Source organism: Talpa occidentalis, unplaced genomic scaffold (assembly GCF_014898055.3).
Source record: "Talpa occidentalis isolate TD23 unplaced genomic scaffold, MPIMG_talOcc4v2.1 talOcc4.7, whole genome shotgun sequence".
NCBI lineage: Eukaryota > Metazoa > Chordata > Mammalia > Eulipotyphla > Talpidae > Talpa > Talpa occidentalis.
This window is the reverse complement of record NW_023605083.1, coordinates 113,896,540-114,473,255: the sequence shown is the minus strand read 5'-3', so window position 1 is coordinate 114,473,255 and position 576,716 is coordinate 113,896,540. Positions and strand designations below refer to the sequence as shown.

The following is a 576,716-nucleotide window of genomic DNA, read 5'->3' as shown; positions in this document are numbered from 1 at the left end:
GGCACTGCAGAGGCTGTGGGCAGCTTCGCAACCCAGTGCTCTCAACTGCTGCGCCACCAGGAATGCCCTCAGATTCATATTTTTTGAGTTTTATCATGGTGGATCACTCGTAATTTCAGAAGCACCGCTGTGGGATGCAAGAGAAACTTTGATTAGATTTACATGGACATCCTGAATCAAATCTGAAATGGGAAAAGGAAACAACATTGCCCTTTGATTCTGCAAAAATAGAACCAATTTGCCTTGAAAAACTTACCTCAATTTCTCTCTTTACATATTTGCAGGTTAAATAGGATTAAATCCCAATCAGCCTTTCCTTATCTACTAGCCGAGTGAGTAGACCTAGACCTGGCCGAGAGTCAGATCACCTCATGGCCAAGTGGAGTGTCAGGTTTTGATTTATAGGAAACTACCAGAACAGCTTGTAGTCTCTTCTTTTCCTACTCAAAAAATGTGTCTTTTTACCCCCTCATAATTCAGAACTCTGTCTCTCACCTCCTCAGACAGCATATAATTTTTTTTTAAAGATTTATTTATTTGTGCATACAAGAGCAGGGGTACAGGCCGGAGGTGTGGGGGGTGAGAGGATTCACCAGAGACAGAGTGGGGAACAGAACAGGCAGATTGACCGAAGTACACTGCTGAGGGGAGCAGCAGGCGAGTCAGGAGAGGTCTGCTCCGCCATGTGGGTCAGCTCCCTGGCTGGGGATCAAACTCATGCTGCAGTGATTGTGGATAGCCTCATAGGTTGCATCTTAACTCCTTGTGCCACCAGGGAGGCCCCACAGCATATAACTTTTGAGGATGCAGAACATGGCCAACGATATTGGAATGTATAACATAAGACACCATAAAGGAATACATAAATTCCAAATACCTAAAATCAATGGCCACTCACAAAGTCCTAATGTTTTATTTTTTGATATTCATTTTAACTTCTACTTGAATTTTGGAGACCCCATGGGATGGATATTTGATTTCTTGCTGCCTCTATGGAGAAGATATTTTGAAAACGAAGAATCTGCTTTCATGGTGACCAAGCCCCAGTGATAAGCCACGTCTTTTCCTAACTTAGTCACCTGGGGACTGAGATGTCAGGTAGACAACTGTTCAAGAGAGGAAAGGAGATTTCATCAGCTACCCTGTGGCCTCCCGAGCACGGTCAGATGGTCTTTATTGGATGGAAATAAAAAGGCCAATGTCTGTACTTTTTTCCACACAAGAATTTTGGCTAAGAGAAGAGCAAGAGGACCTCTCTGCTGAGGCCTTAGTAAGGGGAGCACGAGGGATAAATGTTTGCACGTAGCTGGCTCACTGTACCCGGAACGCGTTCTCTGTATTCATAACCTGTGACTGCCCTAAAGGGACAGATTAAAATTCAAAGCAGGCAGATCCTTGGCTGTTTGATTTCAGACACAAAATTGGAAACAAACTGATAAACAAATGCAACACACACCCCACTCAGATTCCCTCATGTGTTCTGTGACGCTGGGCTCAGCAGAGGCAGAGTCCTGTCAACTCTCCCCTAGAAGGATTCTTCCTTTCCTCTCTGATGGGCAGAAATCCCACTGTTCATACCTAGACTCTCCTAACTGCTTCCAATTCCCCAGCATGTCTGAACCAGATGAGGTCTAGAGGGCCCTGGTGGAGCAAGCCCACATTTATTTACCACATTTCCATGGCTGGGGGCTGGGGAATGGAGAGGCTTTTTTGCACAAGGTCATCCCACCTCCCTTTTGGGAGAACAACCATGTGGTTATGAGACCCATGGGGATCTTAGTGTCATTGACACCCCCAGGCCTGGGTGATGCCAACCCCCTGTGATTCTGGGGCCTGGCCGAAGTCTTTCATTGACCAGATTCTTTTTCTCTGCCTGTCTTTTAGTTCTCTGGTTCTTTGAGCTTAAGATTCAATTCCATATTTCCTTCAATGCCCCAGTTTTGCATTAATCATTGAAAGCTCAGATAGCGAGACTTCAGTTTCTCATCTTGCCTCTCTTAAGTCTGAGTACAGAGGACATTCTAAGTCCCTAAGCATGGACCCCCTCATCATGTCCCTTGAAAGAAGTGGACAGCTTTGCAGCATCCAATTCTGGGATTTGTTGGTATCTTTTACCAATCCAGGCTGCCAGCTGTAGGGCAAGGAAGTGGGAATTTGTGATTAGCAATTCATGAAGTTCTTATTCTTAATGATTAGGCAGTTTATTATTATGATTCTTGGGTATTCCAAGCACTAATAAAACTAATGATTACTTCTGAATATTAGCAGAGTTCTGTGTCCCTATTAGAGATGGGTGATTTTCAGCACATATGTTTCAGAGTAAGTGTCCAGCCCTGCCTGCCTTTTGGTGAGGCCAGGTCTGTGCTGTGTGATCTCAGCCCTTTAACCACACACAACTGATTGAACGAGGCCTGGACACCTAACTCAGGAGATTATTATGGACTGAGTGTTTGTGCTCCCCCACTCCAAGTTCACATGTTTTAATCCCTGCCCCCCATGTGTAGGTAGAACCTTAGAGAGATAATTAGGACTAGGTGAGTCATGAAGGTGGAGCCCTCAGAACAGGACGAGCACACCTGTAAGCTTCAGTGAGGCCCAGCTCCCTCTCCTCCCAGTGTGAGGACATAGCGAGAAGTCAGTAGTCTGTAACCCAGAAGAAGGTTTTCACCAGAACCTGACCATGCTGGCACCTAATCTTGGAATTCAAGCTTTGACAACTGTGAGAATGAAATATCTATTATTATAACCACCTACTCCTTGGCACTTCGCAAAGAAATCTTAACTGTTTAAGACAGGGATCTGCGATGTATCGAAACTATCCATTGTCTCTTTTGGCAAATTGAGTAATGTGATATAGAAACAGTCTGTATGGGATGGTATTGGGCAAGGGGAAGTCACACAATGTTGGGGCCAGAGTGGTGCCAAGGCCTGCTGGATCTGTGGGTGAGCTGCAGGTGTGGGGTGAGACTTGAGACCCTTGCTCCAGGGCTGGTCTTTGGGGAGGAGGAACAGAGACACAAAGATGAGGATGGAGAGTGGTGAGAGTGCCCTCGACCCCTCTGGTTCAGTTTCCCATCAATTGCTTATGGCCAACCTGCAGCAACTTCATCCCCCTTAAGTGAGTTTCTCTTCCTTGCAAACAAGCCCTGGTAGAAGAATGGCCTCTGATGACCAGCAGACATGCATCGCAGGGCCAGGAGTGGGCAGAATCTGAGTGTGAAGATACCTACCTTCCAGGTGGAAGTTGGAGACTTTTACATTCATCAGAGCCTGCTGTGTGACTGCCCCAGGCACTGGTGTCTGGTACCAAGGGCCTGTGCAGTCCCAGGCTCTGGTTAAGGACTTTCCATCCAAGTCTTTTGTCCTTTGGTTGTTGTAGCTGGCTGAATGAGGCCCCTCTGTCCTCCCCCCAAAATGTCCATATACTAATTTCTAGAACCTGTGAATGTTATTTTATATGGCAAAAAGGATTTTGCAGATGTGATACAGTTAGGAATCTTGAGATGGCCCTTATCCTGGATTATCCAGATGGAATCAATGTAATCACAAGGGTTCTTATAAGAGGGAGGCAAGAGGGTCAGAGCTAGAGGAGAAAGCAATACAATGAAGCAGAAGGAGGGATGAGGCTTGAGGATGGAGGAAGGGGCTGCAAGCCAAGGAATACTGGTGGCCACTAAAAGCTGAAAAGAGCAAGGAAATAGATCCTTCCTTCAGAATCTCCAGAAGGAATTGGCCCTGCTGACACCTTGGCAGTAGCCCAGTGAATCAGAGTTCAGACTTCTGGCCTTCACAACTTTCAGAGTAAGTCTGTGTTGTTTTAAGTCACTAAACTTATGGAAGTTTGTTATGTCAGCAATAGGATGTTGATATAGTGGTTTCTCCCACTCTTTCAAACAAGGGAGCTCAGCGAGGTCAAGTAACCTGCCCAAGGACACATAACTAGTAAGAGAGGGAACAAAACTGTGGCCCCAAGACTGTCAGATTCAGAGCTTCTGCACCTCCCACTGTCTAGTTTTGCTGCCTGGAGAATCTTCTGTTTTAAGCACATCTTTGAATATGGCAAAGGCTCCACCCTTGTCCTGAAGGTGGGATGACCTCTCTACACCCTCCTTTCAACAATGCCAGGAAGTTTTTGCCAACCGTGTGGAAATGCTCCTACCCAACCTTCTGTGGCCCAGTAGCTAGACCTCCCAGCCAGCTCTGGCATCTGTGTCTCTGAAGCACCCGCTTCTTTGAGGTTGCAGGAGTCTGATTTATTATGGTGCATTCCCCAATTTCATGCCAAATGATTCGATTACACTGAGCCTCAACACTCAGGAGAGGTTTCCTGCTGGCTCACAAAGATGAGACCTGGGGTGGCCCCGAGCATGTAGGAAAATTTCACCTTATTATTTATTGGAGGGGGAAGTGACATTTCTCCCCCTTTGGACTAGGTTAGTTAATCACCACATACGGGAGATGAGGGAGGAAAAATCCCCCCCTATGCAATGCAAAGCCAGGTTTTAATGAGGAAATATGGCAGTGTTTTTACTTTATTTTCCCTGGCTGCCTCATGCCATTTGGCTCAGGGTTACCCCTGTTTGGTTGAAAGGAGAGCATGTTTATTGACTTCCTGGCCCCATAAATACAATAGTTCCCATTTATTAAGCATTTACTATGTGCCCAGCACTGTGCTGGGCAATTTCCAAATAAACAAACTGAACCTGCAAAGTCAATGTTCCTGTGCTTATCTCACAAACTGAAGAGTAAAGTCTCAGCTAAATGAAGGAATTTGCACACCATTGTTCAGCTGGTAAGCAAGGATTCAAACCTAGGTGTTCTTGGTTATTCTTTCCAGTGGTGATAGCATGGGTTTTATTTGGGTATTTTGTTTCCTGATCCTACACTTCCTGCTCTGATGCCACTTCCTTCATGCAACCCCCCATTATCCCTCAAGCCCAGGTCCTCCTTAGCCTGGGATTCACCCACTCAGTGCCATGTGTCCCTACTAAAGCATAGACCCTTGATGACAAAGGCTTTGTCATCTTCACCACTGCATACCACCCAGTACAGAGTCAGTGCTCCATAACTGCTGTTGGATATATAAGAGAATGAATGGCACACACTCACACAAAGGCTGTCACTGAAAATTATCAAGAGCTTTAGCTATCATTGCAAAGTGCATTCAAATATTCTTATTTGAAAACTATGGAACTCATAAAGGGTGATTCAAAGCATGTGTATGAGTTTATTGGAATGATTCACTAATGTTCAGCTAAGTGAACCACGTGCAAGAAAATTCCATAAAATTGTCAAATTGGTTTCTTTAATGTTGGCATTTTCTACAGATTGGCACAGAAGAGCTGCGAAAACTTGACTTTGTTCCCAAAGTCTCAAAGCATTCCATTTACTCACTCCTTTTCTAGCTCAAAACTTATTCCTTAGACCCATTTGACTGGAAGCACCTCACTGGCAGAACTTTCCTTGTTTACTGCCCCATGTTCCTGGCTCTGGCCAATGCCTTGTTCATGGGAGGCTCTCAGTTAGGATTTACTGATTAACTGGTGGGGTCCTCTAGTCAAAAGAGTGAGACGGTCAGAGAGGGGAGAACGCCATAGGCCAGAGCAGTGGTTGGGATCTGCCAGTATTCACTCCCTAAAGTAATGGGTGCTACACCCAGTTTGCCTACTTCTCTGACCTACCCAGTCAGATTGAATTATCTACTCACCATGCCCCTTACTCCTCTATGCCTCCCAAACAAGTCCTGGGTATCAGTGCTCGAGGCTGCTCCCTCATTATTCACTTTTGCCCATCAAAATCCTTTCTCCCTTTCATTTTGTCTCCTTGTACCCAATTCCTTGGCCTGATTCCAGGTTCTAGTCCTCAGCTTTGATCTGGAGCCAGAATGCCTGGGCTTGAATGTAAACTTCACCCACCATCCAGCCGTGTGATCTTGGGCATGTTGCTCAACCTCTCTGTTCCTTAGATTCCTCATCAGTAAAATGAAGATGATGGCTATGGCCCTGGGAGAGGTGTTGAGAGGCTTAGACCAGCAGCCGACACAGTGGGCACCAAAACCCTTACTGCTGTTGCTGGCATCAGCAGGCTGTCTCCTTGGCTCTGAACAGGTTGTCAGAGAGTCTCAGGCAACCCCCCATCAGCGAGAAGCCACCACAAGACCAAAACATGTTTGCTTGGTCTAGTACTGACAGTCTTACAGGAGAACCTGGGGGCCTCTTCTGCCTTACCAAGGTCCCCCACTCAGGGTGAGTATAGGAAGGAGAGAATTAGGGAGCAGCAGAGGAATCCTCCCCATCTCAGACCCCAGAGGAGCACCTTTCCTGGGAGCAGCTGATGGGATGGCATCATCCTGGAGTGAATGGATTACTTGGAATTTAATTTCAAACCATGCAGCCGGAGTCTGACTCTGCCACTAAACCCACCTGCGCTCATCACTATGCAGCCCCTGATGGAACGAGGCATTAATTTACAGCAAGGGCACCAAGGAGCAGATGGGTGTCAATACCAGACTTCCAACTCAGGCAAGGAAATAAATCTCATTTTGGAATTAATGTCATGATTGACTTTGGAGCATGTAAACTTGTTATGTAATTGATCTTTGAGCAAAGTGAGAATGTTTTGAACAGGTATGGGCTGCATCTCTGATACTTTGCTCACTGCTTCCTCTTTCCATCTGCCCTTCTCCCCTACCCAGGATGGCCGGCCAGTCCCAAGAACTGATTTGGGTTTTTTTTAATGCTACCCTGAAGAAAGGTATGTTAAAGAGAATTTGACTCCTCAGTCTACTGTCTTAAGTATTATTCGAGCTGTAAAGTTCTGCTCTAGGTCTGACTTGCATCCGTCATGCTGTGCTCTCTCCTATTTCCATTAGTTTGTGATTGCAGCAGAGATGAACATTAGCAGGGCTGAGCCTTTTCAAGGCCGTGGAGGTGTGGTCTCATAGCCTGTCCATCTCTAGATGCACCTGCTGCCAATATCCTCACCCCTTCTACTCCTGACCTCCCTTTTGCCCTGGATCCTTCCCGCCTCCCTTCTTAATTAGACCAGTGAGTGGTGACAGAAAGCTCAGATCTTGCTGATGGGAAAGTGGTGTAAGCTGTGATGAGGAGAATACCACTAAATTTTAGGAGTCTGAATGCCCTGGCTTGGAAGCTTGGTCTGATTTATTTATGGGCTGGCCTCTGTCACCCAGAGTACAGCCTTATATCAGTCGGTGTGCTGAAGGTGCCCCCAGTGGTTTATGGCTGTGATAATGGAGTTGTTATGGGCCCTGGTGAGATGGAATTTTTCAAGGCTTAGGTGCCTCCCTCTGTAGCTGACTCTCAGGTATCAGTTAACCTCTGTTAACTACAACAACAGTGATGATGATGATGATAATAACAAATAGGCTGCTTATCATGCCTGCTAAGCCTTTACTACGTGACTGGCACGTAAGTTAACAATTCATGTGTGTGATTTCATGTCCCTCAATCCATCCTATAATGTAGACATTATTCAATTACCAATTTACAGGCAAGGAAACTGAGGCCTGTTGAAGTAAAGCAGTGTCCCCAAAGCCACACTTCGTAAGAGTTGAGCTGGGACTTCAAAACTAGGACAGTCTGAATCCAGAGTCCTAGTTATCACTGCTGTACCAGCAGTCCCAGGAATCCCCACTGTGACAATAACATTGAGGTGCTTCCTATTCACACACGGACTCATGTGTGCATGTGCTTGTGTGTTTCCAAGGGCAGGTGCAGTGTTTGGAGATGTGCCCTGCATGGACCCAGGTAAGAGGGCTGGACACCAAGGCAGCTCGCCCTTTGCTGCCAGCCCCCCTTCGTTAACTTGCTGGTGTGGGTTTCTGGAGATCCTTTGGAAGAAGAAACGAGGGACAGCATGCTGGGGTCATCCTCTGGCCCCTCTCCATGGTCCCTGAACCTCTGGTATTAATCTCAGCCTCCTGTAGGTTCCTTATACTCAGGCTGAATCAGTCCTTCCTTGGGGACTAAGGTCTACAGCGCATGGAGGGCTTCAGTGCACACACTCATTTAGACCTCGGAACGTGCTGTGAGGGAGGAGTGGGCTCAGATAGAGGAGGCAGAAAGCGTGACTAATAAAAATAAGCCAGGGGATTAAGAGACCCAGCGGTTCCCAGGCCTGGCTACAGTCAAATTGGTGGATATGAATCAGCTAAAGGAAGAAAGAGTCCCAGCAGTAGGGGAAGTGTACCTGGAAACGGTACCTGCTTGTGATGGGCTGCCTGCAACTGGGAAATGAATGATCGAGAAGACTCTCTGGCAACATGAAAAGTTGATCATATATTATTTAGTTATTATATGTGTGTGTGTGTATATATATACATATATATATATATTATATTAGAAGAAATGTTACCAGAAAGTAAGTACACCATGATCTCCTTATAAAGGCACCTCCGTGTAGGAATGTCTGTGCATGTATGTATATGTCAATGAGAATAGGTATTCCCCTAGATAGGAAGGAGGCTGGATGCTTATATTCCAAAAAATATATTGACTGGGGTTATCTCAGGGCCATGGGGATGGTTTAGAATGTTTTTTTTTTTCTTCTTATTTTTTTAAGATTTGTTTATTTATTTATACAAGCACTGGGTACAATCAGAAGCGCGGGAGGGTGAGAGAATTCACCAGAGCCAGAGTAGGGAGTAGAACAGACAGACTGATGATGTACACTGCTGAGGGGAGCAGTGGGTGCGGCAGAAGAGGTCTGCGTGCCATGTGGGACCCTCGCCAGCGGCCGGGATCGAACCGGCGCTGCAGAGACTGCAGGCAGCCTCGCAGCCCAGCGCTCAACTGCTGCACCACCGGGGAGGCCCTAGAATGTTTTTCTTTACTGTGTTTTTGAAGTCTTCTACAATGAACATATATTTTAAGGTAGGGTAGAATTTTATTAAAGGAAGAAAAACTAATCCATTCAAGGGGAGATATGTCATGGGGAATCAGAGATAGAATAGAAAGGTGCAGGGTACTGCAAAGTCCTGGTTAGTGAGCTCTGAATTTGGGGCCCTGATAACCAGGCCCTGTTGTGTCCAGAGATGGCACATGAAATGGGCTCATGTTGGCTGGCCAACACCCCAGTCTCAGACTTCATGCTCACAGGGATTGTTAACTTGAAAGTGGTCCTGATATCAGGCAGGGGGTGTGTGCTGGTTTAGGATTAGAATATTCTAGTTTCACATTAATTCCAAAGAGCACCTGCACCCCTATGTTTATAGCAGCACTATTTACAATAGCTAAGCTTTGGAAACAACCCAAATGCCCAAAGATAGATAACTGGATCAAGAAGATGTGGTACATATACACCATGGAATATTACTCAGCATTCAAAAAAGATAAACACATGCAATTTGCAGCAACATGGATGGAGCTGGAAGGGATCATGCTCAGCGAGATAAGACGGACCAGGAAAAAGAATAACTATAAGAAAGAAAAAATCAAAATCAACAAAAATCTATGAACCAGAGACACACTATGGGGGGGGGCGGGAAAAGGAGGGATTGGGGTCAAAATAAAGGGGTTGGAATTGTATGGGGAATATAAAAATAAAATAAAAGAAAAAAAAAGAAAAAAATATTCTAGTTTCAAAAGAGGAATGGTGTTCCCATGAGAGAAACAGGCATTTTGGCACTCTGCTTTATTATCAGTCTCTTGTGAGCTTGATTAATAGGAGTCTGTCCAGAGTGACTGGTTAATCAACTCTAGGGCTCCAGGCTGCATGTGTGGTCGTGGGTGTGGTCCTGAGTCTGAATACCTTTATGGTTAGAGCTGGCCAGCCGTAGTCAAAACCTACCTATCATTTCTTAGTAGTGTGTGTTAAACTTTACCCCTCTCTTTAATATCTCTGGTGAGCTCTTTCTTTTCCCCCATGACATTTTTATCCTGGTGATTGAGGAAACATTGGTTTCCCACACTGTATATGATACAGCAGAATAAGTTTCACACTTTACTTAACCTCTTACACTTGCCTTTCTCATCTGAAAAGTGGGCATAAGAACACATCATGGAGTTCATCAAGGGATTAGGTAAAATATGGGTTGTAAGATTCCTGCATGTGGTTGGCATGCACCAGTGGTTTTTACCTGTGCTGTCGGGGAAGGAGGAATAACAGGTAACTGTGTCACATCAGTAACAGCGACAGCACCAACAAAGATGGTAATAATAATACAATAGCTCATGCTTGCTGGTTCACAATGATGAGACCTGGGGTGGCCTCAAGCATGTAGGAAAATTTCAGCTTATTATGTATTGGAGAGAAGTGGTATTTTCCCCCCCTTTGGAGTAGGCTAGTTAATCACCATGTATGGGAGAAGAGGGAGGAAAAATCTTCCTCTTTGCAAAGCGAAGCCAGATTTTAATGAGGAAATATGGCAATGTTTTTGCTTTATTTTTCCAGTCCAGAGCAGGACTGGCAGACTATGGCTAGGGGTGGAGTCTGGCTCACTACCTGTTTCTGTAAGTACAGTTTTCTTGGAAAGTAGCCACATGCATTCATTTACATATTGTCAGTGCCTCAACAGCAGAGTCGAGCCTGCGTGGCCCACAAAACCTGGCGCATCTTCCTGTCCACCCCTTACAGAGACTTTGCTGCTCGCTGGTGTGGAATGTCCTTGCTCTCTTAGGTGGGAGGGATTAAGAGTGGATGGTCACAGTCAGGAATGTGAGGAAACCTCCAAACGCTGAAGTGAAGGATTTGGCAGAGAACACCAGCTTCTGGGGAGGAGGGAGAAGGAGGGAGAGGCTAGACCTTTGGAAGGCCTGGCAGTAGCCCCAAAGACTAGCCAGAAAATATTAGAAAATCGATAAATCTGCTCCCTTTAATTCCTTTGTCTCTGCAGGGGATGCAAAGCCATTTGCAGAGATTATGAGGAAATATGTGTTGGATGTCTGGCAAAAGGCCAGGTCTCGAGATGGTCCTTCTGAAAGCCTGGCTGGCGACAGGGTGCTCATCTACTATTTGTCTTCCCTGCCTCTGGGCTCTGACTTCAGGGCCTGGAACCTGATGTTTCTTGAAAATCCATCATCCTCTATTGCCAATTGGTCCCCAAGCCCTGACTACTCTGACTCTGTAAATATATATTCAGTCTGCCCCTCTTCATCTCGACGGCCACAATCCCAGTTCTTTCGCTACAATTATTATAATAATATCTACCTGTTGTCCATCCATCCATCCATCCATCCATCCATCCATCCATCCATCCATCCACCCACCCACCCCCCAGTTGCACTGAATGATGCCATGTATCTTATACCAGGGATACGATGCTGAGCATGATGAAATCTTTGTCTTTAAGGCCTCACTAGCTAATTGTCTTTAATTGAATTTCCAGTTCTAGCCTCACCTTCTCTCAGGTTCTCCTTCCTCCTGGTTTGCTCTTCAGTGGTTTTGAAAGCACACATTTGATTCTGCTATTTCTCTATTAAAACCCCTCTAGGACAAAGTCCAAAATCCTTCCGGAAGCATTTAGGCTCCTTTGAAAATTGATCTCCACTAATCCTTCTAGCCTACCCCCCCCACTCAAATCTAAGATGTTTGTGAACAATTCTTATAGTTCACACCTAACTTGATGTTTTCTACTGTTATAGTCAGGATAAATAATTTTAGGTTCTGCTGAGGTAACAAATAGACCCTTACATTTCAGTACCTTAACATGATAAATGTTTTATGTATGTATGTATGTATGTATGTATGTATGTATGGAGTAGTATCCAGAGATGTCTGGCTGCTTTATTCTTAGAAGGTGATTGCAATAACATTATATATATTGCTTATATATAGCCCAAAGTGATGTTCCTGGTTGTCGACTTCCTGAGCTACCTGGGCAGTTCTCCTCCAAGTAATAACTTGGGGATGCAGAATTTTTCCATCTCTAAAAGTGACTGCAGGCTCATCCTGGAATCACCCAGTCTGTGGGTGAGAGGATGCAAGTGTATGATGAGGGAGAGAGAGAGGGAGGGACTCAGGAAGTGTTAGGAGCCAGACCTAACAGCATTTTTAGCCCAGAGAATCTGCAGTGCAGTTAGAATGAGCCAAGTGAACAGAGCCTGAATTATGTGCTAACCCTTGAAAAAGGTGTTAATGAATAAGGCATGTATGCTTTGTGTATTTTAAGTGCTCACAGCCGAACTGACAGCTGCTGGGAGGAGTAAGTGAGACGGAGCAGGTAGAGCACAGAGCACAATGTGGGACAGCTTAGTAAGTGCTCAACTAATATTAGCTGCTATATGACAATGAACACAGTACAGTGTGCTGAGTATTATTTTGATGACAAATACTTCTGGGGAATTCAGGCGACAGTCACAGAACTTTAAATTAGACTCAGGGATGGGTAGGAATGCTTCAGATACATGAGAAAATAGGGAGGGTGGGAATGGGCATTAGGGGCAGAGAAAAACTGTGCAAAGAATTGTTTTGGTAGTTTTGCTAATTTGTGTAGTGAATACTATGGGGGAATATTACGTGGAAGAAATGGCATGGTGGGCAGAAAATGCTCCCACCTGCAGCCAGTCCCTGGGTACCTGTGAATATGTCATCTCACAGGGCATTATACACGAACTCTGAATATACACAATTTTTGGATACATTCCTGTTTCCCTTTCTTTGCCATTCCCTGTTTATGAGTCCAAGAGCTGCTGTCAGAGAAAAGGCATTTATTAGAGAGAGCCAACTGGGAGAAAAAAAGAAAAACACTTGCTAAAGGATTTAATAATTTGGAAAAGCATATTTATAATTTTAGCACTTGAAAGAGATGTTAAGGGTACCACAGACTCATCCCTACCACATCTCTGCATGCTGATGTTGGCACAGGTTACTTGTAACAATCCTAGCCAAGGAGATGAATTATGGTGGAAAGAATTGGAAGATCTGCGCGGACGTGGTAGGAAGGTCATTGAGACATCTCTGGCTTCCCCACCCACATGCTAATGGAATACTTGTGTGGGGTTGATTTAATTGAAGCAGTCAGAGTGGAAACCGCTGACAACCTGCTACTTCTATTTATTCTCCAGGTTTCTATGGAGAGATGAACTCTGAGTAGTGATCCTTTTAAAAAAGGAAATATGAAGAAAATAGTTCCTTTGGTGGTCAGGGACGAGCTCAAGCTTGAATGGAGTAGGTGGCTGCATTTGAAAGGTGATTTGAGAGGTGCTGTGTGGTGATAAGAAGGGGAAGAAAATAGAAATTAAGTCTCCTTGAACTTTATTAAAAGGAATGCTAATTACTGCTAATTCTCACATTTTGTTTTTGAGCACCCACTGGGTTCTTTTCATTGTTTTAATTAATTCTCAAACATCTATGAGGTAGTCAGGGCAGATGATCTCTGCTTTACTATTGGGGTCCAGAGAGGTTAAGTGAATTGCCTGAGGCCACACAGCTGGTAAGGGAAAGTACCCTAATTTGAAAGGTGTTCCTATGTCTTTTGTGTCTATGCTATGTGGCCACGTCTATAGTGATCCAAATTGAGGGCAACAAGCTGATCAGAGAGGGAACAGATTTAGTCACCATTTTTAAGTCTCTGAGGGCACTCAGGGATAGGTGGGCCAATATATCACTATCAAGGAGCTCTTTCAGGGGCTCAATGTCTCATCACTCCCACACTTGACATCATGAGCACTCTGGAAAATGTATTCTCCTAGAGGTCATGATTCAGGATCCTTCAGAGCTACCTACTGTCTTTCTTAAGGATCAGGAGGACATGAGAACGAACAGCATCTTGAATGATGTGTTTGATCATTCTAGATCAGAGGGAGTCCCTGTATAATGGGACTGAGACCATGTTGGGGGCAAGATGAGGGGTTTTCAATGTCAGAAGCAGAGGCAAGGTCATATCCAGAAAGGTGTCAAGTCTGAAGAGGGAGGAAAGAAAGAGCAATGAAGTCATGATCTTGTGACCACACCTGACCAATCAGACCACTGAGTTCCGCTAACCACAGTGATTGGCTCAGAGGTGGACACATGACATGGCAGGGATAAGACACATTTTCTTTCTGCTTGAAGTGAGGACAGAAGACTTTAGATTCCTGTAGCCACCTCACCTAGTCTATGGATGGAAATAGACTATTAAAATTGGCTTATGTGAAGACAAGTTGTCAGGAGGATTTACAGAGACACAGGGAAGGATGAAGTGAACCCAGAAAGTAAGAGAAGCACCTGGAAACTAGCAGCAGTGGGAAGCTTAGGGACCTGAGGGTAGAGAGAAGGAGGTGAATACTCTGACCTCACCTTCCTCAAACCTTTCAACCTTCTGGAACCTGCATTGGCTGGATACATTCACAGCCAGAGATCAAGCTCAGATCTGCCTCCCAGATGCAGAGCTTGGTAGAGAAGAACAGAGAATGGGGGACTGGGGTGAGGTGGGGGATAAATGGAGAAAGCTGGCACAAAACTGCCTTGATGTCCTATCAGATTTTTCAGTTATGAGAACAAATAATCCTCCTTTATGCTTAAGCCCCCTTTGGGCGGCTGTTCTACTATATGTACTGCAAGTCCTCGGTGACACAAAAATCCTATTAGCTAGTTCTTACTGTCGGTAGTGGTGATGTCTTATCTTCCTCACTGTTGATAGATGTGAACACTCTGAGGGTGGGGACCATCCTTATGCATATGTATTTTCGGTGAAGTGTCTGGCATAAAGGAGATGCTCAGTAAATGCTTGTGAATGTGAGTCAAGCTAAAGCCCAAGCAGAGTGAACTGTCACGCAAAGGCACAAGGCACCCCCACCACAGCAGACAGCAGCCTCAGTTCATGTGGGTGTTGGAATGGGGGATGCTGACTTGAAGGTGATGAGACATCCTGGGTTGTTTCACCCCCTGCTGTGAAAGCAGCAGTCTGGAGGTCCCTGGAGAGGAATTGAGTAAGTGTGTGGGAGCATGGAGGAGAACATCAGTGTTCTGGCTAGGGGAACCATTCAGCCACCGTGGGCTCTGATGGGCAGTGCAGCTAAGGTGGAGTTTCACAGGGATGACAGGTGTTCACTGAGAAAAACTGGACCAGACCCTTATATTAAAATGAGTCAGTGGAAATTGTGTGCTAGAATCCCCAACGTGTGAAGCTGTAAGTGTGAGATTGGGGTGGGAGGACAAGATGATGATGCCAAGGTACCAGCATGAAGTTGATGGTCTGGCACAAAAGGCCAGCAGCTCAGGGGAAAAGGAAATTGTAAGTCAAGGTGAAAAAATTCAGAGAAGCATTCTGATTGGTCTGGCTGGAACCTGTGGCCATCCCTTCTACCAATCAGATGCTTCTCTCTGCATCAGTTACCAGAAGAGGTGGGGAAGTCTGCTGGGAAGACACACATGACATATTCTGATATTGCTAATTGTTTTAGTCAGTCTGGAGCCAGTATCTGTATCTTGCTTTTCACAGAGTGTTACGAAGATTGCATACCAGAGAGAGCAGGCTGGGGTTCTAAGTGACCATAAAATGCTACAGGCAAGAAATGATATGGCATATTCTTAAACAATTGGTTGGAACATGGAAGGAACACCGTCAAATTCTGTATGCATTCTGGGCATTCAAGTGATTATTCCTTAAGGCAGCGTTTCTCAAAGTGTGGTCTGGGGATTCCTGGGGGAACTTTGAGGCCCTTTTGGAGGGTGCACAAGGTCAAAACTCTTTTCATAATAATATAGAACTTTATTCGCTCACAGATGTGCAGTGGAGAAGGAGAGTGGAATGTTCCAGGGACTGTCTGGGATATGAAAATACCACAGACTGAATGCAGAAGCAGATAGGAGACCCCAATGCATCTTTGAAGCCAGACATCAAAGAGATAAAACTGTGCCACCCTTCTCACTATTTTTTTTGAAAGTAGTTCTTTTACATAAAAATAGTTTATCCATACTTGCCATGCAATGGGGTTTATTGTTGTTTAAAGATTAATACATATTTTAAAAACAGTTGTCTGTTTTAATTTCTAATATGGTAAATGTTTACTGACATAACCTGCAGAAACAAAAACTCTTTGGAATCTTCATTAAATTTAAGATATTACAGGAATCCTGGAACCAAGAGGTTGGAGAATTACTGTGGGAAGGTGGTGTTAACTCCCTGGCACTGCACAGGGGAAGGGTCCCATGTGCTTCCAGTTGCATTTTGTTTGTAGTCTGTTTAAATGCTGAAGTTATGCTGAAGGAATGATTTTATTATCATCCTGTGAATATCACCCCAGGCAGGGAGCAATAGAATTCAATCCCATCATTCCAGTCCCTTTGGGCAAGTGATCATGATCCAATTACTTACTATTTCTGAACTGTAATTTCTCATCGATAAAACGTAGATAGTATCAGCTATGCATCTCACTGGAATTTTGAGAAGATAATGAGGTGTTCGAGAAGGCATCTAGCCCATTGCTGTTGCCAGGGAATCACAGCGCTCCATAAACATTAGCCCCCCTTTCTGCCTCTCAGATGGCTCAGGGGATCAGTTCCTTTAGAATCTCGCACAAGAGTTCTTATGTGAAGTGGTTCCCAAGGAGAGTGCTGCCTGGGCTCTGGCCTTTTTGGGTCCTGTAAGTCTCCTGTCTCTGAAGAATCAATTCACGGGCTCCTGGTGCCTTTGCTTTACAATGCCAGTGCCACCGGGTTCTGTTTCTTGGATTTTCGAACCCTGGGTGGATCCAGTGAGGCCACCAGGGGATCTTTAAATATAGATACAGCTTCAGTGGAGTTTCTCCAAGTACCCCCGCCTATTCCTTTGGGATCAGTATTGGCTTTCCCCAAGTCCAAATATGATGGAGAGTTACCTAGCAACTGTTGGAATTCAGGAGAAATCTGCTAATTAGATTGGTATGGAGAGTGGTTGGTGAGATGTTGCCTAGCAACCAGCAATTTCCTGGACCTCTCTGCAGATTTTGGTGGAGGGCATCCATACTGCTTCCAGAAGGGGTTCCCCAAAGTTCTTTGCTCATGGAAATTTTCAACCAAATTTATCCATTTCTCTCTCTCTTCTCCCCTCCCCCCGTTTCTTTCTCTGTTTCTTCACACCAATCAATTAACCAGGGAGCTAAAAGGAAGTGGAACTTCTGGAAACAGCAGGGCCTAGTGGAAAGAGCGTGAGTTCTAGAACTATGTAGATCAGGATTCCAATCTATTCTGCCACTTACTGCCACTTACACCTCATCTCCCTGAGTCGGTTTCTTCATTGATGAAACAGGGGATCATAGAGCCAAGTTCAGAAGGCTATGACTGTGAAGTTTAAATGAAATAAGACCAGACACCTGTACATGGAAATACTGAATACACATCACTTCCCTGATTGTGTGTGGCATCCATCAGAGGGACCGAAGTATTAGAAACACCTGCCTAAAACATAAACGTCTCAGAGGCACACACTACAGTTATTCATACATAATAGTCTAATTTATGTAAATATAGTGGAAAGCTAGATACTTAGGAATGGAAAGCTAGATACTTAGGAATGGAAAAGGAGGACAAAATATATTCCAGCATTTGTGAAAGTTTTGGGGCTTTTTTTGGGGGGGGTGTCCATCCTGCCCCTGGAAGATGCTGTCCGATCATGAGTCTGTTTTTGCAACAGAAACACAAGTCTGTTGTGGGAGAGAGAATAGAGCTTCTTCACAGCTGTCCACATCCTAACCCCCAGAATCTGTGACTATGTTTCTTCACCTGGTAAAAGGAATTTTGCAGATGTCATTAGCATAAGGGTCTTGAGATGAGGAGAGTGCCTGGGGCTGTCAGAAGGGTGCTTAAGAGGGAAACAGGGAGACATGAGATGAGAGGCCAGAAGCAAAGATCAGAAAGGTGGGAGTCTGAAGATGCTGGCTCTGAAGAAAGGAGGGATCATAAGTCATGGGCTGCATGGTGGCTTCTGGAAGCTGAAAAGGCAGGGGAACCCCTTCTGCCTGACAGCCACCAGCCACACTGACACCTGAAGCAACCCAGCCACACTGATACCTGGATGTTACCGCAGTGAGATCCACTCCAGACTTCTCATCCCCAGGATTGTGAGATCATGGATTTGTGTTGTCTTAAGCTGAGTTGATGACAGTCTGTTACAATGGCTACAGGAAACCAATACAGATGCCTTTGAGATTTGGGGGGACTCACACCTAGAAATCTGACCCCCCTGTTTCATGTTGCCTTTGGCTAGTTAAGACAAATTGATTCTTTGAACTAATTTTTTTTCCTACTGATTTGTGTAAGGTAGTGGACTAAACCACGGCCCCTCTTGGCCCTTCCAGTGGGAATTCTGCATGGCTCTGTGCTCCAGGGTGTCTGGAGGAGACAGTGGGAGCGAGTAACTGAGTAATGTTGCCTGGTTCTTTGGTGGGCTGCATTCATTCAACAAACTGTACTTAATAGGTGCCAGGTGCTGTGCTAATTGCTAGGAATATAAAGACAAATAAGCTATTTCTACTCCTGCAGAAATTGCAGTCTAGTGGGAGAGAGAGAGAAGAGGGTAGACACAATGCTCGGCTGTGTGTGTGTGTGTGTGTGTGTGTGTGTGTGTGTGTGGCATGTGCTAGCGCACAGGGCTAAACACCTGAGCTGTGTGAAGGTTATAGCAAGATTTCCCAGAAGAGGTGAAGGATGAGGAGTGCTTCGTAGGAGAGATGAGTGGGGTTGGTTTCCAGTCAGAACTTGTGCAAAGGCAGGAGACACAGGAGGTTGGCTGAGTGTGTTACAGTAAAGAGGAAATGCAGCTGTATGTGTGAAGGAGGGGCTGCCAACCCAGGCTGGGGACCACTGCACACAACTCACTGCTCACTGCACACATCTCACTGAACACTGCGCAAAACAGACTATGTACTGCATGCACGTAATTTGCACTGCATGCAACTCACTATGCACTGCACATGGCTCACTGCACACCTCTCACTGCACACAGCTCACTGTGTACTGTAACCAGCTAGTTGCTCACTAAGCACTGCACACTTCATCTGGTCAGGACCATTTTAATCTGGATTAACCAGGTTTAATCCAGTCAGAACTGGTTTTATCTGGCCAAAATCGGTTTGAACTAGTTTCATCTGGTCAGGACTGGTTTAAAACAGTTCTTGCTTAGACAGAACCAGTTTGAACCAGTTTGATCTGGTCAGAACCAGCTTTCAGTTTTAATCAGTCAGAACTGGTGTGAACCTATTTTATGAGGTCAAAACTGGTTTGAACCATTCTTGACCAATCAGAACTGGTTTGAACTAGTTATTTCCCCAAATAACTAGGAAGAGACTAGAATAATGGAAATAACAACAGCAAAGGCTTACATCACACTCTCTCACACATCCTAAATGTGATCTTAAATGCTTTATGATCTTTACACCCATCTGATGTGGTAGGGTGCAATTATTACCTTCACTTTACAAATGAGGATTGTAGCAGAGAGCAGTTAAATATTTTGTTCAAGGACTCCAGAAGTGTTTGATATGCTCGGATGTTTTCTGACAGCGAGGAGGCTTGGCAGACTGGCCTGCATCTCACCCGCTCTGCTGCCTCCCTGTGCTTTCTGTGCCTCCTCCCTAGTCTCAGGCAAGGGTCGTGGGAAATGCAGAGGGAGGCAGCTTCATCAGCAGGCATGACTCACAGCCTGAGCGCCTAGATTTGTTCCTGAAGTGAGATTTCATTGTGTTTATTGCACATAGATGGGCAGCTCCGTTTCCTGTTGGCTTGACTACCTTCCTATTGAGTTACTGAACCAGAGGGCTGGGAAGGGCAAGCAGTGAAGCAGGGGTAAGAGAGGACTCTGTTTTCAGCAGTAATGAATTCCCTGGCGGCTGTTCCGCTTCATCAGGATGTGCTGATAGGATGTGGAGATGGACTTCATGCTTTGCCCCGGCTGCAGCTCGGAGGGTGAAGTGCGCTTCTCCTCTTGTCTTGGTTGCCTGGGGCCAGACATTGGCTGCAGGGGTTGGAGGGAAGACTCCACAGGCTTAACGGTCAGGAAAGATGGAGCAAAGCTCTGGGGTATAAACTTCGGCTTGAATAATGAGTCAGGTCAAGGAGTAGAGGGGCTCCCCTTTATTGAGTTCACATGGGCCAGGAAGGAGCCTCTACACATCCAGAACTGGCTGTGGGGAGACCCAGAAACAGGCCTCGTCAATATTTGCCTCATCTGCATGTCAACCCAAAGAATTAATTTTTTTATCCTGCCTCATTGAAAAGAAACCAAAACTTGGGGAGATTATGCACATTTGGGTAAGACACATATCAGAGGAATTCAAAATATTAGAGGAATTCATATCAGAGGAATTCAATTCAGACTTGCTAGACTCCAGATTCATTCTAGAAATCTCTTTCCTTTTCTGTGACAGGACAGCTGGGTCCTTTCTGCTAGGATTCCCCTCTCTGACCATCATTTAAAGGGAATACAGGAGAGCAGTTTACTGATGACCCTTGGAGAGAGGGGACTGCCTTTGTTGTGACTGTGATTGTTGAAGAGGTAACAGTTGACATGAGGGGGACCTGTCTCCAGCAAAGGGACCCTGTGCTGGGAGCTAGGTGCCTGTCGAAGTGGGTTGCAAGGCCTGGAGGATCAGCTGGGCAAGTGGTTCTCCACTAGCGGTGACTTGGGTAAGGTCTGGAAATTTTTCTTTGTCACAAAGGGGCGGGGCCTATTAACCCTGAGTGGGTAGAGGCCAGAAATACTGCTCGACTCCCAGCTGCGCACTGGGGTGCCCACACCAGAGAATCATCTGACCTGAGATGTCAGTGGTGCTGAGACAGATCTGGGTAGCCTGGCACTGACAGGTGTGTACTGGGGTGCCAAGAGGTGTGGGGCTCCCTCCCAGGTAATAACTCTTGTGAGGCTGAGATGAGACTAGAGCCCAGACTTGCTGCACCCCAGGTGAGCGTTTTTGTACTTCACCGAACGGCTCTGTGGGGGATACAGGAAAGGTTTTCTGATGGAAGGGAGGGCCTGTGTAGCTCAGGCAGGGCAAAGACCTGTATCAGCAACTAGGTTGGGGCGTCTGGCATGTGCTTTGATTGCTGCTTTGATCCCCATAAATGGTTCAGGGTTGAAGGGCATGGATTTCACTGGCTAAACAACTCACAATCCTCTTTATAGCTGGAAGTGTTGACACTTGTTGATGATCTAAGAAAAACATCCTCTAGAAGACATTCTATGAAGTGACATGCTCCAAAAGAAGAATAAAAACTGTCCCGTCAGGTGATAGAGTTGGATCTGCAGTGCCTGAAAGAACATGGGGCTGACAAAGCTTAAGATTCATGTTTGAATCTTATCTGTCACTGGCTTGCCTGCCCCACCGCTCGAACCCTTGAAACTCTCCTCCCACTGCATCACATTCATGGTACCCCAATTCTATGCTCCAGAGGACCCAGCTTCCAGAGTTGAGGTTGCTTGCAGCCAGCTCAGGGACCAAGCTCCCCAGATCTGCTGGTGTTCATCACCCTTCCCAGCTCTGGCATGTTCTCTTCGCCAAGCACTGGGAGACAGTTTGCCCATTGGTTGTAACTAAAGCACTACCCTTATTTAAGGGACCAGGAAAAAGACTGATTATAATAAAGTAAAAATCAAAATCAACAAGCAACTATTAACCAGAGACACACTACGGGGGTCGGGTGGAGGAGGGAGTAGGATCAAAACAAGGGGGCGGGTGGGACTTGAATAGGGACTATAACCAAGATGAAAATGCATACCTTGTGCGAAAATGAAAAATGATGTAAAAATATTATTTAAAAAAATAATAAAAAAATTTAAAGAAATAAAGTGCTGTAGCCATCTCCAGCAGTGACCCAATAGTGGACAGCTTTGCTGACCCTGGCTAGGCCTGTGTGGAGAGTTCTCTGACAGAACTGAGGATCTACCCCGCTCCCCTGAACCTTGAGTGTCAGGGTCAGAACCCCAGAGACCCGGTCACACCACCTCTGAAGCGCCTGGGATGGGGTGCTGTCTGGAACCTTCAGACTTTCCGCATCCTCCCCACCCATGATTCTTTCTCAAGGGAGAGATCTTTTCTCCTCTCTGCTGGTCCCCAGGCAACATGAGAGTGTGGATTCCTGTTTCCCTCTGCATTTCCAACCACCTCATTGAGTGCTGATGGGCAGTCAGCCGCGGGGACGAAGCATCGGGAGTTCTGAGGCAGCTGTGGGCTTTGTAGCAGGGGCACGGACACTTCCTGTCAGCTCCACTCCTCTGCCCCAGGGCCCTGCCAGTGTTGTAACAACATCTTCAGAGTGTGTCTGACCACATTTTGTACGATCCTCTCCAGAATCTGCATCGCCTTTCTGAGAGCCTCCCTCCCCTGTGCCTGTAGCACACAGCGTCTACTGAGGCGTCAGGCTATTGCTCCCCTAATTTCTTTCTGCACTACATCAGCCAGTCTCCTCTGGTTTATGCCTTGGAAGGTAGAGCTGGGCAGGGATTTTTGATTAGTCCAAGCATGTCTTCCAAAAAAGACTTCATTTTAAAGAAATACTGTGTCTATAGATGCTGGATTTTATGATCAACTTCCAGGAGCCTCCTTTGCTTGCTTTTTCCTGAGAGCAATTTCTAGACCTCATATTCTGCATGTCTGTCTCTCTGACAGTTTGCCCTCACCCTCAAGGTGACCTCAAGGGTTATTTCAAAGAGCTTCATAACTTCCTTCCGACTGTTGGGAACTACTCCTAAGGGGATTTCCCAAAATGTATTAAAGTATAAAGGGAGGTGGGATAGACAGAGTCTGAGGATGAAAGTGGGTCAGATGATGCCCTTGAAGATAGAATCTCACCCCCATTCTTCCCGTAACCTGAAGCTCAACAGGGGGCTCCCCAAATCAGTTGATTGAGCCAAGGCTTCTTGGCAGCTGCAGTAACATGTAGCAGTGAAGTGGCAGTCCTAGAAAGAAACCCCTCTAATGGCAATGAAACAGGAGGGATGTCTCCAGAGGGAGAGTTAGAAATTTCCCCTTAATCTAGAATTAATCTGAGGACCCTGCATTGTGAGGTGAACACCATACCCAGGTGGATCGGGGGTCATGGAATGTAATGGCCACCACATCCACTTTCGGGTGCCATCTTGGGAAGTATCTGTACACTTCAACTGTACAATGTTTTGGGATTCCCGAAGTATGACCTGAAGGATTAAACTCAGAGAACATGATCTTCTGTTAAGCAGAGTTCTTATGTTCTCAAATATATGAAAGTAAATAAGGGGAGAACTAGAAAGTTCAAGAGACCTTACTGGAATCTTGAATCTGCTAAGCATGAGAGGGAGAAGTCCCTATTGTTTGGGGTGGCAGTGGGGAGTGGGACAATGGGAAGCCAAGTTGGGGTTTGATGTCAGGCAGAGGCGACTTGAGCTTCAAGATGGGGATGATGCAAGACATTGTGAAAATGCAGCTGAGAAGTTTGTAAGACTGATCTTTGAGGGAGAATAAGTAACGAGATTTTGTTTTGGGAAGATGCTTCTGTCCTTACCTGAGAAGGGGAACCCAGGAGGAGGGTAGCTGGAGGGCAGGGATGAAAGACACAGACTTCTGTTTTGGATTTGTTGATTTAAAGCTTTGTGAGTTATCCTGAGGGGGCTTGGGCGAGAAAGCAGGCAGGAAGGAGAGCCTGAGAATCACCTGCCTGGGGGACCACAGTGAATCAGAGAGTGGGGATGGGGTCCCACAAGAAGAAGATGCAAAGCAGGAGGAGGAGCAGGAGCCCAAGGGCTGATCCTTGAGAAGTACCTTTGCTTAAGGGAGTGCTTCTTGACCTTGGCTGTGTGTTAGAACTGCTTGGAAACTATAAAATCTCTTGATGTCTTGGTTCCACCCCCAGATATTCTGATTTCCTTGACCTGGAAGGCAGTTTGGGCATCAAAAATTTTAAATCTCCCCAGTGCAGCTAAGGTGGAGAGCTATTGATTGAAAGGAATTACAGAAGAGAAATAAAAGGAGACTTTTCAAGTTGGGGTTCAATATCAGACAGAAGCGACTTGAGCTTCAAGATAGTGGTGATGCAAGACATTGTGAAAATGCAGCTGAGAAGTTTGTAGGACTTATCTTTGAGGGAGAGTAAGTAATAGAGCAGGTGAGAATTTAGAAATATTTTCATTGTTTGATAATATTTGCTGAATGCCCAATAATAATAATAATAATAATAATAATAATAATAATAATAGCTTCCTTTTACTGAAGACTTTGCTGTGTCAGTTACTGTGATGAGTGCTTATATACCCTATTTCACATGAGGCTATGAAATAAATATTCTGATCCTCTTTTCAGGCAAAGAAACTAAGGACCTGAGAATTAAGGAACTTGCCAAATGTCACACATCTGATTAAACAGGGGAGTCAAGATTCAAACCTGGCGTTGAATGTCATCAAAACCCTTGTAGCTAATCATTGTGCTACGCTGCTCACTGCTCACTGACCTTGTGCCAAGAGCTCCTGAAGTCCTTGCAATCTGAGGGTGTAGAGCAGGCACATGTAATGGGTAAGTGCTGTCATGGAGGAATGTACAAGGGCCACGGGTACAGAGGAGAAAGCTCACATCAGCCTGGAGCACTCAAGGAAAGCTTTGCTTAGGAGCAAATGCCCAGGCATTCCTACCCAGAATTCCTGCCCAGATGCTGGTGGGCATCTTGGAGTTAAACAGTAACAGTCTTGATCAACTAATGGGCACTTTCTAGAGAGGTCTGAGGATTGGTAATTTTCCTTTCAGACCCTTTGGCTTCATGGAGATGACAATGCCTCTCTAGTGGATGGCAACCAGGTTGGTATCTACTTTTAAGCTCTCCTAGAGCAATAACCACAACTACTGAGAAGGGGATACTAACTTCAGTAACACTGAGAATTCTGCATGGGCAGAGCTTGATGGCTCAAAGAGATACTCTTAGGTAAATTTTAGCCTCTTACTTGGGAAGGTGCCTCCTAAGACAGTGTGAATTTACTGTATCTGGAAGGAGAAAGGGCACATGTAGACTTTCAGCAATGGGAAGCTAAATGTGGGAATCAGTCAGGGTTGTCATCACCTCATATATTAAAGTTGAGATTGTGCTGATGTCATTCTTGACTACATGAGTCAGAACATAATAAACTTAAAAATTGCCAGACCAAAGGCTCATGCTTGTGATTTATGACAGACATCACAAGCTGCTACATTAACTTCTCGACTTCCCACTTTCGTTTGCATGAAGTTCAAGGGCTGGGGTGGGGGTTGGAGTGGGAAGGAGAAACTGAACTCTTTGTAGGACATGGTCAAAAAGACTGTGGTCTCCGAAGGAGCCAGGTTTGCTCTGTACTTTTTAAGATCTGATCCCAGGCTTCTACTCTTGACTGAGAATGCCAGCTCTGTATTAATCACATCAACTCACTGCTTCATCCCCGAGACTTCTCAAGGGAACCAGCTGGTAAACGGATTTAATTGAAGTTCCTGAAAAGGCAGGGAATTGAGAACTCTTTATTTGAATGCAATAACTATGTCAATTTAGGACACAATTAGTGACCAAATATACAATTTCATACAAGTGGTCTTCACCAATTTGCAGACCATTTTTATTAAACTCAGTGAAACCATTCAGGACTAAGATCTGAGACAGTCAACACTAGCATGATGAAAAATGGCAAAAATTGTGTATTAAAATGAAGCAGGTACACACGATGAGACTATAAATGAGAATAAAACTCTAAGGGAACAAAGTAAATTCTAATGACTTTTCAAGTGATGAGTCTCATGATTTAAGAAATTTCTCTAAACACTTTTTTTTCCAACAATAAATCATTGAGCATCAATGGTAGATCACACACTATACTTGGAAGTAGAGAGTCTCATGTGAACAAGATAAGAAGTCCCAACCTTCAGGGAGCTTACAGTCTAGTGGAAGAGAACAGGCAATAACATAGTTCTGTGAATGGTGCAAGAGGCCATGATTGCCCAGAAGAGGGAAGGTCTGGGAAGAGGATTTGCAAGAGCCATGTGAGATGAAAGGTGGGAATGTTGAGTGTGTTGAGGATTTAATGAGAGGTCAGAGCCAGTAGACAACTTTTTTTTTTTTTTTTAAAGATTTATTTATTTATTTATTTATACAAGCACTGGGTACAGTCAGAAGCGTGGGAGGGTGAGAGAATTCACCAGAGCCAGAGCGGGGAGCAGAGCAGGCAGAAGGACCGAAGTACACCGCTGAGGGGAGCAGCGGGTGGCAGGAAGAGGTCTGCGCGCCATGTGGGACCCCCCTCCGGTGGCCGGGGAGCAGCCGGGGATCGAACCGGCGCTGCAGAGGCTGAGGGCAGCCTCGCAACCCAGCGATCAACCGCTGCGCCACCGGGGAGGCCCCAGTAGACAACTTTTTAAAGAAGTTTGAGGAAGAAGGTGAGAGAAGAGGATAAGAGTGTGTTTGGAAGGATATAGTAGGAGGAGGGAGGATTTTTAAAGACTGAATAAATTCGAGTGCCTTTAAATGTAGCAGTGAAGGAAGAAAGGAAAGGAGGGAGATTTTGTGGGTCCCAAGAGGGTGAGATTAATTTGAGACCAGTTGACAGGTGGAAGAGAGTTACCTCCAGTTCCCAGGTGGAGAGATTTGTTCATCTGGATGTTGTGGCTGCAACCCACCCACGTTAGTGCAAGTAATGGAGTCTATTGATCCAAGGAATAGTTGAATGGCCAGAATCAGGAAAGGTAAGGTTCTAGGAGGGTTGGGCTTCACATTTTCACTGCAGAGCACTCATTAACAGATCAGCTGCTCTTCTGTTAGCAACACCCACCCCCCCAAAGTGTCTCTAGTTTATGTCACAAAGGAAGAAATCCAATCAGCTCCATTTGTCTTTTCCTTTCAGGTCACCTGATAGATGTCTGGTCAGTCCATGAATTGTTCCAGCTTGTTGAGAGGTTGACCTTTGATCCAATTAGTGGCTGCTTCACCCCCTCCCTTCTAAAGAATATGCGAGTGCTTACCTTGGAGAGAAGGAGGCTATGGGTAGGGTACGTGTAGTTAGAAAGGGACATTTGGTTCAGTAAAACTTTCATGCCCCATTTTCCCCACAACTCAAAAGAAATAGATTATTACAGATAAATTTGAAGTTATCTTTGTACCCTTCCCCAATTTTATTTCCTTTTTTCTCTATTCTTTCCATTATCTTCCTGTAGAGATAATCACTGCCATGAGTTTATGGATTGTGATGGGAAAAAACTTACATGGAATTGGGTCTTCTTGTTTATAGACATGTTACAGGGCAGGTGAGGTGCACTGTGGGACCCCAAACCGGCCCGCTCTAAATGAAAATCATGATAAAGGCTGCCACTCTCTACCTCTCCACAGGTCTCTCACCCATGTATCTTTCTAGTCTTTCCTTCCATGCCCCCCAAGTCCCTGGTGCAAGTCCCAAGGCCAAGAAACGAGTGAGTCTTCTTCACCTGTCTCTCTGTTCCGCATGCCTTTCCAGGTCTTCTCCCTCCAGCCTCTCTCCCAAGTGCTTTTTAGCTACCCCTTGCTGCTCAGCTCCACCCTTCTTAGGTGGGCAGGGACCTGGGGCTTCCCCTTTCTCCGGGGATTACATGCTATACTCCTGATTGACATGTGGTCTCCACTGATCTGTCCCACCTGTTCACTGTCCATTTGTCAAGACTCTTGGAACCTGCCATTTTAGAAAAAGATTCTTTGTAGGGGTTTTCTAGAAACATATATTTGATGTCTTAAATTACCAGTTGGCTACAAATGCGTATGCATGTATCAGTCCACTTTGATTGTGTTAAACTTCTAATGGTGGTGAGCAAGACAGGAAGTAGAAAGAATGATGGTGTTAGTTCAAGAACCCAGTAATCTGTCCTATGGTCTGGCATTTGGGATCCTCCCAGCTTGCTTTGTGAATTTCTTCTCATTCTGGCAGAACCCCAAGGAGGCTGCCGGAGTCAGCTTCTCAGCACTGTAGACAAAAACCTAACTCATTCCACCCTAAAAAGTACCCAGCTCAGCTGCTGTCCCACAGTCCCTTTTCTGCCCCAGATGCTAATTGCGTTTAACTAATCCACAAGTGAAATGTCCACACAGAATTCCATTTTAATTAGCATAGCACACTCTCTGTGCAAATTTGTTCTCAGCGGAGGCCCATTGCAGCTGCGTGGAGATGCTAATGGCGGGGCCCCTTGATGTTTTCCCGATAGCTTTTAGCTGTAAATGCATTTGGGCAGAGTGCCATAAGCATCCTGCCCAACTGTATTACTGGGGAATGCCTGATTGGCTAGAAGTTGATCCTCCTGTCATTTTTCTGAGTTTCTTTACATTTACTCTTGAACCCCAGATGTGCCACTTTTTCACAGGCTGCTGTGAAAAGAAGCAGTATTGGAGCAAGCGGTGTGGAGAGAAGAAGTAGGCTATGGACTATTGTCTTTACTCTGGGCCATGGCATTTCAATGCTGAAAAGCTACTTTAAAATTATTTTGTCCAGGAAACTATTTTGTCCAGGGAAAACTATGGTCTGCATTCTTTTAGCCTGAACTGGACTAGTATCTCCATCGAGGGCCCACCCAGTGGTTCTTAATGCTGGCCAAACATTAGAACTACCAGGAAGCTTAAAAAGTACCGATACCAGGCCCCACCAGACTTATGAACTCTGGATTTGGGTGAAGGCCCAGCATTGTTATTTTACCCCCATGTTCAATGTTATGGCTGAATTGCATGTTGAAGTTTTAATCCCCAACACCTCAGAATGTGAGTGTATTCGGAGAGAGGTGAGTGAGAATGAGGTCAAGTGTGTGGGCCCTCTTCTAACATGACTGGCATTCTTATAAGTTAGGAGAGTAATAAGGCACAGACAGGCGTGAAGGTATCAGGAGAAGATGGTTCTTTACCAGCAAGGAGCGAGACCTCAGAAGGAACTAACCTCGAAGACACTTTGATGTCAGACATTTATCCTCTGGAATTGTGAGAAAACCATTCTGTTGTATAAGCCACCAGTCTGTCATTCTTTGTTATGCAGCAGCCAGAGCTGACTAATACATTCCCTAGTGGACTAGTTCAGAGGTTAGAACTTAATAGGAGCTGTTCAGTTTTTTCATGGCCAGTTGATTATTTTTCCTAGTTATATCGAGAAATAATTGGCACACATCATTGTGTAAGTTTAAGATAGCCAGCATGATGGATTGACTAATGTATTATGAAATGAGTGCTATCAATTGATTTTTTGAATAAAGGAGTGAGTTTTCTATTTCTTTTCAGTGCTCTTGGCCTACCATCTAAATTTATGGGAATCATTTTTTAAAAGATTTATTTATTTATACATACAAGAACTGGGGTATAGGCCAGAGGTGTCAGGGGTGAGAGGATTCACCAGAGACAGAGTGGGGAACAGAACAGGCACATTGACTGAAATATACTGCTGAGGGGAGAGCGGTCGAGTCAGGAGAGGTCTGCTGTGCCATGTGGGTATCTCCCTGGTCGGGATCGAACTCATGCTGAAGTGGCTGCAGGTAGCTCCATAGGTTGCTCCTTAAGCACTTATGCTACCAGTGAGGCCCGTGGGAATCATTTACAAATATTGACAGTAATCATTTTCTCATATCAAGTCCACCCTCTTTTTGAATTCTCTGCTCAAGCCAAGCTGATTTCCTCACTGTTCCCGAGCATTAAAGTTTTGTTGCCTCTGGGCATCTTCCTGACTGGCTTGCTCTTCATTTCACCCCTTGGCAAATTCATTCCTTTTCTCCCTACAGGCCATTGATCTTGAATTTGATATCCTTCTAGTGCTCTTTTTGTCCTCTTGTTTTTGAGTGTAGCTTTGTAGTTAGTCTTTTTTCTTATTCTTGTTAACCACGCTTTACTGAGGTTTGATATATACAGTTAAAAATCTTAAGTGTACTTAAGATGCAACTCTGAGGTCAAGACAGAACATCTCTCCCACTCCAGAAGAGATCCTTTATTAGGAAAGATCATCTCCCCAAAGAGTTACCATAGATTTGTCACCATAGATTGGTTTTACCTGTTCTTAAGCGTGCTACAATCAACTGTCCAACATGGACTGTTTGTGTATGGCTTCTTTTGTCCAACGGAATGATTCTGAGATTCATTCATATTGTTACTTGTCTCAGAAATTTATTATTTTCAATCCAGAATACTATTCTATTGTGTGACTATAAGACATTGGTTTGTTTATCCTATAATCATGTATTTTTATATATTTAAAAGATTATATCTAACATTTTATAGTGGAAGGGGGAGATTGTATGGATTCTCTTTAGAATTTTTCAATTATAAGCTAAGTTTCCTTGTCAAATGATTGTGCTCAAAAGAAACTAAAAATCACTAAGAGGAGATGGAGCGGGTGCTTTCAAATCAAACCAAAGCTTTTAGGGTGTGTTGGAAAAGCCCCTGGCCTGGGGTCAGAGATCTGCATTCTGTGTGTGTGACTTGGGACAAGTGGCTTCATGTTTCTGGGTCTGTTTCCCCCATTTTAACTAGTAGAGTTGGGGGCTGATTGTTTCTGAGATGCTCTCTGGCTCTTGTCTCCAGACCCAAGAGGAGACCTGAGTGAGAGGATTTGGGCCAGCGCTCAGCTCTCTAGTGGGGGGGAGTGTCTCCCTCCTGCTGGATTAACTGTATTTGTGAAAGGCCTATGAAGCCTTTTAGTCACATGAATTCTTTGTTGCCCGAGCCCGCGGACTGGTCAACAAGGTTCTCGAGGGGAAAGCAGCGACCTGAAGAACAGGGGTACACCACGGAGGGAGACACGTACACTCTTGGTTTAGCTATCGCAGGTCTCTTTTACTTTCGGTTTTGGCGGGGCTTTATAGCTGGGGACCGGAAGCGGAAGAAGCAGGCCAACAGTGCCTAGCCAATGATCAAACACATAACCTTATTTGGTGCGCTGGAGGTCGTCATGCGCACTGGGCCGAAAGGAGCACAGCCAATCACGGAAGGGGGAAGTATCCTGATGCCACGAGGTAAGGCGCCAACACTTTGTAAGAAAAAGGGTTTAGTGTGGAGCTGTAGGAAACAAAAAAACACTCCTTAGCCTAGGAGGAAGGGACTTAAATTCCCCTGGATATTGGTTCATGTGTAATAGCATGATATCCATGGAAAGGGGGGCGTCCAGGTTCCCGGCCCACCCACAGAAGACTGGAGCTGAGCAGGGAGAAGATAGAAGGACTGGAAACAGAGACTAGATGGGGCTGCTCCAGGCAAATGGAGCAGAGAGACATGCGAAGAAGAAGCTGCTCTTGCTTCTCGGTCTTGGACTTGTACCAGGGACTTGGGGGACATGGAAGGAGCCACTTGAAACAGACATGGGTGAGAGCTCCGTGGGGAGGCTGACTATGGCAGCCTTATCTTGATTTTACTCCTTTCCTTTCAGATTTGCCTGGCCCCTTCTGCCCCTTTCCTATTAGAGTTCCTTTGTATTGCAGGTCTTACGCAGTAGACTGTGTTTTCTCTTGATGCAGTGGATGGCAGAACCCATTTAGAGTAGGCAGGTTTGGGGGTCCCTGAGAACCCCTCCTCCTGCCCTGTAACATTCTGAGCACTAGTTTTACCCACCAGCCCTGTTCACCAGGCCCATGGAGAGGGACCCCCAGGTGGTGGGGTGTGGGCAGGACTCATCAGTCTTGCTATCTGTGCTTACAGAGACTGAAGCTCTGCATTCAAGTCCTGCTTGATGACTTTTAACATATTTATTCCTTGCTCCATTTCAGCAAAGCAGTTGAACATGGCATGAGAGACAAATCCTAATCAGCAGGTTAAATAACCAATAAGGAAATTTGGGGAATGGGAAAAAGTAAATAGGGCAATAAGATGAAGCTGAACAGGGTGCCTCCCCCTCCTCGCCCTGCTCCTTCCCCCCAAGTTTTCTGTCCCATTGAAACCCTGGACTTTAGGTATTTTGTTTACAAATGTCCACTAAACCTCAAGGAGTCATGAGATTTGCATTAGAGAGCTCTATGTAAGTGACTTACTGTTTTCACAACAGATAATCCTGTTGTCGACCCAACTTAATCAGCTTCCACTAAAAATGTGTTCGATAGACAAGGCTTTTAGGCAAGTGGGTAAATTTGCAGCAGTGGGCACCTTCCTTCCCTTTTTAATTGTGAATGTTTCTTTGCATTAGATTATTAGAGAATGATCAGCAGAACAGAATTTACACTTTTGACAAATTACACAAAGAAACTGGGGCAAGTTCTAAATATCCAGGCCTCCAGCTATTACTTTTCCAATATTTCCTGGAATTGTTTTATGGATGTTCTCTGCACAGCTCTCTAGGGAAGAAATTTGTGCATCAATGGAAAAGTAGGCATTGCTGCCAGCACACACATGCAGATTACTTAATTCTCATTCTGTGTGGGCTTCGTGCCTGTGATGGGTTGAATCATGTCTCCCTCAAAATCATGTGCTAAAGTCCTAACTCCACTGTTTTAGCATGTGAACTTATTTGGAAATAGTCATTGTAGATGTAGTTAGTTATGAGGTCACACAAGAAAGGGGTGGGCTCCTGAGCCATATCATGGTGTTCTTATAAAAAGAGTTAATGTGGAGACAAATGCACATGGAGAACACCATGCAAACATTGAGACAGAGATTGGGGTGATGCATCCTCCAGGCAAGAACCCCAAAGACTGCCAGCAAGATGACAGGTGTGGGCCAGCTGCTCCTCACAGCCCTCAGAAGGAAACGGCCCTGCCTTTCAGCAGAACTTACCTGGACTTCCAGCCTCTGAACTGAAATGTGAGAGAATGAATTTCGGGTACTTTGTTTAGCAGTTCTAGAAAACCCATACATCTTTCATTGCCTTTGAGATATAGAATTTCTTTTTATTGAGTTATAATTGACATAAAAGTTGTAATGGTTTCAGGCATAGAAAATAATGATTTGCTATTTGTATTCATTATGAAACGTTCATCACAGTAAGTCTGGTTATCATCTGTCACCAAGCAAAGTTAACTGTTAGGACTTATTCATTGGCAACTTTCAAATATGCTCTGCGATGTAGTCACCACACTCTATGTTACACCCCCTGACTTAGTTATTTTATAACTGGAAGTGTTAGGGGGAAAGGATGGCTGCCCTGTAACAGAAGTTTGTATCTCTTGATCTCCTTCATCATTTTGCCACTGCCTCAAAATGCTCTCTGTGGATGCCACCCTTCTGTTTGCCTTTGAGCTATTTTATATTTGGTGAATGGCAGATATTTCTGAGTTTGAAGAAGTAATTCTTGTCTGTAGATGTGTAAATTTTGTTGCATCCACTTAGAGGTTTAATTGGCTTCCTTACCCTGCCATCAAAGAAGCTGGTTTTATCCATGTTTGCATTTCATTTCAGTATTCTGCATCTTTAAATGCGTCTGTCCTTTGAACTCATGGCAATATCTTGCTGGTTCTCTCACTTGAAAATGAGATCAAATCTTTAACCCATGCTTAGTTGATATCTGTGGGAAAGTCATGATTTTACATTTTTAGGGAAAAATTACCCTTTAGCAGTTCCTTACTATCAATGAGTTTTTGCATGTGCATGTTTTATTTTTTCTCTTTTCTGTTTTGGATGGATAAAGTCCAAATGGGCCAGAGACAGAGAGATCTATGCCAAATGGAGGAGGGTAGCCTACGGGACACACAGCTTTCTTTAATCAGACACTTGAAGGGCTGTCACTTGAGGTGGGTAGAGACCTGCTTCCTCTAGCAGCTGTCAGAGGGAAACAGGTTTTGGAAGATGAGTTTGCTGCTCTGCAGAGTTGTCCAAAGATAAGAAGCACTGTCTTGGAGGTCGTGAGTTGCTGTAATTGTGCGTGTGCAGGTTGGTTTGGATGCTTTGTTGTTGGATGTTGTATGTCAGGGTTGGCTGCACGTTTGAGGTCCCTTCTAGCCATGAGGATCGATAGTTTAAAGATTTAAGGATGGACATTAACATTCTTTCCCCCTTCTTTTACTTGCTTCCATTTCTCGGCCTCTCTTATCTTAGCTAAACAGTTCCAAATACTTTCTCCCTTCTTCTCTAGCTGTTTCCACTGATACACTCTGTCATTCTTCTCTTCGATCTTGACATGCCTGTTTTGGGGGTGAGATCCTACTTTTTCCTTCATTAGCTTAGCTCCATCTGGCTGCCCATCAGATGGAGACAGGATGGAACATTTAGAGTTTTCATCCACTGGACCCTGGTCTGGGGGTACCTCGTGTATGTTCTCTTTGGCAAAGATGTTCAGTGTCATTGGTAAGTGGCCGAGAGCCATCGGAGATGTGTGCTGCTGCCTGACACGCTGTTTGGGGCTGCCAGCTAGAGAAACTCAGAGGGTATAATTAATGCCATATGCGTGTTGTCTAGCGTCATAAATCTGCCTGTGAGGGTTTCTCGTGGGCATTTTCTGACTGTTGGTGCTAAGCATCATGAATCCCCATCACTGCTCTCCAGGCTTGTCATCATTTTGCAAGTTATAATTTGCAAAATGGGAGAGACACCTATTAGCATGAAGCCAGTTAAGGTTACACCAGTGACTGACTTCATTATACACCATGCTTCTTGCAGGTTTGTAATTATGCAGTTAAAAAAATGAAAAAAAATATTTCCAAAGGCAGTCACTTGGCATAGATATATAGTTCCAGTCCACAAGAATTATTGATATAATTTTGTTTTGCCTCGTTTTATTAATAAAAAAGTAGGTTAAAAATTAGTGTACATGGAAAAACTAAAGCAAGTTTTAATGCCTGAAGCTTATAGGTGTAATATAGGCTGTAGCTTGTATCCTAAAAATTGTTAATCCCCTCATTTGGCTGCAATGGAAGCAGAACCCCCTGTGCATTGATTTTGGGGTTCTTTATTCTTCCAGGATGCTGTGGCTATAGATGGTAGTTTCAGAAGGTGATGGTGAGAAATGGACTTGACCAAGGGCAGGTAGCTGGTTCTGAGTCCTCACTGGGGGCAACTGTGAGGAACTGCTACCTAAGTCTTGGCTTTTAAGCTTGAGTCAAGTAATAAAGTGTTGCGGGGACCTGGTCACTCACCTGTCATCGAATCAACCAGGAAGACAGGCAGTCAACCATCCTTCCTGTCCCAGGGAGGAACAGTTCCTTTGTCTCCTCCACCCCAGAACCCTGGCTCAGCAGCCATGGGGCCAGCCATGCAGAGCTCAGCGACAGTGTGGAGACTTCAGGGCCAGCGTTCCCTCCTTAGGCCTTTTCTCCAACTCCTTCCTGGGAAACACATATCTATCAAGTCCCAGTCCCTGATTATCCTCCCTCAATTTACTACATATTTCATCATGTCTCATTATACCTGGGTTCTCATTAAAACAGTCATTTGGAGGTCTCTCCTCTTGGGAGATGGCTGTAACATCATCCCATGCTTCAGGCTAATCCATCAACTCAAGCAAAATTGCTGGCTCAAAGAGTGCTCACATTAAAATTTTTTCTTTTTCAAAATGAATGTTTAACTCCCTATCATGTACACCCAAAAGAATCCTCTTCACACCCTATGAAGACCTAAAAATGAAGCATTATATCTCATCTTTTCTTTAAATTTGAGTATATATTTATCTCCTCAGGAGTCCTGATTCGGAAGCACTCAGGGTAAATGAAATTCTTATAAATGATATCTTATTTCATCACTTGTTTTTGTGATCATTTCTAAGCTTAGATTTTAGCTTAATTTCTCTCTGATGGTCATGTAGTGAGACTCTGAATGATCTGCTCCCAGGGCTCACTGTTGAATAGTTAAGGCTCTGCAAACAGCACTTTACTAAACACTCAATATTTTCCTTGTAAAAACATTTCAAGGCAAAGAAGTGTTCTATCATCAATAGATTTTGCCTAATTTTTATTCGGTAAGCTCAAACGTATTTTGAATGTTTCTTGGATGTTCTTAAATAACATGTATGAGCAGCTGGGATTTTAGGCCTGACTTGGCTACTAACTTGAAATACTCAGTATCTATAGATATCTGATTTCCATGCTGCTATTCCCTCTCCTTGTTCATGGCAGACATTGCTAATAGATTGAGATAGATTTCTAGCCGAGCCCTGAGACAACCTAGAATTCTTTTCAAGGTAGCTCTAGGTAGCCCTGCCTAATTGATTAGAGTTCTAGAATAAGGTTCACCCTACTGAACAAGGTGGTGCTATCCACCTCAGAACCAGACATGATCCCTGCCCACCTGAGCCCCTGGTAACAAGCTTTCTGCTTGCAGACAGCACTGCAGACCCAGTAGCAACCTTGCAACTCAGTCTCAGCCAAACTTAATTGGGTAATTCCATCCTCATGAGGAACTGACAGAAGGTCTTTATTTGCCAAAACTAGCTGGTCCAGACTGGAAGAGGGGTTTACTCCTTCAAATGCACAGACACCACTGGGTCTATAGCCAAAGGAAATAAAATCTCTGTCTTGAGGGCTTATCTGCACTCGTTTGTTCATCTTGGCATTATTTTCATTAGTCATGACATGGAAGCAACCCAAGAGTACACTGATAGATAAATGAATAAAGAAAATGTTCTATGTATGTTATCTATCTAGAATACATAATATGCATAGTACAATAATATGGAATATTAATCAGCCATAAAAGAAGGATATTCTGCCATTTGTAATAACATGGATGAGTGATATCAATTTTATGTGAATCTGAAAAAACTGAACTGATAGAGACAGAGAGTAGATTGGGGTTGCCAGGGATTGGAGGAAGGAGGAAATTGTTGATGGTGGTTCAAGGGTATGAACTTCCAGTTATAGGATAAATAAGTTCTGGGCATGTAATATACAGCATGGTGACTGTAGCTGACAATAATGTGTTGTATACTTGAAAGTGGCCAACAGAGTAAATATACATGTTCTACACACACACACACACACACACACACACGCACACACGCACACACACGCACACACACGGAAGTGATGTGAGGTGATGGGCCTCAGCGAAGCTCATGGCAGTTACCACTTTACACTATGTATATCAAATCATCACTTTGTACACCTTAAAGATACACAATGTCACCTGTTGAATGTATCCCAAAAAAGATGATGAAAAAGGAGGGGTAGGACAGAGACTGAGGACACTGATAAAATTATAGTGAAAATCATTACCAGATGTTGATTTTCTGACTAAAGGTGATTTAGAGATCCAATACCCCATGTTGAAATGGCTGTGAAATATTTGACTTTGTTGCCAAGCCAGTATTATTTGGACTCCGAGAGCCTCGTTCAGTGTGTGAGAGCAGGCATGTGAACAGAAGGCCAAAGCTATTTAGGACATGGTTAAGGGCCCCATGTTTACATTCTTTCATTGTGAGTTTCCAGCTAGTGACAGGGTCACACAAAATAGGGTTTAGCTTCCAGGGCGTGGGGGCTTGCAAATGCAAGGCAGGTGTCAAAGCCCCAGCCAAACAGGGTGGATAGGCAAAGGCTAGAGTTGAGATGGAGAGCTGAAAGGAAATGCTACAATGAGGGCACATGAAGGAACTCAGGGCTTACCCTGAGCAGATTCAATATAAGGGCCAGCAGAGAGCTACTCAACTGGATATTAGACTCTGCAGGGAGGGGCAGGGAAAGCTGGGGCTGAGATCAGCCTCTGCAAGGATTTCACTCACGTCCAGGGAGTGTGTGTACATAAATCCAAGATCCTGCCTGACTTGCAAGCACATCCTGCAGTAGAGCCAAGTCTCTAGGGCGAAACTTAATAAAACTGTCCAGTGTTCAGGGCGCAGGTGTCTTCCCCAAGCTATTTCAGAGAAGCTGAAGACTAAGGACATGTAACTCTTATAAAATTTTGTGGGAAAAACTCTTTGATTGAATTGGACAGGAGCTTGAGTCCAGTAAGAAGTCTGGAACGTGATTTTGCTTTTCCTGCTGTCTCTTGATGAACTCTGGGAATTGAGCTCAATAAAAGGTCTCATGCTGGAGATGGAGCCACCCAGCAATCTTCTGTAGCTTAATATGCTTGTTCGTAACCGATGCCACCAAACAGAGGAAAATCTTTTCCCCCACTGCGGCTTGAATTAGGACACGGACTCTTTCCCCCTTTTTGGACTCAGTTTGGCGCTGTGTACTTTGGTTCTGTTTGCAGTCACATCTGAATTCACTTGGGAATCAGGTTTTGGAACTTAGCAAATCTCAACCCCTGGTTGCCTATTACCATCACTGGAGAAGCTTTAACACACAGTCCCTATAATGATGATGGTGGACTAGGCAATCATGAATGAAAACCCTATTATATGTATAGTATGATCCTCCCATCTTACCAAATAAAACAGCAAGTGATTCCTATGTGCACATTACCAAAATTATCTAATTACATTGCTAAATGTTCTGGCCATTGAAATATTGCATGAAATAACATGTCACATAATAGCATTATTTACAGAGGTAAATAGCAGGCCACAAAGCAGAAACTCAGTAAACATTTACTGAATAAGTGAATTGGCAAGAGGCTAATTTTACTGTCCAGGAATAGCAATGCACTTGAATGGGTGGTATCAATGGTTGTGTAAATCATGCAAAGTTATAGGCACAGCTTGAGAGGGGAACAAAAGAAGGGGGTGCTGAGAGGTGTAGGGGCCTCACAAGCATTACCAGGCGTTGATTTTCTGACTAAATTCTCTGCACAGGCATATTTCAAAAAAGATAAAAGTGTCAAGATAATGACTAGCACATTACGGAAACATTTTATAAGCCATTATATGTTTCTAGGAAATTATCCGTAATAACTATGGAGTCAGACATGAATCTGAACTAATTTGGCTAAAAAGCTGGCAAGATCCAGGACACTGGGTTATCTCGGGCACGTGTTTACTAAAAACAGTTTTGAACATATTAGTTGCTCCTGATGAGAGCAGAAAGGCCGATTGGTATAGTTATAGAAAGGCCAAAATTCCTTCTGATACCAGAACCATGAATAATATGGCTGAGCGAGTCATCTTAATGGTCTTGCCAACTGAGTTGCTGGCGTCAGTGTCCCTTTGTGGCTTTTCTTTTTCTTTCCTTTTTTTTTTTTAAAGATTTATTTACTTATGCATACAAGAACTGGGGTACAGGCCAGAGGTGTCGGGGGTGAGAGGATTCACCACAGACAGAGAGGGGAACAGAACAGGCAGATTGACTGAAATACACTGCTGTGGGGAGCAGTGGGCGAGACAGGAGAGGTCTGCTGAACCATGTGGGTAGCTCCCTGGCTGGGCATCGAACTCAGGCAGCAGTGGTGATAGCACTGAGACTCAGCCCCTGGCCCACCAGAAACGACTTATGTTGTAGTCAAGATTCTCAATACATCAGGACCAAAGAAAAGGACCCCTCTCCCCTTAAAGAATTTTGCCCTCATGAGTGTTTTTCCTCTTGTCCGTCTGGGAAGTCTAGCTATTATCTGTGCACTCCTGACAGCAGAAGGGACCAACACTAGGAGTCCTTTTTATGTACTTGTTTGACTTGCTTCAAGATTTCAAATATTCAGAGGTCTAAAGTTACACACAGTTCAAAGATTATTTACATTAGAGGAGGTTCCTTTAAAAATCATTGCTCAAAAAAAAAAAATCACTCAATATACTTTTTTTTAAAGTTCTGACTTACAAAAATCAATGCCCTTTTTAGTGGTAAGCCTTGTATGTCGGCTCCAGGTTTGCTCAATACACTTATCTTGCCCCAGACCAGGGGCAGGTGCTGTGGTCCATCTGGGCCTCGGACCTCAATCAACTCTTGGTGACAGTGTTTCCAGCTACCTCTTCAATGACTTTATTCCCCCAGAGTCCCCTGGGGCTCAGTGCTCTCAACGTCCCTCTTTCTGTTCAAGAGTGAGGTTCTGAACAGGCTTTTCTCCTGTGTGCCCCAGTGCCTTCTCTTGGCACTGACTCTGAGTTGGCCTGCTTGTGGCAGACAGTCAAAATAAGCGACTCTGGATTGACCCACTGGCAGCACCCAGGCAGGCTTCTCATCCCCCTGGCCCTGAGAATGAGCGTTCCCAAGAGCTGCTCCAAGTGCAGCCTGTGAGGGTGTGTTACCGTGGGGTGGGTTGGTGAGGCTCTCTGGACTGCACAGGATTGAATACAGTGACAGAAGTTAGAAAATTCTTTGGGTGGGGGGGTAGGGATGGGATCTTGTGATCACACAAGAGGATGCCTCTAAGTTCCTTTCTTGATTCAATTACCGTCTATCAATTTGGAAGGGCCTGTCTCTGTTGAGTCCCCCGGCCTTTGCGTATGGGGACCAGCCTCACCTGGATGCACTTAGATTTTGCCTCAATAGTGCTTCCTCTGGCATGCATTTGTGTCGAGACCTCTATCCATGATCTATCCTGGTCTCTCTACCTGCTTCTTAGAACAGGTGATTCAGGTTTCCTGCTTCTGAGCGCACTTGGTCCTTAACATACCTGCCCACTTCCCTTTGTTCTGCCTTTCACCTCCTGTTTCAGCCTCGCCCTTTCCCTTAACAGCATGCTCCTGCCCTTCCAGCCTAAGTGGGGGCCCTGCGTGTCTGGGGAGGATCGCCCTCACTTCCTGCGGATGCCGTGGGTGTCCTACATTAGCCTTGGACCATCCCCGAGCACAGGCCTGAGGGAGGCGATGGAGCCGCGGCTCATCTGAGTTGTCCTCTGACCACTGACTGCCCTGCAGGCAGCACTACTTCGATCTCTCTTCCATAAGAGGATTTGCCAGGAAATGCCATGGTGAATGGGACTGTGCCCTGGGAGGACATCCGGTCTCATTTCACACACGGGTTTGGATATTAGTTGTAATTAAGGCTTGGTATGATGTCACCTCTTCAGCTCTTGGGAGAGTTACTACCTGTTGCATGGTGTGGCATGTGGATGTTTGATTTCAGAACTGACGACACAGTGAAATCTGATCTTGGCTGTCAGGTGGGTCTGGAATGCTCTTGAGAGCAGAGAGAGGTGTTTCCTAAGCGGTTTGCTAACTCCCCTGGAAGAGTGTAAATGAGAGAGGGCACCTGTTTACCCTTCAGACCAGTTCCTGTGAAAGTCAAGCCTGGTGTTCTTAAGCTGGTTGAGTTCCATTGTTTTCTAGTTCAGCTGTGTTTAGGAGTTTGGAGCCACTAATAATACTTCCATTGAAGATTAGATGACATAGAAATGAAAAAGGAACATAGCACTTCATTCAAGATCCAACACCCTCAATCTAATTGAGGGAGACAGTCAATAAATTCTATAAATAAGTGCCTTATATAGTCTAGCAGATGTGCTGATGCTATGGAAAAAAAAAGTAATATAAGGGATTTGGGGAGTGCTTCAGAGTGGAATTGAGAATCAAGCGATCCTGCAGTCTCATTTAAGAAAGGGGGCTCGAGTTATTAGATGTCTGGGGAAAGATGTCCCAGGGAGAGGATCCCCTTCCACACTCCCACAAAGGCTTTGAGGAGTGAGGGTGACTGGCATGTCTGAGGAGGAGCAAAGTTCATGCTGAAGCCTGTGGAGCGAAGGGGACAGGACATGTGGCCAGAGAGTTCAAGGTGCTTATTACGTGAGATGGGGAGCCAGCAGAGGGTTTGAGCAGAGGACTACAGTGCCCAGGACCATCTGAATGGAATACAGATTTCCAGTTAGGTTTTTCACAATTATAGGCTCTGCTTCCTAGACACCCCAGCTTGGGATAGAACTAGCTTGCAATAAACTATATTTTGTTGACTCTCCCCTCATCTGCTTTGTCCGAGTTCCAGCCTGTCCTACCATTTATGGCAATGAGTTTCAGAAGACACTAGTTGGCATCTTTATGCATGAACTTGGCCCTCTAAGCTACTGTGTTCACAGCAGGTTCATGCCTTCCTCCACTCTGGCTTCTACAAGGAGGAAATTTCCTCTGGCTCTTGACATTCCAATATTTGCTGACATTCTCTTGTCCCACTGCAAATCTCCATTCCAGATGATGCTGGTCTAGCACACGTAACAGTCAAGGTTCTCAGTTGCAACCAAAAACTACACTTGCTAATTAAATCAGAAAGGACTTTATTAAAGGATGCCAGGTAGCTTACAGCATGTTGGAAGGGATCAGAGAATCACAATTTGAGATACACAGCCAGAAACAGAGCTTAACAACATGGTTGGACTGCTGGAGGAGACTTGGTCACTTTCCCCACCGTGTGGGGTGGAAGCTGGGCCTGGCATGTTGGTGACTAAGACCTTTGCCATTGCTGCCTTTGGAGCTGATTGTAACCCGTGCACTTCACCTGCCAAAATGGCTCCCACATGGCTCCTCTTCCTCATGCTTTCCATACTGAATCTCATTCTGCCCGTGTGCTGGTTGCAGGAAGAGCAAGGTTCTGACTTCTTCCCTGGCAAGGCCATGATCTTAAGTGGAAACTTTCCTTAAAATTGGGAAGGCTATTCTGGGTGCCAGAAATGATGAAAAATATCCCTGCTACTCACTGTTCAGGCTGTTGGGTATGTTCTGTGCTTCACCAATGATTTTGAAATGGAGATAATGCCTTTCACCCCTCATTAGTGCCTTAGGTGCCCATTATTTTATATAGATTTATTATAATTAAAACAAATGCTACATGGAATCCAAAGAGTCTACAAAGAAGTACTATATTGCAAAAGTCTTTATTTTTTGTTAAAAAGTATATGCCTATCATTTAAAAAAGTCAAGTAGTGCTAAAAGATTTATTAAAAAAAAATACCCAGTGCAAGAACCCTTGCTTAACAGCTCTCCATTCCTTTAGAAACACTTTCTTTTAACTTTGAATCCTTTTTTTCTTCCTATGTTTTGCCTCCACATTTCTCAATAACATGGCTACACTGCTCTTTCTTGATTAATCACCCTTAGACATTATTTATTGCCTTGCCATTATGGGGAGATGAGAATTTAAAATTTCCACTATTTCTCACCACACTTCCAATATAATTAGAGGATTATACAGCAATAGTGAGGTCCATGTTTGCTGTTTTTAGTATAACTATTTAATATTGCTTACTCCTGAATTAAGTACACCATTTTATTTCCTACTTGAGTTGTTTTTCCTAGAATTAATAGTAATTATCTCATTTATTTTCACTTCTTTTATTTTTTGGGAACTTTGGGTTAATTTTCTCACATCTTCCCATAGTTATGTAGAATTCCACTCAACTCATTTTCTACACACACCTGTCAGATAACCTATTAGATAACATTTTAGCCATTCTTGAAGCCTGTTCTCCTACTGTCCCCTTTCCTAGAAACTACTTGTTCCAATAGTATTTCCTGAACTACTTGTTTTCTGGATGGTCTCCTGTCCTGGACAGACTCTTTGCTTTCCATCTATGTTGGATTTCCACTTTCCTGGATCCCATGTACCCTTATTTCTTGGTTAACTCCATGATTTTGTTTGTTTGTTTCTTTTTTTTTTAACTCCGTGATTTTGGTGGCACACATTCTCCTGTAATATTCTAAGAAAAGTAAGCATGAGAAAGAAATTGTATGAGACTGTCTACTTTATTCTACTTTCAAAACTGATTGATAGGTTAAATTGGTATAGAATTTTGTATTAGAAACCATTTCAATTATTTCTTCTACCTTCTGTATTGCTGTTCAAAACTCTAAGGCCATTCTTGTTCCCAGTTTTTTGGATGTGGCTTTAGAATTCTTTTCTCTCTGGAAAATTTTAAGATCTTTTTAGAGCTTCCTTTTATTCATGGTGTTCTGAAATTTCACACAGGGTGCGCTTTTAGTCATGAAGTATTGTATTCTTTGTGGGCTCTGTCCATTAGAATGACTGTGTCTTTCAGTCCTGGGAAATTTACTTGTATTTCTTTGAAAATTTCTTCCCCACTTCCCTCCTCCCCACCACCAGTTCTCTCTTGTTGGAATTCCTATTAAGCAGATATTGGGCCTCTCAGATTGAACATGTACTTTTCTTTCCTATAATCCATCTCTTCATCTTTTTTGTTGAATCATTTAAGAAAACTGAAAGCAATATTAAAATTTCCAAGAGGTTATTATCATTTTGTTTTCTTTTAGAAGATAGTGACCTGTCTTTCTTCACCCTGAAATCATCAATTATAAATTTCTTGAGTTTTTTCTTGTTTTGTATCTCCCCCACCTTTTCTGATTTCTTTCTTCTGGAGGTTTATTTCAGCCCTTACCTTTTTTTATGGCTGAATAGCGTTCCCTAATGTGGTTATAGCCCATCTTCTTGATCCAGTCTTCTTTTGATGGGCATATTTCCATACCTTTAGGCTGCTTCTATACCCTGGTTATTGTAAATAGTGCTTTGATAAACTTTGTAGACATACAGACTTTTGAGTGGATGGTTTCACATTCTTTGGCTAGAAGCCCAAGAGTGGGATTGTTGAGTCATATGGTATCAGGCTGTCTTTCAAGTTGCCAGTTGCCCCCAAATGCCGGGTGTTCATTTATATTTAAGAGTAAGGCACTAAGAAGGTGATTAGATTTGGACAGGCTTTCATGTAGGAATCTTGTTGTCCCCAAATATCATTATTTGTAAGTCTTTTTTTCCCCCTGAAGCTGTTATTTTCGTAAACATCTTGAGGAATATAAAGCTAGAATGACAGTGTTTTAATGTTGCACAGGGAAGAAGAATTGGAGGTCTCACCTTAAAAATATAGTGTTCAGTTCATTCTTCCACCTTGAATTTGACAGCTCATGCATGCCTTCCTTTGTGCATTGTGTGCATGGAATGGAGCTGGTCTGCTCCAATCTACACAGATAATCTACATCCTACTCTGGATGGGCTGGGGAAGGGTGACTCCTTTGCAGCACACAGCAATGGTTCTACTCTTGCCTTCTAGGCTCTTTGATATTCCCATTTCTTAGTCCTTCTAGGACTTTTCAGGATAATTTAGCTATTTTCTCACTGGTTTCTTTCTTGGAAGACACTTAGGTTTTATTTTACTGAAACCTGCCAAGTTATTTACCAGTTATCTCTGCTTTCTGGATTCATCTACTTTGGTTCAGAGTTACAGATGTCTCCTAGCCTCATGAAAGAGGAGTTTGTATTTCTCTTTCTTGTTTTCCTTGTTTTATAGTGTTTTTTAATAAGAGGCTCTCTTGATGAACACAAGGACATTACCTATTAGAAAGTGAGAATGATTAATCTCAACAAGGTCTCCTACAACAAGGTAACCATATAATTTATTATCTGAATGGGGGTACTTCAAAAATAAGCTGGAAGAGAGAAGATGGTTACATGCTGAGACAATAGGTATAATAAACTGGGACTATCCTGGGAAAACTGGGACATAATGATTACCTTATATAGAACCAAACTTTTATTCAATTTCTAGTGTGCCGATGTATACTTTTTATTTTTTAAGTTTTATTATTTATGCATACAAGAACTGGGGTACAGGCCAGAGGTGTGGGGGATGAGAGGATTCACCTGAGACAGTGGGGAACAGAACAGATTGACTGAAATACACTGCTGAGGGGAGCAGTAGGTGAGACAGGAGAGGTCTGCTGCAATTGTATACTTTTTTTTTTTTTTTAAAGATTTATTTATTTATTTATACAAGCACTGGGTACAGTCAGAAGCGCGGGAGGGTGAGAGAATTCACCAGAGCCAGAGCGGGGAGTAGAGCAGGCAGAAGGACCGAAGCACACCGCTGAGGGGAGCAGCGGGCAGCAGGAGAGGTCTGCGCGCCATGTGGGACCCTCCTCCAGTGACCAGGAGCAGCCGGGGATCGAACCGGCGTTGCCGAGGCTGCGGGCAGCTTCGCAACCCAGCGCTTGACCGCTGCGCCACCAGGGAGGCCCTGCAATTGTATACTTTTTAAAAAAGAAAAATATCACCCCCTTAAAGTTATTCTTCAGTGCAGTATGCAGTGTCCTTCATGCTGGCTTCTGGCATTAATCCACAGGCCTGGACTAGAGAGTGAGCAGAAGAGCAATTACTCTGTACATAAAACTGCCCCTCCCTTCCTGACTCTTTAATCTCTTCACCTAGGCTGTTCAGTTTAATTCTTTCTTCCCTTAGGGTGGGTTATGTCCTAGAAGACTCCTTAGCAGTTCATGCAAACTTACCCTTGGAAGTCTTGCCCAAACAATCTTCTACTCATCCCCAGAGGTGTTTGAGTAATAATGAAGCTTAGGGTTTTAAGCCTGAACTTGTGTGACTGTCATGCCCTCACTGGGGTCTTCAGGAAATAAGTAATGGCAACAAGTTAAATTCATAGTCCTTTTGGGAAGCCTGTACTATGTAGCAGATATAAGCTGCAATTCCTTTAGACACACACACCCATCACCCAAAATCTTTTCCTAGCCACATTCTCAAATCTGATTTATTTCTTTGCATTCTTGTGCCAATTTGATGTGTCTGCCAACAATATGATTTGGTGGGAAGGGCTCCCCTTAATCTAATCTTTGTCCCAGGGCAGAGTCTTGGAAGGTCATTTTTCTTTAAAATTTCCATCATTCCTAACTACTACCATCTGGGGATACTGAAACAGTAGACTTTTCCAATTTTTAGAGGCCCCACATTCAATCTTTCTTACCACCCCACCCTTATCTCACTCCCTTATTAAAAGCAGAAAAAAAATGACTTTTCCACACCAAGCCACAGACTTAATGGACACATGCCTTGCCTTCCAAGTTATGGCAGGTAGCAGTTTTAATGTTTTGCCATCAGATATTATGGCCTCACAGTTTCTTCTCTGTCTGCCACCTGATTGCTAAACCAATACTATGTATTTTAGGTTTTTATTGTGTTAGCATTCTTCTTCAAGTTAGTTTTGCACTGGGTAGAGTAATGCTAAGCTGCCATAATAATAATCCTCTGCAAATAACCCTCCAAATTTCACTGACCCATCACAATAGGAATATCTTTCTCATATAAAATCCAAATGGGTATTTCTAACCATCAGATGGTTCTCACACAGATGAGATAAGAGACCCAGAGTCATTCCACGTTGGGGCTTTGGAGTCCTCTGCTTTTAGCCAGATGAACAAAGAGTATGGATGGGTTTGCCTCGGAAGTGTTTATGGCCAACTTGCAGGTGACAAACAGACTTCTGTAAACGTTTTATTGGCTAGAATCCAGTCACTCCTATTTGTAAGGGAAGTGATATATCGTTGCAAAGGATGCTGGGAAATGTGTTTGCCCAAGAGGAAGGGGAGATGTGCCTGATGAAGAGCAAGCCAGACTTTGCCAAGGACCTTTACTTGACTGCTGTACGCATGCGCTTTAATATTATAACTTAACTTAATCTTTTTGGAAATGGGCATGCTATAAATTAAGTTTAAAGGATACACAAACTGCTTCTCTTCTTCCAGAATTTATTTTTCTATAAAATATAAGGCCAGGGGAAATTATTTCCTGTTTTCAATTTGGGAAGCCCATCAATTTGGACCCATCGCAGTGGTAATGGTCAGATCATCAAAAGCCTTCTGAGCACTTAATTCTACCTTAGAGATTTTCTCCGGAGTAAAATTTCTTCTTCCTTTTCAAGTGGTCACATCCTTCTGCATCTCCTGATTCCCTACTAACCAATCTCTCATTTAACTTGGTTTGGATCATAAGGGGAGGTTTTGGTCTCTGTACTTGCATTTTGATTCAACACTGTTTCCTGCAATTTCTCATTAGACTCACAACTGGCACCCAGTTAGCACTGTCCTTCTGCTCCTACTTATCCAGGGTAGGAGATTTTAATGGCTCTTGAGTTCCAAGATGACTTGAACACAGATATGGCAGGTTATAGGCTCTGGAGATCTGTGGATGTGAAATTCTTGCTGGGATTTGGTCTCTCCTTCCCCTGACCCCATCCCTTGGTATGGCTGCCCTTCAGTCCTCAGAGTTCCTTGACTTCCTCCTGATGGGCCATCTGTACGCACATCTGCTTTTGGCAAACTTCTTTGCATAAGCAACTCTTAAGCATGATTTGTGTGACCTCATCCAGCTTTCTGATTTTCAAATCACATTCTGAATATTTACTGTCTGTCTTTGGTTCCACCATTTTCTGCAAAATTTGGGCTCTTTTAATTCCCCCCTGTCAATATACTCTTCTGAGACCTTTATATAATAAAAAGCTTAGGTTTCAGCATTAATCATTGTGATTAATGTGATTCTACTAATAACCTTTTTCTACTTGGGAAGGCTCCAATTACGGCTATATCTTGTGCTTGGCCTTGGGCCAGTTTCTAACCCAATGATCCAAGTTTTCATTGGTTTCATGATTTCACAGCATGGACATTAACCTCTCCTGCATCTACTTTCTCCTACAGATTTCAGGCAGAGTAAATTCTCTAGACCTCCTGCTGACCCACCCTTGGATAAAATGAGGCCGGCTGCCTGGGAGGGAAGGCTGCCTCTCTCCTACCCTCTGCTCAGACAGAAACCTATTCAACTATTCTGGATGTTTTCCCCAGAGGTGATGTCAAGCCACATTCAAGCTTCATAATTCTTTGGCTTATCATTCACCCCTATAATTAATAATGGAACCCTGCCAGATTCTTTTTTTATTTTTTTAAAGAATGTTCTTCAAGGAGAAAATCCAAAGGACTCTTTAGATTAAACTCTTCACAAACCTGCTCTTTCTTTCATAAATGGTAGAGGAAAGAGACTAGCCCTCCAGAGAGGTAATATGATGTAGGGAAATGAGCATGGTCTTCTAGGTCAGGATTCATTGTGTGACCCTGTGAAAATTAACTTCTATGACTCTCAATTTCTCCACTTGTGACATGGGAATATGGTGAGGATTATATTGAATAATGTATCTACTATGACTGGAGGTCCCACTTCTAGGAATATAATAGTCTCAAAGCCGTCTCACTGGAAAATTCCTTTCAAATGCCCAGAAAGTAAGCAGGAGGAATTAGGTTTTCGAGTTCACATGGAGATGAGCGATGAAACTTTGGGCCCATTTATGGTAGGGGGTTGGTCCTGAGGCCACTGAAAAACTCTGGGTCCCTCAAAGGGCTATACCCTCAAAGGAATAGTTAGATAGAAGAACCAACCCACTGGAAGAGGTTTTGTAGTGAAATTTATCTGTCTCCTCCTGAGTTCTGAGTTGGGGATAAATTTCCTCTTGAGGATTCATAGGAATTTTCATCTATGACAAGGCCCTTGCACGAGTTTGGATTCTAATTCTAATTTATGCTCCCTTCATGGTCTTGGGAGTCCCCAAGCTGGAAAATGAACAACACCTGTCCAAGCAGGTGATGCCCTTGGCATGACCATAGAAACAAGGACAACACTACCTTAGAAAGCTGGATAGACCACTGCCTCAGGTCACATGGTGCTCCCACAGACAATGCCCCACTAGACTTGAGCTCATAAATAATATTACAACATACACAAAGAGACCATCTGCCATATCTAGGAATCATTAGGTAAATCATACAGCAGGATTGGAACTTTACAAACTTCTGATCAAGAACTATTAGATGGAGACCACGAAATCTGTATACTCAAAAATCTTCAATGTTATAGGAAGAAGTATGAAGCAGGATAGCCAAAAGGACCTTGCAGAAATGAAAAATGCTGTCACTGAAATTAAAACTCAGGGAGGATAGAGTGGGTTGTCCACAATGGTGAGAGTATGAGAGAACTTAAATGCTTGCAATCAGTATATGCTTAGACATGCCTAGCAGTTCCTCCTTGGGATATATTGAGGTATTTCCTTTCTTTTCACAGTCTACTTGAGAGGTGAGGAGATGCTGGACATGCCCATGTCTATTTTCAGATCAGAAATGAAATTGAGTCAAGTTGACTGTGTCTCTACTGGTGCTGATGTGGCAATGGGCCCATTTTCTCAATGGTGGCCTTTTCTCTTCTACATCCCAGGAGTTAGTCCATGGCTTTATGCTTTCCCTTTACTTCCCCACCTGAAAGCCATCTCAGGAAATAACCTTATGATCTATGAACATACAGCAGAGGCTGCTGGGAAGTGGTCAGGATTTGGAATCAGAAAACCTGGGTTTGTATTTTTTTCTTCAAGATATAATTTAATCAAGGTCATTCTCATCTACAAAAATGTTTTCAAGTAATTTAAATGGATGGGCAAAGGTGCCAACCTCATTCAGATATTTATCTTGACACAATTTATAGCTTTTGATGACCTTTATCTGTGCATTCTTCCTCCATGTAAAATGGTAAAGCCATTTTCTGAAAGTTAAATGCCTGCGTTCTTTGATATTTTGAGCCAGTGTAGGGTATTTTTTTCCTTCCTCCTATAAGAAGTTTCTTTTGCTCCAAATCTAAGCCCATTTGAGACACATTCATAATCATTAATAAAATTTAGATAAAAGAGCAAAAAAAAAAAAAAAGAAAACCTGGGTTTGAGTCATGGCTCTATTAATGAAGAGATATATATAAACTTGGCATCATGTTCCTTTTTTTTTACTCTACAGAGTTATTGATAAGATGAAATAGATCCTGTTGTGATAGTATTTGGTAAGAGTCAAAGCACAGTACAAAGTTATGAGGTTGCTATCATTATTACTCATTGCTACCCATACCAAGGAATAAATAGAAGGCTCAGGGCCTATGTCTCTCGGGTTTATTTGCTTTCAACAGTCCAATGCACAGGTCTTTTATGGTGGCAGTTCAAGCATTGGTGGACAACAGGGGAAGCAATTTACTGAGCTTTTGATAACCTTGATATCACACCAAACAGGCAATTAATTTCCCTGTTTGATATCTAGCTCATATTTTTCACATTTGACTTGGTGGCAGGGTAGTGTGGGTGGCAAATTTCTATAAAATGACTCTGCCTATCAAAATTGACGCTTGGAAGGCAATGTTGGGTTGAAGAAGGGGAAGTGTCTGTGTCTCTGTTCCTCCCCAGCAAAACTGAGTTCTTGATTTTGAGCGTTTTCATGTTTGTACTACCCATTCAGTGAATAGTCATGCTCTTATTCTTTCCAGGTCTTCTCCCTGTTTGATTGTTGGTCTTTTATTGATTTTAAAGGTGCTTTTTACATGTTAAAGGAACTGTGCCTTTACCTGTAATATAATTTACAATTTTCCCTCTGTTTATAATTTGTCTTTTAACTTGGCTAATATTTCAAAGATTTAAAAACATTCTTTTTTTTCTAGTTAAAACTGGAAGCCAAGTCTCCCAGGCTTTGTGCCATTTTTATTTCTCAGATGGATTCTTATAAAACTTTTGTGGTTTCACTTTGGTGTGAGATGTGAGCTCTGGATCCAAAAAATAGTGAAGAAGCTTTTTGTATCTAGATGAAGTTTCCTGTGTTTCTTCTTCTTTCATGACCCCTTAAAAGTTTAAATAATCTCTCTGCTTTCAGAGACTTCAGAGATCTCTCAGAATCTTTGGTAGACATGAGTCTTGCCTGTGCAATTTACATGGGAAAGGGTAATTTTTGTTTATCTACTTGCAGTACTTCTTTGAGAATTATTTCCAACAGGGGCCAGGTTTGTTGTTAAATACCTAATAAAATTAGTGGGTGATGAAAAGTCAGAGATGTATTTCAAACCCCAATTAATCAGCTAACCAGATGCAACTTCTGAAAATCTCTATTTACTAATAAATTTGGTGCAGCGAGATGGTGGATAGGTGATGCCAAAAGAAAGAGGTAGAGGTGATATTTCTCTGGATTGATCAGGGGTTGTCCACAATGATGGGGCTAGCAAAGCAGGTCCCTAATGCAGCATAGTTTACATGTAGCAAATAGAACACCCCTCCTTTCCCCAGCTGGCTGGAAAGTGGATTTGGCTAAATGAAGATGAAGTTTCCAGGTGGAGGAGGGTGTGAGGGAAGAAAATATTTCCAATCCTACAATGTTGTACATCTGAGCAAGACCACATGTGTTACCTAAGTTTTTCTTTTTCTTTTTTTTTTTTTTAAAGATTTTATTTATACAAGAACTGGGGTACAGGGCAGATGTGCAGGAGGATGAGAGGATTCAACAGAGACAGAGTAGGGAGCAGAACAGGCAGACTGACTGAAATACACTGCTGAGGGGAGCAGTGGGCAAGACAGGAGAGGTCTGCCGTGCCATGTGGGTATCTCCACGGCCAGCAGGGATCGAACCAGCACTGCAAGGCTGCAGACAGTTTCACAGTGCTGTGCTCAACTGCCTGTGCCACCTTGGAGGTCACTGTGACCCTAAGTTATTCTTATTCTTCCCTTCTTTCTTCTTTTCTAGCAGTTTTCCTGGCAGTTCGTGTGTAGTGGTGGCAGCAGAATTTGCACCTGTCTTTCTTGCCCCTGTTAGAGATCATCTCTCCTTTGACTTACAGAGCTGACCCCTGCCTTAGACATAGGTGTATAGCCATGCCCAGCCCAGGAGCCTTGCTACAGTAGCTCAGAACCACCATTGCCTCCCAAGTTTATCTTTAGAGGGCATAGAAGGGGCTACTATTATTTCTCCAAATCCATAGGGCCTTTAAGCTATTCAGTTATAGGTAGAATTCATGCAGCAATGCTCTCCCCTGTCTTCCAGAAACAAGGGGTGGGAGTGGGGTCCAGAGAACAACATCATGTAGCATGAATATATATACCAGCTAAGGCTGTGAAATGACAGCATAGAATTTTAGCATCTTTACAATAATTTATTAAACTTCTCTCATTTTACTTCTATAAGAAACAGAAGTGACTTAGTTGGCTTAAGATCACAGAACTAGTGGCAGAGCCAGAACTTGATCCCAATTCTTTTGACTTGAATTCCTTTGCTCTTAAGCTAGATCTGCATGAATGGCCTCTTGAAATCCTAGATTGGAAATTTCCTGCTGGCTGTCATCAAAATGCCAGACTTTCTAGGAGTATTGGATAGGGAAGGAAGATGACAGTTGCTTGTCCAGTATCCATTTTCTTTCATTATTAATAGAAATCCAGCTAAAAATTCACCAGAAGACCACATTTCCCAAGTTTCTTTGCAGATGGAATGATCACGTGATAGAGCTTTGGCTCATAGATGTTGTTGTGAAAGTCACTGGGTGTAGTGTTCCCTTACAGCAGGGGACACCCAGCTAATATGCCACTTTCCACTTTATTCCTCCACTTTATCTGGCATTTGGATGCCCTCTTAGAGGTAGATGAGCCTTCTTGTCCCCAGGAGGTGGCCATTAGGTCAGGAGAATTGCCTGGGCTATGGCTTTGACATAGTTGAGCTGCTGAATTAATGTTAGCAACTGCTTACTTTCTGACTTGATTAAGCCTAGAAGTTGATCTTTCTCTTAGTTGCAATCAAACAGTCCTTTGATACAGTCCACAAAAATGTCTGTATATATTTACACCCAAATCCCCAGAACATAGTTGGTGTTTTTTTTTACATTATTAAGCAGTACTGGGTATGCTAGCAAACAGATTATTAGAGGGTGAAATTATTCACATTACCACAATTTTTCCACATTAAAAAAGGATCACAGGATCTGTTTCAACTGCATCTTTTTAAAGTGTTTGTGTGGAGATCATTTCATACTTAACAGAGGAGAAACTAAAAACTGCACTGCCTCATGTTATTGCTGATTAAGAGTTAATCAGAAACAAAAGAGAAAACATCTGAAATTTTAATGATGAAAAAAAGATATTCCTATTACTAGCTCATTCTTTTCTTTCTGTTTTTGAGTCAGCAGGAAGCTCAAGCATTATGTATCCCAGTTCAGTCAGACACCCGGCTCTCCCAGTAGAGTGTCTTGGGTACAGTTCTCATTCTCTCCATGAAACCTGCACTTCAAGTATTTTCTCTCCCTTTCTATTAAAAATCCCCCTATCCTCCTGGATGCCCAGATTTGAAATCTTCATCAACCTTGGGGAGGGAGTGAGGTGGGGCATGGAGTAAAGGATCCCAAAGTGGATTTCTTTAGTCCTTTTCTGTTGCCTCAATCACACATGCTTTTGGTTCTGACCATTCATTAACTATGTGCATGGGGAATACCAGTTTGTGTGATGGTGACTTTTGAGGTTTACATGATTGTTTGATGCATTAGTTTTGGAGACCAAACACCCCAGTTCCAGCCAACACAACACTTTTAATTGGGACACAGAGGTAAAGGACTTCGGTTGCCATAGTTTCAGAGGCACATATGTGGCCAGCTGCCCAAAGCTGGATTTATTTTGAGACATAAGGTGTTACTGATGGTGAGCTCCGATGACAGGGGGACATCTGGCGCTCTGGGAGGAGTGGAGTACGATCTTGAAACTCCATACAGCCAGGCTCTAGGGCAGAGCACATTTTGTACTGATGTTCTCATTGTCCTCTGTCTCATATCCTTAGATTGTGGGCACATATGTGAAGAGAGAATATTAATCTAAACCTTAACGAATACTTTGCCAACAGTCTACTGTTTTTGAGTGGCAGAAAAAAGAAAAAAGGCCAAAGGGACTTCTAAGCAAGTAAGTGACTCCAGCACTTCTGGTTCCTACCATGAAAGACTCTCATGGAAATGGCAAAGGGTAGAAAAGTAAGGAGAAACCACCTTTGGAGACTAGGGATGCTTTGAGCTACATGTTTGTGAGAAAAACCACAGTCTTTCTGCTAAATATGGATCAGAAGAAGGGCTGAGTGAATTCATGACTCTTTTTATTTATTTTTTCATGACTCCTTTTAAACTTAGAACCAGCTGGCCTGGAGGTGAGTAGGAGAGACTTGATCCGAATTCAGCAGCACGTTTCTGAGGGATGCCAGCTGGAGGCGAGGGTGGGCTGCAGGCGGTTGTCAGGTAGAGCTGGGCCTGCACGAAGCAGCCCACGAGGCATCCCGTGCCAGCACTGACTTGCAGATTGCACTTGGCACCAACGTCTCTGTCAGGCAAAACACGAGGGCACCCCAGCCAACTCCTGGCAGCCACTCGGCTGCCTGGCAAAGAAAGTGATAAACAGAGAGAAAACTGCTGGGCTATCTTACAGCCTCGGCACCTTCTCCAGTCTGCTGGTTCTCTGGAATTCTGCAGTAAATTTAAACTTCTCTGTTTCCTGCATTGGGGCTAAAAGATTGGTTAAAAACTGGACTATGAAACACTCAAATTCCAAAATAGGGAAATTGCACAGATCATATTCTCTAAGTGCGATACAATTAATAAACCAAAGTTGAAATCAAAGCCCAACTGCTTAAAAATTAAAAACAGAACATATCAAGTACAAAACATCCACCTAAATAATTTTTAGGTCAAGGAGGATGTGAGAAGCACAATTAGAGTCTAATTAGACAATAATGACATTGAGAATACTGGGGTATCAAAACTTATATGACCAAAATTATACTCAGAGAAAATGCGAGGCCTTCGATACCTTGCTGTTCAACAAGGAATAATTGCATACAAGTATTTAATTCAATCTTTAAGAAAGCAAAATATGCCTAATGCAAAATATGCCTAAAGCAAAATATGCAAACAAAAATTACAGCCTCGAGCTTAAGAAATTTGTATTGTAATAGGTTGCTAGTAACTCAAATCAAGAATGAAGAGAAAACATAGCACACTAAATGAGGAATTAGAAAGAGGACTTGGAACCTCCCTGGTGGCCTAGGGGTTAAGTCTCACTGCTATCATCAAACACTGACCTGAGTTTGATTCCCAGCCAGGGAGGTGACCCACATGGCGCACCAGACCTCTCCTTTCTCGCCTACTGCTCCCCATAGCAGTGTATTTCAGTCAATCCGCATGTTCTACTCCCCACTCTGTCTCTGGTGAATCCTCTCATCCACCACCCTGTCCCTCTGGCTTACAACCCAGTTCTTCTACACACACCAAAAAGAAAGAGGACTTAATAACAGATATTAAGGGGGGATATAAAATTCTACTACCTAGGAATTTGAAATGCAAAGGATTATATATTTCCTGAGAAAATATAAATTACTATAATTGACTCAAGTAGTGACAACTCTGCATAACCCACTGGTCAGGGAAGAAACTTTATTTGTAATCTCCCTCCTGTTTTATTGAGATATTATTGACAGATCACATGAAGTGTACAATCTAGTGATTAGGTCTATGCAGATACTGCAAAAATGGGACCGCAGTAGGGCCAGTTAACACCTCCATCCTTCACTTATCTATGATTTTTTTTAGTTATAAATTTTATTTTTATATTCCCCATACAATTGTGACCCCCTTATTTTGACCCCAATCCCTCCCCTCCCTGCCCCCACCCCCCATAGAGTGTCTCTGGTTCATAGTTGTTTGTTGATTTTTATTTTTACTTTCTTGTAGTTATTCTTTTTCCTGGTCCCTTATTTAAGTTTTCTAGATTCCTGCTATGAGTGAGACCATCCAGTATTTTTCTTTTTCTTTCTGGCTTATTTCACTGAGCATGATTCCTTCCAGCGCCATCCATGTTGCTGCAAATTGCATGTGTTTATCTTTTTTGAATGCTGAGTAATATTCCATGATGTATATGTACCACACTATCTATGATGTTTTGTAGAACATTGTAGAATGTTCTGCATTTTGTTTCCTTGTAGAAAAGACTCCTGAGAGGAACATTGCCCCTTCTGCTGTGTTGAGGACCCAGAAGCCAGTTTTCTGGGAGTTAGGAAGTGGGTTTCACCAGACACTAAATCTGCCTACATCTTGACTTTGGAATCTGTAGCTGTGAGAAATAAATTTCTATTGTTTGCACCACCCTGTCACGGGAATTTTTATTATAGCAACCCAAATGGACTAAGGATATTGATGGAAAATGGGTGAATTCCAAATAAAGCCTGGAATTTTTAAATCAGTAACTGAACAATGTCAGTTACTTAGTTTTGAGCAATGCACACTGGTGATGTCAGAGATGGATAATGGGACAGATTGGTGAGGATTGTACTGGAAATCTCTATAATATTTTTGCAAATTTTCTGTAAACCTATAACTATTCTAAAGTTAAAATTTTATTTAAAAAATAAGGATAACAGAGGCGGCACTCTCCGACCGGCAGAGAGGAGGAAAACAACAAACCAAAACGGCCAACAAAAACAAACGAGGCAGCAAGCAGGACTGTGAGTGGAAAGGAACTATTGCAGCCACCACACCCCGTGAACGGGAGCTGAGGCGAACCCTGCAGGATCCGCCGCGGCGGTGAGCGAACGGCTCCGGGCGCCATTAGAGAAGAACAAAGACCCCGGGAGACGCGCACCCAGCCCAGGCTGCCGGTAAGCTGGCGTGGGAAAGTGGCGCGCTCGGCGCGCTTGAAAAGTGCAGACCTGGATCGCGGCTGCCCAGGTCCCCGCGCCTGCGACCTAGGCTTGCGGGGAGACGACCTAGGATTGCGGGGAGACGCGCGGAGAGCCTCACTGAGATGAAGGTCCCTCCCTGAGTGAGCAGGAACCAGGCGCCCAGGCACGGGAGCGGTGCAAAAGGCGCCATTCCCGCGCCACTGAACTGGGCTACAGCCCGCGTCCTGGAACTGAGGGCTTTGAACTGAGACCCGGGGCACGAAATTCGGGGCGTGGTTTCTCCACGACGGTGGGGCACAAGGCAGACACAGCACCCCAAAGCTGTTGAGGTGTACCCTACCATTCCCGCTCTGTTCTCTGTCCCACGGGGTGGGGGGAGGCGAAAAACAGCCCCCCAAGGACAATAGGAGAGATCTCTGGCGCCACCTAGCGACCAGGAAAAAAAAAAGTCACTAACACCCTATAAAACAGGACATTTCTTAAGACTGCTTGAAAAGGGCAGAAGGTTTCTGGAGGACCCAGTGGCCAGCCGGGAAGTTATTCCACGCCAGGCCCCTTCCGACCAGCAGTCTGAGCCCACAGAGGGAGCAGGCACCCACGTCCGGGGCAGACCGGGTGCGCAGAAGAGTGTGCCTGAAACCGGAGGCGCAGGGACTGCATCCCGCTTTGCCATTTGAGAACAGGGACATTTCTTCAGTAAAAACTGCCTAAAACCAGCAGAAAGCTCCCCCAGAAGACAGAGATGGCTCCTGGAAGAGCCAGAGGGGAGCGGAGAAGTTCACCCAAGATGTCAGTCAGTCCGAGCAACACAGTGTCCCAACGCATACGACAAATTAGAAAACAGACAGTAGGGAGTAGAAGAACCACACGCAACCTAAAAACTCCTCAGGAAAGAAGCACACCACAAAAAGAAAACCACTCCCCAGATTGCAACGACAGCAACTTGGAAGAACTTCTGAGCCTTCCAGAAAGAGAATTTAAAATTGCCATGATTAAAAAAGTGATAGATCAGAAGAAGGAAATTGAGTCCCTAAAGAGGGAAGTAAGAGAAATGCAGGAGATCAAAGAATTAATGGAGGAACTAAAGAACTCTGGGAAAAGCAATGAAAGCAGAATAGATGAAATGGAAGAACGAATAAGTAATCTTGAAGACACAGAAATAAAAAGAACCAAAACAGAAAAGGAAAGAGAAGTACGAAGGAAAAAGAATGAAGAAAGACTTCGGGAACTATCTGACTCCATGAGGAAAGGAAATATAAGAGTTATAGGAATTCCAGAAGGAGAGGAGAGAGATGTAGGAACAGAGAAAATATTCATGGATATAATTGAAGAGAACTTCCCAAATGAGAAGAAGGAGCTGAAAATTGATATACAAGAAGCAAGAAGAACACCAAACTTCCACGACGAAAGGAAAAACACAGCAAGACACATAATAGTAAAGCTCCCAAGAATCCAGGACAAGGAAAAAATAATGAAGCTGACAAGAGGGAAGAAACAGATAACATTCAAAGGAAAACCAATCAGGCTGACATCAGACTTCTCTGAAGAAACACTACAGGCAAGGAGAGAGTGGAGGGACATAGTCAACAGACTCCAAGAAAACAGATGCCAACCAAGAATACTCTATCCCGCAAAGCTCTCTTTCCTCCATGAAGAAAGAATATGGACCTTCCCAGACAAAGAGAAACTCCGGAATTTCATTGCGACTAACCCCCACTCCAAAAAATACTACAAGGAATCCTAAAGCCAGAACCTCAGAGGGACGAATAACAACGAAAGAAGACCAAAAAAAAAAAAAAGTTATTAAAAGAATAAATAAATAAAATCAAAGGAAAGACAAACATAATGGCAAATACAGATGCTAACATATCAATATTAACTCTAAATGTAAATGGACTAAACTCTTCAATAAAAAGACACAGAGTTGCAGCCTGGATTAAGAAACAAAACCCAACCTTTTGCTGTCTCCAGGAAACACATTTAGCTACAAAAGATAAAAATAGGCTCAAAGTCAAAGGATGGAAAACAATCCTACAAGCAAATGGGCCAAAAAAGAAAGCAGGAACAGCTATACTTATATCAGATAAAACAGACTTCAAACTCAAAAAAATAAAAAGAGACCCCAATGGTCACTACATTATGATTAAGGGGACAATACTTCAAGAAGAAATAACACTCATTAACATATACTCACCAAACGAAAGAGCACCAAAATATATCAGACAACTGTTGTCCTCTCTGAAAACAGACATCAGAGAAAACACATATATAGTGGGAGACTTCAACACACCACTATCAACAATGGATAGATCAACAAGACAAAAAATAAGTAAAGAAACTAAAGCTCTAAATAAGGACCTAGAGCATTTGGGCTTAACAGACATCTATAGAACACTAAACCCAAAAAAAACGGAGTACACATTTTTCTCAAGCGCACACGGATCATTCTCCAGGATCGATCACATACTGGGGCACAAGACAAACATCAACAGATACACCAAGATTGAAATCATACCAACCATCTTTTCTGACCACGAAGGCATCAAACTAGAAATAAATCATAAAAGAAGGCAAGGAACTATCCTACCTCATGGAGATTAAAAGCCACACTACTGGAAGACCACTGGACTAACGAGGAGATCAAAGAAGAAATTAAAAAATTCTTTGAATTGAATGACAAGGAGGACACCAATATCCTAAATGTATGGGATGCAGCAAAAGCAGTAATAAGAGGAAAATATATAGCAATAGAAGCTCACATCAAAAAACAAGAAAGAACTCAAAGAAACAACCTAATCTCGAAGCTCAAAGATCTAGAAAAAGAACAACAAAAAAACCCCAGAACCAGTAGAAGAAAAGAAATAATAAAAACCAAAGCAGAAATAAATGAAATTGAAACTAAAAAAACAATCCAAAAGATCAATGAAACCAAGAGCTGGTTCTTTGAAAAAATAAATAAAATAGACAAACCCCTAGCCAGGCTCACAAAGGAAAAAAGGGAGAAAGCACAAATACACAGAATCATAAATGAAAGAGGAGAAATCACAACGGACACAGCAGAAATCAAAAGAATAATCAGTAACTACTATGAACAGTTATATGGAAACAAGTTCAACAATCTAGAGGAGATGGACAAATTCCTACAACTCTACAATCACCCAAAGCTAGATAAAGAAGAAATAGAACACCTAAACAGACCAATTACAAGCAGCGAAATTGAAATGGTAATTAAAAACCTCCCCAAAAACAAAAGCCCAGGACCTGATGGATTTACAAATGAATTCTACCAAACATTCAGAGACGAATTAGTGCCTATCCTTCACAAACTCTTCCAAAAAATTGAGAAGGAAGGGACAATACCAAACACGTTCTATGAAGCCAATATTACACTAATACCAAAACCGAATAAGGACAACACAAAAAAGGAAAACTATAGGCCAATCTCCCTAATGAACACTGATGCAAAAATCCTCAATAAAATTTTAGCTATCAGAATCCAACAATGTATCCATAAGATAATTCACCACGACCAAGTTGGATTCATTCCAGGGGCACAAGGATGGTTTAACATCCGAAAATCAATCAACGTTATCCAACACATCAACAAAAAGAAATATAAAAACCATATGATAATATCAATAGATGCTGAGAAAGCTTTCGACAAAGTGCAACACCCATTCATGATAAAAGCCCTTGAAATTCTTGGGATACAAGGAACATACCTCAACATCATAAAGGCCATCTATGACAAGCCAACAGCCAGTATCATTCTCAATGGTGAAAAGCTGAAAGCAATTCCATTAAGATCTGGAACAAGACAAGGATGTCCACTCTCACCACTGCTTTTCAATATAATACTGGAAGTCCTAGCCAGAGCAATAAGACAAGAGAAAGACATCCAAGGAATCCAAATAGGAAAAGAAGAAGTCAAACTATCACTATTTGCAGATGATATGATAATATACATAGAGAACCCCAAAATCTCCACAGAAAAACTAATTCAACTCATCAATCAATTCAGTAAAGTGGCAGGATACAAAATCAACACGCAAAAGTCAGTAGCCTTCCTATACACAAACAATAAATCTGAAGAAGAAGAAATCAAAAAAACCACCCCTTTTATTATCGAAACAAAAAAAATCAAATATTTGGGAATAAATCTAACAAAAGAGGTAAAGGACCTATACAAAGAAAACTATAAAACACTGTTAAAAGAAATAGAAGAAGACACAAAGAAATGGAAAGACATCCCCTGCTCATGGATTGGAAGAATAAACATTATTAAAATGGCCATCCTACCAAAAGCAATATACAGATTCAATGCTATTCCAATCAAAATCTCAATGGCATTCTTCAAAGAAATAGAACAATTATTGATGAAATTCATATGGAATCACCAAAAACCCCGAATAGCCAAAGCTCTACTGAAAAAAAAAAGAAGGAAATGGAGGCATCACACTCCCAGACTTCAAACTATACTACAAAGCCATAATCATCAAAACTGCATGGTATTGGAACAAGAACAGACATACAGACCAATGGAATCGAATAGAAAATCCAGAAATAAACCCACAGATTTATGGTCAACTAATCTTTGACAAAGGAGCAAAGACTATGCATTGGAGCAAAGAAAGTTTGTTCAATAAATGGTGCTGGGAAAACAGGGTCGCTACATGCAAAAGAATGAAGCTTGACCACTACCTCACACCATACACAAAAATCAACTCAAAATGGATTAAAGAACTAGACATAAGACCTGAAACCATAAAATACATAGAAGGAAATATAGGCGAAACACTACGGGATTTGCACATCAAAGACATCTTTACAGACACATCACCCAAAGCAGTGATAGTGAAGGCAAAGATAAACAGCTGGGACTACATCAAATTAAAGAGCTTCTGCACAGCAAAAGAGACAATAACAAAAACAAAGAGAAACCCCACCCACTGGGAGAACATTTTTGCACCCAACACTAATGATAAAGGACTGATCACAAAAATCTGCAAAGAGCTGATGAGACTCAGCAACAACAAAGAAAATAATCCAGTCAAAAAATGGGCAGAAGAGCTAAAAAGAAACTTCTCTGAAGAGGAAATGCAAATGGCCAACAGACATATGAAAAAATGTTCAACATCACTTGTAATCAGAGAAATGCAAATCAAAACTACCATGAGATACCATCTCACACCAGTGAGAATGGCACATATTAAAAAAACTAGCAACAACAAATGTTGGCGAGGATGTGGAGAAAAAGGAACTCTTGTGCACTGTTGGTGGGAGTGCAAACTGGTCCAACCACTATGGAGAGCTGTGTGGAGATTTCTGGACCTACTAAACATAGAGCTTCCATATGATCCAGCAATTCCACTCCTAGGTATTTACCCAAAGGACACAGAAACATCAATTCCAAAGAGCACCTGCACTCCTATGTTTATAGCAGCACTGTTTACAATAGCTAAGCTTTGGAAACAACCCAAATGCCCAAAAATAGATGACTGGATCAAGAAGATGTGGTACATATATACCATGGAATATTACTCAGCATTCAAAAAAGATAAACACATGCAATTTGCAGCAACATGGATGGCACTGGAAGGGATCATGCTCAGCGAAATAAGCCAAAAAGAAAAAGAAAAATACCGGATGGTCTCACTCATAGCAGGAATCTAGAAAACTTAAATAAGGGACCAGGAAAATGAATATAAGAAAGTGAAAATCAAAATCAACAAAAAACTATGAACCAGAGACACTTTTTGGGGGTGGGGGGCGGGAGGGGAAGGATTGGGGTCAGAATGGGGCATTTGCAATTGTATGGGGGAATATAAAAATAAAATTTAATATTTAAAAAAAATAAATAAAAAATAAGGATAATATTACCTAATTTTTGCAGATACTGTAATGATTAAAGAGAATGCCCTAAATGTCCAGCACATGACAGGTTACCAGTCAGGAAGAGCTGTGATCCAACTGGCTTTAACCTGGACTGGAAACCTCTTCTCCCTCCCCCTTGCTGCCTTTCAACAATCATCAGTGCAGGGGAAGGGGAAAGTGTAAGGGCTTTTCATCTCATTCTGACTTCTCTTCTCTCTTCTCCAGTTCTGACAAGTCTGGGAAAGCAGCAGAGAGCTTCCCACACTGCTACGGTGGCTTAGCGCTTGCACCACAATTTCATTTTCAACAGTCTAGTAAATAACAGCTGTTTGCATTAATTATTCCTCCATTGCTACACACACACACATACACACACACATCACATAGAAGTGAGATCATATGGTATTTGTCTTTTTCTGTCTGGCTTATTTCACTTAGTATAACCCCCTTAAGGTCCATCCGTGTTGTGGCAAATGACAGAATTTCCTTCTTTTTTTCTTTATGACCGAACAACATTCCACAGCACAGATATATGTATAGACCATATCATCTTTATCCATTCATTCATGGATGAACCCTTAGGTGCATCTTGTCTTGGCTATTGTGAATAATGCAGCACTGAGCACGGAGGTGCAGATATCTTTTCTAGTTAGTGTTTTCATTTCCTTTGGATATATGCCCAGAAGTGGGATTGCTAGATCATATGGTAGTTCTGTTTTCATTTTTTTTGAGGAACCTCCATACTGTTTTCCACAGTGGCTGAAACAATTTATATTCCCACTAATAGCACACAGGATTCTTTCCTCCATGTCCTGGTCCTTGCCAACACTTGTTATTTCTTGTCTTTCTGACAGTAGCCTTGCTTATAGGTGTGAAGAGTTACCTCATGGATGGACCTTATAGGTACAATTGTAAGAAAATTAAGTGTTTTCTTAATTTCTCTTGGGGCCACCTTTACTAATTATTTTTTGTGTGAACTTCAGGAAGTTTATTCACATATTCATGTTTTGAATTTCTTCAACTTTCAAATGTGATGATAGCACATTGCTGTTGGAGGATTCAGTAAGGACATATATGCACACACCCATTTCTGTGTCTGATCCATAGTGGGCACTGGGAAAGGACAACCTTGCTTCATGGATGCACCCAGTCAGAACCACAAAATGTTGCCATTGCTTGTGTGGGAATGTGACTTCCGTGAAGGGAGAAGCTATTATCTCTGTGCGGCCTTCTGGCGAAGTGGGAATAAAACTTTTTCACAAAAGTTGTGCAGAGTCATGATCCAAAGTAGTAGATGTGTTTTACCAGCAAAGATGTAATTAATAAAATGAACCCTGGTTCATGGCTTAGTGGGGTTCTCCCATATCAAGAAGTCTTTCATTTTACTTTCCAATAAGTTCCATGACAGAAGTGGCAGGGTTTTGTTTTATGATTGCCCTTGGATCCCTATATCTGAGTAAGGTTCTTGGCTCATAAAAGATGAGCCAAGAATAAATATCTGTAGGATGGATACATGGGATGTGAAGAGGAGGTGACTGGGAGAAGGTGACCTGGAGGCCTTCTTAGGAACAAGGCTTTACTCTCCAGCTCACATTGATAGTGAAGGAGAATCTCTCTTGTTCCACATCAGCTGGAAGCTCATGGTTGGTGTTGGTGTTGATGGTGTCAGGGGAAGAGGAAGTGCTTCTTCTGGCAAATCTTTTCTTACTTCCATCTCCAGAGGGGAGCTCTCATTTGTGACCTCTATGGAGACAAAAGATTGTGTAGGGACTTCTTCACCCACACATAGCTGCAGGGGTACCTCACAGACCACAGTCTCCGCACAGGTCATCCAAGATTTATAAAACTTCAGTTTCATGAGAGTAGCTTTACAGTTTTCAGAGGATTGCATTAGCTGTACCCAAAAGAAATGGGTGTTTTCTACTTTTTATGTCTTTCCTCCCCTTCTTTAAGCATTTTACTTATTTCCCAGTGGTTACTACAAGAGGAGAGATACCAGGCTTTATTTCTGCTATTTGAGAGCCATCTAGGTCTCAAAAAGCCTTTTAAAAATGTTGTGTTCCTGGAAATTGATGGGCAAACAACTGTGCACTTCCATTTGCTGGACACAGGCAGCCAAGTGGAACAGACAGTGCTTTTCTTTGTGGTGGCTGTTCACTTATTCCCTTGTTTTCCATTTATTCCAAATTGCCAGGGGTTAAGGTGGCACAAACAATTCAAGAGCTACAATCCATCAACAGTCTTCCAAAAAGAGGGGGAAATCCTAGTGTTTATAAAGGGCTGATGAGGTGCAATATTTTCCATGTAACTTGAAGTCAGCTGACTCTTCTCACTCTTTTCAGATGTAGATACAGCTTATTCAAAATACTAGTCCATGAACTATGGGCGGTCCAAAGCACTCCCCAAAATTTATGCACATTTCCTGGGAACTTAAATTCCCATGATCAGCTCTGGCTCTGAGCCCATTTTACTGATGAGAAAATGGAATGTTTGGATCATCTTGTCCCCCATAGGCACCATGTTAACCTAGATGTGGCAGTTCTCTCTGGGTTTCCTCCCCCGATCCCACTCCAGTTACAGGGGACTTTTGTATATGGGCAGAAGGTGTTATTCAAGGTTGGGGAGAGAGGAGAGGGTTCTATAACATCAGGGTAAGCCAGCTCACATTTACTATTAGATTCCCCTGTTGTTGTTGTTGTTTTTTTTAAAGATTTATTTATTTATGCGCACAGGACCCGGGGTACAAGCCAGAGGTGCAGGGGGTAAGAGGAGTCACCAGAGAAAATGAGGGACAGAATAGGCAGATCTACTGAAATACACTGCTGAGGGGAGCAGCGGGCGAGTCAGGAGAGGTCTGCTGTGCCATGTAGGTAGCTCCCTGGCTGGGAATTGAACTCGGGCTGCAGTGGCTACAGACAGCTTCATGGGTTGTGTCTTAACCCCTTGTGCCTCCAGGGAGGCCCTAGATTCCCCTGTTCTTGCGTCTTCTGGACACCATTATGGGTAGGTAGCTAAGCCAGATCACACTGTTAATAGCTTCTTGAACTCTTGCCAGCTCATGAACTCTTCTCTCTGGGTAAAATCTCATTCATTTAAATGATTTTAAAGATATCGTTTTTCCCCATTTAACTACACACATGTGAATGCCTTTTGTACATGACAACTGTGTAGAGTATGTGCTTCTGTTCTCATAGGTAGTATTTGGAGCTCAGTATTTGGAGCTTAACTGAGGTCACAGAGCTAGTTGCTGAGAAACTAGATTTCAGGCTGAGGTTTATCTAGCTGCAAAGCTTGTATTTTTTTTTTTTTTTTAAAGATTTATTTATTTATTTATTTATACAAGCACTGGATATAGTCAGAAGTGCGGGAGGGTGAGAGAATTCACCAGAGCCAGAGCGGGGAGCAGAGCAGGCAGAAGGACCGAAGTACACTGCTGAGGGGAGCAGCGGGTGGCAGGAGAGTGGCCGGGGAGCAGCCGGGGATCAAACCAGTGCTACAGAGGCTGCGGGCAGCTTTGCAACCCAGTGCTCAACTGCTGCGCCACCGGGGAGGCCCCAAAGCTTGTATTCTTTCTGACTTTCAAGTTGACTGTTTCTGAAAGCATCCACAAGAATCCCCAGATTCTGCCATCTTTTACCATGTGGAACCCCTGTCTCAGAGGTTGCTGCTGGAGCAGGGCCCTATTCCTTTGTTGCTTCTACCCATGCAGTCAACCAGCACAGCTACTGAGTGCCTCCTGACAAGCGATAAACTTCACGCTGGATGCTGGATGCCCCCAATGATCCAGGGATGGGATTGTGAAAAAAAGTCTTGTGGGCGGGAGAAGTTAATACTGTTTTGAAAAGATGGTTTATTTCACTTCTCAAAAGCTCAACTCATCTGACTTCCTGGCTTTAAATAAGATTGAGAATAATTAAAACAGAACAGGTTGGAGGGGATCTCAATTCTTTAGGATTTTTAGTTATGCTTTATCAGAAGAGGGTAAAATGGACCAGTCGAGTGGGAAACTTGGGGTATAATATGGGAGTTCTGATTGGTGCCGGGCCTAACTTTTTGGGTCAACCTAAGAAAGACCAAGTCTTGCCCACTCTTCCATGCCCCTACTTTTGTCAGTCAGGTCCTTCTCACAGGATTCTCTGAGTAGTGTCGTGTTCCACTTACTAACCTGTGGCCCAGCGAACAGTGGAAGTAAAAGCTGCACAAACTCTTAGATGCCTAGGCTTTGGCGGACTTAGGGAAAACAGGGTCTTCTAGAAAGAAGATGGCCTGTATGTAGTAGCTCAAAACGATGGGTTGGATTCTAATCCTTTCTTCAGATCTTGGGCAAGTTACTTTGTTTCTGTAAATCTCAGTTTTATTTGCAGGCTAACCACCTCCTGATCTCATCCGGAGCTGACATTTTCTAATTTTTCCACCAGTTTTGGAAGACAGGATCTTTGCTCACTGCTGAGGAAGACATGGTATTCTGTCACACAAGGGGCATTATTTTACTCAATGGTTGGTTCTTAGTTTTGTTCCCCTTTCCTCGCTGTTGCTGGGTTGGATTTCTTATTTCTCTGCTGGAACTGCTCTTCCATCTAGTCTCCCTTTAGTTCTTTCTTTTTTGTCTTTCAGTTGACAAATGTTGGAGAAATGGGAGTCGCCTGTGGCAGAAAGAGGCTCTCTCAAATCACCACAACGATCTTAAACCACATGCCTGTGGAAGTATCGATTCTGATCTTATTTTCTCCTTTTGGTTAGGAATCTTAATTGAACTGTGGGTAGCCACGATTACCACGGGCTCACCCCTATTAAGTCCAAAACACACTCCCCTGAAATTTCTGCAATCAATACCACCTAGTTTCAATGAGAAGGGAAAGGTTACCAATTTTATATATATAAGTGGGTATTGAAAAATTCCTCTGGTCGGCTCCAGGTCAGCATCCAGTTCGTGCACTTTATGAGAGTCATTCATTCAGAGATTTTTTTTCAGCCTATGGAAGTGACTTTCATGAGGCATGGGGGCCAGCTGGGATGTCAGCGTGAAAACTCTTCTTTGTATAGAAAGCTAATGGGAGTGGGAAGAGGCAGCCAGGCCCTCCTGTGTCCAGCTGGGTTTGGAGGGAGGCAGAAGCTGGTAGTCTATGCACACTTGGGGACAACTGCCAGACACCTGGGAGGCATCTGCTTTCTGTACCATCTGAAGTTCACTTCAGCTGCCAGAGGGAACAAGTCTCCATGAAGTCCCTCCTAGCTAAAGGTCATACAGACTTGATTTCATTCACAACTATTGAGTATCCACTCTACGCTGGGTGAGGGGTATCCAATGGTGATTTATCTGTGTCAGGAACTTAATTCTTACAACACCTCTGTATCAGGTATTATCATCCCTAAGAATGGACTGATCTTTTGCTGCAGAGCCTGTAAGAACTTTGCTTTAGGTGTAAGATGAGTTAGTCTACACCCTTCAAGAAACAGATGTCAAATTTAAAATGTGAGAGATTTACTAGGAGAAATGCTGAGGTGGGAAGGTGGGAAGGGAGGGGGAGAGGCTGGTAAGAGCCCGGGGTGGTGGTGCCAGTCTGGCCCCTGTGAGGGAGAGGGGCAAGGGAGGGAGGGAGGGGACACAATCTGGAGATTTTTCTGCAGAGTCCTGCATCTTGGGAAAAGGCCTGCGTTAGTCCCACTGCTGCCCTGAGTCACTTAGCAGTTACTGAGTCAAGGAGCAGCCCATGGGATGTCCCGCCTGGCGTGAGAGCAGAGATGGGGACAGAGCACAGCCTGGGCTGGTGGTCACCTGAACTCCCAGTAGCAGGTGTCTAAGAGATGCCACCACAGAGCAGATCCCTGTTTGGTTGCTTGCTATCTAAGTGACTGTGGGCAAGTTAAGGAATTTCTCTAAGCCTCATCTTTCTTCATCTCTCAAATAAGATAATACACATCTCATGGAATTCTATGGAGGAATAGATGAGAAAATGCAGGTAAGAAATGCATTTTTTCACCATGCTTGGCACATAGTAAATGTTTGATAAATGCTAACAATTATTAAGTTTTATCATAGCCATGGTTCAAGCTTTTTTTTTTTTTTTCTTTTCCAAATGAAATATTCCTTGAAACCTAAATACACAAAACAGATGAGAGTGAAGAATTCAGGTTGAAGGGGGTGGGTAGCCCTAATGAATCCTAGGGCAAATTAGGGATAATTAGGCAGCCTCAACGACAGTGCAGGGACTTCAGGAGAGTTAAGGAAGGCTCCAGAGATAAGGGCAACAAATTCCAAAGGGAACTAATCAAACACCCCAGGACTTACGACATTAGGGACTTACTTTATGACCTTAGGGTCAACAAGACCTTCCAAATAGAGGGCAATGAAGAAAAAAGATAAGGGCTGGGACACAGAGACTTAGTTCTGGACACAGAGACATTTAGGCAGTGAGTGAGACCACCGAGAACTAACCAATCACAAAGAGACTGGTGGAGCTTTAGAATAATTAGGGGTGGAAAGTATATATTCCCTGAGACACGACTCCACTTCGCTTCCTTGGCCCTCCCTGGCCTGGTTCCATGGCCTGGGAGTCCCACTTTATTTCTGTTCCTTTTCTCCTCAATAAACTTCTTCTTTCTCTAAACAAACCTGCCTCTTCTCGCTTGCTTGCCTGAGCGTCTGTGAAGCTCCTGTTGCGGCTTCATGAGACGCCAACCCATGATGGTCTAGTGGCTGGGACTCAGCGTTGCCCCTGCAGCCTGGGATCTGTTCCTGGCTGGGAGACTAGGCCTGAAAACCTACAATTTCGGTATCACTGTCTGCTGGGCCTCCTCCACACCTCTATCTAGTGCCCCCGCCCCACGCTGCATCTCTGAGCAACCCCAGGGGCTAGAGCAACATTAGGGGGTTACAGTAGACACACATTTTGGATGTATATGTAATTTTTAAATTTTTGTATTGATAATTTAAAAAAATAAACATACAGTAGGACTGACCTTTAGAGGTTGTACAGGTCCATAAATTTTAAGACATGTATAGGTTCGTGTGACCACAACTATGATGGATTTTCAGCGGTTTCATTGGTCACCTCTTTAGCCTCACACCATCTCCTACTTCTAACCCTTGATTACCACTGATCTGTTCTCTTTCTGTATAGTTTTATCTTTCTGAGAATATCAAATAAATGGAATTGTATGACACTCGGTCTTTTGGGACTGGCTTCTTTGATTCAGGATAAGGGGTTGAGATTCATCCAACTAGCTTTGTGTATCTACAGTTGATACAGTTGATACAGTTCTAGTGTATGGGTATCCCATCATTGGCTTATCTGTTCTCCTGTTAAAGGAAACTTGGGTTAGCCCCATTTTAGAACAACAATGGGGGAGATCAACGCATGCTAACTGCTCTTATGGAGGCCAACAACGGAAGCCCACATTTCTATGGGATTCCTACGTGCCTTCTTTCTTTTTAAACCCTATGCTTTGCTTTTTCACAATTATTTTCCTGCTTATAAGTCACTAAAACGCAATGAGTCAAAGTTCATTTGCTTTGGGCCTTATTGCCTAACTGGGGAGGCGGCTGCCTGGTAACATCTTTGTTGGTTTTTTTTTGGAAGTGTTTCTCCCGAAGGCCATATCCTCCCCTGCTAGCCTCCCCCCTCACCACCACTCCCACCCGCTCAAGTCTTAAGAATGACTTTAGGAGTCAGTTGGATGACAGACTGTAGCTAGATAGCTCAGGCTATGACTCGTAGGGTGCACTTTCTCTGCACAAGATTCTACTCCCTGTCCCAAGCAGAATGCCCTTTGATCCATGCCTGCTAACACTTCTCAAGCATTTTAGTGACTCTAACCTCGCTCTTTATTTAGCTACTTCGTCACTGTAGTCCCATGCTGTTAAAAATTCATCTTCACTAATATCAACATCATTAGGATTTTTTTGAGTAATGAGACACAGAGCTATTTAAAGCTGCAACTGGAGTCTGAGGGAAGCCAGGCTGGTTAAATCAAACACCCTGCAAGCTGGGGCATCCCTGCAGGGGGTGGTCTGATCTTTTTGAGTCTGGAGCAGTTGTTGTTAGGAGCCTGGGGAAGCTGAAGACTTTACTAAGGTGGTAGCAGTGGCTGTCCCGGAGGTGCTGAGGATCAGGAGGAGTAAAGGGAAGTAAAGGAAGGCGGAGCTGGAGAGAACCTGTGATGAGCACAATGCCTGGGGCACTTAGGCTGATGCAGCCTGTGGGAAATCCCCAGGGCTGGAGTTTTACTCTTTCCCAGTTGACATTGACGCTGTGATACAGTAGTGTGATTTATAATAAAAAATGTCTTTTTAGTTTCTCCCTATTTCTACACGGAGTTCTTAAAACCCTTGGAATTTGTTAAGGGACTGTAGCCTGAAGGGTGTCCTTGTTATGTTAATAGTCACTTTTGGACCCCACTAACGGATGGGGCTGGTTGCCTGGAGGACCAACCACGAGATTAGGGGGTTAGCTCTTCCTGTCTCACCTTCAGCTCTCCAGGGAGGGGAGAGGGCCTGGAGGCTGAATCAATCCTTAAAGGTGGTAATTTAATCAACCACAAATATGTAATGAAGCCTCCATAAATCCTGAAAGGATGGTTTGCAGAGCTCCTGGGTTGGGGAATGTGGGAAGACACAGGCAGAGCAGAGAGGCTGGGGAGAGCGTGCAGCTCCTGGCCCTTCCTGGCCTCCCCCTGTGTGTCTTTTGCAGACATCTGGCTTTCTTGAGTTACTTCTATTTATAATAAACTGGTACTCTAGTAAGTGGGTGTCCTGAGTTCTATGAGCTGCTCTAACAAATTAATCAAACCTGAGGAGGGCAGAAATCTCTGATTTACAGCCAGCCAGAAGTACAGGTTCCAAGCTGCACATGTGACTGGGGTCTGCAGTGGCTGTGGGGGGCAGCCTTGGGGAGTCTACATCCTTAACATGCAGAATCTTAACATGCTGGTGTCAGAATTGAATTCTTGGACACTCTGCAGGTGACTAAGAATTGCTTGTTGCTGTGGGAAAACCTCCCCACACCCTAACACTGGAGCTGGAAGTAGGGACCCACAAGGAAGTATCACACTTTCTTATGGAGTTGGAGATACAGACTATCAATTCACCACCCCTCCTGCCCTCCAGGCTCCAACTGGCAGAGAACAGATCCCAGGAGTCAAATGTAGTAAGGAGCGCCTAAGAACACAGCTGTCTGGTGTTTGGTTTGAAATTGTTTATATAGATTCCTGTCTATCCCTTTTATTCTTCTTAGTAACATCGATCATACCGAGTGACTTTTGAGAATAATTTTACCGTGGAAGACACAGAGCTGGCTTTTAATTCTATGTTAACAGGAAGTGGGATAGAGAGAGTAGATGTTAGCAGGAGATAAGATAAAAAGTGGGAATTTGGAAGCAGAGAAGCAATTCTTCTCCTTACTCACCACTCCTTCTCTATGACCAGGAAGCCATATCATCCGAGAAGAATCTTATACTCCCTGGAGTGCAGAATGAGGGGTGTTGTGGACTGAACTGTGTCCATCCCCCCATTCATATGTTGAAGTTCAAACCCCTGGCACCTTAGAATGTGACCATATTTAGAGATGGGAGGTTTCTAGGCTACACACAGTCATTAGGGTGTGTCCCTAATCCAATAGGCGGGTGTTCTTCTAAGTGTTACAGGGCAACCCCAATGTGAGATGGGTTGGGCTGACTGTGGGTTCTCATCTGCCACCTGCTTAAACGAGACTTATAATGAGACTCAACTGCAGGCACACACAGACAATGTTAATAAAGGGTGTTTTTTTTTTTTTTTTTTTTTTTTGCAAAAAAAGGGGAAATAAAAGAATAATCCAGAGAGAAAGAGATAAATTGGTAAATGTTTCCTACCAGTTTTGCTGAGCTGGGACCCAGGTTCCCTGCCCCACCCAAAGGAGGGTTGAGCTTAGCAGGAGAGAAGAAGCTGCAGAGGAGACTGAGGAAGGAAGGAAGCAGGATGGAGAGCCAGGAGGAGATCTGGAGGAGGAACATGGAGCAGAGAGACACGTGAAGAAACTGCGCTTGCCTTTTGGTTGTGGACTGGGTGACACAGATGTGGGTGAGAGACCTGTGGGGAGGTGACAATGGCAGTTTTTGTCTGATTTTGATTTTGCTCTTTTCCTTCCAGACTTGTCTGGTTGTTTCTGATCCTTTTCTGTGGGTCCCCACTGGAAGATGCTTTGGACTTGTGGCAGGCTTTGGGGCCTTGCTCTGGGCCGATCCTATATGGATGGGCTTTTACCCCCGAGGGGACGGATAACTTTGGATGCTTGATTTAGAAACTAGATTCTTTGCCTTTCCTGTATTGTTTCCTAATTGTATTAAAGTTCCTTGCCATTAAAGTCTCATATGTTTTGTGTTGATGCGGTGGATGGTAGAACCTAGTTAGAGCAGGCAGGTTTGCCGGGTCTGGGCTGCCCCTCTCCCTGCCCTGTAACATTATGACAACCCTCGGGGTCTTGTGCAGGAGTTAGGCAGTCTCACCCCGGTCAGGGAGATTCAGCTGACATCTGGGTTTTCTTTGCTAAGAGCAGATATGTCTGACCCATCTTATCTAGAAGGTGGCAGAAGTGGCAGCTAAGGTGTGGGGGGCAGAGGACCAGCTGCTCGCCTGGCTTGGATACCCACCAGGCTGAGCAACTTCCCTGACCTGCACTTTGCTCCAGTCATAACATGAGGGTAGTAAACCTTGTCACAGTTGCTGTAGATGAAAAGTTGTTATTACTTGAAAAGCGTGATAACGTTTCTAGCTTCATTTGTTTTTGAAGTTGTTTATATAGGTTCCTCTCTATTTCTTTTATTCTTGACTTCTTAGTAACATCAAATCCATCCTAGTAGAATTGCTTGGATGTTTGGCCAGAAATAGAGAGAAGCAAATGATGATCCCTTATAAAGATGACTGACTTAGAAGGACCTCTGTCACTTCTTACAGAACAAACAGAATCATCCCTTGAATGAAGAATGAAGGCAGAAATCCTTTTATTTCTAAAATGTGTGAGAGAAGGTATTTTGAGTTGTCATGTGTAAAGAAAAATTCCAGTGTTTGGGCTGCTCTCATAAATAGTTATGACTTCTGTTGGTAAAAACTTTTCCAAAAAGCAATTTGGAAAAATGTACAAGACCCTAAAAAATATTCATATCTTTGTCATAGTTCCACTTATAATAATTTATTCTAAGGAAATAATAATTTGCACAAAGCTGTATGCTTAACATGAGATATTCCTCGCAGCTTTATTTACGGTGGTGTAAATTAAGAAATAGCCTAACACCTAACATTAGAAGACTGCCTAAATAAGTTGTGGTACATTCATACGATGGAAATTTATGAAGTCATTACAAGTATGTATATAAAACCATATATAGTGAAATGAAAAAAAGAATACAAAATTGGAAGGAAATACAACAAAAATGATGACAGTGGTTGGTACTAAATTATTATTTTTATTTTCTGCTATACACCTCTGTTTTTAAAAGTTTTCTGTATGACTATGTATTATTTTTATAAATCAGAAAAAATAAAGAAATAAAGGTCAAATAGGAAGATAATGATGATAATGTAATTTCCTGTGACAGGGAGTGCTTTCTGCCTACCTGGATACATGTAAAATTCCTGTGAAATGTGCAAAAACACTTATACTCTCCCTAAATTCTTTCTCCAGGCTCATAAGAGAATAGAATGTTACTGCCCAGCCAGCAGGGGAGAACTGCAAAGGACCATCTACCTCTCCTACCCATCCACCTCTTTCCAAGGACAGAGGACTGTGCTAGCCTGACTAATGGAGCTAGACAACCACTGGCATTCATTGGCTTAGTTTATTGGGTCAAATTCATATTTCTTTTGGCCTCTTGGACTAACTTGGAGATTCCAAGTCCTGACTGCACACAAAAGTCATCTGGGGAGCTTTTGAAAACTACTGATACTAAACCCCACCTCCAGCGATGCAGACTCAATTGGTCTTGGGTGAGACTTGGGTAAAAGTGTTGTCAAAAACTCCCAGGTGCTTTTAAAGTGCAATCATGGCTAAGGATCTTTGGTTCTTGAACTTCCAGCCCCTAGAGTGTACACAGCTAGGCAGAACCTGTCCCTTGCTCAGCCTCCAGGGTGTCGTCTTCCTGTTCTAGTTCCCTAGCCTGTGCTTGGGGAGGGGGATCGGGTTAATTCTTTACCAGAGGCTGATTGTTTTCAGTTTGAAAGGCAAGGAGCAGAAAGCTCCGTTTGATTCCATTCAAGCTCTGTTTTCCAATCTAGTTTTATCTTTAATGAGACTGATTTGACTCCCGGTATCTATTCTCAACCAATTAGAGCCCAGAGTACAGGAGGGAGGGTTAACTTACAGTTTTATCTTCAATACCATAATAAAGTGTGACTATTGTATACAGAGAAGACAGGGGAAGTAGTGAGAAGCTTTGCAAGAGAAAACAAAGGAATCAACCAGCTGGAGCACATGAGTCGGCTCAGCAAAGAAGGTAAATAAGGGAGAATGTTTCAGACAGAGATGAAAGTTGGAGATGTGATTCCTTACAGCGTCCTGGGATTAACAGGAAGCCTTGTGATTGGAACACATAGTCCACATTTGGGAAAGTCACATGAGACTCAAAAAACCAGCCATCTGGGTAAAAGGAACTTGTGTGGAGAGGGGAGCCTGGGAGAGGGTGGTTCATGAGTTCTTGGAGATTGGTGGCCTGTTTTAAAAAAATCTGTTACACACCTAAAGTCCAAAAATATAACGATACCAATTGCTGGATGTGGAGCAACAGGACATTATTTAATGGCTTGAGGTGTGATAGCAAAAGCCCAGGCTGGGAAAAGGCTTCCACAAATATAGAGCTGTGTTTCCATTGAATGGCTCTTGGGTAGGCGAGGCAGTCCTGGAGGTAAGGCTTAGATCTCCTTGAAGAGAACCTTCTTCAGGGAGAATAGCTGACTGACAACTTCCAGCTGTTAGCCCTGGAATGCTAAGGCCTCCCTCCCTGAGGCTGTTTTCAGCTAATGAGGAGCCCAGCAGGCTTCCTAGTATAGGCCCAGATCTGGCCAGTACTGGATTCCTCTAATGGGCAACTTTTGCTTGGAGACTCACAGTTGACCTGGTTAAGATCTCAGAATTGCACTGCAGCGTGGGGCGCTTCCTACCCAATTCTTCTCTCCCGCTCTCCTTTCACAGCTGTCGGACTTGCCCTGTGGACTTGCGAGCACTGCCCTTGCCTGCTCCTGCTCCATCATCCCTCATCTTTCATAGTCATTTCCCAATAAGTCCTTGCATGTTTAATCCTGTTTTGGTGACTGCTTCTCGGAGAACCTGAACCGACACAGGCAGTGTCAGGAGGACTTTGTTCTAGGCAGAGGCTGTCTCTGAGGGTCCAGAGGGGACTTATTTCTGTTCATCCATTTGTCTTTGTCATACCCTAACCCTTCATAGTTGACATGTGGCATTGCTCCCACAGCTCTGCTTCTGAGCGATCCCAGCGTGCAGAGCGGAGAGCAGAGCTTCTCTGAACTGATACTGGGCATAGCAGTTCCTCTCAGACCACGTGGCCCTCTTGCTGCTTCTCAAAGTCGGTTTTCAATCCCCCTGATCTATTATTTTGAACAACTACAACTTGTTCTCTATTGTTGGCACTGAGATGATGTGGTGGTTAGGAAGATGGGAGCCAGCCTGCTGGGGTTCAAAGCTCAGCTCTGCTGCTTAGCAATGTATTTGATAGGACGCTTGGCCTCCATTTCCTTGTCTGTGAAGTGGGAATAAAAGTAGTACCCATTGTCAAAGGGAGGTATATGGGCACCCGTGACACACCCTCCATCCCTGGGCTTACTTTTTGAGAAAGTTGGTCCTGATGGATGTCCATGTCCCAGTGGGGTCAGGGCATCTGGTGACCCATGCAGTTTTGTAAGGGAAGGTGTTTTTTTTGACATGATGGAGTGCAGGGGGCTGGGCTGTCTGATCATTGTAGCTGGGCCAGCTCAGGCAAACCGGGGGCACCCTGGTTATCAGCAGGCAAGGTGGGCTTTCTGGAACATTTTCCTAGAAAAGAATATTCAGCTGGGGGCCTCCCTGGTGGCGCAGGCGGTTGAGCGCAGCTCTGTGAAGCTGTCAGCAGCCTCTGCAGTGCCGGTTCGATCCCTGCTGGCTGTGGAGCAACCCACATGGTGAGCAAAACTCTCCTGTCTCACCAGCTTCTCCCCTCAGCAGTGTATTTTGTCAGTCTGCCTGTTCTGTTTCCCACTCTGTCTCTGGTGAATCCTCTCACCCTCCCGCACATCTGGGTTGTACCCTCGTTCTTGTATACATAAATAAATCTTTAAAAAAAAAATTCAGCTGGGGTTTGCCTCTGATCCTCTCTTTTTTTTGTCCTGGTTCTGCCCTTTGGAATTTTCCTGGTCTGTATCCCCACTCCTCTACCTTCAGCGAGGTGTGTGTCATTTAGATTCGCAATTTCACTATGGGATGGGGAATTTTCAAGTAAATCCGGGTTTAGTGAGACAAATTAAAATCCAATTAGAAAATAAAAGTGAACAGTGGAGTGCATTTGAGAGGTGGTTGGGAGTTGGGGTGGGGATTGGTCTGAGCTCACAGAATAGCTGAAAATTACCCACGGGAGATGAACTCCACAGTGCAGGCTTACTAGGCAAAGCTGAAAATAGGGAGTAATTACAGGCGAGAGTCTGTGACCTCCTCAACAGAGAGAATGTGAGGAACAGCTTGCAAGGGGAATGCATTTGATTAAAAAGCAGCTTAACCTCTCCAAGAAGCTGGGATTCAAAAAAGAAAACTATAAAGCAGGCTTGAAATGTATCACGGGGGCAAATTAGAATGTGAATGTGATTCCCCCAGGAACTCTTGGAGAATTGAGTCTGACAACACCCGGAGACCCTGGGCTGTCCTAGGTGCTGTCCTCAGTGTTGGGGATATAGATGCTAATGAGGGGGACCCAGATCCTGCAGGTGCTCCCAGTCCAGTGAGAGGAATGGGCCCTACTCTCTGCTCCCAAGGGGATGAACCCCAGGCTGATTTAGGCCACACTCTCATACAAGCAGTTGGGCTCCTAAGAACTGCAGGGAGGAGCTGTTGCAGGTCTGAGAGAGGAGGTTTGGGGGCTGCTGAGGGGAGGGTGTGACATGGACAAGCAGGACCTGGATGAAGGGGAGGAGAGTGAGGCACTTCCCTTGGGTGCAAAATGTCAAGGATGTCAAAAAAACTCAGTAATCAAGAGAAATAATAATGGAATTCACCATTCAAGAACTTACCAATACAGAAAGGCATGGTGAACCAAATATCAACATTTCAAATAAAGATGGGATTAGTATTCTTGATTTGTCTTTTGCCTCAGGCTGTGTGCTGTTACAACCTTGCCTTTGTTTAAAATTTTGGTGTTTTGTTCATTTTGCATTAATTCTGTTCTTTAAAAATATTGCACTAAAATATTTATCCAATTACTGAGGTTTTTGCTACCTCCTCCACCCTTAGAATTTGCACTTAAGGCACTCAGCCCTGTGGGGAAGAAAGATGGTGTCTGTCCTGAAGGCAGCCTCACGACCACTTACCAGAGTCTTCTAGAATGAGCTGTCAGTTCTCAGGCACTTTTTTTTTTTTTTAAACTAGAATCTCCCGGGACTTGGGAAGGAGAGCAGCTTAGGCTAGTGATCAATGTTGACAGAGCTTTGGGTAAGGGGCATTTTCCCTTTTCTGGAGGGACCCAGGGTGACTTTCTGGTAGGAACTGGACAGACAGCCACACGTGTGGACCCTAGAGGGGTTGGCCCCTGTGGGGGTGTAATCTCCATAAAGCACACTCTGCTGTGTGCAGTTTATCTTTGAAATTGTACCTCTGTTCACAAAGTAGGTACTCAGTGTCCACCGAGTGAAAGGGTGGATGCAATTCAGGGTATGTACTTGGATGGTGAACTTCTTGGTACCCTGGGAGGAGATGTGGAAAAATCCGGTCAAGTGCCAAAAGTCGTCTCATGTCCCTGGAGTACTAAGAATGCTCTGCCACCATTTTTTTCCTGATAAAATATGTATAACATAAAAGGTATCATTTGAACCATTTTGAAGTGTCCAGTTCTATGGCGTTAGTACATTCACCACGTTGTGCAATCAACATCACTTAACAATCAGCAGGACTTTTGCATATCCCCTGATGGAACCTTTGTACTTATTGAACAACTCCCAAGTCTCCTCTCTCTCCTGACCCTGGGAACCACCATGCTACTTTCCTGTCTCTGTGACTACTCTAAGGACCTCATGCAGGCAGACTCAGACAGTGTTTGTCTTCTTGTGACTGGCTCACAGAGCATAATTATTCCGACATTCATCCATGTTGCAGATTTCCTTCTTTTTGAAGGCTGAATAATATTCCACTGTATGTGTACCTCACATTTTGTTTACCCACTCATCCCTCTGTGAATTGAATTGCTTCTACCGTCTGGCTACTGAGGATAATGCTACTTTGAACAAACTCTCCTATTTCTTAACTCTTGGAGAAATAAAAAGCAAAGAGGCCCTGGTAGAGCTATAACCTGCTGATTCTGTCCTACTTCCTTTGTATAGTCTTGTCCAACTGGGTAGAGTCAAGTTTGCTTTAGACCCTTTGAGACTCCATCGTGTCCTAGGCAATGGACTTGGTGTTGCAGATATAAAATCGACTAAGAAGTGCCCCTCCCCTCAAAGATCTCATTTGAGTGAAGCAGCAAATTCATCTGCAAATGATCCTACTGAATCCAGGTTCAGCTGCTGAAGCACCTGTTTCTGCTTATTCTTTTAGTCCTTGAAAGAACAGGTAACTCGAGTGAGGGAAAGGTTTAGCTAAGGAAGGTTTGATAAGCAATGTGGACTTGAAGCTAGATGTTGGGTCTCTGTTTATATTCCCTCTTGACTGTATAGGCCATTCCAGTTAGGTGGGCACCACCAGGTGAATAGCTAGTTCTAAGGTTGTGACCACTGAGCTTGGCACTTCCTGCTTGAGGGTTCCCTGGGTGGGGGAGACCAAAGGGCTGCCTGGGAGGGACCTCTGCATATGCATTGTGCTACATACTCACTCATAAACACGCTGCACCTGCACCCTGGAGGGAGATGAGCTTTAGAAAGTCCTTGAAAGCAGGAGACTGTTGACTGATTTCATGGGAATGCTTCATGGCTGAGGGAAAACCATCCAGCCTGTGAAAAGTCATTTACCCTCTTTAATGTGGATGATAAAACTTTAATTAAAGTGGTGATTAGAAACAGAGTAATAATGACCACTAATAAAGTAGTTTATAGGGATCGATAGCTTTAGAAAGAGCAGCCCATCCTGTTGCCGGCAGGCCTGCTGCAGGCAGCCCCAGTGCGTGGGCTCCAGGCTGGGGAAAAGGATTAGGGGAAAGGTTTACTGGAATAGAGAGATAACATAAAAGGCAATTTATAATGTGTGACTCCGAGCAATGAGCTAGGGAAAATGTAGAGCTGAGATGTGGCTAGAATTCGTTGTACCTTTGCATTATGAATGGACTTTACAAGATTGCAGGCTAGAGTCAGGATTTGGCTACTTGTGTACAAATGAGCGTTATCTGCATTGTTTTTCTTTTTTGTGGTGGCCTATGGATCTTAGGTGAAGAGAAGCAGGAAGAAGAAAACCACTTTGGAGAAAGTCTTTAGTAATTGAGGCTGTACTAATAATGGTAGTAGCAATAAAGGCCAGAGTAATGACAACACCAGCCACAACAATGGCCTGGTAATAATGAGCACCTGTGTGCCAGCCGCCTTCCTAGTTCATCTTTAATCCAGTGATGTTATGCCAGGTAAATAGTATCAATCCAGGCAAGATCTTCTGGAAGGTTATTTAGCACCTGAAAGGCAGCACAGGGAAACTGGAGAGAGCATTCTCTACTGGGAAGAATATCAGGAAGTTTCCATTTACCTTCTCCCATGCTTCTCTGCCCAATTCCACCTGCTGTAAATGCAACATGAGCTATTAGAACCAGGCAGCCCTAATGTCAGATGAGGACCCTGATGCCCACTGGCTGCTTGGTCCCGAGAAGGGTGCTTAGGCTCATGAGGCTCAGCATTGTTATCTGTAAAATGGGGTTAATATTTACCTCCTAGAGTTCCTGGAAGGATCAAGCTCTAATTTATTAACAGAATGCTCATAAAGCATTGTAGGGTCAGGAATGGACACAGGGCAGGTTTTCTATGATCTAGCAGACCCGGTAAAGGAGGAGTCAGAGTCCTCAGTGGCTTTTGTGGGTCTTTTATTTAGATTTACCAGGCATATGGCAGGCAGGGGTGCTGGGGGGCTGGGAGGCTGGCAGTCCTCTCAGCCCCCAGAAAGTCCTCACTCTCTCTGGGCTCTCTGGTGTTTGGCTTCTCTTCTCTCGGCTTCGTTTCATCCTTGGCTTCTGCAGGTGTCCCCATGACACCTCCCTTATAAACTCAGTCTCTCAGCCCAGGCGCACCCACTTCAGGTGCCCGCCATCAGGCCTGCATTCAGGACCACAGGCTTCCCTCATCTATCCTAATGGCAGGAGGGCAGAAAAGCCTGATGACACTTTTTCCTTACCCTACAAGCTTCTAGCCGTAAATGGTGCTTGAGAAATACTGGTTTCCCAACACTTTCCCACTCTGCCTGGAGGGAGGCTCTACAGCACAGAGCACCGGCCAGGGCCAGCCACCTGGCTGTGGGGACTGAGGCCTTCATGGCTTGAGGTAGCGCTTTCACCCTCCTGTCACTCTTTATCACATCACTGTTTTATTCCCATTAACATTTGGTACACTCAGAACCTTTCCTGTCTATGTATTTGTGCCTTTGGCTTTTTTTTTTTTTTTTTTTTTGCCTGTAACCTGCCTCTGCAAATTAAGCTTGTCGTTTTTGCTTAAGGAAGGACTTCTTGACCGTGTTTAGGGCTGATACCTCTGCTAGAACCCTGGACCCTGTCCTCTCCTATCTCTTCAGGGACATGGCTCCAGGATTATCTTTTCTCTAAATAATTGATTTCTCTGGGCCTCCCTGGTGGCACAAGGGGTTAAGCACCGCACTATGAAGCAATCCACAGCCTCTGCAGCACGAGTTCAATCCGAGGCTGGCCAGGGAGCAACCCACATGGCACAGCAGACCTCTCCTGTCTCGCCCTCTGCTCCCCTCAGCAGTGTACTTCGGTTGATCTGCCTGTTCTGCTCCCCACTCTGTCTCTGGTGAATCTGCTCACCCTCCTGCATCTCTGGCCTGTTCCCCAGCTCTTGTATGCATAAATAAATATTAAAAAAATTAAGTAATAGATTTCTCTCTCAAGGGGGGTTAAATCCACCAGCACACAAATACCACATATCACACAAAAGATCCACGCCCTCCTTTGAGCCCCATACCACCAATCAGTATCCCATTTTTCTGCTTCTCTTGGCAAAAGCAGGGTCTGCACCTCCCATTTTCTTCTCAGTGGTCCTCGGTTGGGTGGTCATGCTCAGCTCTCTTCATGAAAAGACCTTTAATGAGGTCACGAGTCACCACATCTGCCTAAAGCCAATGGTGAGTTCTCAGAGACAGCTTTATGGGGCCTCTTGGCAATATCTGGTAGGACACCCACTGCCCCCACATCTCTGTGACACTCGTCTCCTTCTCAGCTCCACCGACTCTCACCTCCTAGAGTTCTGACCTCAGAGACCTTCCTCGGTATTTACAGCTCTAGCTACCTCATCCCCTCTGGTGCTCCATATGTGGGGGCGTCATCACAGACGTCTCCCGTGAGCACAGGATTGTCTTCTAGATGCCTCCCCGACATTCCCACTGGGATGTCTCACGTCATGTCAAACAGAACACGGTCCACGCAGCTTTGTCGATAGCTATCTCCCTGGCCCAGCTCTCTGCATGTCAGGGCAGAGTATCTCAGCCAGCTCATTGCTCAGCCCCAAACATGAGCTTTCAAACATTTCCTCTCTTCTCACACACCTCGTATGGTCATGAATACATCTCACGCACTCTCTTTCCTTGGTTTTCCAATTTCACTGCTCCTACCTAGTACGAGTTACCATTATTTCTTTTTTTTAAATATTTATTTATACAAGAACTGGGGTACAGTCAGAGGCACAGGAGGGTGAGAGAATTCACCAGAGACAGAGTGGGGAACAGAACAGGCAGATCTACTGAAATACACTGCTGAGGGGAGCAGCGGGTGAGACAGGAGAGGTCTGCTGCGCCATGTGGGTTGCTCCCTGGCCGGCCGGGAATCAAACCCACGCTGCAGAGGCTGTGGACAGCTTCACAGTGCGGCGCTCAACACGCTGTGCCACTGGGGAGACCCGAGTCGCCATTATTTCATGCTGGACCTTGCAATGGCTTCTTAACTGCCCTCTCTTGCTCTACTTCTACCTCTGTCCTCCTCCCGTTCCATCTCCCTGCCCCCCATCCATATCTCATATGGCAGCCAGAATGATCTCTTTAAAGTAGAAATTGGATCATGACACTTTCCGGCTTAAATATCTTGAATTTCATTTAGGAAAATAGGCTCACAGGAATATACACACCGTCCCCCTGCCCGCCTCCCATCCAAACTCTGTTCCATGACCTACAGGGTCTCACAGGATCTGGTTCCCACTCACCTCTCCAGGCTTACCTGACTCGATTTTGTCCATATTTATCCACGTTGGCTATGTCTCTGACCCTCACATCTGCTGAGTTTTTTCTTGCCTTAGTTTGTTTATCTGTGCTAGGCTTCTCTAGAATATTCTCTCCTCAGATTTTCACAGATACCTTCCTCATCCTGCAGCTCTTAACCCAAATGTTGCCCCTTAGAGAGAGAACTTTTCCATTCTACTTTTCATTACCCTATTTTTTTTTCTTGATTGCCCTTAGCACCAGAAAGTATATCATTTATTCATTTTTACTTGTTTGATATTTGCCTCCCTCCACTAAAATAGGTACTTTTGGGAGGCTGTATCCCAGGTTCTGGAATAATGAATACCTGGTACATAGTGGGGGCTCAGTAAATGTTTGTAGGACGAATGAACAGACTATGGGGAGAGTCTCTATCCCGTGTGGAAGCATAGATCCCTGTTCACCTTTAACTCTTCCCCTCAATGCTCCATTCTTTTCCTACCCCTTCTTTATCCATTGAATACAAATTTCATAAGGATTTGGACCACAACACAGAAAGGCTTGGGAGCAAACACTGCATAATCCAGTGATTTTAAGAGTCCCCAAGTTTGAATTAGCATGACACATGGCAATGATGCTAAATGAACTGTAATAGTCTTATTAGGTCAAAACCCAGCTTTGTAGGGCAGCCCCACATAGAGGGTGTGCTCTTCCTGTCGTAAGCAGGACAGTCCGTGGAGTCTCCAAAGTTGTATCAAGGTTTAATAGACAACAAACTCGGTGGAACTGTGCAGTGAGAGCAGTGCTTGCAAACTCTCTGGGGTGTGGCTTCCGGATATTGAGGCTTCTTTCAGGTGCACTTGGGGCCTGGATAGATGGTTTCAATTAGAATTCAATTAACATCAATCAAGGTGAACTCCAGGGGCAGCCAATTCATCCTAAGTGCCCCTGCCCCAACCTGCTCCCCTAACCCCACCTCTTTCAGGGCAGAGGCACAGGCCTGGAAAGGAAGTGGCTCTCTGTTCAATTCAATGTGGAGCTAAGGGCTCAGCCATCACAGCCAAGGGCGCTGGAGAATCCCTGACCTGTCCCTCTGTGCTGACCCTTTTGGTGGCAGGGTCTGCCCAGATTACCCAGCAGCAGAACGGCATGTGCTCTTCCAGGGCCTTCTCCCTGTCACAGCCATAATGCTGAATCATTGGAGGCAACATATCACCTAATAGCTTGCAGCCAGTCAGCTGGTCAGTCCTCCTGGAATTCTGACTCCAATATGGCCTCATTCCTAGATTTGAATGAGAAATTGTCTACCACTGCTTTTGAGACCTAATGCTTCTAGACTTTTCTTTATGTTATCTTTAATACAGAACTACATGCCCCCTCCTGTGTGTGTATGTGTATTCAGTGGTTAGGTTAGAAACCTAACCTGTGGAATGGGGGTTTCCAGAAGGACTGAATCTCTGTGGATTTTATTGATCTCTGCAAAATGAGGGAGAGTACTTTGACACTGAGGGTTGAATCTTGGGAAGTGAAAATCAAGTCTCTCCAGCAAAGAGAGGGGAGAAACTCTATCCCCCTACCCCAGGGGAAAGTTCTTGGCATAGTTTACTTAGAATTTCCCCTTGAAGGTGAGTCTCTTCCTGTCTTAAAACGCACATTGATAATTCACAGGAGAGAAACTTGGGTGTGGCATTGATGGTGGCCCTCAAAGATTCCCCAGCTTCGAGGAGGCTTGTCTTGGGCTTCTTAATGAGCAGCAGACACAGTGAGGACTCCTTGGAACAGAGCAAGATGGTCTTAGTCCCGGTGGAGAGAAGGTTCTGACTCCTCCATCTCCGTGGGAACGTGGGAATATCAAGTCAACAACTGGGCAGAGGATTTCCTGGTGTAAATATCATCAACAGAACAGAAAAGGTGAGATCACCTTCAGCACAGGAGATCTCAGTGGCTAGGAAGGGAAGTTGTCTTCCCAGCACCTGCTAGATGACAGGATCCCAGAGATTACATAGGGACGGGTTTAGGTCCTACTGGAGCACTCTCTCCTTTTCCCTTAACCATGGCTTATTAAGCAAGTTGGACATCATAGTGAAACTTGTTTGTCCCTAGTCAGGGAGGACTAGTTCATTGTCAAGGTAGCCCACACTTATTTATCCGTTCACCAGTTGATGTACTTTAGGGTTATTTCTAGGATTTGGTTATTATAATAATAACAACAAAATAACAAAAAGCCCTGGAACTTTTTAGCTGGGAAATAAGTGACATGTGCAAGGATGCATGAAGAGAGGCTGCTGTGGAAGCTGGGAGAACAGCAGGAGACGACTGCTGTTGCCCAGAGAGCACAGTGGCACTTGAAATGGGGGTGATGTAGCAGAGATGGAGAAAGGTGTATGAGATTGTGACATGTTTTTGGAAGAGGATGAAAAGAGGGTGTACTGATGGGGCGGACATGGGGTGAGGAAGCTTGGTGGAGGGGATCCAAGATGTTTTTTCAATGTGTTGTTTTTTTCTACTCACTGTTCCTTATTCACTAGAAAAATAAGGTTGAGATTTGTGATTAGAGATGATGAAGTAAAGTCATTTTCACAATCTTAGTTCCTACTTCACTGGCCTCCCACCTGGGAAAACAACGACAAAACAAATAAACAACAGTTGTAAAACTCCTTCTTGATGGATCAAAGAAGTGGCCATGACCCCAAACTATGAGCCATCAAGTGTATGTGCCTCAAGCTGAGCAATTTGGACAAAAATCAGAAGAGAGGCTGGGAGCCAACATTTTCCCTCCGATGTCAAATAGGAAACAAATTCCTTGAAAAGAATCAGAGTTTTGAAACATGGCTCTTGAATCATTGGATGAGAGCCCTCAGGCCTAGGTTTCTCCAGAGCCACACTTAAAGCCAGAAGACAGTGTGGTGTCCTTAGAGAGTTGAAGGAAAGTTTGGGTGATCCTAGAATTTTGTATTCAAGATTTCTTTCCGGGAAAAGGCCACAGACAAAGGCAATGTGTGAACAATTCAAAGCCTGCAGGAACTGAAGTGATGTGGTTTGTGGTTTGTCTCTATTCCTTTTTTAGAGAGCTTGATTATTTTAACTAACAACAGCATGTCTAGCGTAGCCTCATTCTTATTGCTCTTTTTACCTTTTTATCAATTCTGTCTGTCTGCCTGTCCATCCATCTTTTGATCTGTTTCTGCGTGGTCATTATTGGAAATGATAGCCCCCAATGGCAACAGTTATTATGGCTGATTGGGTTTGGAGTCACTTTTAAATTTCCTTTTTTATACTTCTCTATCCTGTTTACTTAAAAAAAATTCCTACATTATTGGCCAGTTTTCTTTTTTGAATTGATGAAAATGTAAAGTAAATGCAGCTAAATTGCTGTAGGTGACAGGACTGGACCATTTTTTATCTTGCGTCAGAACTTAGACCCACAGTGCAGGTGACCACATGGGACTAGGTGTGAGCATGGGAGTCCATGCTCCAGGAAAGCTGAGTCCCTGACAAATTGGGGTGACTCTGACCCTCTCAATAAAACTAACAGGAGTGAGGAAAATGCGGAATTGTCCGGTATCTTGGGAAGGTCTCTGGGCCTCCCACCAGGGCAGATAGAGGAATGAACCAATTAAAAATTGTGAGAGATGATAGGATGGCATTTTGTTCCATATGTGTGCTTGAAAGTTGAGGTTAATAAAGACATTTGGTTGACAAGGAGGCTGTTTTCTCTGGTGCTTATTAACTTTCACTAATGCTGGCATTTCCTGGACTACTGTTGCTTTGCCTCTAAAAGAAGAATATCTCCAAGGCACTTGCCTGTAAAATTCAGGGTAATGAAGCAACATGACTCTATAAAAAACAACAACAAAAATTCCCCATTCTATTTGGAAATAAACTTATAGGATCGCTGCAAGAAAATAGAACAGCACGAAGACCACAAAATTATTCTTTACCTAGATTACCGATTGTTAACATTTTACCCCATTTGCTTTATAGTTTATGCATTCTCTCTCTCTTTTTCTCTCTCTCTTTTACTCTCTATCACACACACGCACACACATGCACACATTCACATGCACCTGCAAAATTTTTTTCTGAGCGATTTAATATTGGGTTGTATATATTTTAGCCCTAAGCTACTTCAATGCTTGCCTTCTAAGAATAGGAATTTTATCTTCTATGTCATCATCAGTAATTTGACATCAATATCTCAATCTACCATGAATAGTCCCATTTTTGAATAAACTCAATAATGTCCTTCATAGTATTTCCCTTTCTCCCCAATCCAGGAGCAAATGTAGAATCAAGTACTTCATGCAGTTGCTCTCTCTTTAGTCTCCTTTAATCTGGAATAATTTGCAATATGTTTTTGTCAGTTATGACATTTTTGAAGGTGCAATCCTGTTTTTGTGATTACTTGAAAGTTCCTCATTTAGGGGGCTTGTCTGGGAATGCTTAGAATATATGTCCAGGCTCAAGGACTGCATAAAGTTATACCGGTGATCTAAGGGCCATGTCTGGGGCTGCCCAATGTCCCAATGTCCCTTCATTGCTCATTCATAATTTTCATCTTCACTTCTCAGCAAAGACTTGTCTGGTTTCCATATTACAGAGTTCAGTTTTCTCTCATATACATGCATTCTTTATTGATTCCATAAATAGATATTAGCATTTCACTTAATCCCAGACCTGCACTTTTTTTTTTTTTTTTTTTTTTTTTTTTTTTGCAGCATCCATGGGCAGGTAGTAGATGTGACATTTTACTTTCTATTTGTACGACAGAGGGAGCTTTTTCTGTTTTTGTGTTATACTCAGTTTCTGGCTGCAAACCAACATCTGAAGATTGCTTCGTACTTGAGTAAAGAAGTGAGAAATAAAACCAAAGCAAACAAAAAGCCTAGAATAAAGAAACCCTACCCTCATCTCTGTTTCCTCCACTAGAGGAGATGATTGTGTTTCACAGAGCTGACCATCTGAGAGCAGAATTCTATTTGATGCAAATTTGACTGGAAGACTCTTGGGAAAAGGAGAGGAAACTGGGTTAACATCTCAAAGATTAAACACAAGTGAAACCATTACATTTCTCCCAGTTTTGAGGCCACATCACTTGTATCACACTAATAAGCTGATGAGCTTCAGAAAGTGAGGATGCGAAAGGCTGATTTAGCAATGGAGCTGGTAGATTCCAGCACCATGCTGGTGCAGTGTTCCTTCAAGGACTCACCTGGACATAGAAAATGACTGTAGATGCTCAGCATCATAGAACAAGACATAAAACCACTCCATGTGTATCTTTCTCTAACGTGATCTTTTTGGTAATTACCTTTTCTATTGTCAGCCTAAGGTCTTAGGTTTTCTTCTACCTAAAACCTTACTTTGCAGTGCCCTGTGTTCACCCCTAGCTTGGCTTCCTCATGTCTCTTTGAGATTTCTCCCCCCTGGTATGCAGTTTGCATGTGAACTTATTCCTGGTAATAAGCCCCCCACTTGGCATAAGTTGAGAACACTTGATACTGTGTATTGCCCTATGATACTGTGTATTGCTCTTATGAACAGTTCAGACTAACCCATGATGGACACCAGATGGGGAAGTGCATGAGCTGACCACGCCAAGAGAACACTAACATTAGCCTCTAGCCCTGGACACAGTTGACTATGGGTAATTCTTGGGTTACCCATGGACAGAAAGCAGACCTATCCCTTGGTGTCTATGTGGGACTAGGTAACAAAGAACCACATTTGTACCCCCCCACCTCCCAAATGCAGAGATCTGACAGGTGGTGCATAGATAGTTAATAAACAGTCACTGATCTGGGACCCAAGATTTAGAATCAAATGGGGGAGTCGGAAATGATAGATAAAAGAGGAGCAGGTTGAAATTAGTCAGCAGAATGCTGCTGGGATTAGTTCTAAAAGTAGGGTATTTCAGGTGGAATTTCAGTTTTACAAAGTCAAAGCATTTGTGGACAAGGATAGGCTGGGTCCATTCAACAGGGGCCAGCGAGCAATAGTGGTCTATGTAATGCTACACCAATGGTTGGGGATTGTTCAGTAAATTTGAGCAGAAAAGTTCTGCATCAAAGGGCCAATATAAAGTCCAGCTCATTGATGAGGCTCAAGGGCAACTATTCAGTGTCCTGATGATTTTAAGATTTCTTACTTACATATCTTGGAGAGCTGGAAAATGGAAAAAAAAGCCCTTACAACTGCTTAGGAGGCAACGTCTGTCTATGTCTTGTCAACATGCTGTTGGAGAAGGGACAGTCTGAGATATTGGAGCTATAACATATAAATGAAAACCCACAGGAATTTCCACAATATTCCTTCATCAGAGCTGGGACTTTTGGTTGCCACAGGGGTTTCTAGGAACCCAGCTTACTATCAGCCACACTTGTATTATCCATGTTGTGCTGTATTTATTAACTTCATTCTCTCCATAATCCTATGGTGGGGTGCTATTGTTCTCCTTCACAACAGCACCTTTTTTTTTTGAAGATGAGGACATATGAGGCACAAGGAAATTAAGAAATTTGATCTAGGCTATACAGTAAGTGGGCAAGTTGGCTTTGAAACTTAGAACACTTTTTTAAAAATTTAAATATTTTATTTTATATAATTCTTACATCTTTTTTTCATCTTTGCACAATGTATGCATTTTCGTTTTGGTTATATTCCCCATACAATTGCACCCCTCCCTTATTTTGACTCTAGTCCTTCCTTTCCCCGCCCCTCCCTCCTCCTCCCCCCCCCCCCCCGTAGTGTGTCTCCGGTTTATAGTTGCTTGTTGATTTTGATTTTTACTTTGTATTGATTAGTCTTTTTCCTAGTCCCTTATTTAAGTTTTCTAGATTCCTGCTATGAGTGAGACCATCCAGTATTTTCATTTTTCTTTCTGGCTTATTTTGCTGAGCATGATCCCTTCCAGCGTCATCCATGTTGCTGCAAATTGCATGTGTTTATCTTTTTTGAATGCTGAGTAATATTCCATGGTGTATATGTACCACATCTTCTTGATCCAGTCATCTATTTTTGGGCATTTGGGTTGTTTCCAAAGCTTAGCTATTGTAAACAGTGCTGCTATAAACATAGGGGTGCAGGTGCCCTTTAAAATTACTGTTTCTGTGTCATTTGGGTAAATACCTAGAAGTGGAATTGCTGGATCATAAACTTAGAACTCTTAATCCTGTGCTGTGCTGAAGTTCTTCCTAGTTCATTTGCAGTCATGGATCCTTTGAGCTGCATATGTAAGCTGTGGGTACTTTTTTGCAGGAAAAAATATATAGATAACATTTTAAAAATTTTAAGAAAAAAATGTATTCTAGTTTCCAAAAAATCCCTGCTGTCATGCAAGCTTTTGAGATACAACTCAGTTATGAGTTGAGGTCTGCAGGCATAAAAGTTTAAAGCAAATCCTGTTAAAGCTTGTCCACAACCCTTGGCCTCATTGTTCTAGTATGTTCTGATGCAGCCTGCTGAAAGCTCTTACGACTTTCCACCTGTGGGTCTCCTCAACCTATAGTTGGGACAGCCGAAAGTTCTGAGGGGTTAATGGCCCTGGGAGTGACTGTTTTTGAGAAAGGGGAATTGGAGGCTAGCTACTCTTGCTTCTTCACTTCTTCAGGGGGGTTCCACATTGTCTCTCAGGATTCCCCAGATGGGTGGAGCTTCAGATATCCACAGGGGGAGGCTATTTGTAACTTACCCATGTTAACTTTTGTCCTGTTTGTCTTTCACTTTTCTATTTTCTTGACCAGTATCATCAGGTGAGAAAATTCAACTTTGAATGCTTTTGTCTTCATGTAAAGAAGCCTGGGAGTGGATGCCACATGCAAGGGAATGTAGGCCTCTCAGTCAGAGCTGCAATCAGTTAGTTGCCATAGGGTAGCTACCCAGGACCATAGTGGTCCAGGCCAGCCTATCCCTTAACCACAAAACCATGAGTAAACCCAGCTGACATCACAGGGGGTGGAGATGTATCCCCAGCTGAGCCTTGAGCAAATTGCCAATCCATAGAATTATCTCTGAATCACCAGGAGCTGAACCTGGAGCCTTGGCCACTTTGGAATCTTCATGAGGTCATGAGGGGTGAGTGTATTTCATGGGTTTTGCATGAATTGCTGGTGCCAGAGGGAGGACTGTGGTGGTTGGTTAGAATAATGAATTGTCCCTGCCCTTTGCAATGTGCATTTGTTGCTCCTTTAACCCAGAGCTGGAGTCTACTTTCCTGTCCTCTGAGTCTGTGCTGCCCTGTGACATGCTTTTGCCAATAACATGCTGCAGAAGTGACATTTTGGGACTTTGGAGGCTTGGCCTTAAGGGGCCTTGCAGCTGCCACTGGTTTACTGGTGGATGCATCTATCTAGATGTCAGAGGCCTGCTTGCAAAGGAGACTCAGGACACACTGGCTGTCAGTCCAAGGCGACAGTGAGTTGAGGCCATCTGGACTCGCCAGCTCCCACCAAAGTGGGAGTGAGTCCAGCTGACACCACATGTAGCAGAGGCAAGCTATTTCAGCCAAGTGCTACCAAACCAGAGGCTTGCTGGCGGACATGGAATGATACCCGTGCAAAGTTCTTAGTCTTGCTGAGTTCCTCTCTTCGTGGTCTCTTGTTACCAAGTCAGAGAACCAAGACAACGACAACGTCTTCATGAAGGTTGGCATCCCTGCCGAGGTTACTTACTGACTTAGGTCCTAACTGAGTTCTTTCTTTCCCCATAACCCCTGAAGCAGGAACTGAGGGTCTTTCACACTTAGTTACAATAAAATGTCCAATTTCCCCTCGGGGTTGAACCAACTATCAAACTGAAAGAGATTGCAAACTGTTATTGAAAAGGAAAACAGGGAGCAGGACTTCCAATTTAGTATAGAGTTGTAAATTTTGGCACCTCCTTATAAAACCCAGCCACACCACTACCGTTCTCCTTTTGCCCTTAGCTTTGCACATTAAAAGTCTTGGGAGAGATTTACCCTTAAGTGAGAAGAAAAGATGAATGAGAGCAACTCTAGGTGGCATCTATCAGAAACAGACAAAAATGCACCTGTCTCCAAGTAGCAGAAGTAATTTCAACTTGAGATATTTTTGCTTTGGGGAAATTTAAAGAAAACTTTAACACAGGCACATTTTTTCCCCTTTGCTCTGTGTCTATCATTAGATGTTTATATCGAAGTTTTAGGTAGAAAGGTACGTGGTAGACAACTTTCTTATTTCCTGAACATTTATCCTCCTTTTTTGGAAGGGCTTCCTGAAATCCTGTGAGTGCTTCCTTTCAGATTTCCTGCACTTCCCAGTCTGTTTCCTTCACTTCTCTCCCCTGAAGTTAGAAAATCTAGAAAAAGGGGGTTGATTTCTGATGAGAATAATGCATTTTTTGGGGTGTAAAGTCTGTTTCATGAAGCAGTCTTCTCATTGCCAGGTTGCTTTGGAAACCACCCAACTATCGGTCAATTCATGCACAGCACACGTGTCTCTGAACACTTTCCCAGATCTCAAAATTACAAGTTCATTATCTAAGGTGTACTTAAATCAGGGGGGTTTTGCATTGCTCAGAGTCTTCTTGCAAACTGTGTGCTTGTTTGAGTCTTCCCAGATGCCTCTCCTGTTTGGTCCTGTCCTTCTGGTTACCTGGTCCCAGGAAGTCCTGTGGCTGACGGGGCAGGTTTCCATTCAGGCATGACAAGGTACATATAAGCTCTTGGGACACAGAAGTGTATACACAAAGCCCCACCTTAGTCTTTCCATATTTTATACTGAACCAATCTGGTGGTTCACTGGAATATATTTTTTCTAATGAATACACCCAGATGCCACTTCTTCCTCCTTTAACTCTATGTATCCCAGTCAAAAAAATGAAGCATCTATTAATATTTGTAGAATCTTTTCTACCCGAAATGCTGGTACACTTTTATGTTGTTTGTTTGGCTCCATCCTCTCCTTTCACTGCTCTTCTTCCACCTCCCAGCTCCTTGCCAAGATTTCCTTGGGAGAAGAAACAATAATGGCAGAAGGAGGGGAGCAGGGAGTGAGAGGAAGAACGTAGTGCTGTTGTCCAGGTGGGCAGCTCGTCTCGCTTAAGTCGCCTGCTTTCACCTCCTTGGGAGCTTTTTAAAAATATCATTGCATGGGCTTCTGATATTTAAAAAGAATTTAGCATAGCTGTGGCTTGCGAGAACTGGACGTCAAGATGATTAGGAGAAAGTAGATTTTAGACATGTTAAGAAGTAGTGCTGTGGATTATAATTTGGATCCTTATTTGCCCCTAGACATGTATGTAGAGATTGGAATTGTTTATGGTTGCTGAAGACAAACACCCCAGCATGGAAAGAATATTCCCTTTTCTGGTTTTACCAGTCTCCCTTATAGGATTTATTTTTGTGGAAACTCAGGGCGCTCTTTGTCCCTGTTCAGACCATGCCCTCTCTCATCCTCCAAGGCCCCCTGAAGAGTTCCTTCTTCCAGCCCTCCAAACTGTCCATGAGACCATTTCCAAGAAGGATATAACCAGGTCTGACAGTATGCGTCCCTGTAGTCAGTGTTTCTCAAATTAGAGTCATAAAATCAGTTTAATAACTTGTGACCAGCATCTTGTGTTTTTAAGGCAAAAGATCATACAGAGTACATGGTAGAGAGGAATGGAAAATACCCTGTATTAAAGTCTTTGTTTCACTGTACGTGTGTGAACGTAGCATTGCTCATGTTATAGTCTTACCTTTCCTTTTCATATATCTTACAGGAGGTATATCATATTGTGAGTTTGTCATAAATGGTGGTGAGCCACCCCTCTTCGTGACAGCAGGCACATTGCCTCACACCTGTCCATCTGTGATCTGTGTTTTATCCCAGTTTCCATGAAACTTTTCTGCCTCCTGAGTCCTGTCTGTACTGTTTCTACTTTCCTGTCTTTCCCTTGCACTCTCCCCTTTGCTCTTTCTCCTCCACCCACATTGGTTTTCTTCTTGTATGAATGGCATCTGGCCCATTTGTTAGCTCCTTTACATTTTTGTTTCCTTCTACCTAAAACACTGTCCTCGAGTTTTCATTGCTTATTCGCTTGCCAAGCTCAAATGCTACCTTGCTGGGGAGGGCCTTCTTCATGATTCTTCCTGGTCACCTCTTTTATTTTCCATGTACCACTTGTCACTCCCTCAATACTATCTTTTTTGATTGAGTGTCTCCTCTTCTTCATCAGATCTTGGTTTTCTCTTATTTGCTAGTATGTTTGCAAGTATATTCTCATTGTCTAGACAGTCTTAATAGGTGCTCAATAAATATTTGCTGAATAAAAGAATGTCTTCTCAGTGATATCTAAAGTGAAATGGTAGATCAGGTGGAAACATAAATCTTTGTACAAATATGCCAACATTTTGGGGAACTTTGTATTTGCAGCAACTTATACTCACCCACACTTTTCTACAAAACCCTTTCTTTATTAAGAAGACACTTTCATTTTTAGCTTCTGCTGGCAATAAGACACATCTGATCTCTCATCTTCCTTCTTCGAAGACTGTTTAGTGGACTCTGCCTTTCTGATCTGAACATGCCTCTCTTTCTGGATTGAACACAGGCTAACCACCTCCAAGGTCTTTTCATTTGACTTCTGGCTTATCAGCTTCAGGCAGTCTGCTGCTTAAGAAGAAAAGTATTAATCTTCTTTCTTTTTTTTTTATGTATTATTTACACCCCACCTGCTTCCACAACTAATCTGAGGCAGCTAACTTCTCTTAATGACTTTCTTCCCTTGTCCTTTGAAGTTTTCAGACCCTGTGACGTTTTCTCAGCAGTGGCCCCGGGTCTTTGATTCCTTTTGAAAAGCTCGATGTTGGGTGGTTAGATTGGATGCTCTCTGGGATCGTTTGTAGTTGTGACATTTTGAACTGCTTTTCACAAAGTAGAGGCAGTTAATGATCAGTCACTTGGGGACCCTCACTCAACACACTCACTTCTTCCTGGGTGAATGTCTTCACCAATTCAAAAGGAGACTAAGTTTGAGACATGATGTATATAGATTTTCTTTCATTAAAATAACTTTTAGGTTGTTTTAACAGAGCATAAAATGCCATTTGTTGAAAGTGTTGGAAAGGATGTGGAGGAAAAGGACCCTCAGACACTGTTGGTGAGAATGCAGCCTGGTCCAGCCGTATGGAAAACAGTATGGCAGTTTCTCAAAATTTTAAAAATAGATCTACCATGTGACCCACTAATCCCTGTCCTATGTATCTAGTCAAAGAATGCAAAAGCACTAATTCCAAGGGTTATAGGCACTCCTCTGTTCATTGCAGCACTATTTATAAGAGCCAAGCTATGGAAACAACCTAAGTAACCAACGGCAAGTAGTGGATAAAGAAGATGTGGTATATCTGCACAGTGGAATACTACTCAGCTATAAAAAAGATGAAATCTTGCCATTTGTGACAATATGGATGGAATTGGAGGGGATTAGACTAAGCAAACAAGTCATAAGAAGAAAGACTGGATGATTTACTCATGTGAAATATAGAGAAACAAAGCAAAGGAGCAGACAAAACCAAACTAAACCCAAACTTAGAAATCTGCCTGAGAAATGGAGCCTACCAGAAGGGCAGAAGGAGGCTGGGGAGTAAAGAGTGGAGGGTAGATATGAATTCTCTTATTCTGTAGAAGAGAACTACTGAGGGTCAGGATAGTTAAGTAACTTATGCAAGATGGAGCAATCAACAGGAGACAGTATCAAGCTTTGAACCCTAGTCTACTGGTTCCTCAGTCAGTTCCTCTGAGACAGGCTTCTGCAGATGTGTATATTCCAGTGGGCGTAAATTACTGAGGGAGAGAGACTCAGTCCTGTGTTGGGTTAGAGATGACTAAAATAAATGGAAACAGCTGTGGAGAGAAGCCGTGACTTCTCTGCTCTGGGTCACACATATTGAAGTGAAGATGCACATATGACACAACATTTATGGCAAAAATAGGCCAATGAGTAGGTGGGTGGATGGATGGATGGGTACACATCTGCCCAAGGTCTTGAAGGCTATGTAAGACTTAGCTCAGTCAACAGAGAGGATGTTGACGTGAAGATTTGCTTTGCAGGTAGAAGAAATAGCATATGTGAACCCCCCTCTGACTTGGTGCACTTGCAAACTGTGAATAGCTGGGTGAGCCCAGAGCATAGGCTCTGCCTGTGGCTTGGAGATAGCCCTGAAAATGAGGCAGGGAAGGTAACCAGAGGCCTGGTTATGAGGAGCCTTTTGTACTTTGCTAAACTGTTTGCAAAGAGTCCCATTGCCAAGGGAGGATGGCTGAATTGCTGGGGAGCAACATGCTCTAGCTTCATTTTGGAAAGTTTGCTCCCTTAGGACCTGATGCACTATCATTGGTTGGTTGTGCCGTGAATATGCTTTAGGAGAAAATCTTGTCTTCTTGGTGCGCCAGATTCTTACCATACTTCCCCGCACCTTTGTGTGGAAGGTGATAGGTCAAAGTCAGACAATATCAGGGCTGGAATGAGACTTTGTGGGTGCAGGGACCCATAACTCAGTCTTGGAAGGTATTTTTCTCCTGCTCTTGAGATTAGAAAGCAGGCTGCCTTTGCCTCAAATGTCAAGGCGTTTTGTGGGTGAATTTTCTGCTGGAGGTAAATCAATGCCAATTTGAATTCATCCAATAAACTCTGGAAAGCAAAATTAAATTATTGGCTCTCTTTCCCCTAGCAGCTAGAGTGAGCTGAATACTTTGCCTCATGCTCAGACAACTGGAGACAAGAGTAGAAGCTTCTGGGGTGAGAGAAGTGAACAAAGAGAAGGGATGGGAAGCTTGAGCTGGAGGCTTTGTCTGTGGTTTCTGAGTCCAGGCAGGACGCTAACAGCACGGACTGTACTATGGGGACAGCACTTTTAAAGTGGAAGTGTGGGCCTCTCTGGTGGTGCAGGGGTTAAAGACAGTGCTGTCAAGCTGTCAGTAGCCACTGAAGCACAAGTTTGATCCCCAGCCAGCCAGGGAGCTACCCACATGGCACAGCAGACCTCTCCTGACTCTCCTGCTGCTCCCCTCAGCAGTGTACTTTGGTCAGTCGCCTGTTCTGTTCCCCACTCTGTCTCTGGTGACTCACCCCCCACACCTCTGCCTATACCCCAGTTCTTATATGCACAAATAAATACTTACAAAATGGAAGGGTAACTAGCACCTGTAAACTGTTGGCTGGGAAAACATTGTGCAGACACATAGCCTGAGGGTGCACTTCAATTATTAGCTGCCAGAGTGAGGTTAAAAATCCTTAAAATAAAAAGTTACAAATTGAGAATGTGAAAAAAATGATTTAAATTTTATTTTTGATTCTACAAACTCATTTTACATTAAACACTTGAAGTAATTGAATAGCAAAATTGTAAGGTCCCCCTACCCCCACCCCCCACCCCCCAGGTTGGCAAAACATGTCCATTTTGCCATAGAGTCTCGGGTGTGAGGACCAGCAGGGCTTTCATGGGATTTTTTTTTTTTTTTTTTTTTTTTTGCTTTAGTGTGTTTTGGAGTCAGACAAACCTGACTTAGAATCCCAGGGCCCAGACTGGAGCGTCCTTGGGCAAGTCACTTCCTCTCTCTAAGCTTTGGTTTCCCATCTTTAAAATGGCATCAGTAACACTCATCTCACAGCATCGTTATGAGGACTGAATCAGAGTGATCAGTGAGTGCTCAGCTTTCTAGCTGACACGTAATCAGCACTCAATAACAGGCAGTGGAAGTGATGTTGTGTTTTTGAAACTCCGATTTCCCAGCACCAGTCCTGAGTTATTCTGAGCTGCTGCCCACACCTGTCTTCACTGCATTTCATTACTGCTGACCCTGGTCCTTTTCTCCATCTTCACCTCTGATAAATCTACTTCTGACACCAATTTGGCTCGACCAGAGCACTTAACTTTTGTCTTGGTCTCTTGACCCTTTAGTTTCAATTCATCCTTCTACCTGGCGTCAGTGCTGGCAGATGACCTGTCATGATCCTCTCTGCTTGCATCATCTCCCACCACCTCCAGCTCTGGCAGAGGCTGAAACCCCCTTCCTTGAAAGCTGTTTTACACCCACCCCCAGAGATGTAACATTCTGATCTCCAGATCAGGTGAATATGGGTAATGTGATGAAGGGGAACTAAGATTGTGAATGGAATTAGGGTTGCTGATCAGTTCACGGTGGATGGGGAGATTATCCTGGATTATCCGGTGGACCCAGAGTCATCGCAGGTGTGCATACAAAGGAAAGAGGGAAGCAGGGCACTCAGAGTGATATATGTGAGAGACCGTTGCTGGCTTTGGAGATGGAAGGCCATTACTGGCTTTGAGCTGAGGGAGATGAGCAGCCTCTGAAAGTTGGAAAAGGCAAGAGAACAGATTTTCTCCAGAACCTCCAGAAAAAAATGGGGTTCTGCCAACACCTTAATTTTTAGGTAAACGAGATTTCTGACTTCAGGACTGCAAAATAGTAAATCTGTGTTGTTTCAAGTCACTGAGTTTGTGGAATTTAGGAAACGAACACTCTGTCCTTTAGGCAAATGATGTGTCTTCTGGTGGGTTAGCCCAGACTTAAAGGCAGGAAGACAAGGTAATGTGGATTTCTGAACAAACATTTGCAAAACGACTTGCTACACAGGCACTTGTGCTGAATAATATCAACCCACGAGTCTCAGCTGTCTCCTTCCACTTTGAAATTGAGAGAAGAAACTTCTATTCCTTCCAACTATTCTCCACTGTGTACTTTGGACAATCCTCTGTGTTTTCTCTGTTCCCTGCTATTTGATTTGAACATTAAGCTCTCCATCTTTATCTGACAAATGTATTTTAAAATGATTTTTAAAAATCCAGTAATAGAAGCAGAGAGTGTTAATGGGGTTTTCAAAACTTTTTATCTCCTTAACTAATGGGTCCCTTTCAACAAATGAAATGTTATGTGACCAGATAACATATAAAACAGGTGATAGGAAGTTGTTCTGGTGGAAACAGATTGCCCGATGGGGACAGGAGGTGATTTCTTAGGTTCAGCTTCCTTCTCTGTGGCCTCTAAGGCCTCTCACTGGTGTCCAGGAGATAAGATACCATTGTCCTTTGCTTTTTCTATTTGACATATGGGCGAGCTATGGCCCCAAGGAAGAGCACAATTTGAGGGCACACGGCCAGTTCATGCCCAAAGCGACTAGACCCTGAGCCTCGGGACCTGGGTCTCAGACTGTTCTTTTCACTCTGCTTTGTTGGCCTTAAACCAAATTCTTGCTTTGTTTGACTTTTTTTTTTTTTCTTCACACTCATGGGATAAGAGACATAGACATAATGTGGAGGGTGAGTGGAAGAACTCTTCCATTCTAGAAATTCAGGGTCAAATATGGATCAGCTGCAAAAATAATTTCCTTTTTCTGCTACCACCATTCTGCGGTGAGGAGACTGAGCCGGAGAGGCTGTGTGACATCCGCTTTCTGCACTGAGCTCAGTGAGCAAGTAATTTCCTGTGGAGCTAATCCTATTCTTTCCTTAGTGTGGGTGGGGCCTGTTGCCACCAACCTGGGCACAGGTTGAAAAGGAAGAAAATAAGGTTTCTCATGAATAAGAACACAGATGGCCAACATGTGTTGGCTTGCATTAGAACAGAGGATTGCCTTCCATAAAAATAGATTTAAGATTGTTGCATCTTTAGAAACTTCTCTTTGAGCAGATGTGAGTCATTGTTTAGGGCTGTAGTTGGGAAATGATGGAAGCTTGGAGGGAGGTGGATCCATCCCAGGCCAGCAGTGAGCACTGTCAACAGGCCTTCCTGAGCAGGAAGCACAGGTACATCTTCCTGCAGCCCACCTATGCAGATACACGTAAAGTAGCTCTTACTCCAGAGCCAGGCCCCCACCCTTGTGGAAAACCCACGTGGGCAAGGTGTGCGCGCCAGGGTTAATACTCAGCTGGCACACACCTGTGCTGTTTCCCGGCAGGCACTTGACTGACCATGGCGGATGCCTCAAAGGCCGTTAGATGTTTTCTGAATGCGATCCTCGATTCTGGTGCTCACAGCGGACCGAACTGGGTAAGCAAGGCACTTGTGGAATTGTTAGTGAAATTTGTTTTGACATGGGTGTGGGAGGAAGCAATGCAGCCCTTCCTTGTGGCGTCCTGGTCCTTCCCTTCTCAGGACGTTGTGCCGCGTTTCAAGTGATGAAAAGCATTTTTCAATTTGATGGGTTTCATCTGCATTTTATTAGTCTATTTCTGGGAAAAATACCATTTGTACATCATTTTGCTTGCAGACTTGTCTTTATTATTCCTTCCCCCACCTCGCGTGGTGGGCCAGGATTTGATTTTCTTACGGCTCTTGGCACATTTTTCATCCTCTCTCAGAGCAATTTACCCTCGGTGACAGTCCATCTGTCTCTCCTGCCCCCACTTATGAATACTCTGCCTTTTCCAATTTTCCTTATTTCCTTTTTAATATCATCCACCTCGTCTCCCCTGACATTTCCTGGCTCCTGGAGGTCTCCCTGTTCCTCGGCCACGCTCTTTGAGCGCTGACGCCTGCCGCTGCGCTGGCGGCTCGCCCCTCATAACGTGCTCTGTCACTCTCTCTTAAGGGTCTCATTGACCTCTGGGTGTCTTTTAGGGGTTTGCATTTTTTACTGAAAGAAAATACAAACACTGAAAGTGTGGCTATTGATTGTTACCCTCCAGAGAGTGACCTGAGGGTGTCATCTGTCTCTCCTGCTGTGCTGCCTGGAGTTGGAGGTTGGGACCTTGTGGGTGTGGTGTCACCGAGTGGGAAGTTCACCTTATTCTGTCACGTTAGGAGTCAGCAAACTTTTTCTAGGAAGAACCAGATAGTGATACTTTAGTTTCTCAGACCACGTTGTCTCTCTCTTGGCTCTGTTGATACAGTGCCAATGCAGCCAAAGGCAACGTGTAAAGGAGAAGGCGGGGCTGTGTTCCCATGAAGCACTGTAGCAAAGCAAGCAGTGGGTCTGGCCCTGAGACCTTTGTTTTAGGGGTGGAGCTGATGTCAGTCTATCAGATTCATTCTCTAGCTCCAACTTTCCTGTGTACTTGGCGCATCTGTTCTGAACTTCAAAGTGCCTTTTCAGGTATTCTAGCATTCTGTCCTGGGGTACTCTCAAGGCCACCTTGTCAGGAAGAGTGGCAGGGAAAGGAGTTTGGTGCCAGGCTTTCTGGCAGCAGTTGGTCTTCATTGTAGGTTGGTGGTAACCTGAGTGGGGAGATTGAAGGTTTGGCTCTGATTCTCAATACTGCTGTATATTTGTGTCTTTGGATTTCAGTGTTCTTACCTGCAAAATGGGATTATTGTTGGTATTTTTGTTATTATAAAATGTAGTATTCTATGCTATTTTATTTTACATCCCCTATTATCAGTTGTAGGCTGGTGCAAGGATTTGTAATTTAAGAAAATTGTCTTTCTAATTTCAAGAATAATGTAGTTTGTGATTTTCTGTTACCTTCAAATAACAGAAATAAAGAGGTTATGATACAGCTATTTATTTTTCTCTCAATAAGTTGTCCAGGGCTGATCTGTCCAGGGTAGCTTTGTGATATGAAAAGGGACTCAAAATCCTACTATATTTCTGCCCCACTAGTCTCAATATATAACTTTCATCCTCAAGTCCCCTCATGGTGTCAGTATGGTCACTGAAGCTCCAGCCATTACATGCACATTCCTTGCACCAGATCAGGAAAGGGCAAAGACAAAAGGGAAGTCTTTTAAGTTACTTTCCTGGAAACTCTGCCAAATGACTCCCTTTTATGTGCCATTAGCTACCCTGTTTGCCAGAAAATTGTAGTATGTTTCATGGCGCATTACTACTCAATAATATATAGGATGAAAGGGAATATAATATATGTTAGGAAAGCAAATAGCAGTTAATGCCACATACTGATTTGTACAATGGCTCACGGTAAGAAGTAGATAGGGGAGAAGCTAAGCCATACCTGTGGCAGAGCATTTCTCTCTTATCTTTGACATTTTTTCCAAAAATGAAATAGGTGAGTTCATATTGTGAATAGTGCAACCATATTATATATTTCATTAAGATGGAATTCTATAAGTGACCTTATTTCCTATATATGCATATGTATTTTTTCAGTAGACACACTAGAATCTTAACTGATTCTATATCAGTTATATATATATCAGGGGTAACATTAAAGAAAAGAAAAAAACCCAAACAGACCTCGACTTTGTTAGGGCCCTGACCAGTTAGAACAGACGCCACCTGGCGAGACATACAGGTGCGCACTCTAAAGGGATGCATGGGGCGGGGGTGGGAGGGGGGTGGGCTGAGACACAGTCGTGTGAGGGAAGGATTTGTGAAAAGTGACTGGAGCCTCACTCTGGAATAATAATCATTTCCCTTCCACACTTCTCAGAAGTGAATGTGAACGATGTATAGGTGCTGCCACCAGCCTGCATCTGCTCCTCAGGGGGCGTCTGGTGATGACTGTCAGTGTTGGCTTAGGATGGATCATTCTTCTTTAGGTTTTAGGGATCATTCATGTTTCCCAATTTGGCTGCTCACTACAGTCTCTAATAATTAATCCCACCTGCTGAAAGAAAATTCTCCAAGGAGTTAATCATCTTTTATTGACTAGCATGGGAAGCAATCCTTTCCTCTGGTGTCTTCGGTCCAAGTGTTGGTCATCTGAGGATGAGGATGAGACATCCTCCTTTGGCCCTAGCTCTGACTCTTGAGTCACCAGAATGCGCAGGTCAGTGGCAGTAGTATCCATGCTGTGCAAGAGGATTTTCACCACCTTGAAAATGGGAAAGAAACACTTGCTGATTGAGATTGGAGCTAAAAGTGGATCCCCTGGTGCACCCATCTGATGAGTTACATAACACCACACTTCCTGTGCAATTCCATGAGAGAACCCCACTCCCTCCCACACCCTGTAGCAGCTCAGCCATGACTGTCTAATTATGCACAATATTGTGTGGGTGACTTTCCTGAGTTGGACAGGACAGCTTCCCCAGATAATTTTTTTGCAACATATATAATTTTTTCAGACTTCACCAGATCACGAAAATAAATCCTATACTTTTCTGCTAAATTCTTACCTTTTTTTTTTCTCATTGGAGAGTCAAGAGAGCAGTGGGATGGCGAGAGAAAGGAGAAAGGAAAATAAGTGCTGGGCCAGGTAGACTGGGTGTGGCTAGCAGTGGAAAGAAAGAAAGATTCTATTTTTATAAAAAGCTGTTCTTGGAGTCTATATTTGAATCTCATTCATGCTGTTTGAGAAATACAGCTAAATAACTTTTATTACTTTTGGTGGTTGAATTGACATTTTTGCTCATGATGCTCCCCATGAATAAATTATGAGACCCCCACGCACTGAAGAGTCTATTTCAGTAAAAAGTAAGATTTTTCTTACTAAAAAGGTGACATGTGTCCTCTGTAGAAAACTTCCTGGAATGGGTTCCCATTTGTTGGATCTTTAAGGAGTTGCTACTTAGAGGCAGCAGGGTCCTTATTCGGTGGACAGGTGAGCAGAGTTGGAGCAGGTCTTCATTCAGGGAGGAGCACTTAAGAGGCTTTGAAGTTACACAAGTGGAAGTTTCAGTGGCTACTTTCCATTCTTGGAGAAGAGTCTAACAGGCTCAGAATCCCTGATGAATCTTGAATGAGAAAATGGATGTCCTGATAAAGTGAGGATATTTGAGTGACTGATGTAAAAAAATAAAAGAACAAATCAAGCTTATTTTCACTCTGCATTGGCAGTGTGGTTCACACCCATATACATTAGACAATACAGGCAAAGTCAAAGAGCAGAAAGTCCACAAGATCCATTGTAATTATTATGATGCATCAATATATATTGTCTCCTAGATTTTTTCCTCCTCATTATATATGTATAATGGGGCTGGTTTTAACTTAATAAGGTACTGTAAGTATTTTTCTTGTCAAGAATATCAATCTTAGCATCACCTGTAATGGCTGAAATCTTGATTTTTATAGGCAGTATATTTAATATATTTGACATATAGTCACGCACTTCGCTCTACAAAGATAGTGATACTATAGCACATTGTCCTGATTAGTCACAGACCTGACTTCACTTGGCCATATAGAGTAATGATCAGAGAAGAGGGCTTCAGACTCAGGCAGACTTTGCCAATGTTTATAGGTCCACCACTCACAAGCCATATGACTTCAGGGAATTCACTTAATTTCATTTAGTTTCACCAACATTGAAACATGTACATTAACTTCAACTTCACAACATTGTTGTGAGGATTAAGTTATATAAAGATTAAGTATATAAAGTATGTAAAGATCTTAGCATGTGGCCTGACACAGAATAGTTATGCAGTTGAGGGAAGGTAAAATAATCATTTATTCATTAGTGCAATAACAATTACTAACTAGCTATAGAATTTCAGTCATGATGACAAATGCCTAGGTTAAGAAATTAGAATATGAACTCAGCTTTTCCCTCAGGAAGCTGACAGGTAACTAAGGACAGAGCCACAGAGACAGGACAGGCATGTGTAATATTGAGGACTGTTGAGGAAAGCAGCTGAGAAGGGGTCAGGAAGTGGGAGGTACGTAGGCTTTAGGGGTGGCTGTCATGCACAGGACATTAGTGTGTACTCTTAGGCAAGTCTGTGCTTCCTCTTTCCCCCAGCACCAGGAGACACCAGTGTCAGCTTCACAACCATGTCCTCTGTGCGCCATTGAGTGATTAGAGGTGTGCTTCTGCCAACTGCTGATTCCTTATCTGCTAGAGACTTTGTTTGAGGCCAACAGAGACTCAGCCTCATGAATTCTGGGCCAGCCAAGTCAGCAAAGGGCCAGGAACAGACTTGACAGAACAGGGCTCAGCATGGGATGGAAACTGTTAGAACAGAGCTACCCAAGGGTCCCGTGGAGTTGCTAAGCTGGAGAAGAGGTCTGTACCTCAGCTGAGAAGTGGAGGTATCATAGGGATTCTTGTTTTTCCCAAGACACGTGATTTTTGGCACCCAGGGATGATGCCCTGTAGTATAATTTGGAGGAGAATCAGAATGCCTAGTTATATACACACAGCATTATTATTTGTATCAAAGACATTGCACTTGATAAACCCCATTTCTTTTAAAAAGGAGAGAGAGAGAGGCTATTGCTTTTGTTTGACCACCAAAACCAAACTGCCCTACCTGGTCCAGGAGGGGTGTTGGGGACAAGCTAAATATCAGAGCCAGAATATAATACCTGTGCAGCCATACTTCAAGGCGGACCACCTGACCCTCATCTGGAGAGTGAGGTTGGAACAAGGAGCCCCTTGCTGTCCTCTCTGACACATTTATGAGAAGTCCATGACAGACACCAAAACTGACATGTTCTCTCTCTAGTCCCACCTAGGAATATTCACCCAGAGATAAAGGACTACGGGGTGAGGTGTCTTTGGACAGGGTGACACTTAAACATATACCATGTGTGTTTTGCAATTGATGTGGCAAATAGGGTTACCCTCTTGGGCCAGTTTTGGCTTATTGAGATTAGGTACCTGGCACATTGCAATGATGCAGACTCAAGGACTATGTTCAGGCTCAGTGGGATCAAAGTGAAGAAGAGACAATGGTGAGTGAAGAAGAGGTGATGGTCACACCTATTGAAGGATGAGTAATGTGGGTATAGAAATGTTTGCAGAGATTCTTTATATATTATGAAAAACAGTCCTGTGTCCATCAGAGATGCTTTGCACACTCCCATTCTTGGCTTGAGAAGCAAAGCAAGTGATGATGAGATTTTGCCTAATATTTTTAGGCAAAGGATTACGCATTTTAACATATTAAGAATTCCTACAAATCAATGAGAAAGACAACTCAATAGAAAAAAAAAATGTAATTCACGGAAAATAAAAAGACTTTCCCTGCAGAACAATGATCTGCCTCCCCAAGGCCCAGTGCATTAACACCAGACCCTTAGGATCAAATAGGGGGCTCCTGGGAAGTGAGTTTTGTATAGTCCTCTCTAGTTAAAAGAGCATGAGGTAGGTGTTTCTACAAAGATTTAATTCTCACGGCAACACTTTTACTGCTTACTAAAATACTAGGTGCAAAGTGACTCGTTAAGTGGAAAGTGCTAAGCAAATGCTAGTTAATAACTGTTAATATTGACAACAGTTTTATAAGCCTCAGTTCTGTGTTATAGGTAAGCTTACCTCCAGGTTGGAGAGGAGACAACCCAACTATCTGGGTTGCCTAGGCAATCAGGGGCCGATCTGAAGGGACAGGTCTCACCTGGGGCCTACTGAAGCCCAGCATGGTCTATTATATTCTTCTGTGTCCATGTCCTTTCTTCCCCGCAAAGTCACACCCCTTCTGAGGGCATGATCCTCCTCTGTATAGACGTGTTTGTATTTCACCTTGCCAGAATGACTGCTGATTTCCAGGAGGTAGTTTTTGTGCTGACTGTGGCAACGACGGTTAGTTAATACAGTCATTCCACTGATTGACATAAACAATTCGTCGCAGGGACTATACCTGAGCAGAGAAATCAAACACTGCACAAAGTGAGCAATGGTGTAAGAAAATAAACACATTTAATTATTGAAAAAAAGAATTTCTAAGAATATTAAAACAAAAACAAAATAAACCAAATCCTCAACTGTTGGAGGACGCCCCTCATAGTGAGCAGAAGGGCCTTGACCCGAGTCCCTAAGGCACGTGAAAACACATGCGTCTCGGAGGAAAACCTCTGAGTGACAGGACTTGGTGTTGAGAGCCTGGAAAGTGACCTGCGTGGAGTCGGGCTTCTACATCTCCACAGTCTGAGAATAACAAAATGGAGAGACCCTGCGCAGTGAGCAGAAGGGCCTTGACCTGAGTCCCTAAGGCATGTGAAAACACATGTGTCTCGGAGGAAAACCTCTGGGTGACAGGACTTGGTGTTGAGAGCCTGGAAGTGACCTGCGTACATCTCCACAGTTTGAGAATAACAAAAATAATGAGCGAACTTCCCAGGCTCTGGCTAGGGGGCGATAAGATTATGTGCATGAGAACTAACCACCTGGTACTCTACTGTCTGAAGTAAATAGATAATAGCAAGAAAGTAGCCAAATCGCTCACATGTGTTATTATTATATGGTATGCTTTAATGTTACACCTGCTGCAATTAAAATAGTATATAATGAGCACTAAGACAATAAAGATTTACTGCATGCTGAACATGACAGTCCCCCATATCTGATTTCCCTCACCATCGTGTCCCAGGTCGCGGACTCACTAGAAGTCCACACTCAACCTCTGCAGGCAGAGAACCAGATGGAACTTTTACATCAGAGAAGACTCTAGGAAATTGCAACTGAGGCCTCCCTATCAGTGTTACCAGAAAGGCAGCCCAAGTTTACTGTGAAAAGTGGAGTTGATGCTTCATATTTATAAAGAGGCGGCATCTCTGTCAAATCCCTTATTTGGGATTCTGCTTAGTCCTGGGCCTCTGAGTTACTGGCCAGTCCCCGTCACATGGTTCACAGTGTCCATCTCCAACGCGTGTCTGAGCCGCCCACACCTGGCTTCCTACCAGTGCCCAGCTGTCTTGATTCCTTGGGTTGTAACTCTGGGGCTTTTCTCCTGGCTACCAATCATTCTTCCACAACCCATGGGGAGCAGAAGGAAGGCCAGCGTGTGGTGAGGGTGGGAGGTGGGCCTGGATGGACTCACGGGAGCAGCATGCATTGTAGATGGACTTGCATTCAAAATTTCTTTCTAGCAAGTGCATCTGTTTTTTTGCAACTGTATTCTTAGTTTCTTGGGATGGATCCACCACTTCTTCCTCCATATGACCAGCACAAAGAAGAAAGTAAATTATCGAAAACAGACAAGATGGGAGAGATGTTGTGGCCACTGGCAAATCACCAATCTGGACATTATTTTATAATCTTTAAGAAAAGGTTGGACGAAAAACTCTCCAGAGCAGCAAAGTCCAAGACAAGGGTCGGCAAACTTTTCCTGTGGTTAGAAAGTCAAGTTCCCTGAACCACTTGGAACTCAAAGTTTTCCTGGTCCGGAGAGCACAGATGTGTTAGGTTTGGGTACAGTATGGCCGCCATGGGGACCGCGCAGCCTAGTAGCAGGCTTAGAGGAATGATCATGTCCCAATAAAACTGTCGACAAACACGTAAGCTGCAGGCTGGCCCTGGTATGGGGGTTGGGGCTTGTGCCCATGGTTTGACCCCAGTTTGCTAGACCATAGACAATGTTTCCATTCCCGAGGTTGTTAAACCATAACATCAGACAATAGTTCTTACTTTTCAGGGATTGTTGCCTTGAGAATGAGATGAATCTGTGTCAAGGACTCATCCCGGGGCCTGGCATATGTGGTAACTAACTGCAGCTTGCATTATTATTTTCATCGCTCTAATATCCAAGGAGTCTGTGAGTCTAAGAATTCTGCTGGTATTTTTAGTGCAGGCTTTTCTGAGATGTGAGCTGACAGCTCCTAGGTGACATTTCTTCTGAGAAACAATAAACAATTTGAGTGGATTTCTTATCCAAATTCATGCCATATGACTAGAGAAACTTTGGGAACAGAGTTCTGAGTGGTTCGGCGAACCTGGCTCTTTAAAACGCCTAGACCTGTGCCCTCTGACGGGCTTCCCCAAGCAGCCTAGCCTCCAGGTGGCCTGGGAGTCACTTCCTCACTACCCAGGGCCCGCTTGTGTCTCCCTGGCTCTGGTCCTCAGTGCTTTTTTGAAGTTTCCCATCAGATGACCTCTGGTCTGACCTTTTGGGTCATAGAACACAGACCTAGCAGCCTGGTGCAGGGTGCAGTCTGTGAGAATTCAGGCAGCATCGTGTCATTCCACGCAGGGACAGGAAACTGAACCAGGTTGTTTGGGGCCTGAGGCATGAAGAGGGTCACTGTGGAGGGTGAGCAGGTCAGGTGGCTCATCACTCACTCGCTGTGGGATCAGGCGAGCAAACATTTCTTGCCTGATGTGCAAACGGAGACTGAAATGGACCCAGGGCACAATGTTGTGGAGAGGACTAGCTGTGGCTGGTTCATCTAAGGCACTGCTCGATTTCCCGCGACATTCCATTCATTTTCTCTCGCCAGCCCTCTGTGCCCTTATGCTTGTGCAGGATGGGGAAGGCTCACCTCAGCCCTGGCATCTCCATGACTCTTGTTGAATGAATGTTCTGGCTCAATTTCTGAATTGCTTCTCTTAGCAATCATTCATTTGCACCCCTTCCCTTCCCCTCCCCTCCCCTCCCCTCCCCTCCCCTCCCCTCCCCTCCCACTCCCTTCCCTCTCCTCCCCTTCCCTTCCCTTCCCCTCCCTTCCCTCCCCTCCCCTCCCCCTCCCTTCCCTCCTCTCCCCTTCCCTTCTCTGCCCTCCCCTTTCCTCCCCTCCCCCCTGCCCTCCCCTCCCCTTCCCCCTCCCCTCCCTCCCCTCCCCTCCCCTCCCTTCCCTTCCCCTCCCCTCCCCTTTTCTTTCATTCTGCGCTAGTTGGGCACCTACAATTTGACAGGCATTATGGTTGGTGCTCAAATTACAAGTAAGACGTGGTGCTTGTCTGGAAGGAGTTGCTCATCTGGGGGGCATGAGAGAAGAGTGAGTGATTCCTGGGCATTGCAACAGTGTCACACAGATGCGCTCATGGAGAAGGGCAGGTGGCTGAGATGATGCAGTCAAGGATGCTGCTGGGAGGAAGTGGTACTTAAGCTTCATTTTACTATCTAGTTGAGAGGTGAGCAAATGGGGCAGAGCGTTCCAAATGGAGGGGAAATATACACCACAGCTGGAAGTACGGTGATTTGCTCCAGGCTTTCCTACACATCATTTGGGTCTGGAGCAGAGGGCATAGGGAGAGAGAGGGTGTCTTGGGGTAGGGAGGTAGCAGGGTTGGATAATGAAAGCTCTCACAGGTCAGACTAAGCGGGTTGATTTTAACCTTTATTCTGAAGGTGGTGGGGTCCTCCCAGGGTGAAAGCAAGGAGTGAGTGGTCACACAGAAGGGGTGTGAGGAGCCCATGGGGTATCACTGCCCAAGCTGAAGGGAGCTTTCTAGAGACCTCACAGACCAGCTCTGGCCACTGCATCCCGCAGCCCAGGTGCAGAGCATGGCTGTGTTCCTTTTCTTTTTTTTGCATTGTTTTTTACTTTTTAGACAAAACCATAAGAAAATGTCATTTACACTCTGAAGAGTGTTTTGCCTGGGGCAGAACTGGCTGCCAGGCCCACCCTGCTGCACGGTGACAGGTTGCCCTGAGAAATGAGGTGCTTGGTATAAATAGGCAATTAGCGGTCGCAATTGTTTCATAGAAACCCAGAACCTCAGAACCACCTGGCTTCTTCAGGACCTGCACTTCCCACTTCCCAAGTCCCACTAATTGCTCCCTGCACTGAGCTCTCCTGGTGTTTTGCCCTCTGCTCAGCACACACCGCGGGTGCTGGGACTCTCTCTCCTTCCCTGTCAGATCTGAGCCTCTCAAGCAGGTGCTCCTGTAGCCTGTGGCTTCCACAGCCCTCGGTGGGAAGGGCTGTCTGCACATGGAAGATGCTTCATTAAGGTTGTCATTTCATGTTGGAAGGAAAGGAGGGAGGGAAGGAGAGAGGGGGCTGACATGCACCAAGGCTCCCCTGGGGTGTGCTGTGCTCCATCTACACTGCTCACTGAGTCCTCAGGACAGGGATTGTATCGCCCCACTTCCTTTTTTTAAATTAATGAAGTACCACTGTTTTATATCGTTGTTGATATTTTGACAATACAGGATTTCTCCCCTTAGGTGTGGCCATGATAGATCTCCAGCTGTTATAGAGCAGCCCCGATATTAAACGGGTTCCTGGCCGTGGGTCCTCACCCGCGCGCTTACAAGGGACTTATTAATACTCCACTACAGACACACACAAAAGGTTAATAAAAGGTTTATTTACAAGGGAAAAGGAAATAAGGAAAATGTACAACTCAGGGAGAAAAGCGGGAAATAAAGTCTTTAATGCGTCCTACCCGATCCGCCGACCTGGAAACCCAAAGTCACTCTCAGAGCTGGCCGGACGCTGCGAGCTGGCGGAGAGCCAAAATGGGGGACCCCTCCAAAGCCCACGTGTCTGCCTTTATACCAACCTGGCTGCTGAACCCCAACCTCAGGTCCCAGCCACCTTCCCTTTGGTGGTGATGGGATTTGGAGTTCCCAGTGTCTTTGGCTTTGGCCTGGGGTGGGGGTGGAGTCCACAAAGCCTGTATGGAATTAGCTTTAGGACATCCTGTTCCCCCTAACACTCCCATCAAGGACCCCCGAGGCCTCCAGCACAGCCTGCCGTGCTCTCCCCACCTCCCATGCTTATCCCATCCTCCACCTTCCTCCCTCTCCTCTTCCCCTCTTGGTGGCCTCAGATCTGTGGTCAGTTTTCAAGGGTTGGTTTTAAAGTGTGTCTTTGTTTGACCCTTTGTCTTCTTTGTATGCTACATCTAAAAGTTCACCCTATTGTTATAGATACACCAAGACAAACCCACTACAATCTTTTAAACTAATTCGGTAGATCTCTCCCCATTTTCTGGGTATTTGCTTGCAAAGTGAGTTGGCTCTACATTTTCATTTGAGGAATCTTAGACTTGGAGGCATAAAATAATTGTAGGTGTCACAAGCAAAGCAAATCAAATCACAGCTAAGATTTGGACAGGCTAGCTAGACCCAGGAGCACCTGCTCCATCCGGTTTGCACACTGCCACCCCCTCTGACCTCCTACTAGCAAACCCCACTGATTTTGCCTTGGTCCATTTTCATTTGATCTATACTAAGCCGGTGAAGGCTCATCATGTCTAAGCACCTGCCAAGCTCTCTCTAGCCCCAGATCTTATCCCCAGCTGTTTTGCTTATTTGAAATACCAGCCTGCTTCCCACCTATTCCAATCCTGCCACCTGGCAGGCCTAATTCAAATCCCTCTTCCTTCACTAAAATCCCCACTGAGTTTTTCAATCAAGATGTTCTTCATTTTTGAATCTCCTATCATTCTTAAAGTCACTGCCCTCGGGACCTCAGCTAACATAAACATTGTCTTTGTGAGAATTACCAGAAGGTATTCATTCCCTCTGGGCTGAGGAATTGCAAAATGAGGTTGCCAGTCACGCTTTCAGCTGGGCACTTTTGTACAGTGTGTGGCTGGTCCAACCTCACTCGGCTAACTTGTCTGTCTGACAGTTTCAATGAGAATTGTTTTTGGAGCGTAAAATGTCCCTCAGTCATGTAGCTTGCCAGAGTTCCATGGCCCTTCACGGTCCCCCCAGCTAGATCTAAGCTTCTTGAGGACAGGAGCCACAACTCACCCTTCAGCTTTCCCCATTATGCTCCCCCCAGAGCCAGCTGGGTAGTTGGTGCAGAGACTCAGTGACTGGCAGGTGACATGACTCACAGCAAGTGTCGTGTCAGCTCTTGGCTCTGAAGGGACCCGACACAACTCCTGTAGGTAAAATTTGACTGACACCCCCAGGCGCTCTTGGGGTCTCTGTCCTGTTCCATCCGTGTTGGTCACCTCTGTTTTGGAACACGGCAGCAGCCAGTTCCTTCAGACTGGATGCTGGCTCCTTCCCTATTCGCCCAACCACATTTCAGCCTGGGCAGCTTACTTGCCACTTCCTTAGGGAGGTCTCGAAGCTCTACTGGAATCAGTTTCTTCTTCCAAAACTCCCTAAGCTGTTGGCCCTTCTAACCCTCCATCCCCGACTCTCAAAAGTGTTTAAGATGCAGCTCCAGTTTTCATCTCTGAAATCAGTTTGCAGTGGGAGATGTCTCCCATGGCAAGTTGTGCTGCCCCTCTCCTTCTCTACTAGGTTCTTGAGGACACAGTAGGTGCTGGCACACAGTAGGCCCTCGCTGAGTGGCTGCTGAGTTCAGCCAGGGGACTCAGCAGGGGCATGTTTTCCAGCCGTCCACTCATCACTATAGTAGAAGCATTCCTGACCCTTTTATTCACATCAGCTGACACTTGTTTAGCACCTCTCCCAAGAAATTTCTCACCTCTTCTCAGGCTTTGTTTTCACAACCTGTGGGATATGAGAAAGGGAATGATTATACCCATCCACTCAGGAGGCACCTTCGGTGCAGGAGCAGACAGCTTATCTCCCAGTCTGGTGATGGGGTGGGGAGCTGCCAGTCACTGACACCCTGATCTCCAGGCCCCAGTGGGGATGTGGCTCATTACATTCTCTTAACTCTTGCCTGAAGTTCACCATTCATTATCCTTGGAATTCCCACCAAGTGTGAGCCCCGAGGTCAAGATGCTATTTGGGTGTGAGGGCTGTGTAATTTATCAACGCTAAAACCCTGTGGACACAGCTCGCTGGGCTTGCATGTCAGATCCCAGCCTCCTGGACCCCTAAAGGAATCTTCCCTTCTTGTCATTGACTCTCCTTTCTGTTGTTCTGCTTGAGTGTCCCTTCCAGGGGTAGGGATAGTCTCCATGGACTTGTGTGTGCGACAAATATCTGGCTACAAAACAGTATGTCCCAGAGCAGTGAGTCTCTGCTGACATTAGATTCACCTGGGGACCTGTTGGAATTGCCAATGCTCAGCTCTCTTTACAACTTGCCAGTTGACACAGTGGATGGTCAACACTGATGGTGGTTCTCATTGCTGATGAATAGAATCACTGGTGATTTTTGCACTTTTTGCACCTGGATAAGAGTCAGAGACTAAGTTAATTGCCCAGGGGCTGGGAGCCATTGACAGGCCTCCTGTACCTTGGGTCCACCATAAAGAATAGAACCAATGGCCCTAATCTCGTGGGGGAACCCTTCCATTTTAGCATTAGCTGAGAGAACATCACCCCAGGCTTCTCTAGTATCAGCGTTTGCTGTACCTTCCTAGCCCTGATCCTCACCAACTGTGATCTTGAGTCAGTATCTTTACCTCTCTGATTAACTTCTTTGTCTATAAAATAAAGCTTAGAACCTCTTGACAGCACTGCTCTGAGCACCAAATAAAATGTTAAAAAAGCATGTAAAATATATGTAAGGATCTACCACTATTCCTGGCATATGCCTGGAACACAGAAGGAGCCCAATAACACTGCGTTGAAACGAATCAAATACTCTTTTCCCTCCCATAGGAAAATTCTATGTGTCCATAAAGTTTTTGAGTATTTGTAAAACATTTTGATCTGATTTCTTTATTTTCATGGGAGGATGAGATACAAAGATAAATGACGAGATAATGTCTGTTTTCAGAGAACTTCATGTTGGCATGGAGAGACATGAAAATAAGGAACCAAAATGGTGTTATGTGTGTATATATATATATATACATACACAGCACACATCTATATTTCTATATTTATGTTTCTAATAAACCTGAATGCATGTTAATCAGAGATAAAATCAGTATGCTGTGTGAACTCAGAGCAAGAAAGGTCTGATTTTTCTCGGGCAGATCGGGCAGCCTGGGCGCCATTTGAGTGGGTTCCTTTAAAGGTGTGCTATATTTGCACAGGTGAAGAAGGATGGGAAAGAACTGGCCTCCTTCCTAACAGGGAGGAGACCAGAGGCTGAGATGAGTTTGCAGGCCCCTGCTGAGACTCCATTAAGGAACCTTTGTCTGCCTTGCTAAGGAATTGAAACCTCTAAGCAGAAAATGACTGGGACAGTGGGGAGTGGGAGTCTTGGAGACATGCTCCAGTTGGAGGCTTGGGTTCACTGATCCCACGATGGATGGGAGAGGGCCAGAAATATCCAGGTCAGGACATGCCTTTCAATCTCTTCCTCGCCAGCCTGAGGACTCCCCACCGACGCCCTGTGAAGAGCAGCTCCCGACATTTCCCTGGCTTCTGTTCCTACCTCCATTCCAGCTCTGACGCATTGGTTCTGTCCTCTTGCCTTGTGCCTGGAAATATGTTTCTCTTCCAGATCAATTTGGAGCACTGGCCCTTGGATTGTCTACTTAGCTTTGTGTTTTGATCTCTCCCCTGGATTATTCCCCCACCCAGTCCTCAGTTCAGCCTAAACTTCCTCCAACCTCTGGATTCAAAATTCCCCTTATCTGAGCTGCATAGGTGTATTTTTGAGCTTTGGGTTCATGGTCTTTCACTTACTGTAGACTGGAGGTGGGAATTCCTGTTGGAAGGAATTTCCTGCAGGTGTGGCAGGAGAAGATAAGCAGTAATGGGACCAGAGCCATGGGATTGAGGGGAGGGAGCACTGCCTGAAAGAGACACCATGAAGCTGGAGCTGACAGGGCTACAATTTCCCTAGGACTTTTCATCATGGACCTGAGGATCTTTCTGAACTACTGGTCTCATGGCTCCCAGCTTATTTTCATGTGTTCCTAAGTGGTCTTGAGTTTTGGAATACTACCATCTTAGTAATCAGGAGTGATGACCTCCAACAGGTTTTGCAAGTTAGTGCCAAATCATTATCTCAAACACTAATGCTTCTTTTGTTCAAGAAGGTGGGATTTATTCTTCAAACTTGGGAGCTGTTAATTGAAGATTTGGGGAAGAAGAAGATCTGGGACTGGCGGACATCTGAGACCATCCAAAATAGTTACGACACCCAGGGATTGGGTCAGAACAAGATCTTTATATAACGCTGGCCCCTGGGATCCTGTGGACCCACCTGGTGGATAAAACCAGGTCAGCCCTCCTCTGAGAGGTCCTTCAGAAATGATCCCCAACTGTGTCGCATGTTGGAATCAGCAGGGGATTTTTATAAAACACAGACACTTGGATGGCATGCAGACATTCTAACTTCAGCCTCAGTGCTGTGGTTATTAAAACACCCTGGAGATTCAAGCGATCCTCAACCACAAAATGTAGATCTAGGAGTAAGTAGGAATGAGCCTCTGTTGACAGTGCTTCTCACTCTTGACTGTGCATCAGAATCACCTGGAGGGCTTGCGCAAGCACAGCGATCTACATACCCCCAAGGCTCAGGTATACAGTAATGTTGAACAATTTGCATTTCTATCAAGTTTTCTGGCATGCTGATAGGGCCATATGTTGGGAATTATAGGGTTAGAAGAGCTGGGGCTGTGACCTTGAGCATGTTACCCAATCTTTCAGAAGTCTAATTCTTGCATTTATAACATGGTGTGGTTGCCTCTTGGATCACTGGGTGGGTGAAATGAGATGGCATTTGTCAGTTGCTTAGCACAGGGCTTAGCCCATGTGCCCCTTTGGTGGATTTTATTAACTAGCACATTCCCTTGGCTGGGGTCTTGGCAGATCTTATGTTTAATTGTGCTACTTGGTAAATGATGTCAAAGTGAGTTTCTGCTCCTGGAGACCCGAGACCTTCTGGGACACAGCAACTAGGCTGTTCTCATGAATGACCAGTGCTCTGGGGTCCAGCAGGGTAAAGACCCACCCAGGGTGTTGGCATGTTAATCGATGACCATCAGTCATGTCCTTCAGCTGAGGTGGGCAGCTATGGGCTGTGACCGAGGACAGCTCTCCTGCCCAAACTCCATGTTACACTCACATTTCAGACACATTTAGTGCAGGGAGTTGTGGTGGTCCTGATGTTGCCATGGAAACCAAACTGCTATGGGGGAAGGTGGGAACAAGGCCCTAAATGGTCTTGGAAACCACAAAATATGGATCCTCACACTACGTCTTCTCTTTTTCTCATATAACTTGCCCCAAACTCTCGTCAGTGTCTATTTACTTCTCTAATTCACTGAGGAGGGAACTGAGATCCAGCATGTATTTCCCTATAGGACCTAATTGTGGTTGTCCTCCCTGGGCTGGGGGGTGGGGGGCACTCACATCAGCCTGGGCAGTGGTGGGCAAAACCAGCCAGTGCACACCCCACAGGGCAGACTCCCACCCCTCTTGGGTACCCAGAGAGGTCAAAATGCACACATGGAATTTTGTTCCCTGATGGCTTTGCCAGGTCAGCTTCCATGCCTGACTCTTGATCAGCCATGCCTGGCTCTTATCCACATTGTTTGAGGCAAAGTGTCTGAATTTCCATTTTATTTAGAAACCCAGTGAGAGGGGAGAAGGGACATTTAGGATGGGCCCAGAAGGTGGGAGAGACAATTTCATTCCATTTCAAGTTCTATTTGGCCAGAGAAATTCTACCCATGCCTAAGGGTCTCAATTTGGGGACTTGAGGAGGGATTTCCTTTGTTTTCCCTGAACTGAGAACTGAATGAGAGATGGAGTGACAGAGTGGAGAGGCCAGGTCTTCTCCAGTGTCCCAGGCAGGGAGTTGACTTGCCCAGTCAGAGGATGCTGGTAACAGAACAAGGCCTACAAACTCAGCCCCTGCCTTCCTTGCCTACCGGTGCTTCTTCTTCTCTGCCTGATACATTTCAGGATTTGCCTGTGTGCTCTCTGTTGGACATTTATTGCTCTTATTTGATATTTATTTGGTGTCCTTGTTGTGACTGATCCTAACCCCTCCCTGTAAAGGGACATATGTATGGTCCAGATAAACCTCAGAGAGATGAGCCACACATAGTCTACAGGTGCTGTTTACAGAACAATCACTGCAGGTATTGTGCTAGCTCATTCAACTGTTGCGTCACATTTAAGCCTTGCAACTCACCATGGCAGTTATTAGCACCCCCCAATGTATACAACAGAGAGGTAAAGCAGTCTGCCTAGCATCCCACAGCAAGCAGCAAGTGGCTGAGTGAAGATCAAGAGCCAGGCATGGCTGATTTATCATCAATATTCTCCATCTAGGATATCTCTTGATGCCTATCCTTGCAGGCTAAGGATGATTGTGCCTCAGAGAGGAAGCAGAGAGCCACACAGAAACATTGCCACTTGCCCAGCTTAAAGAGCAAACATTGTTTTTTCTGAGAAATACGATTGCTCAGAAACAGACTCAGGTATCATCACGGGTCAGGCCATCATCTAACTAACATTTGCAAAAAAGAGAAATGAAATCCAATTAAGTGTATTTCAAATACAAGTTTTGTCTGGCTGTTTGATTTTTTTTTCCACTGTCCAGATACCTAGGCCCTTGGCTGGAGGTTTCTGTATGCTCAAGAACATTCCTATTTGTTTAGACCCTACGTGTCTGTGCTTTCCCTTTCTGGAGATTGTGACAGAAAGGAGAGACGAATGTTCAATTTGGCCACTGAAAGAACAGCCAAGCCTTCCCCTTCAGCATCTAAGCCTATATGTTTTCTCAACAGGGTATTAATTACCTGGCTCTGGGAATGGCCAGACGGGCTGTTCTGCTGGTGCCAGCGGCCCTGCAGGCTTCATGCAATTGCTTGGGACACAGCAGGACTCAGAGGCTTCAGCAGGGAGCATCTTCCTCCTCAATAAACTCAGACATGGGTACGGGGTAACTTGTTAAACACATTTATTGATTTCTTGACAGTAACCAAACACAGTGAGTGACCATTATAAACAAGAAAAGAAAGGCATTCGTTTGTACTTTGTGAGATCCGGCTGCACCTGGAGAGAAAAGACACCCCTTTCCCAGGAATTTACAAGGCAAAGTGCATTCCTTCAAGGGAGCATCACAGGGGAGAGGGGAATGGCAGTTTTGAAATGCAAGAACTCTGTTGCCTGCTATGTCAGGCTGAAGCTCACCTTGTGTGGATGATCGAGCCATGGAGTGGAATTAAAGTTATACTTGCTTAGCAAATGCATTCCTGATTGCCACAAACTCAGTAAAAACTGGCTGCAAATGAACCAAACATGTAGGTGAAGGAACAAGTGAAATCAAAGAATGCAGTTGCATGGGGTCAGGGCTTAGTCTGTAAGGAAGGAGAACAGACCAAAGCCAGAAAAAGGAAATTAACTTGTTAAACACATTTATTGAGCTGTTAACAATAACCAAACACAATGTATGACCTTTGGAAAACAAGAAACAGCAAATGGATCAATTCTGATCTTGGCAAATCCTACTACAGATATGTGACAAAGAGGGGAAATATTTCCATTTCTTTATAGTTTGTGGTGATATATATATACAATGTGTAAGTTTTCAATGTCTGTCTCTTTTTTCTTTTAAATTGTTGAGTAAACAGAAGAATCATAATCTAGAAATAAGTGTCCTGGGCCAACTTTGTCCTGGTCCACCTGTCTTCAGCACCCTCAGAGGATCCTAGGACACTATCCAAGATTACTTGATGCAAAGAACAAAGTCCACTTGATGCTGTTGGAGCTGTGCTTTCTCCTCTCTCTCTTTTGGAAGAATTTTGTATGTACAAAGGCTGAGAAGTCTCATTGGATAGATTTATTAGTTCAGGAAAACAGTATCAAAATTGTAATCAGGTTAACTGGTTATTTTCTTCTAAGACCTCTTATGAATGAAACTTTTGTTTCTGCAACTTGACTTCCCATCTTGGAGGTGGTGTGAGTGTGTGTTTGTAGGAATGTTTGCATGTGTGTGCATGTGTGTGTATGTGTGTGCTTGTGCACGCACGCACATGCGTGTGTGTGTGTGTGTATATAAGAGATGTGTTCTTTTGCCATGGTTTTGTAGACACTTTTCATGAAGAAAGAGTCAATCCAAAGAGAGAATGAGGCTTGAGGGGAGGAAGGAGAGAGAAGAAGGGGACATTCTAGGTTATGTCAATTCACAGTTGTAGCATTTCACTGAGGTGGGATTCTTCTTGGCTTAGTTCCTTACTTGAGGAGCCATTCGTTTACTGGAAAGAGAGAGAGAAATACACACAAACAATATAAAACAAGGTGTAATTGGATTAATTTGTTCACAGTTTGGGGAGTTACCCCAAAAGGGAAGGGACAGGGCTCTAAAGGCTTGCTTACATGTATCCCAACCACCCTTCCTCACAGAACTCTAGCATCTACTCTCGTCACTAGTCACATATGGTGACCATAAATTTAAATTAATTAAAATTAAAATTTAGTTGCATCATCATACTAGCCAATGTCAAATGTCTGATAGCTCCATAAGTTTAGTAGCTATTGTCTTGGTCAACAAGGATATAGAACATTTTCATAGTTGTAGGAACTAAGAATGGATGGCATTGCTCTATGCTGGGGTAGACAAACAGTCCACAGACCAAATCAGCATGCTGTCTATTTTTGTAAATAAAGTTTTATTGGGATACAGTCAGATCCATTCATTCACATCTGTCAGGGCTGCTTTCACATGGCAACATCAGAGTATGTCAGGGACTTTATGGCTGACAAAGCCTAAAATATTTACTACCTGGCCCTTTACAGAAAAAGTCTGCTGACCTCTGCTCTAGACTCAATGGTATGGGGTCATATCTGTCTTCCTTATCACAGTGTCCCTGTTACCTAGCTAAGTGCCTGGCATATAGTAGGTATACTATAAATAGGTGCTGAATAAACAGAAGGATCAGTGAACGAATGGGGTATTTATAAATTGATTTGTTTGGCAGCCCTTCCTGGAAGGGGATAGGAAATCTCTGCGTACATCTGAGACAAACAAGAAAGAAGGAGATGTGGGAAGTAGCAGGGATGATTGGGGGCAATGGTGGTGGCGGCTTTGTAAAAGCTGCCTGTAGAATCACAGCCCCCATATTTGGGCAGCATGTTGCTGCTATAAAGCATGTCTCCATGCTGCGTGCACATTTGCTCTTCAGAATAAGCTGCCATGGAAGAAGCCAGGTCGAGAAGGGCGTGTGATTTGGCTGGGTTTGCATGCTTGTTAGTGACTGAAGCAGACCCAGAAATGCCAGTGGCCCAACTCCCAGTCAAGGGTATGCCCACCATACTGCCGGCACCATCTCTCTTTCCATGTGGAGGGTTTGCCCCAGGCAGTGTGCAGAAGGGAAGAGAGAGGGCTGTGTGGACTAGTGTGTTACACTAGGTGGAAGTCATCTGAAATGTCACCTTTAGTAGGAATAATAGTCACTTCTAAGGGCACAGAACTAGAAAGAGATCCCAATGGTGTCCAGAGTATTTGTTCACCTACTAGGGGAAAGGGGACCCATTGTGGATGTAACTAAAGGCTCTAATGCTTCCAGTCCTGTTTTAACAGATAACCATGGGGAAGTCTGCCTCTCTGAGCTCTTCTGTAAATCGTGATAGTAAGGCTGTGCCTTGCCTAACCCAGGGAGATTGAAAGGGTCTGTCTGTCTGTCTTGTCTCTATGATATGCAGGCCTCACCAACAGAAGAGCACCATTGCACTGGAAGGTGGTGGTTCTCCTGTCCTTTGCAGTCACAGTTCTTATAATGGAGATAACACCAGGGTGTAAGAACAGATCTAAGCAGGAAGACTGACTTCCGGCCAAGCCCACTGCCCTCTGAACCACTGCACCAACCTCTATACTGAAGCTTCTGGGCTCGGTTGTTTGGACAGTCCTTCCCCTGTAAACTGAAGTTGATGTTGGTGCGGATGCAGCGGTTGTTGAGTGGCTGGACAGGCCTGAAGTTGTCGCTCATGCTCAGGAAGATCTGAGATGGCTGATTCTGGCTGAGCAGGCGTAAGGAATGCATCTGAGGAGAGAGAGAGCTGTGAGATACCCCACCCTTTTAAATGCACTAGGGAAGAAGTAAATGTAGACCATGTAGACCAGGGTCAAGTCAGATCATGCTGGGTGTCTGGGAAAGGGCACATGTGCCCCTTGGAGACCCTGGTTTGTGGGTTCAGTTGTGTTAGAGGCCCGCTAGTGCCTCCATGCATGGAATGAGTCTTGGTTCTAGCCCACTAGCTTGTGTATGCCTCTAAAGGAGTCAATTATTCTCTCGTATCCTCAGATATGCCATCTGTCCAAGGAGGAAATCCAGCCAGGTGTTCTCCAGGGTCTCTTCTTTCTTGCGTACGCCATGGTTCAATAATTCCCAATGATTCATGGTATTCCCCCATATGGGTATTATCCAAACTATGGTGATCTGTCCAAGGGTCAGTGCTAGCTATGTGGATTAATTCAATTCCTTTTGTGTGAATATCAAGACCAGTATCTGGATGACGTGCCAACCCGGGACTGTGTGCAGGGGAAGAGTCTCTAGCAGGAGAGCAGAATGAAAGAGAGGTGCAGTAGGAAGCAGCAAAGAATAGAGAGAAAAAGCTAAGGTTCTGGTTCTGAATTCCTGGCATTAATTTCTGATCTTAAATTTCATAAGTTGTCCCCAGTGTCTTTTGAATCAATCCTTTTTCTAAGTTTAAGTTATTGGGAGGGGGTTTCTTATCACCAAAAGAATACCAATCAGTACAGACAGAATCAGGGAGCTCAAATTATTCACATTGTCTTGGACTGTGAGTACACATCCTATCAGGGAGATTGGATTCTGCTCCTTTGCTCTTCTTTCCTTTGAGTGTTTATAGATTCTCGCAGTTACAGAATGTATGAGTTAGAACAGACTCATGTAATTTACCTGCCTCATTATAAAGAGGAGCATTCATTTCACAGGAGTAGGGTGACAGGTCTAGGTGTGCATAACAAGCCATCAGCAAAGCTGATATCAATAGTTAGATATGGTTCTCATCCAGTTCTGAGGAATCCTAATCTGAGCTGCTTCAAAAAAAGATCCGTATTCAAATATGTTTGTGAAATGCTGAATAGCATATTGCTGCTTCTCTGAGCACATGGATTATGATTTTTTAAAAAAGATTTATTTTTATACAAGAACTGGGGTACAGGCCAGATGCGCGGGAGGGTGAGAGGATTCACTAGAGACAGAGCGGGGAACAGAACAGGCAGACTGACTGAAATACACTGCTGAGGGGAGCAGCGGGAGAGACAGGAGAGGTCTGCTCGCCCTGTGGGTTGCTCCGAGGATGGCGGGGATCGAACCGGCACTGCAGAGGCTGCAGACAGCTTCACAGCTCTGCACTCAACCACCTGTGTCACCAGGGGAGGCCCTGTATTATGATTTTAAAGACCCTGAGGAGGTTACCAATAATGAAATTTATTTAATTTTTTTAAATTGGTTTTTTCCCAAGTATATTTGGCTATAACATTCATTTTACACATTTGCTTTTTAACACTCTAGCTATAGAACACACTGTGGAACTAACCCTGTGCTCTTTTTACATCCTCTTTCCCACTAGCTAAAAGACTACAGAGGTGCTCACCTGCATCCTGGTGATATAGACAGGCTTGTTCATTATTATCCAACTTGCTGTTTCATAGCAGGGTGGGATTGTCATGGACCCATCATAAGTAATGAAACTAGATGTCTCTGGATATAGTTCCTCTATATTAAGTCCCTGTAGTAAATATGCATCATCTAGAGAAGAAAATAATTATGAAGGATTAGGTTTCTTGAGAAAGTGCTGATATTGTTGCTGATTTTTTTTCTTTTCTTTTTTTTTTTTTTTGGTTAGATTCCAGAAGGCTGTACTTGTCAGGATAGGCTGCAGTAACAAAAAGCCCCTTCACATCTCAATCATTTAGACAACAAAGGATTAATTCTTGCTCACATGTCCATTCTAGCTCAGTCAAGAGTTTCCTTCTTGACACTGTTGCCCCCTCTTTGGGACCCAGACTCTTTTTTTTTTAAAAATTTTTTTCTTTTTCTTTTTTCACATTCCCCATACAATTGCACCCCCCCTTATTTTGACCCTATTCCCTCCTTCCCCCCCTCCCATAGTGTTTCTCTGGTTCATAGTTGTTTGTTGATTATGATTTTCACTTTCTTATAGATATTCATTTTCCTGGTCCCTTATTTAAGTTTTCTAGATTCCTGCTATGAGTGAGACCATCCGGTATTTTTCTTTTTCTTTCTGGCTTTTTTCACTGAGCATGATCCCTTCCAGCTCCATCCATGTTGCTGCAAATTGCATGTGTTTATCTTTTTTGATTGCTGAGTAATATTCCATGGTGTATATGTACCACATCTTCTTGATCCAGTCATCTATTTTTGGGCATTTGGATTGTTTCCAAAGCTTAGCTATTGTAAATAGTGCTGCTATAAACATAGGGGTGCAGGTGCTCTTTGGAATGAATGTTTCTGTAGAGGGACCCAGACTCTTACAGCAGCCTTCTCTGGACCTATATGTCCACCAACAATAGGGAGAAAAGCAAGCATGATCAAGCTTGGATTGTTTCTCAAAGTTCCCATTCTGGAAGCAGCACATGTCACTTCTATTCACAGTTTGGTAGCCTAAGAAGTCACTTAGTCAAGGATGTGAGGAAGTATGTTCCTTCTTAAGGACAGGGCACTAGAAGATGGTGAACAGACATGAGCTCTTACACAGGGCAAAAGGAAGAGCCAAGTCCTTGGATATGCTCCTGAGACTTGAACCCATAACACGATCATAGTGAAATCATAATGAAATGCACAACTAAAGGCTTCAGGCCCTATTGAAATGTTGTCTGATTGCCATTCTTATTTATTAACATTGCTTAATTAAAATAATAAGAAAATACTTTTGGAAAGAAAAGTGAATCAGTCCACATCCCACCATGAGACTCAACAGTTGGGCTTAATGACTGATTTCATTTTATTCACACTCACATTTTTTGTTATTAAATGTATTTTTCTAATTATAAAAGTGATATAAGTACGTATCAGCTTATATAGAAAGAGAGCAAGAGAAAGAAAATAATGACCCTGATCACGTATAAATATTTTAGTTTATTTGCTTATGATTTTTAAAAATTCATTGTATTGGTTGTATGTTTATAAAATTTTGATGTACTGGAGTTCTCAAATATCAGTAAATTTCAATGAACTTCTCTCCTTCTTACCCTGTGATTCTTTCCTCCCTACCTTCTGCACACAATCGCTCTTTTCTTGGCTTTTGAACTGCCATAAATAGTATTTCTATTTATTTTTTTTGCCATTCCTTCTCAGGTTCTCCTGCTGGCTCCGACTTTCTACCTGCTTTTTCCATTGTTGGCTTTTCTGGAGGATGAGTCCAAGGTTCCTTTTCCCCTTACGATCTCTACAACCATTGTAGGGTCACCCATCTATCTTCAGGGCTTCCACTGTCCTCTGTTCCCATGATCCCAGATCCATGTCTCCAGCCTGCATCTCTGGTTTGCCGCGAGTGTGCACCTCTCTGGTCGATCCACAAGCCCCAGAGAGCACATGGCAAGGACCAGCACCCCCATGCCTGCTGGCAGAGGGGTGAGACTGGCTTCTCCAGTCCTTCTGTATTCATGAATGTTCTCTCATCCATGTGTTCAATTCCTAACTGTGGTGGTTGGTGAAATCTCTCAGTTGGTACTATGCACATAGAATGGTGAAAAATGGGCTTTCACATATAGCTAGAATCTCTGACATGGTGAATCTCTGACATGGCATCTCTGACATGGTGACTCTCTGACGTGGCAGATAATATCCTTATTTATAAGGAAGTTAAGATCAGAGAGGTGGAGTAACCAGGTCAAGGCCACAGAGCTAGCTGACTGCAGAGTAAGAACTGAAGCCCAGCTGTCCTCACCTGTATACTAAGGTCAGTCATTTAACAAAAGTTCACTAAGTATCTCTTTGTGCTGGGCACAGAGTTAGGCTGTGGGGATAGAACAGTGAACAAGATGGTGCAGTGCAGCCCTCATTCTAGTTGCCGACGCAACAAATGGCAAAATGGATCTGTACATGCTAATATTAGGTGGTGACAAGTGCATGCAGGGCCAGTCTGTACCTACCTACTGATTCGGAGCATTAATGCTGCTAGTCTATTTTCCTGTGCAAACCCACCCCCCTCCCTCCTCTGTTCCATCAGAAATTGTTCAAATTTCTTTGATAAGGAAGCTCTATCTTTGCTAAGGGAACCTGGGTTTTAGCTCTTCTTCACTTGTCAATTGTATTAAGAACAAATCAACCAAGCCACTGGTTTGGAATGATGTCCATTAAACCACTGTTGTCTGCTCCCTACTCACCTGCCCCTTCTGGCCTATGACTGCCCTGATGGGGTAACTGAACCCCTCCAGGTCTTAGTCCGTAAAAAGCCATGAGAGAGAGATTAGTCAGGTTGGGTTTGGAGATCCACCCAAAGGAGGAAGGATTTGCTCTCATTTTCCTCATAAATGTTTCTGCTTTTCCATCAAAACACGGGGGAATCAGGACAAACCCAAGAGAAACGGAGTGAGTGGAAAGTGACTGGAAGAGCCTGCCTCCTGGGCTGTGCGGTCAACAGTCCACAGCACACCCTGAGGGGAGGGACCTTCTGCTGATAGAATAAGCTTATGCTGAGCAGTCACCATGTGGCTTTAGCTGTTTCTCAAGGCTTTAAGATGTGTCAAGCGCTAAGTTGGTGCAGGCGAGCTGGGCATACATAAGTGAATGTGGCAAGGAACTGTACAGACTGGGATGTCTCTGTGTACTGAGCACATGGAGAGGCTGTCAGTTCTTCCTGGGGGTGGGGCTCAGGAGAGGATTAATGGTGGTCGTGGCTGAGCTACATCTTCAATGACAGGAGGTAATCAGTGTGTGGCTGGAAGGGTGGCTGTCAAGGGTGGTGTGGACAGCCACACCAGACACAGCTGAGGAAGCAGAGAGCAGTGCATATTGGGGGCAGCTGGATTGTGGGTAAGCAGCAGGGGAGGGGACCATGAGAAATAAGGCTGATGGCATCAGCCCAGGCCACACCCCGAGGTCCTTCTCCGGCTGCTAGAAGCTGGGGCTGCCTCCTATAGGCAGTGCAGTCGCTGAAGGGTCTTAAGCAGGGGAGTAGCCAGATCGGATGGGCACTTAATGATGCTTGCTCTGATGGTGGTCTGGCCTGAAGACGAACATATTGAATGAGCGAAGGCAGCACTTGGCCCGTCTTTATTAAAGGTCAATGTGATTTGTTTAACCAAGCTTGCACATGGAGCGTGCTGAGTGCTCTAGCGTGCTGCTATTAGTGTATTTTATTTTGCTCAGGGAGGTGAGTCGGGAAGGAAAGAGGCGGTAGAATGAAGGGCGTTCCAGGCATGATTGAAGTAAAGGAAAAGAGCATTTATGTTTCTCTGAAACTTTAAGCAGCTTCTGGTGGATCCACATTTGAGGAACGGGTTGGTGGGTGGTGCTGGTGGTGGGGGGCAGGCTAGGAGCAGGAGGCCAAAGGTCACATTCATGGGTCGTGGACTAACCCACACAGCAGGGTACCAAGATGTTTCCCAGACTCTGGGGGCTGATGCCTAGGACTCCCCCTGTTATGGTCCTGCCCTGAGATTCGCTTGGTCCATATCCCCTGCAACAGACAGCAGAGAATGCAGGACACTCTGCCTTCCCTCCAACCCCCACACTACTCTTTCCAGGAATTTTGCTAATACACTGCCCTTGTGCCCTTTTTGTTTCCTCACACTACAGAATTGTGGAGACTCTGTGTAAAGAGTGTGCAGTTTGGAGTCAGACCCCAGGGTGATTGCTGACATGGAGGTCAGGGCCTTGGACATGCAGGTAATCATCGAACCCCCATTTCCACACCTGTAGTATGCAGGTGGCTGGAGGAGGCAGTGGAATGAATGTGTATCACCCCCAGATTCATGTTTGAAGCCCTAACCCCAGCTCCCCAGGTGCTGATATTAGGAAGTGGGACTTGTCCTCAGGAGTCAACCCTCTGTCTCAAAGACAGCCATCAAATCAGTGTTCTATCTTTTAGGGGTTGGAATTTCAGAGCTGTGGGTTACCTTTTCTTCCCATGAGGATTTGCTTGGTGTGTTTTGCAGCACAGAGAGAATGGGGCCCAAGCAAAGAATTAGGGTGACTTGGGCACTTTTCAGCTTCAGAGACAAGGAGCACTGACTTGGGGGGTTCTCCATGGCTGACCAAGCCAGCAGTGGATTATCACCCACAGACAATAGAAGCCCGCTGTTTTGTGCATGTCAGTATTTAGTTTCTGGGTGTTGTAGCAGAAAGGAGCCTAGAACGAGTGCACTGGAGGTGGATGCTGCTCTCCAAACTCTCACAGCTACTCAGGAGTCAGGAGGACAAAGATCTATCCACAGGACGTCAGTTGTTTAGGAATAGACAGGGGCAAATTTGGGGTGAAGCGCAGGGGCTCATGGGTTATCATGCATGCCTCTACTGGTTTTAAGGATATTTATTGAGGGGAAGTGATGGCGGAAATTCAAATAATTTTTCATGTAGTTTTATGGAGTATTTCTCCCCCTCTCATTTATTTCTCTTTCTCTGCTTCCCCCACCCCCCTATGGCACGCAGTCTATGGAGAGCAAAGCACCAGCTTCAAGCATGAGTCTTAATTCAACTCTACGTTTTAATTGTGACTTTACCAATAAGTTGCTCTTCCTTATCTGTGGGTCCCAAGTAATTCTGGATAATTGCTAAAGTTATCTTCAGGTTAAAAAAAAATCTATAGACCCCAGAAAATGCCCCTCAATACGAATAATCTTATGTAGTCACATGTATCCTAAGTAACTCAACTTTTTGCTATGAGTGTTGCAATTTTTATACGTTGGCTCTGTCTTTGTGGATAGTATCTCTATCTTTTAGGATAATCAGTAGGTATAGAGCACTTGCACGCAATTTATAATCTTTTATTCTTTCACATACCGTAGAAGTCGACAGCTACTTTTGATTTCATGACAACTGCATGCTGAGTGTGTGATTTCAATCTTACATCGAGTACTTAGTCATAGACACAAAGCCCAAGTTGAAATCTTTCCTGCCTTCATTGCTCCATCTCTCTTTCCCTCCTCCTTTTTAAATAGACTACCATGAAATTTCTAGGACCACAGAGTGGGGCCATCTTGCCCTCAGTCTCACTTTCCACAGCAGCCTCTGATAAATGGATCACGCTTACTTATGTGGACCACTGATGAGATTTACTAGCACCTGGCTTCCTGCTTATGAAGTTCCCATTCAAAGAGAACGATGCCAATGAGAAAAAGGAACGCAGTTCCAGGGATCAATACTGAGCTTGCTTCTGATCAATATGGAACTATTTGGCAATTTTCTCATATGGAATGACATTTCCTCCTGTAATCTGAGGCAAATTCAACTGAAATGAAAAAAGGCAATCACTGAAGAATAAAGGCATATGATTTTTTGTTTTACACAAACAATAAATGAAAAAAAGGACCCCCGAGAATTGGATTCATGGAGGTGAACCGCTGCTTTTCTGCTCCCTCCTGACTTGAGTTACTACTTCGATTGCATCTCGGGAAGTGTGTGCTGCATTTTGCATTCTGTGAAAATATTTCCAAAGCCATTCCTTTGAAATGAAAGTACAAGTTCAATTAAGCATAGAGAGAGGCACCGGGAGCAATACGCTTAAACTCCCTGGTGATATTTCATCACATTTAATGCGGCGTCCCCCTGAGGAGCGCGCACATGGAACACATCCAAGGCCCTGCGAAGTGGAGGGGAGCTCCAGGGTGGTCCAGCCCGTGTGCACCTTCATCCTCCAGCCGCGGTGGGCGTGGGCTCCTAAGCCAAGTTATGAAAAGGCAAGACCGAAGATGATATGTCTAAGGGGTTCATGCCATCTGTCAAAACACCATGTTTAAAGGCTCTCCTCCATCTGCCTTTAATTGTGTGCCTTTCTTTCCTCGGAGGAAATCTATTAAGACAATAGCCAGACCCTTAAGTTTGGAATCTGAGCTGCTGGCTTCTTCTTGGACTGAAATTTGCCATTCTATTTACTACCTATGAGACAGGAAGAGTACGTGACTTTGAAATAGGATGAAGCTACCAAAGTGATGTGCTGTCCTAGGACACTGGAGAAAGTGTTCATTTATATGTAATGTTCTAATTACCACCGCCTCTTATCCTTTTAAGACGGCTCTTTCCACTTCATTAGTCACTGGCTTCCCCATTTGAAAATATCATTAACTATCTTTTTAAAAATAATGCTAGCTCAATGAAATCAGGTGGATGCTAAAATGATAAAACGTTGCCTTTGATGTAACCGGGGTGCTGTGCCTGCTAATTAAGTAAGACAAGGCAAATGGAGGAATATTGGCATGGACCCAATACAGTAGATTAAAAAATTAAAGTACTCTGAGTAAATTACTGATATCTCCTCTAGAATATTCATCCCCCAAGTCCATTTTTCAATGTCATGATTTCAGTCTTGACTATTGAAGGGGAATTTAACTTTAATAAAATGGGTTTTCTTTAGGAGACTTTCTAAATTCAGCCTGAAATTAATTCAGGCTAGTCTTTTCCATCGTTGCTCTGCGTTAGTGAAAGTGTTTTAGAAGATTCGTTCAGATATATGAAATCTAAGCTTCCAAGGAAAGTAGTAGAACCTCCCTAGGCCATTACCATCAACTGTGGGGGCTGGGCTTCATTTAAAGGGAGCAAACTCCGGTGCCTGTGTTCCCTGAACTGTGTTTACTTTGAATGTGGCTTCTATTTGCCACTATAGTAACCTGCCTCCCACCCATAGGAAGATGGGTTTGACCACCACGTATCTAAGGACTATACAGGAATACCCATTGCCTTAGTTTATACCCATCATTGTCTAGGAAATTGACTTAGCATCTTAATCCTCATCCTGATACTCTCAATATCATCATCAAATAGCCTAATTTTACTGATGAAGATATTATCTCAGAGATGTTAAGAAATGTACCTGAAGTCATACAGCAAAGGAAGTGGCAGAGCCAGGAGCCTCGGCCTGCTTAGTTTCTTCTCTCTTCACAAGAACACCTGGCTTCCCATGAGACAGCGGGCTTCACCGGCATAGCATCTGGCTTCCAAAATTCCTAGTCCTTTTGGCAACACTCTTCTTCCCTCCTTTGATGGATTCCCTGGCATTGCTTTTTCTTAACTGGCCCAGGACACTGGTCCTGCCCAATTCCTTTCCCCCTCCTTTATCTATTCTAGGCTCAAACCAAGGGGATGGGCTGTATCTGACCTGCTGCCATTTGGGGTGATTTCACCCCATGCTTTCATGCCTGTGCCCTCCTTTCTCACCGAGCTGAAGAGAGACATACATGAGCCTCTTCCAGGGTGAGATTTAAAAGAAATGACTTGCAGTCCTAAGTTCTGAGGCTTTGGGCTACTCTTTCCAAAATGAAGACACATCCCTCCTTTCTCCCCTATTTATTGTCATCCCTATGATTTCACCCAGGTTTAAATACCATCTGAACCCCAGATGGCATAGCTTCAGTTTTCTCTCCTGCAATTGGGACTATATAGCCAACTGCCTACTCTCCACCTCTTCGTAGATGGCCAACAGCTTGAGCGTTGTATGTTGGAAACTTCTGATTCCCTTCCCACCCACAAATACGCTTTGTCTGCAGTCTTCCCCATCTTAGTTGATGGCTATATCTTCCTACTCATTGCTCAGGCTAAAAATCTTACAGTCATCCTTGACTCCTCTATTTCTCATATCACACTTCTGAGCTATCAAGAAATCTCTTGACTCTTCCTTTAAAATACACCCAATCACTTCTCACCACCTCCTCTACATTTATCTGCTCATGACTGACTTGTTCTCATCCTCTGGGTTGATGCAATCACCTCTCAACTTTTACCCTTGCTCCTCTATAGTCATCTCAGCTAAGCCCCAGAGTGTTTTTTTTTTTTTTTTCAGCAGATCATGACACTCTCTGCTCATAGTCTCACTGTGACTTCCCATGATGATGGCCTCCAAGCGAAAGCCCCTTGGGGAAGGCTGACCCCCTCTAGAACCAATCTCCATGCCTTCTCTGGTACTGTCTGCCCCCTAATGGCAAACCATAGTGCCACTGTGTTCCTCTGAATGCCTTTGATTTCTATGGGTCGTCTTATGCCAGGGGTAGGCAGGAGCGGGAGAGTTTAGGAGGGTAGAAGTCTGAACTTTTCAAAGTGCCCACAAGTTCTGTGATTAGTTCAAATCCCCTTTAAGTGGAAACAAGTGCAAATAGCAGAGTTGTCTCTTCAAACTGAACCAAAGTAGGAATTAATAGAACATGCTGAGAAATTTCATGTAATGTGAATATATCAACATTACAATTAGCTTTGGGATATCAGAGCTAAGCTTTGCTTGCTCCTGAGGGAAGACATATTATAGGAAGGTCAGAGCATACAGAAGTCCCTGGGAGGACTGACGTTTGCAGTCTTGCTGTCTTATCTCCCACACTATGAAAGAGTTGGTTAATGTTTAGGGGAAGTTTACTCCCTCCCCACCCCACCTCAATGGCAGGATTTGGATGCTGGAGTAGGCCAAGGCACTTGTTTGGTCAGTGGAAATGGACAAAAGTGACAGTGGGAATTTCAAGCCTGGCAATTAAGTGATATCTACATTTCTGGTTTCTACCATGGGAAGCACTTGCCCTGGGCAGCTACCTGATTAGAAAAATGAGCCAAGCTGCCTGAGCTGACTTGCGTACTTGTAGCCACTCCCGACAGACTCGTAGATGGAACAGTGAAAAACCAGTGCTTATCACTGGACTCTGGTTGGTTTTGCAGAAGTTGCTGACTTAACAACACTTGCTAGATGTGTGCCCTTGATGGATGGATGACTTCCTCATCTGTAAACTGGGTTGACGATCACACCCACGCTGAGGCTGGGTACAGTCATACGAGGCTACAGTTAGGTGCATAGGTGGCGGTGACATTCAGGCTTGAGTAAATACACTCTGATGTCAGCATCATAGTGAAATTGCCTAATGGCATGTTTTGCAGAATGCCTCTCCATCATGAAGGGACATGTGACTGCACTTTGTGAGCACAAGGGAGGGTGCTGCACAGGAAGCTCTGAGCACAGAGCTTGGACTGCAGGAGGTGTTAGCCTCACTTCCAGATTCCTGGTGCTCAGCATCTTGCAGAGGGTGCCACAATCCAAGTGAGTCAGGCAAACTGAACCGATGCTGGAGGTGTAATTCTGGGTCAGCAGCAGCAGAATGGGCTGGTTGGCAGGGGTGAGGCCCTGTGCCCCTTGGTAGTATGGTTGGTGGCAGTGGGGGATCAATTTCTACCTCACTTAGGAGTATGGGAACAGGTGCTCTGATAGGCGCCTCCCAGCAGGCGGCATTGTCTTCGTCTCATCTAGAACTCACAGGCCCACACTACATCCCCTGATGCTTCCTGCAGGGCCTCTGGAAAGACTTCCAGGGAGTGTTTCCCAGCCACTGGCTGTGTCCTAGTGAGTGACTTCCTGTTTCAGAATCTTCTCTGCTTGCGCCCAGCCCAAGCTTCCACCAGCTGGCTTACTTAGGGAATTCAGCCAGAGCTCAGAGTGTCGGTGGTTTCCTGCTGAGCAAATCACTCCCTTTCAGCCACAGTGTCCTGGGCATAGAGGGTTTGGGCCATTCCCTTGTATGGGGCCTTCATTTTCCCTGTGGTGTTACTTTAGGTATGTGATAAAGGCACTGCCCTCCAGTATTCTCCAGCAGGTAAGAGCACAAAATACCTGTTATTAGGGAACCTAAAGCAGTTCTCTCTCCCCATGAGGAGCCTCTTTATCTTGTGTTAGTTGCCTTTTAGGCATAGATTGTTGAAGGACAGAAGCAGGAGTTGTTCCTGCCCTTTCTATTTGCATTTCCAGAAGCGAGCCTTCAGAGGCGGTAATGGCCATTTCCTCAAACTCATTTTCTGCATTAATTCCTCAGGCTGGCATTAGGACCCTTCGAGATCTAGCTTCAGATCATCTTACCTGCTATGACCTCTGTCCCTGTCACTGCTGCCATTTGCATTCTGCTGTCAATTCACCTGCACCAACGCTTACTGGACCTCCTTTTAGGCACTGTGTTGAGAGGGAACGAAGACAGAATCCCTCCCTGGAACTCTTCACAGTCCTTTCAAGGATCTCCGTGCTTTTGTGCTTACAACTCCCTCCACCCCTCTCCCTCCTTTTCGTCCCTCAACAAGTAGTCATTCACTTATCCAGTCCTTATTTGAAAGGTATCTTCTTTGTGCAACCTGACCATGTAATTCTGAGCAAATTTTCTGTGATTCCAAAGAGTTCCATTTGTGTTTTTTAATTGCAATTGTCATACAAAATCTTTATAATACACGATGAATGACAGTCTTGGCTTTTAACACTGCTACCTTCTTCTACTCTTGCCAGTCTGTCTTCCAGGCCCAGAGACCCAATGGGGCTCAATGGGGCTGGCAGCCAGCAGGGACTCCTCATTTGAAATGGATGAAGTTGAAGCTCCCCAGAGTCACAAAACACCATCCGTCATTGGTCCCAAGAAGACTGTTTCCCCTGGCTCCCCAGTCCCCATTTGTATGGGAATCAATATTTGTCCCAGTTCCATCTTTGGCAGCCACATCACTTAATAGCAATCAGGCTTATGCTGGGGGTGGGGTGGCGAGGGAAATCCCACTAATGATGGACTCTGCAGCTGGCACTGTGTTAGACTGTGTGTTGGGGCATAATGTGTGATTTCACAGCTTTTCACGATCTCTACAATGCAAATTCAAGATTTGAAAAAACATTTTCTTTATTTTTCATGTATTTTGAATCAAAAAATTAAAGCACTAATAGTCTTTTATGGGCATCTGTAAAATGCGCTGTTTGCACACAAGTCTCCCCTGCCAAGCCATCTAAGTGTGCGTGTGAGAGCACTCCAAGGGGCTGCTGAGGTGATGCCCATCTGGTGGACTCTCCAGGTTCATCCGTCACCCCGCTGTCCTCTACCCCAGCCTCTTCGTATGGGAGTGACTTGACAGTGAGTACTCTGTGGGGTGGGCTGGTGTATGGGAGCTTTGGTGTCAGAGACGGCACAGGTGTACAGGAAATGCTCGCTGATTAATGACTAATCAAATGAGGGCAAGGGTCTCCAACCTGTCCCCCAGGAACCCCTGGGGAGACCATGAGAGCCACTCTTTTCAACGGCCCTTGGAGGCAGAAGCAGCAAACACAGCCCAGCTCCTCACTTGGGGGAAGACACGTGGGATGCTCGGATATGTGTGTTTTGCTTTTTAATTCTGTGAAAATCATGATTGACCTATCATTTGATTCAGAGTTCTAGACCTAGAAGGAACTTAGAAGCCTGAAGTTGAACTTCACAGATGAGGAAAAAGTCAAGATGAGAAAGCTCCTGCTTATGAACAAATTCAGGCTATGCATCCCTTTTTTCTGCTCACTGCTAATAGGTGAAAATCTATTTTCTGTACTGCCTTCTTCCATCCGTTGGTGTGGGCCTTGCACCTAACTTTCCCCAAATCCTGCAACTTCTGGGATGGTGGGAGATAACAGGGGAACCCTTTCCCCTCTTCTCCCTTCAACTGTACCTTGTTCTCTCTTTTTTGCTTAAGGATTCAGGGATTAAACCACCCTGGGCACACAAGCAAACCAGACAGTGTCCTTTAGATCAGTGGATCATACTCAGGGATGAAGAGAGAGGCCACAGAGCCTCTGCCTGGAATGCAGACTCGGTGACTTGGGGGGCCTTGGTGAGAGTCAAGGTTGGCTGCTCACTACCTGCAGAAAGGCAGAGCCCCAGATGTGGCCAGCTGACATGGTAGGGTTTGTCAGCTAGTGGAGTCCCCAGCTCATTAGCAATCCATAGGATGGTGATGACCATCATCATCATAACCATTATTGCCTTAGACAGGCGTGGATGACAAAGGCACTACCGGGACTTCTGTTTGAAATGAACTACTCCGTAGCCAGCCCTGACTCTCCAGAGTGGCTTCCTACAGAAAGAAAGGATCATGAAGCTGAAAGGCATCCTTGGAGAGTACCCGTTCTGGCTTGTGCCCTCAGACAGGGCTAACCTTTATAGAATACTCACTATATAGGAAATGGAACCAAACTTACTTTTGTATGTTATTCTTGTGATAGTATCTCTGTTGAGCATTCGATTAAGAAATGGGTTTGATGAATCAGAAACCTGGGGGAGGAGAGAATATGTTAGTGACTGGCAGTCCTCCTCCAGGATAAACACTGCTTCCAGGCACTCACTTATTTATTCCTATTTATCGAGAGCCTACCTTATGCCAAACACAACAATGGCTGGAAATTCTGAGTTCAAATATATACTCTACGCCCAAGAAACCCCAGTTTAGAGAAAGAGGACAGGAAAGTAAGCAATGATGATAATTTAATGAGAAGAGGGCTGTAATAGAGTCGCCGGTGTGACATGGATGACCACCTCCATGGGGAATCTGAGTTGCTAAATCATGAGCTGAGACTTGAAGGATGGGTACAAGTTAAAGTGCATTGCTGGTAGAATACAGAAAATGAGGAAGGGCACAGGGAAACAGTCACAGAGGATCTGTGCATATGTGGACACAGGAACTAGTCATGCTCACACAAGTATTCCAGTATAGTTGGAGCTGGGAGTACGAGGGAGGGATGGGATGTGAGACTAGAGCATGGGCAGGGGCTGGCTCATGGCAGGTTGAACGTTATGTTTGGATAGTTAAATTTTATTCTGAAGGAATAGGGGGGCCACCTATTTGTAAGCAGAGGCTAGGGAGAGACATGGTAGGAAAGGGATAGTTATCTAGGTAGAGTGTGACAGAAAGAGTACCCAGAACAGAGGCATTAGGAGACAGGACAATTTCTAAGAGTAATAAACTTATATCACTGCCCATTATTGAATGAATTGAATATAGAATAAGCAATGTCATTCAATCAATCAATTATCCATCCATCCATCCATGCACCCACCCATCATCCATCCATCTGTATGTCCATCCATCCGTCTGTCTATCCATCTATCCATCCATCCTCTCATCCATCCATCTTCTGCCTAGTATCCCTCCATCCATCTGTCCGTCCATCCATCCATTCATCCATCCATCCAATAAATATTTACCAAATGCTTATTATGGGCTAAACATTGTACTAGATAGGGATCAATTTCCATTTTATGCCTTTTCTCTCTAAATTCCTTCTTTGGGAGAACAGGTCAAGCTTCAAAGGATGGAGGCCAGGGAGCCATCATTTGGAGATAGTGATATACACCTGCATAACTGAGTACACTGTTTTCTTAACAACCCCTTTACTCAGCCTTTTCCAAGGTACTACTGTTCATCCCATTTCTCTCCTACCTCGCTCAGCTCTACTCTGTAATTTACTCCTCAGCTGCTAATCGGATGTTGTGACACATCAACATTTTAAATCTGATTTATTCTGAGGGTTGGAAAAATTGCAGCAGATGATTATTATTATTAGATAAGCAACAGGTAATTTTTAGTTTGGAGAAGGCACAGGCTGTTTATTTTCTCCCATCTGCCTCTCTTTTCCCACAGTTTCCTGCATGTGTTGTGCGGAGACACACTCAGGGGAGTGTGGTGAGTGACAACACTCGAAGGAGGTAAACAGCCACCCCAAACACAGAGATGTCCCACATCAGACGCTGCTGCTCCCCAGCAGTCGTCGGGCCAAATTCAACTTCAACTTCATCATCTCCTTTGGTCATTTAAAGGGAGCTTGAGCTGCATGTGTGTGTGGATGTGCCCCACAAAGGAGGCGAGCCAACAGAGGCTGTGGCAGGCAAGGGGCCTGTCCTGTGATCGGGTGCTTTGGGCTCCTGGTTCCTGTGAGTATGGTCAGTGCTAACTTTGGGACTGGACGCTTTCAAGCTGATTAAAAATAATTGAAAAATTTCCAAAGTGCACACAGATGATTTGTGGGCTCTAGTGTGTTGGCTGCGTGGGTGAGAGGATAAAATATGTACTTGGTATAAGTGAGCGTAAGTGGGAAGTTAATGGTGTGTGATTGAGCAGCAATTACAGCCAAATCTCAGTTCCCTGTGGTCACGGAAGGATGGGGTATTAGGAGGGGACAGAGACAAATAAAACCTACAGATAAATAAGTCTTTCATTTTAGCCAACAACTCTAACTCTCTGGCTCAGGGGTTCAGCTGACCCAGAAATGGGGCTTCCTTTCTTCTGTTCCTGCCTACCTTGGAGGGATCAGGGGACGGGAGGCAGCAAAGCCAGAAGGAGGGGAGGATACCAGAGATTGCACCCCTGGGAGACCCAGGACATCTTTGGCCTCATTTCTAGGTACTGGCTCCCAGCACAGACTGGCCCATGTCCCATGCTCAGTCTCTATTTTGAGGGTGAGTGAATGACAAGTCATAGCTTGGATAACCCATGGCGGAGCATCTGGGGGCTGATTATGCTAGACCAAGATAGCAGTGCTGTAGCTCATTTCAAGATCGAGCCAGCAAGCTTCAGGTCTGCTCAGGGAAAGAAAAGGAGGCTCCTGGGACCAAACTGGCCCGAGAAGATGCCGGAACCAGTCGCCATTCTTTCACTGACCTCAGGGTCTGGGGCATAAGTTCCTCCAACCACCCGCAGGGCAGCAGCCAGGACACGAGTCAGTGATCTCAGTGGAGCAAGCATTTCTGCAGGAGCTTGTGAAACACACCAGCAGTTTGCTGTTGAGGAGGCTGACTTGCTGGCGTATCAATCACCCTGTCGGCTGTAATGTGTCCGGGCTTCTGGGATGACATTCACCGACACGGGGACTTTGAGCAAAGGGAGGCAAAGTCAGGAGCTGAGGCGGAGGCATCAGCACAAGGCAGGAGTTACCCACCAAGGGCCTGGCATTGGGAAAGCCCATAAAGACCAGAGGAGGGGGGGATACCAGAGGTGGTGTCCCTTAGACAAAGCCCTGGGGCTTTGTGGGTCTCATTTCTCGTCTCAGTGCCCAGCATGGGTGTCCTGTGTTCCACACCCATTGGTGTTTGGGGAAGAGTGAGTGAGAAGTCATAGCTTGGATAATTCACCACGGAGCACCTGGGGCAGAGGGACATGACTGCCTGGATACGCATGACCAATATTATGACAACTGCAGGTCTCATGACAAGAGATGTGGTCTGGGAGAACAAACCAGCTGGTTGTCAGCACCATCGTCGGGTCTGGGCGTGGGAGACAGGATTTCCCTGTGCTTGTGGGTGGCACAGGGGTGTGGGGAAGATGTTTTTAAATGCTGTTTTCTCTCTTGTACCTCTCAGTTGCTTTCTCTCAGCTCGGCCGGGGAGGCATCTAGTGTGAATAAAGTCATCAGCGTTAATATCAAGCTGGTTTCCTTTTGGGGGTGGGCTGTTATGAGCTGCATGAGCTGGGGTGGGATGCCAGAGAGGGACCCTTATGCCACTGGACCATTAGGGTTAAACAATAAAATAAATGTACAGTGTGCATGTAGTGCCTGCTATCTGGACCCTACTGTTTATCATAACAGGGTCTGTCAGATGCCGAGATACGTAGTGCAGGGACAGGCAGGACCTGTGCCAAGACTAATTTCCCTTGGGATACCACATCAGGTGTTAATAGGTTATGACAGCCCAAAAATATGCTTTCCTGATCAAAAGCCCCTTCTCATCCATGTGCATGACAAGCCAGCGTCGTCGGGTTGGTGGCTGGGGCTGCAGCATGTCACCCTATCCCCTGCTCTGTATGTATATCTGCTTGGGCCTGAGAAAGGCTTGACTAGATCCGGGCGAGGGAGAGGAAGGGAGGAGGTGGCGGGAGTCTGCAGGGGGATGAACAGGCAGAGCACATGCCTATTGAAAAGGTGGTGCTTTGGAGGAGAGAGGGGTCAGTGTGAGGGTGCCCCTGGGCCTGTCTGCTGCTGCTGCTAACAATGATGTCATCATGTGATGATGATGTCATTACGAGAGCTTTGTTAAAGCTCCCTAGAAGTAAATGTTGGATTTCTACGGATCATCTTCATTGGATTGCAAGCTCTGGTTGGGGCACTTCCTTTAAGGGTCTGGTCAAAACCTCCCAAGCAGCTGGGGTGAGTGCAGTGACTGCCAACTTTTGGAAATGCCATTGATTACTTTAGTATCTCTTTTTTTCCATTTGGAAAAATATCTTTATTCTTTTAAATTTGCATACCTGTTTCTCTCTGCATCTGTCAACATGTTAAAGGTAATTATTTTTTAGCAAATTAGAATGTGCTTGGTTGGAGACTTGTTGCTGCTGTTCTTGACTGCTAGGGAGATGTGGAGCCTCCCTAGAATGTCGTGAAGTCAGCATTGGTGATCTTTGCTTAATTTTCCCCAGAGATGCTTATGAGGGAGAAGGAGAGGGGGCGGGGATGGTGATACTCAGAAAAACTGGAGGAGACAGAGGAAGGTGTTTCTTGCAGATAAAAGAGGGAGAGACATCTCACATTTACCTTTGGATTTCCAGCTGGTGGATGGGCCTCTAATCCCATGGGGTTTAAGTGAGCCACCCCTTCACCTTCTATTACATCCTTCTGATTCTTCTGCGTGGCGGGGTTGGGAGCTGAAGCCTGCCCCAGGATCCAGCACCCTTTTTCTCTCTAGCACAGAAGCGAACTCTGCAAGCCCTGGTTCTCTGAAGTGGAGCCCACTGTTTTTGAATCTCACTGAAAGGGACCTCATTTTCCATAAATCTCTTGGATATAAAAGTCGCTTCTCGTGCAGCTCTTCTGGGCATGCATATAACCCCTTTAGTTACCTCTAAGATCCCACTGAGTCTGGAAGCAAACATTCCAACATATATTCTTGGAATTCAAGAAGAGGGGAATGAAGAAAAGCAAGATACTTACTTTTATAAATATAGAAACTACCACCAATCCATTTGGGCTCTTTGCAGCTTCTGTGACATTTGTATATAACTCATGGTTATAGTGGATAAGCTGCACCTGGCAGGAGAGAAAAGCAGTAATAAGAACAACAATCTAACATTAAAAGGTGTGAGACACAGCATATCCACCACACCTAAGGTAAACTAAAGTATATCGCAGAACAATGGGAAAGACAAGTTTGTAGATGAAGGAACTTCCGGGGGGAGGTATGTTTGTGTGTGTGTGAAGTGCATATTCATATTAGCTGGTAATACCTATAGCTGGTAAATGCCTAGTCAACATTTTCTGGTAATAAGCATGCCTTAAGAAGCTCAGTGCCATCTGGCCCTGGCTCCATCCTGGGACATTTCCTCTAAAGCATGTATAAAGTGAGTTTCCCTTATTAGGAATGGAAGGGCCATGCAGGGGCAGACACACTCTCCAGAGGCTGACAGCTGCTGGCACTGAGTTAATCTTCCATGTGGCCTCAGGGCCTAGTCAGCCCAGGAGCTCTGAGAGGAGACTGGCCAGTCTGCAAGATGCAGCTGTGCTGCTGGAGAGAGCTCATGCACCAGTCTGGCCAGGTCCTCTCATCACAGCACTGACCTTTCTCCCCATTCAGTGAGAATCAGCCTTGGGCCTCCCTGGTGGCGCAAGGGGTTAAGCACAGCACTGTGAAGCTCTGTGGTGTGAGTTTGATCCCCCAGCCAGCCAGGGAGCTGAACCACATGGCACAGCAGACCAGACCTCTCCTGTCTCACCCACCGGTCCCCTAAGCAGTGTATTTCGGTAGATCTGCCTGTTCTGCTCCCCACTCTGTCTCTGGTGAATCCTCTCACCACCCATCCCCCAACTTCTGGGCTGTATCCCAGTTTTTGTATGCATAAATAAATAAATTTTTATTTTTTTAAAAGATTTATTTATTTATTTTATACAAGAACTGGGGTACAGGTCAGATGTGTGGAAGGGTGAGAGGATTCATCAGAGACAGAGTGGGGAACAGAACAGGCAGACTGACGAAATACACTGCTGAGGGGAGCAGCAGGCGAGACAGGAGAGGTCTGCCGTGCCATGTGGGACCCTTGCTGGCCGGCCGGGATCAAACTGCTGCTGCAGTGGACAGCTTCACAGTGCGGCGCTCAACTGCCTGCACCACCAGGGGAGGCCCCAATAAATAAATCTTTAAAAAAGAAATCAGCCTTGCTGACTGTGCCCAGGTGCAATAAACAGGCAGTGTGGACAGCACTAGGCTTCCTGGCCCTGGGTCCAGTAAACTAGGTTTTCCCTCTGTTACCTAACTTTTAAGTCTTTGTTTTGAAATTTATGAAACACAGCATACCTATACATTCACACTAATGCCCACTAATTTTCAGTCCACATGACAAAGTTAGTCCACCTCATTGAGACTTGATATCTTCCTCTAAAAATGAAAATGATTGTCTCTCCTTAGAATTCATCTAAGGCTGTAGCTTTAGAATAAATTTTTAATCCTAAATTACAATTTTTGTAAGAAACTAAGAAAAAGAGAATAAAAAGTGATACCCCCTTCTAACTTTAGCCCAAGCAAGATGCCTTTTAAATATTTTAGTATATATACTTTCTAGATATTTGGTATTTATAAACTTTTCTTTCTCTCTCTCTCTCTCTCTCTCTCTCTCTTTCTCTCTCTCTAACACACACACACACACACAAGCACAGAGTTTAAAAAATAGGTATTTAAAAATTTTAATTAAAATGGGATGGATAAATTCCTAAACCATATAATCTACTGAGATCTAAGATGAAACAGAAATCCTAAACAGATCAATACAAATAAGACTGAAGTAATCAAAAACCTCCCAACAAAGAAAAGCCCTGAACCAGATGACTTTATGAGTGATATTACCAATCATTCAAAGAAGAACTCCTACCAATCCTCCTTAAACCCTTCAAAAAAAAAAAAAAAAAAGAAATAGAACAAGAAGAACACTTCCAAATTTATTTTATGAGAACAGCATGATGTTGATACCAAGGCCAGACAAAGATACTTCAAGAAAAGAAAACAACAGGCCAAATTTCTTAGAGAATATAGGCACAAAAACCTTCAATAAGATACCAGCAAACTGAATTCAACAGCACATTAAAAAGATTACGTGCCATGACCAAGAGGGATTTATTCCCAGGATGCAAGGATAGTTCAACATGTATAAAACAATCAATATGATACACTAATCAAATAAAAGATAAAAACCTTACATGATCAGCTCAATAAATTCAGAGAAAGCATTTGACATAATTCACTATCCATTCATGATAAAAATTCCCAGGAATAACAGGTATAGAAGAACTTACCTCAATACTAAACCCCACAGCTAATGTTATAACCAATGGGAAATCACTAAAACTATTCCTTCTATGATCCAGTATAAGACAAGGATGTCCACTCTTGCCACTTCTATTCAACATAATGCTGGAAGTCCCAGCCAGAGCAATTATAGAAGCAAAAGGCACACGCATAACTATGTAGAGGTGATGGACAGGTTACTAAGCCATACTGTGGTGATATTTCATAATGTACATGCATATCAAGACATCAAGTTGTATACCCTAAATGTACACAGCTTTACTATGACAAAGATAGCTCAAAGTTGTTAGAAATAAAAAAATGGAAAAAAACAATAGAATTGGAATAATTCATAATTATGATTCTAAACCTTTAAGATTTAGAAGTGGTTTGTGACTATCTCTTTAAGACAGTGTGTACAGATCCTGAGTGTATTAAAAGCTGTAGAATTCTCCATTGCAGGAATGCCCCACAACACAGGGAGCCATTCTCTGTCTAGCTTTCAGTTTGTTTCCATTGTTTCTGTCTCATAAACAGTGTCACTGAAATCCCAGCATATCTTCCTGTAATGGTGTGAGCATGTTCCACAGGCTGATTTAAGAATCTTATGGGATAGTGCATGTAATTTGTGACTCTGAAATTTTACGAGAATATTCCCTATTACCAATATCATGTACTGCAATAAAAATAGGATGTGAAGTTTTAGAAGCGGAACAAGTCAATGATCAAAAGAGAGGTGCTTTTCCTTGTTCTTTGGAAAAAAAAAAAAACAAAAACACTGGTTTGCAACCTTCCCTGTACAACCAGGTCACCTGGGCACTCAAGAAACCTACCTGTGTTTGTCTCCACCCCCCATCTTCATCCTCAATTCTGATTTAATTGATTTGGGGTGGGAAAAGGGCATCGGCATTTGTTAAAAGCACTTCAGCTAGTGGGCAGCTGGAGCTGACAACTAACACTGCAGAATCAATGAGCACTGACAGCCCTTCCGTGAGGCTCAGATGGATGGTAGCCTGAATCCGAGACCACCCTGCATGTCCTGCACCAGTTGAGCTTCTTATGTATGGAGGGAACCCACACTGCTGCTGATCTTGAAAAATCCTATTTGCTTACTGTTTTTTCACTTCTTGTGAGTTTTGCCAATGGTGGCAGATGGTTTTACAGAAGCTCCTCTGCATCAGAAGGGGGCCCCCAGGCAGGGGCTGGTGGATGTGCTCTGCCTTGCAGAACTCAGGCCCGGCAGGGCTATCAGGTGATGCTCGTCAGCCCACCTCCTGTGCCCACCCCCACACACAGGCAGGCCTGTCTGCAGGAGAAGTGCTCCCATACAGAGAAACCAGGAGCTGGTAGGGGGACCTGCCACATCTCCCTTCAGTGTTGAGTAAGCTTCTCCCTGAGAATTGAAACACAGCCGCCATCTGCTAAGATCTGCCTACCAGGTGACCTACAAAACCGCCTGGGGATGTGCCAGGGCTTCAAGGCATGCTTTGAAATTTTAGCATGTTCCAAGAACTGGGCCTTGGAGAGCAGGAAGTGGAAGCAATCCAGTGGTGTAATCCTCTCCAACTTACAAGAATGAAAAAGGCAGCAAGAAGTCTCCGGGCCATGTGGTTCCATGTAGGGTGAGATTAGGTAGCAGCCAGGGGCTATAGGACAGGTGGGCAAGTGTAAGCTTGAGACTGTGCTCTTCTCTAATCTTAAGTTAGCACACTTAGAACTTTCATCTGAAGCTTTGCCACCTCTTTGTTCCAAGGTAATTGGCTGGGATTCTGATATCATGAGTTTTGGTTTCTGTTAGGATCTGGTTCATGGATTGTCTCTTGCGTTAGTTCGTACCATACGAAATTGACTTTTTGATCTAAAGGAATGGTGATTTTATAGTTAATGGAAACTTGTAACAAAGCTGTTTTAAATTCCCCTCACCCCCATGAATATTAGATGCTAAAAAGATGACACAGTGCTTTGCTACTCAATGGGAGGCGCAGGAACCAGCAATAGCCACAGCCTCTTCCTAGAGACTGAACCCCAAGATTCTGCTTGTTAGAAATGTATAATTTTGAGCCCTACCCTAGCCACATCAAGATCTGCATTTCAACAACTTCCCAGTGATTTGCATGCACATTAAAGATTGAGAAGTACTGGTTTAGCAGAGCTTGTTGGCAGGTTAGAGAACCCTATTTTGTCAGGTTGTTCACTTCTCTGATTCAGTATGGCGTGCGTCAGGTATGTTGTAACATAGGCTGAGTCCGATCACAGGAGGCCTACAGTATCAGCTATGGAAGGGTGTTAGGTGGGGGATGAGATAACTGGCATGGACTGTAAGAGGGCAGATTAGAGCAGGGAGGCAGGGGTGCAGGATGGTGGTGGTGGTGGGGATTATGATATAATTTCAGGTCATGGCCATCAAAGCAGTTATGTCCCAAAGGACTTCACATATTATAGAATGTGCACTGTGTGCAGTGAGTGGGCACCGCATGTTCCCGAAGGCTTCAGAACAGCCAAGCCCACCAGAAAACACCCAGAAGGCAGCTTGGCAGTGTTCTTACCTTTCAAGGCACAATTTTGGCATGAGAAGCAAGAGGAGGAGATGCTTGGGGTCTGCACCAAAGGTAGGGCTTAGCTGAAAAGGCACTGCTGCCCCTCCACCCTCCTCCCAGGTCCTTGTCAGTGGAAATGACAGTTACTGCAATTGTTGCCTATGGCAGAGTAGTGCCAACCCGCCACCCATCAACCACTCACAACGTGCATGGGTATGGTCAGTCTGGGGGAGAGGGGTCTGCTGCTTGCCCTGCCACTAATGTGGACTTGGGGAGCAGTAATGAGCACATCATATCTGGCTAGGAAGAGGGTATCAGATTAACAGGTGGGTTCTGAGAGTGATGCTTATGGATTACTTCTTGTCATTTATAGTTAATACTTGAATAATCCAAACCTTAGCCAGTCAGATTTTTGAGTAATTTGGATGAGCATTTAGCTGTAGTTTAACTGAGCCCCAAATCTGGAGCTTAATCAAGGTCATCAGACATGCCTAGCAGGAAATAAGGGACCAAAAGGGATTGTTAGACCTTCTGAGGAAATAAGCAAGGGACAAAGACTACAGGGACAATGTTGAAACTGCTTATAAGCACCAACTCTTTGGGGTCTAATGATGACATGCTAATTAAACACTAAGTTTAGCTATTCATTAAAGAGACGCCCCTGAGGGCTTTTGCTAGCCTAGTTGGAATTACCATGTGAAAGGGCTAAGCCTGGATTACTGAGAATTATTTTATAATCTTCATTTTTTATTAATTTAGATGGGCATCCTTCCTCCCACAGAAGCTTTGTGGACATGCAAGATTAAGAAATTAAGATATTGTTGGTTTCCTCACGGTGCTCAGATCTGGAGGGCGCTGATCCAGCCCATTCCCTGCAGCTAAGTCCCCATGACCTAATATGATTTTTCAGTGTGTGGTACAAGCAGAAAATTGTGTTCTCACCCCAGAACACGAGGCTCACCTCAATCCTTTACACAGATCTGGAATGCACTCATTCAAAAATTCTGTGAGGGTGGACTACATGCCAAGACCAGTTGGAGTAAGACTGGTAAAGCCCTAGCTCTCCTAGAGATCATTCAGAGAGTGACAAGAGCTTTAAAGAAAACAGAGCAAGATTTTGGCTTGCAAAATGAATGGCATTAGTGAGAAAAAAACGTATGTGTGTGGTACGCAGCAGTAGCAATGTCGGGTGGTGTAGCTGATGAAGGCATCTCACAGAGGTGTCATTTGAGCAGAGTTCTGATGATGAAGACGAAGAAGGCATGGGAGACTGGAGGGAGGTACATTGCTGACAAAGAGCACAGCTAGTGCAGAGTCTGAGGTGGGGACAAATCTCTGAGTATGGCTGGGGAAAGTGAGGGTAGCTTGAAAGGGCCCAGCTCTTGCAGAAAGCAGCGCAGATGGCTCAGAACAATCCCTTCTTGGTCACCTATTTCATGTCAAACATGTCTGATGACCTTGAGTAAGCTGTGAATTTTGGCTTAGTTAAGTTAGAATTCATCCAACTTATTAAAAATTCTGAATATACAAGGTTTCATCTGTCCCAGGTGCCCTTGACATTGAGTACCAGCTACAGCTTCTCATTTTTTCGCACAGCAATCTTTTTTTTTTTTAATAATAAATTTTATTTTTATATTCCCCCATACAATTGCAACGCCCCATTCTGACCCCAATCCTTCCCCTCCCGCCCCCCACCCCCCAAAAAGTGTCTCTGGTTCATAGTTTTTTGTTGATTTTGATTTTCACTTTCTTATATTCATTTTCCTGGTCCCTTATTTAAGTTTTCTAGATTCCTGCTATGAGTGAGACCATCCGGTATTTTTCTTTTTCTTTTTGGCTTATTTCGCTGAGCATGATCCCTTCCAGCGCCATCCATGTTGCTGCAAATTGCATGTGTTTATCTTTTTTGAATGCTGAGTAATATTCCATGGTGTATATGTACCACATCTTCTTGATCCAGTCATCTATTTTTGGGCATTTGGGTTGTTTCCAAAGCTTAGCTATTGTAAACAGTGCTGCTATAAACATAGGGGTGCAGGTGTTCTTTGAAATTGATGTTTCTGTGTCCTTTGGGTAAATACCTAGGAGTGGAATTGCTGGATCATATGGAAGCTCTATGTTTAGTAGGTCCAGAAATCTCCACACAGCTCTCCATAGTGGTTGGACCAGTTTGCACTCCCACCAACAGTGCAGAAGAGTTCCTTTTTCTCCACACCCTCGCCAACATTTGTTGTTGCTAGTTTTTTTAATATGTGCCATTCTCACTGGTGTAAGATGGTATCTCATGGTAGTTTTGATTTGCATTTCCCTGATTACAAGTGATGTTGAACATTTTTTCATATGTCTGTTGGCCATTTGCATTTCCTCTTCAGAGAAGTTTCTTTTTAGCTCTTCTGCCCATTTTTTGACTGGATTATTTTCTTTGTTGTTGCTGAGTCTCATCAGCTCTTTGCAGATTTTTGTGATCAGTCCTTTATCATTAGTGTTGGGTGCAAAAATGTTCTCCCAGTGGGTGGGGTTTCTCTTTGTTTTTGTTATTGTCTCTTTTGCTGTGCAGAAGCTCTTTAATTTGATGTAGTCCCAGCTGTTTATCTTTGCCTTCACTATCACTGCTTTGGGTGATGTGTCTGTAAAGATGTCTTTGATGTGCAAATCCCGTAGTGTTTCGCCTATATTTCCTTCTATGTATTTTATGGTTTCAGGTCTTATGTCTAGTTCTTTAATCCATTTTGAGTTGATTTTTGTGTATGGTGTGAGGTAGTGGTCAAGCTTCATTCTTTTTCGCACAGCAATCTTAACCAGGCAACAGTTTTGAAATATTTTACAATGAGGATGGCAGAGGCCCTGGGTGACCAGGACCAATGTAAGTCAAGGTCAACTTACAGTCACACAGGTGCTAACTATCATTAGCATCATTTGCTGTCATTTGCTGATGATCACCAATATTTGTCAGTTGCTTTGTGTCAAAGATGATGCCAGCAGTGACATCTCATCTAATTCTCAAACTCCATCATGAGTTAGTGCTGTTATCTCCATTTTTGTCATGGTGACACAAGGCCACCAAGAGATAATTTGCTCAAGGAAGTAGATTTGGGATTACACTTAGTTCCTATGATGATATCACACTCACGCTCCACACTATTTTGAAGCTATTCTTTTTGTGTCTGTCTCTACTTCTGAGCCAAAATCTCGACAGCAGGATATCCGTCATCATATCCCTGGTACCCGTCATGGGACTTGGCTTGGAGGGAATGTTGGCAAGTATATGCTGAATAAATCCTGATTCTGCATCTCATGGGATCTCTGTCTAAGGGGCCTTAGAGGAAACCCAGGCCAGCTGCTTTCTTTTTAAAATGAAGAAACAGATCAGAGGGAAGGGATATCTTGTCCCTGATCATAGAGTCGTTCATAGTCATTCATTCAAGTGTTTACTGAGACTGCTCCGTGAAGGAGAGTGGTATGAGCTGAAGTCATGCAAGGCACAAGACCAGATAGGGGGACCCTGGTGGGTCAACAGAGGGTCTGGATTCTACTCTAAGGATGATACAGAATTGTCTTTATGTCCTAGAATGCTATCAGAAACACAGGAGGCTGAGAAACATGGACCTTTGGTGAGAAGTAATAGCTTTCAAGCTAATAGATGAGCACTCATTTCTACTAAGGAGCAGCCCTGCTGCAAGTGAGCCCCACGTCTACAGCTGGCTGACCTTGGCTTATTAGGCTGGGAATGGTCTCTGGCATGAGTCTCAGAGTTTTCACCCTGCAGTGGGGTGAGAGTCCCCATGTGTGCCAGGTTGCTGTTCGCCCACCCTCCCTTCATGGCAGACAGACCAGCTATGTTTCCCGCCCTGATGCCCACACCTTGGTGGTCTTCCACAGTGTGATGTCCCATTAGCGGAAGCCCTTTGGTGGGCTCAGGGAAGAGCGGCCTTGTAACGAAGGCCACACAATGCATGAGTCCTGTGGCACCGTCATGCATGGCCTTAACTTACCCCATGCTCAACACGCAGTGGCTTCCCATTACCTTTAAAACAAAGAGCCAAATCTGAGCGCAAGCCTGGTGTGACCCTGACTTTTCCAGATATGTCTGTGTGCTCCGGCCACACTCACTTCTCTCCATGCCCCCTACCCCCTGCGTGCCCTTCCTCCCCGTGCCTGCGCTGTCCTTCTGCTCAGCCTCCCTTACTAGCCTCTGGGGCCGACTGCTACTTAGAACTCTTTTGGATGTGACCTCAAGGGTTTACCTCTTAAGACAGGTCCCCAAACCCACTCATGGCACCCTGTGTCTTTCCCTCTTTGAAGCACATGCCTGTTTTATTTTGACATTTCTTATGTGATGAATGCCTATCGCTTTCACTCAATTTCAAGCTTCACCCAGACAAAGGCTGTATCTGATTGCCCCTGTTTTGTCCTGATGCCCAGGACAGTACCTGGCATAGGACAGCAGCAGCAGTGGCAAGGTAGGACTAATTGTTCAATGAACAACTGGAGCCAGGTGGGGAGGCGGTGGTACGACAGAATGTGGGGTCCCGAGGACAGGGGGAGCGAGGCGTTTGGCTGAGCTGGTCAGAAACAGACTACAATCCTAAAGGGCATGTCTAATGGGAACCCAGAAGTGAAATATCACACTGGGCTATGAGGATGCAAAGCCTGGCTTTGTCACTGTGTACCCTGGGGTGAAGCAACTTCTCCTCTGTAAGCAGAGATAATGATACCAACTACTTCATAGGACTATGGGGATGGTTTTATGAGACTGAATATATAAAACATTTAGCCCATGGTCTGGCATGTAGTAAGTAAGCACTCAATAATTACCTGTTAGCGTTGGGGCTGTTGTCACCCTATCAGTATTATATAAACAATAGATAATAGAGCCTTAAGCTCCCACAGACACAGGGGTGCAGCCCCCCTTTCTGGGTCCTCGTTTTGGATCTGTCTTCCCAAGAAAACCTGAGGAAATTGTCTCCTCACAATCCAGTCATTTTCCAATGTTTCTAGTCCCTTTCAGACATGCTTGGAGCACTCACCATGAGACCTTGTAGGGAGAAGTGCATTCCCAGGGGCTCACACTATAAGGCTTTATGGTCCCTGTCACCACAATTCCAGTCGGCTTTGGGATAAAGCAGCCTCAGACAAAATATAAAGAGTGGGCCTGCCTGGATCCCAAGAAGACCTGATTTACAAAAACAGGTGGCAATCCTGCCAGTTTAAATCTGAGAGATGATCAAAACTTGAGGAATTTACATTTTCCTTGAAGTGCTCCATAGAGGAAGGAGAACAATACAAATGGAAAGGCCCTCCTAAGGAGGCTCCCTTCTAATGAAGGCCACCAGCGCATTTCTGTAGGTCTTTTAGCGCTCCAAGCCATCGTTGCCACAAGTGAACTTAATTCCAGTCAACAGACAAGCCCTCAGGGCCCACACCATGCCCAGCAGTCCCTAAAGGGGTCCTTCATATCCTCGAGGAGCTCACCCATCTCACCCCAGCGGTTCCTAAAATAGGTGATGGATGAATGAAGGCACTGAGAGGTTAAGCCACTTTTCTGAAGTCACACAGCCAAACAATGACCGTGGTTCACTTTGCTTTCCTACAAACATCTTTCCACAAGAAAGGAAAGAGAAAAGGAAAGGTGTTTTACATTTGAAGAGAGATCACATCTCAGCAGCAGTTGCTGGAACAACAATTATAAGCTAAATCTTATTTATAGAAAGTCATTAACAAGTTTGTCTTTAAGTGTAAGAGCACACAGTCTGCAGAGGAGAAAGCAGTTTGATATTTACCAGCAGCCACATTCTCACCCGAAGGTTTGGCAATTATCACTGGTCTGCCTGGTGACTGATGATTTCCTGCATTTGGAGACATGGAATGCAATGATGGCTAAAAATAAAAAGTGCCTATCATTTCATTGACTAAAGCCCCCCGAATGTGGTCCAGTTATCATAGCAATCTCTAAAGCCACCAGACTGAAACATGGTATTCTCTTCCCCCTGCAGAAGATGACAAAAGTTGGATTTTAAAGCAGAGCATGGCACTCTTCATTGAGTTGCATGGTGGTTTGCGCAAGTGCAGACTGAGATGTCTGGGTGCAGGATGATGCTGGAAGAGGCAACACTGGGAGCGGAGTCAGTTACCTCTTACATCGAGTAGCCGCGGGCTGGCTGCTTAGCGCCTCTATGCCTTAGTTTCTTCATCTATGACATGGGGATGCATCTGAGGACGGTGGAGAGAATGAAATGAGATCACCTGCTACACAGCCTTTTGGGAATGAGGCAGGGCTTAACCCAGCAGGCACCATAACTGAAGGGGCCCAGACAAAGTACCCACATAAAAAGGCAGTTCCTCCCTTTTGCTTTCATGATGCAAAGATTGAACATATTTTCCTTCTTATTGGTTTCTGGACTTGAAATTCTGGGGGCTTGAAACTTGTCACAGAGCAACCTGAATGCCAAGAGTCTTCTAGAGAGTTGTCTCCTCTGATGGGATTTATTTCTCACACCTTTATCAAGTGGCATTGCGTTTGCTTAGACTGTAAGAACCAAACAGGGGACACAATAAGGGAGGAGGGCAGAAGGGTGAGTAAATCAGACAAAAGGAGTGAATAGTGTGGTGATGGGTGGAAACTAGACTTGTAGTCCTGAATATTAGGTCATAGCCACAGACCTAATGCTGCACACCTGCAATCTATAATATATAATGTTGCAAACTAATTCTAGTTCAATAAAAAATAAAGATGAAAAATGAAGCATTGAGTAAGGATGGTCTCTTTTATTCCCACTGGCCTCCCTCCCCCACCCCTACCACTGCCCCTGAAATAGTTACTTCTAGAAGATAATTAGGTTCAGATCTCCCAGAGATTTTCTGGGCAGTGCTACTGCCTGCCAGGATTTAAAGGTGAGGTCTGGGGGCCTCCTTGGTAGCCTAGGGGTTAAGTCTTAGCGCTATCACCATGATGGCATGAGTTCGATCCCTGACCAGGGAGCTGACCCACTTGGTGCAGCAGACCTCTCCTGTCTGCCAGCTGTTCCCTCAGCTGTGGTTTCAGTCAATCTGCCTGTTCTGCTCCCCGCTTTGTCTCTGGTGAATCCTCTCACCCCTGCACCTCTGGCCTACACCCCAGTTCTTGTATGTATAAATAAAATAAATCTTAAAAAAAAAGTTAAAAAAAAAAGGTGAGGTCTGCAGCTCCTTTTCAATCCTCGACTGATTTGAATTAATCTCTTTCTCACTGACATCCCAAGACCCAGACTCAGTTGCTCATGCACTCTTTTTCTCTGCATAAGCCTACTTCCCACCTATCTACCCACCACCCCAAGCTCATCCCTCTGAAGGGCATGGATGAAGATTGCTCTTTGACTCTGGAATCAAACATCCTAGACTTCAAGTCTTGGAATATTTAGTCTCCTCAAATGTCACTCCCTTTACTTGCAAAACTGTGTAGGTAACATAACCATTCAAAGGGTTGCTGGGATGATGAAAAGAGCTAAAACATGTAAATGAGCTGAAGCAGGCTTCAGCTGGGTGCCTGGCACCAAGCAAGCACTCATTAAGTGGGAGTTGTCAGGATCACTCTTAGAAATGTCTGACGCCTGGGGCTCAGATAAAGGACACGAGAGACCCTGGGTGGTGGAGTCCCACAGATAACACACAGCCCCACCATGAACACTTGCTGACCATCTATCTTGAGGACAGGGTTCAGACCCTCCTCATCTTTGTATCTTACTTTATCTTACTGTCATCTGACTGCCAAGCAGATTCTGTTAGTCTTTTCTCTCTGTGGTTGGCACTGTGATGCATGGAACACTCTATCTCAGACTATCCATGTGTTGCCTTTCTTAACCTCGTGGTCCTCCATGAGCTTGTCCCTTGGATGAAAACCACTCTTCTGGAATGTTCTCAGGGCATTTTTGTTAAATATTTATTGAACAAGTAATTCCAGAGCCCACATAAATAGTTTTAAGGGAGGATCACTTTGTTTTAAATTACTGCAGGGTTATACAGTTCCTCTGATTAAGACAAGAATCACTTTATTACTTATACTACCCATAAAAACACCTACCTACAAAAACCCATGGCTTAGATGGATCTAGAAGTATGTTTCACAATATTTTTATGAAAATATTTTATAAACCATAATGCAATATATGTATAATGAAATATATATATCATAATAGTACATATATCATGGTATATAAATACATATATATTTCCTTTTCTCCCACTGAAAACTGGAGTAGTAATTGCTCAGTCTTTTTGGTACTCCAATAAATAATCCCTACAGCTATTCTGGTGGAAGTAGTAAGGGCAGTAGGTTGGTCTAACTGGACAACCTCTTTGGAAGAAAAAACAACTCACAGGAAGACTAGTAAGATTCCTCTGAGGCAACAACAGAAGTTAAATGTGGCAGATTAAAAAAGACTAATTATAATAAAGTAAAAATCAAAATCAACAAGCAATTATAAACCACTATAAACACACGGTGGTGGGCGGGGGGAGAAGGGAGTAGGATCTCAGCAAAGGGGGTGGCAATTGTATGGAAACTATAACCAAGATGAAAATGCATACGTTGGGCCTCCCCGATGGCGTAGTGGTTGAGCGCTGGGCTGCGACACTGCCCGCAGCCTCTGCAGCGACGGTTCGATCCCTGGCCGCTGGCGAGGGTCCCACATAGCATGACAGACCTCTCCTGCCGCGCCTGCTGCTCCCCTCAGCAGTGTATTTTGTCAGTCTGCCTGTTCTGTTTCCTGCTCTGGCTCTGGTGAATTCTCTCACCCTCCTGTGCTTCTGACTGTACCCAGTGCTTGTATAAATAAATAAATATATCTTAAAAAAAAAAAAGAAAATACATACATTGTGCAAAAATTAAGAATGATGTAAAAATACATAAAATAAAATTTAAAAAAATTGGCAGATTACAGAGGCGGACCCATCACCCAAGGCTCTCCGACCAGCGTGGGCCACTACTGGGCCAAGAGCAACAGTCCTTATTTCTCTCAGACTCCAAATCTATAATCAAATCACCCTGTTAAGATTTTCCTAAGACATTATTCAGTCACATCTGCTACCTGCAGGGGCCACAAACACCCACTGGGACAAAAGGAAGGAATGATGCAGTCCCCACAAGTCACTTGTCACTATCCACATATGAGCTGGTGTTAATTCCGAAGAGTCACTTTCGAGTACTCTCTCCTCACACGAATGGAAATTGGGATACAACATCTATTAGATAAGAGAGGAGAGTTTTCTCTCCTCTTGTAAATCAAGCTGCACAGCAATTTGGATAAAATGTTCATAAACGAGGCATGATTTTGCACCCATTAGTTGCCTAAAATGTGATACTTAATGACTGAAAATAAACACTTTCAAAGCTATTAAGTATCCATAAACACCCTCCACAGCTGGATTGATGCTGTGAATGAGAGGCAGGAGAGCTGCCAGCTGGGAGTTAAGGGGACTGGCCCTATAGGACCCTTGAAGAATGGGGGTATCCCTCCACATTTCAGACCTTAGGGTCTTTATCTCGAAAACATGGAGATTTCGAGGACAGGGTTTTGTGATTCTTCTAAAAAATGAACACAAATTGATGAGAGGTACGGGCTATTGCCCCTTGAGTTTCCAACAAAGGCAATTAAATTACATCAAATTGAAACCAAATTTTTACATGCAAGTTTCTGCAGACAGCATATTTAAGCCTGGGGTTGCAAATGGAAAGACTACAGGATGCAGGAAGGCTGCAGAGATAAGAAAGCAGTTTAGGTAGGGACCGCAGCCAAATAATACATGTGGGCAGGTCAGAAGTGCCTGTGGGCCTACTGGCTGCCAACTTGTGACCTCTGGCTCCCACATTTGGTAATGTTCAGGCCAAAGCAGATCAAACCCAAACAAAACAAAATATCCTAAACCTGAGAACTGACTCCCAAGACTTCATTCATTTATTCTTTCAATAAACACTCATTTGTGTCTCATATATACCAGGCACCATACTGGGCAAGAGGTGATGAAAAGAGGGAAGATCTTAGAGGCAGATGGAAGCCTATGTGCAAAGGCCCTGTGGCATGTGCACATGGTGGCATGTGTACAAAGAAAGGCTGAAGCTCAGAAGGTAAGGGGAAGAAGGTAATATTACCTAGGGGAAAAAGGTAGGGGAGACGCTGGCGAGAATTTTTGTCTTTATTGGAAGAATAATAAAAGTCATTAAAAGTTTCAAGATGAAAGAGAGAATGTGTGGAGGGGTAAGGAATGGTAATGACATCAGATTTGTTTTTGGCACAAATCACTCAAGCAAAAACAAAGAGAAAGATCTGTAACTATAGAGACTCTTTACTGTAGCACATTTTCTCACTGTGTCATTTGACTCTTGCAGGAATTACATTGCCTGCCAATTTTTCTTGTCCTGCAACCTTCCCAGTTTCTCAGTGAATCAAACTTTCCAAACCCTGCCATCAGGTCACCCAAATTCAATAACATATCTCATGTCATGGTATTTGATAGCCTAAAGTAATTCGAATATCTGCTTAAATATATTTATCATAAAAGGCATTGGATATTATTCAATCATTTTTTTTTCAGTAAAAAGAAAAAGAAAACAATGTATGAATCCAGATTTCAGGGACTGTAAGATCCTTAAATAAGTTTCCAAAAAAATCAAGAAAAGTATTCAGAGAGATTTTGAAAGATGAATAATGAGTACAAAATAACTTTTGGCAATCACAGAACAGTACTAGCGTATTCCAAGAAATAAGATACAGGTCATCTAATTATTGGGGGGAAAATGACCAAAACGAATACCAAGAAAACCTTAATTCTTATGTGGAAAAGCATGAAAATAATAATTCAAGGTTAATTTGATTGATCAGGGGTCAACCACATTGGGTCCAGCTTCTTAGTGGAATCTAAAAGGAAGCCAAATAGCAGGAGAAGATGGCATGGGTTCTTCCATGCTTCTTAGAAGAGTGATGGGTCACAAAGATATACCACCGAAAAAAGAGAAGGGGCTATGCACACTGATGGACGGGTTTACAGGCCGAGGTGATAGAGTCTTGGGATCCAGCCCTCCTTCGCTAGCCAGCAGTGTTGTTCAATCAGGGGACTGTGGACAATAAGGCTGGACACATCTTTATTGTGTGTGACTGTCCTGTGCATTCACTCCATGTAGAACCTTTGTAATGGACCCTTCTCACTAACTGCCATTATTGTGACTGTCCAAAATGTCTCCCATATGTTTTCTTTCTTTTCTGCTAAATTTTTTTATTTAAGTAACATTGGTTAACATCATTGTTAGTATTTCGGAAGTACAGATCTCCCGCTTCGGGTGTAGTTGCCATAATGCACCCACCAAAGCACCCACAGTCCATTGTTTCTCTCCCCACATTGTTCCCCCCCTCTTCCTTCTCCTCCCTCTCTGGATGCCTCAGTTTTGTGATCAGCTTTCAAGGGTTCATTTTTACGTTTAACTTTATCTGACCCTTCGTTTGATTTCTAAATAGTCCACATATAAGTGACACTGGCCAGTGTTTGTCTTTCTCCTTCTGGCTTATTTTGCTTAGCATAATGCCTTCCTTTTCCATCCATGTTACTGCAAATGGCATGCGTGTATCTTTTTCATTGCTGAATAGTATTCCATAGTGCATATATATCACATCTTCTTGATCCACTCGTGTTTTGGGGCACTTACATTGTTTCTATAGCTTGGCTCTTTAAAAATAGCGCTGCAGGGGCCTCCCCAGTGGCACAGCAGTTGAGCGCTGGGTTGCGGAGCTGCCAGCAGCCTCTGCAGCGCGGGCTCCATCCCCGGCCACCGGGTGAGGGTCCCACATGGCGCGCAGACCTCTCCTGTCACCCGCTGCTCCCCTCAGCAGTGTAACTTCGGTCCTTCTGCCTGCTCTGCTATCCGCTCGGGCTCTGATGAATTCTCTCACCCTCCCGTGCTTCTGACTGTACCCAGTGCTTGTATAAATAAAATAAATAAATCTTTAAAAAAAAAAATAGCGCTGTAGTGAACACTCCCATACATTTTCAAACAACCCCTGCAGGGTGTGTGGAATATGGAATTGTGTTGCTGCCCAGATGGCGGGTCAAGGCTAGGGAGGTCATGGCTTGGAAGTTCATGGCCAGGAAGGTCACAGCTAGGCAGGTCAGTTTCTTTATCTGTAACTTGGGGATGGCGGGGTTCTGGTCTGGATTATGCATATGAAGACTACAATGCCTCAGGGGCCAGTGAGAATGACATGGGCTCTCAACAACCTCCCTACCCCTTCCCTGTGTGTCTGATGGTCATTCAACACCAACACTTTGCATGATGCAGCTCATTCCTTCTCTCCTAGTGGATTTTGTTTTATAGACGGATCCTTTGATTCTGTTACTGAGGGGAGAGTCTTGGCTGACGGTGAAGAAAAGGAGATGAGGAAGGAAAGCTGGATGACCCTCACTGTATGGCAGAGCAGCCCAGATGGTGTCCTTGTACCAGGTTCCCAAAATAAACTTTGGGAGGGGAACAGGGACAGTATTTTGCTGACAGCACTGGAAGAGGCATGTGGACAATCTATATTAAGACTCCAGCCTCCAATTCCAGCAGACCTGTAGGTGAGGGAGCATGGTGTCTCTCCTTGGAAGCCACTGGGCCCAATCTCTCTGGGGCAAGGCAGGGTTATTCTCTGCCTCCTGGGCACCAGGAGCCATCAGTGTATGAATCCACATCACAGGGACCTACCCAGATGGCTTAATGCCTAGTACACATAGGATCTCAGCAAGTCACAGCTGAAAATTTCACTAGCAGCTGCCCACTGTTTTAGTCATTGGTTTATTATTTTGTAAATGAATAGCACCCTGGTTGGGGTTAGTTGCTTTCAGTTGCCCTAGCTTAGCACAGTAACACAGCGACAATCAGTGCCATTCGGCTGGTTTCCTTCTCTGCTGGGCAGAGAAGGTTGGTGTTCTGTAAGCATCATCTCACGTGGTGCTCCTGATGAATCCCCTCTGAGATCAGGTAATATTCGTCCATCCCATTTTATAGAGAGGGAACCAAGGCCTAAAGAAGTTAAGTAGCTTGCTCAGTATCTCCTTTTACTAATAAGTGCAAGAACTAGAATGTCATCCCAGGAGTCTAATTTCAGAGCCTGGCTCTTAAACCAAAATCAAAATGAAAGTGGACCCGGTCATCCCACATTCTTTCGAGAGTCCTCTCCAGCCTCAGGAAGGGCTGTGGACATTCAGGAAAAGCTCACTCCCTGACTTCTCTGCCAGGGTGATGTGCCCAGTTCTGCCCAGTGGAGTGGAACTGAACAAATGGACTCCACCAGGCCAGACCCCTGGCCCTCCCAGATTCCTCCTTCAGTAGCTAAATAAGTTCCCCAAGGGCCAGCTGCTTTCTGCTGGGGTATTCTCATGGGCTTTGCAGGAGAGGGGCTGGGAGGAACACCAACAACTCAGGGTGTTCCAAGGCCTGCCCATGACTCAGATTCTTCACGCCTCTTGGGCTGATACAGATGCATGCCTCTGGCTGGACATTCTGAGGGAAACAGGCTATGGCTGTCAGGCCTATGGAATTGGAGGGATGGTAGGGGGCCATTCTTGGCTTTCTTAGTCCTCAGACATAGACCCTGAGAGAGGAGGCTGAGCAAATGCAGCCAGTCCTGGATTGTCCCCGGCCCACTGAATCTTTGGCATTTGGAAAGCAGGGTAACTGAAGCTCCAAGGGGCAGAGGTGTGGGGCTCGTCCAAGGCACCCTGCGCAGCTGCCCCCACTGGCTGGTGCCTCGCCCTGCCTCTAGGTCAGGGAGACTTGAGCATGCCAGGGATCATCAGAGTGTCAGCAGACCCCCAAGCCAAGCTCACGATCCTGCCACCTGGACTTCCCTCCAGATCTGTTCCTCCTGCCTCCTCCCTAACAACGCCCTGTCCAGAGCCGCATTTATAGACCTCGGTGCCTAGGAAGACCTAGTCCTTATTATTCCAGGAAGCTCACTCATCACGAAGACCTGTGGGTTTAGTAGTTCCTGCAAGTGTCCCCCCATATTTTTTCCCATGCCCCTACTCAGTTCAAGGCCTTACCTAATCTTACTCCCTCACTGGCCTTGCTGCTTTCAAACTTTTGTCTCTCCAGCCCAGTCTCTGCACAGCTGTCATTGTGACTCTAAGTCTAGATTTCACTCTCCTGCTTAGAGACCTCTTCTGAGGCATCCCACTCTCCTTAGTGAGGTGTCCAGCCTCTTTCCTGTGGCTTGAAAAGCTCATCATGACCTTCACCTTCATTTTTTACTTTCACACCAAACCGTACATGGTAATCACTCCAAGTCCCCGTACTTTGCTTAGCAGACCTGACTGCATATCTGTGTCTTTGAATTTGCCTTTCCTTTCACCTGAAATGTCTACTTTGTGTTCATCTGGAAAACTCTTACTCATCCTTCAAAACCCTGCTCTCTTCACCTTCCAAGTAGAAATACTCAAATGTACCTCTGTGCCACCACTGTGCCTACAACACATTGTGTTAGGGCTTTTCCTGTCCACGTTACAATTAATGTTCAGAAGTATACCTCCCCGGTAGAGTGAGAGCTACTTAGGACAGGGTGGTGACCTGTAGAAATCATTTCCCTGGGTTGAGCACAGCCTGTATCACCCTATGCACTAAATACACTTTGCTGATGTGGATGATCTCCTTAAAGTGACCAAACTGATGCCTTTCCCAATGTACAGCCACCGTGGGGAAGAAAAATCACCCTCTTACTTAGGAAAAAAATGACTTGACATGTCTTAAAACTGTAAAACCCTTGAACAAGCACTTTATCCCTCTTTTGCAGTTACTTTTTCTTTTTTATTGTGTGACTGTGGTCTGGATAAGTTGCCCAAGTTTTATTCATTTTCCAAACTCTGATCGTTATCTTGGAGGAGGGGAGGGCTGCAACAACAAACGATATATTGTGGCTTTTTTTCTTTTCCAGAGACATATATAGAGCAGCCTCGGAAGAAGTATTAATATTGGGAAAGATGCTATTATCTGCATTTTATTAATTAATCCATACATCTACCTGTCATTCCTTCTTTTCTATGGCCTTCCTCACAGCGGTGGTGCACACGTCTGCTGTTGGTAAATTGGCACCATAAATCTGGGAGGACCACCTCCATTTGCAGCAGTTCACTTAACATTTTATCACACGGCTGTGGTCTCAGGATTGAAGTCAGTTAAAAAGATTAATACCATTTAATACCACCCAGAAGGAAGATGCCAGAAATCTGTTTAATGTCTCGTTATTCATGTCTTCATTTCCTTTGTGCGTGTATTGTGATAAGCATAACCATCCTTTTTAGACTGCTGCTACTAACTACTTAAAATGATTAAGGTAACTAGTTATTTCCTGTAAGAAAATTGCTCTGCTGTCATTAACACGGAATTAACACAGCTCCAATTTCATCTTCAGCACGCAGCCTTTTACCCTCCCCTTCCCCAGTTGCCTTAAATAAACAGAGAACCATCTCAAGGAGGCTGCGCACGCCTTCATAAAAGATGAGCTCAAAGGAGGGAAGGCGATAGGGAATGAGAGCTTTATGAGGGACACAGCCATAGAGGCGGCTGCTGGGAGGGATGCCCAGTTTATACCCACGTGGTTAATAAGCACAGTCTTCCTGGCCCCTCCTGGGGCTTGCAGGAGTAATTAGCAGACCTGTCATGATTCCTGGGTGGCCTGAGAATGCGGATCTGTAACTCTATAAATCTGTAACTCTCCCAATTCTGTGGATCAGGGATAGAAGAATTTTCTGTCACTGAGACACATGCATGAAATTCATATGTAGGGGGGCTCCCTTGGTGGCGCAGTGGTTGAGCGCTGGGCTGCGAAACTGCCCGCAGCCTCTGCAGCACTGGTTCGATCCCCCCAGATGCTGGCAAGGGTCCCACATGGTGCGCAGACCTCTCCTGTCGTGCCCTCTGCTCCCCTCAGCAGTATATTTCGTCAGTCTGCCTGTTCTGTTCCCCTATCTGGCTCTGGTGAATTCTCTCACCCTCCCGCGCTTCTGACTATACCCAGTGCATGTATAAAAAAATAAATAAATCTTTAAAAAAAAATTCATATGTAATACACTATTCATTCATATGTAATACTAAAATACACTTCCCATGGGAAAATCCACAGATATCTTGAGGGGATGAAAGGCACGCGGATCATTTGTAGCTAAATATGATGGATAAGTCAACAGTGGCTGGTGATTGGGTGTTTCAGCACCAAGAAGACTGGCAGTCCTTCTCAGAGACCATGAATCTATCTGTATAAGTTTTGGTTTGAGTTCCTATTTTTAGTTCTTCTGGATATCTACTTAGAAGTGGAATTATTGGGGTTTTATGGTAATTGTATGCTTAACTTTTTGAAGAACTGACAAATTATTTTCCTATTTTTAAAATGGAGACCTTGCCTGTTCAGGCACTGAGTTAAAAGATTCACAAGGTAGTGGACTGGACAGTAAACATCTAGAGACAGGAGGAGACAGTGGGGGTGCGGGGATGGATGTCCAGCCTGTCTTTCTCACCTGTTCTCTCCCCTTTGATCTCAACTCAGTGATCTGCCATGAGCAGCAGCATCACCTGAAAGATTCTGCATTTAGAAATGCAGAGTCTAAGGTCTCACCCAGACCTACTACATCAGCATGTCTGGAGCGAGACCCATGTCTGCTTTGAAGACTCTGTCCAGATTATTCTGAAGATTTCTCAAGTCTGAGAAGCTCTGAGTTAGACCTTGGCATAGCAACCCTCTTTCCTCTCACATCAGAAAATACCTGACCATTCCAGACAGTTCTGCATGCAGCATCATCTTGCTCCCAGGTCATGTTGGTGGCTCTCACCTGGCCACTGCAGAAATCATTCCAGTGATTCCCCAGGTGGTGCTCTTGCCCAGCACCCAACCTGCCAAGTGATGACTGGATTACCATGGAGTCCATTCCTCAGAGCATCCCTCTGTAGCTTCCTGGTAGCCAAGTGCAGCCTTGACGAGATACTTGGTGCTTGTGTTATGACTTGCAGTTTTCTGCTGGTCAAGAAGTGCCATTGTAGCTGGGTATGAAACACCTGCATTTTGTGGTCAGACAGACCAGAGTTCGAATCCCAATTCTGCCGCTCAAACCTCAATATGTTTTTTTTTTAAAGATTTATTTTTATTAATACATACAAGAACAGGGATGGAGACCAGAGGTATAGGGGGTGAGAGGATTCACCAGAGACAGAGTGGGGAGCAGAACAGGCAGATCTACTGAAATACTCTGCTGAGGGGAACAGCAGTTGAGGCAGGAGAGGTCTGCTGTGCCATGTGGGTAGCTCCCTGGCTGGGGATCAAACTCATGCTGCAGTGGTTGCCAGTAAGTTCATAGTGTTACAGGGCAGAGACTAGATTCTTTGCCTTTCCTGTATTGTTTCCTAACTGTATTAAAGTTCCTTCCCATTAAATTCTCATGCTTTGTGTTAATGCGGCAGATGGCAGAACCTATTTAGTGCAGGCAGGTTTGCGGGGTTTGGGTTGCCCCTCTCCCTGCCCAGTAACAATAGCGCTGAGACTTAACACTCTATGCCACCAGGGAGGCCCTCAGTATGTTTCTTAATCCCCTGAATCTTCACTGCCTTGCTTGCAAAGTAGGTTATCAATATCCACTTAATATAATAGTGCTTGTCTAATAAATAGTGGTTATTATATGAATTATGTTATAAATTTTTGATGATGATATACATATGTGGGAACTGTCCCTGGTGTTTTCTTCCCCTTTCCTCTTGTCTTTTTTTAAGTAACAAAAAAAGAACACATGAAAAGAGATAGACAGTTGGGGAGGGAGATGGAGAAAGCAAGAGAGCGAGCGTAAGAATGAGATGACAGTCATCCATTTCTAAAGGCAACTTCAGTGACATTAGGTCCCAGTCTCCTCTTGTCCCTAAATGTGTCCAATGCTGGGCCTCCCCGGGTGGTGCAGGTGGTTGAGTGCGCGCTGTGAAGCTGTCCGCAGCCTCTGCAGCGCCAGTTCGATCCTGGCTTGCCGGCGAGGGTCCCACATGGCGCAGCAGACCTCTCCTGTTGCACCCGCTGCTCCCCTCAGCAGTGTATTTCGTCAGTCTGCCTGTTCTGTTCCCTGCTCTGTCTCTGGTGAATCCTCTCACCCTCCCGCGCATCTGGCCTGTACCCCAGTTCTTGTACAAATAAATAAACAAACAAATAAATAAATCTTAAAAAAAATCTATAAAAAAAAATGTGTCCAATGCATGGCTCCCCGAGTCCAGCCAATCCTGTGAACCCTTTAACTCAGTGCCTGGCACAGGGAAAGTCGCCCTTTAAAAAACAGGAAAATAGTGTGGCAGTTCCTCAAAAAGTTAAACACACAATTACCATGTAACTCAGAAATTCCACCTCCAGGTAGATATCCAGAAGAACTGGGAATAGACATTCAAGCAAAAAGGTGTACAGGCATATTCTAGCCACACTAGTCACAAAAGATGGAAACAACCCAAATGCGCATCAAGGATGAAAGGATAAGCAATTGAGGCACAGCCTTGATGATCTCGCTCAGAAAAGAGAATAAATGACTGACACATGCTACAGGGATGTTGCCTCGCCAACACTGTGCTAAGAGAAAGAAACAAGACACAAAGGATCATATGTTGTATGACTCTACTATATGAGATATCCAGAATAGGTAAATCCACAGACAGATTAGAGGTTGCCAGGGGCTGCAGGGGGGAGGGGATGAGGTGTATCTGCTTCATAGGCAGATGGTTTCAATAGGCACAGGTTTTCTTTTGGGGTGATGAAAGTGTTTTAGAATTAGATAGAGGTGGTTGTTGTTGAGCATTATCAATGCTCTAATTGCCATGGAACTGTTCACTTTAAAACGATTTATTTAAAGTTACAGTGAAAAATATTTTTAAAAAATATGTTGTATGTATGTTTAAAGAACAATAAAAACAAAAGGTTGGGACAGAATAGTTGATTTAGGTCTTCCTGCAAGCACAACCCTTTACAATGGTCTTTTATTTCTGTTGCTTCCGTGATAACTCAAAGTCCTTCAGTGCACATGGGAAGTTCAGGGGAGGGATGGGTGACTCCCCAGCAAGTGCTGATGGCTGTAAATTTGGTCTTTCTGGTCCAGGGATTTCAGGTTGAAAGCTGTTAACAATTTAGCTGCTTCCGATACAGGTGGACATCTAAGACCAGGCCATAGGAATGGTTTAAGGCAATCAAGGGAAAATCATGAAAGAAAGGATGCAGGCAAAGTTCTCCTGAGAGACACATTCAGGGGCATAAAATTGGCACTTCTCTATTACACAACTTTGGATGATCTGAAATCTCCTCCAAGTTCCTGTCTCACTCTTTCTCTTAATTAGCAAAGCAAAGTCTTAGGTACAGTGAGCTCTCCTCCCAAATGGATTAGCTTGAAAATAGGAAAGTCAGCTTTGGGGACAGACTAATAATAAAGGAGTGAGGGCAAGAGGGACAAGGATAGCCAGCCTGTTAAGAAGGACGTGTGGGTAGGTGAATTAAGTTTCCAAATCCACTCACTCACTTAATAATTCATTCACTCTCAAAAAAAAAAAAAAAAAAAAAAAGAAACAAAAAAACCCAGCATTGCATTTCTTCCTGCATGCATCAGGTTTCAATGATGGCTATGAATGACACAGCCAACGTCTGAGCTTACCATCTATTCAGGGGGCAGGGTACACTGGAGTGGACACACACACTAGAGAGATGCATGTCGGAATGTATTTTGCACATGAATTGCTTGGGGATCTTGTTGAAATGCAGATTCTGAATCATTATGTTGAGGCAGGGCTGAGGTTTAGCATTTCTGAGAGTTCTCAGGTGGGGTCCATGCTGCTGTTCTGAGTACCCTTCCTGGGCACAGCAAGGAGCCAGGATGTCAGTGAAGGTAGAAAGCAGGACTCAGAAAACAGCCTGTGGCCACATCTGGCTTGCTGCCTGATTTTATCTGCCCCACAAACTAAAGATGGTTATACATTTTTAAAGGGTTGGGGATGGATGCTATTTTATGACATCTGAAAATCATATAAAATTCCAATTTTCATGTCATGAATAAATGTTTCATTGGAACACAGACACACATTGTTTACGACTGCTTTGTCACTACAAAGGCAAAGTCCGGTAGTTGTTACTGAAAAACTATATGGTCCTAAGAAGCCTAAGATATTTCCTCTGGCCTTTAAAGGAATGTTTGTCTAGCCCTGATGTAAAATAACAGGGGATTCAAGAGAGGCAGAGATCACTTCTGTTGCAGCTAAGTCTTAGGGGTTACTGTAGTTGTTACAGGGCAGGGAGAGGGGCAGCCCAAACCCTGCAAACCTGCCTATTCTAAATGGGTTCTGCCATCCGCTGCATCAACACAAAACATATGAGACTTTAAAGGGAAGGAACTTTAATAAAACTAGGAAACAATACAGGAAAGGCAAAGAGTCTAGTTTCTAAATAAAGCACCCAAAGTTACGTCCCCTTGTGGTAAAAGTCCATCCAAATGGGATTGGCGCAGAGCAAGGTCCCAAAGCCTGCCACAAGTCTAAAGCATCTTCCAGTGGGGACCCACAGAAAAGGGTTAGAAACAACTAGACAAGTCTGGAAGGAAAAGAGCAAAATCTAAATCAAGATAAAAGCTGCCATTGTCACCTCCCCACGGGTCTCACCCACATCTGTGTCACCCAGTCCACGACCAAAAGACAAGCGCAGTTTCTTCACGTGTCTCTAGACTCCATGCGCCTCCTCCAGGTCTCCTTCTGGCTCCATCCTGCTTCCTTCCTCAGTCTCCTCTGCAGCTTCTTCTTTCCTTGCTCAGCTCCACCCTCCATTTGGGTGGGGCAGGGAACCTGGAACCTCCCCCTTTCCTGGGGACCACCCTGTTACATAGTGTCTATGGAAGGTAAATTCAGGTGGTAAGTGAAGGTTATGAGTAAACATGCAAATATGTGGTTGGGCAGCTGAACTGATTAGAAGGGGCTGGGTGGCTTTCCTTGCTCTGCAGAGCAGTTAGATGGCTGGTTTTGAAATCAGAAAGCTCTGGGTATGATTTCAGCTTTGTCTCTTCCTAGCTGGGTGATCATGGATAAATTATTTACATCTTCTTAACTTTAGTTTCCTGACCTGAAAAATGGGTATGGTGAAAGATGGTTGTAGGGATTGCCTGAGAGAATCTGTGGGGGCAGGTTCAGCACAATCAGCTGGCTCACTGCCCAGTAAATAAATGTGTTATTGTAACAGGGTGGTCCCCAGGAAAGGGGGAGGTTCCAAGTTCCCTGCCCCACCCAAATGGAGGGTAGAGCTGAGCAGGGAGAGAAGAAGCTGCAGAGGAGACTGAGAAGGAGGGAAGCAGGATGGAGCCAAAAGGAGACCTGGAGGAGGCGCATGGAGTCTAGAGACACGTGAAGAAACTGCGCTTGCCTTTTGGTCGTGGACTGGGTGACACAGATGTGGGTGAGACACGTAGGGAGGTGACAATGGTGGTTTTTGTCTTGATTTTGATTTTGCTCCTTTCCTTCCAGACTTGTCTGGTTATTTCTGATGCTTTTCTGTGGGTCCCCACTGGAAGATGCTTTAGACTTGTGGCAGGTTTTGGGGCCTTGCCCTGGGCCAATCCCATTTGGATGGACTTTTACCCACGAGGGGACGGGTAACTTTGGGTGCTTGATTTAGAAAATATATTCTTTGCCTTTTCTGTATTGTTTCCTGATTGTATTAAAGTTCCTTCCCATTAAAGTCTCATATGTTTTATGTTGATGCGGCGGATGGCAGAACCTATTTAGAGCAGGCAGGTTTGTGGGGTCTGGGCTGCCCCACTCCCTGCCCTGTAACATTTTCTTCTTTCTTTGTTTCAATGAGCACAAACTGATTTCTGCTGTCAGTGGTGCTGCTGTTGGAGGCTGGTTGGCACTACTGACATTTTGGGCTGATTAACTCCTTGTTCTAGGCACTGCCCTGCGCATTGTAGGGTGCTCAGCAGCATCCCTGGTGTCTACCCACTAGATGCCAATAGCATCCCTCCTTTCCCCAAGAGTGACAATGAACACCGTCTAGACAGCACTAAGCATCCCCCCTCCTTGGGGGAGGGTAACTTTGCCCTCAATTGACAGTCATTGGTTAAGGTGAGAGTAAAATAAGTTGTAACTGTTATGGAAGAATGAAGAAATGGGTGATTGCTTTGCCTCTTTGGGCAAAAATTCTGACTATACACCTAACATTATGGTCTGTAAATATCACAATTTGTAACAGGTGTTCACTAAACGTCAGGCACCGTGATAGGTCCCAGGGACACAAAATCAAGGATAACCCATTTTGCAGGCATGGAGGATGCCCTTTGCAAAGTCCTATTTGGGGAAGAAGGTTCTTAAAACTCTGACCACTGAACAGCAATTCATTTTCCAGGCAGAACCTGCCATTGGGTCTCTGGAAAACATGTAGTTGGGCAGCTGAACTGATAAGAAGGGGCTGGGTGGATTTATGCTGGTGTTTGTCCTGAAAGCTGGGCTGGGGCACAGGCTGAACCTGCTGACAAAATGAAAGTTCCCCTGTCTTGGTGGGGAGGCTGGATTTATCTCAGGGGATGTGGTCTGGTTGACAAGACTGATTATTTGGGGTATATTGTTTATATGAGTGTAATGCACTTGGAGCTCAAGGCAGAAGGTGGGTTTTATAAATCAGCACATAAGTAAAATAAATGCACTGGGCTAGGTATTCCTGTTCTGCGGATAAAGGTGAAAGGGGTAGTGAAATACAGGTACTCAAGGTTGGAAAATGAAGGGACTTCAATCAACTTAGTAGATTCATCTTTTAAATGATCACTTTCTGTTCCCACCATAGGTTTTTTACCCCTACCACCCCTTGATTACCCCCAAGGTCAGATTCTTTATGAGAAATTTCAGACACGGGAAACAGGAGCTTGTCTTGTTAAGACCAATAATCAAAAGTAAAGAGATCGAAAGGCCGAACACTCCTTGACCAAGAAGGGAAGAAGAAACCCCACCTTTATGAAGGGCCACTCTGTGCTGAGTGTTGGTTACATATATCATCTCAACTAATTCACAAAGAATCCTGTGGACCAATCACTTCCACACACGCCTGCTGACAGGAGCCACCATGTGTGCATATGAAGGTCTAGCCCTCTGAGTGCCATTCTCAGACCTGAATCGACTCTCTGGGGAAGCAGAGGGATCTGTATTTTTAACCATCACCTCGGGGGTTTCTAATGATCAGGCTAGTTTGAGAAACATGGCCATAAGCTATAATTTATCATCCCAAGTTATAGCTGTGAAAACTGGGCTTTGCCTGATGCCTAATTCTAACCCTTTCCATGGCTTCATGCTGCCTCCTTAGAATGACAGGTCTAATTAAGACTCAAGACGAGATGGGCTTAAAATCTATTTCTGCTTTGCCTATCCCCTCCTGGGAGCCTGGAGAACCAGTGAGGGGAGAGGACAGAGCCACTGTGACTGCAGCCCAAGGACTTGAGCTCCTGCTCTGCAGTTGATTAGCTCTGAGACCACGGGCCAGTTGCTCAAGTTCTCTTGGTCAAAATTTCTTTATCGGCAAAGTGGTGATAAAAAAGAATGCTTGCTCTGGCTGCCTCCAGATTCATTGTGTGGATCGAATGAGATCATGGATGTGAAGGAGTTTGGCAAATGTGAGGTCTTAATGCTATGAAGCCCTGATTAAGTTGATGCCCAATTATCTGCATAACCAGTTCCTATTTTGTGCAAAGCTTTTGTAAAAGGTCTGAGGTTTTCTTCTCACCTTTGGATCACTTCCCATTGTGTGGTCAATGTGAGAACAAGGCATTCACACTTATCCACAGATTAAATAAAGCATGAATAGTGCCCCCCAGCACACTGGCTCTACCCACGTAAGAAACCATGAAAAGGCATCTGCACAGTGTCCTGACAGCAAATGCACCCCTGGATTCACCTGGATAACCAAGTACTATCACCCACCTTTTAGCAAGAATCAGAGTTGGCTGGGCCATGCAAGATCACTCTCTAGTGGCCAAGGGTGTTTATCTTGAGATACCTAAATCTTAGTTCCCCACAGAAACCTGCAGAATCACACCTTCCCACCCCCATAGATGTCCACATTTGGATCCCTAGAATCTGTGACTCTATCTATAAATACATACGGAAAAAGGTACTTTCACATGTGATTAAGTTAAGGGTTTTGAGGTAAGGCCATTATCCTGGATGATCCATTGAGTTCAGTGTAATCGTGAGGGTCCTTGAATGAGAACCCAGAAAAGATACAATGGTGGGGGCAGAGACGAGAGTGATCCTGCCTTGAAAGCTGCCTCTACCCCAGAACCCCTGCAAGGAGTCAGCCCAACTGACACCTTAGTACTAACCCAGTGAAACCCATTTGGGGCTGTGACGCTCAGAACCATAAGATAGTAAGTTAGTGTCATGTGAAGTCACTAAGTTTGCAGTTATGTATCAGCAGCCATATGAAATGGATGCACCCCTTCCTTCTTTCAGCGTTTATCTGGGGGGTGCTCTTGTTGCAATGCCAGCCTCCCTCCCACATGCTTGTGACCCCTGAAACATACTCCTGCATTCCTAAAGGCCCTAAGTTGGGGCTGCCATTGTCAAGGTTGAAAAGAACAGTTTATAGGGTAGGGCACTGGGGAGGAAGGGAGCATGCCAGGAGCAGGCTTCCAGAAAGTAGAATTAAAAATACATATCTAAAGCTCAACAGTCCTCATTAGCATGACTGGTGTCTCACTGCCCTTGAAACTCTTATTTATGCCTCCGTGACACCTGCACATCAGGCCTACCACCTGGGCCAGGACAAGTGTGCTCTTAGTGTTAGTGAAGAAAATAAAGGGATTCTTTGAGTAATTATTTCTTGAGCTTCCAAGAAGGATTTATGATGCCTTAAAATATTAAAAAGTGTAAGCTGAAAATAATGACATGAAATCTCATTAAAAGGAGCAGAGAGAGCTGTCTGGGCACATGGGATGGGGAGAAGGTATGAGGGGAGCAAGAGGGGGAGGGGGCTGTTTTGAGCATTGCCTTTGGCCTTGAATCCCTGACTGTTAGGGAACACCCACTTAAACATCCCTTATGTCCTCAAGTGCAGATCAAAGGTGAATCACAGGAGGGTGTCAGGAATGACAAGTTGTTCATGAGACTTGGGCCTCTTGGACTCAAACGCTGGAAATGCTAATATGTGTTTGATCTCCAGAAACATCTCTAACAATTAGGGGAGGGATGATTGGAAAAATGCATCCAGCTTGATTAGAGATAGCCAGAGGCAGGTTGGTGTGAGAGGTTTATTAAATTATTGAGATTTCTGGAGGTTCCGGATGCCAGGGAGGATGGCACGAAGTCAAAGCTGGAGTCTGCAATTCATTTGCGATACTCTCAATGTCAGTGTCAGGACAGGAGGGGACGCCAGGGACAGTGGGAGGGACGAGGGAGGGCTAGGGTGTCAGGCTCTTCCAGGAGAAAGAACATCAACCCCCGGTCCCTGGTATCTCTTCCTGCCTCTGCCACGCGCCAGGTACAGCCCCTCTGTGTTACTGATGCTGATGACCCACTAATGGCCCTGCATGAATGACTTCAAATCTTCAAATGACAGCTTTTGCAGGCACCACAAATCACTGGGCCTTGCAATCTAATGCAGAGGGGTCCAGATAATTGAGGGACTTGGGATAATGGGTGATAAAATGCAGTTTAATGTGGACAAATGTGGAATAATATGACTTGGAACAAACAATCAGAAGAAGGAACAGCTGCTAAATGATTTAGTTTGCATCACACTAATAGCGACAGCTCTGGGCAGACAGAGTTAACTGAGGGGGCTTGGGGGAGGCTTGGGAGACTGGCTGTCAATGTTGGAGAAGAACCCCAGAAAAGTCAGAGGGAGGAGTGTGGTGTGACCAGGTTTCCACCTGCCTGACAGGCACCCCAGAAAGAGAAAAAAAAATGGTCTGATACCTATTCTATGAATTTGATGCTGCTCCTAAGCCAGCAACTTTGCCCAACATCCAAGCCTTGAGGGGCCTCAAGGTTTGGGGGTGCCCCAGGACTTGGGCCAGTCTCACTGCCTCTCCAGAGAATCTCATCACTCTTTTGATGTCACTCTTATGACATTCAAAGTTAAGTCTTCAACTGACCTCTCCTTTGACCGTATGTCAGTGGGTGTCAGGTGTCCTGCATGTAAGAAGCACATGGCAGATATTTTCTAGACTCCCCCAATCCAGAGCACACCCTAGACAAGAGTTGGCACCTCTGGGAATGGGACCCAGTGCCAATTTTAACTCAATGGGTGACTCTGATGTGCAGCCAAGTTTGAGAACCAGGTCTTCAGGCTTGATCTTTTTCTTTCTGGGACAACATCATTATATTTATTTATTGGAAAAAGAAACAAACCCCTAATTTTTTGGTTTTGTCATCATCCTTTTGAAAACAATTTTGTCTCAATTTACAAAATTGCAAAGGTGATGGTACATTTCTAATGACTTGTCATGTGTGTCAGCCCTTTTTAAAAATCAAATTTCATGGATTTGCCATTTGCTTGTAAAACTATAGAATTTGGGGAGTGCAACTTCACACCTCAACACCTACACATGCTTCATTCACCCTCCACCAAAGTTCAGCGCTACTACAATATCCCATTTCCTGCGCTAGCCCTTTCTTCACCCCACTCCTGAGCCCCAAATCACCATTATTTCCACGGTCTATTTTTGTATCCACAGAGTGATATTTTTGCTGTGTTTTGCCAGTTTGTTTTCTTTGATTATTTATATTTCACAAGTGAGTGAAACCACCCTGTCACTGTCATTCACTTTCTGACTTATTTCATTCAGCACAACCACCTCATGATCCATCCATATTGTTCCAAAAGGTCCCATTTCACCCATTTTAAGAGTTGACTAGAATTCCATCGAATATTCATTCCACGATTTCCTTACCCAGTTGTCCGTCAATGGGCATTCAGGTTGGTTCCATGTCTTAACTACTGTGAGTAACGCCACAATGAACACAGGGATGCATAAATCTTTTCATATTAGTGTTTTCATGTTCTTCAGGTAAATGACTAGAAGTGTTATTGCAGGATTATATGGTCTTTTCATTTTTCAGATTTTTTTTTAAAGGAATCTTGATAGCATTCTGCATAGAGGCTGTGCCAATTTACATTCCCACCATTCTCTACCTCCTCGCCAACACTTGCTGTTTCTGGTCTTCATGATACAGGTCACTCTCACAGGGGTGAGGCGAGATCTCACTGTGGTTTTGGTTTGCATTTCTCTTATAATGAGTGATGTTGTTGCTCTATACTTCTCCACCCAATTGCTACTTCAACCCAATTGCCTACTTCATTGCTCCACTTGGGTGTACAATTGGTGTCACATGCCTAAACAACTTGATTAGTTCCCCGCCTCCCGCCATGGCACACTTGGTCCTCTCCAGTCCTCCCCATCCACAGATGGCTCAATTCCCACACCTAAGCTTCATGCTAGTTCTTTCTCCTTCTCTTAGTACCTACATCTAATCCATCAGCAGATCTTTCAACATGAACTTGAAAACATCCAACAACATCCTACCATCAAGTCTAACCTGGACCATTGCAAGTCTTTGCTTATATTTGGCTTCTCTCTAATCCATCTCCCTCTGTTATCCAAAATGATCTTAAAATTAAAACCAAGCATGTCACATCCCTGCCAGTTATCTCCAACGGCTTCCATCCCATGTAGAATAAAATCCAAGCTAATTATCCTGGCTTCTGAAGCCCTCATGACCTCCATCCTGCCTTTACGACCTCATTTGGCATCTCTCTTCACTTATCCATCAGGCCTAGCATTCTGGCCTCAAGTGGCTCAAACACATCAAGCTCTTTCTCATGCTTGGAACTTTGCGTCAACTGTTTCATCTGCCTAGAATGCATATTTCTTGATATTCACCAGGCTTGCTGAGTCTTAACATTTAGCTCACACCATCAATGTCACTTTCTTAGAGTGACATTGTTCATAATTCTCCAATATCAATTAATCACTTACCACCCATCTGGTATTTTCTTGTTTATTTACCTATCAGTCCTCACTAGAATGTAAATTTCATGAATCAGGGACCTTGTCTGTCCTGTTCACTGCTGAATTCCCATTGCCTCGTACAGTACTTGGCAAGTAATAGGTGCTCAATCAATCTATTTTGAATGAATGAATGAATTTTATTGATGAAGAAACAGGTGCAGAGAATTTGGCTTATGATCTTATAGTTGATAGTGATCCATGTGCACTTATTTCTACCGTGCATGTGTGTGTTTTGGTTAATTCAATAAACAACATGGTCCTGATTTTAATCTATGTACATGGGTAGGTGTCCAATGGGTTTTGTAGGAAGTGATATTGCAATGTCATGGACAAACATCATGTTAGAGCTGAAAGACCCATCACCCATGTGCTATGTGCAAATGGACAAATTACGTGAACTCTTTGCACATCTGTCTTCTGTCAAGTGGGGATATTAACATCAAATTTAGTTTACCTGTATGTATGTCAAGTTCTACCTGATCTCGGCCTCCCAGTTTATACACGATGATACCATCCTGTCCAGCAGGACCGGCCTCCGGGCCGTTCCTCAAATTCATAAGACAAGTGCCCACCTCAGGGCCTTTGCATTAGCTCTTTCTTTTGCTTCAAGCCATTCTCCTTCAGATACCCAACGACTCACTTCTTCAAGTCTTAGTCCACATGTCCCTTCCTCCATGAGACCCTCCTCTACATAATTAGTTCTGCACGCTCCTTCAGCACCTTCTGAAATCGCTTGCTTTGCTTTTTCTTCATCCCATAGTAATTACCATGTTCTTAAATACAAAATGATGCATTTATTTATTACCTACCTCCTAAATGTAACCCAGATGAGGCCAGGATCTTTGCGTTTTGCACACCAATGTGTCTCCAACCAAACAGAGCTTGGCACATAGTACATAGCAGGTGCCCCGAAAATATCTACTGAGCGAATAAATGAATGAATATATACATGGGAGAAGTCACTCGGTATAGTGGCTGGCATATCACAGGCATTGAATCAAGGTAGCTGAGGTGGTTGTAACCTGGATGCCCCAGTCTTCTTCATCCCAGTACTGAGAGCAATTATTAAATGCCCCAATTTCACTACTTGCCACCCTGCTCAGCTGCAGGGCCTCACCTCCTCTCCCCCACCATTCTCATGTCTCCCCTAGGTATGTATAGGCCCCCAGGGGCCCAGGTGACCAGTCTGCTTCTGTTCTGCCGTAGTCCCTGGAGGCAGCCCCTCCAAGGATGCTGCCTCTGTCTCCCTCCCAGCCCAGCAGCCCTGCCGCTGCTTCCCCTCTGACCAACCAGCACAACTAGCGCTGCTACAGCTGCTCGCCATCTGCTTCTGCTGCTGGTGCTGTGTTCTCCACCCTCGGCGGCCATGGCTCATGTGGGCCCTGCAGGGGAACAGCTCGTTTTCCCAGCCTCTCAAGGTCGCTGGACTAAATGACCCCTTCAATTTTTCCTGAAGGACCAACCCCTGGTAAAGCAACTTCAGCCTACATTCCCTATTTTGGTGTTTCCTCTGTCTTTGCTCCCGGTGTCCTTTGAGCCAACCTCCTCTCTCTCAACCACCTCCTTCATGCAAATGCCTGTCACCAGCAGGGGTCCCCTGACCCCAAACCCTGCTTAACTTCAGCCGAGTCAGCCCTCCAGAGCATCAGAAGTCATTGTTAAAGGTAAAATCGAGTTCCATCCACGTTGCTGCGAATGGATTGCTGAATAATAGTCCATTGTGTATATGTGCCACAGCTTCTTGATCCAGTCATCTATTTTTGGGCATCTGGGTTGTTTCCAGGTTTTACCTATTGTAAATAGTGCTGCAATAAACATAGGGGTACAGGTGCTCTTTTGAATCAATGTTTTTGTGTCCTTTGGGTAGATCCCTAGGAGTGGAATTGCAGGGTCCTATGGTAGCTCCATTTTTAGTAGACTGAGGACCCTCCAGACAGAAGGTATTATGCTCAGTGAAATAAGCCAGAAGGAAAAAGAAAAATATCGGATGATTTCATTTATAGCAGGAACATAGGGGAATCAGATAAGACATCAGTGTAAAAAAATAATAACAGCACAAAACACAACAAAGCAAAAATGGACAATTATAAATCAGAGACATCCTGCAGGGGAGGAGGAGGGAGAGGCATCAGAGGGAGAAGCACAGGGGACTGAGGTGATGGTGCGCGGGTGCATTGGTGAAGGAAACTCTATGGGGACTACACCTGAGGGGGTGGGGGGAAGCAAATATTTTTTAAAAATGAACAATGATGTAAAAAAATTAACATAAAAATAAATAAATAAAGGTAAAATCGGGAAGCAGCATTATAGCATTATAGAAGAATCCAGTGCCTCAAATGACAGCATGCTGGTTGACCACTATTCTCATCGAAGGTCCAGATCTGCATGACAAGGCCGCTTTCACATCCCAACAGATGGCCTGTGCTAACAGGGCATAGCTGATCTTGTCACAAAGATATCTATTAAATGAAAAATTCTCCCGAGCAGATGTGTACACCATGTTCATCCCCACGTGGTTCAATCTCTTCATGAAGACATTGTTTTGATGGTATTTATAGGCTATGGTTCCAGGGTGAAGAGAGGGGTGACTGTCATTAATATTAATTACAATCACTTGCATTTATCTAGTGCTGGATGCTTTTTCAACAACACTTCCACACCTGTTCCCTTACTCAATTCTTGCAGCATCTCTGTGAGGTAGACATCAGGGTAGAGGGCCAGGAAGGAGAACAGGGTGTTTCCCCCACCCCTTTGCAAGATCTCAGAATAAATTCACATCAAGCCTGGCAGCCTGGTCTTTGGGTGGTGGGCCTGCAGACCAGCTGATGCTGCAGAGAACCAGATAGGAAATCCCAGCTCTGCCCCCTCACCTGCTCCCACCCCAGAAAGGTGTCTTTGGAAAAACCAGTGACTAAAGGAAATACTCTTAGCTTGGGTGTGCAGTGGCCCCCAACAGGCCACCCCACCTCTATCCCTGTCCTACTTCCCTTTGTTCCCAATACAGCATTGTAAATCCTCTTGCAGACCATGTCACTGCATCGCACAAAATCCTCCAAAGGTCCCTGTGCCACCCTGAGTGAGAGTGGATATCCTGGCAATGGGCCACAGGCTGTTCTCCCCTCCCTCAGGGTCTGGACACTAACCTCACCGGCCCCCTCTCTCACTCTATTTGCTCACATTCCTGCCACGTTGGCCTCCTCAGTATTTCTGGAACATGGCGCATCCTACCTCCTTCTCTGGCATTTGCTCCCTCTTCTGCTGTGCTCCTCCCCATCTCTGCTTGGCGCGCCCCTCGCTGCATTCCGGCTCACTTCCCTCTCTCACCTCCCTCTGCCCCAGTGACTCTGGACCTTCCCACATGCTCACCCTCCTTCCTTCTCCTTCTCACCCTCTCTGCATTATTACTTTTTGCTGTAGAACTTACAATCTCCTAACATAATATGTGGGTTGGTTTCCTAGTGCAGCCACAACAAAGTGCCAAGCTAGTGACTCAGAACCATATAAGAGTATTCTATTACAGTGATGGTGGCTAGAAGTCCACAATCAAGGTGTCAGCAGGGATGATTACTGCTGGTGGCTCTTAGGAGACTCTGTCCTATGCCTCTCTTCTGACTGCTGGTGGCAGTGGGCAATCTTGGCATTCCTTGGCTTGTGACAGCAAAACCCCAGTCTCCACCCCTGTCATCACAGGATCATCTTCTGTTTGTGTCTATGTCTAAATTTCCCTCTTCTTCTAAGGTCACCAGTCATTGGATTAGGGCCTATGCTAACCGCCTCATCTTAACTTGACTGAGTACATCTGCGAAGACCCTATTTCCAGATAAGGAAATTTCCTATTTATCCAGTGCCTATTTTCCTATTTTTCCTATTTTTCCTATTTCCTATTTATCCAGTGCCAGGGCTTGAGCACATCTTTTTGGATGATGTAATTCAACCATGACACTTTATAATTTTTATATGTTTCTTATTTATTATTTCTTTCTGCTAGATAAGCTCTGTGAAGACTGAGATCTTTGTTATCTGGTCTGGTTGGATCCCAAGATAATCAACAAATGTCAGCTTCCTTCTTTCAAGTTCTTCATCCTTTAAATGTTATTTATATTCCCAAATGGAAGTCCCATAATAGTTAATTCTCAACTATCCACCCATATTTGGGGATCAGCTAAGGAGGAAATTTCATAGTCATTTTTAAATATCTTGCCAGAAGAATCCTTTTTTTTTTTTTAAAAAAAATCAGATATTCTATCAAAGTTTCTAGCTTATATTCAAATTTATTTATGTAGCGATTGCTATGGTCAAGAGAACCCCTCCTTGTCGCAGAGTGCGCTAAGCTCCAGCCAGCCACCCATCCCACCCGAGGTCTTGCCCTCAGCTTAATACCTCACCAGATGCCACAAGCACTTCCTCAGAGCCTGCCAACCAATTCTGAGACTGGAGTGCTGTCATCTGAGAGCCAGAAGGGATCCTAGGAGCCACCCATTCATTCACTCACTCTAGAACGTATTTTTTTCAGTACCCACTGTGGCATGATGGCCAGGTATCATGAGTTCCCCTTTCTACCCCTTCAAGCTCCACAGCACCCTATAAGGGGTGTCTATTCTATCTACTTCAAGGTCTAGTGGAAGATAGGTCTAGTTCAAAGTCTAGTTCAGACAAAGTCTGAATAGGAAAGCATATCCTCTTCTGCCTCTTTTTTGGATCACTCTCAGCCCCTTCTTGTTGGCATACCAAGTAGCCCCAGGGAGGTGGTGACAGCTAATTCTTAACTCTTACTATTTGGCATTCTCCCTTTATAGGGCACCCTCCCCTCTGTGGACTGGTTTGATGCAGGCCACTGTGGAGCGGAGAGAGCAGGTGTTGTGTCTCCCTCTGCCCCATCTTCACTGCCTCCACTGTTTCCTCTCAGGAAACCCGAGGGATGGCACCAGGGAGATGCGGGCCCTCATGGTGCCATTTTCTATCTTTGGAAGATGTCTCAGGCTGATTGTGTCCCAAAGTCACTGTCCCTTTGAGGGTGTCAACCTACAAGAGTCTCTCTCCTTCCAGCTTTTGGTGATTCCTCTCTCTCCTGTCCCGCTAGACCTCAGGGTAGACAGAACAAACTAGAGTAGCAGCTATGACAACCTCCTTGCCTTGTGAATGCTTCTGCAGAATACGCTTTCCTCAAATTATCCAATTTTGAGTTATGCTGTATAGATTCACCTGGGAATTTGTTATATGCAAATTACTGTGCCTGTTTGGTAGAGGAGGCTATGAGAGATTTGGAAGGTTAAATGTCTTTCTCCAGGTCACATGTGGAGAAAGTAGCAGGAATGAGGGCCCTCGTTTAGCGCTCTGAGGACAATGAGGAATGTCCAATTGGCCTGAGATAAGCCTCTGTTAAGATACTCTAGATAGAGTAGGTGATCAATAATGGTTGACTGATGACTAATAAGTGTTCCATGTTCATTAGTTACAATGATCAAATTCTAAATAACCGCAAGTTGTAAGTCAATTCATTGGCAGATCATTATCCTGGAAAGAACCTGGGAATGTTCCTAGTAGATCGGAGTCTGGATATTGGCCTGTGGTGGGCAAATCCCTTAGACCCTCCAGTCAAACTCCTCTTCTCTGTAACACTGGTTACAGTGTTCCTGGTTCCCCATCACTGGTGTGAGGACTAAATGTGAGCTCTCTGTCCAGGGTGTATTTTGGCAACAGCCTCTGAGCCACTTTCAAAGCAGCCCCTTGCTTATTGTCACTGGGGATAATATTTCTTCAGCATTTCATTCAGAGTCCTCCTTAATGGGGGTGTGGGATGAACAGGAGTAGTGGGGTGGCAAAGAATGAGCTCCTGAGGAAACACTTAGGAAACTGGGCTTTCTGCCATTAAAAGAGACAAATCTTTATGGTGACCTAATTAAAGTTTTTAAAATTCAATTTAGACAGTTAGCAAGCTAGGCTCCTTTCCAGGAGGAATAAGGAGTCAGTGCAATGACCTAACTGATCCCGGGCTGCTTGCCATCTCAAACAACTCGAGTGAGTTTGTCAGCTCCTTTCAGGGACCCAGACTGCCTGGGCTCAGTCTTGGGTAAGAAATGGTATCCCGTGGGGTCACACTGATGTTGTGGTCCAAGGGTGTTGTAATGACTAGAGGACATGGTTTTGGTAAGGAAGGTCATGAACTATGGTTCTCACTAAGGGACAAGGATTTTTCTTAAGTGCTGCTATGGAAGGTTTTCCAAATTCATCCATCCATCCATCCATCCATCCATCCATCCATCCATCCATCCATCCATCTATCCATCCTTCTTATGTTCCTATCCTTAAGCAGAAAAATAGATTGCCTTCTGGAAGACTGATCAGATTTGGGCTGTACTTTCTTTCCCATTTGGAGAATAGTGATTTAACTTTTATAGGAACTGGAGGCCGCTCTGGGGCGGATACAAATGGTGGTGGTGCTGGCCAGAAGAACTCATCAGGCTTATTCACATTGGGACACATGTTGGTCAAAAGGATGAGCACTGGGAGATTCACGATAAAGGCATTTGCTGGGGGTAACATGCACACAGAAACATTTAAAGCAGGGCATCAACCTAGGAATGACCTGGGGGTGGAGACAAGCAGAAATGGCACTGAAAGCAGTGAAGGATCCCAAAAGACATGATTACTCCTTGCTGCTTCAGTGTACATATGTGGCTGCTACTACTTATGTCATTAGGTTCTACCAGTATATTACCTGCATGCTCCTCTGGGGAGCCTTGATGGAGGGAAAGGGAACAAAGAAAGAAAGTGAAAAGTAGTGATGCCTCATTATGATCTGACAGTGGAGTTGGCCTCCCTACCTCCACAGGTGCGGGATGACAGAGCACTGACTTGCTGGCCTGATGGCCATGCATGAAACACATACAAAGACTTTTGAAAGTCTAGAGTTTCAGAGATATTCCAACATTAATATGCAACTTGGGATCTTGGGATATATAAATTTGTTGTTATTCATCATAATTTTCTGCATCTTCATCTTAAGAGGATAATGATGGCTGTCTATTAGGTGTGTATATTTTCCCCAGGTGTACTAAATGGGGGATAATTACAAATAAAGTATGCTATCCAAAAATAGTTACCTGGACTCTAAGGACAGAAGTTCATTCATTTATTTATTCATCTATTCATTCATTCATTCATTCACTTGCTCACCCACTATCTGCCATGTATCAGGCATATATTCAGTGATACAGAAATCAATAAGATGAAAGAATGACTATTCTCTTAGAGCCTGAATAACAGTGGGGAAGACAGATAATTAATAAACAAAAAATAGAAAAGATAATTGTAAATAGTGATGAGCTTTTTAAAATTGATAAAATCAGTGAGTGATGTGGAGTTCTGGGGGTTAGCGTCAGGTTGCTTTAGATGGTATGATCAGGGAATGCTTCTCTGGGAAGTGATGTTGGAGCTGAGATTGAAAAACTAGAAAGGCAAGTCACATGGAGATTTAAGGTAATGGTTCACAGGGAGCTATTAAAAAATACTGATGGTGGACCCCATCTCCAGAGGTTATAATTTAATTGATTTAGAGATGAAGTCTAATGTTATTTTAATGTTCCAAGTCATGTAGCTGGACTAGAAGAGAAATTAGATAGAATAGCACATGCAAAGGGCCTGAGGTAGGGAAAGCTTGGAGCATATCCAAAGCCGAAAGAAGGTGGGTGCAGCTGGAAGGGAGTGGCTTGAATAGAGGGAGGTCAGAGGGTGAATTGGAGAAGGAGGCAGGAATTACCTTTGCCAAAGTGAGCTGGTGAACTTGTCATAGGTCTAGAGAGGAACCCCTGAAGTACCTAGGAAAATGGGATTCTTGGATACATGCAGAGGAGGGGTATTGTCTTGAAGGCAGCTAGGTGGATGGCAGGAGGAAAATTCCACGTTTCACTATTTCAGTGTCATCAAATAGCAAACTAATCTTAACTGCAGAATTTCTCTGGTGATCAGCTGCCTGTTTTCCTGGGGTGATCAATCTATGAAAAGTTTCCAAATTGTGTTAAAACTGCCAGTTTCTCAGCAAACAGCACAGAGCGTACTTTCCAGGGAGAGAAGTTCAATAATTAAAATGAGTCAGCACTGAAGAACTGCAGGGCGGTCTGATCTAGTTTAGCAGCCGACATTTTCTTAGCAGAAAAATGCAATATCCATAATACATTATTTTCTGCAGAACAGAAGTCAACTAGAACAGAATTGTCTCAGGAGAGACCAAGGGCATCTTGCCAGAAAAGCTTTTTGAAGGCAACAGGAAACCTGGTCTTCAAAGGCCGAAGCTGGGGAATAGTCTTAGGGCTGAGAAGTTGGGGAGCAGACTTGGGGCCAAGTCTCAGGTGCCTGCAGATGGGAGGTGCTCCCACAAGCCTCTCCTCTCTCTTTCTCTCTCTCCCTCCCCCCAGTGGTGCACTAAAGGGCAGGTAAACACAACTCCCGGGCTGCCAGTACACCTGGAGTTTAGAAAGCTGCTTCCTTCCCCACCACCAGTGCAAAGACCTCTTTCTTCCACATAGGTCCCTCTTATCCTAGGGGTTAGATTTGCATTGGCTTGGAGTGCTACAGTTGGAGATGAGAGGTTGGGTGATTTTTTTTTTTTTCTGAGAAAATAAACTGTTAAAGGAGGAAATCACTTTCTCTGGGTGGCAAATATCCCTGCAGAACATCTCCCTACTGAGTTTCATGAGGAGTGAAAACAGCCAAACAGGAGTATAGCTTGGCGGGTTGTCTGAGTGGGGGAGCAGAGAGAGGGCAGGGAGGTTGTAATTCTGCACCCGTGCCCCATGCACCACCCCTCCGCTTGGGGCTGCTCTCTAACTTCAAAGGGAGCAGAGGAATTGGCTCCATTCTGTCCTCCCCAAGTTCATTCAATTATAGGCTGAACTAAATTTGTGTTAGATTATGCCAAAGATTAAACAACATTTTGCATTATTTTTTATTTTTTTGCTTCACTGACAATAGTCCAAGAGAGGAAGCCTTCAATTAGAGCAGTAGAAAATACTGATTAGAATCAATCAACACCTCTAGAAGTTTAAACACTTAAGTTAATTAAATGGTTCAGTAAACTTGAAGCTAAACTCGCAAAGAGAAATCGCCATGTATAAAAGCACGCTAGGATTTTTAAAAAACAGATAATTATCCAACAAGCTCAACATCATCCTCACCAAAGGCTCTGTGGAAATGAGTGGGCAGCACATTAATTTTCAATGCAGCTCGCACTTGACATTAGCACCATTTTACTCAAAAGTAAAACCCCCTGACTCCTATCAGTAGATGCAATATTCTCACAAAGGATCGGCTTGGAGATAGGCTACGGGAAACTGGCAATGACCATGTCGTTTTGAAATAGCCCTAAATATTATAAGAGAAGAGTGTTTTTCCTACCCTTGATACAAATAAAACCATGCAAAATCAAATAAATCTTGCAGATTTTGCTTAATGAATGAAAAAATGGTATACAGATTCTTTTCAAAGACCTGTGTTTTGTAACTCTTCTGCCACAAAATAAAGTTAAACTAGATGTCTGCCATAGACAAAATGAGACAGGAAGCCTGGTTCAAGTGCTTTATTAAGGATGTGTTCCCCCAGACAAGGAGCACAGAAGACAGGAAGAGCAAATATCTGAGGCAAGGATATAGACCCAGCCAGCTTTAGTCTGAGCCCTTAGGGAGAGATGGAGTACAAACTACAGGAGGAAATGAATCCCACTCATGACAAGAAGGTCAGCCCATTATGCCCCTGGCTTCTATATACCAGTCCTTGGCTGTGAACTTGTGTTGTGGGGGAAGGAAGATGGGAGTGTTGAGTGCTGGCCTCCTGGGCAATAGCTGGAGGAAATCCCCCAAGGGGCAGGTGTGATCAAAGCCACCGTCCCCGGGGATGGGTGCAACGGCTACCAGATGCAGTGTGGGCCAGGGGTCTACTCTACTGGACCAAGGGACTTGTGCCTATTTCGTTCATTGTATGATCTCAGGTAAGGACAGGGCTGAACGCTACTTTTGACGAACAAACCACTAGAAAATGTGAACCAATCCAGGTTTCAAATACTGCCTTGTTCACCTCTGAACACACGGATGAGTCAGTCAGCAAATATGTATTAAATGAGACAGATCATTTATAGGGTCAACTGGCAGCAGGGGTCTTTCACAAATATCTACTGGAAATGTAACCACAACATGCTGTTGAGGTTCAGTCTCATCAGAAGGCAGGGTCTGAAGTCCCCGGTGTAGCTTTTCAGTAGGTGGCTTTGGACCTCTGTTGTCTAATTTTTGAAATAGGGAAAATACAACGCCACAGGACTCTCATGGGGATTAAGGGAAATGGTACATGAAAATGTTTAGTCGTTTGGTTTTCCTCTTACAAAATATTTTCCTTTTGGCAGAGAGGTAAGAGTAAAGGAATAGAGACACTTAAAGTTAAGATACTAGAAGCTAAAAGACAATAGAAATATTATCTTTTAGTAATAAAAGATAAAGCAATACTGGAACCATGTTGTAGGCCAATAGACACCATGGATAGACACTGATCTACAGAACACACTTTTAGGCATGAGTTACTACGGAAAGAGAGGTATACCTGGAGAGAGCTTCTCACTGTTTTATTTCTCAACAAAGTTTACAGTTCAAGTTCTGAATGCCTCTTCACTAGAGAAATTGTGAGCTGCAAGCAAAACAGGAGTCCCCACATGTTGGCCATTTGCAAGATGTCTATGCACAGCACTACTAATGGATTGTTTGCTTTAATAAATGGATAAACTTGGGAACCTCATTTTGTTGCTCTTAGCTGCAGTTGCCTCCATATTATCATGTAGGGGAGTTATTTAAGCAAATGTTTATTTCCTGCACTGAATTGTCAGCCTCAACAAATGTTGAGTTGAATTCTTTTCCTTATATATCCTTCAAATTTAAGGCATGATGCAGCAAAGGGGTTTTAAAGAAAGCGCAAGGTTCCCCAGATTCATGGTGGGTCCAGCATCTGCTCACCAAGTTTTTGGTCCTCCCACGCTTTGACTGTGTATGCAAGGGAAACTTAAATGGGATGTGGACATGGAGAAATGAATGACAGTGTAACTTGAGTAATCTAGGAAACTCTGCTGCCATCTTTGGAAACCTGCTTCAGTGAAAAAGTCTTCTGTACCTCCACAGCATTATACCACAGCATTGTAAACTGGAAGTAGCGGGCATTTCCAAATATGGTCACACATCTTCTGATCTCATTCCAATTGTTTAATCCTTTCTGAGAGCTCATCTGAGCAAACCACACATCAGAATGTGTGCAAGACTATATTATGGAGAAGAGGGATTTGATGAATCATAAAATCTCACACAGCACTGGAAAAAGTCCAGGATAAATGAGCTTTGAATAAAATAAATGCCACCAAACCCCCCACATAAATGATGCATGACATCGCCTGCAAATTGAGGCATGAAGGCATGAAATTTTAAACTCCCAGATGGCTCTCCTTCTGATTTTTTTCTTCTTGTCCTCGCAAAACTTATGCATTAGCTACATCACTTACTCTGGAACTTATTTGACACTTGAACTCAGCCTATTGCTGAAAAGTAGACTGGGAAGTTGAGGCACCACGGGAAGACAAGGTTCATGTTGCATTTACCATTATAGCCTTAGGACCTGTAAAGGCAGGACATGGCACAGTGCAGGTTTTCTGATCCCATGCAGACCGGGTAAAGGAGGAGTCAGGGTCCTCAGTAGTTTTGCAGGTTTTTTATTTGGGGTTCACCAGGCATATGGCAGGCAGGGGTGCTGGCTGGGGGGCTGGGAGGCTGGCAGGCCTCCCAGCCCCCAGCAAGTCTTTACTCTATCTGGGCTATCTGGCGTTCTCTGCTTCTGCGTCGGCTTCTCCTTCAGGTTCTGCTGCTGCTGGCTGGGGCTGCTGGCGTCCCCCCGTGACGCCGCCCTTAAAAGCACAGTCTTAACTCAGCTGAATCCCATCTACCTATGCCCACACCCTATTCCAGGTGCCCGCCATCAGGCATGCATTCAGGACAAGGATCCATCATCTATCCTGATGGCGGAAGGGCAGAAAAGCCTGACATTTTCTTTACCCTACAGGACCTAATATAGGACTGGGACACAGAGGGTCTCAGGAAGTGTTTTCTGCATGTATCTAGTGGGGAGGAGATCGCCTCTGTCTAAAAGCATTGAAGATCCACCAGCAGAAGTCTCTCATTCATGGTTTAAGGGGTGAAGTATTTGCAGGTGGAAATGAAGCTGGGTCTTCCAGCTTCATTGCCTCTTAAAAAGCAATAGGGTGCACTTTGCGACCAGGTAGTTTGGAGCTTGGTTCTCAGCTCTGGGAAAAAAATAGGCATATGATCTCTGAACCTTGATTTTCCACCATTGAGATGATTATAATAGAAGTAATACTAGTAATAATAATAACCACAGTAATAAATTACACCTTGAAATCATTATTTCAAAGACTGATCTAAATTTTTTAATGCACCCAGAGTGATCAGGACACACGAGGCACCACATGAATGCTCGTTCTTACTCAAGCCCTCCCCAATTCCTTCACTGATCTCACCTGAGTCCACTAGTCCAGCTTTTTGCTCTAACATCAAGGCCCAATTCAACTTTGTGGCTCCATTTCAACCATTTTGCCCTGAATAAGCATATTTTCAACAGGACAGATGTGGTGTTTGTTTAATCCACAGCCATGCTTTAAAATTTTAATTGAAGAAATAAGGACGAGGGATGCTCATTCATAGTTACAATTCGCATCAGTAACTACTGAACCTCAGGTTGTGAGGAAGCTTCAAGGCTTCCCATCTCCCTGCCCCGCTACCAAAATTAACAGTGTGCCATGGACTTTGATATATTTTCTTATTAGGCATTACAACCTCCCTGGGAGGAAGTTTGGAGTTGACACAACTATTTTCCAGATGAGAAAATGGTGTCTCAGAAAGACAGAGTTATAATAAAAGAATCATAGCATATTATATCTGGAGGGTGTCTTGGAGATCACGTGCCACATCCTTGCAATTTATGATTGGAAAACTAAGGCTGGATCAGGAAATGACTTGCCCAAAGCCACACGGTCATTGGTAGAGCTGGGGCTGAAAGCTCTTTGTCTTGATTCTTAGTTTGGTGCTTTCCGCCTTGGTTATATCAGTTAGGTCTCAAATGCAGATTTCTCTATATCAGAAATGGCTTAGTGCCCCCACCCCCATCCCATGCCCTGCCACCCCACCTGAACCCCTCGTTTATGAACTATAGGCGTTTTATGTAGTTCCCCTTCTTTGGCAACAAAGAATGGCTTAATTATGAAAAAGTATAATTAGGCCGATAAGACCAACTCAGCTTTATCAATAGAGCCTTTCAAGATGGCGACTGGTTCTGCTTATACATCTTTCAAATGGGAAAGTTGCCAGGAACAACCTTGTGGGAAGAGTCTGGCAGGGAAGAGTCACACAAGGGCATTAATTACTCAAGTTGTCCTAGAACATGGAAATGGCAGGAGACCCTGAATTGTAACTGGGAGGATCAGGGCTGGAGTTGAAATGAATGCTGAGTGTCAAGTTCAGTGTCCTAAGCCAGGGATGAAACTGGAGGATGAACCATGAAGTTGAAGCCAAGAAGTTCAAGAGCAGGTTGGATTCAGTTTGAGGAACACCAATAAGATACAAACCAAATGCTGCTGGTGCCTGGGCATGGGGTGGGGACAAGCATGATGCTGGACAAGCGAGGCAGAAGGGCCATGTGGTCTACTGGTTGATTCTGTGGGCACTGGCTATGGAAAAAGACATACATTGTAGGGAAGCAACTAGTCATAATTTCATATATATATTAGGTCTCTGGGGAAGATTTTTGAAACTCAGTTCATATCTTTCCTTTGAAGTAAGAAAAATAGAATCAGACTGGAATCTTTTTTTAACCTACTTGCCATTCATATGGGGTGCTGGCTGACCCTTTTATCTTTTGCTGAAATCAGAATCCTTTATGTCTGATGAGTGTGCTGGCGCAATGTTATTTGGGCTCTAGAGTGAGGCTATTTGCACCCCCCTCCCTGCCCCCTTCCCCCATCTGTCCTCACATTTCTGAGTACAGATACAAAGCCTGGTGCTCATTAGCTGGGCACTGTTGCAGCCAGTCAGCCAGTGTGCGCCGGGTGTCCACAGGGTGCATGGCATTGCCCTGGGCACTTGCATGAGAAGCCTACGGGCCAACACCCCAGTACTGAACCCAGGCTCCCAACGGTGCTGCAGGGCTGTGTGGGCCCAGGGCATGGTGGCAGCAGATGGACAGGCCCAGAGCACAGTAATCAGGAGTATGACGGTTTGGGGATTTGGAATTTGGAGGGGGTTGGGGAGGAATTAGGTTTTGGTGGAGAGAATTTGAAAGCGTAAGAGATTTTGTAAACAGCCACTCTAAATGAAAGGCATTTCTAGTAAGTGCAGTTTGTGTTATTTCAGCAGCGTGTCAGGCACACCCCCTCATGCATTCTGTAATTGATGCACTAGGAGAGAATATTGTCCTAATAAAGCCCATCCCTCCCATTGGGATTATCTGGGCCTGCCCTCTTATTTTCTACTTAAGGAAACTGTTTTCCATACTTATGTTTAGGAGGGTCTACTCGGGAAATACACTTTTAAAACATATCAACATTAGGGACAAGTGTTCCTATGTAGACACTGGCCACTGCCAGTAAGTATAGGACTGGCTGAAAAAAATCCAAATTCTCTAGATGAGTTAAGAGAGACCCAACTGTCTTTGAATAAAATGCCATTCCCTACTTCTGTCTTTCTTTGCTTAATGAAATTTCACTCACCCTGAACTTAAGGCAACAAAGCAGTTTGATTTGTTGGGGTTGAGGATTGTGGATAAAATTTTCTTGTCTTTTCTTTTCTCAGATGATTATTACGATGACTGTGTAACACAGAAAAACAATTATCTGCTCTCTGAAGGAATGAAAGTTTGTAAGTGAAAATACAATGTGAGCGAGAAGATTTCGCCTTCTGATTGGAGACTAAAAGTGAGCCATGCCTACCCTTGAAGGCCTGGGGAAAATTCCATCTCCTTCAGGAAATTACTCTCTTCAACATTTCTGTCCCTCCCCAGGGCACAGTACACTGGTGTGAGCCTATTGGTTGCTCAGCAAATGCACGATGAAGATCAAGGGCAAGATCACAGCTAATAACAATGATAATAGCCTCCACAGCTGAGTGTCCACCAGCACCAGCCTGGTGGGAGCAGATAGACAATCATCGTCCTCATGACAAACCATCAGGGAAGAGGCGTGTTTACATTTCACATTTCACAAATGGTCAGGCTGAGACCCAAAGAGATAAAGTCCTTGTCTGAGGACTGTGACTTGATTGTCACCGTGAGTGGCAGCAGTGAGTGGCAGCATTCTGCATTTCCTAGCTCTGGAGGCCGTACCTGGTACAGAGTCAAGGGACAGGACATGTGTCCTGCAGGTGTGGCTGGCAAGTGAGCGACTCTCTGTTTTCACCTGGACAGGCCAAAGATCCATGAGCATTTGAGAGCCCCTTTGAAAACAGCTGCTAATAACCCACACAGTAGAGCTATACTCTGGAATATGACTTAGCTAGATTATTTAAAAAAAAAAATGGCATCTTGCCATTTGCGACAACATGGGTGGAACTGGAGGGGAGTGTGCTAAGCGAAATAAGTCAGAATGAGAAAGACAAATACTGGATGATTTCACGCATATGTGGAATATGAAAAAAACGAAGCAATGGTGCAGACAAAACCACAACAAACCCTTGAAATCTGACTGCAGAAGGGGCGTGGGAAGGGGACTCAGTGGGCTGTGCTGGGGGGTTGTTACTGGTGCTTTGGTGGTAGGTGTGCCATTCCCTACTTCTGCCTTTCTTTGCCTAATGTAATTTCACTCACGCTGAACATAAGATAGCTAAACAGTCTGATTTGTTGGGGTCAAGGATGGTAGAAGTGTGAACTTATACATCTAAGACATATGCTATGTTGCAAACCAGCATTCTCTTAATAAACATAATTTAAAAAATTGAGAAAGGATCAGTAAATCAGCAGTGTGCACTGCTGCATAGCATGTTAAGGTGGTGGGAGAGGGCTGGCCTCCTAACCCCATCATGTGGACATCCCCACTGGTGTACACACACACACACACACACACACACACACACACACTCTTTCTGTTCCCCAACTATGACATGGATTTCACAGAAAGTAGTCTACTTAGATGCACCTTCAAGAATCCCTTGCAGAAGATGACTTAGAGATTTTCCAAAGAAATGCCCACATCTGACAGATGAGAGGTCCAGAGAGATGAAACAAAATGCCCACATTTATTTGTCACCATCTTGAAACATAGGTGGGATCACACCCAGATCCTCTGATTCCCGGGCAGTGGCCTGTCTGTGGCATCAACTGCTTCCCTGTTTGTTGAATGGCTGGATGGGTGGAGGGATGAATATATTAATACGTTTTTTTCCTGGAGTAAGGAGGGGGGGGAGACAGTGGATGATGAATATCACGCAGATGTGATGTATACCAGTTGTAGCTTTGACTCAATGTTCGCCACTCTTCAGCCATCTGCCCCTCACGCCTCTCCCTGGTGTCCCCACACTTTCTTGGAGAGAGGGCTGTGTTTCCAGAAGCTGAGCCTCCACATCAATGCGCTGTCTTCCACCAGAGCTCAAGGACATCCTGCACACAGCAGCTGGGACTTAGGGATGGGGGAGGGGCGAGGCCATTATCTCCCGCTTTCACTTTCAATTCCTCTTGAAAGACCTTTCAGAAAGAAAGGTCTTCTGCTTGTCTTTGGCAAGGGCTTTCAGAGTAATAATTGGCTGCGGAGTAGGAGGGCTATCCCACACACTTTTAATAAACCCAGATTAATAGAATGTCACCAAGATGATGATTTTTTTTTTTTTACTTTTAAATGAAGTTTCTCTTGTGTCAGAACCTTTGAGCTGGAAAATGTCTATGAGCAGAGATGGCTGCAGATCAGAGACTTCCAAGGAATAGCTTGATTCCACACAGGGCAGCTAGTGGTTTTGGGTTCAGCTGTCACTTTTTATAGCTAGAGCCCAGGCAGTGGGCAGCCTTGCTGCCATTTGAAAAATCAAAGTGGCTAATAAACATATTCCCTTAATTTGCAAAAGGCAACTCGCAAAGTACTTTGCACTTGGCAAAGCACTTTAATTGCATCATTTTTTTTTAAAAGCTATTGTTATTGAGTTGCCTGAATCTCCATCCTATTTATTTACTGAACACTTATTGAGCCCCTACTATCGTTCTAAACATTAGGGACACCACAGTGATAAAGGAGACAATGTCCCTGATATTATAGAGCTTGCTGCTTAAAATTTTGATATTATTATATTTTACTTTTTGAAATTTAATTAATTTTTAATTGAGGTAATATTTGGCTATCCCCATAGTGTTTTGAAATAATTTTAGATTTAAGAAGAGTTGTAAAGCTAGTACTGGGGCTTCATCTGTCTTCCCTTATTGTCTTACATAACTGTGCATTTGTATCAAAATGAGGAAGTTAACACTCTTTTTCACTGAGGACTTATTACTGTTCCAGGACTAATTCACTGAAGAGTCATTTCTGGTTTCTTCTAATCTGAGATAGTTCTTCAGCCTTCCCTCATTTTTCATGACCTTATTACCTTTGAAGGGTGCCTAGCAGATGTTTTGTGGAATGTCCTTAAGTTTGGGTTTGTCCACGTTCCATCATGGTTACGCTGAGATTCTGAATTTGCAGATGCACATGACAGAGGAGAGCGCCCTTCTTATCCCATCACGCCGGGGGTACTTGATATCCACGGGGCATCTTAGCTGTGACAACTGGGTCTGATTTCTCCTCCAGAAACTTGCAACTTCCCTCTTTCCAATCTCTGTTCTTTGGAAGTGAATGCCTAAGTACTCTGTATACTCAAGAGAAGGCAACTTATTGCTTTTGAATGAAAGGAGATAGAAAATATATAAGAAAATGGACAAATAAGAAAAATTGCCTGTGAGTGATAGATGCTGAACAGAGATTAAGACAGGGAGATATCACTAGGAGAGACCAGGAGGTCAGGGGCAATTGCATAACAAAGAGTCAGACCTGAAAAGGCCAGGGGAAGAATGTTCTAGGAAGACCAGCCTCTAATGCAGGAACAATCAAGGCTTACCTGACCAGTGGCCTCCTGCAGTGGTCCCCTTCTCTCCTGAAGGGCAAGTCCAAGTTCTCACACTGGCGCCCTGCCCTGGTCCTCCACCACCCGCTCCTCTGACCTTAGCCCCTTTCTGCTCCTCTCTGCTGGCCACCTCTCCTCCTGGGTCCTCAGCTGCACCAGGGACACTCACAACAGAGAACTCTCGGGACTTCCCCACCCACTCTCATGGTTGGCCTCCTCGGCTCCTTTAACATTTTGCTCCAATGTCATCTTTCAGGGATGCTTACCTTGGTGTTCCTAATTAAAAATAGCACCATGCCCTCTCGCATGATATCTCCAAGGAGCTGCCTCACCTGCTTTCTTTTTCTGTATCACTTAACTTGCAATACACACACACACATACACACACACACACCCCACCACCACCCTCCCCTCCCCCCCCCCCGACCTGGTGAATGGGTTGGTGCCCCCGTCACCAGCATCAGCACCTGGGGTGCAATCATGTCTGTAGCCAGCTGGGCCTGTATGACAATCCGAGAGGCAACTGTGACTATTTAATTCCCTCCTCCTTGCTGTGCTATTTTTTTCTGACTTTCACTGCCAAGTTCACAAGCAATCAGCTCCCCCTTCCCTTGCTTTAGACACTGCCTATAGTCCCGGCGGTAGTGGATTCTGCTCCTCTCTCTCTATTTGCTGGTGACTGAAGAGGCATCTGCGTTGGGCTTCCCACCAGCCCATGCATGAAGAAGCTATTTTGAGGAGAATCTGACATTTTGAGTAGAAGTTCCTGGTTCAGCATTAAATATAATCTAGGATTTTTAAAGTTTCCTTTATGGTCATCCTTTTGGGACTCCAGTTTCATTTCTTGCCCAACTGGAAAATATACAATCTACGACCTTCTCTGGAGCATTCCAGTGGTATAGGCAGAGAGGACTTGCTGGTCACTATGGCAATTAGAGAAGGGATGCCTGGGAAGGCCAGGACAGTGACTGGGCATTTGAGCTAGCACATCCTACCCTGTGTCACATCATTTCTGCTAAGTCTCCTAAATCTCTGTTTTCTCAAATCATTTTGGGTATTTAGGTGACACTTCTTTTCAGAAAACACAAAAGGCAAGTCAACCCACATGGTCATATAAGACTCATGGAAATGAGTCTTCAACAGAAATCTCTCTCAAAAGGCCATTGACTCAGGATAGATGAATCGGGAGGCATAACTTGGTACCATCACTATTTTCACTTTACGGGTGAGGAAACTGAGGCAGAGATTGGTGAACAACTAGCCCAAGGCTAGTTCCAGCAGTAGAGCCAAGAGTCACATCCAGGCAATGTGATACGTTCACACCCACATATCAGTGGTTTTAGTGCCGAGAATGACAGGCTTCCTTCTGTGTTCCCGTTGCAAGTGGTGCCTTCTTCAGCCAGGACTCAGCAAGGAAGACTGTAAATGTCTTTTTACTAGAATGAAGCATTATTCATACCCAAAGTTTAGAGGCTGGCAAAATATTTCACACAGTTGAAACCCAGGTATGTGTCTATGAGGAATAAATATAATTCATTACACAGAGTTTGCAGGTTATTCATTATTTTGCATTAGTCGTTCTTCTGTTTTCTTGATAAGGAAGTTATCAGATACACAGGTCAGACATTATCAAAGCCCTGGGATGAAGGAATATATTCTCCCAAGTCAGATTCTCTTTTTGAATTTGTTCGTCATTATTTCCTGGTAGAAATGGTTTGTAAATCTGGGCAGAAAATCAACAGGGACTTAAGCAAGGTTAAAGGGATTAACGTGCTGCAGTGAAGTGAATCATACCACAGCTAAGGAAGTACTTGGTTTTGCAAATGTAACCCTGATCCAGCTCTTAACTCAAGCAAACATTTTTTTTTTTTTTCATTTTGGAGAAAAAATCCAACATATGCCACTATGAAAAAAATGCATTTTCAATATTAAAGGTCCACTGTACCTGAACTTTCCTTTAATTAAAACAAGAACTAAAATTAAATAAAATAACCTGCAATGTTGATCAAATTCAGGCTCTGCCCAGGAAAGCTGTGGGTTTCTGACCTGTTGGCATTTTTCAGAACATTAATAATGAGAACATCGTCCCAATGGAGACATTTTGGACTTGATATTCCAAAGGTTTTCAGAGAGTGTCCAACACCTGGGACTCTTAAAAAGTTAGGTCAACACAAGGGACAGGGTAAGTCTTTGGGCTGCTGAGGTGTGTTGGAATGACAGACAGGAGCTGTCAGAGACTAACCATCTCTGCCCAGAAAAGATGGTGCCTGACTGAGATGGGCAACAGGAAGCTCAGGCCAGGATGGCTGATGCCAATTAGTGTCACACCGAGGGAGTGAGAATCAAGCCTAGTCAACGAGTAACTGAAACACATCAGACAACCTTATTTCCTTTTGCTCTGAGATATGGAAACTTATAGTGACACAAGAAATAAGGACACATCTATGGGTCCACTGATGGTTAGAAATGCCCTCCTTGAAAAAGGAACTCTCCTGCACTGCTGGTGGGCGTCCAAACTGGTCCAACCACTATGGAAAGCTGTGTGGAGGTTCCTCAGACTACTGAAAATGGAGCTTTCATATGATCCAGCAATTCCACTACTAGGAATCTACCCAAAGGGCACAAACACACTACTAGGAATCTACCCAAAGGGCACAAACACACAAACACACTAATCAAAAGATACCTGCACCCCTATGTTTATTGCAGCACTATTTACAAAAAGTAGATATGGAAAAAACCCAAATGCCCAAAAATAGATGACTGGATCAAGAAGATGTGGTACATATACACAATGGAATATTACTCAGCATTCAAAAAAGATAAACTCATGCCATTCACAGCAACATGGATGGAGTTAGAAGGAATTATGCTCAGTGAAATAAGTCAGAAGGAAAAAGAAAAATACTGGATGGTTTCATTTATAGGAGGAATATAGGGGAACCAAACAAGGGACCAGGAAAAAAAGTAACAATAATAATAATACATTAAAAAAAACACCAACAACAAAATTAGCAGGCAACTATAAATCAGACACATTCTGCAAGGGAGAGGGAGGCAGAGGAATCAAAATGGGAGGGAAGAGCACAGGGGACTATAGTGATGGTTCATGGGTGAATTGGTGGTGGGAATTTTACAGGGACTACACCTGAGAGGAGAAAGCATACAGTGTACAAAAATGAACAATGGTGTAATATGTGTGTGTGTATATATATATATATATATATATACACATAAAAAATAAAAAAAAAAAGGCCCTCCTTGTGAGAGGGGATGGCCTTATTTTATCTGTTCTGACCCAATGTTGAGTCACGTGGTCATCCCCCAGTCTGAATTTTAATTTTTTTTTAATCAAGGATATCATATTAGTCCGCTACTGGATGAGACAACAGATGGAGAGAGACGGGCATGGAAACAACGATTCTTGACATCCGCCTGTGTCAGACACAGTGCTGAGGCGCCTACTTGGGACTCCCTTGTTTTATCCAAACAGCCAGCCTCTGAGGTTGATGTTGCCATTTGGGAATATCATTTTTCTCATTTGGGAGGCACTCACACAGGTTGGTAAACTTATATTTACCAATACCTGGCAGAGCTGGAGTGTGTGCCTGACGCTAACCCTTAGGCATCAGATTTGCACCCACTGTGTGGTTCATGCATCGGCAGAGAGGAGGCAGGGGGAGCAATGCTAGCATCCAGGAAGACGAGTGACAAGGTTGCTGTGTGCCCCTGACGTCCTGTGATGCGTAAGACTGCGGTGACACTCCATCACCAGATGCTAAATTCTTCACAGCGCAATGTGAACAGACTACCACTTTTCTGTTAATAAGTAATACTCCTATTTATCTGGGATGCTCACATCCTATTTCAGCCATGCGTATTCTTCTCTTTCAAGATCCTGCTCATGTCAAAAAGAACATCCTCCTTATGTCTGACCCCCAGATTTGAGTCAAATGTATTAATAATCCTTTAGCTTATGGATTGTCAGGCTGAACAGAAAAGAACTGTGTATCTTCACCACTACAGCAGATGTCTGGGGAGACTGTCTACATAAGCTTACATTACAGCGCCTGCCTCTCTAGATAACTGTTTTCCCCGCTAGAAGGACAGTGCCCCAAATCTGTTTACCTATCTGACCCTCTCCTGCTCCCCTGCAAAACATGTACACACACACACATATACAGTTGATGGAAGGGGACATCAGATTTGGTGGGGAAAAATCAGAACTCTTTGGAGAACTAGGAACTGGAATGAAGTCTCAGCCAATGTTCTTGATCCAAAGAAATAGATCTAGGAGTTTAAAGGATTAGGGGGTCATTTTTGCTCTCCATGTGCAGAGAATTAGAAAAGGACAACTTATAGATAATTTCAGAACAAAGCAGCCATGTAGAGATAGGCAATGGAGCAGTTCCTGGGATTGGTGATGACCTTGGGTCTGTTCGGGCCTCCAGTCTCTTCACTAATTTAGTCTCCTTAGGTCAGGAGCATCTTACCCAGGAAGTAGCTGAATGACTCATCCCAGAGGCCTTCCAGTAAATTCCCCTTGTAACTGCAGTTTGTAGCTTGAGTGAGTTTCTGTTATTTGCACCCAAAGCACCTTAACTGAGATGTGGCGGGGCTAGTTCACCCCACCGCCCCGGGCTCTCCTAGTTCTCTGCTCGCTCCATGAAGTTTTGTCAAATTGCACTGACTGGATACTGCTTTTCTATCTAAGAGATAGAGAGAACACTACCTGATCCTCCCCCCAATTGTCATATCCTTCAGGAAATTAAATGAATTGAAACCAAGGGCTGGTTGATTCCACTGAAAGACAGGCCTCGCCTCACTGTCATTCCATCTCGTTTCCAGTTTGAAAAGCAGGTGCTGAGTGAAGCTGAAAAGCACTCAGAGGAGAGCGAACAGCAGGAGAAAGTGACAAGCGAGACAGGGTATGAAAGGGGCTTGTTTTGTTCTGTGTGCTTTGGAATCCACTTGTTTTTTAATTAAGGGGAAAAAAATCACCCTCCAGCTAGTAAAGACACCCCTAAGAAAATTAAAATAATGTAAATCAAGCTAAATGAATTCTACAGAAGCCGCACTAGAGCTTGGAGGGATTGAGCATTTGGATGCCCCCGAGGTTTTAAAAGCAAAGCCTGAAACTGCTTTTTGGAGCAGAAACACTCTCCCTTTTGTTTGATGGCAGAGAGGCTAAGTGCCGACACCAACGGGGATTTACTGAGGAGTTTAAGGTGACAGAATCTTCTTGCTGCTCTGGCTCTCTAAAGAGCAGAGTTGAAACAAAGCCTAAGTGGATGATGATGATAATTCCTGGGGTTTCTTCCTTGGGGTGCTCAGTGTAGAGAAATCACTTCAACTGTAATTAAAACACACAAAGTGAAATGGTTCAAGGCAAACCCAGAATTTCTAGTAAAATACCTTATTAACGACAGGAGCGCCTTTACCTAGGAAGGAGCTGAAGGACTGAAACAGGACGGAACTGAGCATGCGTGTGTGTTAGGTTGGAGTTTGGGGGTGGCTGAGGCACACGTGGGAGGCTTGGTATTTTAAACCGCTTCAACAAGTGAAGGTAGCAAACCCAAGTAAGCAGAACAATCTGAGCTTTAGTTTTTGGTGTCACAGCAAATCATTTCCCAAGCTTTTGCCTTAAAGGAGGAAAGTAAGATGGTGGCAACTTTAAAGTATATACTTAATCTCTGGGGGATGTTCTGCAATACAAGATAAAAACTTCACTGCAGATCAACAGCACACTGAGGCCTCCACCCTCACCCCCCAGCACACACCAGTGTTTCTTTGTGATGATAAAATTATGGAGCAAGAGTTCACCTCCATGTCCTCCTCAATGGTGCTGATGGAGCTATTCTAGTGCTTTCACTTTCTGGATGAGAGAAAGGAGATTCACAGAGGTTAAGTGGCTTGCCTAAGGTCATCTAGACATAGGGTGACCCTGATTCATTGGGCAAATTGGGCACTTTTGAGAGTAAAGGAGGTCACTGCTTGAATGACACCAGCACCAACTGGTATCAATCTGGGCCATCCCAGACATACCACTGCCTGTGGTCTTCCCTGTCGGCAGCTCAAGGCTTTGCTCCAAGCTCACAGAGAATGAGCGAATACTCCACTTGCTGGTCTCTTGCCACAATGAGATTATCTGGGGACTGGAAGGGTGCTCCCAGGAGGTGGGGGTGGGCTTATGCTTAAGGGGATGAGTTTCTCCCAGTTCTAAGCCTATGTCAGCAGGGGTCTCGTTGGCCCCTGCAGGATCAGTGTGAGTATTACAAAAAGATGTATTCCTAGCTAGGACCAGCGCACTGGCCAGTGGAGGGCGCCTCTGCACAGAGAAAGGGAGACTCTTCCTCCAGGTCACCCTTCTCCAGGGAGTCACTGAGAAGGAAATGACAATCACAAAAAGGGCCTGGACTCACTTTCTTAGAGGAATGGTATTTGGAACCAACTCACAATGGCTGATGGAAATTTTACAAATTTCACCTCCTGCCCAGATGCCACTCCGGATTCTTGCTGGGTGTGGATGGAAGATAGAAATGCTGACCCTGTGGAGAGCTGTGTGGAGATATCTTGACCTACTAAAGACAGAGCTTCCATATGATCCAGCAATTCCACTCCTAGGTATTTACCCAAAGGACACAGAAACATTAATTTCAAAGGGCACCTGCACCCCTATGTTTATAGCAGCACTATTTACAATAGCTAAGCTTTGGAAACAACCCAAATGCCCAAAAATAGATGACTGGATCAAGAAGATGTGGTACATACACACAATGGAACATTACTTAGCAATCAAAAAAGATAAACACATGCAGTTTGCAGCAACATGGATGGAGCTAGAAGGGATCATGCTCGGCGAAATAAGTCAGAAAGAAAAAGAAAAATACCAGATGGTCTCACTCATAGCAGGAATCTAGAAAACTTAAATAAGGGACAAGGAAAAAGACTAATTAATACAAAGTAAAAATCAAAATCAACAAGCAACCATAAACCAGAGACACACTATGGGGGGGAGAGGGAAGAGAGGAGGGATTAAGGTCAAAATAAGGGAGGGGTGCAATTGTATGGGGAATATAACCAAAATGAAAAGGCATACATTGTGCAAAAAATGAAAAATGATGTAATAATTATATAAAATAAAATATTAAAAAAAATGCTGACCCTAGATGGAGCTGGCAGAAGCCTGCAGTGGCTGAGAAAAGCTACCATTTTTTGAGCACTCACTATGTACCAGGTGCTGCTGAGCACTTTTTGATTTGATCCTCTTAATCCCCATTGGGATGCTGCTAATCCAAAGCTATATGTTGAAATTCAGAAAACTGTATACTAAAAGAAGAAAGTTGATCTTATAGTATGATAATTTAAAAATCAAATAAAAAAATCAAAGACCACATGCTTTACAATTCCATTGATCGAAATCTGAGAAAAGACAAAATTACAGTGATAGTAGATCAGAGGTTTCCAGGGGGTCAGGGTTGGGGGCGATTGAGTGCAGAGGGAAAGGAGGGAAATTTTGGGGGGTGATGGAAGTATTAGAGTTCATGGCTACAGTGATGGTTACATATGTGTAAAAATACATCAAACTGTACCATTAAAATTGCTGAATTTTGTTGTTATATCAACGATACCTCAATAAAGCAGAGGTGGGGGTAGCAACCCTGTAGCATGATCTTCACTGTTAGTCTCATCTTATTAATAAAGAAACAGAGACACAGGGAGTTTGAGTCCCTGCTCAAGGTCAGAGCAGCTAAGCGATCAAAGCTAGGATTCAAAAGCAGCAAAGAATAACTCCAGCAATCTCAGCTTCTCCCTGGGGCAGGGGCATGCATCAGCCCAGGAGAGGCAGGTGCAAAAGGCAGGAAAGAAGTGATTTCCCTCCCCATCCCAGGACCTTGCAGAAACATCAGTTGTTCTGGGACACGGGAGTCTTTCTGGTTGCAGACACATTATCTGCTTTGAAAAAACTGGTGCAGAGGCCCTGAGTCCTGATGCAGGTATCTAGTCATCCCTGGGCCTTCCCTCCTTTTCTGCCTGGTAGTGTGATTTAAAATCTCCTGGCTAAGCTCATTTTGCCAAATAGCTCCTGCAGGATTCATTTTCAAGGCTCAATCCAGAATCTTCTAGCTCAGCAAATACATCCACAGCAAGAAAATGTATTCACTCTCAAGCTACCTCTGAGACTAAGGAATATGGTTTCTTATGCTTTGCAGTTGGAAACAGATGTGTTTATACACAAACAAGTTATAGACATACAATATCTTGCTTATTATCTTTTAAAGAAGTGAGAGAAAACATAAAACTGTGTATCTGAATGTAACTTCCCGGTTGCTGTCCATCTGAGAGGGGAAGGTGAATAAAACTCAGGTTCTCCGCAGGCACACAAAATGATGTTGAGCCGTATCTCACAGCACTGTGGCGCCATTTAGAGAAATAGGTACTGGTCTCACTTTACAGCCAGAAAAAGTGCAGATGATTCTTAAGGTTGAGGCAGAAGCCAGAGGGGCTGCAAGGCCATTTCAGGTCACAGGGTGATCAGAGAGAATCAATTTATCTGGGATCAAGCAATTACTCAGAGGCAGAACCAGAGAGGGTAAGTGACTTGTCGAGGGTCACTGAGTACAAAGTTGGAGACAGAGACCTGGGTTCAAATCCTAGTTCTCATGCCAATCATGTGACCAAAGACAAGTACTTTAGCTTTTCTGAGTTTCTTTTCCTCTTTGTAATGGTGCTAAGATGGTGCTAACTCAAAGGTTTGTTGTGCATATTGGGTGAGCACTGAGCACAGTTCCTGGGGCATAGCACATCCCAGTAAATGAAAGTTGATGAGTATCATCGCATTTATGCTTTGTGATTATCTTTAGTTGCCTTATCTGCAAGGAATTTGAACTAAATGAGCTCTAACTTTTAGGCTGGTAACTAACTAACACATACAGGACTTTGTAGCTTAAAAGGTCCTATCACAGGGGTGTTTTTTTGCACCGTGTCCTATAATGTACATAGGACTGACAGTATTAGTCCCATATCACATTTGAAAGTTTAAGGAAGGCCAAGTGATTGGCCCAAGTCAGTCCTTGTGAAATCACAAAGCTAGTAAGTGACATGTTGGCGTCTTGAAGTCACGCTGTCCCTGTCCAGGGGCTTCAGTGCCTGACCCCCAGATTCTTCTCCTTTTTCCACGGCACACTTGTCTCTGCTTCCCTGCAATCCTCTTCCAGATCCAGGCCTCTACTGCTCTTGTTAGACAGTCTCTAACAAGCTGATGCAATGAATAATCATGAGCGCAATCCTGGTGTTGCCCTTTTACTGCTGAGATGGGGATAGATTTATAGAGGCTGACTCCGGCTGGTATTTGGGAATGGATAATTACCTTCGCTTACTATATCCTAGGCTGCTTCAGCTAAATATTTACTGCCCAGAATTCTGCCCTTTCCAACCAATTCTGAATACGTGCATGCCACAGGCAACTAAGTGACATAATTCATTTGGGGGGACCATAAATCTAAGGCTTCTACCAGAAATGATGCAAAAAATTAATGGAACATGAAATCAAGTAAATGGAATTGAGTACAGTAATTAGTTCATATTTTAATCCTCAGGTCTGTTTATTATCCGTCAACTGGCGAGCAATTAAGTCGGCACCATTGAGATGATTAGCTTCGTTTCAGCAAAAGTTTATCGATATGTCAGAGCAAATGAATCTGGGAGTTTTAAACGGCTTTATTTTGAATTGTATAGCAAGCACATCCATGGAGTGGCTCGACATCTAATGATTTAATTTTGCAATATTATTATCTCGATTACTTACATTTAATATAACTGAGCTGTTCTGCATGGCTATTGGGGAGAGTGGGCGGGAGGGGGAATTCAAATTCAAACTGAAGTACAGCATTGCTTAGCCGTAGGTTCTTAATACAATTGTGTGATTGCCTCTTCATATTGAGACCAAATGAAGGCTCTTAAAGGCATTACAGCTTCTACTTTAGTCCTATAATCTTTAATTTTAAATTTTTTTTTTTTTTTTTTTTTTTTTTTTTTTGCAGGCAGGCCCTATTATGGTGGCGCTTTTGTTGGGGCTGATTTGGTGACTTCCAGATTCATTTCCTCATGGACACTCATTATTGCTCAAGGTTGTAAAATAGTCCACCAATATCTTTTGCCTTTTTGAGGCAGACTATAGAAACATCCTTGGGATGGAGCTCGGCTTACTAACACAGGAATCTGATTCTCAGTCTAGACCTGCTCTACTGCACAACTAAACAACATGACCTAAAAGTGCCCTTTGAACCCTGGAATTTGATATAATTTAAAATTTCATTCGTACAGTTTACAATCTCAAACTAAGAACCAGAAAACGGGTTCTACTCCTAATTGTGCCTCTGAATCTCGGTGACTTTGGACAATTCTCTGTCCTTCTCTGGTATCTGGTTTTTCCTTTATATAGTCAGTAGAATGGAAGAGATGACCTCTATGGGACACAGACTCTTCAGATGGAAGCTTCGGGCAGATTTGTTCTTTCCAAGAGCAGGTCTATATTGTGAAGTAGGATATGTGATCTTTAGTGGCAACTACACATTTTAATAAACTGTCCCCAGTGGTCATAGTGGTAGCAGATGGGCCCTTCTTACTTTGCACCTTATTTTCCAATCGATTCTATTCCTGTGGCTTTGGAAATGGGTTTTCAAAAAACAGTACAGCTAGCTCATGGAAGTGTCAGAAGTTGTACCCACCCTCTAACTGCAGTGTCACTGGTACTAAACACGGGACGAACCCATTCAACACTTGTAAAGCAGTAAGAGTGATGGTTGCCATGGTGATGGTTAAGTTCTAGGCAGAACCCTAGAAGAGTCCCAGTTAAGGCTGATCTTTAATATTGTCTTTGCAATATAACACCTCTCTCTCCACTTTAGATGGCAATTTAAGGGGGAGATCAGAGTTAAGTGGAGGAAGATGGTGGCATCACAAAGCACCCTGGCGGGAGCAGGCCAAAATTATCAAGCAGGCTAGGAAGGAGTCAATGGGATAATGAATTGAGCTCAGCAAGATTTCAAGTGCAAAACATCTTCTCTCTTAGGTTGTCCCACCATGTCCATCTAAAACTGGCAGTTTAGGAAGCTGCTGACATGACTTTCCCAGAAGTAATTATCAAAATGTCTAAAGGGAAAGCTTCCTATCCTTTGATGAGGCTCATCTTAGCTTGGTGGTATTGTCATAATCTGCCTTCCCACATTTGGGCTTCTGACCTCTGTTTGCTTTGCTTCTCGAAGGCCCATTTGTTCACTCTGGGTGGGCCTGGTTCCCAGAATTCAGAACTTTGGCTTTTAACACTGGCAAAGACAAGTTCCCTGGTCTGATCCTGGGAGTAATTTCAGGGCTGAAATGAGGAATCTAAATGAATTTTTGAAGCACCCTGGTTATCAATTGTTCCATTATTCCTCTCAGTTACCCTGAAGAATTCATTTACTTTGTATTTGTGAATAAGGTAACATAAAACATCTAGAATGTCTACTAATGTGGCCAGTTATTTTATTAGGTTTGCTATTATCACAATAAAATTGAATTCAGGATATACTGGACATAATTTAGGTATCCTGAATGTTTCAGTCTTACATTCTCTTCACTCATTCAATCTCATCATTCAACAACATCTGCATAGTGCCCGTCACATATACGGGGGGAATATTGAAAAGTACGACCTACTCTATGACTGCAGGGAGTTAACAGTCTGTTTCTGAAGCCCAGATTGTAGACTCCTTATAGGAAGACCCCACGGCCTACAGGTCTTTGGATTTCCCCATGGGGCTAGGGCCCAGAGTAGACAATCATTATTACAAGGTTTATAGATAAACTTGACCTTTATTAACCAATGTTAGGAATCAGAAGACCTGAGTTAAAATCCACCCTCAACCATTTACTGCCTGGATTGTCTTGGGCCTTAGTTTCCCAGGTATGAAGGATAATCTCACTGCGTCAGTGAGTCAGTGACCCAATGGGAGAGTTTATTTGGTTGTGCTTTGGAATTCATTCAGAATGAAAGCCAAAGTCTATATAAAGTCCATGCAAAGAAGACATGGTCTTTAGCAGCCCCTGGTCCCCCTCTTACCTCTCTGACTGCTCTCCACCTATTACTCATACAGGTACTCATGCTGTTCCTACTCTTCCCAGGATGCTCTATTCTTTACCACTTCCAAGCTAGGACACTGCCTCTGCCAGGAATGTCTGTCCCCTAGACAGCCCCATGGCAGCCTCACAAATGGAATGTTCTCTATAAGGCCTTCACTGGCCACCCTCTTTGAACATGTAACTTGCTGTCTCCACCCCTCACCCTCGGGTAACCCTGACTCCATTCTATTTCTTTTCTCATAGCATTCATCAGACTTGAATGTACCATAAAATCTTGCTTATTCATTATGCTTATTATTCGTTCAACCCACTAGATCACAAGCACCGTACACACAGGGACTGGTATCTGATTTATTCACTGTAGTACATGGTAGAAACTCTGTCTCTACTAACTGAATGAATGAATGAAAGCAAATGGCATATCATGTAAACAGCTGTGGGGTGTTAGAGCGAGATTCTGGAGTCACCTATAAGCTGGGTGAGTAAATTCTGGGTTGCACAGCACAGTGAAGAATTCAAGGTTACGCTTGGTCCATCCCATTGAGCTAACCTCCAGGGGATGCTTCATTGTTCAATCCTTTGCGTTCTTTCTATTTAGGATAGGGCTAGGTTGGTGCCTTGGAAATACATTTTAAATTTCTCAAAACATGCTCCTTTCTCAGAAAAGCCCAGAACATGTCTCACTTGTTACTGAGAACTAAATCACTCTTCCTCTTTTCCACTTTCTAGTGGAAATTGATGCTTTGCACAGCCTTTACTGAAACACTCCATCTTCAATTTAAATGATGCTGTATATTTCTGTAAAGTCAATGAAAACAATACACCCCAAATTCCAGGAAAAATGCCCATAAGGCTTATGTTCCTGGGATACCAGTAGTAGACTGAATTGTTGATTTATGATGGAATGGCTCCTCTCACAAGCCTCAATTAAGAGACCACTCCATGTCAGGCACTGCGCTAGGTGTATGATATGCAAAGATGAATGGTGAAAATCCTTACCATTAAAGGGCTCACCAACACCATTTATTCTATTATTCGGCAAACATTTATTCACTCTAACATGGTGTGTCAGACCTTGCATGGGGTGCTGGGAATATAGCTAAGATTAAGATAAAATTCCTATCAACAAAGAAGTACAGTTCCAATAGAAGTCAGAGTAAACAGTTATAAACCCTGCAGTGATGCGTAATTTAGTAGATCAGTCAGTAAATTTTTCTGTAAAAGGCCAGGTAGTAAATATTTCAGCCTTTGCAGGCCACATGTGGCGTCAGTTGCATATTCTTCTTTAAAAAAAATATTTTTTTTAGAAATTGAAACCATTCTTAGTTCTTAGATTGAATTTGGCCCACAGGCTATGGTTTGTGGACTTTTGTAACAGATGAGCACACAGGATTCTCTGGAAGCCAAGAGGAGCTGTGTTTTACTGGCTGTGAGGAGAGAAGAAAAGGCCTAGGAGGGGGGTGTGTGGGGGTGCTGGGGAGAAGAATGGAGCTGGCATCAGGTAGAGGGAACAGCCTTCCATAGGGATCACCCATGAACCTGTTATTCTTAAACATCTCCATTCTCCTTCCCCCATCCCCAAGTCTCCAATTGTGCCAAAAGAGCATCTCAACCAGAAGGTCCCAGGCTACCAGCCAAGTGCTAATTAGATCAGTGGAGCATATTCCCCTCCATCCCCTCCCTTCCACTGCACCCCTCAGAGTTGTTCAGTGCCGGATGGGGCCCTGGTTATCAGTTCCGAGCTCCTCAGCACTTTTCATAGCCTAGCACACTTCAGGACAATTTGGTATTAGTTGCTTATCCCTACACGTTTGTGAAATCAGTCTCTCAGAATGCAAACAACTGATTCCTTTAAGAGGACAAGGCCTGCATTTTATGTTGTTTAGTCTCAGTTGTTGACTCTGAGATAATTGTTTTTTCTCTTCCGATTCAGAGTCACTAAAAATATATGTATGACTTTTATTCCCCCCTTTTAATTAAACAAATCTTATCTACATTACCATGGCAACAGCTATGGACTCGTCCCTCCCTTAGATGTGTTTGAGCAGAAACAGAGACTCAAGAGGCTAAGACTTTGCCAGGCTGACGTGCTTGCATTCCATCTTCAGAGAGGGCAACACCTGTGTCAGGACACACAGCTATTCAGCCTCGCCTTATACAATCCAGAGAGAATGACTTCACAGTCCCCTGCTGGGACAATTGCATTGTCCTGTCGCCTTATGTTGTACTATAAATACGCCTGTCCCTCAAGAAACTGAATGCTTCTCTGGGCGGGGGCTGGGCTGTGGCCCTCAACACATAGCAGAGCACAATAGCACATGGAGAATAGACAAAAAAACTGAGCGATCTGGCTACAGGCACCCTGTGGAGTGACTGGTGCAATTCTCAGCGCTCCTTTACTCCTTTGTAAAGAAGGACATTAGGAAGATTTTTTTAAAATAAATATTTCCAATTTCTCCCCAAACAAGAAATATTCTTCTTGTCTAGTCTCACTAGTGGAACTTAATCCACGGGCATGATTCTTTCAAATATTATATTTTGCCTACTTGATGTATTTGTTTCTTTTCATGAATACCCTATTTTATATTGGACATTAATCTAACCACTTAGACATGATTAGCAAGCTAAGAGTCTCACTTATTAAAAACAGTTAATTTTCCCTTTAAAAAAAAATCAAGACATTTGAATTCCTGAATATGCTCATTTATCACCACCCCCCAACAAGGCATCCAGGAGTGCTCTGTGTAGGACATGAATAATTTTTATAAAAACGCAGTTGCTGACTGTGTCGTGCATTCACCCAGCTTTTTAAAACAAAGCAAATGATTACCATCAATTACAATAACCTCACTAGACAAGACTGCAATTAATCTACAACTCTTCAGATAACGACTGTTGCACTGTGCCAAGGAAAATGCCTGGCATTAATTGACTTATCACCATCAGCAATGATAGATGGGGCAGGTGGCAATGTGATTATTCATTGTCAACAAAATAAACACATGCTTTGTTGCTAGGAGTGCCTACTTTGGTCGTCTCAGAGGATAACCAAAAATAGAGGCCAAAGGTGGCTTTGAAGTTAGCCTGAAATAAAAATAAAATGTTAACCTACAGGTCAGGATTTACCTTAACTAAGACTAATTCTCTGTTAGAATTCAATGAGGGGGTATTTTCTATAAGGAAATCATGGACTATGTAGCATTTCAGTATTAGAAGGTGTATTAAAGTGAACGGTCCACCTGCTCATTAGGATGTAAGTCACTTTTATGAGGCCCTCAAATTCCATTCCATGCTTGATAATTCCAGTGACGGCAATTCACTATTTTCAATGGCAAACTCATTCCACTGATGGATAGCCCCCTATTTAGCTAACTTCGTCTTTCCGTAAATCTCATCCATTGACTATAGGTCTTTTCCCTCATACAACATATAAGATGCCAAACCTTTCTTGATCACTAAAACCCTTTGAGTATCTATCCCAAAGGCCAACACCTAGTTAGCTGATTTCCACAAGACTTTGTTTTAATGTTTCCAATATTCTGGTTTCTTGCACCACACCAGTTTACAGACCACTCACACTGAGGGGCCTGGAAAGAAATGTGACGTGACTGACATGGTCTCCTTAGGGCAAGGTCAAGTACTTGTGTTGAGGTTACTGTTCGAGTTTGTTCTGGAGCCAAGGATAGCTGCGTGCAGCTGTTTGCCAAGTTCCATCAGGCTAGATGGTGCCCAACTTTGTCATTTATAAGGGGGGCAATTACCCCTGGGTGTGCCTCTTTTTAAATTTATATGCAACATGGTTTTTTTGATGAAGTTCTCATTGTTTAGAAAATGGAGATAAATCAGGCAGAGCTGAGCTACCATGGGGATGACACCTGAGGGGAGAAATCAAATATACTGTCCCTAAATCAACAATGACATAAGAAAATAAATATAAAAAAACCACTATTGAACTGTAAAAAAGAATGTCTTGGGGAGTTTTTACAAATGTGCATACGTGGACCCCATTCCTGGAGACTGTGATTCAGTTGACTTGGGGAAGGACTCAAAGGTAAATATTTTGACAACATTCCCCAGTTAATTCTGATTTGTAACTGTGTTTAAATGCTTTCTTCACTGAGAACACTTAATAATGTGCTTCATAAACCTAATCTTCAGACTCACCTAGGGTTTTTTAAAATGCAGATTCCTTGGGGAACCCAATAACTATGGTCTCAGGTAGGTTTAAGAAAATCAGTGCATTGAAAAATAAAATTACTATGTTTCCCTGAAGAAGTTTAGAAGCACTCATTTAATGCAAAATGGTAGTTTACATACAAGTTACAAAACACCCTTATTACATGTTGAAGAAACAAGCACTCTAAGGAACTATACAATGGAGAGATTTTAGCCTAGTGACCACCTATAGTTTCATCCATTCACTTAACAAATTCATTAGATAAATGCATTTTTACTCTGAGGCAATGCTATGATAGGCACTGGAAACAGTTCAGTCGGGGAGAAAAACCAACAAATAACAGCAAACGAACGAGCAAGTACATCAATGAGGAAAGGAATTAAAAATCTTAAAACACCATATATTTGGAAAAGAAGACTTTATCCAATTTTGAATAATCTCCAATTTGCACGGACATTCTCCAGTCATCCTCAATTCAGGAGGTTTCGCTCTGCCGTACTTTAAGTTTAGGATATGCCATTCTTGGGAGTTTTTCCACGATAAAGCCTTTGGCGACATCCCTAATCAATTCCAGAATACTCCCCAACAGACCCAGGAAGGACACTCACAGTTCTGCCCCACTCTGTCCTCCAAACAGCCATTACGAATAGATCACAGATGAAATCTACACGTAGCTTCACAATCCATAGTGTCTGTGTGCCAAAGTACCTCTCTCCCTCATTTTCTGCTTTATCTAGCTGCCTATCAACTATGGGGTACTTTCAGAGTCCCATTTAATTTCCAAAATAACCTGGAGAGATGTGTAAACTCAATTTTAGAAGGATCAAGTAACCATTCTCAAGTCACATAAGTCGTGCATATTACAGTAGTAGGTACACACCCAGGTCCGCTGAGGCCAGTGCTGGTGCTCCTATTGCCACTCTGCACTGCCTCTCTTCTCAGTCCCTACCTGCTCTGAGATGCTCCTCCTGACCCCTTCAAGTAGACTTGTCATTTCTTTTGTCTGTGCCAGTGCCTCTGTGCCTCTCCATCACTGCGTGGCATTATACTTGAGTGACGTGAATACAGCACTCTGTGAGCCCTCCTCCATGGTAGAAGTGCTTACCCCCCTTTAATCCTGGTATCACTGGTAACTAGCAGAGTGCCTGCAGGTTCTCGGTTGATGTAGTTTGAGTAATCATTAAAATCTGGCCACTGGATTCATTAAGATCAGGAGTCTATTGTCCCCCTCAGTTTTGAGCTGTGGGGTGGACATTAAAAGAAACAGAGACATATTTCTGCATGGCTCTGTTTTACTCCAGGGTCTTTTAGAAACTTATCTGAGGTGGTGGTGGCCATAAGTTGAGGAGCAACGCCCAGCTCAGGTGTGACAGGGACAGGAGAGGTTAGGAGGGTCTCTGTGGTTGTAAGTCTCCAGTTCATGGAGACAGCACTGACCTGGCCCAGGCACAGCCTGCCAGGCCCTGTCCACCGAGACCCTGAATCATTTGAAGGAGGCTTCAAGAACAAAAATCCCTTTCCCACTCCTTCCCTCTACCCCACATTGAACCAGGTGAGGAACATGCTATCTTCCCTCCAGATGAGATTCTGGGGAGAAGAGAAAAACATTCTGCCTGGCGTAATTGTTCAATCCCAGTAGCCAGCCTTGGGCCTGGCTTTCGACACCGTTCCTAGCTTCTGGAGCATGTGCTGCAGGTCACTGGGCCTTAAGGACCCCTGAACCCTAGTTCACAGCCACCCTCAGTGCAACAGAGGCGAGAGGCCAAATTAAGCTCACCCTGCCTGTCAAATGCCATAACACACATGACACCTGTTCAAACTGTGGCTCTCATCCTGTAATTGAAACTGGTTTGGTTCACTGCTGTGGCCTGAATTCTGTCTGGGATGTTGGTGGCACAGAGTGACACTCCCCATTAGTGGTGGCCACAGTGACATTTCCATTCTGCATAAACTCTGGCTGACTACTTAGTGGCCTGACATTTATTTCACAGTACATTATAGCTTCATGCAAATAAGACCCATTCTGCTGGCAGGGAGAGTTTCAGAATCTGACAATTCAGATTGTGACAACTGGGAGACTGGAAGCCCACCTAGGTATAAGTGAAGATGTGCACACAAAAGACGAGGTCTGGGCTCACAATAATGCCCAGAGAGATGTCAGGGCAGAAGTCATAAGGGGGCTGTAACAGTGTCTCAGAAAGAAACAAACAATTTCATGGTGGCCTTCCCCTTCCTGGCAAACCTGGAAATTAGTTCTTGACTTCCACGCCAATTTGCAAACAGATAGGAGGAAGGAGACACAGACCTTCTGGTTTCATAGATCCAAGAGACAGCTTTCCATTTGTCACCCCACCTTGGGTGTAAACAAGCACCACGCTCTGTTAATGCACACACAGCTCAGGCTGTCCACCTACCTCCCCAGAGAAGGCTTGTCCGTTGAGGAGGTGCTCCGAGCCCTGGCTGTCCTCGCTCCCGAAGTGCAGCCGGATCTCCTCCAGCCGGTGGCTGTACGTCATGGGCCCTCCTGAGACATTAACCAGGTGCTCCTTGTCCAGACGCAGGGACACATGTCTTCCAGTGTTGTACATGGTGCCGCTGACCTGCAAGACAATGGGCAAAGGGTCAAGCTGGGCTCCTTCTTCCCATGACTCCCCAAAGCCACACTGGGGCTTCGACCACTGTTTTTGCTCCTCTTCCTAGGAAGGTTCCAGGCTGAGGGCACATGTGGAGCAGTGCCCCCAACTCCCCAGGGCATGCACACCCCATCTGGTGTCTATGGTACTTTCTGTGAGGCACAGACCACAGCTGAGACTAGTCTTTGGGGTACAGTGGTTGGAGACAGGTTGATGTTGACGTGGCATCCATCTTTTAGTAAAATTTATCTTTCCTAATTACTAATATACAGGCATTGGAAGGTACAGGACAGGCAAACAAAGGCAGTAAAAATCAGACACCATTCTACAATTAACAAATAACCAACACTAATATTTTGGTATATTTACTTAAATTTTTTTTGAAAACGGTGCAGCAGATCTACTTTATATTATTTATTTATTGTTATTTTTTAATGAAGTACCACTGTTTTATAACCTTCTTAATTTTTTGACAGGATTGGATTTCTTCCCTCAGGTGTGGTCACTGTAGTTGTCTCACTAAGGTATATTTATGTTTAACACTTATAACTACATACGCCCATAGATTGGATTATTTATATGTGTGTGTGTATAAAGATATAAATGAATTTTCACACATGCCTATTCACTAACACGAGTATTTTTAGGCCAGAACTGCTCTTCTGCAATATCTCTTTGAAATGGTTGCATAACATTTCATTGTAAAAATACCCAACTTCTTGTTCAGTCTTTTTATCCCCTGCAGTTTGTCACTATTGTAAAATACTACTACAATGAGCATGCTTTTGGAAGAATACTCTTATTGATCCAGGAATATTTCACTAGGCAAATTCTGGGTCAAATGGTGTTCGAAACGCTATCTTATTTACCATCTATGGTCAAATCCATTCTGGATGGAAGGCAGGTGCCCAAAGCTGGGCTAGCCTTTTATGAGTCTCTTCAATGATAGGATGCACAGAACTGTGAGGTTCAACCCACATCGCCCCTGGACGCCTATGGATTCAGGCCACATATAGGGAGCTGCCGTGAGTGCTTACAGGATGTATGGCCTGCACACCTGGGCATGATTCCTGGGCTTCCCTGCATTTCTAAAATTGTTGTCTGTCTAATGTTCTTAGGAAAATCATTTCCCACTGAAGCAAGGCTGGGACCAAGTCATTTGCTTTGTCTACAATTTGCCAGTACTTGGAAAACACCCTGACACACTATAGGAGGAAGAACAAAGACTCTGGGGTCAAAAAAACTTGCAATTTGCTTCCTGATGACCTGGGGGAGTTTACTGAATTTCCTGAATCCTCAGTTTCCTTAATGCTAAAGTAGAAACAAGAAAATGTCTCCTAAGCAAAGAAGCAAAAAAAACAAAAACAAAAACAAAAACAAAACCCTATAAGGCATATAGTAAATAATCATCAACATGATAATGATAAATCCTTCCTTTTCAACAATGACTTATTTTTATTACTGAGGTAACACTGGTTTACAACACAAGGAATTACTGTCAGTGGCTGTAGAGTTTCAGTTCTGCAAAGTGAAAGGAGTCCTAGAAATGGACGATGGTGATGGGAGCACAGCAATGTGAGTGTGCTCAGGCCGCTGCAGCGTGCATGTGAAGATGGCTGAGGTGGTATGTTTTACATGTGTTTTACCATAATAATTAAAAATTGGGGGAAAATTCCCCCCATAAGGTTATGAGAATTATATCAACAATATATGGAATTTACATTCTCCTTCCCTTACTGTGGTGCCTGGCTGCTGTTGACAGGCCCCAGTTCCCAGAGTCCGCTGGAATATAGTATAGCTTGATAAATGCCACAATGAAGAACTCTGACTACTGAATCCTGATGATGCTTCTTACTTTGGATTTTAAAGCTCCAGATGTCGGGTGCATCCAAGATCATTATGAAGGCCACGAAGCAGACACAAAACCAGGGTCTTCAGGAATAAACCATCGAGCTTTCTAGTTCCTCCATGCCACTTTCAGACCCTTTCTGCTCATATTGCTCTAATGCCCCTCCCTCTCTTCTAACCTCCCTTTCTCTATCCCTTCCTCCCTTTCTCCCTTCAGTTATTAAGAAAATGTAAATGCAGCTGACTCTGTTAGGAGCTGGGATAGGGATACTGTGGTGGGTAAAACCAGGCACTATCCCTGCCCTCATGAAGCTCACCCTTTCCAGTACGTACAAACTCGAGTGGAGCAAGAAGGTTGTGGGGAATCCATCTGAATTTCTACCATTTGCCTCTGTGTTCTTACAATTAGATCCAAGACCCCCCCCTCACCCCCACCCTTTCCCTAGACACCAAAATAACATTAATTTGTATTAATCAAAAAAAGCTGTGTAGCCAGGGTATGGTTTGTTGCACTTTAATTTAAAAATAAAGGCTTGACAACATTATGTATGATATCTAACGGTACATCTGCACTGTAGTAATTAACAATGCAGCAGTGTCATTTTATCTGTGATGCTAATTACTGTGTTTCCAATGAACTACTTTGGTGCACAGCATGTCGGAAAAAGTTGTATTATGCAGACCAGGAAGCAGAGCTAAACGAAGTTGAAGCTGCAGGGGATACCCAGGTTGCCTCTGGCTGCCTCGCAGTTCTCTTTTTTGTTTTAGTTTAATGAACTGCAAATGAGCGAGGAGCCCTGTGATGCTCACTCTATAATTGAGCAAAGTGCATGCCACCGGTGAAGGCTTGGTGACTTGTCCAGGGCCACACAGCTGGCAGTGGTGGGGCACCATCTTCTGATTCCAAATCTATTGGTTTTGAGGTGAGCAAATGCAAGATCTCAGCTCATTTCAGATGCAAACTATGTTAGAAATTTAATTTAATTTTTCTCCAGTCTAAAGATACAGCTCCATATGTGGTGGGATTTTTTTTTTTTCAGGGAAGTAGAGGCCTGGAATAGACATCAGACTGCTGAGATTCATCCCAGGAGGCGGTTTGGAGAAACCTGAAGTCCTCTGGCTTTCTCACTGCAGACACTTATACTGGTTTGAAACAAGGTAGAACTCTGTGTGTTGAAGGAAGCAAGTAACAGGTGAGCCACAGATGTGCTGGCAAGACTGAATGTCAACTGATGTTATCTTGATAAGCTGAAACCACCTGAAAGCAATGTGTTCCTTTGCAAAGTAAAACAATTACTCCAGGTATATTTGTTTCATAAAGTTGGGTGTCCTCCTTAGGAAATGCCTTTCTTAGTGCTGCTCACAATGAGCCAGGACCTCTTATTAATGGACTCGTCAATTTTTCGTTTTGGTAATGTTACAGAATATCAATTTCATCAGAGTGTTTTTAAGGAACCGAGAATTTTCATTCTTTGAAAGTTGGCAGTGATCCTGTTCATAATGGTTGGCAGCTTGCTTTGAAACCTTGGTGTCAGATATGGAGCTAAGTTTTGAAAGTAAACTTCATTAGCTGTTGCTTTTCTTGCTCACCATACCCAGCAGCCAACGCAGGATGGTGCTAAGGCCCATCTCATGTGCATCTTCTTGGATGGGAAGTTATGACTCTAACAGCATGTGGCGTGGAGGCCCCCCACAGGGCACACCTGTCCCACCAGGGCGTCTCTGGTGCTTTGGCAAACTGCTCATCAGAGGGGGAGCCAGGGTTTGACCCCATGTGACTCTGGCTCTATTGCCTGTGCTCTCACCAATGGAAATGACTTGATCAGCACAGCTGATCATGTGGCAATGCAGTATTACAAATGCAGGGTGTAGTGTAGGAGCCCCTCAATGGTTCAGAGTTCAGAGTATTTGGGATTAGTTACTATATTATCAGGGTTCACCACAGAAACAGAATCAACAGGATGTGTATCGACACATAGAAAGATATGCATTATGAAATTGGCTCACATGATCGTGAAGGCTGGCAAGTCCAATCTGTGGGGTAGGCCAGCAGGCTGGAGATATAGGGATGTGCCACATTGCAGCTCAAGTCCAAAGGTCTTCTACTGCAGTTCCCCTCTTATTGGGGGAGGTTAGTCTTTGTGTTCTACTCAGGCTTTCAACTGACTGGGTGAGGCCCACCCATATTATCAAGGGCAATCTGCTTTATTCAAGTCCACTCATTTAAATGTTCATCTCACAGACCATCAGAATAATGTCTGACCAAATATTTGAGCACTATGACCCAGCCAGGATAATACATGAAATTAGCCATCATGCTTCTCTTCAAATACCATTTACTTTCTTTATTACATCTTGTTCCAATAACTCTTAGCCAAATAGCTGTGCTGATATTGCACATAACAGACCGATAACCATTACATAATAATACAGTGAAGATCTTCTGGCTTAATGAGATAGCACTTGAGGGGTTGAGTTTATTTGTAGAAAGCTAAAGTTAAATAAATTTTACCTTCAGAAATTTCAAAAAAGATCCGATAAGTAGTTACTTGTTGTGAATACAAAGTTTATGTGAGGTTTCCATTATATTCTCTCTCAAAGCAGTTGGACCCAAATCTCCTTTAATGTACTCAGAAATAATTCCCCATAGCTTCCAAGGAAATGTAACTCTACAAATTGAGTAGTGGTGAGGAAATAGAATTCCTCTAGAATTCTAGACTAAAATTGTGTAAAAGAAAGAGCTACTTGCATTCTCAATGCAGTTGGGTTAGGTAAGGGAACACAGGAAGTTCCCAAGGTTTTGCAGACTCACTGTGTGCTAGGCACCATACTAAAATTTTATTTAGATCTGGACACAAGGTACAGATAAGCTACTCAAGGATGAAAGATGAGCAAACAAGGTGACTAAAACCCAAAAGAAGTTTTATAACCCAAAGCTCAGGGTCTTCCCGTTTCTCAGAGAGCAACTTGCAAGCCACCAAAGAGAGGCTGTACCCCATTGCTCTGTGACCCTGTAAACTTCAGAAATTTATTTTTCGATATGGAGTTGGCACCTGTTCATTGATAACATAGGAGGGATGACACTCTTGCTTTTAGAATTCAGTCTTATTCAGTGGATTGTCTTTTACCATAATTTGAGTGAGGACATTGGACTGATCGATGTAGCCATAGCATCAGCAGTGACTATGGTGTATTCCAGGTCTTGTGCTTGGTATCTCTGATTAACCCTTACACCAAGCATGCGAGGAAAGCATGATTACCCATGTTCTAGGAGGAGGAGATGGAGGCTCGAAGGGGTTAATGACTCCCTAAAGCTCCATGGAGAAATAGGCAGAGCCAGAATTCCAGTCTGGCCTGTTTGATTTTAAATTTTACAGCTTTTAAAAGAGAAGTAGAAATTGGCAGAAAGAGTGTTGAGAAAATCATGTTGCTTATAAGTAGCTGGTGGGATCAGGGAAAAATTCTTAAAGCCATAATATTGTGTCCTTATGGATGTACCAGAATGGTTTTCATTTGACCAGGCCTAGTCTGAATATCCTTGGAGGGTTTCTAGACCCAAGGTAGCTGGGGAATCTCAGTTCCCATTTGCTGGCAGTTGAAAGGGGAGTCATACCTCCCTATCTTAGGGTTGACTTAGTAACTGGGTGGCTGGGACCATAATGCTGGCTTGGTGCCCAGAGGCATTAGTGAAGAAGATCCGACAGCCATGTCATATAAATTAGGTGTCCTTTCTTTGCAATTGAGGTTTCCTATTATATGTGTCTGACCGCTCTGCTGAGGTGTGTAATAGGTCTTTGCAATGTAATTAGTGAGCCTAAGAGATTTAAGAACACCACTTAGTCTGGTTTCCTGCAGTGCAGCTCAAGATGCCAAAGGGCTGATTTGTAAAGACTGAATGCAAGAAGCCAGCGGACTGCTTGTTCACATGGGCACTCTAGTGGCATCACTGCAAGAAAGAACAACGTGGCAGAAACACCTGGAGCCATCCATTGGTCTTCCTGCAGTGTAGCATCCACATGGATTGGCCCTGTTGGGCAGGGTAGATTCTAGAGTTAAGAGAACTTCAGAAAAACTCAGTCCAACCTCTTTATCAATAAACCAGGAAACACCGACACAGAGAAGTTAGGAGCCTTGTCGGGGAGGGCGCAGACCCGAGGGGAAATCCACCAGCTCACTCTGTCCCTGGCTTTGTACAGCTCAGCTCTCCTTCCCCTTATTCTTTTGTTTTTCCTGTAACTTTTCCGATGCTGAGGGGACATGAGCATACTGACTCACAGTCAGAATGGTTGGGGCACTGAGGAGCATTTACACAGATGCCATAACCCACAGAAAACTTCAGCCTGACACCTGGACGTACCCTTTGCATGACGTGATCATCTGGATACCAGGTTGTCTTCAGGACTTGCCTGGATGTTTTATGCCATGTAGATTTCACATGGAAGGGGTTGGATGTTGAGAGATGGAGGCAAAAGGCACCTGGGGCATTAGTGCAGTTCCTCACAAGAGCAGACAGTAAATATTTGGAGTGTGTGGGTTGGTGCTATTAGGAAGGATGTGCCCGAGATGTGGGTAAGAAAGAATGGAATTTGACCAGCTGGCTCTGCTTTGCATTGGCATAGATGGAGTTGGATAGAAGGATGGAAATACTTCCAAGAACTCACCCACCACTCTTATCCCTGCAGGGAGGAGAGAAATTTCTTCCTCAGCAATTCTAAGTTTATGCTATCCCTTAGCCCATCCATCTGGGTCAGTCTGCTTTTCTTTGAAGAGACTAGGATTTGGGAGTGCACATTGAAAAACCAGATGAGGGCCTCCCCTGGTCACGCAGGCAGTTAAGTGCAGTGCTTTGAAGCTGTCTGCAGCCTCTGGAGCATCGGTTTGATCCCAGCTGGCCGGCGAGGGTCCCACATGGCGCGGCAGACCTCTCCTGTCTCGCCCGCTGCTCCCCTCAGCAGTGTATTTAATCAGTCTGCCTGTTCTGTTCCCCACTCTGTCTCTGGTGAATCCTCTCACCCTCCCGCACATCTGGCCTGTACCCTGGTTCTTGTATAAAATAAATAAATCTTAGAAAAAAAAAAGAAAAACCAGATGAAATAATCACATGGGTTACTTATGATATCGATCCTATTATTACTATCAGGTTAAAGACTGAGCTTGTGTGTGGTTTGATGGACTCTTCAAATAATAGATTTCTTTGTCAGCTCTACAGGGGCAGCAGCCAGCACCGTCATGGAAAAGCATCCTTGGAACCAAGTTGGCGCTGGTGGTAATGACAAGAGGAATGGAGAACAGGTGTGAAGGATGTTGCCTTTTCACAAAGGTATAGGTTTTGCATAGAGAATGCTCCTTATCCTCCATCTTCCTCCAGGGCGTGTTGTGGTGGGGGGGGGCAGCATCACACAGTTGTGGTCATTGACCTTCACCTCTATGCCTTAGTCTGGCCCAGACTCTGGCCAGGGAGGGGAACCAAGAGTGCAGTCAGAAAGGCATTTATCCATTGTGGTTCTGGTGGTGGGATTCCAGGCCTGAGTCCAGAGCACTACTGTGTGTTGAGCCTCTGCTGCTAATCATGGTAATGATTTTGATAATTTAATATTACTTTAATGACAATATTATAAGATTTAAATTTCATAATTTGTCTTGTGTGCTTAGGAGCTTTTTGAACCCCTATGCAAAGTCTGCAAGATTGGTGTGATTATGCCATTTTCCAGACAAGGAAGCTGACACACAGGGTTGTGTGACACACTGAGTGTCCCACCACCAGTGCGTGAAGGAGTGGAGATTGGATGCTGACTGTCTGATCTCAAAGTCGGTCTCTTCCTGCTTCACTATGCTTCTCCTGACCCTCTGTGAGCAGGTCCATCTGCCTGATGAGGTCCAGCACTGATTTCAGGATTAGTTTTCCATTCTCCCACCTGAACTAAACCTTAACCCGGTAGGGTGTTGAGAGCCTGCAGGGTTCTTGCCAAGCCTCTCATGCTGGCTATCTGGGTCCATTTTTTGGACTCTCTAGTGAGTGGCCAACTGCATAGAACCACCAGAACCAGGGTGGGATCATCTAGTGGACCAGCAGTACTGATCCCATGAGAACAACTGTTCTTCTGCTCCTTTTGCAGGCTGGGAGCCCACCTCAGTTATCTGCAGGACTTCAAATCACTTATACACATCAATGTATTGATTTTCTCACAATGTAGTACAGGCATGCTTGCTTGGAGTTAGCTCTCCTGTTTCCTGAGCAATGCTGTGTTCCCACTTATTGCAAAGAAATGGACAGGGTGATGTCTGGGTGCTCACCTGGGTGCCCGGCCCATCCACCTCCAGCCGGACTCGGCAGGTCCGAGGTGGGACTCAGCGACTGCTCCCTCCCTCTGTCAGCCTTCCCCTGATGTTCATTTTAAACAAGGCTGGCAGATATTTAATGCTGGGGGCAGGGCACAGTAATATAGACTAATTTCCTTTATTCTCTCCCAATCCTCCATATCTTCAGGAGTTGCCTTGAGAATTGTAAGGATGACACACAGCACTAAAGTGCCCATGAATAATCTATAGTGGGTTATATGGCCTCATCTTTAGGTCACTGTTTTTTCCCCAAATAAAAACTCAAGGTTAGGTCACCTTCATTAACTTTCTACAACTTGCCTCAGAAAAGTTATTTCTAGCTTAATGTCACTTAATTCAATCCCTGAATCACAAGGCTGTAGGCAAATAACTCCCCACTTTCCATTCTTTCATCTCTAAAGAGGAGAATGCATTTTAAGAGACACCATGGCACAGGGTGCTGGCAGAGCACATGGTGACCTTCCCCTTCTTTGTGAGGGTTTCCCTGGTCCCACTGATCATATTACAGTCCTCCATGCCATTTTTTTTCTTCAGAAATTAGAAATAACAAATGTTTTGGGGATAACTAGATAGTTCTTTTGCTCACTCCTTGAGTCACTGTAAACAAGTTAATTATTTAACATTTAACTGCTCTGGAATGCTTACCCTATGGATCTGTCCACCTCAGATGCCCCCCTCCAGAACATACTCAAATGTCCAGAGTGGCCAGCAGGAGACCTAAGTAAATGAGACAGGTCAGGTGTGAGATAATAAGGAGTGGTGGAGAGTGGGGTCCACATGGAGTGCCATTTCTTGGCTATCTCTGAAAGTACATAAAGGACTCTGGGTTGCTGGTTGCTTCTGGAGGAAAAGCCATGAGGAATATGTAAAAAGAGAGTTGGGAGCATAAGGCTCACATCTCATCTTGTGCTCTTTTGTACTGTTCAATTTTCAAAAGTAAATAAAAATGCAGACAATCACATCTGATGTTCAATCTGGGTCATGATCCAGCTGCTATGATATGGGCCCAGGAGCTAGTCTGGAGCAGTTGTTCACTGGAAATAGAAAGCAACCTACACATGCAATTTCAAATGTTCTCATAGCTACATTTAAAGAAACAAAATCAAACAGCGAGAAGCACATTAATAAGGACATGTTTCACTTAAGCCAATACAGCTAAAATATTATTTTAACATGTAATTGACACAGAAATTATTAATGAGATACTTTACATTATTTTTTTGTAATAAGTCTTTGAAATTCAGTAGGTATTTTACATCCCACTTCAGACTCACTGTCAAGTATTCAGCCAACACATGCGGTCAGTGGCTGCCATGCTGGACAGGAAACCTGTCAGTTTCCATCCCCATGTGTCCTCCCACATGCAAACAGTTAGTTTAGAGAGTGGACCCCTGGGCAGCCATTGAGGGACATTAAACACCCCAGGAATAGGTTAAGAATACAGTGTGGGTAAAATATTTGTTATTCACCGAAGCAAACAGCTCCTTCTTTGTTGAGGCATTCCTTTTTTTCTTGTGATTTATACTGCAAGTATTATGGGGCACCCATGCATGGGAGCAGACCAATGAAAATCTCTCGGGTTGGTAGTTAGAATCTACTGACCTTGAAACCCAGTGACGTGTGGTGCTATTTACTAGGAATGCACAATGAATCCTGTAATCTAAATTATAAATCTCCTAATATTCCTCTGAAGAAGGTGGTGGCATCTGAAAAGCATGAACTAGACTGAGAAGAGAAATGACATAGAAGCGGGAAACCTTTGGCTTACAGGTGTATTTGTGGGGGGATTAGGGAAGCTTTCCAGAGTGTTCCACACCACAGCTGCCTCCTCCTCCCCTTCTAAGAGCCTCTGTTCCCAACGGGAAGGTCAGTCATTTATCCTCTATTCATTGGCGTGCTCTGTCTCGTCAGTTAATGATGGTGCATTGGAGATTTCACATTGTTATGTGGGTCTCACGTGCTTTGCATTTCTCAGTGGCTCTGCACGTGCAGGGAACACTTCTGTGCCCTGGAGGGCAGACTCAGGCTCTCAAACTGGTAAGTAAATATCATCCACAATCAAAATTCAAACGGGACTCCACCCTATGCACTCGTGAATTCATTTTATTGAAATTACTACCACTGCCATTTATGATGAAGCCCTTAACACTTGAGGGGGGAAGTGAAAAATGACTGATTCCAGAAACAACATCCATTCCTTTCTAGAAGCCAGCAACCAAGGACACGACATTTTCTGACCACAGGTCACATCCAGATGGGCAGCTGCAATGACATGCCCGCACCACTGCCATCCGTGGTGCCCTGTGTCTGCACAGCTCATGCATTGGCAGCTCTGGCTCGCTCCTCGCCTCTGCCCTCGGAGGCAGATATTTTTATTATCACCAGTGTGATGAAGAAACTGAGGCTCAGGGAGGGTAAACAGGTCCCAGAGATAACACATGTGAAAGAGCCAGTGGGGATGGCACACAAAATCAGAGTGCAGACTTGGAGGAGGGGGACATGACTGCCACCCAGGAGTGCCAGTCCCAGAGGAGCTGGCATTTGAAATGGGCCTCAGGGACGGGAGGAAGTGGACCTGCAAAGATACCTAGACTAGGGAATAGCATCAGTGAGGACCTGGGGGTGGGGAAAGCAGAGACAGGGCAGGGAATGCAGACTCAGCCTGCCAGTGATTCTGGAATGGGGGGAATAAGGAGTTGGGGGACACGTGGGGTACATGTGACAGTAGGCCCCGGGCACCCGCTGTGTGATAGACTCTCCGCTGGGGCTTCACGTAAGTCGTCTCCTTCACTTTTCAGCAAAACCCATGAGGCTTGGTGAATGGCTCTTTATTAGTTACAAGTGGGGAAACCTGGGTGCCGAGAGGTGGCACAGCCAGCAGCCAAGGAGGGGGAATCTGAGCACGCCTCACTCTCCCACTACAGTGTGAAATCATGTTAGGCAAGGACATTTTCTCCAAGAAACAATCTGGCGCGCTCTGCCCAAATGGACTGATTCTGCCCTTTGCCACATTTCTCCATGCCAGGGCGCGCGCCTTCCTGCCTCCTGGGAAACGCCTCTCACCACCACCTCCGCCGCTGCGCTGCCTCTTTGACTAATAGGAATAAAATCTAAAATCAACAACCAAGAAAAGCCCAAACAAAATGATTAAGTAGCTGACAGCACCAACTAGAATCTCACCTTAGGGAAGAGAAGATAAATACTGCAATAAGCAATATCTCGGAAACATGTGGCTCGGTTTTACACAACTGATATGCCATTTCATGGTTCCAAAGCAACAGTTACATCGGCCAATTTGTGTCCCTAATGTAGTAAAATGCCTACTGAGGGAAGGGAAGGCAGGATGGGGCCGGGCGGTGGAGGGGTCTTTGTTGCTTATCCTAAAATCCCTTCTCTGGCTGTCCTACCCCGAAGGCAAACAGTACTTTTCAACCTCACCGTGCCAAAGTTATTTGCACAATTGCTCCCGCTGACAATGGGAGCACATATTCGCCAGGTGAGTTGGAACAAATTAAATGCAAAGCTGTGCCCGTTTCCTGTAAGCAGAAGACAATCAGGAGCCCAGAGGGCCAGAAAGAAACCACCACATCCTTTCCCACACCCCCTCCATGTCCCACTTTCCTCACAGAGTTTCCCTGACACCTCTCTGTGACAAAATTCCTTCCTTTTTTTTGTTTGGGAACTTAAGTTACTCATAGCAAAAATCTATTTTTACTAGCTTCTTCCAGTTGTTTCTACACACACACACACACACTGTTGTGCAACCATTCCAAGCCAGGCAGGTTCATTGTAAATTCAGGCAAATGGAAAAAGAATCTTGGAGTCCTCCATAGATTTAACAGGCCTTTCATGCTGAAGCAGGGGACCACGTATGCAGGCAGACCAGCCAAAGGGAGGCAGGGAGGCAGGGAGGCTACGAGGCAGGGAGACTGGGAGGCAGGCAGCCAACCAAGGCTCCCAGCCCCTATGATCTCCATGCTCTCTCTTGCTTCTCTGTCTTTCAAACTCTTGCTTCTGGATGTGGGTGTCCTTAATTATAGGTGCCTGTGGCCTGTGCTTCCGCTCCCAAATGCTTTTGCAATAACACCTTATCATGTGTGGGCAACGATACCTGGGAGGAAAACAAGGCTGCAGGTGGTGCCCATAGAGACTTGTGGCAGAATGGGCTGAGTAACTCCATTTTCCTTACACGTACATACATGCACACACACACACACACACACACACACACAAAAAAAAACTTCTTCGTCTTCATCTTCAACATATAATCATTCAACAATTATTTAAAAAAGTCCACCTCCTAAAAGCCTCTATAAACTGTCCTCCCCTTTCTAATGCCCGGCCACTGACTAATTTAAGAACTTATTTTATTGCATTTTCTCAAATCTCAGATGCCATAGATTGTAAAAACCACCATGATGAGAAAATGCCACACATAAAGTGACAACACACCATCATTTGCTGGAGGTGTACCAAAGAGATGTGAGGACATGAAGAGAGAATGTGCATTTTTTTTAAAAAAGATTTATTTATCTACGCATACAAGAGCTGGGGTACAGGCCAGAGGTGTGTGTGTGTGGGGGTAAGAGGATTCACCAGAGACAGAGCGGGGAACAGAACAGGCAGATTGACTGAAATACACTGCTGAGGGGAGCAGCGGGCGAGGCAGCAGAGGTCTGCTGCACCATGTGGGTAGCTCCCTGGCCGGGGATCGAACTCTTGCTGCAGTGGCTGTGGATCACTTCATAGAGTTGATGCTTAGCCCCTTGCACCACCAGAGAGGCCCCGAGAATGTGCCTCTTAAAAACCGATGACACATAGTATAGCTGTCTCCTCACTGCTGTGATCTTGCAGCTGCTCAGCAGGCCCTTCAGCACCAGGCTCTGAGCTAGGTCTCCTTCTCCGTGGGTGGCAGGCCCCACCTCATCCTTCCAGCTCACCTCCTAAGGTCCTTTGAGACCTCACAGTATTGGTGGTGACCCTTTCACCTTTTCCATGACATTCAGAACTTTGTCATGTGTAATGACACAGACACATTGCTCTGTAAGACCTATTTAAGTGATTCCTTCCTTCCAAGGATGAACAGGAATGTGACCACAGCTCCGTGTTCTTTTCACCTTACAATCCCAGGCCCAGGCTCTTGGGTGACAGGGTGCTGAATGCAGTTGAAGAAGGCACAATGTGAGATGCTTCTGGGAACCGCCACTAGAGGGCAGTGTGGAACCGTGCCGTGGCCCAGACCTGCGGGCAGGCGTTAGCAGCAGGGGCTGGGTCAGCCAGCCTCCTGTGGGCACACTGGCTGACCGCCTGGAAGGCGTCGCGGCTCCAGGCACCCTACCATTCCGCAGATCTCCTTAGAGGATGCTCCTCGACTCTCTGTATCCCTTGACGTCCGCCCACTAGGTGATTTCAGAAGGCTGCCTCAGCACCTTTATTTAACAAAAGCCACACTCTGGTCCTCTTCCTAGCTTACCATCCTGGATGGAAGGAGGAGGCCATGGAGAGAGGAAGAAATGTCTCTGGCAATCTGCATTCTCAATGCTAACAAAGGTAGACTTGCCGTGAAGGGCCTGAAATATAATTGTTCCACTTTGAGGAACAACAGGTAGCAACATCAATATTTGATTTTTAAAAGGTTGTGTGAACAGTTTTAAATATTAAAGGCAAAGACTCTGATCGTCTTTTCATCTCAGCAGTTGAAGCATTTTAAATGAAAAAACGGTGCTAATGAGTAGAATAAGGCTGTTTGCCCATCAAATGGTATCGGGTTGCAATAAAGCAAAATGATTTTGAGGTGAGGGGGTGAGGGTGGGAAGCACTATCTGTACCCGGGAAGTTTTCTGTTCATTATTTCTATAATGAGGGGGAAATAACACAACTCTGCCAGAGTAACTTTCTTCCATTTCATCGTGGGCTGTTTAGCTCCCTCAATGAGTGGTCTGGGACAGGTTCTGAGGAAACCTCATATATTAACTATCCAACTTCCTGCCTAATGAGCCCAATATGTCAATTTCCAGTGATCAAAAACGATGCAATTCAATAAAGCAGAGTTCATTTTGTAAGGAAATATACTTTTAATAGGGAGAACTGCAGGGTCACGACCCTCCCGAGATAATTATGGGCCAGAGGAATTAGAGGCGTGGAGCTGCACTTAGTGTCTGGAGATACCCCTTGGGGTTTGTGTGGTAGATATTGTCTTTCAGGGACAATAAATTCCTTCATTATATTTCCATTACAGCATTAATGCAGCGATCTCCAATTTACTTGTAACCAAGAAGGCTGGTTATTCCTGAAACTTGGCATTTAATGCTAATGAGTACTTGAAAGTCAGTCATCTCCCGGTGTGTGTGTGTGTGTGTGTGTGTGTGTGTGCGTGCGCGTGCAAGTGAGTGTGCACGCGTGCGGGCATGAGCTTACCAATGTGTATCATGGAGTTCAAGCAACCCAGCAGGAAAGTCAAGAACTTGAGGGCCCCTAGGGTAGGGTCCAGAGAGCTAAGATGTCTCAGGCTAGATAGACAGATGAGTACCTTGAAAAGTCAGGAGTAGAGAGTCTAAGAGCCCTGAAATCTCAGCTGAAAAGAGAAGCCCAGATAGATCCTAGGTTACTAGTGTTAAGTGGGAAGCCCAGACCATAATGGCAGGGGACATGGGGTGAGACAAACAGAACTCAACCAAAAAATGAGGGTGCTGGGCAGCAAAAGGGCATCGGAGCCAGACTTGGAAGCAAGAAAGGATGCTGGGAACTCACGCTGAGCAGGGGTGCCCATGCTGATGCAGGGGTGCCCATGCCATGGAAGAAGCACCAGACATTTCATGGTGACCTAACCAAGGGCCCAATGGGTGTCTCTTAAAGAGGCTCCGCCTTGGGACTGTTCCTTTAAAAACAAAGACCCACAGTCAGGGGGTAATCTGTAATCTGCACCATGAGTGAAAAGGCACCTATTTGATTTTATTTTATTTTATTTTTTTTTTTTATAGAGGCATGCTTTATTTATTTGTTTGCTGGTTTCTTTGTTTTGTTTATACATGCACTGGGTACAGTCAGAAGCGCGGGAGGGCGAGAGAATTCACCAGAGCCAGAGCGGGGAGCAGAGCAGGCAGAAGGACCGAAGTACACTGCTGAGGGGAGCAGCGGGCGGCAGGAGAGGTCTGCGCGCCATGTGGGACCCTCCTCCGGTGGCCGGGGAGCAGCCGGGGATCGAACCGGCGCCGCAGAGGCCGCGCGCAGCTTCGCAACCCAGCGCTCAACCGCTGCGCCACCGGGGAGGCCCGGCACCTATTTGATTTTAAAGATGGAAGTGTATGGAATGAATTCACAAGTCTGCTTGCAGGAGCAGATGGTCTCCACCATGCTACGCAAGCATGCTGGGAGGCTCTGCTTTAGAGGGGAAAACCAGGTAGGAAAGAGGAGTTCTACTGGCATTCTTCAATTTGATGCCAGTGGCATAGGCAGTGACGGAGCAGGAGAGAGGACAGCTCCAGGAGTGAGGCGCAGGTTTTGGTTTCTCTACTCTGAGCTGGGTGATGGTGGGAAAGTTGCTCAACCTCTCTGAGCTGCAGTGTCTTTCACTGACACTTAATTTGCCTGGCAATCTGTCTGTTTCAAGGGATGTGGGAAGATAAATGAATATGTCCATTTGCTTACTTTTTATTTATTTCTCTAACACCAGAGATAAGAAAAAAAAAAATAAGTTACAAATAGAACTGGGATTCTTTCCTTTGAAGCTAATTCTTATCTATAATGGAACTTACTAGGGAAGTAAAGTCATTGTTAATTCAAATAACTTGGAAATAAATTTGTGAAAAAATAATTTTTCCTTTTTTGAGTTGGAGGGCTGAAATAAGAGTACATTAGCTAGGAGGGGCTTACTTAAGGTGAGAAATGGACTGTGCCAAGTCCAACCTCATGCAAATTCTTGCCAGAGGTCCCTAATGGGCAGTGACAGGCAATGCTTGTCACTGTCGTCCTTGAAATAAGGGTCATGCTGTCCTTGAACAAAGGTTCCTGTTGTCCCAAAGTGGTGGGAGGGGTCTGGCCAAGGATTTAAAGCCTCTTCTTTGACTTCACCTTGTCTTGGCCTTTGACTGCAAATTAATCGATAAGGTTTTGTCATTTAATCACCATAATAATCGTGTGAAGAGAGTTTAATTATGCCTGATCTTAGAGATGAGAAAACTGAGGTTCAGGTAGGTTAAGAACTTAATCACAGGGACAGCTAATATGAGGAGAGGGGCGCTCCTCCCTGCTGCCTCTGGACAGATTTCATGTCTCACGTTGTTTTAATACTCATCTCATCCTCAGCAACCTCTGGATTTCAGCCTTTTAACTCTTGAAAATAAACTTTGTATTTTGGAATAATTTTAGGTCTACCAAAAAGGTACAGGGTTCCTGGGGTCTCCTCCCCTCGCTTTCTCTACTGCTAGCATCTCACATCATCACTGCATACTTGTCACAACTTAAAAGTGAACACTGGCACACCACCACAGACTTTATTTGGATTTCATCAATTCTTCTACTTCCTTTGTTCCAGGATCCAATACAGTCTCACACTGCCTTTAGAGATCCTCTGTTTTAAACTGATGCTTGTGACAACCCCATTTGGGAAAAGGTTGGGGAAGGGATAAAGTTGAAGGTGAACGTTTTGGCAACTTGAAAAGACATGCTAGGTTTTTTGTTTGTTTTGGATTCTGCTCTTGGTAGAAACAGTTTTAAAAACTCATTGCAAATGATACTTTCATTTTGGCTCAGAGTCTTGGCCTGCGTTGTACCATGGCTGTGAAGGTTTGGGATTGAGATTCAGCTTTCAGAAGCAATGCTCCATCATTGTCTTTGTTCAAGGACAGGAAATTTCAAATCAACTTTGTGCTTTAGTATTCACTGCATCAAACCTTCCTGAAGTTTCCATGATTGCCAATAAATAAGACATTCCATCATCTTTAAGGCGTCAAATCTTCTTGATAAATTGAATTCCATAAAATATTGCTCTATTGATCTCAGTGCTCAGTTTTCAATAAGGCAAGCCAGCCAGAATTGCTGGCTAGGACTTTTCTGCAAGGGGGTGATATGTGCATAGAGGGGTAGAAACGTTTATGAGGTTGGGGTATCCAGTGCTTAATTTTAGTTCCTGGCACTATATTAATTCCAAAGTGATTACAGTGACTGCCTCACTAGTTTCCACCTTAGCTTTAGAGTAAAATTTCACTTATGCTGATTGAAGAGTGTGGCAAGGAGCCTGCAAACCTCTGTGGTAGCCAGTACTTGGCACGTAGTGGGTGCACAGTCCATTAATGTGCCCTTTGCTCTCGAAACAAAAGAAAATCACGCTTGCCTCCGAATTCAATTTTGAGAGTTCATCGCATTTACGGAGTCATTGATGAAAACTGATGACATGGCAAGACTGAAAAAGCAGAATCCAAGCCCGGTATTTTCCCCAGCATTCTCAGGGCTGCTCCTGAAAGAGCCTGCAGGTCTGCATGGGTTCTTTAATTTTTTTTAAACAAATAACATTTTCCTACTTTTATAATGACAACATGTCTTGAATGCCATCTGTTCCTGCCATGTGTTAGGGCAACTCAGTGAGAAAATAGTATTTGGATGACTAATATTTAGCCTGCTCATAGTCTTTTTTAAACGGGTGGACAGCTTTCCTGGAGATAACATTCCAAGATCCAGGGCAAGTCAGTGGGATGGGAGAGCTGAAGACAATGCTGGTTGTTCTCCCAACATTTCTTAAGCAACTACAATGCGCCAGGCAGTGTGCTGGGACTAGAAATATCAAGACAAAAAGGTCTCTGTAGGCTGGGGAAGACAACATGCTAAGTGCCATGACTGAGCTATGCAAAGGATGTTCTCGGAACATTCTAAGAGGGGACCTGTCACTGAGTCTGCGCGTGTGTGTCCGGGAGTGTGGGAGGCTGTGGGGGGCATAGTATGGTGTTCCAGAGTTTCCCTGAAGGAGAAAAACCTGATGGGAGTCTAGCAGGACTGGCAGATACCAGCTACTTATAAAATAGTAGGGGGTGGGGGCTCATCAATCTCAGGAGCTCAGCCTGAGGTGTCAAGGAAACACATTTAGTCTTCCATCTGTTTTAACTGGACCACAGAGCAAGAGCATTCAAAGAGCACTCAATATCACTAATAAGTTAAACACCATTTCCTGGGCATCCTGAAATGGTTGATTCACAAGAATTGATTGCTCATCCCCAGACCAGGTGAAGTGGGGGTAAGAGAGAAGATAGCGTGGTCCCTGATGGCTGTCACCATGTCCCCTCAGGCAAGGATTAGATAGCAATGTGAGGTGGTGTGTAAAATGTGGGGGTCCATTTGTGCTGAAGGAGCCACTATGTCCTATGTTAGCCTGAGGCCATGAAGTTGCTATGCATTTTCTTTTTTAAGCCTAGTTATTAAAGGATCTAGTGCGGCAGTACCAGAAAAAGGCTCTTGAGGCCTCCTCCTGAGTCTAAAGGTCAATATCTCCACTGTGCTCTTAAAGGACTAAGGTTAAACTATTTATAATTAACCATTGTAGATTTTCTGTTTTATTTTCTTCCTGGAGGTGTTTAGGAGTACCTGTCTGTTTTTAATGCATAGGAATGCATACCAGCTACCCATTGTAAAACTGCTTTTCTTCCATTCCACCCCCAGAAAGAAAATGCTTTCAAGGTATAACTTCCATGCTCTCGAAATCATAACTATCTGCGGTGAGGAACAAGTTTCCATATGTGGCTATAACACCCCCAAGGTCTTTCATGTACAATGGAGGAACAAGGAACCCTACATCAACCAAAGAGAATAAAATACCCCCTCTCTCCTAGAACTTGGAGGGCCACAAAATCATATGAACATTAATACTACTATTGCTAAACAGTAGTAAATGCCCCCCACACGCCAGACCCTCTACGAAGCATAAGAATTCATTGAATCTACCCAGCAACCCTGCAAGCTAATATTGTATTTACTTCATCGATGTGAAGACAGCTCAGAGAGGACACTTGACCAGTTCAAGATCATACAGCTAGAGGTAATGACATTAGGTCACCAACTGAGGTTTGTCCAGTACAAAACCAAGGCCCTATCACATCACCACCCAGAAGTAAGTCAAGGAGTGCCTGCAGGCTGTGCTTGGCAATGCCTACTTTATGTGATGGTGGTGTGGGTCTGGGGCCACTTTGATGGCCATGAAACTCAGCAATTATACCCTTGGAAATCCTTGAAGTTCTTTCTCTTGCCCCCCCCCCTTATCGTGGGCAGCTGTCCCTACCATGTCTTAGTCTTATCATTTATCTTTCCTACATTCAAGAGAATGAATGTCCACCAGCTCTGGCTCTTTGCTGGGTTCATTCAACAAGTACTGACTGAGCATGTATTGTGTGCCAACGTCTTCCTAGGAAAGCACTGGAGAGGAAACCAATGAGGTGAGACTCGACTAATGCAAAACTGGCTAACATCACTCTTTCGCGTGTACTGGTCACCAAATTGCAATGCCAGGAAGGAGGGGCTCCCCCACAGAGATAGCATTGCAGAGACAGCGTCAGATTCCACAGAGACAGACTCAGTCCTACAAGACTGCCTGGATCCCACTCACCACCCTATCCCACTTCAGATGTCAGTGCAAGTCCAGGTGGGTACCTACACTTCTGAACAACTGGTTATAAATCAGAGGTTCCCATAAGCCCTCCACAGTTTCCATTAATTTGCCAGAGTGACCCACAAAACTCAAGAAACATATATGTAGCAGATTCCAGGTTTGGAGGATAAAGGGTATGGAGGATAAAGAATACAGATGAACATCCAGGTGGAAGAGACGTATAGGGCGAGGTATGGGGAAAGGGTGAGACCCTCTGTGCTTTCTGAGAGCACCACTGGCCCCAGATTTCCAGGTTCTCACACCAGGAAGCTCTCTGAATCCCGTCCTTGAGTTTTTATGGAGCCTTCATAACACAGGCATGATTGATTACATCCTCGGTGGCATGTGATTAACTCAACCTCCAGTTCCTTTGCTCCACCCAGAGGGGATGACACTGAGTTTCAACCCTGGAATCACTAAGCTGGTTCCTCTGCCAGGCAGCCCTTGTCCTCTGGTGGAGTCCAGAAGTCCCCCATTAACATGACAAAACAGCCCGATCACTCTCAACATTTAGGAAATTCTGAGGCTTTTGGGAGCCTGGAACTGTGATGGAGACATCTCCATAAAAGGGGGAGGTACCATTTTCCACCCACACTTAACTAAGGGTGGAGCTGAGCAGCCAGGGGAGGCTGTCACACAAAAGGCAGGTGAGCTCAGGAAGAAGAAAGAAGAGGCCTTGTTCCTGTGCCCTGGAAATGTTTATACCCTGGTGCTGCTGCGAAGACATGGAAGGAGACATGTGGCGGGGACACAGATAGACACGCGAGGGTGACAGATGCCGGGGAGGCTGACAACCGCAGCCTTTATTTTGATTTTGCTCCTTTTGTCCCAGCTTTTTGGGACTGGCTTCAGAATCCCTTTCCTATGGGTCCCTGCCAGAAGATGCCTTAGAACTTGTGGCAACTTTTCAGGTCTCAGCAGCTACTTCTTCCATCTGACCCTGTTTGGCTGGGCATTTGCCCACTGGGGGATGGGTAATTTGGGTGCTTTAATAGGAAACTATTATTCTTTTTTTTCTTCTCTTTCTAGGCCCACTAACTAGACCCACACAGTCTGCTTTGCCTTTGTGCATCTGAATGGTTTGGAGGTCCCTGGGTATCCCTCTGTCACACACTAACAGAACCATGAATGAAGACCAACTACGTATCAGAAATCCACTGGTAGGGATTTCTTGGTCATGCTTTCTAGCAGCCCCTGTGATTCCTTATCATTTCCTGCAAGTCCACATGCCCATCTCCTATGGTTCCCAGGCAGAAAGTTCTGGAATGGGAGCAGGTGGTCTATCTCACAGATGAGGACCAAGCCTCTTCCAGAGGTTAAGTGACCCATCTGTGGCGGCTCCACATGGAGAACCAGGCTGCTCTGCCCTAGCTCCTGTCACTGCCTCTCCACCCCTCCTCATTCTCACACTTTACCTGGAATCTCTGTGACTCACTTTCCTCATCCATAAAGTGGGGAGAACAATGGTTTGCTGGGAAGAGTAAAGAAGGTAATACATGTAAAAATCCTTAGGCAAGCACCTGATGTAGTAATTACACAAGCCACACTCGGTCCCAGTATTTAGCTGCTAACAGAACGACGACTGCTACAACTGTGCTGCTCACACAACCAATGAAAACAATTATAAAAAAATGTGCAAATGAGCACAAGCACTTGCTTGCAAATGAAAGTGTGGCGTGGGGCAAAGAAGTGATGTAAAATAAGGCCGCCCAGACTTGGTTGTCTTTGATACCCACTTCTGACTCTTCATGTTTCGGCAATTAAGTTACAGAGGGGACTCTGTGATGGACTACATCCCTGAGGATTTCACACGAGGGAAAGACAGAGAAGCAGATGCCCAGGCTAAGTGAGGCTACGACTTGATGGCAGCCAGGAGGAGGAGAGGGGAGGGAATAAGAAAGAAGAGAAGCAATTTCTTTTTGCCAGACCTGCTAACACCAGTGTGCGATTTAATTCTAATAACTGTCATGGGAGACAAGTGGTGGTGTCCCCATTTTACAAATGAGGAAATTGAGACTCAAGGAAATTAAACAAATTGTCAAGGTCACCAAATGGGATGGGATTTTAACATAGACATTTTACTCTCAAGCCCATGCTTTTTCTACCTCACTGAGAAAACCATCCTCCTCTGGGGAGTGTGGCAGGGAAACTGCTTGTGATTTTCCCCTCTTTGAACAATCAGAGCACTTATTGCCTCTAGCTTACACACTCACACACTCATTCATAGACACTCAAACACCCACATTCACACCCATCCCGTCACACCCACACCAACACAACACCCTTACACATATATTCTCATACACACTCACACACAGCATGCACTGCATTACCTGTGCACCTGAGTGCTGGCAACAATCAGGAGTGAGTGTCCTAGTGGTAAAACCCCCAACACAAGCCTCGTGCATCATGTCTATGTGTCTATGAAAGGCCTCCCGGAGAGGAGAAGCTGGACATACAAGAGAGGGGAGGAGACAAGAGTTGCTTAGGACCAAAGCAGAGCCACGCCCCTGGGGATATACCTGGTCAGAGTCCCCTGGAGCCAGGTCTGAGTTCCGAGTTCCCAGTTCTGGACACTCGTGACCAAGTCTGGCCCTTTACTGGGAAGCTCAGGTAGCCTGCGAGCTCCTGCATGGGCTTGTTTCTTGGGTAAAAGGAATGAACCCAGAACCATGGAGCTGTGGTCCTCTTCTGCTGGAGAAGCAGAGAGAAGGATGAAGCTGCCATTCAGAGAGAAGACATGTGCACAGTCTGGATATCTGTAGAGGTGCATCACACACGCTCACTGGGTCTTAGGAGCCACAATTCTGGGAACCAAATCTTGGTTCTGCCACAATGCTGGGAACCAAATCCTGGTTCTGCCTCTTACAATCAGTGTGACTGCAGAGATACTGTTCAAACTCCCTGTGCCTCAGTTTCCCCCTCTGTAAAATGAGGTGGCCAGTGCCTTCCCCAGAATCCTATCACCTGCTGCAGCATAGCGTGAGACACGTTATACACTCTCTATGAATTATAGCTACATTCTAAGGTTGTCCCTCTATTTCACTCTGCTGGGTTTTCCATCTCTATGTCTCTGACATCTTGGATACCTTTTCTTCCTCTTTTCAGAACTCTCAGAGGCCCAATTGCTACTTGCAACACAGCAAATCAAAGCCCTCTCAGTTGTTGGCAGAGACCTGTCTCCTCAGCTGCATCTGCTTGAGAATATTTATCAGTTCCTAGCCCGACACACACACCTGCCTTTTCCTAAATGACACCCAGGCCCCAGCACATCTTCAAGCACAGACCTCTCTCTCCTCTGATGCAGAGGGGGCTCTGTGTTTTTGTTCTCTTTGATTCTTGAGGCTTCTTATTAACTTGGTACAGGGCTGGGGATATTAATGTCCTCCTATTGTCAAGAACATTCTCCAAAGTCATGAATAATCATGTTGTCATGCCAGTGTGACTTAAAAAACAAAAGGTGCAATTTATGCAAGTTTTAAAGTAACTTTTTCAAAAGAGTTCAACCAATGAAGCTGTCAGACTGTCAAAATGTAACCACCAGACTAGATCCTTAGCTGCTACTTATGAATTTTCAAAGGACTTTAGCACATTTTTAATTGGAGTTTTTTCAGCCCGCCTGCAAATCAAACTGTTTGGCGAGTGCCGTTCATTGAGTGGGGTAGCAACATAAAGCTGGGTTGGTGGGAGGGGTGAGTGGAAAACCGACTTCAATGAAGGCCACCTTTCAGGTGCAAGGCCTAGGGTCAGAGTCAAGGTCATTCGGATGATGAATACAATTAATTAATTAATATTAAAGGCAAGGCAAGAAGAGCAAGGTGCCAACCAGCCTGGGTACATACGGGTTCTTAATAATTGTTAAGATTTTCATTGCACTTCTCAGAGCACTTACACATAGCTCAGTTCATCCACCCTCCCAGCAGTGCTTGGAAGAAGATGCTTGTTCTCATCTTCTTACAGACGTATAAGCAGATTTCCAGATCTTGGGCGGCCCTTTTCCCAAAGCCTCTTGACTTGACTAGGTGGGACTCTTCCCAGACAAACACATCAGGCTCCTCTGTCCCATTCTCTCACCCCTATGGGGAAGAGGGAGAGAGAGAGGGAGAGGGAGGAAGAGGAGAGGAGGGGAAGGGAGAGGAGAGGAGAAAAGAGGAGAAAAGAAGAGAGGAGAGGAAGCTCAGGTCCTCTTCCTAGACATAGAGAGGTACCTGGAGGTTCTTGTTCAAGCTGGGATCTCAATGGTAAAGGCCAAGCCTACAGTCTAGGGGGTAAGTCCAACTTGGGGACATAGGGTGGGCGATGTTCTTGAATTCACTTAGCAGCACACCTGAGTCAGGTGGTCTAACATAGGTTTCATCATTAATAAAGCTGACATTTTGGTCTCAGCTATTTGACTCATGGACAAATCTCTCACTTAATTTTATTTCAATTGGATAATATGCAGGAGATGGGGTGTATGGGAAGTTATGCATTAACCCCCTCAAACACAAAAAAGAAGAATCAAATTTAAGATTAAATAATGAGACTGTTATTTATTGCACCCATATTTATTGGATGTCTCTTAAGTGCCAGGGCATAGGATTTAAAATGAAGAGTTCTCACTAAGCACATATTGTAATGGTGGAGAAAGACAGTCAACAATTGAACACACAATTACATGGTAATCAGGGCTAAGTAAAGAAGGACAAGACAGGAGGTCAGGAGATAACTAGTGGGGGAGAGGTGACATAGTCTTGTCTGGAAATTGAAGGTTATTTTCTGTGAACAAGGGTCATTTAATCTGGGCTCTGAGACTGGCCAAAGAGTTTATGTGGACAGGGGTCAAAGATGATCCTGGGAAAGGTTTCCTGTGAACCTGAAAGGGGCAGATGTGGTTGAAACAGAAAAATGCAGGATGGGACATGTGGCAACAGAAAGCTGGTAAGGCAAGCCTGTTGTGCAGGATCTTGTGGATCAGATGTAGAACATTCTAGTTTTCCACTATATTAATGGGAAGGCATTGAAAGGTTTTTAAGCAAGAATGGAAATTCTATGGGGACTATACCTGAGGAGATGGGGGGAAGCAAGTATTGTTTAAAAATGAACAATGATGTAAAAAAATAAGAAAAAATTAACAACAGCAAAAAAGAATGGGATATGCTGAGCTTTGGGTTTCAAAAGGACCCCTGAGGCCACTATGTAAAGAATGGGTGAAAGTAGAGCATGAACAGAACAGAAGCCAGACACCCAGTTAGGAGGCCATTCCATAGTCCAAATATGATAGTAGAGACAGTTACAGTGGCGATGTTTTGGGTATCTTAGTTTAAATTGCCCCAAAGCAACTCTGAGATTCCAGTACGAGGGGAAATTAGAGGAAACACTGTCTGGCACTGAGGAAAAGAGGGAGGTCAATGAAGGTGAGTAATCTAGCTATGCTGGGTAATGAGCTTGAACTTTCCAGAACACATGCCAGCACTGTCTAGTGGAAATACGATGCAGGCCACATAGTTATTCTAAAAGCTCATAGTCATCACATTAAAAAACACAAAAGAAAACAGTTAAAATTATTTTTTGGAATACAGATTTTCTGGCCTAAATTATCCCAAAGATTGTAATTTCAACATATAGTTAAAATAAAAGTTGAGCTATTTGACATGCATTTTTTTATACTAAATCTTTAAAATCCAATGTCTATTTCACAGAGCGTATCTAAATTTGAAAACCAAACTGTCTGTGAAAATACCTGATCTGTGTTTAGATTTCCTGAAACTTAGAGTTCAAAGAGTAGATTTATATACCTAAGTTGTACTAATATTACGTTTCCCAATAGCTGACTTGAGTGCCAGTATTTTACTGAGTGTCCATGGAGCTTGTGACTCTGAGTGTCCTGGTTCAGGGACTGGTGTGCCAGGCACACAGGCCATCCTTTCCAGACACCAGGGATGGATCAGACAAGCACCAGATCCAGTGTCTTGTGGGAGTCAAGCTCGGTGGGCTGACTCATAGGCTGGTGCTGGGGCATGAGCTGTTTTGCATGGGTATCCTGCTTTCTAAGGACAGGACCACTCTGGATGACTTAGATGATAAGATCTTACAGGATTTCATGCTTTGTTAGGAGGTTTTTGTTCCATCAGGTTAGATAAGATTGCAGAAAATGTGCCTTGACCACATGGTAATAGTCCTGATAGCTTTAAAGCACATCTAACACCTTTACACAGAGGAAATATCCGGGACTCAACCATTTGTTCAACCTGAAGTTGTAAAACATTGGCATTTTCCCAAGGCTTGTGCTAGGAACAGGGGCCCAGCAGGGGGCAGACACTGTTTCTGCTCCCACTGAGGATGAGTCAATAAATGATCAGGATAGAATATACTAGAAAGTATAAAGGGGGGAAATCACACAAATGAGGCAAATGAGGTGTCATGCTTAGACTGTGCAGGAGGAGATGGGGAAGGTTTCCTGGAGGAAGTTACCTCTGAACTGAAATTACTGAGGGAATAGGAGCCCCAAAGCCCCATTTTCCCCATCATGGAATTGAGCAGGGTCCCCAGGAGTCATGGAACCCAACTTCCTGCCCCTGGAAGGCTCTGCCAGTTGGTTGAACTGGACACCTTTTAATACACAGCAAGATCAAGAGAGAGAGTTTGTGGTGGTAAATCTAGGACTTGGGACTGGGGGAAACTGTAAACCAGTAAGTGGTCAGAGCCAGGGAGGGGCTTTCACTGGAGCAAGGGCACAGCTAAGTTTGGGGCAGGCAGGTTATGGGAACTGTTTTCCTTTTTCTGAAAGAGGGAAAAAGATAAATGGGGAGTAGTGGCTAGCATGAGAGCCTTGCTGAGAGGCTTGGGGCTCCGTGCCTGTCTAGGAATCTTGTTCTGCCCCCCCCCACCCCGACAGCATTCTAGCCTGCAAATGAACACAAAATGCTTTTTATTTTTTATGTAATAATTTTCTACCCAGAATGATTCATTACAAATTTTGGTCCATGAGATACATTAATATTGATTAAGAAACAGGTGCTCTCAGATTCAATTAGCAAAACTGCAATTATTCACCGAGGGTTTTGCTGGAAAATTGGGGAAAATATGCAGGTGTGCAAATGAGCCCTACCAGAAGGCACTGCAGTGGGGCTTGAAAAATGCCTCCCCCTGGCAGTACTTCCCTCACATTATCCTCTGTTTGTGTGACAAATGAAGTTGCCATTTCCACCTAACAGTGATGATGAACATCTATGGCTTAAGAGTCAACTGAACTTCACACTTGGAATCAGACTCCCAAGTCAGGATTTCCCAAATTTCTTGCTGAATCCCTGCTTGTGAATATATAAATTCACTGCAGAGTTTATGGAGTTCAGGTGAGGGACTAAGAAATTGTAGCTTACAAAGAAACTCATGACCTTTGTTATGAGACAAGTTTGGGGAAGGCTGGACCTGACTGGGGTATGAAATGCCCCCTGCAGGGATGGATGATGCTAGAATATGGGGGTGATCTCTACCACCACTTTCTGGTGGTAGACTTTGCCATATGTACTTTGCCATATGTACTATCCCAAAATTTGTCTCTTTGAGGATTCTTAGTGAATAGGGATCTAATACAATAAGCATAGAAACAAGGAGAAATCATCATTATTTGCCAATGAATACTCTTTTAATAAGAGAGGGAAAAAATAGCTTTGGGATTGTAATCATGGAGAGCCAACCTAGACTTCTTGAAATTCTTTCAATCAAAATCTCCCTTGACAAGAGACAACAGTCTTACTTAGATGCCTCCCTGGATAAGTATATTTCTAACTGCTGACCCTCTGCCAAAGATAGCAGAATCTCAAATAAATTTTAGGACAGGAAGGACATTCCAGATAACCTAGTCCAATCCCTTTCCAGTACAGATGAAGGCATGCAGGCCTGGAGATGTGGAGAGACTTGCCCAAGCTCACTCAGGTGATAAATGAGAGCCCCCCAGGATGGGAAGAGTGATACCATGTTTCCTGAATCTTGGCTTCTAGTCCCCAGTGCCTTTCTCTGGCTCACCGCACTGCCTCTCATGATCTGGCTATAAAATGTTAGGAAGTAGGGGAGACTGGAAGCTAGGAAGAAATTCAATCTGAGAACCAAATATGGCCAAAGAATTGGGTGGCATGATGAGATGCAAAGATATACAAAATTAGGTCCCTGCCCTTGAGGTCACACAGACATGTAAATGAGCAACTGAAACATGTGACAAATGTAAAAGTGGACGCATACCTAGTACAGTGGTAACTCCAAGAGAAAGCAACTACTTGAGATATCAGGGAAATCATTTTAGAAAATTTTGAGTGAAAAATCACAGCCCATCATGCCTCAATGAAATAAATGGTACAGGACACAGAGAAGAGCACATATAGGAGCCTGGAGGTATGAATACTCTAAGCAGCAAAGTAAAGATTTTCTATGAAGAGTAAGGAAGTAAAGATTTTAGATTTTGTGGGCCATATCTTTCCTGTGACAACTGCACAAACTCTGTAGTTGTGTGGCTGAGCCTGAGCCAATGATAACAAGATGTCCTGTATAACATTCCTCAGGGCCACAATAATGGACAACCCAAGGATCACCGAAATATTTCTGTTCCTTTAGAAGATATTGATAACATCAGTGCCTGATGAACACCCATGGACCATTTTCAACTGATAATGCAGATGAGAGGAACTAGTCCAGAAATGCATCAATATTATTATGGTTGACTGCCTCTAGACTATCTGATTTCCTTCCAGACCTGAGAATGAGGAAACCTTCCCCACATCCCACACTTCTCATTCCTATCCTCCCTATATTATCTTTCTTCACTTCCCATTTGGGAAATAATTTATTTAAAAAATTAACTTTTGTTCTCCCATGTCATAAGTCAATAGAGGGTTTTGTGTGTGTGTATGAATAATCTTGTGGTTCAGAGTCTGGCTTTCTGAGCATAAGTGATACAACCTGGTTTGGTTGGTAACAGTTGTAGTATAAAAGCTACCACAGAAAAATAGAAGACAAATGGCCATGGACATATTCCAATAAATTAGGCCTGAGTTAGATTTGGCTAGTGGACTATAGTTTGCTGACTCCTGCTGTAAAGTACATATGAAATATTGTGACTTATAGGAAATAAATATATTTGACCATTCAGATGACCAAAATATATTTTCTATAGATATTTGGTCTTCATTCACAGTTCTTGATTTTCACAGCTCCCAAGGACCTCAGAATTCCCCAAGTTTTGAGAATATTAAAAGTGTCTCTTATGCCAATGAAGGTAACTTCAGGAAAAGACCTGAGTGTGGGGGCTGGCTGCCAGAGAAACCAACTTGTGATTAGCAGGTTGGAACTTCCAGTCCCACCACCCTGACTCCCAAGGAGGAGAGAAGGGCTAGTGGTCCAGTTTAATTGTCAATGACCAAAGATTTAATCACTCATACCTAATCTACTGAAGTCTCCATAAAAGCCCAAAGGGAGAGGCTTTGGAAAGCTTCCAGTTGGAAATGGATGAAGATTTTGGGAGGATGGCATGCCAGAGAGGGCATGGAAGCCTGGAGACTTTCCCTCACACCTTGCCCTGTGCACCTCCTCTTCCATCTGGCTGTTGATAATATCTTTTAGTACTCTTTGCAGCAAATCTGTTACCTAGTGAGTAAATGGGTTTTCTGAGCTCTGTGTGCCATTTGAGCAAATTAGTCTAACCTGAGGAGGGTCCTGGGAACCTGATTTATAGCCTGTTTTTTTAGAAACATAGGTAACAATCTGGGCTTGTGACAGGCACCTGAAATCTGAGGACAGTATTATGGGAATCTCCCATCTGTAGCTGTCTGGTCAGGACAACAGGTAACTGCGTGAAGCTTCTGAATGCCTGAAGTAGAGGGTGGTCTTAGGAAGCCTAGCCCATAACCTGTGGAATATGACACGAGCTTTGAGTAGATGATTTTAGAGTTGGGTTGAATTCTCTAACAACCTGCTGGTATCTAAGAATTGCTCGTGGGTGTGGGTAAGCCTGCATATACTTGGAAATTGGTTTCAGGAACATGTAATATATGTCGTAAGTCATTCAAAATGGTTGGAACAAAGAGTCTTGGAGGAAGAACTAGGAAATGAATGTGACAAAAAATGAATCTCATCAACTTGGTAAAAAAAAGATCTAAAGGTGACTTATATGGTAAAGATATCTTGAGCAAGCACCTTGCTTATCTTCTTTGAGCCTCAACTTCCTCATCTGTGAAATGGGAATGAAAGTAACTCCCTGGAAGAGCTATTGTGGATATTTCCTGAGGTAAATCTAGTACAATTCCTGGCATTTGGTCAGTGCTATAAAATGCTAGCTGCTTTTGCTGCTGCTTCCTTCACAAGTAAGGTGCATACAGAGATGGGGACCTGGAGTTGTCAGGGGTTCAGAACAGATTCACTGAGCAAGGTGCCTATTTCCTCTGGCAGGATAAATAAGGAAGATGCAGTTTGGCTGTAAGTTCAGAGGGGCTGTCTTCAACAAGCTAGGCCTTCTGGGCACTTAGGTCAATCGCTTCTTATTTTCTATACTTACTTGCATTTACCCAAATGGAAAGTAATTTGTTCATTTTCTGCACCGGACTGTTAGCTCCTTGAAAGTGAATCATTCCTCTCTGCATCTGCGAAGAACTCAATGATCTTTGGACAGACAACTTTCTGTCATTCTATCTGACTGAGACACCCTCTTTTCTTCTCCCCTTTAAGCACCACTTTCATCCCTGTGCCATACAGACCTTTGCTTTTAGAACAATCCTGACATGTGACATCTTTGGAATTCTTATGATGGGCCAGGCATTATCCTTAACAATTTATGAACATTATTTCAATCTGATTTTGGTAGGTAGTCTATAACAATATAGTTATACAACCATTAGGTAGGCATTAGTATTACTGCTATTTTACTGATGAGGAAACCAGAGTTCAGAATTCTTACTCCACATTTATAGTTAGTTAGTGACAGGGCTGGGATTTGAACCAGACTGGTTGGATTCCAGCGCCTACAGTTGTGCCATGAAAGGATATGCTTTTTGTGCCTTGTCTTTTGATGGTCCAAGTTACCCCATAAAGTCAGTCTCTTTCCCCAACCAGACTGTGCTTCTGAATATTTTTTCCTCTCCATACCCACTGTAATGTGGAAAAGTTGACATTTATTAAATATCCAAAGACTTAACTTGAAAAGACCTTTGTCCCATGAACACCCGGATTGTTCCAAAGAACGCACTACTAACTCCTTCTGGCCTTTGGGAATTGCTGCTCCTTTGACATATGGCAAGAATGGAAATATTTTTCTCTGTTTATATGCTAAACAGCATTATAACAGCTGCCTGAAAATATAGGCCTGCCATCCATCACGCCAGCACCTGGATACTGTAATCACAGATGACAAGCCAGCTCAGAAGTGCATTCTCTCTGCGGAGCAGGCCTGATCTAAGGCATCTTCTTGGAGAAAACACTTGCTCAGTCAAATTGAAATCAAGGTCCTCTGGGCTGGAATCTTCCTTTTAACAATGATGGGTGATATGTCAAACATCGGCCCATTCTTTTCAGATAAGAAAAGGTTCCGCCAGCTCACCCCATCTCTTCATTCTCCATGGAAACAGCACACATGATGGACGAATGTCAGTTTTCAGATGATCTGGATTCCATCCCCTTAGACCAAGGGGAGCTTTCCTCTCTTCCAGTGTGTATGATCTTGGCAGGAAAGCAATTCCAGTGCCTGCCTCCCACTCTGGAAGCCTGCGGCTTAGGTCTTTGCAACGTTCTCAGGTACGGCCGGCAGGCAGGACAATGAATTTCAAGTATCAGACAGCAAATGGCAGGCTGGTGGAAGCCAGCTTGTCCCCTCAGTGGCAGAGCAGTGACAGCAGCAGGGATGTCACAGTGTTTGATGGCCTCATGGCCAGAGGCGACTGTTCGGGTGCTTGCTTGGCATCCTTTGTTCCAAGTCCTCAAGCATCCTGCCAATATCTTTCCAATAAGTCTCTTGTTTGTTTAAAATAAACAGTTCCTACTGCGTGACAGAGTTTGTAATGCACGATTTTATGGATAATGTCCCAACTAACTGTAATCTATAATATTAACCTCTTGTCGCAGAGTTGCTTCATTGGCAGATGGAAAGCCATTATTTTCTTCCCTCCATCTTTCTGCTCTCTTTCCTTCCCTAGCCCTCTCCCCAACCCTCTCTCTCCCTTCTTTTCTCTTTCCTTCCCATTTAGGGATGATGCTAAAATGATGCCCCCAAAAGCAGGCACGAAATTGGCAATAAATACTTATGGAAGTGGTCCTCTAGAGTAGTACGAAAGCTAGTGTTGTCTTTGCTCCCTGCTATCTCCTTGAAATGTGGAACAGTCTTAGCACACTGGGTACTCAATCGATACTTGATTGCCTCATGAGTTCATTTTTTAATACCTATTAATAGCTAGGTAGGTAAAAATGCAGGTACTTTAACACTGAGTTTTTTTTGACTGTATGATTCCATTTATATGAACTGTAAGGTCAGGCAAAACCAAATGAGGGGGATTCTCAACCAGGGGTGCATCCCCACGCTCCAATGGGGGACACCAGGAGATAGTTCTGGTTGTCACAGCTTGGGGGTGTATGCTGGCATCTAGTGGGTGGGTACCAGGACAACGCTAAACATCTGACAGTGAAGGCAGCCCCCTAGCAAAGAATTAGCCAGCCCCAAGTGTCGTTATTGCTGAGGTGGAGAAGCCCTGTCTGCGATGACAGCAGTCAGGAGAGTAGTTGCCACATGGGGAGAGCTGGCTGGAAGAGGCACAGGGGCTCTCTGAGATGGGGTGTCCTATGTCTGATACAGTAGCCTCCAGGCATCTCACATTTGTCTCTACTACAAATCCCCACATGGGCTATTATCGTCTCCATTCTACAGATAAAGAAACCCAAACTCAGCAAGGTGAAGTTGCTTTCCCAACATCTCAGAGACAATTTCAGAGTAAAATGAAATCCCCAGGAAGAATTCCTCAGCTCCATCTCATGCTATTCCCACAACCCGAGGCAGGTAAGGACAAGAGGAGAGAAGAGAGAGAAAGACTGGGAAGAACGAAAGAAGAGAAGAGATAGCAATGGAGTGAAGAGAAGACCCGGTGGGTCCCCTTCCTGGGATAACTGAGGATCTCCTGAAATGTCCTTTCTTTCAGGCAAAGAGGAAGCAGGTGGCATGAGCCAGGCATGGCTGCTCTGAAGTGGGGACCGGGAGGCTGGTGTGTGTCCCCACTCAGAAAGCCAGCCAGAAGGTGGCCCAAGCCACCAGCATGAGAGCCCTCTGACCTGTGTGAGCCCTCTGAGCAGAGCCTGTCCCCTGGGCTCCTGGAGGGGCTGCTGCTCAGTGAACAGAAGGTTCCAGAGGTCAGGCCTTCTGCAGAGGCGGGGTGCAGGGGGACAACACAAGAAGGGACAGGCTTCATCTGGCAGGCAACCCTGTGTAACCACTAACGATTTACTTCTCTCTCTGCACCCCGCCAGCCCTGCCCAGGGGGTGAAGTATTATTATTCTTTTTCAGACAGTCAAGTCAGCCAGACAGCTTTAGTGACCCAGAACCAAATGCCAAACACAGACTTTAGGATAACTTCTCGGGGCAGATGCCTGGACCCCAGGGAGCTGGTGAGCCAGACAGTGTGAATGCTGGTGCGGGGTGATGTCACCTTCTCACCCAAGAAGGAGGACCCCAATCCAGCCCTGCCTGAGACCCCGAGGCGAGAGGACTCCGTGGGGTTGCAGTTCTCATTAGCACCTGGTTCTGGAAATTAGGGAGGTTTTCATTTAAAAGGTGTTGGGTTAACTCAGCTTTCATCATGATCTATAGTGGAGCATTTCCAAGGAATCCCGGTGCCCCCTCCAGGAAGCGCTGCCCCGGCCACGAGAGGGGCCTTAGAAGTGAACAGACTCAGGTTCCAGTCCTGGCCGGGGCTGTTAATTATGTGTGACTCTGGGCAAGTGACTTCACCTGCCTACAGCTCAGGTTCCTCTTCTGAAAACCTGAGCTAAAACCCTGTCGCTGGTACTGTAACAGGGTGGTCCCCAGGAAAGGGGGAGGTTCCCTGCCCCACCCAAGGGAGGGTGGAGCTGAGCAGGAAGAGGAGAAGCTGCAGAAGAAGAGACTGAGGAAGGAAGGAAGCAGGATGGAGCCAGGAGACCTGGAGGAGGCGCATGGAGCCTAGAGACACGTGAAGAAACTGCGCTTGTCTTTTGGTCGTGGACTGGGTGACACAGATGTGGGTGAGACCCGTGGGGAGGTGACCATGGCAGCTTTTATCTTGATGTTGATTTTGCTCTTTTCCTTCCGGGCTTGTCCGGTTGTTTGTGACCCTTTGCTGTGGGTCCCCACTGGAAGATGCTTTAGACTTGTGGCAGGCTTTGGGGCCTTGTTCTGGGCCGATCCCATATGGATGGAATTTTACCCACGAGGAGATGGGTAACTTTGGGTGCTTCATTTAGAAACTAGACTCTTTGCCTTACCTGTGTTGTTTCCTAGTTTTATTAAAGTTCCTTCCCATTAAAGTGTCATATGTTTTGTGTTGATGCGGCGGATGGCAGAACCCATTTAGAATAGGCAGGTTTGCGGGGTTTGGGCTGACCCTCTCCCTGTCCTATAACAGTACCACACCTCCAGACGGAACGTACAACTGTAGGATAACGAACTAAATCAAGTTTCCCTCTTTCTCTCCTTTTCCTCTCAAATTCAATGGGACACACAGGATGTATCATACAATTTAGTTCTCAGCTGCGGCTGGTTTCCTAATAAGACATCCACATTATGGTAATACCGTGACGCTGTATTGATCTGCAATTCATTTTATGCTAGCAGGTTACCGCCTGCAACTTAAACAAATTGTGTGTGTTCACCACTAGCTTTCACACGCCACCCCTGGCGTGTAATATCCTCTCTGCTTCTGCTTTCGCATGGAACACCCCAGTACCTGTTGCGTGGTTTACAGCTCCCTGAGTTTACCCCCCTCCCTCTGAGTGTGTGTACACAGTATTTCTCTGCTCAGGAGCCAGCTGCTCTGCCCACTCTCACCCCCTACCCCATTCCACCTGGCTGACATTTTCCCATGTTTCCTTGGGGCAGCCCTCACGCACCCCACCCTGGAATGTCCCCAAGCCTGTTTCTCATGCTGGGCACTCAGACACAGACAAATGATGAGTACTGCTTACGCCCCCTTCCTCCAGTTGCACTGGCCATTTGCATTTTAAATGCTTAGTGTAGCTCCATCTCACCTCTACCTGTGGATCCCAGCAAATGACTGGTTTTAGCCACAGGATATATGGAGGAGAAGATTTACTAAAGGGGTTGCTGGGTGATGCCCCTAGCCTAACTCTCCTGAATGAGTTGTGTATCTCAACTTCTGGTCTCTCTGTTGCATCCATGGATAGCACCAGCAGTAGCCTTGCCTTCCTGGGTGAAACCTGGCCAAGGGTTGACTCCTCAGCTGCCTGGGGTGGGGCCACTGGCACAATATAATTGGGTGATCTAGTGACTGGCCGGCTCATTCTTGGTGATGACCAGGGACCCTGGCTTAATGGCTGACCCATGGAGCCCCAGCCTCTGATTTCCCTTGTTTGACTGGGCCCATGAAGACTGTGTCACAGTGACAAGAAGAAAGAGGATGTTGGTGACAGCATGCCAGTCTAATGTGCTGATGCCTGCCTGAGGCAGGACAGTGCTCCTGTTGGAATTGTCTTCTGAGCTGCAAGTAATAAATCTCCAAATAAGTGACAGGTAACTGGGATTGGACCTCTTGCATAATGGTCCACCCTCCTTGCCTGCCACTTTCCTAGCTTGGGTGAGCATTCTTTCTCCTTTGCTACTTCTCTGATTTGAACACCACTGTCTTCCTGTATTTATCAAAAAGGGGATTGCAATTTATTTGCTGGCAAGCATATCTTCCCTATAAGGCTAAAAGGATTGTAAGGGCAGGGATTATTGGTTTGGGAACATAGTGGGCTTGACAACTATTTGTTGCTTTAAATGTGTGTTCATTTTTGCACAATGTATGCATTTTCATTTTGGTTATTGTCCCCATACAATTTCCACCCCCCTTATTTTGACCCTACTCCCTCTTCTCCTCCCCACTGCTGAAGTGTATCTCTGGTTTATAGTTGCTTGTTGATTTTGAATTATATAAAATAAAATAAATAAATAAAATAAAATAGAAAAAAATAAAATAAATAAATGTGTGTTCAGATAAACTTGATCCCAGATTTAGTCTGTTCTCATGAAAAGGCTAGATGAATGGGTGGAACACTTTTAAAGGTTCCTACAATCTTTGCATTTCCATCATATCAACATTTGTTAACAATGCACTAAATGCCACTTAAAGTAATAACCAACATCTGCATAGTGTTTTGCAACACATCACCACTTTCATATACATTATCTTCAATTTGGGGCAAGGAAAATTATCCAAGAGCCAATTTGCATGGAAGCAGCATAGCATATTGGTCAAAGTGAAACAGACTGAAGTTGAACTCTAGGCTCTACCAAGCATTGTGATATGTATTTTCGGGCAACTTACTTGACTTCTTACATCCTCAGTTTCTGCATTTGTCAAATACAAACCAAGATATGTAAACCAGAGTGTTGTAGAAAGAATGAGATTAGTAAGTACTGGGATACAGTCGCTGTCTGTGCACAGGAATGGTAACGACATAGTTGTCACAAGCAGAGACTAAGATCTAGGCAGAGCATTCATGATTTATCTGCTTTACTCGTCTAATAATGCCTAAGAGCTTGTCATTTTGAATTTCTACTCAAAAGCAATTCATGTGATCAAATGACAATATGATAATAAAAGCTCATATATTTTTCTTCACTTACAAAGATACAATTAATATCCCATCTGTATATTCCTTTCACTGAAATGCACAGAGGTCAGCACATAGTAGGTGTTCAACTAATGTAGTTAAATGAAATCATCTGTGGCTATTTTGCTCCTTGTCTTGAATGTGCTAGACTTTCTGACTGTACTGGAAGGATGTTGACATGATTTCTGAATTGCCTGATGCAACCCTATCTCTCTGGGCCACAACAGGGGAACTGTCCATGATCAATAATCTAAGGGAGTCCATTTACTGTCCATAAGGAGATGGAGGTCTATGTCTGGGAGGCATCAACACTGTGCCACCCACTCAAAAGGTCAGATAAAAGTGAACTCTTCAAGGCACTATAGTAGAATCAACTCTTCTGGGTTAACTGCCAAATGAATAGTTTCCCTTTTCCCCTTGTTAAGAGCCTGCTAACCTTTGAAGACAATGTAAGCATTTCCATTTGGGGGAAAAATCTATTTCCTGTGTGATGTTGTATAACTATGTTTGAATCTCTATCTTGGAACCTATTTAATTCTATTTTGTATTGAATTGTGTGCACTTCTCTCTTTTCTACTTGGTGGTGAGTTCTTGAAAATAAACACTTATTTGTGTCTACATAGAGGAACAACATGCATGCTGAGAGAGGCTGGGGAGGGGGTGAAAATATGAAAGAGAAATAAATGGGAAGAGGTTACAGTATACCCACTCCTATTTCAGAGTTATGACCGGGGTTTTTATCAAAGGCATTTCTCACCAAAGAGACAGGTAGTCCCCAACTTTACCAAAGAGACAGCAGGTACAGAGAGGTTAAGTAACTTGCTCCAAATGATGAACACTGCAAATGGTGGAGCTAGAAATAAAGCCAATTTTGTTTGGTTTCAAAGCCTTTTCTTCTACTTTACCAGCTTCCTCCTAATGCTTTGCATATAATAGAGGCTCAGTGATCATTGAACTGTGACCTGATAAACCCAATAAAAGACAGGACATGTGATCATAGCTCACCATAATCAAATCCCATTCCGCAGCTTCAAAGTACTTGAACACTGGAAGATTGGCAACAGCATATGTTTGTCAGAATAACAATATTGTGAGATGCCAGTTCATTTAAATAGCAAGCAAAGACTGAATTAATGAATGAAGCTTCATGTAGAAGTGCACCCTCAGTTGCTGGATATGAGCAAAACCATCATCATAATATGCTGCTAATTATGATCAAATCAAAAGTAAATTGACGGGAAGGTTATTAATTACGATTTTATGTATCTGGAAAATTAAAAAAAAGTAGGAAAATAAGCACCAGGAGCAACAGATTCAATGCAAAGTCTGGTTCATATTATGCAGAAAGGAGCCATAAATCATGTATGAATGAACTTTAGGGATGATCAGTGTCTCACTGGACTGCCATTACTACAACCATAACAATACCTTCTGTTTACAAAGCTTTTTGTAGTTTAAACAATATCTCAACCCCCTCATCAACTTTATTCCTCAAAGCAACACTCTATGACACACATTGCCATCCTATTTCACAAGTCGGTATGCAGAGGCTCAGGGGTTCAGGCACCTTGCCCAGGGTTGCCCGTGGTTAATGGAAAAACAGAGAATACAGATCTTCAAAGGAACTGATTTTCTTCCAAGAGTTTTATAGTTCCTATTGAGGTCCACAGAGAGAGACTGGCGGCTGCAGTCACTTTATTTCTATCTTACATTGTTTCATCTTCCTTTCTCTCCCCATGATCCATGCTGGGGAGGACCAGCATACCTCACATTTGAGTCCCCCTCAGATGAAGCAAGAGGAAATGATGCTTCATCATTTGAAACACACCTGGGGTGGGGGTGAGGATGAGGAGAACCATGGATCCTAAACTTTTTAAAAATATTTTTCGCTGAAGTGACATCGACTAGGACATTTCACAGGTTTCAGTTGTGCATCATTATGAATCAGTGTCTGTGTATATTACATTACGTTCACCACCAAAAGTCGAATTCCATCCATCACTGTGCAATTGACCCCTTTCACCTGATTTATCCAGTCCGGTCCCCCTTCCCTTTTGATAACCACTAACTTTGGTCCATGAATGACTTACAGAGTTTGAATTTCCTGGCTACTTCCTCTGGGTCCCTGGCCACTTGGGGGACCATTTCAAAGAAGCAAAAACAAAAGTTTCTATTATGAAAACCATGTGGTTGTAATATCCTGTAGTGGAAATGGGCCCAAGATTATTTGTTTGCTCGCACTCATTAGTTATGTGAAACGTACATTTAAAATTCCAAGAGTCACCACTCATGGGAAAAAGGAGGAAAGACTACAGATTGCAACAAAATTGGGTCAAAGTTGGAATCATAATTATTGATAATCTTTAATTTGGTGCAAATTTATTACTCTATCCTTTGGGAGACTGAATATACCACAGAAAACCAGGTTTTGCCCTGTGCTGAAAGTATTCACAGAGATGGAAGGATCCAACAAATGGTTTCTGACTGCAGGTTGGGCTTAGAGAAATTTGCTATAGCTCGGTAATAAACTTGTCTCTTGTACAATGGACAGTAGAAACGTTGAACAGCTGCTGATTGGTAAATTAGCACAGAGACCCACATGTTATCTGTGGAGGAAAGACAATTTCTTTTCCCCTTGCGTCTTTTAGACAGATGTTTGGTGTTCCTTGTGTTTTCCTTCCTTACCATCTCATTTCTGACCTTTTTTGTCAACTGTTCGTTCAGTGTGGGGTTTTCATTTATCCACCTGCTGTGCCTCCATCTGCCTTTGGATGCCTGGGCACACTCAGATTCTGGACATTCGATGCAATCTGACGGGGATTGCTTTTCAGAGTCCTTTTCTCTTTGTACACAATACATCAAACAGCAAATGGTGACCATGGGACCCACCTCTGCAAAGTCAACAGATGCTGGGTAGTTGTTTGGAAGAAGGCTGAATTGAACTAGGCAGTACAGATATTTGCAAATTAAAACAACTGCTTTTCTGCCAGGGTTTTTGTTGGGTCTTGCAAGGCCCAAGGAGAGAAGTTAATTACACCAGTCACCTTGAATTTCTTAGTATCACAAGAGGAAAGGTGTATTTTTAGTTTGTTTCTGGTTCCATTGTTAAGGAAAACGAGTGTATAAACAGGGTATTTTTTCTGCATGGCCATCCAGAGATATAGACACAGTGTAAAAGCTGGAAGAAAAGCTTCAGAAGTGCCTCATCTTCATTTATACCAGTAGAAAGCTGAGGTCAGAGAGGTTACCTGCGTGGCTCAAGGTCATATAGCTAATTGGTGGTAGAGGTGGAAGTGAACCAGGCTGCTTTCCCTTGGGTCAGCTGGTGTCATCCCATTATACTGTATTAATTTTAATTTCTATATATTGGGCTCTAAGACATCCTCTCCTATTCAGGCAGGTTTTTTTTTTTCCTACCTTAAATTCAATTGTATGATATTTAAAAATTGATAGCAAACAAAACAGAATAAATATCATGTATAATATATATGCTAAATACAGTAGGCAAGGTCATAAATTTCCTCATCCTTCCAACAAATATTTATTTAGGACCTTCATCAAACACTGGAATAGAGATAGAGTTTCAGTATAAGAAATTTATAATATAATATGATTAGAAATATAATAGAGTAGAAAAATAGAGAAAAATGTACTGAACCCACCAGGGGATGTATTCATTATAGCAAACTCAAGGATATCTCCATGTATATATGGCCAGATAATTGAGATTTAAAAAAAAAAGTCTAAATAGGGTTTATAGTAAAAATCAGTTCACTGGAGTGAGTTATCTAGGATTCTCAGTTAATCAGAACAGGACTGCTATTTTGCTCTGGGGGAGTGAGACAGATGACAAAGGACATGGAACATATCAGGCAGGATGGCATCTGGAAAGGGCCTGGGGTCAGGGCCCCATACTCCAGAAGCCTTAAATTTTCTATCACTCAGTTTCACCTCCTACAAGTGGCCACCGCAGCCCCATTGTGCGGGCAGGTTGCTCTAATGTATGCAGAGTCCCTAACCCTGAGTCTAGCATGCAGCATCTGCTCTGTAAATGTCCAAGTTCTTCCATCTTTCTGAAAATGCACATTCAGGGGACTTTCCTGAACTTGACCCACATTCACAACTGTCCTTGGCATCATCTTCCTCATCAGATGAAGCAGTGAGGACCGACTCCAGGAAACGACTTGCGTGAGTCCCCAGGGAGCCCTCTTTATGCTCAGCAATGTGTTTCACTTCCCAAAGCAGAAGAAAGGAATTACATTTTGGGAAAGATTTAACCATTGGAAAGGAAACAAACAGAAAAAGACAGCCACTGAAAAGGTAACTGGAAGATTCAACCAACTGGAACATGGCAGCTCCAAGAATTGGAGATGATCAAGGTGTTTGGTATTAACTGAACAAAGGTGCCTTTGGATGTAGGTCTGTTTCTTGGCATCAGCTCCCACCATTAGGTAAAGGACCTGAGTGCCCTTACTAAAAATAGTCTCTTGGATCCAACCAGTGCTGACAGAGCTCAGGGCTGACCCTGGGGAGGCACAAAGTGCCCTTTGCAAGGCCCTTGTCCACACTTGGGGTAGTTATTGGGCAGTCCTGTGCTGGGAAGTTGCCTCTGAATGCATCAAATCCCCCCTGCTTTCCAAAAATGGATCTGGAGGGAGTGGGGGGTAGGGGGGTGGAATCTAAAACATAAGAAATTCATGGCATAAAAAGGTCCTAAAAAGAAACTTATCTGAAAAGACCACATAGTGTATGATTATAATTATGTGACATTTTGGAAAAAGCAAAAAGATGGAGAAAGTGCAAAGCTATGTGGTTGCCAGGGAGAAGTGGAAAGGGGAGAGATGACTGGGCAGAGGCTTTTCAGAGAGGTGAAAATATTCTGTATGATATTGCAAATGTGGGGACGCATCATCTCACATCCATCCAAACTCACAGAATGTGCGACACTGAGAATGGACCCTCAGGGGAACTATGGACTCTGGGTGACAGGATGGGTCTATGCAGGCTCATCAAGTGTCACTCTGGTGGGTGATGTTGATAATGGGGTGGCAGAGCGTGTTTAGGGCACAGGGCATAAGGGAAATTTCGGAACCTTTCTTTCAAGTTTGCTATGAATCTGAACTTCTCTAAAAAAATTAAATCCTTAAATAAAAAACGCCTAGAAGTCAGAGCAATTTATCCTGGACATTTATTTTCTAGGCTAAGAAGCTGCAGCCTCAGAAGGGACAGCCAACTTGGACATGGAAGAGCTACTGAGGGCATTCAGGCTAGGAGATGGACATGTAGTTGTCTGCAAGGGGCCAAATACTACTGTTTTTGTGGACTTCCCAGGTTGAAGCTGCAAACTCAGTCCTAATTCATAGCCTGTTTGCACGCTTGCACACACACACACAGAGTCACTGGTGCATGGAGTGAACTGATTCACTGGTTCATTTAATCCAGTGGCTCCAATACTTGGACATTACCACTGACCATATTAATGGTCTGGGGTGCTCTCAGAAATCAGATTCCCAGGCCCCTGACCTAGTGAATCAGAATATGGAGACATGAGGCCAAAAGCAAACAAAAAATCTGAAGAAAATTATACTTGTACAAATTTTCCAAATGATTTTGCTGTAGCATCCACAGACTAGCATTTGGGCAGCCAATGACCACTGTTCAAATACAATTTTTAGAGGACAGGACTCAATACTCTGGGAGAGGAACTTAGGGGCCTTGAACTCATGGCAAAGCCCTCACAGAGGCGAGTCTAGAAGCAAATCGCTGACTCCTTATGTTTTACTCCTCCCCAGTTACTCTGCCCTGGCCAAACCTTAGTGGCCAAACTTTCCTCATGTTTTTCTCAGGCCCACAATACAGCCCTTGCACAGTTGGCTAGGCAACTATTTTATCTATCAAAAAATATTTATTCTAACTCTGCCTCCATTTGGAAGCTCAAATTCCCTTACAACATGAGTCCTGTAGGTCTCCAAGACTTTGGAGAAACACTAAGGTTTTTCAGACCCAGGAAAGGTAAATGCACTATTGCAGACATACATACACCTGGGCTTGGTTTTTGGAAGAGAGGTATAGTTTTCATCAGATGCTCAGAGGTGTGTGTCTATATCCCCAAAATAGCTAAAGCTTCTGGTTTACAATATCCCTGATAGGAGACTGTGACCTACCATCTTGAAGAAGATGGCTTAGCACTTAAAAAAAAAAAAAAAGGAAAAGAAAAGAAAAAAAAAAGAGTCTCCTTTAGAGATTCAGCTTCACATACTGGGTTTGGGCACATCTAGCTGTGTCAAGCACAGTGGAAGTGTTTGATAAAGTAGCAACCAGAGACAGGATGACAAAAGCTAATGCAGCTTGAGAGAACTTTTTAAAAATTTCTATGACCACTGTAAAGCAAAAGTATGGCCAATGCAAAAGGCCTGGATGAGAAGGCAGGAGAAGCCAGAGAAGGCCTGAGTCACAGCCTTGGAAGGATAATAAACCATTTTATCAGGGCAGAACTTTGGAGGAATATGAAGCAGTAACTTTTAATTAAAGTTATGCTACTACGCTAATTTGGGCAACCAAGGTTCATAATTAAAATTTTATGCCAACTCTGCGCATCACCAGACATTTTTAATGGCTCCAAGAAGAACATGATGTGGATACAGGATACACTGCAGGGGACAGCAAGGGAGCCCGTCAAAGGCACAAGGTGGGGGCACTGGTGAGGGGAGTGAGGCAGCTGTCACTCAAGCTCTCAAAGCTGCCTTTGTCTTCTGCGAAATAGGTAGTGGGAGCTGCCTCATCAAGGAGTGTCCACATGCCTGTCACAGCACAGACTGAGCTGCATTACTACTCTTGGGCACGTTTCCACCTTCCCTAATTCAATATGATCCCTTTGGGCAGAAACTGTATCATACATCCTTCGTTCTTAAGATACCCTCTCGTATCAGTTATCTATACATAATGCTGTAAAACAAATAATCACAAGTCCCAGGGACAATTAGCATTTATTTAGCTCATGAGTTTTGGGGTTCAGGTGATCTGGGCTGAGATTTTGACAGCTTTGCCAAACTTGTTGGGTTTGCTCACATGTCTGCGGGTATCTGGCTATTGGCTCATCTAGGAGGGTATTGGTTGGGATGACGGAGCATCTCAGCCCTATACCACATATGTTGTCTTCCAGCTGGCTAGACTGGGCATACTCTCCTAACATGGCATTGAACAAAGGAATCATGTGGCTAAGTTCCAAGCTGGAATGGGAGGGTACTATCATTTACCAGTCTCATCTAGGACAGAGGGAAGAATAGCTTCATGGTTGGCAAAAGCATGGACACAGAGTGGAGAGAAGAATTGGAAATAAGTCTCCCACGTGCCTAGAATATGTCAAAGGCTCCAGAAAAGTTTGTTGCTTAAAATGAATTGAATGTTCCCTAAGAAGATGTAAAATGTCTGATAAGCATGTAACAAGATGCTTAATATGACAGGTCATCGGGGAAATGCAAATCAAAAGTACAAATGTGATGTCACGTCACACCTAGCAGGGTGACTTACACTAAAATCAAATCACTACAAATGTTGATAAGGCTACAGAGAAATAGATTTCTCATACACTGCTTGTATGAATATAAATTGGGACAGTCATTTTGGAAAACAAACTGGCAGTTTCTCAAAAAGGTAAACAGCATTGCCATTTGATGCAACAATTCCATTCCTAAGTTATATGCCCAAGAAAAATAAAAACATATATCTACACAATACTTTGGATATAAATGATCACAGAATTATTACTTATAAGAGCTACAGGGTGGAAGCAATCCAAATGTCCATCAACTGATGACAAGATAAGACATAGTACGCCTATGTAATGGAATGATTCAAAAGGAATGAAGTTCTGATACGTGTTCCAGTATGGATGGATCTTGAGAACATTATGCTAAACAAGTCAGACACAGCATGCCCATGTGCTACAATTCTATTTATATGCAATGGCCAGAACATCTACAGAAAGTAGATTAGTGGTTGTCTATGGCGGACTTGGTGGGTGACTTCTAATGGGATTAGGGTTTCTGTAGGAGGGATTAAAATGTTCTTTAATTGGCTATGGCTATGGTTTCATCACTCTGAATATAAAAAATATATTGAAGTGTATGTTTTAAATGGATGAATTGTATGGTATTTCAAAGAAGCTGCTACCAAAAAATCAAATTAAATACAATGATTCCTATAAAGGCACCCAGCACAGTACTTGGCCACTAACCATCCTTTATGAACTTAATGATGCTGCAGATTGCAAGATGCACCATTATTTTATGTACCACCAAGAAAGAAAAGACACTACTAACTATGATAGATCATTAATTACAAGATGTAGACTAATTTTAGAGATATTAAAATGTGGAAACATGTTTATTTAAACCAATGAAATAAGGCACACATTGAAAAAATGTTAGTGGCATCTGATACTAAATTTATTCAACAGAAAGACAAATCTTTCCATCTTTGGATTCAAATTTTAGGCTCACTCATCTTTCCTAGACTAATGGCTTTTGGGGTATCCAATCTTGATGCCAGTCTCCATTTAATCCAGCAGGTGTGTCCAGGTGAAGTGTCTTCCCTCCCTAATCCCAACTGCCCTACCACCCCTCTGTCGCCTGTCCTAGGAGCCCCTGGTTTGCCAGAGAATTTCTTGTCTCTTTGTAGGGAGGGAGGCTGGGTATAGAATGAACTTACCTTTCCCTGGGGCCTGGAGGTCATTTCTGACTCTGAAGCCCTTCAGGAATCTTTTCCCTCCTCTATGATGGGATGTGACTGGGATAAACAAGGAGTGTGCACTGTTGTGGCGACAGACAACTGCCCCCCCCCCCCACCCGCCGGTGGCAGCTCCCACCAAGAGGACAGTGAAAGCAACACACATGTTCACTTTTGTTTGGGTGATGGGCAGGCTGGGCTGTTGACTGACGGACAACAGAATGAATAAAAGCACTACCCATCCATCTTTGGGTTGTCAGTAGATCTGCATCACCCCCGGGAACTGGAGAGAATTCTTTTCTCCCTCTTGCAATTTACCGGTCTCATCTAGGACAGAGGGAAGAATAGCTTCATCATAGGCCGCCTCGCATGTACTTTCTCAATAACATGAATGTACTTTCTAATTTTTACTCTAGAGAAAAAAAAGCAGCTCTTCAATCCTGCCTTCCATATTATGAGCCTCTGTGAACTACACAATGTTCTTTTGGGGAAAGGCCATGAAAGAAAAAAAGTAGTCAACAGAAGCAACCTTTTTCAGAAACAAAATCTACAAGGAGAATAGTTAGAAGCACAGTGGATACCACATAGACATTGCAACAGTTGTCTGGGGGCTGGCATTTTTTTTCCTCTGGATGATTCCAGGTTTAAAATATAATTCTAAATCACGAAAATTACAGTAAGACAAAGGCATGCTAGTGCTACAGACCCAGGTTTTCTGAGAGGTCTCTAACCCTGTGCTCCACCGAGTCTTTGATCATGGAGTTCGAGGTGTATAATTTTCATAGCAGCTTGTATTTGAAACATGGGAGACTGTCACTCTGAAGTCTTAATTTCAGCCCCACTGCTTGGAGAGCAATCCCAACAGATCACAATCAATTCAAGTTGACTAGGAGAAGGGGATTTCAGGATGTGGTCTACAGGTCTGGATGCCTAACCGTAGGTGGTCACAAATCAGAGATGTCAAGTTTCATTTTTGGTCCATATTCCAAATGATAGGAAGTGGCTGCTTGACACGCCATGTTGAGGACTGGGAGGCTATGTTAGAACTTCAGTTGGAAAAGGGCATTGTTATTGATCCCATCCATCTGTGCTTTCAGCAGGGGCTAGTGCTGGATCTGTTATAACGCATATCATTAGTTTCATTTAGGGAGAGAGCAAACTAGAATGGAGAGATTTGGAACATGCACACCTAATTTCAATCCCACCCCTGATTTTTGTGACACAAAAATGGGGTGGCTTTTTCATCACCCTCTCTCACAGGTGGGAGAAATAATAATTGTGATCTCTTGTATCTTTCCTACTTGGTGCCTTGCACTGCTCAAAAGGGCTTTGCATATTTTAATTCCTGTGGGTCTCACAAATGCCTAGCACAACAGTCCCTGACACTGTAGAAATAAATGCTTTCTACAAGGGAAAACTCCATTGTTTGTACCCAGCCTAATGAACCCTGTAGGCAACGCTTGGGGCCAGGGAGAACTTGTGCCTGAAATCTGAAAAAGCAGAAGTGCTTCTTATATTTGAGCCGGGGGGCAAGTGAAGATTTAGGCTAAAGCAAGACAAGGATTCTGTATCTGGATTCAGCCCGAGGGGCAGATGGCCAGGCATGTTCCCAAAGTGTTCCTACCTTCAGTTAATGAACAGAAGCTGTGGTGAGGGAGGACTCTGGAAACCTCCATCCCCCACCCACTAAGAATTGATACCGAACAGCCAACACATAGCTCTGCACCCTTCCATGGAACCTAGTGAGATGTGCTCCCAATCTCAGGACCCTGCCAGTCATGGCCAGGCACCCTCTGGCTGAAGGATTACCAGGCTACTCCTGAATTGAATGGGGGATTAGCCTCTTAACACTACAAACCAACTCTTCCCTTACTTTCCCTGATTTCACTTAAAGCCCTACCTGAACACAGGTAGGGTTCAAATCTCTGATTGGTAGATAACTAGGACAGTCAAACTGGAAGGCTGTGTAGGATGGGGTTTTTGACGTTTTGCCTCTGAGAAGATAAGGTTTGGGAACTTCCCCCAAGGTGTCCTGAAGCAGTATTCTGCCCTCCATCCTCTTGGGATTAAGTCTTCACCATTCCAAAATGGCCACCAGACGTGGGCAACCTTCCCTTCTGTCTCTGCCTTCCAGTTATTCCTCTATCCCAGGTCCTGGCTAAAGACCTCATTTCCTTTTTACTCTCTCCTCCCCAAGTCCTTATTTCAGTATTTATCTCCCAGTTACATGACTTTATCTTTTATATTTTATACCTGACTTTATATTTTAAATATGAAAAATTTCTGGAGATTCTGAAATCATGGAAAATGTTTGGTTGTATTTCTGCTTTTTGTCTTTGCTCTTTTTTTTTTTTTTTTTTTTTTGATGGTGTTGGGGGAAGGATCGTGTGGAAGAATAAACAAAGAAGGGCCTCCCTGGTGGCGCAGCGGTTGAGCGCTGGGTTGTGAAGCTGCCCGCGGCCTCTGCGGCGCCGGTTTGATCCCCGGCTGCTCCCCGGCCACCGGAGGAGGGTCCCACAGGACGCGCAGACCTCTCCTGCCGCCTGCTGCTCCCCTCAGCAGTGTACTTCAGTCCTTCTGCCTGCTCTGCTCCCCGCTCTGGCTCCCGTGAATTCTCTCAACCTCCCGTGCTTCTGACTGTACCCAGTGCTTGTATAAATAAATAAAAATAAATCTTAAAAAAAAGAATAAACAAAGAAACATTGCATTTTAAGAAAGACAGAAATCTACACAATGCTTATTTTTAAGTGCCTGGTTTAGTCAATTGAGGAGCATAAGGCTACTTTCTACAACTCTCTTTGCTAATTAAGTGGTGACTGGTATATTACATTTTAAAGTATAATTTAGTCAGACAATAATTACCACTGAACTAATTAGATTTGCCTTTGAATGTTTTCAACTTCCCCTAAAAATGGAGCTGTATGTTACTTAGTTGCAAGGAATCTAGAGTTTTTCCTTTGCTCAGTGAATAAAAAGTCATTGACAATAAGACACTTCCCACATTGTATTTCATAGGAATCATATAGCAGTTAAGCATACACACTTAGATGCTGGATATCTGGCTCAAAGTTTAACCTGCACAGAGTGTATGATTTTACTCATAATAAAAAATTGGTTGGACATCTCAGATCCATAAATCTTGGATATATAAAACAAAATTGGGTATGTTCCTTAATACACCACAGGTTCCTCTTTCCATAAACAAATGGATTTATTTAGGCAAAATTAATATTCTATGGAACAGCTGTTACACTTATACTTTGTGAAAAACTTTCCAAGGATAATACAAAATCTTTGCAACTTTCATTGACCTCTTCTGAATCTCTGACTTGGCCCGGGATGTGTTTAAGCTGCAGATTCTCAGTTACTGACACCAACAGAAATATGCATCAAAATTCCATCAGGAGACCAGAGGTCAGTGTGCCTCCTCTTTTGAGAAATCAAATAATTTTGTTTACTAGCAAAGGCTGTAAGCTGGGAAACCTCTTCTTAGTTTATATATTTATGATCTTAAATATTTTACAATTATTTGCATGCAAACTGCTCGGGCATAGAACATAGAAGGACTGCCTTCTATGACTACACAAACTAGATGCTGCTGAAACTGACCAATGGTTTTGCTATAAAACTCTTTGCACAGACAACTGCTTGACTGTTAACTACACTACAAACTGAGATCATTACTCGTCACAGATATCCTCGAAAACACAATGGCAATGGCATTGTTTTCATTAACTGTTCAGTAGGTCATTTTGTTGTCAGCTGTTCTTCTTGCATTCCTGCTTCCCAATTTTCAGCCCAACTGGTCTGCAGGAACATCAGCTAGTACAAAGAGGTGGGTTTTTTTTTTTTTTTTTACAAAATTGGGAGGAGGTTTGCCAAATGAGGATCACATAGGCAGGAAAAAAAGGCAGCTACCTTCTTGCTTACTCCCTCCAACATCTCTCCAGTCCTACACTCATTTCTGTCTGCTGGGCTTCTCCTTTGAGATTTACCTCTGCACCCCATCCATGGTCAACTTTTGACTTCAGATTGAACTTTTTCCTACTTTTTGTTGAGGTAACGTTGGTTTACAACACTGTATATGATTAAGATCAACAGGCTCACACCTTCTCAGATCTATGTCAATATTTCACCCCACCATCCAAGCGCCCATAGTACTTTTGGTTTCTCCTTCTTGAAAAAAACCTCTATTTGTTCTCTCACTTTTCATGAAGACCTGGCCTTAGCTCCCATCCCCACTTTTTCAATTTGGATGACATACCAAAGATAAAAATAAATCTGCTTCCCCAGGAGAAAATTATCTGCAACAATGTAGAATTAAGTTTTACAACTAGTTCAAAAAGGAGGAGGGAGGACTTGAAAACTTTGTAGCCATTTTTATGAATTAAATATGCATGTGATGTCATTTGTATTTTATTACTTAGTAACCTGTCTGCTATTTTATTTCTGTGAATGCAAAAACATTCATAAAGGCTTGCATAGATTTACAGGTGAGAGCACGTTCTTTAATATTTTTTTTTTTTTGCCAAAAGATGTCCCCGCATAGCTTTATTGAGATGTAATTGACTTACAGTGTAAGCTTAAGGTGTACAGCAGAGTGATTCTGCAATATGTTTACACAATAAAGTTAATCAACATATACGTCAACTCACAAGTTTATAATATTTTTTGTAATGTGACGTTTAATATCTATTTCCTTAACAACTTTCAAGTAGAGAATATTGTACTATTAACTATAATCAGCATGCTCCACACGACATTCCCAGAACTTATTCATCTTACAACTGGAAATTTATACCTTTTTATACTTTCATTAATTTCCCCACCTCCCTATTCCTGGAAATCACTATTCTGTTCTCTGTTTCTATGAGTTTGTCTTCTTTAAGTTCCATATATGAAATAAAATCATAACGGTATTTGTCTTTCTTTGCTTCACTTATTTCACTTACATGTCCTCAAGTTTCATCCATGTTATTGTAAATGGGAGGCATTCTTTCTTCTTATGGCTAAATAATATTCCACTGTATTATACAGGTATGCATTATTCCACCATACATGCAGGTATGCATTGCTTAGCAACATATCAGTCAACAATGCACCCCCCATAGGACAGTCGTTGCAATAGGCTCCCATAGTGGTTTGTGTGATTATTAATGATATTCCTACAACAATGATGTCTATCTCAGGATGGATCCCAGCTGTTAAGTGACACCTTTTGACCATGTGTATCACATTTTCTTTTTTAAAATTAATTAATTTATATATTTTACATCACTGTTCATTTTTGTACAATGTGTGCTTTCTCCTCTCAGGTATAGTCCCTGTAAGATTCCCACCACCAATTCACCTGTGCACCATCACCATAGTCCCTGGCATCACATTTTCTTTATCTATCCATTCATGTATTGATGAAGGCTTAGATGAATATAATGGAAACATGAATAAAGTTGCAATGAACATGGGGTGTGGATATCTCTTTGAAATAATGAGTAGCTTCTTAAATCTCTCAATTGTAAACTTTACCATTCTGAGAGTACAGATTAGGAAGGGGAGAAACAGTACTTCCCTGAACTCTCCATTTGGTGTTTCTCCTTTATTGGGCACCTCTATTTCCTGTCTGCTGTGGTCTTTATACCTTGCTTTGCAGGGTTATATGACCAGCTCACTGGATCCGTGGTCTCTGGGTCCCTCTCAGCACTGATTGAATCTAGTTCCACACATACTAGGTCCAGCTACAAACATGCCATGTTAACACATATGTTCTTCACTGTCTCTGCCTTAGTGAGGTTTTTTTCCCCCCATCCTCTACTTTTTTATTCATTTACTTAATAAACATATACTAAGCAGCTTCTATGTGCTGGATGCTGGGGATTCAAAGTTGATCCAGTAAACTTCTTCCTTAAGGGAACTTTCATTAAAATGCATGATCAGGACAATAACCAAGTAAACAAGTGAGTAAATGAGATAATTACAGTGCCAGGAAGGCAATAAAAAGGGTGATAGGACAGAGCAGTGGTTCTCAGTGCTGTTTGTACATCAGAATCGCCTGGAGAGTTTTAAAAATTGTTAGTGCCTGGGCCCCACCCCAGATCAATTAAACCAGAATTTCTGGGAGTGGGGTCCAAGTCCCAGTATTTTTTAAATGCTCCCTAGATAAAATTTAAGATCAGTTTTATTGAAGTTTAATTTACATACCATAAAATTCACCCATTGTAAGTGTAAGGTCCAATGATTTTTAGTAAATTACAGAGTTGTGCAACCATCCCCACAGTTCAGATTTAGAACACTTCCGTCACCCAGAAAGATCCTTCCTGTCCATTTGCAGTCACTCCCCACACCCACTCCCAGCTCTAGGCGACCACTGATCTACTCGCTACAGATTGCCTTTTCTAGATGATTCATCCCCCAGACTTTTTAACATGCAGCTTGGATTTAGCAACACTGAGTCTGAAAAAATGAGGGGAAGGAGTGGCTTAGTTTGTTCTGAAGGATGAGAATCAGGCATGGAGGAGAAGGTGCTCCTGGCAGAAGGGACAGCAAGGAAAAGGCCTGGAGGAGGAAGGGGCTTGCCAGGGCCCAGGAGCAGAAGCAAGACCTCTGTGCTCTACAAGGGAGGGTGCAGGCATAGCAGGAGGCAGAATCCAGGATGTGCCAGGCTGGAGCTTTCTCCAAGAGCAGTGGGAGCTAACAGAGGAGTTCATGTAGGAGGGCGATACACTGACATTGTCCTTTAAAAAAGATCCCTAGCAGCTCTGCAGAGACTACATTAGAGAAGAGTGATGAGAGACAGCTCAGAGACTATGTCCTATGGCTGACTGTGACCTGCTTTGGGAAGATTTCTTGGTGTCCCCACTTTGGCTCCCAGAGTTCCAATCACACTTGTATTAAAAATTGATTACAAGGATGGTTAATAATCTATTTACTTGTTTGTCTTCCCTATAGGTTAGAAAAATCTTTAGTGGATTCCATGGGGGAATAATCTCATCAAATAAATAAAATAAATAAAGAATGGAAAATGTAACAGACAAATAAAAATGAGAAAGAAAAAAGAATTATGTGTTATTTATCCTCTATTCTAGCACTTGGCACTATGCCTGGTGTAGTAACAGGTGTTCAGGAAATAAATGTTTGCTGAATTGAAAGACACATCTCTTGAAGGGCTGAGATCATGCCTCGTGTTTTGAATCCCCTTGGCAAGTAGCATAATTTAGTGCACAAGCTAGACAGTGGATAATTTCATGTTACATTAATGAATCTTCTTTGAGATTGGATTCTATCAGCACATGGAATAAAATGTGTGATAATAATAAAAACTAATATTCATATTACAATGCATAGCATTGAAAGCATTTTTACTCAAGAAATAGTTACTGGGCCTCCCCGATGGCGCAGGGGTTGAGCGCTGGGTTGCGAAGCTGCCCGCAGCCTCTGCAGTGCTGGTTCGATTCCCGGCTGCTCCCCGGCCACCTGAGGAACATGGCGTGCAGACCTCTCCTGCCGCCCGCTGCTCCCCTCAGCAGTGTACTTTGGTCCTTCTGCCTGCTCTGCTCCCCACTCTGGCTCTGGTGAATTCACTCACTCTCCCGCGCTTCTGACTGTACCCAGTGCTTGTATAAATAAATAAATAAATCTTTAAAAAAAAAAAAAAGAAATTCAGCTCGTGACCTTTAAAAAAAAAAAAAAGAAATAGTTACTGAACACCTGCCATATGCCAGACATTGTTTTGAGTGTTGGTGGGTGGTATAGGATTCAGTAAGACAGTAAGAGTCTCCTTGATTGGGACTGTGGTCATGCTGGAAGTAGCTGAGGATCAGGGTTTGAGGGGCTGAGTCAAACTTTATTATCCCCATTTTATAGATGAGAAAACCAAGGTAGATTAAAGTTGATGTTTGTGGGATCAGCCTGAAATGCAAACCTGTGTCTTTTGCTTCTGAGTCCCTTTTGCAGCAAACAGTGGTTCTTGGGAAGAATTGCCTCATCCAGGATAGAAGGCAAGGTATGGTATCTGGGATGTAAGACATGTTAGACTCTTTTGAAATATGGAATTTGTGGCTTGAAGGGACTTTGGGGAACATTTGGTTTCAACTGTTTTATTTTATAATTAAGGAAACTGAGGCCCAGAGAAATAAATGACTTTTCTCAGGTTTCATGGGTATTTATCAGAAAGCCATGGACATTCAGAGGAAAGGTCCTCATTTATTTTATTATTGAGAGAATTTAGGGCTAGAAACATGAGATAAATTTGATAAAATTATACAACTTAGGTCTCATGGCTTTTGATTAACCATTCATACTATAAATTTGTAGTATATCTAAAAGTTTATGTTTATTATTCACCAAAAGGCATAAAGAAAAATGTCCACAGCACCTTTAATCATGATAGCCACAAGCATAAATATCAAAAATATCCACCCATCAATGGTAGAAAAGTTATAGGCACACAAGGAATACTATACAGCAGTGAAAAAGAACAACCAGCTACTCCACAAAACAACCTGGGTAAAGATTAACAAATATAATGATGATGCAAAGAAATTGAACCAAAAAGTAGTCCATACTGTATGATTTCACTTTTATGAAGTTGAAGAACAGGCAAACTAGTGATAGAGATCTTTATAGTAGTTTTTAAACCTTAACTTCATGTCCAAAGCTTTTCACAGCATCTTGAGGTTAAAAGAGAAATATAGGGGCCTCCTCTGGTGGCGCAGTGATTGAGCGCTGGGCTGCAAGGCTGCCTACAGCCTCTGCAGTGCCGGTTCATTCCCTGGCCACCGGCGAGGGTCCCACAAAAACAAAAGCAAAAACAAAACAGAAATATAACAATATAAATAAACAGAACAAAAGGGGAAAAGCAGAGGAATGTAAGAAAGAAATCTAGCAGTTTATTTTGACCTATTTCCTAAGATTCTTGAAACCATTCCTCAATGAAGGTGGATAAATAATTTCCCTCCGTTTATTCATCAAATACTTATAAACATCTACTATGTGCCAGGCACTGGAGTTACAAAGATAAATATGACATGGTCCCTCTGGCTATACATAAATTACTCATAAAGAGAGAAGTTCAGCCCTTTCTTTCAAGGGAGCTCGCTCACAAAACGGATGTAAAAACATTTTGAGAAGTGAAATGACTGGTCGGGTCGGATGTCCCACAGAAAGATGTAGAGCCAGGATTTCAGATGCTCCTTTAGAGACCTTGGTAATGAAGCCCATCATGGTCAGCAAAGCCTCATAGACCAGGGTCCACCTCACTGGGTTTCACAGGGGTAAGATTTGGATACACAGACATGACAGGGGCTCAAATAGTCTTCCAGCCTTGTCAGGGAAATAGGCCCCTAATCAGATAAAGCGGCCAGAACATGATTCAGGGTCTGGTTGTTCACATTTCAACCTCCTGCTGTCCCCTCTACAGCAAGGCCCAACCTAAAGCTGCATCCCAGTCACACCCCAGAGAACCAATCTTATATCCCCACAGACCAATGTCACTACTGGTCATGCCCCCTATTTTTAGCTTTAAAAACAAATTATGCTTATTTCCTTCCATTACATTGTAAAATCCAAGAGAACAGGGACCAAATCAGAAATCTTAGAATCTGGAAGAGTTTGAAAAAGAAAACATTCATGAAATATTTGTTAAATAAATTAATTGGTTTTGTAGGAGCATCAAGGTGGGTTCCTAGCCTAGACAAGGATAGAGGCAGGGATGGGGGCCAAGTGGATGTAAGGGAAGGCTTCCTGCAGAAGGTGGCAGCTGCAATGAGCCTTGAAGGAGGAGCAGATTCTCTCCAGAGTCAGAGCAGGAGTTTGAGGGCTGGCGGGGGAGACACTGCAGAGCATGAAGACAGAACAGTCAAGACTTGGTGGTGAGGATCAGCATGGGAAGCACAAGAAAATATGAAGCAGGGCCTGCTAATGAGGGAGGGACCAAACTCTGCAGGACTTAGAAGCTTCCAGGACAAAGGACATCATCTGGAGGGATGATCATCATGGGGGATACTATATGCTTAGATCCATGTCTTAGAAAGTGTGGCAGTACAAAAAGACACATTTGAGTGACATGTCAGACCTCCAGGGACTGGCTTGGAACCACCACCGGTCTTAGTGTTCACCTGATGAATTTCCCCACTTCTAGAAACTATACTGGACAAGCCCATTCTGTGTAGGGGATGGTCCAGGAGAGAACAAGTCCACTCCACAATTCTGTCAACACAAACTTACAAATGACCCAACATTCCCCTTTCTTGGTTAGTGTGTGTGCCTGCTGCCTTACCCTCTACAGCTATAGCCTGGCTTCATTCTTCACACCTTGTAGTGAAGATTTACTGTGCTAGCCAACCTCAGAATCATCCCTTTTCTTGCCAACACAGTCCCGGACAAGTCCCTGCTTCCCTGAGGGACCTCCTTGCAGGCCCCTAAACTAAGTCTCCAATGCACAGTAAGTCCTTACTAGTACTTCTTCCTGCGGTGCCCCCCAGAATCCCACGGGTGCGGTCTCCCTCATTGGAAACAACAACACATTGAACTTCTCTGGCTGAAGATGTGTTCCTAGAGGTAGGGGGAAGGCAATAATCCCCTAAAACGCCCTCACCACCAACTCTGTGCTGGAGCCACCTGCACCAGCTTGCGAGAGTGTACCGTCAAGGTCTGAAGAATCTTGCAAGCTGGTTATTAAACACATCACTGTTAATAATTAAATTTCATAAACTTTCAAATAAATAAATTTAATTATATTAAACAGCAGTAATGCATCCTCAAAACTCATTAGTTTCTAATTCTTTTATTATATTTTGCTATTATCTCTCCTCTGGAGATTATTAGTATATATTTTATGGTGGAAATAGCATCAAATATATTGTTTTGCATGTCTTCCTGACTCCACATTTAATGGTGCCATATTATTAGCTTGAAATTTCCCAGAGCAGAAATATTTATACCACAGACATTGGCAAACGTTACAAATCAAGGCCTCTCTCCATCTGCTGGCTGGTTGGTAAATCAGCACACCATGGTTATGCTTATTTACAAATGTTGAGGCCTTGCACAGAAGGATCGAGAGCAAGGTTGGCTAGAGATCAGTGAGTACCTTCAAGAATTATCCAGGTCATAAGAGAGTTGATAGGAAGGGAATTAATCATCTGAATTCTGCCACAACCCTACAATATGAAAATTATGAAGTTTTGGGTTTTCCTTTGACTAAGGAAACTCAACCTTTAGGTGCTAGGACAAGGCTTCTAGAATCTCTTTAGACTTCCTGGGATCTGCCTGCTCCTGGGCTGACTTCTGGGCTCTGCTAGAGCACAGGTAAAGGGAAGACACACCCCAGGGGAGTACTGTGGGCTCAGAGCAGTGGTGAGAGCCACTGCTAGGCCACCTCCCAAGGACTTACCACTCCCAACTACGAGAACACAAGCATCACACTTACTCTAGGGATGACTTAGAAATAAAGATGCACATAGTTTATTTACTTTAAAAAATTTCAATCTGCATTAAAATTTCATTAGACTAAATAAAATCATAGAAAAGCACAGGACAGACAGAAAAGATTGAAGAGCATCCTATATAACACTAAAAACTATACCATGGGAGAGAAACAAGAACAAGGGGCTTTGAAGGAAGAGGCTGCCTCTGATGATGGTATCTGGCACAATAATAATCCAGGTAATTAATGCTTATAGAATACTTCAAAAGCATAAAGTACTGCATCAATGCTGAGACATAACTGTGCCATTATATCAGAAAGTGGAGGTTCACTACGAATGCTCGGTGGGGATTCTTACATGGGAGGTGCTAGCGCTGCAGACTTGGTGTAAATTCACTGGCTTCCATCAAGTGCTGGGCTTGTCCCACATCCAGACCATTCCCCTGAGGGGCCAGGTGAGGGGTTGGAGGAGCTAGACCTACACTTACATGTGAAGTGGGAGATGGTCAGTACAAGTCCACCTCCTGCAGGAAGCCCCTTTATATCACCAGGCCCTTTTTAAGACTCCTATCCATCCATCAGGTCCCCTTGAGCCAGTGTTATGCATGGCCCATGTTTCACCTGGAGATCACCTGGGAGCATGCCCCTGTTTACCATTGCCCACACATAGGGGCTTGTTCAATATGTGTGAAGCCTTAGAAGAATCTTGAGAAAGCTGTGTAATTGCACAGTGAGATATGAAATCACTCATTATAACCCTTCCACACCAATCCTGATACCCCAGGGGATATTCTGATTTTCCACCCACACTAGAAGACAGTGTGGAGAAACCAGGCTCCAAAAGGTGAATAGTTTGGAACTCAAGTCTAGTTTAGAGTCAGCCATGCATCCTCTCAGGGTTTTCCAAACTGGGAGGTGGCTTATGCCACCAATTGATTTCCTATGGGTTTGTCTCCCACGACCTTCAAAGTCATAACCACCCCAACAACAAAAGCAACTGACATTGCAGAGTGCTTTCCTGAGCTCAGAGCACTTCTGTATTTGTCATCTTAATTAATCTGTTCGGTGACTCCATTTCTAGCATTGTGACCTTGGGCTAGACCTTAACCTCTCAGGGCCTCTGTTACTTCAATGACCACATTCATCAACTCAACATCTAAGTGAGGCAGGGAAGATTTTATTATTAGTAAATTATTAAATAGTATGCATTAACAATGACCTCTTAAACTTTTATAACTCTTTGGGGTTTACAAAGCACTTTCTCAAGTGTTATCTCATTTTTTTTTCTTCCAACAGCTTTTAAGGTAGATGAGGAAGATGGTACTGCTCCAATGTGAGGGTGAAGAAACTGAGACCTGAGAAATGCCAGCAGCACTTTATAAAGTGTGTTTTGGGAGCCTACTTGTTCCGGGAGTTACTATCTGTAACAAAGAATGAGTGGGAGATACTGTCTGCTATATCCTCTGCTTGGAGTTATAAGTGCGTGGACCATTAAAGGCTCTGATAAGTCCTGCAGTAAGGACATCTGCTGAATTTTGTTTAAACTATGTTTGCTAAAAAAATTATATAAACAAAAAGGATACCCCTGAAGACCTATTAGTGTTTTATGAAACTAGGTTTCTGCACAGCTTGTGCTCTATGGGATTGACCTTGGGTATTATCTGGCCTGAAAAATTTAATCAAGGTCGCTTGACTGGGAGAAGCAACTGGTCTGGGAGCCGGTGTACCCTTGATGTGGTCATCAGGAGAGACATATTACAGAACTCTGTTCGTTATCAGTTGACTGCCCTTATTTTTCAATTTCTTGTCTGTTTTGACTCATCGAGACTGGGCAACCACTCTAGTTCCCCATACTTCCACTTGTTTGCAGTGAAATGCTGAGTTGCTTGCACAAAGCTCACATCACTGCATGGCTGCGCCAGGCTTCTCCCATGTCTGGGAGTTCATTTCTTTGTAAACAACCAGCCCAAAGTGCAGGAGTGGAAGACTAAGGAAAGGCATGTCGCGGCTTCTTGCTCCAGGCTCTCAAGTCTAAAAGAATTATGTATTGTAAACATAACTCCTGGGGACTTGTTCATCTTTCTAATTTTTTTCCTGAGCATTCCAGAGACAGTACTCCAGACCCCAAACAACAAGGATTAGGTCAAGGGACAAAAACAGTGGTTCTCAAACAGGAGCTATACATGCCCAGCTCCTGCAAAGGGACTTTTGGCAGTTTTTGGAGACATTTTTGGCTGACACCACTAGGGGGAGCTACTGGCATCTAGTGGGTAAAGACAGCGGGTAATGCTGATATGAATTCAGGGCGGGACCCTCTCCCATCCCCAGGTAACCAAGAGTTATCCTGTCCAAAATATCAATAGGGCCAAGGGGGAGAAACGCTAGACCACAGAAGAGAGGGCTTGGCTGTGTGGCCTATTACCTCGGGACCCAGTGTGGAGCAGAGGAAAGGGCCATGGCTGCCTGCCTGAAAGCCAGGGTTCAATTCTTGGCTCCCCCAGTGTGAGAGGGGCTTGCCAGGTAGTTCTCTTCTCTTTCTAGGTACACTGAGAGATACAAGCCCTCCCTGACACTAGCATAGATTGGCAGAACCTGGTCCTTAGGACCTGGCTATGACCTGCAGGGAAAAAGCGTGTAGCCCCCTCCTGGGCCTGGCCCTTCAACCATCTGTGAGACCTTCCATGCTGTCTTCTATCACCTGCCAACAGAGAAGCCAGCGGGCATCTGAGACCTGACCTAGAAAGTAGATCAGGACTTCTATAAGCAAGGTCTTGGGTCCCAACAGGTCTGTGGATGCTGGAACTTAGAAAAATTACCTTTCTATTTTCATGAACCTCTAATGGAAAGTTAGCATTTTTTCAATTATGAATGCAAGCACCAAACCATTATTGTGTTAACAGATTCTGTGACTTCTTTTCCAGTAGAAATCAGAGATCTTTTTATAGCCTATTGCAGTTGTTACCTCAATATCAAAAACTATCAGTTTTGCTTATCATTACTTTATAATAATAGTTCTCACAGTGGCAAGCAGATCTTGCTTAATGATGAACCAATAAAGCAGGAAAATTACTATATTTTATATTATAATTTGTTCTTTTTAGTCTCATGTTTTGATAACTATTTCAAAATTATTTTCCCTTGAATCCTATGTATTTTATTTTATTCACTTGCTAACTTTTCAGAACAGGGTCTGCAGGCTGCACCAGACTGTGAAGGGGTTGAGAGTCACTGATTTTGGAAGACTACATGGATCAAAGCCCCCTGCCCGCTCCAGTCACCTCCCCCCTCTATCATTCCCCCTCCCCCCACAGGTCCTAGGACTCAGCCCCTCCCCCACCAGGGTGCCAAACCTGCAAGAAACAAACCTATTGCACCTGCAAGGAACAAACCTTTCTTGTGTTGAACCGCTGACATCTGGGGATGTTTGTTGTAGCAGGTAGCCTATCCTGACCCAGATGGATTAACCTTGCCAGGCTTCCACATCTATTCACTGGGTGACTATCTGGCTCTTTAAGAAGTGTGTCAATCTCTGCTCCCATTTGGGTTGTGGTGGGGATGGACAAACTGCAGCTTCTTTGTGGATAAGAAACCTGGGAGGATGCTATTTTCTTCTGATTTGTTTTAAAGTAGGGGCTAGGGGCCCCAAGGGACACATAGCATGCTCTGCCACCTGAGGGCACTCCCTGGATACCAAGCCACTCCCTGGATACTGGTGCCCCCATTGGCATTTGCTTGAACTGGTTCAATAAGACTGATGCTCACAAGTGGTTGCTTCCTTCGACCAGGTGGACTGGCATCCTCAGGCTGGGGGCATGTAGGGGGCACCCTGCTCCTGATCCTTCCAGCAGGATAACTAACTCCTTCTACCTAGGCTGCAGTAGCAGTGAAGATATGATTACTGCAAGTTTACAGATAAGGAAACTGAGGCGAGAGGCTAATGGAGTGTGGAAACTGAAGTACCATGTCATGGACACGTGCCTTCAATGATCACGAACCTTCTTTAAAATCCCACCCCAAGGAATTGGGGAATGAGGGGCTACAGGGTTTACCCAGCAGAGTGTGATTAATAAGTGCCACCTCTGGAATTTAACTCAGTTTGCTCCCATACCCAGCAGGGTTTATGTCCCCACCACTGCTTTCTGCAATCATTTCACAGCCTCTAGCACCATCGTCAAGAACCTCTGTGCCGTGTGTGGTTACCGAGTGTAACTGTGACAAGGCCTGTGTCATAACCAGTCCAGATGGTCTTTCAAATGCTGCAAGGTCAACTCCTGTTTGTCACCTGCTGCCAAACTGCTATGCGATCCTAAGTAAGTCACAGCCTCCCTGAGCCTCAGTTCATTCAACTGTCAAAACAGAATTATAATCTTTACCCTACAGCACTGGGTAATTTAGGACTCATTCAAAGAAGAAAGGAAATAAATTAGTTGGGTAGGTTTTTCTTTTTTTAGTCTCAGCATCAAGATTTTTCCTTGAAAGACTCACAAAACTGACAGCTGCCAAAATTAGCATCTAGCTCTTAGATTTAAATATATCTTATTAGATTCATTTGGCACATCCCAGAGTGATATAATGCCATGGCTGGAGGGGAGTTTGAGATGTTTTTTGAGTCAGTCCTTCCTCAACATCAGAGGAAACAGCAGTCCCGGGAGGCAAAGTAATTTGTTTTGGATCCCCCAGGAAGTGTGAGCTGACACTGAACTCGGCACTTGATCCCTAGGGGATGTGCTGTTCATGTTACTTCACAGCACTCAGTGCCCGATTTCATCAAGATGGTTAACTGAGCCCAGAAGCCACAATGCATGTGTCCCTTGCCTTTGGGAGTAGGTGCGTGATATTTAACATACACTCTGGCTGAAAGGAGATCTGGGTTTGACTGGAGCCTCTGCCACTGACAGTGTGACTTTGGGCTCTTTACTGACCCTTCCCGTGGGTTCTGGTTCCTTGCCTGTAAAACACAGGTAGTAATAGTGCCTACTTATAAGGTGTGGAGAGTCTAAATCAGGGGATGCTGATAAAGCATGCAGAATGAAGTGCCTGGCTGACAGGGAGGCTTGGTAAATGTCAGCTGCATGCCAGCTGTTGTTCTAGGTCAGGGCTCTATATGGAGCCTGTCCTGAGGTCCACATGGGCGCTGGAGAAACAAGGCATGAGCCATCATGGCTGACTGCCCTTTGTTGATGGAGGAAAACTGCAAACTGTGAGTTTAGGGTTCTTACTTGGGGGTCATTATTTATTTCAAGTATTGATGTCAGCAGTGTAAACCTCCCCAGTCTCCTGCAGGACTGGCTGTTCTTTCCAGCCAAGAGTTGGCCCTTGGCATTTGATTTAATCTGCAAACAGGCCCCCTTTGGGCCACAGAGCTAGTCCTCAGCCTTTTTTTGGCTCCATGGATCCAGGGCCACTGAAAACCCTACTAATGGTGAAAAGTCTTCAAGTACTAAGCTTTGATGAGTCTGATGCCCAGGAAGGCCGCTGATGGAGGTCACAGGCTCTCTGGTTTACACACAAGCAAGCTCTCCATGGAGGCCTGCGGGATGGGAGCCGTTTGGGGCTAATTAGCCACATTAAGAAACTGCTGGTGAAAGGACACAGAAACATCAATTCCAAAGAACACCTGCACCCCTATGTTTATAGCAGCACTGTTTACAATAGCTAAGCTTTGGAAACAACCCAAATGCCCAAAAATAGATGACTGGATCAAGAAGATGTGGTACATATATACCATGGAATATTACTCAGCATTCAAAAAAGATAAACACATGCAATTTGCAGCAACATGGATGGCGCTGGAAGGGATCATGCTCAGCGAAATAAGCCAAAAAGAAAAAGAAAAATACCGGATGGTCTCACTCATAGCAGGAATCTAGAAAACTTAAATAAGGGACCAGGAAAATGAATAACTATAAGAAAGTGAAAATCAAAATCAACAAAAAACTATGAACCAGAGACACTTTTTTGGGGGGCGGGGGCGGGAGGGGAGGGATTGGGGTCAGAATGGGGGGGCTGCAATTGTATGGGGAATATAACAATAAAATTTATTATTAAAAAAAAAAAAAAAAAAAAAAAAACTGCTGGTGAGCTATTGGAACTGAAAAATAGTCACCTTCTGAAGTCACTTAGCAGATTTACAACCTAAAAATAAAGGCACTTTTGAGCAGTTTCCCGGAGGCCTCAAAGCCTCGTGTTTGTATTTCCCTAGGATGAAGTAGTATAGCTTGGTCTTCCTTCCCAACAAAGCCTGGAGTGGGGGATTGTGGGGTGGGGACTGCTGGAGCCTGGGGGGCTGCTGTTGCCCTGTAGCAATTTCTTTTCTTTTAGGGTAAGTGCTGGAGCCTGGGGGGCTGTTGATGCCCTGTAGCACTTTCTTTTCTTTTAGGGTAAGAGGACTCTCTTTATGGCATCTGTCTGGAGTCAACCTCCCAAGGAAATTTGCTGAAATAACACTCCCAATTCTTTCCACCCCCACCTCTCAGTGCCTCTCACCTTCCTCCCTCCTCCTCTCTGGCTGACTCTCCCCGTTTGACAGCCTTCCCTGTAGGGAGTTGTCAAATGCATTTACTTAATTAGTCACTGTAAGTGGTTACTGCCATCATTTCTTTTTTATTGACGAGGTTCAGAGAAGTTAAGTGACTTTCCCAAGTCTCACAGCTAGTAAACTAGTAAGCTAGAGTTTGAGCCCCACAAGTCTGAACCTGAGCCGGAGACCTCCAGGTATTACTGCCTTCAACTCTGAGCACTTATAAAATTCTGCCCAGACCCCACCATGGCCACCTCAATATGCGCCCTGTCTTGCATGTGTAATGGTTCCCTCCACTGGCACACAGTCAGATTCAGTATATTTGTTGGATGACTCCATGGGTTAGAAACTTCTAGAAGGCAATGATCTCATTTTACACCTGGGAACCCCTCCCCCAATTCAGTTCTTTGCACACTGTTCAACTTATAGCTTGAACCCATTACATTTTTTCTATCAGGGAGTCCTGTTGGGCTAGTTCTTTCTCATATCGAGATGAAATCTCTGACACAGCAATTTAAACTCATTTCCTTTAGTCTGAACCACATTTGAAAATTTCTATTTACACCGGAAGACTACTTGTCACCGAGCCACTTGAGGAAGAGAGACAAGCCTGGAGTTCACATTCAGGAGACTTAAGTGTGAGCCCATTTTGCCATCTATTACTTGTGATGTTTGGCAACATGACAAGATTCTTCAGCCTCAATGCTCACCTGGCAAAAGGTGGAGTGCCACCTGCCCACCCAGAGGACCTCAGACAGCTGGCCCGAGGTTAAGTTAGATAATACACATCACATGGACCTGAACACTAGTTATTTTTTTTTTTTTTTTAAGCCATTGAAATTTATTAACATGACAAGAAAAAGTCATAAACAAAAATAAATATACTGACAGAATGAGGATTTTTTCTGAACACTAGTTATTTTCTGATCAGCCATAAGTTGGGGCTGAAGGGTTTCTTTTGGGAGAATATTTGAGTCATATATTTGATTCAGCCTTACTCCTGTCAGCTCCGTGCCCCTGTTTCCATCTTCTTTTGTTCCTTAATAATTCACTAGAGATTTTATTAATTGAGAATTTTTTAAAACCATTTTATGAGCCCTGCTTTTTGTAGCTCTGGAAGCACTTTATTTTCCCAACTTTTGTTTTCCTTGGTTCTTAACAGGCAATAAAGTCCAGAGGAAAAAGAGAAAACTTTCATTTCTTTCTTTCCATGCTGCTTTGCAGGAACCTGAACACCATGAAATGAGTTGAAGAAGAGCCAGGTCAGTCAGCCTGGGTGCTGGCTAAGGGCCACAGGGGCCAGGGCAGGGAGGTGCAGCCGGCCCTCTGTGAGTCATGGGGGTCAGGGAGCCCCACCAGCATCTGCGGCTTTGCTCTATGCTCCATCCTGTGACTGGAAGCTGCTCTAGAGGGGAATCGAGTTCCCCCATGCACCAGTTACCCAGGGGCTCTCTTGGGGTTCTACTCATGCTTTTTCCTTCTTCAACACAGCCAGGCTTTCTCCTCTGGCCTCCCTACAGGGCCCAGGAAAGCCCCAGTGTACTCACTTTGAAGAAGAGTGGGTGAAATGTTTCTGCAGACAATTACATTTTTCAGGCTCCAGGGCCAGAGACCTCCATGCTCCTGGAGCAGAAACAAGTGATGACGACACTTAATACTTTCAGGCTCTGTCTGTGCACTTCACGGCAGAACTGTCCAGAACCTTAGAGTTTTAGCTTTGGAGGGAGCAGTCTAGCCCTGCCCTGTCCATTGGTCTGAGCCAGCTTTCCAGATGGATCTTTCTTACTTGATCAAGGTGGGCCACAATCACTTATTAAGGCATTACAATGTGTTGAGCACCAAGGCTGCACACGTTAGACTCCGATCTCTTTTATCTCCTAACCAGCGCATCTTTTTCTTCCTCCTCTGCTGCCATCACTCTTAGTCATCTGTCTTAAGTTTCTTCTAAGCATTTACCATAGCTGTGCTACATCTTAATATGCATTTATTTTTCCTGGGCATGACAATCCCAAACTAAAATAGACACATCAGAACAGCAGACTTTTTATTTTGTATTGATAACCACTATACCCCCTACATCTTAAGCACCCAATGGGTGCTCAAAAAATATTTACTGGTGGATGAATGAGCAAATACATTTTTTAGGTTTCATTACCCTCTTACTGAGGAAGAGACCCAGGACTCAAGCACTTAAGCAGGAAGTAAATGGCACATGATCACTTACTCCAGGATGAAGTAGGGGCATAGCCCAGCCAGGATGTGACCCCAGGCCAGCTGTCTCCAAGATATCTTTATCATTTTTTCTTTCTTTTTTTTTTTTTTCCAGTTTTACAAACATAGTGCAACATGCACACAAACTGTCTTCTCTGTGCAGCCTGGACATCGTGCGGAGGAATGTCCAGAGGCCACTGGGCAGCACAGGCTTTGTTTTCTGGGTCTTGAAATCTGCCCTCAAATCTTCTGTGTACAATCAGAAGTACCTTTGGGTTTCCATCAGTTATGCTTTAATTTGGACACATCGGTCTAAGGCTGACTGGTGAACTTCTTGGTTTTTTCACCATCTTGGGCCTCCTGAGGAGTCTGAGGGCAGGGGCAATGCTGACAGGTGATGATTCAAAGACACCTCTATTAATATAGCCCTGCATGCACCCCATGTTAGGAAAATGATAAAGGATCAGTAGGACTGATATTTCCTTTTGCCTCTAGGTCCCACGTGGGTCAGCCCAGTGCCCACACCGAAGTGCAGCTATCACCCTGCACCAGTGCTGAGCGCTGGTCAGACTTAGTGACATGCTACATTTCTTATTCTTCAGACATTTCTTCCTGCCATTTTTTGTGCAAATGCTCCTGGGCCTTGGGATCTCTGCCTCTGGGGCTGTCTGTGCTTCGTATGTTTTACAGAGAGCTCTAAACCGTAGCAGGCTGGTCTCACACCATTGGGCGACAGTCCTCATGACTCCTTGCTCTGCTGCTTGGACCCCACAAGTTCTGATCTCACACCCCACTCAGCAGCGCCATCGGGAAGGGAGGTAGTGGCCTCTGTCCCCAGCTGCTAGTCAGCTTTGCAGAACCACTGTCTGTATTGCCATTTTGTTCACTGGCTGGACTAGTTTTATTGCATTCCCCTTATTATTTTGTGAACATGAGTGGAAAACAGAAAAATGAAAGAGGAAGCATAAATCGTATAATCTAATCTAATTGAAACCAAAATGGAAATCATTAGGCCTGCCAGGAGCAATGTTCCCTGAGCTTCAATCAGAGGCTCGCTGCTCTGCTGTGTGGACCATGTGCCCACAGGTGGAGGAAGAGAACAGAGCTAAGGAACACATGACAAATGCTAAAGATATTATCAAAGATTGTGTCAAAAGGTAAGACTTAATTGGGTTTTGATGCTTTCTACTTTTTTTTTTCAGTTCTTCTGGGAATATCATGGTTATATCATTATAATTGCTGATGAGAATCTGCTTGGTGCCAGATACTTTACATGTTTTAAGTATGTAATTCTCATAACAACTCTAGGAGCTAATTTTAGCTGTATCATCTGTGTGATCCAAGCACAGAGAGCTGAAGAAATTTGTCCAAGGCCACACAGTTAGTGCTTTTTATTGCCGGGATCTGAACTCAGAGACTCTGAATCCAGAACCCCAGCCTTCAGCACAGCAAGCTTCTCCTGCAAAGTGTGGGTCTATTGGATTTCATGTATTTTACTTTTGTGCACATTGATTTTTGTTAACACCATAAACATTACTACAGAAATAGTGTTCTGCCCATGGCCTGTTCCTATTTTTGTTGGTCCTTATTCTAGCCTTTTCCAAGGCCTGGATAAAAAGCAACCTTTTCCACACTGCCTGCCCGAGAAGCTAGAAGTGCTCTGTCTTTCCTAGAATGCCCATATGCTGCTCTTTCATCATCTCTCAAAGAACCTGATTGTTCTACTCTACATGTGTGATCGCTCTTAATCGATTGTGAGGATGTCATCTTTGCATTGTGCCAAACAGCAGCATAATAACCGCCTGAGTGGGAACAGAGCACTGGGATCTGCTCAGTACAAGTGGCCTCTCAGCTCCTGGGAGCCAGAGGATTCCATGGATCTTCCATGACCTTTCTATACAGAGAGTGGAAGGTATAAAGTTCTACATAAGTCGGAAGTGAAGGACCCTCACTATTGAAAAGTGTCACAGTAAGTGACAAATGATAAGTCCTTTCATGGAAATGACCCTTCTGGGCCACTGTGAGCAAAGTGTGTTGGTTCCAGGAAATACCATCTTCAAGTCCCAACCAGACCTTTGAAGCTCAGATGTGGAGAAGGCAGCTTCATGTGTAAAATGTGGATAATTACTCATCTCTGTGAACCTCAAGGGTTGTAAGAAATGAAAGGGCTTCTTAGGCTCTAAAGCAATGGGGACTCTAGGAGGAGATCATATTTTCCCTGGGTGGATTTAATCCAGCTCATTCCATATTCTACACATCTTTCAAAGTCCTGCCTGTGCTGGATACTCTACTTTATCTCAAGATGCTGCCTCCTGTCTCTACTCCAAGAGGCTGACCCTTAGGGACATCATTAGCCCCCTACTCTTTGGATTCTTTCTGCTTGGGTTGACCAATGAGAGGTCCCAGCAGGAGCCTGCATCAAAGAAGGAGCAAGAGGCCAGAGCATTTATCCCATCGCCCACCACCTACATCTGGGTCGCACTGAGCAGGCTGTGTCCCTCAGCTGAGGTCTCAGCTCTCCTCGAGGCCATCGTCTTCCTGTGTCCCTTTGGTCTAAGGGCAGTGACAGAGTAGATATTGTGATCTCCCTGTGGCTTCCCTGTACCTATATAAAGGTTTCTACCAAACTCTCCTAATTTATATTATTGTTTTCTACTTAACCCTCATGATTCACCTGCTCTACCTTCTTTCTGAGGCCCTCCCAGCAAAGCCAGTCCAGTAGATAGCTAATCTGCCATGCTCTGAATTCAAACCTCTCTATAATTCTTTGTCAAAGTGCGTGCCATGGAACATTTTCTAATAGATAGCAGTGATGTTTTAAAAAAATTCATGTTCTGATACCTTTGGAGGACATAGGTTGAACAAATTATATCACCATTAGCAACCTTTTTTATCTGTAAGACTTTTCACAGCATTTAATATGCTAAGATGCATATTATATATCATTAGGAGAGAACACACAACACACACACACAATCTTACACAAGCCATGTAATTTTAAGTGACCATCTACTGTAATATGTATTGATATTTAAAAGACATTAACATGTGAAAAAGATGTCAGTCTTAGAATTGTTGAAATATGGTAATATGCTCACTTTCCTAATTTTCTTGCTAGGGAAGCCCTCTTTGGGCAAAACTATCCCACCAAATAGATGTCGTAGAGACATTTTTTGGCACCTCCTGGTCCATGTCTTTCACCGACTAACAGCTCTTGAGTAACACCTGTGCGTTTCTTTTTTGTTATATTGCTGTTTAGCTGTGAATGGATTCTTAATCTCCTGCTGGCAGGTAATCACTATTAATTGCATCCCTATGCAGACTAACAGCCTATAGGCTGCCCAGGTACGTGGCGGTCGTGTGGGTTCTGTGGCAGAGGCTGGCTAGCTTTTTGCCAGGCCATTTCTACTTCCTCCTGTGCTTATAACTGCCTTTCTCTGCTTTCCTCACAATGAGGCGTGGCCACGTGAGATGTGCTGAATAAAAAGTGATCAGAAGTAACATGTGCTGCTTTCCAGCTTGGCCTGCAAAGCTCTCTGTGCTCTTTTCCCACCTGCTGTGGCATGCCAGCACCCAGGGAAAACTTGAAGTCCACATTTTGAAGAAGGCAGAGACATCATTATCTCTGAACACACATGCGTCCTCTCCACCATCTTCCTGTTACTGCTGTCTGGACTTTGAGTGAGCAGGGAACACATTTACATTGTACAGTCAGTGGGGCTGCGGGCTTCACTGCTTCTTACAGTGGCTGGTGTTGCCTAGACCAGCACCATCCCCTTGTGACTAGCGAGTGGTTGGGGTTAGGAGTGTGGCTGTGGCTGGAGACCCCACATGGCCTTGACCTTTTTAAATTCAGAACATTCCTCCACCTCCAGTCTTTCCCCTTAGAAGTCTTCCCAGGGGAAGCACTTCCTGGCTAGTGCTGGCTGCTTCCTTCATTCTTTCTGCTCCTTTGGGTATAACTTTATTAAACCACCCGTAAGCTACATTTTATCTCTCTCTGTACAAGTTTATCTTTACCCCATTTGGATTTTATTTTTGCATATGATATTAGCAAATGACCCAACTTCATTCTTTTATATGTGGTTTTTCAATTTTCCCAGGACCATTTATTAGAGACTGTCTTTTCCACATTTTATGACCATGGATTCTCTATCATAGAGTAGATGCTGATACTAACATCACTACTGCACACTTTATTGGGTCAAGTAGAAAAGAAAGGCAGAGGCAGAAAAAGAGCATTCTTTTTTTTTTTTCCTGAGAGGAACTATTGTCTAGAAGCTCCTTTATACTCCCCTTATTTTTTATTGATCAGAATTGGGTCATAAGACCACCACTAATTGCAACGAGAGTATCTGACAGGGAGAAATGGTATAACCATTGTAAATTTAGATCAACCATGATTTATTGCGAGGGTCTGAAAAATCCAGATCCTATTATCAAGAAGGAATAAGGCAGCCGCTACTATGAAATAGGCAACTGATATCTGCAATTACATTTCTAACTTGCTTCCCCTTTGATCAGACCTGGTAATGGAAATCCCTTCCTACAAGAGGAAATTTTTCTAGCAGATTCTGGTTTTCATGTCTCCCAGGCCAACTTCCAGGTGCTTCAGAACCTTCCAGTAGCTCGACTGTCAGAGAGGTAGGTTTGTCAGATGTCCCAGGGTGACCTGAGACATCATCTCTCTTTCATCATCTGTAAAATGGGCCTAGCAACAGTGCTGTCTCCTGAGTTCTTGCGAGGACTGAAGCCGCAGTAGCACATGATTCCTTGTACATGATAAACAATATATATTTTAGATGGAGGATGAGCACCAGTGTGGAATGTTCTGACACATCATTCTTCTAGGGAGGGCAACTTGACAGCAATGTATATAATCCAGTGATTTTTAGAATAGAGACAGTTTGATACCAATTACAGGGTGAAGTGTCAAGAAAAAATGCTACGCACACATATCCATACAATTGTTTTTTTTTTACAGTTGAAGAATCAGAGGCTTAAGGATGTTAAGGTTTAAGGCTCCATTTGGCAAATGGTAGGGGCAAAAATACCCACCCAGGTCTAGCTGGGATCTTCACATTCTACCTCAGCACCTGGAAGCTGGCCAGGAAGGCTGATAGTAGATCCTTCATATGCATTGAGGATTAATCTGGAAAAAAACCCAGGAACAGTCTGCTGGCTATCTTTAAACATCAGCAGAACTGACTCATAGAAGGGTGATTTCAAGTGTATCTTTAGATTTCAGAGAGTGAAGACAAGCATCATATCCTGGAGAGAAATGTTGAATAAGAAAATGAAATCGAGGCAGCCTGAGCTGGGCATCACAGAATGAATGCAGCTGGCGAGAAGTGAGTTTCTTATCACTGGTGGCAAGCAAGCGGCACTGGTTTCAAGCAGAGATGGTCTGTCCTTTGGATGGTGGCCGGAAAGTCAAGCTGGATGATTCTGAGGACCTTTTCAGTCCTGAGAGCCAAGGTTTTGTGAGAGATGGGGCCAGGCCAACAGCAGCCTCAAGGGAAGTTCCAGTGATGGGTGGGTGGGTCTACCCTGGGTGGGTGGGTCTGCCCTTTCGGCAGGGAGAGCTGCCAAATGCAGAGCATCCTGGAGTCAGGCAGTTTTGACTCTTCTGCTCTTTCCTTCATGCCTCTGCTGGGAGCTGAGTGGAGATCCTTTGGGCATCCAGGCGTCCTTAAGCATTAACAGGCGTGGCTTGGTTTGAAAGACAAGCAGTCTGACTGTTCTCACTGACCTTTCTCAGGTCACTAGCGCCATCAACCCGAGGCCAGGAGACACCAAGGCACTCTGCCCGCCTCCTGCTAGGCTCTCTCCTCCAATACCACATAGAGTAAGAGTTTATTTTTCAACAGATTTTGATGTGTTTTTAAGCATTTACCCTCAGGATTATTTCTCTTTCTTTGTCTCTCTCTTTTGTTCTTCCAACTTTGAGCTGGCTGATTAAAATTCTAGTTAAGTTGAAATACTCTTTCAAATGGGCCATTCAGAATTAAGCAAAAAGCACTGAACTTACTAGAAGGTCTAGCACTTTTGATTAATCTTTAATTAATACTTCACTTTAATTTTCTATGCTACTTTTAAAACACAGAGATGTGCTTAAACCTCAAACTCATTATCTTATCATGTTGAAAGGCAGGATGATCTGCCAGAGAGTAACAAGAGAATGCTGTGTAGTAGTCTCTTCCTGGAAGTTAGCTTTGTGCAATCTGCATTGATAGACAGTATCCCCAAAATATGTATATATTTTAGAAGACAACTGTTTTCTAAAAGATCTAATAAGAATCAGATGGGAGAATGTTATGGTAATACAGGGGAAAATAATATTGTGCCTTGTTGACATTAATTTATCTTTGTTATTTATCCTAATGACTTTATGTTTTTATTGGTGTGCTACATTGCTGAAAATGTGGTTTATAATTTAATTTACAATACCAAATACAGAGAAGCCACTGGAGGCCCCATAATGATGAAGGAACAGCCATAGTAAGACCGTAGAAAGGAATACAAAGATGATTTATGTAACTTTCTTTTCCTATTTGCAATACATTAAGTCACTGTCTTCTCGCAGTGACCAAGTGCAAATTAAAGCACTTCAGAGAAGAGCTTGGGGTTCAGCATCATTAGGGGAAGAGAAATGGGTGGCTTGGTGAACTTGACTGCAGAAATCTATAGAGCACAGCTTCATCAGCCTCTACATTGATCTTGGGCACTCAGAGACAGGTTTAAGATTGAACAAATCTTTTTAATGCATATTCTTTCCCTTTGAAAAGCAGCATATGATGCATGAGAATGATTTAGATATTATCCCAGACTTCAATTTCATAAAGTAAAATCGCACAGGGCACTTTTCAGGTTTTCATGGAAAACCAGGGAGAGAATGGATACTCTCTGTGGAGCTGCCTCCTTTCTGGTTTCTCTGTCCATGCTCCAAAAAGCACCATCCCTACAATGGCAATGATGTAGCAGAAAGGGCAATGTCTGCTGGCCAAATGATCCTAATCTAGTTGGCCATCGGTGTTCACTTCATTTTTTGGATGATGGAAGAATACAGATATTCTCAGTCTCTAAACTCTTTAAAATGAATAGCTACATCATTGATTTTAAAATTGGAATGCAAGTGTCTTGAAGCATTTTATCTCTTCAAGTTGTAATTAATTACCTCGTTTAAAACTCTTGTGAAGTAAAGGTATTATGACTCTTAACTGACATCCATCCACCCATCCATCCATCCATCCATCCATCCATCCATCCATCCATCCATCCACTTTAGAAATATTTAAAGCGTTTAAAAATCTAAGTCCCAGGGAGATAGTCGATATACTTTTGGTAAATATAAAAAGCTAATGACAGACTATAATCACAACTCCTTGCTCTGGGTTCTGAATTTTGTTCATTTCTCACTGGACAGTCCTGCCTATGTTTCTAGTCTAGGTCTTTAAGATACATATTTTTGATGTCTTAGCTGGTTTATGATATTGTAGGAAAGATACAGAGAGAGCCAGCGCTTTCTAAATCAACTCCCATTTTCCTTCAAACCTCCATGAAAATAGAGCTCTTAGAACTGCCGTAGCTTCAGAAGACCTAAGAAATGTATGGGGTGGCTTGTGTGCTAACTCAACTATAGGGATGGGACTGATTAATTGCTGAGAGGAACTGAATACCGTTATTACTCTGAATGAAAGAATCTATTTCTTATTTTCTTTGAAAACTGACAATTATTTTCTGGAATGATTTGATATATTATCAAAACCTTCATAGAAATTCAATGAGACATTCCACAACAGAGCAAGCACCCTACCTTTGCATAGCAAATGCCTCTGCATATATACCCTGCACTTCTGACAGAGGATGGTTAGAGCACACATTAAGGAAGCCTGTGTTGGGCCTCCCCTGGTGGCGCAGTGGTTGAGCACTGGGCTGCAAAGCTGCCCGCAGCCTCTGCGGTGCCGGTTCGATCCCTAGCTGCCAGTGAGGGTCCTGCATGGTGTGCAGACCTCTCCTGCTGCCCGCTGCTCCCCTCAGCAGTGTATTTTGTCAGTCTGCCTGTTCTGTTCCCTGCTCCAGCTCTGCTGAATTCTCTCACCCTCCCATGCTTCTAAATGTACCCAGTGCTGTATAAATAAGTAAATCTTTAAAAAAAAAAAAAAAAAAAGAAGCCTGTGGATTGGCTGTCCCACCTCTGTGATCCTGCCTTTGCCCTTACCTTGTCCACTTCCCTCTTTACAGACACACACTCTTTCCCCTCTCCCACTATCTTTATAGTGCATTATGCGTCCTAACATGGCTTTGTTTTCATTTGTGTTTCTTTCCCCACAAAGTGTGTGCTTTCTAAAAGCACAGATTTTATTTTATTAATACTGGTAGCCTTGATACCTAATAGCGCCTGGCACAAATCAGACACTCAAAAATGTCTGATGAAGAAGACACAATACATGAAATCAGGGACTCCCAGCCCTTGGTTAATTGCACATTCATTGCTGAGTAAAAGAAGCAAGCGACTTTGAATATATCCAGTGCTTGCCTACCATTTTTTGGGAACCATTTGATTAATAGAAATTTACCTCATCAAAGAGGTAAACAGATAAATTACCTACCTCAGCTATTAGGTAGAACCCACTTTCATGACCACTATCCCTCATGAGAGGTATAAAAAGCACTGACAGGGACCCTGCAGGGGTTTACAACTTGGTAGGAGGAGACTGGACTATAAATCATGGGACTAAACGGAAAGGAAGATGGAAACAGAAAATTGAGTTTTTTAAAGCTACAAATATAGCTCTGGCAGAGGAATCCACATGAAAATCCATTCTGGGAATTGGTAACACACAACCAGCCAATAAGCAAGGGAGTCCCTAACTTTTAGATGAAGTCTTAGTGTCAGAGAGGGTGCTGGGTGTCTTAGCTCTACTGTATAACTTATTCCTTACACTACCCCTAGAAAGTAAGCACTCAACTCCTTTTACAGAGAGAAATCTTGGGATCAAGGAGATAGAGTGTAGGGGTTAAGCACAACAGTCTGGTAGAACAGAGCCTTAGTATTGGGTCTATAACTTAATTGTGCGACCTTGGACAAATCATGTTAAGCTTCAGGATTTCCACCTGTAAAAGGGCTAATGAGAGCATCCACCTCACAGATGAGACACTTGTCAGTACTATGGCCAATACACTGAGTGTTGACTATTTTGTTATATCAAGACTACACTGCTTGCAAGGTCAAGGTGGAGTCTCAAACTCTCTTTATTCCAAAGCTCATGTTCTTTACACTTGCTGCCTTTCTGGGAAAACTGTATGATTTCGACATATATTTGATGTTCTAGAGGGGGAAGAGGCAGAATGCAGTTCTGATCACATGATGAGGACATTTCTCTCCCGACTTGAATTCTGAACTGGAACCCAATTTTGTGTGTGTGTGTTTGTGTGCATGTATGTATGTGTGTGTGTGTGTGTGTGTGTGTAGTTCCTTGTGGCTATAAAAATGCTGAGCTAATAATAAATGATAGTTAAAGGGCAGGAGAAATTCGAACTCCTTCCTATATTTCTGACTTTGGGGAAGAATAACAAGCCTGGGGGTGGAGAAGATTATTTTAGAAGGGATCTGAGATTCCCTGGGCTCACACAGGTATAGTGCAAAGTAGAAGTGGGAGAGGCATTGGCAGGAACTGACAACATGAATGAGGTTTTAAGCAGGGAGACAAAACATCAGTCCAAAAATGTGTGGCTATTGCTTCAGCTATCTTAAACAAAACAGGTCAACAACAAAACCCAAACAGCAACAGAGGCAGAGCTTGTGAGAATAAGCCCCAGTTTATCAGTCAAGAAAACAGAAAGCAACACAGAGCTGAGTCCACTTCAGGAGACTCATGTGGTTGCTCGGAAGAAGAGGTGACTTAATATTCTGACGGCCTAAGTGGGAGCAGTAGAGACAGATGGTAATGGTCTTTATTTCCGCTAGCCAGACAGGCAGACTCCTGCTTTCCAGGCGAGAATCAGATCTTGTATGACACAGAGTCGTCCCGGCCTGTCCTCAAGAACTTGCTCTCTTGGTTCATGTTCCTCCACTCCTTTTCCTATAGCAGCAGAAGTCAAGACTTCCTCCTCCTGCCCCAACATGCCTTCAGTCTACGTGTCATTTATATATGTCACCCCATATGACTTTATCTGGTAGTTGGATTTCATAGTCCCCTTCTGGCTTCCTGCCTCCAGAGAGATCCACACTGGTGCACTTATCCCTAATTCTGGCTGTATGTCCTCCAATAAACCAGTACACACAAGAACTGATCTTTGCTGGTAGACAACTTAACTTCATAGTGCCCCTGGTATTATTTCTGGTATAGCTCTGGCTTTTCTGGAGGGGAATTTCTAGTGTAAATGTGAGAAAATGAGCCCACAAAGCAGCCGCAGTAAACAGGATAAATAGCAAAGTGTGTGCAGGTTACACTGGAAATTGGATGAGGGAGAGGTTCATTCCCCCTTGAAGACTGGCCCTTCGGCTAGTCTTCAAAATCACCCAGTAAACACGGAGAAGTTCCCTCCAGGCAAAGAACATAGCATGGGTTGATTTATTATTTGGTTATTATATTAAGTGATGTTGGCAGAAAATAGCAGAAAACATGGTCTTGCCCATCTTATTTAGGGAGATTTATCATCTCATAGAGCAAGTGTCCACAGGTAGGGAAGGCTCCAGTAGGGCACACCTGGGCCCTGGCTCCACTTCACTGTGGCCATATCTTCCTTTGTGGGTCTTGCTTCCCCAGGTATCACATCCAGACATGCCAAGAATTAGAAGAAGAGAAAGAACACAGTCTCATCCTTGTGCTTCTTTGTAAGAACCAGGGACCATTTCCTGTAAGTGTCCAGCACCTCACCGGCCTGAACTGGGTCATGTGTTGCCACTATGCCACACACTTCCAAGGGGAATGAGATTGCCATGGTGCTCTGTTTGGGATTTGCCACCCAAGTGGCCAATACTCACTAATGAAGAGGAAGAGAATAGGTTTCAAGTGGGCAGCTAGCAGGGTCTGTTCTACGTCCATTTTCTACGCAGAATTATTTATATTTTAAAAGTAAAAGAACAAATATAAAAACACGAGGTGCTGTCAGAATAGGCTCAAGAAGAGAGACTGATTCTGGGCAAAGGACTCTGGTTACAGACAGTGTGACACAGTTATGTAGAAAATCTGGAGATTTAAAGAGCCTGTGAGTGGCAGCTGTGGAAATATCAAAACATCTCCCATGTATCCACTGGCCATGACTGTGACTGCACACTGGCATGTCCCACAGCCCTGTGTTCACTTTGGATGTTGCGTGGGCAGTGTTAGAGCTGACACTAGGCATTTACACAGATACATAGAGATCTAGGTATATCTCAATATATCTATATAAAACCAGTCACTTTCTTTTCATGCATATTAAATAATTTTTGCTTTTAGTAAAATTCACATCAATAAATCAATGACTAATTAAAATTTAAGCATCAGCCTGAGAAGAATAATGGCACAGAGAACCATATAACCTGAATTGCTATCTTAGCAGACTTTTAGTCTTTACAAACTGACCTCTGAGGGACAAGCAAAAACTCATGTTTGTTACAGAAAAATGAGCAGAGTGGAGCTGCAAATGGGTTATTTCCTAAGGTTGAGCAAGAGGAATGCTCACACCTGGTCTAGGTAAGTTACCTGAGTACAGCAGGTGCTATAAGTTCATTGCTGAAATACCATTGTGTTTGCATGGAAGCTGGGGCTGATGGCGCTACTGAAGTGGGCAACCAAATACATTCAGGGACAAGCTAAACAGAACTGTAAAAATAGCTGCATAAGAAATAAACCATGGAGACATCTGCAACAACAGGGCAATCTGCTCCTTGATGCCAGCAAGGAACGCCCAGCAATCTGCCCACATTCCACGTGGTAAGTTGGGACTGGAGTGGGTTGCTATGGGAAGGATCCATTCTATTAAGGACAGGTGGAAAGCTTAGGATGACTGGGCCCCTAATATTTGACTCAGAACACTTCTCTAATGGACAACTCTTTAACCACGTAGCCTTGGGATGGACCATTTCATTTGTAAGGTAAGACAGGGACTCCTTTGTCACTCTAGTTGCCTTGGCTTAAGATTTCATATGAAAGGCACCTTACTTTTAAAGGACACATTAAGATGCTGGCTACAGGGAAGGTTACACTGGAATCATCCAAAATTGGTGGACGTTCTCCCATATGCAGATTCTCTTAGATCCTAGATCTCAAGCCCACCGCTGGTTATCTGAAGTGAGGTAGCCTATCTTCAGGAGAGAAGCTCCTGATGCAATTCAGCCCTTATACCAGGCTCCAATTGTATACACTATATCCTCTTTCTACAACAATATACCTTCTTTGAAAATAATTCTATCAATACCATTTATTTTTGGCAGTACTGTCTTAAAGCAGATAGAAAGATCTGAATAATATCTTTAGTGGGATGGAGTGGAGTAAGAGAAAGAAGAAAGAAAATGTCAGGGAGTCCTTGTCACCAGGTTCTTTGTGATTGGAGTCTCCACATTTGCAAGGGTTTAGAGAAAAGTAAATTCACAATAGGTTGAACACATTCATGGCTGAATGGACCACTTATAAAATCAGTCCCCATTCAAAATCAGTCCTCACTTAACACTAGAGTCTTAGCTGATGTCATTACAAGTCTCTCATAGACTATTGTAAAATAAGTCCTATAAACATAGCTTTTAAATTGATTATAAAGTAAAATTTTCCCCCCAAATGGAAGATCATGAAGTTGAAAAAAAAAAGTGCTATTGAAGAACTGAGGGAATCATGTGTAGAGTTGTTGACAAAGGATGATGTGGCAGACACATAAGTTGGCATTATTTGAAGAAGACAAACTCCTCAGGGATGATGAAAGCCTACATATTACATGAGAAAAGGACACTAATACAAATAAGTGGGAGGATAGTGATAATGTCCCTGATTTTTGCAAAAGTAATTTATGATTACATCATTACATTATGATGAACTCAAACTTAAAAAGAAGAATAAGTTGTGAAATCATGTGATTTTGTTGTAAAAATTAAGCTAAAGGGGTTGAAACATAGAATTCTTTGTTTTGAGACAGTGCATTTATATTTATAACCTGATTTTTTAAAAATTTATGTAAAACACACTCATTTTCACAACTTTTATTATTGAATCTAAGTCAAAACATTGTTTCATTACTTTTTATAGAACTTTGGTCCCCACTTGTAGGAAATTCATCTGAGAAAGAAATGAATGGATTCACTGTGGAAAAAAGTGGCTTTTTCTAGATCTCTACTACTGTTCAATAAGGTGGAACTTCGGTTTCCTGAGATAGAGGGATAACTTAGTCTTTGTGATAGTTTAAAAATACGTCCAGGGCGCAGCGGTTGAGTGTTGGGCTGTGAGGCTGCCTGCAGACTCTGCAGCGCCAGTTCATTCCGGCCGCTGGCGAGGGTCCCACAAAAAAAAATATACATCCATAGGCTTTCAGATACTTACCTCTTTATAAGACAGTCTAATTTTTCTCTTAAGGGTGGGCTGGATCTAGTGATTCACAGTGTTCATTTATACAGCCATACAAAGGAGTTGGGAGTGGCTGTACTGGATTGAAGAGTAACTCCCCTCCAAAAAATAAAATTAATCAAACAAACAACTCTCATTCATATGCAACAAGGTCACCAGAACCTCAGCAAGTGACCTTACTGGAAACAGGATTTTTGCAGATGTAATCAATTAAGTGGCAGCCACAGGATGAGGACAGACCCAGACGTCTGCATTGAGAAGGCAGACAGACCCACAAAGGGAAGAGTGGAGGAGACCGGGCTGGCACATCAACCAGCAGGGATGCCCAGGGTCGCTGGCAGCTACCAGAGTGACAAAGAGGCAAGGGGTGGGGTGAAGATAATCAAGCATCCTGGAAAGAGGCCCTGGAGAGGCACTGAGGTCTCCTGCCAATGGCCACGGAAGTGAGTCACCTTGAAAGAGGACCATCCAGTCCCAGCCAAGCCTTGGTAGGAATCCAGCACCTCCCGACATCCTCAAGACCTCTAGTTGAGGAACCCTCAGTCAGAACCCCAACTAACCCCACCGAATGCTACCATCTAATTGCGACAATAAATATTCACCGTTTTAAATCACTGTACCATGGCAACAACAAACAGCGGCAAATAGCAAATACTTTTCATCCCTGAGAACAGACTGCCCTGCCTCCAAAGTTCCCTACCCTGACTACAATCAAAATTCATTTAGAATTGAACATAAATTTCTCCTCCTAAAGCTATTGCCATTTTCCATAATTTCATTTCCACTGTTTTCCAGCTTCTATGTAGGATAGATTAAAAAGTGGCCTTTTTCTTCCATGGAGTACTGTCTCTCACAAAGCCACATCATCTCTGAGATGTAAGGATGCTAAATAAAAGGTGGTTGCCACTTTCATAAAGGAGATTTATTAGTTTTATTGCCTCAGATTTTTCAAAAATGATCTGAAGCTTTTCATGTTCCCTTGGAGAATGCCCTTGGACTCACGCTCCAGTACCAGCATTCCACTCTGTGAGCCCTAGAGGAGGCTCCAGGGGTGCATGGATGGGAGGACATCTGGTGCCTGGTCTCCCTGGTTCCCTAGGGAACTCACTGAAGGCAGCTCTGTGGCTCCACCAGCTTAATCAGTGAGCAAGCCAGAAGGGAGAGGATGCCTGACAGAGGAGCAGAGTGGAAATGCTGACCACAGGGTGTGACACAGAGCCGGGCACTGCGCATTGTTGGGCTCAAATGATTTATCAAGTACCTGCCATGCATGGGCACAGGATGCCAGGTCCTGGGCAGACAAGGGGTGAGTAACATCAGTATCTATCAAGATGATGAACCGTAAGATCATTTACACATACTGTCAGGGGTAGGGGGGCAATCGTGGAAATGTACAAAGTTTAGTAGGGACCAAAAGGAGATGAGGTGAACTTGCCAAGTGTTTTTTATTCTAGAATCCATTTGTCTGCAGGTTGGCTTGTCACTTGGATTTGTATGGAAACCATCATATAGCACCGTCAAGGCGATCGCTTCCAATGGTAAAGGAGGAGGAGAAAAAAACAGGAGAAAAAAAGCCATTTATTTGGGTTCAACTCTACAGGTTGATGCTCATCTGTGTGTGGAAATCCCGCCCTGGGGCTGCCTGTGGTCAGAAGTGCCAGCTGATCTTGAACACCAGGTGCTATGCAGGGTTCTAAGTGCTTTACAAACATTAGTTCACTAGATTCTCATAACAACCTAAAGAGGTAGCTGTTGTTATCTCCTTGTTATAAATAAAGAAACTGAGGCACAGTAAGAGGCAGAGATGGACACAAGCCTGGGCCATGCGTGTCCAGACTCTGCCCTCCACATGAATCTCTAATTGCCCTGAACACGGAACAGAAATAAAAATATATTTTTTTGTTTACTCCTCAGTTGATTTGGAATTTATACATTTCATGTTCACTGCAGCATTATGTATAATGGTCAGATGATAGGCTTTTGGTAAAATAGAGCACAAGGCAGAATTCCAAGTTTTTTTAAGCAAATCACCCAGGTAAAATGCTGGTGAGCCTTGATTACAACATAAGGCTGATTTGTGTCTGTGCTTGGGAGATATGATTAAAAAAAAAAGTAAATGAGGGGGAGGCAGACTCAGCTGTTTTATGTTTTGTGACCATTTCCTAAAATGATCAGGAAGCCAATGGCTGGCTTTGGATCAATGTATCATTATGTATATTTTAAATTGAAGTAAATTTTAATGTAATATTTTGGAATGTAATTAATGAGTTGTGCTCATAATTGCCTGGGATGGTAGGTGTATCAGGTGACTGTTTACTATCATATAATAAAGTGGGGACATTCTATGAGATTCTGGATGCCAGCCAGGGAATCTGCAGCTCAGCTCAGGTTTACTTTAACTGGGGGCTGCAGAGAGAGAGAGAGAGAGAGAGAGAGAGAGAGAGAGAGAGAGAGAGAGAGAGAGAGAATTGATTGATTCTTCGTCTCAAGTCAGCTGCACTGCACAGTCCTTCCTCCATAATCCGTGGCTCCAAATAATTTTGTAGGTAGATAAAATTCTTAACCCATCCAAGAATAATACAGTCAGACAACTCATACTGTAATCTTTTCTCTCTTGGGGAAATCTCTCCAGAGTGCAAACGAGGCAGTCTCTTTCCTAAACATCCTCTGCTTTCCTGATAATTTAAAGTTTACCTCCTCATAGGAATCACATCAGCTTTCATCAAGCTGGACAGGGAGAGTGAATGATCTTCTGGACACCTAGAGACATCCAGAATGCCAAAACTCTCTTACGTCTGTCATTTCAGTGCAACCTAGGTAGAACCTTCCCAACCTTATTTTTTTTCAATGCGATGGCCACTTGGGATATGATAATAATGCATTTTATTGCACTCCAAGATGCACTGTATTATTTTTGCATTATAAAGTCTCGGAGGTTGGAATGCATCTTCTGGTTGTCAGCAGTGTTAATGCTTGTGGTCTCGCTGGCAGCAGTGACATGGCACAGGAAGTCACGCTGTTCTTATAATGGCTGCAGTCCTGGGTTTCAGTAGAATATAGCTGCAGTGAAGCAGGCGGGGGTGAATGCATAAGCAAAATTAATGAAAGAAAAATCTCAGGATGAAAAAGATTAGATTCCTGAAGGCAGGAGCTGGCTCTTCGCTTGGATGATAGACCACATTGCCTTACCCTCACACCTCCTCTGCTGGATCCTATTTTGATTATTTAAAATATTGCATTAAAATGTTATATATCTTGATTACTAAGCTCATTTAAATGTCTCTTAAATTGTGCACCTGAGGCTTGTGCCTCATGTCCTTCACCCCAGTCCTGGCACGGGCTGCACCTCTGATGCTCTGTGAGTGTTTCTAATTGTGCCTAAATTGGCTTTACGCTAACTTTCCTTTCATTCCTGTGCTCGTTGAACATGCCCCCGACCTCTGCCAGGTGTTGTGCCAGGCACTGGGGACACACAAAGTGACAGGACACACACAGATACACAAAGGTACATAACAAAGATACATAAAGAAAATGCCACATGTTCTTTAGGGGTGTGGTAAATGAGTCCACTCATGACTCCTTCCAAAATATTCAGAGAGCACCCGCCCTCTATATGTGCCAGGCCTACAGAATATACCAAATACAACAGGGGCCTCAGGAACAGCATTGTCCCTGCTTGGTGGGTCAGTATTTCCTAGTAAAAAACACACAGTTACAGGATAAGGGACTGAGAAATCCTCTTGGAATTCACACTAGTGTCACTACTTTAAATGCAACATATAATACACGCTCCATAAATTAATGTTCACAACATGTGCAAACTCATGAATTCTTATAAGAAGATGAAGATGAGAAAGTACACTGCCACCTGGAGTCTTTGTTTGCCTTGGATGCTGGTGGGTTGTCACAATGGGAAGAACCAGACCGGGTAGTCAACAGATCTGAACGTGAAACTTGGTTCTACCACTTATTAGCTGTATGACCTTGGTCAATTTACTTAATCTTTGTGAAACTAGCTCCTCTAATAAGGTTAATACCCCCAAATGCATAGGTCTTTAGTGAGATTATGGACCTGCAAAGTGCTTTGTAGAGTCTGGCTCACAGAGATACTCGGTACATAGATGTACATTTCCTTTCTTTTCACTTTTGTTTCAGAACTGAATGGAAGCGCTGGTCAGAAAATGTGAGTTAACTGGAGGCAAAGGAAACCATTTGGGAAAGAGACAATCAGACCTCATGGAGGCTGGGTTCAGGTCACACAAAGGATGGGACCAGTGTGTTTCTTCGCGTCAACACCCCACAAGTGAGTTGGATATGGGATTTGAATAATTCAAGTCCATTTCCACAAGACTCTGACAAATGGATTGACTTCTCTAGGAGAGATGCCAAACTGGGGTCTTTAGTAATAGCTTCTTGAAGAATTGAGGGCCTGAAGAAATGCTTCAAGGACAGGAAAAGACATGTGCTGTGAGCAGGGAAGCTCTGAGTGCTCTAGCTCAGATGCAAATGGGGGCTGTGTCATGAAAACAAAAGTTAAACTATAAAATGTCACTTCACATGCAATTGGAGAGAGATCTATGAGAAATAAACTTTAGAAAACTGCTCACATATATCAGTGTATTACAGGTGCCTGGCAAAACATTTCTATAAAAATATGCAGTATGGGGTGTATATAAATCTGTCCTGAGTTTTATGGTTCCATATACAAAGCCATAATGTATATAAAGCAGAGGAACACGGAGAACCACTTCATTGCTTTAACCCATGCTGGTCAAACAGACTTGGAACAATCCATCAAACTTACACAGAATCAAGCAAATACAGTCACCGCCTCAGAAGGATCCATGTGGCAAAGGCAGGTCTGGCCATGCTCATTTTACAGGTTGGCAGGAGGATAAGGACACTACCATTTTGGATCACCTGCAGTGGACCAGGTCGCTGCTTAAGCACATTGTGTCCATTATCTCACTTCAGCCTCTGCACAAAGCTATGGGGCAGAGTCTACTGTCCCCATTTCACAGATGGGAACACTGACACCCAGTAGCATAAGTGAGGATATAGAAGCAGCAGAGACTGCCCTGGATGCAAGCCATATGAAATCACTGCACTGTTAGTTCTTAGAAAGGTGTCCAACACATTAAAAGTGCTCAATAAATATTTGCTGAGCCAGTGAGAGAAGATGGCAAACCCAGGTTCAGCTGACTATGTCTGGTATGCTTCTCGCAGGGTGTTTGCAGTGATGAGAGGAATGAAGGCGCTACCCTGCACAGAAGGGAGGGCCCATGTGGTACAGTGGGAGCTCTAGAAAACCATCTGGGAAAAGGGCAGTAAGATCACATGGTGGCTGATATGCCTGGGGTTCAGTCACGTAAAGGATGGGACTAGTGTGTTTCTTCACATCAATACTCAATATACAAGTTGAACATGGGCTTTGAGTAGTTCATTTTCAAGTCCATTTCCACAAGACAGTTACAAATGGGCTGACTTCTCTAGGAGAAATGCCAAATCGGGGTCTTTGAAAATGACTTTGTGCTGAACCATGGCCCTGAAGAAATGCTTCAAGGACAGGTTGACAGGACAGGTTATGGCAATCCTGTGGGAAATCCCACAGAGTAAGGAGCATGCTGTTTCTTCTCCCCGTGCCTGCCCAGCCATGCCTCTAGACCTGGCTATGCCAACTGCCTATTCCTGTGCTCCTGTAGTAGCCACTGAAGAACAAAGTAGAGGCAGCATGGAATCTAGACAGAGTGTGATGCTTAGAGGAAGCAGATCCTGTTCTAAGACTCAGCATTGCCACTTATTAGAGATATGACCTTGGAGATGGCATCAAAGTCCTCCAAACTGCAATGTCCCTGGTTCTGAAGAGTATACTAACAGCCACCTCGCTATCATCCAGATTGGATAAAGCATCATAGGTCACATCTGCACTAGTTCACATCCTGTAATCTGCAATGTACACGGTGTCCCCTGCAGCTCTGTGACACAGCAGCCCCACTCCTGGATAGAGCTAGGCAAACCTGAGCTCACATCCACTCTGCCAGAGTCAGGCTGGGGAATCCTACCTCAGTGTACCTCCTGTAAATGGAAATAAGAGAAATAGATATCTCATAGGTTGTTTTGAGGATGAACTGAATTAATACATTCCAGTACTTAGAAGGCACGCAGTAAGTGCTCAACCAATGTTTTTGGGTATTATTTTGTTATTTTACCATTTTAAAATTCCACATTTAGGGTCAGTTTTCCAAACTAGACTGGAAGCTTCTAGAAGGCAAGGATTGCATCCACTTATCCATCTATCAATATTCTCCCAGTACACTGAGAATACTGGGCCCTTGGTAAGTATTTGTTGAAATAATCACTCAACAAAGTTCTGAGTCCTTTTGATCATGTCTCATCTATTCTTTTCTGTCAAAGATTGGAAAAACTGAGCCAATGCTACCTCTTAACAATATCTTATGTTTACTGCAGCACTATTTACAATAGGTAAAATCTGGAAACACCCCAAATGCCCAAAAATAGATGATGGATCAAGAAGATGCGGTCTATATACACAATGGAATACTATTCAGCAATCAAAAAAGATAAACTCATGCCATTCACAGCAACATGGATGGAGCTAGAAGGAATTATGCTCAGTGAAATAAGCCAGAAGGAAAATGAAAAATACTGGATGGTTTTACTTATAGGAGGAATATAGGGGAAACAAATAAGGGGCCAGGGAAAAAATAATAACAAAACAAAAACAAACAGACAATTATAAGCCAGAGACATCCTGCAGGGGAAGAGGAGGGAGAGGGATAACAGGGAGGGTGGGAGGAGCACAGGGGACTGTGGTGATGGTACAGGGGTGCATTGGTGAAGGAAATTCTTTGGGGACTTCACCTGAAGGGGAGGTAAGTAAATATTCTTTAAAAATGAACAATGATGTAAAATATATATAAATAAAAAACCAAGAAAATAAAAATAAAAAAAGTCTTAGTAAAAGGTTTAGATTTTGTTAAACTTTCTACTCTTAGTTCCAATTCATATCCTTTTATTTTGATTGAAATTAATGAAGAGTTTTCTATCTGGCTGCCAGCCAGAAATCCATACTTAACAAAGATTCCTACTTGAAAGGTGTTATTATTATTATTTTTTAATCTACTCTTCTTCTATGGGTCACACCATTAAGTATAAGAAATAAAAGGAAACCCCGTCTACCCAGGACCCAGCATAAGGCAGCCTTCCAGCCTTGCAGGGTGAGATGACGCAGCCCTGTGGTTGTCCATGCCTAGAGGACAGTAGGGGACGGGCGTGCCCTCATCCATGACCACAGTCCAGTCCCATTCACCAGGTTCCAGCTTCACTGAACTACAAGGGAGGAGGTGGGGCTTGTCTGGGGTATCCACAGTGTAGTGATGAGTAGAGGGGACTAATTGCCAGAGAAATTTAAGACAAAAAAAAAAAAAAACTCAATTACTTAGTAATTAGGGCAACAATGTTTTAAGTTGTAAAGCTATGCCAGTGAGAGTTTCATTTTAGCACCAGATACACATATATTTAATTTAATCATCACAGAAATTAAGGTAGGGAACACTGCAGATTACAGACTCAGAGAGGCTAAGTCACTTGCCCAAAGTCACACAGTTGAAATTCAAATACAGGTCTGATTCTAAATTCCGAGTGCAGGGTTGAACACTTGGGCTCTGGAATCAGTTTAGACTGGAAGGGTTTAGACTGGCTCTGGAAGGGTTTAGACTGAAGGGTTTAGACTGAATCCTCTCAAGTGCTGGGTTGTATTAGGGAACCTATTGGAACTTTGAGTCTGAGTTCTACTCCCTGGCAATGAGAGTACTACAACTCATAGAGAGTTGTTGAGAAGGTTACATTATTTTTTCTTAATGATCTTTAAAATTTTTTTCAAACACCCTTGTTAATATTTTCACAGTATAGGATTTCTCCCCTCTGGTGTAGGCACCATAGCTTTCCCATCACAACATCCAACATCCTCTGTCACATTCCACTGTGCTCTTCTCTCCCCTATAAGGTTAAATTAAGTAAGATGAGGTTTTTTATTTTAAAGATTTATCTATCTATCTATCTATCTATCTATCTATCTATCTATCTATCTATCTATCTATCTATCTATCTATCTATCTATCTATTTATACAAGCACTGGGTACAGTCAGAAGTGCGGGAGGGTGAGAGAATTCACCAGAGCCAGAGCGGGGAGCAGAGCAGGCAGAAGGACCAAAGTACACTGCTGAGGGGAGCAGCGGGCGGCAGGAGAGGTCTGCGCGCCATGTGGGACCCTCCTCCGGTGGCCGGGGAGCAGCCGGGGATTGAACCGCAGCTTCGCAACCCAGTGCTCAATGGCTGCGCCACCGGGGAGGCCCAAGATGAGGTTTTTGATTTGCATAGTAAGATGTCTGTCACAAAGTAGGTGGTCCACCCAGTTTAGCTATTTACTACTGCTTTTTAAATTTACTTCTCCTAAATCATGCTATTTATATAATTCAGATGTTCCCCATTTCCTTTATTCTGAAGAGAATAAGGGCTTTCCAGATTTTTAATTTAGAAATCCTGATTTGCCTCACCTGTTTTATTTAAATGAGAAAGTATCCTATTTGGAAATCTTATTTAGGGAGCTTTATCATTTGTCCTTGGAAAAAATTGAAAGCGGATACTCAATACAGTCTGAGTCTGCTTTACTGCAAGACATTAGCCTGAATACTAATACATTAGTTGTTTAATAAAAAAGCGAATATTAAATAGGTTCTGATGATATTTAACTGTACATTAAACCCATAGAAACTGCCAGGGGGAGAGTGGGAGTGTGAAATATTGCCACACACTAATAATGCTGGAAGCTTTGGGGTTGCCACCCAGAGCTGGGGCTCCTCCAGCCATTCTGCGTGCCCAGAGATCAGCTGGTCAGTTGGTCACAGCCAGAGCTCAGCCTCTGTCCCTGCCTGGACATGGCCCCACTGCAGGTGCTGGGGTGCTGCTTCTTGGGGTGTCTGTCCCAGAGGGCCTTTTTAGCAGATGTGGGCTGCCCACACTGGACAACACAGGGCCCTGCTTTGCCAGGTGACCTCCTGGTGCATTTTCTCCAGCCTGTCCCCTGTCCATTCTTCACCCTCAGGTTCCTCACTCCTGTTAGTTCTGTGTCCACTTCGGCCTTCCTGACAAGAGTGACCTACTTTCTAGCTCCTTCTGTGCACTTCACCGCAAATACACTTCAGATACCCTCCAGTCCCATGCACTTGGCTGTGGATGAGAGGCACCCTCTCCCCACCAGGATTCTGCAGAGACTATCAGTCAGCTTACTCAGTGGCAGTTTTCTTTCATTGTCCTGCCTACGGACGTTACTCCGACCAGCCTACAGTCCAGTACCAGGGGCCCAGCCCCAGGGAATTGAGCTCACAGGGCAGGGCAGCTGTAGCGTTATCCTGCTGGGCATTGTTAATTTTCAGTGAGATCAGACTGTCTCTCTCTGGTCACTCATAGTGCAAAGGATTAGATGTGGGCAGCAGGCAATATGAGCAGTGCCTGGAAGTGCCTCCTCAGGGGAGAGAGAGCTGCATTTCTGTGCAGGTTTTAAATGTGCAGCAGGCAATATGCTTCTTGGGGTTATTAGTACCGGTGTGTATAGTTTCTAGGGGCTTATTTCATGGGAAGCTGCCCTTGGTCTGGGGAGACTGGACAAGTCAGTGGTTGGCGAAGGGGTGACTTCCTCGTAACAGTGGCACCTGAAGAAGACACACTGCCGAGGCTGTCATCCCAGGGCTGTAGAGGGGGGTTCTAGAATGCAGAGGCATCGAGTCTGTGGCTCCCCTCCTACCATCGTAGAAGATGAGGCACAGTCTTGGGGGTGTTGGGCACAGGGCAGGGTGCTGGGCACAGGGCTGAGACCTGATGTGCAGGGCTGGGGGCTGACCCTTAGCTAAGTGACTCCACAGTGGATCTGGTCAGTCACTCACATTTCCTGAACCCCCCGTGTGGGCCAGATCAGGGACAACTGCCTGTGGGAAGATGCAATTTTACCCTCATTTTACAGATGAGGAAACAGAGACACAGAAAGGTTGCGGACTTGCCCAAGGTCACTTTCAGTACCCATCTTGCCATCCATTTGGGGAAGAGGACAGCAGACCCTAGCAGGAGGAGAGACTGTGTATTGAAACCGCTGGCCATGGGGCTTTGTAGCCTACTCTTTGTGACTTTGCAAAACCTGCTTTAATTTCCTCAATGAGATGGGGAGCAATGCAAGCAAGAAGAGTTATTCTGAGGAGGGGATAAATAATTAGGTGCAACCCCCCAAGCCCACAGTGTCTGCCACACAGAGCCATGCTGTATATGTTAGCTGTGTTAGATGGGAAAGCACTTTGTAAAATTTGAACTAGCATATATATTTTAACTCCACAATGGTGAGATTGTAATAGGCATCACTTAAGAGAGAAAAATGCCAGCAATTAGACTATCACACGTCATTGACTGTGAGACATGTCTCACTTGTAGGAGGCTAAGATGTGAACTATCGTGTAGTCTACCTAGGGATAAATGACCAAAGAAATTCTAGGCCCTCCTCATGCCCTGGCACCACCATCAACATAAGGAAGAAAGGAAATGCAAAGAAACAAAGATGGCATGTGTATGATGAGGCGTCCGGGGCCCCGACCACAAGGGATTCTGAGAGTCACCCACAGGTGTTCATGCAGGTGGCTTCTGTCTGGCAGGTGACGTTTGAGGTAGGAGGCCGGGTCAGTTTCTTCCTCCCTCATTGCTGGAGCTGCAGCATTTAATAACAAAGAAAATGGGCGAGACTTGAAGTAAATAGAGGTAGTCATCACAAAGAGGTGTGACTACTTCCTTAAGTGGACTCTTAAAATGTCAAAAGGTAGACCAAGTAAGTGATCCCCAAGTGAGTGATCCCCGAGTGGGAAGAGGCCACAGGGCGTAGAAGAACAGCAGTGTACTTAGGGCTGGAGGACTCTTGTCCTGGCCCCACTTTTCTCCCTAATTATCCACAGTACATGGACTGGCAAGTTCACCTTTGGATCTCAGTTACTCTGGCTGCAGGAGGGGCTGAGAGAGGAAATAATGAGGCTTTTTTGGTTCTGGACAAGTATGAATCTACGCTCAGGGCAAGCATGCAAGGGTTAAACTGAAAATGAGCTGGGAGCAGGGAACTGGACTTTCCAGAGCTTCAGGAGACAGGGACTTGGCCCTTGGGAGATGCAGACTGCCCGAGCTTTCTATACCTGCAGGGGAACTAACACGCAGTACAAGGTGTTCCCCAAGTAGCTCCAACCCTCATGTATTTGAGATTTCCCCTGCATCCCATGAAGCAGCAGTGGAGGGACATCTGCATTCCAAACTCTTGTTTCAGTTGGCTTCCCAGTGTAATTCTAGTTACTTAAGGTGTCACCCAGACAAAAACAGATGAGAGACACATTTCAGTATAACAATGACAACAGCAGCACCTCCCCAAATCCCTGCAGGCTTTGCATGAGATCACAAGGAGCTTAGAAATGCTTAATAGAAAAGAACTGTGAGTTGTACAGTAAGTGGGGGTCACAGAGCATGAAAATGATGACAAGACACACGAATCACAACTAGAAATTTCAGAATAGCAGTAGGGGCAGCACAGCACTAAACTTCAACTCAACTCAACGTGCACTGATTTGGTGCACAACTGGGAGGACGCAAAGGTGAAGAAGTCACAGCTGCTGGGCTGGGGGTTTCCTCACATTCTTGTGGGGGAAGAGAGAAAATGTCTTGATCCCCTTATTATAGGCTCCTGTGTGGAGAGAGACCCAGAGACGGTTACTCAGAGCAATGGGAACGTAACTGGAATGAGAGGGCTTGGGAAGGCTCCATGGAGGAGGGTAGAGTGTAGATCAGGGTGACAGCAGGGTCAGCAGGGGGAGGAAGCAGGATTTGGCATTCAAAGTGAGAGAGGCAGCAGCAGCCAAGTTTGGGGTGCAGAATAACGGTTGCAAGTGGCAGGCCTTGGCCACGGTTTTCACAAGTGCATGTGTGTGCTAAGAGATGGAGCAAGGAGGGAGAGACAGAAAGACAAGACAGAGACACCAGAGCTATGTTAGCCCATATGTAATGTAGGGTGATCCATTTGAGGAGGGAAATGACACAACAATTTAGAAAATCAAGGATTAAAAGTAGTATCCTCCACAGGAATCAAAACCACCACTGTTCTTCACTAGAGCACACACTCCGTGAGAACAGTGATACCAACAAGCACCATTTCCTGAGCCAGGCGTTTCCCCATGGGGATTACGGGGACAATCCCCCCCTTACCATCACTTGAGTATGGGTTATTGGTTGCATTTTTACAGATGAGCAAACAGAGGTTCTGAGGCGGGAGAACAAGGCGTGAAAACAAAATCATCACTACTAGAGGCTGCTTCCTCCCCCTGTGCACACACCTTCTGCCACATGCCTGGTTTTCTCTATACTTAACAAAGGAGCCCAGGCTGAGAAGCAGCCTCATCAGCAGGGCCTTTGAGCCCCTAGTGTAGCTTCCTCAGGTACTGTCCAATACGCTGGTCCAGGTAACCATCTCACTGAATTTACCTGCCATGATATGGCTGGGTTGCCGATGACTTTGCTTTCTTCTCATATTCTAGCAAAAAGCTCCTGTTGTATTTGGGGGAACACCAACAGTCCCACATTTGCCCCCCATACCCATGAAAGGGCTGAGAATTGAACAGTCTGTCTTTATGACCCGAATGACATAAGAGACAGCAGGTGACAGAGGCACCATGTTCTGTTTTAATAATTTTATGATTTCTGGTCCAGTCTGCAGGGGCGAGCCTACTAACAGCCCTTCTGACTCTGGGGAGAGCCTTCTCTTTGAAAATACTCATTTTTAGCACAGCCAGTGTCAAAATAAGATGAGCAACTTGTTTCTCATTAGCCCCCATTACTCAATCTGCTGAGGCCCACCTTCTAGAATTCATGGGAAAAGGCTCAGTAAACTTATATTGTCTTTTCCTGAATATTCATAACTGTGACCTGCAAGTATAATGATACTATTATGTAAATTACAAAACAGAGGAGGAAAGAAATGACTCAACAATCTCTCTGAGAGCCTCCATCGGAAATGCAACTCGGGTAACTTTCTGGATTCTCGGTGGACACTGGGAATCTCAGCTTGTAGTTCCCTTTAGGGGAAGATTAAAAATAAAGACAACCAAATGTTCTATTTTAGTGAGCAGGCACGAAGAGTCATAGGCATTAGAAGCAGAAGTAAAACGTGCTGGCAAGAGCTTTGTTTCACTCTGAACAGGCACGGCTGGGCTTACCTGGTGCTCTGACCTTGTTTTGCTTTGTGCAGGGACAGTGGGGTAATAGTGCCCTTGCAGACCAGGAGTCCTGCCCCTTCCACCAATTTTCAGCATTTTCCTCAACAGTTTTCCAGCTACAAAACATTCAGCTGCTGTGTAATAGCTCTGGGTACAGCTGAAAATGTTAGTCATTTCATTATACACGCTCGAAAAGGGGTATATAAAAGTTGTTTACAAGGGCAAAGCCATAGTTCTAAAAGCTGACTTTAAGAGCTCTTTCTACCTTGCCATATTTTAATTCTTTGAACCGGTGGCAACAGTTACATTTTTATAACTGCTGGGACCGGAAATTATTAAAACGCTTGGCTCCAGTGTGCTGTGGTCCCTGCCTCTGCTGGAAGGCGGTAAATCGCGATGGCCAGCACATTTGGGCAAACTCACCAGAGAGACATCATATTGAAATAATTTCTGTGGCTGGTGATGGGAAGTTATGGGCAGACATCAAGTCCAGGTCATGTGAGACTGCAATGGAGCGGACGGGGCCTGGAGTCAGAGGGAACTTAAATCCTACAGCTGCCTTTAATCCCTGCGGGAACAGTCCCTTAGCCTCACCTGCAAAATGGGCCAGTAATGGGGTGTCCCCTATAGGTGGGGATTAAATGAGACGTGTTAAATGCATAGTAAGTGATCTGCAAATGGTAGGTATAAGGGTTGATTACTATTTCTTCTGCATCAAGCAGGGTTCTGGACTTGTGGTAGAATGAAATTTCTTGACCATGGTCCCTGCTGTAATTGTTTACTTTTCCTAACAACTTTACTAAAATACCTTTGATGTACAAAATTTGTATGTATTTAAGGTATATAACTTGAGGGTGTGGATGACATATACACTGTGAAAAGATCCATAATCTACATTTGAAAGTTGTTAAGACAGTAAATCCTGAGAGTTCTCATTACCTGGAAAAACAACCTTTTTTGTCTTTTTTTTTATATGCATATGAGATGGTAGATGTTAACTAAACTGACTGTGGTAATCATTTCACAATATATGTAAAGGCAAATCCTTATGCTCTATACCTTGAACTTATACAGTGCTGGATGTCAATTATATCTCAATAAAACTGGAAAATAAAATATCACCATCATCAAAATAAGTAATTTATCCATAGTCTTCTCATAACTATTGTTGTGTGTGTGTTTGCACGTGTGTATGTTGAGAAGACTTAGCACATTTCAAGTACATGGCATGGTGGTGTTAAGTCTTGTCATGGGCTGAACATACATGTCCAGAGCTCATGTATCTCAACTCTGTGATCAACAGCTCATGTCCCCTGCCTTCCTCTTCCTCTCCAATCTGGTCCATTGTGACATGACCACTCTACTCTCTGCTTCTATGACTTGGGTTATTTTATATTTCATATATAAGTGAGATCATGAAGTATTTGCCTTTCTGTGTCTGGCTCATTTTAGAAAGTACAATGTCCTCCAGGTTCATCCTTGTAAATGGGAGAATTTCCCTTCTCATAAAAGCTGAGTCATACTCCTCTCTCTCTGAAAATTTGTTAATCCATTCATCCATTGACAGATTTAGATGGTTCCCCTCTCTCGATTATTGTGAATAATGCTGTAGTGAACATGGAAATGCAAGTATCTCTTCGAGATCCTGATTTCATTTCCCTTGCGTATCTACCAGAAGTGGCACTGCTGGATCTCAGCAGTTCTATTTTTAATATTTTGAGGAGTGTCCATACTGCTTTCCATAGTATCTGTAATGACTTTTCTAAGAGAATTAAAATGAATTCTTCCTGTTTTCCTTCATTGAAGGCAAGCTTCACTCCCCTACCTGGCCTCCGCTGTCAGGGTGAAGGTGGGACCCCTGGAAATGGCCAGCATCCTGCACCAGGGCATCAGCTCCTCCTCAGGTGCCACACTTGATTCCCTGGCCCCTCATACTAGAATCATTTGGCCTAGAAGAATTTTTGCGATACACTCTGGGCCAGGTGTGGAAACATAGTTGGGGACTCCCCAACCTAGTGAGGCAGGTGACAGCTCATGGGGCATCTCACACGGATCCCTGGGCGGCAGGAGGCACTGCAGCCAGGAGAGCTCAAGCGCCGGCCCGGTTCCCTGTAGATGACACCATCCTGGCCAAGTCACAGGAATTCCACCAGCCTCAGTGTTCTCATTCGAAAGAGGGAAACAAAATTATTTCCCAGGGTTTTTGTGAAGACTGAAGGATACAAGGCAAAAGAGCATTATAAACTGTAAAGAACTACATAAATGCCGTTTGTTATTACTTGTCTTTATTTTTAGCTTGCCTATCTATGGTCATCCCCACCTTTATTCTTTTCCAATCATTATCTCTTGTGGCCCTTTATTTCTCTTATCCACCTTCCTCCCTCAGAAACATCCCTTCAAGTCTGATGCCCATTGGTTTGTAACTATTTTGCTTGGTCAAGTCTTCTGCTATGATTGCTTATTTTACTAATATATGTGAAACCGTGTAATATCTGTCTTTATCTTTCTGACTTGCTTAACTGTATATAATTTCCTCAAGCACCTTCTTTTTACTATCACTGGTGGTATTTCATCTTTGTTGCTGAATAGTATTCTATCATAATGCTACTTATTTTCACTTTTGGTAATCAGGACTGTCATTGTGTGATCAGCCCTTATATTAAAACTTCCGAGGGTTTCTGCAGTTGAAGAATATCAGGATACACTTAAAATAAATTTTGTATTTCTTACTCAAAATCAGAGAAGTGGCGGTGGATAAAGAAGAGGCACAAAGCTGAACACAGAGGAGAGTGCTCCAGGTATGTGGAAGGGGAGTGTGTCAGAGAGAGAAGGTGCACTTACTTCTGATTTATTAGACTTGAACTTCTTTACATTTTTCTTCTTCCTTACAGACATATCCCATTTCATCCTGATGCTCTTTTCCAAATCCCATTCCTGGAAACCCTTTCTTTCCTGGTCTCCTAAGATACTTTGGGCTTAGCACTCATCAAACATTAATTTTTAAATGGTAGGTGCTTTTACAGGACCCAGCACTGACCCCATGAAATTAGTCCTTCTTATTTAGAAACATCCCATTAGGGAGAGGCTCAAGCAAGGCCAGATTGGCAATTCTCTCTGCCTCACAAGTCCTAGAGGCCTCATTTGCTGCATTCTCTTTGTTTTCTTTCCCTGAAACACTCGGTAAATTGAGTGGCTGGAAGTTGGACTACACGCATTGCTTTGGAGAGCGGGCCAGCCGTGTGCTGTGCGTGCTGATGAGCCTTGGTGGAGGTGGGCCTGCCACTTCATGCTGCACGTCTACAAGAATAAGTATCTGAAGGAAAGAACTGACTGGTGGAGGCTGGTGGTCCACTGTCCACACTCACAGCTCTGAGAGATAGGGAGGGAAGATGCCCTTTGCCCTCTGCTCCCTGACCTCAGTGACCCTGAACTTGGAGGAGTGGCAGAAGCAGGCTTCCTCCACCTCTTAGGCTGTTTTCCAGGCAGGAGAAACATACTATAGACTTTTACTAAAATATATGCCAATGACAGCATGGCACTACTGATTTCTCTCCCCCATTAAAATATCATTTACCATACAAGTCCCAGCAACAGTCATCCTGGTGGGTTGAAATTTGGGGGAAAAAAAGAAAGAGACAGAGAATGAAACTAAGAAGTATTGCACTGGGCTCTTGATTTACTCGTCCTCATTCCTACTACTTGTGGGCTGTATTGTGCTGACTTCCTAGTAAACTAAAACAGACACTTTACTCTTTGAAAAATTCAACATGAGGGCCTCCCCTGGTGGCGCAGCGGTTGAGCGCTGGGCTGCGAAGCTGCCTGCGGCCTCTGCAGCGCCGGTTCGATCCCCGGCCACCGGCGAGGGTCCCACACGGCGCGACAGACCTCTCCTGTCTCGCCCGCTGCTCCCCTCAGCAGTGTATTTCGTCAGTCTGCCTGCTCTGCTCCCCGCTCTGGCTCTGGTGGATTCTCTCACCCTCCTGTGCTTCTGACTGTACCCAGTGCTTGTATAAATAAATAAATAAATAAATAAATAAATAAATCTTAAAAAAAGAAAAAATTTAACATGAAACACTTTCCATCCATGTATGAAGCAATGGCCTGGTAGTTTCCAACCCAGTTTTCCATACTTTTGTGATGCTGGAGCTAAGACCCTACAAATCACTTTTCTTTGCCAGTGGGAGCCATACCAGGTTCTGCCGGCAGAGGGCGCAAGGGGAGACCGAGAGACCAGACTGACATCTTTCTATCCACCTGGTGTCCTAGCAATGCTGCTGCCTCCTATTTTCACTCCAGCAGCAGCAGTTCTCTCTGCAACAGCAAAGGAGTCCAGTCTGCAGCTTTCCCAGCTTTACAGAACCAGCCTCATGGCGACACCTCAGAGACACCAGCACTAGCCAGGACTCTGTCAGGGTGTGGGTTCCCTTTATGGATAGATACTATTATTGGCCAAGCAAAATTTGGGGAAAAAAAGAAAGACTGAGTATGAAACTAAGAAGTATTGCACTAGGCACTTGACTTACTCCTCCCCACTTACACTTACCCTTCTCAGAGGTCTCACTGAGTTTCAGCTATATTAGCCAAGTTTTTAGGTTTTAATATTCTTTTTTTTTTCCCCTTCTAGAAATAGCATCTGCTCCCTGCAGTTGTTATCTCTCTGATACCTTGATGTTATCTCTGTGTTTCAGACACTTAGCACTGGGTTAACCATCCTTTACGTTAAATCTTCTCTGTTAAAATACTTGGTTGGTTTCTGTCTCCTGGATGGGCTCTGACAGATGTGCCACTTTGCTATCTAAAATGCCTACCAGTGAGAACTAACAGTGTTTCTTTTCAATCAAGACACAAGTGCCCAGTTGTCTGGTGAAAGCCCCTAAGAGACAACAGATATTTGACAGAGATAATTTAGGAGCCACAGCAACTATTTATGCCTGAATATTCTCCATAATTCATTTAGCCAGATCACCTGGAAGCTACATGCTGGGATTGTGGCGGCGTATGTCTGTCTCACAGAACAATGGGGAATATTAGATGAAGTACCATCTAAAGCATCTAGCAGATTACATCTAGCAGGTAAGTGTGTGTGTGTGTGTGTGTGTGTGTGAGAGAGAGAGAGAGAGAGAGAGAGAGAGAGAGAGAGAGAAAGAAAGAGAGAAAGTGAGAGAGAGAGCGAGAGTGCGAGCGCATGTGCTGCATACATGCACCTGGGCAGAACACTACTTTAAGCATAGTAAAGGAAATACTTGGAAGTTGAGAAAAACAAAATTGGTAGCCATATCTCTTTTTGGTTATTGCTATGCAAAATTAGCAGAAATAAAATTAGCAGAAATAAAAGAAGACTACTGGCATTCACTTTAGCTCAGAGAATAGAAGGCTTGAAAGGAGTGTAGAGGAACAAGACAAGTCTCTTCAATTATCTTCAAAGTTCTGAACAAGATGATGAATGAAAAATAAGGGATGTGTTGTGTGGTCCAAGAGGTCAAACAAGGGCTGATAAAATCACAGAGAGTAATTTTTGGTTAAGATCCACAGGAATTGTATAAAAGTGAGAGTTATCCAAAGGTTTACTGCCTGGAAAAGCAGTGAGTTCCCCATCAGATGAGGTGACCAAGCAAAGGGAGATATCTGGTGGGCTATTAGAAGGGCTTTGAGTGGCAATGGAGTTGGTTGCTATAGGCCCTTTAAATTCATTGCTACTTAATCCTCTCATTTCAGTCTATACTTTCTAAATTCATGGGTTAAAATAGGAAATTTGGGAAAATAATGGGAAATGAGAGAGAGAGAGGAAGAAAAAGTTGGATAGATGCAAAATATCAGATTACAAAGACATAAGATTAGAAGAAAACACCTGCAGAAGAGCTCTTTGCCCCATCTCTATTATAATTCAAACCCACTGATGTGAGAAATGAGAAAGAGGTCACTATGTGTGTGCTTTTTAAAAAATGAGATGATTTGGGTCAAGTTGTTATATACCCACTTTACACGCTGTTATTTCAAAGGCGACTCTTGGCATAGCAAAGAGAGAACATAATAAAAAATTCATGGAAAAAAAGTTGCAATCAATGTAGAATAAGCCTTTGAAAATTAGCCAATTAATCTGGCTTTGCTTTGTTTCTTCATTTCGGGGGACTTGATTTACATAAAAGAAATCTAATGTGAACAATGAATGCATGCATGGAAAATAAGAGTTGAATAAAAGATTACTTATGTATATGAGTCACAGTGGAAGATGCATCACTACAAAGGCTACATCAGGAAAGAACTCCAAAACCATGACTCTTAAAACAAATAGTAATGGACTCCACAAGGCTAGAAAGCATCCAAACCAGAACTCCAAGATTCACCAGATACAACAGTTCCCCTCTTGGGCTTGATGTGACTTCATCCTTAATTCTCTCATAGGCAGAACCAGGACCAATGAGTATAAAACACTCAAAGGATGTTTTCAAGTCCTTGAAAATATTCTGAAGATCTTATCTAATGAGGGAGGTATCAGAAACATAGAAAGGTGGGCAAGCTTAAATAAGAGGACTGTAGCAATCTAGAGTCAGGCAGGGAGATCCCTTCTTGCACTGATTCTTTAGTGACTAGTTCAGTAAGCAAAAACATATTACATAGAGTTTTGCAGCTCCATTCATTCAGATGAGAGAGATTTTAGAAAGGACCAGCCTGCAATAGGACTGACTCCATACTTTTTTGCCTCACCCTAGCATTTGCTGCCTTTTTCAGGTGTTCCCATTACTCCCTAGAGGAGACAGGATGATTTACACTGATATTTTTCAGAGTTTAGGGTGCTCTTTCCAAAGGAAATACAGTGCAATAATATGTATAAGAGTTCTGAGTTCAGAAACATCTTAGTTGACTTGGGCTGCCATAACCAAATACAATAGACTTGGGGGGCTTATATAATGGAATTTTATTATCTCACAGTTCTGGAGGCCGGGAGTCCCAGGTAGGATTAGCAGCATGGTGGGATTCTGATAAGAGCAAGATCTCTGTTGCCTTTTATGAGGGTACTGATTCAATCCTTAAGGCCCCATTTCCCTGTCTTCATCTAACCTTAATTAGCTCCCAAAGACCTTGTCTTCAAATACCATCAGACTGGAAGATAGTACTTCAGCATAAGAGTTTGGAAGGAGGGGCCTCCCTGGTGGCCTAGGGCTTAAGTCTCAGTGCTAACACCACTACTGCTAAACCACATGTGGTGCAGCAGACCTCTCCTGTCTTGTCTGATGCTCCCCTTAGAGTATTTCAGTACATCCACCTGTTCTGATCCCCACTCTGTCTCTGGTTCATCCTCTCACCCCCTGTACCTCTGGCCTATACCCCAGTTCTTCTACAAAACAAAATACTAAAAAAAAAAATCCTTAAAGTTTGGAAGGAACACATTCAGTCAGTCCATAAGAGAAACCAAAGTGTTATGTAAAGATACGCAACTTACTAGTCGTGTGACTTGGCTAAATTATATACCTAAATCTCAGTTCTTCACTGGAAAATAGAAATTCCAACATCACCTTCCTAACAAACTTGTGGGCAACTAAAGCATTTGTTAACATAAAATAGTCTAAGAGATTTTAGTTGTTGCTACTAACCGTAGCTACTACTAACTGTTGCTATTACTAGCATTATTCTTATTAATTTAGGTGATACAAGGAAGATTCTGAAAGTTGTTCATATGCTGATGTTTTCTTTGTCCCTGACTTGCTTTTTAAACTGTTATTTGTGCTTGGATTCAGCTCAAATTCCCTTGTCCAGAAGACCACCTCTGATTATTCCTGGTAGACTAGATGGCATTTAACTTATGTTCTCATGACTAAGCCTATATTTGCTAGCAAACAACTTTCTCACTACATTGTGAATGCAACTTTCCTTTTTATCACTAGCTAGATTCGGAGGTACTTAAGGGACTACCTGGAATTAGCTAAATTTCACAGTTAAGAGAATAGTCATTCCAGGACTGCCTTTACTTCAGATACCAGCCACAAGTTTAGGGTCCCCTGGGCCACCCTCACTTCTGACCAGCTGGCTACAAATTCAAGGCTCCCCCAGAGAATCTCTGAGGCTTGGTAATTCACTAAGATAACTTACAAGGCTTGGGAAAGCACTACACTTATGATTAGTGTAGGACTAGCCAAAGGAAGAGACACACAGGGAAGGTCTGTGAGGGTTCGAAATGAAACCTTCCATCACCTTCCACTTCATCACCCTGTGGCACCTCCATGTCAGACAACACACAGAATACAGCAGACCAGGGAAGCTCAGCCAAGCTCGGTGTCCAGAGTTTTCATTGGGTCCTCGCTAGGCCTGCATGATTGATGGCCTCATTGGCTACATGGATTAACTCGATTTCCAGCCTCTCTCCCTTCTCCAGAGTTGGACTCATAGTTCCAACCCTCTAACCACAATGCTGGCTTTTCTGGGATGGACACCACACTCACATCAACTCTCTGGGAACTCACCTTGAGTCATCTTGTTAGCACAAAAGTCATATGTGTTGTCCAAGGAGTTCCTAATAATAACAAAACACTCCTATCACTCAGGAAATTCACAGGGTTTAGTGGTTACCTCCCAGGAACCAGAGACAAAGACCAGATAAGTGCTTCATGACACAGGGACAGAGTCTATGTGTCCTTAGTGATTGGTACTCTGCATGCTAGGTGCTCAGTAAGCACTGGCTGGGTAACTAACCAAATGTATAATAAAAATCAAGACTAGGCTATTGTCTTTAATCCAATGGAAGGAGAGTTGGCCAATTACCTTTTTTTTGGGGGAGGGGTAGATTTATTTCCGGCATTCGAAACCTCACACCTCCTTATTCCATTTCTTCCTCTACTTTCTCCTGTTTTCGTCACAGCCTTTTCACTATCATCATCCTACTACTGTGAAACAGACTTTGAGTTCCTCCTTAAAAGTGTGCCTTTGCCTTTCACACCTTTTCAATGGGATTTTGCAGTGCTGAGTGCCGTGGAAGTGAGACAGAAAACACAGAGCAAGAAAATCAAACTCTCTCTCAGTAGCAGAGGTGCCTTGATGCATGAGAACACTGCAATCCTGGTGTTCATTCCCCTCCACATTATATTAATGTCACTTCAGTTGCCACTCCATTACTTATTATTAGTCAAATCAATAAGCAACCTGCAGGCTCGGTGCTTACTGCCTGTCAAGCTAAGGCTTGCGGGTGGAGCTGTTAAAGCAAACTGATATTCCAGGTGTCAAGGGGCACATTAGCTCTTGAGAGAGGTCTGAGGAGTATAGCTTGGTTCAACAAACAATTATTGAGTACCTAGTGTGTGTCAGATGTTGTGTTGGGGTGCCAGTTCTTAAGAAGGCACATTTTCTTGGCCTGAGGAACACAGTATCGAGGAGGCAAGGAGATGAAGTTGGACAGAAGTATTTTCCCTCTTAGTTCTTTCTACTGAATAGAAACACCCAGAGGACCCCTACATCACTTCCTAAAATATCTCACTTATTTCCCTGCTCACCTCAACTCCAAGCTTTATTTTTCTCCATGACAGTCACCATCTGCATACACCAGAACCTGCCTATCTGCTTGCTTGTCTCTTCTCACTAGACTGTATGCTCCATGAAGGCATGACTTTCTCTCTGTTTTTTTTTTTTTAAGATTTATTTATTTATTTATTTATTTATTTATTTATCTATTTATTTATTTATACAAGCACTGGGTACAGTCAGAAACGCGGGAGGGTGAGAGAATTCAACAGAGCCAGAGCGGGGAGCAGAGCAGGCAGAAGGACCCAAGTACACTGCTAAGGGGAGCAAGCACACTGCTGAGGGGAGCAGTGGGTGGCAGGAGAGGTCTGCGCGCCATGCGGGACCCTCCTCTAGTGGCCGGGGAGCAGCCGGGGATCGAACCGGTGCTGCAGAGGCTGCGGGCAGCTTCACAACCCAGTGCTCAACCACTGCGCCACCGGGGAGGCCCTGTTTTGTTTTTTTTTTTAAGATTTATTTATTTATTTATACAAGCACTGGGTACAGTCAGAAGCACCGGAGGGTGAGAGAATTCACCAGAGCCAGAGCGGGGAGCAGAACAGGCAGACTGACCAAGTACACTGCTGAGGGGAGCAGCGGGCTTGGCAGGAGAGGTCTGTCGCGCCATGTGGGACCCTCGCCAGCGGCCGGGGATCTAACCGATGCAGCAGAGGTTGTGGGCAGTTTTTCAGCTCAGTTCTCAACTGCTGCGCCACTGGGGAGGCCCTTTTTTTCTGTTTTCACTCATTCTTTATGTCCAGTTATTAAATTTATGCCTGGAATGAAGAAAATGTTTATGGAAAATTTATTGAATGAATGAATTTACTAAACAGGGACTTCTCCACTCCCTCCCTATGGTCTAAGATTCCCCTCTGCTAATAACCATTTTTATTAAGATGTGCTAATGACAAGATCATCCTTCTAGAGTGGGCAGGAAATACCGAGCCCTAGTGGTCATACACTGCGATGCAGGCACTGAAAGACTAAGCTGGATCAATCTGTGCATAAGAAACAACCCTGGTCTGCAAGGCTGGAGAGGATGAATATGAAAATGCTGCAGTGGAGAAGTCTGGCTGCCCTCATCTCCATGTTGACTCTGCCCTGGAGACTTAATGGCAAGAGAGATCAAAAGAGCAAAACTAGAAGAATAGACTACTACCAGTGAACAAAAAGGCAAAGTTTCAAAATTCAATGTCACATCCTGCTGGTTTTTGACTGTACTCGATAAACCCAACTCAACTGTCCTTAATCCTAAGCTGATTCCATCTGGTTAAAGAAACCTCCTCTGATTTGAGCCAGTAAATCTCCCACGAGGCACTAAATCAGGAGCCCCCCTCTAGCAGGCAGAGAAGCCCAAGACTGGTACACCGTCCGCATAATTCAAGGAGCTCATATGACAGCATCTCCAGATGACCACCCTTCTCTTCCCCACCATGTCATGGTTATTCCCCACCATTACTCCAGTTCTTTCCTGTGTCCTCCTTATCTGGCTCTTGTGGGTCTTTCCTACAAGATGTGACTGTGCTTTCAGCATATCCTACCAAGAGGCTCCTCTGGACCTAGAGCATAGATAAACAAGTAAGCTAATACTTTATTGCTTCCTAACAGTCCTAACATGAGCATCGCTGGCCTCAACTGGATTGACCCTTGGGACACCCCGGACTTCATGATCCTGAGCTTCTCTTGTAGAAGCAATGAGAGAACACCCTCTTTGGCTCATTTATTTCTCAATCCCTGTCATCTGAATGGCCAGCCATGGGATGGGTCTCAGGGGATGTGACTCTGACACAGCCACATGGTTATTTGGCAGGTGTATTTTTTAAAGCTTAGAAGAAATGTAGCCCCACTTAATGGTCTTTAAGTCCCATGAAGAGATACTGAATATATCTTAATGAAAGTTAGATAATGGAAAAATTGAAGAGAATTTGAAAATGTGGATAGGAAGCACAGCTCCTCAGAAATAGTCTCTCTGATCGAGAAGTTAAAAGTCAGAAATACCTGGACTGTACTCAGCTGATGAATCTCCAGGATGAGAAATGACTACAATGGTTTATTTCTGTTTTGTTGGCAATAAGATTGACTTATTTCCTTGGCTCCCCTGTGCTATTAGAAAGAGAGCCTCTAACATTGAGACTACTGCCCATTTCAGTAAGAAATGAGGCCACATGTCAATAGAATATAGGTAACTAGACATTTATAACACTGGGCAGCGATACAGAATTGATTAGCAAGTGTAATTGCAGTAAGTAAGATGCTCTCTGCTCCCGGTAATGATGACTCGTGGCATATTGAGAGGAAAAAGCATGATTTTCAAGGAAATGAGATTCCCAATATTAAAATTGGATCTAAAAGCACCCAGATAGAATTGGAAATAACCTAACTATTGAATAAGACTGTAGTGTGTAATGGTTAAGAGCAAGCATGGGCTTTACAAGGAGACAGATCTGATTTCAAAGATCAATTTTAACATGCATTTGTTTTTTGGACATGCATACTGAGTCTCAGTTTCCTCTACAAAGAAATGGGAATGCCAATAGTGTTTACAACCTAGGTGAATGCAAGGGTTAATAGAGATACACAAGTGAAACAAAGTTTGTGTTCCTCATATGTCAAGTATTCAAAAAAAAAAAAAAAAAAAAGAAAAATCTAACTAAAACAGTTGACTTATAACTGTTATAACCTAGAATACCTTATTTTATTTCATAGCCCTGTGCTGTAAGGCGGAGGAGAAAACAAACAAAAACAATCTTAGCCAACGCTGAAGTGACTAATCTGAGAATCTGCTTTTGTTTCAAGTCACATTCTAAGAACTACTGACGATGGTAAGTGAGGACTTCATGTATATTATTTTAATAGCTCACCAGAAACTCCAGTTATTGAAAGGGAACCCTCCAGTGAAGCTGAGTCAGCTGATGGATGGACAAGTTGTCTTTTGTAACTGATCAGATTCAGACCTAAGGCACCTGGCAGTCTGTGGTTTCCCCCAAGGCAGAATTTGAGGTTCTGCCTTGTGAACCCAAGTTGCAAGTACCAGGGAAAATCTTCCCAGAAAGGGAAATATAAAAGGGAAGTGCCAAAGGTACTTAATTACTTCCAACAAATTCTACAAGCTCCCAATGTGAATCTTGCATAACTGTAAATCCTAACAGTTTGATGATGATCCAATTTTTACATTATTCAGTCTTTTAAAAATAAATAAATCTGAGTTTTCCTTAAACAAGCCTATGAAGATTCAAATAAAGCAGGTGTAAGATGCAAAATTTTATCAAAAGTCACGGATATTCTACTTTGGCTTCTGTTGTATCTGGAAACCATTCATCTTATCTGTTGCTCTTTCTCCCTTTCTCTCTCTTTTTTAGTAAACATTAATCTGCACAGATGGTGAACCACGGTAATCTCTGCTACCAGCTGCAGAGAAGAATTTTTAATGAAATGGAATTTAAAGGTTTTTTTTTACACAAAGCACTAGAATCTCTTCTACTTTTTTTCATTATGCTCAAATTATTTTTACTGCTGATGGGTTATAAATGCATGATTGCAGTACTCCTTCTGGAAGGAACTGACCTAGTGCTCGGAAGGTGCTTACAGCTTTAAGCTTGCCCTCCCCCCTCCAGGTAGGAGGGTGCCAACTCCCTAGCACAAGGCACTTGGTGGGTAAGGTGACAAAACTTAGTCCTGAGCTGACTTAATTCCACAGGATGAACCCTGCCCAACCCTGCCTGGCCTTTGTTGATATGCCTCATATCTTCTGACCTCCCTTGTAGTACATTCCACAGATATGTAGCCTTGATTTAGCCACTTCTCAAATTTATGAAAGAGTTGTTTCATCTTTTTTTTTCCTTCCTGGTGGATCCCTGCTTAACTGACCACCTGGTATTTTGACGTCTTGTGCTTGACCCTTGTCTCTCACTAGCACCACCCATGGGAAACTATGTTGGATGTGACTGTCTATACAGTTGCTTGTCCTTCTCAGTTCTTGCCCAAGAGGGTTGATGCTGCACACTGATGATCACTCTCAAAAAGATATATCACAGGAAGGGATTCCAAGGTAGTGATGAAGCTTAAGTCTCCTTACAAAAAGTTTTAGAAAAGGTGATATACATACATGTTTTAAAACTGAAATTTAAGATAAAGGCTAATCTCAGTTATAGTAATCAGTTTTAAAGGAACCTAGTACTTCAGAGAAGACTTACCCACTTCTGAAAACATTCAAAATATATCGATAGAGGATGACTTTGATAATTGAAATAGTTATTAGACATAAGATACAAAGGGAAAAAGTTACAAAGAAATTATAATGGAAAAGGAGGCTGTTGTTTGTGTATTAAGTTTAGGCATAAAAGAATCTTAAGGTCTAGCAGTTCATCTGTATTGAGGTTGTGAAAATCTCAGTTCAAAACACTGAAATCTCATGTGTATCCCTTTGACAACCACAAACCCAATCATAAGCCATTTTGGATAAACAGGCACAGTGTCTGAAGGCAGAGAAAGGAGATCAGAGGGAATCCAATGTCATGCAGAGAATCGATTCGAGCAAGATCAGGAACCCTGAGCTCTGGTCTTGGTCCTGCTGGGAGCATAATTTGTGATCCAGGTTGAGTTACTAGGTCTTGTGGGCCTCAGTTTCCTTATGTGTGAATTTACTGGTGAAGTCCTCAGGTATCATCATTATTAAGATCATCAGAAAACAATAAAAATTCATCTGGAACTTAAACAGGAGTCTGTCTTCCAGATCCTTGATATCATTTCATAGGATGGTCATATAGTAGGCCAGTTTCAGGACCCTGGAAAGAGTTATTTGTTGCAGGAAGGCGAGAAAGCAGCTGATCTGGCAAATCTAAGTGGAAGTCAAAGAGTTTGGTTGTTAAATCTTTGGGAACAATGGCCTCAACTACTCCAGATGGAGTTTGTCACTGCTTTCTTTGGTATCCCATAGTACTTTATAGAAATGTCCAGTAGAATCCATGTTAACATTCTTAGCAAGTCAAAGGAGCCTCAAGCAGGGCTCCTTGAGGATTAGCGTGCACTTCAGACCTTTAGCCAGACTCCCTTACCTAGGGATGTGGCGGCTTCAAGGCCCCATTGTTGATTCTGACACATGCTGGGGCTGTAGAGATTTCAAAGGCAGATCCCCAGTCTTGTTAAATGACTACCACCTGCTAGACTGCCACCAGTGTGCTACAATAACATACATGCTAAGTAAGGTTTACAAATTAACATTATTTCATATCCTGCAATCCAGCATAAACACTGATCTGATAAGACAAGTTACCCTGGATATCAGGCAAACTTTCATAGACTGTCACTACCCTGAAGATGTTTGTAAACAAAGCCAGGAAAGATCATCTGCAGTGACACCATGGTGAGAAGAATGGGAAATTACAACACTAAAAAGAAGTGTTCTTTGTACCATATATGAGATAATTTTCCATAGTCAGATAAAGAGCAAAGAAGAGGATATTGGAATTTGGGTCTGGCTTACTCAAGACTGAGAAGGGAGAAGAGGTCAAGAATTATCCAAAATCAAGCCTTGAATTTTCCTACCAAACTCATTCTTTAATTAGCATTTATTAAGAACAATCAACTACAGCATGACCTTTTAGGATGCAAGAATCTGACCTACAGTCACTATACTCTGTCTTGTACTCAGAAGGCAGATGAAAGTCAGAAGAAAAGAATTACATGGATTGAAGGTAATAATATACTTCTCTCAATGACTCTATACTTACAGTTGGTAACCCCTCCTAGGCGATTGCTCTTCTGATCCAGAAATCATCATAGCTTTTCTTGAGCCACAGCTTTATAGGGCATGCTATGCTATTTTGCCTATCATGGAAGAACTGACAGTCCACAAATCACCTGAGGGCAGGATCACACCCTGAAGTGACTTGACAGAGTGATTTGTGTCGGTTAATGTGCACCTCCTATGGTGGTACTGTCATCAAAACACTGGTCAAATCAAATAAGTCCATCAAGGTGATATAAAATATGCATGCAAAGAGAATGGATGTGATGTCAAGAATAATAAAACAGTCCATAAAAGCTATGAAATAAATCAGCTGTTCTTTCAGGCATGGAATGCCAAACACCACATATAGCCACATATATTATATATGCTGTAAGCATACATATATTATATATGAGCACTTATTGACACGCTCGGAGAAACACAAAGTGATTAAGGGGTTTGCATCCCAGAAGCATTTGCTGTGAGGGAGGCACTGGTACATTGGCTGAAACAGTGCTTTAGCTTCTGATCAATGGCTTTGCCAACAACAACCTCTCTGGTGAGTACTTCTCCTGGGGAACATGTGTGGACCCAGAAAGGATGAACCATAAATTGGAAATACAGAAAAGAAGGTTCTCAGGCATGTAACTCCAAGGTCTTCTAAAGGAATTCTTTGCCTTCCTCTAAAACCGTGTTTTAAATCTCAGATCATGAGGGAAAAGGGCATACTCCCAATCTTTAGGCCAAATAATGAATGATGGGCAGGCAAAGAGCTCTTCCTCTCTGTCTTCTTCCTTTCCTTTCTCCCTCCCTTTCACTTCCTCTCTCAGCTCTTTCAATTATGTTACAAATTACATTAAATAACTTTCAGTCTAAAATGACCAAAGAGGTATTTGCAATTGAACCCTGACTGATAAACAGGGTTTGGGGAGAATTTCCTAGGTACACAGGACAAAGATCTTGCAACATCTTGTGCCTGGAATGTAACTGATTTTTAATAAATGGGAATTCCCCCCTTTTGCTATACTCATCAATCCTTTTTTCTTTAAAAAAGGAAAAGACCCTGCTTCCAAGGGCTTATAATAAGCCACATTTGTTTTGTGATCTTTCTGCGTGGAGTGTAGGGGAAATATGTATTAATTCCCAAGAAAGCCACACCACTGCTCTAAGTCCATTTTCATAAATATAAATCTTTCAAGGATGCTAGACAGTGTTACAAGGTAGTGCCCTTCACGATGGAACTGCATGGTACGGTTAAGGAAGGTCATTTCTTCAAGAAAAGGAGAGAAGATGGTATTGTTAGGGAAAGTTTTCCATGGGATCCAAGAATCAGTTTTGAGTTTATTTATGGCCATTTCTAGTGGAGGTAGACTCCAAGCCCAAGGTTAGCTCATTAATTCCATTTTTAAAAATTGCTCTATGAGCTTCTACTTTGCAAGTTATTATTAAGGGGGAAATTATCCCAAAACTAGTTCTCTGCTCTTTTATTCAAGGTCTTTCCAACTTGTTTCCTAGGCAAAAGTAATTGTTTCAGTGATTAAAATGTTAGGAGTCGAGCAGAGCTGATTAGAATACCCTCTGACCACATGCACCAAGAAGGCTATATGAGAGAGAGTGAGGTTCTTGTCTATGACCTCATTATTAACATGGTGTATTATATTAACCTTGTTCCTAATGTAAAATGTACTGAAAACACTGATACTCAGCTCCTCCTAGTTTTGTTTCTGGCACCTCAGGCAACCAATCACTATTAGACTAAAAATTGCTAGAGTTACAACACAAAGCCTTGTGTTATGTGTCTAGAACATGAAATTCAGTATCTGCTTTTATCTCTCCTAGAAAATGCCTGCTTGCCCTAAGGGTATTGCATCTTGAACTGAGTCTTTCTGCTTCATGACTTGTCTCCACACTGACCCTTGGGCATTCTTCATGGGGAGGGGGAGTAGGGGATGGTTTTATTCTGCATCTGGATTTGTGTTTATAGACAGAAAGCCATGGTATTCTTAAATGTGCATGCAAGATACCATGAGTAAGTACTTTCACAGTCAAGACAAATAAGCAACACACACCTTTAATCCTGACAGTCACTTAAGCTCTGCTCAGACCTCACTGTCCTTCCCTGTGCAGGGAGCTTGATGTACAGGCATTTTACATATGGATCTGGGTGGTTTAACTCTCTTCTCTGTCATTTCAAGCTCTGTATCATAGACAAGTCTCAGGCTCTGTTCCTCTGTGTTTTTTTTAAACCTATTTTTATATATTTTTTTCAAATTTAAAAAGTGATGTGCATAAAATAAAACTTAGCTGTTGGTGGGGAGTGGGTAGTTCAAGATGTCCCAACATGTGCAGATGAATATGACCACCCCCCAATTCAGGCTTAATAACAATTCTGTTATCTCTGATGTTTCCCTCCTGCATTCAAAGTTTGCATTCAAAGTTTTTACTCCACTCTCTGGCACTTGCTCCTCCAGAAATCACCAATCACTTCACCATCCTATAGTCTTGTCTCTTCCAGAATGTCATATAGATGGAATCCTATATAGTGAGTAACTTTCTGAAACTGGTTTCTTTTGCTTAGTATGATACATTTGCAATTCATCAAGCTTGTTGCAGACACCAATGGCTTGTTCTTTGTATTGCTGAGTAGTATTCCATTGGATGAGTATAATCACAGTTTGTTTATTCACTTACCCACTGAAGGGCATTAGGTTGTTTTTAGTTAGGGTGGATAATGCTCAATAAATATTTATGTATATGTTTTTATGTACCCACACAGTTTCATTTCCTTAATACAGATTTTTTCAATAGCCACACGATTATCTATTAAGCATCATTTTAAGTGAGATGGTTCTTTGATGTAAGAGGTTATCCCATCCACTGCAGGATGTTTAGTGGCTTCACTGGATCTACTTATAAGATACCAGCAGCATCTACTAAACCAATGTGCCAATCGAAATGTCTCCTCACATTGCCAAATGTCCTTGGGGGAGCAAAGTAACCTTCAGTTGGGAATCAATGCTCTCGGCTGAAAAACCAGGAAAGGATTGCTGGTTCATAGGTAAGAATATATTTACCTTTAAAGGGAACTGCTAAGCTATTTTTCAAGGTGCCTACCATTTTGCATTTCTACCAGCAATGCACAAAAATTTAATTGCTCTGTATCCTTGTCAGCACTTGGTATTAGCAGATTTCTTAAATGTTAGCCCATTCTGATGGTTGGTCAGTTCCTTCATTAAAAATAAGGGATAACAATACAGTACTGTGGTAACTACTAGGATAGCACACCTATTTCCAGTTTTGTGATTCTCATCATTTGAGAAAATTTTGTTTCTTGAACTCATTAAGTTCCACTTGATTATGTGAATGGCCTTGGCCAAAGAGTGGAAGTGAGGCAGGTCACTTCAGGGCAGACACATAACAGCTGATGCACTGTTCTCTGTCTTTCCTTCTCCCAGCTTTGGCAACTAGTTACATTCCAGATGGTGGGGACTTCATCAGCCAATGCCCTTGAGTGTGAATGACATGGATAGGTGTACCCTGCCAAACCTAAAATGGACATGAGGTATGAGCAAGAAATAAACCTTAGTTGATTTAAGCCACTGCTATTTTGAGATCTTTTGCTATCTCATCATATCCAGCCTCTCCTGACTAAAACAAATTCCCATGTGATAGACCCACTCTGAGCATTTATGAGTTAAATGTGGTTAATGCATTTAGCATAGTTCTTGGCTCAAAATAAGTGCTCAGTAAAGGGTTGCTATTATTATAACTACTTACTCTCCCCTGACCACCCTATCCCATGGGGATTCTCCTGTTTATAAACTTACAGCATCTATTCTCTGAAATGCATTAAGAACTGCTTCAAGTCCTTCCAAGTATTGTGACACAGATTGGCCTCAAAGAGAGACTGAAGTAAGCATGTATTTCTTCAGCTACCTGCCTGCAGGTATGCTGGTACACCATCCAGGGTTCAAGGACACAGCATCATTATGAAGCTTCAAATTTTCTCTTTCAAATGATAACCAACATTATTGAGTTATTTGAAAACCTGTCTCTTAGAGATCATTATATGTCTTGAAGGTCTTTCATTAGTTAACAAACATTTCCACATTTTCTTCCTACTTGCACAATTCCTTAGAAATAATGTAAACAAAGTATAAAAACACAATGGGTCCCAAAGGATAGGGCATAAGAATTACCTGCAGACATTTGAAAATTCTGATTCCAAGACATAATTCTACTGAGGTTCTAAATCAGTAAAACCAGTATAAGACCTGGAACTTTACAAATTTTTTAAGTATTTAGTACATAATTTGTATGACCCTGAGAATCCTGGTAAGACTCAGAAAAACTCCTGAAATCATCTCGGCTATTTAGCAATGCCAACACTCTATAATACTCACATGGTTGACTATAGTTATTCGAGGATTTTTTCATGTTATTGCTCAATGTTGAAGTTTATTGCTGGTTCTGTTTTAACTGATACAGAGACCTAGACTCAAGTTTTCTGATACCAGCATCACCAAAAGCAAAATCTGAGAGATATCTTTACCTTCCCTCAACCTTATAATATCCTTAAAATGAGAAAAAAGGCATAAAGAAAAGATGACAATTTAAGTCAACTGAAGCTCTGGAAAATAGGAATAAGCAGACACTTTAGAAATTTCTGCATAATAAAGATCAAATAAGGTAGGAAGTGAAGACTGGAGAACAGTTAGCCAAAGATGTCCAAAGAAAGGTTCTTGCAGAGAGGAGAACCAATTGCACCTAGCAGAATCTTGGCGAAATTCCAAGTTGATATCAACAGAAATGAGAGGTCAGAATGGAATGCAAAGAAGCTTCCAAAAGTCAAATGAGAGTGGAGAAGTCTTTTCAAGAGGAAGGGCAATAGAACATGTCTATCTCCTTGAGGGAAGGGGTATTAAGCATGTCTTCTAGTTTCTGTATTCCGATGCTTTGCATCTGGGGCTTTGCTGATCTGGGTGAAACTATCCTTCCCAGGTGAGCCAATTCCTGGATTGTAAACAACTTGCCTGTGAGTGAGCATTTTGTGCATGCCTACCAATCCAAAGTCCACGCCTCTCCCACCTCCTTTGGGCTGTCACACTTAGGGCCACTGTCTGTCTGCCATAGTCACCTCAGGGCCAGGTCCCAGACAACTCAGGACAGTCTCTGTGCCCCGCAGCCTGCTGACCCTGCTGCCCTGGCTCCTTCCCATGGAAGGCATAATAAATGCTCTTGCCCACAGTTTGCTTCTCTACCCCTGCCTCCTGACAGACCCCGGGTGTGCCCATATTCCCCCCTTCATGTGGCATGCCTCTCCTCCTGGGAACTGTGAGTGATAAATTATCTTTTCAGTGACAAATGCCTCCTGATTGGTCACCTTACAGTACTCCAGTTTTCCTCCTTACTCTGCCATTCCTGGTGTTCCTGAATTAACTGCCAGGTCCTTATACAATTTCCCGTGGGAAACACTGCTTATTGCTATAACTTATGGGTTTCAGTAATAAAAACAATAAATGAATAGATAAAAGACCTATATGGAAGCATGAAGGGAAAAAAGTTTGGTGTGAAGCAGAGAGCATGAGAAGACAACAATTAAACTGTGTGGTCTTGTCACATGAAGAATGAAGAGAGATTAAAAGCAAAAACACACAGTAAGCCCAGGTAGGCGAATGTAGAAACTTAGTGAATTTCAAATTAGTGGTGATGCATGATTTATTCAACAAATTGAGTAGCTGGAAAACATTAGATCTCTTTATCATAAAATAGACTAAAAATAATTTTGAGATGGACTATAGACATAAATCTGTTTTTTAAATTCCAGTGACTAAGTTGGTAGAATGGTTTTATAATCTTATGCTAGAGCATGCTTTCCCAAACCAGGACAGAATGCAGAAACCACAAAGGAAAAGATTCACAGTTGTTAAATCTAAAGAATGGAAATTTCTATATATCAGCAAAACTCACTATAAAAACATTTATGAGACAAACGATTAAATAGAAAAAAATTGTAATGCCTATAACAGAAAAACAGTTAATATTCATAATGTATAACAAACTCATCAAAATCAATATGAAAAAGAAAGCCTACCTACTAGGAAAAATAGAGAATGGGATGAGAATAGGCAATTCACATAAAAAATACAAAAGGCAAATAAGCAGGAAGGGGTGATGAACCTCACTAGCAATCAGTGAAATGCAAATTCAGTCAACAATGAGACATCCTTTTTCACATACCAGACTGACAAAAATTTGAAAGACTGATAATATCTGGGCTGTCAAAGAGGGAGAAGAAACATCTCCCTGTTGTGAGAGGGGAAGAGTTCTGGGGAGAAGAATTTGACAGAAGCCATCAAAATGATGACACCTTGGCGACTTTTGGCCTGGTAACTGCACATCTAGGAGCAGAACCCTTTGGAATGCGTGCTCCAGTGAATGACGTGTCAGAATGTTAGGTGAGAGAGTGTTTGTAGTAGCAAAGAAGCATCCTAGATGCTCCTCATAAGGGCACGGTTGAATGCAGTGGAAAACTGCATTTCAGCCCAGTGGCTGAAAAGAGAGGACTTGAAAGAACTGCTATGGAAATAGATATCGATCTGATATTTTCGGTTGCAAAATAAAATAACATGTACAGTATTTCTATATGTGTGCTTGCATACATCTCTATAGATATGTGCATTTATATACTACACACATACATACAGTGTGTGTGTGTGTGTGTGTGTGTATATATATATATATATATATATATATATATATATATATATATACAGTGATAAAAATTATTTCATAAACTCAGAGTGTAACATCATCCTAACCCTTTTCATTTTTCTCACCTGACCACCCAACACCACCACCCTCTCTCCCTCTCTAGGAAATCTACCCACGGCCCAGACAAATTTTCCCTTTAAAACCTCAAAATCATCATTGATTCTCCTTTCCACGAACAGAGTAATAGCTTGGCATTTCTCCCAGAAAAGAGAAGTTGTGTTCCCAAAAAATTAGTTCTGGTGGGGTCCACTTAGTTAAGGTACTGGTGGAACACTTTCTTGCTGGGGTAGATATGAAATGCACAGGACAGGTCTGGAAGGATTCCCATCGAACTGCCAATACAGAGTCCTCACCTTGTGGGGAGGCTGGCAGTAGGAAAAGAGGAAGTTCAAGTATTGTCATATTTTCTCCATGATCATTTCAATGGACTAAACTTCGGTTTGGTTTTATTTTGGGAGAATGGCCGAACTTGTATGTCCATATAAACATGACATATATTACATATAAACTGATTTAAATGTAGTTTAACAAGTTTCTTTCTCTCACTTGGGGCATTTCCGTCGTCTTATACACATGTTGTGATTCCCTTCAACTTGAGAAACAGTCCAGTCCCCACTTCTTCACATTTTCTGCTTGCGCTCTAACACTATTTCTCTATTACTCTATATAGCAAGAGTTCTCAAGATTCGTTTATATCAATCATGTTAATGATGTTTTCCTCCTTCTACTCATACCACTGCTTTTGTCAAGGTCATTAATGACCCCCACATGCTGGTCCGGTGGTTGATTTCAGTCTTCATCACAGTTGATCCATGAAAATGCCTTCATCTGAGAAAACTTCCTTTTCCGGGCTTCCAGCTACCTTCACTGCCCTTCTCTGACAGCTCCATTTAGACTCCTTTGCTGATTTCACCTCAGCTCCTCCCCATCATAATACTGGGTGCCTCAGGGCTTGAACTTTATCTCTAGTGTGATTTTATTAGCCATGGTTTTAAATACCATCTATGTTGAAAATGCCCCAGTATTTCACTTTCAGCCTAGCCCTCTCCTAAATTCCAGATTCATATATGTCCTGTCTATTCAATAATCTCCAATTGGATGTTTGATAACTATGGCAAACTGAACAGACTCAAAACTGAACTCATGGCTTTCTCAATCATCTGCAAAATGATAAATGATAACTCCATACTTTGAATTGCTTAAGTGAAAATCTTGGAATCATCCTTGACTTCTCTATTTCTCTTAACATCAGTAGTTACACCCCCAACAAATCCTGTTGACTCTATTTTCTGGTTTTATCCAGAATATGAATGTTTAGCACTGAGTCTTCTGTCATCTCCTTGGGTCAAGACAAAACCACCATCCCCTGGATTGTTGCAGGAGCCTTTTCAAGGCTATCCTGCCTTGACTTTTGAGTCCTTTCAGTACTTCTCAACACAGAGCATTTCTGTTATGCCATAAAGCAGATAGTCAGTTTACTCACCTGTAAAAGTCCCTCATCTTCCTCCAGGTCCGAGCAAAGTCCTTACGATGAATTACTGGGCCTTACATGACATGGTCTTTGGGATTACTCTGATCTCACTGTTATTTACCTCCCTTCTCCTCCACTTTAGTCTCCTAGTTTTTTCTACAACAGACCAGACTTTTTGCATTTACTATTCTCTTTCCCCTGCATGAAACACTCTCTCCCCAAATATCCAAAGACTCACAAATTTAACCCATCCAAGTCTTTGACTCTATGTGCTTCTTCAGTAAGGCTTCCTATAACTACACTCCCTCCAACTCTCCTGCCATTTCCTATTTCCCTCATGAGAATTTTCCTCCAGAGCATTCATGACTATCTGTATTAGGTTCCTGTGGCCCCCATAACAAATGGATTAAAACAGCAAAAATACATTCTCCTCCTGTCTAGAAGTTTGGAGGCCTGAAGTTTGAAATCAGGATGCTAGTAGGATTGGTTCTTTCTGTCTCTGAGGAAGAAGCTGTTCTATTTCTTTCTCCTCATTTGTGATGGCTGCCCACAATTTTTGGTGTTCCTTGGTTGGTAGACACAGAATCATTCCAATCCTTTGATCCATGATCACATGACCTCCTTCCTTGTGTGCCTGTGTCCTTGTGCTCTGTGTCTTCTTAGAAAGACATTGGCCATTGAATTTAAGATTCATTTTAATCCAAAATGACCTTAAGAACACACGAATAATTATAATAATTCCAAATAAGTTTGCATGCACAGGTACCAGGGTTAAGACTTTAACATATCTTTTTAGGAAAGATAATTCAACCCACAGTACCATGACATACTTATATTTTTGCTGCTTCTTTTCTGCTCTCAGAGCAGAGCTCTTTTTGTCTGATTTCCTCCTCTCTCCATGTCATTGTTATCTTCTTAGGGATAAAAATGATCTCTGGACATCCTTTTCACAAAGGTGGTACTGAAAACAAAGAAGGAAACCCTCATCCCTGCCAAAGGGAAGCCAAAGTCACAGCAGTGAATTTTAAGAAAGCAGTGCATAAAGGCATCCATGGCCTCAAAGGAAATAAGATCCACACATTACCCACCTTCCAACAGCCCAAGACACTGTGACTTCAAAGGCAACCCAAATATCTTGGGAAGAGAACCTCTAAGAGAAGTAAACTTGACCAAATTGCCATCATCAAGCTCACCCTGACCATCAAGTCAAGAGAGAAGGTACCAGCATACCGTGTTCTTTGTGGATGATCAACCAGGTGTCAAGAAGCTCTGTGACTTTGACATGGCCAAGGTCAATACTCTGATCAGACCTAGCAGAGAGAAGGTGGCATATATTTGACTGGCTCCTGATTATGACACTTTGGATATTGTCACCAAAATGGGGACCATCTAAACTGAGTCCAGCTGGCTAATTCCAAATGGAATTTTTTTTTACATCATAAAAATAAATAAATGAAATGATCTCTGGGTGGGATGCACCCCATAAAGACTTGTTGAATAACTGAAATCTCCCTGTTGTTTTTCCAAGATGAAGAGAATAAAGTCCAACCACTGGGAAGAGCATTTACACTCTTGGAAAATCTGCCTGCTCCCTTCAGTTTTCACCTCCCTCAGTGTCCTTCGTTTCTACTTATGTGAACTCCTGACTCTTTCTCAAATAAAATTTCCACAACTTTTGTATTTGTTCTCTCTTTCCCCCATGCTAAAATATTCTCCTTCTATCTTTCATAATACACATTTCTCTGTTAAGACTTTAAATACTTTCCTGAGATCAGCTCAGCTCTCACCTCCTTGAAACCTAATGGACGCTTTCCCTTGGTCCTACCAGTATTCCAGTTTGCCCAGTAGAAATCTCATCCTTTTATCCCATGGATGCATCAGTTTTCTATCATGACAACCCAGGCCTTCTCATTAAACTGTGAGAGCCTCCAGGGAGGGGCCAATGCCTTCCTTACCTTTCTATCTTTCCCTCCTTGAATTTCCAAAATCTACCCAGGGGATGGACTTAATTGCTAAATATCTGTTGACAGAATGAAGGAAGTAAAGCAGATTTGCCATCTTAAACTTTGAAGTAACAGCAGATAAATGTTGGCCTCTGAGTCCCAGAACATCTGTACTAGAGAGCCAGGCAATGAGTAGGGTGGGAGAGATGCCTTCCAGGAAAGTCCTCAATCAGGGCAGAGAGAGAAGAGATTAGCACAGGAATACTCAAAATAAACTGTGCAGGATACCCAAAAAGCACCGTATCTTTCTAAACTGTCTACCAGTTATTGCCAGTCCCATGAGTGGATAGGTGGGGGAAGGGCTTCCCCAGGCTTCTGTATCATCTCTAAAGGCACATGCCCTAGAGTCATTTCCAGGGGTGCTGTGAGTTTTGTGGGTGAAATAAGCCCTGAGTTTTACACACAGAAGGGGCTGAGTGGCTATAAAATCTGCAGCTGCCAAGTACGAAAACTTTCTAGAATAACAATCCAGGCTCGCACCCCCCCCACCCCCATCCCAAGCCCCACCAGCAACTCAGACGGGGAATTGATTTCTCTCATCTTTAGGCAGTGTTCCACAGTCTTAGAAGCACTCCATAAGGATTACTTGAGTGCTTTTTAAAAAATCTAATTCCTAGGTCCCAGCTAAGATTAACCTGAGTCATACCTTTTGGATGTGGCCCTAGGACATGCATTGTCATGGAGCTCCAGGGGAATATGATATAGACAAAGAATATGGTACATACTAAGAACATCATCTTGGTCCTATCTTGAACCCATTCCTAAATCTATCCATATGAAATATGATCGCCAACCCTATTCATGACAAAGTTGGAGAAAGGAGTAAAACAAACAGTAAGTCCAGTAAGTCATTGGATCAAGATGGAGTTTCTTAAATACCTCCCCTCCCTCCCCCCAGAACTATTCTTCAGGAAGAAGTCTATGGGCTGAGACAAGCAAGCCCACAGGGCTGGGACACTACACAGAAATGATCAGCAATTCCTGGGACCTTCCAGCAATCACACCCTAAGACGCGCAGGGATTCTGAGACGAGCAGAAACTCTACACAGTCATTCTGCATAAATTTTAGCATCCATTAAACTAAGCACAGATTTCAGATACAGGGTAGTAGATTGGAAATAGCAGGGTCTTTATAACAAGACGGACAAGGTGTCAATTCCTGCTTTACCAGTTATTATTTGATTTACAGTATTGGTTTACTCATCTACACAGTGGAGGCAGCCTCACTCCCTGGCTGGCCTGGTATGAAGATGAAATAAATAAAGTGTGTGAGCTCACCTAGTGGGACACTTGGGAGGCCTCTGAAAGAAGACTTCTAGACTCCTTTCCCTTCTCCCTAGTATGAGATAATCAGAAGTTGGCACTAACTAAAAAAATGAAGGAAGGAAAGAAAGGTATTAAGAGAGAAGGAAGGGGGTGGGGGAGATAAAAAGGGAGGGAGGAGAGGGGAAGAAAAGGAAGAAAAAGAGAAAGAAAAAAAACACAGGAAGACAAGAAAATAAATTTCTGCCACTTTGGCAGAAATGTTACCTGTAAATGAAATGTTTCACTGCACATTTCAATTAAAACTTTTAAGGGGCGCATCATACCACTGTAGATTGCTACACGTAAGTAGAGAGTAGAATGAGGGTTATTTTCTGTAGCTCAGAGTGAAATAATATGGAAGCAAACATTGGACAGCTTTGAAAGAATCCTAAATTGTTTTTCTTCCCCCCCCCCCTTCAAATATCAAAATACCTGTCTCAGTAGATATTTTAAAATTGCATTCCTTTTTCAAGATCTTTCTATTCCTAGTGGCTCTCTCAGGAATGAAAGAAATAACTTAGCTGGAAACAGCATAGTCTGGGGGGCAGGCTGGGGTGGGAGAGGAGCTTAAATAAATTTCAGTTTGACCATCTGCTAGATCTTGGTAGATAGTCTGTTTTACCATTGAGTTTTGTGGACACTGGAGAGAAAAATCATCTTTGGATGTTTTCAATTGTTTCCATTACCTACTGCTATATAACAAATCATCTCAAAATTCAGTGGCCTCAAAATAATGATTAGCTATTATCACTCATGGTTCTGTGGGCTGCCTGGGCTCTCTCTGGGGGTCTTTCATATGGTTACAGTCTGGGGCCACAATCATCTGAAGACTCTCTGGGCTGGATGTCAACACAGTCACTGCTACAACTAGCAGTGACTTTAGAAGTTGGCTGGGTGCACACCTGGGCTGTCAACCGGAAACCCCCATACACGTCTCCCCAGGTGGGTTGGCTTTTTGAGAATGAAGACTATATTTTGAGATGCAAAACCTCCAGAGTGAGCCTGTCAAGATGCATGGGGAGGCAGGAAGGCTTCTTATGACCCAGCCTTGGGAGTCACATGATGTCATTTTACTGCATGCATTAGTCACGTGGGGTGTGTCTGGAATCCAGGAGTGGCTTCTAGGAAGCATGGCTTATGGAGGGGCCACTTTGGAAACTGGCTGCCCCTTGTTGACCTTTTAATTAAGCTTTCCCTCTCATAGGGACATTTCTATTTCTACAAGATCAGTAATGGGATTACTCACTATTGAACTACAAATCCACAGGGAAGTCTCACCTGAATGTATTACAGTAAGGTTACCACGAAAGGTATGAAACAAGTGACCAAATGTGGTTTGCTAAAGTGCCCACGAAAGCCCCTTTCCTAGCTGGGGGGGGGGGTCCACTAGAGCATTCATCAGTTTGAGTTTCTGATCCCAATCATTAAATATCAAGGGAGTCAGTCTCCCAGCACCCAAACAATCCTGGGGACGTCTCTGCTGGCACAACTGAAAAATTTCTGGGGACTATCTTGGCCAACTCATTTCCATTAGTTTCTTCACTTGGAAAACAAGAGGGAACAAAACTAGGTGATTTAAAAATCTTTTCCCTGGGCCTCCCTTGTGGTGTGGGTGGTTGAGTGCCACACTGTGAAACTGTCCGCAGCCTTTGCATCATGGGTTCGATCCCGGCCGGCTGAAGAGAATTCCACATGGTGCAGCAGACCTCTCCTGTCTCGCCCATTGCTCCCCTCAGCAGTGTATTTCGTCAGTCTACCTGTTCTGTTCCCCGCTCTGTCTCCGGTGACTCCTCTCACCTTCCCAAGCATCTGGCCTCTATCCCGGTTCTTGTATAAAAATAAATAAATCTTTAAAAAAAATCTTTTCCCTCCTTATAGTCCATCAATGTATTAGTGGCTTAAGACTTTTCAGGGGATGTCACAGAATAGAGCATTTTAGTCAATTCATAGATGCTGCAATGAATTTTTCTAAATCATCTGTCTTTCCTTTTTTATTTTTTTTGTCTCTTGGTTCCTTCCTGTGAATAGAGCAGCTGGGGAGTAGAATCCTAGTTTTGTCACGGCTTGCAGCAGAGGGGAAGGCAGGCCTGGAGGTTGCAGATGCTGTTTTGAGTTGTGGACTCTGAAATATACAAGTATGAGACCTGTTCCCATTTGCTCAACCTCTCTGACCCTGGGCTCTCTATTAAGCTCACAGTTTTGGGAGAAAGAAACAAGATGAATTTTAAGACTTCTGGCATAGGGCCATTTTTGTTGTTTGGATTTTTGTCTTTTTAAATTTCACTTGAATGGCTTCATAGTTATGGCGTACCTGTAGCTTTTAGTTACCGCAAATCTGTTTGAGAAGTGCTCAGAGAATGAATAATACATATAAATAATAAATGAGTGAACAGTATTGCAAAGCAACCCTATTTGAAAATTGGGACTCAAACCGCAGTCTCAAACCAATCAAGGGTAGGCATTGGGTCATGGACATTTGTAGGACACTGGGTGGGGACCATAGAGGACAAGATTCCTGTTTGCCTCTGAATTTAGAGCTTTTTCCAGTCTCCTTTGCTAGACAGTGCTGAATCTGGAGCTGGGTGCAGTCATGCCAGGAGCACAGATCAATGTGTCTGTCGAGGAGAGAACTGCAAGCTCGCTCTACTCAGCACCGAGCAGACTATCCTGAGAGATTCCTGCAGACCTGGCACTCAGGCAGCCTGCCTCTCCTTTCCAGGTTTTCCTAATTAGGTCAAGAACAGTTCAGGAAAGATATACTGAATCCAAAAATTGTTTCAATTGATGAAGGTTCAAATGGCAGGAAGGATAAATAAGAGCTACCAAAGAGTGTCTGGACTAGCTAAACAGAAAGGCCCCACAGCAAGCCCATGTACTTCCACCCCGTGGCTCATCAACTTGGGCAAGGTGCTGTGTGGAGACAGATGATGTGTGTATTGGGGGGCAGGAGGTAGATGAATAATGTGAGACTTTTAGGATCTCACAAAAGGGATGATGAGATAGATCCTTAAAAAACTATCATTCAAGAAAGTGATAAGGATTGAAAAACTCCAAGTTCTAGGAAATGAGAAATGACACCAGTCAGGTAATATGAGGAAGACCTCTTGGAATGGAGGTCACATGCAGCCTGCCCTTGCAGTAGAGGCGGCAATGGGAAACAATTTGGTGTAGCTGAATCGCAGTCTGGGAATGGAAGAAGTCTGTAAAGAAGGTGGAGGCCAGATGCTAGAGCAAATTCAAAGGGTTTCCCTTTTACCTGGCATGAAACATTTTCAGACAAGAGTATGTTTAACTGCAAATGACAGAAACATATAACCCACAGTGGTTTCAGAGGGAAGGGACTTTATTTCAAGCCACAAGGAGCCAGGCAGCAGGGAGTCCACACAGCAAGGCCACGGGAGACACAGGCTCATCCCCTTGCTCTGCCCTGTAATTCTACCTGGTGGGCTTTGTTTGCAAGGTTGTCACCTAAAGGTCATAATAAGTTTGCTCCCCTTCTTGCCTCATGTCTGAGGGGCGGGTAGGAAGAAGGGTGCTTCTCAAGCCTCTCCTAAAGCCTTTCACTTAGATCTCACTAGGAATCTGTCACAAAGTGCAGAGGAGGTTGAGAAATCATATTTTCATTTTCTGCCTCTGCATAAAGCAAGCTAAGAGAAAAGTTACTTTTGAGTAGTTTGAGCAGCCAGTTCTCAGCGTCTACCATAGCTCTGTTGATGGTATTTGAGCAGGGGAACTATAGAGTCAAAGCTGTGCTTCTTGATAGTTAATTCAGCCATGACACATAACTGGACTTGGTGAGAATGGTGCCAAGGAGGAAGAGGAGAATTCTAGGCATAGAGAGATTAAGTGTGGCCTCATTATTACATGCTAGTAAGTGGTGTAATTTGGGATTTGAACCCAGGTTGGTGACTCTCAAGTTCTTTCTACACAACTTCAAAGCTGAACTGAAGGATGTGAATCTTATGATTAGGAACATACAGGACCCTTAACAGAAATATATCTTACTAGAGTCATGCGCCTAAGCACAAAAACTCAATACAATAATTCAATTATATTTACTGGTATCTTATTAGTAAGAAATAGAGTGTAATTAAGTGGAAAGAATGGGGGTTCAGAGAAAGATGGAGATGGGTTAAATTTCCAGCTATTCCTTTTCCTAATGGTTAAATTTTAGGTTTAATAAATTTTTTGGTCCTTAATATCTGTATATATAAAATGGGAAGGAGAACAACAATGACAAAGATGTGCAAAATATGATATTATGGGTACAGCACATACTAACTGGCCCAACCTGTATCAAATTTCTTCTAGGCAATTCCAGCCAGAGGTAGCAGTGAATTAACATCATGGCCAATCAGAAACAAGTGAAGTTGGCTATAATTTTAGAAATACTTTTACTTTTCTGATAGAGATTGCTTCTTTCCTTTTCTCCTTCTTTCTCCTGATGGTGGATGTGATAGCTGGAGCTGATATAGTCATCCTACCACAATGAGGGAAAATTCATGAGAACTGGAGGAGCACTAGCAATGCTTACCCATTACGTTAGAGGTCTAGCTGTTTAAGATGCAATTCTTTCATTTTCTTTTACTTTCATTTAAAAGTCCTTAAAATTGGGCCTCCCCTGGTGGTGCAGTGGTTGAGCGCTGGGCTGCGAAGCTGCCCACAGCCTCTGCAGTGCTGGTTCGATCCCCGGTTGCCAGCGAGGGTGTCACATGGTGTGACAGACCTCTCCTGATGTGCCTGCTGCTCCTCTCAGCAGTGTATTTTGTCAGTCTGCCTGTTCTGTTCCCTGCTCTGGCTCTAGTGAATTCTCTCACCCTCCCGCATGTCTGACTGTACCCAGTGCTTGTATAAATAAATAAATAAATAAACAAATAAATAAATAAATAAATAAATGTTAAAAAAAAAGTCCTTAAAATTGACGTAGCATATAAAGGAACTTGGTGCCTGGTTGACACTCAATAAATGATGCTAATTATCATCACTGCCATCATTGTCAACATTATTATTATAAGAGTTAAATAACATCAAGCTATATGTTAATTTGAAGATGAAAAGAATACAATCAAATTACAGGTACAAATATGCAATATCCCCATGAAAAGGGGGATTGAGAGTAACACAGAACCAAGCTGATTTTGCAGGGATGAAATTGTTTGTACAGATGTCAGGAAAATCCAGGCTATAAACCCAAATCCAGGATTATTATAAAGGACTCTATCCAGATGCAGAAATAGAGCACACAGGGCAGGGGGTGGACAGAGGGAAGCATTTCTACTGAAGAATTCTGATGGTTGCAAAGCTATTACTGTGATTCCAGAATAGAGTTACTGTGACTCTGACTTAAATTTAGTATTCATGAGGATAGAGAATAATTACATTAGCAAAGGGAGACTATGGTTTCTAGTAAAGAATTTAGAAATTAGGGAAGCCAAAGTCCATGGAAATGAATTCTCTGACCTTCAGAGTTCTCTAGCCAACCAGAGAATGAGACGAACTGCTAATCTATAATGTATGTTAAATGCCCAAATTTGCATGAACCTAGCATACAAAATTCAATCTGTGAACAGATAGCAAGAAGAACAAAAAGACTATTTGAAATAAATAACAAAAACAACAACTCCAGAGCATAGCATAGCCCTAGGCATATATATTCTTGCTAAATAAGCAAATGATCAAATGAATAACAAAGGGTAGTTCAGGCAAAATCAGAGATTCTATATTCATGAAGTCAATAGATCAAAATTTCCATTGATCTATTTACCATCTATCTCTGTAATTTTATTTATTTATATATTTAAAAAATATTTGTTATAACTTACATAAACACACCACAGAATCAACAATTGAGAAAAGATTTGGCACTTCAAGAGAGATGACTATGTATGTCTCCTGTTTCACATTCTATTAAATAAAACAAGGTATATATAAATAAGAACAAAATTTTTTGTTATTTGTTATTTTTTTGTTGAGTCATATAAATTCTTTGCATATCCTTGATATCAGCCCCTTGCCATAAGTATGGTGTTTGAATATTTTCTCCCATTCAGTTGGGTGTCTTTTGTCTTAGAATAAATAATGGGCAGAAAAGCTAATAGGTAGCTCTCAAAAGAAGACATACAGGTGGTCAACATGAAAAAATGTGCATCATCACTTATCATCAGGGAAATGCAAATCAAAACCACAATACCACCTCACTCTTTTGACAACGGCCCATATCAATGGCCCATGCTCTATCCAAGACTGAATATAGATTTGTGAATGGGCTATGAGAGGCTCAAGTGCAGGCACTCAGGTTCCCAAAAGATGCAGCACTGTGCTCCCAGGTAACTCTGGTTACCAAGGGGGGGCCACTAATGGATAAACCCCCATACTGCCAAAAAGAAAAAAAAAAAGGAATTCTCAATTTCTAGTCCTCACTACCTGAAAGGGGCGAGGGCTTCTGTTATCAGAATCCATGCAAACAATGATTTTTGCATGTGACAAGAATGCCAAACTCAAGGCTCCAATTCTGTTCATTTAGATCCTGATTTGCAAATATGAACAAGCCACCTAATCACTAATGCTGAATGAAAATTATAGTGTATAATGATTCAGAAAAACAGACAAATCCCCTAAGAAAAAGTTAATATAGAAAACAGGAGAAAAAAAGAGTAAAGCATGTAAAATTAGTGTCCTCAAGGAGAGGTGTGAATTTCCACACAATTTACCCCCAATATAGGATAAAACAGAATTCTTGAAAATTAAAAATCTCATTGTCTAAATAAAATATATGCATATATTTGAGATCTGGAAAAAATAAAGAACCCTCCCAGAAAACAGAGTAAATGGTCAAAGAGATGAACCTAAGCAAGAAAGTAGAGAGACTGGAGCCATATGCAGAATAATGGCCCTCCCCATGATGTCCATCCCTCCCCCCAAAACTTTGACTATCTTACCTTAGGTGGCAAAAGGAATTTTATAGATAAGATCAGGAGATGGGGACAGGGCCCTGGATTATTCATGGACACCCAGTGTAGTCACAGGGGCCTTTGTAAGTGAAAGTGGAAGGCAGGGGAGTCAAAGTCAGAGAGAGGTTCAAAGACACTGTGCTGCTGGTTTGGAAGATAAATGAAGGGGCCATGGACAGAGCGATGCTGGTGGCCCCTAGAGCTAGGCAAGGAAAGGCACAGCTGCAATAGATCCTCCAGAAAGAATGCCATATATCTTGATGTTAGCTCAGGGAAATTCATTTCAGACTTCAGATCTCCAGAAGCATAAAATAATACATATTTTTTGCTTTAATACACTAAGTTTGTGGTTTTTGTTATAGCAGTAACAGGAAACTAATATTCGAGGAGAGCAGGTCCAGCTGACCCAGCCACCATGTAGGGGGAGTTCAGAAGGAAAGGTATGTGGATGGTGGATAAGGTATAAACACATAACAGAAAGAACGTCTAGGGGCTTGAGTTTTCAGGGAGAAAAAGGCCAACTGAATCCTTTATGTTAAGACTTTAAAAAGTTGGGGGCCTCCCTGGTGGTGCAGCGGTTGAGCGCTGGGCTGTGAAGCTGCCCGCAGCCTCTGCAGTGCTGGTTCTATCCTCAGCCAATGACGAGGGTCCCACATGGCGTGCAGACCTCTCCTGCTGCCCACTGCTCCCCTCAGCAGTGTATTTCGTCAGTCTGCCTGTTATGTTCTCCGCTCTGTCTCTGGTGAATTCTCTCACCCCTCATATCTCTGGCCTGTGCCCCAGCTCTTGTAAGAATAAATAAATCTTAAAAAAAAAAATTAAAGTTCATGCTGTCTCTTTCTGAATGACATAACTTTAATTCTGGTTTAACTCTCATCAACAGAATGGAAAGCAGGAAAACAATGGGCCAGTGCCTGAGAAGAGCAAAGGAAACACATTTTGAAATTTGAGGCCAATCATTAAAGTATTGGGCAGGGGAAAAATGACATTTTTAGATATACAAGAACACAGAAAGTGTAGCAGCTACATAACCTCTTTAGAAAATAAAGCATTAAAATAGATAAAATTTCAGATTGCATTTTAGTTAAATAAAACTGAGAAACAGAAATATGTAGCATACCAATAAAATGAGCAGTAATATCAGTAAAAGGTACAGTTAATACTAAGTAACTGTTGAAAATATGGTAGTGAAATTTAATGAAATTGTTAAGTAGGTTTTCATAAAACAGAGGAGGCACAACATAAAAAACTTAACAATCTGGAACCAAGATTCAAGATAATTTTAATACTACAGAAGAGATAGAAGAAAGAAATGCAGAGAAGACATAAAATACCTACTGATATAACTCTTACTTTGTCTAAGTGGGTAGCTGTGATACAACTTCATTTTTATGGAGAAAAGAAAATAATTTTTATTTGTGAAATGTTTAAGGTAACAACTCACAGAACAAAGATACAAGGTAGAACTTTTAAACTATTCGAAGTTAAAATGTAAGGAAAAATAACCAAGAAAAGAAAGTATAAGATACATGAAATAAACATAATAGAGATTATAATAAATAGCCATCAGCTAATTTTTTTCTTTACTTAAAGTACTTCAGTTTGAAGAATGTAAGTGTGGGGAAACAACCAAAATAGTACCACTATATTTGTCTAAGGAGAAATAACTTAAAATAAAACCACATAAAGAAATTGAATATAGGCCTCCCTGATGGTACAGGGGTTAAGTCTTAGTGCTGTCATCTCTAAGACCTGAGTTTGATCCATGGCCAGGAAGCTGACCCAAATGGAGCAGCAGACCTCTCTTGTCTCACCCACTGCTCGCCTCAGCAGTGTATTTCAGTAAATCGCCTATTCTGCTCCCAACTCTGTCTGGTGAATCCTCTTGCCCCCTGCATCTCTAGCCTATACCCCAGTTCTTTTATGCATGAATACATAAATCTTAAAAAAGTTGAAAATAAAAGAATGAACAAAGATTTATTAGGTCAATGCCAGTTCAACAACAATCTGAGAATTACTGACAAAGTAAAACTCAAGACAAAATCATTACAAACAAAGGAAGATAATTTATATTCATAACAATGAATGTTCTAATAATACGCTATAATAGCTGTGAATCAATATTAGGACAACACATCAAGGAAAAAAAGAATACTACAAGGAACATTTTAAAACAATACTAAGATTTATTATTTGAATTAAGTACATATACAAGAGAAGATTTGAACAACACAGTTAAATTAGAAAGAAGGAAGCGGAGAAAAGGAGAGGAACAGAAGAAAATACAGAGAGGCAGAAGGAAGAGGTGGAGGGAAGAAGGGTTGAAGAAAGGAAAAAGGGCAAAATTGGATTTTGTTCTATGTATACAAAGACTGCATTCTTTTTACCTAGGGATCATGTACTATGTCACAAAGAATCTCTATATACAAAAGCTCAAGTCCTATAAGTTACGTTCTCTGATGACAATGCAATAAAGTTGGACATTAAAACCAAAGGAATAACTGAAAAATATAAGGAAACCACAATCTTGGACATTTAAAAAATACTCATCTGCATGACATTTCGATAAAGTTTTCAGACTCCTTAGAAATGAGGGACAATGAGAACATTATGTGAAAACAAACCATAAAAGTCATAAAGGAACTTTTGGTAACAAAACATTAAATATTTTATGTTGAAAAAGTTTCTGATTGGCTAAAAGACAAAGCAGAAAAACACTCGCAGTTTATTTGATAAAGGTTTAGCACCTATGACATAGGGAGAGAAGCTATAAATGGAGGAGAAGAAATCGAGAGGCCAGTACAGAAATGGCAGCTCCCCCAGGAAGAGACAGAAATGGCCAGTAAACACAGCAGCAGATGTTTTTGCTGGCCAGGAGGGAAATGCACATTGAGTCAAGATACAGTTTTTGCCCACTTGGTTGGAAAAAAAAACATTAAGTCTGCTAATGAACAGTTTGGTTAGGATATGCGGGAATAAACATCTTTATCTTTTTTGGCTGATGTTTAAACTTCTTTCGATTTTTGGAGGACAATTTAGCAGTTCTTATCAAAAATTTAAAAACACAGATCCTTTGAAACAGCAAGATTATCTCTAGGAATAAGTCCTGCAAGGATATTCAGTATATGATTATTTGAAGGGAGAAAAAATTGAAAATGACTCAATTTGGACAATAGAATGGGTAAAGTATTCCAGTTATATTGTAGAACACTAAGCAACTCTTTAAAATAATGCAGATCCTTATGAATTGTATGGAAGAATGTTCATAACTGCTGAGTCATACACATGCATACACATATACATATGTGTATATATGTATACACTGTATGCTATTTATATGCGATGATGGCTACAGAAAAATCTAAAAGGGTCCATTGCTGAACTATCCCTCAACTTTCCCTAGACAGCAGCACTGTGACTAACGGTTATACAACTGTATTTAAAAATCTAAACATGAAACTTTTTTTTATTTTTAAAAACTTAAAAAATAGATAAAGCAATTAAAGCAAGATAAGGTTGGGGGTAGTAGTATTGACTAAGGGTAGGTGCGTCCACATAAATGCAGGGCATTTGCTAGGATGAGGCGGGGCATAAATCTCACACTGAGCATCCTAGTGGTCAAAGCAAAAAAGGAAAATGCAACCAGGAAAATACTCAGAAACTGACAATACACAAAACAGATGCATGAGATACCATTTTTCCCAGGCACTTTGGTCAAACAGAAATTTCTCTGGGGGGCTTCATATAAAGCAGTGGCACAAAGAATATCAAAAACCTTTCTGCAATTTATATCACGATAAATGTGTCAGATTGCTTCTTAAGCTGAGCAATAGCCATTCATAAGATTAGTCCCAATAGGAGCAAAGTCTTTCACTGAGAAGATATTAGTGAATCTGAGTTAAATTCTTCAGACAGAAGTATCTATAGTAGCAGCATCATTGAAAACAACAATGAATACCTACCCAATTGCACAAAGTGAGGAATAAAGGAATTAATGGTGGGATAGGGAGGGAGGGACTTGAGATGAAGCAAGCCTGTGTCCCCACAGAATCCTTCCTCAAGGACTGATGATCTTCTTAAATCAAAGCCATGACCAGAGCTGGATAAAGAATATGAGGGTAGCTTAGAGATGCAGAGAACAGTTTTAGCTATTTGTATGTATATAGAAATAAATATGGGTAATTCATTTGTTTATGTTACCAAGTGACAAATTTGTTTGAGTTCAATAAAATGCAATCATTTATTACATTTAAAAATGTCAGAAGGGATTTCAACAAAGGGAGTTCTGTTGTGACACCCTCTCTAGACAGGTAGAATGGCAGGGAGAGCATGTCTCATGCCGAAGTGATGTGAAATGTTTATCCTGCCTGCTTTAGGGTGGGATGTAATTATTACCATCAATGTCACATTTGTTCCTTTGCCTTCCTAGCATATGAATCAAATTTGCTACTTCATGAAGCATGAAATTACCTTTTCAATACTAATTCAATAATAATGGTGAGTAAACTGTGAGCAATTATCACCTGAATCAAGAAATATCATCTTCCCACCTCTGTCACCAGCTAGTCACTAAGAATGGCCCACTTTGCTCACACCACAACAGGAGATGACACTGATGTGATGAATATTTCTAAATCTAGGAAAGTAAGACTATTTCAAAGGCTATTACTTAGATTCCTAGCCCCCTAGCTCCAGACAGTTCTGAACTCTTGGATCTATTGCAAGGGACATTGTGTTGTCATCTTTTCATGTAAATAAAGTCCATGATTAAGTCATCTTTAGGTAGTAGACATTGTAAAGAAATGTGGAAGCAATTTGTGGCTGCTGTCTAGTAAAAGCTTATACTTTTCGTAGTTGTTAATGTCTCTTGGAAAAACCAGGGGATCAGATCACAGATTTCTAGACCCAGAATAAAAACAATAGCAGTAACAGTGATAGCAATTTTGTAGTAATAATGGCAATGCTAATCAGAAAAATAATAGCTACCCGGTAATAAATACTTATTTTTCCAGGCATTTTGCTAAGTGCTTTATTAGTGTTATTTAATCCTCACAGATGTCCTTTAAGGTACAAATGACAAAGCTGAGAAGTCCAGAAATTTCCCCAAGGGCATAGAGCTATTAAGTGGCAGAATTGAGATTTAAACCATGGTCTCTTTGAGAATCTAGTTCATTCTCTTTCCATTCTTCCTCACTAGCGCAAGAAATTGTAGAAAACACCATGTTGGGACCATGTATTTGATAACACATGATAAACAAAGAGTTCAGAAACTGGAAAACCCTGGGTCCTGGTTATTTACTTGGGCTGCTCTTGCTTGGAACCAATGGGAAATGAGGGTGAAAAGTAAGCTTTCAGGCTGAAGTTGAGACCTTTGTTGACCTAATGTTGAGACCTAATGTTGACTTATTCAATAGATTTTCTTTTTTTTAGCTGCCATTTGCTAAGTAGTGTGTTGGATAAAATTATGTGGACCTTTATAGCAAAGTAGGGAAGTCAGGTGTCATTTGAATTATCCTACCAGTGAAGGTAAAATCACCACTATAATGTTACAAAAGAATGGTAGTGATATGGACATGATACGGGACTTTGTCATCCATCCATCCATCCATCCATCCATCCATCCATCCATCCATCCATCCATCCATCCATCCACCCATCACTGATGTAATACTGGGATATCCCAATCAGGTATTACCATCATAGTGCACTCATCATGCACCCACTCACTTATATTCCACCACCACAGACCATTCTGCTTCCTTCTTTATAGGAAGTCTATCTTTGTCCTAAACACTATAGGAAACTTCTGAGGGGTTTTAAACAGAGTTGGTGTTGGCCCTCGAAGGTGATACCATGTGTACTTCTCTCTTCCTTCTTTTTTTCTTTTCTTTTCTAAACCCTTTTTATTTTTATAGTGGGAACATACAAGAAAGTTGGTCTAAAATTAATACTCAATATAGAATTTTTTTCTGGAACTGATGAGCTAGGTAAAAACCAAAAGGTCTTTAGAGGATCTTGGGAAACCTAAGATAGATTTTGTTCTTCATCTTCAAGAAAGCATTTCCTACTGTTCTTCCATGGAGGCACTCTGCAGAAGTCACCAAAAGTTGGACACACTTGTAGACTTCTCAGGAACGAAAAGATGACTTGGGAATCATAAAGTAAGGAAATAAGTCACCTCTGCTGTCCAGGGAGATTAATATTTTTCTCAGTAACATTATTTTCATCTTTTTTTCATTTGTGTCTCACAAAACCCTAAAAGATGAGGATACCAGTTGCTATTGTTATTAATGCTCACGTTACAGACAATGAGGGGCAATGAGAAGCATTACCCACCAAGGCCAATCTGAGAATGGAAACTGATATTGATTTTTAATGCAGCGCTCTCTTCAAGGCCAACAGCTATCTACACAGTCTTGATCATTCTTGGCAAGAGAAAAGAGCTTATCAATCTATCAGGAATCTAAAATATTGATGGATGGGGTTCTGTGTAATACCGGCTATAAATTCAGTATATTACAAGTCTCGGCAAAATCAAAAATGTACCAGAGCATTCACTCTGTATTCAGCCATTCATGTACGACTCAGTTACTGCATGGCAAGCACTGTGAAGGTCCTGCAGACTCAGTGATGGTGGCCTCTGGGCAGCCTAGGAAGAGGATGATCACAACCAGGAGTATGATACAGTGGGACGAGGAATGTCAAAGAAACAGAATAAAGTGTTGGGCTCTTGAAAGAGCGCTATGCCTCATTCATTCACTCAATCATTCATTCAACAAACAGTCACAGAGTGCCCTCTTGTTGCCACATTTTGTGTTGGGTTCTGGGATCCACTGTAAAGAATATATGATCTTTAGCCTCAAGGATTATCATCTAATAAGGAAGGCAGAATTAAGAAAAAAGATTATACAGACCTACATTAAAGCAGAAAGGTGGTACATGCAGCAAAGGATAGTTAATTAGTGCTGCAAAAAAGTATAACACCTACACTTTGATTCAAGGGAGAGTTTCTCTATGACCTCTATTCAAAAACTGAGAAATTCTGTGCTCCCTCCCAGGCTTAGACTTCATAGGATAGTTTTTGGTACCGACTGGAAGTACTCAGTAATTCTCATACATTTATAATAATATTTTGATACTATTTCTTATCACACTGCTGCTTCACTCCCTACCCCCGCCTTGCATATTTTATCCTCTTATCCTCGCTTCATGGATGAAGCGTAAAGGTGGACTGTTCCTCTCTTCCCAACAAGCCAGGCACATCTCCTTGAGAGAAAACTGCAATAATACCCACATTATTCATCATCAGGCATTAGCTCCTAACCTGAACATCTTCTGCTGAGGGTAACAGATGGCACTGGGATGCCTATGTTAGGAGAAATAAAAACCTGATTATTCACTTTCTAATTTTCCCCTCCTACATGAAACATGCTGTAGCTACCTCACAGAATATGGCGATGTGTCAAAAAACTTCATTAGTCAACACTTGTACTTCATCTAGATTATGTTGGAAGTTACATTTTCTAGAGCAAGAGAAAAGAGTTCAAAATATTTTGGCAGGAAAGGAATTCTTAGACCACAAAAGAGGGAATCTTGCAATAAGCTATTTAATATCATCAAGGCCTTTACTCTTTCTTGGATAAATGAAAGTGGGAGAAAATTTCTTGGTTTCTGGTGTGCTGTAGGGTTGCCTTATCTTCTACACAAAAATGGGGAGTCTATGACCCAAGGTGTCTGTGTACTTATGGATCTATCTATCTATCTATCTATCTATCTATCTATCTATCTATCTATCTATCTATCCATCCATCCATCCATCCATCTATCTAGGTCATGTTGACTAAGCCAGTGCTGTTTCCTCTGCTTTCTCCTTTAACTGATGTGGGGAATGAGGATGCTTACTCATAAGAAACCAGCGGAGTTCTTCCTGGTTCATCTGTCCAAATGCCCCACACCTCTCCCTTCTTTCTTTAACTATAGCTCAGCTCTTAATATCTTAGCTGCAATTCTCACTGCTTTGGAGCTGAATACAGTTAACTATCCATTTGCAGCACAGGAAGCCTCTCAGTCTCTCTGTCCTTGAGGGGGGCCCACCTCTCCTATATTTCCTAGGGAATTTTAACCCAGGGCTAGAAAAATAAATGAGATAAACTTTCAAAGCAATGAAAGGCTTTAGAAATCTCCCAATAAAGATAGGCTTTTAGAATTCTCTAATATACACATGGGGCAAGTTCTACTTGTTTCCTTAATTGCCTGCTGCCCTGAGCATCAACCCCTCCTCCAACCTATCTCCAATCTCTCTTTGCCTCTACCACTCGCAGGCTTGATGAAGAAGCCTGTAACCCAGACTCCTTCACTTCTCAAGGCCATGGGAGCAGATGAATATAATACAAACCGTATGGATTTTGGAGTTTGCTATTGTTCAGAGCTGATTTCAGGTCCTGGTCCTGCCATTTTTTTTCAGTTGAATGTACTTGGACAAATTAATCCCTCTAAACTCCAGTTTACTCATTTTGTTATCACAGGGATTTAAAAGTATTACAAAGTAATATTTCCACATTACCCACCTTCTAAGGAATCTGCTTTGTTTGCTCTAATGTCCAGCATGACAGCTAATTATAAGACAATAATTTCCACAATCAAAAAAAGGTGCAACAAATGAGTTCTTTATAGCCTCTTCACTAAGGCAAATAAGTGGCTGAAGATTTAGTTTAAGGTTGAAAATCAAAAGGGTTCTCCATCAGTTCCTCAGAAATTGCAGATGACTCCTCTGTGGTGCTGAGACAGCCACCCAGTGGAAAATGGGACTTAGATGTGGAGTTAGCAGTGTCTGGGCAAATAGGTTGCACTGAATCTTGGGTGGAGTTAGTTCCCCCAACCTCACAAGTTTGTTGTGATAACTGGAAACAGATCTCAAGGCACAGGGCACAGTGCAAACTCTCCAAGATTGTTGGTTAAGTTGGGCAGGTTCCTTTTGTCTTTTTGGCAAAGAGAATTGAAGGGTCACAGGGCTAGTAAGTAGATGTCTATGCCTCCCTCTTTTCCTTTCTTACTTGCTTAGAACCATGATTGATCATCATCATCAATCAATCTGTCCACTACAACCTGATTCCTTTGCTCCCCTCTCCTTTTATCAAGCTCTGCTGGCACAGCCTATAGGTGCTGAAACTAGCTCTCTGCCTACCTTGTTCCTGCCTTCAAGCTATGGCATGCATATGAATAAAAATATTTTCATTTGTAACAAGAACTCTCAAGTACACCTTCAGAACTTTGTACTGACTCTACCACATTGCTCTAGTTAGTCCACAACCCATATTCAGGGGTGCATATTTGATGTATTTTCCACACCTTCTCAAATTTCCCATGCTCTGTCTTGGTTAAAAACCTTGATGAGACTCAACAACAACAAAGAAAATAACCCAGTCAAAAAATGGGCAGAAGAGCTAAAAAGAAACTTCTCTGAAGAGGAAATGCAAATGGCCAACAGGCATATGAAAAAATGTTCAACATCACTTGTCATCAGGGAAATGCAAATCAAAACTACCATGAGATACCATCTTACACCAGTGAGAATGGCACATATTAAAAAAACTAGCAACAACAAATGTTGGCGAGGTTGTGGAGAAAAAGGAACTCTTCTGCACTGCTGGTGGGAGTGCAAACTGGTCCAACCACTATGGAGAGCTGTGTGGAGATTTCTGGACCTACTAAACATAGAGCTTCCATATGATGCAGCAATTCCACTCCTAGGTATTTACCCAAAGGACACAGAAACATCAATTCCAAAGAACACCTGCACCCCTATGTTTATAGCAGCACTGTTTACAATAGCTAAGCTTTGGAAACAACCCAAATGCCCAAAAATAGATGACTGGATCAAGAAGATGTGGTACATATATACCATGGAATATTACTCAGCATTCAAAAAAGATAAACACATGCAATTTGCAGCAACATGGATGGCGCTGGAAGGGATCATGCTCAGTGAAATAAGCCAGAAAGGAAAAAGAAAAATACCGGATGGTCTCACTCATAGCAGGAATCTAGAAAACTTAAATAAGGGACCAGGAAAATGAATAACTATAAGAAAGTGAAAATCAAAATCAACAAAAACTATGAACCAGAGACACTTTTTGGGGGGTGGGGGGCGGGAGGGGAGGGATTGGGGTCAGAATGGGGGGGTTGCAATTGTATGGGGAATATAAAAATAAAATTTATTATTAAAAAAAAAAACCTTGATTCTTATTTGAGAACATAAAGCAGTCAGACACAGAGCTACTTCATCTTTCCCAAATCCAACCTATTTCCCCAGCACCATAGATACCCACACCCTCATCTCTCTAGATATGATGGTGAGATGACCCTTCACTGCCAACAGCAAGTTCCTCATTTTCTGCACAGGATTCCTCTTGCTCTTGCCTTGAGGACTTGGCATCTACAGGTAACTTGTCTTTCCTTAACATTACCAATGAATTGGATGATGTCAATCAGCAAATGAATATGTCCTAGTATTTCCCTTCTGAAAAAAATGTTCTTATTTTGACCTCCATTGTCTCTAGTTACCCTGTACCCATTCCTGCTCCTCTTTATGGCAACTTTCCTTTTTATTTTCCTGTACTCGCTGTCTTCACCATCTTACTTTTCTTATCCCTTTCTAAGCATGTTTTTTATCTCGTATGCCACGGAAATTGCTCTTATCAATGACTTCTGTCTTGTTAAATCTAATAATCCTTTAATTTCTTCCTCAGGGAAATATATTACTTATTTATTTTCCTTTATTTGACTTTTATAATACCACAGTCTATGGATTTCCTTCCATTCTCACTGGAAGTGCCAACTCAGTCTCCACTGATTGTGCCTCTTTTACTTCCTAATCTCTAGATGTTGAAGTGCCACAGGGCTTCATCATCCACCCTTTTATCTACACTCACTCTGTAAAGAGTCTAACCTGGGTCTATGGCTTTCACTATCTCTCATCTACTAAGGACTCTCACATCTTCCAGCCCCATGCTCTCTCATGGATTCCACACATAGGCATCTAACTCCTACTTACAGGTCTTGTTGCATGCATAAAATGGCACCTCAAACTCAGTAAGTCAAAATCAGAATTCCTGATCTCCCTTGCTCCAATGGGGGAGCCATTTTGAAGGGTCATCCTGGTTCATCATGGGCTTAGCTGTGCCTTTGTTGAGATTGTATCACAATCCACTTGCTCCCTCTGTCCAGTTCTTCCCTCCTCCCTTTCTTTCCTTTCTTTTCTCCAGAAGGGATTAAACTTGAGGTCCCTTCCCCCAAATCTCTGCATGCAAATGTCCATCTCAGAGTCTGTTTTCTTGGGGAAATGATCTCCATTAAAATGTAAACTCCCCCAGTGCAGGCACCTTATTTGTTGGTTTCTAGAACGGTACTTGGCTCATAGGTGGTGTTTAGTTAAGTACTTGGTGAATGAATTAATGAATGGATGAATGAATAACAGAAATAACAGAGCTGGTATCAGACCCAATTCTGAAGACATGACAGCTTGGTCTCTCTGCCCCACAAACACGACCATGAAGACCTTTCCAATGTACAACTTTGAGACCCAGTTGAATTTGAAACTCTGCCCTTGCTTCTGCATGTGGCCAGCACCAGATAAAACCCGCAGTTAGCTGAGGCAAGGAGATTAATTGAAAGAACTCATTCCCACAAATGGTGAACCTGGGACAGCTCATGCATGGCAGTGTAATTACTTTGGTGGCATCGACACATCAGAAAACCCCTGGAGAGTCCAGAATCCAGCTCAGCCTAAGAGATTTCCATCTTAACTTTGAATTTCCTTGGGCCTGTGTCACTAGAAGTCAAACAACATCATTTTAACAAATTTTGAGTGTGTGAATAATTTCGCCTTTTCTTCTGCCCTGGTATGTAAACCGATATTATAGACCAGAATATTTATCATGTTGACAGCTCCTGCCTGCTAGATTAGATTTTGTTAGGAAGCTGAATTTTCCTCTGAGAGCATTCAAATCCATATCTCCCCATTTTGAACTTCCACTTTAGATATTTTGGTATTAGATAGCTCGACACCAAAATAAAAATGGGAGACAGCTAATAGGGATAGTTGAGTGTACTGGCCACCTTCACTCCTGACAATTGGGGAAATACATATTCAGTTACTAAATAAAAAGTCGATTCAGTTAAAGAAATGAGGTTGTTTCTTTGAAACCACTCCTGTCACATCTACTGGATTAAAACTTGCAACATCTCAGCTCACAATCCAGTAAGGTGTTCAGTACTCTATTTTACCAAATCACTAGGAAAGCTATATGTCATGGCATCTGTCCAAGTGCAGAAAATCAAAGTTTGATTATATTAATCTGCTATCAATGCAAGGACATTAGAGAAATAGGTTACTCTCACTGATAAAATGTCCTTGCCGTTCACATCTGACTTCTTGACTTGACTTTCTGCAGTGCTCTGCAAAATCCAGACATACAGCAGCCTTTCCATTTCAAAGAAGACCATAACTCAGGTGAAAGTATGTTCTAGCACACATAGGTTTCAAAGCAGCCAAGCTCTCTTTTCACCGTGCATACAAATGGACAGCCATTTCTTAGTTACAAGTGAGACAGAAGGGGAAATTGTCACTGAGATAGCTCTTTCCTGACCTCTGTTAAAGATAAAACTCATTTTAGAACAACACCGAGTAGGACTGGATGCCATCTCAGTTTCTGTAACATGACAAGGAAGGGGACGCAGATGTGTCTGTAGCCAGAGGTCAGGTATGCAGAATTAATTGCTATTTATCTACAGACCTAGCATACAGCTTCCCTCTTTGATTTCAAGGAATGAAAGCCACACAAGGCAGGGGACATAGAGAGGTAAACACTATGAGTTTGAAAGGGGAAACATGGTGTTTGGTACTCTGTTGAGTTATTTTGAGATACTGCGGAAATATGGAAATATATTAGAAGTGAAAAGTGGCCCCTTTTATAATAGTAAAATTACAGTGTTGAGATGAGACTGAACCTGTCAATTTCCAATCATTCATTCAAAGGACAAAGAGCCCATGTTAGGGAATCTTCTACAGATGTTCTTTTGATAGCTTCTTCTTTAGTAACCAACTGGATTCCCAGAAAAATCATTCACTTGTCTTAGGAGACTATTCAGTACCTATGAGACTTTCAGAATTCTCTCTTCCACAGTGTTTTCACAGATACTAATCACAGACAGGACAAACATGGAGAAAGTACCCCTCACCTGAACAGCCTGTGGGTCTACTCAGAGTCCCCTCCTTTATTTTCACTGCACTGGATCTTTAAGACACTTAGGCTTGCTGCAACTGGGAGTATTTTCCATGTCAATTTTTGAAATCATACATCTGTAATAAAATGGTTTTGCCTAATCTCTGTGCTCCTTAGAATTTAGAGAACTATTATCTTTTCTTTCCAAGTCCTGATGACTTGAAGTCAGATTCACCAATCAGAAGCAGAGTGGCAGAAAATACCACAGAGGGCTCCAGGAGGAGGGGCTTAGGGAGGGTATGGTGTCAGAGGACAGCCTTAGAAAAAAAGCACTGAATCCCCTTTGATCCTGCCCTTTAGTGCTCTTAGAAAACCTAATCTCCAAACATTGAGTTTAATTTTGATTATAAGCAAAGTACTTTTCTACCAATGGTGATTTATAAAACTAGGGAGCAGAGAAACAGACCAGTTGATTTTCCTCTTTTTAATTAGGTGCCCCTGACAGTGCACAGCTTTATTTAGTTATTTGCTTTGTTTTTATTTCTACCTCACCTCATTCCACAAAACACTTGATAGGGCTTGCAGAAAAAAATAAATGGATGAAGATTATGTACCACAAAAAAGTCAAAGCAGGTTAAAGATAAATTAGAATAGAATGGCAGGATCTAGAGAGCAATCCAGCGGGTTACAAAGTTCCACTAATTTTATTATCAGTGAAAATTTGACTTCAAAGGTCTTGACACGCAAAAGAAAATGGACAGCAGTTACACAATTTTCAGAGAGAGGAAAGGCACCTCAATCATTCACAGGAAGTATGGTTTTTCCTGGCACTTACTGTTAAAGACACTCTTACCTAGGACTTCTTTCAGGAAGACCCAATGACACAGTGTCCTTTACAAAATGCCAGCAGCGATTTAAAGGGTAAATACCTTCCCACAAATGGCTCATAAATTTGAGTTTTGTACAGCAAAACGAATTTTAAAGGTGTTTGTCATTGGGGGAGGGGGCTACATTCCGGTTATGTTATCATATTGCAATTTATCACTTCTTTAGCTTTGGAATGTTTCATGTGAAGTTTTCTCAAGGAAGAGTGACCTGGGTAGTGGAGAGAAAGGGGTGGAATCCAGAGATGGCATCTAACTTGGCCAGGGGAATATGGGTGGAAGTGACAGTGGACTAATTATGAATCTAAAATTTACCTGGCAATGGAATCTTCTACTTGTGCTCTGGGAGCTTTGATCTCAGCCCTAAGGACAAGCTCTAGGAGGTTGCTGTCCCTTCAACATGGGCCACTAAAAACACCTGACCTTGACTTGAAGCTTGAATCAAGACTTGTTCTAGTAGACCTGAAGCCCCGTGAGCATGAAATACAAATTTATGTTTCACACCATTGAGATTTGTGGTTATTTGCTAAACATGATTATTGTGACAATAGCTTACTAATCCCTGACTTGACCACCTCTCAAAGTTCCATAAAGACTAAGTGAGAGTTTGATCAGGAGTATTACTTGCACATCCAGATTTAATGAATAAAGTGCTCACTTCCCTGATTATTCCAATAGGTGGCTAATAGGAGTCTCCAATAGACCTGCCTGGTGCTTTGTGGCAAATGAACTGATGTCACAGGCTCAGGAAAGTATTGTAAAAAGTTGGAAGCAGGCAAATAGTAGAGGAGGTATTCTTTGTTCGATTCAGTATTACCAGACTGATCCATTAACAGGTTATGTGGGTCCTTGTGTTTTGCAACAGGCCCTGTGTCTAGTTGGCCCAGTTGAAACTGCTGACTGGAATAATGCAAAAGTACAATCCAGGAGAAGCTCAAAAGACTAGGCCAAAAGGGCAATAATCTACCAGATGGAGTCTGGTGGCTGGTCTACTGTTAAAGACTGATCATATGATAAGCTTTACTTCATTCCAGTAAAATTCTGAATGATCTACTTGCCCTTTTATGGGGGTAACCATAGGAATTGTGATGGCTTCCACATTTCTGAAAATTCTTATTTGACTTACTTTGATCACCCTCCTGCAAATTAAATATAACAATCATTTATCAAGTCTACCAACAATTTCAGTGCCTTTTTATTGGGCACTTAGTATGAACCAAATAATATGCATCCTTAGGGATAAGCATGGCAGACCATTAGGCATGGTTAATATGTGCCAGATTATAAAACACATGAGCACTATGCTTGATGAAGACCAAGAAGTACAGATTTCACTGATCGGGACAAGGACATACCACCCCCAGGTATGTCAGTTTGGCATAAGGCTTATTTTGAGCTAAATATATTTGCATTCCAGATATATCTGCTCAAAAGTGGAGCCTCCCCAAATAACTCAATTGTCATTAAACTTTCCTCTGGAGTGATTGATCTTCTCTTCTGAGATAGCACCACCCCCAGACAGACTATGGTTCAAGCTATTTTCCTAAGGACACATTTGTCGCTCCAAAATGTCATTTGCTTTTCCATAAGTGCTCTTTCTCCTGTTTCCTTCCCACTACTGAGCTAGTTGTACAGACCCTGAACTCTAACCACCTTTCAATTACTCTGAATCCTCCTGTTACTGGAATGCCAGTCTCAGCTCCCTTGGCCAATAAAAGGAAACAGAGTTTGAGGAGAAGGAAAGTAGTTTAATTTGTCAACAAATTGAGGAAGGCAGCAGACTTGTGTCTGAAAGACCACCATCCTGCTCCTTGGCAGAGGGCAGGGGTATTGATCTAGAGTTACAAAGCCGTAGAAGCGGAGAGTGGGCAAGAGCACACAAATATGTCCATCCTTGCAACACAAGTGTCTGGAGGTTTTGGCTGGTACCAGCTTGTTTTTGCCATCACCTGCTGGTCAGCAATTCTGATGTTATTTTCCCAATGATGCTCTATTCCCTTGGAATGTAAGAAAACAAAGTTTGTTGGGTCTAGAGGGTAAATAAAGAACAGAAAAGGGAGAGCTTGTCTTCTGGGGCAGAGCAAGACATATTGTTGCTGCATCACTCTTTTGCTAACAGATACAATGGATGGGCATGTTTCTTTTTCTCCTGTTAATCTGTCTTTTGTCAGACTAATTTAAGGACCCCAGCTGGAAAACCTAGGAGGGCAGAAGGAAAACGATATTTTTTTTCTATTTTATATCACAGACCTTATGCAATCTACCATATATTTCACCATGTTATATGTAGCTACTTTTACCTTATTTCTAGACTAAAATATACTGTCACACTGTTGCTATAAATAACACTGACTTCGAATCACAGACATGTTATTACACTGGTAGCTTCTATTGACATAATTTCTAGGGTCAGCTATTTCTCTGTTAAACTGAAATTAAATCGTGGAAAAACTATGTGCTTGGCACAAAGATGGGAACATTCCAATAAAGTGTGATCCTTCCACAATTCTTTAATATTAATTCCACTTTATAGATCAGGAAAGAAGCTCAAGGAGATAAAGTAACTTACTTAAGGACTTTCGGAGTCCACGTGCGTATCCCGTACCTTCATGGTTTATTTACTGTGCTCCATATGGTGCAGTCACTAAAAAGCAAATGGCAACTGGGGAAAAAAAAAAAAACCTGCCTGCCATTTCTCTTCTTCATAGCCAGAGAAAGAGTTTACTAACATCAGTGTCAATGTTCATAAAGCAAAAACGTTCTAAGCCTTAAATTTGCTTTTCAAATACCAGTATTTCAGAGGCAGATTACCTGACTCCAATAATATGCCTCAAACCTTGCTCTGTGGGTGCAATGAGCAGAATATTTTCATCCATTATAAGAGGCTGTCAGAGGAAAACATTTTCCTGATATCATACCCAAGAGAACAGCATGTGAAGCAATATTATCATATTTTACTGAACTTCCATATACTCCATGTAGTATAACGTATATTTTATCTTTTGAAAGGGCTTGGTAACAAAAGGATAAAATATCCTTCTAAAACCCAAAGTACATTCGAATTATGCCACCTTCATGTTAATAGCATTAAAAATATTCACAGGATTCTGTAGCTCACCAGTCTGTGCCACAAATGAATATCCATCAGTTACAGGAGGAAAAGCTCAACCCTGGAGCATGCTCTCTTTGTAGCAGGACATGGGTGGGAGCTGAGGGGCAGAGAGGAGGACACTCATTTATAAAGGCTTCCTCCCTATTGGCAACATGGCGGGGGGGGGGATTTCTTGGGCACTTGCCACAAGGGAATGAAGGACAAGCTTAATTTACATATCCCCCAGAATCACCAAGCTACTGATGCCAGCCTCTAAGTGTCCATTTGCATAAAGGTTTCAGGGCTCTCTTAGGAAGCAGCAAAGGGATTTTGGAACTGACAGTGAGAATCTCAAGAAAAGCTGGGACAGGAAATATGCCCTTTGTTGGCAGTGAAGGGAGTGGGAGACTGGGAGAAATTCCGGGAGGCAGAAGAACCTCTGCAGACACACTCCCAGGGTGAGGAGTCCTCTCACAGGTGACTGGGAGCAGTGGTTCCCGCTTGGCTTCCCGGCATGGCCCTGGGATCTTTTTTGAAACACTTTGTCAGAGGTTCCGAGGCTATTGGAAAAGCCGTGAAACTCAAAAAAAGGCTGACCTTTCTTCAAAGTCAGACCTTTTGGATTTGGGGGAATGGTCTTTACTTGCTCTGAGAAGCACCAGTGCGAGGCTGGGTGCTGCGGTGCCAGATCTCAGCGGTGCTCTCGAGAGCAGTGAGTGTCCTGGTGGGTCGGAGAGGCAGGAGTGACCCCATCACCACAGCACCACCCTCCCAGGAGCACGTGTCACCTGAAAGCTATGGAAAGAGGGGCCTGGGAAGCCGGAGAAAGCTCCAAGCGATGGGCTTGAGTGGGGACACTGAGCTCAATACCATGGCAATTGCAAGCCTTTGATTTGATTGTCCTCTTGCTGGTGTGACTTCAGAACTGAGGGTCACTTTTGAATTCCTATCACTCTTAACACTGGATGGGGAGAAGAACAAACCTAAAATTTCCATCCATTATCATCATTATTATCCACAGAGAATGAAGGGCAGGCTGAGCAATGAATAGCAGGGATGTGTCACTATCGCCCCTGTTCAATTATGCACATGAGGCAATGATGACAGGATGACTACCTGGGGGAAGCAGGGACAGGCCATTTACGCTGGCCAGTCCTGTGAGACTCCTGACTTTAAAGGTTCTTGGTCTGTTCTGAGCTCTGTGGATCTTGGAGCCAGTGAAACCAGGGCCAGGTGGGGAGCTAGCAGCCCTGGTCTCTGGGGTGACCTATGAGACTTTTCACCGTACAGTGTATTTGGGGGAAGTTTCTCAGATGCAGAAACACCAAGGTGTGACCTCATCACAAAGTGGGAGACACGGAAGAGAGAGAAAAATGGAGGTGACAAAGAAAGCCCTGTCATCCTCTCTGCAGAAAGCAAGCTCCCATCTTTGTGTCCTAGAAATGAAGATTGTGTCTTCCCCCGACTACACAGCTGGCACATCTGACGCAGTGATGACAGTGAGTATTTTGGCATTTTATGTGGCACTTTTTGGATGAAGGATGTACGAAAACCACCCATTCAGAAATGACAGTATGTGCTTTGCCATCTTGCCAGGGATGAGTGGCAGCCAGATAACAATGCAGACCTATAGCATCATCTCAAAGAAGAAAATACTATGATGCCAGGGCCAAACAATCAGGCTGCTGAGACCCATCTGCCTGTGAACCCGACGCAGGGCACCACCTTCCCACTCTCTCTCAAATTATGGCAGAGAAGGAAACTGGCTGAGGGTGAGGGTTCTTCCAATCCCATGCGCGCTTCTGCCTAGCCCCGACAGAGATGGGAAATATTTCTCTTGTCTTCAGTTGTACAGCAGCCTTCTCGAAAAAAGGCCCGTGTTGGAACCCAGCAACCTAAAGTTGAAATTTGGCTTTTGTCCTTGTCATCCTTGTCAGGCCAGGTGAATTATTTAATGCCTGTACATTTCTGTTTCCTGGTCTGTAAAATTGACCATCTTGAGTTGCCTGGGGAATTAACTAAGATAAAATATGTATGAATAAATGGGCATTGTAGATACTCAATATGCCTAGTTCTTTTCTCCTTTCTCATGTACTTGTGGTTGCAGAATCTGGAGCAACTTTTTTTTTTTTTAAACTCATAGATCTATCATTTCATTCAATAAACATTCATCGAGTGTTTTCTTTGTGTCATGCTCTTTGCTGCTAACCAGAAGCTGCCAGTCACGGCCATAAAAATTCGTGGACCAAAAGAAACTGGGCTGCAGGTTGAAAGGGACCCCTTTTATTCAAGATCGTATGCTTCATCTCTGTGGATGCTTTAAACACACATCACATGGAGGGAATGCCAGACCTCATGGAAATTGGCAAGGACAGTGCATTCATCCAAACAGATTTTGTTGCTCCCCCTTGAATCTGTGTCGGGGGACTCTGGCTGTTGTTCATTCACCTCTGAAAGATGATCAGCGTATACATACTCTTCCCTGCAGCTCTCTGGGTCCCTGTCTACAAAAGGGCAAATTAAAGTCCATATCAAAAGAGGAATTATGGGAGTTTGTATAACATTTGACCTTCTTGTGTCTCCGCAATTCTTTGATTTTTTTATTTCTAATCCTAGAGGGTAGCAATATGGAACACAGAGAATCGTTTGACTCTATTAGTGAAGTTACTTATTTATATATTATCTGTGATCACTTACTTTTCCCCATTACATTCTTCCAAGTGGGTAAGTTACAGTTATTAACTTTCAGGAAGCTCCTATATATCATAGCATCATACCATTAAGCCTTTTGGAAATTCATCACAAATCAGTATACAGATGACATTGATGTCTTATTGCTATTCATTCCTCCTGGGCCATTTTTAGCAGTTCATTTTTTATATCCCTGCAGTGCTGAAATATGGCTCACTCCAGTATCTGTCCTTTTTGTAATCGCAAAAGGAAAGCTTGGCAGTTGTCGTATATTACACTCTTGAGAAAAATGCTGGTAATACTTCGAATTGATTGAACAGCATGGACTCAAAACTGCCTGGCACAGGGCTATTTCCTCATTCCTATTCAGATTTTTTTCCCCCTTAATCTTACCTTTTGGATTCAGAAACTGTGAAATAATCATTAAAAGGCAATGTGTTGAATAAGAATCACTTACTTGGAAAAGTCCAAAAGCTTCTCTCTCTTTTTTCTTTTTGGACTTCCAAAAGTGTTTATAGCATGTCTGTGCTGCTGGCAGCATGTACACTTGACAAGAAGCTGGGGTGGTGATGGTGCTGGAATGTGAAGTGGCCCAGGGTACCTCTGGTTCTGGAGCAGTGGCAGCTAAAACTGGAAGAGAATTGAGGATGTGCTTTGTGATTGCCAAGGCAGTAGGCAAAAGCTGTACCTGGATGCCAATCTCACCTTGATAGAGATGTGATTAGGAGGAATGTAGGCTTGCAAGAGACAAGCAAGTAGAGAAATCAGGATGAAGGTAAGAGAAGTCAGAGTCCCGCAGAATCACCTTGACATTTGCCCTCCCCTCCCTGGTAAGTGATAAAGGGACTTGGAGAGGGGAGAACACAGGGCCCAGGCAGCTCGGTTTGCATGATCCTTCAGGAGGACAAACTGTGGTCACTGGGGTCACTTCTAATATGAAGATTTCTAACAACTCTCAAACTTTCTTTTCAGTATCCAATCTAATAGATGGTGTTGGTGAGCCAATAAGATCCTCTTCTCTGGGTCAGTAGAGAGGTCTCCCAGCTTCTCCTGAGCAGTGGCTGCAACGAATTTATCCTCCTCCTGGGGACTGTCCTTGGCTTCTAAGAAGTGATTGCTACTAAAGGTTTAGCAGCCAGGTCACTGGAAAAAAGCCCTGGTGTGTAACATTTGTAGAGTTCTGTGGTGTAAACACTCCTACCCTGGAGGAATTGTGAGTTACCAACTTGATATCACTGAATGCAGAAGTGGGAAGAGCTATGCAAGGGGTCTCCTGAAAGCTGCCCTTCAGGGCACTGCCATTGAAGACCTGCCTCATCTGAGAATGCCAGGGAGGGCAGATGTCTGTCCCGGGGTGGGTGGGGGGCTGATGGCACTTTGGGAATTTCATGCCTAAGAGTTCCCTGTGGGATCCAGCTTGCCAGCTGGATACCAGTTGAACCCATATCTTCACTGAAGTTCTCCTTGGCCTCCCCATTCCTATGTGGCTTTCACTTGAGGACACGTCCTCCGCACATGATGTGCACAAGAAGCTCCAGCTCAGGCTCGAACCTGGGCTAGGAGGCCAGGACTTTGAAAGGGTGACACTAAAGACAATTTGGGAAAATTTTTACTCTATCAGTTTGTCAAGCTCAGAAGAAGGAATCTGGGAGTCATCCAAAACTGATTTGATTTCTATATTCTAGCCTAGACAGCAGAGGAGTGTTTCATACAGCAGCATGCTTCCCGGAATACACCCCCTGTCTTCATTACAGCACAAGTGAGGCTTTTTGCTCACATTGAGAAATTAGTAAAAATAACGATTGGCTAAAAATTTGAAAGAATAATTTTCTCTCAACTAAACAAAAGACACTTTCTGATAACCAAGATGAAAATGCATACATTGTGCAAAAATGAAAAATACTGTAAAAATATATAAAATAAATTTAAAAAAGACACTTTTTGAATATTTCACAGGAAAATGAAAATTAAGAAAAACCTTTATTCCTGAGAGGTTATGTGAAGCGTATCTGTGACGTAAAGTGGGAGAAAACACGTTCAGGAGGGTGAAATTCTGCTACCTTGATAGGCTTCTATCGAACATCTCACACCAAACTGTGTGGATGTGGATGTTTGTGAGATCATGCACCTTCATCCTACAATATCATATGTAAAGAGTATGACATCATACATAAACCCTATGATACCACATGTAAATCCTATAATGCCATTTGTGTGAGGTTCAAGCATGTCTGTTTCAGGGCTAAGAGCGAGAACTCACTCATGTTACATGCAGCATCTCGTCTAACGAAGATTCCAGTAAAAATGGAAAAAGAGTGTGTTCAGACCATCCAGTGGGCAAGGCTGAGATGAATAAAGTCAGATTCTTGCCTCACATGGATAATGGATTTTGTGTCGGAGAAAAACAGATGTTAGGCTGAACTGGCTGATCTGTTAAAAATGTTGATCTTTTTTAAAAAAATAGAATATATTTAAGGTACGACATGACGATTTGATAAATGTATACAACGTAAAATGATGACTACAGTCAAACTAGCAGACATATCTATCTCCTCACACAGTTAGCATTTTTTACTGTTGGCATTGGGGTGGAGGGGAGAGCAGCTGAAATCTACTCTCAGCAAATGCCCAGCATTCAGTACAATGTTATTAGATTGTCATCACAGTGTACTTAGAGCTCTAGACTTATTCTGCTGACTTAACTGCAGCTTTGGGGCAGGGAAGTGGGGAAAATGGGAAGACAATCCAACGAATCTTAACGTTACAGACAGCTTGACCTGAGTATCCAGCAGAACAAGGGATTAGAAGAACACTTACATTCCAAAATGTTAAAAATATGAGAGACTGGAAAGAGACGAATTGATTCTTTTAGTTATTTTTGCTCCTTCATGCAACATTAATGAAGTCGTACCTATATGACATTAAATTTTCACAAGAAAATTGAAAGTCTGATCGTTGCTCTGATGTTCATTTGTTTATGATGCACAGACTCCCCAAAGTGTATTTTTAATTCTAGTTTTTCAGTTATAATCTAGCTCTTTTGTTTCAAAAAGACAGAAAATACACAGAAAAAATTGGCATTTGCTTAAGTCTTTCAAATAGAAGCTACCTCATTTTTTTTCCTGATGCAATGGGGAAATTATTATTTATTTTTGACTTAATTTTTAATTTTCAGATCAAAGATAGCTGGTTCTTTGGTGTTGGCAGCCCTTTAACAAGACTTAAAGTCTCTGGAGCTGACACAGGAAGAAATTTGCTGGTTTATCCAGTCAAATGATCTGATTTATAAGGAGTAAATGGGCTGATTTCAGAGACTTCCTGGAGAGAATGCATAACTAATAGCAGCTTTTTAATATCAAAATTCAGAATTTCTCTTGTTTCTGCTGTCACCCATGTGCTTCCCCAGTTTTCCCTTCTTGATTGCGATGCAGATACTAGTTCTGGGATGTTTGGGAGATGAGGCTAAAAGCTGAGAAGTCTGAAAAATTAGTCCTAGTTTTCTCTTTTCCTCCAAGTTTAGATGGATTTCAGAGAGCTGAGCTGCAAGAAGCGTATGTGACTGTGACATGCTGTTTCCTCTTTTTAAAAAGACATTGCTTTGTAGATTTTGATTTTTACTTTATTGCAATTAGTCTTTTTCCTAGTCCCTTATTTAGGTTTTCTAAATTCCTGCTATGAGTGAGACCATCCGGTATTTTTCTTTTTCTTTCTGGCTTATTTCGCTGCAACTGTAGACCAGAGATGCACTACAGTGGGGGGTGGGGGGAGGAGAAGAGGGATTAAGGTCAGAAAAAGGGGGTGGGAATTATATGGGGAATATAACCAAAATGAAAATGCATACATTATGCAAAAATGAAAAATGATGTAAGGTTTATATAAAATAAAATAATTCATTAAAAAAAGACATTCCTTTGTAAAATGCCTGTTAGTTTTCTGTGGAGTCCTTGACCAAAAATCCAAGATGGTTCCATGTAACAGATGAGCTCATAAGGTTGCTGGAAAGGTTCTTGGGATTCACCTGCCTATATATTCATCAAATATTAAGACAATTTCCCTCACCTTCTCCTGGAAAATCTGTGCTCAGATAATTTGAATTTTCTTTCATTTAAGTATTGAACCAAAATTGCTGATTTCTGTTTCTTTCTAAACGTGATTCTATTCTGATGTAGAAAGAGACAGTTCATAGGTTTATCTGTTGTAGACACTCAGGACCAGGAGGGAAGTAGGAAGGGAGGAAGGAAGAGGCAATTGGAGAGGAGTACTGGAGAGGGATGGAAGGACAGGAGATCAAGGCTAAGAACTGGAGAAGAAGGAAAGTGAGAAAAGGGATAGAGAGAGTGACATATCCAGAAGCAGGAAAGTCACGTCTTCTCTAGTACTCATCAGAGGACTAGAATGACAAAGAGTTAGGTAGATTATTAAAGACAAAAGACACCATCCAGGTGTCTTTCTGAGAGACTTGCTTAATGACCGCATTGATTTCCCAAGCTTTGCTGAGTGGCACACATTACCAGAAGCAGCCGAGACAGTGAGCAGTAATCCTCAGCCTAGAGCTAAACTCAGAGGTGCAGCAGACCTGATACCAAGAGCAGAAAGCTTTTGCTCTGAATCTATTGGGCTGTCGGAAAAATCGTGACACAAATACTTCATGACTTTTCTGACAACCCAAATATTTCTCAACTTAGAATACTGCATCTTCATCTTTTGTATTTTACTACCTTCTATCACTTTTCAATACTATACACTGCAACTTTCTACTGCCTGCTCTGCTCTGAGCGTAAACACAATGACCTTGGTCTCATTTCCTTAAGTTTCATCAAAGTCCTTTCTTGTCACATTCATTTTGCCCTAATTCCTTCATTCTAGCTACTTAGAGCAAAATCTCCAAAAGAGAGTCCTGCATCCAAAACTTTGAGGAATAGTTTCTATAGTGCAAAATCGCTTTCTTCCAAATCAACACTAGAACTTTAGAGTTTCTTTTAAGAGGGTTTACATCCTAGTGAAATCCTCATTATGGAGTCAGCCTCCAACAGATATATTCTACTGCTCACCTAGAATTTCTAGATGGGAAGGGGATTCTCAGATCAAGTAAAGGCTCTTCTCTGATACACAGAAAGTTCTGGAAGATGCTTAAGGTCATTTATTTTACAGTTTTAAGTGGCCTTTAGTTCCTTCTAGAACCTTCTATGTTAGATATCAATGAAATGCAAAGAGGTCATTCATGTTTCACGCCATTGCAATTCCTATTTTGAACTGATCCAAACCTCTTCCAAATACCAGGGCAAGTTCCTGTGTCTAGACATGCACAAGACAGGTACAACTGTAATTATAACAAAATATTTTCCTTTCAGAGAGAGAGAATTCAATATAGATTACTTGATTCTTCTCATAACCTCCTTAATCCTCTTGCATACTTCACTTTGTCAAAGTCTTTCCATCTGTGCATGCAACCATCAGCATGGGGATTTGAATGTAACATACCAGACACTGTCTATTCAGCCAAGGGTATTGTAGTTCAAAGACTTCACTTACATTGGGCTTAGTACCTTATGTTCTATGTAATTAAACTGATTTCATCTCTGGGCATCTCCCCTCTGCTACTTACTCACACTGAACACATACATTATCTATTAATGTCTGCTACTCTTTTCACACGTAGTGATTTGACAACATATCTAGCTCAGCCTGAATTTGTGAGCTTTTGACAAGTATATACCTGAGCTGGAAGCTTTACCTCAGTGCTTACTGAGTTTCAACCCTTTGGACTGGGATACTGGGAAGGTGGTTTTGATTCTTAGTCTGTCATCCAAAGAGTTGCAATAACGTTAACTCTCAGCTTATGTGTCCCTGATTCTAATGTGGATGTTAGTCTCTGACAGAGAAACCCATGTGAGAGTTAAGCTGTGTTTTCTTCATCACAGCAACAACATCTGTGATGGCAGCAGCTATGGTCTAGGTGTTTGCATCCCCCCTAAATCTCAAAATGGTGATCTTAGAAGATGGGGCTTCAGGAGATGACTGGGTCATATGGAAAAGCCTCCATGATTGGGGCCAGTTCCCTTATAAGAGAAACCCCACAGATCTCCCCAGTCCCTTCCACTGCATGAAGACACAGGGAGAAGGCTCTGGGTAATGAGCCATGAAGTTTGCTCACCAGACGTGACTATGTCAGTGCTTTGATATTGGACTTTGCAGTCTCCAAAATGGTGAGAATTAAACTTAGGTTCTTTATAAGCTACCCAGCCTGGACTGTTTGTGAGAGCAGCCCGAATGGACTCAGCTAGTAGCTAACAATTGTGGAGGGCTTTCTTCTCTGCCCATTGCTGACTTAATGACTTATATTATGACCTGACGAGAAAGAGCATTAGCTCATGTAATTACCTCCACCACAACCATGCGAGGTGGCTACTTCTACAATCTGTCTTCTACAAATGAGGAAATTGAAGCTTAGAGGGATTCCATCCCTTGTACCAGGAGGTCAGAGACTAACCTAAAATTTAACCCACTTCTGAGCATAAGTGGCCCAGAGGTCTGTATTGTCTTAATGTTCTGATTCCCTCTGACCATAACTTTATTATTTTTTAAAGATTTATTTATTTTTACAAGCACTGGGGTACAGGCCAGAGGGTGAGAGAATTCACCAGAGACAGAGCAGAGAGCAGAACACGCAGAAAGACTGAAATACACTGCTGAGGGGAGCAGCAGCAGAGACAGGAGAGGTCTGCGGTGCCATGTGGGAATCGAAACGGCGCTGCAGAGGGTGCAGACAGCTTCACAGCACTGCGCTCAACCCACTGCGCCACCGGGGAGGCCCCCTGACCATAACTTTAAAAGACCTTCTCAGTCTGGCAGTTTCAACTCATGCTGGGCCTTATTCTCTCTGAAACTATTTTTATAGGTTACTTTCCCCTTCTGTCCTCCTCCTCGGCCTTTCCCTCACAGCTCTGATATGTCATTTAAAAACATTATTTCTCACAAAACTCCCTGTACAGCTACATCCACATCTTTAGTTCCTATCAGTTCTTTTTCTGTATCATAATTTGTAATTGTATTACCATAATTTCATTTTTAAGAGCCTCCCAATCCTCAAGAGTTATCTTCCATGAGGCAATGAGATCAGACCTATTTTAACTATGACATTTAATATGTCTTTTGAAGACTTAGGAGTCATGTCTGATAAAGCTTAGCATTTTTTTTTAACCTTGGCTTCCATATTTTCTAAGACCACACACCCACATCTCCCAAAGTTTTACTTGCTAACATGCTGCTTTTCAATGCTGGTTAGAACTGGATCCAAATAGTGAGACCCTTCATTGCTTCCTTCAGAGAAGAAAAGGATGAACAAGTCAAGAGATTTATCAGATCACGAAATACAGATGCATGAGAATTTCACTGACTTCTTCATCAGCTCTTAAAGATCTACTTTATCTTACAAATACACATAAAATAATTAGCAGCATTTCCATATCAGAATCTCAAAACAAAAAGGCACATAGTATTTAAAGATAGCTAATGAGTTCCAATATGTAAAAAGGCTTCTGTATAAAAGTTTAATATTAGTGATCCCATAAAAACTAGCATCACAGCAACATATTTATAAGGCAAAGTGGTTTTAGCTTTACCTTTTCTTCTGAATCAAAGCATTTAACATTTAAAGTCCCTTCTACAGATAAGATTTCATTCTGCCTCCCTCCAGGCTAACTCCTACTCTAGTACCTCCATAAAGCCTGCTATGACCAACCCAACTTCTTACTGTCACTAAAAATTAATGTCAAAGTGACTGATTTGTTAATTAATCATTTCATTGCTTCCTTAGTATCTATTCCACTATTATCTCGAATGGTTATTTAAATCAGCTACTGCCATTTAACTTCTGTATATCTACATTTTCTCCCGTAATATATCATAAATTCCTCGAAGGAACACAAATGCCTTACTCATAAAAGATTTCAGAACATGGCTATGTAGACATGCCATGAATTGCAATGAATGTAGTCCACTAAATTTTGCTACCAGATTCATGAGGAAATTTAAAAATGGCAAGGTGATAAGATTTTAGCACCAATCCAATTCACATTCCTTAATTTTTTTTTTAAAGATTTATTTATTTATTTATCCAAGCACCGGACACACAGTCAGAAGTGCGGGAGGGTGAGAGAATTCACCAGAGCCAGAGCGGGGAGCAGAACAGGCAGACTGACGAAATACACTGCTGAGGGGAGCAGTGGGTGCGGCAGGAGAGGTCTTTTGCACCATATGGGATCCTTGCTGGTGGCCAGGGATCGAACTGGTGCTGCAGAGGCAGCAGGCAGCCTTGCAGCCCAGCTCTCAACCGCTGTACTACCAGGGGAGGCCCATTCCTTAGTTTTTTAATGGCAGGTTCTGTTGAGAGCAAGCTTTTTCCTCTTGAATCTGCCTCACATTTTCCCATCTTAAGTCAAAGAAATTTTTGACTAATTCTACACATAAAAATATCTTTTCTTTGGTAATCAAGGATAATCTTGGTTTAAACCAAGTAGCACCATTATAGATAACCCCAGAGATGTCAAATGAAAATATGGGGAAAAAAAGCATTTATCTTGAGGGTCTCGTCATCTAAGAGAAGGGGAGACAAAGCAAGTAAGTCTAATAACTATAAGTCAAGGTGCAGTTCTTACGCGTAAACTATGTGCTTAAGCAGCCAAATGAAGAGCGAGTTCAATCAGCTAGAGAGATGAGAAGGAGGTTCACGGAGAGGTAGTATTGGAGTCACAGAGGCTGAATCACAAAAAGGTAGGAAGGGGTGTGTTGAGTCCCTTGGGTAAAGGGCATCGTGGCCACAGCACAGCTCACAGGGCAAGGTGAGATACATTCAATTAAAAAGGGCCTGACCATCTTACTGAGAACCAAGGAAGGTGGAAGAGGAGCAAGACTCCCTCTGGGAAGGAGATTTAGGAGAGGACTGTGCAAGGACTGTGCTTGCCAGGGTGAGGTATTTGTGGGTTTTTTTTTTTTTTTTTTTTGTGGGACCCTAGCTGGTGGCTGGGGACTGAACTGGCGCTGCAGAGGCTGCGGGCAGCCTCGCAACCCAGCGCTCAACTGCTGCGCCACCAGGGGAGGCTCTAGGCTGAGGTATTTGTAACTGACTTCATAGGTGCAAATGGTTTCATTACCTTATAATCATTTCATGGGAATGTGGAAATGTTTGTGTGAGTAAAATCTATAGCTGTGTGTAGGATGTTTTATATTTGCACCTTGGGGTCCATCTCAAGCTTCCTTCCGGGGATGGAGGCTGTGTTACATGGACTGAATGAACAAACCCCTTGTCTGACTTCTCTGCAAAGGGAGACAGGCTGAAGAGGCAAGTTGGGAGTGTTTGTTTCCCACCTCTATCCCTGTGGGTTGCTGAGTTGGCCATTTCATTTACTGAAGGTACCATCTTACATTCTGGAAGTCACAGGTCACAGATCAGTTTGCTGGGCTAACATCAAGGTTTCGGCAGGGGTTTGTGTGCCTTCTGGAGGCTCTCAGGAAGAATTCACTTCTTTGTTCTTCTCAGCCTCTGTGGATTGCTTTTTTTCTCTGGCTCATAGCCCATGGTCACTCCCCTGTCCTAGCCCATTCTCTGACCCTGGCTCTCCTGCCTTTGTCTTTCCCTTCTAAGCATGCTGTGATTACAGTGTGTCACGAAATATAGGATAATCTCATTTTAAGGTCGTTCACTAATCATATCTTCAAAATAACTTCTTTAATTTAAGATAAAATATAATGACAGGTTCTGAGGGTTAGGATGTGGATATCTTTAGGAGGGAGCATTATTCTCTTATCACAGTTCTCAACTATAAGCATATTTTTGTCTAAAATGGAGATGAGTTAAAAAATAGGTGTATTTAAGGCTAGTAAATTAATGTGAATTTGTTATTAAAAAATCTAGAAATGTTAGGAAAGAAGAAAGAAAATTTAGTCATATTCCTAGCCTCTTTTCTACTCATATCATGAGCACATTTTAAATACAATTGGGGTCATTAAGTGGGTGATTTTAGATCCCATCTTTTATATTTAACATAATATGAACAATTCCCATGTTATTAACTACTGAAATGTCCATTTCATCAAATGGGCTAAAAGATGAGTAAGTCTAGCTGGATACCTTCTATTTTGTAACAAAAACTCCCCTAGACTAAATACCAGGACTAAGTGGAATTAAGTTCTAACTACTCTTTGTTCTCTGTTCCCCCTAATCCCTCCTTGGGGTTAACCTTTAACTTCCAGCTAATGCATTTCTCTCCAATTGTATTCCCAGAAATCTAGAAAATTGATTGTGCTACAATCCCTAACAAAAATCCTCTGTGCTCCTCTGAGGTTGACAGCAACATCAAAAACTTCTGCTGTTAGTTGCAGGATAATGGTCCTAAGGAAACCCTCTTGCCAGGAAAACCAAACATATGACGCTCATCTCCTAAAGTTCCAGGCACTGTTGGCACCTGGAAATTATCCTCCACCCCCACTTCCCTCACATCCCGTACCCCTACCTTCCTCCTGCCCCTTACATAATCATAGCACTCCTTCCATTCTGGGAGCTGATTTGTAGGGGGCCAATCCTCTTTACTCCCTTGACGGCCACTTCGAGTAAACTCTGTGAAAAGACATTCTCATGGCTCAGAGTCTGGCTTTCTGATGGCACTGTGAAGCCTTGGTTTGTAGCTTACAGAAAAATGCCCAAATGAATTTTTGGTTAAGATAGTAGACTCAGCAAGGCAGCAAGGAGTTTAGACTTGGTTTTTATGATTTTTTCTTATTTTAGATGAGTAGATAGGTTATCTATGATTCACATGTCCTTCATGAAAGCTAAACTGGCATCTTAACCCATAACTCTCCAGTGCCCATGGACCACGGAAGGCTCTAGGTAGGTGCCTAGAGGAATTATTACACCCCAGAATGATCAAGTGAGACTATTTCACTATGTGGTAACAGTCTCACTCTATTATTATTTTCATTTGCAAATAACCAAGAAGCTCACTTACGTAAATAACACATGAAAATATATCCACAAACACGTCATGTATCCTTGGATGCAGGAAAAAGACAAGGAAGGTCAAGATATAGATATATGAATCTATACAAGTTCATTGACCACAAAGCTCTCTACTATCTATCAGACTTGAACTAATCTTAAAACACAAGTTATTTCATAATCCAATCAATTTCCCATTGATTGACACTTTACATGATCTGAAACCATGAAGGAAGAATTATTTTCACCCTTCCCCTTTTGATTCCTGAGTTCATTCAGCAGTTTTATCTATAATAAATAATTAGCTCCAAGATTAAAAAAAACTATTTAGACAATTGGGAGTTAAGTTTAATGGACTCAAGGGTGGGAGAGACTGATTCCAAGTAGGACCCTTACATTCACATGTAAATCAACCACAAGGGAAAACTATTTGGAAATCACAATTATTTTGGATTTTGCCCATAAGAATTCTGTGTGTCAGATATGGTATTCTCCTTCAAAAAGCAAAGCAGACCTTACTTAAAAAACATCTTTGAAAAATAAGGAACTTAAAAGGAAACAGAAATCTCATTGTTCAAGTAGAATGATTATCCTCTATTATATTCCAAACACAAATATGTTTTGATTCTCATACCACTATTTTGATTCTTTATATCACTGTGTGCAGATTGAATTTCTGCTGTGGTTCAAAGCCCTGAATGCATCATCTGAGCCCCATGCCAGGTCAAACATGTTAAAACAAATGCAGTAATACAAACCAGGGACTGTGACAGAGCTGCTTCCTGGGTTTGAGCATAAGGTAAATTTAAACATGGGCAGGAATCATGCACACAGATTTTTTTAAAAAGTGACATAAAACACATAATTACTGGGGGTGCATTTAAAATGTTGCTAGTCAGCTAATCTCAGACTTCAAATGTGGCACCTTGCTCAAATCCTATAAACCTTCCCAGTTCGGCAGGGTGGTTTTGAAACTTTTGGGTTGAATACACATTTCTTCAAGGAAAAGCAAATTCAGAGCAGTGATTTGAATACTCACTTCCAAAATAAGTCTTCAACTCATTGAACAACACCTTTAAAAAACTTACAAACATGATTTATCTATTGTCTATCAAGTCCAGGCATTTTATTACCAGTTAGTTTTGCAGACTTCTATCTATATTTTATTTTCTACCTTTCACAAATGCAAAGGGAACCATCAGACAGTTCTCAGCTCTCCAAACAGCTGACAACACAAATCGTGCCAGATATAAATATTTACACCGTCAAAAGTAAATGTTTCCAAAATTCCAAACTCCAATGCTTTTGAAAATTGATTTGGATCAGGTACACTTTACTGAATTGGAAATATTAAAAAAAAAAAAAACACTTGTCAACAACAAAAAACACTGAAACAAAATATAACATAATTTTGAACCTTAGACTATTTCCCAGTCTCTTCTTTCCCAATAAGCTTCCCAAATTATCTTTAAAAGAACACACAAATGACAGAACAAAGGAGCCTTAATCATATGTAACATCTTTTAAAACTTGCAAGCTGAGTCAAAATTACTAACAACTCTTTGTGGAATGATTAGGATTTTTTGTTTGTTTGTTTTTGTATATTTTTTTTAAGGGCTTTTATACTTCTCTCTTCTTTGCCTACCATACAGTTATTCCCTCCATCACCCTCTCCAAGAAAGGAAGAATAGTTGAATATTTAGTAAAAATGTGAACTCTCCTCTCTGAAATACTAAACCCATACTCAGTTGAATGATTCACCTTTTCAGAAAGAGAGAGAGAGAGGTATGCAGAACCTATATGAAGTTCCTTTTAGGGTTTATAAAAATAAAACTGCTAATGGAACACTAATTAGAGCAAGTCTGTTTCCTATGGAACCACAACAAAACACTACATTTCCTACAAAAAAAAACTTTCCAAGTTGTCTTTAAAAGAACACAGAAATATGACAGAGCAAAGGAGCCTCAATCACGTGTACCATCTTTTAAAACCTGAGACCTGAGTCAAAATCACTAACAACTCTGAGGAATCATTAAGGTTTTATTTGTTTTTTTCTTAGTGAGTTACCTGTAGGAAAAAACAGATTCTGACATACCGAATTCTGCACAAGCTCTGTGGTAAGCAGAGTAGGGAGCTGAGCCCACTGAACTCAAACCAAAGACAATCAGTTGTCACAGCTACCAAAGTTGTCTACAATTTTAACTCTAATTTCTTGCACACAAATGACTTTCCATTCCTTGAGTTCACAACAGCTAAATCACCTTCAAACACAATTTCTCTGTGTTTTTCCCACCGTCAACAGTGTACGCCAGGAAAAGAAAGCCAAACAGAAATGAACCAGCAAGAGAAACGCGAAACACCAGCAAGGCAAAGACCTTATGGACAATATGCCCTTCTGCAAACGACATAGGAGCTCACCATGAGGGAGGAGAGGTGGAGAGCGCTGTGTGAGGAGCACAAAGCACAGCTCAGCAGTTCTGAGCGGAACTGGGATTCTTAGCCAACAAGATGCCCCAGGAAGATTAATTATTGATTTTCTTATAAATCATTTGAGGTGATTTTTGTTTGTTTTTCCTTCTAGGGATGATAAACGTCTGATTCCACTTTTGTTAAAAGTTTTATTTTCACTTTTTGAGGTTAAAAGAAGCCCGTCAGGAGGCTTCTGAGAAGTAATATTTTTTTCAGCATGCTATACGGGGAGGCAGTTCTGATTTTTGACCTTCATGGGGTACCAAGGGACAGGACCTCAGGCAACCCCCCAGAGTGCAAAGTAATTAGAAGCTCAAGAGTTTGACTAGCTTGGGAGAAAAACACACAATTTAGAAGTAATTATATTTGTTGGCAGCAGGCCTGAGGTCTGTGGTATTATACCTGGGTAGAAAGACAAACTCATCACAAAGATCAGGCCTGGAGCATTGATTCTCAATCAGCATCTCCTCCTGGTCTTCCCAACATGGCAGCATTTCTCTGCGTCTCCTCAGCTTCACACTGGAAGCACATGGCTGCTTACCTTTCTGCCTCCAGTGTTGATGCGAAGGGGCGTCAGAAAGGGGTCGAAGATCATGTGGCTGGTCTCTATGTTGACTGGTGACTGCCGTTTCCCCACAGAGCAGAGATTCCAAGCTGAGTTCACCAATCCCCAGAAAGAAGGAACTAGGACCAAAAAGAAAATTGTAGAATTAGGTTGGGTGGAAGTGGAGAGAACCAATGTAAGTTATGATACAAAAGTGGTAAAATCAAATACCCACTCTAAGCTTCTGATCCACTGAGGTTGGGTGTTGGTGTGGGATTTTCCTGGCTTGAATTTTGGTTAATTTCTCTAAGTCCTACTTCATGATCTCTTAAGATTTCCTTGTTTCAGACCCATTTATCCTGTAGCATCTTTGGTAAGTTACACTAAAATTTTAATGAGAAGAGAACATAATCTGGTCACATCATCTTTGTGACATGTCTGAGATACACCAAATATTTTGCACTTCCTGAGTTGATGCTCTGCTTTCCCATTTGGGAATAAGATATAAGAATCAACCATGAACTATATAGAAGAAAGATGCATTTGACATGTGCAAGGTGTTGCTCTGTGGGTTGTCAAGACCAAATTGAGGGAGTGAATTATTTTTATGAGACTTGATCAATGCCAGACAGGAGCTTGGCAACTTGACTTTGTTTAGTCCAGCACTGTGTCATTTACTTAATGTGCCAGCAGCTGAAACACATGCATTTGATTGGCAAAAAAGAATGACATTGAGTGCTGAGTACAAATATCTAAAGGGAAACCATCAGCTCATTTTCAGTATCACATTAAAGCATCTATTAAAGTATAGATTTTCTATTGCAATTTTCAGTTCTGTTTCTTCTGTTTAAGAAAGCTAGCAGTGCAGAAGGAGTCACCTACTAACTTTCTATCACTGGAGATCTGAAATGGTACCTTCATCCTGTTAGATGAGTCTAACAATCAAGTCACAACCCACTTACAAGTGCCCCTCCTCTCAGGAAATCATATTTATTGCACCCTTTAATTTATAACTATTGTTCCTGTCCATCTCATGAATGGAGAAAACTGAGCTAAGAGTGGAGTCTGACAAACATGTGCCAAAGATACTGTATAAGACCCATAATTCAAGAAGGGAATTGGTATAGACAGTATGTCTGGAGCTATCTGAATCCAAAGTTCTATGACCCTTTTATCTGCTATAAACAATTGATGGGCAGGAGTGGGAAGAGAAAGGATATGCACTGGAATGTGGACAGTTTGTTCAATAAATGGTGCTAGGGAGACTGGACCACCACATGCAAAAGAATGAAACTAGACTGCTACCTCACACCATGCACAAAAATAAACTCAAAATGGATAAACAAACTAAACATAAGACCTGAAACCATAAAATATATAGAAGAAAATATAGGTAAAACACTACAAGACATACATCACAATAACATCTTTAAAGACTCATCCCCCAAAGCAATGAAAATGAAGGAAAGGATAAACACCTGGATTATAGCAAACTAAAAAGCTGCTCTGCAGCAAAAGAGACATTAACCACAACAAAGAGACACCCTACTGATTGGGAGAAGATTTTTGCACTCCACACACCTGATAAGGGATTGATGACAAAGATATACAAAGAACTCACACAACTCAACACAATCTAGTCAAAAAATGGGCCGGGAGAACTTAAAAAGGCACTTCTCCAAAGAGGAAATGCAAATGGCCAACAGACATATGAAAAAATGTTCAACATCCCTTATTATTAGGGAAATTCAGATCAAAACCACAATGAGATACCACCTTACACCAGTAAGAATGGCACATATTAAAAAAAAAAAACTAGCAACAACAAATGTTGGTGAGGATGTGGTGAGAAAGGAACTCTCCTGCACTGCTGGTGGGAATGCAAACTGGTCCAACCACTATGGAAAGCTGTGTGGAGGTTCCTCAGACTACTAAAACTGGAACTACCATATGGCCCAGCAATTCTACTCCTAGGAATCTACCCAAAGGACACAAAAGCTTTAATTCAAAAGGATTCCTGCACCCCTATGTTCATTGCAGCACTATTTATAATAGAAAAGACTTGGATGCAACCCAAATGACAAAAAATACATGACTGGATCAAAAAGATGTGGTACATATACACAATAGAATACGATTCAGCATTCAAAAAAGATAAGCTAATGCCATTTGCAGCAACATGAGTGGCGCTAGAAGGGATTATGCTCAGTGAAATAAGTCAGAAGGAAAAAGAAAATATTGGATGGTTTCACTTATAGGAGGAATATAGGGGAACCAAATAAAGTATTATTAGGGAAAAATAATAACAAAAAAAACACAACACAACAAAACAAAAGTAAACAGACAACTATAAATCAGAGACATTCTGCAGGGGAGGAAAAGAGGAGGGGTTGAGACAGGAGAGGTGCACAAGGGACAATGGTGATGGCGCACGGGTGAATTGGTGGTGGAAGTTCTGTGGGGATTACACCTGAGAAAAGAAAGCAAACACTGTAAAAAAAAAAAAAAAAGAACAGAACAATGATGTAAAATATATATAAATTAAAAAAAAAGAAGTGGGAGGGGAACTAAAAACAAGTTCCCTTAGATTTTTAGAAAAATGTTTCAATGTCAAAAAGAGGTGGACTTCATAACGAAGTGAAAATACTGATACCAATGAGCCCCATTCCTTTAAAGAATTTGATTAGCTTTTCAGTCAAAACTGATTTTCCAAATGGTAGCAATGCCAAGAGTTAAGGAGGGAGAAAAAGGAGGAGGAGGCGTGGAAGGAGCAGTAGAAGGAATAACAAGTAATATGCTTCTTTGGCACTTTCATTTCCCGTCATTACACAAGCTCTGTTATCACTGCAAATCATTTGACATCTTTAGAAGGTATCATGCAAAATTATAACATTTAAGAAAACTCTTGCACTGAAAGTATATTTTAAAATATATAAACTGTCTTTTTAAGTGGCTCATTTTCAAATCACTGACTTAATCCTACACTTGTTCCTCAGTCATTTTAAGTCTGCTATGACAATAAAGGCTTCATCAGGGCATGCTCTTACCCCTCTTTGTTAACAGTGCACCTAACCACGGCAGATATGAGAATGACAAGGACAGTCACGGTATTGCACAGGAAATTCCCTTTGGGATCATAGATAAATCATTTGTCTCTTAGGCCTTGATTGGTCTCTATGGCCTTGTAGTAGAATGAATAACAGATACCCTTAAAAGATGTCCATATTCTGGGCCTCCCCTGGTGGCACAGCGGTTGAGCACTGGGTTGCGAGGCTGCTCGCAGCCTCTGTAGTGCCAGTTCGATCCCCAGCCACCGGCGAGGGTCCCACAAAAAAAAAAAAAGTCCATATTCTAACCCTAGAACCTGTTGCCTTTTGTGATAAAAGGTACCTTGCAGAAATGATTAAATTAGGGATCTTGTGATGAGTAGATTTAGGCTGGATAATACAGGTGGGCCCAATGTAACCATAAGGTTCTTTTTAAAGAGAAAGGTGTAGGAGAGTCAGAGATAGAGAGAAAAAGATTTAAAGATGGAAAGAGAGGTCAGAGAAGACAGGAGATACTGGCTCTGAAGATAGAGGGAGGGGACATGAGCCAAGGAATGCAGGCATCTTGTAGAAGTTTTAAGGAGCCTAATGACTCACTCAGCTGGATGTATTTGGGTGTCACCTCCAGAAGGAACACTGGACTGCTGATATTGTGATTTTAACCCACGAGATTAATTTTGGACTTCTCACCTCCAGGGGTGTAAGATAGTGAATTTGTATGTTTAAGCCACTCAGTTGTGATTATTTGTTACAGCAGCAATAGGAAACTAACACAGCCCTCACTTGTCTTTTTTTTTTTTTTTAAAGATTGATTTATTTATTTATACAAGCACTGGGCACAGTCAGAAGCGCGGGAGGGTGAGAGAATTCACCAGAGCCAGAGCGGGGAGCAGAGCAGGCAGAAGGACCGAAGTACACTGCTGAGGGGAGCAGCAGGCGGCAGGAGAGGTCTGTGCGCCATGTGGGACCCTCCTCTGGTGACCGGGGAGCAGCCGGGGATCGAACCGGCGCTGCAGAGGCTGCGGGCAGCCTCGCAACCCAGCGCTCAACCGCTGTGCCACCGGGGAGGCCCCCTCACTTGTCTTTAAAACACAGTGAGGCAATAACCTCTTTGACAATCAGACCATCGATGATGTCTGGGGGGCCTTTTCTGTAAGACAACTTCATGATATACGTAGTTGCAGCTGGTGCATATTGCATTTCATCTGCTCCCATGAAAATCATTAACAAAAATAATTCCAATCCTATAACTGAGTTGCAAGACTGTTATGATATGGCAACAGTAGCAGGCAGATGCTTCTGTGCCTTACTAATAAACTTCTCATCCAAAAAGTACCCCTACGAAAACACAAACAGCGAAAACTTTATATCAACATCTGCCTTTGCTTTTATTGGGCACGGTATTCTTTATGACACACAGTTTTGAGGTTTTATGTCCCCACTTCACCAACAAGGCCTATGTTCTAGCTCTAACCACCTGCTCAGCCAATTGAGGAACATCTGAGAAACACTCTCCCCTGCTCAGCTGTGTCCCTTGTTAGCTCTGTTTCTGAAGGAGTATTTAAATTTATTCACCATGGATGGCAGAGTTTAAATCACTCCTAAATTAACAGTCTTTCAGAAATGGAATCCACCTTAGAGATCATCTGACCTAATTGCATGCATGAAATTTATGACCACAGAGGCAGAGGAGGAAGTCCTTGACTCCAGGCCACACAGCTAGGGAGAAGGTGGACAGAGGAAGGACCAGTGCCTGGGAGTCTAGGTTCCTGGAGCGACTACAACCCCATTGCTCTGAATCCTCCCAGCAGGCTGCAGGGATAGCCAGGGATTCTCAGAGTTAATTGTTGCCGTGGCTACTGGAAGACTTGATACCACTTTTCTACAGATAAACCAAGGGTAACATTCATTTCTATTTTCCAGTTAACATAACTTTCAAGAGCAAAGGATCAAGAGCAAAGGATCTGACTGCTTTAAATGATAGCCATCCTAGGAAAAGTTAGGATTTTTAAAGCATGTACAACAATGGAGTAAAGCAGATGTTAATAGTCTGGGTAGAAAAAAGGCTTCGAACCAGGCAAGAGAGGATGTACTTTGGTGTCATCTGCAGGCTCAGAAGAGCACTGTAAGTGTCACCGCCAGGCTCAGAGGGGTGCTGGGAATGCTGCTCAGGAACAGCTGCTCCAGGGTTGGTCCCAGGGCCAGCCAGGCTCAGCAAGGTTCTGGTCCAGATGTGAGAAGTCAATTCTCTTAGAAGCAGTGTTCAGTGTGAGGACGATGACTAAACTGGCAGAGTTAATCCAGGGACTCCTGGTGCCAGATGGGCCAGGAATCGGTCTGTAAATGTGGTGTGATCCAGGGAAATGCTTTAGGAGGAAGCCTGTGAAAACAGTAGGCCATGGAGCATCCACTTGTATTGGGACCTGGAAATGGGCAGACTGACTTCACCTGCAGAAGATGAGACGCATGAACTAAGGCTTTAAATGGAAAGTAAGAAACTCCTCTTTGGATTTGTGCAGAACTCTCATCTGTCCTCCAGGTTCCTCCCTTATTGATTATTGATTGCTCAAGTTTATAGACACCCCATGTCACCCCTGAAAGATGAGGTGGAACTGTAGAATGGTAAGGTCCTGCTTCTGTTTCCAAATTTAGAGAATCATCATTGAATGATTTTTCTCTCAGTTCTCATGGCTGTTCCAATAAATGAATTTCTAAACATTCTATTATTTCTTAAAGCATCAGTTATTATGGCTTATTAGCTAATGCTATCTTTTTATAGCTTGATGGGTACAACTTATTGTTGAGGAAAAAAATATAAAAACTAAAATTGAGTGAGAATCACTCTAATTAATGGACAACTGGTCTGAAAATGTTTGAATGCCATCATCCCTGGCATTATTTTCACACAATCTTCTCATTTACATATAGAGTAGAACACACAACAGACCTGGATATTTTTGCAAATTAATTTCCACATAGCCTTGACAATGGAACTGAACTGTCACATCACAGCTTATGTGTTACCTTGCTAAAACATCTCCCATGGCGCTGCCACCATTGTTATCACAAGCTACAAATCCTTAATGGTCTCTTGGCTCTGGGTCCAGTGAGCTATGAAAGACACTTGGTGACTGTGATTTCAGCTGCTTAAACATCAGCCTTGGAAAACCCAAAGCTGCTTACTCAAAACCAGTGAAACAAAAAGCTCAAGTTTACTTTATAAATACATCTTGGTAACCTTCTCCTGCCTCTCCATGCCCCGGACAAAAATCAAAATGTCCTCATCAAAATAAGAAATAGATCAGGAGAACAAGGAACAAGAGGACTCACATCTGATATTGAAAGTTAAAAATTGTTTTGATGACATGTTGTTTATCCTAGAAAAGATAGCTTAAAGTCAGTCTGAACTTTCAGGGAACCACTTTATTCACTGTTCTGAATTGTCATTTGTTGTCTTAGCAGAATTTGCAGACTATGATATTTTGGGCATTTGGAATTAATTTATGCTGCTTATATGACTTTGCTAAATCCTATGGGAACAGGCCAAACTCAATTAAAAAGTGTATACTGACAGCCTATGATGTGCTTGGTGTTGGGTTTGGCACAGAGAATTCAAGCAGCAAATACTTATTGAGGACCTACTGTGTGTTAGGTACTGTCATTCATACTGAGCAGTCAGTAATAAAAGAGACAAATATGATTCTTTCTCTTATGAATCTTCGCATCTAGTGGGGCATGTTGATAAACAAGTTTATATGTGTACAGCTATGTAATTAGAACTTTTAGTAAGCATACCATAGAGATAAAGATGGTAATAAGTCATAAAATTATGGGGGGGGGGAGATAACCTAAGTAGTGGCGAGGGATGGTCTCCCTAGGAGTGTCATCTGGAAGACCCTGGAAGGACTGGAGGGAAAAGGGTGTCACAGATCTAGAAGAGGAGCCCATCATAGCAGAGAAGAGCCTGCTGTGTTCAGGAACAGGGAGGAAGCCCATTGACTTGATCTTGATGGACCAGATGAGAAGAAAAAAAAGATGAGATGAAGCTGGTCAGGTAGACCAGAGATAGATGTTCCAGAGATAGATGTGGTCCTTACTGCAGACCACAGTAAGGAGTTTGCAGCTTACTCCACTCTATTAGAGAGGCTGGGAGCTTTAAGCAAGGGAAGAGCATGGTCTAATTTATGAATTAAGAACATGTATCTGCCTTGGCTGGAATATAGTCAAGAAGCTTGATTATTCTTAGAGCAGTCTGAGTGAGAAAAGACTGGGTTCCCAAGCAACTGTTGGAGTTTTATGTGAATTTTATCCTATTGCTCTGGGTTTGCTTAAATTCTATCTCAAAGGAGAACTAACTGAATGTTTTAAAAACTATTCTCTTCAACATATGTGTCAATATAGTATTTTCCTAGGATCTGACTAGTGCTTTACAAGTCGACATTTGAAGCAAAGGATATTTTCATGAAGCGATTCAGGTAAGGCAATCTCTTCTTGATTTCAAGCAATAAACTAAGTCCCCAACTTTTTTGGTCAAAAGAAAGCAAATGAAAGTTGGGAAAATGAACACTGGCATAAAACATACCTTCTGTGAATTCAGTCCTACAAATAAAACCCTTCACTTCAATATAGCAATCTCTACTTTAGGGTTATAAAGCATATGAATACATTTTAAACAAGAACTCATATCTCTCCCTTGCTCTTTTCCTTACCAATGCTGATTTACTGTCCCTTTCCTTAGTCCCAACTGTAATAAATCCCTACTTTGAGCCATTATTAATGAGCATGTTTAAAATACCCACTGCTGCAAGCTTTTGGCCCCTTTCTGATTTCAGATTTATTTCAGAGGAGCGAATTGGCAAGGAATATCTCCTTTGCTGTTGAATTCTTTTCCCGTTACTGGAACTCTGATTCAAATTACATGGAGGGCCTGTAAAGAGGGCTTCCTGCTCTCCACTTGAAGACCTCTACGGGGTTGCAAATACCCTATTGAACACATAATAATTCATTTGCACATTTATCTCAAAAATTAATGGAGCATCTCCAATGAGCTGGCTACAAAATGCCCCCACTCTTTTCCTGTGTGATGGGGAGATAGGTAAGCTCAAAAATAGTTATGACAAAATATATTGTGTTATAGTTAAGGAGCGCACATATTAAAGCGAAGTGCAGAGAGGGGAGTAAACTGACCTTGACCTTTATATTAAGAGAAGGGCAAACCTTCCTAGTAGAAGAGATTCCTGACTTCAACCTGGTAGTAAAAATAGAGGCTTCAAGTCATGAAAATCTTCTATAACTAATCAAAAGACTGAGGCTTTGCCATGTGTCGAGATATACTGTCTCTAGCAACCAAGGCAAATTACCACTGAAATCTCGATAATGATTATGTAGAAGAATTTAAGCCACTGGATTTTCTGACTTTTCCTAGAGTTATCATGGTATAGGAGAAAGATCTTGCAGTACCTCTCCTCACCATGGAATCTTGGGCAGGTGGCTAAACTTCTGTGCCTTACCTTTTCTTTCTGCACACTGAGGATGATGGCTGCTTCACAGAATTGTTGGGAAGATTGAGAACAAATTTTAAAAGGTCTAACATAACGAAGGTGTGTAGTTACAATTCAATGGATGTTGAGAAGTTTATTGAGGGGAAGCTGGGGAATGCTATGGCCTCAGAGCTGTGATTTTTATTCTTGCAGTTTTCCAGGGTAGAGATACAAAGGGAATATTCTAGGTGATAGGCGTGGCCACTTAATTTTATTCTTTTAATACACCATATGCAGGGATTTTTCTGGATCTATTAACTCAATGTCTGCATGAACGGAGGGAGTAAGCAGTCCTGGGGTCATCTCCACCAGGGTTTTAACGCCAAAGAAAACCATTTAAAATGTGCTTTTGGAAGTGGTTGAATTACTTGTTAGTGCAGCAGCTTCATCTTCCCATTTGTACTTGGTTCCAACATGGTGACTGGTTTGTAGTCCTAAAAATACATCATCTGAGGATAAGAGGAAGGGGGAGTTTTTATTTGCTGATTGCACCATCATTTAATAAGCTCTGTGCTAGGAACATGACATGTCTTATCTTGCTTAATCCTCCCCACAGTACTGTGAACTAATATTATTTTATAGATAAGGAAGATAAGACTTAAGGAGGTGATGTGATTTTTCAAGTCTGCTTGGCCAGTAAATAAAGGAAATAGAATTTGGGGTCAGTTTCTTTCTTTAAAACAAAGAAAGTGATGTCCATGTAGTAACATCAAAAATTGCACAAGTGTACAAAGCAAGAGATAGCCATCTCTCTGGCCTTCCTTCCAGTGCACCCAGAGGCTTTTAAACATCATTCAACATCTTTCACTATGCTCACGCAAGCACACTCAAATGCATATACATATAGAGCGAGAGGCTCTATTTGGAAAAGTGTTCTGTTTCAAGTAACAATTTGCCAAGAATGGCCCCCATGTCAGTCCTTAGAGATACTCATTCATGTGTAAGGTTACAGAGTTTCCATAATTTGAAGGTGCCTTGCTTTACTCAACCATTCCCTAAATGAAAGACATTAAGGCTATTTCCATCTTATTTTATCATGAAAATCAATGTTGTAATAAATAGCCACAAACATATGCTTTTTTGTACTGGTGCTTTCATTTCAGCAAGAAAGATTCCTAAAGGTAGCATGGCTCAGACAAAGTGTACATAAACTTTATTTTAATAGATGCTGCCAGGTTACTTGAAAAGATACTGGCAATATCATGAATATTTATGATCTTATCAGCTATGCCTGGTATGTCCATTTCCCATAATCACCACAGCACTAGATGCTATTATTTATTTATTTATTACAATCTAAATGGATAAATGGTATTTCATTGATTCAATTTGCATTTCCTAACTACTGCCAAATGTGTCTTTTCATGTGCTCATTAGCTATTTACTTATCTCTTCTGATCATATTCTATATTTTTCTCTGGGTTATTTGTGATTTTTATATAAATTTTAGCCATCATTTGAATTATAACGATATTAGCCCTGTGTCATATGCCATAAACACATTTCCCTAGTCTATCAATCTAGATTTAACCTCAATTTTGGTATTTTGCTATACAGGGATTTTAAAATGTTATATAGTTGGAGTTAATTGATTTTTTTTTCTTTTTAGGATTCCCTAGGTTTCTTGTCTTATTTAAAATAACTTATCCAACTACAGATTATATATTTTCCTAAATGTTTTAAAATATTTTTATTTATACTTTTTACAATTTGATTTTTTAAATCTTCAGAGATTTGCATATGCTATGATAAAAGTTTTTCCCTAGATAGAAAGTGGATATTGCCAGTATTGCTCATTAAATAAACCATTTTATCCCCATCAAATTGAGTGTTACATATAAAGTTTCCTATACATTGGATTTGCTCTGGCTTTTCTAGATTGTTCTACCTACTTGTATTTTCCTGTCCCATATGGTTTTGAGTATAGAAATGTGTTAGTTCATAAGTTCAGGCTTCCTGATAAAAAAAGAAGACTTCCCTCTTCTCCTGCTATTTCTATGGGACTATTAATACCTGAGTTCCAGGGAAACCTGCAAGGATTAGTGATTCCAGGAACTTCACACAAATGTAGAATTAATGGGGACATCAGATGGCCTAAGACCATGTGGCCCATCTTCAGGTAGTTGTGCACTAGTTTCACACTTAATAGTGCTTGCCCCTTCCCTCAATAAGCAATTAAAGGGTAAAAAGCCAATTCAGAGATGCTCCAAAGTTGATGCCCTAGAGAAAGAGCAAGATGATAGAAACCACACAGCATTATGGCCATAGAACCAAGTCCTGCTTTAATAACAGCCACAATTATCGAGTGCTTACCATATGCTGGCCACCAGCCTAAGTACTTCCCACTCATTAGCTCATTTACTCACCTGAGAGGTAAACCTTTTTCTCGTAGGATCCTGACTCATACAGGAGCTTATGCGAATCTGATGTACAGGGGTATTAAATAAATTGCCCAAAACTTAAACAAGTAAATAAATAGCAAGTGGTGAGAACAGGATTCAAGACTCAAGCTGTCTGGTGGTGAGTCCTTGATCTTAACACCTGTATTATACTTGCTTCCTGTCTGGCTGCACCACTTGAACACACTTTCTCTGGTGCTTCAGTCCCCTCAGTTGTAAAATCAGGATTATAAGGAGATACACTTTGTTGAAACTTCTATTCATTTAAGTGACAGTGCAAATTAAATAACAAAAATAGTGACAACCCTCACAGCCAGTCCTATCTGCTGACTGAGTCATGGATTGTGTCACAGGTGGACTGGAAAGAGTCTGACTTCATGCGAAATTATTTATAACTATAGATCCCAAAGGTGGGTGTTATTTGTCTTATAGGTGAGGAACAGAAGCTTGCTGTTGGGTAACTTAATTGTTTTACAAACAGGCAGGCAGGCTGGGGGCGGGGGGGCCAGGAGGCAGGGTAGCTGGGAGGTAAGCAGGGCCCTCCAGGCCCTGAGAATCTCTAGGTTCACATTCTTTCCTCTCTCTGGCATTTTCCCTCCCAGTCTCTTGTCTCGAAATCTCCCCTCAGTGATGCTGCCCTTTTATCACTCAATTCTTGGCACAGGTGTCCACACTTACATATGTGCATGCCCAAACCCTCTGGGCCCAGGTCTCCATAATCATAGGGGCATGTGGTGGTGCCCACGTCTCTCAGCCCTGGGCATCCAAGTAACCCAGGAGGAGTCCAAGACTGCACATGGCAGTCATAGAGGCTAGTGGCGGGAGGGCATAAAAAAGCCTGATTCACTTCATTTACCCTACATTAACCAAAGACGTTTCGCTAAGGCATAGCTGAGTTGGTGATTTGAATCCCGATCCAACTCTCCTTCTCATTCTATTTTCATCCATTTCTCACATCCAACACAGAACTGAACGAAGCTGGGATCATTATTTCATCATCAATAATTTACTTCCTGAAAATTTATTTGCCAGTGTAAACCAGGATGATGCATTCTTGAGTGCCATAGGAAGGCATACAACACAATCTGGCTTATGTAGGCATGAAGCCCTTCTGTGTTTGTCTTCAGTTTAAGATTTAACACGGTGTTAAGTATTATCCAATTACACTTAGGTAGAAATTTTTCTTGCCCTATGTAATTACTGATGCTTTATATAGAATCTGAAATTAATTTTTTGAAGCTGAGTAGTGAAGCCACAAAAAGAAGAATGTCACCATGAAGGTCAATAAGCCAGCCCATTCATTATTTCTACCTACTCAATTTGGAAGAGAATGACCAGGTTGGTGTGCTGGATAACCATGGGCCTATCTGAAGTTTATACAAAAGCTGCAACCTCTGGGCTTCAAGAAGCACATACCAGTAATACTAAAACACCTGGGGCATGAGAATCAAATACTAGGTAAAAAGCATATAGCCACTGAGAGTAAGTGATCATCTTCAGTCTTTGGGAAATTCTGAATATTTACCAACACAGTGTGAAGCAATGATTTGCTCCAAATTTAAACATCTGGTAAAATGCTTAAAAATCCTGTAAAACATATGGGTATCTTGGAATGCAGTACACTGTTTTTCTTTTAAATCTATTTGAGTATGTTAACAATTGACCTCCTCTCCCTATAATTCTTGTTCTCTCTCTCTGCAAAATTATCCCCTTAGCAAAAGTCAAAGGTAATTAAACAATGAAGAATAAATGGTAACATCGAGTCCTTCTATCCAGATGTGTGGAGATTAGCTGAAACTAGACTGTCAGTCCATTCAAATGTAGGTATCTTGAATTTATGCAGCTTCTTACTCTGTTCACTTTTGTGTAATCCTACATAAATTTCCAGCTGTCCCAGCTTGAGTCTGACATGTATTTAGGGCATCTTTAAAAATCATTTACAAACAATATGACTCAGTTATCTTCATGATCATCAGGAGAAATAATCTTTTTTTCATTTTTTCTTTTATTATAAATTTTATTTTTATATTCCCCATACAATTGCATCCCCCTTATTTTGACCCCAATCCCTCCTCTTCCCACCCCCCACCCCCATAGAGTGTCTCTGGTTCATAGTTGTTTGTTGATTTTGATTTTTACTTTCTTATAGTTATTCTTTTTCCTGGTCCCTTATTTAAGTTTTCTAGATTCCTGCTATGAGTGAGACCATCCGGTATTTTTCTTTCTCTTTCTGGCTTATTTCGCTGAGCATGATCCCTTCCAGCTCCATCCATGTTGCTGCAAATTGCATGTGTTTATCTTTTTTGAATGCTGAGTAATATTCCATGGTGTTTATGTACCACATTGTCTTGATCCAGTCATCTATTTTTGGGCATTTGGGTTGTTTCCAAAGCTTAGCTATTGTAAACAGTGCTGCTATAAACATAGGGGTGCAGGTGCTCCTTGGAATTGATGTTTCTGTGTCCTTTGGGTAAATCCCTAGGAGTGGAATTGTTGAATCATATGGAAGCTCTGTTTAGTAGGTCAAGAAATCTCCACACAACTCTTCATAGTGGTTGGACCAGTTTGCACTCCCACCAACAGTGCAGGAGAGTTCCCTTTTCTCCACAACCTCGCCAATATTTGTTGTTGCTAGTTTTTTTAATATGTGCCATTCTCACTGGTGTAAGATGGTATCTCATTGTAGTTTTGATTTGCATTTTCCTGATTACAAGTGATGTTGAACATTTTTTCACATGCCTGTTGGCCATTTGCATTTCCTCTTCAGAGAAATTTCTTTTTAGCTCTTCTGCCCATTTTTTGACTGGATTATTTTCTTTGTTGTTGTTGAGTCTCATCAGCTCTTTGTAGATTTTTGTGATCAGTCCTTTATCATTAGTGTTGTGTGCAAAAATGTTCTCCCAGTTGGTGGGGTTTCTCTTTGTTTTTGTTATTATGTCTTTTGCTGTGCAGAAGCTCTTTAATTTGATGTAGTCCCAGCTGTTTATCTTTGCCTTCACTATCACTGCTTTGGGTGATGTGTCTGTAAAGATGTCTTTGATGTGCATATCATGTAGTGTTTTGTCTATATTTCCTTCTATGTATTTTATGGTTTCAGGTTTTATGTCTAGTTCTTTAATCCATTTTGAGTTGGTTTTTGTGTATGGTGTGAGGTAGTGGTCAAGCTTCATTCTTTTGCATGTAGTGACCCAGATTTTCCAGCACAATTTATTAAACAAACTTTCTTTGCTCCAATGCATAGTCTTTGCTCCTTTGTCAAAGATTAGTTGACCATAAATCTGTGGGTTTATTTCTGGATTTTCTGTTCAATTCCATTGGTCTGTGTGTCTGTTCTTGTTCCAATACCATGCAGTTTTGATGATTATGGCTTTGTAGTATAGCCTGAAATCTGGGAGTGTGATGCCTCCATTCCCTTCTTTTTTTTTTCAGGAGAGCTTTGGCTATTCGGGGTTTTTGGTGATTCCATATGAATTTCATCAATAATTGTTCTATTTCTTTGAAGAATGACATTGAAATTTTTATTGGAATAGCATTGAATCAGTATATTGCTTTTGGTAGGATGGCCATTTTAATACTGTTTATTCTTCCAATCCATGAGCAGGGGATGTCTTTCCATTTCTTTGTGTCTTCTGTTTCTTTTAACAGTGTTTTATAGTTTCTTTGTATAGATCCTTTACCTCTTTTGTTAGATTTATTCCCAAATATTTGATTTTTTTTGTTTCGATAATAAAAGGGATTTTTTTTTTTATTTCTTCTTCTTCAGATTTATTGTTTGTGTGTAGGAAGGCTACTGACTTTTCCGTGTTGATTTTGTACCCTGCCACTTTACTGAACTGATTGATGAGTTTAATTGGTGTTTCTGTGGATTTTTTGGGGTTCTCTATGTATATTATCATATCATTTGCAAATAGTGATAGTTTGACTTCTTTTCCTATTTGAATTCCTTGTATGTCTTTCTCTTGTCTTATTGCTCTGGCTAGGACTTCCAGTATTATACTGAAAAGCAGTGGTGAGAGTGGACATCCTTGTCTTGTTCCAGATCTAAATGGAATTGCTTTCAGCTTTTCACCATTGAGAATGATACTGGCTGTTGGCTTGTCATATATGGCCTTTATGATGTTGAGTTATGTTCCTGTATCCCAAGAATTTCAAGGGCTTTTATCATGAATGGGTGTTGCACTCTGTCGAAAGCTTTCTCAGCCTCTATTGATATTATCATATGGTTTTTATATTTCTTTTTGTTGATGTGTTGGATAACGTTGGTTGATTTTCGGATGTTGAACCATCCTTGTGTCCCTGGCATGAATCCTACTTGGTCGTGGTGAATTATCTTATGGATACATTGCTGGATTCTGATAGCTAAAATTTTATTGAGGATTTTTGCATCAGTGTTCATTAGGGAGATTGGCCTGTAGTTTTCTTTTTTTTGTGTTGTCCTTGTTCGGTTTTGGTATTAGTGTAATGTTGGCTTCATAGAACATGTTTGGTATTGTCCCTTCCTTCTCAATTTTTTGGAAGAGTTTGTGAAGGATAGGCACTAATTCATCTCTGAATGTTTGGTAGAATTCATTTGTAAATCCATCAGGTCCTGGGCTTTTGTTTTTGGGGAGGTTTTTGATTACCGTTTCAATTTCGCTGCTTGTAATTGGTCTGTTTAGGTGTTCTATTTCTTCTTTATCTAGCTTTGGGTGATTGTAGAGTTGTAGGAATTTGTCCATCTCCTCTAGATTGTTGAACTTATTTCCATATAACTGTTCATAGTAGTTACTGATTATTCTTTTGATTTCTGCTGTGTCCGTTGTGATTTAGGAGAAATAATCTTCATGCCATCATTGAGTCTTTGGGGCCAAATATAATAGAATCAGACAGAAAATAGAGAAGAAAAACAGGAAAATGACCTGTTGGTCTTTTCCCAATTTTGCACTAGCATGGGTTGTTCAAAAAGTCTGCAATGCATTTTCTATTGAGATACTAGCTTTAGCTTCTCTGATACAGTGACTTCACTGAGAAAACTTCTCTTTTTAACTTTTCTATTTGACTGTTGAATCAACATGTTTCCCATTAGCCAGATGAGAAAACATGTAGACATCTTACTAATCATGACACTTATCATCCCCCAGATCTTATCAATGATAATATTTGGGTGAGTTCTTTGGTTTGAAATTGTCCCACCTATTTACCACCAGCCTAATTGAGGGTCCCACTAATAGGTATGGTGGCTTTTGTAACAATTCCCTAGATAAAACTTCAAGTTTCAGGGTTGATTCCATATCACAAATGACATGAGAACTGGGTAGACATGGAAGAACCAGGACTGAAAACAGCACAGATCCATGATATGTAAGAGAATTCAATGTATACTATGGGTTAAGATTAGGTGACTTTAGAGCTGTGTTCCCTTGTAGCCCCAGAAATATGATTTTATGCCTCCATTATATCCCTAGTCCCTATTCCAGTGCTAGGTGCAGAGTAGGCACTCTAACTAATGAATGGGCAGACAGATAAATGAATGGCTGGATGAGATAGAGTAGGATCAAGCTATCTGCTTTGCATACTGTTTTCTATTCTAATGTCTGCCATATTACAGTTCTTTAATACAATTTGTGAATTGAGTGGATACACTTAATTCTGTTTCATTTTCATGCCTTCAACACAGTGTGCTTAGAGCTATTTTTGTGCTTCTTTCCTCCCCAGATTTACTAAGGTATGATGGACAAATAAACATTGTATAGCTTTAGGTTGTATACATAACTTAAAAATAATTAGGGGCACAGTGTGATTATTTAATATACATATACATTATAAAATGATTACCACTATCAAGTTAATTGATGCATACACAGTTACCTTTGTGTGTGTGTTAAGTTGATATCTCTTTTCTTAGCAAACTTCAAGTATACCATAGAGTATCATTAATATAATCACCATGCTGTGCAACATATCCCCATAATATATTCATCATATAACTGGAAGTTTGTACCCTTTGACTTACATGCCTCCTCCCCCACTTTCTAGCCCTAGGCAACAAAGAGTCTACAAATTTTTAGAGTCCTGATTTTTATTCTTTTTTTGCTCTACCTACTCATTTTACAGTTCTTAATCTGAATCTCAATTCAGTTATGAAGTCATCCTTTGCTATTCAAATCATCACTGTGGATTTCTATTAGAGAAGCTGGTTAGATGCCAGGTCATTTAGTACTTAATAATGCATTGGCATACTGTTTACTGTTTTGAAAGTGTATTAATATCCTTTCCTAAGTAGAAGCAAACTCCTTAGGATCAGGAACTTGAACACATCTGATTATATATAGGGTTAAAAAATAATTTATGAGGTGATTGGCTAAATCTCTTTAATGGGCCTTTACAGAAACTGCTGGTATTTGGAAAGACCCAGACAATGAAATGGTTTTAATGACTTTTTGACTCCCCTCACCATCCAGTGCACAGACATATGCCCAGTCCTACACAACTCCTTGCAGGTCCACTAGCAGGCCTTGTCTGGTGCTCCCACTATGAGGACCACCTTTCCAACTGCCCGTGCAGACAGCACATTCTTATCTTTCAAGGTGTAGGTGAAGAGATGCCTCTAAGAATCCTTCCTCAGCTGCTACTCCCTCTACTTTCCATCTTTCTGGTAGAGTCACATGCCCTTTTCCATACTCCTGGGTGCCCCTCTATTCTAATACATCTTATTATAATTTTTATTTGCCTGTCTCCACAACTCCAAAGGACATCTCTTACAGAGACAACTATCTCTACATCACCATTGTTAAGCTCAATGCTAAATATTTACAGTAACTTCAGAGGCAATGTGGTTTGAATAAGGAAAGGGATAAAAAGTAGTTGAGAGCTGATCTACATTAATAGGAGAAGAGGTAAAGAGTGGGGAGTGAGATGGGGGAGCTGGGTGGAGGAGCAGTCATTTCACTTGTGCCCAGGATCAAGCATTTACTCAGAATGTCTTTGATGTTGGATCACTCTCCACAGTGAAGTGGGAGATGATGTACAGTATTGTTTATTCAAGTTATGAAGTAGGAATACAAGAACCATGGGGATTTGTAGGCACACATATTGAGGCAAAAATACAAAATGGGATACCAAATGGAACAAAGGAAAAAGAAATTTTCAAGGTGCCAAATCAAAGAAGAAACTAGATGAGTGAGGAGACTGCAGTGGGCAGTTGGAAGGGTAGTAAAGGAGTTTCATGAGTCAGATAATGAGCAGACATAAATTTTAAAATGGTAAATTTTACTTATTTCTATGTCCATGAACATGGTATGCTCTGTGCTTCCAAAACTATAACCTTGGGGAAGACATTTGATCCATCTTTGTGCTAATAATGAAAATCATATTGAAGGCTGCATGAAATGAGAATAGAAAAAGTGAAGTAAAATGGTATCACCACTGAAGACTCTGACATTGATCAGTATGATTTTAGAAAATAAAAGAAAGCTTACTCATCTGCTACTGCTACATTTTTAAAGGCACTTACAAATTAACAAAAAAAATTCTCATTTTTCCACACAACATTGTACAAAGATTCGATAATAAATAAATGTACAGGTGCTATGTAAACTGCAACACATTGCTCATTTCTCAATTATTTATGTTTACATTGCAATATGCTTACAAATGACCAGCATCTTCTTGGTTAGTTGGGGTTCTCCTTTCAGTACAATTTTGCTCTCCTGGCAGGACAACTCAAGTTCATGTACTAAAGACAAGGAATAGATCTTAGTTATAATGCTTGTTCAAACAGATAACATGAATATTGGTCTTGTCCTTTACTGTTCTTACCTAAGGAAAAGGTGAGGCGATTAATAAACCATACTCTAACTTGCAGCCTCCCCAGGAGATCTATAGCAATGCAATAAGAGAAATTTATGCTGATAGGAGGGAAGCTTTCTTTTAGAGACTGATCCAGATTAGAAGACTCTCAAATCAATGGCTTGAGACATTAAAGTCCAACATCTTTTTGAAATAGCGAGAATCTGAAAATTCCTCATTATAGTTGGAGGCTCCCTGGTCTTCCCTAAGAAGTACTCTAAGTGCCCGGAGGAAACAGCAGCTCATGGTGACAAGAGATTAAAAGAGCATTTGAGTTTTAAAGGCTGAGATGCTTAGGAGAGTGAGCAGTGACTGCTCAGAAATTTAATCAGCCTCACAACTGATCTGAGTCTCAGCTCCCAGTTCTTTTTAAGGCTGACCCCTCCTGCCTTTTGCCTTTGTCTGTGCCTTGGGAAATCGGGGAAAATCAACAAAGCCTTCACTTTTGCAATACTCTAAGGTTTATTTATAAAGCATATTCTCAAAACATGTAGTTGCTTTTTCCCCTGACATAGTGGTACATGATTTCATCAACCATTTGACAGCCTAACAAAACACCCTGTGCAAAGTCTGGATCACTCTGTATACTCTCTTTTCTTAGAAGGAGGCAACTCTTTAAATACTTCTTGATGTCCTAGAAAGCAGGAGACAAAACACAAATCAAGAAGCAATTAGAGGTGATGGGTTATTGATCACTATAAACATATACCAATAGAGCCTAGGTGTAGTGATGAAGCATTAATTTGGGGGCAGAGCAAAAAGCTATAAGCATCAGAGACTGTCAGTTAATATTGGGTCTGTGAGGAAATAAGGGGGTAGAATAATGTTGAAAAGAAGGGGAACAGGGAAAGATGGTTAAAGGGTCAAAGGTCTTTGTCAGATACTATAAATGGAGAGTGGGTCTAATGGTGTGGTTGAATAATTAATGGGTAGTATGTGCTAGCTCCATTCTAGGCCTTGTTCTGAATATTTACATATGTACTAACTCATTTAACCCTCATACTAGTTCTATCACATAAATACAACTATTATCCCCAATTAATAGGTGAAGAAACTTAGACACAGGGAGGTTACAATCCCCAGGGAATTAAGTAGTAGAGTCAGGATTCAAAGCCAGGCAGTGTGGCTCCAGAACCAGCATCATCAACCCCCATGTGATCTTACCAACCTTATTCTTGAGCCTTAAGAGTATACAACTACCAAGTGGGGAGCTACCACTACCGAAGAGCTATTTTGGGAACTCATGCTAAAGATTCTGATGAATCTACTTTGGGATCCAAGGACTTGCACTACGAACAAGCAGCCCAGGTGCTTCCAGTGCAGGCTGCTTTCCGACCACAATCACGGGAAAAAACAGCTGATGAAAGTAACATCCACTGGGGGAAAGTAGGTCTCCAAGATTCACAAGGTCAGCGATGTGAGCTGAACGAGGACAAACCAAGAAGGAAAAACAGACCAACTAAAGGATTGAAAAGAAAGAATAAAACAAAGAAGCAAATATTCATATCTAGCTTCTTGCATGGCCGCATGAAAGAAGAGGATTGATGGAGAGTAGTAACATTTCCCCAGGACTACTATGGACCTCAACTATTCTTTCATTCTAATTCCTTGTCCACCAAGCAGCCCTCAGATAAACCTTCCCATCTATTCTGATCTTAAGAAGAAAAAAGTCACTTTAGATGGTAGGTAAGAAGAGTTCTGTACCTGGGTGGGATTTCCCAATTCCCCCATCATAAAGCAAAATGTCCTGGTGGTTTATTTATCACCATGGGCTATTTTACTCAACACCAGTCAGCCCAGGTCCTTGTTGTGTGTGGAGATACCAAGAATATCCTGTTTCTGTATTTAAGAACCTGCACATCATACACTGGGCCATGAGGTTTGACCCGCCTATGGCTTCCCCCAGGGAGCCATCAGCCCACACCTTTAACGGCTGGTCTCTGCAGCACCCCTGAACCCCCATTTCTAGTAGAGTCTACATTTATCATTACTTTAGAAACCATGCTTTGCACTTAAAAACAAAAAAATGACTTGTGCATAAAGATGTGCACCAGAACATAATTTATAATAATGAAACACAGAAAACAACCTAAATATGCAACAATAATAGGGGACTGGCTCAGTAAATTAGGTAGATTCACCTTAAGAATATTTGTGCAGTCATTAACATAAATTCTAACTATACAGCAAGTTTTTATATAGAATATTGTCTCAAACATATTAAGCAATGCACACTGGAAGGAAAAACAAATAACCAAGAGGTGAACAGAACTTATCTCTGGATAGAGGAATTACAGGTGAATACCAATGTAATGCAAGAGTGTTCATATTTCCTGAGCTTTCTACAATGAACAGGGTGTACTTTCACAATTGAAATATTTTTTTTTGAAGACAGCTTATTGGGTCAAATTTTAAACTTTCAAAGAATTGTATTCTATTAAATGAGATTAATTTTCTTATCATTTCTTCTTTTAGTAGCAGGAGAATGATAAAGACAGGCATTCTCTGTCCCTGTACCCACTTTCCAAACTTCTGAGCTGCCTGAAAAAATACAGGTGATAAATCTTACCCTTGTAAGAAAAGAGAGAACGAAGTCACACTTAGCAATTGCCAACAGGGGACATGGGAAACCTCAATATATTGAGCAAGAATTCTTCCCTTTCATGCCTGCCCTTGGACATGAAAAGTTAATAGGGATTTAGTTAATTGGCCGGTTTCATCCTAATTGGCTAACAAATCTATTCCAATCTCAAGAAACACCAAAGAGGAGCAAACAAATAACTGGAGGGTGCAGTACTGATTGATGTTTAAAAGATACTGCATTTGATGTGGCAGGAGGTCCGAGGTCCTGGAGCTGAAAGCAATGGCTTCCCTGGAGAGTGAGGGCACCGTCAAGAAAGGGGTGAGGGTCCCTGCTGGGACCCCTCAGGCCTTTCTGTGTCTTTGATGAAAAACTGAAACTGATGGCATATGTTTGGTTTTATCATCTGATACTGAGTTCAGCTTAAGCAAATGCAGGCTTGTCCTGGGCTGGAGATAAGATTCAGTGGGTAGGAGGCTCCAGGGTCTTCTGGAAGGTGCCAGTTAAGCCCGTCTAAGCTGACTTTGCTCTTTCTTTCCCTGTGCCAATTAGTTCTGCCATTTAACACAGGGATTAGCAATCTCATTTCCTGGGACCGTCAGCAAAGGATCAGAAGAAAACCACTTAGTGGAGCTAGTGGTCTGCAAAATTTTGAGGTAGGCGAAATTAGTTTTCCACGTCTTTTCACCTACCTTTGAAGCCTCCTCCTCTTGGTTCTCCTACGAGGTAGTCTGCGTTTCCCTCTCTCCCTTTCACTTTGCCTTGTTGGCTCCTGATAACAGGTGTTACAATGCCACGGTCATTCAAAGTGCATTTTTGCTCAGACACACGTGAACACACTCTCAGGAGGAGTGGCAGAAGGCCTGAATTCTGTGCTAGGTTAGAAATTCAGGACAGAGGAGGACTGTATCTGAGCTATCCTCAAAAGATAGGTGGCAAAATTTAAAATATTTTAAGTAAAAAGAGACAAAATGGAAAGGCATAAGAAAGCCAGGGTGAGAACACATCATCAACACTGACCTTAATTAAGGCCAGCAGGCCAGGCCCTGAGCCCAGGCCACTCACCCTTACAGCAGATCAGAGTGCCAAGGCCAGCACCTGAAGGGCCCAGGGCTTATAGGAAATGAAAGTGACATTCCTTTGTGTTTCTCCCTTTCCATTCCTTCTGTACATCTTTTTAACCCCATCTCTAAGCTAAAACAATCATCCATTCAGAGACTCTATCACATGTGGCTTCCGGGGCCTCCCTACCTGGCCTCCATCTGCTCACTGCTGGGGCTTCCTTGAACCTCACTTTCAAGACCATCTACTGACTGGCAACAGCCTCTCTTTGGGGGATTATCTTCCACTGCTTTTCTGGCCCCTTGGCCACTAGGGAAGAACCCCCATTCCCAAGTGACCTGGTGCTTTCCTCTGTCCACCACTATGCCTTTCACCAGATAGGCCTACTTAGTAAAATCCTATTCATTCTCCCACACTGGTCTCAAGTGTCTCTTCCCTTAGGGTTTCTCCTTAATGTTCCTTTCTGCCTCATGTACTTCCTCCTTCCTCTGGAATTGTATCCAAAGCCTCTCTGATGCCACTTCTTATAGTATCTCTTGTAATAAGGGAAGAAATCAAGTTTTTATGCCCTAATATTCCTTTTAGCTTAGAGTGTAATAATAGAACATCAATTGTTGAATGAGAATGAGGATTCCAACCACAAAGTCTAGAGAATATCATGATGCCTCACTGAGGAGTCTTTCTCCGAGTCTTGCTCACTCCCTCCTGCTCTCAAATGTAAACATGCACACACACACACACACACACACACACACACACTTCTGTCAGTCAAAACAATTCTGAGATCTTAAAGGATAAAAGATGGATAAGCAGAGGGGGAAAAAGGAATGATTAGTGCTCCCATTCTCCTCAACAAGTCACATCTTTTGCTAGTTGGCCTTTATAATGTGATTATTTATGAAAGTCTGCATGTTCAATCCACTTTGTTCCATCGAGACCTTTGAGTAATTTTAAACAATGTAAAATCATGATTTTTGGATGCTTAGGGTCTTCAAAATGGCAAAAAAAAAAAATAATAATAATAAAGCTAAGACTTTGGCGAGGCTTCTGGGCCACCTTTACCTGTGCAGCAGTGAAAGACAGAAAGCAGCAGCCCAGATTTTCGACAAGTGGTCGCTGGGAGGGCCTCATTAACTCTGACGGAGAGTCACCTACCCAAGGCTTGTAAACACAGCATATGTTCTCATCAGGTGTAGACATGACCTTGTGGGTCCCTTTGCAGACTAGATTAGTGCTGTGCAAATATTCCTACTCAATTGTAAAGGCACATTATACTCAGGGAAATTATTCTCTCAGCAAACAGACAGATGTTTAATTTCACTTAATATGACACTATAGTCTGAATTCTTAATGTGAGACAGAGGTCCTTTTTGGAGCTAGAGTAAAATCAAAAGCACCTCATTTGAACAATGCACCACTTTGTAGTGGAGATTAAGTCATTACCTTTTTCAACTAAAATTTTTCTTTCTCTCAAGCCCCTCTCAGCAATGTCATTTTTCTCAAACATATTAAATAATGCACACTGGAGGGAAAAAAATAACCAAGATGTGACAGAAGTTATCTCTGGATAGAGGCTCTGATGACCTTTATTGGCCTCCCTGAGAACTTTCACACACTCCCACTTGCAAAGCCCTACAGAATAATGTGGCATGACTTATTTCCAGTCGCAGCCATCTGCTCCTAGAAGAACATGAAACATGCCTTTTCCAAAGATTCCAGGAAAACCTAATACATTCAAGAAATAGCAAGTGGTGGGGTTAAATCTAACACAAGCATGTACATGCATTCCTGGGGGCATATCCACAAATATGCTAATGGTTACTGGGGTACTTCAGGACTGATGAGGAAGTGTTAGGGGGAAGGATGTCCTGAGAAAACTCCATACAGGCTTTGTGGATGCCACCTCCCACTCCATCAAGACACTGTGAACTACAAATCCCATGATCCCCAAGGGGGAGGTTGGGAGGACCTAAGGGCAGAGTTAAGCAGCCATTTTCTCTGTTTGTAAATAAAACCAGCCATGTTAGCGGGGCCTCACTCTCTTGGCTCATGCTCTCTGCCAGGCAGGTTTGGTCTCTGCTGGTCATTTGGGATTCCAGGTTGGTGGAATGGGTAGGATGTATTTAAGAATTTATCTCCCTCTTTTCTCCATGTGTTGTACATTTCCTCATTTCCCCCTCACTTGTAACTAAACCTTTTATTAATCTTTTGTGTGTGCCTGCAGTATAAGTCCCCTTTAAGTGCGAGGGTGAGGACCCACAGTCAGGCAACCCCTTTCATATCGGGGTTGCCCTGTAACAGAAGGACCCTGGAAGCTGAATTAGGCCTGAGCTTAAACAAGATGGATTCCTTTAACGCTGCATCACAGCATGGGGTGAGCACTCAGAGGGGGTTCTGGCAGCACCCAGACCTTAGCTGCCGTGTGTCTGCTTTATCAACTGACTGATGCGGACTGCACCCGTAGGCGCTTCTAGAGGGCAGCACAGGAGCCTCGCCCTCCCAGCACGCTGTTCCTGTTGGCATTTCTGCAGAGCTGAGCCTCACCCTGGCAGCGTTATTCGTTTCTACCAGGCAGGTCCTCCTCCTGCACACCCAGAATAGCAACATCACACCCGCTTCCAGATACCATCACCGCCAACTGCTGCACCCTATGGGTCTTGGTGCAGTTCTGTAGGGGCTTTTGTGGGCTGCGAGCACCTTTAGCAGTGGCACTGCTCTGTGTTCCCGGTTCCATGGCTCCCTCTGCTAAATTTCTACATCCTCATCCAGCCCCTTCCCTTGTCTTCCAGCCCTGGGGCGGTAGCTGATTTATTTTATTACAATGCCCATGAAACACCAGGGCCCCTTTATTGCCTTTTCAGCCCTCTGATTAAACAATTATTTTATATTAAATTATCTGTGAAATAATTATGCGTTTCTATTTTCTTGACTGGGTCCTAATGGACATATTCTATTACATGTGATGGGGTTTCAAAGACTTTTACTATATTGTTGATAGTATGTTTATACACGAGGGGGTATCCACATGCTAAAAGCATGTGGATGATCTGCACTTACTGAAAAGTACATGGAAGATCAACATGACCTTCCTGAAAGAGGATCGTGATATATTGAGTGCTAAGAGCAAACCAGAGACACACTGGTTGGGGGGGCGTGTTGAGAGGGGAGGAGGGATTAGGGTCAAATAAGGGGGGGTGTGGAAATTGTATGGGGAATAGAACCAAGATGAAATTGCATACATTGTGCAAAAATGTAAAATGATGTAAAAAATATAAAAAAAGATATAATCAGCTCCTGAAAAAAAAAAAAGAGCAAATGCTTTCATAAGTGACAAACATTTGTTTTATAATTGGAAAAAATAAAGGATTAAGAAGACCTTATAAAGATACTGATTTCTAAGGGTATACTTTATTCCTATTAAAATAACTTTTAAAATATCTGTAACATATGTAATCAGGACAGCATGATTTTTTGGCCTATATTTAGCTGGGATTGCAATAGATACAAAATAATTAAGATGCAATTTTTGATGACTTTGCCACAATTTGAAACCCAAAACATTTATATAATAAGTATAATTCAATGGCATAGTTGGTACTGCATCCAAAATTTCACTTTTTTAGCTAAATATAGGTAAATTCTACTCAAATTAAAGTCCACAGCTGGGAAGAATTAGCCAAAAGTTTAATTATGGTCTCATTTATACTTCTATTTTCAAACTCATTCATGAATTAATTTTAACTCTCTGCCTCTGCCTTCAAACAAGCTGCAAGTACCTGTCAGAGAATGACAGTTTTTGAATGTCTGCACATATGTCTGAAATTTCTATGCCTTGATACCTTTGTCAAAATTTCCATTTAGAGCTAAGTGTATGAGACTCTCAGGCAAAGGCAACACGGTTGGTTTCTGAATATGGTTGGGAGTGCATCTCCGAAGAACAGTCATGTAGTGGATAAGCCAGAAAAACATTCCTTAATAAGACAGGAAGGCAGCAGGGGAGCATGGCATGGGGAGCCAGCACTGAGCAGGGACCTCGAGAGACCTGTGGTCAGAGTGTGCCCTTGGGCTGTATTGAATGTGTGCAAACAGACGCTGGGCAAAGTGGAGCCTATGCAGTTGGCCATTATTATAGTATTTGTATGACATGCATGACTCACAGGTACACACGTTACTGCACCTGCCATTATCACAATGAGATTATTTACCTGCAACATCTTCAAGCAAATCAGTTCTAAGGTGGTGCTTGATAAAGTATGTAGGCTGCTGTACTAATTATCACTAGGACCGGGTACCTTCTAAGACAGTGACTGTCACCTGCTTCTGCTCTCTGTCTGCTGTGGCCACACCAAACTCCAAACTGCCTTCACGGGCCAAACATGCTCCCGCTGCAGCCTCCTCATGGGACTCTCCTTCAGCCATTTGGTTCACGTGCTCAGCTACTTTGTTAGAATGCCGCTTTCTCAGAAGATCTTCCCTGACTGCTCTATTTAACATAAACATTCTTCTCCATGCTGCCCTTTGCTCTCCCTTCCTTTTTCTTCTTCAGAACTCTGATTATTTCTAAATCACAAGACATGTAATTTAGTATCAAACCCTCCTGGAAGATCATACTTGCTTCCCACAAGATTCTTATAATAATGACTCCAGAAGATATTAAAGCAATCACAGGGAAGTCTTTATTATTTCACCTTTCCATGCTGTCTTTGGTTTAAACAGATTTGCCCTTCTCCCTCCTGATTTCTGTTTTAAGATCTTTTTTTTCCCCTTTCTTCCAAGAACGAAGACAAGAATTACCCAAGGAAGTACAGACTGAGCCGGCCCACTTTGTCCTTACCTAAAACAGGAGAAAAATCACTCAATATTTTATTCTCCAGCTCAGTTGCTTAATTTGCATGCAACACACCATTATTTAATTAGATTATAACTTCTAGGGCTTAGTTTTCCAGATCAGACTTAACAACTGTCTGTAGTAACAACATCCCTTAGAGCAAAATAGTTCATTGAAGAGAAAGTGAATTTTCAAAAAATCAGCAACATACATAGATCCTTTTTATTTTTTGTACTTCATGTGAAAATTTTGGTGATTACTTCTCTGTGAATTACCTTAAATGCCTATTAAACATGCCTGACACTTTACACAGAACATTTTTCACATGCCTGTCTCTTTCACTGCATGGATCGATACACAGCTAGGTTGAAAGAGTCGCTACTGTCCTGAACAGACCCTGATCTTCAAGACCACCCGTGTAACCTGCTGTGGTTGAACATGAGCAGCAAGAAACTGCTGAATCCTGCATGCAGGGTAAAACATCTTGTAAACACTAGAACTTCCACGTGCATGTGGCTCATTTTTAAATGCTGTGCTCATGGCTGGCTATATATAGAGGAATGAGTAAGAGGTTTCTCATGTGGTTTTAAGTTTCCTGAGCTGCGAGTCAAAACATTATGATGTTCAAACAGCCTTTGGAAAGAAGAGAAAATTAACTGCCAGGGTTATTAGAATGGAACTCTGCTTTCTATTACAACCAAAATGGACTGGCTTGCTTAAATAGTTACTTCCTAAGTAAGAATTTTTCTTCTCTTAAACTTGAACGGTATTTGTATTTTCACACTGCCAGCAGTGGCTGATTCTCCAAATGCAGTTTTCTAGAACTTCTGTAACAACTACCACAAATGGAGTGACTTCAACAACAGAAGTTAATTGTCTCACAGTCCTGGAGACTGGAGGTCAAAAACCTAGCTGTCAGCAGTGTTGGTTCCTTGTGAGGGTTTTGAAGGAGACTCAAAGTCTAGAAGTCTGGACTGATGTCACTCACTTAATTTCTAGTGGCTTGCTGGCAATTATGATTGTTTCTTGGTTTCTGTGGCATCATGCAGACCTCTGCCTTCATCTTCACATGGCATAACTTGTCTAGTTTAATCTTCCCCTTTGATGAGGACATCAGTCACACTGGACAGAGGACCACCCTATTCCAATCGAAATTCCTTCTCACTTAACTATTATATCCACAATAAACTTTTTCCAAATAAGGTCACTTTCTGAGATACTGGGGGTTAGGACTTCACCTAGAGTAACTTCAGGGAGAGGGTACAGTTTAACCTATAGAAAATGGTAAAGCAATATGTTTCCACTTGTATCTCAAGAAGATGCTAAGAAACCACTTTGTCCAAACTTTTTGGATTTTTAATGACATAGAAAGCTCTGGCTTTTCCAGAGCTTCCTGGTAGAGTTTGTACCAGAGATAGACCCAGGACACAGGGATTCTGGTTCTGGTTCTGGCGCACATGGCCAAGCGCATGACACTACTTTTCATTTTTCCAGAAGCTGAGACATATATAAGTAGGGGAAGCAGCAGCTGTGACCTGCCCTATCTGGAAGCTGTACCCAAGAATTGATGTAACATGTGCATATCAGTTTGTTTGTGAAGCACATTTAAGAAAACTAAGAAAGGGGAGGCTAGGTGTGACTACTGACAATTCTAACCTAGCTGAGTGCCAGACACATTACCTGCTACTTTTTTTTGAAAGTCAACTTCTAAAATATCCTGTGTTCATTGAAGCACTATTTACAATGGCCAAACTATGGAAACAACTTAAGTGCCTAAAAACAGCTGGCTGGATCAGGAAGTTTGGTATATATACACAATGGACTACCAGTCAGCTAAGAAAAAAGACGAACACTTGCAATGATTTGCAGCAACATGGATGGAACTGGAGGGCATTATGCTAAGTGAAATAAATCAGAAGGAGGAAGATGAATATCAGATGGTGTCACTTGTATGTGAAATATAGAGAAACAAAACAAAGAGTCAGGTAAGTCAAACTAAGAAACTAGCCCTTGAAAGCTGACTATGGAATCTATGGAATGGGGGGTGACCATGGATGGGGAGGGGTGAGTACAGAGAAGGGAGGTAGCATAGGCTCTGTGGTGGTAGACTACAGGTTCTTAGGTAGTGGGTGCACTGTGGCAATAATGTTGGAGAGGAAGGCTCCCACTCTGCTATCATGGAAACAATGATGTAAACCAGTATTTAAACCCAAGTGCTACAGCCTGGCTTGTTAAACTTTATATTTTATCTCAATTTTGGATTCATACTCCAGGGCTTGCTTTATGGATTACCCATTGTTTTGAGCAAAAACCTATCAAAAAAATAAAAGTTGCAAAACTTCTTAGTATTTTCCTTCAATATTTTTCTTCTTCTCCCTTGAAATGTAAATCCAGGAGACCTATTCACACCCATCTGTCTAGTTGCTTCTCCAAGCACTCTACATGCAGCAGAGGACCATAAAATATGAGCAAAGAACGATAGTCCATCTTGAGACCATAGGGAGTCACAGAGTTACAAAAGCCTAGGATCTGAATGGGCTGAGCAGGATTTTAAATAATGCCCTCTGTTTTACAGATAAGGAAGCTAAAGCCTGAGGTCCTAGAGCAAGTTCAAAACCTGGGATGCTGCTTCCCAGCCCAGGGTTCTGAAGCTTGTAGGATCTGGCACCATTTCAATAAGAGAATGACCAGCTGGAAGAAAGTCCTGATCAAACTGCTTTTATCCCATTCTCTCTGAAGGCAAGAAAGGTCATTAAAAATGTACACGAGAAACTGCAGAAGAGTACAATACTGCACAACGGTGATGTTCAAAATTATTAAATTGGTGGCCCCGGTGCCCTTTGCAGACAGAAAGCAGCTCCTCTGTAAGGGAATGAAAAGAGGTTGTATGTCATGGGATGAGGCTCCTTTCTGTAGAGACCCCATTACGGCCCCAGAGGGTAGAACATCAATTCCTTCCAGGGAGTCTGTGTAAAAGATAATGTATGCTTCTTTTCTGGCTGTCAAGATTCACAAAAGAGATAGGAAGTTTGAGGCTCTATTACTGATGACCTGCCCACAGAATATGCTGCATCTCATTTTTAAAAATAGCCTCACTCCTGGTGGAGTATTTGATGGCCTTCATCAGAGAAAAAAAAAATCAAAAGCTTGGGTACAAGTCTTGAAAGGAAGAAAGAGCAGAAGAGGACAGGCAAGGAAGAGGCAATGGAGCTAGTCTCACTGCTTCTGGATCTTTCTGGACCTCAAAGCAGTCATCTCTGTGACCTCAGGGCTTCTTCATTGCGGGATGGTTTTCTTGGTGGCCTGGACTCGTCAGCCAGACCCCCCACATCTAAACAGGTTGGGTTTTGTCATCAGAATGGGAACCTTCGTTTTCTCCGCATCGTCAAGTCTGCATTTCTGAGCGTGACATGCCAGGTGCTCGCAAATCCAGCTAGAGTGCCATCTCATTCCCTGCTCCACTGGGCCAGGTAACTCGATTCTCAGCCACGCCTCAGCACTTGCCACCCTTGAAACATGTCACTTGACGAAACTGTCTGGGGCACACCCTTTCCTCATTCTTGTGTCAACCCAAAGTCTTCTGACTATCTAAGTTTAGCGGAGAAGCTCCCTTCTGAGGGCATCTTCCCTCATGGAGGTCACTCTCCACCCTCTTTCTCTGGGGCTCAGCTTAGGACCCCCTCCAACCAGATTTGAAGCTCTGGTTCTTTTTATTGGCCATCAAGGCAAAGCCATTTGTAAGCTGATGCCAGATCTAATAACTTTTTTTTTTTAATATTTATTTGTTTATACAAGCACTGTGTACAGTCAGAAGCGCAGGAGGGTGAGAGAATTCAACAGAGCCAGAGCGGGGAGCAGAACAGGCAGACTGATGAAGTACACTGCTGAGGGGAGCAGCGGGCGGCAGGAGAGGTCTACTCGCCATGTGGGACCCTCACCCGGCTGCCGGGGATCGAACGGGAGCTGCAGAGGCTGTGTGCAGCTTCGCAACCCAGCACTCAAACGCTGTGCCACTGGGGAGGCCCTGGATCTAATAACTTTTAAAAATGTTTCTACTTTGGTCTCCTTTGAGATTTACAGAAAAGCTGCAGAGATAGGAAAGAGAGCTCCCACCCACCAAATAAGTTTCTGGGAGAATGATATATGTTACAGATATGCATACAGAATGACATTACAAAGACCCATCCACTTGTCTCCCATCTTCAGCAAATCATAATGTTTTGCCACGTTCTTTCAGATTTCTTTAAAAGACATAAAACATCATTGTTATTTTAAGGTCCTCTGGGTACGCTGACCCCGACCTCTGACACGCCTCCCACTTAGTGAAAAAAAGAACGAATATCTTCACCCTATCTTTACTCTTGCAGTCTAAGAGGCAGGTATTTTTGCAAGGGCGGCATGAATAGCATCCTGCAGGGTCAAGGCGGGGCAGCCATCCCTGGACTCTGTGGCTACTGTGTCCTGACCAGCCCCAGCAGCTGCCGGAGCCATGACCTTGCACAACCCTCTTTAATTACGTTGCTTACATATCTACCCCCAACTGAACATGACTGCATGTAACATGTATGATGAATGACTGAGCATGTTCACCCCCACTTCATAGAAATCTTGAAACTTTCCCTGAAATTAAATGCATATGTATAATCTCCCTGTGGTATCTCTCTGAATAAGTATAACCTCCCTATGAAATAAAAACACATTATAAGTCAGAGAGCCTGTGGTTTTGGTCCCACAGATCACCTTTCTCCTGTCTTACAACCCAATAAACTTTCTGCTTACAGTTTAAGTTAGTATTTTTGTGTTTCCATGGCAACCACAAAAGACAAGGAGCTTCCCTGTTCTGCCTGGCTATATTTCTTCCTCCTCAACATTTATCACTCTTCTCATTGGGTGTTTATGATTATTTGACATGTTTTTATATGTCATCTCTTTCTATATATATAAAATGTATATAAATATAAATTTACACTTAAATTTTACTTATATAAATGTGTAGATATAGCTATAGCTATATTTACCCCAGAGTTACATGATTGTTTCGTACACTGTGAACATCACATGAAAGGCATCATTCCCTGGGTATCAGTCAGGTGTACATATTTTTGGTTTCCTCTTAATTTGTGTTTGTGGTATTACAGATTTTATTCACTCAATATTCTGAATGGTATTTTATTATAAGAACACACAACCATTCTATTCGATTGCTAATTATTTCAGAGTCTCATTTGACTTTTAATGTGGACAAGGAAATATATACAAAAATGTACAATGTAATGCTGTTTGTATTAGAAAAACCAGGAAATATATTTGATCCAGTAACTTTTTTTTACAACACTGCATGACTTAGGGTAATCGGTTCCCACCTCCTCAGAGGCATGGCACCATCCCACACCCACCATCCAAGCACCCACAGTTCTTTACTCTAGGCCACTGGGCCCCTTTGCTCCTACCCCCTCTTTCTCTCCCCCTCTAGTAGCCTCAATTCTAGTTACATTTTTAAGGCTTATGTGATTTAGTTTTCAATCCCTTTGTATTTTTCTATATTCCACATATGCGTGAAATCATCCACATTTGTCTTTCTCGTTCTGACTTATTTCACTTGGCATAATTCCCCTCAGCTCTATCCATATTGCTGCAAAAGGCAAGAGTTCATCTTTATTTTAACAGCTCAGTAGTATTCCGTTGTGTACACACCACATCTTCATAATCCATTGCTTTGTTGATGTTTCCATAACTTGGCTAGTGTAAATAGTGCTGTAATGAACATAAGAGTGCATATATCCTTCCAATTAGTGATGATTCACTCTTAAAAACAAACAAACATTCTCAGCCTACAGCACCATTCAAGTGTTTAGAGGAGAAAAAATAAGAGAAGTCAAAACAATGTTTCTGGCATCAGTGAGGGGTTTCCTGTTCCTCTCAGTTTAGCAACAATCCCTTTCTTCTTTGGGTTCATAAAAAAAAATGGGTGGGGGAGAATCCATCAGCATTTTTTAAAGGAAATGTACACGTAACAGAGTCTCTGCCAAACACTCACATTTTAAGAACATTCGTGCTATTATACAAAATGGTAAGATTAAGTCCAAAGGACACCTGGGGTCTTATAGCTCTAAATTTGTATTTTCTGTTTCTGGCACTTGCACAGATTTCTTTAATCTTCCCTTGAAATAATAAACTCTTTGAAAAAAATAAACCCAGGCTACACAAGATAGGATTGTTTTCCCCCAATCTTAAGCTATGCCTGTAATAATTCTATAGAAAAGTGGAAGAACAGATCAGCTCAACTGGGCTAATTAGAGCAGAAAGTGGATTTTATATCCTAATAATTTTATACAAATTGGATAGAGGGTGAGAAATGTTATTTAAGGAGTTTTGGCAGGAAAATAGATGTATCAACTTGGAGGTCCCCCCCAGTGGTTCTATTGGAACATTTGTGCTTAGTACCTTTTTCTTTTTGCTTATCGTGAGGGCACCCAACCTCAGAGGGACAGTGTGAGCACTGGGAACACTGGGGTGAGTATGATGGTACCTGTCCTAAAGAAACTACTTGCCATTCCTTGAATATGTGAATATATAATTAAAAGAAAAACAGAATGAGAGAAATCGCATGGTTCTCTTGTAGAGGCAGGGAATTGAGTGGGTTTGCTGACAAACAGGATACAAAGCGCATTTCACACAGAGGGAGCTTTGGAGCAAAGGGCTAGGGCAGTAACAAGCTACCACCTGTTTCCAAGGAACACCTGTCATAGCAGATCTGCTTGGACCCTAAGTTGTTCCAGTTTCCAATTTGTTCAATTCTACCACTTCCCAAACCATCACATAAGAGAAATAATACACTCTAGTTCAAGAAATTAAAATCAAAATCAGAGTGTGTCACAGCCAGCTACACTGAGCTCGTCTCTTGCCCAAAGTGCTATGAACTCTCAAGCCTCCAAGCCTTTGGGTGTTTCCGCTTGTCTGTGGCTTCATGCATCCTTAAATCGTAGGTAAAGCTTTGCCTTTCTAGGATGCCTTCCTCACACTCTTCCAAAGGGTGAACTGTCCCTGAACGTGTACCGGAAGGCTGCTCTGCTTCTGCCAAGTACTGCACTCAACTCTTGTGACAAACAGCCTCACAAATGTGCAAGCCTCTGTGTCCTCTGTCTTAGAAGATGGGGATTCCTCTGACTCATCTTTGTGGTCTCCTCAATTACTGGCAGAGTGTCAATATGTAGTAAGGATTTAAGATGGAGTTTGTTAAATGACTTGCAAAGCCAGAAAGGAAAGTGTACTGAAAAGTCATTAATTGCCTTAAACTTCATGTAAATATGATTGAAAATAACTGGGGAAATATATATATATATATATATATATATATATATATATATATATATATATTCATTCAGCATCAATTCCCTCCACCCTTCCTAGAAGTCTTAGGTTCAATTTTCCGAGCAAGAAACCAAGTTTTGTATCCTGAGTAGGTGTGAGGTGGTAATCCTCATGAGTCTATTTGACAAATTGTTTTTAAAGTTGGCCATTTCCTGCCAGATTCCTCACCTTTCCTACATAGCATATGGCAAAATGTTTACTTTTATTAAAGCAAATAAATAGTTCAAAAGTATGTCCAGGAAAAAAAAATAAAACACAAGAGGAAAATCACTACAAACAGAGATTAAAAGGCTAGTCTTTGCCCCTTAATATTCTGGCTCATTGCAGTTCTTGAAACAATTGTGAACGTCTTTTCCTTAGGTAAAATTTGGGTCTTTATTTTTGTTTTCTCTAGAAAATCGACAGGAAAAGAGAAAAATACCTTAGCAAGGAAGGCTGAGAAGACTTATTTTAAAATTCAAACCATATCAAATTATAAAACAAAGCAAAGCAAATAAAGAGATGAACAAAAAAATAAAGAAAGAAGAAAGAAATAGGAGTACCAGTAGGAGGAAAGTAACATGTAATTTTTTCTTTGGTTCCATTCCTGACTATGATGGAGTAAGCACACACCAATCTACATCTATCATTGATTACTACAAAAAAAAAATAAGCTATCCATCTGAGGTCTCAGAAAAGTAAATAATAGCAAGTGAATTGGGAAAAGCAATAAAAATCAAAAGGCTGGGCCTCCCTGCTGTTGCAGGGGTTAAAGTCTCAGTGCTATCAAGCTATTGCCAGCCACTGTTATATGAGTTCTATCCCCAGCCAGGGAGCTAACCAACATAGCACTGCAGATCTCTCATCTCTCACCCACTGCTCCTCTTTGCAATGTATCTCAGTCATTCTGCCTGTTCTGCTCCCCACTCTGTCTCTGGTGAATACTCTCTCACACACACCTCCCACCTGTGTCCTACACCCTGGTCTTGAATGCATAAATAAATAAAATAAAAAAATAAAATTGAAAGCCTGATCAATATGGCAGTGAGTTTGCTGGTATTTTCTTCTTTTCCCTATCTTTCAGCTTGGACTCTGAGGCAGCCCTCATCCCAGAACCACGTGTCAGACATAGAGAAGAAAAGCTCCAAAAGAAATACTTCCTGCTTTTCTGTCTAGAAGTCTAAGAGGGAAGAGAATGTGGGATGGAGACTGTGGCAGGAATCCCTCATGTTTTTGCTTTTTTTTGTTGTTTTGTTTCTTTGTTTTTGTTTTTTGCTCATCTATCTGGCTCAGTTCTAGACAAGCCCCAGTCACAGAGTTATATATTATTGGAAGTAGCAGTCTTTCATATACCTAAGACTAAGAGAAATTCTTTCATTTTGAGGCGGAATGGGACAACCTGGTCTTCGTGGTCCAAAGAGAAAGAAAAAAGGTGTATGGGGGAATTGAGAAGAGAATCACCATTATTTTTCTCCCTTCTTCTTTCTCACTGCTTTGTCCTTAAGGTGAATCAAGCCATGGGGAGTGTAAGGTGGTACAGAGAACCTAACATCCTGACTTTTAAATTGGGGCAACTGAGAAAGGATTCCCCAGGGACTGGAGAAGTAAGATGTCCCTACACATGTGACTAAAGTCCCAGACTCACCACCCAAGTGCACACACATTAAGATTACTGGAGGTAGCATAACAAATACTTTAAGAACTTAACCCTGGTCTAAAACAAAACCCAAAGTGACCCCCAGGTGATGTACAAGTAAAACAGACAGAAAAGCCCTACAAATATGCGTTGACTACTAAACCAGCATAGGAGCTACAGCCCACAGAAGGTTAACTGGGACTTATGCTAAGAACCACATCAGGTTGAGTACCTGCTAATACAAACAAAAGATAAAAACAAACCAAAGGGAAATATAATTTGTTAAATTTCCATTACAACCCCAAATTACTAGACATAAAAAGAATAAGGGAAATCTTAGTGACTCTGATTGAAAAAAGGTCAGCTGACACATTATCTCTGAGATGATTCATATGTTGAAATGATCAGACAAAACTTTTACAATAAATATTCTAACTATGCTCCATGAAGTTAGAGAGGAGAAAAATCTTTTACAGTGAATGGGGGGGTGGGGTGAAAAAAATGAATGGAGAGAAAGAAATAATGGATATAAAGAAAAACCAAGTGAAAATCTTAGAAATAAAAATATCATAACTGAAAAAAAATTATCAAATGAGTTCAATATCAGGGAAGAGATGGCAGAAAAAAGGATCATTAGAAATGAGTGTATCTGAACAAGTGAGACAAAAAATATATTGAAAAAAATTATGAGCAGAGCCTCAGGGACCTGTGGAACAGGCTTCACATTTGCATCACGAGGATTCCAGAAGGAGAGGAGAGAGCAATTGGTGCAGAAGACTTCTCAAACTGGGTGAAAGCCATAAAGGTACAGATGTCAGAGGCTGAGAGAAGCACAGAAAGGAAAAAATCACATGTGGAGACATCATAATCAAGCTGCCCAAATCCAAAGATAAATAAAAAATTCTTAAAAGCAGCAAAGACAAACTTCAACACTTTACATTGAGGAGAGCAATTCAAATGGCAGCATATTTCAATGGAAATCTGAAGTCAGTATAATAACCAATTTGGAAATGTTGAAAACAAAGAATTGTTAATTTAGAATTCTCTATCTACAAGAAATATCCTTCCAGAAGGAAGGTGAAATAAAAACATTCAGGGGTGGAAAAAAGAAAGCCAATAGAATTATTAGCAGCAAATCTCTAAGAGAAATGACAAAAGAAGTCCTTCAAGCAGAAGAGAAATGACACTGATGGGAAGCTTGGGACCTTGGGAATGACGAAGAGCAACAGAAATGGTAACTACCTGTGTAAACCTGTGCTCCTTTAATTCCTTAAATTCCTTTAATTCCTTAAAATGCATGAACGATGAAGGTAAAATTTAAAACATTGCTTGATAGTCCTTTCAATTTTTTATAGCTGTAATGCATTTGTTTTATGTTTTTAGCTTTATGTTTATACTTTATATTATAGCATAGAGGTGGGAGCATGAAACACTATAAGGTTGCAATGCTTCTATATTTTTCTTGAGGTGGGAAAATAGGAACTCTATGGACTATGGGCATAGGTATACATATTTTAGTCATTTAAACAACTACTAAAATACTTTAGAGACATAGTCAAAAATCAAGCAGCTAAATTAAAATTAAATGCTAAAAATTAAAAAAATCAAAAGAAGGTAGCAAAGGGGAAATAGAGAACGAAAAACAGTGAAAGAACAGAAATACAATAAAATGATAGACCCACATCTAATCCTATCAATAACTACATTCAATGTAAATGTTCTAGGTAAAATTAAGAAGTTATCACATTTGAAAAAAAACTGGACTCATCTATATGGCATCTACAAGAAAAGCACTGTAAGTATATAGGCATGCATCATTTAATCATGAGGACAGATTATGAGAAATGTGTCATTAGGCAGTTTAATCTTTGGGTGAATGGTATTGATTTTAATTACACAAACCAAGATGGCACAGCCACCTACACACCTAAACTCTGCGGTATAGTCTCCTAATGCTAATGTCATAATGCTGTCCATGGTATATGGAGTTGGTTGTTGACAGAGATGCTGTTAAGCAACATAGTACTCTAATGATGTAGAGGGGTTAAAGGTTAATTAAATTCAGGAAAGAGGGATACGTCATACAAACATTGTACAGAAGAAAACTTGAATGACAATATTAATATCACAAAAAATTCCATGCCATGGGGGACAGTATAAATAACAGAATAAAAAAATTATATCCTTCCGACCCCCCAAAACTCTTCCTTCCACAGGTCTCCAACAATAGGGATTAAGTGAAGAAAGCATAATGAGGCAATTATAACATGTGGAGTTATCGAGTGGACTGTCAGAGTAAGCCAAGCTAATGGAATATCTATCTAGCCCAAGGTGTGGGAGAGGGAGGGATGGAACACCCATCTCTGGCCAATGCAGATTTTGTACCCAAATGGAATTTTTACAGTACCTTTAATTAAAAAAAAAAAAAAACAAGCAACACTCTGCAAGTTTGGATGAAAATATGTCCAATTCCAAAATACTCAGGCTAAATCTTTACTTCATTTAAATCCTATAAAAGCATAATCTTTTCAAATACCCTCTTACAATATCTAGAAAGTCTAATTCTTCAACTTAATTTTACAGGAGTATGGATTAAAAAATGCATATGCAAAGTAGGAAAATACCCAAAGAAAGGCATCTCTTTCAGGGGGAATACAGCTTCAACAAAGTAAAAGGGAACTTTACTTTTATTATTAGTATTATTTTCTTATATGTGAGGAATAGAGAATGGGAAGTCTAAAGTCTGAATTGAAAGCTAGCATTGCAGCATAATTTTATTTATCCTGTATGGCTATGGCAGAAGAGAAGCAGTTCTACTATTACCCTGAATAATGTTCATAGAGGCAGCATAAAAGTATTGTGCTCATATACTGAACTATTTGGAGTGCTTTTTCAGGATTCTTTGAACTTTTATCTCATATGGGATAAGCATGATAAGCAGGAATTCTTTCATGATCTAATTCATTAGCCTATTCAAGTTACTCAGGCAAATTGTTCAAAGACCCTTTGAAATTTTATATCGAAGAGATTCATTGTTTGGTTTATTCTGCTGGTCAAAAATCGCAGTTAAGCTTCACTGGCCCGACTACTAGATTCTTTTTAAAATGAAGTAATACTGAAATTACACCTGTATTACTGGAATGACCCAGAAGTAGAGAGAAGTCAAGGAACAGCTAGCAATAATAGGTAGGCTTGACACTGGATGGAGGAGAAGTTGAAATGAAAATGAACAAGAATGATGAAAATTTACTAAACTACATAACGGATCTATATGAGAAATACTCTATAAATTCCATATTGAATAGGGATTAATTGGGATTAATTTGTAAAAGGTATAATCTAAATATAGTTTTCAAAATATGTTATAAAATACATTGTAGATCAGATTTTTGTCTTGAGTGGAAGATTGTCATAAATGATGTTGTAGTTAAGGACGGAGAACTGTTCATTTGTCTCAGGCCAATTCTGGAAAGTATCAGATCAATAATGAAAAGTCTCTAAAAATGAACCTCAAATATGGCATGTTTGTTTACAAACAGCTATGTGCTTGTAGCTTCTCATCCATAAATGGCAACATCATGTGTATCATCTGCATAGATTTAGGAACAACAACAACAAAATATCACACTTTTACCAAACAGATTCTTCCCTGATGAGATTATGTTCAAATGAGATTGTACTTAAATATGTCCCTGGGCATGACAAATCAAAAACATATCTATGTGTGAGATATGTATCTCTTACTATAGAAGAAATCTTTAGAAAGTCTATTTTCCTATTGAAAGAGAAAGTTTAATCAATGTTATTTAGGGATGATCAATCTGAATAGCAACCATGATAGAGCCTCAACATTTGCTTATCAGAACTTTACTTTAGATAGCACTCATGTGGAGTTGAAAGTTACCTTTACCTTTACAGATAACTCAGCAGCAGAATTCAATTTTTAACAAGGTACTGAAATTGGTTAAAAATATTTGTTGGTGCATTTTTGAGCTTTTCACTTTAAAAAGAACTCATTTCACATAGTATCTGTGTTAATAAAAGTTATTGTTATTTATATACAGAAAAAACCATATAGATCTATTTTATTATCTAAAGTATAAAATATACTAAAATAAATTTTAAATATTTTTCATAGAATTTATAAAAAAATCTTATAACTGAATATTTTTCATTAATTAAAACTCTTATTCTAAGAAGTAACATTGATTTTTCATGATATGCATTTCACCAAAGTAGGGGGTACTTCAAATAAATCTAAGCATAATTATTCATCTCAAATACTTTACAGTCTTGGAGGAACAAAAAGATATGCAAATGTGCAGTAAAAAAAGAATCTGAAATTAGAGAAAATGTGATATGGGAGTTACATAAGGGAGAGATGCTACTTAAGGAATCAGACAAAGAGCAAAGTTTCCAAAAAGAGGTGAGATTTACTCTTGGGCACGGTCCCTTTGTTTCTGGTACTAGAAAAGTTCATGCTGAAGACCAAAACTTACTGGAAACCAATGAAAAAGAATATTGTGACCATAATTTGCCAATATTTATCCTTAGACTCTACATCTCTGAATACCCAACATTGTAAGTGGTATTCTGAATCAACTTTATGTAACACACTTTGCCAAGCATCTACAATAACTGAAGGACAATGGTAGTGCTATTGATAAAGAGATTAATAAGAAAAGACTCCTGCCTGAGAGGAAGTTTCTATTCCCTAAAGAAAAAAAATAATGAACATATATATGTGTATGCACGAGTATTTTATATAGATTTATATATTTAACATTGTGACAAGAGCACAATGTACTAGGGAAGGAAAAGGAGGATGTTTGAAATTATCATGTATTCTTGAAAATGTGGTCAGAAAATGAAATATTTACAACATGAAGTGTTACGCTTTCACCTCTAGAGGCAATGAGAAAAAATTATATTAGTATATAAATGCAAGAAATGTTGTTCAGGGCCTCCCCGGTGGCGCAGCGGTTGAGCGCTGGGTTGAGAAGCTGCCTGCGGCCTCTGCAGCGCCGGTTCGATCCCCGGCTGCTCCCCGGCCACCAGAGGAGGGTCCCACATGGCGCGCAGACCTCCCCTGCCGCCCGCTGCTCCCCTCAGCAGTGTACTTCGGTCCTTCTGCCTGCTCTGCTCCCCGCTCTGGCTCTGGTGAATTCTCTCACCCTCCCCCGCGCTTCTGACTGTACCCAGTGCATGTATAAACAAAACAAACAAACAAACAAATAAATAAATAAACATGCCTCTCTAAAAAAAAAAAAAAAAAAAAGAAATGTTGTTCAGAAGCCAGTCTTTCCTATGAGGGGGATAAGGTTTTTCTTACTTCAAATGCTTTTTAAAAAGATGAGGAAAAAAGAACCAAACAAAAAAGAAGGGGAAAAAGCAAACAACAAAAAATAAAGCTGAACAGAAAGTCCCACAAAAACAAAATTATATTAACCAGTATGTTAAGAGTCAAAACATGATGTGCTCAATCTCTTTTGTTTGGTGTCATCCATGGCATGTGATTATTTAAACCAGGGGACCATCCAAATACCGCCTAAGCAAAAATGAGACAAATTGCAAACATCGTTATAATCACAAGGAGAGACTTTCATTCACCTGACTTCAGGCTGGTGTGACCTACCATTGCCTGAACAAATTGGTTAGAAAATGCTGCAAAATTGGCAAATTGATAAGGCAGCATTCTACAGAGTATAAATCTAATGAATTCCTAACACAACAGAACACTGAATATAAGACTAATATTCCTGTCATAAACAACTCTACAAAAAGAAAGCAACTATTTTCAAACATTGACCACAAGACTATGATCTTTGAAAAAAGAAATACACACAATATAAGCTTCATGTTTAATATGGGTTTCTGCCAGAGGACCCATCCCAAGCCATGACATATGGAAACAGAGCCCAAGCAGAGAACAGAGCAAAGGAAACAGATTGGACTACACAAATGTTGAGGAGGCTGAAATACTCAGGCAAGTTGGAGGAATGAGGGAGTTTTGCAGATAAGATACAGAAATCTGGCTTGGAGTTTGCTAGACATATGCAGAGTTAGACTTTGTAAAGTCTGGCAGAGAATAACTCCTGGGAAATTGTGAGCTTTATAGAATTTCTGAGGTTGCATAATGTGGGGAAACATTGGAGCTCTGCTCATTCAAAGTAGAAAGATTTCACTAAATGCCCCCAAGTATCCAGTTAAATTTTCAAAAATAAATCACAAATAAAGAACAGGGATATACAAGTCTGATACTCAATTGATCCAAAATTTTCTTTAGATCTAAAATTCCCTTAGATTCATCCTAATGAAGCCAAAAATAGCCTTGACAACATAAAGTTGATTCTCTAGCATATTAACTACTTTATAGAATAATTATTTTCATTAAAGGAAGACAATAACATTTAGACTTTAAATATAAGTATACTGCAATGTATAATACACAATAAAAAATTATAGGTGAAGTAGAGAGATATGACACATAACTAGGAAGGAAAACATCACTAGAAAGAGATTCAGATATAACAATGTTTATAATTAGTTAAGATTTTAAAAGAAGTTATCCTAAATGTGGTCATTTTTTAAAAAAAGATTGAGCAAGAAAGATTATCTAAGTAAAGAAATAGAAACTATAAAAAGAACAGAATGAAAACTTACAACTGAAAATCACAACAGCTAAAATGAACACACACATAAATATATACATACATATATAAATGAATGAACAATGCAAAAGAAAAAAGTAGTTAATTTGAATGCAGGATGGAAGAATCTATATAAACTAAAATTCAGAAAAGAAAAATATTCTTGATTAAAGGAACAGTGTTTCAGTTACCTGTTGAACAATATCAAGCAGTCTAACAATTGCAATTGAAGAGACAGAAGAAAAAGACAAAGACAAAAATATGTTTGAAGAATTAATGGTTAAAATTTTCCACACTATGAAAACTTTAAATCATGAATGTAATAAGGTAAACAAATTTTAAGTTAAAAGCACAATGAAAATCAGACATGTGCACATCATAGTCAAGTTATTGAAAACCCGTTTTACTAAAAATACAGAGAAAATCTTAAAAGTGGTTAGAGAAGGCACATTACCTACATGATGTAAATAAAAATAAGAACTATTATTATTGAATGATAAGAATGATCACTGACTTTATCAGAAATAATACAAGCAAGAAGATAAACACATTTAAATGACTGAAAAGAGCCTATTAGCCTTTATTTCTGTAGCCAACAAAAACATCTTTCATATATGAGAATTAAATAGAGATATTTCCACAAATACTAAAGAGGAAAGACTTTAAAGAATAATGAAACACAATTCTGGTTGAAAGAATGAAGAATACAAGATATGGTAAAATATGTTGGTAAATAGAAAGGCTTTTTTTAAATTGATTTTTTTAAAGATTTATTCATGCATACAAGAATCAGGGTACAGGCCAGATGTGCAGGAGGGTGAGAGAATTCATCAGAGACAGAGTGGGGGGCAGAACAGGCAGACTAACTGAAATACCTCACTGAGGGGAGCAGTGGGCGAGACAGGAGAGGTCTGCGGCACCATGTGTGAATCTCCCTAGCCACCCGGGATCTAACCAATGCTGCAGAGGCTGTGAACAGCTTCGCAGCACTGCGCTCAACTGCCTGCACCACCAGGGGAGGCCCCTTTAATTGATATTTTTAAAGGTGAACTGCAATAAGTCAAACATAATATCTATAGCAAGAACTAAATAATAACACAAAGAAGCCTGAGAAAAAAGATAACATAGGAGATGAGATAAAGTAATTGAAAAGAATATAGGAAAGTTGGCACTGAAATAAAAAAGCAGAAAAGACAATTAGAAAACAAGTATGATACAGTAAATAGAAAATATAAATATGGAGTATCTAATTTAACTTATAAACAATTACATTAAGTGTAAATGGAATAAATTAACCATTTAAAAAGCAAAGACCATTAGATTGAGTAAAAAACAATGGTGAACTATTTGCTATTCATGAGAAAACACATAAAGATTTAGATCAAAAGTAAAATGAAGATAAACATGTCATGCAAACATTAACCATGTCAAATATCAATAATTTTATTAATGTCTGATCACTGGAGTTCAACAAGTAATATATTATTAGGAATAATGAGAGAAAATGTATAATATTAAAAATGACAATTCATCAAGAAGACACAAATCTTTAACATGTTTTCATTTTTTTTCACTTCATAAGGAATTTCTCAAATGCATGATGCAAAAATTGCTTTAACTAAGGGGAGAATTAGCTTAGTCCACAATCATGATTGGAAACATTAAAACCAGTCTCAAAGAAATTATTGGAACAAAAGTCAGTAAGATACCAAAGAGTTTTAAAATGCTATAAATAAACTTGAATTAACTTATATAAAACATTATACCCAGCAAGAGCAGAATACATAATCTTTTCAAGATAGACTGTATCCTAATTTATAAAACAAGTGCCAATAACTTAAAAATAATTAAAAATTACAGATTCTGTTGTCTTACCAAAATGATGTTTAGGTAGAAATTAGTAACATACTATTTTTCAGAAAATACACACCACATACTTAGAAATTCTCTCTCCCAATGTATTCCACAGGTGAGTAGAACATAAAAATGTAAAGGTATTAAGAAGTTAAGGCACACTTGGAAAATTGCCAGTAAGTCTTACCAGCAATTAAACAAATACCAGATATAGACCTATGTTCTCAATCATCAGTTTTAACTTAATTGACTGTAAGACTAGAAAAATTCCTTTGAAATTTTCCTCTCTTACCTCCTACTGAACTATGGTGGCTAGGTAAACATCAAGGAAAAAATTCTTTTTTTTTTAAAGATTTATTTATTTATTTATACAAGCACTGGGTACAGTCAGAAGCACGGGAAGGTGAGAGAATTCACCAGAGCCAGAGCGGGGAGCAGAACAGGCAGACTGACGAAGTACACTGCTGAGGGGAGCAGCGGGCGGCAGGAGAGGTCTGTGCGCCATGTGGGACCCTCGCCTGGTGGATTGGGGATCGAACTGGTGCTGCAGAGGCTGCGGCAGCTTTGCAACCCAGCGCTCAACCTCTGTGCCACCAGGGAGGCCCAAGGAAAAAAGTCTTGCATAGATATTATAGGCATTGCATCTTTCAGGGACAGCTTTTCTTGATATTAAATATTTGCCAGCAAATCCATTATGGACAAACCTCCATTGGGGAATCTAGCTAGAATAGCATTGAAAGCAGGTGGGTAGAAAATATTCCATCAGTATTATCAACAACTTGTTCAGTTTCTTGGTTGACTATAATGTGTACTCAGAGCCTATCCATGTATTCAGCAATGTTTTGTCTAATGTTATAGAGCATTTTGCATGAGTTAAAGGTGTTCAGGAAAAAGTGTAATGCCCAGATTTCTTTGAACCTTCAATGATAAAGCATTAATGAAGGGAAATACTAATAGAAATTCTGTTTTCATATGTTGAACCTCTGCTGGGAGTGATTTACAACTGCAAAAGCCATTCCAAACTCTGCATGGTACTCAAACCTCACCAGGCTTTTTCATAATCCTCCCCTCTACTTGGAGTATCCTTTCTCATTTTCCCTGTTGGTTAATGTCCTACTTTTCACTCAAGGCTGTGAAAATACCACAACTTCTCCCCAATAAAGTACCTCACCAACTTTAGGCATTTTAAATATATTTTTACACATCGCTGTCTTCTAAACAGGGGAGGCCACTGATGGAAAGTACTCTGTGATCCTAATCTTTGTGTCCTTTTAGTCTAGCTCATGATAGGTGCTTTGATGGAGGACCAAAGGAATTATATGAAGCATAGATTTTGGACCACTACCATCCTTATAAATTAATGAAAGTTCAACTTCATGGAGTAACTTCTGCTTAGATATTCAGTTGTTTTGTATTTTTGTTTAAAGAATTTTCCTCCAGTAATATTGCTTTTTATCTCCAGACTAATCCGGTTTCACATCTTTGAGCTGGTTTTCAATTTTGCTATAGGAAATGATACATTTTTTTCTATTTTCCTGATTCCAAGCTCTTTCATGCTTTATATCTGGTTGCCCTTAATAGAGAATGTCATTTATCCACAAGAAACTAACTGTCCAAATTATTCATCACTTAATGTTCTCTGTCTGCTTTTTGGACATCAGGAAACCTGAGCACTTTTCAAGTTATATTCCTGTCTACAGTATTCATAACAGAGAGTGCTTTCTGCCATTACAAATAACTTTTCTTTCTCTCCTAAAAACAAATTGGGGATTAATATACACAATCTCTGTTACATCAGGGTTTCTGATTTGTTTGATTGATTTCTTCCACTCTACTTTGCAAGATCAAAATTACCATGGAAATCTCAATAAATTTTCTGCACCTAGAGTGCCTCTTCTCTGTCTCTTGAATGCAATAATATACTCTACTTAAATAGCTCCAAAAAGTGGATGGCAGGCCTTATTTATTTTCATGGATCCCAGCTACACTAGTTTTTTTGCCAGATGACTGCCTATGTATTTCACCTTTTATTTGTTTATCTTTTATTGATTTAAAATGTTATGCAAAAATAAAAAAAAAATAAGATACTGCTTGTGGCTGTACATCAAGCATGAAAATAATACCATAATTAGATGAAATTTCAGCAAACAAAGCTCCAGCATCAAGATGGTCTAGTTTTTCAATGATAGAAACAGAAAGTCAATGACTGTAACTCACACTTCATGATTGAGGATTTTGTATGTGCACATAATATATGTGAGGGTGTGTGTATGTGTAGTGTGAAGACAATATCAATTACATCAGAAGCAGAAGCAATCCATTATTTGTGTACAGGGCTTAGAGAGAGATGGGAACTTTGCCACATAGCAGGATGGCAGAATTTTCTTAGCTGCTTTGGGACGTGTGCCAGGATTTCTGTTCTCCTTAAGAAATATTCCCAACCTGCATTGTCTCTGTAATAGCTGATCAACAATAGTATGACTACTGGAGTTGTTGGCTTTTGATTAGTTTTCCAAAAATTATTCCTTTTCTGGTACTTCTCAACATTTAATGGATGCCAGATATCTAACTAAATGAAAGCTTGTACCCTTTCACCAAAAAAGGTATATCTACCCAACTATAATTCTGTATCCACTTGAACAAAAATGCACCAGCAAAATATAAACAAAAAGAATGTCAACATCATAATATGAAAAGCAAACCAAGTAGAATTTCAGGCAAAAAGCATTAAACTGAAAAGATAATTTAATGAGTAAAATAAAAATTGGAGCCATGACTGACCTGAAGTTTTATGTCATGAGTAACTTTGCATTAAAATACCTACAGTAAAATGACAGAGAATACAGGAAATTTGGGGGGAGAAAGTAAACAATGTGGCACAGGGGATTTTCATTTTTCCTGTTTTTGACCAATAAAAGGAAAGCAAGGAAGAAAATGGAGCATATAAACCATATAATTTGCAAAGTTGATCTAATATCTGTATTTGTGTGTGTACAATGCAGATTTGAAGACTAAATCTGTGACTTTGCCCAAGACTCACTCTAATCTAAGTGCCACAACCATCTAGTACTTGGGGGAGCTGGTATTTGAAACCAGCTAGTCTGCCTCCAGACTCTTGTGTCTTAACCAACAATCATCCATTTACCTACCTGTCTCTCCACCTCTTCAAGAATATATGTAATATTCCTCAAATATTTTTGCCCTGCAGAACCTGTAAAATTCACTAAATTTTGGAAGGAAGGGAGGGAGGGATCCTGTCTACTCTCCTACTTGGACTGTTTTTCCAGAACCAAATGCCAGGAATATGTGTATTTTTATTACTCATGATCGCCATCTTACGATACTAGAAGACACAGTACTACTGTGTGACAGGCTGTGTTCAAAACACCTCTCAGGTACCAATTTTGTCTCCATTTTTTTATATTAATGTTAATGTCCAAACGCATTGGTTGCCAAAGAAGTTTCTTCCTAAGTTTGTGTGTGTGTGTGTGTGTGTGTGTGTGTTTATTTAAGCCTAACTGATGCTCCAACATGATGGGAAACTAATGAAACAACCATAAAGAAAGAAGGAAGTTTAAGAGAGAAAGTGAAAAGTTGAGTAATTCTAAATCAAAATGATCACCTTCTTGATATCTAGGTTACAATTTTCATTGCATCCATTAATGATCCTCCTCTGATTCTCTTACCTTTTGTTGTAACTTACTTAATCTAATTTCATTTCCACTTTCTCAGTTAACGTGTGTGTCCTTTGGTAATGGTCCAATTCCTCTTTTGGCACTACCCACTCTGTTTCTCTCCCAAGACCACTCTGAAGTGGCTGAAATATTCTCAAGGTCAAGGGGACAGTGGTAGGGAAGCACCATGTGCCTTTTGTTAAATGCTCAAGCTGGCTGCCAACACTCAGCTGCTTTTCCAAACAGGGGCTGCCAAGTCTGAAAACCACTTGCTTCATAGATGACCCCAGTATCTGTCCCAACAAAAGCAGACTCCACAAAGAGGGAAAAGAATCTGTTCTTTTAGGAAAGAGTGCAGAAATGACTCTGGTGTGAATTTATTTCCCATCACTTAAAAGCTGTATGCCCTTGGGCGAGTTGCTCAGACTCTCTGAACCTTACTTTTCTTAACTGTGTAAACTTGGATAGGTACTAAATCACTAGGATTTCCAGGTTTCTTCTATAATCATGTGGCATTTTTGCTTATTTTCTAGGGTTTCTAGAAGCATTTGCCAAGAATAAATATATGAAAAGATATAGTGCAGAACCAGGCCCCGAATGAATAACATCACATTAACATTCACCTTTTCCTACTTAACACAGGAGTTTTGAGGCTTGACAGTTCCACAATTTTAGATCTTCCAGTGACCAAACACAAGCACTGTGTGATCCTCCTTCAAGATGCATTTATTCTGCAGATTCATTTCATGCTAAACAATTTTGGTATGGACTGTTCCACTTCATTTACTTATTCACAAACAACTATATTGTGCATATCCCTAGGATAGGGCCTGGGTCAGTTTCTTCCTTCTTCTTGCGCATCTAATACAATGCCAGGAGAAAACAGGAGTTTAATAAACACCTTTTGTTGATGACTGCACCCCCAATCATTTTGGGCAATTTTCCATGAACCTCATGGTTTGGGTTACTATTCCAGCTCAACCTTCTCATCCCACCTGAGAACTTCCACCACAGACCTCCTTAATTTACCCCAAATTGGGTGTTGATATTACCAAACATTTCAATGTATACAGAAGTAAATTTCCCAGATTTCATGATTGTTGACCTTTTTTCAGATTATTCAACTTCTGGTATTTATAGATACAGATCTTTATAGATCTGTATTTATAGATACAGATACATATGTTTCAGATATGGTTGTGAACTTTTCCATCCTATTCGGCACCTCCCTTCTCTGAGGCAACCACTATACTGCTATGTCTATACGTTTCATTTTTACTTTCTGTAAAAAATGGAGTTAAAATATGTCTCTTGCGAGGTTATCAGAATAAAATAAAATAAAAAATGTGGCTGACAACAAATTAAATGCTCAATAGTTGGGTCTATCATCCACCTCATCATCAGCATAATTATCATCATTATTAACATTATCATTTTTCTTTGCATATTTATCTATCTCCTCCACCAGAGTTTTAATTTTTTGAGATCATTCTCCCTCTGTTTACCTACACCTCAGCCCAGGCCCTGATACATAGCCAGCATACGAAAACTTGTAAACTAAATGGATGCTATAAATGGGAAAATGACCTGTATGTTCTCTAATTTTAGGATAGTCTTAAAACACATTGCATGTAGTTCTTTATCAGTTCTCTCAAATAGGAACTTGACTGTGAAAATGCAGACCAGCATTCATTCACCTTGAACAATCCAGAATAATGATAACATCTTTGTTCTTTTAAGTGGTCCTGATTATCTATTTTTTAGTATCATGTATTCTTCTCCAGCACCTGAATCCAGAGGAAGTTGGGGATAGTTAAGGTTCCTGAAGTTCAGAAGCTAGACTGAAACATCAGGTACCAGACAGATATGTACCCTATCTTCTGACATCCTAAAGAGCCTCTCAAGATGAAAGCCTTTTAGTTAGTTATAAGCCGATTTGCTGCCTCCCATTCAATTATTGAAACTTATAAACATAAGAAAGCAGGACTTGCCATTTAAAATTATTTGCAATAAAATTCGATTTTGTTTACTCGATGCTAAATACCGATAGTCAAGGAAGCGGCAGGCAATCTTACTTGTTTTTCCCCCATACACTAATTAAACATTTTAGTGCAGAGATCAGCATAATTAAAGAATTAGGAAACAATGAGAAGTGCTTGGGATAATTTGTAATATCAGTGCACTGATGCATTGGGTCCAGACACCAGAATTTGATTGGCAGGACTTTATTAAGTTTTGGCAGCACTTAGGTAGGCTGGGAGCTCCTTTATGAGGCTCTTGCACATTAATCCAGTCTCCCGTTCTCGTTAATACTGATGAGTGAAGGCAGTTAATTGAATTATGTATGAAGCACTGCTGATTAAATAATATTTCACTCCCCACTATAGAATTAGCTCTGCTGGATTAACATCCACTGTTGTCTCTGACACTGAATGTCATAAGGACCTCTTCTCAAGCATACACTTTGATTCTTTTCCATCTGTTCAACTGATGAAGCATCTCGGTTACCACTGGAACCAACTACCCTTCAGCTTTGACATGAGGTCACTTTGGAGAACTGATATAGTTATTTATAAGCATCTGTCTAAGCATGAGCAAAATTCTCCCTGGTGCCTCCAGCATTCTAAGGACATTATTATTTGAATCCATCATTGACAAGGAGGAAAATTCTAATAATTTATAATTGTATTTTAAATAAGATGATAGGAAGAGACAATAACTCAGGGTCTTCCAAGTCAGCTGTGGAAATCAAAGTATTGCTTTGGGTTGCGCGTGTGGTTCTGCATACATTTTCCGTAACTTCTTTTTCTGATATAATCCTAATGACGGCTGCTAAGAAAACAGAAGTCTCTCCTTGTGAAATACATCTTCAGGTTTCTTCCCTCTCTTCTGCCCTCCTTCCCTTCCATCTTTCTTTCAATCTATCTCTTTTATTGTGGAGTAACTCAGTGCCAGACGCTGTTAACAGTTTCTGGCAGGTAGAGATACACAGACTTTAGTTACTCTTTTAGAGAAGCTCACACCATAATGTGCAATAAATAGATATGTAGATGCTTAATATCAAATGGTAAGTACATGATAGAGAAATGAGTGGGGTAGAAGAGGGACTGACTAATCTCACTTGGAGAAGTTGAGAGGTTTTAAAACTGAAAGTAACAAACAGGGTGAGTCATGAAAGGCAAGCAAGTATTTTCTAGGTCCTAACTCCACTAAAAAGAAGAAACTGAACACAGGGTGAATTGCCTTGCATGTAGGCCCATTATCCACTGGGGTACTAGAGTAGGGATTAGGCTAATGAGGAATCTAGGAATTTTGTTTTTCCTTCCAAATTAGACAATGTTATATCAAAGACATCTTTACAGACACATCACCCAAAGCAGTGATAGTGAAGGCAAAGATCAACAGCTGGGACTACATCAAATTAAAGAGATTCTGCACAGCAAAAGAGACAATAACAAAAACAAAGAGAAACCCCACCAACTGGGAGAACATTTTTGCACACAACACTAATGATAAAGGACTGATCACAAAAATCTGCAAAGAGCTGATGAGACTCAACAACAACAAAGAAAATAATCCAGTCAAAAAATGGACAGAGGAGCTAAAAAGAAACTTCTCTGAAGAGGAAATGCAAATGGCCAACAGGCATATGAAAAAATGTTCAACATCACTTGCAATCAGGGAAATGCAAATCAAAACTACCATGAGATACCATCTTACACCAGTGAGAATGGCACATATTAAAAAAACTAGCAACAACAAATGTTGGCAAGGTTGTGGAGAAAAAGGAACTCTTCTGCACTGTTGGTGGGAGTGCAAACTGGTCCAACCACTATGGAGAGCTGTGTGGAGATTTCTGGACCTACTAAACATAGAGCTTCCACAGGATCCAGCAATTCCACTCCTAGGTATTTACCCAAAGGACACAGAAACATCAATTCCAAAGAACACCTGCACTCCTATGTTTACAGCAGCACTATTTACAATAGCTAAGCTTTGGAAACAGCCCAAATGCCCAAAAATAGATGACTGGATCAAGAAGATGTGGTACATATATACCATGGAATATTACTCAGCATTCAAAAAAGATAAACACATGCAATTTGCAGCAACATGGATGGCGCTGGAAGGGATCATGCTCAGTGAAATAAGCCAAAAAGAAAAAGAAAAATACTGGATGGTCTCACTCATAGCAGGAATCTAGAATACTTAAATAAGGGACCAGGAAAATGAATAACTATAAGAAAGTGAAAATCAAAATCAACAAAAACTATGAACCAGAGACACTTTTTGGGGGTGGGGGGCGGGAGGGGAGGGATTGGGGTCAGAATGGGGGGATTGCAATTGTATGGGGAATATAAAAATAAAATTTATTAATTAAAAAAAAATAAAAATAAAAATAAAAATCATACCTAGGAATGGAAAACACCACAATTGGAATTGTGGTCACCTATAAGTAATAGAATCAGAAGCAATAAAGGGGGTTTCATCTCCATCAATATGATTTTATAAAGCATATAAATCTGAAGTGAAAAAAAAAAGAAAAAAAAAACCAAATTAGACAATGTTAGTTGAATTGTCTCCTCAGTTCTCTAAGGATGGTGGTGCAATGGAAGCAACATCTACCTGACAAGAAGCCAGATTTGTGTGCGACCTTAGTTAAATCACTTCCCTGATCTGGGCTTTAATTTCTTCATCTCCAATTCAGCAATTTGGTCAGCTTGAATCACGAAATCCTACTAAAGGTTTGCTGAAATTCTGGCTAAGAAGGGGGAATGTGATTGGTCTGTCTTAGGAGAGGGTGGCTGGAATTTACCTTGGTGAATTTTTCATAGATCAAAGTGTGGTTTCTCACTTTGCAAGTCCAGAAAATTCTTCTTATTAGTGTTACAGAGATCAGCACTTGAGTAACTGATCTACATAGACAAATTTAGAAGAAATTTATTATCAACGTTCCTGTCAGCCTTTCTTGATATTTTCTCCTTATAGAAAAGCTGTAGGGAAAGCAATAATTTAATGAAAGAGTATTTAAGCATGGACTCAAAGCATGGGGAATTGAATGATTTAAATATTTTATGACAAGAGATCCTGAACTCACCTACCTCAATGCATCCATTCCCATGGTACAGTTCTGTCTATCAAGAAGAAATGTTCTCTAATAAGCTGGACCAGTGACTCCTTTCTAAGGACAGTGTTAAAGAGTAACTGCCAACATTCATCTCCCAGACTTTCATTTATTCTAAACTTTCATTACTCACCAATTTTTTATTCTCATAGATCTCAATAAATATGGATGTCTACAACCATTGACCCAATGAAGTCTTCATTATTTTATGAGGCATTCTTTCTCCTTAGGCTCACTACCTATTTCAAAGGTTGTGTGTGTTGATTTGATGATTCAAGTTGGAGTGGACAATTTTATTTCTTATGTAGCAGAGTTCTTAGAATATATGGCTAGTTCTTTTTATTAATTACCCATCTACATCTTCCAACTCGGGAATTCTAAGACACTATAACTTATCTTCTCATGTTTTGCAAAACATTTAGAGCTACAGAAGATGCTTGAATGGAATTGAATGTTATGGCAACTCAGAAATCAACAAAGAGTCATAGTCACAAAAAAGAAAGGGAGTAAAACTTTAAGATATCAAGATTATGACAAAACACACTGTTATCCTAAACCATTTAATGCATTTTACCCCTCAAATTTCAAGTTCATGAAATATTTAATACAACAAAGCAACTCAGAAGAAAATAAAGCCCAATACTCAGCACTTGCATTATTAGAAAAACGTCATCCTTTAATTAAAATTATTAATTGCTTTTTATGCTGTGCTTCGCTTATTGCAAATAGGAAAAACATTCAGGAAATAAAATGTTTGATATACAACTGCTGAATTTTCAGTTTAAGAATTCTGCCTCTATTCCTTAGCATTAGTTAAAAAAAAAATCTTAAACAAATCATGGCCTAACAAACTGAAGTTTCATCATTATGAGAAAACATTGTGTAACTATTTACAATTTTTTAAAAACCTCAGCAGGTCAAATGAACATTTTAATTAAAGTTATATTCAATCCTTACATTCAGGAACATTCCCTAATGATAGGGATTGGGTCTAACAAAAAGAGGACATAAACGGAGAAAAGAGAAGCAAAGTTAATTCCAAATTTTCTATAATATCTGAGAAAGTTATGTGTTCTTTGTGCAAAGTTTCTCTGTCTATCCGGGGCAAAGGATGGCCCACCTGAATTGGCTGGGTTTTCAGAACTCATTTCCTGTTTTATTCCTGCTTTCAGACCTTTCCCATGATGGCCTGTTAGCAGTGGAACCAAACTAGGTCAGCTATTGTGTCCCCTCACATATTACATTTCTTCCCTTAGGAGCTGTCACTTTTCTTCTCCTTGAAATAAATTCACCTAAAGAGCCATCATTCTTTCTGAACTCTTTAGAATTTACTATTATACTGTCAAAGTGTGTCATCCACGCATTCATGAAAACACAACAACTGAAAGCTTCATAATGATAGTAGTTACCATTTACTGAACTCTTCCACTATGCCTTGCTAGCCATGCTTGGTATTCAGTGATAAAGCATTTTTGCCCTTGAGGAGGTCTTAGTCAACCAAAAGAGACCAACATGTAAGTTGATGTTCACTGCAGAGGAAGAGATGTGCTAAGAACACAGGTGAGTGAGCAACTCATTCAAATGGGAGTGAGGAGATTTTCCTCCATATTCATGGTTTCATCATCCACTCTGTTCTCAACACTTGGAAGTGGTGATTTCTATTTCAGAAAGATCTCCTACATCTCCTCTCATTGTCAGTCAATTCCACTTGCCTGGACATACATTATTACCTCTTTGCCACAACTCTCTTCCTTCAAAAATTTATTATTTCCTAATGTTAAACAGCATTGATTAAAACTTTGCCATTGGCTCTGACTTGTCCACAAGACACAGTCTGATTTCCTCAATTTGGCCCACATAACTTCTCATGATCTGCTTCTCATATAATTCTCTGACCTCATAATCCACATCATTCTACAGACTATACCAAACTTTGCTTGATTCTCTTGATATGTTCTTTCAATTTTCCATTTCTATGAGCATGCCCTTTTCTCTGCTTGGCATACCTTTCTTCTCCTGACTCCATCTTTTTTTTTTAAAGATTTATTTATACATACAACTGGGGTACAGGCCAGAGTTTTGGGGGGTTAGAGGACTCACCAGAGACAGAGCGGGGAACAGAACAGGCAGATCAACTGAAATACACTGCTGAGGGGAGCAGCAGGCGAGTCAGGTGAGGTCTGCTGTGCCATGTGGGTCACCTTCCTGCCCGGGGATTGAACTCATGCTGCAGTGGCTGTGGTGAGCTTCATAGGTTATGTCTTAACTCCTTGTGCCACCAGGGAGGGCCCCCTGACTCCATCTTTCTAGGAAAAATTCTTAGCTGATAGGTCAAAAATCATGCTCGCTTGGCCTTTTCAACACCCAACTTTCAAAGGGCTACCAGATGGCCACTCACCCAACAACTGCAGGCCACTCCACGAGGGCAAAGACTTGACATTTAAATAACAGCTGAGAGCAACATCCAACCCAACATAAAATAATCACATGTGGTATAAATGTCACCAAGAGAACTGCTATAATGTGCTCAACTATTTTTTATGAATATAAAGCTGTTAATATATTTCTCAAAATAACTTTCTCACAGCCAACAGGTGCATCCTGGGGTTTCAAAGCTTCTAGGTGATAAACTGAATAATATCCTAAACTTCCTGACTTCTAATCCCGTTGTATGCATGGTTCCTATATAATCTCTCTTTTTTTTTGAAGATTTGTTTATTTATTTATACAAGCACTGTGTACAGTCAGAAGCATGGGAGGGTGAGAGACTTCACCAGAACCAGAGGGGAGAGCAGAGTAGGCAGACTGACGAAGTACACTGCTGAGGGGAGCAGTGGGCACAGCAGGAGAGGTCTGCGCGCCATATGGGACCCTCGCAGGTGGCCGGGGATCGAACTGGTGCTGCAGAGGCTGCGGGCAGCTTCGCAACCCAGCGCTCAACCGCTGCGCCACTGGGGAGGCCTGGTTCCTATATCATCTCTCAAATTATGGCTTACATTCTAACTCATGAAGAAATCTTTCTAGATGTTCTCCCCAGTTAATCTCTGCTATCTTTCTTATAGATTCTGGTTCTTTTGCTTTATAGCACTTGTCTCAAATTTGTCATTGTATATTATTTATCACTGTCTTTTATGCACAAGTTTGTAAATTCCATAATGATAGGGACCACCTTTGTTTTTTTTATCTGCACCTCCTCAGAACCAGTCTGGTGCAGAATGAGTCTCAATCAATATGTGTTGTAACATGCTAGATGATATAAAATCATAAAAAAAAAAACCCAGCAAATGACATGCCCATCATAGTTATAGTCTGGTTGCTCACCAGATAAATTATTAATGAAGATGTACATATATTAAGGTAGTTAAGCAGCTTCCAAGAGCTTTATCCCTATGAAGACCCCATGGAAGTCCTGAAAGAGATAAAGAAGAACTCTGAAATTTGCAATCAAGCTTAGCAAATTCTCCCCAAACTCTCTGAAGGACAGAAAATTCATCCTGAGTTAAAAGGAAAGTCAAGCTGTCCAGGTTTTTCCCATGAAGCATGTTGATTTTTGATGAAATAGAAATATTTTACATTTAACAAAATGCAGGGACATTTAAATAGCTTCTGACTCAACCTGGGAGAAACCCTCTTGCATGTAACATAGTATGCTGCAAGAAACTAAAAACACTTGGTAATGCTTTAATGACCCCATGCAAAATTGAAACTTCTGAGGGAAAATATACTCAGAGAAACAGAAGATAGTCACAGAAGATGTTGGGATGATTCCTGCCTCCAATAGCAATCTCAAGACCACCTTTCCAACAGGAACAGCAGGGAGGGAAGAATCTGGGGATTATGGCCACGAAATGGCAACTTTGAGAGCAGCATGTTAATGGTAATATTGCCAAAGTAAAAGGCAGGTCACCCTGGTTACCCAGTCCAGTGAAGAAAAACAAAGGAGGTGTTGAGGGACTCAGCTATTTACCCTGCATGTGGATTCAGGTCAAAGCCTATATTATTTACAGAGGACGTAGCTGTTGCATTTTCTCTTCATTTACCCCAGATTGCGATATCATTGGAAACAAGGATTTAAAAGATATACCATGAGACAAAATGAAGGAACAATAAACGTGAAATAATTTCACGCTCAATGACATGGATAGAATGCAGGTGCTATAGATATTTGAGACCTGAAAAGGACCATCCAGAAAAGGATGGGGCACAAGTATTTGCTCTCCTTCAATTCTTCATGCAGTAAGCCAGTCATGGATACATTTAACTTTCCTTCCTTCTGATGTCTGTCCCGGGGAATTCCTCATCCCACAAAACAACAACCTCATAAAATCATAGAACCATCCCTTCCTCCTCTGATGTAGTTCTATTCCTTCACATTTCCTTTTTTTTATCAACTAAAAGACACTTCTCTCAATCTAACAGTGCCTCCTTTCATGGTGGAGTGCCCTGGGCCCACTTTCTGCATGGTACATCAATTTATTTATATTTATTTGTCCATATATATACATATATATATATAAACAGCTGACTGTTATATATATTCAATTGGTTTCTATTATGCAACACACCACAGGGAAAGAGCCTGGTATTAAAATCACACTGTGTGGTTTAATTTCACTCCAGCAGTAGGACTCTGGTTTTAATCAACTTAGTATGATCACAGAATAATTCTCAGTAATCACTGAGTGGTGTCAGGTAGACCATAAGCTGAGAGTAATCAAGTGAGTCTCTCCTCCCCTTTCCTCTCTTCCATGTGGAATAGCACATTGCTTCCACTTCACATAAAATGGAGCTAAAGCCAGGTTCTAAATTGGTCTGGTGAAATTGTCACAGACTCCATTTTATCTACCAGTAATGGGAATCAATGGAGTGAGTAATATAAAATAGTGGTTGGTTCCAAATCAATCATATTTCTCTTGAGGAATACAATCTATGTTTTTCTTCTTCAAAAGATTTACCTTTATGTCAATTTTGTTCTCTTGATCCCTAAGTAGACATTAAGAGAAAGGAGATGACACTTGTAAGAAGTCCAAGCATTGTTTGGAGGTACATTATAGACATGCTCTTGTGCTGTCACTCTATGATGAAGGTATTACTACCTCCAATGTATAGAGGCAGAACTTCAAAGACAGCAGAGCCTATGGTTTAAGACAAAAAAAAAGCAGAGGCTAAGTTCTGGATCAATACATAATTACTGAAAATGAAGAATATGTATCACGCCAATTTTGTTATGCTGGTATTTTGCTGCCTCAATTTACTTTTGCTTCAGAGTTCCAAATTAGCATGGTCCACAGAGACATTTTCCCTGGGAAATGGAAGGCAGAAGTGAAATGGCGCCATGTTTTTTTTTATGCAAGCAAGGCTCAGAAACATTGTTGACTTATCTGTTGACTTGTGTTGTTAGCATGTGGCAGTGGTCTGACTGCAGTACCTTTGGTTTCTGATGGACGGTGTTTGTGTTTTTAATCTCTGTGAAGAATGCTAGCTTTACCTCCAGATAATTCTATCATAAAAGTTGAAGGCTTGGTTTTGGTGAGAAACCTGTGTTCAGACTTTCTCCTAAGTTCTAGCTCATCTTATTTGACCTTGCTTCTTAGTCTTCATGTTTATCTTCCCTTCTGCTGCTTTAAGTGTTGACTTCAGGTTCCAGCACCAGAAAGAGAAGTAGTAGTCTCACACTGTTTATCCATCCCCACAACTACATAGTGTCCAATCCCTGTAGTGATCCCTTATTGTCTATAGCTCTTATTAGCTCTAGCTCTCTGATCAAAGTCTGACCAGTACAGGGAGCAATCGTAGGAAGTCATGTCTTCTCTCATATCATGCGTTCTTAATCAGTAAATAGTCTTTATGGCTCTGTGGTGAAAGTGAAGGATGACCCTGAATTGTGCTAAGATATTTTTTTTTTTTGTTCACAATCACAAAATAGATGATTTACATATAGACACTCCTAAATTAAAAGGTTGTTGTGAAGATAAGTCATTATTAGGGATTGAGTCTTGGACTTCATGATGTGATCATCATTTCAAGGGATTTCATAGGCCCTGAGTCTCCTGTGTAAAGATGTGTATGAGCTGGAGGTTGAGAGCAAGATTTGTGGTTGTTGAATATCCTCATTTTGTGTAGGTTTAGTGAAAGCAATAAATCCACATGCATCAAACACCTCACTTCTGTCAAGTGCTCCCACAGCTAGTGTCCACACTTGTCAAAATGCCTGCCTTATAGAATTGCTGTGAGAAACACATGGATAAAAATAGTTGTGGCGGCCTCAGGATGAAGTTAGGCATGTATAGTGAATAAATGGTAATTTTTATTTCTTAAATTTATATGATTACTTCACTTTTGCTAGCTCCCTCCAGTGGATACTCAGGATAATCTTCAAATGCTATTATCACTCACTTTATTTAAGAGGAAATAAGAACAAAGCATATATAGTCTGTGTTACTTAATGATGAGGATACGTTCTGGGAAATGTGTTGTTAGGCAATTTTGTCATTGTGTAAATGCAGCATTAGCAGTGGATTTGTATGCTTAGTGGCCATGATGAACAAACAGCGTGAGATTAAATCAAGCACAAGGGGAAATGATGCTGCAGGAGACACAGTAAACACAAGATGTGAGGCTGCCATTGGCATAAAACACTAAGACTTTATGATGTTAATGACATTACTGAGCAGTAAGGATTGGGGGACTGCTGTTACATTCGTATACAACATTGGCTCAAACATCATCATGTGGCACATGACTGTAAATGATAGTGGAGGTCATATGACCAGCATGTGCTTACAAGTCCCAATAACAAGTGATAGAACAAAAACCAATACCAGAGCCACTGAAACATTAATGAAAAGGCTGATACAGACAGATCTTATGTGATATGCCAGCTATTACCTACACATAGTAACTATTTAATCTTCACCAGACCTTTAAGGGCCATCATATCCTTCGCTTACAGATTACGAAACAGATATTTAGAGATTAAGAGAAATTAAACTATTTTGCTTTACATTATATGCAGGCAAATGGTGAATGGGAACTAAAATCTGGACATTAACTGGGCAAGGAGTTGAGGGTGAGGTAGGGATGGTGCTCTGAGCTTCAGCTTCTCAACTGTGGCCACCCATAGTACCTGTCTCCTAATGTTGTTCTAAGGACGTATCTGATCTAACCCAATCTAATCTAAGTGAGATACTTGTACCATACTTGACATGTACTGCCTTTCCCTGATTACAAGGGCATACACTGTGCAAAAATGAAAAATGTAAAAAATATATAAAAGGAAAAAAAAAGAAAAAAAAGGAGTGAATGAAAGAGGCAGAAGAAGGCAGTATTTGGTGGGCTTTTAGGGAAGTGAATTAGATGACTGAGAGACCAGAGGTACTCTTGGTCAGTGTAACCTCACTGCTGTCCTGCCTTGCTGTAAGTTATTAGAGGATGAATACCTGAATACCTCTAGGGGCAGTTTTATGGGTGAGACTGCTTTCTGATACGCCATGTAATCTCCTACCATTGTAATCCCACTTCTACTTTGGAGAGAGTCTAGAATGGGCGTGCTCAAGAATTTCTTTGTTCATTATAAATTTTGTATTATTTAAAATTCAGCACATGAATAATCTTGAAAAAATACAAATATATTTACAAAGGTAGAGAAAATGTGGATAAAAAGGCCACAAAGATTATAGTAAAACCAACAAAGGGTCAAATAAAGATAAACTTTAAAACCAACATAGACATAGATCTGCAAAGAGAAAGGGAAGGGGGAGAGAAAAAAAGTGGCAGGGGGTGGAGGCAGCAAAATGGACTGTGATGAATTCTACAGGTGTTTCAGTGACAAGAGAGCTACGGTGACTACACCTAAGGGGGGACTTCCTATACTGGCAAAACATTGGCAAGGCTGTAAAATGATGATACTTCAATAAAAATAGAAATAAGTAAAAAAAAAAAAAAACACAAGTGGACATAAGGAAACTTGCGGGAGTGATGGAAATACTCATGATGGTGGTGATGATGTCGTGGGCACACACTTGTCAAAACTTAGCAAACTATGCATTCTGACTATGTGTGGCTTATTGTATGTAATTGTATCTCAATAAACTTTTTCAAAACTGTAAAAAACAAGTTAGGAAAGGCTTACATTACTTTTTGAAGGTGGAACTGTATTGTTGTTCTCAGGATGTTACATTAATGGAAATAACCCCTGAAGCCCCTAACTGTAACAGGGCTACATATTGATCTTCTCAGAATACCCTGCCTGCAGCAGATTTTCAGCGTCTTTGCTCAATGTCTTTCTATGATAAAAGTGTGGGTTTAAAAGACACCATTTATTCTCCTGCAAAGCCAACACAAAGAGAAGCCAAGGAAGTCATTGTGCTAGATGACCCTGAGCTTCCATTAGTTGAGCTGACCGAGGTAGGGATAATTGCTACCCAGCGGTTGGTTCTAGGCTACAAGCTTGGTTTCTAGAGCAAAGAGAAGCAGGAGCAAGAAGAACTCAAGGCAGCTAACCTGACAGCTTCTCTGTGATTTTATCCTCATTTCACCTGAAACCTGAGGAAGACAGTCAAGAGAAGCCAGGGTGATGGTGTCTCCATGGGCTGGAGATAAGTCATAGGGCTACAGAAACTTAAAGCTTCATATGTGGGAAAGAGGCTGGATATTAAAAAGCACAGACTTCTAAGGCTATCATATAATTTTAATTAAAAACATGAGTTTCCTGGAAATGTCTCTAGGTTGTCCCACTGCAGAGGTAAGGCGCGGGAGAGCATATCGCATCATGAGGGAGAGAAGGGAGACTGGAGGACGTGTGAAGTGGACCTCTAAATTCGCTCAGGGTCACACCAAAGTGTGGGGTGCCTGGGACAACAAACAGGAGGTGCCACTGCAGGGAACTGACCAGTTTGGGGTCATGAGTGGAAAAGGTAGAGGAGGGAAGATGGATACATAAGGGACCCAGTTTCTATACAAAGTGGTGAGATTTCAGGAATGCTTTGGATTTATTCCCACACACATAAGAAACTTGTGCTATATTTAGGCTCAATTATTCCATTATTTTCTATGAGCAATTTTATCTACATTCTTTTATTTCCATAAAACATCACAAGAACTCTGGATTCCTTGGTATCATGAATTTAGCTATTGTTATTGTTCTTTTTTTTCCACATAGGAGAAAGCTGAGGCTCGGTAGTTTAGGTAAGGATTCACAAGGAGCAGCTTCTAGAGGTGGGATTTAAACTCCATGTCTGGCGACACTGGCCTCTCTCCTTTATAGAAGCCTTCTGTACCTATGTAGAGAATAGGCAGAGATGTGCAGTTACACTACTTTCAAAAATAAGGAGTGGGAGCTAGGAAAGAAACAAGGTCGCTGTCTTTGTGTCTCTTGTTCTTTCTAGATAATCAAGCTACTTCTACTGAGCTCTCCAGGCTGCTTTCTGGAGCATGCAACAGACCGAGCTCTGTGTTCTGTGAATACACTTCCCATAGCCCACCGACCATGCACATGCACTCCCCTTGCGGCATCCAAGTACCCACGCTGAACATCTTTCCAGTTCAACTTGAGCATCATCTGCTCCTGCTCCTGGACAGCTGATCTCCCTACCCTTTTGCTTCTCTCCCACCCCTAAGAATGTCCTCCAGAATACATGCCTGTCCTGAGGGAAGCATGTCTTCCTGTGGTACTTTGTCTTATCCCTACCCAGCACACATGCACACTACGTCGTTAAGCCAGTGTGGATATTTATTTCTCAGTTTATCATCATTTTGAAGGCAGGGGCTGCATTTTGCTTTCTGCTTCCCCAGGCTTTAGCACAGTCCCTGACCAAAAAAGGCCAGTGAGTAGCTGTTAAAGGTATGAGTGATGAAATCATTTTCTGTTTAATAATTTTTAGGCTATAGTTTTGGGTAGTCACTGATGAAGCAAACACACACAAGTGCTCATTATTTTGCCAATGATATTGGAGCAGGAGAAGCTGCAGACAGAGGACATTTAATATAGAACTTTGCAATTCAGGTAGAAAACACCCAGAGTTTACTCATAAGGGAAAAGGGTACATTTAGATGCAATGATTTTCTTTGGGAAAAAGGCATAGAAAGAGACCTTCCGACTGACTTGCTGAATTATCTGCTTTTAACTATTCCCATTTCTCCGTGCAAGGAAAAGTAATTCTAAGGGAATAAATTCTTTCCTAAAAATATTCAGAATAGTTACGTAAAGAAAAAAATAACAAAACATATAAATAAATTATCTGTCTCTTATGAGGACAACCACCAAAAATAACATGCACATCCCAAGGGGCTGTTTCCTAGTTATATTAATAAATCAAAATATCTACTTATGGTGATTTATTTGTAGATCCTGATGCTAAAAACTCATTTATCATTTGCAATGCAATTTACCCATCTCTACAGATCATAAAAATTCATTGAATTATGCTTCTTTTTATGGTATAATCTAATATCTTGTTTTTCAGCACCAGAATAAATCCCCATGATAAGTATATAATTTCCCTATGTTATCCTTAAGCAGTCAGTCACAAACAATGTATTTTATATACACATAAGTATTTCAAGAGTTAATGCAACAAATCCTCACATCATAATTTCTAAAACCAAAAGGAACAAATAGAGGCATGTAACCTACTTAAGAGTAAGAACAACAAAATTGCCCAGTTAACAAGAAAGACAGCTGTTTATTTCTGGAATAAGTGCAGTATCTTGCTGATTCTGCCAAAAACTGATTTATAACTGACACCCTGGAAAAGACATATCTCTGTTTTCTTAGAAATTGACAGTAGAGATTTTTAGTACAGCTTTTCTATGCCTTAGACATTAACAAGAAGGTTATGGGCACTGAAATGAGGTAACATCCAAGATCTGTAATGAAGACATGAATTTTGCATTAGTTGACAACACATCATCTTAGATTATTTTCACACCATTTCTACAAAGAGATCTAAGCATTTCAATAATTAATAAATATTTTTCCTGCTTTTAGAGAAACAGGCATGGAAAAATTCAGAAGACACCTCAAAAAACAAAAATGAGATAGTGATAAACACCATTATCAATCAGTCTAGTTTTGTTTTATAAGAGAACAAATAAATCACATCTTTTAATAGTGAAAAAAATCTACTTTTTAGTATGAAGTTACTAAAATACTAACTTATTTTTAGCCTTTGAAGGAATTTGCTAATTGTTCTCAAACATATCAAAGCCAGGTTTAAGAACAGGCTTTTCTTATTCAAATATTAATTTTTTTTAAAAAAACAACAAAATAAAATACTTAAGTCTCTTAATTTCGTAAATGTTCTTCGGAACTTTGCTGGTTTATTAGCAAGCTTCTTTGAGGTATATTACTAAGACACATTGGAACCTGGAACTTCATAAATCCCCACAGTTGTGAATATCTCTATAGTACACCATCTACCCCATAAAATGTGCTAAAGTGTAATATCACAATTCAGCTGACCCTACAGAACATTAATGATTCTATAAATACACAGCTAAAATCATTTATTAAGCCACAAAAGTAAAGTCTGCTTCCAAAACAAACTCTACTCCTCCTTATGCTTACACACAACTATCATAACATCAATTATGAACTTATTAGACTCTTAAAAGAAATTTTTTAATCTCCATTAGGTATCTATCTCTTGAGAGTTATTCTTTAAGCAATGAGAAATAATATCTTCCAAGGCTCATTGAAATGAAAAGGGTGGGCAGTCTGGGGGGGCCACTCCCTAATCAACTGATTGGCTCCACTACTGTGTGTTTCTAGCCTATGCCTTTTTGTTATTATGATAGTCAAATATTATGGCTCTTCAGGGCACTCTGCTAATAATAAACATGATGAGTGTTCCATCTGGCCTGGAAGAGCTCTATTTCACTGGTTTGGAGAGCAGTTGTCAAAGCCATTTCATGGATGACCAATTCTTTACTAGACTTTCCTGGTACAAAGTAGCTTTATTAGGGGACTGGTGGGGATTTGATCTGCAATATTGATATAATAATAAGCTTTCCAGAAAAAGGCTTATAATTCCTCACAAATTCTTGGTGTCTGAGAACTTTTTCTAAAATATATTGATTACTTGGCTTTCCTGATGCATATTAACCAGCCACATGAGAAACAAACCAGGACTGAGAAATAGTGGGTCATAAACCAGATTTACTTTCAACATCTGGACATAGAAGAAGAATGACAAGTGAAGACATAAAACAGGGTGAGGGAAAACAGAGTTAAGGGTTCAAAGAGAAAAGAAGATGAAGAAAACTGCCCTAAAGTATAAAAATTGTTCGGGGCCTCCCTTGTGGCCTAGGGGTTAAGCCTCAGTGCTACCACCACATGGTCCACCATGATGGCCTGAGTTTGACCCCCAGCCAGGGAGCTAACCACATATGGTGCAGCAGACCTCTCCTGTCTCACCTGCTGCTCCCTTCAGCAGTGGATTTCAGTTAGTCTGCCTGTCCTGCTCCCCCCTCTGCCTCTGGTGAATCCTCTCACACTCTATACCTCTGGCCTACACCCCAGTTCTAAGCAAAAATAAATAAAATCTTAAAACATATTAAAAAAAAAAATTGTTCGTCCCATACAGAGCATCCAGAGGTCTTAGCCTGCCAGATTGCAACTTCATCTGATGTTGACTCTGAAAAATTAGAGAGCCTAGAGATAAAGAGGCAGAAGGCACATACTCCTCAGGCCCCCAATCAACAGCAAAATGATCAGAGTCCTGGTTCCTGTCTCTAGAATAGGAAATATCCCCTGGAAGTATTTCTGCTTCTACCTAAACCCAATATTTCATGTTGACAGGACTTGAATGCTATCAGGTGAGATCAGCAGCTTCCTACAGAAGGAGGAAACCATGACGCTCAAGACACTTTCTTCTTTTAGTTTCCAATCAACTAAATCCCAAGAGGGAACAAGGCATATTTGTGGTGAAGATTATGAAATACCATAAAAATATTTCAGAAAATAAAAAAATGCCATGTGTCCTTCCAACCCAAGTTGGAAGGAACAAATGTTGACATTTGTCATTCTTTCAACAGAAGTCCCCTTCATCTTACTTTTCTCTTTTCTCACTAGAGATAATGTCCCAAAGTTGTTTTATGATGATTATTTTAATATTTACATATATGTGTAGCCACACAATATGTTGTGTTTATTTTTTTTTTAAAGTTCTACATAGATGTAATCATAAGTTATTCTGCAACTTGTTTTCTTCACAAAAGATTTGTTGAAATGTATCAAAGTTAGTATGGGCATATCTAGTTCATTTAAGTACAGTGAAGTATTCTTTCATTAATATATCTGTTTTTTTTTAAATGACATTGCAATTCTTGGACCTGCTTGAGATTTGGGATACATATTACAAAATTGATTAATTTGAAAGAATAAACTCTTGCCATGCACATAATAATTCATTCACTTCTATCCAATCACATAGATACTTCATTCATGGAGGGGGGGTTGTTAGTTTGCTATTGCTTAAGGTCTTTCACTTTCTCTTTACTCATGTACAAAAAGCATAGTTATAGCTTCCTTGTAGACATTGTTGTGAAAGATATCTTTTCCCCTATTATGGTCTCTGTTTTGTAAAGGCTGATAAATAAAAATACTTTCCATTTATATATTGATCTTATATCTAATAAACCTATCAAAAACTTTTATAACAGTTAGCTATAAATTCTTCAAATTTTATATAATCATATCACATTCAAATAGTAGCAATAAATTTTTCTTCCTTTCTAACAATTCTATAATTTATGCATTTTTTTCTTATCTTTTCATGTCTGAGATTTTTAGCAACGAATTGAAATGCTAAGAGTTGCACTAAATATCACACACATCCTATGACTTTAATGGAAATGATTAAAAGACTTCATTCATAAACAAGGTGTTTGACGTAAGTTTTTGCTGGATATCTTTCAGTAGATTACGGAAGTTTTATTTGATCCCTAGTTCAAAACAAATTTTACTTTGCATAATGCTAAATAAATGTTAAAATAGAAGAACTGAGATGCTTCTATTGAGATGACAATGTGATACTTTTGTTTAATCAATGTAGGGAATTACACTGTGGAATTCTTATGATGTTGGTTCATAGTCACTTTCTTAGGAAAAAAAAAGGATGTAAAAATACAGTGAATTTTTAATATTTGGTTGGATTTAATTTACTATTTTAAGATTGTACATGCATGATCACACATGAGAATAACTTACACTTTTTTCTTTTCTGTTTTTATCTGATTTTAGTGTCAATATTATATTAACCTCATGGAATGAGTTGGACAGCTTTCATTATTTTCTTATTCTCTGATACAGTTTGCCTTTCATGTGAACTATTATGCATAAACCATTTATATCTATAATTTTCTATGAAAAACATTTCTCTAATGGTTACTGTTTCATTTTTTTCCAGCATATTTTCTTTTATGCCTCCATTGTGTTTATAGTTACATGGCTTTTCTCATTACTCATACTATATATCTGTGCAGTGTCTCTTACCTCTTAATCAACCTTGCTAATTTATTTTGTAACACAATCTGGTTTTGTTGATCATCTCTTGTTTGTTTGTTTATTTCATTACTGCTACAGAATATTCATTTGCAAACAAAGTTCAAAAACACTCCAGGGAAACTACTGCAAAGGAAGTCAGGAAAATCAACAATTAAGATGTGAATACACTCCCAGGTGGAATGAAAATAATAGATGAAGCGAAAAATAAATTTAAATTGGAATGTTTAGAACCTCTGACTATATCATAAGAACTATTTTTAATCAAAGAGAAAAAGCTTTAGCCAAAAATTACTAGGAAGTTGAGGGTACAAAAAGAGTTTAAAGCATAATTGTCATTTAGAGGGAATAGGGTAGAGAAACTAAATAATTTACACACTGGTTAAGCAAGGGTGTTAAAAATTTAAGAGTTCTCTGTCTAAGCCTTTCTAATTTCTCGCATTGTATTTTTTTCTGTTACTACTATGTGTTTGAAGCAGAATGGGGCTCAAAATATGATCTTACAATGTCATCTTGACTAAAAACCAGTAGCAGACAATATAAGAAGCTTCAAATCGCCCTGTACCACCTCCTTATTGAAAGACATTTTAAAAGATTAGCTTAGTATCAAGTGTGATATAGACTTTAAATACCTAAGTTTTCAACTCAATAAATTTTAAAAAGTTGAATTTAAACATAAATATAGTAGCGACCTTCCTTTCTGAGCCTATTTCTTATTCCTGCTTTTGTACAACCTTCCAGTCCCCTAACCAGAATAGGTGATGCCCTTTCTGGCCTTTGCTTACATTCTTCACCTTTCCTCCAGTTCCCCCAACAGAACAGTAGACTGGGGGCATCTAGAAAACAAAAGGCTTCTTTTTAACTTTGGTGCCTACTACACTGCCTGGCAGAGTATTCAATGAGTGCTTCTTGGATAGGCACAAACGCTTCCTTTCGCCACTGATATCAGTCTATTTCATGTCTAAAAAGATGGATACTGGACATAAAGATAATATAAGTTTCAAGTTCACCCCTTCACAAATCAACCATGCTCTTCACAAATCAACAGTCTTCCTCTGTATTTTCAACTAGAAGTCTAATTTCTTCCCTGTTTTAATTTATAATGTGGTTTCACATATCTATTTTTTTTAAAGATTTATTTATTTTTATACAAGAGCTGGAGTAGAGGCCAGAGGCGCGGGAGGGTGAGAGGATTCACCAGACACAGATCGGGGAGCAGAACAGGCAGGCAGACCGAAATACACTGCTGAGGGGAGCAGTAGGCATGACAGGAGAGGTCTGCCACACCATGTGGGAATCTCCCTGGCTGGCCGGGAATTGAACCTGCACCACAGAGGCTGCGGACAGCTTCACAGCGCTGTGCTCAACCTGCTATGCCACAAGGGAGGCCCTCACATATCTATTTCATTCCACTTATTATATTCTATGCTATTGGGGAGATATTTCTAGACAAAGACCCTCATGTTTTTAAGACTAAACCTTTCTTAGATTAGGTTCTGCCTAATTTGTGTTTTCTGCATAGCACTTTTATCATTTCTTGTAATGGTCCATGTAATAGTTTTAGGATGTTTCAAACCCAGTGGTTTTTCCTGCATTTTTTGTTGTTGTTTTGGAAGTACTTTAATTCTGTATATATTTTAAACCCAAAAAAATTCATATTTTCACCACTGCTTTAGCGAGTCAATATTAATTTAGATGTACTTTTCTTTTTCATTAATTCCTGAATTTTCTTCCTCTTATCTAATTTTCCTTCTGCTCAAAGCATTCCTGTATATTTTCCTTACTGAAATGTTGCTGTTTTGTCTAGAAAGAAAATGTGTTTGTTTTTGTCTTCATATAGAAAGGGTATTTTGACTTGTTATAAAATTTCAGGATTTCTATATCTTTAATTTTTTTACAAATGTCATTCCACTTGCTCTGCTTCCCCTAACTTCTGTTGAGATGATAGAAGTCTGTCTTATTGCTTATTCTTCGAAACTTATATCTAGTTTTTCCTTTTGTTTGCATGTAAGATTTTCCCCCTGCCTTTATTAACAGTTTTACAATGCCATTGCAGGTGTAGTTATGTTTTCTTTAATCCTGGTTGGAGTTTGCAAGTTTCTTGGATCTGTGGGTTAATGTATTTATCAGTTTTAGAAAATTCTCAGTCACTATCTTATCAAATGTCACTTCTACTTCATCTGTATTTCCCTGCTATTTGGGTTCTTGGCCGTGTGGGTCTTGGTAATCTTGGTCCCTCTATGATCTTTCCTGAGATATTTTTAAAACATTACATGCATGTTATCTAGTTCTCAGCCAAAGGATGTATTTGATATAAGCTAATCCTCAACAGTCAGGAGAACATCCCTTTTGGAGGTGACACTTTTTATCTTATACTGGTGCTAGTCATAGATCAAAACACAATCTGCTCATTCTTACTTATTCATAGTCACATACCTGAAATGGGAGTTCCCTGTAAGGTATTAAGAAATTAATAATGTTAAATCTATTAAAGAACATTTAAATCTTCTGCTGACCTAGTCACCAGCTGCGTCAGGCACAATCACCTAGGACTAGGGCACTGTAATGTTCACTAAAAATCCAGACACTGGAGGGGAGCTGCCAAATCATAATCTGGGGTAGGGTGGCAAGGTCACGGCCAGAAATCCCAAATGGAAGAGAAGTAGAGGAAGTGAACCAGGCCAAAGGACAGGCAGAATGATGGACCAGGAGGTATCTAAAAGCACACTGGGGCCTTAGAATCTACTTCCTCATTCACACATGATGCTCATGCCTCTTTCTAAAAGCAGATAACTCCCTGCCTCTAAGTTCAGGTTTCTTAAAATAATGATAATCATGAATAATTATCTCACAGGCTTGTAGTGATTGGAAATAAATATGCAGAATGCTTAGAATAGTGTCTCTTTCATAGTAATTGCTTAATAAGTCAGAGTGATGATAACGGTGATGGTGATAATGATGATTGTGCTGAAGATATTGATTGTCATGATGATCATGAAATGAAAATGGTTATTATCAGGAGGAAGTCAGAGGATATCAGAGTACATGGTCTTGACATGTTACAACTGACTTCCTGGTGGTCATTTTTTTTTAATGAAAGGGAAAGTCTAATATTTACTATTTTATTAGGGTAACATTGATTTACAACACTGTATATGATGTAGAAATATAAGATCCCACTTCTTCAGGTACATGTTAACCACACCAGCCCCACCACCAAGGTACCCTTAGTCCTCCACCATAGTCAGTTGTGTCCCCTCCTTCCTTTGCTTTCCAACCTCCCCTGCCCCACTGGTAACCTCTGTTTTACAGCCAGATTTCTAGGGTTTGCTTTTGGTTTGCTGTTGTTTGGTTTTTTTTTTCCCTATATCTCACAAGTGGACACCATTTGGCATTTGTCTGAGTTATTTTGCTTAAGTCATCCATATTGTGACAATGGCAAGAGGTCAATCATATTTTTTACAAAGTATTAATTCCATTGTGTATGCACATGTGTGTAAATAATGCTGCATTGTAAATAATGCTGCAATGAACATAGGAGTGCATATATCCCTTCAAAGTGGTGTTTTAGCATTCTACCAAGGAGTAGAACTGCTGGATCATATGGTAGATCTATTTCAATATTCTGAAAAACCTTCATACTGTTTTCTCCAAGGACTGGACTAGTCTACATTCTCACCGATAGAACACAAACCTCCCTTTCTCTCCACATGTTCACCAACACTTGTTTCTGGTTTTTTTTTGTTTGTTTGTTTGGGGTTTTTTTGGTATGGATTATTCTCAGAGGTATGAGTTGGTATCTTATTGTGGTTTGGATTTGCTTTTTCCTGATAAGTGATGATGAGCATTTTTGCATGTACTTACTGGCTGTTTGTCTTCCTTGGAGAAGTGTTTATATAGGTCTTCTGCCCGTTACTTATTTATTTTGTTTTGTTTTTTAAGATTTAGTGGTTTTAAAGTATTTGTTCACCCTTGAACAAGTGGTCATGCTCCTGAAGTAAAATCTGGCTAATAGTTGAGCTCTGTATTGGGAGACCAAAACCCAACAGGCTCCATGGGCACACGACACATCACAGTCATAGTCCTGCCTCACTGTCCCTAAGAGCTAATAGTAACTGACCGGGAATAAAGCCAACTCACTCATTGTTACAGCGCTTGAAGAGAGACTTGATGCCAGTTTGTATGGCTCAGAATTTCACAATGATTAATAATCAACGACTCAAAGGAGAAACAGCACATACTTCACAATGGACACATTCCTCATTGTGGCGCTTACTGAAAAGTATTGATAATAGAAAGCAATTTTCCTAAGGCTCATTCACATAGGACTAGATGGGTTTTTTGCTTCAAATATACTGCATTTTTAAGAGGGATTTTTTTTTTTTAAATCTAACTGCCACTTAACCCAATGGGTAAGTAACCTGGATGGAAATTGATAAAATCAGGACACTGCCATTTCTATTCATGAACACCTTTCCTTGTCCCCATTTATCTTAAAATATTTTCGATTGTAGACAAGGGAGACATTTATAAAATACCAGCCTTTTCAGAATGTGATAGATATTGTCTTCGTTGAGACACATGGAATTGATGATTGCTTTTCAATCTGTGGGTAAAGAAGAGGTTAATGATACCAGAGAAGGGGTGAGACACATAAGGGGGTGGCCGAGGAAACAAATAACAAAGGGAGATCCCAAAACTTGGACAGAGGATACTTTCATGTCCTTTTGTGTGGTCATGTGAAAGATTAGTAAAGAACACACACACATATACACACACACATGCATATATATAAATAGATACATAAAATATAAAATGCAAATTAATATAAAATATATTAAAATTATATATAAGATATATAGCTCTGATTGGAGAAATTTATCTGTAGAATATATATCGGACACGTATTTATGTAAATCAACATGGGTATATACATCGAATTGGAGATATATATCTTATATATAATTTCTATTTCTATATAGTATATAAAAATAGTTTACCTTTTAATCAATGCAGTACCATTGTTTTATATCTTTGCTAATATTTTGACAATGCAGGATTTCTCCTCTCAGGTGTGGCCATAGTAGCTCTCCCACCACCAAAGCATCCAGCATCCATAGTCCTCAACACAGTCCACTGTGCTCTCCTTCTCATCCCCCACTCTCCTCTCTCCCTCCTCCTCTCTTCCCCTCCCCTCTTAGTGGCCTCAGATCTATGGTCATTTTCAAAGGTTGGTTTTAAAAGTTGTATTTCTTTGACCCTTTGTTTGGTCTAGATTCCACATATAAATGAAATCATCCAGTATTTATCTTTATCCTTCTGGCTTATTTCATTAGCATAGTCCCTTCCAGCTCCATCCAGATGTTGCAAACATCTTTTTTGATCACTTAGTACTCCATTGTATACTAAAGTATATTTCAATATATATTCAACACACACATAAGTGTGTGCATGCATATATTTCTCTTATATTTCCTGGCCAAGGTTAAAATTCTGGCAGATGTGGGATCTGTTCATGAGTGAACTTATCTTGATGAAGACTAAGGAGACAGCCTTGGAAACCTGAAGGATCTTCTCCTAGAGTGGAGCATAGGTTCATGGGCCACATGTATGTGAAGCTGCTGCTTCACACAGTGGAGTGTGCACTCAAGTACAATTAGACCATCTCTGTGTCTTTTCCATATCACTATACTCTTTCTTTTCCCCCCTCTACTTTAATTGTCTCAATCACCGAGTTTCCATAAATAAAGGCAGGCAATAGGAGAAAACCTCCTTGAGGAAATGAAATGAAGTGAACTGCCTTTCTTACTGGGATCTCCTTACTAGATCTCAATTTTTTTTTAATCAAAAAAAAAAAAGGAGGAGTTTGAACCATAATCCTCTGATGTCTGTCCCAGGTAGGTGCTCTGGGAGTCTAGGATCCCATGTTTTCTCCAGTTCTTCCCATGAAGTACCAGATTGGAATTCAGATAGGGAATATTTCCAACCTTGTCAAACCAGTACACATTTTCAGGGAATTTTCAGGGCCCTATAGACTCTAGGGTGGGATACTGAGAAGTCACTATAAAATTAGGGAAATAAGATACTCAGGTACAAATAAACTTAAAAAAAATCTATGTGTGCAGGAAGAAACCCCTAAGGTTGCAAAGGAGTGACCTTGCCATGTTCTGTAGAAAAAGTAAGACCTTCACCTCTGAGTGCTAATTATGATTAGAAAACAACCTCTGAGGCACATATTATTCTCTGTATTTTTCCAATGATATAGCTATGAGACATTGAGTAACTTGCTCAAAGTCACATAATGTCTTCAATAAGTGGCAGAGCAGGGCAGTAGGAGACAGAGAACTCACTTGCTAGAACCTCACTTTTTTGGGCCATGGTTCTATGGGAGCAGACTTCCAACAAACATTGCTGGATGGACTGATTTTGGCCTACTCAAATTCCCCATGAACCCTTCTCTCTGACCATAACTTTATGTCAGCTAATATTTCAGAATCTCCTGTATGTGAATGCAAGTAATAATACCTGACTCCACGCCAGGGATGGTTATTGGAAGAGTTCTTAGTGATGATACTAAAACCCCATGGGGTATTATGGTGTTATTAACAAAATGCTGGGGGTTCAAAGTTATATTTTGGCAAAATATTATACCCCCCAATTTTTTTAGGAAGGAAACATAGAGGTGGAATTAGTATTTACTGCTAGTGAAACTGATAACAAGTGGACTCACCTCCAAATTAACCAGTTGTGTGCAAATCCACACAACAGAACAGCCCTTGTGAATTTATCAATTTATATCAACCTTTCACAGAACTGGACTGGATCTTACTAAAAAGAGATTTCTTTCATATCTCATTCTATTTCAGTGGAAGTGGAATTGTAAAAACAATGACTTACACAAAGGGTCTAGCATAAAGTAAGGTACAACTGATGTGCCCATGAGTGTTCAGCACTAGGTCTCTGCAGGGATCGCTTTTACCAATCTATGACACCAACCATGGATGTTGGTAGCTGTTGCCCTTTTTCAGTTTAGAATCCACAAAGCCACTAAGATGGACACCTGGGTATTAGACAGGAAGAATGCATGTGCTGTGAGCTATGCACTGCATGGGGGGGGAGTGAAGCTAGTCAAGACAGGGCTGTGGGCATAATCTTAACTTAGACTTCCCATTCTCTACAAGATTCTACCTCTGTGGGTGTTTGTGAAACATCTGTTTTGATGACTTTACTTTAGGGTTGTGAAGAGGCTAAGGCTAACTCTTTCATTTTAATTTTTACCTTCCCCATTCCTCATTCTCTCCCCTGAGAGCATGACACAAACTCCCTCTCCAGCTGGTGATCTGGAGAACACATCCCTCCCAGCCCTGTTCAATTATATTCTTTAGAACCAACAATGATTCCTTTTGAGGGAGCCCCAACATGTCAGGGTCTAAGGTTTTGTACTGGTAAATCTTGAACATCTGGTTTTGGTTGTAAGTTAATTAGATAATGTAACTGAGCCCTTTTGTGTTTATTCATTGCTGAGTTCTTCTAAAGTCTGTTGATATCATGTCTCTTCCATAGCATTCCCCAAAACAGAAGGAACCCAGTAGGACCTCCCAGAGTCCTGTCTAATGTAGGGATAGCCATCACAGGAGATGGACAATCATCATCCCCAGTTCCCAAGAGATGATCTCAAATATTCATTGGTCAACATCAGGCAACATTTCTTGGGATTGCACCATGAGCCACACTGAGTGAGAACATCATGTTATCTTAACTCAACAATAATCATGTTGGGATTGAAGCAGTGATAATAACAGAGTGCAGGATTTGGGAGTGAAAAGACAAAAATAACACAGACTTTTTTAAGTAACTCTACTTCTCAAGGCCTCATCTCCTCATCTGTAAAATACCAAAGATTTCTATCCTATCAGGTAAATGGTACTCCTATTGTTATTGTGGGGACTTAATGAGATACAAACAAAGTGCCTGGCATGATGTCTGGTCAAGAAAGGACATTTCATAGTCACTTTGAATCTGAATTTTCAAAGGGAAGAAATTGAGAATGGTCAACTATTGAAAGCCTAACCATAGAGAATCCTTGAGAAACCTGCAATGCCTTAGGGATATGTTCCATTTCAAATATTAATACAAAAAAAAGCTATGTGGTTGAACTAAAAAGTGGATATATTTATAACTTATTATATCACAATGTTATCTGCATATTTATCTTATGTACTTTACATGTATACTTGGAAAGAGAAAGGCATCTTTATTAGTCAAGAATGTTTATGCCACACAAAGGGATCTACTCATCTGCATAAAGTGTATATTTCTTTGCTGCAGAGTACAGAGTAATGACTTACTCTTCACACCCTAAAATTGTGTCCATCAAGGATGGAAAACAAACTTTTGGTAGCAGAGGCTTCAGTTCAGCTGAGCAATAAATCCTTGCTGGCCCCAATGATTGCAGGGACTGACTCCTGCTAATCATTTTGATGTCATTATCCTCCCCTGGAAATGCATGGATGATTCTGGCCTTTAAAAACAGATTTAAGAGAATGCATTTATCTTGACATTATCAGCCTTTTAAATATCATGCAATAGGGCCTTTTGACCTTTCTGTGTTAACAATGAGTTGCAAAACCATTGGATGACATTAATGGAATGAAGTGAGAAAGAGCGTGTACTCTGGAGCGGTTGCAGTGACAGGAGGGACATGAGGAAGGGATGTGCAAGGTGTGAATGAATCTTGCCTTAGTCCTACAGGAATGGAGGAATCACAGTAAATGGAAGCAAAAGAGTAAAAATTGGATTTCATTTCTGTTTCTACTCCAAATATGTTGCCCTTGGGTATAAATCAAGGCATGAGTCAAGAAAAAGAAAATTTTGGGTTTATAACGAGGTGGTTGACAATGTCTTCAATTCTTCAACATGTAAAGCAGAAACCTTTATTAAATGCACTCAATAATGTAAATTTCTACTCTTTTTAAATTGATACAATGTTGGTTTACATTGTTGTTTGTATTTTGGGAATGGGAACTCCCCTTCAGGTCTTCTAACCATAGTTCACCCACTACCAAGGCACCCATAGTCCACCACATTAGTCCCTCATGCTCTGTCCTTTATGCAGTGTTCATCAATTCATCATTGTATATTGAGAACAGCACTGAATTCTGTCCCTAATCATTGAAAGATTATGCAACACTTTTAACTAAACTATGCAAATCACCCTTCCTCTACAACTGAGTTTCCACACTATCAAGGGTTTCTAACACAAGGATTGAAGGTAATAACAATTGGTCATGTCAGGGGTTCCATAAATGCTAATATCCTTCTTCCCTACTTCCCTTTTTGTACTAACTTGCTCAATTCACAAATCAAATGGTGGAACAAACCTATAAAGTTGATAAAAATTAGAAATTGAAAATGTCTGACTCCCTTGGAATTCTTGAGATACGATTGCCATGAACACATTTTCAAGTACAATGCAGAATTTTAACAGAGACAGGAATTTGAAATTGGAAGCACTATGAAAAATACAGGAGCTGCCATGGGCACAGTAAACATCTCTAATCTCATACACACAAATAAAAATGGATTAAGTTAAAAGCAATAACTGTTCTGGCTTCTAAACCCAATGGGGAGGTCACATCGATGCACACACTGAAATGCATAATTTCATGCTTCTCCACTACCACTATGACGAATGTTTTAAATCCCAGATATGGTTTAAAAATATAGTGGGGTATAAGATTTTCTATTAAACCTAATATAGTGAAATGAACCACTTACTTAACAGTAGCAGGTGAGCTAATATTTCCATGGCAACCAAAGGGTAACAATATCATTTTATTATTATTATCTTCATTTTGCCAGTCACCTTCTTTGAAGATAAATTTCCTTTCTGCATGTGTCTACTTGATAGCTTCCTGAATAATTCCAATCCATAGCTTTTGCATCTCTGTTCACATGCTGGAAACACAATGGCTTATTCTAATTATCTTCTGAAACCCAACTCTTAAATAAAACTTGAAGTAAAACCATAAGCAGATTCCTTCTTTTACTTTAGCTATTGACTTAGGTGCCTTCCTCTTGGCAAAGTGCTAATAAGGAAATAGAGTATGTGCATTGCAGAGGAAGCATTCTGTACATTCTGTACATGTCTCCCTAGCACAGGCAAAGTGGGTTTGGGCCAAATCAGGCCCTTTTAGAAGAGATTAAAACATGAATGGCCGAAAACCATTCATATGGAAGACAAAGGATTGACTGGCTGAAACAAACATTTATTGAACAACTACTGGCAGCTGGGCAGTTTGAATGAAGAGATCAGAAGTGCAAGAATATCTCAGATTTGTAGGGGGGGAAAGCAGGCAAACATGGGATGCCAATAAACTGCAACAAACACCAATATGGTGTTAACATGAAGGTCACCATTGTTGTCCAAATGTGGCCACTTTTAAGAATGAAAGACACAGTATTAATAATTTTGCAAGGGATAATTGGCATAAATATTATCCTAGTTAATATCAAATTGTTGGGAAACATAAAAGGCAAAGCAGCAAAATGCACTTGGAGAAAGATGGACATCAGGGATATTTTTGAGTTGGGTCATGAAGACTGACGCTAAGTGGAGAAGCAGGAAAACAGTCCAGGCAAAATGATAAAGCAAGCAAAAAAATGTGAAGTAGTAAAATGGCATAGTGTGGCTTAAACCCATATGAACCCAAAGAAAACAACCAAGAGATCTGATCCATCACACTGAGAAAATACAAAAGCCTGATGATATCCAGTGCTGATAAGGATATGAATTAATACCCTCTATGTGGGAACATCCACTTTGGAGAGCTCTACAGTATTACTGAAGATGTTTATACTACAATCCAGAAGTAAAATCCCTGGTATAAACCTATAAGTGTGGCCCCCCCAAAAAAAAAATACAGAAGAATGTTTATTGTGCATTGCAAGAATGAAAAATTAGAAATGACTTAAATGCTCATCAACAGCAGAATGGAAAATTAATTATAGTAAATCCATAGAATGGATGACTATTCAGCAGTTAAATGAACTAAAACTCAATTCATCGATCAACATAAATAAATTTGACAAACACATTGAGTAAAAAAAAAAAAAGAAAAAATACAGTCTGTAGGAAAAAAATATAGGATATCATACCAAAAAGATTAACAGCATGGAACTGGTGCAATGCATTGTTTCATGGGCACAAATACACAAAGATAGTAAAAGCATCTGGCAAAAAACTTGCCTGGGAATAATAAACACAACATTTCAGGCATCAGTTTACTCTAGGTAGAAACAAAAGGGAAGAAGATTTGAGGAGAGGTACAGAGTTGTCTTCAGCTGACGCTGCAGCTTTATTTTTTAAAAGAGACAAGAGGGGCAACAAATATGGTGATAGTTCCAGCTGTTTCTGACCTGGTTGACAGGTACATGGGATCCAGCATGTTTCAATGTGGTGATAAGTTGGGATGAGAAGCCAGACTGCTTGAGTCCAAGCCAATGCTGGCTCTCCCATGTCACGGTGTGTGACCTCAGGAAAGTGACCTTGTCTTCCCAAGTCTGAAGCCTTTATATGTGGAACACAGCTAAGAACAACATTGACATCAAGGAGTTATATGAGGACTGGATGAATGAGTGTTTGAAAATTCTGAGGGGCCTCCTGGATAGCCTAAGGGTTAAGGCTTAGCACAACTACTGTGATGGCCTAAGTTCAATGCCCAGCCAGGGAGCTGACCCACATGGTGCAGCAGACCTCTCCTGTCTCACCTGCTGCTCCCCTCAGCAGTGTATTTCAGTAGATTTGCCTATTCTGCTCCTCACTCCATCTCTGGTGAATCTTCCCACTCCCTGCACTCTGGCACAATGCATTGGTGAAGGAAATTCTATGGGGACTACACCTGAGGGGTGGAAGCAAATATTGTTTAAAAATGAACAATGGTGTAAAAACTAAAAACAATAAATTTAAAAAGGTGTTTTTAGCTTTCAAACATCCATTCACCCCAATTCCCCATGTTAAATTCCCTTTGTTTGAGACAGCTGACATGGTTTCTCCTTTTCTAATGGGGCCTTGACTGACTCAACAAACTCACCCCATTGCTATTTTTCAGGATGAGAACACTGAGCTTTGGAGAGTAGAAATAATTTCCATTACAACTAGGCACCGACAGATGGTCTAGAACTCAGAACTCCCGGGTGGCAGTCCCCTATCAACTCGGTTTCTCACACTGGACTCATCACCAAGCAACCCCACAAGTGGAAGGGCCACCAGTAATCCTATCACTCAGTACAGAGGCAGGCAAAGCTTCCTTACACAACCAGGCCCTCAGACCATAGTTTTCCAACCCTTAAGCTAGGGGTTCTCAAATATTGCCACGCATCAGAATCACCTGGAGGGCTTGCTAAACATAAGCTTCTGGGCCCTGGCCTCAAAGATTGTGATTCAATAGATCTGGGGCTGAGGCCAAGAATTTGCATTTCTAATCATTTCCCAGGTTATGCTGATGCTGTTGGTTCAGAAACTACACTTGGGGAAGGCCTACTATTATCCAGTCTCTTTATTTTATATCTGAGGAGAATAATGCCAAAGACACTGATTCAATTTCTTATATGAGGTCACACAGCCAGTAAGTGAGGAAATTAGAGCTTCAATAAAAATCTTATCTATCCTAAAAGTATGTCTGAAGTTCCAGGCACTGTGTTATAGGATCTTGATGTGAAAAGATGAGGGTGACGAGGGCTGGCAGTCAAGTTGAAGAAAATAAGATTATAGATGATACAGTGTGTGAGACTTCTGCAGACACAGGAAGCAAAGACAAGAACCTGACTTCTTGAACAAGGTAATACTGGAGGCATCTTGAAGAGAAACAGTAATCAAACAGTCAAAATAAACAGGTGGAAAGAGGAAATTCCAGGCAGGAAGACAGCTTGTGCAGGGCATGTGAGAAGCAGCACAACATCATGCTTAACAGTAGGAGTTCTGGCTCCAGCTCTTATAAGCTGCAAACCTGGGTAAATTACCTAACCTCCAAACCTTGGTAACCTCAGTGTCCCTTCTAAAAATGGGACACGAAAAGAACCCACTCCATGGAGCTGATGTGAAGATTATTTAAGTTAATGACTACAAGGGTCTTGGCATAGTGCCTGAAAACAATCAGCCCTTAATAAATATGAATAATTGTTATTAGCATTATTATCATAGTGAAGTAGCGAATCAAACAGCCATGAAGATATCTGGGTTTCAAGATGTGGATGAAGTCACTGAGGCAGGTGAAGCCCAACAATGAAGGATTGTCTGCAGTACTGTCTTTCTGCAGGAAGGCAATGAGCAGCCAATGAATAATTTAGGCAGAAGAGTGACATGCTAAGGTCTGTATTGTAACTGGAGGGAAACAGCATAGTAGATGGGTGCTGTGGCCAGTCAGGTGGCAGGAGCAGGTTTTTAAGAAAAGATGAGGAGGTCAGTTTTGGCAATAATGGGTTATTGAAATGGAACTATCTAGAACTCAAAAAAAGATTTCAGTCATGCACATGTGAGGTCCTTCAATTGAAAATTGAATCCACAGAAATGAATTAAATGACCCAGTGATATTATATAGAGTGAAGTGGGTCCACACCAATGCTTACAGAATCAGCACTAAGAAATGGAGAACAGACTCATGAGATATTATCCCAGCAGTTACTAGAGAAGAGTTTCATGGGGATGTAGTTAACAACACAGAACACTCCAGACATTAGGTAAGACAAGGATCACTAAGTGAGTGACACCCAGATTTAAAGCATGAAGATACCATTGTAAACTATTTTAAAGTAGGTGGATGACATCCCAGATACTTCACAAAGATCTATATAGGCCTGCACATATGAAGTAGAGGGGATAAACAATAATTAGTAAAAGTGTTTTTCCAAAGACAAAGAACTCTCTTCCTGCAAACTTTCAGAATAATGGTCTGCACGCTTTACTCTCACTCTCTGTTCAAGGTCAGAGTGGTCTGGCCAGATGACCATAGTTCAGGCTCCCAAGCAGCCTTCCATTGAGATTATCCAAGTCACATACATACTCTGTATTTTTTCCATACACATAAAGACTTTCCAAGTCCCTGTGCCTTTGGTCATTCAGTTCCCTTTGTCTACAAATCCTTTCTCTCTCCCCCAAATGATGGCAAGTTATGACTAAGAAAGTTCTACTTACACTTTCAACTTGCTGTCTGTGCCACGTCCTCTCACCTTGCTTACCTATCAATACCCTCTGCCCCAATACTGTTTATTTCTGTCATAGCACCTTTTTTTTTTTTTTACTATTTTATTGTCTCTTTAATTCCTGTCTCCTTTGCTCAAATACAAGCACCATGAATTGAAGGATATACCCATCTAAACCTGTACTCTATGCAGTTGTATCTAACCTATCCATATGCTTGGTGTATAGAAGGGCATCATAAATAGCTCATTCATTCACTAATGAATGGATGGTGGGACAATGCACCAATCTTTAAAAGTACTTTAATATAATTTAAGGCAAGTGGAAATAAACTCAAAGAAGTACATACACTGAAGGGTTGACTAAAATAAACAGAACTGAGTGTGGGGGGGGGATAGGGGTAGCAAGTGGGAATAAGGAAGGCTTAGGAGCGGGAGAGACATAACCAGCTCCAAGTATCCCCCACTTTTCTAAAGTTTGCATGAAGATCTGTATTAGTACAGAACTTCTCAGTCCTTTGATGATTTGACTTACCATTCATCAACTCTACAGAGTATTGTAATCGTATTTACAGTGTGTGAAAGCAATGCACACTCAGAAGCACGTTCCTCTCTGTGATGCTGGGTGGCAGCGGAGTGGCAGCCCCTGACCAGCATTTTCATTTAAGATAATTTTAACTTACGATGGGCGATAGGTTGACATGGGTGAAACCTTATCACAAGCTAAGGAAAATCTGTACCTTTTTCCACTAAACAAAAGAAATCTACAGAGAATTTTTGCCTTTTTGACCAAAGATGAACTAGTGTTGAGCACTGGTTTTGCAGCAGCCCAAGCAATGGCTACTCCATGCTCCTTCCTTGGGAACTACTTTATACAGGCTGTGTAGTTATGTTATTCTTGCTTTTACTATAAGCTAGTGTTGTTTTAGTTTTTATGTGTTATTTGGCATGACTCCATGGATTATTTTTAGGGTGTAGGGATGTTCAAAGTATTTTCCATATAAATTAGTAGTAATTGCTTCTAGGTGTTATACCATTTTAGCTTATAAAAGGCTTCACAGAAATTGTCTACTTTTGGGTTATGGGGGACACCTGGACCTACTGGACAAATTCATCATTGAAAATATTATCCTTGCATGAATATTATGATCTAGGTTTTATTATTTCTATTTCATGAATGAGAACACAGAAGCTTGGAGAGCCCAACAAGTTGTTGCCCAAATCACATAGCTAATAAGTGGCACACTGAAATGAGTCTGATTCTACAACACCACAGCTTTGTGCGATATCACATTATTTTTGTGAATAGAATGCATAAAAGCAGACTGAATTAAAATTGAAACAAGTGTTCATTAATTGACCTAGTAAAGGTCAACAGTACCACTATTGCAAAAGCAGGTACACTTATAATTAAAGGGATGGATCATAGTTAATCATTGTGTGGACAAAATTGTGCAATGAAAACAGCCCTGAATAAGGTTTAATAACCTAGACTTTGATCACAACTATATTACCTCCAGCTGTTGCCTTGTTGAAGTCATTTACCAGCTTTGCGCCTTAGGTCTCCATACAGGAAAGAAATCACATCTGTCCTGCAGGTCCATTTATCTTAGAGAATTATGATGAGGAGCAAATAAAATATCATATTTTGCAAGCATTTTAAAAACTGAAAGCAGCTATTTGTAGCTAAAGGATAATTAATTCTAAGCCCCAGACTTTTTTTCCCCACTCTACACTCTGAAACATTTCTATCATAAAATTTTTGCTTACTCTCTTCTTTTTGTCTTAATTATATTAATGTGATTACAGTTCATCCCAGGGTGTTTTTCTCAGTCCCATTTAGAATTAATTTAAAAGAGATGGTCTCTTTCAAGATATATTCCAAGTAGTATAGTAGAAATTTCTCTGGGGATATCAGAAAATCTGTTCTGCTACAATCCGGCTATGGGAACATGTGGAGATAATTTTCCTTCTCTCAGTCTCAATTTCTATATCTGTAAAATAATTTGAATTAAATATTGTCTTTAATCCTTTCCAACTGTTGCATTTTATGATTATTTGCTCTTCTGAAATCAACATCATGTGTGAAACATGATTTGATCATCCCTCTTCTTTCCAACTAGGTTCTTTATTTTCTTGTCCCTGAAATGAGTCTGAGAAAGGTTGTACATATTACACTACATTCTGTATTTATGTATCCTTATTGAAATCTCCCTTAAATGTTAGAATCCACATTCTCACTGTTGACAGATTTAAAAAACATACTTGCATTTTTCATACCACCTTTTGTCAGTTGGCAGCTGATAGGAAATTTCAGGGGAAAAATGATCATCTTAAACAGCAGGCACTTTCTTTAATTCAGGGAATAAAAGTTACACTGATTTTTTTAAAAAGGGGATTTGAAACCAGCATGAATCTCCACTCAAAGCTCAGACAGATGGATGAACCAATGGGCTTCTTGTGATCACCTCTGCAAACCATACATCAAGGGGGTAGGAAATGAATGATTTGAATTACTTATAGTTTCAAACAGATCTAGAAATTAAATCTATTTACATGTGAAAAAAGTTTAATCCCACCTTTCGCTGCTTTAACAGGAGTCTACTTTCCTTGATGTTGGACAAAATTATTTCGCTCTATATTTAAATTAGAATATTTATTTCTGGAAATCCTTTGTTAAGTGTAAAAACAACTCATTAAAGTTTGTCCAAAGAATAATGAAAAGCATGGGAGGTGGGTTTGAAATTCATATTCTCTATAAGAAGCCAGAGGATTTTAACCCAGATAAAATAAAGACTTAAAGGAACCTTCACACTGGTCATCAATTACTTAACACAATATATTCTATTTTATTCAGGAAGACAGAGCAGATAGACAGAAGGAACATAAGGGAAGAGAAATTGGCTGAATGGCACAGAGAAGCTTCCAAATGACCAAGCACCCCTGTATTAGAAGACATCCTCCCAGAAGTGCACTGACTAGGCTGGAATATGTGTAATCAGAGTGGATAACATCTATTGGACATGGTTGAGAAATAAGAAGGGTACCTTACATCATTAAGATTCCTCCCTTTGTCTGAGTTACTCACAAGTGACCTTCAAAATCAATAGCTTAGTAAAACCACCACCTCTATTGCAGAGAAAGTATAACTTTCATTGCACATTTGTAAACATGAAACTAATACCCAATCAATATGTGGCCCACTTATGAGCACTCATTTTTGTTTTGAACTAATGATGTCTTTTACACAGAGGAACTTAGGTCCTCAGATCTTCCATCACACAATTTTCTTCTCACTTTTCCCTTAAAGACTCTGCATTCTACAGATAGATGCTGAATGGAGGTCTTGAAATAGCAACTGGATGAGGGAGGTTTCATTCCAGGCCATGATGGACTGGGAGGGACCAGATTACCACCTGGATAATGAAAAAAAAACTGGAACAGAAACTAAAAATGGATTTCAGACATTGAACAACACTCTGCACAGCTCAGTGATGCCCGAAAGAAGGAAAACAAACAAGATGAGCTGTGTGAGTGGCTCAGGTCACTGCCTGATAAATGTCTCCAGGCCAAAGCATGGGCAGGGAGAACCCACATAGGACCTGTGGACCTCACTGAGTTGACAAGACAGAATTCAGAGTTTGAAGAGGCTATGGTGACTAGGAACTATGACAATGTTCTTACAGCAGAGTCTAGACCAAGGGGGCAGAAGTCCCCTTTGAGTCCTTGGCTGAGTCTTCATCCCAGCGTGCATGAGAAGCAACTAGCCAAAGCCAGAGGGGAACAAACATGGGAATGAAGTTGTTACAACAATTCCTGGGAGTAGCTTGTATTCCCAACATGCAAAGAGGAAACACGCAGGTATATAATGCACAGAATATCAGGTAGAACCCAGAAAAAGGTACGGCCTTGGCAGCAGAGCTAAATTAACCCTAGAGGATAAAGGTTTCTCTGGCAAAGTTTCAAATGAGCCAGAAGTTTCCAAGTAACTTAACTGTGTGCTGGAACAAAATTCAGCTCTAGCAAGGAAATATAACAAAATCCAATTACCAAAATGCAAAATTTGTAGTTATCTGGCATCAATTCAAATTGGCAAGTCATACAAAGAAGCAGGAGAAAATAAACTATGCCCAAGAGAAAACTCAAGCAACAGAAACAAATACAGAAAAAACATAAATGATAGAATTAACAGACAAAAACACCTTTGATATTAAAACATGTACTATAATTCTTTTCTGTATATTCAGGGGGCAAAGGAAAACCTGAGCATGAAAAGAAAGTGGAAGTATACAAAAGGCTAGAAATGAAAAACAAAATATCTGAAATGAAGTGGGGAGATTAACAGCACTTCAGGAAATTAACAGCAGATTATACACTGCAGAAGAAAAAAATCCATGGATTGGAAGAAATAGCAGTAGAATCTGTCAATTGCTAAGCTTAGAGAAAAAAATAATCATGTAAAAAACTGCACAGAACCTCAATAACTTTTGAAACAATATTAAGTAGTATAAGACACATATAACTACTAGACTCTGGAAAATGAGGTAGCTGAAAGGGTGTTGGTAAAAATGTAAAGAAACAATGATCAAGAACTTGTAAAAATTTATGATAGCCAACAAACCCCAAAGCTCAGTGAACTGTGAGTAGTTGAGCATCAAGAAAACCACAATGAAAAGCATCATAACTAAATTGATGACAAGCACTGATAAAAAGTGTCCAGAGGGGCAAAAACGCATTCTATGAGGAGAAACAAAGATAAAAATGACAATGAGCTTATTTGAAACAAAGTAAGCCGGACCTCCCCAGTAGCCCAGCGGTTGAGCGCTGGGTTGCGAAGCTGCCCGCAGCCTCTGCAGAGCCGGTTCAATCCCCGGCTGCCGGGCGAGAGTCCCACATGGCACGCAGACCTCTCCTGCCGCCCGCTGCTCCCCTCAGCAGTGTACTTCGGTTCTTCTGCCTGTTCTGTTCCCTGCTCTGGCTCTGGTGAATTCTCTCACCCTCCCATGCTTCTGACTGTACCCAGTGCTTGTATAAGTAAATAAATAAAGCTGGAGAAAATTACTAAAAAGAACATATTAAAAAAAGTGACTCTAGGATATATGTGCATAAACATCATTTAAAAAAATAAAACAGGGGGACTGCCTGCCGGCCTGGGTTGCTGAAGTGGGAGCCGCTGGCCGAGCTGCCATCTCGTCTCTGCTGCTTCGCTTCCCGGCTCCCTGTTGACGGACAGGGCGGCAGGGCCGCGGATTGTCAGATAGCTGGATTGTCAGATAGAAGGAGCTGAAAATTGATATACAAGAAGCAAGAAGAACACCAAACTTCCACGACGAAAGGAAAAATACAGCAAGACACATAATAGTAAAGCTCCCAAGAATCCAGGACAAGGAAAAAATAATGAAGCTGACAAGAGGGAAGAAACAGATAACATTCAAAGGAAAACCAATCAGGCTGACATCAGACTTCTCCGAAGAAACACTACGGGCAAGGAGAGAGTGGAGGGACATCGTCAACAGACTCCAAGAAAACAGATGCCACCCAAGAATACTCTATCCCGCAAAGCTCTCCTTCCTCTATGAAGAAAGAATAAGGACCTTCCCAGACAAATAGAAACTCCGGAATTTTATTACGACTAAACCCACACTCCAAAAAAATACTACAAGGAATCCTAAAGCCAGAACCTCAGAGGGATGAATAACAACGAAAGAAGGCCAAAAAAATAATAGTAATAAAAAAGTTATTAAAAGAATAAATAAAATCAAAGGAAAGACAAACACAATGGCAAATACAGATGCTAACATAACATATCAATATTAACTCTAAATGTAAATGGACTAAACTCTTCAATAAAAAGACACAGAGTTGCAGCCTGGATTAAGAAACAAAACCCAACCTTTTGCTGTCTCCAGGAAACACATTTAGCTACAAAAGATAAAAATAGACTCAAAGTTAAAGGATGGAAAACAATCCTACAAGCAAATGGACCAAAAAAGAAAGCAGGAACAGCTATACTTATATCAGATAAAACAGATTTCAAACTCAAAAAAATAAAAAGAGACCCCCAATGGTCACTACATTATGATCAAGGGGACAATACTTCAAGAAGAAATAACACTCATTAACATATACTCACCAAACGAAAGAGCACCAAAATATATCAGACAACTGTTGTCATCTCTGAAAACAGACATCAGAGAACACACATACGTAGTGGGAGACTTCAACACACCACTATCAACAATGGATAGAACAACAAGATAAAAAATAAGTAAAGAAACTAAAGCTCTAAATAAGGACCTAGAGCATTTGGGCTTAACAGACATCTATAGAACACTAAACCCAAATAAAACGGAGTACGCATTTTTCTCAATCGCACACAGATCATTCTCCAGGATCGATCACATACTGGGGCACAAGACAAACATCAACAGATACACCAAGATTGAAATCATACCAACCATCTTTTCTGACCATGAAGGTATCAAACTAGAAATAAACCATAAAAAGAAGGCAAGGAACTATCCTACCTCATGGAGATTAAAAACCACACTACTGGAAGACCACTGGACTAATGAGGAGCTAAAAGAAGAAATTAAAAAATTCTTTGAATTGAATGACAAGGAGGACACCAATATCCTAAATGTATGGGATGCAGCAAAAGCAGTAATAAGAGGAAAATATATAGCAATAGAAGCTCACATCAAGAAACAAGAAAGAACTCAAAGAAACAACCTAATCTCGAAGCTCAAAGATCTAGAAAAAGAACAACAAAAAAACCCCAAAACCAGTAGAAGAAAAGAAATAATAAAAACCAAAGCAGAAATAAATTAAATTGAAACTAAAAAAACAATCCAAAAGATCAATGAAACCAAGAGCTGGTTCTTCGAAAAAATAAATAAAATAGACAAACCCCTAGCCAGGCTCACTAAGGAAAAAAGGGAGAAAGCACAATAAACAGGATAATAAATGAAAGAGGAGAAATCACAACAGACACAGCAGAAATCAAAATAATAATCAGTAACTACTATGAACAGTTATATGGAAACAAGTTCAACAATCTAGAGGAGATGAACAAATTCCTACAACTCTACAATCAAAGCTAGATAAAAAAGAAATATAACACCTAAACAGACCAATTACAAGCAGCAAAATTGAAATGGTAATCAAAAACCTCCCCAAAAACAAAAGCTCAGGACCTGATGGATTTACAAATGAATTCTACCAAACATTCAGAGATGAATTAGTGCCTATCCTTCACAAACTCTTCCAAAAAATTGAGAAGGAAGGGACAATACCAAACACATTCTATGAAGCCAACATTACACTAATACCAAAACCAAACAAGGACAACACTAAAAAGGAAAACTACAGGCCAATCTCCCTAATGAACACTGATGCAAAAATCCTCAATAAAATTTTAGCTATCAGAATCCAACAATGTATCCATAAGATAATTCACCACGACCAAGTAGGATTCATTCCAGGGACACAAAGATGGTTTAACATCCGAAAATCAATCAATGTTATCCAACACATCAACAAAAAGAAATATAAAAACCATATGATAATATCAATAGATGCTGAGAAAGCTTTCGACAAAGTGCAACACCCATTCATGATAAAAGCCCTTGAAATTCTTGGGATACAAGGAACATACCTCAACATCATAAAGGCCATCTATGACAAGCCAACAGCCAGTATCATTCTCAATGGTGAAAAGCTGAAAGCAATTCCATTAAGATCTGGAAAAAGACAAGGATGTCCACTCTCACCACTGCTTTTCAATATAATACTGGAAGTCCTAGCCAGAGCAATAAGACAAGAGAAAGACATCCAAGGAATCCAAATAGGAAAAGAAGAAGTCAAACTATCACTATTTGCAGATGATATGATAATATACATAGACAACCCCAAAAACTCCACAGAAAAACTAATTCAACTCATCAATCAGTTCAGTAAAGTGGCAGGATACAAAATCAACACGCAAATGTCAGTAGCCTTCCTATACACAAACAATAAATCTGAAGAAGAAGAAATCAAAAAAACCAACCCTTTTTTTATTGAAACAAAAAAAATCAAATATTTGGGAATAAATCTAACAAAAGAGGTAAAGGATCTATACAAAGAAAACTATAAAACACTGTTAAAAGAAATAGAAGAAGACACAAAGAAATGGAAAGACATGGCCTGCTCATGGATTGGAAGAATAAACATTATTAAAATGGCCATCCTTCCAAAAGCAATATACAGATTCAATGCTATTCCAATCAAAATTTCAATGTCATTCTTCAAAGAAATAGAACAATTATTGATGAAATTCATATGGAATCACAAAAAACCCTGAATAGCCACAGCTCTCCTGAAAAAAAAAAAGAAGGGAATGGAGGCATCACACTCCCAGACTTCAAACTATACTACAAAGCCATAATCATCAAAACTGCATGGTATTGGAACAAGAACAGACATACAGACCAATGGAATCGAATAGAAAATCCAGAAATAAACCCACAGATTTATGGTCAACTAATCTTTGACAAAGGAGCAAAGACTATGCATTGGAGCAAAGAAAGTTTGTTCAATAAATGGTGCTGGGAAAACAGGGTCGCTACATGCAAAAGAATGAAGCTTGACCACTACCTCACACCATACACAAAAATCAACTCAAAATGGATTAAAGAACTAGACATAAGACCTGAAACCATAAAATATATAGAAGGAAATATAGGCGAAACACTACGTGATTTGCACCTCAAAGACATCTTTACAGACACATCACCCAAAGCAGTGATAGTGAAGGCAAAGATAAACAGCTGGGACTACATCAAATTAAAGAGCTTCTGCACAGCAAAAGAGACAATAACAAAAACAAAGAGAAACCCCACCAACTGGGAGAACATTTTTGCACCCAACACTAATGATAAAGGACTGATCACAAAAATCTGCAAAGAGCTGATGAGACTCAACAATAACAAAGAAAATAACCCAGTCAAAAAATGGGCAGAAGAGCTAAAAAGAAACTTCTCTGAAGAGGAAATGCAAATGGCCAACAGGCATATGAAAAAATGTTCAACATCACTTGTCATCAGGGAAATGCAAATCAAAACTACCATGAGATACCATCTTACACCAGTGAGAAATGGACATATTAAAAAAACTAGCAACAACAAATGTTGGCGAGGGTGTGGAGAAAAAGGAACTCTTCTGCACTGTTGGTGGGAGTGCAAACTGGTCCAACCACTGTGGAAAGCTGTGTGGAGATTTCTGGACCTACTAAACATAGAGCTTCCATATGATCCAGCAATTCCACTCCTAGGTATTTACCCAAAGGACACAGAAACATCAATTCCAAAGAGCACCTGCACCCCTATGTTTATAGCAGCACTGTTTACAATAGCTAAGCTTTGGAAACAACCCAAATGCCCAAAAATAGATGACTGGATCAAGAAGATGTGGTACATATATACCATGGAATATTACTCAGCATTCAAAAAAGATAAACACATGCAATTTGCAGCAACATGGATGGCGCTGGAAGGGATCATGCTCTGCGAAATAAGCCAAAAAGAAAAAGAAAAATACCGGATGGTCTCACTCATAGCAGGAATCTAGAAAACTTAAATAAGGGACCAGGAAAATGAATAAGAAAGTGAAAATCAAAATCAACAAAAAACTATGAACCAGAGACACTTTTAGGGGGGCGGGGGCGGGAGGGGAGGGATTGGGGTCAGAATGGGGGGGCTGCAATTGTATGGGGAACATAAAAATAAAGTTTATTATTTAAAAAAAAATAAAAAAAAATAAAAGCTAGTAGGAGCCTGGGCTGGTAGGAAACATCTATCTACAATGCATCAGACTTCTCCTCTTGGACATTCTTTGTAAGCTGACAGCAGCGTAGTACCTAGAAGAATCTGAAGGAAGGTAATTTGAAACCAGAATTCTATCACCAAACAATCAATCATTCAAGTGTAAGGTCAAAGAAAGATCTTTTATTGGACATCTGAGGATCCAAAAAACAATCATTCATATTCCTTTCCTGAAAGAAAAAAAAAAAGGAAAACTTAAATATGGGGCTCAGCAAATCATAAAGTGAATTTAAGAGTATACCTCAATGGAAGAGCGAGTCAAAATAATCCATGGGGTAAACAAACACACAAATGAAAACAAGAATCCAGTGTGTACAACAAGCTTAAATGCAGCCAATCTGCATCAGAACAAAACATTAGAGGGTTCCAAGAAGAGTATCTTCAAGAAAAATTTGCTGCAATCATACAAAATGAATAAACATCAGGAAGTATAGCTATACTCTCTTATTGATGTATGAGAGCATGCCACCTTATGAATTAAAATGTGATATATATCTTATTTTTATATTGAAATGAAGGCATAATTTCTTCTGATTAACCTGGATAACACTTCCCAGGACAAATAAATGCAAGAAAGGCATGAGGCATGTTTCTGGGCAACTGCAGCAGTTAGATCATTATGGGGAGGGGGAAGGAATCAAAAGAAAGAGAAGGCAACCCTCCAAGAGTAAGGCAGGCAGCCAGAAATAAAACACAGAAGAGTTTGTAATTGATATTAGCTACATCCATTGACATCCCAGTACTCAAAGATGGGGGAGACAGAGTGGTTCAAAGACTTGGCAAGTGAGGACAAAACTTGGCAGAGGTCAGAACTAGCTCACATAAAATAGGTGGTGGCCTCCATGCTGTGAGAATAGCTGAGAAGGCAGAGGCTCTGCAACATGATCCACAGAAGTGATGGGAGGAAGAGCAGGCACAGAAAACCACAAAGGAGCCTTCAGTTCTAGAAACTATTGATCTAGAAACATGCACTTTTCCGGAATGGAAGAGAAAGTGTTTGAAAGGAGCATAATTGGTGATAAGAGTCTAGACTGAAGAGAAGCCAGGGGTCTGGGACTTGTGTACCAATTCTCTTCAGTAAGGGGAGAAGTCAGCTTGCAGTGTAGTTGAGAGCTGATACGCAAACATCATCATGGCCTCCATGGGCTTCATTCATGAGGAAACCTGGAGTGGGTTGGGGGAGAAAGGAAGCCCCCTCCAGACATTATCATTACTCTTAAGACCCTGTAATCTAGGATGGAGTTGGAGAAGGGAATTGGCTCCCTCTTAATATGAAATCTTCAAAATAAGGGTGTCTCATGTTGGATACTGCTGGAAGCTTTCGTTAGAGTTTGCCCTTTAGAGAATGTTACAGAATTTTATGTTCCTAACAAAATCCACAGGTACCTCCCTGTCATCTTTTTAGGTATAAGAAGCAGGCTTCCTGGTGGGGTGATGATTTTGCAGCTTTTGATTCTCTTCCACCTGACAAAAAGGTACAACCTGAAGGGGAAGCATCCTGCTGTGTATTCTGTAAACAATCCCATAATCACACAACAACTCAGTGAGCAGTATTTACCCTTAAAAGGTTCCTCCCAACAGCTCACCAAGCTGCTTTCCAATGAAGTTGCAGCATGTCTTTCAAATGGAAAGCTTTGACATGAGGAGGGAAGAGTGGATTCTCAGCTAGCTGGGAAGCCAGGAGGCAATGAGGTCAGCACTGGGGATGTTAACACAGTTGGCTTCACTTAGAGAAACCCCTGTTTCATAGTGAGAAGGCAGCCATGAGTGCTACTTTGGGGCTGCCCACTTCTTGCATGCATTCTCAATGAATGTAAGGTTACCCCTGAAACAAAGCCTGTATACAGTGGCATACCTAAAGTTTCTGATTCTGGAGCAGATTGTTTACAAATATTCGCTCTCTCAATAGCACCAGTATTTTCAGTAATAATCACACAATAAAAACAATCAATTTTCTTTAGTTTTAAAATAAATGACTATAACATTTCAATGGCAAACACATTATTCAGATTTAATAAAAGTTTGTGTAAGAGCTGACAATTGCACTTACCAAACACAAATGTTGAATATTATATCTTCAGTGTTTTTAATTTTAATTGCAAAACATACTTCAAATAGTCACACAGAATGTCACAATTAAGGTAATTCAGGGCATCCCTGGTGGCACAACGGGTTAGGATGCAACCTATGAAGCTAGCCACAGCCACTGTAGCATGAGTTCGATCCCCAGCCAGGGAGCTACCCACATGGCACAGCAGACCTCTCCTGACTCACCCGCTGCTACCCTCAGCAGTGTATTTCAGTTGATCTGCCTGTTCTGTTCCCCCTCTGTCTCTGGTGAATCCTCTCACCCCCCACAACTCTGGCCTGTACCCCAGTTCTTGTATGTATAAATAAATAAATCTTTTTAAAAAATAAAATAATTCAGGGCCTCCCCGGTGGCGCAGCGGTTGAGCGCTGGGTTGTGAAGCTGCCCACAGCCTCTGCAGCGCCAGTTCGATCCCCGGCTGCTCCCCAGCCACCGGAGGAGGGTCCCACATGGCGCACAGACCTCTCCTGCCACCCGCTGCTCCCCTCAGCAGTGTACTTCGGTCCTTCTGCCTGCTCTGCTCCCCACTCTGGCTCTGATGAATATTCTCACCCTCCCGCGCTTCTGACTGTACCCAGTGCTTGTATAAATAAATAAATAAATCTTAAAAAAAAAATCAAAAATAATAATTCAACTTCTGTTTCTTTGTGTTTACAACCACAGTGCTATCCTTGTTTATTTGGAATCAATTGTTTAAATTCAGGAATATGCAGTATGAAGACCTAAGACAGGGACTGCCTTACAATATACCCCATCAATTCTGAGCCCTTAGGAAGGTTCCTCCTGTAACAAACAGGTACAGCTGAGTCCCTGCGTATTACAGGCTAACTGATAACTGAGACTGCCCCCATTCTGTGTAGAACATGGTGCTTGTTAAAGGATAAGTAACACAATTGTGCTAACTTGATGATTACACATCTATTATTAAAACCTAACAGTAACCACAGAAACTGCTTAGAGCTTAGATCAATAAGATAATTTTTCAGGGATAAGTATTTTATCAATGGCATTTTTAGAACTTACAGCACCTGGGAATTATGAACACCAGCTAAAATGTCTGGTGGTGTCATGGGTTTCATTATTGCTAGTAAATTCTCTGCAGACAATGTGCACCCTTACTGTCTGTGCCCAGAGTGGACTGCCACTGAGCTTCCACTGGTACCCTGGAGGCTAGAGGTCTTAAAGCTCCAGAAGTAGTCTCAGCTGGTGGACTGGCTAGAGCCAGCTGTGCTGATGGCACCAGGAACTGGTGTGAAGCACCAGAAAAGTTGTGTGCCTACTAGAAGTCATGGTGCAAATGCCCATCCACCTGACTACTGAATGGACGACACCTGATCCAAACCAGCCCTCACTGTGGTGAAGATGTATGGAGGTTTGGCATGCACTTGTGCGCAAGTTGTATCTTTACACACAATGTGCCATTGTTAGCGTAGCTTTAGGAGGTTTTTATTGTCTCCATGGCTTAGAAGGATGTACTATGAACTCAGAATAGTACCACAACTCAATAGATCTCTTCCCTGTGATCGTAATTAGTCTAAAGCAAGAGTATAATAACAAAAATAACAATTCCTTTGTATAATTTCAATCTATAAGGCATATCTAGGCCTAGTATATAATCACATGTAACATATAATTGTATGCATTTCATAAAATACATATAATACTTTTATTTTTACAAAAAATATCTGAGATATAGGTTTTACTGACCTTTTAACAAATAAGTAATTGGGAACTCTGAGAATTTAGGCAATTTCCAAACAATATACAATCTGCCGGTGAAGAAGCAGAATACACACATGACCTCTGAGTCAAGTGCACAGACCATTACACAGCTCTGAGTTGATAATAACTAGGGAGAGTCAAAAAGGAGAAATATGAGTGTTCACTGCTTACAAGAAGTTTACACCTGTTATTTAGTGGTAGGTCAGATCCCACTACATCTAATCCAACAGCAATGCCATCTTGTCCATCCATCATCGACCATCAGTAGATTCCTTTATCCTGTAAGACCTATCTCAGGAGAAGTCTTCTCATGCAAAGCCTCTTTTCACTCCAAAGGCAGAGTGAGATGCTTTCTTTCTCCATTGTCTCACCTGTCCTATCTCACATCCCTTACTGGGCAATCCTGAAATCCCTGTTTTGCACATCTGTCTCTATAAACATTTCTGTGAGCTCCTTAGTATCAGCAGTTTTAGTTTATTCTTGTTTGTAGCCATGGTGTCTAGCATGGTGTTTGGCACCTACCCAGTACAGAGTAAATTTTAATCTTTCTACATGCCAATTTCTGGGAAAAATATAACCTAAGGTATTTATAACTGAAGGTGAGTCGGTGTAATACCACTCTCCTATATTGACAAGAATATACTCTTGAGATATGAGATCAGAAATCTGGAGAGACACACTAACATCACTGACTGCATTTCCAAACACTGATGGTGAGAATATAATAAAATTACCTTAGAAATTAAATCAATATTCTATTTCTTAATGCTACTAAATATATCACCGAAACCAATCTTATATCACATTAGTAAACTCTCAGAGAATACTGGAGCTTGAAAGGGTGCTTGAAAACTGCAGCTCAATATTTTGATTTATACAAGAGGAAATCAAGACTCTGAGTTAATAAATGGCTTGCCTAAGATTTCATATATGGTTAGAGGAAGAGCCAACCCGCTGAGCATATTCAGATACTCTGTGCTGCTTCTGTGAGCCAAATGAGGAAGTAGATCAGTAATGACAAAGACCAGGCCAGGGACAGAGTATCAGGACACTCACCTACCCATTTCTGCTCAAGGAAACTCAATACCTAAAACAAGAATCTAGTGACTACTCACTGCTTCCAAGAGCAAAGGGTTATTCCCTCGACCAATAAATATGACACAGGACTCTCTAAGTGCAAATTTTATCCCTCAGAGAAATTAATGTTCTAAGCATAAGCAAGGTTTACATATACTTTTTTTTTTAAGATTTATTTATTTATGCATACAAGAACTGGGGTACAGGCCAGAGATGTGGGGTGAGAGGACTCACCAGAGAAAGAGTGGGGAGCAGAACAGGCAGATGGACTGAAGACACTGCTGAGGGGAGCCACAGGCGAGAGAGGAGAGGTCTGCTGTGCCACGTGGGTATCTCCCTGGCTGGCCAAGAATTGAACCAGTACTTCAGAGAGTGCAGACAGCTTCACAGCCCTGCACTCAACCCACTGCGCCACTGGGGAGGCCCCTGATATCTACTTGACACCAATGTCAGCAGAGTTTATTGGTTGCAGGTAGGGTAGGAGGTCAGGAGGATGTGGAGAGCTAACACCTGGGCTGAGCTGATGGCTGAAGGCAGAGATATGCCAGGACAAAAGCTTGAGCAGGGAGAGGCATCAGAAGCCACAGTTTTAGACCAGGAAGATGAGTCAGACAGGAAATGGTTAGAAGAGCAGTTTGGGTGGCACCTGGATGAGGGCTGCTGTCCTCACGTAAACTCTATGTATCTTCTTCTGCCCACCTAACTGCTTCTTTCCTAGGCCATGTATAAGATCCCTTCCTCTTCCGATGGAGAAGGAACAGCCAATAGGAGCTAAGGTCTTCAGTCCTGTAACTGCCAAAAAACCTGAATTCCACCAAGGATCTGCATGAACTTGGCTGTTGGAGATAAAACAACTGAATTTCCAGCTTTAAAACCCTGTAGCCAACAGGCATATGAAAAAATGTTCAACATCACTTGTAATCAAGGAAATGCAAAACTACAATGAGATAACATCTTACACCAGTGAGAACGGCACAAATTAAAAAAAAACTAGCAACAACAAATGTTGGTGAGGTTGTGGAGAAAAAGGAACTCTCCTGCCCTGCTGGTGGGAGTGAAAAATGGTCCAACCACTATAGAAAGCTGTATGGAGATTCCTCAACCTACTAAAGATAGAGCTTCCATATGATCCAGCCATTCTACTCCTAGGTATTTACCCAAAGGACACAAGAACATTAATTCAAAAGGGCACCTGCACCGCTATGTTTATAGCAGCACTATTTACAATAGCTAAGCTATGGAAACAATCCAAATGCCCAAAAATAGATGACTGGATCAAGAAGATGTGGTGTATATATACAATGGAATATTACTCAGCAATCAAAAAGATTAACTCATGCAATTTGCATCAACACGGATAGAGCTGGAAGGGATCATGCTCAGCAAAATAAGCCAGAAAGAAAAAGAAAAATACTGGATGGTCTCACTCATAGCAGGAATTTAGAAAACCTAAAGAAGGGACCAGAAAAAAGACTAATTATAATAAAGAAAAAGGCAAAATCAACAAGCAACTATAAACCAGAGACACACTATGGGGGCGGGGGAGGAGAGGAGGGATTAGGGTCAAAATAAGGAGGGGGTGCAATTGTATGGGGACTATAACCAAAATGAAAATAAAATAAAATATATTAAAAAAAAAAACCCAACCCTGTGAGACCTCACTGAGAACCCAGCTAAGCTATGTCCAACTTTTGACTCAAGGAAACTGTGAGGTCTTAAAAGTGAGTCAACTGATGCTGTTAAATGCGTGGTGATTCATTATACAGCAATAGAAAGCTGATGTGGGCATCATTTACCATAAGGAGGAATGAAGGGTGTGCATGACCCTGGGCAGGTCATCTTAAACCAACAAGCACAGCACCCCACCATCCAGTCTGCTGCCCATGCAGGAGGCCCGCTGGGAGAAAGAAAGTGTGAGTTCCTTACTAGTGTGTAACAGGAGCTTTTCTTTGCTTTAAGCAAAGAAAATTGACCATTTTGAGCAACACAGGTAATTAGGCATCAGCGCTAACCACAGGTGGTTGCTAATAGGTATAATTACCTTCATCTTCTAACAATCTTGAGGTTTTAAAACCACCCAACAAGGAAGGGGTGGGAAATTGCATGTTGGGAGAGTTTATTAGCCTCAGCAAACCATTTCTACTTTATTTTAAAGAACACCCCAGAGGATAGAGCAGTGAACCAAAGCAACGTCCTAAGCTCATCCTGATCAGAACTGAAGCTGAGATATGCTATCAATCTCATTCAGATGGTTAGAAACTCAGTTTTGTGACCCCTTGATGCCTGTCAGGTCTCAGAGGAAGAGTAAATTGCTTATAACTGTTTACTGTCCTCCCATTACCCCTACTGCCTCCTTGTGGATACTTTAAAGCATGGCCCCCACACTAAGCATGGTCTCCAATCTCTAACCATGTTGCCTCTTCCACTGTGCCCTCCAGCCAGTGAATTTGGCTCTGTTTCTTATGTGTGTCATGCCCATGCATGCCTCTGAGGATGATTTATACCTGGCTTCAAGGGGCAAGGGTTCCTGTGCTGTAATCCAAGTTGATTTGGCAAATATTGAGCCCCTACTGTATGCAAGGGTTGCACTCTGTCCTGGAGGGGCAGTGGGTAGAAGGAGACAAGATCTCTTGAAGCTGGACCTTCTCCAGAGTCCTCACAGCTTCTGCGTTCACATCTCCCTGAATTCTGCACTAGCTTCAATCTCTCTCTCAGCGCCTCATATCTTGAGTGTAAAATCTAAACACCCCACTTGTATGGCCTTCCATGTCCAGGACCCAGTTCCACTCCATGGCCTGAACATCCCTGAGCTCTTCTTGCTCCAATGAGTTTATCCCTTCCTAGCCTCTTGGCCTTTGCCCATCTTGCTTGTCTTTACAGCTTACCATTTCTACCCTCCTTCTCCAAGAAGAACAGCACACATTCCTGCTGTGACTGCCTAGGCATTGCCTCTGCTAGGAAGCCTTCTGTGTTCCTCAGACTATGTAGCTCCACACACTTTCCATGGAAATCCTGGAAACATCATTGGTGATAGACATTTACTGACCTCGTCCACCAGCTTCAGTTCCTGGAGGCAACAGTGGGCCTTGTTTTGTGCAATTACCCACCAAGGCTAAGGCCAGCCAGGCTATATAAGCAAGTGTCCAGAGAGAACTTGTTGGACCAGATGGAATATGAGGAATGGAAGAGAGGTTTTTCATCTGCCCTATAGTTTCTTAAAGTTGGAAAAATGTATACCCAAGTGTCATGATTTAAAGTTTTAACATGGAAGCGACCCCCGGATTCTGTCCTGGTTTGCACAGAGAGAAGACAAGCCCCCCATTCAAACACTGCAGATGCTGGAGGTAAGAGGTTGCTGATTAGTTTTATCAAATGTCTATCCCACAAGATTGTAACTCCAAGAATTAGAGACTGTGTTTTTTTGAAATGCCAGTTCCTGGTACAGTGTCTTCTCTAAAAAGAATGTCCAATTTCCCTGCTGTTTTGGGTAAATATAATATGAATAGACAGTGTGTGCCAAAAAGTTGGCACAAGTTTTCCAGAAATGTGTTAAATGTGTATGTTTATGCTAAAATATAAATGTGTTATACACATGTGTGAGAGAGATCTACTGGAATATGCTGCATCCTTCAATAGCATGATTAACCCAATATTTCAGTTTTCACAGTCTTAGTGTAGATGTTTACTATCTCTTTCCTGGATGACTAAAATATCCACCTCATGGGTTGATCTTCCTGCTTCTGATATCCTCACTGAAATGCAGTACATCTCCATTTATGTAGCCATAGCTGGCCTCCTAAGCTACATGCTCAGATGTGCCACTCCAGAACTTAGAAATATCTCATAATTACTCTATTTTAAAAGTGATTTGTCTAAGCTCTTGAACATACATAGATGGTTTCCTGCCCTGGCCCCCGACCACCTTCACGGTCCTCACTCATGACGCTCCATGTTCCTCTTTGCCTGTTAGATGCTGAGAAACACCCAGGTGCCTTTGCCCAGTAGGGGCACCCTCATGCCTTTGGCAGTGCAGGACACTCTGATATTCCTCATTCTCCTCCTTCTTCACCCTGGGTAATCCTGAACCCTGTCAAAACTAGTTCCAACTTCTTCCTTCTCTCCTTGTTTTGAGTACCCTGAATCTGGAAGAATGCTTTTGGCTACAAATGATGAAAGCTGGAGTCTAAGTGGCTCCATTGATAAGAGGCTTGTTACCTCACTTAAGAAAATCAATGCTGGGACAGTTAATTCAATGCTCAAGAGCTGAATTCCTCCCGGTTTTCTGTTCTGCCAACTTCAGTGTGGGTTTTATCCCAGAGTTTGTTCAGCAGACTTCCCACTACCTGGCATGGACTGAAACTGTTTATCTAAGTTTATATCTGCATTAGTGTATTCACCATGGTCTTCAGGGAAACAGACTGTGTGTGTGTGTGTGTGTGTGTGTGCACGCATGCATATGTATTAGATATATATATATATATAAACTATATAGACATGTGAAGCTGGGATAGATTTTAAGGAACTGGATCACAGGATTAAGGAAACTGAAAAATTGAAATACATGGTGTAGGACAGCAGGCTGGAGACCCAGGAAAGAACAGGTATTACAGTTTAAGACTGAAACTTTCTGGAAGCAGAATTCCCTCTTCCTTGGGGGACCTCAGTCATTCACTCTTAACACCTTCAACTGAATGGATGAGGCTCACCAACATCATGGAGGGTAAACTGCTTTACTAAAAATCTACTGATTTCATTGTCAACCTCAACTAAAAGTTATCTTTACAGGAACAGCTAGAATTATGTTTGATCAAATGTCTAAGTATCATGGCCTAACTAAATTGACACATAAAATTAATCATCAGGATGTGTAAATCAATCATTGGTAAGAGTGAAATATCCGTGATTGGTACAGATACTAGCTAAGAATAACCTCCGGGTGCTGGGAAGTCTAAGCATGTGGTTGTGTGGAGGGTGAATCCTCAGATAAAATCAGGGTTCTGCCTGCAAGTCTGCTTATGGTGATGGTGGATGAAGGTGTGGATCTCAGGAGGTCAACAACAATATCAGTTAAACACCAGGCAGGCAGAATCACCATATGGCCTCCTTTATATGTTGTATAAACTCTATTATTAGAATAATTGTTATGTTGAATCACGGATTTATGGATTATCTCCCCCTTAGGCCATTGGTTCACCCTTGAATAAGAACCACTTATCAGTTACCTCTTAATCAGCAGCCCCACACAGTGCATGCCAGGTGACTTGTCCTTGAGATACCAAACTCACCAAAGTGGGGTATTCTGTTGATACATCAACCTGCTTCTTGCCCTCACTATAGAAATCATATCTATTTCTATCAGCCATACATTCTGTTGAAGTCACAGATTCACAACGGTTATGCCAACCGGCAGTTATTTCTAGATACTCTTGTGAAGAATGTAAGGGACGATAAAACTTGTCCAAATAGTCAAGTCACAGGAACTTCTCATTCACACATACATAAACTGAAAATAATCCCAGTAGCAAAGCAAAGGGCAATTTTAATCTTAAATTCGAGCAATGATAATAAAAGATAAAAAGCCCATCATTTGCCCTGAGCACCAACTCAGTTAAAAGTAGGTCATCTGGAGTCTTAGATGTAAGAGCCTCAGGTGCAATTTCTTAATTCACAGATTCTTTTGACTCTTTTTTTTTTTTTTTTTTTTTAACAGAGTTGGCGTTCCCAGAAGTTTGGGAAGTGAAATCCTCAGGTATCAGTTTTCTTGACCAGGCTGCCAGCGGGCTTCAGGCTCTGGGACTGTTAAATGCTGAGGATGAGCAAGTCAGCTGAGTGCCCCTGTAAGGACACTTGGAGCTTTCAAATTCAGGGAGCATTTGCCATGCACCTTCCATGTTCTAGACATCAAGAGAGACCCCACTTAAACATTATTACATTTTCCAGATTTTAGCTCTCTGCCTTTACTCAAGCAGAGAAGTATCAAATATCGAGTCATGTTGTTCCTCATACAATAACGAGTTATTTCAACAGATACTGACCTGTCCTGACTCTCACCAGGCACCAGACATAACCATGAGCACTTTACACGCATTATGTAACTTAATCCTCTCCACATCTCATGAAGCGGATCTGGTCCTTATCTCCACTTTGACAGAGGAGGAAGCTGGGAGGCTGAGAGTGCATAGGCAACTGGCTGATAATCCCCCCATTAGGAGCCCTGGAACCGGGTGCAACTCTGCTCTGTCTGATCCCAGACTTGAGACCTGGACCTCCACATCTCCCTGCTGACTCCCTGCTGAGCAGGTTTTGTCTACATTATCTCATTTAAATCTGGAAATGAGGGTAAATTAAATCCTTTCAAATCAACACATGACAATAAAACTTCTTTACTATGGTTGTCTTAGAAAGAACTTAAGACTTCACACATGTTTAAAGAAAGAATGTGTTAACAGAAGGTGAAATGTAAAAAAGGGTTAGGCAGAAAAGCAAAATTCTGCTGCACCCCTGCAGTCTTATTGATGAGCATTTGAGTCACTATAGAGGGATAATACTAGTTTACGAGACTTAGTATAACCTGGTTGGAAGCCCTCTGATGATCTTACTCCATAATCACAAAGTGTAAAAATATAATTACAAATGCAATTTATGGGTTATCTTGCATATGAGTAGTAGTCTGCTCAGAAAAAAAGAAATACAAGCTTTCTCTCCACTGGAAAGGGCTGTCCCCAGTTGTAATTACAGAATGCCATGGATCTGTATGATGCCAAATGAACATAGCTTGTGTCAGTTCAGTTGTTATAAGGTTACTACTAGGAGCCTGATAATTTCTGGATGAATTAACCAAGTCCAGTTTCTCTATCTATTAGGCCAAAGAATAAATGTCCCATAGTAGATTTATCAAGTTAATAACATCAGTTTATGAGACATTTTTGGCAGTCAGCTGGTTTTTTCCTGGATCACCCACTACTTTGGAAAGTCCCAAGAGGACTTTATTTATTATTGAGGAAAGGGGCCACTCAAATCATGCAATTCACCACCTAGCTCGGCTCATAGGGGGCTACTTACTTGCTTAGCTCTGCACAGCACAACTGATGCAATGAACTTTACAGAAGACAGAAGAGATACAGCAGCCAAGAATGAACAAGGCGACCTGGGAGGCACTGCTCTTTCTACTTGCCACCTACTACAAAGGCCTCATCTGACACTTGGGGTTCTCTATTCTCAGGGCCTTAGTGGAGACCACACACTGGCTTCTCTTGAGAGCTTTATTTCTCACTCTCTCACATCTAAGCATTAAAAATGCTTCTACATGTCTTACCTATCTTCCCTTCCAGCCTTCTTATTAACATTTTACTCTTTCCCTTCCATCTCTCCCTGTTAAAGTCTTGACACAACAGAAAAATGAGGACCAAACTGGGTGGCAGGGGTGGGAGAAGACAAGATGTCTATACCCAAGTCAAGGTATGCTTCTGGTCCGACCATGTCTTTGCATGCTCCCCCACGCTGACAGCATCCACTTTGTCTATTATTTTTAGCTGGTAATTGACTCAATCTGCTATGTACTGACCACAGATGTGGCTGAAGTGACCTATGTGAGAGTGCGTATCTCAGCAAGCCTCATTGCCACAATCAGCCCATCTAAACTTCCTGTTTCATTAATGCCAAGAATTGGCCCTTCCTCACTTAACCAATTATCAGCAGACAACTTCAACCATCAATCCTCCATCACCTGCTCCTTGGCAAGTCACTTGTGGATGGAAGGATCTTGGGATATAGGCTCACATGGAAAAATGCTGTCTTGGTGAAATTACCACTCATTTAATAAACCTTTTCTTGATGTCTTGATGAAATATTCATTGAATACTTGTCAGACTGTGCCATCTTTTGAAAATATTCTATGCCAGGTAACAAATTATTTCCAAAATTCTAGGAATGGTACATTGATATATAACACATTTCATTCAGATAATATTTCATTCAAATTCTTTCCTTAAAAGGCAAATAACAAGAATAACTGTGTATTTACCTGGAACAAAGCTTCCCTGAACCACCTCCTTGTATGCCCACCAGCCTTCATGGATTTTTGGTGAATTCTGTTGAGCTAAAGGGAAAACAATGGAAAAGAGAGACTAAGATCATAGCAGAGAAGTATTATATCCTCGCTGTCCAAGCAAGGTGGGTGAATACATATAAAATAATCCTTGACAACTCAAATGTCAATGACAGCTCCCCCTTTTATTTTCAAATAGATTAACCTGTAAATAGACTATTATAAAGTTTTATCAAAAGCCTATTAAAGAGAAATAGGCAGTCATTATATATTTAAGCCTATTTGAATTCTCACATCACTTGTCTCTCACTTTTTTCTTACTCGTCCCTTACACATACATACATTCACACACACATACACACACAAGCACACCTACACACAATCTACTGGGTTTGTTCAAAAGAGGTAAGCTCATCCACAAGCCTACTAAGGACACATGTCTGGGACTTTTAGGAGTCAAGGGAGTTTGCTGAAGGAACCAAGCTAGAAGAGGGAGGATATAATTAGCCAGCTCTCCTCACACCCCAGGAAAATGAAAACAATCTAAGTAATTGTGCTGAGGGTTTTAGCATCATAGGATGAAAGGGTGGAAAGTCCAAGAAATTGGAATGTATCATAGAAATTAGTGAGCTGGTGTTGAAGTAAGCTCAGGATAATCCTTGATATGTATGACAGCTCATGTAAAGACTTGGCCAAAACCATTATATACCCCAAAGTTTAGTGCCACATAAATTTATACATATCCCTCTGCTAATTAATATGCATTCATATTTCAGCTCTCAGTTACATTGGAGGAAAGAAAAGTGTTAAAAAACCAAACAGGGCCCAAATGGAGCCACTCATGCTAAACCTCAACATTACCGAATGGAGGCTTACAGTGTTGATTCTCCCAGAGATGGATCTTAAAGCAGTCAACCAGGAATCTTCTGATTATCACAAGTTAGGACATATGCCTGATAGACCCTGTCCATCCTCCAAAGAAAAGTAACCTTGCAATAACCAATCAAGTTTTTGGCTGGGTATGACTTCCTTTGTCCTGGTCTTTTCTGGCTATAAAAGTCTTTTTTACAGCTCCTTGGAGCTCCTCTCTACCTGCTAGATGGATATTGCCTGAATCCAATCAATTCTGACTCAGTAAATTTCCAGTTTAATATGCCTCAGTTTATCTTTTAACAAAGGCAATTTCCACCATACTTATAATTTGACAAGAATATAGCAAATGTTAGACCTTTACTTTAACTTCCTTCTTTTCTCCTTCATGCTCATCATTCTGGGTTAAAGAGAATAGTACAAGATAATAAACAGGTTTGAAAACAAAGCTTTGTGCAGAGAGAGGATTTGCTAAATTCCTGTAGCTTCCAAAGGAGCTTGGATTGCTTAACTCCTAGCATCTCCCATGGCAGAGAGATGGGAAGATGGCTTGAAGGAGGGCTTATCATATAGGTTGAGTAAAAGAGAAGTCCACTCCTTCTGGAGCTGATATTGGCATCAGGGGAATTCATGAAACATGTAGAGAAGGAAAGAAACCTATTCATTTATTTTTATTTTATACATTTTTATATCATTTTTCATTTTTTGCACAATGTATGCATTTTCATCTTGGTTATAGCCCCCATAAAATTCCCACCCCCCTTGTTTTGATCCTACCCCCTCCTCCCCACCTGTAGTATGTCTCTGGTTTATAGCTGCTTGTTGATTTTGATTTTTACTTTATTATAATTAGTTTTTTTCCTGGTCCCTTATGTTTATAGCAGCACTATTTATAATAGCTAAGCTATGGAAACAATCCAAATGCCCAAAAATAGATGAATGGATCAAGAAGATGTGGTACAGGGCCTCCCCGGTGGCGCAGCGGTTGAGCACTGGGTTGAGAAGCTGCCCGCGGCCACTGCGGTGCCGGTTCGATCCCCGGCTGCTCCCCGGCCACCGGAGGAGGGTCCCACATGGCGCGCAGACCTCTCCTGCCGCCCGCTGCTCCCCTCAGCAGTGTACTTCAGTCCTTCTGCCTGCTCTGCTCCCTGCTCTGGCTCTGGTGAATTCTCTCACCCTCCCACGCTTCTGACTGTACCCAGTGCATGTATAAACCAAACAAACAAACAAACAAACAAACAAATAAATAAGACATGCCTCTAGAAAAAATTAAAAAAAAAAAAAAGAAGATGTGGTACATATACACAATAGAATATTACTCAGCAATCAAAAAAGATAAACACATGCAATTTGCAGCAACATGGATGGAGCTGGAAGGGATCACACTCAGTGAAATAAGCCAGAAAGAAAAAGGAAAATACTGGATGGTCTCACTCATAGCAGGAATTTAGAAAAGCTAAATAAAAAAAACCTATTTAAAGTTAAGGAACGATGTCACCTTTCACGTTGCCCAGCATAAATCTAGAGTATGGATGCATTAAAGTGCTGGATTTCAAAGTCTGACTTTGCAAGTGGCATTCATAGAGCTCAGATGTTCCTACAGCTCAAGGAAGATCCTGGAGGTGCTGTGTTGAAAGCCAGTGCACCTGTTCCGGGGCAGCAGGCAAAGAGAAAAGTGACCTCAAAGCAGATGCTGGAGAGATTCTGTCTAGTATGGAAGCCAAGTGAAAGATTCAGCAGAGAATGCAGGTATCTATAGTAGCAAGCAGCCCTGAAGATCTTCAAGCCTGACCAAGTCAGGAAACCAGATTCAGAGTAACATGAGAGCAAAGTTACCAAATCAGTAAAGAAATAATATCTCTCGATTTTAAAAAGGATCTCACTGTTTGTTTAGGCCTTGACATTGCATGATCCTTCCTCAACCTCCCTCTTAGCTTATGGAATGGACATACTAGGAGAGGTAAATCCCAAAGGCTTAGAAACCATATGTAACCTAATGTACTTGGACCCAGTGGCCTTTTATTTATTTTTTCAACAAACACCTTGTAACGCTTGACTTGATGATAATTAAATGAAATTCAGAGAGAATATCCCACTTCAAAAAAAAACAACCTGGCATTTCACTTCAACAGAGCTTCAGCCTAGCTGTGTTGGGCAGGAACATGTCCCAAGTCTGGAAAAGATCCACATTTCTAAAAGTCTGCAAGGATTTAACTGCAGACATCATCTAAGAGCTTTGCATCAGAGATAAGCCAGGATTGATTTTCCTTATCAAAGACAGGAACTTCTGGGTTTTATCAAAACTCACCAATTCTTACCCATCCAGTCAGGACGGTTACCTGCCCTTGGACAATTTAACCATTAATCAACCTTCTCTATTTATTCTCAGAGCCCATTAGTGGGAAATCCACACTCTCTTGTACATGCTCCATCATTCCAAGTAAGGATCTATACAGCAGTAAAACATTTCTGTTTTACATTAAAATTTTTTACCAAGCTGTTTCACAAAGTCTTGTTTACAGCATTTATACACATTCATTTTAAAGAGCCATAGTGCTTAATTATGGCCATAGTACACAAACACAGTGCTTTAATTATAAAGTAGAAAGAAAAGCAATGAAATTGCTAAGAATATAAATTTCAGTGTGCAAGCACTTGAGCATGAGGCACAAGAACAGAGTGCCAACTATCTTCTGCTAGCAGAAATGACCCACTCCCTGTTTTTGTACTACCCATGAGATAGGAATGGTTTCACATTTTTAGATAGTGAAAAAAACAGTGAAAGAATAATACCTTATGACTTGTGAAAATTACATTCAATACAAATTTCGGTATCCAACAATTCATTTGGAACACTGGCTTGCCATTTCTTTGTTCACATTTTGTCTAGAGCTTCTTTCTCGCTGCAATGGTGGGGTTGAATGGTGGTGACAGAGACAATTTGGCTAATGCATCCTAAAATGTGCCCTATATGGCTCTTTAATGAGAAAGTTTGCTAATTGCTCATTTATGCACAAAACTTAAAAAAGCAAATGTAAAAAAAAAATTAGCATATGGAGTAAAAGGAAACTCTTACACTGTTGGTGGGAATGTAGACTGGTCCAGCCCTATGGAAAGCAGTGTGGACATTCCTCAAAAGACCAAAAATGGATCTACTATATGACCCAGCAATTCCACTGCTAGGCATCTATCCAAAGAGTATTAAAAATACTAACTCAAAAGGAAATCTGTAATTCCATGTTTACAATAGCACTGTTCATGATAGCAAATATATAGAAACAACCTGCATTTCCCAGACAGATGATTGGGTCAAGATGTGGTATATATACACAATGAACTACTACTCAGCTATCAAAAATGATAAACTAATGTTACTTGCAGCAACATGGATGGAACTAGAAGGAATTATTCTAAATGAAGTGAGCCAGAAGGAGAAAACTGGATGGTTTCATTTATATGTGGAACATAGAGACCAAACATAGAGATCAGACAAAGACAACCTTTAAAACCAACACTTGAAAGGAGACCATAGATCTGAGGCTTCACGAGGAATAGGGGAGGGGAGAAAACAGTCTGAGAGGAGAGCACAATGGACAATGGTAGAGAACTATGGGTGCTTTGATGGTGACAAAACTATAGTGACTACAGCTGAGGGGAGAAATCCTATATTGTGAAAAAAACAAACAAGGATGTAAAATGTAAAACAAAATAAAAAAATTGTATGAAAAATTCTTACTAATTATCAAAATGGCATAATGAAAACAATCAGCACAATCAATGGAATGTTTTAACTGTAATGAAAGGAAAAATACAAAAAACATATTTAACAAGCAAATATTATACACTTCAACTTGTAAGTACTTGGGCATGATTCACTAGAGCATAAAACGAAGAAATTGGCTGTTTGATTGAAACAGGTACAAATCATGCTATTGTGTTGTATTGGAGGCCCTTCTAGAATCCACAAGGGCCTTGGGCCTCAGTGGTAGGATCTATCAAAATAGTGAGAAAGTCTTAGCAAAGTTTGGGAGAAAATAAAATACTACCTTCCCTTGATTTACACAGTATTTGCCTGACTGAAGAACAAGTTATATTAAAATTAGGTAAGAGGTATTTTTGTGTCCATATGCCAAATGATATTTATAGGCTCTGGTAAACAAAACAGTTTTTCACTCACTTGAGTGTCTACTGGGACATGGAACAATTTATCACTGTTTGAAACTGTCTGTTATATTGCAAAGCATATTCTCAGTCTCCCCTTGGTTGGTGTTAATTGCAACCTCCTTCATTAAAACTATCTCAAGTGTCCTCACCCATTTCCAAAATGCTCCCCCAGGAACAGGGACACCCCTATTGACAATCACAGATCTAAAGGGTCTTTTTGTAGCACCAATTATACCTACTAATGAGAGAGAGTGAAACCATTATGTTGAGCACTAATCAGAGGATGAAGTTATCTAGACAGATAAAAGGCACATATTTCCCTATATCTCTGAATTGCAGTGTAGAGTACCTTTGCCACCCCAGTACACAGACACACCCCGCTAAGGAAGACCTATCAGTCTGACCAAAGCATTAATTTAAGAAAGAAATGCCTGGACAATTAGCAGTGTTGCAACTGACAAAGGTATTATTACTGACAGACTCGCTTTCATCCAGAAAGTTGCAAAATATTTTTCTCTTTCATCTCCAATCATTACATCTTCACCTATATCATCCACTCAGAAGTGGAATTATGCAAGTTTATAGCAGGTGGCAAGACCATCAAACCATCTGAATAAAGTATTGTCATGACAGAAACACAGACCTTCAATTAGCTTTCTTTGGAAAAAATTGTGAAGGATCCAAATTTGCCCGCAAAAACCAGTCGTCATGGGCCATCAATTACAAACTCTGAGAGCTGTGGGCTAGAGTTGAAAATGAAGGTGTTTTATGGAAGATGTCTGCAAATGCCTTTGTATGCCTAGTCTGGCCTCATATTCTTTGGCAATTTAGGAAGACAGGACAGCACATTTAAAAGGCACTTCATTTAAAGTTCTGCAAGGTGGTGGGAGAACTACCAGGAAGAACTACCTGAGGGAAGAAATAAATTCTGTATTAAAAAAAAAAAAACAAGAAAAAATGATTAAAAAACTTCTGCTATGAGCAACTTATTTGAGATAGGGCACCAAGTACTGGATTTCCATTTCAATACCCCAGTCAGACCCTGAACAGATATCTTGTTATCTACATCTGATTTCTAGTGAGTGGAGAGCTGATTGAGAATTCCTCAGTGCGAACAGGTGAGCAGAAAAAGCAGCCTTAGGTGCTGCAGCGGCCCCTGCTTCTGTTTGTCTATAGACCATACTTTCTTTACTTACCTACAACCAGCCTCTGGGATAAAGGCAGGTGTCTCATAAAAAAGAAAAAAAAATTGTGTTGACAATAAAAGCTGTCATTCTGCCAGATGAGAAGATATACATAGCAAGAGCCCCACTATTGACAGTAAAGAAAACATATTTCAATTGTAGTCTCCTTTTTCATAGTGGCAGTAGGGGGATGTGTGAGTTTCAAAAGAAAACTCAGAATCTCAGGATTGTGAGAGACACAGCTCATTCTGCCAGTCACTTGTTGGCTAGATGAGGAAACTGAGACACAGAGAAAGGACACCATGTTAGAAAGTAGAGGGTCCTCTACTAGGGGTCGGTAATCTTTTTCTATTAATGGCCAGATAGTAAATATATAGGCTTTGAAGGCATCCCTCTCTCTCTCAACTACTCAGCTCTACCACGGTAGCCTAGAAGCAGCCATAAGCCATCCAGGTTTCCCCCACTATCTGAGAGTAGAGCCACCCTTTCTAAGTCTAAAAGGTTTTTAAAACAAAGAGAACGATTATTATTATTCATTTATATGGACATTTTTTGAGCATTCCTAGGCCTTGCTCTCCCCCCCTCCAAATCCTACAAAGTTATTCCAAAAACATATAAAACCTAAAATAAATCTAATATATAATAAAAGCAGGACATAATACATACACATCCTGTTTGAAGCAGTTCTTGGGGAAGGAAAAGTGCTGAAAAACAAATGTCAAAGTGGGGCCCACACCTGAGGGGAGAAATCCTAAAATGTCAAAATATTAACAAGGATGTAAAACATTGGCACTTCATTAAATTAAAAAAAAAATGCTGAAAGCTATTTTCACATTTTGTCTTCCATGGTAACAGCGAAAATCCTCTTCAGACTTCTTGGGTTTAGCAAAAACAGATACTAATGTAGGTCTTTTATGAAAGTGAAGTAGCTTAAAGCAAAATTTTACACAAATAAATGGGTGTGCCTGTATACCAATGATATTTTATTTACAGACCTGGACAGAGAGCTGGATTTGGTCAGCTACCCAAGGTTAGCTAATTCTTGTCTTTGACCTAGAAAAGACTTTTACTCCTTAAATGTTTCCTACTCAAATGTTTAGGAAGTGAGCTACATTAAAGAAAAAATAAAAGAATTTGGAAACGTATGCATTTCTAATTATGTTTGATGGTATCTGATCCATTAGCACTACAAAAAAGTACGTATCATACTAAATTGTTTATAGACTTTGTGAAATTGGTCACCAGCGTTTACATAAAATTCATGAGGAATCTCATTTCTATTGGGTTAAACTACCAGAGTTGGAGGGCCTCCTATAAACTCTGCCCATAGCCCCTTGCCAGGTTTTTCAAACCAGCCACTAGGTACCTGATTGATACCTAGAAGTCCTTTTATTCCTCCTATGAACCCATAGAACCATATTTCAGGTTGACTCCCAGGCACTTCACCTGCTTCCATAGACTAAGTAATTATGCTTTCACATGCTAACTCTCTCACATCATTTTGAGATTAACCTTCACAACTCTCTTCTATTATTATATCTTTTGCAGTCCTTATTTGCTGCAAGAGAGAGTAAGCAACTCTAAGTTATGTAGGTTCAGAGAAAATACAACAGCAGAACAACTCCACATGGAAATTACAATGGGCTTGGCTGGTGGGAAACTAAACTCAAGAGCAAGGAGAGAGGGTGATCAGTGTGGTGGGGGAGACAGCACAGGAGGGAACATCCCTTAGGGACAGGAGACTGATCACAAGAGCTTCAGCTTCAGTCAAAATACACCCAACTATAAGCAGGTGCGTCACAAAAACACTCCTCTGAGTCCTGGGTCAGTACAACTATAACGGGGGGTGGCGGTCTATGGAGAAAAGAGGGTGCTAAACACATGGGCGTAGCAGCAGTGCACCTGCACAGCTGTGGGTGCCCGATTCTAATGTGATGGTAGGTGTCCTGAACAGTCGTCTCCCTAAGAAACGGCTTTCTCTGTTGCCTGAAGATGTACATGCAGGAGGGACTAAGCAGCTTGGATCAAAACACCAGATGTTGGAAGATGTAATAAGTCTTGTTAACATTGCCTGAATGATGCAAAGAATCATATTTCCAGGACACAGATCTTTCCCACTTCATGGCCAGTTCTATCCTCTGCATGGGAAGCAGGAATGTTGAGAAGAGCATGGTGCATCAGGGGAAACAGAGATGGCTGTCCTAGGGCACTGCATGGCCCCTGCCAGGGAGAAGGCCCTTTCCAAGTGTTTGACATTAACACCACCAAGGTCTTCCATTCCACTTGCTCCCTTGGTATTTTGTCACGCTGCATTTTAGCATTTAGATAGTGCTCCCCACACTTATCTGTTTCTATGTAATTCTTTCACACTAAACTGTAACTTTCTTGAGATCAGGGAATGTATATTCCTTTAAAATCTATTCAGGCAAAGCTTGGTACAGAACAGGTGTCCAATAGTAGTGCAATGGATGTATTAAAAGTGCTGTACTGAAGTTGTATATTACACAGACTTGCAGTTCAGCTCACACATCCATTGGGAAATCTGAGTCTCTCTTGAGACTTGCTGGTGTAATGCCACACATTTGTGGTCAGTGGGACTATGGAAAAAAGTGTTTTCAAGTTGGATGACAGGCCCACACTTGCTTAACAGATGGAAGAGCATCCTGGAGTTGACATCCTCCCTGAGGAAATCAAAGTCATAGAAACACTTTTGTTTAGCTCAATGTGTTTAATTTCAAAGTATGGCAGAGGAAGGCTATGTTAGAGCATATTCAACTCTGTCATTCTTTACTTTTTTTCTGAAGTTGTGAGATAAGGAAGAAACTAATTTTTCCTTTTTGTGTGTAGAAGATCTGGGGTACAGGCCAGAGGTGCTGGGGGTAAGAGGACTCACCAAAGACAGAGTGGGGATCAGAAAAGACAGATTTACTGAAATACACTGCTAAGGGGGGCAGCAAGCGAGAAAGGAGAGGTCTGTTTTGCCATACGTGGATTAGTTCCCTGGCATGGAATTGAACTCAGGCCTCAGCAGTGATAGCGTTGAGACTCAACCCCTAGGTCACCAGGGAGGCCCGAAAATCATTTCTATCCTGCCACCCTTTGTGGTCCCAACTTCCCATAAGAAACTGAGGGAGTAGAGTCTGTACTTCTAAAACACAAGCAACAATGTAAATCAATATTAGCCTATTAAAAAAATGACATATACCAATGGAGCAGAATCCCAGGAAAAAATCTCACTTAGATTGGCAATTTAAAAAATAAAAAGAACCAGACAGAAGACCCAGATCATCAAGATTGCACTGGCTAACTTGGTGACAAAATGGCTGTTCCAAGCACAGAGATGGATATGATCTAGGATCTCCTTACACGTTGGGCCAGACCCAAGCAAGCTGACGGCAAAATTACATTTGCATTGGGAGACAAGAAGGCAAACAACTGATGTTGGAGCAGTCAGGATTACTTTTACCTACAAGGCTTAGAATGAGATCATGGGGATGAGGCTCAAAGGTAGCTGAATTGGAAATCAGAGTCTCTAGCAGGGCAGATTTTTAGCCTGGCACTCAGAATCTCTGCAATTGAATTTACCACTCAATCTGATCTTATTTTTAATAATTTTTTTCAAAATGTCTGTGCCATCTACTGTCTTCAAATATACCACGTCTATTAATCTCTCCATATCTTTGCTTTACTGTGTATTTTTTCCCCCCTGGAATTCCTTCTTTATTAATTTCTTCTTAACTTACCAATTCCCCCTCATTTTGTGACATTTCTTTCAATCATTCTAGTTCTACTATAGTCCCTCAATTCCCTGAATTTTTCTAACTTTTGTATCTGTTTCTCATTATTCACTTCAATTAGTTCAACAAACATTTACTGAGCTCCTATTTTCTAAGAACTTGCATGTTCCTGGAGGGAGACAGGAAAAAAAAATACTACTGAATTAGACTGTAGTAGAATATTAGACACAGAAAAGTACATTTTGACTAAAGAGGGTTCGGTAACAGAAAGTGACTAAGGGACACATTACATTGTGCGATTGTGATGGCCTTTGAGGTCATGACAATCTGATATTTAAATGACAAAAGAAAAAGGATCTGAAGATCATACAGATCAAGAGTGATGGTATTTCAGGTGCATTCAAAGACCTAAGAAGGCAGGAGGAAGTCTGACTATTCTCTTAGAAACATACAAATCAGCATTGTGGGTGAATCACCAAGGACAGAGGGGAGAGAAGTTCAGGTGAGGTCTGACATTTAGGTCCAGAAGAAAGATGATGGTGGCTTCAACTAGGATTGTGTTGATGAAAGCACACTTGGCTGGACCCTCTATATTTCAGAGGAAGAGTTAATAGGTCATGCTGATGGATTATATGAGGGAAGTTAAAGACCTTAGATCAATTGTAACTTTCACCTTTTTTTGCTTGAATGACTAGATGTTGCTAGTTACTAAGATGACAAGGGAGATACAGGACAGTAGATTTGGAGCATGAAGTGAGGTCAAGAGGTCCATTTGAGATGGCTACTGAGCTTTTACAGGGAGATGACAAGTAGGTAGTTGGATATAAAATGAGTTCTGTGAAGAGTTCAAAATGAGTTATATGTTTATAACTTTTGACATGTAAGTGACCTTTAAAACCCTAAGTTTAGAAGATGTAATCAAGAAGAGTGTGAAAATGGGTAAAGAGAGACAGAATAAAGGTCTGGGATGTTCAATATTTATAGATTAAATAGGAGATCCAAAATGAGACTGAGAGAAGCCACTAAAATTGAAGAAAAAAGAAACAGAAGAGAAAGTAAGTCTGATACTATTCCTTTTTCTTTATTTACTTCTCAATCTATCTCAGGAGAGATATACAGAAATATAAATACAGAGCTACAGACAGAAATACTTCATCAAAGTCATGACACATCTTATACTCCATTTATTATCATTGTTTTTTGCTTTAGAATCAGGAATAGTTGTGCTTTCCATAAATATTATAGATCAGTTTGGTAGTAGGGTCTGTTGATGTGTTTTAAAACAGATGGATAAAATTTCAGACTCCAAAAGTTCAAGTCCAGGTCCTGGTTCACTTTACCACATCCATAAATAGGATGTTTGTGTGCTGTCTATAGAATAATAACAGGGCACTGATATAATGAATCAGTATTTAAACTACAGTTGATAAGCTATCGATTATTTCTTAAAATCAATGAGATAGTCAGTTGTAGGATTAATCACATTTCACACAAAACTTCATCACAGCTTTGAATGAGACGAAAATCTCATCTTTTTAAAGCTTGAATTCAGGAAGACTATCAAATAGAAAGAAAAGGAAACAAGTAGAATTGCTGGTGCTTTTTGAGAGACAGTGTGAAATAATGAAAATACATAGCAACGTAGAGTTGAATCCCAAATTTACCACTACATTTTGTGTCATTTTGGGAAATCATTTTAGCTTTTAAATGTTGAGTTTGAAACAAACAGCCCCCCCCCTCAAAAAATACTCAAGTGTCCTTATTCAAAATCGAGAATAACCACCTTGAAGGAACTGTCAAAAATACTACATATGCTAAGGAATGTAAAACAATGCTTCACTTTCAATGATGGTATCCATTACTTTTATCCTTGGATGTTACAGGTGGTGATCTTGAGAGGAAGTAGGTGTAACTGGGGATAGAATGGGAATCAGGCCAAATGAAAATGGTTGAAAATGCCAGGAAAAAAACAAGAAACTGTGGCAATATTACTTGAATCTGGTTGAAGTCAAAAATTAATTCACTGTCTAAAGAAGACTCCATCTGCATACACATCCAATAAATTCAGAGCTAAGTAGTGGAAGGAAAAGGCCCTGCCTGATTAAGGGAGAGCTCAAGAGCCTCTGAGGATATGTGTGACATTTATAAGACCAAATATAGTCACCAAGGAAAACCAGTGGTCAAAGTAAGAAAACAACTGATTCAGGGAAAGTATGTAGGGACTCTATTAAAACCTTTGTTGGAACAAAGCCCCATCCCAATGGGGCTGAGAGAGAGCCAGATAAAATGACCTGTTGCCATCCATTAGCCATGGTAGAGCTTCAGGTCAGCTTCAAACCTTATGAAAAGGTGGTTTTACTAATTTTTCTCATATACTATCAAGTCAACATCATTTTGTGCTTTCCAGTTTGGATCCATTCAGTATTTGCTGGTCAGGTACTTCCATGAAGGTGACAAGCATACTTTTTTTTTTTTTATTCAAATTGATGTTCAGGTTAGTTCTTTTTATTTATTTATTTTTTAATATAAATTTTATTTTTATATTCCCCATACAATTTATTTTTTTAAAAGATTTATTTATTTATACAAGCACTGGGTACAGTCAGAAGTGCGGGAGGGTGAGAGAATTCACCAGAGCCAGAGGGGAGAGCAGAGCAGGCAGACTGACGAAGTACACTGCTGAGGGGAGCAGCAGGCGGCAGGAGAGGTCTGCGCGCCACCTGGGACCCTCGCCAGGCAGCCAGGGATCGAACCAGCGCTGCAGAGGCTGCAGGCAGCTTTGCAACCCAGTGCTCAACCGCTGCGCCACCGGGGAGGCCCTCCCCATACAATTTATTAAAGTGGTGTAGCCAGTGATTTATGAGCATCTCTAGGCTGTGCAGAAAGTTATACTAGAGTGACATCATTTAAATGACAAGTATGAAAGAAAAATTTGGAACTCAAATAATTGGAGAGTTGAGGTTGACAAGAGCTAATCCCTACCTTCCTTGAAGTTAGATGTGGACACGCAGTGAACAAGTTGGAATATGGAGATGATGGGTAGAGTTCAAGCAATCATCTTCAACCATGAAGCAAAATCCTATTTCTAATAACCAAGCAGAAGTAGCTAGAATTCCTACTCTGCTCACATACACAAGGGACATAAATCTCCATCTTATCTAGCACTTTCTATTACTCACAGGTGAAATTAATCCCAAATGATTCACATGGCCTCTAATACTCAAGGAATTAAGACACTCACTGCTATAGCTCTAATCCATTCTTTCCTCTACATTTACTCTGCATAGACACAGGCCCTCAATAATTCCATAAGTAATGACACCTGGCTAATCACAGGACTCCTCACTCATGCGCCCTGCTGCTCTACACACGTACTCTGCTACTAAGATTCCTCTTCCTAAAGCAAAAGCCTTTATATGTCTTTCACTATTTGTTCAAAAAATTTGAATTTCAACTATTTACAAAAGTGTCCACACTCATTGGCCATATTCAAGGATCACAATGACCTTTCAGGCTCCCTGCCAGTTGCACAACAATGAATACATGTCCTCATGAGGCTTTCTACGCCCTGCTTGGTGTGACTTACTTGCCTGATTTTCAAACTCACTCTAGTCTACTTTATCTGTGCTCTCCCAGTGTTTATCATATACTTCTGCCTCAGCACATAGGCTACTTTTTTAAATGATCTCTTCACAGTTTATCATCCTGCCATAACAGGTGTCTGATAACTATTTTTGAAGACAGCAAGTAAATTTAGACATTGTTTTCTCACTGACCCACTCAACCTATCTACCTTTGTTTACGTGTGTTGTGTACTCACATTATTTTCCCTGTGACAACAATTTTCTCACTATGTATCCAAAGTAAATCAATTCTTCAAGCATCCTTTCATAGACCACCTTCCCCTCAAACTTTCCGTGGCCCCTCCAGTTGGAAGACAGTGTTACTGTTGCTTAAGTTTCTTACCATTTTATGAACAATTTGCTTCATTTCGATCAAATTTAATATGATTCAACTCAAACCAATCCAGATGAGTGAGAAAAAGAGACAGTGGGGTGAGAAAAAGATCTTCAATATATTTAACATTTTAATTTCTTATTTAATACATCTTTAATATATTTTGGTGAATGCTTATGCAATGTACTAGCTGAGATAATGCTATTGGTGACAATGCTAGCCTACCTGCTGTAACATGTAAACTCTTAAAATCTCAATGGTGCAGTACAACTTTATTTCTCACACAAGCAAAACCCCAAACTAGTTTCCCCAATTGCTGTACATCTCTCCAGTTTCAGCCCAGGATGCTTTGGTCCTTGGCTCTGCTGTCTGCAACACATAATTCAATCACCATGTTGTATTCACCAGACCTGAAGGGAAAAAGGTGTAGACGGGCTCTAGGAAGGTATTTTCATGGCACAAGCCTAGAAATACTACTCGTTATGTCTGCCCACATTTTACTGAGTTGAACTCAAGTGTCCTGAATATACCCAAATGTAAAGGAAGCTAGGAAAAGGTCGAGTTGTGGGCTACAGAATGATATTTGGCTGGCTAGAATTACGGAAGTCTTATAGAATCCTCCATACCACACAGTGATATTAAAGAGAATTTGAGAGCTTTCTATTCCCTGGAGATGGACCAAGAAGAGGAGGAAATAGGATCCTGAGAATATACAGTGTGGGTGAAAGTAACTTCTAATTTGTCCCAGACATTCCTAGTTTACCCTTATTACCCAAATATAATCATAAATAGACCCCCTTTTTACTAAATGTCACAGTTAGATGATAAATTCTAAGATCATCTTTACACAAAGTCATCTTGGCCACATGTTGCTTTAGTCATTTTGAAGAATCTGCCTGGAGGGCATTTAGATTCATAAATCGTCCACACATTGGCCAATCTTTTGTTTTGGACAGATATTGTCTAACGTACATCAAGAATGTGCACCTTCTCCCTCTCTCCTATACTCTTTTTCTTTTGCTTTCTTCATCATTGCTTGCCAGCTGAAATATCAATAAGACCAATCCATACAACCACAGAAAAGATGCAATTACTAGAAACTTGATGACATGCATACTGCTCCTTTTACTTAAATGTTAGATGAAATGAGGTACATTTCAAGGAAATAAGCATCTAGAAGTATTTAAGCCTGGATGATGACAGAGTTGTGGAGGGGAGGGTTCCCCCTTCTCTGAATAACCTTTCTCCACGGTAGCTATTCAACAAAATCTCTAATGTTGTCTTCAAATTCTATTCTACACAGTGAGAAAGGTTCCTGGAATAAGTTGCAGATAAAACATTGATCCAATGAATTGTAATTATCTTATAAAACAATTATCCAAATATGTTTAATATTCTTTTAAATGTGGACATGCATATGCAGAAAAATGAAAATATAACAGAACTATAGCTGGGAAGGGTCTTTTAAAATCCTGTGTTCTGTCCCTTGTTTATCAAATGGAGAAACTGAGTCTAGATGAGTGAAAGTCTTCAGAAGAATTCACAGCAGAAGCCAATGCTGTGATTAAGACCTCTGGTAAGAAAATCCCTCCTCTTCCAACTACATATAAATGTGTTTATGTGAGTTGCAAAAGGAAAGACTAGTTGTCAGCTGACAGAACATCCAACTTCAGTTATTCCAAGTTATTAGCTCAGTAGTCAGCAACGTCCAACCTTTCCTAATAGCACAGAACTAATTCCACCCAAGAAATCTGTAATGATGAGATTCTGTCTTGGGATTCTCAAACAGAATGTGCACTCTCTGCCTAGGAAAATTCAGTGAAAGAATTGTTTGACAAGTTCCAGAAAGCGCCATTTGTTCTGTAATCTTCCACCTCTGGAACTCTGCGAGAAGTACCCTCAAGATCTACTCACTTGTAAATCAAAGACAGACTATGTGGAATGAATAGAGAGTGCCTGGGGACCCTGCTTTCTCTGATACCCTTTCCAAAAGTTAATCTATAAAGGAACAAAGGCAAATGTACTTCAAAATGACTATTTTTTTCCTCAAACAATGGGTTTTCTCAACTTTCTGGGAATGCTAAGAACATCCTATCTCTGTCATCAATGTTATAGGCATATAATAAAATGAAGAAATGAGAGAAAAGCAAAGCCCTTGCAAACAAACACTATTTCATCACACAGATGAGACAGATGCCACTCCTGACAGCCACAGCACCCTCAGCTTTCAAGACAAAATCACCAAGTACAAAAGTGGAAAAATACATGAAGGATTATATAAAGCTCCATCAATAAAATGCTTTCATATCCTGGCCAGATTTCCCCAGATCACATTTTGTTTAGAATGTAAGCAAATGCTCTTTCATCATTAAATGAATGCTCTGAAATTCTACAAATCCACTTTCCTTAGAACATCCAGGGTCATGGAACAATGGATTTCAAAAGGTAGGCAAAACCATACAGAGAGAACAGGAGCACTACTGAAGCAAATGCTGTGTTCTCACTTCCAAGGACAAAAAGAAGGATGGGAAAATTGAAGAAGCTCTCATGAAATATGCCAATATTGACCCTAGCTGAACTGTGTACTTGTGCTCAGCTGCTAAATGGAAAGCAATAGGCCTTGGTGAGTGTACTATGTGCAAAGGTGCCATCACAGGGGCCAGGGCGGTCTGGCATTGTTTGCAGCTTGCACTGGATATGGAAGATGTCCCCTTAGCAGCCAAAAACCTGATAAAAGAAATAATACTAATGGCTAACACATAACTAGCTTTTCCATGTAGGCACTGTTCTAAGCACACACATACACATATGTGCTTAGAGAATTATAATTTAATAAAAGATGTCATCAGGTGCCATGGAGTAAAACAGGTGGCAAGAAGCTAAGAGGTCACTGAGACTGAAAAAACAGAGCTAGCAAAGAAGCAGGTGGGAAGCAATAGGGTTCTAGCAAACCGCTGTGACCATGTTTTAAAATTCCTCATGTAGAATGTGGAGAAATAGAAACAATGATCCACTGTGGGTAGGAATGCAATGTGGCATGACCTCTCTGAAAATGCACGGAGATACCTTAAATATATACAAATGGAAATATCATATGATTCAGCAATGATTTTGCTAGATATTTACCTCCAAAACATGAAAATACCAATATGAAAAGATTTACGCACTCTCTATGCTAAAGTAGCATTATTCACAATAGTGAAGTCATGGAAGCAACCTAAATGCAATAGCAAATGACTGGATAAAGAAATTGTGGAATATATACTGAAAGGAATACTGCTGTGTTCCTCAAAAAGACGAAGAATGCCTCTGGGGAAAAAAATGAATGGACTGGGCCTCCCTGGTGGCGCAGGTGGTTGAGCGCAGCGCTGTGAAGCTGTTCGCAGTCTCTGCAGCACCAGTTCGATCCTGGCCTGCCGGTGAGGGTCCCACATGGTGCAGCAAAACTCTCCTGTCACACCCGCCGCTCCCCTCAGCAGTATATTTTGTCAGTCTGCCTGTTCTGTTCCTGCTCTGTCTCCGGTGAATCCTCTCACCCTCCTGCGCATCTGACCTGTACCCCGGTTCTTGTATAAATAAATCTTTAAAAAAAAGGACAAAGAATGCCTCTGGGGACAAAATGAGTGGACCTTGAGGTGATCATGCTAAGTGAAATAAGTCAGAAAGTCAAAGACAGGTATCAGATGGTTTCACTTCTTTTGTGGAATATAAATAATCAAAAAAACATACACTGGCAAAGCACAAATAAAACAATTCTTAGACTCCATAAAAATATATATTGGATACCAAAGGGCACAGGGGGAGAAGGGAGGGAGGGAAGGAATTGGAGGACACTGGCGAGGGTGAATGAAGCACGTGCACATATGGAGGAGTAAAAACACAACCTCAAAGTTACATAAACGTGTGACTGAAAAAGTATGAAAACAATTACAAAATAAAAAATCCTCATGTAAAGATATGGGAGTGGACAGATGGACCCTCAAGGAAAAGAGGTGTCGCCCCTCTGCTGATGCTGTCCTCCTCCTGCCAGAATAGTCCATCACAACCATCCAGAAACCTGCAGGGACAGTCTTATGAATAAAGTTTTACTGCCCCTGAGGTATATCCCCTCAGATGTATTTTAGAGACGGGCTTATTTGGGTTAAAGGGGAGAAATAACTTAATCAATGGGAATCAATGGGTTCAGGTTTGTGTAGATTATAGGATGGGCTGGGGTTCCCTGAATAAAAGATAAAAGGATCCTCACCATCAGCCAGTGAATACAGAGACTTTTGTAAATGGGTGCTGCCCCCCCAAATATTGAACAATAGCACATTAGTTAAATACATTACGGGACATCTATACCATGGAGCACTAAACCACACATTTTGAAGGGTTTTTTTTTTTAAAGCACAGAAAAAAATCATCATCCAAGAAAAAAAAAAAACACTATGTGTGAAAAAGCAGGATATCAAATGCATATAAAATATGATCTTAATTTTTGAGGGGGAAAATAAAAAACCTGGAAGGAAATACAATCAGATGTTAAGCAAGGATATTTCCAGGTGGTGAGATTATGAAGTGAAGATAATTTTACAACTTTTATTTTACTGTGTTTTCCAACTGTTTTTGCAACATGTATTTTTTTGTGATTAGGATAAAATATGTTATAAAAAATTTAAAAGGCAGAACTCCCAATGTGTACTGAGTTTCCCAGAACCAGTGACCCAGATTTCAGTGAAGACCCTAACAACCTCTCTTCTTAGTAATAAAAATAATGGGTTTCCCCAATATTAATATTTAACTTTCAGACCTACAGATGGGAGCAAGAAAATCCAAAGGGCCATCATTTTTGAGCATAATTTCTCACTCTCATATATTGGCCACTCTGCTGCTGGCTAAACAATTTCCCCCCATTCTTAGTTACTCATTTTGACTCATGCATAAAAGATACATGTCAAATCAGAGAAACCGCCTTAAGGGCGATTATTAACGAAGGGAACCTGAGTGCTACTGCCAGCCCTGTGCTCAGGAAACTTGATGACATTCTGGACTCTCATTTTGCCACTGTGACTGACAGCAGACCGCTCTAGGGGGGCTCACTGTCCGTGCCAGCAACCCCCTTACTGAAGTCATGAGTACTGTTAACAAACCCAGAGCCCATCTTCTCGAGGTGAGGGTTTCCTGAAGGAACATCTCAGCTGCACAGGGAAAGGTGCCCTGGAGAGCAGTTCCTTGCACCCTGATGAAGTTTTGTGGGGCTTCCTGAGGGAGGGGTGCAGACAGACCTCAGGCAGATGGGGGAGGGGACAGACATCACTGGTGAAAAGAGAATGCTGTCCATGCTCTTCACACATGGGTGTTCCCCAAACACTGCACAATCCCAGGGTGATGACTTATCTTGAGCTCTTTCTCTCTCCACCCTGCTCCATCACCACATCCTGATTTTCTGTCTCTTTGATTCTGTCTCTCTCTCTGGTGTGTCTCTGTGTGTCTCTGTGTGTCTCTGGTGTGTCTCCCTATGAATGTTTCTGTTTCCATAGGTGCATCCTAGTCTGCTCTGTTTTCCTCAGTTCCTCTCTCTACCCTCCCTTCTCTTCCTCTTGTCACAACATTCCTTCTTCTTGTTCATGGATTTTAAACTAAACAAAACAAAAGGATTAGGTCGGAGGGACTCATCTAGCACCTGTTCTTCCTGGCATTCTGTTTTATACATGATGTCATTCAAGCCACTTGGCAAAGCTACGAGGACATGGGATCAGAGAAGGATTTTCTCCAAAGTCACAGGTAAGCAGTAGAGATGGGCTTGGGACCCAAGTCTCTCTGCCTAAGCTGTCAGCAGGGAGCCCCTGGGACCACACTCAGCAGTGACACTCGCCGTGGTCTATGGGTACTCATGGAGTGGGCACTTTCTCGATGATGGAAGGGCTTATTCTCCCAACACCACAGGTTGGGAATCTATAGCCCAAGATGTGGACTGACCTACGGCAGGTATCAAGAAAGACAGCAGAGCAACCAGCTCGCAACCCTCTCGCCTCTACTCCCTTCCTACTCTTTAAACTCCCTCCAACCTGACTTTTGTTCCTACAAGAATCTAAATTTATCTTCCCGTGAGTCTGTTATGTGCAAAACCCAAGGCCATGACCCAGTTCCTACTGGACTTGCTCTACTGAAGAGCGAGTAGCATAGAGCTCATCGTCTTAATGTGCTTCCTCCTTTTCTATGATGATAGTGGATTTAACAATTTCCATTCAGTCCTAAAAAGAGGAAAATATTAAGTACTCTAGATATACATGTATACAGACATGTAATGTCTGTATATATGTAAACATTTAATATATACATATATGCACATATACATATTTTGTATATTATACATGTTTTCTATATCTCATACATACACACACAAATCAGGGGATTAAATTAAAGCACACAGTTGAGAAAATCAAGCATCACAGAGCTGGACACATAATATGGATTTTTAAAATTTTTGTTGAATTATGAATGACACAACTCACAGTATTGCTTCCCAATCCTTATCTCAGCAAATCTTCCCCTCCAGCCAACTAGAAGTTCCTCTTACATGACCATGTGTTTTCTGCTCTCCTCAGTAGACCTCACCTTAGATTTTTTTCCCAATCCTGGCTCAAATCATCACCAGCTCACTGAAAGTCTCTTTTGCTCCTGCCAACTGAAATAACTGCTCTCTGAATATTTATGCTAATTTTTGTCTATCTGGCAATTTAGCTTGTACTCATCTGTGAACAATATTTAATATTTTAAATTATTTAATTTTTGTATTGTTCCCATTTCCCTGTTTGCCTCTTCAACTGAGTTTTGTCATGTGATTTTTACTGTAATCTTCTAATGGTACATACTCAATAAATGTTCAAATTATATTTAATATTTTGAGTGTAACAGCAAATGCTAACTGGAGTGTAAGAGCAAATTACTAACTTTTATGTGACACAATGAAGAAAGGATAACTAAATTCCCTGAGCTCCTCCTGTGTAATAGATACTTTACATGCTTATCTTGTTTAATTCTCACAACAAATTTATTAGGTAGAGTTTATCTCATTTACACATGAAGAAACTGGAGCTTGGAATGACTTGATAAGGGTTGAGCATCATTTAAGTAGGGAAGCTGGAAACCAAGATTCATTAGAAAGTTCATGTGCTTAAAATTAGTTCACATTAAACAGTAAAGCTTCTAATGGTCCATAGAAAGAAACCTTTAGAACCTTGGGATGGGCAAACTTTCTTTAACAGGATATAAATAAGCTCTTACCACTGGGAGAAAAAGATGGATACCTTGAACTTCATAAAAATCAAGAACTTCTCTTTACTTAAAGAAGTCATTCAAAGAGCAAAAGGACAAGTCATAAATTTGGAAAAGATGCATCCAGGCAAAGATCTTGTATCCAGAATACATAAAATATTCCTATGAATTAGTAGGGGGAAGACAGACAATCCTCTTTTTATAAAATGGGCAAAAGACATGAATAGGCCCTTCACAAAAGACATCAAAATGGTTAGTAAGAACATTAAAAAAATGTCCTTATTCATCAAGGAAGTTAAAACCATAATGAAAGACCACAGATACCAGAATGGCTAACTTAAGATAACTGACAATGCCAAGTACCAGCAAGTATATGGAGCAATTGGAATTCTCATATGCTACTGTTGGGAGTATAAATTGGCATAAGCACTTTGGAAAATTGCTTTTGCAGTATCTCCTAATGTTAAAATTATAACTTCCTCCTACTCTACAATCCAGTAATTTCACTCCTAGATATCCATGCAAAAGCAATAAGTTTGTACATCTACCAAAAGACATGCATAAGAATATTTACAGTAGCTTTATCCATTAGCGCTAAAGACGGCAAGCAACCAACTTGCCCATTGACAGTAGAATTAATCTATCCTTTCGTACTCACAAAATACCATATTATATACCAATCAAAAAATAATGAACATTTGTGTCTGCAACAACAGGGACAAATCTCATCACATCTTGAGTAAAATAAGCCAGGCACAAAATCCTGTACAATGCTATTTATGTCAAGTTTGAGGAAGAACAAAATAAGTCAATGCTTATAAATGTCACGATAGTTTTTACTACTATGGGGTGGCAGGGAAGAGCTGCTGACTGATAGGAAAGTGTAGGAATGGGGGAAACCTGTGATGGTGCTGGCAATGTTGATGTGGGTGGTGGTTACATATTGCATGAAGCCAAATATATACATATATAGATTTTAATCTGTACAATATTTGTGCATTTTATGTTATATTACCATAAAAAGCCATAAACAATCAAATAAACTAGTTTCTTACTCCCAATCAGGATAGCATGGTGAGTGGAAATACAGTTCTAATTAAACAACAGTTTTCTTTTCAAGAATGTATGTGATCGCTCCCTTTTATAATTAAGGTCCAGGGAAAACATTTGTCTTTCCCATTGCACTGACAAGCTTCCCTTCATCAGATAATAAAATCACACGTCCTGCTATGTCTCACTTGAGCCAGGAAATGTACATTAAATCATTACTAAGTTAATCACTGGCCTGGCCTGGGTCTGGGTATATTTACTTTCACCCCACACCCCTCCTCTTCACTCCTCAAACTCCAGCTCCATTTCCATTTTGACAAATATCTTTTATGTATGCCTTTCAACACCTCTAAACCATTTGGGATGCAGGTGAGGGTAAACACAAATAATGCACTAAATGAATAAGGGGCTAACAACAGAAGCTGAAAGGAGGCAGAAAAAGGACAATATTCGGAGTCAGAAAACTTTGAGTTCTAGACTTTGCAAGTCTAGAACTTCCTTTTGTCACCTGTGTGATCCTGAATGAACCAATTATTTGTTGAACCCTTTCCTCCTCTTCTTCAAGTCTGGTAACCCACATTTGCAGGGGATGATCCTAAATCACATACTGTTAAAAACCGATGTTACCTTAATTTTTAAAAGATGCTTAGAAAATAAAACTATAAAAGAAAATAAAACCAGAATGTCATGGTTTATCTCACATATTGTGACTATTTCATGGGGCCATGCAGGTGAGAAGTACAAGAAGGCATGGTGGTAGGGCTCACCTGATCACCAATATTGGGGTACATGAGGTGAGGGCAGGGAAGAAGCAGGTCTGAGCGTCCCTACCACGATATGCACCAACAGCATAAGGACCTCATTGCTCTCCATCTGCCACATTTTCTTTGCCCTACATTTCCTTTTTGGAACTCAGGGTGTTTGCCCTAATGAAAACAGACCTCCTACTGTCGGAGAGGAGGGCTCCATGGAAGTCTGTGAAAGTGTCTTAACAGGTTTGGCTGGATAATGACCAATCAGCTCGGAACCTCAGGTCTAGCTCTTTCTCTACTCATAGAGGAAAAGTTCCAGGCCACCCTGGCATGTCTAATCATAGAAGAAAGAGATGGAAACCAGCTCAGAGGACAAAGTGAGCAAGATCCCAAACAAATTGACCTCATATGCCTAGCCATCAACTCAGCTTCCTTGACAACTGTTTCCCTTTCATTTTTAAATTTTAATGCATGCTGTAAGAACCCAAAAGTTCAGGCAATAACATAATAGACATCAATGTCCCCACCACCCTTTTGGAAGAGAAGTTAAAATTATGCTAAATGTGCTAGCATCTTTTTCTTAAAAAAATAAATTTATAGAGCTCCCCTCCCTGAGGGGAGCTACACTTCTGAAGTTGGTGTAAATCTCTGAAGTTTGTGTAAATCAGTTGGATGCATCCTTTGGCTTTCTACCCATAACCCCACCCTACTGTTATTTGGGGTATCTTTAAAGTTATATGAACTGTAGGGCCTCCCCTGGTGGCACAGCAGTTGAGCACTGGGCTGCAAAGCTGCCCGCAGCCTCTGCAGCGCAGGTTCCATTCCTGGCCACCGGGGAGGGTCCCACATGGCGCTCAGACCTTTCGTGCCGTGCCTGCTGCTCCCCTCAGCAGTGTACTTCATCAGTCTGCTTGTTCTGTTCCCCACTCTGGCTCTGGTGAATCCTCTCACCCTCCTGTGATTCTGACTGTACCCAGTGCTTGTATAAATAAATAAATAAATCTTTAAAAAATTAAAAAAAAGAAATGAACTGTATCCAGCCATATCCATTGGTTGGAACTTGTTTTTCTCATTATATCACAGAGTCCATTCATTCATTTGAACTGCTGGTATCATATATACCATTACACAAATTATCATAGACTTTTCCATTTTCCTTTTGTAAATAGTTGAATTTCCCCTCCCTTTTTAAAGCCACTTCAAACTGTTCTGCAATGAATATCCTTGTGCAGATTTCATTGTTTATACACTAGGATATCTCATTTTTTAAAAATCTAGAATGAATGATAAAAAGTAGAATTTCTAAATTGTAGAGCATGCCTATCTTGAAATAAATTAGATCTTTCTAAAGTGGTTATAACAATATAAACCACCATATCTTTTTGCCCACAGTTGGTGTAATCAGATTTTAAAATGTGTGCTGATATGATGGTTTGAAATGGTATGCTGCTGCAATTTTAATTTTCCTGAATCCCAGTGAGGCTGAGCAAATTTTTCATACATTTATGGCTTTTTGAGTTTCTTCATCTATAAACAGGTTTGTTTATACAGTTTGCACATCAAATGGTTTATTAGAATGTTTGAGTAATTCTGATGCCAGGGAATTTGTTTTTTCCCCTGAGAACCTCAATCCATTTTCTCACACCTAATTTTCAGAAGTTTCTTCTTTAAGGTTAAATCCAAATCTGCATTGCTATTTCCATCCATGGAATATTTTGCCTTCCAGTATGATACAGAATTAAGTCTGACATTTCTACCATATGACTGCTTTGCATATTTATTTGTTCACTCATTCATTCATTCATTTCAGAAAATGCTAAGTACTCACCTACTCACTGAGGTCAGCATAAAACATGGGTCATGCCATCAAGGAGCTATGGTTTAGGAGGGGACACAGACATTGAATCCACTAAACATAACAATATAGCATACCCAACAACAGTGGTATGGACAGGAAAACACAGGTGAATAGGAAGATAATAACATTTACTGTTTTGCCACACCGCTATTGAAGTATTAGAAGATATTTGTCTAAAATATTCCTATTATAAACAGCCATTAAAACATAGCCTTAGTACATGCTCTCTGATCACCTGGCCTTTTGGAAACAGCCCTCTAACCTCTCTACATTGTTTGAAGGGGTGTCAGGGTGGGAGTTGCTCCAGGACCCAGCCCCTATGAACAACTGGCTGTGCAGGACTGTTCTGATTGGTTAGTCCCCAGCACACTGTTATATATTTTGAATGTCTTCCCTGGGAGGACGTTACCTTGGCTTGTGACTTGATTTCAGGTTTTCTTTCCATCCTGGTTACTCTTTCTTTCGGTCTGCCTTTATCCCAATTATAGCACCCAAAACAATACATAGGTCTATGAAATGGTCTAAGGACGGTGCTTGTCAAACTTTAATGTGTCTGTGCAACATCTCAGATCTTGTTAAAATGCAGATTAATGCAGAAGGTCTGGGGTGAAGATTGAGATTCGGAATTTCTGACAACTTGCTGATAATTACCAATGAGACTCAAGTTGGTCTGAGGACCACATTGAGTAGGTAGGGTCTTACCTGTTTGGAATATAGTGGGATGAACACCACTCCCATTCTGATAACAATGCTGATTCAGCCCAATGTCACATCAACTTTTTGACAATTGTCATCCTACGGACACAAATTAACCTGTCTCTTAACTCTTTTTAGGAAGGGCTGAGGTTAAAGTCAACTTTTTCTCATCTGTCATTGGTGCAAATATGTTTTTGTGCAAACATGGAACTTGGCATCCAAACTCACTTGGAGGTTGGTGGTATGCCATCCTGGCTGTTATTCAACCAGGTTGGTCTATAAAGAAGGTATATCTAATGTCCTTCTGACGATGTACCTACTTTTCTGCTAGCTTACCTATAGGTCCATTACTAAATCAAAACATTTCTCCAGGGAGCTAAGGTTCCAATACACGCCATGCTCTAACAAAGAGCTTTAGAGTACGCATACTTGGCACTCACTGTTTTAGGTACTGAGCTAAAATCCCTTCTTTCACTGAGCTTACATTCTGCTGGAGTCAGACATACTTAAAATAATATCCAAATAAATAAACAAGAAGAATTTCATCTGCTGAGAATAAGAGGAAGAAGTAGCTGAGAAAGCAGTTAGGAGGCTACCATGGATTGGGTGGTGAGAAAAGGACTCTTGGAGGTATCATTTAGGCTATTTTTCCAGATCTAGACTAGCAGGAAGAAGCCATTTGTAGCTCATAAGAAAAAAGACTGCAGGTGGAAAAAATAGATGGCATTATACCCCAAATCATGAAAAAGTTTAAGATGTTCACAGATGAAGAAAGCCAGTAGGTGGCCTGAAGCATAATGAGGGGGCAGGAAGTAGTACCCACTGACAGTGTAGGAGGTAGGAAGGGACCCCACAAGTCAGGCTAAGGAGTTTAGATTTTATTCTAAGTACGATGTGCAGCCTTTAAAGAATCTTGAAATCTCTAGATTTGTTTTAGAGGTAGAGGTTATAAAATTTGCTTTCATATTGAATAACTGGGTATCTAGATTTTTTTTTCCTTTAGCAATGAGTTTGGTATCAGGCCATTTACTCAGTTGGTTAAAGTTAAACTTTGGAGATTGTTTGAAGGGGCAATACGAGAGTTTCATTTAACCATGGTAAGTTCAAGATGGCTGCTAGACATACAAGTGTTATCCAATCAGCTCCAGGAAGCACAGTCCTGGGGAGCTGGCAAACTCTCAGGGCTAGGGAAAGACCTTGCTTATGTGCAAGGGGTTCCTGGGATAGACACAGGGGATGCCACAGTTACAGACTGGTTGAGGGAGGAAAAATCAGAAAAGGAATTTAAGAAGTGGCCACATAAAGAAGAGAAAGAAAAAAAGAGGTGGTCTCTTGTGAATTCTACAAAGTGGTTCCAGGAAGCATTGTTGTAGCTGATGCTACCATAAGGTCATAATGGGTAAGAACAGAGCATTGCCTGCCAAATTTGGCGATACAATTAGGGCCCTAGTAGAGTAATGGGGAAGTTGAATTGAGAAAAGAAAGTTAGTGAACAAGTGATAATGGAGTCTGGAGACAAATAGCTCATGATTTTAGGTAAGGAAGCAAAGAAAGCAATAGCCAGAAGGATATATCAGTTTTTTTTTTTTTAAAAAGGTCCAAGAGCATATTTATATGATAATGGGAATGAACTAATGGAAAGGGATAATGTGATGATTCAGGAGTGAAAGATGATGTAATTGCAGAAACAAAGACCTTGAGAAGGTGACAGAGACTGGGATCCAGACCAAAAGTATTAGGATTGGTTTTTGATAAGTGCAATGACACCGTCTCCATAGAAACAATGGGAAAAGAAAAGAGACAGGGTACAGAAGCAGATAGGTGTTTCTGTCATGGAAGAGATAAAGGGTTCCTATTCTCCCTCCATGTTCTGATTTAGATGAAAAATGCATAACCTATTCCCAAGCGCAGCCACGCTTTCAAGAGAAGCAGAGGAGGCAATCTTTGGTGTGATCCTACCAGAACTGCAGACGAAAAAGAACAACTCTGAAAGTGGACAAGAGAGTTAAGCACCTTCTAACAAGATAAATCAATATGAGGAAATGTGATACAGCCAACAGCACTTAAACCTTTCAAAATTTTTTGAAATATACTCGGATGTGCCTCACTGCCCCCATTACCATCTATGACACTTTATTTTTATTTTATTTTTGATTGCAGTAACTTTCACTTACTATCCTGTATAGGTTTCAGGTGTACAATTTCTTACCTCAGCAATGGTATATATATCACACCACACCCAGTCAAATGTTCAGCTGTCATTCACCAGCAACCAATCAGTCCCCTCTACCAATTCCCTATTTTTTCCTTTCCCTCTGATAGAATATGATTGGTTTCAGTTTTATTTGTTCATTTGTCCTTTTTTTCCACAAATGAGTATAATCACATATATTTGTCTTTCTCTTTCTGATTTACTTCACTTTGCATAATCCCTTCAAGATCCATTCATGTTGCCATAAATTTCAAAGTTTCATCTTTTTTATCATTGAGTAATATTCCACTGTGTATATGGACCATTTCTTCTTTATTAATTTACACATTGTTGGGTGTTTGGGTTGTTTCCATAGTGCTGCAACAAACACAGGGGTGCATGTATCTTTTTGAATTAGTGTTCTCAAAAAAATTAAAACATTTTAACAATATTCATAATTCTGATTCATGAATATGGAACATGGAATATCCATTTCTTTGAGACTTCTGCAATCAGAAGTTTCATCAATGTCTTATAGTTTTCAGTGTGTAGACACTTCACCTCCTTGGTTAGATTTAATCCTAAATAGTTTTTTGATGTGATTGTGTTTCTATATTTATCATCTTTTTCTGCTAGGTAACTGTTTATATATAGAAATATAACAGATTTTGTTTATATTTTGTACATAGCTACTGTTAAGCCTGAAACTTTACTATATTGGTTTATTATTTCTAATATTTTTCAGTGGATTCTTTAGGGTTTTAGATATATAATACATCATCTGCATATAGTTACAATTTTACTTCTTCCTTTCCTATCTGGGAATCTTTATTTTTGTCCAATTTCTCTGGCCAGACTTAATACTATATTAATAATACTGGCAAGAGTATGCATCTTTGTATTCTTCCTGATCTTAAAGGAAAAATTTCTATTCATGATACTTTAAATGTCCCCTTATTGGCAGCCTCTCCCCATATCTTCCCTTTCATCTTGATATATTGAGAGTAACTCTCATCCCTTAAGACTCACCTCACATATATTTCCTTCATCAAAACTTTTCTGCTATCCACCCAGTGTCCTCCATAATTGTTCTCCTGCGATTTCTCAGTCTTACATCATTTAAGCAGTTTCCCTGTATTAAGTTTCATACTCTTTGAAGGAAATAATGAAGGAAATAATGACTTCCTAAATGTTTTCTATTTCTATTTTTTTGCTACTCTGATGGTCCTGATATCAACTTATCCCTTGCCCATACCGCTTTACTCTCCTTTGGTTCAAAGTCAACATAGTTGCAAAATGCAGACTTTTAACAGAAGTTAATCTCAATAAGCCCGAGAATGAGCTAAGCCAGTGCTGCCACTCATCATTAGGATCTTGGATGGATACTGATGTCCTGAAGTAATGACATACAGGTGCTGACTAAGTCCCTTCCCAACTCAGCCACTACATGGGATGTTGCAATGCAAACATGTCTCTGATTTATTTCTGCAATGCATACAGACATTACTTCATGAGTATTTTACAAAAATTTATACATTTTTGTAAGTGATGAAGCACCATCTAGAGAGATACAGCATTCTCAAAAGGACCCTTATAACCTTACAAAGGTCATTTGAGCCAAATAAGACATTATGATAGCAGCAGGATCCAATCAATCTTCAAGCTGGAATTATGCACCAAATCTTGTCAAGTGGCTGAAAATAGAATTTAGCTGCAGCCCCTAAGCTGTGGGGGCCACGAATAAGGAGTGTGAGGCTTTTAGCAAGATACTGACACCTCATATATTCAAAGGTAGTAGTATTTGTGTACTTCTAGACAATGAACTTCTAGTCTTGAATATTGGTGAATTCATTTCACTAATAAAAATATTATTTCTAACATCTCTGTGCTAATCAACAAAGTCTCTAGGTGTAGACTGAGATATGGAGAATTGAATGCTTTTTGTGGCTGTTTTTAACTGTTGACTCCTGACCAGTGTCTTTCTTTCAAATGTTACTCACTGGAATGTTACTCTTTTTTAGGGCACTTCAAATGTTAAAATGTTGGCTGTTCCCTTGGTATGTATAAAATTAAATATATGTAGCATAAGGTTTAAATTGGAATATTCTAAAGTAAATTGTAGACACTGAAGTTACTGACTTCCATTCCTTCCACCCCTCCCTCCTCTTCCACCCTACTGAGTAGTCTTTACTAAAGAATGATGGAGTAATGGGGAAGAATCATATTTGGAGAATTTCTCATTTCACTAAAAATTTAAATCCGCAGAAAATCCTGTTCTCCAAAATCCCTCCTTCGCCACATTGGTGCCCGTGGGTCTCTTTTCCTGGATCCTATTCCCTCCCTTGTAGAATTTCAAATTACTTTTCTATGTATTCTGCCTCCCAACATAGCATTGCCTCAGTTCAGTTCTTAACTTGCAAACCCAAACACCAAGATTCTCGGGAAAACAAATGCTCCTACAGGAAATAGAACCTGGCCTAAATCAAAGAATTTTTTGTGGAACATCTTAGTTACTTAAACATATTATTGAGATCTCCACCTCTCCCCTCTGTAAGCAATTTTCTGGGCATTTCTCCCAAAGAAATACAATGTTCTTCTTAAAAAGACTGCTGGAAAGTAAAATTTCCCCAACTGCATTACAGATATAAAAATGAAAAATCATTCTTAATCATTAAGTCTTAAATTCCAAAATGCGGGCTTCTCTGGTGGCTCAGCAGTTGAGCGCTGTGTTGCGAAGCTGCCCACAGCCTCTGCAGCGCCAGTTCGATCCCCAGCTGCTGGGTGAGGGTCCCAAATGGCGTGCAGACCTCTCCTGCCGCCCGCTGCTCCCCTCAGCATTGTATTTCCGTCGTCTGCCTATTCTGTTCCCTGCTCTGGCTCTGGTGAATCCTCTCACCCTCCTGCGCTTCTGACTGTACCCAGTGGTTGTATAAATAAATAAATAAATAAATCTTTTTTAAAAAAATCCAAAGAATTGTAATTCCCAAAACATTAAAAAAAAAAAAATTCCAAAATGCATCTTATTCCAGATATGAACTCACTTATTTTCTACCCTCTATGGAAGGTAGTTATCCTTGGTTTTTTTTTTTTTTTTTTTTTTTTTTTTTTTTGTGGGACCCTCGCCGGTGGCCAGGGATCGAACTGGCACTGCAGAGGCTGCGGGCAGCCTCGCAACCCAGCGCTCAACCGCTGCGCCACCAGGGGAGGCCCCAGAAGGTAGTTATTCTTGAATATAACTTCTGGGATATAAATAGTCCAGCACTTTTATGCATTAGATTTTTTTCTTGTTGTCTACGTGCCCTCTTCCTTATTTTTCTTTCATTTCAACTTTACTGAGGTGTAACTGACAAAACTGTAAGATATTTAAAGCATACGTCATATTGATTTGATATAAATACTGCAAAAGGATCCCCTACTTAATTAACATATTCATCACCTTTGTTTTTTGTTGAGAACACTTAAGTTCTACAATATTTTCATAGTAAATCTTAATTACACGATATAGTGTTATCAACTATAGTCGCCATGTTTTATATTAGACCCTAGGACCTTATCTTATTGATGAACATTCTTATGCCCTTACAACCTAACCTCAATTTCCCCCACATCTCAATTCCTGGAAACTACTTTTCTACTGTTTTTCTGAGTCTAACCCTTTTCCTTCTTAAGAGTAAGCATGTAAGTGATACCATGCAGTATTTGCCCTTCCTTATCTGGCTTATTTCACTCAACATAATGCCTTCAAGGTCCATCCATGTTGTCACAACATCCACATTTACAGGATTTCCTTCTTTCTCACATCTTCTCTATTCATCCATCCATGAACACTTAGGTTGTTTTCCAGTCTTAGCTAGTGTGATAAAGCTGCAACAAATAGCCATCTCTTTGATACCTGTTTTCATGCCCTTTCTATATAACCCTCTTCACTTTTTCTTGTCTTTGATCTTAAACTTTAAGAGTACTCAGCCTAAAGTGATTAAACTGACTTGGAGAGATTTTTAAACCACCCAAGAACCTCCCCAGATTGTCTAAATCAACACCTGAGAGTTGACAACATAGAGTTTGTGCTTTATAAAACTGTCTACCTAGGATGGCGATTGGGAGCCCAGCTCTGATTTAGCTACCCAGCACAGGAAGAGAGCTTTATGATTTTATTTCTTTGGAGGCCAGTATATGCCTTCTGTGATGAGCTAGATACTTAGTTTTTCAGTGACCACAAGCACAACTCTATCATTTGTTCCCTTACCATCATCCACTGGTCATTCCCTCAGATGTCTACAGCACAATCAAGGGTGACAGTTAGGGCTGTACTCATCTGCTCATCCAGCTGTCATATCATGGGGTATCACCATGATTTCATTCTTGTTCCCTCAGGGAGTCAGTTAGCCGTGCTCACGAGAGACAAGGTCAGCCCGTGTTACTCAGAGGAACTAAGCTAACCTGCCTGTGCTAGAGACTGACCCTTAAATTAGGGAAAATGGACCTTTCTTAGCTATCACACTGATAAATAAGTGGAATGGTGCCCATGATCATTTAGAAATCAGGTTGCTGCCTACAAGGATTATGACTTTGGACTATGGGCATATGCCTGTGAAGTCTTCCTTCAAGCACACACCTGGGACCACTGCTTGGTGAGCGACTCACATACACTGAATGAAGGATGCAGTTCAACACACTTCATCTCCGAGGCCAACTCCTTTGCTCCACTCCCATGGCCCCAGCTTCTCCTTATCACACAAGGTGGTCTCTTTGGCACCCAGTGGTCAGTTTGAAGACATGAGTCCACACTGGTGTGGGAGCCGCGTCACCCATTAAATGTTTCCAGACATGCAAGGAGCTAGTCTGAAGTGACGGAGCAAGCTCAGGCTTTGAAGCCAGATTGATGTGGGTTCAGATGCCTTCTCTGCCACTTAAAACACTGTGGTATTAGGCCAAGGACCACATTTGACTGATATTCCTTTGGTTATCTATAACATGGAGGTCAACATAAAAAGGCAACTGCCACAGGAGTCCACTGGAATTAAATAAGATGCTTCGCAAATATATTAAGCACTTAGTACAAGCTCTTTGCTCCTTTGACATCCTGGACAAGGGAGGCCAGAGTTCATATCACACCCTCTGCCTCTTTTTATCTTTTTTCCTCAAAGGGATTGACAGCAATAATTACTGGGCAGCGCTTTGGCAAAATATCCATTCCCCCCATCCCTGGATCATCCAATCCTTTTTAAAGTCTCTAACTTCACTTTCATTCTCTTCTCTCAGTGACCTGTCTGTCTCTAAGGTAACAGATTCAGGTGAGGCAAGTGACGGGTCCAGGGCTCACAGCTTCAGGTGCTCGCTCGTTCAGTCACATAATCCCTAAGTGCCAGTCTGCTTCCACTGTGCTGCCTGAACACTGCACTGCAGTCTCGAACTTCTGGAGCTTTCCTTCCCTCAGTGCAAGTCACTGAAGAGAACCACTTCCTTCCTTCCAAGAGTTCAGATATAGTCTAATTATCAATAGAACTTAAGCAACTTTTCTCATTCACATAAATGTAAAAAATATAGTTCCTGAACCCACCCCAGAGTTTTGCAATGATTCTCCAGCCTGGCTGTGCATCAGTCTCACCAGAAAACTAGAATCCCACCTTCAGGGATTCTGAGTCAAATAGGTGGTTTTAGAAAGTTTTCCAGGTGATTAGGGTCAAACCACAAGAATGAGGCCTGAGAATCTGTAGTCAAGGCCCAGGTGATTGTTAAGTTGTAACTGAAAAAAACACTGGCTTCCTATTAAACCTTCCAGCTCTGGAGTCAGGTTCAGGTTCAAAGCCTTAGTCTCATACTTGCTACCATATCACCTTAGTAAGATACCATTTCCTCACTTATAAAATCATCATACTGATAGTACCGACCTATTGCTGAAGTGTTTCTAAATCACTTGTGTGGCACACAGCCAGTCTCAATAAGTACTATTACTATAACTATTTTAAGCATTTAACTCTTATTGCAGGCAAATATGTGCATTTACATATATGACATCATCTCTGACTTCCAGCTTCATGACCTTCAATTTATCGCTTAAAGCCCCTATGCATCAGGATATTATCAACACCACCTGTAGATTAAGTATATCACGAGGATTCAACAAAATAGTGTTTAGCCGAGGTCAGGCACATAGTAAATGTTCAACAAATGTCAGTTATTATAGTTGTAGATATGAGAACTTCAATAAATTCCTTTAGTATTTTTAATGCACTTATTATTCAAGAAAATGTCTAGCTTAGCTCCCTAAATGGAGCCAAATGTCTTTCTCACATTTGTTTCTCCGGCATTTATAGCAAGTGATTGGCACACACCAGGGGTTCAACTAATGTTTGCCAAGTGTGTAAGTGAGTGAATACCTATTTGCTTTCACTCTCCACACTGATCTTGCCCAAATCTCAGGACTGTGAAAAAACTCACTGACCATGAAGTCATTCATCCTGTTCCCAAACGCTGCCAACCTGCCCACGACTCTAATCAACAGCAGACCTGATTTATGCTGTCTGTGGAGTGAGCGAGGGAGGAGGAATCCTCCACTGCTGATTTGTTTATCACTGGGTCCTTGAAAATTGAACAGGGAGGAAGAGGGAGGTATGAAGGATGAATTAAGCACTACTCCCCATCACATCTGACGTGAGGTGCTTTCATTCTGACAGAGTATAGCTTTTTGTTTGTGCTAATATGAACACTCTCCGAACGTTACAAAAACACGTGGCCAGTTTCATGCCTGTGTCTTCTACCCGAGGGTGATCAGAATCTTGACAATGATGGAGGAGCAAGTTGCTGGGATTTCCAGGACCTAATTAATGAACTGTGCCTGGCTGTATATTGTAATACTCCTTGGTGAACGACTATAGTATATAAAGCAAAATGTGCTTCACCCACTTAGTGGATATTGATTAAAGGGTTTGTTTTAAAATATTTAGGCTAACTTGGTGCTTTGTTTTATTTATTCACATCCATACATTAATTGAAAACCCAACAGCTCAAAAAGATTGTATTAACTCGATCGCCCTCTACTGGTCATGAACTGGAGTACATACCTGTTTTTGACCAATGTGTTGGCAAGCCTGCAGGCCGGCAAGGCAGAGAGGCTGGGGGGCTCTGGGGGTCTAGCGGGGAACCTGGCAGACTCAGGAGGCAACCAAGCCTCCCAACCCGCTGCGAATCTTTATGCTTTCTGTTCTCTGGGCGCTCTCTGGTGTTCTGTTGCGGTCTCACCTCTTCTGCAGTTGCTGCCCGCTCATAGCGTCCTCTCTTAGCCCACTCTGTGACGCCGCCTTATAGCCCTGGCCTCTAGGCTCAGGTGTGCACACTTACGCATGCGTGCACACCCATGCTCAGGTGTCCACAATCAGGCAAGCATGCACCGCGCCCATGCTCCCAAACGCCTTCTGCATCAACACAATCAAGGCCACAGGTGATAGCCACAGAAACTAAGGGTGCAAAAAGCCTGATTAACTCACCCCTACAACCAGGTTCTATGCAAAGTATATTTATTTTCAGAAACTACTGGGGTTTTCAGCATCAAAATAATACTTGCTACAGGTCAATGACAAGTATAATACAGAGACCCATCTATACTAAGCTCTAAACTTTTTATCATATTTTCAAATATTCTGCTTCCTGAAAGATCTGCGGCTTTCACATATTGGTACTTCACGAAGGACACAGCCACAGTGAAGAGGTCTGCACCCCAATTTAGGAGTCCAGAGCCTTGAGATGGAGCCCCGATACTTTTACTCTTGCTTTAAAAAAAAATAAATGGGAAATGGAATCTCCAGGGTCCTCTGCATTCTGACAGGTGCTGGTCTGAGTCACACTAAGCCTAAGCACATATGAATGACAAAGTTCTCAGTAGGGTAATTCCAATGACAATCTTTCTTCCGATGAAAGTTCTCTCAGAAACACAGGTTTCATCCCTTTCTTAGCTACTCACACTTCTAACTGAAACTAGAGTCTGAATAAACCCCAACATTGTTATTGTTTAGAGAAGCGGGGAAGGAGGGTAACTCAATACCAGACTCTAGATGCAGGTTCTTATACTTTGAAAAAAAAAGTGGAGCAAGGAGGTTTTCAAGCCTGATTAAGAACTGCTGCTTCTGTGTATGTGCACAGAAGCATCTGGAATCAAGCTGGACTGCTTCCCTCTACCAGGCAGAACGCAAAGTGTTCAGCAAACTTCAGCTTCGTCAGCTGCTGCTGGATGCCCCAGGGTCACAGTTCAGAGGAGACATCAGACCAGACAAGTCGAGAGCAGTATAGTCCTCCAGCCTTGAGCAAGCACTCAGAGCACTTAGGAAAGTCACAGCAAGCAGTGCTGGAAGAGCATCTTTTCTACCATGAGGGAAACAGAACAAGAAGCATTCATCAAGATGAAACTGACTAGGGCCTCCCAGGTGGTGCAAGGGGTTAAGCACAACACTGTGAAGCTATCTGCAATTTCTGCAGCATGAGCTCGATACCCAGCTGGCCAGGGAGCTACCCACATGGCAAAGCAGGACCTCTCCTGACTCACCTGCTGCTCCCCACAGCTGTATATTTCAGTCAGTCTGCCTGTTCTGTTCCCCACTCTTTCTCTGGTGAATCCTCTCACCCCCTGCACCTCTGTCCTGTACCCCAGTTCTTGTATGCATAAATAAACAAATGTTTTAAAAAAGATGAAACTGACTGACCTGGCAATGGCTGGGCCAAGCGAAAATCCACTGAATTACAAGAATTGAAAACAAAAATAGATTCCAAAAATAAATAGATTAGCTGCTTAATCTACCAGCTACTTTCAAATGCATGCTTTCATTTGCTTTTTATTTATTATTTTTTAAATTTTTTTAAAGATTTATTTATTTGTTTAAACAAGTACCGGGCTACAGGCCAGATGTGCAGGAGGGTGAGAGGATTCACCAGAGACAGAGTGGGAAACAGAACAGGCAGACTGACGAAATACACTGCTGAGGGGAGCAGTGGGTCTGCCGTGCCATGTGGGACCCTCGCCAGCTGGCCAGGATTGAACCAGTGCCGCAGAAGCTGCAGACAGCTTCACATTGCTGCACTCAACCGCCTGCACCACCAGGGGAGGCCCTCATTTGCTTTTTAAAATGATGCTGGGAAAAGGGAGCTAGGAGTATTATTAGGCCCATTTTGTAACTGAAGCTAAGGAGACTCACTATCTGGCTAACCAAATACACAGATAAGTACTATTTTCAGATATTTAAAATCATGCTCTAAAGGATTTTCCAAGAAAGCAAGTCATTCCAAGGATGACAGGGTTTGCATGTATTTGTGTATGGGTGCATGTATGTGTGTGGAAGTGCACATGCTTGTACAGTATGCATACTTGTTTCCAAGAACAGCAAGAGAAAAGTAAACCATAGATTACCAGGGAAAAGCCAGAGATTCCTGAGTTTGACTCTGCATTGGCTTCTCCAGAACAAGAAAAGTGAAGATCACCCAAAAGGTGAATTGGGCACCTAAAAAGACAGTATGGGAAACAATTCAGGAAGTTATAATTCTTTCCCAGTTTATTGCCTAGTCAGGGAGTAAGCTTTGAAGATTAATGCAGACTAAATTCTATTCTCTATGAGGTCTGTGGCCAAATGGCAACTATTCATTTCTAGGGGCTGGAAAATAATGGAGGAGCTTAATGCTGGTCATATCCAACCCCATGAGCAAGCCCTTAAAACACCTATCAGCTCTAGTTCAAAATAGATCTCAAATCTATCCTTCTCTCTGTACAGTTAACATACTAGACTAGTGTTCTAGAAAGCAGGAAAAGGATTATTGAAGGTACATTTCAGGTCTTTCAGGTGGCAATTTCAGAGAAGGTAGCATCAGGAAAGGTTCTCTTCATAGCTGTCTACTGAGGAATGTGAAAACCTGTGATCATGTCTCCTTTAGTATTAGGCTCACAAAAGCTTTTTTGCAATAGGTTTATGCAGGGGTTCATGAAATATATCTATGTGTGCTTATACCACCTTGTTCTCATCCACATATTCTGCAAGCACAAAGCTTAAAATATCCCAGAGAGACACCTACAGGAGTCCAGCTGGGAAAACCATGAGAGCTCAGCATGGTTTCTATATAAGCATGTGATCAAGTCTCTACAAAGTCATGCTGTTCAAGTGGATATGAGCTCTTCCACCTCTCAATTCCTTCTCTGAATTCTTCATCTCTCTGATAATGTTCTTGCACTGGTTTTCTCCACCTATTGAACTGAGAGCTCCTGTAGGTGTGGAGTAGGTATTTTCAGATGCCTTAGTCAACTCAGGCAGCTGGAAAGAATAACTATAGAGTCTCATAGACCCACCAGGAAACTTGACTCTACTACCTGTGAGATGTTGAGTCCTTAATTCATCTGTCTGAGCCTCAATTCCAACAGCAAAGCCTCAATTCCAATATCATTTGATATTATAAATATCAAATGAGATAATACATAAAAGTTCCTTAATATTCTTGCCCCTAGTTATTGATGCAGTAAGTGAGAGTGCTGTATCCTACATTGGGTTCTCCAGAGGTAAAATCTGAGATGGGGATTTGAGTGGCTGTGATTAAATTGCAGGAAGAAGAAAGTAAAGAGACAAGACAGAGCAGGGCCAGGAGCTGAGCTGGGATCCAGCTTTAGCCTTATCCCATGTGGAACTCTTGCAAGAAAGAGCTGGTTCCAACTTGGAATGGATCCAGGCCTTTGTACCCATCTTACACCCAAGCCTCCATATAACCCAGTCATTGGCTATTTGCTCCTGTGGGGGAGGGAGGGGTAGAGGGCAGAAAAAGACAAGGAAGGCAACTCCCATTTGGCTTAGAACAATTCTCTGCAGAAGAGGGCAACTGTGAGCAGCCAATATTCACAGAACTATGAAAGGGAGATCTGGGCAGGATCCCCACAGCACCCACCATGCTACTGTGATTATATTTGTATCATCATATGTCCAGATCTCAGCCTCTGATATGACAAGGGCTTAATAAATGGTTATTATATTGAATAAAGAATCCAAATTATGGAGAATACATAAAACAAGCCAGAGTTCGCTCAGGTCTCATCCATAAGTCCAAAAGATTTGGCAGCAGCTCTCACTTTTCTCCCCTTCACTGACCCTCATAATTACCAAAGTTAGAACATGAACCTAAATTCCTTGGCACACCGATTATGTCTGAAGCTGATTTAACTGCGAATTTCCTTGCTTCTCTTGTTTCCGAGATTTTCTGGCTTTAATTACACCTACGCTTACATCCAAATATCCCATTGTGATGCAGATTATACTTGTAAGTGCATGAATTATTCTTCGAAGGCAAAAGGAATTAATAATGTTTCACCACTCACTGTGACATGTTTCCAAGCACGTAAGTGACAGATGCACTTTTAAATGATTTGTACTTTTTCTTTTCGTTGACACACAAGGACCCAGATTTAAAGAGAAAGAAGATGTAAAAGCATCGCCTCCTAGATCTACTGATGTCATGCTTGGATTTCCATCTCTATCAGCAAATGCATGAATAAATAATGTGCTCAGATCCCAGTACCTGCTCAGATTAGATTGTATCAGCAGCCTTACATTCTAAAACACCATTAAGACAAATCCCCAGGTACCCAAGGAAGGGGGGAGAGGGAAGAGCTGGGTTGGGTCATCAATAGGAGTGGGGGGAAACATTTTATAAATCATAAGGTGCTTTTCAAAAGTAAACTATTAGTAGTATTAATATTAATTCTCCTACCATCTATCATAGCTTCAATGCTCTTCAAATCCCCTGACGCCACATCTCCTTCTGCATTAATCAGCACTTCTGGAGATTCTGCATCTGTTCTAGTGACTGGGGACAAATAAAAAGGAGCCCAACCAGTCTGAGTAACAATGGTCTTTTCTTGCACTTTCAATTTAGATTCTATATTGGTAGGGACCAAACTGAATTCAGAAAACAAGTTCCTGGAGGTTGTAGCTCAGGTGTAGAGCGCTTTACTACAGAAAGCAAGTCATGACAGGTCCTGCCTGTCCCAAAGTGAGCAGCCTGCAAGCATCATATGAAAAGGGAATACCATCATCACCATGAGATCAAAGAAATGAGTGCCTGACAACCAGCTGTTGAGTTTGGGAAGATTCATGTGTGAAACAAGTGAATCTGCTGCCCCAATTTACCAGAGTTCATTTCTACCAGGACCCTAATAGATTTGAGAAAAGGAGAAAACAATACCAACTATTTGTTATGGACAATCCTCAAAATAATTAATTCCTCTTATATAAATTTATAGACATGGAGAAAAGACAAAGGGGCCCAGTCCCTAATTTGGGAAGAGCAAATAGTTGAGCTCAAGAGAAAATGCTGGAACACAAGGCTGAAAATATTTACTATCTGACCCTTTACAGAAAATGTTTCTTGACCACTGCTCTACAGTTAAACTCCTTGGGATTAAAAACTGGCTTTATCATTTATTAGTTGTCATTTTGTGAAAGTTCTTCTATCATCATCAAGAGGAAACTAACATTAGCTACCACATTGGATTGATATGAAGACTAAGTGAAATAAAATATTCAAAAGACCTAGAAGGGTGTCCAGAATATATTAAATAATCAATAGCTGTTAGCAATTATTATAATGCTAAACAGCAAGAGCCTGCCTCCTCCCTCTCCCCATATGTCACAGACCTTCTGCCTACAGACCACCGACATACTGGATACCCTTTCTCTGCATTAACATGGGATGTCTTTCATACCTAACTTGCTCTGATGTATACAGACCTCATTCTAGGCATTCCATAGCACCCATGCAAAGGAGAAACTGTTTTCCTCTTTCCTACCTTTATTCCTGGAAGAGAACCTCAGTCAAAAGCTCAGGTAGACATTTCAGATCTCCTTTTTCTCCTACTAAAATATTCAACGACTAGCCTAACAACTCAGATAAAACAACTGGTTTGTTTTCCCAACTAATCGTGTTTTCTCACCTTTAAAATCAATTAGGGCTCTGAAGATAGTGTGTGATCTAGGGACTATGGTTTAAAACGCCAAACCTGAATTCCTAAGAGAGCTTATTAGTGCAGACAAATTTACTCAAGATGCTCACTGGACCCAGTGTCTGTAAGGTGGGAGGTAAAACCAGTACAAGTTGAAAATAACCCACCTCCTTGAAAAACACAAATGGGGTGAGTAGATTATTCTTCTCTTTTCCTCCCTCTCCCTCCCCCCATCTCTCTCTCTCTCTCTGGCTTTGTTCAATAATAAAAGGTCATGTAGTGAGTAGGAACATTGAACTGACATCCATATGTGCAAGGCAAAAAGCCCATGAGGTGAAATTCCCATCGTATGGAGTTATTAGTCCACCTGGGAAGACAAGACAAGCCCATGAAAAGTTAAACAGCAATTAATGAGTTCAGTGAAAGTACAAGCCAACAATGAAAAGATAGTGCCATGTAATAAGTCATTAGTTGCTAAGTGCTTTCTTTAGATAGTTAGCATGACAGAAATTTCAGAGTAAGAGCCACAGGACATGTGAATTTGTGAACCAAAACCAGAGAAAATGGCCCTCCTACTTAAGGAAGATATAAAACCAAAGTCAGACATGTTTTTACATTTCAAGTGAGTAATTTAAGGTGGTGTAGTTTTAACGTGAACATGAATTAACTTCCCAGGCTAACAATGTGTGTTAACTGCCACTGAACATTGTTCTCTAACTTCAGCTGCACTGGATTTGGAGGAAACATGTAGGCTGGACCAAGAGTCATTGGTGGAAATCAGAACATGTGCCATGAGAAGACAGCACCCACAGTCAAAGCACCATGGGTGGGACAGGTGGGGTCCTGACCTGTATCCAAGGTCCCACGAGCTGGTGGAACACTGCACAACTCAAAAGAACAGCCTCCCCCACATCAGATGACAGAATAAGAGGGCTGAATCCTACAATGTTCTTGCTGAAACACCTGCAAACAGGTCTCCCATAGAAGGCTTTTCTATGACATTCACCAGTTTCTGGTTGGCATCTTATTCCCTAGGTGTTTGGAAAAGTTGTTATTCCCAGACTTGCCACCAAATTCAAGTTGAACCATACACCCAGATTTCTGTTCCCTTGGTCCACTGATGCTTTGATTTTGATGATTCGATGAGTTTTGTATTTGTATCAACTCCATGCACAGTGGTGAAGAATGTGGCTCCAAACCAAACTGCCACAATCCCATCCCAGTTCTGCCAAGATCTTGAGCAAGCTGCTGATCCCAAAGGGAAGGATGACACTATTGAATTGACAGTGATGCTATTAGGGCCAAGTGGGTTGGCACAGGTGAGGCTTTAAAGCCCTCTCTGATGCAGAGCACCTGGTGAGCTTGAGCTGTCATACTGTCACGTCTTCCTCTGTTGCTTAACCTGCCAGTGATAGGGGCAGCCCTGCCTCTTTCTTTGGAACCAACACTGTCCCAAAAAAGGGGGATATAAGTAGTTAGTTTATTTATTTGGGAGTCTTGTCTCTGTCCCTGTGTGTATCCTACCCTAACCCTGGTTCTACTAAGAAGGTTTTCATTTTAGTAACCCAATTCAACTTTTTCTTCTATCTAGCTAGTCCAGGTTTGTCTCATTGGGCATCCTTTGTGCTGACCCAAGCGAGTCATTCTAAGAACTAGAGCCTGTCTTTGCATCTCCCACTCTCACTTGTGCTGCTGGATACCTCTGTGCTCTGCCCCTCATGGGAGCTTGTCCACAGCAAGACTGTTTGGGTCATGGCTACATGTCTGCATGGATATCTTTTTTTGAAACCTGTTTCTCTCACCCCGAATTGCCAACCACCAGTTCTGTCTCCAAGGATCTGACTAGCTTCTAGAATTTTGCGTCAGTGGTTTGGCATCTTACCCACCCAAGCGCTGTCAGAGTTTTCCTTATGGCAAACTGTTCTCAAGACACTGGAGCAAATGCATTGAGAGCTTCTTGCAAGCATTTTCAGAGGATTCACTTGCTCAGAGCCACCTCTTGGTCAGCTGGTTTGGTAAAAGGAGAAGACAAGATGACATACAGAGTTCAGAGCTCCTCTCCATTCTGCTATTATGGCAAACTATTTATCAGCATTACTACAGGGAGAGAAGGGAAGTGGTGAGGGGCTTTGCTTCCCAAAATGTGACCAATGCTTAACACACAAACTAAAGCTTAACGCTCATTGAGGCTGAACAGCTCTTCCATAAATTGCTCTACAAAGCCTGGGCATGTGATTATGAACCCATTCCACAATTTTCACTAGATTGGATATTAACTTCTAATCACTGTAAAGAAGGTACCAGGTCTTTCACAACAACTTCTAGCTCAAACACACAACGCCAGTTGTGCTGCAAAAAGAACACCATCTCGCAAACAAACCCCCACCCATGTTCCCTCCCATCCGACCACCTCCAGGAACCTGTAGCAAGAAGCTGGTCATTAGGACCCTTGACCTCATTGCCCTTCCCCTGCTGTGTTGCATCTCTCAGAACAGAAGGGTTATTTCCTAGCACTGGAGTGAGCAAACCAAAATCTTTTCTACAGATATTCATCTCACTACTTTTTATCCCATAGCAAATATCCCTTCAAGCACACCTCAATCAGACAGCTGTTAACATAGCTTGGAGAGGAAGCAAAGTAAGAAATAGTTTTTTTTAAAAAAAGACAATTGAAATGCATAGTCAAACTTGTATAAATGACCCACAGATGCTGGGCACAAGAGTGACAGGAGTGAGGCTGGTGAGGCCAACAGAACCTCAGCAATGGAGGTGAAGAGTACTTTAATGCACTATTTTAAAAAACCACAGTGAAATGCAAAAAATCCACTTGTGAACAAAATATCTAACTTTTAATGAAGAACAAAATTCAACAGTGCTATATGATGATAGCAATCGTAAAGCCTAAGACAAAAGAAAAAAGTGAGTAATATGGGCCTGTGTTTATTAATAGTGTGGATATTTTATTAACTGTGTGCTTTTCCACAGTAATTTTGATTTCTTACAGATATTTCATTAGAACGTGACATCTTAGTTTCTGAGATTTTTTTGGTTTCTCCTTAAATTTGCCAGCCCCCCACCTCCACCGCCAAGCAAGCACCTAATTTACTCACCTTCACCCACTCTGCTCCAAACTACTGAGAATCCTCATACCACTAAGAAAAAGAAGGGAACTGGCTTCTGCTATGGCCTTCCCATACTGCTACCCATTTGATAAAAACAAAAACAAAGGAAGATCTTAGGCTCCAGAATTAGTTTAAGTGGGATGGAGGCCAGTTTTCATTTAAGCATTACTCAGGAATTCAAATGCCATGGCTTTTATTCGAGAGATTGTTCCTCCAATGCCCCAAATTGAACATTTGCTTTTCCATTTGTCTGATAAGATACGTCCTGTTTCGCAAACAAGGCCCTTTTTTGTTAGTAAATCCCCATCTTTGCATCATCAAAGACTATTTCTTTCCACCTGTAATGAGGCCCTGACTTTTGGCAAAAAAGAAAGTCATAAAGGGACCTGCAGAAAGAAGGCGCCCGGGGGAAGGAGATAGGCAGAGCCACTGTTCTGGTGCAGCCTCTGTCATGGCTGCTGTGAAGCAAACGGGAACACTATTGCCACTTTTTTGTCATTTGTCTTAAAAGCAAAACTCTTCTTTAGCTTTTGGTTAGCAAATCAGAAAATAATGGAGGTGTGTTGTAAAGCAAAGTGACATAATGCAGACTTCTGAAAAGCAGGGCTAGGTACCAAGGACCTCAGCTTGTTATATAATATGTAATCAATTGAAATCTGATATGAGAAGAGACATAAAAAGATGTTAATCTAGGCACAGGGCCTACTCATTCACTCAATCATGCATTCACTCTTTCATTCACGGGCTGTTTATGGAGTAATTCCTATGCACTAAATACTATTCTAGGCAATGAATAGACAAAGCCCCCACCATCGTGAAGTTTTCTTTCTAGTGAGGGATTCAGAGCAGAATAAGAAAGAGAGACATGCAATGTAATCTATATTGGTGATAAGTGCTATGAGGAAAAAATGTAGCTATGAAATTGCCCACACTATCCTGGACAACCTATGAAATTTCTCTGAAGCGCAATGTCACAGTTTGTAAGTTGGCACTAATAATATCTGCTCTCTATAGCTAGCAGGTTTTCTGGGGGGTTCAGGTATACAGGGATATGAATACATCTCTGAAAATATACCCAGTATATGCTATTTTATTATTATCATTATTTTAATTGTGTTGTAAGATGGTCTCTATTTACCCTCCCCAAGACCCATTATGCTAATTTAAAAAAAATTGATCACTCATTTAGATATTTTAAACTGAGCAAATGATGGGCTGGCAGCCTCTGTCTTCATCTGAATGTTTAGTTAAAGTGTCTGCATGGTTGGGAAAGTCATGTATTTACTGCTGTGCACTTGAAAGCATCAACTTCTAGGATTATCATTTTTTTCTTACGCTATTGAGATAATGGTAATTTTCCTGTCTAAATGTAAATTTAAAATGGGCATTTTCATGCCCGTTTGGGAAAACAACTAAACAGGACTGTCCATCTCATATAAATGTTATTTATATTTCTGTGTAGTTCATTTCTATTTAGGACATATGTGCATGCCAGCAATGTGTGGGAGGGCATTAAATCACTCCCCATGAAACACAGAAACCGAATTTAATTTTGCAAATGTTTGCAAAATTAAAAAAAAATAGCAACACACTTTTTTACTGGCTTTAAAGGAGTTAGAACATGAAAATAAACAAAGTCATCCTTTTTCTAGATTGTATTTTCTAAAAAGGAGCTTGATAGCCACCATTTTGAAATGTACTTGGAAGGAGGCGAAGGTATGGAGGTGGACCACTTCAGGCTTATTTACCTAATACTTGGTTATTTGTTTGCAATTATCAATAAAATGTAAATACATCTTCATGGTAATTCAGACAGTATCTATAAGGTTCAAGTTCCTTTTCTTCCCCATCACAATTTCATTCCTCCCATAAGGCAATCTCTGTTATCAATTTAATATGCATCCTTATAGACTTTTTAATATGTTCAGTTGACCTTTGAAACAACATGGGTTTGAAGGGCATGGGCCCAGTTATATGCTCCTTTTTCTGCCAGAGGGTCCGTCATTTACAGATTTAACCAATGGGGATATCACCTGAATTCAAGGATACCAAACACATAGATAATAGGACAATTAGAAGGAACTCAAGCATTTTCAGATTTTGGTATTTGGGGGAGGGAGCTTTCTGAAGTCAGTCCCCCAAGGATACCAAGAGGACAACTGTAGTGAAGTTACATAAGTGTTTTCAACTGTCAATCTCCCCACACCCCAAGATGCTGAAGGGCCAGCTGAACTTGCAAATATACAGACTATTTTTGTATGACTTGCCCACTATGAATATTGTCTAGCAAATTTGTTTCTTAACATATGTTCTGGAGATGCCACTGTGCAGACATAGAGCTCTACCACACACTTGTCATTATTGCACAGTGTTGTGTAATGTGATTCAATTGGTATTTATATGTCCAATGTCCTCATGTTCAAACTATGCCATAATGAATGTCTTGTATGTGCTTCCTAGTGCACATGTGTGCGTGTTTCTCCAGGGTATAAGCTGAGAAGCGTAACTGTGACTTCAGTGACATTCACCTTTTTTCTTCATTTAAATTTTAATAGACACTATAGACTTGCTTTCCAACAATGGGATAGCAACAGATACTTTCACCAAAGAATCTACTTTAATTAGAAGGCATCTCAGTGCTACTTAGGAAGGAAGTGAATGGGGAGCCTTCTTGCTCTCTGGGGATTACATACATATATCCAGCAGATAAATTCCAAGGGAGTGAAAAGAACTCAGTCTGGCAATAATTCTTCCCTATTCATGCTTCAAGAGTTAACTACTCCTTTATTACTTTATCCCTTTTTTCTATTCTGAGCTGACCCTGCATTTCTGATAATGGATAGCCTCTGGAACCTCTAAATAAGATACTAATGAAAGAGTTCATTAGCATTAACAGCAACTATCCTTTATAAGTGACACACACATTGCAGGCACCATCTCAGTTAAATCTCAAAATGAGCTCTCTTAGACATATACTACTTTGATCCACATATTACAGAGGAAGATACAGTCAAAGAGGTTACATCTAGTTACCAGCGTCACACAGCTAGCCAGTGGTGCAGGAGATATCTGAACCCAAGTGAGGTGGTTCTGTTGCTGGTTCAGCTGTGAGGCCCAGCCTGCAGGCTTCATTGCAAGTGAGCACGCCCTTCTCTGCCCTCCTCTGCCCTCCCAAGGCTCTTTATCTCTGCCTTTCTTCCATCAGGCACTGCTTTTTTCCTTGCATTAAGTTATTTGTGAATAGGATTTATCTTATCTTTTAGACTGTTAGCTTCTCAACAGAAAGATGCATGGTTGAGTCACCTGTCTCAAAAAATACAGTGCCATTTCAAAAAAACATCATCCCTCAACACAGTAGAAACTTAATAAATATATTTTGAAAGAACTACTCTCCATTCAGTCTCATAAAGGCTTTTCTCCATGCAATCTGAGATCACCAAGAGCCCCAAGCTGAATCTGACAATGGCCTTCATGAGTCACCTATTCTGAATCTGTGCTGGGCTGATTTCTACAATAGAACTTCTACACATGAATCTCCTTTAAATCCAACTCTATTGTTAGGAACCATTTCCCTCATGAAACATTCCCCTAGGACTCCAGTGATACCAGATCTGATGCTATAGGTTTAGTGAATACATCTGATGTCTTAATCAGAATTTCTTTCCCTTAAATCATCAATTAAAGCCTTTTGAGGATGCTGCTCCCCGTCTTTACACTCTATTTTCTATATTCCATTTCAAGTCCTCTTGTTCCATCATTTACCCCAAGTTTCTAATCTTTTAAGTCATGTCTTTCTTTTGTCTTCCAACTGAGATGCTAAGTAGAAGCTTAATTTGACTTCCATCCAGCTCCACTCCTATACAATGGACACTACCTCTTGAATGGAATTCCATCCCAGGAAGGCTCACTGGATTCCCATGACTAACACAAGTGCCCAACTTATATCCAGAATCCCATGTGCATTAGTTTGGATGGAGATTTGGCTAGTGGGCAAAAACAATGACAAGGAACGCCCGTGCTCTTCGAGGGAAGCAGCCCTCATGTTAAGAAGATTAAGTCACCACTCTGCCCTCTGCCTCTCTCCAGTTTACTCATCCCAAAAGCCATGGTCAAGTCCCTCTTCCATGTTGCCTTTCCCAGCTTTTCCTAAAGATTCCTGGGAGCCTTATTAAACTACTGCTATTCATCACCTGGACTAATAGTTAACTGTATATGATCTCATTTTGTTTTGCGGTTTATAGTCTGACTTATTAGACTAAAAGCTTCTTGAAACAGACCATATTGCCATATTTTCTGTAATCATCATCAATATCATCAAAGTAAATATTTACTTAATACCTACTCTGTGTAGAAATACTTTATATAAGCATCTAATCTTCCCAAGAACCTTATAGGATAGGGACTGCTATAATCTCCATTTTGCAGATATGACTACTGAGGCACAGAGTAGTAAGTTGCTCAAGGTCACCTGGACACTGTGGTCAAGCAAATGGTCAAATCTGGACAACCTGGTTCTAGGGTCTATGGGTCTAGCCACTGAGACCTCTTCCATGTGATCCTATAACAAAACTGAGAACAGTTGAGAACAGAAATACTACACAATAAGTATTCACTGGCTGCTTGGCAGACAGCTGGACATGTGGTCCTTTCAATGTCAACTCCACTGTATAAGAAATTCAAGGTTCAACTGGCCATTGTCTAATTTTAGAACAAGATATGCCCATTAGAGAGATGGAAGCACTAGACGCAGAAATCAGAGGAAGATGCTCAGAGAAGGCTAGTTTGGCTGTGAAGCACTGAGCATGATGAGAGCATGTGCTTCAGTGGAGACAGACCATAAAGTGGATTTTAGTTAATGGGCTTTGGAGCAAAGATACCTGAGCTGGAAGCCCAATGCCATGGAGCACCATCCTCATGGAGCACAGTCCTCATGGAGTACCATGCTTCCAGAGCTGTTGTGAAGTTATGTGAGCTAACTCTTCTCAAGAGCTTAGCACAGTCATGGGCAGAGTAGGTACACTGTGTATGGTAACTGCTATATTATTCATAATAATTAGAATGAAGAACAATATCTGACTTCTAGGTTCCTGACCTGTACACAGGCACAGCATGGAGATGAAGCACAGCAGATGTTCATAATTCAACATCCTTTCATGGATCTCTGGCCTCCTGTGTCTGGAGGGTTCTACTGAACCCATGGGTAGTAAGACCAAATTTAGGGAAGGCACTGGGCCCTCGGCCTGCAAATCCAAGGTCTCTGTAGTACCTGCAGAAATGAAGACACTAGATACAGGGGGAGGGTCCCCTCATCAGGATCAAGCCACAAATAGGGGCTTTAGTTCCCGAAAGAGGTGAAATCGCCAGACTCAGCAGCATCACAGGACCAGAGCGAGCCAACAGCAAAGGTGTCTGGGAGCAAAGCCCAAAAGGTGGGGGCAGGCGAGGCAGTTTAAATCAACTCCACCTCTACTCAGGAGTAGCCTGGAGAACCCTAGGCAGGCTGGGCATGCAGGTAAGGCTCATGTGGTGCTGAAGGTAAGGAAAAGCTGGGAGTCAGGCTGGACCTGATCCATGTTGCCTGGGGTTGCCTCACTCCCTGGCCCAGCTCGCCCTGTGGGTGAGCAAGCAATCTGGTGCTGTGCCCTTTGCTGAAGGCAGCCACGGCAGGTGACTGACTCCGGGGAGTGGAAGCCAAGCTGTCAGTCTGCATAGCCCACGGAGCAGACCTTCATGGCAAGCTTGGCAGCCTCTGGGGCCCCAGTGGAGGGGCGCACATCCTCTGGGCAGGGAGCGTCAATTCACACAGCACGAGAGCCATAACATAGCGGGAGACCCACAGAAGCCTTTTAAATGTCTATTTTTTAAAGTGGTTAGCAAAGCAGGGGAGAAATTGTCAGAGATCCGCAATGAAGAGTTTAATCCAGAGAGTCAGCAAAAAGGTGAAAGGAAGCAGACAAGAGAAGAGAGCAGAAGCAGCGGCCTTAGGATTTGGGCAGAGAAATGCAAAGGGTAGTGTCTAGGGGAAAAATAAACATCACATGTCAGAAGTCATTCAAATCTGTGTTTGGACATTACTCTGCATGTGGTTTTAGGCCTGTGCTGTTTCCTCCCCCAGAAATGCCCAGCAACTCTACACATTTGCCAATTTCTACTTGTCCTTCACCCTAGCTCAAAGTTCACCTCTTAGAGACAAAGCCACAGCCTCTTCTGGTCTCTGATTTCACTAGACACAATGTCTGCAAGAGCATATTTCAAAGTTGATACAATGAATTATAAACCCTAGGAATGTAGTCACCCATGGGCTCCTTAGGAATGTTGCTATTGGTATTTTCCAAGACCTTCAAGACTTAATACAGTTCCTGGCATACAGCAGGTGCTCAATTTAAGGTGAATGAACAAGTAGAAAAAAGAATGAAGAAAGGAAGGAAACACAGAAGGAAGAAAAGAGGGAAGGAGGGAAGATCCTTTATGGCTAAAGCATGTTAAGCAAAGAGGGGATGTGGGAAGTGAGTCTATAAAAGAACCTGGCACAAGAGCCGCCTCCACCAAGCTAAGATTCGAGCTTTATTTCACTGGCAAAGTAATATAATCAGAGGGGGACTCCCTGGTGGCACAAGGGGTTAAGACACAGCACTAGGAAGCTATCCACAGCACTGCAGCATGAATTCGATTCCTGGCCAGGGAGGTAACCCACATAGCACAGCAGACCTCTCCTGACTCACCCACTGCTCCCCTCAGCAGTGTATTTCAGTAGATCTGCCTGTTGTTCTGCTCCCCACTCTGTCTCTGGTGAATCCTCTCACCACCACCACCCAGCACACACAGTTGTTGGCCTGTACCTCAGTTCTTGTATGAGTAAAATAAATAAATCTTAAAAAAAAAAACAATCAAAGATTATAAGGAAGAATGATGTTTTGAAAAGCTAGCTCCAATGTCCTCATCACCTTCCATGTTATTAATCCTATCTGTTATCTGCTTCAAACTGATGCTCTTGCACCCAGAGATTTGGCTTATATTGCTTCATTCAAATTCAGTAGGCCTCAACTTCTTCAGGAAGTTTTCCCACAGGGATGTCCTGCCAGACCATTGTCTCAGTGCTCTTTCCTTAACTCACATCATTCTATCCCTGGCCCTGTTATTTGCCCTGTTATTTGTTTTCTCTAGGAGTTGTTAAGTATATTCTTTAGAGCCAACTTGGGTTCAAATCAATAGGTAGACCCATTGCTAGCTTTCTAATTCCAGCTAAATTATGAAAATTCCTGGCCCTCAGTCTTTTCAGCTTTATAGGGTGAAGAATGTTACCTATCAACATAGTATTAGCAAGAACTGAAGATTATTTTATGCTTTGATATACACTAAGCAATTAATAGCAGCTAGTAATAGTGGTGTTGGCAATATTAGTTATAAATAGTAGTAACCATAGGTTCTTATGCTCTGGCCTACTCTCTGGTAGAGGATACTGTCTTCTCTTTTCTATGGTTAATATTTCCTTCCCTTCCCCTCTTCCCATCAAGGTGACTTGCAATTCTCAGTGACTAGTGTAGAATACATGCAATGCTTCTTCTCTTGCATTGTGCCACTGGCATCCATGAAATTTACTAAGGTTCACTTATCCATGTTCCACACAGCTCCTTATCTCTCCTATGAGCTCCAGATCCACCACCACCTCCATCAGGTTATCTCCATGACATCACACTGCCATCTGTCTCCTGACTGCCTGTCAATGTTACCTACCCATCCCTTTGCACTCCAGGTCAGTTCTGCATTTTCTAGCAGAAGAGAGGTCTTCCAAAAACTCAAATGCAATAATTAGGTGAGAGCCCTCAACTTAAGGCCCTCTCATGGCTTCCCATTGTTCTTAGGACAAATACACAACTTGTTAAATCAACTCCACCTCTACTCAGGAGTAGCCTGGAGAACCCTAGGCAGGTTGGGCATGCAGGTAAGGCTCGTGTGGTGCTGAAGGTAAGGAAAAGCTGGGAGTCAGGCTGGACCTGATCCATGTTGCCTGGAGTTGCCTCACTCCCTGGCCCAGTTGTTCTGTGCTCAACAACCTAGTTGTTCTGTGCTCACACTTGCCTGTGCTGGAGCTGTGCTGGTTTAGACCAAAGCCTCCTCTTTGGACAGGTTGACTTTTCCTTCAGAGAAATAATCCTTGCACAATAATGCCTTAAAATCAAAGTCAAGTTCTGAACTCCAGACTAGGAAGGTCTCTTCTTGGTTCAAGAATTTGTATGTAACTGATATAAAATACTGCGGGAAGACAAGTATTTGGGCCACTCTGGTAATGTACAAGAGAAAGTGATGGATGGAGGAGCTGGGTGCCTAAAAGCACTTCATTTCACTTTTCTAAATGTGCCCTGTCAACGTGAAGGGAATAGACCCAGGAAGGCTTAAGTTAGTGGATGCACAATGAAGTAGAATATTTATCTTCACGCTCTTGAGTTGCAGACCATTCAGCATTAGAAAACACCACCAAGTCTGTCTCCCAACATGCCTGGGGCCCTTGGAGTGGGGAGGATTCTGATTTAATGAGCAAGCCACACCATCTGTCAGCAGGACTGCTGAGCAGAGCGGTAACTCAGCAAGCAGCTCCCAGGTCCCAAAAGCAGAATGCTTGGGTGCTTCTGGGGTTAAGACATAGCCTCTGGCTAGACAGCCAAGGGCTCTTACACAGTAACTAGTAGACCTGGGAGTGCTAAGTGATATCTAAGTGCTAAGTGTGATCCTGCTCACATTCCAGCCTCCACATTTTCTGTGTGGGTATCTCACAAGCCACTGCAGAGGGAGACACCCAGCTTAGAACAGGGTGCTAAAGGCTGCATGCCTGACCTTATACTTTTTGGCAAGAGGCAATAAGGGGTATCAATGTAAACATACAGATGCCACATGCATGGATCTTCATATACAGTTATGGGTGAGGGAAAAGTGTGAAGGAGGAGAATGCAGTCCGTGTGTGCTCCTTATGGAATATAGAATGATGCTGAAATAATCTAGAAGAATGCACTTGTACCTAAATTAGTGAAGGCAGTGTAGCAGTTGCTCCTACCTCAGTAGGAATATGGTCTTTAGCCAAATGGACTGGAATCCATATATTCAAATGAGGGTTTTCCTCTTTAAAGTCAGTCTCTTTGGAAAGCTATATAATTCTGTGTCTATATAATTCTTTGCCTATACCTACTAAATTTTGAAGTTCACAAATCTGGGAATTTTTTTTTCTCTTACACATTTGAATCCCTTGGTCCTAATCCAGTCCACACAAGAAGACAAGAAGGATACACCAAAACACATGCACCCAGGGTCAGATCTAAGGTTCAAATTCTACCTGTGTCACCTAGCAATATGAATTTGGTGATATTTGCTGTCTCTGTCTCCTCACCTATAAAATGGGGGAAAATAATTATCCATACCTCATGGGCTTGATATAATTAAATGAAACAAAGCATATAAAATACTTTGTGTTATCTTTAACACAGGAAGAGTGTAAGAAGTGTCGACTGCTGATATAAAGGACATTCAAGTTTTTTTTTTTAAATATTCTCATTATCATGCCTTTACAGGTAAATTGTGGGGGCTCCTCTTCTGGAATTATCCAGACATCTTAGCATCCATTCTTTAAAGCCACTTTCACGTGGATAGAGTGGGATTTGAAATCTAGAGACAAGTGGAAATCACTAAAATCTAAACCCAGTGTCTAGAGCTTCTTGTCTGCTAGCTCTGAGTCATCTTCTCCTATTTTCCTTTGTAACCACAGTATCTTTCACAGTGCTTGGCACTTAGCTTCAGTAAATATTTATTTAATGAATAGAACATTTGTTGAATAAGTCATGGAATGACTAAAGTAGGTGAACAAGTTGAATAATCACAAGCAATTTATTCAGCTTGTTCATCCAACCTAGCTGCAGGACTCTATTAGAATGTTCTCAAAGGGTAGAGAAGCATATAACCCAATGAACTGGATGTGGGAAACAGTTTTTCTAGCTCTCCTTCAATGCTAGATGCTGGACATTTGTCATGCTTTCTGGATGACCTTCCCATTTTGGATACCTTTCCTACATTTATGAATTTCCTGTGGCTGCTATAACAAACTACTACAGATGTACTGGGGCTTTCAACAACAGAATTTGTTACCTAAAGTTCTAGTGCCCAGACATTTGAAAGGAGTCATGAGGGCTAAGATAAAGGTAGTAGCTGGCCTAGGTTTCTTCTTGAGGCTCCAGGAGAGAATCAATTCCTTGATTTTTCCAGTCTGCCAGTTTCCTGATGGTTTGCATCACTTAGCTTATGTCCCTCTCTGTCTTAAAAGCCCAACATTTCAACCTCAACTTCTGTCATTACATGTCCCTTTCCTGATTCTGACCTGCCTGTCTTGCCCCTGTAAGGATTCTTAAGATCAGGTCTACCTGATAATCCTGGCTAACCTGCCATCTCAAGACCCTTAATTGAATCAGAGCCTCAAAGAGCCTTTTGCCAGGAAACAGTCATAGGTGCTCAAGATTAGGACATAAACATCTTCGTGGGACCATTACTCAGTCAACCCACTACATTTGGATTATGCTTGCCTTTTGGTTCAGTTCCACTTAGGTAGAATCCTGAATTTTGTTTTTGCTAGGGTACAGACACATGGCTGAATCTGACAAATCACATGCCTGAGACTTCAGTTCTAAAGTGAATAACACAAGGAAGTAGGTCTGATGTGGAATTTGCTTTCTGGTGGGAATGGTGGAAAAGTGTCCTGTTTTCATTGCATCTGTATCTGTATCATTGTGATGGGATTTGATTGCCTCTTCCTAGCATGGGCAAGACCGAGGATCTTTTCTAGAACAATCCCATAGCATGTTCCTGTAGGTACAGCTTCCAATTCCAATTTTTTAACCCACCCAATACATTTCTCCAATACACTTCTTTTCTGCTTAGACTGGCTTTGAAACAGTTCTGTTATTTACCACTAAGGATCCCAGAGGACATAGCCACCTGTCCTGGGTTGGCAGAAGGGACGCAGAGAGGATAATGGAATGCTCCTAGAAAATTGGAACAACAAATAATATTCTAAGGTACCTTTTAGGTATCAAGGGCTTAGTAAAGAAGCTCTGAAGAATTCAAAGCAATTATTCAAATGGGGTGTTAGTAAATGGCACCATCTTTTGCAACAGTAGCTGTGAGGAGGAAGAGCGAAAGGCAACCCTAACTGGCTGTGCTCTGAACTTCCAAGGCAGATACAATGCTGTTTGTGAAGGGACAGGAAGAGAGGTTTTTATTATTAATGCTGGTCAGCAGGGACACACCCCTCAGTATTTTTCAAAGCACTTTACACCCATTAGTTATTCATATTAAATAGTCTTGGAATATCCATGAGTTCAAAAGCCAAAAGTACATCTGACTTAAGACTGTTTTCACCCACTGACACTCTCACCTTGGCATTATCTAGAGCTCGACCACCATGGTTCTCAGTTCACTCATATGTAGGACAGGGTGATTTTTTAAAATAATGTTTTTCAATTGTTCTTTTTCCTGATTTTTAGTTCCCAGTTACTAGAACTTGATTCAAATCCTGACTGTGGCAGTTAGGAGCTGCGTATCTTGGACCAGTCCCTTAACCTCTCGGGGCTTCCTTCTGTAAAATGTTCACATTGCCTATCCTCAGTGGCTTGGGGTACAGACTGAATATGTGGCAGTGTGGTGGCTGAGCTCAGCCAGACCAGAGGCAGCCAGATCAGAATTCAAATCTTAGCTTAGTTCTCAACAGCTGTGTGTCTAGGAAGTTAACCTGGGTGCTTCTGTCTTTTTTCAATAAAATGGGAGTTAACCATCACCCTCGCAAAGTTAAAAGATCAGACAGATCATAAATAAAGAACTGTTTGCATAGTGCCTGTTAGCCACTAGTATTAGAGACAGTAGCTGTCTGGAGTGGATGTTTATGGTAAATTAAGGAATTATAAAATGAAAAGAACACAATCAACTTCATGTCTTTGCACACACCACCACCTCCTTCAACAAGCTCTAATGACCTGAAATTCTCAGAAGCACATATTGAAAAGTTGACATATTGATAGTTCAGGGATGGGGGAGCAGCTGACTATAAGGGGGGACAGGAAAATTTGAAAGATGCTGGAAATGTGCTATATATACATGACTACATTCTTTCCCAAACTCATCAGAGATCTTAAATGAGTGAAGTATATGTATACATATATATTATATACATTTTTACTACAATAAAGTTGATTTTAATTATATTACATCTAATCTTATTTGCATATTATATGGCAAAACTGTTTGCTATGAAGACTCAGATAGTAAATATTTTATACTTTGCTGGCCACTGGGTCTGTTACAACTACTCAACTCTGCTGCTGTAATGCAAAAGCAGCCATAGATAACGGGCAATACCTAAAGGAATATGGTTGCTTCCATAAAATTTTATTTACAGAACAAAATCATATAATTTTCATCTATCATGAAATAGCCTTCTTTAGAAGTTTTTTCAACCAGTAAAAAATATGAATATCATCCTTAGCTCCCAGCCTCATAGAAACAGGCAGCAGACTAGATTAGGTCTGTGGGTCACTCTTTGCTAAACCTACGCTAGAGTGCCAAATAGCCTCTGTCAAGCAGAGAACATTCTGAAATCCGCGTTAGGGGCTTCTCAGTGCAAACGCCCCATCTAAGAGGGCTGGGAATTCAGCCCCTGAGAGTCCTGCAGGGTCCTCGCCAGAACCCACTCTCTCTGGCCAGGCTAAGCCACTGCTTTTTGATTTCAATTTCCCCATCTGTCCAGGGAAGACAGCCACCATTTCCCAGAGCACTGCAAAGCTCATTCAGCTGGTTATTTGGGAGAAAATGCTCAGTCCGTGGGCAGACACTGCTCTTGACTCAGGTTGTATGTCTGGCCTGTCTCAATCATCGGGGGAAAGTCTTGATTTTTCAGATTGTCATTCCTAAAATTGCTTGTCTTTCCAGGTGATGTCCTTATTTCTGAATGTGGTCTGACCTTCACATTCCCAAAAGAGGAGGGTTATGTTTTCAAAGAATTGGCAGCAGAACAGCATTTTCAGAAAGCTTGCTCCTTACTGCCAAGCTGCCATCCCCACACAAACTATCCCCTCGGGCAGGGTGGCTTCCCCAAGTTGTTTGCCTGGGCAGAGAGAGACTACACCAAGATCTCTGATAGCAAAGGGAGCATTGAAATCCAAACCAGCACAAACTGAGATTTCCTTTTTTGGTTTCTGACAGTGGAAAGTGCTTAAGGAACCCTTTGGGTTAGTAAAAACTGCAGAAGAATCCACAAGTACCTGGAACCCCAGGTAATTCTAGGGTCACAGAAGTTGCAAGGCTCTATTTTTAAAAAATATTTTATCTAAAATTTAACCAATCTTTTATTGTATAAAATGAATTAGTTAGGCACCCAGTTGGTTATCTACATGTTGGAAGCATCTGAATTAATCATTCACATTAGGGGTTGCAAATTTTTTCTATAAAGGGCTGGATAGTAAATATTTTAGTGTTCAAGCCAGCCAGTCTCTATTGAAACTACTCAGCTATGTTGCTGTGGTATAACAGCAGCCACAGACAATGCATAAACAAATGAGCAAGGTTGTGTTCCAAGAAAACTGTTTACCAAGCCAGGCAGCTGGCCAGATTTGGCCCACAAGCTGTTGTTTGCTGAGACCTGTCCTGAGATGCAGTATCTCTAAGGGGAGGGAGGCTAGGTAGGTTGGGGAAGAGAAAATAAAACTTAAATCAGTAGATACTACTGGTAATATCTGCAGATACTATTGTAATTATCATTATTGATTGGAAAGAAGCGCCCAACCAGGCAGCAAGCGAGGCGGGGAGACAGGATAAAGGAATCTTAACCCCAGTGAATTCTCTACCTGGTAGAAGTTCCTATTGCAAAAAGTGACCATGTGCTAAGAAGGTTGAGCAGTACTGGAGAGAGTTAGAGCCAATGGGGTGGAGAGAAACAACAGACTGATGACAGCAGTTTCACAGAGAAGGAGCCCTTGGCAGATCTGGTGAGATGGCTATGATTCAGGTGGGTGATAAGCAGGTGAAGAAATACAGCAGGAGTAAAGGTACAGGTAAGTAGAGGCAAAGTGTGTTCAGAGAATACCGAGTTGGCAAATTGGAGTGGAGTTGGAAAGGTAAGTTGCTGGAGTATCACAGAAGTCTTTTAAATATCAGTTTTAACAGTGTGAACCCTTTTATGAGAGTCAGAGGGAGGTACTGAAGATTTCTGAGCTTCTAGTACAAAGCAGGCAAGTCAAAGAATCCTCTGCTTCTACAAAGAAATTGGCTAGCTGCATTTTACATGTTATGAATGTTATGTTACTAATGGGTCAGTCACATTTATTGAGCCATTATAAAATACTATAAATATACTACATGTATTATAATATGCTATAAAATACATTAAGCCATAATAACATGCTAAGTGTTTTACCTTCATAGGTCATTTGACACTTATAAAAAGTCACTGAAGTCATTATTTTTAGCCATATTTTATAATTTAGAAAACTGAGTTGTAGAATTTAATTTATCCAAAGTCATGCAACATGGAAGGGATGGGATGTGGGTAAAAACTTCGGTCTGTCTGTCCCTAATCTTTTAGTCACTCTCCTAAACGGCTTCTGAGTGCATTTAAGCATATTTCAGTGTTGTAATAGTTAAATAAAACATTTTTGAACATCACTCCTAAATTATCTCCTCCGGTGTTTCTTCTACTCAAAAATCTCCAGTATGAGATTATATATCTCATCTCATTATTTCCTGCTTATTATATTTTTCCCAGAATAGTGGACTCATAATTAAAGATTTAGAAATTTAATTTTTTTTTCAAATTTTATCCAATTTGAGCTCACTAATTGAGGACAAAACTGTGATTTTCATCAATCTGTCCATCTATGATATAATTATTTGCATATTGTTTTTGCCTATATTTTAGGTGGGCCTTACTTTTACACATACGAACCACATATTTATCTCACATGACTTTTGGTTTAAATGGAAAAGTAGAGTACAACTTCAAAGAAGTAAAAATACTCACAAATAAAAACCTAGAGGGGGACAAACTCTTACCAATGGTCATATTTGGGTGACTGCAAGTCATCTGTTTCCTTTTCTCTAAATTAAGTAAACTTGGGTTACATTAATATAGTAATTTTTAAATGTAATCATATGAAGATGTTCTCTAAAAAAATTGCTCACAAACACACACTGGGATCGAGTTTAATAAGCAACTAATAAAAGATGTTCCTATTGCAAAAAGTGACCATGTGCTAAGAAGGTTCCCTGAGTCTGCTTACTTGTGCCTGGAGCTACAAAGTCTCATTAACTCACAGGGATCTGCTATCAGACTAACTGGTCTGGGTCTGTCTTCAGCTCCTCTAAATTCAATCAATTTACGAGAAACAGGAGTAGGGATTTAGTGGATTAGTCACAACAGGTCATTAATCTCTGCATTCTCAATTGTAATCCAGTTTCTACCACTGTGATTGGGGTGGGGGAATCCCACAAAAACCCAATCACTCAGAAAAGCTCCACAGCAGACTCCCTGGAGACCAACACACTTAGATCACAGTTTGCTTGTCTTTACTTAACATCAATACAGTGTTTGTCATCTGTCCTATTTCTTGCTGGCTTTTCTTTTATGTCTTTTGCTGAAATTCTCAGATCAGATATATTTGAAAAGGAACCAACTCACAATCCTAGAAATAACTAGCATTTTAGAATTGTTTTCAAGACCATTTACTCTGGTGACTATGAAACATAAACTAAAACTATTTTTTCATGTTGCAAATTTGTGGAAAAAACATGGTTAGGATTACCATGTATGTAAATGAGCACTTAGAGGAGCTGGCAAGCCTGAATAATGAAAATAGAGTAACCACATTCTAGTAAAAATGAGCAAGTGACAGTTTCAGAACAGGCAGAGTAAATATTGTATGTTTTATTGTAAACAGATTGGTTCATAATGCCCTGTTTCCTTATTGCTCTGGCCAATAAGCCAACAGTTACTAATGTATCAAGCAGGAAAAGCAAGGAGCAAATTCCTGAATGGCATTTTTGTTTATGGCACCACTGTCAAGACCAAATATTTACTGGACGACAAGGGACCATACATTTACAGTAGAGACCTTGCTAGATCTAAACCTCTGGTGTAAAATGAAAAAAAAAAAAATGTGGCCTCAAATATTCTTAAAATATTACCAAAGAAAAATGTGGGCAAGAGCCAGTAAATTGTCTTTGTAGATATTCATGAATGTCTACAGAATAATTTCATGAAAAAGACATAATTACTTTCTTATTACCTTTAAAATATTCCCCAAACATCCTAGCTTCCCCTGGTGAATCAGATGCAACCAACCTCAGCTGATTACGTGTTATGTTCAGGCATTGTCTAAACACTTCCACATGAATTGGCTCATTTAATCCCCATGTTTTACATGATATTGCCAAATTCCTTCCTAATTTTGCCCAATGTGTCTTTTGTTCTTTTAGCTTCAGCCATCACAATACAAAACTCACCATTTATCAAATACATTTTAACATGCCAAGAACGAGTTTGCATTTTTAAATTTCAGTCTCCCTTAACTCCAAAGATAGATGTTCTTATCCCCAGTTTGCAAAAGAGGATACTAAAGGATAAGAGATTTTTTAAGTAACCTCTCAAGGTCACACACTGGATGACAACAGAGTTGAGATTAAATTCAAAAACTCCAAGGTTTTCAGTCAATGTTTACATGCAGCCCTGATGACCCCTAGACTGTCTCCCAGAGCCTTAGCTCAAGGCCATCCATCGCTCCACACATTGTCATTCTCTCACTGGCCCTGCTCCAGCCTCACTGGTCACTTTTCTGCTCACTCAATCTTGAAAGTTCTCCTTGTAATTCAATCACACTGCCTCAACATTTCACAAAGTCCAGCAGTTCGGCTCAGCATCAACAACAACCTGGCTAATTTTTTTGAAAGTTTCTTAACACTAAGCATTCCAAGCTGGAAAAGGGCCTGGAAATGACCCAGGCCAATACTTCTCTAGCAAAGGAGAAAACTGTGGCCTAGACTCATTAAAACAACTTCCCCCATACCACACAGCCAGTCGTGGAAGAATGAGCATGAACTTAATGTCCCACCTTCCACCCCAATAATCTTTTCTGCAGACCTCCTGATTCACTCTTTCCTATAATTTATAGAAATATACTTTAAAAATGACACTTAAGAAACCTCAAAATTTATAAAGTTAGGGAAGGTAGTTGTTTGTTCTTAACCATGGTTCCCAGTCTCTGATGTCACTTTGTAAGCAAATTAGTATCTTCAATGCCATCACTATTTGTTTTTTTACTTATTAGTTTCTGGAGTGGACCTCTGCTGAAAGAATATTTGAAAATTTAATCATTATTTCCTCAAGGAATCCAGGTATATTTCTGGGGACTTATAAACTGATTTTGTGTCACTTAAGGATGTAATATGGTGAAAGCATAAAGAATTTCATACTGTTTTGCCCAATTTCACAAAACTGGGATTAATTTAAAGAAACAATTCACTGGAAAAATAAATATCTATAGACATGAAGATGTATGCCAAAGATCGTGAAACCTAGAAACAACACAGATTCTCAAAAATAGGGAAAAAGATGAATATTAATAATGCTAAATCAAATAAATAAATAATCATGGAACTACTATAAAGAAAATCATGAGTGGTAAAGTGGCAGATACTAGCTAATTGTTCTTCAAACCATTTCCCATTACCCCTGGGTACAAGGCTAACCTACAATTCCTAAGCTATTTTGTAACATAATATGGTCATGCAACTGACCAGAAGTGACAGACAGGGCCTTCCTGCTAGGTCCATAAACAAACCTCTCATGATCCTCCACCCTCCACTCCCTTTTATCTCTCCCTTACCAAGCCCCTGCACACACACACACACACACACACCCTAACTCAACCCAGATAGTTAACATAAGCAGGCCATAAGCTTCTATCGTGTTATATCAATGAGACTGTGTGATCCATCTGTCACAGAGGCCAAGATTTCCTGAATTAACACAACTAGGAAGCAATATGGGGAACTATTTAAAATATAACTTAAAATTTTTGAAAAGTACAAAGATTGAAGGTTGAAAAAGTTACAATTTGCAAACTTTGGTGAATAGACTTGAAAGGGGAATAAGGTTTCTTTTTTTTTCCATTAATACCATTTTTGTATCATATTTAACATTAAATTCAGTTCAGTGCCTTCTAGTATCACTCATGTCTGTGTGTGACACTTTCATAGAAGTTCCTGTCTTGCCAGAAACTGTGATCAAGGAGAAACATTTCACTTCAACACATATTAGGGTCAATGAATGGAAACAAAACTCCTATTCATCCATTCATTCCTTCCACACATCTTGCCTTCAGATGTGGCACATTATGGACTAAACCTGACTTAGTCAAGCTCTAATTGTGGCAGTTCTAAAAGCTGGAGAGAATTTAAAAAAAAAAAAAGGCAGCACCATCTCATGCACTTAAAATTACATTGACTCCTTTTTTTTTCCTGATTCTTTTTTCTATCTTTTTATTTTATTTTATGTATATTTTTACATCATTTTTCATTTTTTGCACAATGTATGCATTTTCATCTTGGTTATAGTCCCCATACAATTCTCACCCCCCTTATTTTGGCCCTAATCCCTCCTCCCCTCCCTAACCCCCATAGTGTGTCGCTGGTTTATAGTTGCTTGTTGATTTTGATTTTCACTTTATTATAATTAGTCTTTTTCCTGGTCCCTTATTTAGGTTTTCTAAATTCCTGCTATGAATGAGACCATTCGGTATTTTTCTTTTTCTTTCTAGCTTATTTTGCTGAGCATGATCCCTTCCAGCTCCATCCATGTTGCTGCAAATTAAGATGGATCTTTCATATGATCCAGCAATTACACTCCTGGGTATTTACCCAAAGGACACAGAAACATTAATTCAAAAGGACACCTGCAACACTATGTTTATAGCAGCACTATTTACAATAGCTAAGCTATGGAAACAACCCAAATGCCCAAAAATAGATGACTGGATCAAGAAGATGTGGTACATATACACAATGGAATATTACTCAGCAATCAAAAAAGACATGTGACTCCTTTTACCCACCGCAACAGGCACGTGAAGGAACATTCTCAGCATTACACGAAAAACTCACCACCATTGGAAAACAGGGAAGGAACTTGCTAGATAAGAAAAAAACCATGACTTCACTATATTTCATTTTCCAGGGGTCTGAGTCACTGTGACTTAGAGCTCTTATCATTATTGTTTATTACGAGACCCAGACAGCCAGTGCCTCTTGATGCCTCGCCTGCTAACTATCAGTATGACCTCCATGTATCTACTGAGAGATCAACAATAGGGGCCTTTTTTCTATAACCTTCCCTTTTTATTCTATAATTAAATTAACAGACATATAATAAAGCATCCAACTGACCATTTCCACAGCTATAAAGATCAACTAGGAGATTACAGGCAGAATGCACAGTCAACAACAGCAAATCCACTATGTTCTTTTCATTTCTAGGCTCCTGGCTCTCCCCGCTGGTAAGAACTCGTGGGTTACACCATAGTCTATTACAGAAGGCCAGGGGGGAAGTAAAGTTTTCCAAGTCAAGAGGGGAAACATTTTAGGAACCAGAGTCATTTCCTGTATTGCTTCCTCTCAAACCAAAAGGTTGGGTAGGTTTTCCCCAAAAACATTCTGCTCGGTACTAACAGGCAGTGAGCTTTCTCAAGGGCTGGATTCTCCCAAGCTGGAACCAGTTAGAAGACCAACACCTTATCCTAAATAACTGTGTTGATGGCAGCAGAGTGGACATAGAGAAAGCAACAGCAAGGGCATTCACCTTAATTATCCTAGTCTGGGTCTTTTTGAGCGGTATCACAAAACACAGAGGAGTCAAAATACACATCAGACAACTGTAAGTGCCCCCAATAACAGTGGGTTTTCTATGCAAACATGAACAAAGTCTGAGTGGGCCACAGAAAGCTATAATATATGAGAAGGATCTGGTTTTCTCTGGCCCTGTGTGCTCAAAACAACCAGCAAGCAGCCAACAGAGATGTCACCTCCCACCCTCCCAGGCTCAGATGTCATCTGTCAATGTCCTGTGCAGGAAGGGAGGACATGCATTCTACACCATTCCTTGCTACTCAAATATATGTATTAACTCAATCATTATTATTGAGCATCTATCGACCAGAGGCCAGGCACAGGGTAGGGCAGTGGGGAAAACAAACATATTTGAGTACCACTAAATATACAAGGGCAAAGGTCATGGCTGTTTTGCTCACTCCATTAAAAAAAAAATAAAAGCTAGGAATGAGAAAGTTATGGGCTGGGCAGGGTTGAATTAGTTAGATACACATCAGCCCAGATATGGAGAGATTTCTTCCAAATAATTTTTTTAAAGATTTATTTATTGATTGATTGATTGATTTATACATACATACATACAAGCACTGGGTACAGTCAGAAGTGTGGGAGGGCGAGAGAATTCACCAGAGCCAGAGCGGGGAGTAGAGCAGGCAGAAGGACCGAAGTACACTGAGGGGAGCAGCGGGTGGCAGGAGAGGTCTGCACACCATGTGGGACCCTCCTCCGGTGGCCGGGGAGCAGCTGGGGATCGAACCAGTGTTGCAGAGGCTGCGGGCAGCTTCGCAACCCAGCGCTCAACCAATGCGCCACCGGGGAGGCCCATTCCAAATAATTTTGATTCCAAGTACAGGTTTTTTTGGTGAAGGTGGCTTGGAATGTTTTTGAGGTCAATCAGAATGTGCCCCCAAATGACTGACCTCAAGATACGTTTTATCTTCTGCCTGGTCCCCACACGAGGCATTCATAGCATGTGTGGTATCAATGAACCAATTCATTAGAATCCTTGGGGATGCAGAACCCTTCCAGGGAGATGTCACTCTATTTGTTCATTTCAAGAATCCTACAAGGTATTTACTATCACTCCAGCCTCCTGGAGAAGGGATGGCCTATGCTCCCTCCCACAGTGCTGCCACCAAAACTGCTTTCCTCGAGGATGGAAGGTAGCATTAATTAAGGTAGCTGTGTGTACAGTAGAAGAGGGGGCAACGGAAGGAGAGGAAGTTGACTCACATCCTTCAGTAAATGCGTTTATTCCAGCTCTGGCTTTGCTGCCAAATGTCCTGTGAAGCCAGCAGGATTTGGCTCTGGAAAACTCACCTGAAAGTCACAGGCTTCATTTCCTACTGCCAGCCTCTTCTGCCACGGGGCATGAAGTATGGGACTAAGTTAGAGATTAATTCTGCATTTACTGTGACAGAGTTCCCGCCTCTTCCAGATCAGGAGGGAAAGGCGTTCCAGACTGTCTCTTTCACAACCACTGATCATCTCTCCCCTGCCATCCTGATGGCATCTTAATGCAAATGTAATCAGACCCAAACCCTGGTTACACCACTACCACACCAATCTTGCTAATAGAGAGCCATCAAGGCTTTGTTATAAAGACAATCCCAGACAATTTCTTAGCATTCATAGCTTCTCACCCCAACCCTTGGCATGCTGGAAATACTTTATAGTTTTGTTTAGGGTTACGTGAGATAAAAAAAAAAAAAAAACTACAAAAAGTTATAGGAAAGGTTATCAAAGAGAATAAAATTATAATTGGCACATCACAATATCCAGGGGCAGTCCATCAGGAGATAAATTCTGTGATCTGTATCTGGCTGATCTCTAAAGCCTCTGCGAAGCCACCTCATGGTAGAGACAACAGTGGAAAATAACTAGTAGCCTGGACCAAATGGGACATAGCTGGACCAGAGCCAAAAGCTTTAACCCTAACCAGTCTATTCAGCCAAAGAGAATGATGTAAAGTAGACCTCTTGCACTTAAAAAGGATGACTGCCCTGCAGAGAGGTGTGAGGGGGTTTTACTATTATGATAGGCAAGATGTTAATATTACTAGAATGAGGTCTCCTAAGTGCTCTTCCTTCAGTTTCATTTATCATGCTCCACTCTGACCACTTGACGGTCCCCCTAAGTCATCATGACCTAGCTAATACTTCTGTCTTTACAAAGGCTGTTCCCTATGATCATCTCTTATCCACCACACTCCTGATCAACGAGCCCAAATCTTCCAAATTGCCTTTTCAGCATTTTCCAAGACTCAGCTCAAGCACCTTATAACTATATGCCTGACTCTCCTTCCCCTACCAGCCTACCTCTAGGGGGATCAGATGCCTTTTCTGTTCTACTTAAATACTGTATCTCTTTTCATTACAAGTCATCATATTCTGCTGTAACTACCAATACTAACATATTTTAAATCAGTCTCTTACTAGATTGTGAACTCCTGGAGGGGAAATCCATGTCTTATTCCCAGTACCTTATGTACAGTGTACCCACAACAAGTGTTGAATGATTAAGTGGTGAATGGAAGCAATTTCATTGTAGGTCTCTACACTTACTCTACAGTAACTGGACCATTGAGAGGATAAGATCGGTATATAATGTAGTGATCCATGAGTATACATTCTCAAGCGAAAATGCAGTGTATTGAAAATAAGAATTATGCAATGTCTAATAAGGCAAAACTGCTGCCAAATGCTTTGCACTGCTTCAAACATCTGTTTTATGTCAAATGGTATATCTATGGCTTGGCACCCAACCTTCACAACACAAAAGCATGCATGGGGCTTCCCTGGTGGCGCAGGTGGTTGAGCACCGCACTGTGAAGCTGTCTGCAGCCTCTGCAGCACAGGTTTGATCCCCACCAGCCAGCGAGAATCCCACATGGTGCAGCAGACCTCTCCTGTCTCGCCTGCTGCTCCCCTCAGCAGTGTAATTCAGTCTGTCTGCCTGTTCTGTTCCCTGCTCTGTCTCTGGTGAATCCGCTCACCCTCCCGCGCATCTGGCCTGTACCCCAGTTCTTATATAAATAAATAAATCTTAAAAAAGTGTCTTTTAAAAAAAAAGCATGCATGGACTAGCCTTCATCTAATGCTAAGACACTACTGCTATTCCTATGTATTATGCCTTTACTATAAAAGAATGATATTAGAGATATCTTTATTTGTTTAACATAAAACACCAAATTCCAAAAAATTAGGGTGACTCAGGTCTAAAAGAAATCATTGTCTTTTTAAGTCTGCCACTCAGAATATCCCATCATGGCATAATTGACTAATTAGGTCAGTATTCCTCAATGAGTTTCGTGAATAAGATTAAAAATTGACATGAAGACAATTAGTTGGGTTTCTAAGTTATTTCTTATTGCAATCAAACTACACAAGTATCTTATTAGATTGTATACAAGTCTGATTATATCTTCTTATCTCTAACTTAGTGCTTTATAACTAAAAGATATGGTCTCTTTATCTTATTTTGACTTATATGTCCATTCACATTGGCCCCTGGTTCTTTATCTACCCCATTTCCAGACATTTATTTCAATCCATCTACTCCACCTACCTATGTCTCCAAGACCACCTGCCTATGTCTCCAAGCTTCTGATAGCTTGCTGTTTTTTTTCAATCCCTTCTTGTCTATGAACATACTGTTCTTGCCTATTCTAGCCTCACACTATGTTTTTCTTTTTTTCCTCCTATTCTTTGGAAATCTCCATATTTTTCCAAGCCTAATTCAAATGTTGTCTCCTCTATAATCCCTCCCCCTTTCTCACTTGCATCCACCCACAACAGTTAATCGCTCCTCCTTCATATCCCCACAGCACTCTGTGCACATCTCTATCATATAAATGTACCACCATGGATTTACTAAGAAGCAGCTGTTGTTCAATTTTATGATTCCTATGTCTGGCACACAGCTAACCAGCAATACTATTTTGTTGAACACAGAAGAAATGACTGAATACTTAACTGGCATTTACTGGAACAAGTCCAAAGTATAAAGTATTGTTGCCGATAACAATGGTGATGATGACAATAATTTTAAGGAAGAAGCTCGATTCCATTGAGTGACTACATGCCAAGAATTATGGCAGGATTTCACATACATTTTCTCTAGCCCCATTTTACAGGTTTTAGAGAGCTGAGAAAGCTTGAAGAACTTCTCTAATACCACAAAGAGAATAAATATGAATGGTAGGATTCACATGTAGGTCTATCTTGGTTTCAGTATGATATGTACATTTCATATGATACATGTACAATTCATATGATATATGTGCATTTCATATGATACATTTAAAACACCATACCAGGCATTTTGAAAATAGTGGTTTGTTCCTTACAGATACTCTGTAGGGTCAACAACCTTGGGAAGTCTCATCTTCATTTTACAAGTGAGAAACTTGAAGTCACCTCCAAATTCAACTGTCCACAATTCCAACTAGGCTACAAACTATGCAAGGTACAGCAATAGTTAGACAAATGCAACATAAATTTAAAATTCAAAGAAATGCTAGCATTTCAGGTAAATTTCAATCTACTTCAGTCCATTAAATTCATGCAAATATCCACAATGAGAAAATTAAAATCATCAAGAAATTAAATATATTAGGACATCCCATATTCCTTCAATTCACTAGCAACCTAAATGGGCTCATCCCAACTTGCCATTATTCCCAAAGCAAAACTTTTACTCCCACGGGGACTGTCCTCAATCATTCCCATTACTTTGTTTTTGATGATGGGGTCCTCTCTATCACTTTTATCACAACCTTCAACATCGCTCTAGTATCCTTCTTTTTCTTCATGTCTAGACTTTTTCCTTCTAAAGCATTTCTTCAATTGCATAACACAAAGAACTCTCTCAGGAGCATTATGTCCTTTACCCAAAAATTAGGCATTATTCTTACTGTTTTATGTTGCCATACATTTAGTGCAGCATACATTTTCTAACTATATATTAACAATTAAGCATGTTCACATTACTTTTTTATCATGCTACATTTTGTGCACTTATCTACGTGGTTTTTAAAACTACAGTCAGCCCCGCCATATTTGTGGGTCTACATCCACTGATTCAACCAGCGGTGAGTGAAAAACACATATGAAAATATATAGACACTAGATGGCTGTGTCTACTGAACATCTGGGCTCTTTCTCCTCATAGTTCCCTAAAAAAACATAGTATAATACTATTTACACAGAGTAAATAGTATTGTAAATAGTAAATAAATAGTAAATAGTATTGTATTGATTATTATAAGTAATCTCGAGATTGCTTAAGTATATGGGGTATTATGCATAGGTTATATACAATACTATACCCTTTAATATAAGGGACTTGAGCCTCCCTGGATTTTGGTATTTAAAGGGGGTCCTGCTGGAAGCCAAGAAGTGACTATCTTAAGCCTTGATCATTCCAGAATATAGAAGGAAACTTTACATTGAATAAACAAAGAACTCTTTCAGGATCATTCTAAAGTCTCCTGCAAGAATGCTTTGAAAAAGCAAATGAGATATAATTTTCACTTTAGAGATGCAGAAACTGAGACTCTCAGAGGCTGAGCAAATTGCTCAAGTCACACAAGTATTTAAGGGAGAGTCTGATGGCAAGCAGGTCCTCTAACTTCCATACTTTTTTTGGAATGTCTTTCTACCACATACGACCTCCTCCTAACCTAAACCCCAGACCTGAATTTGTAATGCTTAATTAAGTTGAAAAGTGGGATATTTGGTACTGACTACCCCCTCCCCACCTAAGAACAAGCTCTCCACAATGGCATTTCTCTTTCTACCTGGGATTTTATATTACTCAGGAAGACTCTTGTCTAACTGCAGGGACAATCTCATCCATGATGATGGTGTCTTTCAGCTGGGCTGGACAACACAGGAAACTGGATTAGCTGAGATCATCAGAGAAGTAGTCTTTGTTGGGGTAAGGCTTTTTTTTTAATTTACAGGAATATTCTATTTCAAGTTACACTGACAGCAAATGTAGCTTGCCAGTTGGGAAGCAGTCTAAAGTTGGGGCTATACTGAGTAATAATTTAAGTTGAAAGAGAAAATTCTGTTGATCCCCCAGGTCATAAGCACCACATTGTTCCCAGGTGATTTATTAAAGTTTCCAAACTCACCTCAATACTCTATGACTCACAGTCACAGAGTGGGTTCTACCCAGGACTACCCACCTAAGTCTGACACTACCAGTCTCATTACATGAGAAGGAAAATTACTAGACATTTCAAACAAAGTTTAGCCATGTCCTCCTTGAAAGTAGGATTTGTGCTCAAATCCTACACCTGGAGCCCCTCTTCTGATTTGCATAATAAAATGTGTTATCATGACTTCACAATACCTATGTAATTCCAGACTTGTGGGAAAAATAAATATGCACTGCAAGTTCACTATACCTCATACCCCATGCTAATCACCCAAGTGAAAAGCACTGAACACATTATCTCATTTAATCCATAAAACAAATGCATGGGATCTGCACCATTACCCCCTTTTTCTATGTAAAGAAGTTAAAGTTAAGGCCACTTTAATTGTCCTTCAGATTAGGAAAAGAATGTATGAACTATTCTTTGTTTGTAGGGATTGCTAATCAAAAGGCACTGGGGGCAAACTTAAGTAACAGTCCTATCTGCTCTATAGCCAGAGTCATGCACACCTGAAATGCTACCTTCATCTTAGCTTTAGACTGCAATCACCCTAAACATCCACTTCTAAATTCTCTAAGACTTACATCCACTTAACACAATTTATTCTTTCAATTGGAGGCATCAAAATGAAAAATACTGAATATTTTTTTTAAATCTTGATGTAAGACATAAATGACATACTGAGTTTTGACTAAGTCAGACCTGAATGTGACTCCTCCAGGCTGAACCTCTGTGGACTCTGAGAGCCTCTATAAAATGACCCCACACATTCTAACAACAGAGTTAAAGCTCATGCAATAGTATGCAATATATGGGAAAGCACTACTTAATTCAAATTGTTACTGCAGTTACTATAATGAATAAACTGAAAAAGAGTAAAGTTACTTATAGGGAAGTAGAATGCTTTGTGAAAATCCAATCAGGCAGCTGGTCTTTGGGCCAGGAAATTCTCTGCTGGTGCTTCTAAACATTCCTTCTCTCGCTGATCTGAGTTCCTTTTCTAAGAAGGGAATGGTGTTCTTGCTAGCACAGAGAAAAAAATCTCTCTCCTGTTTCTTCACAGATCTTTTGCTTTGCATTTTCAGTACAATGAGATCTGACTCTCCTGTGGAGTCAGAGGACCTCCCAGATCACTGCATTCCCTCTTCAGCCTAGCTGTGTTGTCCCTAAATAGCCAAAATTGACACCATCTCTCAATGGAAGGCACACATGTTACCTCCCCTGAGCTCTCTAAGTTAGCCCAGCCAATGTCCAGCTCCATGCCCACCGCTTCATCACAGCCAAATAGTCAGTGTAGAGCCATCAAACAGACCAAGGCCAGATCTCTGCATTTTAAGCAATACAGCCACACAGGCTCAGGGAGAAAACTCCTTGGTTATACCTTCTAATTTGGGGAGTGGGATGGGGTGAGGGTAGGAATCTTTGGTTAACAAAACAACCAAATTGCAAAACACCAGGATGCTTGGGAAACCAAAGGCTACTCAGTGACATCCAGGCACCCACCATGCGTTCTCTAGGTCAAATCTACTACCAAAATTTTCCTCCTGCAAAATGTTTATACTGCAGACTTTTGCTGGCTCTAAAAGTCTGGTATTCCTCAATAATGAAGCTGGCTCTACCAAAGCATCAATCACTGATGCCTGGTGACTCAGTAAGAATTAGTACCCATTTACTCGGTAGGGTGATTTGTCCCAAGATAGAAGAGAGGAGCTTTGTTTTTCAAAAAAAAAGTTTTAAATTTAATATTTAGTAGCGTATATGATCACACGGTTATGTCCCTTTTGGTAAAGCTCAGTTGTGAGCAAATTAAAACTGCAAATCTTGGAAAAAGAAATGAAGGACCCACTAAACTCTCCATGAGCCACAATTATTCAACTGTAGTGCATTGCATTCCTATACCTCTCAAGGCTGCAGAGGGGAAAATGAAGTCCTCAAGCTGTGGCAACTGTGAGTCATAATTACATTACTAATCAGAATTGTAACATACATGGACAAGGTTGAATGAGGGAGGAGGCCACCTTGGCCATGGGGAAAGAATGGCCCTTTACAGTTAAGTTTATGAATGTACAAATATGGAGCACATAATGTTGCATTTCTGCCTAAATGTTTTCGTAAAGTGCAAATTAATGCAAATCCTAACTAGGCATTTGGAATGCTAACCTAGTTTTCTGTGTTTAGCTAATAGCTAGCAATTTTGCATACACTTTCATCCTCTCATTACATAGCAATGATGATTATTTAGTAAATACATGTGAAAGGCCTCATACTCCACAGCACCCATCCTAGGCTGGAAATAACCCCTCCTAGTACTATTTATATAATTTAGTCTCTGACACCCAAATCATGTACAGCTGTGACAGATATCCCACCAATGTCTCCTTTGGGGACCCCTTCTCAGTTGGTTTCCCTCTGATAGCCTCACCAAATTCAGGGGAGGGCCTGGGCACAAAGGATGTCAGGGATCCAGAGCCTCCATGGAGGTTAACCCTTTGTAAATCTTAAAGGGATTCAGCTAATTTGAAAATTATTTATGATGATGGAGAGACCTAAGAAAGGGCTAGTTTATGAGACAAATATAAAAAAGAGAGGGGGCAGTGAGAGAGGGAGGAAAGAAGAGAGGGAAAAATAGGCAGATATTGGAATAGACTTGTAAAAGAACAGGCTGTAAAAGGTGGCCTCGTGAGATGTCATCCAGTCTATCCCTGGACATTCAGCTGCTATAAACCATTACAAGTCTCCTGGGAATTTTCCCTTAGATGTAGGACTGGAGTAAGAGTTCCCATGAGAGGAGCTGGGATGACCCCAGAGCACTTTTTATTGCCTGCCAGGTACACAATATACTTCTAAAACATTATAAGGCAGATTTGTTTGTTGGGTGGTTAAAGCCCCAAACAGAATGATTTCGAATAAAAGCTATACCAGCATATGAGGAATAGTGGTATTTGGAACTGGGAGCAGGATAGGGCAGACAAGGGCTTTTAATATCCAGAGTCAGGTTTGGCTTCGAGAGGGAGGGGATTGGCTGGGTTGCAGGAAGATGCAGGAAACATGTCCCTCCGCCCAATGCTGCTCAAATGTGTCTGCTCACAGGGGGCAAGGTTCTTGCTCTTCTCTCCTGGTGACTTCATGGGAAGTTGGCTGAGACCCCAGTTCTGCAGAGGGAATGCAGAGGGGAGCACCACAAATGGGTCTTAACCTGCGTGCTCAGATGACAGGTGGGATAGGGGATGGGGCAGACATAGCCAAAGGGAGGAGGCACTGGTAAACCTGAGGCTTTTTCTCACAGTTGCCCTCCACACCCCCAATTCTCTGCACCAACAAAGACACTGATTAGAAATCAGAATCCCTCCTAGCACACAAGACACATGGCATGAGCCCCACCTCATTCACCTCTATGCCCTAGCTTCCCATTTAGCTCCTTCAGTCACAGATCGGCATGAGTAGCCAACACAGCCTTGCCTCTGGGGATTAGGAAAGACCAAGGTGTGAATGTGGCTTTATAACGGTGTGTTGTTTCAGATGGTTTTGCTTTTATTTGGGGTGTGGGGGGGCATGCTGGCATGTTGCAAAGACCATCAGGACCAAGTGCTGGTGTAGGTGGGGAGAAGGCAAGGAGGACCTCACAGCCCTCTGGTCCCCGCCTGTACTCTCCAGCCCTGCATCCTCCCGCAGTCTCTTGAAAGTGCCTAGATACCAGGGCAGGGATCTGCATCCATTTTGCCAGCCTGGAACCAGGGAGTTTGGGAACTTTGGAAGCCAGAGGATGGGGGTGGGGGATGCCAAGGCTCAGATTTCGGCGCCAGAGTTCTCAGCCAGGGAAACAGTTGAAAATCAACACCCACCTGCCTCTTTTTTTTCTCCTCTCCCATTTCTTCTACCTTCAGGGACTCCATAAAGATACTCCCCTCACTACACACACATGCATATGCATGCCTGCACACACACACACACACACACACACACACATCCTTAGGCTTAGGTGATTTTTCCCTGAAGACAGTAAAGCCACAAAGCTGAAAGGTCTCTGCCACCCCCACCCTTCCCACCCCCGCGAGGCCACTTGAGCCTAGATGCACAATACAACCCCACACATTCGAAACAACACAACATAATCCACACCCGCCCGACTCCAGCGCGTCCCATACCTGATATGCAGACGATGAAATTGGCTTGAAGAAGAAAAAGCACCTCCCAGACTATTTCCATCCTCTGATTCTCATTCCAAGTGCATCACTCGACGGGAAAACAGGGGGGGAAGGGGGGAGCCCCTCACGGCACACACACATACACACGCACACACTTCCAAGCGAGCGCACACTCGCACTCCCACCCGACAGCCGGCCAGGGACAGTCGCCCCCAAGATCAATATCGCAGTTTGAATTGTTCCGGCAAATCTCCCCTCGGGCTCGACGGATGTGCGCCCCAGATGTGCTGACACATGTCCGATGCCTCGCTGCCCCGGAGGTCTCCCCGCTCGCCGGTTTCAGCTCCTAGCACGAGCGGCGGAAACAGCACCAGCAGCGGCGGCAGCAGCCACCTGAAGCCACCAGCGCTGGGCTCTTCCTGCAAAAACCAGACCCCGATCCGCCTGGCGCCCCAAGAAGACATAGACGATAGCCCCCCGCCGGGCCGCGTCGCTCAGTTCCGGGCCCCGGCTGCTCGCAGCTCGCTGGCCAAGCCCAGGCAGTCCGCGGCAAGTTGCCCTCGAAGTCCGCCCCCCTCACCGGGGCATGGTCGGGGGAGGCTGTTCCACTTCGGGGCCCTTCTCCTCCAGCTCCGGGGAGGCTGGGGTGGAGCGGACGCGGCAGGAGAGAGACAGAGAAAGAGAGGAAGGGATTATTGCCCCAAACCGCCGGCCAACTGCAGTCTCCGCTGACCCTCCCTGCTCCCCAAGAGCAGGACGCGCCCGCGCGGCGCGTCCGGGGCGCGGAGAGGGACCGTGGCGAGCCCGGGGCCGGGGCGCGTCGGGGGCTCGCGGGCTCCCCACGCCGCACGCGCGCTTTCTGTTCTCTATTTTCCAGGGCTCCCGAGAACCCCCAGTCGCCTCGCTTCCAGCGCCCGCAACTAGCGCCGCGGCGGCCGCCGAGATTTTCCGCAATGCAACTGCAGGGGTCGTTATTTCCTCGCCTACGGATCCCGACGCTTCCCGATTCGGAGGGAAGGAGGCGAGCAGGTGGGGGCGGGAGGACGGTGGGAGGGGGGGGGCTCGGCCAGGTGAGCGTCCTCGCCGCCCCCGGAGCCCCAGCGTCAGCCCTGCCGCCCCGCGCCCGGGGAGCGCCGGCGGGAGGCCGGCGGGGAGCGGAGGCTCAACCCGGCCATCGGGAGGGGAGCGCGGGGGGTCGGAGCTCGCGCCCCAGCCCCGGGCTCCGACTACGCGCTCCGCCCCGCCCCGGCGGCCTCGGCACCCTCCCGGATTTGGGAGTTTCTCTTCTCCTTAAAAAGAACTTGGCGCCCGCCGGCTGGGCGCGGGAGACCCGGGCGGGACGCGTGCGGGGAGGGCCGTGCTGCGCTCTCCCTGCGCTGCGGAATATTGGGGATTTGTGTGTGTGTGTGTGTGTGTGTGTGTGTGTGGCATAATTCATTCTCTGCCCTCTCCCTCCCGTCCCGCTCCTGCACCTCCCTCCCCCGTCCCCTTTCCGCTCCAGTGCCAAAACACTACTTACCTCGGAGTCTCCCTGCAGGTTCCCAGAGCGGGTGCAACTCTCGCCTGCAAGTCCCTCACCTCCCTCCTCCCGAAAGGGGAAAAAAACGTTTTTTTCCAAGTCCGGCACCAGCAGTGGCCGCTGCCAACTGCGCCTCTGCCCAGCTCCGGGAGGGTCTGAGACGATGGGGAACCCGGGCTTTGGGGGAACGGGCTGCTCTCCTTCGCTTTCTCTTATTCTGCTTTTCTTTCGAGAAGCTCGGGCGCTTCGGAGGCTTTTGCTGGGCTCCAGAATACTCCCTGCCAGCGCCACTCCGCAGCTTCCACTGAAGATTTCCCCGCGAAGCCGCGCGCGCGCGCACACGCCCAGCGCGCAGCTCCCCGAGGCCCCAGGGGAAGTGGGGGCGGCGTGCGCCCCACCCGCCCGCCTGCCCGCCCGCCCGCGGGCCCGGCCGGCCCGCCCCGCGCAGAAGGTCTCGCCGCTTCTGGGAAGGACTCGCACCTGGGCGGCCGCGGGGAACGTGGACGCGGGGGTACTGGGAGGAAACCCTGCGCTCGGGACTGTTCACGGAGAGGGCTGGTGGGGAGAAGGGAGGCGCGTGGCTTCTCGCTGCAGCAGCGTTTTGAGACTATCCCTGACCTACCTCTTCCAGGGCGCTGAAGAAGAGGAGACGGGCTAGGGGAATCCCTGGGAAGAGCTCGGCTGTCTAGGCGCGCTTGTCCGAATTGCAAACTGTGACGTTTGGAGAGATTGCACAGGCGCGGATGGACACACAACAAACGCACCCATAACCCATAGGGGATTTTTTTTGCACTTTTAAATTTTTGATGTTTAGGAGCCGTTTCGTTGTGCGTCTCGCTGTAATAACCGCAGAAGGGTGGGTAAGTGGAGGGGACAGTGTGTGCCTTTTATCCGCACAGAGTCATTTTAGTGAGTCTTCCAGGATGCGTGGCTTCCGAGGGTGCGGGGTTGGAGCTAAAGGAGTTACACTGCAGCGTTCCCAGGATTCTTGAACTGACTCCAACTGCCCAGGAATCTGGTGAGTTTCTGCTGAGTGCAGCGAGGGAGCAGAGCTCGCTTCCTGGGCTGCGCGCGCTCTGAGAGTCCCAGCTGCGTCTTCCTGCTGCCTTCGGAAAAGGAGCCGCTGGCTGACTTGCCTGCTCTTTCTGGAGGTGTGTGAGGGGTCTGTTCTCTGAGCCGCCATCCAAGGACTCCAAGGACGCCAGTGGTCAGCACATCAAAAATATAGACCCAAATGAAGAAAGTGCTGATTCTTACGTAGAGAGTTTCATGGCTCAGCAGGAAAGACGTTGAGACCTCAGAACATTAAAAGAACCTGAGATAGTGAGAATTAGCCCTTTTGGGAAATATGAGAGGACAGGGAGGGATATATGTTTCAGCACCTTGACAGTCTACGCAGGAAAGATTTTTAGAGAGAAAAGCAAGCAATTTGCCAACGATGGACGGATGCCACCCTATATGGGTTCACAGTCGTGATTTCTGTGAGAAACTTGCCTCTGGGAAGTGGAATTTCCTACCAGCAGAACTCTCTCTGGAAGCAGAAGCAGGGTGCCTGGATTTTTATATCCAGACCCTTTTATTTATTAATGAATTATGCAAATGTTAAGTGAGTGCCTTATATGTGTCAAGCATTGGCTAAGATGCTGGGGTCATAGAACTGAAAATCCATAATCCTTGCTTTCAAGAAGCTTACAAATTGCATTTCTCCCTATATTTTGTCTTTAAGCATCAAGCACAGTAAAATAATACTGCCTTAATTTTTCCCTTTTCCTTCCGTGCACTTGCCTTCAACCCTTTTAAGGAATATTTAACCTATTCTCAGCTCCATCTACTTTCAACTAAAAAAGAAGCAACTAAACCATTAACAACTCGTATAATGGTATTTAAGTGAAAATAATACCGTGCATACATTGTTTGAGGTATGCCAGGCATTGCCAACCCTCTTATATGAATTATCTTATTTAGTCATCCTACACCAATAGAAGAGAAATATTATCACTTCCATTTTACAGGTGATAAAGCAGAAGCCCAGAGTTGTCATTTGCCCAAAGTCTCAGTTACTCAGTTGTCATGTAAAAACCATACCCAGGTCCTCCAAACTCAAAGGCCATTCCACATCATCACCCTTCATGCTCATAAGATGAAAACTTCCATTTGGAAAGTCCTTTTGTACTGAGGTAGTCCAGCAGTTCATGCATGGCACAGCTGGAAGGCAGGATGAGATGTAATGGTAGATTGGGCAGTTTAGACCTTAACTGCTGTAAACTGGGAGACAGAGAAGATTGCTGGAAATTAGGAATAATCAAAGGCATTTCTAATGAAAGAATCTGAGAGCAGTCTAAGTGCCAGTTCTGTTCCTGGCACTTGAAATACAGCTCTAAACACAGCAGTCCCTCAACATCTAGTTTCACATTAGCAATTTCTAGGGAAAAAAAAGGTTTGAGTCATTTTTAAATTTAATTGATGATTTCTAAGAAAATGTCCATCCTCTGAGGGAAACCGGTAAGATTAGCATGTAATTCTGTTATCTGAAGCTAATCATTTTAGTAACCTGTTAAAAGTTAATCTCTGAATGTTTTTCTTTTCTGTTATTCAAGCACAGGAGCTTTTTGGGTGAAATCAGAAACTGACCCCCAAAGATAGAAGGCAAGGAGAGGCCAAAGAAAAAAGTAGGCCACTCCAGATTGGTTTCTAGTGTTTTTAAGAAGCAAGGGGACTTCCATATGAAGTTTAGCTTGGGCAACCACAAGATAGGTAGATCATCATGTGGGCCCACCAGAATCTTGAGTTTAGAGACTGGTACTAATGAGGCTCATGCACATAGTCTGGGTAGCTGCAATAATTCTTTCAAGACAGTATCCTTAAAAATAGCTCCCACCATGGAAACCGTGAGCAAAACATACATTTGAAGTGCAAGGGAGGGGATGAAGTCTCCAATTACCTGGATCCAGCTCAAGGTCCAGCCTTTGGTCACAACCTCTCAATGAATTTCTCCAATGGCTATATCTGAAGATGACTGCTGATAAAAATTGTAACATATTATGGGAAAATTTTTGTGCCAGTGCCTAAGATGCAATGGTAAAGAGGATTGCAGCAGTTCCAAAGCTGCTGTGGAGATGGTAGCAGAAGCAGAACTAAACTCTTGATGGTACCCCAACCTGTGGAGTGCAGTAGCCAGAGACACGAAGCACAGACCAGAAGTGGAAGAAGAGGTGGGTGGTGATGAAGACTCTGGTGATGACATGGATGGTGAACACAGAGGGGCCAACCCTGCAGGAGTCCTCAAGAGCTAGTAGGGAGGTAGAACTTCAAACAGGGTACCAGGGTTCTGCTATTCAGCCTTCAGATTGAGGTCATCAAATAGTGGATTGGCTCCCTATGCTGCTGTTATAAATTATTACAAGTTTTGTGGCCCTAACCAGCACAATGTATCCTCATACAGTTACACAGGTCAGAGCCTGAAATGAGACTAATAGCAATGTATCTGCTGGGCTACATTCATTCTAGAGGCTCCAGGAGAATTCATTCCTTCCCTTTTCTGCTTTTAGAGATGACCCACATGCCTTTGTTCTTGACTTTTTTCAGCAATGGCTTTACTCCATCTGCTGCTCTATCACATTCCTTTCTTCCATGCCTTCATTCATTTTTTAATTTTTTTTTTAAATGAAGATCCTTGTGATCACATTGGGCTCATCTGGGCAGTCCAGGATTAATCTCTTCATCTTAAAATCCAGAACTGAATAGCATCTGTATACTCCCTTTGACCTATGAGGTAACATAGGTCATACCCATTGGCTTCAAGGATTAGGGGCATGGACATTGGGGGCAGTGCATTATTCTGCTTTCCACAAGCAGGGAGATATTAGGGTCACATGAAAAATGCCAAATGTAGATCAATGGAGCTTCTCACAAAGTAATTGAAAAAAGAAAAGTTTGCCACTTTTCAATACTACTCCGTAACATGCCTTATATTTTTGAACAGTAAGTTCATGTGGGTTATTTGAGGCACTGATGTGAGACCTTGTTCTCTAAAATGAGTCAATCAAAAGGAGATCTTAATGTATTTGAGGGGATGCAGTTCAGTTCATTGGAATATGAGGATAGTAAAATAACATTCCACCAGGAAAACAGGTATTTTCTTCTTTGACATCAGACTGGATAATAGGTTGATTGCCACCTAGTTCATTATTATTTAAAAATAGGATTTCTTCTTAGCCATGATATAATTTGTAAAGATAAGAAATTTAATTTTTTAGAAGAGATAATAGATATTTTATTCATGTAAAATTCCATGCCTCATTTTACCAGATGAATAATGACTGGGAAATGATATACACTAATGATTTGGTCAATGATTGGGGTGTCTGTTTGGAAGTTAGTGGAAGCCAATGTATACATATACCTTTCCTCTCTTCACCATAGTTAATCTTTTTCTCAAATATCCAGCCTCCCGGACTTCAGTTCTTATCAAGACAACTTTTTCTCCCTGAAAGTATAAAGGACACTATGTAAATGGTTGCTGAAAAAGTAAGTAGATGTATTTGTTTATTCAAATAACTCCAGTCTTCCTTGCATTTTTGTCACGCATTTGATGGTAGATATTTCACAGTACCTATCAAGTGCACATGAACACAATTTCAGTTCATAACTAGTCCAACCACTTAATTTTCAGGTGAGAAAATAGAGGCTCAAGGTGAGCTTGACTCATGTGTCCAAGTTCAATTACAAACAAGAGCAAAGGCAGAGCCACAGCTTGACTCCTGTCCTCCTAATTATTTATTTTTAAACCTTCCATCCCCATCATTCTGTCTATTGTTATCAAGTAACACATTGCAGCAGCTGAAACACAGAAAATAAATTTATTATCCAAAGCCATACAACCTATTTGAAAAAGCTTTTCCAAGGTTTTCTGATTTCTGTCCAAAGTAATTTCAACTCTATCCCTCCTTGTGTGTGTGTGTGTGTGTGTAGGGGGAGTTGTAGTGTGTTTCTTTACACTGAATACTTTCCAGTGAAGTTTGAGAGAACAAGAAATACTCTCTTCCCTAAGCCAGCTGTGGTACCTCTAGGTAGCAACTACAGATCAATATAGAGAACTTTAGTTTCATAATAATTCTCAGTTTAAAGAGAGGCTTTCATTAGGAAAGCATTCGCCTATCCCAGCTCATGTCATTTTGGAGTCTGCAACTAATGTATCAGATTTTTTTTTTTAATTATTTGCCAAGATATTTTTTTGCCTGATTCCCCAATGCTTAGCCTTAAAATTATAAGTATGGAATTTCATATTTTTGTTTTGTAGTTGAAAAGCACATTCTGGGTCTCTATTCTGTATTTTCTACATGCTAGGCTAGTCGTAAGTTCCATTTACATTAGGAAAATTTGTAAATAGCGAGTATGGCAGATCTACTCCAAATAATTGGAGGCCCAAGTCAAGAGTTTCCCCTTCTCTAGCCCATGGCCCTCTCTCCTTCTCATGCTTAAATAAAATGTCTAAAGATCCAGTACCTCAAACCCTTGGTTTTGTATACACACTTACTTACAGAGTCATCCCTGCTTACACTATCAGTTGTAGGTATGTTCTCACCAGCACAGCAGGCTACCTTTGGAAAGATTTCTCTGCCCCCTTGATCCAACTAGCAGTATTAAACATTAAATACTTGTGTGAAATCATATTCACTTTATTGAAGATATTCAAAAAGTAAGTAAGTTCAATGCTGAAATTGGAAAACTCTACAAGGCATCCCATTTCTAAATCAACACAGGGAGTTGGCACTTACTATAGAGCTCTCCAATTCTAGCTTATTTTCTTCTCCTGCTAATGGAATTTCCAGATTTTTGCCAACTTCAACAGCAAAATCTTTCTCCCTGATGCTGCTGTGTGTATTTAATAAGGGAGTTGAGTTACTGTGGTAGGAAACCCATGAAGTTCTGAATCTAGTCTGTGATTGCTGCTAGACAGAGGAGAAAACTCATTAGAACAAAAAGAATCTCCTGCTAAGCATATGGGACAGGTATAAGAAGCCATAACCCTGGGAAAGAGTTAACAATGGTTGACACCAAAGGGGACTCAGCATCCCTTACAAAAGATATACAAAAATATCAATGTGCCATTGTCAGGAACTGCAAAATATTAAGGATATGGCAAATGTCACTTAAACTTATATTCAAGTGATGGTTTCATATTACTAGTTCAAATACTTTCTCTTGATGAATCTTTTAAGATCTTCATGAGTGGATATTACCTTGTTAAATTTCACCTTGGGAGGGGCAAGGACATAAATATTGCATGTGAAAATAGAATTCATTTCTAAACTCCCATAAGTTATTATTTCTTTAGGAAAGTGGATTTTAAATGGATAGGAATGAAATCTCAAATATATTTTAAATGGTCTACTCTTGAAAAAAAGAGCCTTCCCTTTCAAATCACTAATTTCTCATAATAAAAAGGGGGAATTCCTGGTAACTGTTTCACTCTACCCTGCCTAGGAAGTGGGAAATAGACAGGCATCCTGCCTTTATGACCTCAGAGTTCTTATTGGAAAGAAAATAAGCAGAATGAGCTCTAGTTTTTTTCTTTTGTGTAAGAATTTCAGAAGGAGGTGGTGGTCATTTTTTGGAGGTGTTACTATAATCATTTTTGAATTCTTAGATTCAGGTCAATCCATAACTACTTGAGTAGCTTGTTCAACAGTCTTCATTAGCCAAAGAAAGAGAATAGAGCTTCTTATCAAACTGAATATGAGTGCTATTCCCAAAGATTTCTCATTTACCTTCAGGAGTTTCACAAAACTTTCAAGGAAAATTGATTTTAGAATACTCAAATTTCAATGACTCAGAAGGAGGTGCAGAGTGACAGTATCACAAAATCAAATGATGGAAAGTGTGGGTGAAACTCACAGGTATAAGGAAGTAGGGTATATAACAGTTCAGAGACGTTGTCCAAATTATTTGGCCTCTGAACTCTGGGCAGGAGAGACTCTTCTCGTCACCTGCTCGGCTACCTACTTTAAACCAGCAGGGAGCAAACTTGAGTCAGTCTGAATGTGCCTTCTCTATGGAGAAGCAATGACAAACTTACAATGAAGGTAACTGGAGGTAAGGGGACTTATGAGCTTCCTCCTCACCATGCCCCCTTCCTCCAGGGGAAGACTTTTCTGGCTATTCCAAATGGAAGCTCAACAGAGATAACGCAGATCCTAAGAACCCAGCAGGGCCTAATCAGGAATACCATTGCAGCTAGTCCCCCACTTCCAGTGGGGCTACCTCCTGGTTGGCCCATCATACATTGAAAATCCCTGAAGTAGCACGTGTTGCCTGGGGGCTATGGCTGGTGGCCTCTGCCCAGTGGTGAGAGAATTTCCTATAGTTGTCTCCACTGCTGAATGCAGATTGCCTCCACACCATGGAAAAGTGAAAAAAAAAAAAAAAAAAAAAGGCAAGTGTAAGTTGTACCATAATAAGTTGGGGACCATCTGTAGTCATTTTTCTGAGAGAATTAATATAGAGAATTGTTTAGACAGATGTTGGAGAACTAAAAATTCAACAGGAAACTCTTAAATTGCCACAGAGAATAACTGCAGGAAGCAGTTACCACCATTATGATGGAAAGACAAAGCAAAGATGTTGGGGTATCAGAACTGGATTACCCCAAACCTTTCAAGAGAAGGTGCTTCCAAGAAAGACAAATACCAGATGATCTCACTTATACATGGGAAATAAAGAGGCAAAGCAAATGAACAAACCAACACACAAATAAGAAACAAACCCTTGGACTCTGAAAAAGGCGTGGGTGTATGGAACAGACAGAGGGGTCTGTTGGTTGGTGGCGGGTGACAGATACAGTCACACAGGTGTGACGTTATAGCCTTGTACAGTGCTGTAAACAATAGTACCTCAATTTAAAAAGAGAAGAAAATATAAGAATGTGTATGCTGGTAGTGCTGGGGCCTTAGAAGTTCAGAGGAGGAGCTGCAGTTCAAACCTCTGAGGAGAGCCAGTCTCAGCTGGTACCAGCAGGCCTGATGGAACATAATGCAGGGTGGATCTGAGATAGCTGGAAGAAACCAGAAAGTGGAAGAACTGCTGCTAGCTGGAGCAAGAGCTGTTGCAAAAACTAGACACAAAACTGAATGAGTGAATCCTTCCTGCTGCCCCCTGACTTCTAATCCCCCTCTTGCAACACCCCATGCTGGCAAAAACCTAGCAGACATTAAACTGACCAAAAAGAAATGTGTCCGGTAAAGACAAAGCCACAGCAACCCAGAGCAGAGTATGTAAGGGTGTGGAACCAAAACCAACACGCCTACTAATTCCAACAACGACAGGACTTGGATGGAGAAAAAATTATCCTCTAATGTTGGAAGTTTGCACCGTTGTTAGAGTATGGGTTTTATGTACTGGGGAAGTGGTATTCTCAGGTGTTTTAACGGTGCTTGGTGAGATGGAAACAGTACTTTTCTCTCCAGTTCACCAGCAGTTCTGATATCTTACTGATAACTTCATATATATTAGTTTTCTAAAACTATATTAATCTCTTGTTACCCTATGGAGCTAGGCAGCTTACCCTGCAGTCTCCTTTCTTACCTTTGAATTTGACCTCTCATGACCTTGTCTTGCTCCACCATACTGAACCCTCCTTCTAATCAAGATGGGGACAAATAACCAATGGCACCAAGGATAGTGCCTCATTTCCATGTCAGATGGTAATATAGATGCAAGAAGAAGAGCTGTCTTCCGGTCTGGAGACTTGACCTTGTGACCATTTGAACTAAGAAAAACAGCTGCCTTAGAGGCTTGAAGACCATCACAGGAACTTAGAGAGGGGATGTCTAATACAAACCACAATATCTGGACAATGCTTGACGGCAAAGGAGTATTGCTCAAATTTCAACACTGCGGGGGGCGGGGGGACACGGTGGATAAAAAGGCATGGAATCTTTAATCAGAATCTGAGCCTATCACTCGTAGCTATGGGATTTCAAAACAGCACTTACATGCTTTAAGCCACAATTTCTTTCTCAAAAACATCTTTCATGCAGTATTATTGAGACTGTTAAATGGAACAGTATTCATGAAAACTTTCAATACATTATGGATTCTTAATAATTATCAATTGGGCCTCCCCGGTGGTGCAGCAGGTTGAGAGCCGCACTATGAAGCTGCCCGCAGCCTCTGCAGTGTGGGTTCGATTCCCAGCCGGCCAGGGAGAAACCCACGTGGCATGGCAGACCTCTCCTGCCTCACCAGCTGCTCCCCTCAGAGTGTCTTCGTTCCATCTGCCTGTTCTGCTTCCCGCTCTATCTCTGGTGAATTCTCTCGCCCTATTGTGCCTCTGACCTGTACTGCAGCTCTTGTATAAATATATAAAATCTTTTAAAAAATTATCAATTAATCCAAATCCATATGTAACTTTAATTAGAAAATGCAATATGTGGTTTCTAAATTTTGCCTACCAGGAATTTTAAAAAATCATATACCAGACATTTAGGTTATGCTAAGTTATAGTTCCCATGTATCCTATTCTATCTCTCTTTGCCCCCTGTCAGTACAATAATCTTCAAATAGCTGGATGGGGTGAGGGTTAGGAAAGTGATGTAAAAAGGAATAGACAATTACACAAACAGGCATTTCAATTTCAAGCAAATATTTATCTCACTAACTAAACCCCTTTTTCTTTTTGTTATTAGGAAGGAAAAACAGGGAGATGACTTTTGGTGGAGAACTGAAATAGGAATCAGAAAACATTGCTTGAAATGACTGCTTTGCCTTTTAGAAGTTATATGGACAAGATACCTAACCTTTCCCAGCCTGAATTATTGTTTTAATTGCTTTTTTATTGTTATGTTTTGTTCTTGACTCAGTAATAGTTTTCTTTTGGGCTGTAATAAGTGGATTCATATCTACTCCAATAGGCTGTTTTGAGGAATAAATGAGATAACATATGCATAGTATCTGCTGCAAAGTAAGTCCTAAAAATCCGGTGGTTATTACTGTCAACTTCTGAGCATTCAATTATTGTGGGCAGATCAATGAGATAGGGGGTTTGAGTCCTGGCTTTGCACTTGTTAGCTATGTGATCTCCAATAGTTGACTTAAAATCTTTAGGTCTTAGTTTCTTTATCTTTAAAATTCAGAGACTGATACTGACACAGAGTAGATCTGATGACAATATCAGTGCAAAGTATTGTGTGTGTGTGTGTGCATACCTGCATCTGGATATGTATTTGCATATGTTTGTATGCATATAGATGTACACATATATATATGTATGTTTTATATACAGATTGCATATGTTTGTATGCATATAGATGTACACATATATGTATGTTTTATATACAGATATATGCATACACACATGTACATTCACACATGGTTTGGAAGGTCTTGATTTAGAAGATCTCTTAATATTACATCATCTATAGGATGCTGGGTTTGAAATACACTGAGTAAGGCAGGCAAGGAGCATCAAAAGCCAGGCTCTGCCATGACAATTGAGGGAAACAAATGTAGCTTCTCAGTTGTTACAGATAAACATTAATATCTTTACACCATTCATTAATAATTAATTGCCACAGGCTCTAGTTTAAGTATAATTATACCTTATGAAAGCCCACAGCAGAGAAATATTGTGCAAAATGCAAAACACCAATTTTATCTTGAGTAATAAAAATTCAATTAAGTTTAGAATAAATGTGTGAAGTAGTAACCCAAGCTTAACATAAAGCCATGGAATGTAAATAGATTTTGAAAAACAAAATAACAGGGTGTGACAATTTATAAAGTGTATGGAAAATCCATCATTGCCTTCTACACGCTGGCAAGAAAAGGCCCACATTATGGGAGAGGAGAATAATTTTTGACATTTTTATTGTACTTTATAGCTGGAACAGTCCAACAAGGAGACTGAATAGGAGACTTCTTATATAGCGTGACTTGAGGGGAAATAAAAAAGTAAACCTCCTGGAATTATTTCTTTCGTGTTCCTTCCATGGGGCTTGAAATTCTGCAGCGCAGAAGAATAAAGGTGAAAATGTGATTATGAACCTGGCATCAGAGATGCTGGTACTCCCCAAATTATGCAATTATGTAAATGAATGGTAAATCAATAAAAAAGAAATGAATTAGAGTTTGGGGCTTGATCTGATGCTGCCTATTATTTGCTATGTTACTATGGACAAGGGCACTTAACATATATGATCTTCAACTTATACATCAGAAAAATGGAGGCACTGATGACATTGTTCTAAAATAAATTATGAAAGAGTTAAAATGAGATATTTAGGTAAAGCATTTTGCATATATTATGGCAGTTAATGAACATTTTATGAGGTGAGACTGTGTTGTACTTTGATGATTTTATTATCTTTCATTGTGTCTTTCATTCACACCAAATAGAATTTCCATGTTCAAATAATTTTGTTCTTCAAAGGAAGAACCTCAATGATTTTTTCAACAATTCTATCATTTTTCAAAATACTATGGGAATTCTTATTGGAAAGTGAATTTTAAAACCATCGTGACAAAGTAAAATGGCTGTAATACAGCCACAACCATTTTTTAAAAAATAGAAAATGCACCAACAAGTTTTATCACTCACTTTCTTTAGTGGACTTAAACTTGTCACTAATGAATATTTTCTAAGTTCTGAATCACAGACTTTGACAGCAATTTTAAAGACTCTCAGAAGTTCTCTCAATAGTAATAATAACTTGGGTGGAACCCCTGAATTAGAGCTCCTGGGGACAGAGAGAGATCATTCTCTGCATCGCCTCCTGCAGCTTCCTATTTAGTGCTAACATCCTTTCTAAAGCTGTGTCCACTGAGGTTTGTCCAGGCCATGCTTACTTCCTTCAAGTGATGGGGAACTTATTATTCCACACTGTAGCCCATTCAATTGCGTGGTTATTTATGGGGTGGGTTTTTTTTTTTTTTGCCTTTATAAGTCCAATTTTAAAAATGGAGCTAAAGGGTGTTTTCCTAAAATTTTTACCCCAAAATTTCAGTCTATCTTGGTTCTATCTGTGCTCTCTTTGCTCATTTTTCAAGTAGCAGATTTTCAAAGAACTTTTCATTGTATCTTCTCTAAATTATTCTTTTTAAAAAAGGATAGTGTGACCTTCTATTTATAAAGTCTATCCAGAATTAAAAGCAAGTTTGGTCTGTCCAGAAAAGGTTGTGCATGGGTATACTTGCATGTACACATTATGTGCGTGTATGTACTCTTATTATTTTACTTCTTTATTCATTAAACTTTAATTATGTCTTGGCACATACCAGGTGCTGTTTCTGATAGTAAGATATCAAAGATGAACACAAGGGACAAATTTCTTGTTCTCATGAGGCTTATATTCTGTTGGAGAATGATAAATAATATATCATTTTATAATTTAATGCAGAGAGAAAAATACCGAGAGGATTAAAGCAGAGTCAGGTAACAGAGAATGCCAGGGTGGACAGGAGCAGGTAGCTCTTTGCCATCAAGGGACCAGGATAGACCCTGCTGAGAATGTGGCGTTTACAGAGGGGCCAGGATAAAGCAGGGGAATGAAACACTGGAAACTGAGGGACCAGCATTCTTGGTTGAGCTGGTAACAAGTGCAAAGATCCAGAAGCAAATGAACATGGCATGTTTGAGAAACTCTAAGGGAGCTGGATGGTTCTAGTCAAAAGAGGAAGAGGGTAGTAAGAGATCAAGCCAAGAGATAGGCACAAAATCAGATGCTGTTGAACCTTACAGGTTGTGATAACTAGTTTTGATTCTATTCCAAGAGACATGGGGAATCCATTTCAATGTTTTGATCAAAGATTGAAAATTTACTTATGCATCTGATCTCACATTATATGAATTCTAACACACACACACACACACACACACACAGAGTTCATACATAGAGAGAACAGATTGGCGATTGCCAGAGGTGCTGGGTGGGCAAAATGAGTGAGAGTAAAGGTGGTCAATAGGTACAAACTTTCAATTATAAAATAAATAAATCAAGGGGCTGTAATATACAATATGGTGACTATAGTTAATAGTACTGCATTGTATATGTTCAAATTGCTGAGAAAGCAGATCTTAATAGCTCTCATCAAAGGAAAATAATTTTTGCAGCTATGTGTGGTGAGGGATATTAACTAGACTTGCAGTGATCATTTTACAATAGGTGCAGATATCGAATCATTCCACTGAATGCCTGCAACATGGCTTTGAATCTCCATAGGGAAGTGACCTGGTGACAGGGGAAGCTGTGGCAAGTGGAAGCAGCAGATCAACTGGGAGAAGTGACAACCACAGACTAGGCAAAAGAGGTTAGGACTTTGAACTGGGGCAAGTGATTGCATTTGGAATCTATGTCAAGGGCAGTGTCTCCATGTTGTTGGTTCTAGGGATGGAGAGAAAAAAGGAGGTAAGGTGTTTATTGTGGGACACAAACATGATGGCTTTTGCACACAGGTAGAAAATCTGCAGGACCCAGGAAAAGTTTTACTGGTGTGTGAAAAATAATATTCTGACACATCCCACTGACAGCATGGCATGCCCAGTGCAAGACTGGATGGAAAACTCATCCTTTTCTGAGGCTTGTCACTCATAATTTGCCCTTGAGCATGAAATTTCCCATCTCCACACACTGCACCTCAGTTTCTCTACATGTAAAAAATTAAAGTATAAACTAGCTATTCTCTAAAAGTCTAGTTACTTCATGTGTAAAATCTCTAAGGAATAAACACAACCTTTATTTCCTAATAGATATTTTGAACCCATTAGTGACATTACTGGAGACTTTGTTTCACAAGGGCCTGTAAGGCAAGTGTTTCCCAAGGGAAACGTGTACAGAATTCCATTTGGAGTGTACCCAATGAATTGAGTTGTCATTTAAACATACAGAGCCCCATTTTGATGACCTGGCCTAATAACACAGAGTGAATAAACAGAAATTTGCCTCATTACTGCCTTGGGCAGAGAGAAGAGGCTCGGTCTAGTTATTATATAGCACTATGAGTTTGACAATGTTTCAAAGTTCCTGCAGTCAAAATATTAATCTAAAAACTCAGTAAATGTTTGTTCAGTGGGAAAAGAAATGTGTGATGATTGAATTATATATTATAGCTTCACTGATTGACAGCAAAAGTACTGAGATATTTGGCCTGGTAAATTGGAACTCTGTTACATAGAAATCAAAAAGAGGGAACCTTGATTGTGTAATCAGAGCATGTTAACACACTGTTATCATTTCAAATATGTGTTTTCTCCCTTTTACAAAAAGAAAATATCTGAAAAAGAGTCTTGGTTTATATACACAAAAGATCCTATAGCCCAGGATCTTGAAATATAAATAGGAAAGAAGCAAAAGTTAATGATGACAGAAATGAGAAACATTTGGACAACGAATGAGAAAAATCTAGAATAGGAGGCAGGGAAGCTGTGAGCACTATGACACCTTCTTATCTTCTATTACACTGAGTTAAAGAAAGAAAAGGAATAGGAAAATAGCTCATGAATCTTCTCAAATTTTTCTTATGAATGTTTTTAATTCTTCCTGCCCAGAGAAAATGTTTATTTGACATCTTTCCTTTTGAAATCATTCAAATAGATAAGCAGACAATTTGTTTTTCATGATGATTTTTCATTATCCTTTTGGCCAGTGTTTCCTAAGCTCTAAAGACCATAGGAATCACCTATACAACTTACTGATGATGCAGGCGTCACGGCTCCATCCCCAGAAAGTCAGGCTGATCTCAGGTGCAGCCGCAGCCAGCTTACCTGTTTGTCAAGCAGTCCAGGTGATTCTGATGCAAGTGATCCACAGCTCACAATTTGAGTAGCCTTCTTTTAAGAGACGACAGAATGTGCAGCCAGGCTTTTCTTCTGTATTGCATCATAGCTGAGTAGAAAACGATGATTTTTCTGAATTAGGGGCATATCCCTGCTGAAATCCTATAGGCAGAGGTGAAGTGTCCCTATCATCAAACTTGCTGACTAGATAAAATGCAAAGTTCAGTCTACGCTGCTTAAGAGAAATGCACCAGGAAGCGAGGGCACAGGTCAAAGTTTTTACTGCAGCTCAGTAAATTCAAGGTAAGAAACATTAAATGGAGGGGGGGGTGCTGGTTATGTTATACTCCTAAAACTCCAATAAAGAGATAACAATTATGAACACTTCCACACCAATTAATAAACCATCAACTATGTAAACAAGTAACCTATAAGAAGGGATTTTTTTATTAATTGTGAGAAGTTTTGATACACATAAATTGTTTAATTGAAAGACTTTCAGTAGCTGATTTCATCCAGTTTCTTCTATATTTAATTTCAATTAAAGGTGACATAAACCTTTTATTGATTTTAGTAAAAGCATAAAAATTACTGTTTAGTTAATTTAGTAGTGAAAAGCAGAGATTAGAATTGAGCAAAACAGACAAACTAAAAATACTATTTATTTGAAACCAAAGTTAAATAAAAAGCCAATGAATCTCCAAGACTTCAAATTAATCAATAGTATGTGACAGCAACTTTAAATGAGAGCAGATTTCAGAAGACTATGCTGGAGGTAAAGGTAATTTTTATTTATCTAAATGGACTTTCTGTGGGTTTATGTTTTCCCTCCGTTCAAATGTAATCAAATGTGTATTTTTACCTACCATAAAGTCATGACATGTGTATGTGACACTATTAGGAGAAATTTCTATAAACACAAAACAATGATTAATAAAAAATCATTTTTGCTTCTAGAATATTTAAGTTAAGCAAATGATATAATGTCAATACGTCTTTGATAAGGTCATTGCTATCTAGTAGGAGGTGTCACAGGTTCAACTTGCAAAACTCCTATGTAAGATCTACAGTCAACAATATCCCAAAGAGCCATGGTATTTAAGACATCATCTGTGTACTAGAGGGCTCACTGCTCTTGGATTGGCCACTGTGTCCAGGCCTTTCCAGTGGACAGACTGGGGGGGTATATGTGTGTATATGTCAATGCATACATTCATTGATGTTGTAGTGGCAGGAATGACACAGTGCAGGTTTTCTAGGATCCAGCAGACGGGGTAAAGGAGGAGTCAGAGTCCTCAGTGGTTTTGCAGGCTTTTATTGGGATTACCAGGTACACGGCAGGCAGGTGTGCTGGGGGGCCAGGAGGCTGGTAGGCCTCCCAGCCCCCAGCGAGTCTTCATTCTATCTGGGCTCTCCGGCGTTCTCTGCTTCTCTCTTGGCTTCTTCTGCTCTGCTAGGCTTCTTGGCTTCTGCTGGCATCCCCGTGATGCCGCCCTTAAAAGCACAGTCTAAGCCCAGGTGAATCCCATCTACCTATGCCCACACCCTATTCCAGGTGCCCGCCATCAGGCATGCATTCAGGACAAGGATCCATCATCTATCCTGATGGCGGGAGGGCAGAAAAGCCTGACATTTTTTTCCTTACCCTACAGATGTGTATGTGTATATACAGAAGAATTATATATGCATGCATATTTGCTTGTTTATATTTAAATACAGAGCACATTATAAGTTCATACTTCCAGTTAAATTTTAGGATTTAATTTAATTTTAGTCTTAATGTCATAAATTTTTTAAGTCTTGTACATCATTCTCTCATGTCAAAAAACTTGATTCCCAATGTCACCAACATAATTTGGAATTTTTTAAATTCCAAAATTCATGACAGCTTCAGAATAACAATACCAATGTTACCTCAAGGACAAGTCACTAAGATTTTTAAAAAATAATATTACTGTCATTGGGATATCTTAAAGATATACAATACACGAATATGCTTTAAATAGTCTGAAAGTGGGCCTCCCTGGTGGCACAAGGGGTTAAGCACTGTATTATGAAGCAATCACAGTCTCTGCAGCACAAGTTCGATCCCTGGCCGGCCAGGGAGCTACCCACATGGCGCAGCAGATCTCTCCTGTCTTGCCTGCTGGTCCCTCAGCAGTGTATTTCAGTCAGTCTGCTTGTTTGTTCCCCACTCTGTCTCTGGTGAGTCCTCTCACCCCCCGCATCTCTGGCCTGTACCCCAGCTCTTGTATGCTGTAGGGTAAGGTAAAAACTATCAGGCTTTTCTGCCCTCCCGCCATTAGCATAGATGACAGAACCCTGTGGTCCTGAATGCATGCCTGATGGTGGGCACCTGGAATAGGGTGTGGGCATAGGTAGATGGGATTCACCTGGGCTAAGACTGGGCTTTTAAGGGCAGCGTCACGGGGATGCCAGTAGAAGCAGAAGCAGGAGAGCAGAGAAGTAGAATGCAAGAGAAAGCCGGAGAGCCCAGAAAGAGTGAAGACTCGCTGGGGGCTGGGAGGCCTGCCAGCCTCCTGGCCTCCCGGCACCCCTGCCTGCCATGTACCCAGTAAATCCCAATAAAAGCCTGCAAAAGTCACTGAGGGCTCCAGGACTCTCTCTCTCTTTCACCCAGTCTGCTGGATCAGAGAACCTGCTCCGAGGCCATTCCTGCCCCTACATATGCATAAATAAATAAATCTTAAAAAAATAGTCTGAAAGAATTCTATGTATGACTATGCTACCAGTGCAATACAGAGCTGGGTTCTGTATTTGATTCCAAGATCAAACATGTAAAATAAAATATTTACAGATTTCTTGCTTTCACCTCCATCCCTTCCATTCTTTTTCTCCCTTTTTCTCAGAGGTTTTCATTTTAATTTTTAAAAATTGTCAATTTTTTAAACTAAGTAAATCTGGCACATAAAATGTGCATATTCATTTTAAACAATTTCCCCACCTCGATTTTTTTTCACTTCATGACACAGCATAGAGACTCCTCTATAGCAGTAAAGAAAGGACTATTTACTTAATATTGTGATATCTAACAAATCAATCTCAACATAAACAGATTCTATAAGTTAGGGACTCTGACCAAATTCTGTGCTACCAGTGCTCTGTAATTAGTAAGGGAAATTGCATTTGAATGTCTATGTCTTGTTTTAAAATTCATACCAAAAAATCTAATTTTGTTGGTTCTTTTATGGAAAGACTTACTGCTTAGTATATTCACTTTACTGTATTTTGAATAAACAGATGTTTATTGAGAGTTCAGGCTTGAACCGGCTACACCAATATACAGGAGATGCCTCCCGGCTTCACATAATTAAATGTTAGCAGAGAAAACACACCCCTCCGCCCTGATTTGGTGTGGCAGGTGCTCAGCATGTGATGTTTAAATCCTTCCTCATCCCATTTTTTCTTCGCTCTTCCCTAGATGGCAATGCTGGTGCTGAAGGGTGTGGGAGGAAAGTTGGGAGACTTCAAGGGGTGTCCATTTGGGCCCCCACTGACTTAAATGTACAGGAGAAACACATAGCAGACATTTAATAGATATTAACATTCCTCTTGCCCCTCTCCCTGCTCCACATAATTTTCTTCCTGTAGAGCTGTTATTTCATCTTCAGACTCACTGTGTTGGCAACAGTCACACTCTCATTAAGTATCATCTTCTCAGACTGTCACCCCATTTCTATTAGTTTATAATTTTAAACTTCTCCTTTAAACGCTTCCCCTCCCCTGACCCCCCTCTGCTCCCCTTCTCTAATGCTTCTGTTTTATAGCTTCCCAGCCATCCTGCTGTTTACTCTTTTATTCTGATGTAACCAATCCCGCTTGTACAAACCCAATTCATTCCAAAAGGAGACTTAATGTGCCATAAAACTAACAGGAAGATTGCTCTCAAGGTGGGCAATAAGCTGACACAGCACACAGGTAATATTTATATGGCAATACTACTCAGAAATACCAGCCACTGCACTGCTTGCAAATCACAGGGTAATTATCTGCTTTAGGTCCTTAATCACTGGAGCAAAGCCCTTCACAAGTAAACACAAACAGTGAATGTGAAGCTGGATGCTGAGCGAGAGAGAGAGAGAGAGAGAGAGAGAGAGAGAGAGAGAGAGAGAGAGAGAGAGAGAGAGAGAGAGACACCAGAGGAAGACATCTTCTAGGGGTAAAGTTAGGAGTTCTGGAGAAGTCCTCCCTCAGTCTTTTTTGAAGTAATAAAGTGGTCAATAATGGGGCCTCTGAACTCAGATCAGGTTAAATAATGTGACCTTGGGTCAACTGCTTAACCTTGGTTTTCTTCTAGGGAAGATGGTCATAATATTCCCACCTTTCATATTCACTATGGGATGGACTTACATAGTGTCTAAAGTTTTGGTACTTGATGGACGCACAATTTTTTTCTTACCAACGTCATCATCTTCATCTGAAACTACCAAGTTTTTCTCCCCAGGAAATCTTTGGGGGAGATGAAAAGATACAACAAATTATATTCATCATCACATCTGCTTTTCCCCTGTTTCTGGAAAGGAGAGGCAAGAAGCACTAAGAATGACATTGAGGAATGAGGTAGCTGGAGATGCACTTTCAGCTTGCTGGAGCCACTAACTTACTCTTGGTTTGGAGGCTTTTCAGAAGCTGCAGTTATACTCCAGAGCTTACACAGAAGGCATTGGTTCTGGCCTCGGTGTCACGGAAAGAACACAGCACCGACCCACCTTGATTTTAGCCTGGTGAGAACAACATCTGACTTCAGACCTCAGATAGTGAGTGCTGTCTTAAGCTGTTACATTTGTGGTCATTTGTTATGGCAGATTAGAGAAATAATACAAATTCTCATTTGAAAAACTTAATTTTCGTGAACTCATTGACTTTCAGAACTAGAATAGAATGTATCTGTACCAATTTTGCCTTCCAAGCCACATCTTTTTCCTCATTTTCCATGGCCTTAACTGTTCTCCACCCCGATATATGTATTACTGATAGGTCTCCTCGAATTACTCGCTGCTATTTTCCATGTTACAGATGGAGCCACACATTGCACTCAACAAGCAGTCTTTATCTTGTATAGAAATTAATCAAAATAATTAAACTATAGAACAAAGAACAAAATGATAACCACTAAGTAATTTTATGAGATAAATACACACTCTGTTGTCTATATCCCCTCCAGGACAAAAACAGTTAAATTTCCATCATGATAAAATTCCCTTCATGATATATAGTGGGGGAAGGAGTCAATTATTGTTTAAAGTATTCAGCATCCCTTACAACAAAGTCCATGGGCTCAAGAAGGCAGGTGGGTAGTTTCCAAAGGGAAATTCATAGGGTAGTGGGAGAGGAGGCTGTGTTGATAATGACAGACCTCATCGAAGGCACATCCCTTGCTGCTCCTGCTTCTCATGCTAAAGACTCACTGAACGGGAGAAAGCCCAATTCCCAGATTCCTCCTTAGCTGGTAGATAATTTTCTTGTTCACCGTGGAATGTGGCATCTCCTTATCTTTTTTTTTTTTTAAAGATTTATTTATTTATACAAGAATCAGTGTACAGGCCAGATGCGTAGGAGGATGAGAGAATTCACCAGAGACAGAGCGGAGAACAGAACAGGCAGACTGATGAAATACACTGCTGAGGGGAGCAGCGGGCATGACAGGAGAGGTCTGCTGTGCTATGTGGAACCTTTGCCGGTTGGCCGGTATCGAACCGGCGCTGCAGAGGCTGCAGACAGCTTCACAGAGCAGCGCTCAACCGCCTGTGCCACCAGGGGAGGCCCTCCTTATCTTTTGACGTATGTCTAACTTGCAAATTTATTCACAACTAACTTGCCCAACACACCATGAGGTGCAGTTAATGTAAATACTCCTCTCTGAAGGAGGTACTGGTAAATTACCTGCAGGGGTCATGTATCCATGGTGATCCTCATGTCCCGTAGGTCAGAAAGCAGGAATGTTGGTATCTGATAGAGGATGGCTTTCTTGGTCAGTCACCTGGTAGCTTTAACTTCTGTTCTCTGGCAGGCTCTTCCTGTTTAAATTACCCTCCATGGTCCTATCTGAAGGTGTCCATTGGTTACAATGCCTTTTCTATGTGGAGGTTACACTCTTTAGCCACTTACATGATCCGATGAGAATTCAGAGACCTGGGCATTTTCCTAGGGGTTAAGTAATTAAAATAGTTAGACAGACTTGCATTTTATTTATTCTTTCAATGTGATTCTGTTAAATGTTTGCAGGATATATGTCTTTGTTTCATTCAAATCAGAGAGCTTGGTGAGCAATAGTCTTTGAGTCCAGAACCTAATATGGGAATTGTGGTTTGTAAGAACTGGCCTCAACACAGTTTTCTGCCTACTTTTCTAGTGCTCATTTCAATTGCCTTCCATATTAGGTTATGCTTCAGGACCATTGAAAATAATAGGCTGGGGAAGGAGAGACCCTGCTTTGCTCCTTGTCATGTGCTCTGCCCAGCTGCATTGTAGCATGGAGGTTCAGTGTGTTTTGTGTTCCAGCTTTTGGCAAAATTCACTGGGGGAAACTATGCAAGTTCCTGTGGGTCTCGTTTTGCCCTCTTAAAAAAATTGAATTTTACTATTTGCCCCCTGCAGTGTGGGCTGGTATGAGGTTGCATGTAGAAAAATTTCATGTTGAAAGTGCTTTCAAACACTAATACATATGCTATTGTTAGAGAAAGACTTTAAGGAAGGAAAGTGGCTCTTTGCATCCTGTTAGCAATGAGGTAGACAAATCTCCCTTCTCATTCATGTATCGCATACGCATGTCTTATTATTTAAAAAAAATGGAACCTGAGAATTCCTTTACCCTGACATTTCGGTGCACTTTCCACTTATTTGACTACTCACATTTTGGGATTATTTCTACCTTATTACTTTGTGCTTTCTCTTCCCCAGGTGTTTTCTTTACTTCTTTGTTGTTTTTCATCTGAATGAATCAATTAAGTAATCTTTAGTCCCTTTTTCTTTTCTCTTGTTTTGGAAGTTGTGTGTGGGGGTGTGTATGTGTGTGTGTGCATGTTGATAGGCTATCAGCTTCTTGACTAAGTCTAATATTAATGGATATTTTTACCCTCTTATCAAATAAACTTAAAATGCTTTTAGTCACTTACCTGATATGTTTATTTTGTCCAGAATTTTCACTCCTCCATGATTTCATGCACATAAATATAAATTATTATAATGTGGGGCCCATCAGATTATTGCCCAGCAAATGTTCACTGCTTCCCCAGGTCTGATCCCCTGCATCTGAACTCCGGGGTACACCACATGACTTGCTTTGGCTCATGGGAAATTCACAGATGTGATGGGAGCAGAGACTTGGTGAATTATGCAGTGGGACTTTCTCCCCATGGGCTCCTGCCTATCTTTCTCTTTTCTTTCTTTCTTTCTTTTTTTTTTTTTTGAGATGTAATTCACTTACCATAAAATCTGCCCTTTTAAAATATGCAACTCAATGGTTTTCAGCATATTCACAAAGTTGTGCAACTATCACCACAGTTTAGTTTTATCATCCCAGGAAGTTCCTTGTCCTCTAGCATCCTCATCCCCTCTTCTTCCAGCCACTGGCAAGCATTAATCCTTTCCCTGTCTTTATAGATATGCCTATTGCGGATATTTCATGCACAAGTTATCATATATGAACTTGTATTGTTTTTCTAGCTTCTTTGCATAATGTTTCATTGTTAATCCATGTTGCAGCAAGAACCAGTACTTGATTCCTTTTATGGCTGAATAATATTTCACTGTATAGATCTACCACATTATGTATCCATTCAGTAGTAGATGGGCATTTAGATTGTTTCCATTTTTGCTAGTCTGAATAATGCTGCTATGAACATTTCTGTATAAGCTTTGCTTAGAAATGACTTTTTCAATATTTCTTGTGCAGACCTAGAGGTAGGATTGCTGCGTAATAGGGTAACTATGTTTCACTTTTTCAGGAACTTCAAAACTGTTTTTAATAAAGCAGCTGCATTTAAAATTCTGACCAAAATGTATAAGGGTTACAATTTCTCTAGATCTTCATCTAACTATTATATTCTGTTTTTTAACTTAAAACTATGCTAGAAAGTATGAAGTAGTATTTCATGATATTAGTTTGCATTTACCCAGTAAGTAATGATGTTGACCATTTTTTATGGGTTGATTGGCCTTTTTTATATCATCTTTGAAGAAATGTCTACTTAAATCCTTTACCCATTTTTAAATTGGGTTGTCTTTTTATTGTTGAGTTGTGAGGATTATTTATATATTATGGATACTAGATCCTGATCAAATATATGACTTGCTAATATTGTCTTTCATTTTGTGAGTTGTTTTACTTTCCTAATTATATCCTTTGCTGTACAAAAGTTTAAGTTTTGGTGAAATGCAATTTATCTCTTTTCTCTTTGTTGTGCTTTTGGTATCATATCTACCATCGACTAAATCCGAGGTCACAAGAATCTGTTTCTCTGGAAATCCTACCAGATGCGTAGTAAACCTATCCTCCATGACTGTTAACTTTCATATTTTTTTTTGGCTGTTAATTTTTCTGTGTCTCATCATGGGTAGTTTTCTCATGTATTTTCCAGTTCTCTGCAAATATGTTCAATCTTTTCTTTAAGCCATTTGTTGAGTGTTAATTTAAATAATAACATTCAAAAATTTTCTTTAAATGCTATGTTGTGATTTCTCAAATATATCTCTTCTCTTATTCGTGGACTACTTTTACATCCTAATTTTTATTTATATTTTTAATCGGTTAAAATGAGATAACTTATAATTTCAGATTATTCTACAATCTGATTTTCTGGTAGCCTAATTCTACGTGTGTGCGCGCGTGTGTATGTGTTGACTCTTGTTCACAGTCGGTTGTTTTCACTGTCCTTTATAATTTTGAAATTGAGAGCTTCTTTAGAATGGTTTTCTCAGTTGAACTCCTGTATGACCTGGCTAAAAGGCATGTTTTTCTAAGGTGGTTTTGAATTTTTGAATTTTCTTCTTCCCAGAGCTTTGAGGTATATGAATTGGGGTCTTTTTAAATATTGCTTTCATTGTTAAAAATGTTCATCTGCCATGCAGCTTTCATGGATTTGACCCTGAATCCATGTGTGACCATTTCATAATTATGATTTTTTAAGGGAAAGCTTTTTTCTTATTCAAATACCTAAGAAGATGCAATCTTTTTTGATATTTGTTACTAATCTGACTGTCAAGGATCTCAGCTTTATGTAGGAGTCAGTTCCATGACCTTGTTTCCCACTGGTCCAAGGTTTCATCTACCATGGTAATATAAGAATATAAAACACAGTTCCCTGAGACTGACAGAATCTCCTTGGGAACTTGCAACTTCTCACTTACTTAAATTTGATCCCTGAGAATTTCCCTTGCTTTCTCAGAATTTTAACTATCAATTTAAAGACTGTTTAATATATTTATCTAGACTTTCTAGGTGCTTTTAGTGAGGACATTTTCTGGTTACCTGAACTATTATTTTGGAGCTAATGTAAGTCTGAGAAATGTGCTGAAGACTGAAATTTAGCTACAGGAATATTTGAGGATCAGTGTAACTGTCTACAAATATATTCCAGTTGTTCTCAATCAAACTCCATTTGTTTCCAATCCTATAAGGGAAGTCATTCAAGCTAAAAAGCCTACTATAGGATGCAGGTTACAGGATGCCTGTATTTTACCCAAGACCTCTTACATAATTGGAACTAAAGACCTAACTCCAAATTCTGAGGTATGTGTATTGCACAGCACCATACCCACTATTCTACAGTACTTTACCAGCTGATGACATCTCTGAAAGGCAAACAGTTTTTAAAATAAATTTCTAGAAGCCATTTCCTATGTGGCAGCTTCTCAAGTGGACCGTAGTGGTTGTAAGAGTCTTGTGTTAGAACACTGCATCGGGTATTGCATTAAGGATGGCCCTGTGGCATTAGATCACACCTGAATTACTGGTTAAAATAAAACTGAATTAGCAAATAAATGCCCACTAGTGCATGCATTTGGTCTTAGGAGGTCACAGCTCCTAGGAGATATAAATCTGTGCCTGGTAGGCAGGCAGGGAGATGGCTTGATGGTTATGGAGGTGATTGAAAGTTCTGCCTTGCCACGTTTGGAGTCTGGGACCTTAGATTAGTATATTATTCAGGTTCTGTTTCTTCCTCTTTAATAGAGACTTCAACATTCTTACCATGATGAGTTGTTGTGAGGGTCAAATAAGTTCAGGAGCATGTGTTCTGTACACTGCTTGATGCTTTTAAGCTGTTTGATGTAGTTTTCTGTGTCTTGTGTGTTCATCTTGTCCTGGCAGCAAGACTGTAAGGCCTTGACTTAGGTAAGACTCTCTATCCAATATAATTTTGTTTCTGCTCCAAGAATACTGAGTGTATGGTAGGCTCTTCATAAGTATTTATCAAATTATAGAACTAAATATTTGTGTTCTTTTGTTAGTTCATTACCTATTCAGTTACTATCTATCTTCTCTACCAGAATATAAATTCCGTCAGAAGACTTTTCCTGGTTTTTGTTCTTTGCTAAATTGTGAATATTTACAACTTTGCCAGGCATATATAGTTGTCATTCAAATATTTAATGGTGAATGAATGAATGGATGATGTTCACTGAACTAGTAGTTTTTAGAGTAGGGAATTTGATATATTTCTTTTTTACAATTTCAGAACCAAACTTTTGTTCTGATCTACTAGGCACTTACTAATAATTACTGGATGAATTTTAAAACTGTCACAAATTATGAATATTTTGCTGCCTTCTTGTCCATTCTCACTGCCTTCCTGCTTGCTCAGGTACAAATTAGACTATTTCAAGAGTCTCATATTTTCTGTCTCCAGACATTCTTCTATAATGTATGTTGTACTGTGTTGCCAGAAAACACAGATTTCTTTCTTTCTTTCTTTCTTTTAAAGATT

At 42.0% G+C, this 576,716-nt stretch overlaps 1 protein-coding gene across 1 annotated transcript; it reads right to left on the bottom strand.

The window, feature by feature from the left end:
• Positions 1 to 118,484: 118,484 nt before the first annotated feature.
• On the bottom strand, positions 118,485 to 551,336 carry CA10 (carbonic anhydrase 10). Its single transcript, XM_054688693.1, has 10 exons — positions 551,001 to 551,336; positions 549,482 to 550,122; positions 475,440 to 475,514; positions 370,391 to 370,533; positions 210,202 to 210,387; positions 140,411 to 140,506; positions 135,692 to 135,764; positions 123,170 to 123,324; positions 121,416 to 121,590; positions 118,485 to 119,805 (listed from the first exon to the last, which is right to left on the bottom strand). The coding sequence occupies exons 2-10, from the start codon at positions 549,540 to 549,542 to the stop codon at positions 119,783 to 119,785; spliced, it is 987 nt and encodes a 328-aa protein (XP_054544668.1). The 5' UTR covers positions 549,543 to 550,122; positions 551,001 to 551,336; the 3' UTR covers positions 118,485 to 119,782.
• Between the last annotated feature and the right edge of the window lie 25,380 nt (positions 551,337 to 576,716).

Bases quoted from the DNA above. Each gene is read 5' to 3' on its own strand.
- CA10 (XM_054688693.1), bottom strand. From the start codon at position 549,542: ATGGAAATAGTCTGGGAGGTGCTTTTTCTTCTTCAAGCCAATTTCATC. The intron at 210,388-370,390 runs GTAAGCAGCCAT...ATTGTCTTGCAG, and splicing joins TCAACACTGGAGGCAGAAAG to GTCAGCGGCACCATGTACAA. The intron at 119,806-121,415 runs GTTGGTGCAGTG...CTCTCTTTCCAG, and splicing joins CCAGAAGCTTCAGTATAGAG to TAAACGAATGGCTCCTCAAG.